The 565036-nt window shown below is 44.0% G+C and overlaps 11 protein-coding genes, 1 long non-coding RNA gene, 2 other non-coding genes and 2 pseudogenes across 59 annotated transcripts; 8 read left to right on the top strand and 8 right to left on the bottom strand.

The window, feature by feature from the left end:
• Positions 1–2815: 2815 nt before the first annotated feature.
• Gbf1 (golgi brefeldin A resistant guanine nucleotide exchange factor 1) lies at positions 2816–126633 on the bottom strand. Of its 15 annotated transcripts, none has more exons than XM_013158240.3 (41): positions 126279–126633; positions 116433–116538; positions 114324–114390; positions 35253–35384; positions 30023–30141; positions 28490–28598; positions 27931–27991; positions 26594–26648; positions 25602–25700; positions 22726–22873; positions 22226–22449; positions 21760–21928; positions 20998–21209; positions 20578–20676; positions 19538–19732; positions 19127–19316; positions 18309–18449; positions 17709–17797; positions 16413–16615; positions 15862–15985; positions 15433–15558; positions 15093–15175; positions 13998–14234; positions 13680–13773; positions 13170–13346; positions 12689–12753; positions 12481–12604; positions 12254–12325; positions 12027–12121; positions 11662–11815; positions 9776–10001; positions 9136–9296; positions 8749–8995; positions 8412–8617; positions 5603–5753; positions 5375–5505; positions 4925–5026; positions 4544–4657; positions 4246–4426; positions 3971–4099; positions 2816–3610 (listed from the first exon to the last, which is right to left on the bottom strand). In XM_013158240.3, exons 2-41 carry the CDS (start codon positions 116526–116528, stop codon positions 3345–3347), a joined length of 5673 nt encoding a protein of 1890 aa, XP_013013694.1. In that variant the 5' UTR covers positions 116529–116538; positions 126279–126633; the 3' UTR covers positions 2816–3344. The 15 variants fall into 15 exon arrangements, with proteins under 15 accessions (XP_013013694.1, XP_013013692.1, XP_013013697.1 ...); XM_013158238.3 differs by having other exon boundaries at positions 126373–126633; XM_013158243.3 differs by having other exon boundaries at positions 8424–8617; positions 126373–126633.
• A 1730-nt stretch (positions 126634–128363) lies between these two features.
• Positions 128364–128492, top strand: LOC111758435 (small nucleolar RNA SNORA11). Its single transcript, XR_002792610.1, has one exon. It is a non-coding gene; the product is annotated as a small nucleolar RNA SNORA11 (small nucleolar RNA).
• Positions 128493–130959: 2467 nt separating this feature from the next.
• On the top strand, positions 130960–142389 carry Pitx3 (paired like homeodomain 3). Of its 4 annotated transcripts, none has more exons than XM_013158136.2 (4): positions 130960–131166; positions 140488–140613; positions 140755–140957; positions 141142–142389. In XM_013158136.2, the coding sequence occupies exons 2-4, from the start codon at positions 140496–140498 to the stop codon at positions 141697–141699; spliced, it is 879 nt and encodes a 292-aa protein (XP_013013590.1). In that variant the 5' UTR covers positions 130960–131166; positions 140488–140495; the 3' UTR covers positions 141700–142389. The 4 variants fall into 4 exon arrangements, with proteins under 4 accessions (XP_013013590.1, XP_003474991.2, XP_013013587.1 ...); XM_003474943.4 differs by having other exon boundaries at positions 130960–131265; XM_013158133.2 differs by having other exon boundaries at positions 130960–131265; positions 140372–140613.
• Elovl3 (ELOVL fatty acid elongase 3) lies at positions 142358–146440 on the bottom strand. Of its 2 annotated transcripts, XM_013158207.3 has the most exons (5): positions 145914–146440; positions 145394–145503; positions 144596–144727; positions 143814–143965; positions 142358–143563 (listed from the first exon to the last, which is right to left on the bottom strand). In XM_013158207.3, the coding sequence occupies exons 2-5, from the start codon at positions 145495–145497 to the stop codon at positions 143136–143138; spliced, it is 816 nt and encodes a 271-aa protein (XP_013013661.1). In that variant the 5' UTR covers positions 145498–145503; positions 145914–146440; the 3' UTR covers positions 142358–143135. The 2 variants fall into 2 exon arrangements, with proteins under 2 accessions (XP_013013661.1, XP_003475042.1); XM_003474994.4 differs by lacking the exon at positions 145914–146440 and having other exon boundaries at positions 145394–145786.
• Positions 146441–162933: 16493 nt separating this feature from the next.
• On the bottom strand, positions 162934–163218 carry LOC111758398 (selenoprotein K-like; annotated as a pseudogene).
• A 5316-nt stretch (positions 163219–168534) lies between these two features.
• Positions 168535–178552, top strand: LOC134472985 (small ribosomal subunit protein eS17-like; annotated as a pseudogene).
• Positions 178553–190635: 12083 nt separating this feature from the next.
• Positions 190636–198769, bottom strand: Nolc1 (nucleolar and coiled-body phosphoprotein 1). Of its 2 annotated transcripts, none has more exons than XM_005005998.4 (13): positions 198560–198769; positions 195328–195383; positions 195076–195218; positions 194840–194976; positions 194243–194399; positions 193572–193687; positions 193344–193476; positions 192880–193008; positions 192574–192684; positions 191824–192477; positions 191554–191660; positions 191293–191385; positions 190636–191109 (listed from the first exon to the last, which is right to left on the bottom strand). In XM_005005998.4, the coding sequence occupies exons 1-13, from the start codon at positions 198677–198679 to the stop codon at positions 190951–190953; spliced, it is 2115 nt and encodes a 704-aa protein (XP_005006055.1). In that variant the 5' UTR covers positions 198680–198769; the 3' UTR covers positions 190636–190950. The 2 variants fall into 2 exon arrangements, with proteins under 2 accessions (XP_005006055.1, XP_005006056.1); XM_005005999.4 differs by having other exon boundaries at positions 195076–195215.
• A 2614-nt stretch (positions 198770–201383) lies between these two features.
• Positions 201384–217416, bottom strand: Pprc1 (PPARG related coactivator 1). Of its 5 annotated transcripts, none has more exons than XM_013158372.3 (14): positions 217208–217416; positions 212522–212710; positions 211374–211520; positions 211138–211239; positions 208169–211046; positions 207874–207927; positions 206603–206660; positions 205773–205918; positions 204075–204822; positions 203003–203143; positions 202835–202901; positions 202606–202727; positions 202278–202429; positions 201384–201629 (listed from the first exon to the last, which is right to left on the bottom strand). In XM_013158372.3, exons 1-14 carry the CDS (start codon positions 217358–217360, stop codon positions 201526–201528), a joined length of 5061 nt encoding a protein of 1686 aa, XP_013013826.2. In that variant the 5' UTR covers positions 217361–217416; the 3' UTR covers positions 201384–201525. The 5 variants fall into 5 exon arrangements, with proteins under 5 accessions (XP_013013826.2, XP_013013827.2, XP_005006060.2 ...); XM_013158373.3 differs by having other exon boundaries at positions 205773–205843; positions 217208–217415; XM_005006003.4 differs by having other exon boundaries at positions 205773–205840; positions 217208–217415.
• Positions 217417–228775: 11359 nt separating this feature from the next.
• Positions 228776–240574, top strand: Ldb1 (LIM domain binding 1). 8 transcript variants are annotated; one of them, XM_063244491.1, is made up of 11 exons: positions 228779–229006; positions 236596–236698; positions 236818–236862; positions 236997–237072; positions 237169–237271; positions 237416–237588; positions 238039–238161; positions 238333–238416; positions 238503–238626; positions 238794–238936; positions 239811–240574. In XM_063244491.1, exons 1-11 carry the CDS (start codon positions 228982–228984, stop codon positions 240039–240041), a joined length of 1230 nt encoding a protein of 409 aa, XP_063100561.1. In that variant the 5' UTR covers positions 228779–228981; the 3' UTR covers positions 240042–240574. The 8 variants fall into 8 exon arrangements, 7 of the variants coding, with proteins under 7 accessions (XP_063100577.1, XP_063100561.1, XP_063100551.1 ...); XM_063244481.1 differs by having other exon boundaries at positions 228781–229006; positions 238794–238942; XM_063244471.1 differs by lacking the exon at positions 228779–229006 and adding an exon at positions 233602–234266 and having other exon boundaries at positions 236801–236862; positions 238794–238942.
• A 33610-nt stretch (positions 240575–274184) lies between these two features.
• Hps6 (HPS6 biogenesis of lysosomal organelles complex 2 subunit 3) lies at positions 274185–276838 on the bottom strand. The gene has a single exon (XM_005008541.4). It carries the CDS (start codon positions 276692–276694, stop codon positions 274304–274306), a length of 2391 nt encoding a protein of 796 aa, XP_005008598.2. The 5' UTR covers positions 276695–276838; the 3' UTR covers positions 274185–274303.
• Positions 276839–286036: 9198 nt separating this feature from the next.
• Positions 286037–488708, top strand: Armh3 (armadillo like helical domain containing 3). Of its 7 annotated transcripts, none has more exons than XR_010046011.1 (26): positions 286037–286431; positions 302264–302376; positions 302977–303033; positions 303151–303297; positions 305335–305442; positions 308889–308981; positions 309798–309872; positions 310402–310488; positions 327265–327321; positions 329159–329202; positions 331233–331293; positions 333733–333779; positions 334262–334337; positions 336610–336703; positions 340495–340596; positions 348140–348198; positions 349710–349775; positions 350919–350988; positions 352253–352313; positions 361227–361315; positions 380835–380917; positions 381844–381970; positions 389188–389263; positions 454151–454229; positions 455299–455476; positions 458078–472397. XR_010046011.1 is itself a non-coding variant. In XM_063244391.1 (26 exons), exons 2-26 carry the CDS (start codon positions 302275–302277, stop codon positions 487211–487213), a joined length of 2070 nt encoding a protein of 689 aa, XP_063100461.1. In that variant the 5' UTR covers positions 286045–286431; positions 302264–302274; the 3' UTR covers positions 487214–488708. The 7 variants fall into 7 exon arrangements, 5 of the variants coding, with proteins under 5 accessions (XP_063100487.1, XP_063100481.1, XP_063100466.1 ...); XM_063244391.1 differs by lacking the exons at positions 455299–455476; positions 458078–472397 and adding exons at positions 485407–485523; positions 487121–488708 and having other exon boundaries at positions 286045–286431; XR_010046018.1 differs by lacking the exons at positions 454151–454229; positions 455299–455476; positions 458078–472397 and adding exons at positions 485407–485523; positions 487121–488708 and having other exon boundaries at positions 286038–286431.
• Positions 357300–357434, bottom strand: LOC111758428 (small nucleolar RNA SNORA2/SNORA34 family). The gene has a single exon (XR_002792603.1). It is a non-coding gene; the product is annotated as a small nucleolar RNA SNORA2/SNORA34 family (small nucleolar RNA).
• A 1680-nt stretch (positions 488709–490388) lies between the features above and the next one.
• On the top strand, positions 490389–505188 carry Kcnip2 (potassium voltage-gated channel interacting protein 2). Of its 8 annotated transcripts, none has more exons than XM_023567309.2 (10): positions 490389–490722; positions 501172–501267; positions 501727–501780; positions 502266–502390; positions 502789–502858; positions 502954–503024; positions 503144–503251; positions 503398–503502; positions 503611–503673; positions 503793–503897. In XM_023567309.2, exons 1-10 carry the CDS (start codon positions 490650–490652, stop codon positions 503796–503798), a joined length of 771 nt encoding a protein of 256 aa, XP_023423077.2. In that variant the 5' UTR covers positions 490389–490649; the 3' UTR covers positions 503799–503897. The 8 variants fall into 8 exon arrangements, with proteins under 8 accessions (XP_023423077.2, XP_003475056.3, XP_003475057.3 ...); XM_003475009.5 differs by lacking the exon at positions 503793–503897 and adding an exon at positions 503932–505188 and having other exon boundaries at positions 490401–490722; XM_063244449.1 differs by lacking the exons at positions 490389–490722; positions 503793–503897 and adding exons at positions 491006–491048; positions 503932–505188.
• On the bottom strand, positions 497917–510144 carry LOC106028790 (uncharacterized). Its single transcript, XR_001202410.3, has 2 exons — positions 509209–510144; positions 497917–498887 (listed from the first exon to the last, which is right to left on the bottom strand). It is a non-coding gene; the product is annotated as an uncharacterized LOC106028790 (long non-coding RNA).
• Positions 510145–510277: 133 nt separating this feature from the next.
• Oga (O-GlcNAcase) lies at positions 510278–546886 on the top strand. Of its 3 annotated transcripts, none has more exons than XM_063244377.1 (16): positions 510278–510811; positions 515389–515440; positions 515849–515946; positions 517726–517856; positions 520832–521003; positions 522123–522221; positions 523440–523724; positions 526197–526355; positions 527263–527876; positions 528262–528436; positions 531555–531640; positions 532601–532705; positions 533698–533783; positions 534059–534251; positions 542961–543120; positions 544807–546886. In XM_063244377.1, the coding sequence occupies exons 1-16, from the start codon at positions 510613–510615 to the stop codon at positions 544941–544943; spliced, it is 2751 nt and encodes a 916-aa protein (XP_063100447.1). In that variant the 5' UTR covers positions 510278–510612; the 3' UTR covers positions 544944–546886. The 3 variants fall into 3 exon arrangements, with proteins under 3 accessions (XP_063100447.1, XP_063100453.1, XP_063100448.1); XM_063244378.1 differs by lacking the exon at positions 510278–510811 and adding an exon at positions 511653–511678; XM_063244383.1 differs by lacking the exon at positions 523440–523724.
• Positions 546887–547875: 989 nt separating this feature from the next.
• Positions 547876–549737, top strand: Npm3 (nucleophosmin/nucleoplasmin 3). Its single transcript, XM_003475014.5, has 6 exons — positions 547876–548033; positions 548331–548416; positions 548571–548690; positions 548791–548884; positions 549221–549327; positions 549420–549737. The coding sequence occupies exons 1-5, from the start codon at positions 547922–547924 to the stop codon at positions 549316–549318; spliced, it is 510 nt and encodes a 169-aa protein (XP_003475062.1). The 5' UTR covers positions 547876–547921; the 3' UTR covers positions 549319–549327; positions 549420–549737.
• Positions 549738–565036: the final 15299 nt, after the last annotated feature.

Genomic DNA, 565036 nt, shown 5'->3' with positions numbered 1-565036 from the left:
AGGAAGGGCATCTGGTAAGTCTGGAGGAGGGGTCAAGGCTGGTACATAGAGCAGGGAAGTGGGTGTGCCGGTGGACATGGTCTGGCATTTGGGTTTTTGTCAGGAGATGTTACCCAGTGAGTGTAGAGCAATGACCTGAGAATGGAGGGACTGAGCCCAGGGTGTCCTGGGAGATGAGGGAGCCACAAAGGGTATTAAAACGGGCAGCTTGGCATGGTAGTCACACTATACCCCAGCACTCAGGAGGCTGAGGCAAAAGGACCACAGGATTGAGCCCAACCTGGACAATTTAGTGACTCAGAAAGAACATGTTTCAAAACTAAATAAAAATAAAAATAAAAAAGTCTGGAGTGTAGCTTAGTGTGAAGGTCTTGGGCTCAATCCCCAGTGCCAAAACAAAACTAGGCATGATCACCAGACGTGGTGCTGTGCACCTATGATCCCAGCACTGGAGACTGAGGCAGGAGTTTGAGGCCAGCTTGGGCTACCAAGTGAGCTCAAGGCCACCCTGGACTGCATGGAGAGACCCTGTCTCAAAAAAGAGAAAGATTTGATCTCCGGTGCCGATAAAAAGGAAAAAGAAAAAGAAAAAGAAAAAAAAAAAAAAAGAGAAAGAAAGGAAAAGGAAAAGGCACCATCAGTGAGATGGAGGAGAACCAAGAGAATACTAGCATCTCAGGAGCAGAGAGAAGGTGGGGAGGGAATCACTGGTAGGCAGTTGACTGAGCCACAGTGAAAGCCCAGCTGTGAGAACTGCATGTGCTCTTTTCTGCAGCGCTGGTGTGGGCATGAGTGCTCCCACTGCCACTTGGTCTATGATTTGCCCTGCCTAGACTCATCTGTGTGCAGTGAAGTCACCTGTCCTTGGCCTGGGGATCTCCAGGGTTCACGGGTTCCCATTAAACTCTGCTCATGGGGTGACAGCCTGTTTCTTCCACTGCTTAGCCTTACATTTCCCCTGAGAAACTAGTGAAAATCTGTTTGATTCCAGAGGGTTTCTACTGCCACAGCTATTGATCTATTTTTTGTTTTTGAGACAAGGTGTCAACATTGTAGTTCAGGCTGACCTTGAATTCACTGTGTAGTCCAGGCTGGCCTCAAACTCACAGCGATCCTCCTGCTTCAGACTCCTGAGTGTTGGGATTACAAGTGTGCACCACCATGCCCAGTGGGACTTTCTGAAATCTGCTCTCCTGGATTCTAGTGGGAATCTCATTAGGAGCAGCATTTCCCTCAAGATTTTGTCACTTCCATATCACAAGACAGTCTTCCTTGTTGGTTATAAGAAAGGCCCAAGGGGCCAGGGACAGTGCTCGATGGCGGAGTGCTTAACCTGAGTGCGCACTCAAGGCCCTGGTTTATTTTATTTTATTTTATTTTTTTTGAGACTGGATCTTGCTATGCATATCAGGCTGACTTGAACTCACTATGTAGCCCAGGCTGGCCTCGGATTGGATCGATCTTCTTGCCTCAGCCTCCTGAGTACTGGGATTACAGGTATGCACTGCTATGCCTGGCAAGGGCCTGGGTTTGACACCCTAGAACTAAAAGAAAAAAAAAAGAATATAACTGAGGCCTGAGTGCTGCTTTCCTGTCAAGGAGAGACAGTGCTGTCAGCAGCCTGGCACTGTGTGGCTGCTCTGTAATGGAACCAGCCTCCTGGTGAGCACTTGCGGCCCAGCGTGGTGTTAGCTTATTCTCTGCTTCTTTCCTAATCTGAGACAAACTGAGGGACAAGAAGTCGTCACTGTCCAGCTGTTGAACAGGGCGTCTCTGCTCGCATTCACGGAGCCCCAGCCCTCCTCCTTTCCCCAGGGCCAGATCAGGCTTCAGTTAGTTGGAAATAAGGCCTGGTCCTGGCCCAGGAGAGGAAGACGGACCTTCGCAGGTGTTGTCTGCATTCCCCACAGCGGGCAGTTCTCCTTCTGAGGTGCCCTTTCCACAGGTCAGTGAGGCAAACCCAACTCCCAGTGGGGGAAGTGTGAAGCCAAAGGACAATGAGACCAGCTGGTCACACTACAGGCCCTACTCTCCTCTTCCTGCAGAAGGGGCGGGCAGCACTATGCAGGAAGCGAAGGTCAGCTGCCTCTCTTGAGGAAGCATAATGGGCAGTGTTCTGCAGGCCAGGTATGGTGGTGCATCGCTCCTGAGGAGGCTGAGGCAGGACAAGCCTCCAGAGACCCCAGCAAGAACAAGGGCAGCCTGGGCAACTTAGTGAGATCGTGTCTCAAAATAACAAATAAAAAGGGCCTGAGATATAGCTCAGTGGTAGAGTACTTGCATAACTTGTGCGGAACCTTGAGCACATTCCCCAGTCCCAAGCAAAAACAACAAAAAAAAGCAATTTGAATCCTACTGTGGCATCTTGTCCCCAAGGGCCTGTGCTGCCTGCATTCCCACCATGCTGAGGGCAAGGTGGGGGAGAGAGGGAGCTGCCCATGCCTCTGAGGCGGTGGGTGGTGTGAGCAGGAGGCAGGTTGGCATGAGAACAGCAGCCTAAAACACAGGCTCCAGATGTGGGCAAGGGGCCCTTCCACTCCTCAGCCCCCAAGTACAGTGCTTTCAGGACTCAGAGGGAGCCTTTGTAGGTAGCTGCTCTGGCACACCTCTGCTGAGGGGCACCATCGCAGCAGTGGGAGGGCTGGTCACAGTGCTGGGGGGATCCTTATCCCAGATCTGGCCCCTTCTTGCTGGTTGGGGGCCAGGTGGACTCAGCTGCATTTTACTTGTTTAACTGTGAGCCAAGCCCCGGAGACCCCAGCAGTGTGGTGCCCTGAACTACAAGCTCTAGAAGGAAAGCAGGGAGGAAAGGGAGTGGCGTCGGTACTGAGACCTTTATTACATCGTAAAAAGTCCACCGCTGTCTTGGCTTTCCATATGTACACGCTGCTCCAGGCAGCCCCCCATCAGGCCTTTCCTGCCACCTCCATAGCGCCGATTGCCTCTCCAGACTGACCAGCTGATTGCTAAAGGAAGCTTCGGAGGAGATGGCCTGAGGCTGATAGACAGGATGGGAGCAGGAGCAAAGTGCAGAGTGGCTGGGCTGGGCACTGCACGGCTGGCACAGTGATGCTCCCAGTGCTGCCAGGCTGGACGCAGAGACCACAGGTAATACCTCGTACACACTCAGGTTGGACCCTCAGGAATGGAGCACAGAGGAGAAGGAAGTCCTGCAGTCTGACGTGGGTTCCAACAAGGGCTGTGAAAGTTGCCCTTCCTCTACTCCCAAGTGACAATGACAGCAGCTTAGGTTGGGCCTGAAGAGTCTGGGGCCCCCAGAAGGTCAAAGAGGACCAGGGACGGCCTGGTGGGAAGTACTGGTCCTGATTGTGTAGGGATCTGTCTTAGTTGACCTCAGAAGTGGGTATGGGGTCTGTAGGACGGGGTGTGGCTAAGAGGGGTACAGGAGAGGTGGCTTCGATAAGCGCAGGGTTCAGGATGATGGGCAGAGTCATGGGTGGCACGCCCACCTGCAGGGGGGAGGCCAAAGGCTGCAGGATCAGCGGGGGCTGAGGCAGTGGGGGAGGCCCATCTGAGGCTGGGCTGGAGGCCACTGGTGATCCAGGAGGGCTGCTGCAGGTGGCTCTAGAGCCCTTGGGGTTCTCCAGGTCTGTAAGAAGAGGAAAGTGGCTGCAGTCAGGCTCTCTTGTTGGCAAGGAAAACTCTTGCACCCCGAAGCTGGAGTCCTGAACTTCCCTTCTTCCCCACCCACTCCAAGGCTAAAATGATGGGAGTCTCCCCTCAAAACTCATGTCAAGGGTTCAACTGTCTTCTGTCTACTTTGTACCTCCCTCACTGTAGCCCTGTGGTCTAGTCTTTACCAGAGCCCCTCAGGGGCACTTCTTTTCCAGGGCCCTCCTCCAACTTCATTGGGCTAACCCCTGCTCTTCAGGGATTCCAAACTTGCTCTGGCCCCTTGGCTGTCCTGCTTCCTGCCCACTCCCGAGCAGGCTGGCCTGAAGGGACTTACCACAGGCCCCCAGCTCAGAGGGTATCTCTGTGGGAGGTGGGTGGCCAGGAGTCCAGGGGTCGCCAGCAGCAGGAGTCAGGTGGGCTGAGGCCAGAGGTTTTGGGGCATGCGGCTCTGTGGGCAGGGGGTCTGGGATGGGCAGAGAATCCAGAGGGTAACTCAGTGCTTTCTTTCTGGCAGAGCCCTGGCTGCCTACCAGTCTTTGTACCCACTTGGGGCATGGAGAATGAGTTCCGCTCTGGGGACCCTGTGGTAAAGCTGGACCAGCCCCCTACCTTGGATGACAGTTTGCTTGAAGAGCTCATCGCGTAGGTGTGGCAGAAAGCAGTCAATGCGCTCCCAGGTGATCTCCCAGAGAGCAGAGGGGCTACTGCCTCGTGCATCTGCACTGTGGAAAATCTCTGCTGTGTCCATCACCAGAAGCATGTTCTTCAGTGATTCAGGGATGGCCTCTGACTGCAGGAGGCCATGGGGCATGACAAGCAAAGAGTCACAGGGGGAGCAGTTGCCAAGGAGACAGCGAGTCTCCCCAGTGGGTGGCAGAGGAAGGGGGCGCTGGGTGGGCCCTCTCACCAGTAAATCACTGGAGCCTGCATGCATGTACTTGTCCATGAAGTCCAAGATGGTGAGCCAGAGGGCTGCAAAGGTGGACAGCGACAGCAGCGGAGACAGGTGCTGTAGGAAGACCTGCAGCCCACCAGCGCCTTTCAGTTAAGGGCAGCACAAGAACCCTCTGCACCCCTTTGCAGCTGTCCTAGGGCTAGAGAGCAGGCCTGCACCACCTCGTGTGGGAACTCTGGATCAGAGACTGCCCTGAGTCCTGCTGAGTCTCCATGGCAGGGTGGCCTGAGCACATACACTGCATCTTTAGATCCTACTGGAAGCCCTGGCTTCCCAACTTGGGAAAAGCCAGGTGTGGGGAAGAGTAGGTGGGGATAAGGGGGTGAGCAGTACCTTTGAGAGGAGTGTGGAGGCCCTCATCCGAGTCTCCTCCATCCCACCCACATCTGCTGGGCTGATGTTTTCTAAGAGCTTGGTCAGCAGAGGGAACAGCACCTGGTAGGTAAATACTCAACATCACTGGGTGTGGTGTACACGCCTAGAATCCCAGCCTTTTGGAGGCTGTGAGGTTGAGGCCAGTCTGGGCTACATAATGAGTTCAAGGCCAGCCTAGACTATACAGTGAGACCCTGTCTCAAAAAGCCAGCATAAAACATAACAAAAGAAAACAACCCAAGGCCACCCAAGCAGGTCAATTGGGTAGCTCTGTCCCAAGAAAGCTGGGGCTAGGTGGGGTACATACAGGACAGCAGCGAAAGTACGTAGAACACAGCTATTAGGTGCTCTTCGGGCTGTCTTTTCCCTGGATTTAAACTTTACCTTAAGACCAGGGTAAAGTTTTACCTTGTTAAAACAGGACTCCCACTCCAGGGCATCCAGCTTTTGCAGGTCATGTACCAGAAGAGCTCGCTGTAGATAGGTTAATGCCTGCATTCGGACCTGGCGCCGGGCATCGCAGCACAGGCAGGCAATGCCTGAGAGCAAGATCAGGGTCAGGCTCCCAGGGGCATTTGGCCTTGGGCTCCCCAGGCTTACCATCACCTATGCCCTCCCCTCCCAGTCTCCGTTTACCCTGTAATAAAGGACACCAGCAGTGGGCCCAGAGAGTGCGTGAATCTGCATCAATCTTCTGGCCACCTGTCTCCAGGTGGCGCTGTTCTTCTGCCCACGAGCTGTAGATAGAGGCTGCTCGTGTGTGCAAGGTGTGCATCAGGTCTAGTAACTGGGATCACAGGAGAGGGTAGGTCATGAGTGGGATGAGACCTGCTGGGCCCCTTCCCACCCTCCCCTCACTGTCTGCGACTAAGTCCTCAAGGTCTTTGGCACCAGCCACTCTGTACTCCCCCATTTTTTCCAATTAATCTTTTACTTTTTATTACACACATCAACACATTACAGAAAAGAGTAAAGAATTCCTTAATGTTAAACTGTATTGATAGTCCTTTTGTCTCAACTGGATGAGCTGGTTGCTCCAGATCAGGCTGTTTCTCAGAGTTAGGAATCAGTAGGGGAGATTGTAGATGTGTGGACCAAGATTTAATAGCACGCAATCACTATGAGAAAGGAACTTTCACTTCAATTCTCTTTCTGATGACACAGTGAGCCTCATTTTGTTAATTTCATTTAAAAACAAGCTCAGCTCAGAGATTCGCGTGCGTCGTCCAGCCAGATAAGTATTTTCAAGTTTCCACTGTTTGTCGAAAGTTGTTCTATTTAAGGCTACTGTTTCCCCATTTAGTGAAATAAATTCAGCTCAGCTGGGTGCAATGGTGCATGGCTGTATAGTAATTCCAGCTAATTGGGAGGCTGAGATATATAAGTTCAATGCCAGCCTAAGAAACTTAGACCCTGTCTTTTAAAAAAGGACGGCTGGGAGTGACCTTCATTGTGGACACTGTGCCTATAGTCACAATGCACTAGTGTAGCAGGTGTGAGGCCTGGGGCGCAATGCTCAGTATTGAAAAAAAATCACCATAAAATCAATTTTCACAAACAGGATTTTGTCACTGGTAATTTTTAAACAGACTCCTGCACTACTGATTCCCATCCCTCAGCTTCTGTCAGCTGTGCAGGGTCAGCCTCATCCCCAGCACCTCTCCCAGACTAGAAGGTTCCATGGATCTTCCTAATGCAAACGTGGGCTTCTGCAGCATTGGTACTTTCCTAACAAGGCTATCATGAAGAGGAAAACAGCCTGGCAAGGATTTCTGTGTCCTTCCCAGTGCTGTCTGCAGTCAATTGATCGACTACTCCCTTTCAGTCATTTTTCTGGACCTCTAGAGTCACAATTTCTATGCTCTTTTCCTAGATTTGGCAGACCTGTCTGCTGGTGCTAAGTGGAAGAGGTCTTCCATAGTAGGTTCTTTATATTTTTATTTTATTTCATTTTTTTCAGACAGGGTCTTGCTATATAATCCACGCTGGCCTTACATTCATTATACAACCCAGTCTGGCCTTAACTGTCAGCAGTCCTCCTGCCTCAGCCTCCCAAGTGCTAGAATTATAGTCATGCACCTCCATGCCCGGCAAGTTCTTCCACAGGTTGTAGCTGTTGTGTTTCTTAGTAAAAGCAACACAGAACAAATGAAGCACATAATAGTAATCTCAACATAAATGTCCATGGATGTCTGCCTTTTTTTTTTTTTTTTTTTTTTTTTTTTTGTCTTTTTCCTTTTTATTGGTACCAGGGATCGAACTCACGACTGCCTGCTTGCAAGGCAGGCGCTTATGCCGCTGAGCTAAATCCCCAAACCCCTGTCTGCCATTTTTTGACCATGGAACATATTTTGTCACAGGTGAGATCCATGCCATGGAAGTTAGGGCAGTTTGTGTTCTGAACATCTTCAGTAACTAAACTGAACTTTCTAGATGCAACATCATCTGAAAGGCTCAGTTCAAACATATACTCTTTGAGGCCATTAGATGCAGTTTGATTCTTTGAGTTCTGGTGATTAGTGTTTTCCCACTATTTCTCCTATTGAATACAGCTGGTGCTTTCATTATGTACTAATCTTTCTTTCTTTCTTTCTTTCTTTTTTTTTTTTTTGTGCAGGGGATCAAACTCATGACCTCGAGCTTGCCAGGCAGGCGCTTAAGCCACTGAGCTAAATCCCCAGCCCCATACCAATCTTTCTTAAAGCTGCACACTCTCTTGAGCTTTCTCTTTGAGACAGTGTCCTACTCACTATGTAGTCCAGGCTGGCCTTGAATTTGCAATCTTCCTGCCTCAGTTTCCCTAGGACTGGGATAACAGGTGTGTATCATATGCTTGGCTTTAAAAATCAGTATTATAGGGTCAGGGATTTAGTTCAGTGGCATGAGCACCTGCCTGGTAAACATGAAGCTGTGAGTTCGATCCCCAGTACCAAAAAAAAGAAAAAAAAATTCAGTATTATATGAGTTAAATAGACAGAATAAATATAGAAGAACAGACAAGAAACTCATAGTAAGGGGCTGGGGGTTTAGCTCAGCGGCATAAGTGCCTGCCTTGCAAGCGTGTGGTCGTGAGTTCGATCCCTGGTACCGACTTAAAAACAAAAACAAAAACAAAAAACTCGTGATATGTGTGCCCTCTAGTGAAAAGAAGTTAGTGGCTGGAGATTGGAATGGAAATTTACTTTTATCAATTTTCCTTTATGTACCTTTTGAACTTTGTACTATGTACACAGATAATCTACTCAAGAAATAAACTTTAACTTAAACATATATTTTACCAAGCAAAGGCTTCCAGGTGGTTGTGGATAAGGGAAATACGGGAGGAGGTGCTCGAGGCGTGGGCAGAACATGCAGGCCTCCTCTTAGCCCTGACCTTCCCTGGCTCCACCCAGGTCCCAGCCTCAGTGCAGGAAGGAAGGAAGGAAGTAAAGGCAGCCATACTTACGTCCTGACTGACCTGTAAAGACACTGTGTGGTAGCTGGCAGGCACACCTTCATCTTCATCGTCGTCACTATGCCCACTCCGAGTGGCATGCTGGCTGGAAGTACGAGGCCGCCGAAGCATGGAGCCCTCCTTGGGCTTCTTCTTAAAGCGGTTCCCTTTGTTGTCATATTTGTGACTCTTGCCACGTTTCTCCTGGGACTTGCACCCTAAGCAGAGCCGGACTAGGTCACATTTGCATAGCCAAGTGCAAGAGAAAGATGCCCTGCTTTTCTTCCTGGCCCCCTCCCTTTTGCAGGCTCACATGGCCCTCCCCGCTGCCCTCCCCACAGCAACCCACCACCATTGAGACTGGCCTCCACGAAGATGCGCAGAGTCTTGACACAGAGCTCAAAGTTGTCAGGGGTAATGTGGGCAGCATCACGTACGATGAAGGACAGGGATTCCACACACTTAAGCAGGGACTTGGTGTCATGTGGCCCTAGGTCCAGTCCCACTGTGAGGCTATACTGATTGACCAGGGGTGAAGAGCCTGGCCAGCTGGGCCCTGGCCCTGGCTTGGAGCTGTCAATGTCATCCTTCCCCACCTGTAAAGTACACAGGGAACAAGCCAGGGACTCAGGCATGACCTCTTTTCTCCTCACATGCCCTCTTGAGGACCAGGAGTCTCCCTCAGACTCATCCACCTCTAGAATAGCCAAATACCACCTCTTGTATCCTCACTCACCATTAGCCAGCCACTGCTGACAACATCAGCATCCGTGGCTGATCGGTGCATCTTGCCAGGCCTGCCATGGTCAGTGTAGACTTCCGAGTCAGAAGTGTACCCTCGGTCGAGGCTCACATCGGTCTGATGGTAGGATGGGAGCTCACTGTCTGACTGGGCCCCTAAATCAGACAGGGAGAAGGGCAGAGTCAGGGTATGGATGGGGTCCTGGGACAAAAGAATTTAGGCTCAGAAGAAAGGTGCGGAGGCCTGGCCTCCTCTCTCTGGCTGGCTTCCTTTCAGCCATATCACCAGAGGGCAGAGGCCTGGACAGCTTTTCTCTTGACTAAACAGAGTTGCAGACTAATTTGGGCTCCCAATGGCATTTAGCAGCAGCTGTCAGAGAAAGGGGTGGTGGCGAAGTCATTGTTTTTTAGAAAATGGCCCTCAGCTTCAGCTTCATAGCCTTCTGCATTGCCTACCTGCTTCATACTATTTAACTTGTACATATTGGCCAGCAGACACTAAGAACTCTGGAAGCAGCTGGCAGAAAGCGGCCATGTTTCATTCACTGAATGCCATAGGCAGATGTTGCCTGCCTGGCCCAAGCACTGGGGCCAGAGCTGTCTGTCTGTCAGTAACTCTCTGGCAAAGGGCTTACCAGCATCAGGTGCGTCAGCTGTGCCTGGTGCCTGCAGGGAGGCGGGGGGCTTTACGCCAGAGCCGATGCACTCCAGCAGGGCAAAGAGCGTGGCCCAGTCTTCGCATGAGTGGATGTTGGCTGCATTGGTCTTGAGGAGTTCATGGAGTCCGTACGCAACCTGGTGGCTAACTCTGGAGAGCACGCTGGGCTTCATCAGCAGCAAGATGCGCAAGGAGTGCAGCACCTGGGGCGGCAGGCAGCAGGCGTAGGGAAGGTGCCCTTCTGGTCTCCTCCCCCACCAACTTCTTCAGGCCAAATGTTCGGCTTGTCAAATGTTCGGCTATTCTAGAGCTGATGCCTTGCCATCTAAATTTTAGGATTTGAGCAGGGTGCAGTGGGCACATGCCTATAATTCCAAGAGTTGGTAGCCTAAAGCAGGAGGATGGCTGTGAGTTCACGCTACATGGCGCATTCAAAGCGGGCCAGCTTCAACTACACTGTGAGAACCTTCCTCAAAAAAACAAAATCAAAAATTTAGGACAAGCTTTTCTATGTCTATAAGAAACACTGGGACTTTTTTGGTCTTGTCTTTTTTTCAAGCTTTTTAATTTTTTGGTGCTGAAAACTGAACCCAGGGCCTTCCACTTGATTGACAAACATTCTTGTGAGCTAAATCCCCAGTCCCTTGTATTTTGAGACAGAGTTTTGCTCTGTAGTGCAGCCTAGCCTTGAACTCACTATATATAGTCCAGTTTTGCCTTGAATCTGTAGTGATTCTCCTGCCTCAGCTTTCTGAATTCTGAGATTAGCCACCATACCTGGCTCCTTGCTGGGATTTTACAGGAGCTGCACTAACACAGAGATTGATTTGGGAAGAACTGGCATCTTTACTATGTTGAGTCTTTTATCTACCAACATGGTATCTTTCATCACTCATTTGTTTATTTGAGACGGGGTTTTGCTATCCAGGCTAGTCTGGCTACAAACTGTGTGGCCCAGGCTGGTCTTTTCTTTTTTTTTTACCAGTACCAAAGATCGAACTTAGGACCACATGCTTGCAAGGCAGGAGCTTATACCGCTGAGCTAAATCCCCAGCCCTCAGGCTGGCCTTGAAATCATGATTTTTTTCTGCCTCAGCCTTATAGGTGCTGGGATTACAGACATGTTCTACCACATGGCCTTTTCATTTATTTAGGTCTTCTTGGATTCCTTTAATGAGCATTTTGTAATTTTCAACATATAAATCCTATACAAATCCTTGTCTTGTTAGGTGTATATCTTAACATTTCACTTTATTTGAGGCATTGTAAGTTTGGTATTCTATTTTTAATTTTAGTTTTCATGTTCATTTTTAGCATGAGAACATATGATTAATTTTTCATGTACTGATCATGTGAACTCATTTATTCTTTTTCTTCCTTTTTTTCTTTTTGAGACAGAGTCTTGCTATGTAGCCCAGACTGGCTTTGAACTCACAGAAATCCTCTTGCCTCAGCCTCCAGAGTGCTGGGATTATAGGCGTGCACCACCACACCGGCTGTGTCACTTAATAGTTCTATACTTATTGTTGTATATTGTAGTTCAGCCAAGGGATTGCAGGAGGGCCCTAGGCATATGAACTAAGAGGTACTGAGCTAAGATGAGTACAAAGGCAGACAGCAGTCATTTAACCCTATACAGCAGACTCAGAGAACTCTGCTTAGGTACAAGGCAGTAGCCTCCTGCTTGGGATAATTCCAGGTTCCTGTCTAGTGACAACTGTTAAGACTGTGCTGGTTCCATGGTTGCTGTGGGCTCACGTTAGGCATGTTAAATGTACACTCTGCCTGAGGCCATATCCATGACTGACACTGAGGCCATAGTACTTGCATACCTGCCCACTCTCCCCGATGTGCTCTGCTTACCTGGCCACTGATCTCTTCTCTCCGGAGCAGGCGAATGGCCAGGCGCAGCAACCCTACCACTGCCCGCTCCACAAGGAAGCAGAAATCTTGTGCTTGGACACAGAGGTGGTAGAGATGGTCTCGAACAGTCTGCCACACGCAGCCTACACGGTCTCTGAGAACAAGAGGGATAAAGGTTATCTCAGGTGGAGCGGCTACTGCGCAGAAGTTTCTCAGGCTTTTCATGGCTCCTGGAACCCTAAGCAGATGGTATAGTGGGCAAGCTTTCCCCTGACCACCTTATTTCATGTATTTCTTTTCCAGTTACCAACTGGCAAGATATCTTTCATCCTTTGGAGGGTCTGCCCACATCTGCCTTCTCTTACCTATTTTCCAGCACAATCCTTAGCAGCATCTCCAGACAGAAAGCAGCATCTTCCTCGTCATACATCTCTTCATCTGGTGTCACTGAGACCAGAGCCTAGGGTGGAGAAGCAGCAGGAGAGAAGGCATGAAGGAGCTGTCTGCTATCTCTGCTCCAACAGAAATTGAGGCACACACGGCCGGCTGCCACCCGTAAGACTCAGCCATTTTATCTTTCTCTGCCCTGTACCTTCATGAGCTCCTGCAGGGACTCAAGTTGGAGGAACTTGCTCTCCGTGATCATCTTTTCTGGATCACATTGCTAAAGGGGGTATAAGAGAGAAGGGCCCTGTGACAAGGGCTGTAGAGAAGAGGGGCAAGACAGAGCCATTTTGGTCACAGGCCTGCATGATTCTTTTTTTCAGGTCACATGGCAGCATCTGTCCAGCAGGGAGATGCCTAGGCTTTTGAGGTTACCTTGATACAGTCCAAGGCCGCTCTCTTGGCCTCTTGGTTCTCAGTGGATGGACCCCGCATGCTAGACTGCTCAGGGCCACTCAGGGTCAGCCAGCTCACAAAGCTCAGTACTGTTGACTCTCCTCTGTAAAAAGAGGTCCCATGTCCTGGTGAGCCACAGGTGCTGATCCTCCCTCCTCAAGGGCCTCAGCCACTTGCTGGCCCTTACCGGTTTGATGGTGTCTCTTCTCGCTGGAGAGATATCTTGCCATTGGGATCTACAAAATCTTCTACCTGGAAAAGTAGGCCAAGAAAAGTTTCTTTCCATATGTCCTCTGCCTTTTTTAATCCTCAGGTAAAGTTCTCTGGATTTTTTCCTGTGGCCTCTGTCCTAGCACTACTGCAGCCCCTCCCAGTGGTAAGTGACACAGCTTCTATCAGCCTTCCTTTACAGCTACTTCCATAATTCGTGGCATTACATTTGAGGTGTCTGGTAAGCTCTGGCAGGCCTCAGACTCAGTGTTATTTATTTATTTATTTTTTATTAGTACCGGGGATTGAACTCACGATCACCTGCTTGCAAGGCAGGTGCTTATGCCGCTGAGCTAAATCCCCAGCCCCCTCAGTGTTATTCTTAATCAGGTCTCTACACTGACAGCACACAGTGCTGCCGTTCTCACTTTCTTAAGGAGCAGTCTACCAAGAATTACCTCCACCATAGCCTTGGGCAGCAGTTGAGTTCGGAAAAGCTGCAGCATGGCCTCCATGATATTCTTCCAGCCCTCCCGCAGGATGTCACCATGACGATGGGCCAGATGAAATACTGTTTTGGCTGCAATGTGGGCCTTAGGGTTGCTTCCAAATACAGTGGGCAGGTTCTCAATAGACTGGAAAAGAGGATGAGAAGAAGCTGGGTGCCTATTACAATATGTGCAAAGAAGACCCGTAGGCCTCTGTCTCTGATTTCCTGAGGGGACATCTAGCTTTGTTTCAATCCCCTATAATACTGGTGGGAAGGGCTGACCTGGTTAGGTCTTTCTTACTATTGCATCTCCTTTTGCATTTCTTTAAATGAGGTAACACTATTCTTACTCCACAGTGTGGAAGACAAAAATGGCCTACATTGGGTATAATCAAGGAAGTGGGTGCAGACAGAGGTAAACCATGGCTATAACACAGGTCCTCCTGGAAATCCAAGTACAGTTCCTGCCCCAACTCACCTCACTGCTGAGAGCCGTGAATTTGCACAGAGAGATGATGAGATTGTCAAATACATCGCTGAGGCCATAGTGGGCAGAAATCATGGCACACTTCCTGTAATGTCACCCCCAACACAGAAACAAAGTCACTGGAAGGCTAGGCAGCCCTTCCAAATCCCTGAGGAGACTTGGATAGGTTTCTTCTCAAGCCTTAGCCTCCTCCACAAACTCAGTAGCAACCCCATTCTAAGGACAGGGCAGGAGTTAAAGAGGCATGGAGGCAAACGTGTTAGCTCAGAGAGGTAGGAGAAGGTCAAGACTAAGGCCAGAGTGGGCTACCTGAAGCCAGAGATGGCTTTCTGGATGATTGGCTCCTCAAGGCTTTTGTCAAAGACATAAGAGAGAGCAGCAATGGTGGGGCCCCAGGTCATAGTGAAGAGGTCCAGATCGTAGCTGCCAGGAGGCACTAGTAGAAATATGCCCTCAGGAGTGGCACCTCGATGAAGCAGCACATTCCAGACATAGTTTTCCCGTACCAAGCCTGTCTGCTCCTCGGGCATCACAATTTCCTCATTCCTGTCAGGGGGCAAGGGAAGGAACAGCTGTATTGCTGTGAACCTGACTGTTGCTAAACAGGCCAGGGGCTTTGCCTAGGCAAGCATCTTCCATCAATATGAGGTCACTGAAATTGCAACTCAGGGGTCTGTTCGCTACTCATGAGTAGGTTGGGAAGGAAAAGCCCCACAATATCCTGTCTTTAAGTGAGGCCTTCAGTTTTTTTGTTTGTTTTTTGTCTTTTTGAGAGGGGTCTCTCTATGCAGTTCAGGCTGGCCTTCAGCTCACTTTGTAGCCTAGGCTAGTCTTGAACTCTCAGTGATCCTCCTGCCTCAGCCTCTCGAGTGCTGGGATTACAGGTATGAGCTACCATACCTGGCTGGGGACCTCAATTCTGTCATAAAAGTTCATGTTCTTTTTGGGTATTAGGGGATTAAACAGATTCTATTCTCTATAATTTGCAGAAAAGTGCCTAATCTCTGACTCTGATCTCTAAATGAGTTAAGAGTATTCATCCCCCAGTGACCATCTTCTAGCCAGAGAATGCATCTTGTAAGCTAGATAGGAAAACCTAACTGCTTTCGGTTCAGGAAATGGGCCATGATATCCTGCTCAAAGAAGCCATTTGGGTGGAGAATGCAGCATGTAGGAGGCCCTGGGCTCTATCTTCATTGTATTTAAAAAATAAGTAAGTAAAACATAAGAAACAGTTTGTCCTTGGCCTAGAGTACTAGAGACCCATGTTGTTTGGGCCTCTCTAGGGAAGAAATGAGTGGGCAGAAAGTGGGCATCCAGCTTAACCCCAGGGCATATGAGGCACCACAGCCTGATGTGTGTCTCCTTAACAGAGACAGTATACTACCTTCCATGTATACTCACTTGATGGCATGGTACATGTCCTCGAGGATGTCTTGCTCAAAGTCTTTGCCTCCATTCACACCTTTTAGGTTTTTACGAAACTCCTAGAGACAGGTCAGTAAGTTTTTCCCTCTTGTACCAGAGCTGAAGTCCCACCTAAAGAACTCTAGGTCTGCTCTGTGGTAAATGAGACTTGGAAACTACTAGGTGATAGAATTCATTTTCCCACCCCGGTTCACCTGTATTGGCCAGCCTTCCCTGGTTCTTCTGGACAGAACCCTGTCTACCATGGCAAGTAGAAATCTTTCCAGCTCCAAAGGTGTGCTGGGTCTTCTTTACCTTGCCTGAGAGCCACGCTTACCTCCAAGGTCATGGGTGCATTCTGTTTGCGAACGTTGTGGTTGTGCTGGTCGGTGTTAAGCATGATGACAGCATAGGCCAGGGCAAAGCAGGCATCGCTATTGGCAAATGGGGAGCCATTACAATTCTGAAAAAGCAAAGACCCCACCATTGTCAATACCTTTCACTGGCCAATGAAACCCTCTCTACCAACCTACTGGTCAGTGTGGTTCACAGAGAGAGGTACCACTCAGAAAACAGCCAACCTCTTGCTAACTTCTTCACAGAAGCTGTTGTCCTTTCCACAGAAAGCTCAATGATGTTGCTCTAAGCCTTCTTAGGAGACAGCAGCTATTTTTTTTGTTTTTGTTTTTTTAAGTTGGGGGCTACAAAAAACCCTCAAACTGACCGACCTGGGATCTTGGGTCCAGCCTCTGCCATTCCCACTCACCCTCCAGTGCTCCGTGAACACCTCCAATAACCTGTGGATGACTGGTGCTTCCCCAGGCAAACGGAAGGCTTCCAGGTAGAGGCGGAGAGCTTCATCAAGCCGAAGACCCTGAAAGCTAAAGGTGCTGGACAAAAAGAGGCAGGATGAAGAGGCTGGAAGTGGAGTGAGATACGCTGGGTTCTATTAGCCACAGTCCCCTAACTTTTTCTCACCTAGAAGAGAGAAAACTAAAGGATCTGGCATAGGGGCAATATCTCCTGGCTATCCTTAATACAGTACCTAACCTTAGCACTTATCACAGGGTTCTTTCAGATCTGACAGCTAAAAAGGAAGGAAAGAAACAGAATGTGTGACCTGGTCATCATCAGGAATGGAGAGAGACCACTTTGAGGAAGGGAGGTACTGACCCCCCAGTTGACTACCATCTATATACCACATTTCTTTCTTCCTTTTGCAGAAATGGGGATCAAATCCAGGGCCTTGTGCATGCTAGGCAAGAGCTCTACCCTGAGCTACACTCTTAGCCCTCACATTTCTTGTAGTTTCCTCACCTCACAAAACTTTCCAACAGGTCAATGTTTTTGCGGTCACTCACAAACTCTCCAATCATTTTCTTATCCAGTCGAGGGTTCTCACGGAGCCACTGGGCTACCTCTGCATTGTCCATTGGGATGGTGAGGAGACCTTTTTCCTGCAGAAACTGGATCCCTTTCTTTGGTTTCTGGTTGAACTGCTCTGTGCCAGTGATTAGTAGCTGGAGGAGAAAGACCAGACCAAAACAGGCTATACTCTTCCACAGCCTACAGCTGGCCACCTAGTGGGCTCCTAAGACATGGTTTTCTTTTCGTTTTTTGAGACAAGATCTTGCTATGTAGTTCAGGGTGGCCTTGAACTCACTACATCATCTGAGGCTGAACTCGAACTCAAGGTGATCTTCTGGTTTCAGCCTCCTAAGTGCTGGGATTAACAGGCTGGGATGACTCCACAATGAAGCCTGGGTCATAGCAGCCCTATCTCTCCTTTATCTCTCTGTGTCATCAGTAGTGACTGAGGAGCTCTTTATCAGTCTTTTTCTGAGGGTACAAGATGTATAGAACAGCTCCTCCTCTCTAAATTAGGAATGAGAGAACAAATAGAAGAGACTAGAGGATTTATTTCAGTTTTATATTCATCCCTGGCATCTACTGAAAGCCAGCATCCTGTTTTTAGCTTGGCTTGGCTTTTCCTTCATTCTTTGGTTGTATAGCTCTTAAGGCCCTGGGTTTGAAGGACAAGATGAACTAACTGTGATAATCACTCTGTTCTTTGCGTGTTACGTTACACCTTTGTAATGAAGGTCACACATAAGCCAAAGTCATTTAGGCTGGCAATAAGAGGAGAAAAGGGTTAAACAGAAAGTTGTGGGGTTTTTTGGTGTGTATGTTAAGAAAACCAAAAGCACAAGCAGTATCCGAACTTTACTAAAGCACCAGAATAAATGTCAATTCCCTTTTATTGCTAATCATCACACCAGAGCTAGAGATGACCAATAACTTCGGTGACTCACATGACACAAGCTCCCAGGGCTCCTGCCACCACCACCCATAATATGGCTGTCAGCTGGAACAGCATTTGCCCAGGAGCAAATAACAGCACTGCTCACCTCCATAGCTTAGGAACAAGGGAAGCTCTTCAAAGGAACATGGAAGTTGCGGAAAGCGCAGTAAGCCCAAAGCCTAGTCTCAGAAAACTGCACACTGAACTGCTAGAATCCCCCTCATCCTCATCCTCTGGGATAGAAATCCTACAAAGCACATCCAGGCAGATGGACAGAGGCTGAACTCGGGGAAATATGTATATGTATGTACCTTTTTTTTGTTTTTAATTTCAATTAGTTCTCGTGGATCTGGCAGAAGACAGGAAAATCGAGGTGGCTTCCGGGTAAACTTTTTGTCAGCTATGAATGAGAGGAAGAGAGAGAAAATGCCATGAGACCTCTTTTGCATGTGTATGTTAAGAAATAATATCTAGAATAATATCTCTTGTTTTTTCAACAGGGTCTTGCTATATAGTTCTGGCTGGCCTTAAGCTCACTATGGATCCCAGGGTGGCTCCAAACTCATAGTAATCTTCCTGCCTCAATTTCTCAAATGTTGGGGTTACAAGTATGTGCCATGACACTTGGTCTTTTGGATAATGTCTTTTAGATGTCACTGACACACTCTCCAGTGAAAGGAGGAATGTCAGAAATTTTTTTTTCTTCACTATTCTTTCTCTCTTTTTTCTTTCTAGTCTCTTATGCCCTGTAAATCCTACCTTTTGGGACTCTAAGTGTTTTATTTCCTCTGAGTCTGATAGCATGGCAAGCTAACAAGGCTTACTTGGGTATTGCCCTAGGTTACTCTGTTCCCCTCCTCTGACCCCGCCACATCTTCCTTTGCTTAGGGTCATGTATACCTAGCACCCACCCCCAGAGTCACCAGCATCCTCCAGATCCCCGTATGCTGGCTTCCCATGTTCCGCTGGCAGTCGCCCTCCACCTGGCAGATGAAGGCCTGGGACATCTGATGCCATGCCTATGGCTTTCCCATCACTGCCTGCTCTCTCATCTGGGAAGAGAAAAAGATTTGCAAGTAGAAGCAAGCAGAGTGGCAGGACAGGTTGAGTCCCAGGCCAAGAAGAGCTATGTGTTCTCATACAGGATACCAGCTGTAAAGGACAAGTAAGTAGTCCTTAAATCAGGTGGATTCTGTCATTTAATGATGAAGTTACCCAGTCACTTTCCCAGATCTTCTGCAACTTCATTCTTAAAGGGAAGACAAAGATTAAGAGTGCCTGCATGCATTGTAGGGAGAAAACAGCACATGCTGGTGCTCTTAGGGGCAGAAGTCCTACATCCTTTCCTCTTATCTTGCCATAAAGAAATAATAATTTTATAAAAACACCAAAGTTGTGGGGAGAAGAAAGGGAACAGTTAGTGAGTCTTACTAACTTCCTTGTTTTGCCTGTGGTTCAAAGCACCAAACTCAGGAAACAGAATTGAGAGCGCCCCAGGGGAAGTGACAGGACAGGAGGAAGCACGCGGTAAACAGAGAAAGGATAAGCACGGAACTCTAGGGTCATCAAAGAAAGAAATGCAGTTTGATCTCTAACATTCTGCAATTGGGGAGGGAGAATAAAAGAGAGAGGGATGGGGGAAGGGAAAGGAAAGAGGGAGAGAAAGGTAGAGGGAGGGAGAGGAGGTGGTGGCAGTGGCAGAAGGGAAAAGAAAAGAAACACCTCTTACCATTGCTAGCTTCTCGAATGTCATCTATTGCCTCATAGCTGGGTCTGGCGGTCTCTCTCTTCTCCTGTTGGGTAAGGTTGTTGAGGACTCTGGCTTGGCAGTGGGCCTCAGTGCTGTCAATCACTGTCAATAGGGCTTCAAGAGACAGTAGGTGTGTTGTATAGAGCTGACCAGATACAGGAAAGGCATTCTAGAAAGTAAACAGAGCCATTAGACTTGAGTTAGAATACTTCATACTTTTTTCTTTCCAAAATCTCAACACCCATGACTTTCCCACTGCCTTTAGAGAATGCCTTTCTTCCGTTTCCTATCTCTGAAGTATTCTCCTCCTCGAACACAGTGTTATATCACTCCCACCAAGATTTCCTCAATGCAGCACTTTCTCTAGAGACCAGCAATAGTGCTCAGAACCTTGGACAGCAGTTTGGTGAGTTCCTCAAAGAGGTTGGAACAGTAGTAGTCACAATCATAGTTGATGTAGAGCTCAGTGACCAAGCTGGGTATGCGCCAGAGCTGTACAATGGCCTCCAGTGCCATCTCCTTCATCTCGTAAGGCATCTTGGGATTTTCCACAGTGATGATCTCCATGAGTTTTTTGATGTACATCTGGCAATAGTCCAGAGAATTCCAATGGAGCGGGAAAGGATTTAGAAAAGGAAAATTAGACAGGAAGAACATTAAACAGGAAGCAGAAGATCAGTCAGTAGTTGGTAACACACACCTAAAGGTATTTCACTCCTAAATACATCCCCTCCTTGGTTTCCATGCTGGTTGACAGGCCTGATTCTCTTCCTTATGCCTAGTTCCAAAGAAGGTGCCTACTGCCTTGTTTGTATTTTCTATGTAACCCTGACCTTATCCTATTTAGAATTCCTTTTTGCAGTGTAGTAGCAGTACTGGCTTAACTTACAAGACAGCAAGAGCTGTTCCTATTCATTGAGTTTACCTGTCAATCCTCATATCTGGTTCTTCTATTTTATAGTCTGCCAGTTTTCTCTGACTTTGAACTTTTCCATTACAAAAGCCAGTCAGTGAACCAAACTGTATAGTCTAAAGTCACCCTTATCTAGGAAGGTCCCCATCCCTGTAGCACTACAGAGCTGGTCCTACTGAAGACATCATATAACTCCTTTTTTTCTTCATCTGAGACAGGGTCTTGCTACATAGTTTAGGCTGGCCTGGAACTCACTATACAGCCCAGGCTGGTCTTGAACTTGAGATGCTCCTGCCTCAGCCTCCTGATTGCTGGGATTACAGGTATGTGCCACCATGCCTGGCTTGGTTTTTCTTTTTTTTTCCAAGGTAAAGAAACTTACCTCTGGGGCTGGGGATTTAGCTCAGCAGCATATGCGCCTGCCTTGCAAGCAGGCAGTCGTGAGTTCGATCCCTGGTACCGATAAAAAGGAAAAAGACAAAAAAAAAAAAAAAAAAAAAAAAAAAAAGAAACTTACCTCTAATTGGAATTTGAGGTGTTCCCTCATACTCTCGAATAGCAGGAAGCATACTCTCAGGGAAGCAGCATAAAGATTTAGTCGCTCTACACTGAGTAGCTGGAGATCAGAAGAAAGTAGACCGTAAGGTTCCTGAAACTGACTTTTGGCTCAAGCAACAGAGAAGCAGGAGAACAAACTGGATGGAGTTGCCACTGGGGTCCTGTGGAATTTCGTGTCTAGCCATTCCTATACTTCTCAGGACTAGCAGAATCTGTGCAGAGCTACAGGGACTCTTTTACTGTGACTGGGAAGGGCCAACAGGGAGGAAGGTACTCTCCTGGAACCTATACTCTTCGCACAACCAGCCAAACCTTGTGTTCCCCTGGCCTTTCAGAGACCCTAAAATACAGCCAAGGGTTCTGAGCAATCTGGTCTTACCTGGAGTAAATGGCGGCACATCTCATCCTTGATGAGGCCCAAGAGAGTCTGGCACTGGGCTATGGGGGCTGACTCAAGGGCCACTGTCAACAAGTGCAGTCCCATATGGATCATGACTTCTGAGTTGTGACGGTCGTGTGGATTAGTGAGAGAGATGAGAAAGCGGAAGAGCTCACGGATGCAGGGAAGACCATAGGGAACCAAAGCTGTGCCTGAGAAGGCGATGAGGACAGGGAAACTTCTGAGAAACAACCAGCCTGCAGGTTCAGCCTAGCTTGCCTTGCATGTATGCAAGACCATTTCAAGTAAGTGATTCACTTCAAGAAAAACGATTTTCCCTACCCTTAAGGTGGTGAGAGGATGAGTGTTTCTTTTCTTTCTTTCTTTTTTTTTTTTGGGTACTGGGAATCGAACTTGCAATCTCGCGCTTGCCAGGCAGGCACTTATGCCACTGAGCTAAATTTTCAGCCCCTAGATGAGCCTTTCTTATCAAGGGGATCAGAACCACATCTTGCCTATCTGTTACAAGCCCTACCCTTTCTATTCTTCTCCCTCACTTCCTACTGTCCACTAAACTCCTTCTGTATAAATTAGGGAAGAATTCCCTCTGTGCTGGATTCCATATGCTGCCTAGATAATGGCTTAGAACTAGGACTAGCAGGCTGGAGTCATTTTGGTCTAAGCCAGTCTAGGCTCAGATAGCTTAGAGGGTAGGCAGTTTAAGGGATGATGAATGGGCAGAGCCTATCAGAGGCTACTTACCTTCTTTCTGGGAAGACTGTGTAAAGCGCACACCCCGGGGATTGACATAATCCATGTCATGAACAGAGGCTGAGTCAGAGTGGTCAGCAGGGGATGTACACTCCTCTAGTACTTCAGGAATGGATTCTACTGATGCCGTTTGGGTCTTTTCTCCTGGGGCTACCTCCTGCTATGGTCAATAGCAAGAAGATATAGGAAGAAGGATGAGGTAAGAGCAATAGCACAACTATTTCAGGTAAATAGGGAAGAATTTTCTACCCATATCTTCATTTGAGCCAAGGCCTGGATACAAGATGCAAAGGATCAAGGCAGTTACCACGGTGGGAGATTAGGGAGGGGCCTTTAGAAATCAAAGCCATAGGGGCTGGGGATTTAGCTCAGCAGCATAAGTGCCTGCCTTGCAAGCACATGGTCGTGAGTTAGATTCCTGGTACTGGTAAAAAAAAAAAAAAAATCAAAGCCATACCTGGGGATCAGGCTGCTCAGGAACTCCCAGCTCACTGCTGCCAGGTTCTGCAGCTGTATGGTATGCTGGAGAGCCAGGTTGCTCCAAGTCAGTGAGGTCCTCCTTGGATGTGGTCTGGGAGGAGCATTCCAGGCCACTGTCTGTGGAGGGACTGACTACTGCTGAGGCAGTTTCTGAACTTTCAGATGAGATGAGTGTGGGTGCATCAATGAAGGGCATGCCACCTGTGACGAAAAGCAAGCAGAGCTTGAGGGAGAGACTATGGGCAAACATGCTGTCCCTGGCACCAGGGGTTTCATGCTCTTCTCTGCATATACTTTTTTAGAGTAGTCAGAGCTCCTCTGAGAGAAGGACTTGTGGGGCTGAATGGTCACAGTCTGATTTGACTGCAGTTTCCCTTTTGGCTCTAAACAAAAAGATAAAACCCCTCAGTTGATCTTCCATTTCAAAATCCCTGGGAAAGGGGCATTTCTTCAGAGAAAGCAGCCCACACCACTCACCAGGGAGGCTGGCGGATGAAGAGGTTCCATTGGAGGTGGGCAGCTCTGAAGCTGGTGTGACTCTGGTCATATGACGTGGGGGCCGGGGAGATCTCTTCTGCTTCTTCCACTTAGATGAGTCACTCATGCCTCCAGCTCTCATTTTCAGCTAGAAATATCATACCTCATTAGTGCTATTCAAACTAAGACTACATTCCTAGAAATCTCTTTCTAGTCTTTCTGGTGCCTAGGAAACTGCCTCAGACCATCAGATTACATTTCTGCTCCTCTAACCTGGCTTCCTCATTTGCCTCTTTTCAGGGTGGTTTGGAAGCCCCTGTGTGGAAGGTGACACTGTTTCTGGGATGGTCACTGATGAGAATTCTCACTCGGCTCCCTGGGTTCTGGGAGCTCCATTAAGCAGGAAGTCCTGAGTCTTGTACATGATGCATGAGCCTCTTGCAGAAAGGGTAAGATGGGGATCTTCTGCGCAAAGCCTCAGATCTACAGGCCCACTGACTCCTAGGCTTTCCCGTTCAACTGCTCTGCAGAACATCCTGCTACTTCTAGTTCTTATGCAACCCTGAGCACATACTCTAGAGATGGTGGACCTATGGCACACATGCTGCAGCAGGCTGTTTGTATCACTGAAAGCTCTAAAGGTGAAAGCTTCACCATCACTAGCTTACTGCTTCATAATACTCATAGCTTTATCACTGTTGTGTGCACTGGGTCTAGACAGTTAATACATCCCTTTCTCTTTGGAATTTCTACATTAAATTTTGAAAGACTAATTCCTCAGTGTTAAGAAAGGAGTGGCATCCCAGTTTATTTGTAGAGTTAAGAATGGAGACTCCTGTCATGGTGTTGCTCTGCTCTCTGTTGCTCCCAATTTTGGTATTCCAGTGAGACATTCTGTCATCCTCATTGTTGATCTTTCTAGATTTTTTTTTTTTTTTTTTAAAGGTAGCGTCTCACAATGTAGTCTAGGCTGACTTTGAACTCACTGTGTGACCTAGGTTGGCCTTGAAATTGTAGTAATCCTCCGGCCTCAGCCTCCCGAGTGCTAGAATTACAAGAATGCAATACTATGCCTGGTTTCGAGATGCAATTTAAAAAAAAAAAAAGTTCAATTCCTCTTAATATTTGGGGCTAGACTCCCTTCCTCAAGATCCTCCAAACTCTCAGAGCCTGGATAAACTTTAATCCTTACTTGGAAATCACATAATTCTTCCTTCCTTGCCCACAACTGATAAAAGGAGAGAGGCCCCACAGTGAAGTCTTTCCTGCAGCTCTTGATAAACACAGTGACAGCCTCATACTGGATTCACATTTCTTGGACATGTATCTCCAAAAGGCCTGTAGTCATATGCCTATGATTCTCAAGTATTCTGAGCACTGTGACTAAACAGGAATCAGAAGGATGTTCTCTCCAGGAACCACTGGAGTGCAGCTATATCAAGTCCATAGTAAAAAAAAAAAAAACATTCTGAGAGGACAGTGAGCCAAACATACAAAAGGGCAAGAAGTCTAAGATATCAGTAAAGGAGAACATGGACTTCCAATCTTTCTTGGCAATCGTCTCTGAGCTCCAAAAGATACTAAGAATTGGATCCACTTTTATGGGATAGATAGCCTTTCTCCCCAGGAGAATATCTTACTGTCCAGCCCTACTTTCACAGAGAATGACAGTCACTTACTGACATTCCTTTTTTACTAGTCTCTTCTCTATCCTCTGCAAAGCTAGCTCCAACCTGGTCATTTCAATGAATGTTCTTGCTCTTCTGGCTGGAATAGGGGCTAAGAAACTGCCAGTTCTCACAAATGTTCAGCTTTTATAAAGTGTGATATGTTCTCTGTCCTGTGTCTGAAGGTGCAGGTCCGTTGGCAGGTGTCATGGAACCCTATGCCACCTTATCTGTATGATTCTGTATTCCAAAGAAGAGCACAAGCTTTTTTACAAAAAAAGAGAGGTTCATTATCATAGCAACATGCTGCGTAGCAAGTGAGAGCTGCAACTTCAGACAATGCATTCAAAGTGGACATAAGCCTTTGGGTGTTTAGCTGGGGACACAGACATAGACACACAGAATCTTCAATGACCTCAAGATCCGTAAATCAACTCTCATCTGAACACCTTTATGATAAGACACCTAGACAGCGACTCCCATCTCTCTTCTCTCTAAGGCATGGACTTGGGGATTAGGGTCATCTTTGGCATGCACTCCTCTCCCAGTCTCCCCTATATCTGGGCTTTTAAAGAACAAAGGTATCCTTGCAAATCCTCAAGTATTTCCCGTGCTCTGGACTGTCTTGAAACCTCATTCTTTTCTATCAGTCTAGACTTCTAAGCCAGAATGATCATTCTAATGCTACCAAGAGATAAAAGGTCCCATTAGATGGATTCCCTTTTCCCTCCAAACCCAGTTCAGATACCCAGGTTGATGAGACAGGAAAGGGGTGAAAGAGGAAAAGGGTCTTTGTAGTTTCCCCAGAAATGGTAGATCTTAGGTTTCCCCACAGGACAACAGCAGGACCCAGGTTCTTACTAGGTGATACTTAGGGTTTCCTCCGGCCTCCAGACAACCAGAGGTCCCAGGAGAACCCCAACCCTGTGAAGCTATAAGCACATGCAACTTTTCCAAAGCCAAGCGGCTGTTACCAGGGAGGGGTAAGTTGTGCTGTCCATAGTGGAAATAAATGGGGTTTAGGTGTTACATATAAAAAGTTAACATTTAAAGAAACAAATAGAGGCCAGAGTTTAGCTCAGTGGTGTAAGTGCTTGCCTGGCAAGTGTGAGGTCATGAGTTCAATCCCCAGTATCCCCTCCACCCCCCTAAAAAAGACATTCAGTCAGGAAACAAAAAAGAGGAAAGGAGAGGGCAAGGGAGAGAGACCTTGAGGTTCTTAAAGAGTAGTACCCTCTCTAACTGGTTCAGGGCTTTGGTCTGTTCCTCACTACTTAGTTCCAGTTTGTTGAGGAGACATGGAGAAATCTGTGAAAGACAGGCAAATGCATGATTTAAACAGAATGAAATAAACTCAGACACACGCCAACAGGACACAGGGCAGGAATGGGGATGAGTGGCAGGGGACAGGGGAAGGCCAGGTATGTTCCCAAACAACCAAGGGTTATCTCCATGGGAAGAACCTCTCAGGAGTGCAAGCAGAATCCTCAGAAAGCCAGGATTCAGTTTAAGATAGAAGGAGGCTATGCTTCTGACCATCATTCTAGTCTTAGTAGTTTGAAAACACTTTGATTCGTAATGTAGGTTGATTTATGTCTTTTTTTGAGACAGGGTCTCACTATGCAGTTCAGGCTGGCCTTGAACTCACTAGCCTAGGTTGGCCTCGAACTCTTGGTGATCCTCCTGCCTCAGCCTTCTGGGAATTTATGTCTTTGGTAGAAACTAGAGCAAATGTGAGCTCAGTCTAATCCAGTATTAGAATAGGATTTGGGGCATAGATATCTGCTAGTAAGGCTGAGCCCTGAGGGAATGGCTAGACTTTCATCTTTATCAACAAACATTTTAAATCCAGTCTGATAGGCCTCACCTAGTTTCCATGAAGGACTGACTCACCACTTTATGTGGTAGGTTAACAAAAAAGGAGAAAAGAAAGGTTGGGGAAGGAAAAGAAGCCGGGAAAGGATAAATTTTTCTCTAGAAGAATGAGAGCTATTTCTGGATTCTGAGCAGAACTGTCGGGAGGCCAGTGGTGGCAAACCTATGGCTCCATGTGCTGCAGTGGGTTGTTTGTACCATTAAAAGCCTAAAAGATTTGCTATCACTGGTCTAAGCACATGCATGTCTTCACTAAATAAGGGAACCCCATAGTACTGCTGGGAGAGTAAAGCTTAGATAAAGGACCAGAGATCCTCAGATCCTACCTTCTTCATGCTGGTCCCCATATAATTCTTGGGTTCTTCTTTAAACTGAGGTAACCTATAAAATAGAGAATGTCATGAATTGCCATTGGGGATAATGACAATTGTCCTCCTCCATGCCAGCCACAGCCAAAGGTACTCCAGATCAGAGCATCTCTGTCTTTTAGGAAAAGCTAGTTATTGTCAAGAAGCAGATAATTTCATGTGTGTGTGTATGTGTGTGCATGCACGCACATGTGCATGGTACTTGGGACTGAACCCAGGGAGCACTGCGATACATTCTCAGTCCTTTTATTTATTTTTTTTAGTCCTTTTATTTTGAGAACACGTCTCACGAGGTTGTGGCTATCCTATCTCAGCCTCCAGTGTAGCTGGAAGGTGTGTGGCACCATGCCTGACCTAATGTCATCCTTTTCAGAACTTCAGCAAAGAGCCACAGAAATTCAGGGAAGTGTGGCATGGACCAAAAAGGCAATTGCTAAAGCAAGATTGCTAAGTTAGAGTGTGGAATGTGGAGGCTTTCATCCTTGGCTAGGACTGTTGGGGAGAGGGAAATCTATCAAAACCTCAGGAGACTGAACATAGGGCAAAAAGTAAATTTGAGTGTAAGGAGTAAAATATTCTTTACAGCAGTTTCAAGGGCCATCTAGTCTATTGATAATAAGGATTCTTATCTATACTATGAAAGCAAAAAAAAAAAAAAAAAAAAAAAAAAATCCCAGGGGAAGAGAGTGATCACATCAGTTCTTCTCTACGTGAGTTTGTTCAAAGGACATGCAGGAAATAGCAGGCAGGTCAGAAACCCTAAGCTGACAGTCTTACCTAGGGAAAGTGGCCATTTGGTTTGCAGGGGACTAAAGGGTTTGTCAGGATGCAGAACTTGAAGTGCTACAACCACGACAGCCCTGGGGAAGCCAAGCTCAGGGACAGGAGAGCAGCTCTCACAACTGTTCATAACCCTGGCACTGGCCTTCTCCCATGAAAACCAGCTGAGCTCTGGTAACTCAGCAACCTGTTTCTAGGGTCCCCTAAGTTTGACTTTCTCTCTGGGTTCTTATTCCCAGCTTCTACCTGTACATAAACAGACACAAGTTTGAGAAGCAGAATGAGATCTGTCAGCCTAGATTAAATAACCCTCCGCCTCCCCATGAGGCCAAGCCAGTGCCCTCCTCTTTCTCCTGTGTTCAGTAACCCCGAGTCCACAGAACTATCCCTATGCATAATCCCAGTGGCCTCTGATGTGGTTCTGGGGTTGGCCAGGTCCCTGAAGTGGCTATGTGGAAGCAGGCAGACTCAAGAGGCCTGGGCAGCCGGGCTGAAGCAAACAGCAGCAGGTTTACCTTGTGAAGAGCAGCTGCACCATGTCTACGAGAGTGTGCTCTGCGGATTTTCTCAATAACTCTGCACAGGCAAAAACAAATAACACAGGTGTCATTACTTGCTGTGCTATTATCAGGAGGCTTCTCAGAGCAGACTCCCCTCTGAACCTTGTTTACCAAGGATTATGCCAAACTTATTAAAACCAGCTCCAGCTTGGCCTGGCAGGTATATCTTCACTGGCCCACTAGGTGACACTACTGAGGCAGGAAAAAAAGGGTGCTATAGATTTGTGCTCTGAGGGTGCAGGCTGGTGTCAATCCCACAAACCTCAAGGGAGAGGGATTTGTGCTGGGTCTGAGGTGGTCTGGTCTCCATTCCACTCTGCCCTGGCATGATGGGTTGAGGTCTATCCCAGCAGCTCGACAGTCTAATAGAGAGTCTGCTAGATTCCAAGGCTCTGCAAGGTAGGCACTGGAGAACTTCTGAGTCTTCTCTCAGGCTCAGAGATTCAGCCTATTATCATATATACTCAAATACTGGCCCAGGGACTGGTAAAGGAGCCAGTACTCTAGCACCTACCACTTAGCCTCATTTCAAAGCAGATTCGGAAGCAAGACTGCATAATTTCACACACAGACTCATTGGTCAGGTGGGCACCCACTGGGGTTAGCAACAGCGTCCGGAGAACCTGAGCAGGAAGAAAGACAAGACACTGGGGTCAGCCAGGCAGGCGAGGGGAAGACAAGGTTACCTGTGGGGAGAGGAGCTACCTAGTGTACCTAGTGTCCCTAGGAAGTCTCCTAGGAAAGTAATCAAGATGGGGTTTTCTTTGGTGTGTGTGTGTGTGTGTGTGTGTGTGCGCACGGTTTTTTGAGACAGAGTTTCACTTCGTAGTTTAGGTTGGCCTTGCACTCAGTGTGGAGCCTAGGTAGGCTTTGAACTCACAATAATCCTCCTGTCTCTGCTTCCCAAGTGTTCAGATTACAGGTAGGTAGCACCATACCTAGTTAGGTTTCTTTGTGTTTGTTTGTTTGTTTGTTTGTGACAGGGTCATGTCATGTAATTTAGGCTGGCCTTGAACTCATTATGTAGCCCACACTGGCTCAAACACAAAGCAATCCTCCTGTCTCAGCCTTCTGAGTGCTGTGATTACAGGTAGGCAACACCATGCCCAGTAGGTTTTTGTTGTTTTTTTAAATAAAAAATATCTTTTCAGTACTGGAGATCAAATTCAGAGCCTCTTGCATGCCAGGCAGGAACTCTACCACTGAATTACATCCCCAGGCTAGAAGCAGATTTTTTTTTTGTGGTACCGGGGAACGAACTAATGACCTTGCGCTTGCCAGGCAGGCACTTATGCCACTGAGCTAAATCCCTAGCCCTTAGAAGCAGATTTTTTTTCTCTCTCTTTTTTTGTTTAAAGAGAAAGAAACAAAACAAACAAACAACAACAACAAAAAAAAAAAACAGGAAAAAAAAGGGTAGAGATAATACAGAATTACAGAAAAATAAACAGTAAGAAATCACTAGTTGGTAAGTTACATATTGTCATCTTAGAAATAGTTGTTCATGGGGCTGGGGATTTAGCTCAGCAGCATAAGCACCTGCCTTGCAAGCAGGCAGTCGTGAGTTTGATCCCTGGTACCGATAAAAATGAAAAAGACAAAAAAAAAAAAAAAGAAATAGTTGTTCAGGTAGAAGCAGATTTTTAAAAAGAAGTTAGCAAAAAAAAAAGGGGGTTAGCAAGGATGTTGACCTCACTTCCACCTGATCAGGGCTCTCTGGGAACTTGACATGGGAACTGTTTCTTCACTCTGCATGACCCTAGTGCATGAGCCCAGCGAATGACACACATAGTCAGTGAGTGATACAAATGTATTAAGGGCTTCCGGTATTTGATGTCAATTCACTTAAAGCTTTTAATTATTTTCCTTAGGAAAAGCTTTTACTCGGTGCCCGAGATGCTTGTTTGGAAACAAAGTCAGTCCCTAAGCTCCAGTGGAGGCAAAATATAGCTTTTGGCTGCCAGCAAACTTGAGTAAACAGAGGGTAACAGAGTCAGGGGCACCAGCCCTTGGCCATTAGCCTAATTGCTGTTTCCTCCTCACTTACCTGAAGGATTTTCATGAGGACAACTTCATCACTAGCAGGATCTGTGCCCACAAAACGGGCATGGGTGACAGCATCGGCCATGTTCTCCATCCCCTCTGCTGTGCCCTCATGGGAGGGATCTGCTCCAATAAAAAAAGAACAGATTAAATGATGTGGAAAAGTTAGAAAAGGAAGACAGCCTGCCTGAATTACTTTGAGAGACTTTGACTTTCTTCTAACCAATTCCATAAGTTTTGTTTGTTTGTTTTTGAAACAGTCTTGCTAATGTGTTCAGGCTGGACATGAACTCACTATATAGCTCAACTGACCTTGAACTTCAGGTGATCCTCCTGTTTCAGCCTTCTGAATGCTAGAATTAGAGGCACGTGCCACCATACCTAGCAACGCATAACCATTTTTCGAGCCAGGATCTCACTATGTAGTTTAGGTTGGCTTTGAACTCTTGACAATTCTGCTGTCTCAGCCTCCAGAATGCTGGGATTACAGGCCTATGCCACCATGCCCATGTTCTCTTTCATCATTTATTGATCAGTGGGGGCTGGGACAAGGTTTTACTATATATATATAAGGCTGGCCTTGGCCTCCTAACGATCCTCCTGCCTCAGCCTCCCAAGTGTTGTGATTACAGTTGTGCACTGCCACACATATCTTTTCATGGTTCTTTTTTTTTTTTTTTTTGGGTCTTTTTCCTTTTTATCAGTACTGGGAATCGAACTCAGGACTGCCTGCTTGCAAGGTAGGCGCTTATGCCGCTGAGCTAAATCCCCAGCCCCTTTCATGGTTCTTTTTCTGGTTACTTTTGGAGTTGTGGTTTCAGGTGCAGTTCCCATAAGGGAGGCAGACAGATGGTCACTGTCATCTGGGTGCCACATTTTGACAGATCAGATGCCCTTGATTTCATTCTTTATGACAATGAGCAGGAATCTTGTTGCCAGCTTAGTTAACAAGGTATTAGCAAAGAAGAGACAACAGAACAGGAGGTTGGTGAGTTGGGGAGAAGAAAGGGAGGATTTCACCTGTGAATAAGAGATAAGCTAGAGGTCACACAGCAAGTACAAAGCGGGAAGTGAGCACAAGTGATGCTAGGCAGGGGACTCTGCTCCCACTGGTGCATTCAACAGCCACATGGAGTAGGACTCCTCTAAGGGTTACAGGCATCTGCAGAACTGCTTGGATTGCTGGGTTCAGCCCCAGTCTACCATAATGACTATTTCACTGTTTAGTCCTGAAAGAAGTATACATAGAGGAGAAAACACATGCGAGTGAAAGGAAGTTGCTCCTGAAGGGCATTATGTAATGCAGGAGGACTTCCTAGTTTAAAGTAGTAGGAGTGAGAAGACATCTTTGCCATTTTAACCCTTTCCTGTTTCCTGGAGTTCCTGAGCCTAAAGCTCAAGGGGGTGACAGAGAAACCTGAGCATTTCTCTTGTCACAATGAGCCACAAGGCTTCCATTCATTTGTGAGTGATTTTTGTTTTTGTCTGTCTCATCTGTCTTTTTTTTAAGTCTCTGGCCCTCAATAAATACTTTTAATTTGGGTGTTATGGCTGATTTCTGTAACCCTAGCACTCTGGGAGGCTGAGGCAGGAGGGTTGCAACTTAAAGGCTAGCCAGGAAAAACCTGTCTCAAAATAAAAGAAGGGCAGGGATGTAGCTCAGAGTAAAAGGCTCTGGATATTCAATCCCCAGTGACAGACTCCTAAGGACACACAGACACACACAAAACAAAACACAAAAAACAAAAATCTTCTTTTGTCCTACTTAGAACATCCCTTTATTGAGAACCGGGAGCAGCTACGCTAGAAATCACAAGGGGAAAGCCTCTTCGTGCTATATAGTGTAATATGGCAACTCCTACTCCTGTCACTCTAACTCTGTGTGTTTGTCCCAAGCAGCACAGAAGATTCTATACTCTCAGGTTCTTGTTCAAATCTTCCCTTACACCCTGACAATCCAATATACAGGGTCCACATACAAAAACCATCTCCTTCTTAGGATTATGTGGCAAATCAGAGCTCACTGGATGGCATGCTTCCATCTCACAACACTCCCAGGGGTCCATTTCTTTCCCTCTTTCAGTAATGTCTTGTTAAGGTAGTTTAAACTCTACTGATCTCTTTATATCCTTAGTCCTTGTGCTTACAGTAGCAAAGTTCACTTTCTTTTTTTTTTGGTCTTTTTCATTTTTACTGGTACCGGGGATCAAACTCACTCACGACCGCCTGCTTGCAAGGCAGGTACTTATGCCACTGAGCTAAATCCCCAGCCCCCAAGTTCACTTTCTAAAAAAGTAGGTAACAGTAATGTCTCTGCCAATGAGCTGGGTAATCAGTGGCACAAATCCTGGTGGCAGCTGTGGGGGGCCAAACTGAAGGCCAGTCCTTGGAGTAGAACCAAGGATAATCCCAAAACCTTGGGTCAAAGGATTGAGTGGTGAGGGGCAGTTTCTTTCTAAAGGACTGTTCGATTTGCACTCACTTAGTGGATCTGTTCTTCCCAAGACCCCTTGCTCAGAATGTCCTCCCTTTCTGGCCACTCTAGAGCCAGTTCAGGGAAATTTGTCAACTTCACCTCCTTCCTGCTCCTTTTCTTTTCGTTTTTTTTTTTTTTTTTTGTCTTTTTCATTTTTATCGGTACCAGGGATCGAACTCACGACTGCCTGCTTGCAAGGCAGGCGCTTATGCCACTGAGCTAAATCCCCAGCCCCTCTGCTCCTTTTCTTATGCCTACTATGATGACTTCCTCCAGTATTCTCCTTTCCCACCACAGGAAACTTCAGTCACCAGCTGGCCTGACGTCTCCAGTGACCAGCCTGTGCCAAGGGCAACAAGGGGAGAGAATACCACTAAGAGATCAGAGAGAAAGAAAGGGAAGGGCAGCTACTGCAGGTTGTGAAGAGGCATGAACTGTAGGTGGTGCTCAGGGCAAGGCTGAAAGTGTCCAGGCCGATTTTGTTCAGGAAAATATGAAACTGGGATTGGGGTTCCTGTAGAGACTGAGACACATATTCAGAACCTGCTGGACACCCAGGAATCCTGCTCATGATTCTGAATGCTTTAGCTAAGCAAATTTAACTTTCTAGAAAAGATAAAAGGTGTTCTCATTAGGAAGTAAAAGTCACTGCTTTTCTGGCTATAGTCTAACCCTCATTTTTCTGTGTCTCCCTACTTAGAAACAAGGACAGCTGCCTGTTTTTTATGTTTCTCACCCTTGCACATGGTTTGGTAATAAAGGAAATGGAATTTAGGATTCTGAGTGACAAGACTAATTTAAAATAATAATAGTAATAATAGACATCATAAACAAATTCAGAAATCAGCTACATACTGAATGAAACAGCCTAGATTAAGAGTAAAGATTTATAATACCATGATATACAATGGGTAAATAGTCCTATTCTACAAAAAAAGGTTTTTTTTTTTTTTTTTTTTTCTCTTTTTGAGACAGGGTTTCGCTGTGCAGTTCAGGCTGACCTTGAGCTCACTTTGTAGCCTAGGCTGGTCTCAAACTCGCAATGATCCTCCTCCTCAGCTTCCCAAGTGCTGGGATTACAGGTGTGAGCCAACACACCCGGCAACAAAAAAATTTTACAAATTGATGAGAAAAACGATAGTAAAGAAAAAGGAGAGGAAATTAAAATGTTCAACCTTAAGAAAATGAAAACAACAAAATAATAGTGTTTATCCACCAAAATGGTACATGTGCACATACACATACATACCTGAATAATATTTAGTGCTAATGACAGTGCGGGGAAATGAAAATTCTCAAATATTGTTGGTGAAAGTATAAGTGATGCAATCTTTTGGGAAAGTAACCTAGTAATACCTATAAAAATGGAATATGCATATGCCCTTTTAAACAGAAATTCCAAACTCTGAAATATTTCATATGAAAATAAAAGTAGTAAATAAGGATATATAAATAAGTGTTTATTTCAATATAATTTATAATGCCTCCAAAAAGGAAGTAATGTAAACATTAGTAATAAGGTAATGATCAGACAAGTTGTGTTTTAACTATACTATGGGACTTCTACAGCTACTAATGAAAAATAATACTGGGCTCAGGGAAGAAAGAAATGGGAACTACTGCTTAATAAATATAGTTTCTCTCTGGGATGATGAAAATGGGAAGTAGATGATAGAGGTGTTTTGTTTTGTTTTGTTTTTGAGACAAGGTCTCACTGTGTAATCTAGGATGGGCCTGAACTCACTATGTAGTTCAGGTTAGCCACAAACTCAGAGCAATCTTCCTGCCTCAGTCTTCTGAGTACTGGGACTACAGGCATGCACCACTACATCCAGTGTCTTTCTTTCTTGAGATAAGGTCTTATCCTGTAATTCAAACTGGCCTTGAACTCAAGATGGTGGAGATGTTTGTATAACAGGACAACACTGGGCTGGAGATACAGCTTAGTGGCACAGCACCTGCCTGGCAAGCACAAGGCTCCAAGTTTGATTCCCAGTAACAAAACAAACAAAAACCACTACAATACTGTAATTAGTGCCACTAAATTATATAAGTAAAATTATTAAAAGTGCAAATATTAACATATTTTATAATAAAATGAATAAATCAGATGGGTAATTACATCATGTACATCTAAGTTAACACTATTAAGTGAAAAAAGAAAATACATAGTACCTAATCCTTTTTCTTTTTAAAATGGAATAATTTTTTTTTTCAGAAATTCATGTTTTCACATTCAGAAAAAGGGACGGAAAGAGTCAAACCAAGCTAGCAACATTGTTTATCTAAGAAAGGGATTGGAGCATTGAGGAAGAGAGAAAACAATTAACTTTTCTTTCAAATACATCTTTATTGTTTGTTTTCTTATAAGTGTGCATTATATTTGAAGACAATTTTTTTTTTTTTTTTTGTACCAGAGATCAAATTCACAATCTTGCACTTGCTAGGCAGGCACTTGTGCCCCTGAGCTAAACCCTTCAAAGACAAAGACAAAATTTTTTAAATTAAGCAAACCAAGTCTCCAAGGGTATCACACCCTTAACTCTCTCCAAGGCATAGTTAGAAAAACTGGGACAAATCTCTCCTCTCAGTCAGAGTGCAGGACAGGTAACCAGTAACAATCTTATTTTTCTTGTACAAGGAAAAAATCAGCTGGGCATGATCTGCCACTTTCACCAACTCACTGCTTAAGGCCAAGCAGTCCAGGAGAGGCAAGAAATGAAGGACTGCAGCCATCCTGTGAAGCCTGAGTGCTTACCTATGAGCGCGTAGGACAGGAACTTATTGACAGAGGTGAGTGCCAGTCCAGTGATAGGGCCAGTGGTATCTTCAGAGCGAATCACTTCCAGAAATGGTCTAAGGAATACATTGGGCTCTATCTCTGAGAGTTCTACAAGAGAAAACAAAAACAAAAACAAAAAACAGAAATGAAAAGATATCACCTAATAAAAAGTTAACTATGCGCTCTGTTGCTCCATCCCACAGAACTTTTTTTTTTGTACCGGGGATCGAACACATAACCTTGCGCTTGCAAGCAGGCACCTGTGCTGCTGAGCTAAATCCTCGGCTAATAAAAAGTTAAATCTTGAAAAAAGGCCTCCATTGCTGGATCAGTGTTCTACATTATTTTGAATCCCTCTGATTACTCTGAACTGAGTCCCCGGCATTGTATCATTTTATCTGTAAGATTTTCAGGAGGTAGCTGTAAAAGATTAAAACTTTTATACAAGCACAATATTTTAAAGTTAATGATAAAATTGTTAAAATATTAAATTGGGTCATGTACGTATTTTGTCACAAGCTTTAACATTGTTCTTTTGTGTCATCAAATATTGAGTTAGTTTTCCATGCTGTTTCACTGCCCTTCTGAGAGACACAGGTAAACACGTTGGGTACAGCCAACATGGCTAAGGAAACCCCAGGTTAGGCACCTGTCTTCATGTCTTTTGCTCTTATAATCAAGGTCACTTCAAGAAGAGAGAGGGTAGCACAACACAGGAGGGTGAAGAGAGCCTTCTTTATAGTCCCTTGTCAAAAACTAAGCCAAATGAACAAAAGGATGACCAGTCCCTTACTCATAGAGGCAGCCAGTAAGATTACCAGGTTTTAACCACTCTCGGCTTTCTTTTGGCCTGGAATAAGCAGACAGCTAACTGTTCCCTCTGGATTAAAAACATCAGGTTCAGGTAAGGCATACATGTGGCTTCAAATCAGACAACTGTATGGATCCAAGCCTGTGGAATGATTGCTGTACCTAGTGCCCAGCACTTAGTCCACAATTGAGATTTCAGTTCAGGCCAAGGAAACCATGCATTGGACTTGCTCCCTACCCTAGCCAGTCAACCATTTAATTTGTTTTTTCTAGATGCTGCGGTGCTTGCATCTTTCAGAGCTAGTTCCTTAAAAGGCTTTCTAATTAGGCCAGAGACATTTAGGACTGTGATTTAAGCGGCCCCATCTTCAGAGACAAAAGGAAGCTGTTTCCCAAGCACCTTCATTTTCATGCAAATATAGGAGCTTTCTACTCAATTCCTCCCAACCTCCTCTGTAGGTAAACATTCTTTGGGCCGGCTGTTCCTCAGCTTAGTGCTTTAATTAATTGGCAGATTGGGTAGCATTTCCTAAGCTTGTCTGTAACGGTATAAAACCTGCTTCTCAACCCCCCCGCCCCGTGTCCATCTAGAGATACATAATTTGTAGGGGGAAAAAAAAAGAGGAAAAATCTGTGTGTTTGTTGTTGGTGATAGTACTATTAGTGCAGGGTTGACATTAAGGAATATATTTGGGAAAAAGGAAATATATAACATGTTTTTAAAAAGCACATTAAAAAATTAACTTTGGGGCTGGGGATTTAGCTCAGCGGCATAAGCGCCTGCCTTGCAAGCAGGCAGTCGTGAGTTCAATCCCCGGTACCGATAAAAAGCAAAAAGACAAAAAAAAAAAAAAAAAAAAAAAGTACAAAAAATTAAAAGCACTTTAAAAATTTAAAATCATCTAGTCTTGCTGGTTTAGGAATATAAACCTATTATGCACAGTATGGTCTGCCATTTTAAAAATGGTCATACTGGGGCCAGAGATATACCTCAGCAGCACGTCTGCACAAAGTCCTAAGTTCAATTCTTGCTACCAAACAAAACAAAACAAAAGGTCATATTTGTGTATTTGAGATATGAAAGTCTAGATTTAAAAAAAGTCTTTTAGAGTAAGGGAAGGGCAGGCATAGATCTTCTATATTTTCCTCCAGTTACTACAACTCTACTTGGTTCTGCTCTTTTTACATGTGAAAGACTGGGGCAAATTTATAGCTGGGGTCCACACTGTCAGTCAACCACTTGTTTTTGTTGCTATTAATTTGGTAAAATTGACTGTTTTTCATGACTAAATCAAAGTTCTATGCATTTTAACACACATGTAGGTTTGTGTAACTACCACCACAGATGGGCTGTAGAACAGTTTCCCCAGCTGGACAACTCCCTCGCCCCTCTCTGTAGCCACAGCCTGCCCTGACTATTCTCTCCCAACCAGATCTACTTTCCTTCATGTGGTCATACCATGAAGCTCACGTGAAAGGGATCATTCAGTGAGTAACCTCTGGAGACTGGCTACTTTTACTCCGCCCGATGCCTCGGAGATCTTTCTGAGCACCAGGGTATGTTTATCAGTGGCCTGTTTCTTGTTATTGCTGACTAGTGTTGCACTGCACAGATGCACCACCACTTGCTCACTCACTCACTGGTTGAAGGACTCTAGGTTCTCTGGTTGGGGGCAGTTATAGTATTTTTTTTTTTTTTTTTTTGTCTTTTTCCTTTTTATTGGTACCAGGGATCGAACTCACAACTGCCTGCTTGCAAGGCAGGCACTTATGCCGCTGAGCTAAATCTCCAGCTCCCGGGGGCAGTTATAAATAGAGCTTCTGTGAACACTGGACCCAGGTTCTGCGTGCACACAAATTTTCTTTCTCTGGAGGAAGTTCTCAGGAGTGGGATTCCTGAGCCAAAGCCTGTGTGTTTTAGTTTACTGCCAGGCCATTTTTTAGAAGAGCTGCTGTACCACTGTGCATTCGCACCAGAGATGAGCATCCTAGTCTCTGCATCCTCTTCAGTCCATTGTATTTTCAGTAGTTTTAATGCAGGCCAATCAAGTAGGTGGGTAGTGGTAGCTCCTCTGATTTACATTTGCATTGCCCTAAGGGCTAATGATGTTGAACAACTTTTCATGTGCTTACCTGCAAGCCACATATTTTTCAGGCAAGTGACATGTCTGTTCGAGTCTTAATGCATTTTTAATTGAATTGTTTGTTCTTTTACTGTGAAGTTTAGAGCCTTCTCCATTATGTATTCAGATCCTTTACTGTTAAAATAGTTATTTACGGATAATTCCCCCCAGTCTGAAACTTGTGTTTTCACTTTCCTACGAGTATTTTCCATAGAACAGACATTTTTATTTTGGATGGAGTCTTAATTTATCAATATTTATTTTATGGATTATGTTTTGGTATAATGTCTGAATGTGCTCTGCCTAATCCCAGGTCACAAAGATTTTCCCCCTATATGTTCCTCTAACAGGTATAGATAATACCATGATTACTGTGTGCAAATGAACATAGGAGTATGGAAACCAAAACGTGATACCATTTACAAAAACTCCAAATGAAATAAAATGGTATCAAGTTTAGAAATAAAGTCTAGCAAAACATAGAGCATGGGGGCTGGGGATTTAGCTCAGTGGCATAAGCACCTGCCTTGCAAGCAGGCAGTCCTGAGTTCAATCCCTAGTACCGATAAAAAGGAAAAAGACAAAAAAAAAAAAACATAGAGCATGAGTTTTTATAAAGCTTAAACGTAAGACTTGTTTTTCAATCTATGATCCATTTGTTGTTGTTGTTACAACCCTGGAAATTTTACCCAGAGCCATCACATATGGAATCTTCAGTGTCATCCTTACTGTCACTGAGAAAAAGAGAGAGGGAGGGAGAGAGAGGGAAGATGTGAATCTCAGTAAAAGTGGGGGTTGGCTCTCTAGATTCAACCACTGAGTGCCAGGAGCATAGAGAAACTTGTGCAGGAGCAAGTGCTGTAGCGGCAGCTTTTGCTCCTGGCAGGGAACCAGTAAGGACAGTTTGAATTTAAGGAGTACCGTTTTGTAAAGATGTAACTGAAAAACAAACTGGGTTTTCAATTCAGGATGCTGGTGAGATGATCAGATGGACCTCTAAAACAGTGCTTCTCAAACTATCTGTGGTACAGGGCCAGATCGGGTTTTTTGTTTTCCTTTCTCTTGATACATTGTAGATCTATAGTTTTATAAACTACAATACAGTGAATTACTAGAAAAATGAAACTAGGGGCTGGGGATTTAGCTCAGCGGCATAAGCACCTGCCTTGCAAGGAGGCGGTCGTGAGTTCGATCCCCGGTACCAATAAAAATGAAAAAGACAAAAAAAAAAAAAAAAAGAAAGAAAAATGAAACTAAAGACACTGGTACAACTTATGAAATAAAACGTTCAGTAACTATAGTTAAGATATTATTATCCTAGTTCTTTTACTCAGAGTTCTTCTAGTCCAGTGTTCTTTACACTGGTAATAGTTTATTTCTTAAGTTTTAAGTCAATATTAAAAAAATTAAAGGGTAGGCCTTTTACCTTAGGCCTACAATAAGCCTAAACTGAAAAGAAATATAAGCTAAGGATAAATACCATGATAACTGGTGATTATTATTTATGGTACAATTTGCAATAGCTCTTTTAATTTTTATGTATTTCAAGGTGTACATAGTGTGAGAGAAAGGAATAGGTTTTCTTGTTTCCTGTATCAGTAATCTTGAGACTAGATAGTCCATTGGCTAAGTGATATTTTGTGAGGACCACATCCAGATATTCCAGAGAGTTCTCCAAGAGATACCTCTCCCTTCTCCCTCTTTCTTTCCCCATCTACCCCCTGAATTGCCCTGACTGGCTTTGAACTCCCAATCCTTCTGCCTCAGCTTCCACAGTGCTGGGATTAAAGGGGTATGCCTTTGACATCTCTTGACTGAAATGCCCTTCCTCCTTATAGAATAAATTAGATAAAGATAATAACAGCAGTTACCATCTACTACCTTGTGCCATGCCCCCTAATTGTCATTTTGAGGATAAAAATGATATTTAAAAAGGAAAGTAGATGTATACCTACCAATTAAGATTATAAAAATAGGGGCTGGAGGTTTAGCTCAGTGGCATAAGCGCCTGCCTTGCAAGCAGGCAGTCGTGAGTTCGATCCCCGGTACCAATAAAAAAAAGGAAAAAGACAAAAAAAAAAAATTATAAAACTAGCTATGGTAGAAACAGTTATCAAATCCAGGTTCACCAGACTCCTAAAGCTGTCCTCCTGGCCATTAACTTTACTGCTTCTTACAAGGCTAGAACAGAGAGGTTTCTGTGTTCTCGCTCCTGGTTTGGCCTCTATGGGCATTGGTCTCAATTGTCTGAATTTTGAAGAGTGAAGAGCTGCCCAGTCCTTCTGAAGACAAGTGCCATGTTGCTGCTTCTAGTAAAAAGGCTAAGCAGTTTCATACTCAAGGAGATACCTAACACCCCAGCCAAGCAGCCAAAATTCCCACCCTCAGAGGCCACCAAACTGAGGGCACAAATAGTTCAGTAAATAGAGTGCAGATGAGGTACAGAAGTGCTCTGAAGGTGACTAGTCTGCATTCTGGGATGGCAGGGTGGGGTATAAAGTATAAGGAGGGGAAAACTAACCCCACTGGAGAGACAGCCTTGGGATCCTGCTAAGATCAAACCTAGGTCCAACTTCTGTTCAGTCAGTGCCAAAATACAACAATTACAAGAATTATTAAATTATTTCTAGGAAAATTTTAGGCTCCCAAAGCAAAGTGACCTTTGGAGATTTGGCTTCGTGGTGTGTTCTACTCAAACTTTATTCAACTCTCTATACTAAGTTCCAGATCGGCCCATCTGCTGCTGTTCCCCACGTCTACCATCTTGTCAGATGACCAAAAGAGGGATGAATCCTGCACCTGAGCCTCACCTCAGAGCTACCACCCTTCCCAATACTATGTCAAAGGCCTCGACACAGCCTCAGGCACTGCCCTTGGACAAGAGAATGCTCTCCTGGCCTAGAGGCCAACAGCCTCTGCCCTCCCCAGGAGGCTGTGTGCTGTGGTCTGCAGCAGCCTTTTCTCATTTGGCTCGCATTGGGCTGGCACATTCCTGAGCCAAAGTGCACACATAAGCTGCTTTCCCTGGTAGCAGAGCTCTTTACTCCTGAGTGACTCTTATCAGGGGCAGTTGAGCATTCTCAATTGGATTACCCTGACAAGGAAAAAGGCCTGCAGTATATTATTTCAACACCATTTGGCTCCAGAAATGCCTGTCTCGACTCCTTTGCCTGAGAGTCTACTTCTCCCTTCTTGCTTTCTAGGGGTCACTGGCCTACCCTCATCCTAGCTCTTTATCTTACAAATACTCGTCCAAGTTCCTAGATATAAATGCTATCCTTCACAAGATGAATCATGTTTAATAAGCTAATGAATCAAAGAATCATAAAAACAGAAGTCTACTTAATTTTTTTAAAGGTCTGGACATGTTTGTTTCCAGGGGCAGAAGACAACATTATTTGAGCAAAGAACTATGCTGACACATCCTATTTTTAAAAAATTTTGTTTGTTTTTGTCTTTTTGAAATAGGGTCTTACTATGTAGTACAGGCTGACCTTAAACTCACTATGTAAACCAGGTTGGCCTCAAACTTGCAGAAATCCTCCTGCCTCAGCTTCCTGAGTACTAGTATTATAGGCATCTATCACTTCATTTGGTTAGAAAAGAATGTGAGGTTCACATGTTTTACTTCTGACTATCCTTTCCCCAGGAATAACTTCTTGTAAAAGTCAGGGATTGAAAACAATCCACAAAGGGAATTTCTGAGGTACACAAATTCAACAGGATGGGGGCTCTGTCCTCTTCAGTCACTAGGGAACATTGAAAGCACTGTTTCAAAGGATGACCAGAACTAAACTCTGGTGAAGACAGAATCCTGGAATATCTGTTCTATCTCTCCTATCTTTATTAGCTTCAAAGTTTTCCAGATATATAAATGCCCAGGTGGGGATTTAGGCTTTGTTTCAGAAACTGATTCCAGAGAAAAACTGCCAAAGACAACTCCTACAGAGCTATAGTGCTCAGCTGGGCTAAAGGGTCAAACCCACACAGGTCTTTGCAACCTGCCCTATACAGCAGGAGAAATGAAATAAAGAAATGCAGTCCTGGTTTGGTGACTGATCTTGGGCAAAACTTCACTCAGTAATTTCCTCATGGACTGAGATTTCCTGGGAGGGATGGGTACTAATTTAATGGATTCTTTTTTTTTTTTTTGGCACTGGGGATTAAACTCATGACCTCACACTTGCAACATAGGTGCTTATGCCACTGAGCTAAATCCCCAGCCCTTGATTCTTTAAGACCCCTTTGGAATCCTAAAACTTAGGAATCTAAGTGCAAAGTTCATGGGCAGTAAAACGTGCACAAATGCAGTCTGTAACAAAGGCAGCCGCAGGGGAAAGCTCCTAACAATATGTTCCCCTTTTTTAGCTATCACTTAAAGAGTTTCCCAGATCTATTTTCTTTCTTTTTTTTTTTTTTTAATCGGGACCAGGGATTGAACTCACGACTGCACACTTGCAAGGCAGGTGCTTATGCCACTGAGCTAAATCCCCAGCCCCTGTTTCCTTTTTTCAAATAAATGCTTAGTTTCTCAAAGTGCTTCTGGACTTGAGAAGGTGCACATGGATATTTGATACTGTGACTTTTTTTGGTAGTACTGGGGATTGAACTAGGGAGCAGTGTAACACTCCCCAACCCTTGCTCTTTATTGAGACAAGATCTTACAAAGTGGTCCGGGATGGCCTTGAACTTACAGTCCTATTGCTTCAGCCTTCTGAGCAGCTGGAATTATCTGTGTGCCACTGTACTCAGCTTGATATTATGACTCTCAGAGAAATAAAGCATGGTGAGAGCTTAATCACTGCTGCATCTGGGTACAAGGTGGGTTCATGGGCCCATGTAAGGCCAGCATTAGAGGGTAATGGTACCGAGCACTTATGTAACATTATAAGAAAGGGAAGTTGTTTCTACTCTGGATCCTTTGGAAACCCACTGGAAAGTTGTATTCACTTTTTAGACTGATCTATTCCTCAAAGACCAATCCAATCTGTTATTTATTTATTTATTTGACAGAGTCTTGCTATGTAGCACAGGCTGGCTTAGAATTTGCAAGATACCCCTGCCTCTGTCTCCTGAGTGCTGGAATTATTGGTATGAACCACCATGCCTGGCCCAACCTGTTCTTTATAAATCAGAAAACCAAACTATAACACACTCTTTGATAAAATAGGATCAGTGCTTTAACTTTCACAACTTGGAGTTACACTGAAAGCCTGAAAACCCCAGGGATCAGAAATATTTCCCCCTCAACTGTCATTAATAAATAGATTGTAGGTAATGTTTATGAGGCCCCAGCCTAAACCAGATGATACAAGAACTCATCTTTCCTTGATGTCTCGCACAAAAAGGTTCAAGGTAACTCAGAAAGAAAAGGGATTATGAATTCATATGTGCTCCCTGGCATAGACCAGGCCACTTCCTGGTCCCTGCAGAAGCTCAGCCTTTCTTTAGGGAGAAGAGAGGAGAGGAAGGTATTTCCATCCCAGGGTTGAAGTTCTTAACAGGGTTGAAGTTCCTGTAGAGGCAGGAACAGAACACTTTCAGGAACTCTCTGCTCCCCAAATCCCTGTGTTAACTGCTTCTTGTTGAGTGGGACCAGCTGTGTCTGCCTAAAGTTACACCTAACTTTCAGTTTAAAAAATAAGATGGGGGTAGCAGGAGGGGAAAACAGGAATTGAGATATTGTATACCTATCCAGTTCCTCACAGTGAGTCAATGATTATGTAGTGCAAGCATATTAATAGAACTAAAAATAAAAATGAATAAAAAGATAAGACACACATATAACACATACATTAAAGACAACAAATACATAGGAAAATAATATATTGTATGACTTTGTCCAGTGATTCATGAAGCCAGGTGTGGTGGTGCACTGCATATGGTGCCAGCACAATGGGAGGCTGAGGTAGGGAGATTGCAAGTTTGAGCCCAATCTAGGGGAAAAAAAAAAAGCTAATGATGAAGCTCAGTGTGAAGGGCCTGCATTCAATCCTTGGTACTTCAAAAACAACAAACAAAACAGCCTTCCAACTAACAGTTTAGATTGCTGCTAAGAGCCTTAAATTACCACAGACTTCAACATCTACATAAATTATCAGATATAGTTCTCTAGCCACCCATAGTGATGGGGGCTTTAATCCCAGCCACTTAGGAGGCTGAGGCAAGCCAATTTCTGGAGCGAAGGAGATCAAGGCTAGCCTAGACAACAGTAAGACCCTGTCTCAAACAAAACAAAATGTAATTATTACATATAGAATATTTTAGCCTCCTACTAACTTCAGAAATAGTTTCACTGTCTCCTTTTTTACAAATAAGAAAACCAAGACTCTAAGAGGCTAAGTGACTTACCTGAGGTCACACAATAAGTGAAGAAGTTAGAATTTGAACCCAAGTCTTCTTAACTTCAAAGCCAATCCTTTTACATACTACATTATACTCTTTAAATACTGTACCATGCTAAGATCACTAAGATGGCAAATAAAATTTTTAAACTCAATTCTCTTAGAATTGAAGTCTTTTTCCTGTTCCTTTCCTCCTGCTAACCAGTGACTAAACACTTCTAGTTATTGACAGCAGTACTGGTACACAGATTGTTAGGTTTGCCCAGGTTAACTCTAATCCAGGAAGGGAGAGCTTGGCTCCTTTAACAAGGCCAGCAGGGGGCTAAATGAGGCCCACAGGGATTGGCCTCATACACATACACAGAGGCCCAAGCAGAGACTGATCCACATCTTACCAAGAGCCCCTATTTGATGTTTGTCAGCTCTAAACAGTTCTCTTCCTTCTAGAGGAAATTGGCACCTCAGAAAGGAAAGTAATTAGGGAAAGGCACACAGGGAGCCAGAGCTGCTGTAGCCCTTCCCTGTCCTTGCTCCTTCTGCATTGCACTATACATGTTCAAGCCTAAACTTAGGCAGGCAATTTGAAAGCCCAAGAGAAATTAAAGACTTCTGTTGCTGTACTTCACAACAGAACAATTCACTTCAGCTTCATGCATCCATTATACTTGCAGCAGCCTTTTCCATTTAAATTCTTCTCATAATTTAGTGAAAATGTTTGTCAGCAGAGCAAAAAAGAAAAAAAAAAGGAGAAAAAAACTTTGTCGTTCAATGGCAGCAGAAGAGAAGATAATTTGGGGTTTATTATCAATTACCATCATGTAGGCCTTCTCTAGAGGCCATGAAGGGGAAAAAAGAAGGAAAAAGAAGACAAAAAAACCCACAAAATTCTTTTTTATTTTGGTGGTACCAGGGATCAAACTCACAACTTCATGTTTGCCAGGCAGGTGCTCTGTGCCACTGAGATATATCTTCAGCCCCCTAAAATACAAAGTTCTGAATTAACATCCATAAAATTTACAGATAAGGCCAGGGATTTAGCTCAGTGGCACAAGTGCCTGCCTGGGAAATACAAGGTCATGAGTTTGATCCCCAGTACCAAAACAAACAAACAAACAAACAAAAGTCTACAGATAATGAATAAACCTGGAAAGGTCAATAACCAAAGCTCCTGAAAAAGAGTCAAGGACCCCGGTATATCAATTAGAAGACTAAGTAACCATCCCCTATCCTTTGAGCAGCATACACAATCCTACTTACTGACAGTTTTCCACCAGCTAGAAATAGTAACTACAGCAGCAGACCATAAATCCTTAGTGACACCAAGGCTCCTTATTTCTTTCAGCTAACCTCATACTAATGGATTCAAAGGCTTTATGATAGGGATATTTCCTATTTTACTGATAAGGAAAACAAAGATATTACAAATACAACAGTGGGCATAGTGGCATACACCTATAATCCAAGCATTGGAGAGACTGAGACAGGAGATAAATAAATAAATAAATAAATAAAGCCACACTTTATTCTAAAAGGTGCTGAGAAGAACTTTCAAGAATGAATCTGGATGAATAATCTTGAAAGAGTTGCTAACTCTATAAAGCAAGAAATGACAGGTGTGGTGGTGCACACTTGTAACCCTACTATTCAGGAAACTCAGGCAGGAGGATCACCATTAGTTCAAGGGGAACCTGGGCTACATACTGGATTTAAGTCCAATCTAAATTTCAAATCAAGACTTTGTCTCAAAAAAACAAAACAAAACAACACAGAGAGAGAGAGAGAGAGAGAGAGAGAGAGAGAGAGAGAGCAGAGCTAGACCTAGCCAGCACCTGTTTTCCCAACAGTGTCTGTCTGCCTACTTGCCTGTCTCTTTATCTGAACTACACACATACTACAGAAGCTGCAATGTGCTAGTCGAGGTGCATTCCACCCAGAATTTTTTATAGCCACATTCCTCCTTGAGATAGATGGTGACTTCATAGCGAAATACTTTATGCTCAGTTAGCTTACAAATAATGGGTGTTCCATTACACCACATTTAAAATCTAATTCAGAAAGACCCACAAACAAACAAAGAGTAGAAACAACAGTGATTTCTAGAAAATGAGGAAAGCCTGCTATAACTTAAGAAACAATCTACTATAACTCTTTCACTGCTAAGAAGATAAAGCCTTACGGAGAATTTGGTATCTAAGTAAGGAATTGATTTGTCCAATAGACTGAACAAATGATATTGGGACAGCTGGGTATCCATACGCCAATAAATGAACCTCAACTTTACTCTTACACCAAAATTAATTCACAATGAATGGTAGGGTTTGAGCTTTAGTTCAGTGGTAAAATGCTTACTTAGTATGCGCAAGGCACTTGCTAAATGTCCAGTATTATAACAACAATAACAATAACCACAAAAAAGAATCATAGGTTGAAGAACATAAGTCTTACGTGTAAGCTTTGTAAAAACCTGTGCTTTATGTTTTGCTAGACTTTATTTCTAAACTTGATACCATTTTATTTCATTTGGGTCTTTGTAAATGGTATCACATTTTGGTTTCCATACTCATATGTTCATTTGCACACAGTGATCTATACCTTTTAGAGGGACATATAGGGGGAAAATCTTTGTGGCCTGGGATTAGGCAGAGCACATTCAGACATTATATCAAAACATAATCCATAAAATAAATATTAATAAATTAAGACTCCATCCAAAGTAAAAATGTCTGTTCTATGGAAAATACTCGTAAGAAAATGAAAACAAAACCTTCAGACTCGGGGGAATTATCCGTAAATAACTATTTTAACAGTAAAGGATCTGAATACATAATAGAGAAGGCTCTAAACTTCACAGTAAGAAAACAAACAATTCAATTAAAAATGCATTAAGACTCGAACAGATATGTCACTTGCCTGAAAGATATGTGGCTTGCAGGTAAGCACATGAAAAGTTGTTCAACATCATTAGCCATTAGGGCAATGCAAATGCAAATCAGAGGAGCTACCACTACCCACCTACTTGATTGGCCTGCATTAAAACTACTGAAAATGCAATGGACTAGAGAGGACGCAGAGACTAGGATGCTCATCTCTGGTGCGAATGCACAGTGGTACAGCAGCTCTTCTAAAAAATGGCCTGGCAGTAAACTAAAACACACAGGCTTTGGCTCAGGAATCCCACTCCTGAGAACTTCCTCCAGAGAAAGAAAATTTGTGTGCACGCAGAACCTGGGTCCAGTGTTCACAGAAGCTCTATTTATAACTGCCCCCGGGAGCTGGAGATTTAGCTCAGCGGCATAAGTGCCTGCCTTGCAAGCAGGCAGTTGTGAGTTCGATCCCTGGTACCAATAAAAAGGAAAAAGACAAAAAAAAAAAAAAAAAAAAATACTATAACTGCCCCCAACCAGAGAACCTAGAGTCCTTCAACCAGTGAGTGAGTGAGCAAGTGGTGGTGCATCTGTGCAGTGCAACACTAGTCAGCAATAACAAGAAACAGGCCACTGATAAACATACCCTGGTGCTCAGAAAGATCTCCGAGGCATCGGGCGGAGTAAAAGTAGCCAGTCTCCAGAGGTTACACACTGAATGATCTCTTTCACGTGAGCTTCATGGTATGACCACATGAAGGAAAGTAGATCTGGTTGGGAGAGAATAGTCAGGGCAGGCTGTGGCTACAGAGAGGGGCGAGGGAGTTGTCCAGCTGGGGAAACTGTTCTATAGCCCATCTGTGGTGGTAGTTACACAAACCTACACGTGTGTTAAAATTCTTATTCTTAGAACTATACATCCAAAAAGTCAGTCTTACTATAATTAAATTAAAAGAAAACAATAGAATGTTAGCTGAGTTCTTAGCCCTGATTCCCAGGACTTAAAGACTTCAGTCTTTAAGATACCCAGAGCAGACTTAAGGAATGGTCCTAAAGGAATGAAAATAAAATGAATTTACAATATCCTTTCCCTTTAAGGATAACCTGCCATACAACAATCCTCTTGCTTCAGCCTCCCAAATGCTGAGATTATAGGCGTGAGCCACCAAACCCGGCCTGTTTGGTTTTTTAAACAGGGTCTCACTGTATAGCCCAGGATACTATACCATGGCAAGATGAACTATTAAAAAATAAAATCAAAAGAACATTTACCAAGGATTAATTTATCTCCCACTATATTTGACACACAGGATACCAAATCCTACTTGGATAACGGCCCTCAGCAATATTAACTTTACTAAGGAAAGTGCTGACTCTACAAGCTTCAAGAAGAAGCCAGAGTTGGAAAGCAGGGTGGGTAAGGGCTTCCATCTGACACACAGTTTAACTACCCCTCACTCAACAAGCATTTGGAGCTGGGCATGGTGGCGCAAGCCTATAATTCTTGCACCGGAGAGGCTGAGGCAGAAGGATTGCCACAAATTCAAAGCCAGCTTGGACTACACAGTGAGTTCAAAGACAACTTAAACTACATAGTGAGACCCTATTTCAAAAAAAAAAAAAAGACCAGCAAAGATTTTCTTCATGAAGCTATTAATTTACCTACTTCAAATATAACAGGCCATAGTACATACTGCTGCTATTAGGTAGCTACGTCGTATCAAAGTCCCTAATCTAGCTTCTGGCTGATTAGCCCTGAATTCTGCTGGCCAGGTTTCAGCCTCTCAGCAAGCTGGCATCAAAGAGGCTGGAGTAGAGTTTCAAACACCTGTTTCAGCTCTTTAAGTGTCCTGCTCAGGTCACAGTGCTCTGGTAGCAGAGCACGGGTATTGCTTCCTCTTCCCTGCCAAATTCTGAACTTACAGACTCTTGTCCCTCAGGGAAAGAAAAGATAAAACCAGGTTGGGGTATGTAGTTACACTGAGAGTTTGTTTCTCTTTACAGTTAAACTAACATCTGCTCTATGACCAGCCAACTGTACTCTTCAGTATTTATCCAAGATACAACTAAAACAGAGGTTCACACAGAGACTTGTGTAAGAATGTTATGGCAGCAACAGCCAAAAACTGGAAACAATTCAAATGTCTTTTAATAAGAAAATGGATATTAGGGGCTGGGGATTTAGCTCAGCGGCATAAGCACCTGCCTTGCAAGCAGGCGGTCGTGAGTTCGATCCCCGGTACCAGTAAAAAGAAAAAAAGAAAGAAAAAAAAAAAACAAAAACAGAAACAAAGAAAATGTATATTACTTTCTTTTAGCACATTCACACCACTGAATGCTCCTCAGATGCATGTTGAGTATGACATGAGACAGAAATGCATCCCAAAAACATGCTTGAAAAGGCTAGATTTGAAAGAGTACATCCTGTATGATTCCACTTACATAAAGCCACCAAACAAAACTAATCTATAGACACAGAACTTAGTAACTTTTTATGTGGAGTAAGTCAAAGGGGACACGAGAGAACTTTTGGGGATGATAAAAATGTTCTGTATCTTTGTATAAAAAAGGGGGGCGGGGATTTAGCTAAGTGGCATAAATGCCTGCCTGGTCCTGAGTTCAAGCGCAAGGTCCTGAGTTCAATCCCCAGTACCAAAAAAAAAGTAGGTAATATGGTTTATACAGTTTTCAATGAAAAGAAGATTGAAGCGGATATCAGAAAATGGAGAGCTATCCTCTGCTCTTGGGAAGGAAGAACCAATACAGTAAAAATCGCCATACTTCGAAACTGTTATACAGATTTCAATGTAAGTCCAATTAAAATTCCAATAGCATAGCTCACAGAATTATAGGAAACAATTTGAAAATTCATCTGGAACCAGAAGTGACCTAGAATAGCAAAAGTAATTCTGGGCAACAAAGACAAGACAGGGGGCATCACAATAACTGATTTGAAATTATACTATATGATAGTAAAAACTGTGTGTTACTGGCAAAATAAAACAAAAAAACCCCAGACCCAAAGATGAATGGAACAGATTAGAAAATGCAGATACAACTGCAGACACACTAAGCTACCTTGCCTTTGACAAAAGTGCCAAATATCCCCCCCCCCCGCAAAAGTGCCAAATACATTCACTGGACGAAACATAGCCTTTTTAATAAATGGTGTTGAAAAAATTGGCTCTACACATGCCCAAGATTAAAACTGGATCCATATCTTTCACCACGTACTAAGCTAAAATCAGGGTGGATCAAAGAGCTTAATATTGAAACAGAAACATTAAATCTGCTGGAAGATAGAGTAGGTAAAACTCTTGAAGACAATAGTGTAGGCAAAGACTTTATGAACAAAACCCAGACTGCACAGGAGCTATCACAAAGAACAACTAGGATCTCATCCTACTGAAAAGCTTTTGCACAGCAAGAGAAACCACCAACAGAGTGAAGAGACAACCCACAACATGGGGAAAAAATGTTTGCCAGCTGTACCTCAAACAAAGGGTTACTACTCAGAACATATAAAGAACTCAAAAAAGTCAATCCTCCCAGATTTAAAGACCCAATCCAAAAACGGACATTTGAAATGAATACATACTTCTTAGATGAAGAAATACAAACAGCAAATAAATATGTGAAAAAATGTTCAACATCACTGGTCATTTGTGAGATGCAAATTAAAACAACATTGAGATTTCACCCCATCCTGGAAAGAATGGCTTGTATCAAGAAATCAACCAATAACAAATACTAAAGGGGCTGTGGGGAAAAAGGAACCCTTCTCCACTGTTGGTGGGAGTACAGACTGGTGCAACCACTATGGAAATCAGTGTGGAGACCCCTCACAAAATAGGAGTGGAAGTCCCATTCAATCCATCTATTCCCCTTCTATGTATCTTCCCAAAAGAATTTAAAACATCATATCACAGTGATATATGTGTACCCATGTTTATAGCAGCACAATTTGTAATAGCTAGATCTGGGAAACAACCTAAATGCCCACTGACTAAAGAATGGATAAAAAAGATGTGGTATTTTTATGCAATGGAGTACTACTCAGTCATAAAGAAGGATAAACTGGACACTTTTATAGGTAATTGGATGCATCTTGGGAACATACTCATTAGTGAAATAAATCAGACACACATGTAAACATTGTATTGTCTCACTACTGTTAGAAGCTGTATATGCATGTATATGCATATAAATATATGTATATAAAAAAGAAGTTAAGATGGCTATCCTGATTTCTCTGAGTCAATTGAAGAGAAAGATTTATGCTGGTATTGTTCAGACAACTGTAAGCAGATACCTTTTTTTTTTTTTTTGTGGTACCAGGGATTGAACTCATGCCCTTGTGCTTGCTAGACAGGCACGCCATAACCTGTAAGCAGATATCTTGTGTTCTGGAGGAATGATTTGGGGATGACAATGTGCAACGTATACACAATTGTTGCCTTGATTGATGTGTTTTGAAACTTTTTAAAATTCTTTTTTCTTTGAAATAAAATGAATTTGAAAAAAAAACAAACATACAGCCTCAGAGCCACAGTTTTTGTCCTGTAAAACACAATGAGTAGCTTGTGTTCCATTTCAGCTCTAACACTGCAGGTGACCTCTAGGATCAGAGGGGAAACAGTCTTCCTGCACAGCAATAGCGTTATCTGCCCTTAGCTTAATAAAGAGCTCCAAAGAGATCATCTGTACCATGTAAAAATAATCCCTCTCTCTAACATACTTAAGAGTTACACTGAGGGGACTTCCGGGACAACATGGAGGATAGATAGCAGCTGCTTCAGAGGCTCTCTGAGAAACTGCACTTAAAATCCAGGAATGGTGCCAGGCGAGAAATCCTAAGCAAGGGGAGATATACTTTGCCGACCCAGGAACGAACTAAACTAAGAGAAACCAACTGGAAACGCAATCCCGGTGATATAACAGGAACAGATAAGGTCTCAACTTAGAAGCTGGACCCCACGCCACTGGAAGCTGCAATTTGAATTTCCTGTAGCCACTGCTGCGTCCCAATCAGCGTGGCACAGAGAGAGGTGCGAAAGCTCTGAGAATGAGAAGCGGTGAATGGAGTTGAGAGTGGGACTGGCCAGGAGCCCTGCATCGACCTGCAGTGAGTGAGCGGATCGGGGACCATTCCATAGGAGGCTTCAGCAAAGGACATACTGGGACCGGGCAGACTAGCCGGAACAGGTTGTTGCAGTGACTTCAGTCACATACTCCCCTTTCAAGCGGGATTGGTGGGGAGTGCCTGGCCTGCGTGACGCCCGCTGACTAAGACCCAGTAGGCCAGCCCAAACCAGATCCCAGTGGCTGGAGGTGCACCCTAGCAGTGAAGCCTTCGGTAGGTTGACCTGGAGGGGCGGGCCCAGCATAGACTGCCCAGGTATCTGTCTCCCTAGTACACTGCAGTGGGCAGGAACACCTAGCCAGCACAATTCAAACAAACTGTAACCGACAAAGAAAGAAACTGGGCCTCCTATATCGCTTGTATAAAAGGAACAAAAAATATGGGAAGAAGGAGCAACAAGAAAGCGTCCTCAGCCCCCAATCCTGAGAAACAAGCAGTATCAGACACGGCACCAATAGACATAAAGCGCTATCTCCAGAGCCTCATAGACGAGTTCAGGAATGAAGTTATTAATGATCTGAAGCAAGATATAAGTAGAATAGTTAGAGAAATGCTAAACACCGCCCAAGAAAAAACAGATGGTGGAATGGAAGAACAGGAAAAAAGGGGAAAATTGTTTGATGGAGAAAATAGAGAAAACATAGAATACGTGAAGCAGGTTCAAAGAGATTACCAGGAAACTAAAAACTATTGAAAACTGACATAACAGCTTGAAAGAAACTAAGGATAGATTATCTGAACTGGAGGGCAAATTTGTAATTTGGAGCATGAAATGAAAAACTTCTTAAAAATAACAAAAAAACCCCCAGCAACAATACAAAGGCTAGAAGATGATAAGAGGATCTATAACTTAAGAATTAAGAACATAAAAGAAGAAGTAGGGACATAAACAAATGAACTACAAAAGCTATTCACAGAAATAATCCAAGAGAATTTCCCTAATTTAGCAAATGGTAAAGATGTATGGGGCATACAGGACCCCAGCCACTTACAACCCAAACAGAGCTACATCCAGGCATATGATAATCAAAATTCCAGAAATCCAATATAAGAACAGAGTATTAAAAGCCATCAGAGACAAGAAACAGATCACTTACAAGGGAACACCCATCAGAATTACAGCAGACTTCTCAGCACAAACCATCAAATCACGAAGAGCATGGGGGGAAATAATTCAAGCTTTGAAAGATAATAACCTCCAGCCAAGATTGATATATCCTGCACAACTGTCCCTAGAAATTGATGGAAAAACAAGGTGCTTCCAGGATAAAGAGGAACTAGGAGAATTTGCAACCACCAATTCAACTTTACAGAAAATACTGCAGGATATTCTAAAAAAGGAAAATACCAAGATTCCAGAAATAGTGATAGGGAGGCCACAATGAATGGAGCAGAAAGCGAAATGAAGAAGACAAAACAACAAACCACAGAAAAAGAGCTCAACAGAAATGAGGCAGAGATGATCGGATGGTAGGAACGCTATTTTGGAGAAAACAAGACATCATAATAGCTAGTGCTGATTTAGTATCATCTTGTTTTGAAGTCCTATCAAACTTGTATTCTTCTGTCTCCATTGGTCTTAAAAGGTTGTATCTTATTGGATTTTATTATATATGATAACATAAGTAAAAACTTTTATAGACAAGGAGATTATACAGAAACCATTGTTCATTTTCTATTAATTGGTTCTAAATATCCTGTAATATTGTCATTCTCTTGAATGGTTTTATAGTGTCTTGATATGTTTGGTGCTACAGTATACAAAGTTATACTCAAACATTTCAAGGAAAGAGACACTATGGTAACTATTTTTATGTCAGGATACCTTGTGGTGAAACACTATTTTGCTTAAATGGTTATGTTTTGACCTGCGATGTTCTGTTGTTATGCCCTCTTTTATCTCAATCCCCCCTTTTTAAAAAAAATTATTTACTTTTTTATCTTTTTAATTAAGGGAAAAATAAATAAAAAATAGCAGAATACATTATAGTAACCTACTTTGATTTTCTATTAACTTGATTTAAAATCCTGTATTGTCCTCACCATCTTGTTTTGACTGATTTTCCCCATTCTGCTTTGCTTGATAGTACCAAGTTCGAAAGTATAGGCAAAACTGTGAATACAATACGATTCATTATGATGCCCATTCTGGTTGACTATTATCTTCTTTTAAGTCCTGTAATGTCTCCAATGCTTTGGTTTTATTCTTTACTGTTTTATTTAATTTTATTATAACTGGCAATTCTTCTTAAAATAGCAAGAGGCAGTATGGTAACCATTGTTGGATCACCTTGTATTTTGTTTTTACATTGTCTGTTATGTCCATCCTTTTGATTTGACTAACTCTGTTTTGATATGTCGCATTTGGTTTTACTCTCTTTAAAAAAAGTAATAAGAACTGTGGGAGTAATAAAACCCAAAATGTGTAATTGTCATTGTACAAAAGAAAAGAAAAGAAAGTGTTCTAAAGGTTATAACTGCATATATGTTTAAGTGTATAAGATATTACTGAGTTTTTTTGGATCATTGAACAAAACTGTTTCCACTCTCACTGTTTGAAAGTTCACTTTATATGCTTCAATTTTGTAACTTGAACAACTATTTCTAAGATGAGAATATGTAATCTATTAACTAGTCATTTCTTCCTGTTTATTTTTTAAATTTTGTATTACTTGTACCTTTTCTGTTTTTTTCTTTTTCTCCTTAAATAAAAAAAAAAAAAAAAAAAGAGTTACACTGAGGGAGAAAAGCAACAAAACTAAGATGTGTAAAGCCGCTAAAATGGCAAACCCATGTAACATGGAAAGAAAATGCAGATATGCTCAAATCCAGCCAGAATAATGGAGAAAACACATAGTGTGCAAGATACACATTACATGAGGCATTTTGTACAACTCATTTCATCTAACACAAGACTTCTATAAGGCAAGTTTTCACCTATATTTTATTTATTTATTTACTTATTGTCTTTTTGAGACAGGGTCTCACTATGCAGTTCAGGCTGGCCTTGAACTCACTGTGTAACCCAGGCTGACCTCGAACTCACTGCAATCCTTCTGGCTTAGCTTCCTGAGTGCTGGGATTACAGGGGTGTGCCACCATATCTAGCCTTCACCTATATTTATAAATGAAAAAAGTGAAGGTTCAAAAAGACCAAGTGACTGCTCAAGACCACTCAATGCTAGAGACTGGATGTGAAACCAAACCTACCCAATTTCAGAGTGTACGTTCTTTTCCACTACTAGTTGGCAGGAAATCAGTTGGAGATTTTCCTTTTATCTATAATGTACTTCACGTTCTTGGGTATCCCTTGGCATTACACAGAAGAAAGGGTTAAACCTGAAGTTAGGAAGAGGAAATGCCCTGGAAAATTGAAACACATGCTGTGGCTCTGACCAGATTTCACACTCATTTGATTGAGCAACATCTACAGTGTGTGAGAAATGACTCCTTTCTCCAGCCTCCCTCCCCCTCCTTTATGCATTTTATCACCTGCTGCCTTCCTTCAGTCTAAGTGGAGAAGACTTTCATCTTTGCTTGCCGCATATTAAGGCAGGGGTTAGCAAACCCAGAGTAGGAAGAAGTATTCTGTGAAAAAAGCAAAGGAACAATGGTCTCTCACCTCTACTTGGACCAGCATAGGAAGGCAGCTCTTATGACAGCCCCTAAGGAGGGAAGGGGATGGTCTGCTGCTGGGGAGGAGAGGGGGAGGCTGTCCTTCCTGTAGAGTAGGCAGCACTTGGGATGAGGCATGTTAACACCTGTCTCCTCATCTGGTATTTCATGACACACAAACTCTGTATTTGTCCACAAGAGTTATGCCTCACCCAGGGCAGCAGATGGAAACATTAAGAAAGTGTTGGCCCTGCTCCACTCTGCTGAAAACACAGTTATTTGGTACTGGAAGCTGACTAAATAAAAGATTCTTGTAGGAACCAGGAACCTAGTCTGTATTAGAGCCTCGAGCAGTTTACCTGGAATAAAAAAATAAGGAAGGAAGGAAAGACGCAAGAACAAATTAATCAATGCCATTACAGAAGTTAGTGTCCTAAGATAATCCCACACAATGCTATACCGACTATGCTCCTCCTTGAATCAAGAAGTTTATGTTCACTCCCTCTAAATCTGTTCTGTGACTATCTTGATAGGTACAATGCAATGAAAATGATAGTTACGGACGTCTGTGCCCAGGAATCAAAAAGGCCTGGAAGCTTTTGTTCTTCCATTGTGGAGATGTGAACTGCCATGTACAAAGTCTAAACTACCCTGCAGGAGAGAACAGTCATGAGAAAGAGCCCAGACAACACAGCAAAGGAAGCCACATGCTGCCAGACATCCAAACCATTGCCACAGCTCCCTATAACCACAAGGGTCCCTCACTGAAATGATCAGAACTGCCCACTGAGTCCTAAACAGCCCATGAGATTGGGACATATAATAAAATGGCTGTTATTTTAAGTCACAGAGGTTTTTGGGTTTTTTTCTTTTTCTTTTTCTTTTTTATTGGTACCAGGGATTGAACTCATGACTGCCTGCTTGCAAGGCAGGCACTTATGCCGCTAAGCTAAATCCCCAGCCCCAAGTCATAGAGTTTTAAAGTTGTATATTAGATAGCAAGAGAGAACAGAAACAGCTGGCTCTTATTAAAAGCAAAGCTAGCATTTTCTATCCTATATATATAATAAACTATGTTGTAAGAATACAGAAAAATTTACCCAGTTTTGGTTAAGATTTAAAAAAAAAAAAATGGCTGGGTATAGTGGCACATGCCTGTAGTTTCAGCTAGTTAGGAAGCTGAAGCAGGAGGATTCCTTGAGCCTGGAATCCTCAGGCTCAGTCTGAGCAACATAGAAAAATAAAAATGGAATTTATAATGGGGGAGATTTTCATTTCCTTTAGCCATTAAACTTTTAGAAAGCAAAGAATAAACTTATTATAAATGGGAGAAATAACTTATGATCTTTATGAAGGTCATAAAACCCTTGAATAAGTGGAGAATGTCCCTGGGTAGGACAGCCAAATATATTATAAGGAATCAATTCTACCCATATGAACTTATGTTTCTGAATAAAACCCTAATGTGACTTTCAAAAAGAAATTGACTAAATGACTCTGTACATGACACAAAAGGATAACCAGGTGAAGACATAATATTCTTTAAACCAATGATAGAAGTGTCCAATTTCTAGGAAAATGGATGCATTTGGAATCCATACTCTTAAGTGAAATAAGTTGGACATATCTATGTGTAAATACTACATTGTTTCTCTAGTGTAAGAAACCAAAATGTGTTAAAGATATTGTGAAACAGGAAGAAAATGTTCAAATAGGAAGGGGAACAAGAGACAGAGAACAGGAAAAAAGAAGGAAAAGTAAAAAAAAACAACAACAAAAAAACAGAAACAGAAAAAAGAAGGAAAACATATAAACAAAGGGCGAGGAGAACAGCAGTTGAATGGAAGTAGGGAAATGAGGAAAAAAGTTATATCATGTACAGGTTCAAATTCTCAATGATGAATGTGATCATTATGTATATCTAACATACTAGAAAATTTGATTAAGAAAAAAGTATTCATTATCATTTAAGTGTCTTATAAAGCTATAACAAATTAACCACCATAATACTAGCAAGAAGATGGGTAGGATGATTTATAGTATATGATTCATGATCATCAGTATTCAACAAATGGGTTAATTTTGATGGGGAAAGGGCTAAATTCCTATTTCATTCCACTTGGCAAAATAATTTCCATTTGACTAAAAGAAGATGCTAACTAACTCACTTATATTTATGGTGAGAATTTTGTGCCAGGAGCTGGGCAAGATTACAGAAATATAGCAAGGGATGAGGTAGTAAAATACCTTCCCTGATCTCCTGTGCAGTAAGAGAAACACAAGGCAAGGGAAGACATACTTCACTAACTGCAACAGTGATGAATGTTTGAAGAAGTGCCAATGTGCCACAGTGGTTCAAGACTTAAGTACAATAATGTAAATATATAAAAAGTAGCATAATGTGATCCTGGAAACTAGGTGTAGTGGTGCATGCCTCTAGTCCCAGTGCTCAGGAGGCTGAGGTAGGAGGGCTGTGAGCTCCAGGGCAGCCTGCTCTACACAGCAAAATTGTCTCAAAAAAATTGTCACTTTGAGGTTAAGATAAAACAGTGGATGAGATTTGCCAACAGATTCTTTAGCAGAAAGGAAATATAAGCAGAGCTAAAAGGGCGGAAAAAAGCTGAAAATGTTGAATACCAAGTATTCTTAGAAGAAAATGCCAAGAAAAAATGAGCTTGAACTACTGACACCAGGAATCTGGCTAAGGTATAGAACAGAAAAATAGAGGACTCAGTTGAAAGAACAGAAAAAAGAAAAACAGTTTTTTTTTTTTTGGGGGGGGTCTTTTTTCTTTTTTTATTGGTACCGGGGATGGAACTCACGACCACCTGCTTGCAAGGTAGGCTCTTATGCCGCTGAGCTAAATCCCCAGCCCCTTTGTTTTTGTTTTTTGAGACAGTCTTGCTCTGTACCTTAGGCTGGAGTTGAACCTGAAGTGATCCTCTTACTTCTGCCTCCCAACTGTTGGGATTACAGATGTGCACTACTACACTCAGCTCAAAAGAGGGAAATTATTAAAGAACAAATATAAAGTCATCTCCCCAAATCAAATTATGATTCTTTTCTAGATTAAAATGACTCTTACTTCTAAGAATGCAGCACAATGATTAAAGAGACCCACACTAGCATTTTAGAACATTTTAGATTACAAAAACTTCAGTTCAAATGCAAATTTGAACTGGGGTTAAATTTGGCACAAACTACTCAAAATCAACACTGGAAATGAGAAGACAAAGAAGCAAAGACACTAAAATCTGAAAAAATGATTTTCAAACTAGAATTCTACATCCTTTCAAACCTTTAAATAAGTGTCAGAGGTGACTAAGGATAGCTTCTAAAATCCAGGGTCCTAAGAATGTCCATGCTGGGTGTCCTATCCTAAGAACTACTGGAGGGGGCTGGAGGTTTAGCTCAGCGGCATAAGCACCTGCCTTGCAAGCAGGCAGTCGTGAGTTCGATCCCTGGTACCGATAAAAAACTAAAAGACAAAAAAAAAAAAAAAAAAAAAAAAAAAAACTACTGGAGGATTTCTTGTTTTGTTTTGTTTTTTGAGACAGTCTTGCTATGTAATCCAGGCTAGGCCTGAAATCATCATCCCGCTTCAGCCTCTTAACTACTGGGATTATAGGAGTGAGCCACCACATCTGGACTGGAGATTTTTTTTTTTTTTTTAAAGAGAATAAAACCAAACCAAACCAAACAGAATAGTCAATCAAAACAAAACAAAGAGATACAGGACTTCAAAATAAGAAAATAGAAAATCAAGAATGGCTACCATAATATATCTTGTTATCTTCAAAATAGCTATCCATACCTTCCAACAAATAAAATCCAACAAAACAAAACAGAATAAAACCAAGCCAAACCAAACAATGAAAATGGAACAGGGCAGAAATTAACAATGGCTACCATAATGTTTCTTGTTATCTTCAAAATACCTCTCCAGATCATTAAACATAGGCATGTAAAATTCACCAAACAATACAAGAACTAAGTTGCTTCTTTACTTTAGTGGTTATCATCTCAGAAGTTTCAGGTGTATGACTTCTAATTTCTACCATGACTATGTATTCTGAACTTGTTCTGTGTGAGCTGAGCTCTGAGACTGTATTTTGCTCCTTTGTCTTGACGTTTTCCTGTGTTCCTCTGAATCAGCCCACTGCTGTGCCCCGGGTACTTCCTGCATTGACTGCCTGTCCCTCAGTGTAGTGGATAGAACTAGGCACCTGGATCCAATCTGGGATTCTTGGAGTGGTGGGAGAGGCATGGGGTGGTGGTTTACTAATGCTTCCCCTTATCCATGGATGGCAGCAGGGCCTCGGGCCATGGCTTCTTCCTATTAAGTTCATTTGTTCACAGGCTTGGTTCAGCTCTGATATTTCTTTGCTGATTTTCTGCTAATTGATCGGTCTTTCTGTAATGATGGCGTATTGAGGTCTCCTGTTACAATTACATTATTGCTCATTTGGTTTTCCATGTCTACCAATAAGTTGGTGCTCCTGTATTAGATGCATATATATCTATGATTGTTATGGTATTTGTGCTGGCTCCAGCTTTCTCATTGATCCCAATCAATCTTGTGTTATTCTTCTTCACTTCATCTTGTAGCTGTTGGATTGATTTCAAGATCTGAGATTCTATCCTTTCCTTCTTTGTTCAGTCTGGTTCATATATTTTCAATGGAGGCTTATTTATTTATTTATTTATTTAAATTGGTACTGGGGATCGAACTCATGACTGCTTGCTTGCAAGGCAGGTGCTTATGCCGCTGAGCTAAATCCCCAGCCCCCTTCAATGGAGGCTTTAATCTCCTGGATCTCTGGATATGTTTCGTGGATTCCATTTCTCTCCTATGGTGGGCAGTTTTGTTTCTTTTTCTAAGCTCATCTATTCTTTTACTTGTATCTTCTTTAATATCTTTGAGTTTAGTATTTTTTTCTTTTCTTTTCTTTTTTTTTTGGTGGGGGCGGATACCGGGATCAAACTCACAACCTTGTGCTTGCCAGGCAGGCGCTTATGCCACTGAGCTAAATCCCCACCCCTATCTTTGATTTTAAACATCATTTCTTTTTGTACCTGAGAAATAATCTTCTCTATTGCCTTTTCCACTTGTTTTTCACTTCAGTTGTTATCATTTCAGAAAGTTCCAGTGTTTAACTGCCAACTTCATTCATCTCATTGAGTTCCAGCCTTGCCCAGGGTGGGCTGAGGGTCTGAGGCTGCTCCCTGCCTCTGCATCCTGTCATTCTCCACATTCTCTATTTTCTTTTATTTTTGTCTTCTACGTTGATGCCCGCCAACCTCCCATGATATATAGCTCTACCACTAGCACTTGAGGCCTCTCTCAAGGAGGCAAGGAGATATCTGTTCCTCAGGGATATCCTGCAGATATAGTTGGTTTTTCATAGCTATCCCAAGAACCTACCTTCTTCTGGTGTTTACAGTTCTATAATAATGTCCATGTTGCATCCCAGAGATATGCTGGGTATGGAGCCAATCTTGACCTGTTGATATAGGATCTGGGGTTGGTCTTCTATTGGTGGAATTCTCGAGTCCAACTGCTGTCTCCATGCTGCTGCTTCACACTCTTCCATATTGTTGGTCTTACTGATTACTTCACCCTCTAAAGGTGTGTGTGTGTCTGTGGCTGAGGCTGTTGTCCTGGGTCTTGGGGTTCCTCTTACACTCTTCCACTGGCCTCACCATTGCAGGGGCAGGTAATAGAAGAGGTCAGGAGCACAAGCTCACTGTCGTCCAAGTGGCCTACCCTCTGGGATGCAATGTAGGAGGCACATAGACTCACTGTCATCCAGTTGTTATGCTCTCTGGGATATAATGCAAGAGGTGCAAAGCGCAAACTCACTCAAATTGAAGATTTTTAAAGAGTACAATGACAGCAGAAATCAAGAAAGAAGTGGATATGGAATCCAAGAAAAAGGAGATTCTTACAGAAATGAAGGAAGCTCTAAATGATAGTTGTGCCTGAGATCTCAACAGTAAACAACACAGAAAAAGAGGATAGACAGCTCTCTAAGAAGAAAGAGACAAAAATGAGATGTAAGAGATGCATGTTTAATCATATGGAAAAATCCTATTCAGAGAGTTAAAAAAAATATTGTAGAGTTCAAGATGAAATAGTAATGGTGCTGGGCATGGTGGCATATGCTTGTAATCCCAGCACTTGGGAGTCTGAGATAGAAGAATTGTTGTAAGTTTGAGACCAGCCTGGTATACAAAGTGCACTCAAGGCCGGCCTAAACTGAAGAGTGACACCTTGTCTCAAAAAGACCATAAATAAACAAACAAATAAATAAATAAATGCAAGAAAGAAAGAGTGATGGTAATATAGAAAGCTAAGTACATTTTTAAATGTAGGAAACATGATTTGGTATAAATAATATTTAAGATCCCATTATTTTTGTTTTCTTTTTCTTTGAGATAGGGTCTCACTGTATAGTTATACTGCAAAAGTGCTATATTAAAATTGTTAAGCAGAGCTTGATAATACTTATAAAAAGTCTCATCTTTAAAAACACAGTATAGAATCATATTGAGAGACAATGAATACTTGTGGCGGGGGGGAACAGCTAAAAATTTAAGAAGGAATACTGGGGAGGGAGCTCAGTCAGTGGTAGAATGCTTCCCTTGCAGAAACCAGACACTGTGTTCAATCCTCAGCAAGCAGGTAGTAGGGGTGGAGAGGGAGACAGAGAGAAAGAAACGAGTTCAGGGAAGAAATTTTAAAGTAGATACATGCATTGTAGCACTATTTGGCTTTTTAAAATTCTGTACATGGGCCAGGCATGGTGGCACATGCCCATAATCCCAGCACTTGGAGGCTGAGACAACATGATTGCTGTAAATTTGAGGCCAGTCTTGGGCTACCGTGTGAGTTCAAGATCATCCTGTACTACACAGCAAGACTATCTCAAAAATAAAATAATGTACATGTATTACCTAACTAGAAATAAAAGAAATCTATTTTAAGAATCATGTACAAAGATTTATATTACATTGTTGTAATACTGAAAAATTTGAAATAATACAAATACACAATGACAGACAACTTTTATTTTACTTTAATGGAGACTGAATTTCCAGGCCTTCACACTGAGCTACACCTCTAGCCTCTTAAGTTTTTAAGTTGCCCAGGCTGAATTGGAACTTGGAATCCTACCTCACCTTCCCAGAGTGTGAGGGTAATATTCCTACAATGAATAATATCATTAGTTGTTATTTTCTAAAAATATATAGTGGGAAAATGCTCATGTCAAATAAAAGAAAAATCAAAAGGGAAAAATGTATAGAAGATGGTTTCCATTTTGCTAAAGAGTACTATTGAGTGTTTGCACACATCAAAAGAGAGACTAAATATCTCAAGATAACTGGACTAAGAAGTTTTTATTCCCATCTTTTCTGTATATTGCCAAATTTTCTACACTGAGTATTATTTTATTATTGAATGCTATTTTTAATGTTTTTAAAAAGCTATTTAGAGGGCCAGGGGTTTAGCTCAGTGGTTTAAGTGCCTGCTTGGTAAGTGAGTTCGATCCCCAGTACCAAAAAAAAAAAAGTTAGTTAGAAAGAAGGAGTATTGGGCAGCCTAACTCAGAATCTGAGAGTTTATTATCATTATAATAAGTAAAACTCACTTCTCAAAAAACATTTTGTCTGGGGATTTAGCTCCGCGGCTCAAGCGCTTGACTGGTAAGTGTAAGGTCGTGAGTTTGATCCCTGGTACCAGAAAACAAAACAAAAACTTATTTTGCTGTTCATAACTAGCAAGGAATATTTTATTATCTTTTATTATTAAAAAATTTAAATAGCCATAAAAATGGTACTTGTAAGATCTTTAGCCTTTCTGAATTCAAATCTCTCATCCTTTCCTTCAACAAATATTACCCTGCACTTCCAGTGGGCTTGGTATTGGGGTAGCCATTGGAGATACAAGACAAATAAACCACAGTCCTCACTTACATACTGTGGACTATGGTAGCTTGTTTTGTTTTGTTTTTGTGGTACCAAGGACTGAACTCAGGATCCGTGCCCTGGGCTGTATCCCTCGTTTTTTTTATTTTGAGATAGAGTATGGTTAGGTCATTAAGTTGCCCAGGCAGGACTTGAATTTTTGACCCTCCTGCAGCAGCCTCTCAAAGAGTGCTGGATTCTAGGAGTATGCTACCATGCCAGATTAGACTATGTTAGTTTGTATGACCTAGACAAACTTCAAACTTTCTGTCCTGATTTACTAGTTGGTCTATCTATCTAAAGGATAAGACTGGAAATGACTCTTTAGTTCTGGGATTCACTGTCTATGATTTATGACTGTCAGAAGTGTCCCTACTTGTTAAATGGTGTGGTATTTTGTTTTGTTTTTCTTTACAATGGGGTGTATGTTGCCCAGGCAGGCCCTAGCCTCTGGTGCTAAAATAATCCTTCTATCTCAGCTGGGGATACAAGTGTATGCCTCACTATGCTTGGTTAAAATGAAGTTTTATTTGTTTTGGTGGTAGTACTAGGGATTGAACCCAAGGCCTTCACACTGAGCTACAACTCCTGCCCTTTTTTATTTAGTATTTTAAAATTTTCAGACAGGGTCTTGCCAAGTCAGTTGGGGCTCAAACTTTTGATCTTGTCTCAGCCTCTCAGAGTGCTGGGAGTTTTAATGGGTTTTTGCTTTTTGTTTTGGTGCTGGGGGTTGAAACCAGAGCTAAGCACTTGCTCAACCACTGAGCTATACCCCTAGCCCCACAGTTTTAAATCCATGGTTCACATAAGATCTAAGCAGTAGTTTTGTTCTAATGTTTGTTGATGAGTCTCTAATATTATAATGAGACAGAGTGAAAAGGGTAACAGAAAAATGACAAACGAAATTACCAAGAAATATAAACAGTCCTGTCTTTACTGTACTTGTTTTGACTGTACTCAGTCAAAAACTAAAGAGTTAAAAAACCAAAGAGAAAGAAAATAGGGGCAAATTTGAGCTTAAGAGTGTGATCTAAATACAGAAGTAACAAAAGAATAATGTCCTTGTCTTAATATGAATTGGTATGTCACTTTGAAATAAAGTTGATAAAGAAAATGACAAAAAAAATGGAGGATTGTAAGAAAATAAGATTACTAGTCCTACCTTGCAGTAAAGTATAAGATGTGCCAACAACCCTATCCCTACTTAGTTTCTTACCTACTAGTTCAGTGTACATTGTTACTGCTCTCACAGTAATAACAAAACTAACACAAGGCCTGGTCTCCTACTACTCACTCCCAATTTTAACAAAGATAACTAACCTTGATTTCTTGCTAGCTAACTTAGAACAGTGGTACCTCAGTCCACAAATGCTTTTGTTTGCGAACAATTTGGTTCACAAACAGAAGCATCTGGCAAAATTGTGTTTTTGTTTGTGCACCAGACAACAAACATAACCACAGTCAGCTTTCCTGCACAAACATGAACGTAGTCATCTTTTCCAGAATCATGGAGTAAGGTAACTTCATAACCAAGGATCCACTCTACCTTCTTTCTTGGTATTTCCATGCAGTGCCATTCCTTTAGTATAGCACAGTTTAGTATACAGTTAATTAATAGTCTGTAAGTTCACAGAAGGTAGAGAGGGACAAGTTTGCCTTGCTTTTCTCTGTTACCTACAGTGTCTAATAGAGAGCTATGAACATAGTAGTGCTCAACTGTTTTTGAATTTGTTGAAAAAAGTAGTGTGCAAATACTGCATAAATCTATATCCTGATTTTCCTGTGGAAGTTTTTTTTTGTAATTTTCAGAAGAAATTGGTAAAAAAAAATGATGTTTACAAAGAATATGTTATCACCCAAACAGAAGGCCTCCCTGCCCAGTGTGACTAGTAGCTGTTGGGCTAGGAATGAAAGTTTAGAGAAGTAACATCTCTACAAACCACCTGCCAATGGTGATGGAAAGGGGCCTAAACTCTGAAGTGATTGTATCTGGAGGGGAGGACATTCTGTGCTCTTTGGGGGAAAATGTTAATGAGAGGTTTCACAAATGTCAGACTTGCCTGATTAAACTAAGTCAGCTAGGTAGATGTTTTCCATATTAATGCCATCTCAGGGGGAAGAAAAGGAGACTTGATGAAGGAAAATGATAAACCTCAATTATTTACAAAAGAAATTATGCTCCAGCTAGCTTGGGCAAAGGTATCAGAGAACTGTTATGTAGCAAACCTAGCTGCTCTATCTTCTTGTCTCTTTCAAAAAGAAAAATTCAAGCCTGTAGTCAGAGAAGAGCTAAATTATACACCAGTGCAACCAGTGCCTGGCCTAGGAAGTCTACTGACCAAGAACTTCAAAGAAGCTAGGAAAGTTCATTTTAGCAGCTACTCTTAAAACTTAGAGAAATAAAAGAGTAAAGGAGGAAAGTCATTCAAATAATTGATAGTCTAAGTTTGCACCCATGTTTTCAAAGTATTTTTATTAGTACGTGTGATACACGGTGATCATATTCACCTTGGGGAATTGGTACATACACAAATCAGATCTTGGGGGCTGGAGATTTAGCTCAGTGGCATAAGCACCTGACTTGCTAGACCATGGTCATGAGTTCAATCCCCAGTATCGATATAAAAATAAAAAAATCTTATCTTTTGTAAATTTTACTTTCCCTGTTCCTTCTCCATACTTTCCCCTGGGCCTGTTTTTAAAATTTTGAAAAATTTTATATAGTTTTTTTGCCCTTTGACTTCACGCACAGGTTTGGATCACTTAAAATCCTGACACAAACATTGTAGTTTCTGCTGCCTAACTTAAAGGTTAGGGTTGGGAAAACACTGGTGATTAAAAGAGTGAAGCTTCTTTTTGCCCTGTTTCTCTCCAGGCAGCCTGCAGTTGCATCCCAATCGACCAGCATTAATACAGATACACAGAGGTTTTTATTTGCTGCTGATTCTGCCAAGCTGCATTCAGGCTCGATCTCTCTGTATATTTAATAAATCATACTAGTTAGGTGGATAGGATTAGGCCCAAGTCACCTAATGACTATATCATGAACTGAAGCATTAAAGGGATTAATATTTATCTGAGTCATTGCAGTTCAGTGGAAAAGGCCAGTCCATTTTCCAATAGGCGCACTGGTCGGCAAGAAATCCTCAACAAGACCAGGAAGAGTACATCTACATTCTGACTGCAAATCTTCACTTACCAGGGTATATGGTAGTGACTCCCAGGCCAGATGAGCTCATAAATAACCAGCAATATCACAAGTATTTGGGGCAGGTGGGTCTCAGCAAGAGAAGGCCAGCTAGCCTGCTCCACCTTCTCCTGTAACCTATACCACCGAGATGGCACAGGAATTTTACAGTCCCATGTAGCAGCTGGCTTTGTTTTCTTTGATTTAAGGGCCCACACCTTATAAATCACTTTCTTACTTCAGGAAGAGAAGTATATCAACTGCAGCATGGACTTGTGTGTATACTCGCCTTCCCGGAGGTTGTGGGAAATAACCTACCCTCCACAATGCACAGAAAGTGTTTGCAAGTCACGAACTCATTCTTTTGCTCACTGCATAACCGGTCTTCAGAGCACACACAGTGCTAGGTCAGCACTGTGCTGTGGTGTTCGTACTAAGAACTACTCTCTCAGCCCTGCCAAAATGAGCACACACTAGAAAGAACTCTTTCTTTTTTTCTTTGAGACAGGTTCTCATTTTATAGTTCAAGCTAGCTTTGAATTCACTGTCTAGCCCAGGCTGGCCTGGAACTTGTGGCAATCCTCCTGCTTCAGCCTCCTAAGTGCTAGGATTACACCACATATGGACTGTTTTAATTTCATCTTTCAGAGACTACCAAAATGAGGCTGCCCAGGTTCAGATCTCTGTAGGCAAACCACAGCTTGCATTTAACTGGCTCAGAAGCACAGTGTCAGCACAATAGGCAGAGAAAGGAAGCAATAGGCCACAATTAAGCTCAAGTCCATGGAGAACCTACTTGTTCCTCAGTGATTCTGCAGGCATTTGTGGACGAAACCAGGAGCAGAATTGCATGGATAGAGCTGCATCTGCTGGAGAAACTAAACTGAAACAGTTCTTTCTATGAAGTACCAGTTTCATAACTTGGGAACACCAAAACTGTAGGTTTATTCCAACTAAGATTACCCTTTAACCTGTCAGTCACCAAGATCCCCTGGTAATAGATGGGAATTTCAAAGAAGAGTTAGGCTCCTACTAATGAAGGTTCTTGAATTAAAAGGTGAAATTATCAGTAGCATCAAAACATAAATGAAGCAAGAACCTGGTGCCAAATTATGACATTTATAAATTCTTGCTAGGCATGATAGTATGTCCTATAATCTGATCATGTGGGAGGCGGAGGCAGGAGGACCACTGTGAGTTTGAATTCAGTCTGAGCTACATAGCAAGACCTTGTCTTAAAAACAAAAAACAAAATACATACATATGCTATTATGCTTACAAGAGGAATGTTTAAAAGTAGAACCCATTCAAGTTCTTCATAAAATAAAGGAGGAATTGAGGAACTGTTAAGGCTAGATCTTTGTTTTTCAGTATAAAGGAAGAAAACCTCTCCTGTTTGCTGAGGAAATGTTCTGCACAGCCAAGGAATTTGTAAACCCTTGGTTCAACTGAAGTAGTTCAGGTCTGGGGAAATCCACAGGAATGGCTGACTCTGTAGTTAAAAAAGGCAGTTCACTTCACTGGGAACAGAAGGTAAGAGGCCCTTAGTCACAACTTATATTTTCCAAACAGTCAGGCTGGTTTGCATGAAGCTCCCAAGTGACTGATGAGGTTAAGCAAAACAGGCATTCTCATCACTTTACCAAATCAAAGCCCTAGGATACCATCTGATTTCCAACACTCATTCCCTACAAGACACATACACAGAAACAAAAGCGTAAGACTACCCTGGAGAAAAAGATGGGAATGGGAATGTACAACACCTTTTCTATCTTTTCTTTTCTTTTCTTTTTTTAGATAAGGTTTCATTATGCAGCTGAACTCATTTTGTAGCCCAAGCTGCCCTTGAACTTGAAGCAATCCTGCTTCAGCCTCCTGAGTGCTGGGATTATAGGCATGCACCACCATGCCCAGCCACCATTCTCTCTTCATTTACATTTCCTATAACCTTTCTTTCACTTTCCCATCCTCTACAACTTTTCTCTTGGTTCTAAAGAAATTACCCCAAATGCAGAGCTCAGCTACTTTGTCTCTTGCCAATTATTCCTGTTCTTCTATCAAGTAAATCTTCAAATCATCAGAAACAAGGTATTCCCTGGACATGAGGAACTTGTACTACATAACTCTACAGGAAAGGAACTTCTCATGGCAAACTTTTTTCCTCAAAGCACCCTCTAATGAAGAACACTGCACCCTGCTGAGTCCCCAGGCCATCATGTGGACAGGGCCATCCAGTGGGATGCATCAGGCTCCAGGAATGCTGAAGTCCACATATCTGCCATTCAACACCAAAATGGCCTTTCAAGTTCAATCAGCTATAAATGTTGCTTTGTTTTAATTTTCCACTGAACTTCCTGGAACCTATTATCCAACTGTCAGAGATGTATATTTAGCAAGAACAACATGGCCTCTTTGTCACTGCCCCACTGCTCATGTCACCTCTAATAAATAGAAAATCAACCCCTTCCTTAACCCCTGCTGTAAATGTAGCTATGATTTGGTAAAGAACAGTCCTGGTGTACAGATCATAAACTGAACAGTCTCTCATAATTATGTGCAAATTCCAAATACCACCTTGGCTAAAGCTGCTACAAGGTTCTCTAACAGTCCCTAGAGTAACTACTAATGCTTGTCCTCTCTGGAACCCAAGTGTGTGTGCATGCCATTATTCTGGGGAATGTCAGTAGTAGAAATGCCCTAACAGAAACTGAACATATACAGATTAATAAGAATCTCAGTCAATACAGAAACAGCATATAATTTTAATAGGAAAGATTTGAAAAACCTAAATGAGGGATAGAAAGAATAAGCAGACAGATATATATATCTTCAATTTCATTTAAGGAAACTAGCTGGAAAATATAAACTTCTTTTAGTCAACAGAAAACATGAGGCACAATTTTTTTACTCCGTCAAGATTCTTTTGCCTTCTCCAGCTACTACACTTTTTGCTCTGCCATCAAATAACACAAATAGACTTAATGAGAAACACATGTATCCTACACATGTATCTTTCCAATTCCACTACCACCAACTACAAATCCAATGAAATCCCTAAATCCCATTTACCCATGTGGTCTCTAGTTCTATAATACTTATCACAATTGTTCAAGTCCAACAGAAAAGATAAGGTGCATATATGTGTAAAATATGGTTGATCATATTTTTCCTAAATTATATAAATGCCAATCAAGAACCAAAATATGAGATATTTGTATAACCTAGAAACACAGAATAAATTAAACTAGGACTAAAAGCAATTTCTAGCACTAATTTAACATTACTAAATTAGCTTTTGATTAAAATGTTATGACAACAGATCTAGAATAGGGAAAAAATTCAGGAGAACAAGAAATACAATCCCGATTTCAGTCCAAAACTAATACTGAATTAAGTTCCAGATCCATAAATGAAGGCACAGAAAAATTATAACTAGCATGACCTCCAAATCTCAAAACTACAAAACTACAAAAAATTCATGAAACTAACACTTGAATGAATATAGTACACAGAATCTATGCATAATCCACAGAAGGTGAGTAAGCAGTGGCTTATAAATGAATCAGTCTTAGCAGGTGAAGTTCTAGACGTCTTTCTTGTCTCTCCAGTGATCTTACCCTCATTTTCCCAAAGGCCATCTTGTTATTGTTGATGACACTTGCATCCTCAGATTTAACACTTACTGGTTTTTTTTTTTTTTTTGTCTTTTTCCTTTTTATCGGTACCAGGGATCGAACTCACGACTGCCTGCTTACAAGGTCTTTTTCCTTTTTATCAGTACCGGGGATTGAACTCACAACTGCCTGCTTACAAGGCAGGCGCTTATGCCGCTGAGCTAAATCCCCAGCCCCCAACACTTACTGTTTTAACTACTTAAGGTGATTCTGAGGGTCCAAAGCAAGACACATTCGACCCATCTTCTCAGACTCCAAGGCTAACTTGCAGCAAGTTCTTTAGCTGGTGAGTGAGCCTAGCTGATTGCTCAGCATCTGCAAATTTAAGTCCGCTCTCTTGTTTTGTTTTGTTTTATTTTGTTTTAAGTGTGCTCTCTTTTTTAGAGAACTTGTAAGAAGTACAAAACATCATAAGTATGCAACTCAGCTGGGCATGGTGGCACACACTTATAATCCCAATGTTCAGGAGGCTGAGGCAGGAGGATTGCCAGCCTGGGCTACAGAGTGAGTTGAAGAACAGCCTCACTACACAGTGAGACCCTATCTCAAAAAAACCTAAAAAAAAAAAATTGGACAACTCAATGGATTTTCACAAACTTAACTACTATATAATTAGCACCCAAATTAGGACAGGGAACACGTTACCAGGACTCCAAAATCCCAGTTGTGACTGCATCTAGTTCCATTATTGGGGTTTCTCATACCACTGATTTACTCTGACTAAACTTTATCACATAAACAGTATCATACATTTTAGACTTGAACCTGTTTGACTCTTTCATTCAGTTACATTAGAAAAATTCACCTGTGTTCTATATGCTGTAGTTCAGTAATTCTCACTGCTGTGAAAAGTGAGAACAAACATTTTACTTATCCATTTTATTGTGTGTGTGTGTGTGTGTGTGTGTGTGTGTGCTCACGTGCACGGGGGACTGAATCCAGGGCCTTTGTATCAAGCTATATCTCACTTTGTTTTTCTTCTAAAGGGTCTCAGTAAATTTCCTAGGTGGGGCTTGAACTTGCAATCCTCCTTCATCAGCCTTCCAGAGTGCTGGGACTATAGGCACATCCCACCATGCCTGGCTATGTTATTTCTGATGGTCATTTAAGTTATTTCTTCTTTTTTGCCTTTTGTGAACATCATTGCTCTAAATATCTCCAGACACATCTTTTGTTTTATATATATATATATATATATGAATGAATGAATTTCTTCTGGGCATATCCCTAGAAACAAAGAATTGATGGTCCACAGGGTATAGTAATATCAGCTCTAGCAGATATAGCCATTTTTCCAATTTCTAATTTCACGTTCAGGTTGTTCTACATCTTGCTCTAACTGGTCATTTCTGTCATTTTCATTTTAGCTGTTTTCCTCTATGCATAATAGTATTCTCCACTGTCATTTTTAATTTCTCTAGTGACCAGTAAAGTTGAGCACCCTTCCTTACACATACTTACTTCAGATATAGGTAAGATGTCTACTGAAGTCTTTTGCCCAGTTTTCACTTTCCTATCAGGTAATCTTTCTTATCTCTCTCCTTCCTTCCTTCCTTGCTTGCTTGCTTGCTTCCTTCCTTTTTTTGTGGTAGTAGGGATTGAACCCAGGGCCTCAGCACTTGACTTCGCTACTCCTTTCCTTTAAAAAAAAAATTTTTTTTTCGCCTAAGTTTTCTGAGATATGGTCTTGCTAGTCACTGAATTTCACACATTAGGCTCAAAATTTTGATTCTCCTCCCTCAATCTCCCAGACTGTTAGCATTATAGGTGTGACCACCACACCCTGTTACATTTTACTGATTTGTACAAATTCTTATAGGGACTATTTTTACTTGCCAATTTTGGTGATTTGTGAATATCACCAAAACTATTCCTTCTAGCCAAGCATCATGGTGCATGCCTGTAATTTCAAGCACTCAGGAGGCTGAGGCAGGAGGACTGTTGCAAGTTCGAGACCAGCCTGGGCTACAAAGTGAACTCAAGGCCAGCCTGAACTGTATAGTTAGATCTTGTCTCAAAGAAGAAAACAAAACAAAACAAAAAAACACCTATTTCTCTTGAAAATAAGAAAACTAAGGGCCGTGAATATACAGTGATAGAGCATTTGCCTAGTACTGCACAAAGCCCTGAGTTCTATCCCTAAACTGTAAATTTACCAGAGGTATTAGCATATAACTCTGATTCCAGCATTCAGGAAGACTGCTGCAAAATTGAGGCCAACCTAGGCTTCATACTGAGTTCCAAGCCAGTGTGAAATACATAGTGAGACCCTGTCTTAAAAAAACCAATTGATTGGGCCAGGGATTTAGCTCAGTGGCATAAGCATGAGCTCAATCCCTGGTACCAAAAAAAAAAGACCCAATTGATTAATTAAAATAAAAAGCTGGAAATTAAGGACACAAACCATAGTTTAGTGATAGAGGGGATTTTTTTTTTTTTTTTTTTTTTTTTTTTTTGGTACTGGGGATCAAACTCCCAACCTTGCGCTTGCCAGGCAGGCACTTATGCTACTGAGCTAAATCCCTGGCCCCTGGTAGAAGATTTTTCTACCATGCCTTAGGTTCTGAATTTTAATCTAGGAAACATACCTATATGCATAAATAAGTTTGCTGTACTTCAAACATGTCACCATCATCTTTTGGAATTTAAAAAATGCTTCAATCTAAGTTTGTATTAGGATTTACAAACAGTTTCAACTTTTGGGGGGAAAGGGGCAGTGCTAAGGATCAAACTCAGAGTGCTAGGCAAGCACCCTATTGCTGAGCTACACCTTTTGCCCTCAACTTCTGATTCTATCATTTGAGGTCCTTGGCATTTAAGACTATCAGGAAGCCCTGAAGTCCAGGTTCCAATGACAAGTGAAAATCATCTTCCCAGTGTAACAGAAACAAAATTGTGGAGAAAAAAGTAGAGCGAAGATAATACTTTTCCTGGGACCAAAGCCTCTATAGTAAATAGGCTAGATTAATAAATGGAAATTCTAAATAGACTCTGAATAGAATCTTCTGCCACCTTTTAAACAACTTATAGCTTAATACTAACTAATCTTAGTAACTTCTCTCATTTATTCAAGACAAGGAGATTTTTCGATGGCTTTCTGTGGTCAATACAGGCCTTCCCAAAGATCCCTGAAATACGATGTGGCCATAACCTGCTGCCCACACTCTAGCCACATGGTCCAGCTCTCTGGTTAGTGTCTTGTAACATGAGGAAAGAACAGTTTCAGATGTACTCAAGGACAGACACCTGGAAGTTCCTATGTTCTTGATAATTTAAGCTAATAATAATGGAGACCAACTTCTTAGTCACATCATGAACTGACTAAAGGGACGGTCCCTCGCAGATTAATTAGACAAAGATGGAAAAAAAGCATTAATAAAAGAGTGTCCAAGCAGTGGAACAGCAATAATTCTGCATATAATATCAGGGGGTTATATTAGGAAAACAGAGAAAGTGCAAATAAATAACTTAATGGTGATCTCAAACTTCTAGAAAAAGGGTTGGGGATGTGGCTCAGTGATACAGCTCTTGCCTTGTATGCACAAGACCATGGGCTCAATCCCTAGCACCACAAAAACAAACAAACAAACAAAAAAAGCAATTTCTAGAAAAAGAAGATAAGCTAAGCCAAAAGCTTGAACAAGGGAAGAAATTATAAAGACTAGAGCAGAAATTAAAGCATTGAAGACTAAAAAAAAAAAAAAAAAAAAAAAAAAAAAAATACAATGATCAATGAAGAGGTGGTTCTATGAAAAATAAATCAAATTGACAAAGCCTTACCCATTCTTATCAAAAAAGACTTAAATCCACATAATTAATACATATAAATTACCAAAGCTGAATCAAGATAAAAAATCCTAAATAAACCAATACTGATAAAAGAAATCAAAGATCATAAAAGAAATTAAAAACCTATCAATGAAGAAAAGCCCAGGCCCCGAAGGATTCACTGCTGAATTCCGTAAGAAATTTAGAGAAGACCTAGCCTAACTACATATACTATTCAAGCTCTATGCTGTAATTTTGTTTTCAAAAGGCCTGTAGGATTAAAACTATTACTGTCATCCCTTTTTAAATTCATTCTGTTTTAAATTTACAGTTTTAGAGATAGAACCCAGGCCTCTATATGTGGTAGGCAAGTGTTATCCACTGAGCTATACACATGGCCCCTAAGCTTTTTATTTTAGCTGTAAAGCAAATAAACATTCAGATTCTGTATTGTCTTTCTAGGTCAGAATGTATTTTTTTAAGTTTTAATTTATTTATATATTATTAGTTTTTTGTTTGTTTTTTTGAGACAGGGTCTTGCTTCTTAGTGGAGGCTGGCCTTGAACTCACTAAGTAGCCCAGGTTGGCTTAAACTCACAGCAATCCTTCTGATCAGCCTCCTTAGATTAGATTACAGCTGTGTGCTTAGATTACAGCTGTGTGCCACCATGCCTTCTAGGTCAAAATCCAGAGTATGAAAAAGTCAATGAACAGTTCAGACTTTCCCCTTAAGTATATATTAATTAGCTTAAACTTAAAACTCATGTACTATTTTTCTATTTGGATATATTTTGCAATTACAGTAAAAGCTTGGAGTGTTCTACAGATGAGCAAACATTTCTAATAAATTTTAACTTGATAAAGGGAGTAATGTCTTGAGGTACAAGTAGTGCATGCTGCTGTACATCACAACTGAGCTAATGCTTTTCTTCTTCCCGCATCCACCAGTCTGTGGGTGATGTGGGTTGTGCCTCAGTGTCTCCCAACAGCAGGAGGTTCAGAGGAGAGAAAGGTGGAGGAATCTCTCTCTTCAAATGAGATTAAGGACACATAAAATTTGGGAAACTGCAAAATTTTGTAGAAAAGTACTTCCTGAATAAGGTTGTAGGAGTGTCAGCAATGAACCTGTTTGATGACAATGCAATCTCACATTTTGGCTAAATCCTCAAAAGAAGGCAAAGCAAGTTTCACTGGGTAGGCTCCTCCTTCAAGCTGCATGAGAAGAAAGAGATTCCATTGGGCCAAGAGAGCAGTGATTCCATTACTGATAGTGAAAGTTGTCCTACAAAATAATCTTCCTTTCTCATCTCCCTCACAACAGTCATTGTTTTCAAAAGTGCATGTTAACTTATTTTCCTTTATATTTTGTATTTTATTATTTTGTATTATGTTATGGTATTGTAATCATTTTGTATAATTATTTTTGGGTTGTAGAACAAATTATCTGAATTTCCAATATTTCTTATGGGTAAATTTGTTTTGATATATAAATGCTTTGGATTGCATGTTTCCAAAATAAATTATGCTTGCAAACCAAGGATTTACTGTATTTTATTCCTATTAGAAGAATTTATTACATGTGAAGAGGGAGATTTCATTGTGTGCTGTCTAAATGGGGTGGCTGGGTCGGGGATTTAGCTCAGTGGTATAAATGCCAGCTTGGCAAGTGCAAGGTTGTGAGTTGAATCCCAGATATCAAAGAAAAAAAAGAGGCAGGGGTGGCTTTGGCATAAAAAGACCTTGATTCAAATTTCTGTTCTGGTGCAACCATAGCAAATAAACCCTTAAGCCTGAGTTTCTACATCTGAGAAAAGAAGGAAAAAACCCCAACCCCACCTGTTAGGTTTATTTGAGGATTCTATAATGTACATAAAGCACTCAGATAAGAGTAGCTAAACAGGGGCTGGGGGTTTAGCTCAGCAGTGTAAGTGAGTTCAATCTCTGGTACAAAAAAAAAAAAAAAATCAATGAGATAAAGATCTTTAAGGGCTGGGGGTTTAGTTCAGTGGAGTCAGGAGTTTGATTCCTGGTACCGATTAAAAAAAAAAAAAAAAAAGTAGCTAAACAAAATTTAAAAGGCTAAGTATTGAAATGGGTATTTTTTTGCATATTAAAATGTGTCATAAGCCAGGCGTGGTAGCACACATCTATCATCCCAGTGCTTGGGAGTCTGTGGCAGGAGGAGTCCCTAGAGTTCTAGGCCAGCCCGAACTACAAAGTGAGACCCTGTCTCAAGAAAAAAAAAAAAAAAGGATCATAAAATGACAATAATATTAGAGAGAATTGACAGTACAGTGGTACCTTTGTACATGAACTAATTCATTCTATGAATTCTGGTTACAACCAAAAGCCAAGCATATCAAGATACCACTGAACTCAGTAAGCTGGGAATAGTGGTTAATATGTAATCCCAGCATTCAGGAGGCTGAGGCAAGAGGATCATCATAAATTCAAGGCCAGTCTGGGCTCTACAGTTAGTTCAAGACCAGCCTTAACTACATAGCAAGACCCTGTTTCAAAGAACCAGAAAACAGTAATGACAAAAACCCAACTGAAGGGGCTGGGGATTTAGCTCAGCGGCGTAAGCGCCTGCCTTGCAAGCAGACAGTCATGAGTTCGATCCCTGGTACCGATAAAAACGAAAAAGACAAAAAAAAAACAACTGAAAAAGAGTACTTGGTACTGAGCTGGATGAAATGTCAACCAGGGTCTTTCACAATTTTAATGTCTGGGAAACCCTGATGCTGTCTGGTGTGAACTGCCTGAGTATAGGATATAAGAAGGTTTAGAAACACCCTAACCCTTAACCTATTCTCATTCAGGTATAACAACATCATACAAAAACACCCTGAGTTACTACTCCTCAGCTATAGTAGCTCAAGCTATACAGTCGTCTAGATTTTCGAAGACCTCAGGGAGGCTATGTAAGGTTTTTGTAGGAGAAATCTGTATAGATATTAAAACAATTTCCTGCTAGATCATCTAGTATCATTCAATGGGGAAAAAAGGAAGTCTTTTCATCAAAGGATACTGTGACACCACATGCAAAGAATAAACAAACGTAGATCTCCTTCCTCTCATTAAATACCAAAATTGACTCAAAATTGAAAAAAAGATTGAAATATAAAAGTTTAGGAGAAAACACTGGCATAAATTTTACGTCAGGCTCTCTCAAGCTTGGCACTGTGACAATTTGGGCCAGATTATTCTTTGTTGTAGCACTGTCCTATGTATCGTGGGATAATGATCAGTGTTCCTTCTCCCAGCCTCTCACCAGATGCCAGTAACACGTCTCTCCCTGATGGGACAATCAATATATATTGTCTCCAGATGTTACAAGATATTGGGAGGCAACATTACCCAGTTGAGACTGTTTTAGAATAACTTAATTTCATTGCTTCCAAAATTACTGTCTATATAACTCCACAAATGGTTATTTAGTAGATTAATTATAAGAACTCTTCAGAAACATCATTAAATACTTCAAAATTCATTATTTTGGGATGATCTCAGATCTTAAGTGCCACTTTCAAAAGTTCTTAGTTCAAATGCTAAAAGATGATAGATTGGCATAATTATTTTTCTTTTTGATATGGCATTTTTTTTGATTAGTAACATTATTTATTGTGATATAATTCACATACCAAATAATTCACCCTCTGGCTCTCCCTTCTCTCTCTGCTTCCTGGCCACAGGGATGCAAGTGCTTCTCTTGGCCATCCCTTCCACCATGCATTCCTACCTGAAGGCCAACCATCTATGGACTAAAATCATAAAACAAAATTACGTCCTTGGGCTAGGGATTTAGCTCAGTGGCAAAAGTGCCGGCCTGAAAAAGTCATGAGTTTGATCCTCAGTACTCTCCACACAAAAAAGTCCTTTAAGTTATGAATGTCAAGTATTGTGTACCAGAGATGAGAAAGTGACTAAAACACTAAATATGTGATCTTAGAGAAATTCTTCACCTTCTGGCACCTGTTTCCTCTTCTAGAAAAGGCAGATAATATCCTGAAATATCCTTGGAAGGATGAAATAAAATGAAATGACATGCACAAAATTCCTGATACATAATATTACCACCTATATTGAAAAGAACCAGGGGCTGGGGATTTAGCTCAGCGGCATAAGCACCTGCCTTGCAAGCAGGCAGTCGTGAGTTCGATCCCCGGTACCGATAAAAATGAAAAAGACAAAAAAAAAAAAAAAAAAAAAAGAAAAGAAAAGAACCAAGAAAGTCTTATTTAACAAAATGCCTATGAAAAACACAAGTCAGTATTTTTTTCTCAAATCCATTTTATTTCAAAGAGAAAAAAAGAAAAAACATTTCAAAACACTTCAGTCAGGGGACAACAACGGTATATATACTGCACACTACCATCTCCAAATCATGGCAGTCAATTGTCTAAACACCACCAACTCAAATCTTTCTCTTCAATTAACTCAGAGAAATCAGTAATATAACTATCTTAACTATTTTTATATACATATTTATATATATTTTTCTACCAGCTTCTCACACTAGTGAAACAATACGATGTTTACACATGTGGGTCTGCTTTATTTCATTTATGGGTCCGATCTCAAGTTGTATCCATTTACCTCTAAGCCTCCAGTTTACCTTTCTTTGTGGCTGAGTAGTATTACATAAAAACACCACCTCTTTTTTATCCATTTCTCAGTGAATGGGTCTTTAGGTTGTTTCCAAAATCTGCCTGTTAGAAACTATGCAGCTGTAAACATGGGGGCACATATATCGCAGTAATAGAATGTTTTTAATTCTTTTGGGAAGATTCCCAGAAGAGGAATAGCTAGATTGAATGCAACCTCCAATGCTAGGTTTTTTTTTTTTTTTTGTCTTTTTCATTTTTATCGGTACCAGGGATCGAACTCACGACCACCTGCTTGCAAGGCAGGTGCTTATGCTGCTGAGCTAAATCCCCAGCCCCCTCCAATGCTAGTTTTATGAGGAGTTTCCACACTGATTTCTACAGTGGTTGCACCAGTTTGCGTTTCCACCAACAGTGGAGAGGGTTTCTTTTCCCCATAGCCCCTCCAGTATTTATTACTGGTTGATTTCTTGATAGGAGCCATTCTTTCCAGGGTGAGGTGGAATGTCAGTGTTGTTTTAATTTGCATTTCTCAAATGACCTGTGATGTTGAACATTTTTTCATGTTATTTATTTGCTGTTGTATTTCTTCATCAAAGAAGTGTGTATTCATCTCAGATGTCCACTTTTGGATTGGGCCTTTAAATATGGGGAGACTAAGTTTTTTTTTTTTTTTTTGGCTTTTTCATTTTTACCGGTACCAGGGATCGAACTCACGACTGCCTGCTTTCAAGGCAGGTGCTTATGCCGCTGAGCTAAATCCCCAGCCCCGAGACTAAGTTTTTTGAGTTACAAGTCACTATTTATTAAGTAAGCCCTGAAAAATGTTAGAAGTCATAGTCCTAACCTCCAAGCAATATCTATTTTAAGTAAAAGAAAAGCTTTCCTAAACACAGAATTGATGCTATTATATAATATGATGCTAAATTATGTGACTAGATCTATGAATAAAATAGAAATAAACCTACTATTAATTTTAAATAATAGCATTAACTATTTCATTTCTTAAACACAAGACTCAAGACTCAGGTGTGGAATCTTACCTAATAATCTATCTAGAACATTCTCTTAAACATAGATAAGGGCAAGGCCTTTAGTAGTCAACATCTAGAATATATATCCATATACCTATCTGTATATATTTTGTTTGTTTGTTTATTGTTTTTAGGTACCGGGAATTGAACTCAGGACCTTGCACTTGCCAGGCAGGCACTTATACTGCTGAGCTATGTCCCCAGCTCCCAAGATTATATTTCTTAAACTACTGGTTTCAACTCACTCATTCCCAGTATCTGTATCAGTTTCAAAATACATTTGCTCTAAAAACTCTTGACATCTCTGAGGAAAAAGAGAACCATAACTTCTATGCCATTTGATGAGTAACAGGTTTTCTAAATTTGAGGATTTTTCTTAGGGAAACATTGTATGCTTTAAAAGAATTAGTAAGTAAGGACTCAAATTTGTTGGCCAGGTGTGGTGGAGCATGCCTATAATCCCAGCACTCAGCAGGCTAAAGCAGGAGGATTGCTGAAAATTCAAGACCAGTCTGGGCGACATAGTGAGTTCAAGGCCAGTTTGAACTACATAGTGAGACATGTCTCATAACACAACTCAAATTCTACTCAAAGGAATTCAGTAAGGTAGTAAGGTAATTTCTTTTCCTTCTACCTTTCACGGTCTGAAGGGGAAAACAGGAATAAATAGGAGTAGGAAGAGGAGGAAGGTTTGAAGAAGAAAAAAAAAGACAAGCTAGGGCTGGGGATTTAGCAGCTCAGTGACATAAGTACTTGCCTGGCAAGCACAAGGTTGTGAGTTTAATCCCCAGTGGGGGGGCAGGGGGGAGACAAACTATTCAAATCTATTTGCAACAATCATTCTACTTTCTTTTGGTATTTTGATTTTTTTTTTTTTTTTTTTTTTTGAGACAGGGGTTCAGACTGGGGATTGCAAGGTTGTGAGTTCAATCCCTGGTTCCACAAAAAAAAAAAAAAAAAAAAAGGAAAGAGACAGGGCTTCCCTTTGTAGCCCAGGCTAGCCTTGAACTCATGGCAATCCTCCTGCCTCCGTCTCCTGAGTGCTGGGATTACAGGTGTGTGCCACCATGTCTGGCTTCTTATGGTATTTTTTAAAAATAAATCTTCCCTCAACTAATGTTTGCTATATGAATCTTTGCTAGTACAGAAGTAGTTCTCTTAAAAAAAAAAAACCAAAAAAAAACCCCTGCCTGTGCATGGCATCCTATACCTATAATCTCAGCACTCAAGAGGCCAGCACAGGAGGAGCACTGTGAGTTTGAGGCCAGCTTGAACTACATGGTGACCAACCTAAACCACCGTAAGCGCTTGTCTCAAAAAAACAAACAAAAAACAAAGAAGAGTCAGCTCTGGTTTATTAGTATTTTAACTTAAGCATGAAAATAAAATGTGTATAAAATGAGTATGCCCAAATCTTTATTTTCCTATTTGACCTGAGAGCAACTTGTTAACAGCTACAGAACAAAAGCATCAAGGCTTCATCCCAGCTACCTAGCAACCCCAGTTGGCATACTTGTATACTCTGCTGCTCACTTAGCACTTTAGGCTTGGAGAAAAGAGTTAAATTTTAAAAATGAAAGTTAAAGTCCACACACAGAAGTAATTTTTAGTGGCAGTGAAATCTTACTTAGCAACTAACAGAGCCAACAGGCTCAATTTTCCAACCCTTTCTCAGCTTAAGTTTTATGCTTATTTCTTGCCTAAGTCCAGAAAAATATAACCATCCCTAGGCCTGGATTTCTACCAGACTTTAAAGTTGAATCTGTTATCACCTTACAGAAGAGGAGAAATCAAATCTGTAGTCAGTGTTCTAAAAACAAATAGTTAAGATTAGGAGACAGAAGGAAACCGCTAGGCAAAACACAATCACTTTTCTAACTTAAGCCAGCTGGGTAATTTTCTCATAAGAAGCCCCAGTGGATACAGACTTAAGAAAGCTAAGTTCTAGTTTTCCCTGCTAATGAGCTATGTGATTTTGTTCAAATCATGATCTCTCTGCACTTTGCTTGCTTCTTCTGTAAGAAAAACTGGCTAGAATAGACTCAGTAATCACCAACTGAAGGTCAGCCTAAAACTTAGGGTACAGGAATGTTTGTTTGGTGTATGCTATATTTTATCATTTATAGCAATAAATGAGTTCACTGTGAACAACTGAAACCATATTTTGGAACTAATGTTACCATAAGTTAAACATCTCTTTTCCAAAACACTTGGAAGTATTTGATTTTGAGGGGTTTTTGTGATATTTGCATATATGTAATAAAATACCCAGGCAGTGGGTCCCAAGTCTAAATACAAAATTCATTAGTCTCATGTATACCTTATACACATAAACTGAAGATAATTTTATACATTTTAAATGACTGCGATCTATGCCACAAAGTCAGGTATGGAATTTTCTCTTTGTGCATCATGTTCCTCAAAAAGTTCTAGATTTCAGAGTATTCCAGATTTTGTGAGTTCAAGACCAGCCTAAACTACATATTATGTGAGACCCTTTTTTTTTGGTACCGGACATTGCACTCATGACCTTGTGCTTGCTAGGCAGGCACTTATGCCGCTGAACTAAGTCCCCTGCCCCTACTTATGTATTCTTATGGGGGCAGCCCTCCAGTTTGCCACATCAATGCTATTTCCTATTCTCATCTAAATTAAGTTTCAGGCCCCTGAAATTGATTAAGTGTAGATTTCTTTAAGATCTTCAAGTGTTGAGATAATTTGATTCTTATAAATATTAACAGACAGGGCCAGGAGTTAGCTCAGTGGCACAAGTACCTGCCTGGTAAACACAAGGTCATGACTTTGATCCCCAGTTCCAAAAAAAAAAAAAAAACAACCAAACATTAACAGACAAAACAGATACTTTATAAAATACAAGCTTGTCAATGAAATACAAGGAAATTTCAAAACAATCTATCAATAAGATTGAAGCAGGTGCCATCTGGGAGCAGGATGCCAGAGCAGGTAGATACTGGAACTGCTATTTCACACCTCACCTTGCAGGACTATTGTAAAGGCTTACCTGGTACACCCATTGCCTCTTCAGCTAAACTGATACATATAAACTAAGATTGATTGACTGATTGACTTTTAACTAAGGTATTTTCTTTCTTTTTTTTTTTTTTTTTTTGTCTTTTTCCTTTTTATCGGTACCAGGGATCGAACCAACAACTCCCTGCTTGCAAGGCAGGTGCTTATGCCGCTGAGCTAAATCCCCAGCCCCTTAACTAAGGTATTTTCATGAGTACAAAAATTAAATCAAAATAGAAGTGAATCACTTGACATTTATGTAAAATTAATCAATTTTCAAGAACTATTGAAATTTTGAACAAACAAAGATCTTGGAATTATTCATTTGAAACTAAATGAACATTAGCGTTTGAAGCAGGGTTTATTAAAATTGGCTTACCTGAATAGCAGAATGACAAAGGGAAATTGAAAGTCAGACTAGCTCAAAATGCACAGAAGCAAAGACTACATATTTTCTCTTCTTCTTCTTCTTCTTCTTCTTCTTCTTCTTCTTCTTCTTCTTCTTCTTTTTGAGACAGGATCTCGCTAAGCAGTTCAGGCTGGACTTGAGCTCACTTTGTAGCCTTGGCTGCTCTTGAACTTGTAACAATCCTCCTGCCTCAGCCTCCCACGTGCTGGAATTAAAGGCATGCCTGGCTAATATTTTCTTTTCTTTAAATTTTACTCTATAATATTCCAACATCAAAATTTTCATTACAAGCAGTAAATTATAATGCCATTCATAGGGAACAGAATTCTTCTGTAAGAATTCCAAACTTGTATGAGAAGGTAACGGCTGCAAAAAACCCTAGGACTTCAGGAACTTTGAGATCATTTCACTCAATTTTCATATTATAAAGAGGAAAACAAAAGTTCAAAGAGGAGAATACTAGAAACCAGAACCTTAAAAATCATCCTAGCAACTTGGGTCTCTAACTCTCTGCAGAGAGACTGGTTATGGAAACCTGTGACAGGGGTCAAAGAGGACTTTTGTCAATGGTAAGCAACATGACAACTGCTAAGCCACTGGTTTCCCTTTCACATGATCAGTCTGTTCATGGCGTGGTACCGTACCAAAAGGATGAGCCAGGCGTGGTAGTGCACTCCTATAATCCCAGCACTCAGGAGGCTAAGGCAGGAAGATTGTTACAAGTTCAAGATCAGTCTAGGATACAAAGTGAGCTCAAGGTCAGCCTGAACTGCATAGTAAGAACTGCATAGTAAGACCCTGTCTCAAAAAGACCAAAATATTTTTAGGAGATAAATGGTAAATGGTTTGAACTAATGCAAAGGATTATCTGACTTCAACTGAAGGGTTCTCATGAGCAGATGGCTACTTTCACAAGTTTCCATGGGTCCCTCAAACAAAGAGGGAAAGGAGGAGATGGATGACTCATGCTTACTAGGGTTATTTTTTTAGAAAGGAGTTTTTTTTTTTCTGGCTGAGACAGTAAGGGAGAAAAGAGAAGAGACTGACATGTTGAAGCAGTTTTCACAAACATATTTGCTATGTACATAAACCTTGGATAATTCCAGTGACATGAAAATTGGGAAAGAAGTTGGGAGACATGGCTAAAGTAGGAGAAAGAATTTTTAGATAAGAAAAAAATCCGTATGTATATTCCAGTGAGCATTTGAAATTTCTCATTTAACTTACAAGGTCAGCCTCAAAGATGACTGCCAGTGACTTTGTATAATCCCCTCACAGATGGTATCAGGGCTGGTACAGAAGGGCAGAGGGATGGTATGTTACTTCTAAGATTCAATCAGGCAAGAAAGGGTGGCCTCTCTGCAGGGTGTGCAGTTCAGTGGCAGAACATGTGCTTAGCACGTGTAAGGCCCTAGGTTCAATTCTTAGCACTGCAAAAAACAATAATGACAAAAATAAAAATAAAACAAAGTCTGTCTTCTCTTTGCTTCTTAGGTCATTTGACTAAGGTAAAGCCAGCTTCCATGTTGTGAACAACCCTACTGAGAGGCTCTCACTGTGAGGAACTCTGGCCAGCCCACGCATATTTTCAAATGATTGCAACCCTAGTTAGTATCTTAAGAGGTTCTAAGCAATTCCTAGATTTTTGACCATCTTTAAAAAAGAAAAGCTGCCACATTTTTAGGTAATTTGTACACAACAATAGATAATATGATATCAAACTAACCAAGTTTGTTGGGGAACTGTATCAGGTGACAATATCCTGAATTCAGCTATATCTGGTAAGAAAGAATCAATTTCAAATTAAAAGTAGTCTACTTTTAATACCACTTTAATACCACTCTGCTTTAGATACCACTAAAAGTTAAATAAACCTAAAGAAGAACTTCATTGGAGGAAATGCACTGTATACCTCTTCCAGCACTTATTAAGGATTGTCATAGTCAAAAAAAGTCCCATCAGAAAAGTCAGCACAGTCCCCTCCTATTGTGTATACCTATTTTATCTACTCTGCAGCCATAGACATAGGGTTACTTACAGGTAGGTTTCATGTACAAGGAAGCCATTGTGAGGGTGTTATCCCTTATTAAAGCAGTCAAGGGTTAAAGTTGAAGCAGCAAATTTATCCCCAGAGATATATGCTAAGCACTAAGCTCAGATTCACAAAGATTCTCCCCGAGTTTTCCTTACCTCTAAGTGCTGGGATAACTGATGCTCACTGAATTCCGATATTTGTATGAATAAAAATGAAGGGATTTAGCAAATCTTGTTCCTGCACACAGTTGTCAAAAAAAATCTGACCTTTACAACAGGAAAAAGAAGGGGGATTTAAAGATTTAAAGAAGAGGCAGAGTCTGTCTGATGGATAACAAACCTTTGAAAAATTATGAAGCAGTGAAAATCCCCTACAGGTCCCAACAAAATGTGCCCAATTTGCATTCCAGCAAAGCTTTCCAACCATACCATTTGGTTCCTGTGTGTACTTCCAGGCAAATAAATCCTGAAGAATAATCCCACTGGGACCTAAGTCTGATCTCTGATATATTACTGCTACGTAGCTCTAGACCAGTCTCCACAAACTGCTTTTTTGGTTCCAAATAACTAAATCAAAGTCATCCTGATAAGCTTTGAAAACAGTGAATGTGAGGAGTGGTTTAATCAACCTATTACAGACCACAGTACATTACAGGAGGAAAAAGATAAAACAAAACAAAACCTCAAAAACTCATGCTTTTACATCCCCAATTCTCTCTGATCAAATCCAAACATACCTGTCATTCACTACACCTGACTACAAGCCTTATTCGAAGCCTGACTTTGATCAAATAGTTACCATGCATTTGCAAACCCACAAGCAATATGTATTGGTGGATGAAGGAGAATATGAACCATAATTTTGTGTTTACTTTGAAACTGGCTTTAACGTATTTTTAAAAAGAAACCAAGAGAATCAATAAATACTAAAATGTATTCTAATTTACAATCTTTTTAAGGAAAAAAAAAGCCAACATTAAGTAGCAAAAATAATTTTCAATAAGTTAGAAAAACCACCCCTCTACATATACAGGAGACAACATTCAAGGCAAGCTAGACAACTACAGGAAATTGAAAGTTAGAAGTTTCCGTGTCCTGGGTTCCTGCATCAGCTTTCTCATTTCACAAGAAAAAGATAATTTTCACAAAAGAAAAATAAATTTAGAGAAGACACACTAAAATACTGATCATAGTGACCACTATTATTTATTTTTATTAATACATGTTTGCAGTAGTAACTACTATTACAAAAATCATAAAGCACATAGATACAATAAGGTACAATTAATGGACTAAAAAAAGAATGAAGGAGCTGGAGATGTAGTTCAGTGGTAGAGTATGTCCATATGTAAGACCCTAGGTTTAATAATCCCAGCACTGTGGGTAGGGGAAGTAGTGCAGTAATGACTGAGATCAATTTATATATCTAGACACTCAACAGGAATGAGAGTTAATCTCTCATTGGTTCAGAAGGTTATTCGGCAAGCAGACAGATAAACACAATTTGTAAGCAAACTGAGTCTCCTGGAAAATCAGCAAGACCCTGTACTTTGCTTGGTCCAGAATTCCAGCAGACAAAACCAGAAATACCATCTACTCCCAAGATCCGAAATGTGACTAAAACTCTTATATTTGGCCAGTCAAATTTTAACCCTGTGTAGACATCAAGTCTAAGCCATGATCATTATGTTTGATACATGACATGATTTTGGAAGAAAGTCATTCTTTAGCACAAAAGCTAAAACCTCAATACTTTATTTAGCTTACAAGTATCATTAGGAAAACAGCATTCCAGGACAGCCATAAGAACTAGAAGGAGCTCTACTATCAAAGTTCTATACTGTTTCAAAAATTTTTGCTTTTTTGATGCAGACAGAGTCTCACTATGCAATGCATGGCAGTCTTGAACTTGCTATGTAGCCCAGGCTGGCCTTTAACTCATGATTCTCTTAGCTCAGTTTCCTGTGAACTAATGATACAAGCATATGCCATGGCGTACTACTTTGAAAATGTTTTGAAGCTATAGCCAGATAGATGGCACACAACTATAACCTCAACTACTTGGCAGGCAGGAGGATCACAAGCTCAAAGCCTGCATGATCCTGTCTCAAAATAAAAAGGCCTGAAGATGTGTGTAGTTCAGTGGTAAAGTACTAGCCTGGCTTGCACAAGGCCCTAGGTTCAACCCCAGTACTGGGGAAAAAAATTTTGCTTAAAGCTATAATAATAAATAAAAGACCAGAAAACTAGTTTTGATGAAGATGTGAAGAAATTGAAACACCTGAACATTGCTTGTGGGAATGTAAAATGGGTCAGCTCCCAAAAAGAACCATTTGGCAGTTCCTTGAAAAGTTAAACATAGAATTACCATACGACCCAGCAGTTCATTTCCAAAATAACAGAAAACAACAACTGAAACACATGGACACACACACTTCTAGCAACACTATTCACAAAAACCAATAGGGAAAACCAGTACTAATGCCCATCAGTGGATGAATGGATAAACAAATTACAATACAATCACACAAAAAGTCAGATAACATACGATTCCCTTTATGTGAAATATCCAGAACAGGTACGTCCACAAGGATAGAAATGCAGATTGGTAGTTACCAGAGAGGTTGGGAGCAGAGAAATGAAATGACTGCTTAATGAGTACGAGAATCCTTTTAAAGTAAGGAAAATGTTTGGAAATATGTGAAGAAATTGAAACACCTGTGCATTGCTGGTGGGAATGTAAAATGGGTCAGCTGCCAAAAAGAACCATTTGGTTGGCAGAGGTGGTAATAGCACAATATTGTAAATGAACTAAATGCCACTAAATTGTTCACTTTAAAATGTTTATTTTACATAAATTTCACATTTTTTTTCAAATCCATTTTATTTCAAAGAGAAAAAAAACCAAAATTTCAAAACACAATAATCAGGGGACCACAACAGTACATACATTGCACACTGCCATCCCCAAGTAAGTCACCCACTGTACAAGACATCTGCATTCAATTGTCTCAACAGTACCAGTGCAAATCTTTCTCTTCAATGAACTTCAGAAACATCAGTAGTATAACTATCTTAACTATTGTATTTTCTTTTAAAAACTTTTGAAAACTAAAGATGCTTTTATCTCTACTTTGACTTTATTTTTCTAAAGCACTTTAACAGAATTTGAGATTCCCTTTTGGGAAACCATGTCAGAGTTCTAATTAAAGCCTAATGTCTCCTCTATTTTTTGTAGCCACCTCAGTCTATGGTGCAAATGGTCGCTTTGATTCTTGCAAAAGTGTGATATACTATTACCATTCACCAAGTCAGTTGCCCTAAAGGATGCCCATTGGCTGTCTCCATCTGTACTCTCAGTGGGGGTTTACTGAACCTGAGCTTCTTCAGCATGCTATACATTCGTTGGAGCCCTTACAAAGATTTCACATTACATAAAACACAGTAAGGAACCCTGCCCCATCACATCTCAATTCAGAGTTCTCTGGAGACACAGGTACTTCACTGCCTACTATCTTGCATTCTGAACAAAAGATTCTTTCCAGGTGTTCCTCCTACCTAACAACAGCTTAAATCTCACCTAACAACAAGATCTTTCTGGTAGAAGCACTTGGAATATACATTCTTTATACTATCATTTGTCTTCGATCTTCTCCTTCAAATTCAATGGCAAAACATTTTCAGAGATTTAAATCCATTCTGTGGTGTGTAATAACTGCTGTTATTCTGTTCCCATCAGTAATTTCCTAGCAGAAAGCCATAGTCAACCATGCCCTTCCAGACTCCCCTATCATTGCTGGTTTATACTTCCTTCTTGTCCCACTCCATGATGCCATGAAGACAAACAACATATGCAAACTTCCTAAGCTCTTCCTCAACGGGTTACTAGCTGCTATTTCTACAGTTTCCTTTTGGACAAGAAAACAAGTCAGGCCTTTCTTGGCTTCAGTGTTAACCAAAGAGGGCAACAGTTACTTACCTACCAGTGAGTCCCAAACCTGCATCTATGTGCATAGTTTTATATAAGCATTAACTAAGATTTATCTATTTTCTCAATTAAAAAGCATACTCTGACAAAAAGTAGCTGTTGAGGACAATAAATTGCTTATCCTCTATCAGCTTAAATTAGAGCACTGCAAAAATTCCTTTTAAAATCCATATACAGTCTTTATGACTACTTCCCTAGATACGATGTACTACTCTCCCCATTAAAATTGACAGTTTGCACCAGAATTTCTATCACCCTGGGATGATTTTTTTTTTTTTTTGGTATTAGTGGAGACTGAACACAGAGCCTTTGCACTGAATTACATTTCCACCTCTTTTTTTATTTTACTTTTAAACTGAAAGTCTCACTAAATCAGTATATTACCTGGGCTGGGCTTGAATTTGGCAATCATCCTGACTTGGCCTCTCATAGTAGTGTGATTATAGTCACAAACTACCATGCTTGGCTCTGAAATGATCTTTTAATAGTATGTATGATTATCAGCAACATATCACTTTACCTCCTCTTCTCTCTGCTTGTCCCCCTGGATAAGGCATTCAGAGCCAATAATGCCAAGTCTTGTTGGAATTTTAACTTTTCTATTATCTCTCAGCTTTGCAGTTCTTTGAATCTCCCAATCCCAAGTCAGAAATTCAGACTGCCCAACTAGACACTGGGACTAAAAACAGCATGTGCCTTATTCCCACATGTGTGGAAGAGCCTGATTGCGTTAATGTATATGTGACATTCGCAGCGGTCTTTCCTATTGAATCCGAAGTTCAGCAGCAGGGACAGAAGGCACCCTGAAGTCTGCTACCAGACAACAAGGTCGACTGGACAACTGGCCTGGGATTCTCTGTGATCGGTTCTTTGGTTAGACACAGCAGAGGCATGAAGAAAAAGGATCTTCCCCATAGGACTGTGATTGAATAATAGTGCTAATTTATGTCCAGGAAGACAGAAGCATCCAGGAACAAGCTGCATTTACCATCTGTTTCTTCATCTGCAAATGACCCTTTCAGAGGTAGCTCCAATTCTGCCTTCATTCCCATAAAAATCAAATAAATAACTTTATCACCTTTTCTCCAAATATAACCACACTGTAATAGGAAATTTTACTGAACATATTACTCTACCTCACTGGAGCCTAAGTTTTATCTGTAACACTGGGACACTGAATAAGATACAATTCATTTTGCAGATACTGTGAAACTTAAATGAGAAAAACATAGGCAAGCACATGGGATAGCATGTCTAGCATAAGCCAGGATCCAGGTTCAATGCCTAGACATGAGAAACGAAAACCTTTAATTCTACAATTTAGCTGGGAGTGGTGGCACATGCCTACAGTCTCAGCTCCTTGGGAAACTGAAGTAAAAGAATTGCAAATCAGAAGCCAGCCCAGGGCAACATTTTTTAAATTTTATATTATTTTTAATTTTATTTTGGATACAGGGTCTCACTATGGAACTCAGGCTCGCTTTGAACTTATTAGGTAGCCCAAGCTGGCCTGAAACAGGAGGTAATCCTCTTGCCTCAGCCTCCTGAGCACTGGGATTATAGGTTTGTGCCACCATTCTCAGCTTATTCTAGGGCAATTTAGTGAGACCCTGTATCAAAATAAAAAGGTCTAAAGGTATAGTTCAGTGGTACAATGTTGGTCTAGCATATAATTCAACCCCTCATAGAATTAAAAACTAAAATAAAACACATACACACACACACTCAGTATATGCAAACATTCAGCCAAGAGGAGCCTAAGAAGACAACTAAATGTAATATGGAAATCTTGAACAGAGCAGCTGGGGATTTAGCTCAGTGGCATAAACTCCTGCCTGGCAAGTGTGAGATCATGAGTTCGATCCCTGGCAAAAAAAAAAAAAAAAGAAACAAAGAAAGAAACAGGATGCTGGAAAGATATTTGGGCTGGGGATTTAGCTCAGTGGCATAAACACCTGCCTTGCAAGTGCGCAGTCATGAGTTTGAACCCTGGTACTGATTAAAAAAAAAAAAAAAAATCTGGAACAGAAATAGCCCATTAGATTAAAATGAAAGAAATATGAATGAGGTATATAATTTAGTTAATAATGTATAAATATTGTTTAAGTGTGACAAACAGATCATATTAGTGTAAGATGCTAATAATATACGTAGAAAACTATGTGTGAGGTATATAGAAACTTCTGTACAATTTTTCTATAAACCTGAATCTATTCTAAAACAAAGGGTGGGCCGGGGGGTTTAGCTCAGCGGCTTAAGCACCTGCTTGGCAAACACAAGGTTATGAGTTCAATCCCTTGTACCAAAAATAAATAAACAAAATAAAGGGCTATTTAACATATTTTTGCCATGCGTGGTGGCCCATGACTGTAATCCCAACCAATGTGAGTTCAAGGCCAGCCTGAACTGCACAGTGAGACTCTGTCTCAAAAAAAAAGGGGATATATTATGTATAGGTACAGACAGACTCCTTATGATGAATATTATCATTATGTACATCTAAAATGTACCAATAAAATCAAAAGTTAAAAAACTAAGACTTAAATTGTCCAGGATGGACTCAAACTTGCGCTTTACCTGCCTCAGCCTCCCACTGTGCTGATTATAGTTAATCTTTATACAGAATGCTGGTAGGCAGGCAGCCATCTAAAGTAGCTCAGATAATTGAGAGTTTGAAGAGTTAACTTCTGGGATGGAAGAGTCTGGCTCCCAGAAACATCCCAGCTGTTTCCTGCCAGCTGGTGCCTCGTGTCTGAATTTCAACAGAGTTGATTCTCTTTTGCCTCTCAACCTGTCTATTTTACCAAAAGAATAGTTATGTTTTAAAATGAGGTTCTAAGTAGGTGGATGCTTTAAGAATTCAAAAAGCAAAATGTGAGGCATGGATTTGATTATTTATCAAGTCCATTTCCTAACTGGTTAAAATAGATCTAATTTCCCTTTCTAACTTAAGTATAGGACAAGAAAGCACCCAGAGATAGAATTTGGCGAGTGTACCCAACCCCTGTCAACTCCTGTTCTGCCCTGTGGGGGGCGGGGGAAAGAAAGCAAAAGCTCCAGAAGTACAGGAAATTGTTTCTCAGACGAAAGACAACACTTCCTTTCCCAGAACAATCCATCTCCCACACTGACATCCTGCTCCTGCTATATTTACTCAGTCCAAATCTGTCCATGATACACTTACAGCTGCACTCCTACCACATGGCCCTGTCACTCAGCGGGAGCATCAGAGTGAATCTGTCCAGAAGGCAGAGTCTAGAAATCACTACATACTAATCCATGCTTCCTCTACTGCTAGCCTTCGGAGTAAAGTGAGACAAAATATGAATAGTATTATTCCCTGTTTATTTTGGAAGTGACTGGGGAGACAAGAGGTACTTCATTTTAAATAGCTGCTAATTTTGACTGCTCTCATGTAGCCAGTATGGGAGCCTGAACAATGAAGAGATTAAAACAGGAGGTTAAAAATAGCTCCACTAACTTAGTAGCCTCTTCCACCCTAACCCACCAGGACTAGTCTATCAAGTCACCTTATTACAGGGTGAGCCCTTCAGTTCTGAGTAGATGAGTCCAGGAGTCTAGGACAGGACAACTTCATTCACCTTACCTTATCCTCCTCTACTCAAAAGGGGAAAGCCCAACACTGGACTGAGTAAACATGCACGTTAAAGATGACTCCCATTTTCCTATTTTACCAGCTTTGTATTCTTGGTCCTTCTGTTTCACCTCTGTCCACCCTACTCCCAGCCCAAATTCTTACTTCTGTCACTTTCTATTCATTCTCCTTTATTTTCTGCCTCTCTAGCAGTTTTGCAATTTATTCTCCTACTTATCTCTTTCTTTTTCTCTTTGTATTTTCAAATCACAGGCAAAAGTCTCTAAAGGAAACACAGCCAATAATGAGGCCTTTATTAGCAATGGTCATATTATGAACCCATTCTCCACAGCAGTAACAGCAAAGAACCTGAAACTAGAATAATACTTCTTTTTTCTCTGTCTTTCCTAAGGAGGGTCAGTCATGCATATTAATCAAATACTTCAAAGAAATGAAAGTAAAGGCAAAAGGAATAAATGTAGAGAAATAAGGAAGGGAAAAAAGGGTGATAGTAGAAGAGATTTTTCTAAATTTTGCTCTCTTAAAACTCCTGGAAAGCTGGGCATTTCCAAAAAAATCAAACTAACAAAAAATAGCCTAAGTGGAAGTTCTTAATGAGTCCAACCAAGTTTTTAAAATTATTTGAGAATAAAGTTGAAAAACCAAATCCAACTTAATAAAAGGAAGGTAAGGGCTGGGGCTGTAACTCTTGCTTAATAGGTATGAGGCCTTGGGTTAGAATTCCAGCATCACACACAACCCCTCCCCAAAAAAGAAGGAGAAATTTAAAAGCAGTGGGTAGGATCAGTTTCACATGGTTTAGAAGAGAAGTATTTATGCTCTTGGTTTAGTACAAAATAAATTCTACTGGGTCATAACACTACATTTAAAAAAATAAATAAATAAGCTCTAGAAAAACCTCACTGTGCCAAAATTTTTATAGTTTTCAAAGCTCTTTTTAGTCAATAATTTTTTTAAAAAAGCATCGAAGCCATAAAATATAGGCATTGAAGATATGTAATTGTGGTTTTTTTTTAAGAGCAGAAATATTTATTGAGAAAAGGAAAGTTTCTGTCTGAAAAAGAGACAGAAGGGATCTCGAGTGAGTTGCTATAATTGTGTTTTTTATGAGGAAAAACTAAGAAGCAAGCTAGGAAGACAGTTTGTATACACCTCTAAGAACAAGTCCTTTAAGAACCAGTATTTTTTTTTTCATTTTTTTTCAAATTCATTTTTCAAAGAGAAAAAAGAAAAAAAATAACACAAAAGGAAAACATGTCAGTCAGAGGGAGAACCAGTATTTTAAACAACCATACCAAATTCACTAACACTGTAACCTGGAATTCTTTTTTTTTTTTCAACCTGGAATTCTTTTAGACAAGTCTCATCAATGTAGGATAATCCTGTGACAGGAAGAGTTTAAGGATGAATATAGTCTGTGAGTGTTTCTCAGCAGAAAACTTATTAGTTCTAAGGGGGAAATGGTATCTGCATAGTAAATAAACACCTGACTAGGTTAGCTGTGCATGGTGGTGCACTCCTGTAATCCCAGCACTCAGGAGGCTGAGGCAGGGGGATTGTTACAAGTTCGAGACCAGTAGGCTACAAAGTGAGCCCAAGGCCAGCCTGAACTGCATAATGAGACCCTCTCAAAAAGATTTTTTAAAAAAAACCTTGACTAGATGATATATTCAGTATCATCAATGAGCAACACTTACAGATTTTATCAAGCAACACTTACAGATTTTATCCCTGGAGGTCACTACTTCAGTAGTGATATATAGATTCATGCCAGATACCTATAATTTTTGTTTTGTTTTGTTTTTGAAACAGGGTCTTGCTGTGTAGTTTAGGTTGGCCTTGAACTCATGGAGATCTTCCTGCCTCAGCTTCTCAGAGTGCTGGGATTACAGGCATGCGCCACTATACCCAGCTCCAAAACACCTATAATTTGAACTTAATCTTGAGGGAACATCATCAGACAAAACATGAGAAGGGAATAAAGAAAGAAGGAAGGCAGAGAAGGAAGGCAAGAGAGAACAGATAAACAGACGAACCTGACTAACATATAGTTATTAAAAAAAAGTGTTTCGAAGCACAGGAAAGCTGAAGAAGTACTCCAGATTAAAGGTGATTTACGAAAGATGACAAGGAAAAACAACAGCTGATCTTTGATTGAAAGAACAAAAACACAAGAAAACTATCCTTTGTTCCTTTTTTTTTTTTAGTTTTGGTTTTTTGAGATAGGGACACAAAAGGATCACAAATTGAAGTTCAGCGTGGGCAATATAGCATAGATCTTGTCTAAAAAAAAAAAAAAAAAGCAGAAAGAGAGCAGACATGCTGGCTCATGTCTCTAATCCCAGCAGTCTAGGAGGCTGAGGCAGGATAGAAGTTCATGCCCAGCTCAGGCAACTTAGCAACTTAGGAAGACCCAGTCTCAAAATAAAAAATAAACCTGACATGGTGGCACACGCCTATGATCCCAGCATTAGGGAGGGAGGTGGACTGCCATGAGCTAAAGGCCAGCCTGGGCTACATAATGACTTTGAAAATTCCCTGATCTGTATGAGACCCTGTCTCAAAAAACTAAAATAAAATAAAAATAAGGGCTGCGAATGTAGCTCAGTGTGAATTAAATACCCAGTGTCACAAAAAATTAAATTTAAATTATAAAAATCTACTATCAGCTGATCTTATTAAATGTCATGACACTAAGTAAATGGGAAACCGGGGATGGACTCACATTCTACACAGAAGTAAAACAATCTCTGGTCAGCAATTCAATCAACTTTCTCCCTCTTTTGGAGCTTAGTGGCAGATCACGACCAACATAAATAATTTATTTCCCATTCTCTATCTTCCTTTACTGCATGCACACAGCCCAGTTTTGTTGACTACTGAGCAGTCTACCCAGGATGACTCAGCACCTGGTAATAGCTCCCATTCTTTAAACATGAAATAGTCCCACCAAAGGCAGCCACTGCTTACCTGCTTCCATACAGAACCTACAGAACAGAATGAGAGACTGATTAAAATGCTAATCTAGGACCTACTTAGGGTTCTGCCAATAGAAATCTATTTCCCCTTAACTTATTTTCCCTACAGTGCTTCTGTGCAGGTGGGATGAACCAAGAACTCTTCCTGAGCCAGAGGGAACTAAGATCTTCTGCCAAATTTACCAGCTCTGGTCACAAAAAGCTTCAGTATTTAGCTACAGTAGGTATTAGCACATGGATGTGGACTCACCAGAAAAAGGAGGCAAAGAACAAACTTCACTCTAAATTCAAAACACAACCAACCATCATGCAAATCATAGGTCATAGGTCTTTTTGTAGAATTCATTCATACTCCCAGATCTACTCTATCTTTCTCTTCTAGAAAGATGTTAACCCTTGTTTAACTCCTTTACTCCCTTAGTACCTCTTTCTGTCCTTCAATTTTTTTTTTTTTTTTTTTTTGGTGTTTTTGAGACAGGGTCTCACTGTGCAGTTCAGGCTGGCCTTGAGCTCACTTTGTAGCCTAGGCTGGTCTCAAACTCCCAATGATCCTCCTGCCTCAGTCTCCCGAGTGCTGGGATTACAGGCGTGAGCCACCACGCCAGGCTGCCCTTCAAATTCTTAGGAATATTTTTCCTAAGGAAGGGAGCATACTCTGAGCTCTCACAGACTCAAAGTGATATTCCTGAGTGCTATCTCTGGGATTTAAAAGACAAATACATGATGAGGTATTCTGCTGATTATAGAACCAAATGCTGTTTCGACATCACAAGAGTGCAGGTCCTCCTGTCCTCACATGAGATCTTTGGGCTAGAGACAACAGGTTGCAATTAAAAAGCATTTGTAATTGTTTAAGTGGAACAATCAGACTCTGACCAGAGGAAAAAGTCTCTACTCATTCTTTTAACATCATAACTAAATAGCTCCTAAAAGCTATGCTTTTATCATAGCAATAAATGTAACCGGGCCAGAAGCCCAAGGTTGAGAGGTCTCAAATACAAAGCTGAATTTTATTAGAAAAAAGAATCAGCCACGGATACCTTATCCTATAGTACAAGAATAGTCAGTTCAGTTCTGAGATATAGTCTGACTAATCAAAGGCCAATATAAAAGAACTAACCTGGGGCTGGGATTAGTTCAGCAGTGTAAGCGCTTGCCTGCCAAGTGCGAGGTCGTGAGTTCGATCCCCAGTACCAAAAATAAAATAAAATAAAGTTTAAAAGAACTAACCTATTCAGGCATGGTGATATATATCTGTAGGGAATGGGGATTTAGCTTAGTGGCATAAGCGCCTGCCTAGCAAGCGCAAGGTCGTGAGTTCAATCCCTGGAACCAAAAAAAAAAAAAAAAAAAAGTTAAAAAATAAATAAATAAATAAACAGGTATATATCTGTAATCCCAGTTGGGAGGTTGAGGCATGAGGATCACAAACTCAAGGCCACCTAGGCAATTTAGTAGGGGATTATCTTTAAAAAAAAAAATCTAGGTATCCAGTTCAGGGGCAAAGGGTTTGTTTAGTGTGCATGAGACTTTGAGTTCAACACCTAGTACTGTGCCCAAAAAAAAAAAAAAAAAGATATAAACTAATCAGTCCTATGACATCCAAGACCCTAAAGCAGCTAATTAATGAAACTACCACACAAAGGGTATTTCTGTAATAATATTTCTGTGGTCACTTCTAGGCAGCCAGGGCTATGACAGAATGTAGATAACACTATTGCTATTCTTCTGACCATCCTAGAATCTCTTTCTGAAAACCAGGATATAAATAATTTTCTAAGGTCACATGTGGAAACTAGGCAGACTTCAAACCAGTGCCCAGTTGTCCACTCAAATTCCAGAGCTTCTCAAATCACCGGCCCACTAGACCATAAACTTGATGAGAACAGGAACTGTGTCAGTCCCTTTGAGGACTACATCCCTAGTACCAAGCTCAGTTTTTGGCACAGTCAGTGCTCAAGAAATATTTGTTGGGGTTGGAGGTGTGGCTCTGTAGTACGCCTCTTGCCTAGTAGGCATGAAGCTCTTGGTTTAATATCTAGCACTACAAAAATAATTTTTAAAAGAAAATTAAGTGTGTGTGTACATGCATGCGTGCACACATATGTGTGAACTTCTGCCTAAGAGAAAAGTTCCTAGAGGAGAAAATACTGTTTAGTAGTCTTCGCAATACAAATGACTCCTTCCTCTACCCACCAAAAAGACTCACAAAGATACCATGTCTCACATGACATGTCTAAACACCCAGTTTACCATCACAACGAGGAAAGAAAGAGGTACAAAGTACAAAATGACTCATCAGTCATAATAATTACATTCACAATTTTTACTGCCTCGGAGAAAAATATTTATTCTAATATTTTCCAGGATTATAATGAATCAAATGGGCTCAACTTAATCTCTGCCTAGAAAAAGCTGAGTTATCAAGAAACCATCAAAACAGAACTCTTTCACTGAACTCAAAGACGTTAAGAGATGAAATTCAGATGTAATAGCAGACTGGTTCCCAAAAGCCAAAGGAGCTGCTATGGCAGCTCACAGAGTCCTTCACAGAATCCCAAGATGAAGGTGGGAAGGGCAGCCTGACTTAACACTCTGCCACTGCAGAGACAAATTCAAACCAGTGCTGAAGCAGGAATAAATCACAAGCTTTCTCTACCAGGCTTTCACAATTTTTTTGACTATGACTCAAAAGGCAGTTAATAATGCAATCCAGAGCACATGCATGTTCTATCTGAAATGTTTCTACTCCTTTTTACTCCTTAATGTTGACTGCTTTTACCAAAAAGCAACAAAGTGCTCAAAGGGATCATAAGAAAAGAAGGGAAAAAAAAAAAAAACCAGAGGTGGTATTGCATGCCTCAGTCCCAACATTCAGGAAGCTGAGACAGGAGGATCGCCACAAATGCATAACTAGTTTGAGCTACATAGTGAGACCCTGTCTCAAAAAATAGAAAAAGTCAGGTCTGGTGCCACTTGCCTTTGTAATTTGAGAAGCTGAGGCAGGAGGATCACCTCAAGTTCAAGGCCAGTGTGAACCATATAGTAATACTCTGTCTAAAAAAATAAAAGCAAGCAAGAAAGGAAGGAAGGATAACAAAAAAAGAAAAGAGGAAGCTAGATGCAAAGATGCATGTCTCTAAGATCAAGTATTTGGGGAGATAAGGCAGGAAGGGGAAGGAGGATCTCAAATTTGAGGCCCATCTAGAGGATTTAGTTAGATCGCATCTCAAAATAAGAAATAAAAAGGAATAAGGATGTAGCTCAGTAGTAGAATGCCCCTGGGTTCTATCTCCAGTACTGCCAAAAAAACCACAAAAGCCAAAAACAATAAAAACAAAAAAGAATCAGTTTGAAGGAGCAAACAATTTAAACAACAAGAATAATAATGACTATTATTACTTGTAAGCGCTTGAATAATATTAATTATCCACACTTGTCAACATTAATACTTTTTTTGTGTGTATGTCTTTTTCCTTTTTATCGGTACCAGGGATTGAACTCACGACTGCCTGCTTGCAAGGCAGGCGCTTATGCCGCTGAGCTAAGCCCCCAACCCCCTGATACTTATTATTAATACCAACTTTCTATTCTGAAAATTCATACCTCAAAAGGAAAAAAAATAGCTGTTCACTCTGTTGTTTCAGGACAAACTATGAGGTGTTTTTGTTTTGGTCCTGGGGATCGAACTCACGACCTACATTTACCAGGCAAGCTCCTGAACCACTGAGCTAAATTCCCAGCCCAAAAAAGTATGGTTTATCCTCCAACTTAAGAGGGTAATCAGCTCCTTATAAAACTGCTAATTAGTGGGCCAAGGATGTAGCTTGGCAGCGCAGCATCTGCTGGCAAGCGTGAGGCCCTGAGTTCAACTTCTGATACTAAAAAAGAAAATAGTAAAGAAGAAACCAAAAAACAGCCCCTTTAAAATGCTACGTAGCACATGGAGAATCAATGACAGAATCAGAAAATCATTATCCTGCGACAGCCAATGAAATAAATAAGTCAGACAGATTCTTCAATGAAAGAAAAATGTATTAGAGAAAAAAGATATTCATATTACTCCTTCATGGATTATTTACTAATTACAAAGTGAAAAATTAATGTATTTGACAATAAGAAGATATAGCACTACCAGAAGCAAGTAATGAAACACCATGAACAGCAGTAACACAAGGTGCCTCTTAAACTTGCTATCTGTACAAAGAAGATAGAGACTGAACTTCCAATTAAAAAAAAAAAAACTTGTAAAATAAGGTTTTCTTATTCCACAACCTTTTGTCAAGAATTTCCCAGTTTTATGGGATGGTGATGTAGCACAATGGTAGAGTGCTTGCCAAGCATGCACAAAGCCCTGAATTCAATTCCCAGTAACCAAAAAAAAAAAAAAAAAAAAAAAAAAAAAAAAAAAAATTCCCAGTTTTATATTTTTCAGGTCAATTAATTAGTCTCTTTACTTGAAAACACAAAATAAACAGAAAAATTTCCACTAGTGCAGGATAATCTTACTTGCCTTTTAGAGGATTTTTCCCAATCAGGGCCCCTCCTAGATAACATTGAAGTCCTTTGATCCTTTTTCTCCACAATTAATGTCCCTAGCTACCCTTAGCTTCTAGTTCTCAAGTTGCTTTCCAGGACACCTGGAAGCAAGCTGCGTGGCTGACTGCAAAAAAGTTGCTCCCACACTACATCTGGCCCTGCCTTTCAATCAAATCAAGTGCCAATTTATTGCTCTCTGATGTACAGTCTATCAGGCCACTTCCTGGATGCCCCCACTTCACACTGGGTCAGAAACTCAAGGCAATAATGTGAGTTCCACAGACAGGCAAGTAATTGCTGAATAACCATGGAACAAGGAAAGGTCAGTTGAAATCTGTGCACATGTGCCAGCCCTTCATAACTTGACCTACAGTGGTAACGGAAGGCTGGTGGGTTACAGAAGAGAGGGGAGAAGCCAGCCAACAGGCAGCCAGGAGTGCTTGTCCATCTAAGTCCTACAGGCTCTACAAAAAACAAAGGAAAGGAGCTTCAAAACTGCTGGGAAGGGGCTAGGGATTTAGCTCAGGGACATAAGCCCCTACCTTCCAAGCAGGCAGTCGTGAGTTCGATCCCTGGTACCGATAAAGACAAAAAAAAAAAAAAAAAAAAAAAAAAAACTGCTGGGAAGCATTTTGTGTATGTGTATGTAGTTATTCTACAGTGCTAAGGATTGAACCCAGGGCCTCATGCATACTATGCACACATACCACTACAGGTGAGAAGTATCTTATCTCCTGACTTCCTAAAGCAAAACTGAGAAGATAAGGTGATCACTAGTACCATGTTTTCTTTCTTTTCTTTTCTTCTAGTCTTTGAGACAGTCTTGATAAATTGCCCAGGTAGGCTTCAGGCTGCGATCCTCGTGCCTCAGCCTCCTAGAGTGCTGGGATTACACAACAACACCCAGTTCTACAGTCTATCTTAATGAGGTGATCTGATTTGAAATGATCCAATTTGCATTCTGCTCTATTCCTGACTCTGTCTTCAAATGGATGCCAAGAGAGGAAGAACAAACATGCACATATCCAATATCACTTCAGAAACTGGGTAATCAATCAATCGTCTCTGAGCATAGGAAGATAGTTAGAGGAAACAAAACTGAAACACTCTGTCTTAACCAAATCTACACATTGAGTTTCTTTTTATTTTCAAATTCACTTTTTTCAAGGAGAAAAAAAAAAACTAAAACTATTTAAAACACATCAAATGGGGGGCAGACAACAATGGTACATACATTAGGCTGGGAATATAGCTCAGCAGCATACGTGCCTGCCTGACAAGGGCAAGGTCCTGAGTTCCATCCCCAATACAAAAAAAGGGGGGGTACATACATTGCACATTGTCGTGTCCAAATCATTCATCCAGAGCAAAAGACATCCGCATTCAATTGTCTGAACAATACCAAATCTTTCTCTTCAGTGAACTCAGAGAAATCAGAAGTATAACTGTCTTAGTTTTTTAATTTACATATATAAATATATACACATACACATATGTTTATGTTGCTTCATTCAGCTTCTCCCACTAGTGAGCAATGTGATGTTTACACATGTACACACTAAATTTCAAACATTTGGCTTCTCTTGAAACCCTTCTGATATCTGCTCTAAGTCTGAGTGGGCAGAACAAAATTGAAAAGGACTTTCTGCCTTCTTCTTAAAAACAAAACAGCAGCTGGCTTTCCTTCTCTTCACTCCACTAACTGCTGTCATGCCAAGTTGGGCATTCACCCAGGGAATTTCGGGCCTCAAGAGGCAGTTGTACTACAGAAGACGAAGGCAATGAGGCAGTACCAGCAACTGTGACCCACCACAGACCACACTGTTGCACTGCCCCAGCCTCTACTGGAAAGAAATACAGGTCTTTCTTTGCCTCTGTTTTGGAGAGCTGAACTATTAGGAATGCCATTTCCTCTCTTTTTGCCCCTCCCTATTGGTGTAATAGTAAATGTGCCCTCCTACCAGCCAGCCAACTAGTTCTAAAAGCAGAATGTGTCTAACTATTAGGGAAAGATGAACTAAAGAGAAGGCAGGCTAGGTAGAGATGTTTTCTTTCCAGTTTTTTTTTCTAAACCTGAGTATAAAAAAAAGGTTGGGGGGGTGGATTTTTTAGGTTTGTGTCAAATGAAGAGGGTTTAGAAATCACTTGAGGAAGGCCCAAATAAAAAGAAATAACAAAATAAAGTCATCAAAGTACAGGAAAAAAACAAAGACTTAAGGTGGTTTTATTTTCTCTAACTAGCTGACATGCCCACAAGTCTGGAGCCATTCAAGTTAGGGACATACTAAGATGCCAAAGTATGACTCAAATTCAAGCCACATTCCCATTCATTCTCATTCTCATTCTCATTCTCTCTCTGTTGCTCAGTCTGGCATCAAATTGCTAGTCTCAATAAATCTTCCTGCCTCAGCCTCCCAAATATCTAGGATTATAGATGCATGCCACTGTGCCTGGCTAACAAGTCACATTCTAAATGCTCAAGAATCTCCAAACTAGCTGGGTGTGGTGGTGCACTCCTATAATCCCAGCACTCAGTCTGAGGCAGAAAGATTGCTGCAAGTTCAAGACCAGCCTGGTCTACAAAGTGAGCCCAAGGCTAGCCTGAACAGCATAGCAAGACCCTGTCTCAAAAAAAGAAAAAAAAAAATCTCCCAACTATGGAGATTCCTCAGAAAACTAGGACTGGAGGTCCCATTTGAACCAGTTATTCCCCCTTCTGGTTATCTTCCCAAATGAATTAAAAACATCATTCCACAGCATCTATGTGCACCCATGTTTATAGCAGCACAATTTATAATAGGTTAATTTTGGAAACAATCTAAATACCCATCAACTGAGAAATGGCTCGAAAACGCGGTATTTTCATACAATGGAGTATTACTAAGCATAAAGGATACAACTGGAGACTTTTATAGGTAAACAGATGTAACTTGAGACCAGGTGAAACAACATATGTATATGTACATGTATATACATATAAATAAAAAAGATAGTTAAGATAGTTATACTACTGATTTCTCTGATTTCACTGAAGAAAAAGATTTGTGCTGGTGTTGTTCAGCCAATTGAATACAGATGTTTTATGCTCTGGGTGAATGATTTGGGAAAGACCATGCACAAAGTATGTACCATTGTTGCCCCTTGACTGACATGTTTTGAAATTTGGAGAGTTTTTTTCTCTTTGAGATAAAATGGATTTTCTTTTAATCAAATGGATTTGAAAAAAAATCTCCAGATTAATATAGACATACATTTTATTATAAACCAGGAAAAAAAAGCATAATACTTAAATAAATTTCCCCAATTTGCCTCTCTCAACATTCTACTCTTTGCATAAATTCACCAAATTTTAGCATATTTGATTGTTGGCCTTGAACAATTCACAAGTTCAATTCCAAGCAGTAGAGGCCAATGAACTCATTCAACACTGACTCATAAGGACATATTCCTCTACCACTTTCCAAGACAAACCCTTACAGAAAAAAAAGAAAGCACACACTCAATACATAACTCTAGCAAACTCATTTTTCAGATAATATACTCTTTCTCAGACTTTTTCCTGACAGTGAAAATTCTGGTTCTAAAATCTCTTTTCCCTGTATCTCTTCATTTTGAAAACAAAACAAGGCATGAGGCATTCTTGAACAGTTTCATTTCTAGCTAAATAATTCCTGGTTTTTTATTTTTCTTGGTACTCGGTATCAAATTCATGACCTTGCACTTGTCAGGCAGGTGTTTGTGCCACTGAGCTAAACTCTCAGCCCCTCTAATGGTTATTTCTAAGAGGTGTAGGCCAGACAGGTGTTAAGTCACAGTTCCTCCCAGGCTGTATCCAGACTGTTTAATTAAATGTTCTTTGCAAACCTCTGGAGGTTACATGGACTCAAACTTCCTAGCTCAGATTTTGAATTCACAAAGCTTGAGGCAGACTGTACCCTACAGGTGTGTTTGTCCAGGATAAACTATATTTAAATAAACTCCTAACACATTCACTTTCCCCTGGCACCTGCTCCTCCCTCTTAAACTCAAGCATATCATTTCTTGTTGTAACAATAAGTTCAGTAAAGAAATATAGTGGTACCTCATTTCACAAACTTAATTCTTTCCATGATTCTGGTCACAAACCAAATCAAATTTCCCCATAAGGTCAACACTGAACTTCACCACTGAATTTGATTTGGTCCACAATCAATTCAGTTTGCAACCTGAATCCTGTTAAGAATTAAGTTCGTGGTCAACTCAGTTAGGACTCCTCCTATCTCTAAGCTATTCCTATACTTCTGTGAATTTTCCTACTCTTAAAATAAGTTCATGAACTAATGCTGTATCTTATCCCTCAGAATTATTCCATGAATGACATCTTCTTGGGAATTGTTGTTTTCGTTTTGCTCGTTTTCTTGGCTTGTTCATTACACACAAAAAAAGAGTAGGAATAAGAAAAGATAGCAGCAAATTGCATTGATTCACTGTGTCATCTATTCTGTACCTGAGAGGAATGAGATGGCATTGAATATAAACCTGAAAGGTTAGCTTTCGAATGGTGAGACTGAGCCACTAGTTTTACAAAATTAGTGACCATGGGCAAGAAATTTGAGGGATTTTTAAATTGTTATTTGTTTATTTACCAATACAGACTCAGTGCCTAAGTACCTAAGGAAAATGCCTGGCACATAGCAGAAAGTCAATAAATTTTGGTTAGAAGCAAGTCAATAACCACCCAGATCAAAATGGAATCCAAATCTTACGGAATACTAGAAAGAAAACTTTCAAAAATCTAGAACACTCTCATAGTTGACATGGGTGCTTTCCTGAGCCTCAAAATTTTAGTCTTAAATGGCATGCCTCCAAACCTGCTAGTCAAAACTTTACATTAAACCCAACTAAAACTGTCCAAAGGCAAGGTCCACATTTCAACACAGACATACAGACACACACACACACCACCCCAAAATCTTGCTCAAGTCTGGCCCTGGAGACTTTAATGTCATTAAAAAGCAATTCCGTAGCCAGGTATGGTGGCGCATGCCGGTAATCCCAGTATTCCAACTGCAGGAGGATCCTTTCCAGTTCAAGACCAGGATGAGCTACAAAGTGAACTCAAGGCCAGCCTGAACTGTATAGTGAGACCCAGTCTCAAAAAGACAAGGAAAAAAAAAAAAAAGAATTACATAAGAAAAGATTTTGACTCTCATACTTTTAGATGTTTCTCTTAACTTTTTTCTTTCTCTTCCTACTGTAAGTCAAAAATTTTCTAGAAAACTTTAAAAAAATTCTAAAAATTTTCTAGAAAAACATCTTTGTAAAGATCAAAGGTTAAAGACCAAGATTAAAGGTAGCCTAAATCAGGAAGAAATGACCATAGCCAAGCACCACAAAATTGACTAAACTCATTCCATAAAGCTGTACTAAATGACAGGTACTAAAGTGTACAATGACTTACCTAGTTGAGGAACAAATTTACCAAAGACCTCAGACCATATTAGTTAGAATTCTTTTTCTGAACTGTATTATTTTCAGATCTAAAGTCAAGAGTACTATCAATATCCTGATATTGATAGGGCACTTTCCTTTCCATGCCCCTATTCCATGCCACAGATCTTATCACTGGGGCTAGCTGTGAGACAGAACATCATTTCGATATGAATGAGCCTCCATGATTGCTAGGAGGATGAAAGGAAGTATGTCTTTGGACTCTATACCCATGGCAGGGCTTGGGCAGAGCTAAGGGAGAGACAGTGACCCTTTTGCCCCTACACTGAAGCAGGACACCCCAACCTTACAGGCAGCATAGAGTTAACTAGCCACCCGCTCTGAGAAGCACAAAGGTACATCACTGCAACATGCCTAACATTTACATTGCCTCTCTCTGCTCATTAAACAGGTTTTGGTTAAATAATGAACAAACTGTATTACAGACTCCGATGAGAATTCCAAAATTATAAATCAACTGGGAAAGCCCAAAGGGGCAGACAGACAGAGAGGGGGGAGAAGGATAATATTGACTAACATAAAGGGCGCAGCTTGACAGTGGATATTCCTGCCACACCTGATCAAACACACTCCATGGGGGGAGGGGAAAGAGAGCAAGAGAGGGGAGATGGGACAAGACAGCCTGAAATTTGCATCCGGAAAAGATTAAAACTGATTCTTTGGGGATAGAAAAAATACATAATATATATTACTATAAATGCAAAACTGTACTAAAAGCTAACTCAAATGTCAAAGATTACAGCTTGAATAAATTTAAATATAAAAGCCATGTGCTTTCTTGAGTTAATGAGAGAGACATAAAAGGACAAACTGGGCCAGGAAGTTGAACAGAGCCTTAGGCTGCCTTTGCGGGGCAATGGGTCCAAAGCACTGCAGTGAGTACATTCAAAAGCTTCCATCCAGAGTTCTGAGTCCTCAGAAAGAACTGTGAATCCAGTACCTTTGCAGCTTACAGTTGTTTAAAAAAAAAAAAACAGACCTATTAAATTAGGTGTGGTGCCACATATCTAGTTTCAGCTACTTGGAAGGCAGGGACAAGAGGATCACTCGATCCCAGAAATTCAAAGCCAGACTGGGCAACATAACAAGACCATGTCTCATTACATACTGTAAAATGAACCCTTATCAACTATACAACTTAAGCCAGGAGTGGTGATGCACACCTGTAATCCCAGCACTCAAAAGGCTGAACAGGAAGACTGCTGAGTTCAAAACCAGCCTAGGGAAGCAAGAAGCTCACCTCCCTGGTAAGCAGTGGCAGTGCGGTAGACTGTGGCCCTTCCAGAGGGAGAACCACCAGTGTCTCCTGAGATCTGCGCCATGTTGGAATTTACAAAGCTAGGAAACCAAGCAACCAGCCTGCCTCCCTGCTAAGCAATAGTGAACCTACTGGTGCACGGCCTAGAGTTAAACATCCCACTTCCCCTACCTTCCTTCTCCTGTCCCCCCATTAGCAAATGGGAACAGAAATCTGAGCATCTCCTGGGAGGTTGACCATAGCAAATAAGGGGGATTTCCTTCTACCATCTCTTTGAAGGCAAATATTTTTATTACTTTTTTTGCTCTATTCTGATTAATGGTACTGCTCTATTCAATAATCTGTTTTGATAAGTTCCATAATGTTCTGTATTTCATTTTATTTTGATATATGTGATTGAAAGAACAATGATTATAAAGATAATGAAATATATTGTGATACCTATTACTGTTATCCCAGTAACCTGCTGTGAAGTTCTGTACCAATTTCACTGTACGATCTTAGTTGGCTTTATTCTGTCTTGTTCTGTTGTATTTTACTACTTTCAAAATAAAATTTAAAAAAAAAAAACAGCCTAGGTTACATAGTGAGTTCAAAGTCAGCCTGAACTACACAGTGAGACCCTGTCTCAAAAAAACAAAAAGTGTTCAGTGGTTCCTTTTATATTTACAAAGTTGTACAATCATCATCACTATCTAATTCCAGAACATTTTTATCAGCCCTAAGAGAAACTCTATACTCCTCAGAGCCCTGAAAACCATACTTCTGCCTCATTTCCTTCAAAACTACTTCCTAAAAGGTCAGCTAAGAGGATTTAGGGGTTAAACAAAGATGATGAATCAAGTGTCTCTCACTAATGATAAGTTCAGGTTTCATTCAGTGTATCAATATGCAAACTTCATCCTAGCATCTTTCTTCTTCCAAATGTAATCCTCTGTAGCATTTAGCATGACGCTAAATGCTACAGAGGGTGAAGTCACTATGCAGTTTAGCCAAATGCTGACTGCAAATGTAGCCCAAGACACACATCTATAAAAATACTGGTATGGCCTTACTGGAAACAACAGATTTATTTCGTTTACAATGATCGGAAAACATTTGTGGGGAAATAGGTAGTGCTTATGCACTTGTAATACCCTCAGGCTGCTTGTAAGAAGAAAAAATAAATTATTTTGGTATACTGACAATGTCCAGTGTTCTTACCAACCAAGCCAGCAAACAGAACTCACAAAAAAGGGACAAAACCCAAGCTAGTTTCATGAGTTAAACTGAGTAGAGGTCCTAGAATTCCTGCCATCATGCCTCCAATCTAGTGGTACATCACAATTAATCATGTAAAAGAACACAATCTCTTCAGTTTCTCTCTCCAAGTTGAAAACCCTTTCCCAGCCTCCTACCATCAACAGGCTTCCAAGAAAGCAGTCCTCCTGACACTGCCAATCAGAAAAATCTGTTTGTTTCTAAAAGAAACAAGAAATTGGTCATGGACTGCAAAGTCCAGGACCACAGGGGCAGCTGACTCATAAACCTGTTCCTGAAGCCAGCCTGGGAGGGGTGGTCAGATCAAATCTGAAAACATGAAATGTAATTTGGGTCCACTTTGGCATTTTCTCAGGTAGGTAACATATTATGCCTGAAACAAGGGGTACATCACAACTAGTCATGTAAAAAGGGCACGATCTCTTTAATTTCTCTCTCCAAGTTGAAAATCCTTTCCCAGCCTCCTACCATTAACAGGCTGCCAGGAAAGCACTCCTGCTGACACTGCTGGGGGCACACGTGGCAGCCACCATTTCAACATATGCCACAGCTTCCTCTCCCTCCAAGGGAAAACTGAGAAACTCAGTTTTGTTCCTAGAACAAACCCAGCTATGTTCCTAGAATCACTGATAAAGCTGGCTCCTTAATGAATTCTGGTTTATTAGTTCCAAGCAGCAGATAAACTGACTGGATTTGTAACCCAAGAAGATGAGAAAATCAGCCACTTGACTCAGTGTACTAGCTCTTAAATGGTCTAGAGACATCAAGACCTGGGCCACAGGCATGATCTCTTGAGCTGAAATCTGGGGCATAGCAGGCTGGAGAAATAGGCATAAATATCATCTGGACTAAGCAGCAGGGAGGAAGTGTGTCTCTGTCAGGACAGACCACCTCAGCACCTCTAAGTCTGTAAAGTCCCCAGGTCTTCAAGAGTACTCTGGAGTAATCTCAGCCATCTTGGGCGCTCCTAGCCACATATGATAGCAATCCTTCACTGTGTATAAGATATCTACCAAGTGTTTCCAATTATATTAACTTGTTTAATCCTCTTCATGTTTCTTAGAAAAACAGTATTCTGAACTTTCACCCTAAAGGAATTATAAATTCTCATTCACTGTATTTTCTTTCTAATTGGGCTATTTAAGCTTTATCTATAAAATTGTTCTAAAAATCTACAAGGGACTAGGGATTTAGCTGAGTGGCAAGGCACCTACCTGGCAAGAATAGGTCCTGAGTTTGATTCCCAATACCCCCAAAAATAAAAATAACAAAAATAAAAATCTACAGACAAATTTCTAACACAGCAAGTTATTTATAATATAGGCCATAAAATCAGAACTTGCCACCTAGTAGCAGCATCAGCCCTGCTAACAATTGCTTTCTCCATACTTAATCATTCTTAGCTAACTTTTCCAAAGGTTTTTTGATAGAGTGAAATTTGCTGCTTTACAAAAAACACAGGGAACCTTTAGATAACTTGCGCTCATGTTCAGTAAAGTAAAAAGGAACTTTTTGCCAGATCTTCTCTCATATTTCTTAGGAAAGGAAGAAATATTTTATTATTCAATTTGCAGAAGTCTCAATTCCATTCAGTTTGGTCTGACATCTGTCACTAGATAATAGCATTAAAGGGTTACACTGCAAATACTCTGTATAGTCACCAGAGGAATGCTCCGAGAGTTTCCATTTATTTATTTATTTATTATTTTTTTGAGACACGATCTTGATATGCAGTTCAGGCTGACCTCAAACTTAGAGCAATCCCTCTGCCTCAGCTTCCTGAGTACTAGAATTACAAGTATGTGCCACCACGCTTGGCTAGTTTCTATTTTTTCCCAAAATTTTTATTTGTATAATTTTGTGATACATAGTAAACACATTCATTGTGGAATTGGTGTATATACCTACTACATCTTTCTAATTCATCTGAGGGTAGGGAGTTGTTTGAGACATAATTTCATCGTGTAGTACAGATTGGCCTTGAACTTGTGGCAATCCTCCTGCCTTAGCCTGCCTAGTGTTGGGAGTACAGCAATATAGCACTACATTCAGTCACCTATTGCATCTTGATTCTTTTTTCCTTCCCTTTCCTCTCCCATCTTTCCCATCCTCAGATACCCTTCCCATCCTTTCAAAGAAACAGCTGATTCATTGATCATTTTTATTGTATTTTTGTCTTCATTTCATTAATTCTCACTGTGATCTTTATAATTTCTTTCCCCCTCTTGGTTTCAGATTTGGAATGTTCTTATCTGTCTTGAAACTGGAGGTGTAAAATTATTATTTATTTGGGATTCTGTTTGTTTTGAGACAGAGTCTTGCTATAGATTTCAGGCTGATCTTGACCTCACTATGTAGTCCAGGCTGGCCTCAATCTCAGGCAGTCAACCTACCTTAACCTAGATTATAGACAGGCCTTATAGTCTATTCTTTTTATGCATATATTTATAATCTTCTCTGTTACATCTGTTTCCATCACGTCCCATGAGTTCTAATATGTTATGCTTCCATTGTCATTGGAGTCCAGGAACTTTTTTTCCCCTTCTTTTTCTCTCTTTTTTTTTTTTGAGAAGGGGTCTCACTGTGCAGTTCAGGCTGGCCTTGAACTCACTTTGTAGCCCAGGCTGGTCTCGAACTCACAACGATCCTCCCACCTCGGCCTCCCAAGTGCTGGGATTACAACATGAGCCACCATGCCCGGCGCCCTTCTTTTTCTTTTACACCTTGAAAATTAAATGGATTTGGAAGGAAAAAAGAAGAGTCCAGGAATTGTTTTCTTCCCTGATTTCTTTGTGATCCACTGATTGATTATACAATATCTCCATGTGATTTCATAGCTTCTGTGGCACTTTTTTCACCGTTGATTTCTAGCTTCATTCCATTATAACTGATAGTATGCACAAGATTATTTCAATTCTTTTACATTCATTCAAGCATATCTTATAGCCTGAGATATTGTGTATTTTAGAAAAAGTTAGGGGCTGGGGATTTAGCCCAGCGGCATAAGCGCCTGCCTTGCAAGCAGGCAGTCGTGAGTTCGATCCCTGGTACCGATGAAAAGGAAAAAGACAAAAAAAAAAAAAAAAAAAGAAAAAAGAAAAAGTTAGGGGTTGGGGATTTAGCTCAGAGGCATAAGTACCTGCCTTGCAAGCAGGAAATTGTGAGTTCAATCCCCGGTACCAATAAAAAAAAAGAAAAAAAAATTAGAAAAAGTTCTGTGTGCTATTGACAAAATGTATACTCTGTTGTTGCTGGATAAAACTTATTCATTAAGTTCATTTGTTCAATAGTGTGGTTTAGCTGATGTTTCTTTGTTGACTTTTTGTTTGGGTGACCTAATTGTAAGAGTAGGATATTGAAATCTCCTACTATGATTGTATTGGTGTCTGCCTTTATTTTTATTTATTTTTTGAGACAAATTCTTGCCATGTAGCCCAGGCTTGCCTCAAACTCCTGGTGATCCTCCTCCCCAGTCTTCTCCTCCCTCAGACAGGGATTATAGGCATGCCCTATGATACCCAGCTCTTTTCTTTTTAAGTCCAATAGTTTTTGTTTTATGAAACTGAGTACTTGTTGCACAGATATTTACAATCATCATTTCATCCTGTGGAATTATTCCTTTCACCAGTATATACTGGCTACCTTTATTTCTTCTACTCAGTTTTGGCTTGAAGTCTGTGGTCTCTGAAAATAGGATAGCCACTCCTCCTTGTTTGGGAACTCTGGTAGAATGCAGTATGGTTATTCCATGCTTTCACCTTCAGTCTGTGTACTTCATTTTGAATGAGGTGCATCTCCTGGAGGAACAACAGGATACGGTTGCATTTTACCTTTTAATCCACTTTGTTAGTCTGCGTCTTTGGACTCGAGAATTGATATCACTGACAAACTGTTATTATAAGATGTTCATCCAATGCCACTGCATTAGTTTTCCAGTAGATTCTTTTACTTGTTTCCTTTAGTTTAACGACTCTTTCAGTTAGCGTATACTTTCCTTTGGGCTCTTTGGTGCTGGCGGCCTTCCTTTCTCTGTCCCTTAAGATTCCTTTAAGTATTTTCTGCAATACTGATTTAGTGGTCATGTATTAGCGTTGGATTCCTTTGTTGTAGAAAGTCTTCACTACTCCATCAGTTTAGAAGGCTAACTTGTAGAATATTAAAGTCTGAATTGACAATTATTTTCTTTTAGCACTTGAAAAACTTCACTGCAGTTTCTCCTAGCCTTTATGGTTTGTGCAAAGAAATCTATAGTTATTCTGATGTTTTTTTTCCCTCTCAATCTATAGGTACTCCTCTTGAAAAACATAGATATTGAGACTTTCATCCTTCATTCGTGTATACATACACACACACACACACACACACACACACACACACACACTTTTGTTCCTAAAAAAAGGAACAATACAGATCTGTATAAAAGTTCAACAAGGGTAGTAAGAACGACAGTGACCTTGAAAATGCTAAACATGTAAATACCACATGGCAAGTATATCATGGGCCAAATTAGCTTGCAGAATTTTTTAAAAACAACATACATAAACTGGGTGTGGTGACACTGAGAGGTTCAGGCAGGAGGATCTCCAGTAGTTCAAATCCAATGTGGGCTATATAGTAAGTTTAAGGCCAGCCTGAACTATATAACAAAATATCACCTCAAAAACCGAAAACACAGAAGAAAAATAAGTGAGGCATGGTGGTGCATGCCTGCAATCCCAGACCTCAGGAGGCTGAGGCAGGAGGATCACCTTGTGTTCAAGGTCAGCCTGGGCTACATAGTAAGTTCAAATCCAGTCTGAACTACACAGTGAGACACTGTCTCAAAAATAAAGAAAGATTTAAAAAATAAAACAATATATGTATCACTTATTCATTAATATATACCTCTGGTTGCTTTTGACTTATAAAGGAGAGTTGAGTAGATATGCAGTTGCATTATGACCTGCAAAATAAAATATTTACCACATGGTACTTTATAGGAAAAGTTTGTCTAAACCAAGAGTGATGAATGTATGCCCCTAATCCCTGCTACTCAGGAGGCTCAGGTAGGAGGATAACAAGTTCAAAGCCAATCTGCAATTTGGCAAAATATTATCTCAAAATAAAAAGTTAAAAAAGTCAGTGAATATAGCTCAGTGCTCCTGGGCTCAATTTCTAGCACAAAAAAGATACAAAGTGAAAGAAAGGAAGAAAGAAAAAAAGGGAAGCAGAGAGAGAAAAAAAAAAGGAAAATGAGTCTATCCCTGTACTCTATAACCAAATACATTTTGACTTGGATAAGTAACCTTACCTAGATATAAAGACTCACCTGTTATACTGTTTAAAACATCCTTTAGATGACTAAAACTATGCAGGAGAGGGTCCCGTTCTTCATCCTACAGAAAACATAGATTAAAACATATAAACATTATTGGTCCAAAAGAGGAAAAAGAAAACAAAGGGGTGGTATTTACATACAATGGAGTACTGCTCTGCCATAAGATAGACTTGAATCATTTAAAGTAAAACGAATATAGTCTGAGACCATAATGGTATGTGAAATAAATCAGACACACAAGCTCAAATATTGCATCATTTCTGTTATATGAGAACACAAAATATTAAAAGGGAGCAAGATAAAAGATAATAGGGAAATCTTTTGCAAAAGGGAAAGAGACTAAAAAATGGAAGGAGTAAAGAAGTTAAGGTGGGAAAGGAGATTTTAAAAAATTAATTACATTGGGGCTGGAGGTTTAGCTCAGCGGCGTAAGCACCTGCCTTGCAAGCAGGCAGTCGTGAGTTCAATCCCCGGTACCGATAAAAAAAAATAATAATAATAATCACATAAACCAATTCCTCTGGAGGAATAAAATCATTATGTAATGCTAGCATACTAATACAAAAAAACTAGAAAAAAATAAAGAATAGGGTTTTCTCTGGATCAAATCAAAGACTGTGTTTCTTCTGAGGCAAAGAAATTTTACTACAGTTCATACTTTCCTGTTTCTTAATCTGTCATTTCACAGAGATACTTTAGGTTTACCCAAAATAATGAATCTTAAACCGCTAATCTATATAATCACTCTAACACTTTAGTTACAACAGACTGCAGCACTTTTATGTGTATTACTTTGTCTCTTTCAGATTCATTATGTGATCACACACTCATTTCAGAGACACTCTCAGCTCCATTTTCACTTCAAAATCAGTTTGGTTTTTTTTGTTTTTTTTTTTTTTTGTAGTGCTGGGGATTGAACTTAGGGCCTTATGCAATACCAGGCAAGCACTCTGCCTCCAAGTTACATCCCCAGCTCCAAAACCAACCCATAAAAATGCATCCAAAACCAATCTATAAGTTCGATCCCTGGTACCGATAAAAAGTTAAAAGCTTTAAAAAAAAAAAAAAAAAAACAAGCAGGCAGTTGTGAGTTCAATCCCTGGTACCAGTAAAAAGAAAAAAGACCAAAAAAAAAAAAAAAAAAGCAAACAAAACCAATCTATAAATAAACACAAGAAAATGAAAAAATCCAAACACTATCACCGAGTGTGTTTATATATACTTACCAAGTTGGGAAATTTCAAACTTATTTTTATAATTGTGCCAAAAATTATTTGCTTATATAATGCTACAAAAAAAATACTTGAATATATATATGTAACAATTTTTAAAAGGCTAACTTTAAAACAGGTAAGTTTCTTACCCATTTGACTAGCAAGATATGACCTGTTCTTATATGGATATTTGCTAAAACTCTCACAACCCCCATGAGGGATGTCATCACCAAGCCATTATTGCATCAACAATTAAACTGACTTAAGTAAATCTGATAGGTAATTACAGCCATAGAAAATTAGAAGAAAAAGAATCTTTCTGATACTTTTAGGTGTTAAATTAGTCCCAAGTGTCAGTTTAAATTGTTTATAAAAACTACTAATCCAGGTATAATGATGTACACCAATAACCCCAGGTCTGGGGAAGACAGGAAAAAGAATCACGAGTTCAAAGCTAGCCCAGGTTACATAGTGAGTTCAAGTCCCACTTGTACTACACAGTGTCCTGTCTCAAAAAAACAAAAACAATAAAACAAAAAAATTTCTAGAAAAAAATTGCTAGAATGATGTCATCTTTTGGATCCCCAAAGGGGGAAGAAACTGTACATCTGATGCTAGCTTAAATAAAGTAGATGTGTTCTCGGGCTGGGGATTTAGCTCAGCGGCATAAGCACCTGCCTTGCAAGTGTGAGGTTATGAGTTCGATCCCTGGTACCGATAAAAAAGAAAAAGAAAAAAAAATAGATGTGTTCTTGATACCAAGAATGACTCTGATTTCTTATTACTCATTCTCATTATTACAGGGAATTTTACTACTGTTTTAACCAACAACCAAATTCCCTACAAAAACTCAGTGACCAGGTTTATTTGCCCATTCCCCACTTACCAATGGCGTATGGGTGCTCCATCGGGCATTTCGTTTGATAGCCCCAACCACAATGTTAATCTCCCCTTGAATGATATAAATATTCTTATCCACCATCCTGACAAACCTATCAAGACAGATAAAAGTCTGGTTAATCTTTGGTTACCCAGAGCACAACCATGCTTAAATCAGTACCTGGTAAGGCTAGAAATATGATTTAACTTTAATATCAAAATTTTTCACCTGTAATTATAAGATAGATGAATGAATTCCATCTTACTTTACTTTCTAACTAATTGGCTCTCCTAGAAGTCTCTGGAAGTTCCAAGCAGTTTAAGGTACAACACAAAAGTTATCAATCCAAACAATTTCTCAAAGCATGTCAACATTCTCTAGCAAGCATGTCAGATTTTTCAAAGTCAACTGTTCTTTTAAAAAATATGGGGGGGGGGGGCTGGGGATTTAGCTCAGCGGCATAAGCACCTGCCTTGCAAGCAGGCAGTCGTGAGTTCGATCCCTGGTACCGATAAAAAGGAAAAAGACAAAAAAAAATATGGGGCCATGGATTTAGCTCAGCGGCATAAGCATCTGCCTGGCAAGTGCAAGGTCGTGAGTTCAGTCCCCGGTACCAAAAATAAAAAATATGTAATATTTGACATACTATAAGATATAGAGTACTAATAACAGCCAATACTTAGATTAACAGTGCAAACAAAGCCTCTGTGTGTATCCTCCCTGGTCATATTCTCCTCACTTACCTACAAATCCTGCTATTGTAAATTTTATGATTATATAGCTCTCATATTGCTTTATACTTTTCCTTTATTGATACATATGATCAACACCTGTGATCTCAGCACTCAGGAGGCTGAAGAAAGAGGTTCACTGCAAGTTTAAAGCCAGCCTGGGCTACACAGTAAGTTCAAGGCCAGCCTGAACTACGTGAAACCCTGTCTCAAAAAAAGACCAAAAAAAAAAGCCAAAACAATATATAGCATTATTCTGTATGTTTTACATATAACTGATAGATTCTTCTGTAATTTGTCTTTTCCCATGAAACATGAATATGAGTCAGCCATGTTGATAAGTATAGTTAACATATTTTGTACATATCCTACCTCCAGGGAAGAAATTGGGTGATGGGGAAAGGGATGAGGAGGTTTACTTTTCTTTTCTTTATATATTCTTTTGCACCTTTTGAATTTTGTGTCATAAACATGTATTACCTATCTGTTATGGTTTATGTTTAGATGTACCCCCAAAGTCTCACGTGATCATTGGTGGAGTTTTTGGAGATGGCTGGATCTAGAGTGTATGAGATCAAGGATGTGATACTGGGATTTAAGGATGTTGAGTACTACTTGCGCAGACAGCCTGGAAACAATATGAGACAGAAAAAGGGTTGATGTGGTCATTGCTGGTTACTTGCTTGCTGTCTTCTGTCTGCCTGCTTTGCCATGAGCTGTTTCTCTTCTGTGATGCCACCCTGCTTTGAGCTAGTCAACTGTGAACTGAAACCTCTATGAACTGTGAATCAAATAAACTTTTCCTCCTTTAACTTTGAGTGTCAAGAATTTTGTCCCAGCAATTAGAAAAAGTAACTAAGACACTATCTTTATATTTTAATTAACTGAGTTTCAAAAAATGAATAATCTCTTTAAGAAAGTAGCTGTATTATTCCATGTGCCAATGATTAAAAGTAGTAATGAAAGCTCACTGACATTTATCTCACTCAGTCTGACATTACTTGACATATGTTAAGCAAAGAACTCTTCTACACAGTCACCAGATATTCCAAAAGGAATTTACAATCTACTGTATTGGGCAAATACAGACACATGCACATAAACACACATACATGTCTAATAAGAATGATCTACAGTACTATAGCAGTGAAGTAAAGAAAATCACTTCTTGAGCCACACTGTGGTTCATGCTCATGCACTCAGGCGGCTGAGGCAGGAAGATTGCCACAAGTTTAAGGTTACACTAGACTATACTGTTAAAGGAAAATTGAGTCAACAGAAACCAGAAGTTCAGGAGAAGAAAGAAAATTTTATTTAACAATGGCAGACCTTAGAGGAGTAGTCTCCAAAGTATAAGGCTCAGTATGCATGGTGGCACACTCCTATAATCTCAGTATTCAGGAAGCTGAAGCAGGAGGATAGTTGCAAGTTCAAGACCAGCCTAGACTCCAAAGTGAGCCCAAGACCAGCCTGAACTGCATAGTGAGACCCTGTCTCAAAAAAAAAAAAAAAAAAAAAATAGCCTGAACTGCATAGTGAGACCCTGGCTCAAAAAGAAAAAAAAAAAAAAAAATTGTGAATCCGATTACAGAAAGTTTTTTAATAGGGTAGCAAGCAGGAGTTGCAAAAGAACTAAGATTAACATAGGTGAAGGCAACAGTTACAGTAAGCACAGCTATGTGTAGCAAAATTGTGTTTAGTGCATTCACAGAAGTTTCAATTTGATAATAAATCATAGGATTTAGCTGACTGAGTTCAGGGGCAGAGAACACAGTGACTGCAGCTTTATTGGGCAAAATGGCTGCAGTTAGGTTAGGATTTCTGCTTTAAAATCGTAGTGAGTTTAAGGCCAACCTGAATTACAGGCCCTTTCTCAAATCAGTCAACCAACCAATCACTGCTAGTGGGGGGTAACAACTGCAAGATAGGATTCAGAGTCAAAAATACAAGGAGAGACAGGCAACAGTACAATCTTGTAGTAGGAAAATTCAATATGTAATTAGGGAATCATGCTTATTCTAGATGTAAAGAAACACTCCTAAGGGAGTAAAAGCTAGAAAAGCAGGGCTAGAAATTTACCTCAGTGACATAAGCACCTGCCTTGCAAGCACAAGGTCATGAGTTCAATCCCCTACCAAAAAAAAAAGCAAATAGAAGACACAATCAATGGAAGAGTCTTCATTATTAAAAATATTTGGGGACCTAGAAGGAGACAGTACAAAGAATATAAATGAAAATATTAAGTTTTTCTTTAAAAAAAAATCTAGGAGAGAGTTGGGCATGGTTTTATCAGAAGTAAAATGAGAAGGAACAAGCAAATACATGCCAACTAACACCTTGGGCCAGCTAAGCCCCTGGCCAAGAGAATCTGAACCAGTGTGTTCTTTGAAAGCACTGTTCATTTTAAAGCTGGGCCTGGCCAGGCATTCTCTCAGTGCTCTGTAACATTCTAGTGAGGGCATAGGGTCCAAAGAGAAGGAATTACTGTATCAGCTGGAAGCTCCCTGAAGATCTGAGAAGCAAGAGAAACAAAAACAACAAATTGGATCCTTCCTTCACGGAACACCAAAAATTATATTTCATAATAATTAGATTTAAATGTGAAAAGAAAACTGGAAAACTTTTAGAATATGAGGATATTTTGCTAAATCCAGTATAGAGGAAAAGTCTCTAAATAGAAAATAAAAATCACAACTTCAAAGAAAAAAAAATTTTTTTTGGTACCAGGGATTGAACTCACAACCCTGTACTTGCCAGGTTGGTGTTTACCCCACTAAGCTAAATCCCTTGGCCCAATAATTTTACCATTGAGACTGAAACAGGAGTATTGCAAATTCAAGGCTAGTGAGATTCTGTCCCAAAAAGGTAAAAATTCAGTCATAAACTGAGAGGAAATATTTGTAACATATAACTAATAAAGGAAAAATAACCGCACTATTATAACTATAACAACAACTATAATATAACTGCTACAAAAAACTATAAGAAATATAGAATCCATCATCAAAATTAGCAAGTGACATAAAGACAAGAATAAGCATTTCACAGAACACAAACAGCAAATAAACACATGAAAAGATCACCAGCTTCATTAATGATCAGTCAAATAACAAAGTAATGTTACAATAAGATATAGTTTATATCCCCCCTCCAAAATTTAAATGTGACAATACTAAGGCCTGGTAAAAACGCAAACCAAGTAGCTAGTATCTATATTGATACAACCAATTTAAGTTTTGGGGATTTTTGTTTTACTGTACCTTCTCTTTTAGCTATGTAGCTCAGATTCGCCTCAAACTCATGGTGATCCTCCTGCCTCAGCCTCCCAGGTGCTAGAATGACAGGTATGCACCTACATGCTCAACTAATGCAACCAAGTTGGATAAATTTGGTATATCACATTATAAAGTTTAGTCCATCTCTCAGCCGGGCGTGGTGGCTCATGCCTGTAATCCCAGCACTGGGGAGGCTAAGGCAGGAGGATCGTTGTGAGTTCGAGACCACCTTGGGCTACAAAGTGAGCTCAAGGCCAGCCTAAACTGCATAGCAAGACCCTGTCTCAAAAAGACAAAAGAAGGGGGCTGGGGATTTAGCTCAGCGGCATAAGCACCTGCCTTGCAAGCAGGCGGTCGTGAGTTCGATCCCCGGTACTGGAAAAAAGGAAAAGGAAAAAAAAAAAAAGTTTAGTCCATCTCTACTATAAATCTATGAATATTTCGGGGAAGACATTATAATTTATTCATTGTTTGATCCCTAATACCTGAGACACAGTAACAAAATGATTAATATATACTAAATGAACAGTGAATTAACTAACATCAAGACTGAGTCATCAAAACTGCAATTCACATTTCCAAGAACCACTTCTTGTGAGAACAATGACTTCATAGAAGAATGACTCTTGAACCAGCCAGGCAAATCTTGCTGTATCTCATAACTGTTTCTCTACCAGAAGTTACAAACCTTCTGTATAGGTCAGTCTACAGACAAAAAGAACCCATGCTGACCCAACCAAAGCTCCCTTTTAATTTTTACCTTTCTGACATCTCCTAAAAGATATCTGAATATTGACACTTATTCTGTGACGTATATAATTCTTTTTTTTTTTTTTTTTTTTTTTTTTAGTAAGGGGGATCGAACTCATGACCTCGCACTTGCCAGGCAGGTGCTTATGTCACTGAGCTAAATTCTCAGCTATAATTTTTATATAATTGATGATTCTTCATATATATGTATATCTTATTTTCTGCGATTATTACACTACTTTTTTCTTAATCATTTTCAAAAGTTGTCTTTATCCAATTAGCAAAAAGATTCTCCAAAGGCAAAGACTTAGATTTCAAATAAATTTTCCCAAGGCTTTTGTTTTGTGTTTGTTTGTTTTGTTTTCTAGTACAGAGCTGTGCAAAACCAAGAAAGCTTTGATGGTCTTTCTAACAGTGTAAATGATAACAAGAAGCTGAATGACCCTCCATGGGTCCTTCCAAGGTTTAAATTCACTCAATCCTTTGATAGCCTAGAGAAGCATTAACAATGCAAAGCTTATAACATTTCCAGAGCTGGCCAAAATACCACATTTTTGTGCTTTATTCAGACTGACCCAGACTTATTTAACTTGTAAACAACTTACTAATCTCAAGAAATTTACTCAAATCTGGAAATAATGTCAAACCTGGAAAAAAGCTAGTGCCCTGACAAGGTACACTGGAAAATCCTCTCAAACCTGCTAATCAGGTGACCAATGTACCTCAGCTCTGCCACGCCATCTCCTCCCTCTGTAGAGATTCTGGGACTATGTCCAGAACAATACACAAACCATTGCTATATTCCAAAGCTGCTCAAAGATCTTCCTTCTGTCCTCTTGTAGATGAAAAAATGAAACTCAATTTTCTATCACTCATCTTTTGACCACTCAGGACACCCAAACTGTAGGGGTGACAGCTGGCAAAGCAAGACAAAGGAAAAAGGCCTGTGTGATTATATGCTGAGAACTGCAGCAATTAAGGCTCACAAAGCCTGCCCATCTTCCTTACTAGGGGTCTAGATACCATGGCCATGATACAGTGATTGAGTCCAATTCACAGACATACTTAGGCTTACAAAAGGTTTTAAAAATTGCAACTAGTGGGGCTGGGGATTTAGCTCAGCAGCATAAGTGCCTGCCTTGCAAGCAGGCAGTTGCAAGTTCGATCCCTGGTACCAGTAAAAACGAAAAAGACAAAAAAAAAAAAAAAAAAAATTTGCAACTAGTTTTCAACAATTAGAAAACAAGATGATCTGGAATTCTAGCTTCCCCTGAAAAACAGCAGGACTGGTCATACTGTGATAATATTCAGAAACAGGAGCAATGTGCTCAGTAAATTGCAAGCTGCCTCTTCTAAATACCCACCTGGGTTCTCCAATAAACCAGTTTGCAATACATCCATTCTTGCCCCACTCACTCCACTCATTTACATTACTTCACAGACAGTTACCCATCTGAAACTGTAACCCGTTTGTAAAATTTGTCATATATTTCTAATACTACTGCTTCTACAATCACTTCTACTTCTAATGTAACGTATCACTACTTCTATGATCATATCCACTACTGCTGAGGCTCCAAAGCAATGTATTACTCTACTGAGTTTTCACTTAAACAACTATCGGTAAATATACTGAAATATAGAAAAAGAGGGGGCTGGGGATTTAGCTCAGCGGCATAAGCACCTGCCTTGCAAGCAGGCAGTCGTGAGTTCGATCCCTGGTACCGATAAAAATGAAAAAGACAAAAAAAAAAAAAAAAAAAAAAAAAAAAAAATATATATATATATATATATATAGAAAAAGAGAAACAATGGAAGACAAACTACAGTTTATTACGTTTATATAGTTCAGTCTGAAGTAAGTAAAATAAATCTCTTCTCTCTTCAGTTCAACCCACCATAACCCCAACAGCAGAATCATTTCAATCACACTGACTGACATCAATCAATTAGAAGAGGATACAAAGGCTAAAATGATCGTTCCAATGAGTGCTCTAAGTTAAAGTCTCTCTTCAAAAATGCAGGAGCTGGGGCTGAGGATTTAGCTCAGTGGTATAAGCACCTGCCTGGCAAGTGTAAGGTCATGAGTTCGATCCCTGATACCACAAAAAAAATAAATAAATAAAAATCACAAATAAAATAAAATAAAATAAAATCACACACACACACAAAAACAAGCAGGAGCTGCCTTCTTCCTTCCCAGATGCCACACAGTAGCCAGTCTAAGTATTCTATCGATGAAGTCATTATTTTGTGGGTTTTGTTTGTTTTTTAGACAGGGTCTCACCATGCAGTTCAGGCTGGCCTTGAGCTCACTTTTGCAGCCCAGGCTGGTCTCAAACTTGCAACAGCCTTCCTGCCTCAGCCTCCCAAGTGCTGGGATTAAAGGTGTGTGCCACTATGCCTGGCTACTGAGGCCATTATTTTAATATGGCCATCATTTTAACTTCTAGAACATAGAAAAGTGAATAACTAGTGAAACCCTGAGAACTGTGAGCTCAAACAGGGCTGTTGCCCAGTTACTGAGATACGACTACAACTTAAATTCCCACTGTACTAACAAGTATCACTGTCAAGATTCCAAGGTCTGACAAGGTACACTGAAAAATCCTCTCAAACCTGCTAATCAGGTGCTCTTACAGCCACCATAAAAAGCAGCCCAAATACAAGTGTTGAAGAAAAGACAACATTTTGAATTTATGGGCACGTGGGAATTATATCTAGAAAATGATTTTTAGGGGAGAAGGGTATGCTAGGAAAAAGAACCCAGGGCCTTGCACACGCCACACAAATACTCTACCACTGAGCTATACTCTCAACCCCAAAAATGACTTTTTAAGAAAGAGAAAATCTTTGATGCCTTTATAGTCACCCTCAGGCCCAACTGAAAAGATGCAGCATTGGTCACACTACCCACCCTGAGACCAGCTTGACTATGATGAAAAGTACAGCAACTGGACACAGCAATGGTCCAGATGAGCAAAGCAAACCCATCAAATGTAGATACTTCCTGAGCAATTTGTCATTTCATTTGCTATTCTCAGATACTTTCTAGGAAATTCTATAACTTGGACTCAGCAAGTTAAATTGCAAATAGTTTCCCGTATTTTTTTTTTGTTTTGGTTTGGTTTGGTTTGGTTTTTATGAGACACATACACATTTAACACAATTTCAGGAAGGCGAAAGGAACTAACCAGGAGAAACTGAGTTTACTCTGTCAGCCTATATAATTTTTCCTTCCAGCACCATGAGATTTTGACCCAAATGCTTCTTGGTCTTTTGGCTGAGATGAAATGGAGATCTTCATCCTCCTGGTTTCCTCACTGTGCAAATGTGCAGTATTCCAGACTTGCAGGTCCAGAACTAGGCCATTAAGTCCTGTTCACATACTAAAACTAATCCCAAGTGTAAATAACATTTATTAAATGCCCACTATCTGCTGAACGGCATTAGACTTACCCTGTTTTTAACCTTACTACATGCTTGAGCTGGGGGACTGTACCTACAGAGTTTGCAAAAAAAAAATTGTATATACACTTCAGGAAAAGAAAAACAGTATGATGTCTTTTCAACAGATAGTATTACCCTTGTATGAGAGACTGCAAAGGATGTAGTATATCACAGAAAACTCACCACACAGTGGCCCTCAGAGAAGAAATTAAAAATTCACGTGCCACAATCTCAACAACCAAGTTTATTCACGCAGTTCACCATACTAATAAACATCTAGAAGCTAATGACCACTTGAGCACCTCTTGTAAAGTGCAGGGGTCAAAGGTAACCTGTATTAATTTTATAAAGTCTCAATAAATTTACTACTAGAATATTTTACAAGTTTTTCTTTTCTTTAAGTGTGTATACATTTTTTGGCACACTCTGACATGCTACTCCTTTTAAAAAATGCATAAACTGCATGATTCCAAAGCAAATCTCTTCATATATATCCAGCCCAGGGCCTGGAGCAGTGTCTTTGTGTACCTGATATAAAGGCATACAAGTTTCTATATTGTGCATTTAAAAATACTATCCAATTCTTCCTCTCAAAAAGTACTCTTTACATTCAGTGGACTTTTATGGCTTTACAACACAGCACTTTATCAAAGGTCATCACTCTGTAAAGTGCACTCTGGGATTATGCTCCATCACTCATTCTGCCTCCCTGATCCTATCACAATTAGCCAATCATCTCTCACAACTCTTTCGACCCACTAAAAATAACTGGCCAACAGTACCAAACACTGCCAGAATTTAAATCCCTCTTTGGTCTCAGTCAAATGTGTCAGTTATTTCCTTGTGATAAAATTCAATCATAGCCAGACAGACATGGTGGCACATGCCTATAATCCCAGCACTTGGGAGGCTGAGGAGGATTGTTGCGAGTTCGAGAGGAGCTTGGGCCACAAAGCAAGCTTAAGGCCATCCTGAACTGCATAGTGAGACCCAGTCTCAAAAAGACAAAAAAAAAAAAAAAAAAAAAAAAAAGCCTCCACTCATTAGGCCAAGGCCTAGAGAAGAGCCCAGCCCAAAACACACAACAAAACATAAGACCTGTAAACAACTGCATAAAGGAATAGTCCTAAAAATAAGTCCAGTGTTTTCACACAGCCCCAAGGTTCAGGTAAGCTGCCCTGTAAGAGAAAAACCTTCTCAAGGCCCAGCTCCCCAGGCTGCTGGCCCCAGTTCCTCCAGGGCTCCTTACCGACCACCCAGGGCTAGGCTGCTCTGGCTCACCATTCGGGATGAATAACTAACTCAGCTGAACTGAGCCAGTCACAAGGGAGCTCTATAGAATCAGGAGAGACATCTCCAAGGTCTTGAACCAGCCTCAGAAGTATTATCACTTTAGCTTTGCTTTCAGCTGGCACACTGGGCTCCTCAGAATGCTGAAAACTCCGGAAAAGAGGAGCTGAATCTAACACTAGCCCTAGGGAACACGAAGAACGCTCCAAACACCGACCTGCGAAGCATTACAAACCACAGCTGGGATTTGGCCCCTCGTGCCGGGGAGCCTGACCTTTGCCCCCCGCACGCCTCCCAGGCCCCTCCCACAACAATTTTCCCTAGTCTTATTACGGCGCCCCAAGTCCAGAACCCACCCCTGCGCGTCCCCCTCGATGCTTCGTCCCAGTTCCCTGCTCTGACGTCAGGTGGCCTCCACAGCGCTACAACTCCCGGAGGGGACTGGCGAACCTGTCAGCGGATCCAAGATGGCGAGGCCTAGTCCCAGGACCTGTGGCCGCGGCTCATGTCAGCTGCGTCTCCGAGGCGGCTCCCAGCGGCTCCCCCGCCTCGGATGGCAGATAGGAGGAAGAAAGGAGCCTGCTTTCGGGAAGTGAAGGCTGAAGTCGGGGCAGACCCGCACAGCTGGCTAGAACGGGTCGGCCGGGCCGGGCGGTGGAGCCGGCTACCTTCCCTGTCAGCTCACTGACGTGGTAACTAGCCTCAGTCTAGCCCGCTGCCTGGTAACTGCGCGAGCCCTTCACCTGACAGCCAATCACAGCTTGAGCCGTGAAAAATGGCATTCCAATTACCCAATTGAAGAAATGAATTGGTCTCAGGAGGCGGGAGTGCCTGAAGAGGCTAGAATACCGGGGAAAGAAAAAAGTAGGTAGGGCACAACCAACGACTAAGAGACTTCTCTGAGTGACAGTTATAAAAACCAATAAAAATAAGAAATTTTGCTGGGCGGTTGGAGAGGTGGAGTTAGATAGAGTTTGGTTGCAGCGCGCCGTTTGGCGGTGACTGCTGGGCCTTGTGGGGAGGAAAGCAGCGATTTGCTGGCAGGGGGGCTGGGCATATTTTGAGAGTTTGAGTCGGCGCCCGTACTCCCACGGCCACACTCCACTCCTTGAGGGGTCACGCCCTTTCGAGATGGCTCTAGCACCCCTTGATCCTAAATTCAGTCTAGTGAACTATTTCACCCCCTGCTATCCCCTCCCTCTTGCCTGCCTGTTGCAGTTTGACTTCTCATAGGTCTGATTATCCCATTCCAACTGTTTCTCCAGAACAAGAGAAAATGGGAGATGGTAGAAACCTTTGATATCTATTTTAAGTCTCCTTATTTTACAGAACAGGAAACTGCGTCCCAGCTAGTAGGTAGCAAAGTAGGAGACAAACCCAGGTGTCCTCACCCCAGATTAGTTCTTTTCCACTGATTTGTGCTACCTCTTAGGCCTCTATCAGGTTATAACCCCAACACTGGCTCTCATTTCAAGGCTTGGACATGCCTTACCAACCAGGAACAAAGCTAATCACATAGATTGGTATGCATCACCGTTGACACTAAAGCTAAAAGGCTGAAGGCTACATCCCACTTTTTTTTTTTTTTTTTTTTTTGAGACAGGTATCATTATGTAATTCAGGCTGGCCTTGAACTCACATTGTAGACCAGTGACTTGCCTCAAACTCACAGCAATCCTCCTGCCTCAGCCACCCAAGACCTGGCATTACAGATGGGCACTTATGACCTGCTCACATCCATTTTCATTGTGCTGCCCCCAGCTAGCTGTCTGTCTCCTCCCCTTACAAGAGATGACAGAGGCTACTAAACCATTTTAAGTGATCTAGAAGTGACAACGCATGCGAAGATGAGAGGAGGATGGGTTTTCTACAATCATGGAATTCCCACTCCATTTGTTGAGTAGAACCCAGTTGTCTCTGAAGACACGGAAAGGCTGCTGGGAGGCAGTGAAAAATAACACCAGTTTTCACTGAGCTGATGATGCACACCAATAACCCCAACATGTGGGAGGCTTAAGCAAAAGAAAAGCTGAGACTTTGAGGCCAGTCTGGGCTACATAGTGAATTCAAGGCTAATCTGAACTACATAGAAATACCCTCTCTCAAAACAACAAAACCAAAAATAACAAAAACAGGGGCTGGGGATTTAGCTCAGCAGCATAAGCGCCTGCCTTGCAAGCAGGCAGTCCTGAGTTCGATCCTGGTACCGATAAAAAGGAAAAAGACAAAAAAAATAAATAAATAACAAAAACAAAAAAGACACCAATTCTCACCTTATTCCTCCTCCTTATGGATAATTCAAGTTTAGGGAAGCTCTATAGCTAACCCATAGGAATGTATCCCAAAACCAGGTATCCAGAATCGCTCACGTGTTAGGATCCTCTAATTTGAAGAACCATTCAGAGCTGATATCTGACCTGAAGAATCCCTCAACAACTCCCTAGGTGTGCTCAGAGCAGGGGCCCTGAAGAATGGCTCCTCTGTTTACAACACACCCAACAGGAATCCAGGATCATTGTGAAGAAGGGCACAACACTTGTGGCCTCCCTATGAGCAAATGCCCTACATGTGAAAAGAAAAAAAAAAAAGAAAAAAAAAACTCCCTGCAACTGTTCACTGGGGTCCTGAATGCAGCTAAGGATCTTGCTTCTTTTGCACAAAGGAAGTCAGGGAAAGAGGACACACCATCACACCACATCATTTCACACTCTCACTCTCGGCCATTGTCTTCATTTAAAAAGTGAGTATTGTCCTCCTGGGCCTGTCTCAGATTGAAAACTCATGGAGAGATATTGAAAAATTTTCTAGGTGTGCCAAAACTCCCTACTCCTCTATCTTTCCACATGCCTCCAGAAATTTATCATCTTAAAAGCATGTGATTGTACATTAAAGATGGACAGGAGAGAAATGACAATTCCCCAACCCCTACTATTATCATCTTACCAAGTAAAACACTTTCCTCTTAGATTTCAGTATTTTTTTAAACTATTTTATGATTGAGTATATAGGCAAATTTATAGGAGCAGGCAGAGGCTACTGATGACCCATATTTTCAATGGAGACTGGTAGGAGAGGGGACTCACTTGGTAATATACTACTGAACCAATCAGTAAAGTTGACTTCAATCAGAATTTTAAAAAACTTAGCATTCTTATCAACTCTGTTCTGCTCAGAGTGCTTTTGAAAAGTAACCACTTTCTTAAGTAAATGGTAGGGATCCTCAGGAAGATCAGGAGCAAGTCCTTTGGCGTTAAGAATTCTCAAGATTTTATTGCTTATTGCAAAACATACATCCATAACCTTATTGTAATGGAACCAGGCCTTTTCTGGCCACTTTGTAAATCTACTCCTTCACATTATCAGACATCAACTTCAGGCAAGTGGAGATGCCCAGAGCAGACTGGGACAGGTTCTCCCCCAGAGCATGCATGCTGGGGGCAATCCAGCAACAACAACAAAAAAGCCATCAACAAAGACCTGAGTATGAAATATTTATTAAGTTTCTATATTATACCTGCAAACAGAAAGATGAAGAAGACACAGTCCTTGTACTCTTAAATCTTAGTCACAAAAAAAAAAAAAAAAAAAAAAAAGAAAGAAAGAAAAGAAAAGAAAAGAATAGAAGAAAAATGTGCTGGGGATTTAGCTCAGCGGCATAAGCACCTGCCTTGCAAGCAGGCAGTCGTGAGTTCGATCTCCAGTACCAATTAAAAAAAAAAAAGAAAGAATAGAAAATCTTAGTCACATAGGGGACCACTCATAAACTGGACCCTTTAATGCAGTAAGTGAGAGAATAGAGTATGCACCGTAGAATCATGGGAACAAGAGGCAAGATTGATTACTATCAGGAGGCCAGAGGTGTGCCACTGGGAGGCTGCATGAAGACAAGGTTGGCTCCTGAAGGTTGGGTATGCCAGACTAGGGCCTTGACTTCTTATTGACGGGAATTAGAAAGCATTGTAGGGTTTGAAGCAGTGATGTGAGTGATCAAATTTGCTTTAGGAGTATATTTGGTGACCCGGCTTAGGGTTCTCAGGAGCACCGAGAAACCTAGTCCAATGCCATATATTCCTTGAGCATCTGTCCTCTTCCTTGAAAATTCCTAGTCAGCAAGCACCAAGGCCATGTTCTGCCCACAAAACTGATCTGCTACTGGCCCTCTGGAAGCTGGGAGAGCATAGCCCAGGCAAAAAGGGAACAAGAGAGAGAGGCAAAGGCCCATGCCCTTGGAAAGCACTAGCCTGGGCCCAAGGAATTCGCGTGGGCCCTATTAATCTGGGGTGACAGTGCATTAGGTAGCTGTCCAAGGTCAGCTGGCGAGGGCACAGGTAGTGGTGGGATTGGAATCCCACTGTAGTTTGTCTCATTTCAAAGCCTGCTTTTCTCACGAAGTCATCTTCCATGGGGCAGGGAATGACGGGATACTCAGCTTGAGAGGCAGGGTAAATGAGAGAAAGGGGAATTGGTCTATCAAAGTGGCAGAGGCAGGAGGAGAAATAAAAAACAACAGGAGTAAGGCGGCAGAGGAGAGGAAAGAAAGGCGAGACATGGGAAGATGGGAACGGAGACAAAAGAGAGGAGAGACGGACAGCGACAAGTGGAGAAAATCGGCGAAACTTGAGCGGCAGACAAGTCTGAGCACGGAGAGCCGGCGGCCTCGCGCGCATTCCCACCTGGCACCACGGCAGCCCTCTCCCCAGGCACCGCCGCGCTTGGCTCCGGGGAGCTGCCGGGCCCCACCACGCCACTCGCGGGTCCTCCTGCTCCGCCGGACGCGCTACTCGGCTGCTCCGGTCTGTGCAAGAGTCCCAGCTGGGGCCCGGGACCGGCCACGTGGGGAGGGGCGTAGCCCGGCTGCCAAGGCTCGCTCCCGATTGGTCGGTAGGCGGGGTTCTTGGAGGCCGGCCCCTGGGACCCCACCTCCCCAAAGGCGGGGCCTGGGTGTTCACAGCTGGAAAGGGCGGGGCCGGGTAAAGCAGCTGGAAGGGGGCGGGGCCTGAGGCGCGCGGCGCGGTGCGGCGGGCTGGGGGCACCCTGGGCTGCCATAAAGTGAATGGGCGCCGGCGGGGGGTGGCAGTCCGCGGCGAGGTTCGCGCTCTGCCCAGCGGGTCTGGGAGCGCCGGAGCGAAGCTGCCGCCCGGGAACTGGGGGACAGCCCCCACCCCGTCCGGTGCCTGGCCCCAGACCCCGCTTGCCCTCCAGGCCGTCGCCGCCTCTGCCGGGACTCCTGCCGCGTGACGCTCTGTGAGTTCTTGACCACGCCGGGGACAGGAGCGCGAGGGGCCGCGGAGCTGTAGCCGGTCCAAGGATCCCCAAAACCGAACCTGGGGCGTCTGCACTCCGGTACCTGGGGAATGGGTCGACACTGGGAGGGCGCTCTGCAAACCTAAGCCCACGATTTGGGAAAAGGGAGACTCGGGGTAAGGACCCAGGAGACCGGGAAGGGGAAGACTCACGGGATCCCGAGCGAAGCCAGAGGCGTAAGCTCCGGGAATCCGGGGCACAGGACAGACTGCCGCGGGGACAGGGGCCGCAGAGGCCCCGGCCAGCCAGGGGCTCGGCGGCGGGCATCCGAAACGAGGCCCTCGGCGGCGCCCGACACCCCCGGCCCAACCTCTGGCAGACTCAGGGGCCACCAGCGGGCGCGCACAGTTGGCGCATTTCTATCCCCAGCTGCTCTACAGTTGGAATAGGAACTGGGTAAGGAGAGCTCGGCAGCGACTAGGTCAGATGGTCGTTGTAGGAGCCTCAGAGCCAAGGCTAGAAGCCCAAAGAATCAGGCGAGGTCTGGCGGAGCTGGCTTAGGATGCCAGGCTGGGGCCACTTCGGAATCGGACGGAATGTCCGTGGCGCTGGAGCTCAAAGCAGACAGAATGCCTGGGGCGGTGAAGTGGGTCTCTCCGGAGCGGCAGATCAGTCTGGCCGCGGTGGACAGAATGTCCCGAGCTGGGGCATACCCATTTATCCCGCAGCACCCCTCCGACTGCTGGGTATGCAACGGGGTCGGCTGTGGCTGGTGTGAGTGAAAATCCCGGCTCGCTATTAGCGAAATTGTTTCTACCCCTTCTGACGGTGGACTAGGGAGCCAGAGATGAGAGTAAAGGGCGCAGCCCTGGCCAGGACAGGGTGACTAGGGGACATCCTCCCTCCATCTCAAGGTAAATCAGCGCATCACCCTAGACTTGTAGTTCCACAGCTGAGCAAGGAAAGCTAATGACAGGACTGGAGGTGAATCAAGATCGGGAAAGGAAAGGAGAGCCACAAGAGCAATAGGAATGCAGTAAGGAGCCCGGCACAAACTCCTGGCAACTCCAGCTGCCTCAGAAACTCAGAGCCAACTCTTAATTGCAGACACCCCAGGCCTTGTCCACAGGCTCCCAGTCGACGTTATGTAAGTGGGGGACCAGAAGGGACACTGAGGCTCCTGAGCAAAACAGACCCTATGTTCCTTTCTGGTTTACTTTCTCAGCCCACCAGTCTCCACATCACTCTGGTGCCTAAGAGGTGGGGAGGAGACACATGGATCCCAGGTCCTGAGGTCCAACATGGAGCCTGTCTGGTGCTACAAGTCTGATGGGGAAGACTGTCTTCCCTGCCCTCTGCTTTCCTGGCTGTGAGTGGGCTCTGACTCCTTGGGCCTATACAATAACTGCCCACCCTGACTTCAGTTCTAACCAGAGTTCGGTTAAGTTGAACAGGATAAGCTGGACATGGAAGAACACAGCTGTAAACCCAGCTACTTGGGAGACTTAGCACAACCCTTTGGCAAAATAAAATAAAAAGGGCTGGGGACTAGTTCAGTGATATCTGGGATCAGTCCCTAGTACTTAAAAAAAAAATGTTGAAGAGGAAGAGTAGAGACAACTCTCTGAGTCGATGTAAGTAAGCTAAACATCCTGGCCAGGGACTGGGCTTTCATGAGGACAAGTGCAAGGCATTGTGTTTTAGCAATGAGTAATCTAAACCACTTGGTCTCAACCTTTCCTACTCTCCACCCACAAGTGGCATACAATCCATATTCCCAGCATTCCCACCTCCACTCCTCCTATCTAAAGTTTGCTTAGACACTGGCTAGAACATTATTTCTCAACCTTTTCTTGTCCCTTGCCCTCTTTTAATAAATACAGATTCACATCCTAATTACTGCCATCATATTCTGATACATCTTTTTAGGGACATGTACCTCCATAGCCTTTGAAAAGTCACTGGAATCATGGATGAAACGAAGGACTCAGGAGTCAGGAAAGGGATAAGGAAGGTATCACAGATGTTTCCCGAAGACCTTAGCCCCTAGATTCTGCTTTTGCCAAAAAGAGATGACATCGTAGCAAAAATGATTGGAAATGAAAGACAGAATCTTCTCCTACTCTTGCATAACCATAGCTGAGTACAAACCCTGTCCCTGGCTCTGCAGGAAAATGTTACAGGCCTAGAGAAGGGACAGGGGATGGTTGGCAGGATGGGGAGCCATTGATTGCCAGACAGCAAATTTCAAAATTGCAGACCCTGGAAGGTGAGACAGGATGCAAATCTATAGCATAATGCAAGACCTAGGTAATCAGTGTTCATGGATAAAGAGGCCCCTTAGAATTAAAATAATGCAAGTTTAGGGTGAGTAGGAAAACATTCTTTGGCACACAATGGGCTGTCAACCTCTAGAGCTCATGTCCAAAGAGGTGGTAGAGGCAGGAAATAAAGCAGAATCCTTCAGGCATTAGATCACTGCATGTCAGAGTTATGCATGGCAGCAGGGTGGAGGGGCCTTAGCTGTTAAGGTATTGTGTACAGCAAAAGAGGGTTTGAATGTCTTCTTCTGTGTAACCTTGGCCCATTTCCTGCCTTCTTGAGATGAAGTGAAGAAGGGCATTTCTGCCCGTGCAGTGGCTGTGAGAGTTCAATTAAATGATGTACAGGAAAGCCCTTTGCAAATGGAGAGGCACCAAAAGGTTTGGTGCTGTCGTTCTGCCAAAAGTGCGCATCTCCTGTACCTAAAGAATCTTTGGAAGGGTGCACTCTTGGAAGGTCCTTAAAGACAGATAGGTCCCCTACCCCAGGTTTCAGATGCTAGTCATTATCCCTGCCCCATACGAAGAACCTAGGGGCTCCCTAAATGCTTGACCTCTCCATCCACCAAATATCCTGACCTCAGGACCCCTACCTGCCTCCTGCTGCATGGAGGCCCTGGAAGGAAGGTAGTAGAAAAGAGCTGAGTTATGTTGAGAGGCATGGAACCAAATGGAATCTTTCCTCCTCCATTCACTGGTCTAAATGATGCCTCTTAGAATGTGTGTGTGTGTGTGGGGGGGGAATCAGCTAAACTAAATGATAACATTAGGCCCTCCCTGATTTGGGGTGTCACGAGTGTCCATGGTCACCAACCAGGACCCATGATAAGAGTATTGGGAGTGTGGGATGTGGCAGTACATGCCTATCCTTCTCATTTGGGAGGCTGAGGCAGGATTGCTGTGAGTTTGAGGCCAGCCTGGGCTACATACTGAGTTCAAGGCCAGCCTGAATCACACAGTGAGACCCTGTCTCAAATAAAAAAAAAGTGATCGGGAGGAAAAGAAAGATAAGAGAGTAAAAGAGCTATAGAGGGGCTGGAGGTTTAGCTCAGCAGGCATAAGTGCCTACCTTGGAAGCAGGCAGTCATGAGTTCCATCCCCGGAACCGATAAAAAGGAAAGAAAAAAAAAAAAAAGCTATAGAAAAGCAAAGAAATCATTTGCAAAGCCCTCTCCACCTCTCATTTCCCATTTTCCTCCTTTGTACAACTTGGTTCATCATTTCCCCTTTCCTGCTTCTCCCTTACCCTATCCATTTTGGTCACCATTGCCAAATAAGAGTCACACCAATGCTGCTTTTTCTGTCACTCCTCTGCCTGCAAGCCTTCAATGCAGGGGTTGGCATGGAAATGAGAGGGACAGGCTAAGGAGGGCCCATCTCCTGGTATGACTAGGGGACTTAAAGACTAGAGTGTCTGTACCTTTCTTTTCTATTAAAAGAAATATGGCTAACATGGCAAATCTGCTTGAATTTAAAAATCAAATCTGAGGTAGGCACAGTGACACATGGCTATAATCCCAGTAGTTGGGAGACTAAGGCAGGAGCATCATCTGAGTTCAAGGCCAGCCCAGGCTACATAGTGAATTAAAGTCCAGCCTCAACTACATAGAGAGAACCTGTGTCCAAAAAAAAATAAAATCAATTCAGAAATCTCAAAGAAATTTCACCCAGTGGCAGCTGTTTTAGGCCATGGTTCTAATTTCTTTTATTGGTTTTAGGGACTTTTTGATGGAAAAGCTAGAAGTGCTTCAACTTAGACTGTATCGAATCTAGACCAGCACTTCTTGTGCCCTCAGAGGTCCCTAAGTCTGAGCCACTTTTTTCTACTGGTTTCCAAGGTCTACAATGAGACTAGTCAAGTGAGGTTTCCCACTGCCTTGGGAACTTATCATCTCCTTTCCAACACTGGCACCACCCGACATGGCTCCTGTCTCTCTGATCTCCCACATGCTGAGCCAGACCTGTGCCCTTCCAGTTTCCATCCTATGCGCAGCCTTTCTGGCATTTAGCAAGCTGAAGTCCATGCCTGACTATTCACAGTGCTCCTGCTCAGCACCTAATACTTGCTACAGGAAAGAAGCAGGGAGGAGCAGAGCTGTGCAAAGGACAGGTGCAGGGTCCTTTCTCTGCTCCTCCATTCGCCCCCTGACTGCTGCCCATATCCTAGTGCTCTGACTAAATGTCATTTGCTCCCATCTGTACCCTGCAGCTCTGCACCCCAGAGTAGGTGTCCAACATTCCAAAGCACTGAAGGCTGGGCCCATTGAAAGGACTCTCTCAGGCTGGGGATTTAGTTCAGCTGCATAAGTACCTGCCTTGCAAAGTGAGTTTGATCCCCGGTACCGATAAAAATGAAAAAGACAAAAAAAAAAAAAAAAAAAAAAAAGGACTCTAGTCTCATGGTTGTATGATGGTTCTATACTACATCAGGGCCTTGGTTTTTTCACTTCTGATGCTTGCTCCTTGCGAAGATGCGCCACAGCATCAGGACTTCAGCTCCTCTTCTTTCCATTCACTCCTGCAGAAAGAAAAAGGTTTTATCCCATTTAAATTCCAAGATGTACCTCTTACCTTTAGCACTGGGATTGCAAATTACCAGGGGTTCTTTCAGAATGACCTTTGTCAACATTCTAGCTTCAGGAGTGGCCATCATGACAGTTGCCTTCTTGCCTTCAAGCCATGAAGTTGCATTCATTGGAAACCGTAGCCTCCTCTCCATGGCCTTTCTGCTCTCCCTCCTAATGTATTCTAGGTTATTTTGTTCTTGCCTGTCTATAATTCCAGCCTGCGCTTCTCCCTAGGTCTGGGTTTGCCACTCTGAGCCCAGTGGAGCCCAGGGCCTTGTGTCCCCAGGAGGGTGATGCAGGCTGTACCTCCCAGAGCCAGCCAGACTCATCAACACAGTTGTCTCTTGATTTTCTCTGGCCCTGCCTGGTCCAGCACCAGCCAATCCTGCAGCTCCACTCCTACAGCTGTCCTTCCTATCCACTGAGGGAGGCAAAGTTCCTGGCCTCAGTCCCAGTAGCCCAGCTTCCTGACCTCCAGCAGTTGGGGGAAACTTAATCCTCAGCCAGCCAGTCTGCAGCTCAGACAACACTCAGGACCTGCAGCATTTGCCCTAATGGCCCACCTGGACTCAGGGCTTGGAGCCTGTGCCCCACCTTCCTGTCTGGCCGTGCCTGCCCAGCTCTGATTCTGTTTTCTGTCCCAGCAAGATTGCAGTCAGAACCCCCCTCTCCACTCTTAAGAACCCATGCAGGCATCCAAATGCTTCATTCTCTCCCTGACAGTGCCTGCTCTCCAAAGCAGCTCCTGGTGTGGGTTCCTTGTTCCCAGTGTGCCTACTGTTCAGGACAGAGCACTATATCCCTCTGTGAAACAGAGCATAGTCAGCTAGCTTTTCAAGGGAAAGCCTCCCCGTGAGGATGGCATCTGGGGAGTGAAGGGCTCCCCACTCAGGTAGTTTCATTGCTACTCATTTTATCATGCTATGTTTTATCTAAACCTTATAACAATAGTGAAGGCAGGTAGGGAAGGGATTATGGTTTTATCTTCCTTTTAGAGACGAAGAAATGTGCCAAGAAAGGTAAAGTAACTTTTCCAAGGACACATACTATTGCAGTAAGATGAGGAATGAGGGCATAAACCTAGATCTTTGATTACAAACTTCTGCCAGGCATGGTAGCACATACCTGTAACCCCAGTACTTGGGAAGCTGAGGCAGAAGGCTCACCATGAATTTGAGGCCAGCCTGGGCTACATAGTAAGACGTTGTCTCAAAAAAAAAAAAAAAAAAACTTCAAAAAACAAAAACAACCACCACAATGCAATAACTCTAATTCCTGTGACCTATATACCAGATTGCCTTTCTGAGGAGGTCAGGGCATTCTCTGCCCACCCCCCTTCCCTAGCACAGCTTTCTTCCCCAATAGGCCAAAGCAAGGTACTCTCGCCCAGCAGCCACCAATCCTAAAACAATTCCCTGCCCACCCCCCAGCCCTTAGCTCCTAGGACTGAGAATGGAGGTTCTGAGGGGCCAGAGAGGGGAGGAGGAGGGGAGCAGCTAACTTCAAAACAGCCCAGGCAGCTGTCCCTGTCACAGAGAGAAGAGACTGTATGACAGTGTGTGTCTGCCTGCCTGAGGGTGGGAGCACATGTGTGGGAGAGTGCGTGTTTGTGTGCCTCTAGCTCCAAGTGCTTATTATGTCTGAGTAGGAGCTTGCGTGTATCTGCACATGTGTCTGTCTGTCTCCGAGAACACACAGCCTGAACTCTGCTTTCTCAGCTTCGTCTTTTACTCTGGCCCTCATCCCTCCTCACTCTGTCTCCCTCCTCGGAAACAGAGGATGAAATCAAGATCTAGGTATGGAATGCCGGGGGCAGGGAAGTTTGGAAAAGCAGAAGTCTGGAGCCAAAGCCAACTGGAAGGAGGAAGGCGGGGACTTAGTTTAGCCCACAGGCAAAATCTATTGTCCCTTTTCATTCCAGCTTTAAGTGATCTCTGGAAGAGTTGGGGCAAGTTTGCTTTACAGGTCACTCTGGGAAAGAAGGGAGAGTGGACTTTGGAGTGTCTCTCTTTGCCACTCTTGGTCCCCAAGTCCTCAGCCTTCCTCCCTCATCTTCCTAGCTACTTGGGAAGAGCTGCCCATCAAGACTGCCCTCGTAAGGGGCTGGGGATTTAGCTCAGCGGCATAAGCCCCTGCCTTGCAAGCAGGCAGCTGTGGGTTCAATCCCTGGTACCAAGAAAAAGACAAAAAAAAAAAAAAAAAAACTAAAAAAAGACTGCCTTCGTGTCCGATTTTTCCAGTTCAGATCCAGAAAGGGAGGAAGGCTGAGCACACCTCTACTCCTGGCCTGACTCCTTTCCTGGGTTCCACCTAGCACTTCCCTAACTGCAGCAAAAAGTCCAAGTTCAGACACCTACTGCTGTGGAAAGGGCAGCCCTGCTTTGTCCTCTGTCCCACTCTCAACCTGGCTTGAAGGGGGCACAGCTGTGATCTGGGAGCTAGTTGAACGGGACATTACCATGTGCAAATATAGGCCACTGCCCATCTGCACCTCCTCAAGAAAGACTCCTAATAAATTCAGAGCAGTCAAGTGACATACATCTCAATCTAGGCTAATCCCCGGCATTAATGCCACCCCATGAAAAAGCCTGCAGTAAGCTCCTATTAACGGGGAGGGATGCTGGGTGCAGAGAGACCCTCCCAGCCAGCTCTCTGCCCCAACTTTATTTCACTCGTCTCCTTCTGTTCTCCCCTGACCAACAGCCTTCTCTCCCCCTCCCCATAGAGAAGTTCTGGGAACCAGCAAGAAAGGAGAACTACAGACAGCACCCAGAGAGGAACTAAGGCAGGGTCCTGGGTAGGGTTCAGCTAGATGTGGACAGGGAATAGGGATAGGAAGGGCGTCTTCTGGAGGTCACGCCCATTGCTTGGAGCAGGCTTGTAGGAAGACAATCCCGAGCTGAAGCTGTGGAGATGACTGGTTGCGGGTGAGATGTGTCTGGACAGGCGAAGGGGCAGACAGCGTGGAGCACCAGGTTGTTTTTAAACTTATTTTTGACCTTGGAACCCTTGGTTCAAATGAAGTTGCTTTAGAAATTATACACAAAGAATACAAAAGAAGAGCTGCCCTAGTTGAAATGTACCCAAGCCAAGCCAGGCTGGAGCTCCAGCTGGAGCTGAATCCCTGAGGGGGCATCTGGACAGGGTCCTGAAGACAATTTAGAAAGCGAATGAAGAAAAAATGTTATGGGGTTGGGGATTTAGCTCAGCGGCATAAGCGCCTGCCTTGGAAGCAGGCAGTCGTGAGTTCGATCCCCGGTACCGGTACCGATAAAAAGGAAAAAGACCAAAAAAAAAAAAAAAAAAAAAAAAAGAAAGAAAAACAAAAAAAAAAAAAAAAAAGGAAAAAATGTTATGAGTCCCACAGACCAGGGTTCAGATCCTAGCCACTATTTACAAGCTCTGTGACCCTAATCAAGTTACTAGCCTCGGTCTCCTCACCTGTAAAAAAAGTAATACAGGTCAGGTACCCCAGGCCGGAGTAAAGCTCAGTGGTGCAGTGTTTGCCTAGCATACAAAAGTGAGGCCTTGAGTTAGGCCTTAGTGTGATAAGAGGCAAAAATTTAAAAAGCAAAACAGCCAGGCGTGGTGGCATACTCCTGTAATTTCAGCACTTGGGATGCTGAAGCAGGGGGATCATTGCAAGTTTAAGACCAGCATAGGATAGATACAAAGTGAGTCCAAGTCCAGCCTGAACCACATAGTGAGACTCTGTCTCAAAAAGACAATAAATAAATAAAATAAAAACAGTACAGGCATCCCTAAACTGAGATGCTCTGAAATCTGGAATTTTTGTGTCAACTCTCAAATTTTGGTGCATTTCTGACATCCAGTTTGCAGGTAAGAGTACTCAGCTGGTCAATCTAAGCAAAATATGACATTTATTCCAAAATATGAAAAAACTCTTGAGTTCTGAAGCTCCTTTGGTCCCAAGCATTTCAGATAAGGGAACTTAACATGTATGAACACATTTGAATTTATTCTTGTGAGGTGAGCAATGAAGGCTCACCAGTAGGTGATTGCAGTGGTTACTCTTATGGGAGAAATATCAGACCTGATTCCAAATACCAGCTGCCCATGGAAGAGGGAAGGCAGCTCTGGCTGGCTGGATGGTGGCTGAGGGGCGAGGATGTTGAACATTCAGGCTTAGGGGATGTAGCATAGGGTATATAGTGTTCATTGATGTGCATTTTTAAAAAATTCAACAACTATCAAACACCAGCTGTGCACCACGCACAGTTCTAGCCGTTCAGCAGCTACGAAGTCTAGTGTGCCTACCTGCGCGAACCTCTTGGTGTGCACCTCTCCCCTTTCTAGTGTTCCCGATTTTATCCGTGGTACTCCACAAAGGGTGGCCTTGCATCAGTGACTGTGAAAGGGGCAGGGACTTCGTGTGCCCCATGAACCTGGTCTCGGCGTGCTCTTTCCTCCAGAGCCTTCCATGGAGTTCGGGCTACTCCCCGAAGCGGAGGCTCGCAGCCCCGCGCTGTCGCTGTCGGACGCGGGCACTCCGCACCCTCCACTCCCAGAGCACAGCTGCAAAGGTCCGGAGCACAGCGGTGAGCGCGCCCCCTCCTGGGGCCAGGGAGATGGCAGCTCTGTCCCCCAGGGGAGTGGACCCCCAGGTGGCAGCCCGGGGCGGGGTGGGGTGGGGCGGCGGGCAGTAGAGAGGTCTCTAAGCTCTCCCCTGACCCCCCCAGACTCGGAAAAGGCCTCGGCCTCGCTGCCCGGTAGCTCCCCCGAGGACGGCTCGCTGAAGAAGAAGCAGCGACGCCAGCGCACGCACTTCACCAGCCAGCAGCTGCAGGAGCTGGAAGCAACCTTCCAGAGGAACCGCTACCCCGACATGAGCACGCGCGAGGAGATCGCCGTGTGGACCAACCTCACCGAGGCTCGCGTGCGGGTACTGCGCCGGCCCCGCCCCGCCCCGGGTCTCCCTTGTCCCTTGTCTGATCCGTCCCACTGTCCAGGAGCCCCATGCTGCCTTTCCATCCGCCAGCCGGGGCTCCGCGCGTCCCTCCACCTCGCGCCCCCGCGGCCCGCGCTTGCTTTGCGCCGAGTCTGAGCGACCCTGACCTCGCCCGCAGGTGTGGTTCAAGAACCGGCGTGCCAAGTGGCGCAAGCGCGAGCGCAGCCAGCAGGCCGAGTTGTGCAAGGGCGGCTTCGCGGCGCCCCTCGGTGGGCTGGTGCCGCCCTACGAGGACATGTACCCCGGCTACGCCTACGGCAACTGGCCGCCCAAGGCGCTCGCGCCACCCCTCGCCGCCAAGACCTTCCCGTTCGCCTTCAACTCGGTCAACGTGGGGCCGCTGGCCTCGCAGCCCGTCTTCTCGCCGCCCAGCTCCATCGCCGCCTCCATGGTGCCGTCGGCCGCACCCGCGCCCGGCGCCGTCCCCGGCCCCGCAGCCTTGCAGGGGCTGAGCGGGGGTCCCCCTGGGCTGGCCCCGGCGGCCGTGTCCTCCGCGGCCGTGTCCTGCCCGTACGCTTCGGCGCCCTACGTGTACCGGGACCCGTGTAACTCGAGCCTGGCCAGCCTGCGGCTCAAAGCCAAGCAGCATGCCTCCTTCAGCTACCCCGCGGTGCCCGGGCCGCCCCCGGCCGCCAACCTCAGCCCGTGCCAGTATGCCGTGGAGCGGCCCGTGTGAGCGCGCCCTCGGGCTTCCCCGCCGAGGGGGCGATCGTCCACAGCGACCTGGGTCGTCTACACTGGCTTGCTCCCGCCGCGGGTCTGGGGTGGGGGCTCCAGGGAGGGCCTTCCTCCGGCTGGACCGCGCCCTGGGACTAAGGCCAGGAACAGGGACCGCTCCCCGGGGCCAGCTGCTCCCCTGCCTGGCCGCCTTCTCCAGACGCCCGATCCCGTTTTCAAAGGTAAATGAAATAAATGTGCGCAGACTGTGAAAGCCTGCTGACTCCGAGTTGCGGTTGACCCTCTTCCTGTCCTCCCCCACGGCCTAAAAAGAGAGATGGATGTGCTGGGACGAAACGAGCGTCCAGGCCTCAGTGCCCCCACTCCCTTCCATCGAGATGGAAAAGCCCGGGCTCCCGGAGCAAAGGGGTACAAGAGTGCCTCTAGTTTGGGGGAACCAGCGCTTGGCTGCAGTCGGCCAAAGCCCGTGCTGTGGCGCCACCTCGCGGCCTCAGGGAGCACAACTGGTAGGTCTGGTAGGTCTGGTTTCCAGCGCGTGTTTGCCGGGATCAGATTGGCAATTTAGGGAGCCTCTGACGTTAGATGAGCTACTCCGCCTTTCCGCACTTTTTTCTCACTGTTCCTATGAGGGGCACGGGCCCCTAACAGCAATAAAATTCTGGTCTGTAACAGACATTTATTAAGTGCCTACCAGGCCTAGGATTCTTATTGTCTCTGTGTGAGTGCTTCCCATCCTTCCACACAGCCTCAGGCTTCCCCCGGCTGGCCACCCACCAGCCAACTGCCCCAGAACCCCTTTTCTTACCCCAGATCCCTAAGTCCCTGCACATCTGTCAACATCATTAATTTTTGTTTTGTTCTGTTTGAGACAGGGGTTTCGCCAGTTAATTCAGGCTGGCCTTGAACTCACTATGCAGCCCAGGCCGGCCTCAGCTTCTTGAGTGTTGGAATTACAGGCCTGTGCCACTACACCTAGTTCAATGTCATTAGGGGCTGGGGATTTAGCTCAGTGGCATAAGCGCCTGCCTTGTAAGCAGGCAGTCGTGAGTTCGATCCCTGGTACCGATAAAAAGGAAAAAGACAAAAAAAAAAAAAAAAAAAAAAAAAAACACAATGTCATTAATTGAAAAAAAAAAAAAAAGAGCAAGAAGAAACAATTCTGGATAGAAGTATAAATAAATCAGCTCTTGTAACCCTCCTCAGCCCCACACCATTTCCAGGGCCTGTTTGCTTGGTTTCACATTAAAGACAGAAATACTAACCCCCCCATCCTAGGGTGATTCTTCACTGCATAACTTCTGCCTTTGTGGGGCACATGAAGCACCGGAAAGCCATGCAGGGAAGGCACCCTAGTCATTCTCCAAATGCAAGTCCAGCCCCCTAGAGTCTGAGGGAAGAGAGAGAGCCTGTGATACCATCTTTCTCTCCAAACCTTCACTGGCTCTTGGGCTTGGTTTTGACCTGGGGCTTGATGTAGGTTTTGCAGAAGAAATGGGCAAAGAGGATGAAATAGGTCGAATACAAGACAAAGGACCAGAAGAAGTGTTCCATTGTGGTGTGGCACCCTTGTTCCTGCTTCCAGATGTAAGTGAGGATGCCCACAGTGGTCCCCATGACCATCTGCAGGATTTGCAGGCTGGTGATAATCATGGGCAGCAGCCTGGGGTGCTTCACTCTGGCGGCCTTCAGGGTGTAGTAGGTGTACATGATGGCATGCACGCCGAAGTTCATGGTCATGAACCACCCGCCTGAAGGCACTTTGTTCTTGTACCCAAAGCTTGTGAATACCAGCACCGTGCTGTGATGGTACCAGTGCATAAAGATGAGTGGCCGCTTTCGCAAGATGATGAAGGCTGTATCTCCTGAGGGATGAGAGTCAGACCCCTCAGTGCCCAGGCCCCTCTCTTCACTGGGTGTAGGCACACAAGAGGGACTCTCAGGGAGGGGAGGGGAGAGTGGTCTTTGTGGCAGAGATTCTGAGTGGGGTTGGGGAAAATGCACTGTTAGGGCTTGGGTGGGGAAAGGGCTCCATGTGCTGGGGAGGGGGGCACTCTGAGGAGGGACATGGATGAAATTCACCGGGCCCCAGAGACACAAAGCCTTGCCACTCACCGAGTTCAATGACCTTGCTGAGAAGAAAGAGGCAGGACCAGAATTTGATTATGGTGTCATCGACGTACTCATTGAAGCAAACAGTGTGCTTCAGGCCCCTGCGAAGTATCAGGGTCCCCATATAGCCCCATGTTCTCACTGTCCCCAGGATACTGAAATGAGACAGAGAAAGAAACTATATAAGGTGACTACAGGCACCAGTTCACCCTGGCCTGACCAGATCACCAAGCCTTGTCGCCCTTCCAAGGGGGACATAGGTCACAGCCTCTGAGATCCTGGGTTAATCTGCTAGATCCAATGAGTATTCCCACAGGAGAGAAAAAGCTGAGAGACAACCAGTGCGTGCAGAAAGATGAGACAAAGCTGAGTTAGGCACTGGGGGTAGGTGGTAGGAGAGATCTTGTGGTGGGGTGGGATGGCAGAGGTCAAAGGATTTGGGGGAAGAAAACATATAGGAAGTTGCCAATCAGACTTGGGACAGAGAATTGAGAACTGAGAGGGATGGGGTAAGCAGAGATTGCCAGGCCAGGGTCTAGAAAGCAGGAAAACAGGGTAACATGGAAAGAGTGTAAGCTAGAAGGAATGTACCTGAGGTCTCTGGAAAGATGTAAGAAATAGAAAGGAGACCTGGGGAACTTCAAGGTCCTCTCTCAAAAATCTTTAAAAAGTGGGAAGGTGCTGAGAATGTGACTTGGTGCAGAGATCTTGGGTTCAATCCCTGCCCCCTAAAAAAAAAAAAAAAAAAAAAAAAAAAGGCAGTAGGTGAAAGAAGCGGGTCTTACCTGAAGAGTGCAAGGCAAAAGGACCAGAGGACTAGGGGCCACTGCAGGTCAAAGCCCTTCTTTGCCTTCATGTAGTTCTGCCCCACAAGTATGAGCAGCAGGTAGACCAGAGCAATAGGGAACGCAGTTGCCCTGACAGGAAAATGCAGGGGGCACAGGCTGGTGAGTGATACAGGTTAGAGGAATGCCCACTGCTCTGTCCATGTGAGTGTGTTCGCTTGCCCTTCCAGCCCTGCCACTTTCCACTTGTTTTCCTTTATAAAGGATTTTGTTTCCTTTGTAAAGCACAGATCATACCCCTCTCCCAGCAGTATTAATGTAGGCAGAGTTCAAGACTTCCATGATTACTGCTCAGAGAGAGGCTGGAGGTGGGTGACAGGTCGCTGGCCCACATCTAGAATAAACCCTGGGGCAGTGGTGCAAGGAGAATGTGGCAGCAACTGTCATCTTGGATCCTGTTACCCCACACACTCCCCTGAGCTCTGGAGCTAAGGCAGTGCCTAGGAAATGCCTAGAAGTGCTCCTGGCTTTTTGACCTCCACAGCAAGGACAATGAGGCATCTCAGGACAGGTACATCTGGGCACGAACATTGCCACAAAGGACAGGAAAGTGCTCCTTGACGTCTGTCCCCACTCCACCTTTTCCTTTCTGCACGCTTTCTTCCAGCTCAAGTCTCTTGAGCACCACACAGCCTGTACCTCGGGCCACAGCGGAGGCATACAATCCCCCCATTCCCCCCTCCAAGAGGCGGTAGGCTCTGGCCCCTGCCATGGCCCTTCCTCCTCCTCAGGTCTCACCAGTACTCCTCCAAAAAAGGCCTCAAGTCCCGGGTCGTCTCGAAATCATAGGGCTGGAACAGCAGCTGCCCCACCTCGCGCGAGACATTTATGGCTGGGACCATTGCGTTCTGCAAACGTCGGGAGTTCAGAGGGTGCTGAGCAAGTTGGGGTCGAGGTTGCAGTGATAGGGTGGGATCGGGGTGGGATAGGACGGGCCCAAGGCAGAAAGAACTCCTAGGCAAGGCAGAGGGGCCTCGGGTCCGGGAACGTGCGATGCTAGCAGCAGCCCCGCGCCGCAGCAGCCAGGCGTTTTTAAGGTGGCTTGGGCGGCCGGGCTGTGGCCAGGTCGCTGAGCTCCTGGGTTACTCTAGCGGGGTGATGACACGCCCTTGACCATACTCTTCCTTTTGATTGGCTGTCCTCGGGGCATGCTCCGCCCCAAAGCCCCAGGGGTCCTCCCAGCCCCGCCCCCGACTCCCTTAGCCAGAGCTTTAACTTCCACTAGCTGGGTTCCAGCCGCGCACTCCCAAACACCCACCGAGCCCGAGAAGTCGTGCCCGGCCTCTGTCAGCCTTGTCGCCTCGGCCTCGGCTCGCTTCTATCTTTTCTGGCTCGGCAGTGAGAAGAACAGAGTGTTCTTGGCCTCGTGCCCTCCCCGGAGAGAACGTGTGGCTCCGCCGACTCCCCGAGATGCTAGACGCTAAGCCTGCGACGGGAAGCAGCGAGCTCCCCGCAGCTCCTGCCTCCTCCGCGCTTCGGGGCTGCAGAAGGGAAAGCGTCTTCGCACGTTTTATTGCGAAGGTTGTTGATGTTGAGGGAGGCGGTTGTTGAGGCTGCTGTGGTTGATTTACAGTTTCCTGAATTCCTGAACCGCTCGGGTCGGTCTGACACTCAGTGGGGCGGAGTTGAGGTCACCATCTCCTCGAATTACTGCCTTCCGGTTTCCTGGAGGCTTACGAGAGTCTAGGGAGCCCAAGTGCCTCCCGGCGACCTGTGTTTTCTTTCCTCAGTGGGTCCTTTACCGAGTCAGTCTGCTTTGTGGGACTGTATCCAGTCCCAAAGAACAAAAAGTGGATAAAACCTTAAGACCTTGCGTGGCCATCCCTAATTTCTCTCCTAGCCTTTTCCAAGGCGAAGGAGAACTGCAAGGCAATGGAAAATTGCAGTATGTGCTCAGAGGAATAAAATACTTAAAGCTATGTGTAGAAGGGTCTGTGTGTAGACGGGTACAGATGGGAACCCTAGCTCCACTTTTTTTTTCCCCCGTTGAGATGGCTTTTAATTGCTGGGATTACAGGCATTTGCCATCACACTCACCTGGCTCCGTTTTCTGAGTCTCAGCCACTATCTATGGAAAGGATGGATGGGAAGTCTTGTCTACGCCATGTAAATGACCCCAGTGTACAAACCTTTGTCTTACCATCTTGTCACCTCTCACTTGGTTACTGCAGCCACCATTGATTGAAGTCAGACTCACCGACTGTCCCACCACTTCTGTAACATAGAGTTCTCTCTCTATTAAATTGAAACTTTAAAAAATCTCTAATCCTTTCTGATCACAAAATTTTTGAGCCCGAACTTCAGAGATCCTTCCTCGATAGGTACTCCCAGGCCATACTTTGGCAATCACCAGAACATGATTCTGTCAGGAACCTACACTGTATGTGCTTTCCTGCTTAAAACTCGGGCAGTGGCTCCTCATTGCTGTATCCATGGCCTGACACTCAAAAGGTAATCAGCATATATTTCATGTGTGAATAAACAGGTGAAAGATTGTTTTACAGCATTGTGATACCACTGTCTTAGTCAATTTTGTGTCACTAAAACAAAATACCTGAGGGTGTCTTATAAATAAAAAAGGGTTAGTGAGCTCCCAGACTTGGAAGCAAGCCTGGAGTGGAACAGTCATGTCTGACTGGCCTATGAAAGCAGCTTAGCATGGTAGTTGGCATCACATGACACCAGTCCCTCAGCAGTAATCATGTGGTAAAAGTGCAAACAAGGAAATGGGAAGGAGCAGGGTCTCTCTCCCTCTCATGTCCTCTCTCTCTCAACAGAGTCTCACTAAGAAGAGAGGCTTCTGCCACAGCCTCCCAGGTGCTGGGATTACTAGAATCACTCTTTTATAACTGTTCATCCTCATGGGAACTAACCTGGCCCCACAAGAATGACATCAGCACTTTCGGAGAGTGGTACTATTGTGCTGTCATCATCCTTTAAAGGCCTTCCTGTTACCCTGGAAACCAAGCTCTAGCACTAGCTTCTGTAGAGAGCACACCAAACCAACCGCGACAAGAGGCAACATGTCTAACTTCTCTGAGATGCACATTCTTCAGCAAATGCAAATAGTTACACTTGCTTGTCTGGGTTGGAATCAGTCAGATAATAACCACAGGATATGGTGGAGCTGACACTTGAAAACGTCAGGGTGAATATTCCTCCTTCTCCTCTTTCCCTTTCTTCTTCGTTTTGTTGTGTTTTTTTGTTTTTTCTGTAACACAGTTTTATTATGTCGAGTTCAGGCTGGCCTCAAACTCACTGATAGGCCAAGCTGGCCTCAAACTCGAAGCAATTCTCTTGCCTCAGCCTCCCAAGTGCTGGAATTACAGGGGTGCATCACCAAGTCCAGCCAGGGTGAAGCATTATAGGAGGGTTACAAATTCACACAGAGAAAGTACATTCAACCTTGGCCCTAGGGAAGACATTTTCTAACCTGTGACTTGATCTGATGCCTATTATATATAAATGCTCTTATAGCCTGGTACTTCTGTCCTTCAATGAGAGTTTATAAACAGTTGTTTTTGTGATTTGTGGAGCTCGGTAGTCCTGGGTTCCATGGAAGTAGGCATGTGTTTCTTTTGCTCAACAACATTCTCTTAGTACTTCCCAGGACACAGGGATCCCTTGGGTACTGTTTGTTGCATGAGTGAATGGATGTCACTGTTTCCCCAGGATAAATATTTCCAGCTTATCTTTGTTCTGTCACCAAGTGTTATTTCCTCCAGCACTCCTAAAATCTCTGCATAGTTGGTGGCACACACCTGTAATCCCAGCACTTAGGAGGCTGAGGCAGGAGGGTAGTTGCAAGCTCAAGATCAGCCTGGGCTTCAAAGTGAGTTCAAGGCCAGCCTGAACTACATAGCAAGACCCTGTCTCAAAAACAGGAGAAGAAAAAATCTCAGCACAGAGAAGTGATGAACATCAACAGGATGGACAGTCTGGATGTGACCTTTGAAGCTTGCACAGTAATAGTCCCTTGTATTTGTTGGTGCCAAGTAGCTCCCTATTTCCCACTACCCATTGGACCCCTCCATCAGCACATCCTTTCGTTTGTGTGTTTTGGTATTGGAACTCATGACCTTGTGTGGGTGCTTATGCTGCTTATCCCTAGTTCCATTTGGTTGATTTGGTTTTTTTGTTGTTGTTTTTTGTTTTTGGTACTGGGAATTGAACTCACAACCTCTTGCTTGCCAGGCAGGCACTTACACGTGGTTTGGTTGGTTTTTTGAGACAGAGTCTCACTATGTAGTTTAGACTAGCCTTGAATTTACTATGTAGCCTAGGCTGGCCTCAAACTTGGGCAATTCTCCTGTCTCAGCCTCCCCAGTGCTGGGTTTACAGGTGTGTGCCACCAAGCCTGGCTACAATGGCAAATTTTGTATTATGGATATTTACCCACAATTTAAAACATTTTTAAAGAGCCATTTTTAAGGAGTAGGATGGATGAAGGGTTAATGTGCACATTACATAAAAAGCTTATTTACAGTCTTATTTATGATATTTGACACAAACAATGTCTCCAAATCTACCTCACATAGGATGCCGAAAAGACCAGGCATGGTGTAATCTCAGCACTCAGGAGGCTGAGGCAGAAAGATTTCTGCAAATTTGAGGCCAGCCTGGGTTACACAGTGAGTTTACCGCCAGCCTGGGCTACATAGTGAGAGCCCATCTTAAAAACCTAAGAAACAATGACAAAAACAACTAAAAAGAAAAAAGTCTTTCTACCACACATATCAGATCATGTCATTCCCTTTAAGAACAGTGACAACAGAAAATCCTCCAGGTAAATATCTAATTTCTGAGTTTAGTTGACCCCCACTTCCAGCCAATGTCCCCAACTCTCTTCCTAAAACACCACACTTTGGCTACCAGGAGAGACTCACACATCTGGGTACCCATCGTCTGCCTCACCCATGGGGCACTTCCTCACTGTGCACACCTCACATGCCTGGCTTCCTGGGGCGCTTCTAAGCCAAGCCCCCTCTTCCATTCCAAAGACTGCCAGGGCCCCATAGTGCTGCACATGCACACACACACACACACATACACGCATGCACACACGGCAAACAGGTGTAAAGGCAGGCACCTGAGTGGCAAGACAAATAATAAACATTTGTCTTTAAGGACTCGACTTCCTTAGTAATTAAGGAAAATCAGGTTAAAGACTGTGCATAGTAAACTCCTGATGAGCAGCTATTAAACGAAACAAAAATACCTAATGCTGGTCAGCACTGGAGGAACAGGTGTACTCACGCCTGGCTACTGGCCAGGTAAACCGACACGAGCCTTCCAAAAAAAGACGTAATACTAAAAAAAAAAAAAAAAAAAGACGTAATACTTAGCAAGAGCCAACTGATCATGACCTATGGGGACCACGAATTCACAGGGGCTGATTTTGCACACTTCCCAAAGGGATGAATGGAGGCCTGGGATTACAATATCACTCTATTGAGACTTCTCATTAACTCTTGGGACTATCTATCCTCTTCCACCCGCTAAAACTACTAAAATGAAAAAGAACACTCCAAAGTAAGAACCTTTTTAGAATGAAACCATCTCCACCTCTTGAGTCACCCCAGGATTATCCACTGCCTGCAGTGTCCTGACCTCTGCACCTCCCTGCTGACCTAGAACCTTCCGCTCGCTCCTCCTGTCATTGTATTCACCCACTATATTGTACACACCCAATAAGTATGGCTGGTTTGGAGCATCTGGGTGGGTCATTGCCCATCCTCAGGCAATGATATCTCCAGTTTGAGGCTGGCCTCAAACTCAATGATCCTCCTGCCTCAGCCTCCCAAGTGCCGGGATTACAAAATTACAGGTGTGTGCTACCGCACCCAGTTTGAAAGGGGAATTTTGAGAGTTGGAAACAATCTACTAAAGTTTTCTATTTATTTAGTATCAGGAATCAAACTCATGATCTTGTGCTTGCCAAGCAGGTGCTGTGCCACTGAGCTATATTCTCAGCCCGATGACTGGCATTTACTCATTTATTTATTTTTGGGTTTTGGAGACAGGATCTTGATGCACAGTTTTTTTGGCTTTGGCTTTGACTTTTTGAGACAGAGTCTCACTATGCAGTTCAGGCTGGTCTTGAATTTATTTTGTAGCCTAGACTGGCTTCGAACTCTCAAGGATCTTCCTGGATCAGCCTCCTAAATGCTGGGATTATAAGTGTGTGCCCCAAGGACTGGCTCCCAGATCTGTTATCCATTATCTGTGTGTAGAAAGGCCTCCATTGCTGGGCGTGGTGGCTCATGCCTGTAATTCCAGCACTCAGGAGATGGGAGGATTGTTGTGAGTTCAAGACCAGCCTGGGCTACAAAGTGAGCTCAAGGCCAGCCTGAATTGCATAATGAGACCCCATCTCAAAAAAAAAAAAAAAAAGCAAAGAAAGGCCTCCATCGAACTCTGTGGGTCTGGGCAGGATGGGCTCCATTGTGGTGCCCAGTGCCAAATCAAAATGCAAGAACTCTTATTTAAGCATTATTAAGACTCCTAAAATAGCAAAGTGATGCCTCAAACTGATATCTCTTCTCAGGGCTGTAAAATAAATGAGATCACAGGGCAAATTGATTTTCTCCAAAACTGGAGAGACAGACAGGTGAACCCAGAGAACCAGGACATGTTGGGCAGAGACCTCTGTGGAGCCAGGGACAGGCCAGGGGTGCTGCCCCCAAAGCTGAGTACCGGCCAGGGAGGCTGAGCTCGGAGAGGCCTGGCCAGGAAACAGCTTGGCGGCAGCAGTGTTTGACTGGTGTGTGCAAAGCCAAAGCCACCATGTAAAATCCAGAGGCACCCTGGTGCTGTGCAGGCCCTGCCCAGCTCCTGGAGGAGGAAGGAGCAAAGAGCTTGCCACAGTTGAGCCCTTAAATGTCCTGAAAGGTCCACGTGGTGAAGGGTTAGAGCTCAGCTGGGCAATAGAGGAAGGCAGCAGAGCTTCTGAGAACCTCGGAGGAGGCTGCAGGTTCCTGGGGTTCGTCTCCGAAGGGAACTGCAGGACTTGGAACCTCCACTCTGTGTCCTGGCCCCTCGAGGTGAGCAGCTCCTGCTGCCTCTCCGCCCTACTACAGGCTGATGGCAAAACATGAGGCAAAACAAACTCCCCTTTTTTGTTTGTTTTTTTGATTCTTCAGCTAACACAGCAAAAGCAATGATTTATCCTTGGCCACTGTTGGGAATAGACGTCCAGGATGACACAGGTCCAGGGCCAAAGACCGGGACCACATTAGTCATGACCCAGGTGGATCTCTGAGGTGGTCTTGGTGATCAAACAGTGAGGGTCAAACCCACCGAGACACAGTCGGGACAGTCGAATGCAGTCTAACAACTCATACCAGTGCCCCTCAGCCTCCCACATTCCTTATTTCTGCCCCTGTAGCTTCCATAGGTATCCAAGCTATTCTACTTGAGCCTCTGCATCATCATCTTTTGTGCCTCAGTCTGAGCATGTGCTCCCTACTCCACTTGCCTCTCATGGAGCACAGGTTTCTAAGAGATAGTATTAAAGCCAAGAGAAACTTTCCATTTTTGTAAAGTTTTCTCAGGTATTTTGTTATAGTAGCTAACATAGGATCATTTTTGCAACATGATTGCTGCCAGGCATGGTGGCTCACCACATGTATAATCTCAGCACTCAGGAGACTGAGGCAGGAAGATTGCTGCAAATTCGAGGCCAGCCTGGATTACAGAGTGAGACTCTGTTTCAAAAAAGAAAAGAAGAAGAAGGAGTGGGAGGAGAGGAAGAGGAGGAGAAGTATGATCCTCAACTTAATGTTCTAATTTAAGATTTTATACTTTACAATGATTCAAGAGCAATGGACATTTAAATTGTACTTTAATTTTGGATCTTGATTTTTTTCCCTCCCAATTAGCTCTCTCAGGATGCTGGGCAGGAGCAAGAAGTGGCAGTGGTCCCTTGGTTCACCTCCTGTGTTGTAAATAAAGAGTTTCCTGTACACAGCATATGGTTAGGTCTTGGTCTTTTGTTTTTGTTTTTTCATCTTTCTTGAGGCAGGGTTATACTACATGGTTTAGACTGGCCTCAAACTCACTTTTTTCTTTTCCTTTGGTACTAGAAATCAAATTCAGGATTTTGCAGTGGCCAGGCAGGTACTTGTGCCACTGAGCTATATCCCAGCTCTTGAACTCACTTTGTAGCCCAGGCTGGCCTCGAACTTGCAGCAGTCCTCCTGCCTCAGCCTTTCAAGTGCTGGAATTACAGGCATGTGCCACCACGCCTGGCTTAGGTCATGTGTTTTGATCCACTCTGACAATCTGTCTTTTCATTGGTACATCAAGATCACCTATCAGAGTATACTGAACAGAGAAACTAGAAACTTTCTAAAATCAAAAACAAGCCAAGGATATCCCATTTCACCACTCCTTTTCAATATTCTGCTAAGAAGTTCTAGCTAATGCAGTGAATAGGAAGCAGAAATAAAACTGTCTTAGTTAGCAGTTCAGGTGATTTTTCTATGTAGAAAGCTGGACATAACAATGTAGAATTGACAAGAAAAAAACCTTTCTGGGACTAAAAGCAATTATATCAAGATTACATGATACAAGGTTAATGTATGAAAGTCACCGAATATTCCTAAATACAGCTGTCCCTGCTATCTGAGGTTTCAACTGCTTGTGGTCAACTGTGGCCTGAAAATATTAAATGGAAAATTCCAAAAATGCAGAATCATAAAGTTACAGCTGTGTACTGCGCTAAGCAGCAGAGTGAAACCCACAGCATCCTGGCTTCAGCCAGGTGCAGTGAGTCTGTGTTGTGAACGTTCCCTGCTCGTTCATCACAGTTGCATTAGAGTTATGGGATAGATTGTTGTTCTGACACAGCACCCATGTTCAGGTAACCCTTACACAATAGCTTAATGTCCTGTCAGTATCAAAGTCATGCTGTCCGCTCAGTCTCAGCATGGAAAGGTTGCATCACCCACCACCAGAAGCAGGGTGTGAGTATTTATGCTATTTTGAGAGATGTAGAGCAAGATGGAAAAAGGAAATAAAGAGTTGTGCAACTCTTATTGCAGCATATTAATAAAATTTTTCTGTTTTGTTATTAGTTAATACCATTAATCTGTTCCTGAGCCTAATTGATAAATTAAACATGATCCTAGGCATATATGTAAAGGAAAAGTGCAACATATGTAGAGTCTGGCACTGTCTGTGGTTTCAGGGATCCACTGGGATCTGGAATGGATTCCCTACACATAAGAAAAGACTATTGTACCAGCAATGAACAAGTGGGATTCAAAATTAAAAACACAGGAGCTTCCAGGAGAACATGGCAGATAGATAACAGCAGCTACCAAGACACTCTGAGATAGCCAGCTTAGATTCCAGGAATGGTGCAGTGTAGGGAGTCCTAAGCAGGGAGAGATATACCTTGCTGACCCAGGAATGAACTAAGCTGAGAGAAACTAACTGGAAATGCAATCCCAGTGCTACAACTGGAACAGCTAAAGTCTCAGTGTTAAAGCTGGAACCTGTGCCTCTGGAAATTGCGGCTTGAATTTCCTGCCACCGCTGCTGCATCTGAATTGGCACAGCAGGGATAAAGACGTGAGAGCGGAAATCAGTAAACCGAATTGAGAGCAGAGTTGGCAGGGAGCCCTGCATTGACCTGCAGTGAGTGAGAGGAATGGGGACTCTTCCATAGACTAGCAGGCTCCAAAAGAGGACATTCTGCGACCAGGCAGACTAGCCAGAACAGGATGCTGCAGTGACTTCAGTCACATATTTCCCTCTCAAGCAGGCTTGGTGGGGAGCACTTGACCTGGGTGATGACGTGGACTAAGACCCAGTAGGCTAGCCCAAACTAGGTCCCTGCACCAGGCAGTGCACCCCAACGCAGTGAAGCCTTCAGCAGGTTGACTGACCTGGAGGGGCGGGCCCAGCATAGGCTTCCCAGGTCTGTGTCTCCCTAGTACAGGGCAGTGGGCGAGAATACCTAGCTGGCGCGATTCAAACAAACTGTAACTGACAAAGAAAGAAACTGGGCCTCCTATATACGCTTGTATGGAAGGAACAAAAAGTATGGGAAGAGGGAGCAACAAGAAAGAGTCCTCAGTCCCCAATCCTGAGAACACTGATCCAGGAAAGGTAAATGCAAAGGAAAATGAGGACAGAAAACATGCAGTATCAGACACGGCACCAATAGACATAAAGTGATATCTCCGGGACCTCATAGACAAGTTCAAAAGTGAAATATTTAACCAAGTAAAGCAAGATGTAAGTAGAATAGTTAAAGAAATGTTAAGCACCTCCCAAGAAAAAAAAACAGATGGTAAAATGGAAGAACAGAAAAAAAGGGGAGAATTGTTTGATGGAGAAAATAGAGAAAACATAGAATACATGAAGCAGGCTCAAAGAGATTACCAGGAAACTAAAAACCCTATTGAAAGCTGGCATAACAGCCTGAAAGAAATTAAGGATAGATTATCTGAACTGGAGGATAGATTTGTAATGTGGGAGCATGAAAGGAAAAACTTCTTAAAAATAACAAGGAAACAAGCAGTAACAATACAAAGGCTAGAAGATGATAAAAGGATCTACAACTTAAGAATTAAGAATGTAAAGGAAGAAGCAGGGATACAAACAAATGAACTGCAAAGGCTGTTCACAGAAATAATCAAGGAGAACTTCCCTAATATGGGAAAAGGTAAAGATACTCAGATACATGAGGCATACAGGACCCCAGCCACCTACAACCCAAACAGAATTACACCCAGGCATATAATAATCAAAATTCCAGAAATCCAATATAAGAACAGAATATTAAAAGCTGTCAGAGGGCTGGGGATTTAGCTCAGCAGCAAAGCGCCTGCCTTGCAAGCAGGCAGTCGTGAGTTCGATCCCCGTACCGATAAAAATGAAAAAGAAAAAGAAAAAAAAAGCTGCCAGAGACAAGAAATTGATATCATTTTATTCCATTTGGAGTGTTTGTAAATGGTATCAGTTTTGGTTTCCATACTCATATGTTCATTTGCACACAGTAATCATGGTATTATCTATACCTTTTAGAGGGACATATAGGGGGAAAATCTTTGTGGCCTGGGATTAGGCAGAGCACATTCAGACATTATATCAAAACATAATCCATAAAATAAATATTGATAAATTAAGACTCCATCCGAAGTAAAAATGTCTGTTCTATGGAAAAAAAAAGTAAAGAATATACACACCATGCGTCAAGGAGACAGAATCAGTAAAAATTTTATATGTGAGTCGGGCATGGTGGCATGCCTGTAATCCCAGTACTTGGGAGGCCAGGCAGGAGGAGCATTGTGAGTTCGAGATCAGCCTAGGATACAAAGTGAGTTCAAGGCCAGTTTGAACTGCATACAGACCCTGTCTCAAAAAGACAATTTAAATTTAAATTCTTGGTAGAGATGACTGGTTGTTTTTCATAAATCTACTTAACCACACCTAGAACTATGCTGAACTGATTAGGGGATTTACACAGTTAACACACACCCATGATCCAGTCACTCCCCAAAGCCCCACCTGCAAAACCCACTGTTCAGTTACCACCCCCAAGCTGGTTGACTCTGTTTTAAGCCTCAGCAAAGCTGCCACCTTCTCCACGAGGCCTTACTTGGACTTGCCCTGAAAGAAAGCAATCCCACCCAGGGTGCTCCATTGCAGTCCAGATTATTTATTCCTGGTGTCACACACTACCTGGTTTATGTTCTTCCTCTTTTGTTTAATCCTAATCACATATTAACACCAATGAGATAAGGAATTTACTTGCTGCTTTTTCACACAGTGGGAGCCTTGAGACAGTAAGACGTGCGCAGAAGACAGCGCGACAGGTTTTCTGCTATCGGAACGGTTAGATGGTGTCTAGCAGAGCACTGGTTCATGTCTAGGTTCAATAAACACTGAAAATATATCAATTAGGTGTCTGGAAGGCACCTTAAAGATGGGTAGGATTTACTGAGCAAGATTACTACTTTCCTTGAACAAAAAGTATCATCTAACTTGCTAGACCCCAGTATATTACTGTTAAATGGAGATTACATACATTTGCTTTTAGAACTCAAAAACATAGCATAAGTGGAACTACTCTGTGAACTATAATCAAGACATACAAACTCTCTTAAAATTTTATTTTAGGAGGCCAGGGGTTTAGCTCAGTGGCACAGTGCCTGCCTGGCAAATATGAAGTCCCAAGTTCAATCCCAGTTACCACCACCTCCCCCAAAACCCCTTTATTTTAGGGTAAAGGGATACTTTAGTGTTAGAACACTCAGCTAGCATGCACTGAGCCCTTGGGTTTGATCACTGGCACCATTTAAAAATGATTTCCGGACCACCTGCCTATAAATTGCTTAAATCAATATAACCTATGATTAGCAATATTTGAGTCCTTACAGTCTAATGCTTTTAGCAAAAATTTCCAAATAATGATGTAACAATAATACCATACCCTGCAGTGGACTGTCTGTGTCCCACCAAGTTCACTTGTTATGATTAATCTCCATTATGGAGGTACTGGGAGGTGGGATCTTCAGGAGGTGATCAAGTCATGAGGGAGGGTCCCTCTTGAATGGGAGGTGCCCATTTGAGAGAGACCTTAGAGAAGAACTCCTTTACCCTTTCCATGTGACTCCTTCACCCAGGAGACTACAGGCCAGGAAAGAAGCCCTCACAGGCGCCCAGTCTGATGGCACCTTGATCTTGGACTCTCCAACTTCTGCGATTGTGAGGTACAAACATCTGTTGTTTAAGGGGCCCAGCCCTAGCTACAGTATCTCTGCTGGCACAGCTTGAATGGACTAAATCATGCTCACAGACAACCCAGTCTTCCATCTTCACGAATCAGCTGGTTTTTTTGTTTGTTTGTTTGTTTTTTTTTGTCTTTTTCATTTTTATCGGTACCAGGGATTGAACCCACGACTGCCTGCTTGCAAGGCAGGTGCTTATGCCGCTGAGCTAAATCCCCAGACCCGAATCAGCTGTTTCAATATGTTCTTTCTATTGCAGTGTCCACTTGCAGCTGCAATAATAAAGCTCTAGACTTAAAAAAAAAAAAAAAGGCATAAAGCTCTAGACTTAAAAAAAGCTCTAGACTTTTTTTTTTTTTTTTTAAAGCTCTAGACTTTTAAAAAAGGCAATAATAAAGCTCTAGACTTAAAAAAAAAAATGGTTCTGGACTGGTTTTACATTTTGTACCAACAGCTGTGCCTACAGAAGAGAAGCTAAACTGAACAACGATTGCAGGATTTTGTTATTCCTTGACAAATATTCCATTCATCTTTTAAAATTCTAACAAAAATAATATATATATTTTTAAAATGCTTATTCCAGGGCTGGTGATATAGCTCAGCAGCACAGTGCCTGGCTGGCAAGCACAAGGGCCTGAATTTGATTCCTGGTACCAAAAAAAAAAAAAAAAAAAAAAAAACCATTATGCCAAAAAGGGAAAATTAGCCAGGCGCGGTAGTGTACCCCTGTAATCCCAGCACTCCAGAGGCTCAGGCAGGAGATTTGTTGTGAGTCTGAGACCAGCTTAGGCTACAAAGTGAGTTCAAGGCCAGTCTGAACTGCATAGTGAGACTGTCTCAAAAAGACAAATAAGGGAATAGTAGGGGAAAAAAAGAGAAAAGAAGGAAAACATGGAAACAAAGCTTTTGTAAATGAGGAGGGGAGGAGAGATTGAAGGGAGGGAAGGGGACTGGAGGAAGGAGGGAGGGAAGTTATAGTATATACAGGTACAAATTCTCTAGAGGAATGTGATCATTATGTATATTTAAAAGGTACCAATAAAATCTGATTGAAAAAATAGAATAAAAAGAAAAACTTTATGCCATGTACTTTTCTCCAAAAAAGATTTCATTATTTCAACATGCGGCTAAGATACCCTGAGACCAATGAAGAATGAACTTTTTTTTTCTTTGTCTTTTTCCTTTTTATCGGTACCGGGGATTGAACTCACAACACGCTGCTTGGAAGTCAGGTGCTTATGCCACCAAGCTAAATCCCCAGCCCCTATGAAGAATGAATTTAAAACACCTTCTTTGCCAGTCTGATGATGCATGCCTATCATCCTAGCACTTGAGAGGCTGAGTCAAGGCGATCCCCTTGTATTTGAGTCAACTTGGGCTACATAGTAAGTTCAAGGCCAGCCTGAACTACCTTGTGAGATCCTGTCTCAAAAAACAACAAAAACACTTTCTTGAGTGACATAGTTTTAAAATCCAAAACACTTTTGATGATTGGGTGTGGTGGCCCATGTCTGTAATTCCAGCACTTGGGAGGCTGAGGCAGGAGGATCACTGCAAGTTTGAGGTCAGCTTGGGCTAAAAAGTGAGTTCAAGTCTGAACTGCACAGTGGGACCCTGTCTCCGACAGAAAAATGCACAAATAGAAAACACTTCTGCTGCCACACATTTCTGGATAAAATATATTCAAACCATAATACACAATTTATTTTTTCTCACAGTCTTTTATTGTGAAAAAGTTTAAATTTAAAGAAAATGGGAATAATAGTATAAATTTGTCAATTTTTTATCTATTCATTTTTGGAGCTGAGAGTCTTGCTATGTTGTCCAAGCTGGCCTCAAACTTCTGGGGTCAGAGGTTCCCTGTCTCAATCTTCCACTAATTTAAACTACAGGCTTACACAATCCTGCCCCACTCATGTAAATCAGAGTGAAGTTAGCTGAGCACGGTGGTGCATGCCTGTAATCCCAGCACCTCAGAGTTTGAGGCAGGAGGATCACTTGTGAGTTCAAGGCCAACCTGAAATGCAAAGGGAGGCCCTGTCTCAAACAAACAAAAAATGAGTATCTTTACTCTTCGTCTCTATTCACCAATTGTTAACATTTGCCATGCCTGATTAATTGCTCCTTTAGATCTGCAATTACACTCTAAATGTTGACAAGAAGGAAGGAAGGAGAGAGAAAGAGAGAGAGAGACGAAGCCAAACAGGAGCTCCACTATAGTATAGTTGAGATTAGTTGCAAAATAGTATGTCATTTGGGAAATAGTTTGGGGGTGTCTATAAAAAGCAAAGTTACATTTATCATATGACTCAATGATTTAACTCTTAACATATTTACACAAGAGTAATGAGAAAATTTGCCCACACAAAGACTAATCTGCCTTTTTTTTTAATATTAAAGATTGAATCCAGGGCCTTCACATTGAATTACATCCCCAGTCCTTTTTAAAAATTTTATTCTTGTTTTTATCTTATTTTTATTTATTTAATTTTTTATTTTTTGTACTGGGGATCGAACACATGACCTTGTACTTGCTGGGCAGGCACTTGTGCCATTGAGCTGTACCTCAGCCCTAAAATTTTTTTTTTTTTTTTGTCTTTTTCGTTTTTTATCGGTACCAGGGATCGAACTCACGACTGCCTGCTTGCAAGGCAGGCGCTTATGCCGCTGAGCTAAATCCCCAGCCCCTAAAATTTTTATTTTAAGACAGATTCTTGCTACATTGCCCAAGGACCAGGGATTTAGCTCAGTGGCTCAGGTACTTGCCTGGTAAGTGCAAGGTCATGAGCTCAATCCCTGGTAGTAGATTACCCAGGCTGGGCCCAAGCCTACTTGCCTTAGCCTCCTGAGTCTGGGATCACATGTGTACCACCACACCTGGCAGGGGTTTGTTTTGTTTTGTTTTGAAAGAGAATTATGCAGGTCTGTAAGAACTAACTTGAAAAGCTTGCCAAAATATGCTGCTCCCTGTCTGCAATTCCATAGACATCTGTTGGTGTCTATGGGAGGCTGTAAGAGAGCTGGGAGAAGGGGTGAACCTTTTGAATTGCTTAGAATTAGTCTGAGTGTGCGTAGTATTTTTTTTTCTTTCTCTTTTTCTTTTTTTATGTAGTATATAGTTCAGGCTAGCCTCAAACTCAAGGTGATCCTCCTACCCTCAGCCTCCCGAGTGCTAGAATTACAGGTTTGTACTGCCATGCCTGGCTGCCTATTTAAGGAATAAATAAAATAAAATAAAGCTAATATAAAATAAATCTAATTTAGACTCAGAACCTTTTTTTGTTGTTGTTGTTAGTGCTTATTACTCTGGAGACAGTCTCTCTTGGTAGTTCAGGCTAGCCTTGAACTTGGGGTGATCTTCCTACCTCAGCCCCCAGGATGCTGGAACCATGCCTGCTGGTTCAGAATCTTACAAATAGAAAAATGTAAGTGAGAGGGGAGCTTGGGGGGAGATGTGCCTGTTTCTCAGACTCTAATGAGGTGCAGGAGACCATACCAGCTACACAGATACATTGTGCTTTCTTTTTTTAATCTGGGAGTAATAGCTATGATTTATTTATGGCTGCTTTCCAGGTCTTGGCTAAGAACCACACATAAACTGAAGCTTGCAGAGGTACTATCCTCAGATCAGGCGGCTGGCTCCGGGCCTTGTGTTTCCAAAGGGCATGTGAACACAGTCTCGGACGGATGAGAGGGACCAAGCTATGTCACTGGCCAGGTCCCCCCAAGTCCTTGGCCTGAGACACTGGGCTGCAGCGACCTGCAGCCCCAGCACATGGACTAGCACAGGGACCCCTGGGTGCCAGGCACTGCTCCTTGGAGTTTTCGAGGTCTGGTCACAGGGAAGGAAGTCAGGCAGGCACTCAGGCTGTCCAGTGCTGGCCAGGCTGCGAGAGTCGGGATAGGCCGGCAGTCAGAAGGGGGAGAATATGGGAAGTTTGGAGTACACGGAGGGTGGCCATTGAGGGGGACCTCTTCCCACTCCTGCTCTGTGTGCAGCCTCCAGCAGGGAAGCAGCCCAGCAGCTACAGGTCCCCCGGGGGCTCAAGCATCAGCCCAGGCCTGTGTGCCTGCGGTGGAATGGGAGGAGAGGGGAATGCGGTGAGCCCCTGAGGCCTCTGTAGCTACATGGCCAGGGCTGGGTGGGCTATTCCCAAAGCCTCCATCTATGGGCCCAGCACAATCCCCAGAAGACAGGGTGCCCACGGTACACTGTGTGTGTGTGTGTGTGTGTGTGTGTGTGTGTGTGTGCGCCGGCATCTAGCAACCCCTGCAACTCCCTCCCGTGGAGCTGATGCAGGGGCCTCTGCCCAGCCTGAGCACGGCTCTGCCGACCCTGCTGTAGCCTGAATGGGGAGCTGTGTCTGACTCTTGTGGGTTGCTAGGCTGTGTGTCTTGGGACCCTCAGTTTAGAAGATCTTTTCTGGAACCAGGCGTGATACACATCTGTGATCCCAGCTCCCGGGAGTCTGAGGCAAGCGGATGACTTGAGTTCAGATGTTCAACCAAGAGACCCTGTCTCAAAAATATAAATAGATGGATCACTGTGAATATAAACATGGATGGAGACATACACATATATACATATATATTTTTTTCTTTTTTCTGGGAACCAGGGGCCATGTATCATCTTCATTCAATCTATCTTCAATCTAGGAAATCTCAGAACCCTACCTCAAAGCAGTTGTGGTGTCACAATGTCAGGTGCCTGCCATCCCAAAAGATCAGGATACTGACGCAAAAGGAGCACAAGGAAAAGGCTTGTACAAACTTGTCAATATATTTTTAAAAATCACTAAAGTGGGCAAACACAGGGGAAAATGGGCATTGTGGAAACAAAGCAAAACCCTCTGGTGGTTCTGTCTGCCACTGACAGTGCCTGACCCTTGCCTACCCTGGGCACCCTGTATCTTGGGGATTGTGCTTGGCTCTGAGGGCTTTTGGCCACCTTCCAGTCAGGTCATGGTCACCTCAGGCTCTTTCACACCTGCTTTCTGGCATTTTTTTTTTTCCATCTTTTTCCTTTTCATCGGTACTGGGGATTGAACTCACGACTGCCTGCTTACAAGGCAGGCGCTTACGCCGCTGAACTAAATCTCCAGCCCCCCTTTCTGGCATTTTTTACTGCTTGCTTTTTTTCATTGTTCAGATCAAATAAATCCCTTTTTCTTCTTCTTCTTTTTTTAAACTAAATAACACAGCCTTTTATTTGTTCTATTCAGGTTTAGAGTTTCTGAGTTTCTGATTTAATTATGTAAAGACAAAGGGTCAGTATGTAACCTAAAATATTTATTAAAATTATATCAATACTTTAATAAACTATACAAAAAAGACAATGAGACCAACACATGCACTTAGAGAACAGCATATCAGTTAAGCTAGATCCTGCTGAGATAATTCCTGGCATGACCCTTGTTCACCTGTGAGAACACAGAGCAGCCCTTGCTGAGACACCTCACTGCTGCCCAGCACAGCCAGATCTTTGCAGTGGGCCGGTTTCCTTCTGCCAGCAGTGTGTGCTCTCTGGCTGCTGCTTCATACAGCAGACCTTTTCCTTCCTCATCCGCCTGCCTTTGGAGGAGGACTGGGACCATGACCCATTCTTTGGAAAGGGTCTCCAGGAGGCCCTCTTCCACAGCTTTCATCAATAGATGTGTTTCTGTAGCCTCTTCTCTTTCTCACACCTTGTTGAAGCAAAGTTTTGGAAAGCAAAGCCACAATCTCGGCTCTTCCCCAGAGGAATCTGTCATTCATTGATGACAGTCTCCACAGAGACTGACTGCAATTGCCCAACACGCGTCCATTCCAGATGTAAGCCATCTTCCCACCTTCTGGCTTCAGGCTCAACTGAGTACCTTCTGACACAGAACGTTCCGTATGTCCCTGGGCCTCCTAAGCAGACTTGGATGAGATAATCATGATCCCAGCCCACTCAATGGCCTCCTCTCCCAGCTTGCTTTTTCCAGTATTAGAGGTGGAGCCCAGAGCCCTTTCCCTGAACTACAGCCCTAACCTTTTCTATTTTTGTGAAACCTGAGCTTCACTAAGTTGCCCACGCAGGATCTGAATTTGCAATCCTCCTGTCTCAGCTTCCCAAAGCGCTGGCATTAGAGGTGTGCCCTGCTACATCTGCCATGGTCCTTTCACAACTTCTGGGCTTGACCATGTGCTGTTTTCCTGTGTCTGCATCCTTGTTTTGGAGACTTTTCAGTGGGAGGTGCCCTACATACATGATGAGCACAGACGTCTTTCACTATTGCTTTTCTCATCCTTTCCTGAGCCATCCAAGATGGCTAGATTGCTATCATCTGGGGACTGCCTACACTCGTCTGTCTCTTTTCTGTGAGATGAGGGTTCTAGGGATTGATCCCAAGGCCTCATTTATGCTGTACAGGTGTTCAACTGTTGAGTGGTATTCCCAGCCCTTTTTATTTTATTCTGACATAAGGTGTCACTAATTGCCCAGGCTGCCCTCAAACTCTGATCCTCCTTCCTCAGTTTCTCAAGCAAATGGGATCATCCTATTTGTCTTTTGATTTCAGTTTTCTAGCAAAGCTATTTAAATGCTTAGGTTTTTCCTCCAGTATTAAATTATGCACACACACACACACACACACACACACACACACACACGTACTAGAACTAGACCAGATGTTAAATAAAACTAGAGCCTAAGACAAGGCCAACGCTCCGGAAAAGAGGTTTAAGAACCTCAGAGGATAGCAGGGCATGGTGGCTCACACCTGAAATCCCAGCACTGGTGAGGCTGAGGTGGGAGGATCATTTGGAGTTTGAGACCAGCCTGGGCTACAAAGTGAACTCAAGGCCAGCCTGAACTGCATAGCGAGATCCCATCTCAAAAAAGACAGCACATGTGAAGCGGAAGGAACAAGTTCTCTAGGATGGCCCAGTTTGGGATGAGAGACTAACAGCAGGCAGATGCGGGGCACAACTGTTGTCAGGTTTCTGGGTACAGTTGAGTGACAAAGACAGAGTAAGACAAGCCTTGACTGCCGGGCAGGAGGCCTGTGGGAGACTGAGAGGACCTTCAAACAGGGGAGGCCAGGGAAGGCTTTCGTGGAGTTGGGCTGGGGTAGACTGGATCGTGGAGTCAGGAGAGGACTGGAGGGTTTTTGGCACGTGCAAGAAAGAAGAGCAGAAGTTTATTTTGGGCTTAGAAGAGCAGAGAAGTTAGTGTTGGAGGGACATGCTGTCATTCTCGGGTCCAGCGCCATGTTAAGTCTGGCAGAAGCCAATGTGAGCAGAACCCATCAGCTGTGACCCCAGCCTTCTCAAAGGCTGAGGCAGGAAGATCAGAATTTTGAACTCATCCTGGTCAACTTAGTGACTTAATCTTGTCTCAAAAATAAATTTAGGTGGGGAGGATGTAGCTCAGCAGCACAATGTCTGCCCAGCAAATGTGAGGCAAGTTTGATTCCTAGTACAATTTATTTTTTTGATACCAGGGATCAAACTCATGACCTTGCACTCACCAAGCAGACACGTACACCACTGAGCTAAATTTCCAGCCCTAGCATTGTTAATTCCCTGTTATCTTGTTTTGAAGTCCTGTATCATTTCCATTGTTTCGTTGGGTTGGGTTTTATTCTGTTTTGTTTGATTTTGTTATATCTGACAGCATGGCAGCTATTTCAAAGCTAACAAGAAATATTATGGTAGCCTTTTTTTTGTCTTTTTTCGTTTTTATCGGTACCAGGGATCGAACTCACGACTGCCTGCCTGCTTGCAAGGCAGGTGCTTATGCCGCTGAGCTAAATCCCCAGCCCCCGCTTTACTGTTCAGTCTGGCCTTGGGCTCACTTTGTAGCCCAGATTGGTCTTGAACTTGCAATGATTCTCCTGCGTCAGTCTCTTGAGTGCTGGGATTACAGACATGCACTACCATGCCCAGCAATGGTAGCCATTTTGGATTAACTATTATTTTCTTTTGAAGTCCTTTATTGCATTCATTGATTTGTTTTAACTGATTCTATTCTGTTCTGTTTTGTTTGATTTTTTCCTATGTCTGAAGGTATCTGCAGCTATTCTGAAGACAACAAGAGGCATTACGGTAACCGTTGTTGATTTCCTACTGTTTTGAAGTCCTGTGTCACACTGGTTTGTTCTGCTTTATTCTGTTTTATTTTGCTTAGTTTTATTCCTTTAAAATAAAAATAAATAAATCTCTAACCCTAAATAAATAAATTTAAAGAAGGGCTGGGGATGTAAGTCAATGCAAAGTCCCTGGGTTCAATCATGATCATGAGAAGAAATGAAGGAGAAACAGAGAGAGAGAGAGAGAGAGAGAGAGAGAGAGAGAGAGAGAGAGAGAGAGAGATATGAAGGAAAGAAGGGAGAGAGAGAGAGGAAAGATAAAAGTACCTGGCACTGACTTTGGCAGCATCTCTCTGGGTGACACTCTAGATGACCGTATTTCCCCCCAAATAAGACATAACTGTAAAATGAGCCCATGTGAGACTTTTCAGGGTTCTTGGTGCTTATTAGGGTGCTTGCAATGGAAGTCCTACCCCGCAGTGAACCCCAGTGAAACTCCTCAAGCACAGGCGTGTTTACTGTGGTGCCTCGGCTGAGGGAGAAAAGCCAGTACGAAACCAGCAGGGAGATCAAAGCCAACACTAAATAAGGGAAACAAACCACATTGCCAACACCGGCCTACCACGGGAAGCCCGGCCAGGGCTGGAGGCACCACAGCTGGCACTGCATCTTTGACAGCCATGCCCAGGGATGACTAGGAGGAGCGGCAAGGCCTCCCGGTGCACAGAAAGAGCACAATAGCCATGGAACACAGGGAGGGGCCTTTGTGGACAGAGCTGGGCGTGGTGACATATTTGTAATCCCAGTGCAATGCTTGGGTGGCTGAAGCAGAAGGATCCCATGAGTTCAAGGCCATGTTAGGGATATTGCTCAGTGGCACAGCATCTGCCTGGCAAGCGCAAGGTCCTAAATCCCTGCTAAAGAAAAAATAAGGCCAGCGTGAGCTATATGCCAAGACCCTATCTCAATCAACGAAAAAAAAAGAACAATAACAAAAGGTCAATCAACAGAAAGAAACTTATAAATTTTTTTCTTTTCACTTTATTTTCCATTTTATTTACTTTTTTAAAGCATTTTTTCAAATCCACTTTATTAAAAGAAAATCCATTTTATCTCAAAGAGGAAAAAAAACCCCAAAATTTTAAAATAAGTCAATCAAGGGACAAGTACATGCATTGTGCATTGTCATCCCCAAATCATTCACCCAGAGCACAAGACATCTGCATTCAACTGTCCAAACAACACCAGCACAGATCTTCCTCTTCAGTGAACTCAGAGAAACCAGTAGTTATATAAATACACACACACATACATGTTTTTTCTTTCAACTTGTCACAGTAAAGAAACAATGTTTACACATATGTGTCTTATTTATTTCACTAATGTTCTCAAGGTGCATCCATTTACCTATAAAAGTCTCCATTTTATCCTTCTTTATGGCTGAGTAGTACCCCATTGTATAAAAATAACACATCCTGGGGTTTGGGATTTTTCTCAGTGGCATAAACACCTGCTGGTAACAGTTAGGTCATGAGTTTGATCCCAAGTACCAAAACAAAACAAAAACAAACAAAAAAACCTTTTTTATCCATTCTTCAGTTGATGGGCATTTAGGTCATTTCCAAGATCTGGCTATTATAAACTGTGCAGCTATAGACATGGGTGCACATATATCACTGTGATCTGATATTTTTAACTCTTTTGGGAAGATACCCAGAAGGGGAATAGCTGGGTCAAATAGCTGGGACCTCCAATCCTAATTTGTGAGGGATCTCCAACCACTATGGTTGAACCAGTCTACACTCCCACCAACAGTGGAGAGAGTTCCTTTTCCCCACAGCCCCTCCAGCATTTGTTATTGATTGATTTCTTGATACAAGCCATTCTTTCTGGGATGAGGTGGAATCTCAGTGTTGTTTTAATTTGTATCTCTTAAATGACCAGTGATTTTGAACATGTTTTCATGTATTTATTTACTGTTCATATTTCTTTCTTTCTTTCTTTTTTTTTTTTTGGTACTGGGGATCGAACTCATGACCTTGTGCTTGCCAGGTGAGTGCTTATGCCATTGAGCTAAATCCCTGGCCCAATGTTCATATTTCATCATCTGAGAAATGTGTATTCATCTCAGATGCCCATTTAGTATTGGGTCTTTAAATCTGCAAGGATTGATTTTTTTTTTTTTTTTTTGAGTTCTTTGTATGTTCTCAATAGTAACGCTTTGTCTGAAGAACAGCAGGCAAACATTTTCTTCCATGTTGTGGGTTGTCTCTTCACTCTGTTGGTGGTTTCTCTTGCTGTGCAAAAGCTTTTCAAGTACGGTGAGATTCCAGTTGTTGATTCTTTATGATGGTTCCTGTGCAATCTAGGTTTTGTTCCTAAAGTCTTCAAGAGTTTTGCCTACTCTATCTTCCAGCAGATTTAATGTGTCTGACTTAATATTAAGATCTTTGATCTGGGCTGGGGATTTAGCTCAGCGGCATAAGCACCTGCCTTGCAAGCAGGCGGTCATGAGTTCGATCCCTGGTACTGATAAAAAAGAAAAAAGACAAAAAAAAAAAAAAAAAAAAAAAAAAGATCTTTGATCCATTCTGTTTTTAGCTTAATACATGGTGAAAGATATGGGTCCAGTTTTAATCTTGGGCATGTGTAGAGCCAGTTTTTCCCTCACCATTTTTAAAGAGGCTATGTTTCTTCCAGTGATTATGTTTGGCACCTTTGTCAAAAATAAGGTGGCTTAGTTTGTCTACAATTGTTTCTGCATCTTCTAATCTGTTCCATCGATCTTTGGGTCTGTTTTTTTGTTGTTTTTTTTTCCCCAATACTATATTCTTTTTATTACAGTAAGAAACTTATAAATTGGGGCTGGAGGTTTAGCTCAGTGGCATAAGCACCTGCCTTGCAAGCAGGCAGTCATGAGTTCGATCCCTGATACCCACAAAAAGGAAAAAGACAAAAAAAAAAAAAAAAAAAAAGAAACTTACAAATTACAATGGTGACATTACAGCTACTAATAGAAATATGGGCTCCATATTCACAAAAACCAAGGCAAGTGTCTATGGTGACAAGACAAATGGAACACATGAATGGCCTAAGTGAGACTTTAAATATGCAAATACAGTATCTGAAAGGGAAAATACATTAAACGAGATAAAGGCAACTGCTAGTGAAAAATCAGTGAGTGTGAAGAAGTAACAACAGAAACCAACCAAAGAGAGAAAAAAAGTGAAAAAAAAATTGCACAGAGAACCATTTATGTATGGAACAATATTAAGCATATGGTGAACTCACATGTAAAATAAGATCCCAAAAAGAAAGACAGTGGCTGGGAAGAGGTGTAAAAATATTTAAATGGGCCCTGGTAAATTGTTGCATGCACTTGTGAGACTGAGGCAGGAAGATTGCAAGTCCCAGGGCAGCCTGGGTAGTTTAGTAACCTAGTGAGATCCTGTCTCAAGATTTAAAAAAAATTTTTTATAGGGTTGGGAAAGTAGTTTAGTGCAAAGATCTTGAGTCAAGTCCTGAATACCACACACACACATACACACTCACTCCAAAATGTATTCATGATAAAAACCAAGAGAAATAGTAATAGCAGGACCTCATTACAATCTTTTTTTTTTTTTTTTTTTTTTTTTTGGTCTTTTTCATTTTTATCGGTACCAGGGATTGAACTCACAGCTGCCTGCTTGCAAGGCAGGCGCTTATGCCGCTGAGCTAAATCCCCAGCCCCCCTCATCACAATCTGATGAAAGCCATTTATGACAAATCTACAAACCTATATCATATTAAATGGGGAAAACAGACAGCCTTCCCTCAAAATCAGAAACAAGGCAAGCATGCTGGCTATTACCACCCTGTTCAAATAGTCCTCAAAATTTTAGCCTGAGCAACCAGGCAAGAGAAAGAAATAAAGGTGGTATGTATAGAAAAGGACAAGTCAAAGTATCCTTATTCACAGGCAGCATAATTTTTTTCTTTTTGGTATCAGGAATTGAACTCAAGACCTCACACTTGCCAGGCAAGTGCTGTGCCGCTGAGCTGTATCCCCAGCCCCTCCTTTTTTCCATATCTATAAGATACTTTTACATGTAGAAAGAAGTTCCATTTAGCACTGTCATGTAAAGAACTGTCCTTTGACACAAAGTTTATGAACTGTCCTGCCAGAACCACATTTTACAAAAAACCAGCCTTGCGCTGGGGGTTTAGCTAAGCAGCATAAGCACCTACCTAGCAAATACAAGGTTGTGATTTTGATCCCTGGTATGAAAAAAATGCAACAAAACCACAACAACAAAAAACCCAGCCTTACCAACCCTGTCCCCTTCTCACCCTGCACCCCAACCACTTTCTACTCTTCCACCCCTCCGTTGCCATTTTTCCCTCCAGCACACCACACCCAGTCTCATTCTTCCCACCTCCTGCCGTCTTCCTACCAGCCACAATTTTCTAGTCAGCTACCTCACCCCTAACACCTCCTGCCATCTTCTCACCAGTCACTGCCATTTTCTAGCCAGTCACCATTTCCTCAACCCTAACCTCTCCTTCCTCTCTGAGATGGCTGGCCTTGACAGGTTAGTTCATGTTCATGCCCCTTTTTCCCTTTCTGGCCTATCCCAAATCTCTCATAAACTAGGCTCTTTCTCCACAGATCCTTACAATTATGTAAAAGAGCTCCAATTCATGATTAAATCCTATGACCTATATTACAAAGACTTTTGTATCATTCTCACATCCACCCTTCTCCCTCAAGAAAAAACTCAGCTGTGAGAAGTGCCCCAAGCTGAAGCTGACCAGACACCAAACTGGCCCTGAACATCCCACTGGGGCTGCTGCAGTACCAAATGCAGACCTCCCAGTAGGGCAATCAGGGAAATAATGGCTCACAATGCAAGAATATAATGCTTGGCTGTATTACTGTGGACCTAAATAAAATTTCCCATAAACAAACCAATTACCAAAACCTTCATGAACAAATTCAACATGCTGATGAAAACCCTGCTGAATATTTTCTTGTCTCACTGCTACCCTAACCAGATATACCAATGTCAGCCCCCAATCCCCTGAAGGAATAGTCCTCACCAACTCACTTTTCTTTTCTCAATCTGCCCCAACATCCACACTTAATTTAAAAGACAGATCTTGGTCCTCACATCCCACATAGACAGCACCTTAATCTGGCCTTCTGTGCCTTCAATAATAGAAGGAACAATGAAACAGGATAAACAACAACATGCCATACTTAAATGCCAACTTTTGGCTATGGCACTTGAGGTTTCTGGGACAGTTAATCCAAAACAAAACAGTGCCACCCAAGCCCCTCTCAACCATACTTTAAGTGTGGCAAAGAAAAACATTAGGCATGAGCCTGCCCCAACCCACAGCCACCTCCAGGACCTTGTCCCATCTGCAACCAAGAGCGTCACTGGAATTGCAACTGCCCTGTCCACCAGAGAACAGCTAGGTCAACAGAGGCCCTACCCTCACAGGAGATCTCATCACCACTGCCTGACTCATTACGAGCTGACCTGTTCAGTCTAACCTCTAAAAAGGAGTGATGGGGCTTGGGGCCATAGCCCCCATCAAGGTATCTTTCTGAGTCTCACTGTGGATCTCAGGAAAGACACTCTCTTTCCTTGTTGATACAGGGGCCACCTACAGTGTTCTTCCTGAGTTTTCAGGCCATTGTACCTGATCCATGGTCTGTTGTGAGAACTGAGGGCCAGTTTACACAACCCCTTCAGACCCCTCCCCTGCCTATTCCAAACTTTTTTCTTCACCCATAATTTCCTTGTTATTCCAACCTGCTCCACCCCTCTTGGCCAGGGATCTCCTCTAAAAATGCAACTTCTCTTTCACTTTCTCCCTCCCCATAACTCTCATCCTTCAAACTCAGATACTATGTGTACCAGTTCCATTCCTCTTCTCCCTCCCTCCCTTACTGATCCTATAGTCTGGGACACTTCTTATCCTACTGGTGCTACCCATGCCACCACTCCATAACAACAAAAAGGCAGGAATGATGGGTTCCACTCATGTGGACCTCTGCAGACTTAATTAACATGGTGTCTGCCCAGCCTGGTGCTGAGCCCTAGAATGATGGCTCCAACACTAACTTCCATGTTCCTCTTGCAAACCCAAAAGAAACTTCCTGCCCTTCTTTGTCGCACTCAGCAAAGATTCTCCAATCCTCTCCTAGCACCACAATCCAGTCTACCTCAGCCCAACTCCATAAAAGCCGTTCCTCCACTTCCCCGTTTGGAAGGTCCTCACAATCTCCAGCAATCCTCCCAAACCAGCAACAAAGGCTTTTTCTTATCTCTGTCTTCGTCTCTCATCCTAATAAAGAACTAACTAAAAAATTCAGTAAAGTAGTAGGATTCAGAATCAAAACACAACAGCAGGGCATGGTGGTACATGCCTTGTAAAATACAGCACTCAGGAGGCTGAGGCAGGTAAACTGCTGTGAATTTGAGGTCAATTTGGGTTGCAAAGTGAGTTCAAGGACAGCCTGAACTGCTTAGCAAAATCCTGTCTCAAAAATATACACACATATAAAAAAAGTCAACCAAACAAACAACCTCTTTCCGCAGGACCTGCCAACTTGGGCCTTGTTCACACCAAGACAGTGAAGAAGACAGCCAGGTCATCACTTAGAAGTACTACATGCCTCTGAGCAACGAGTTTGAGACCTACAGGCACGTGTGTGAGGAGACCACCACACACACCCCAGCAAGAAGCTTCGAAACAAGATAGGAGGATATGTCACACGTCTGATGAAGCAGATCCAGATGGCCCTGTACAGGAATTTCCATCAAGCTATAAGTGGAGGGAAAGAAAAGAGAGATAATTCTGTCCCTGAGTGCTCAGCCTTGGGTCAGGAAATCACTGAGGTAGACTCTGACACTAAAGAAATGCTGACACTTTTGGACTTTGGCAGCCTCTCCAACCTGCAGGTCATGCAGCCTACCATCGGGATGAATTCTTTATTTCCATTTGTTTTGTTTTTTGGTGGTACTGGGGATTGAACTCAGGGCCTTGTGCATGCCAGGCAAGCACTCTACCTCAGCCTGGGATCAATTTCAAAATGTCATGTGGAACAGTTTGAATCTTTTTGCTAGGCTGTAATGTTGTCAATAAATGTGGGATGATAGGGGTTGGGGATTTAGTTCAGCGGCGTAAGTGCCTGCCTTGCAAGTTTGTGGTCATGAGTTTGATTCCCAGTACCGATAAAAAGGACAAAAAAGTAAAAAAAAAATAAATTTGGGATGATAAAAAAAAAGAAACAAGTGAAGAAAAAACAAACAACAAATTAAAATAAACAATATTACTCTCAAAACTAGAAAAAAATCCTAAAATTTATATGGAACTGAAAGAAACATGTAAAAACTAAAGCAAATTCTGTGCTAAAAGAGCAAAGCAAGCTGAGTGTGGTGGCGTACATCTGTTATTCCCACACTCTGAAGGCTGAGGCAGGCACATCACCATGAGTTCCAAGCCAGCCTGGACTCTATAATGAGCTCAAGTCCAGCCTGAACTGCATAGTGAGACCCAGTCTCAACAAAACAAAACAGAGGATGCAAAAACAACCACAGGTACATTCATCCATCTAATCTTTGACAAAGAGAAAAATATGCCAGAGGAAAGACAGTCTCTTCAAAAGGGCTGAAAACTGGCTAGACCTATGTCTCTCACCAGGTACTATAGTAAAATAAAAATGGATCACAGTCTAAATATTAAACCATTTAAACTACTAGGAGGTACGGTAGGTAAACTCTTGCAGACACAAGCACAGGCAAGGGCTTTCTGATACCACCTCAATTGCACAAGAAACAGCAGCAAGCATCAACAAAAGGGATATCAAATTAAAAAGCTTCTGCACAGCAAAGGAAGCAGGCATCGAGTGAAACCAAATCTTCTGATAGAGGACAAGTATCTAGAATATATAAACATCAGGTCCTGGGGACAAGCACCCTGCAGGGTAGTAGCGCCCAGATTTGGAAATTCCATATCAACAAAAATTAGATATAGAGGGGCTGGGGATTCAGCTGAGCGGCATAAGCACCTGCCTTGCAAGGAGGCGGTCGTGAGTTTGATCCCCAGTACCGATAAAAAAGAAAAAGACAAAAGAAAAAAAAATAGATATAGAGTTTAAGGAAAAAAAGACATTTTTTTTGGACACCTTGTTGGAAAGGGGGAAAGGAGATGATAGCTACCTTGATGAAGAGAGGGGAATCTAAAAGGATGGAGGACCCAAGACACCTTTGTTCCAGGTCCTTTTTATTAGTGTGGCAGAAGGACAAGTTTGTTACAACCTGATTGGCTATTTCAGGTCCTAAGATTCTTTTTTTTTTTTTTTTTTGTCTTTTTGCTTTTTATTGGTATTGGGGATCGAACTCACGACTGCCTGCTTACAAGGCAGGTGTTCTCAGGAGACACTGCTAGTTCTCCCCCTGGAAGGGCTGCAGTGGGCCACACTACCACCGCTTACCAGTGGGCCACACTACCACCGCTTACATGGCGTGGATCTCAGGAGACACTGCTAGTTCTCCCCCTGGAAGGGCTGCAGTGGGCCACGCTACCACCGCTTACCAGGGAGGGGAGATGCTGACTTGGCGCCATGCTGGAGCTTAGGACTCCTGGAAGCCAAGCCAGCATCTCCCCTCCCTGTAAGCGGAGGCAGGGTGGCAGACTGCAGCCCTTCTAGGGGCAGAACTAGCAGTGTCTCCTGAGATCCACACCATGTTGGAACTTAAGACTCTGGGAAGCCAAGCCAATACCTCCGGAAAAAAAAAATCCATGTAAATTATATGTAAGTTGCAGTACACCAAAATGTAATCCACTATTCTGTGCAATTTACATAAACTTATAAAATCATTTTCAGATTCTATAAAATAAAAAAAACTAACATGATTGATAGTATCAAGTTTGGGATTATAGGCAACTACACTGAAGAAGCCAGTTTTCAGGCCTACGATATACATTCTGATTTGATAACTGCCAGTTTTTGAAGTTCTATACTATATACAAAGTTGTGTTTTTATTAATACTGTTATATACTGATATATTCAGTTATACTATGTCTGATGATATAGCCAGTTCTATTGAAGATAACAAGAGACAACACAGGAACTATGGTAGAAGTCCTTGCACAATGGTCTTATATGTCTTTTTTGTTTCATGTGTTTATAGGAATATGTTTTGTTCTGTCTTGCTTTGTTTCATTTCTACCTCTAATATAGAGAGAACAGAAATACATGTTAAGACTCATGCATGTGTAGAATCTATAAACAGTTTATGAGAGCTGATCTTATGACACATGATGAAATGAACAGATACTTTGAGGAAAAAGAGTCACTAAAGAACCCAGTGCTGATTCTTGTGTATCATAATGTGAAACCCAGCAATAGTATTATTCTCTGTTCAGAGTGATATTAGCCTGCTTGGGTTTTTTCTATCTCAACACAATTGAAGATATGGATAACTGCATGTATGTTTAAGTGTATAGGGTTGATAACCATATTTCTATGTTTTTATTGGACAGTTGAACAGAACTGTTTGCAGTCTCGCTGTTTGAATTCTCACTTTACATGTTCCATTTTTGTATTTTGAATAACTATTTGTAAAATGACAATATGTAAACATCAACCAGTGATTTCTTACTGTTTATTTTTTCTCTGAATGCATGTATTATATGCATGTATTATTTCTACCTATTTTCTGTTTTGTTTAGTCTTTCTTTAAATAAAAAAAAAAAAAAAAAAAAAAAAAAAAAAAACCAGGCAGGTGTTTATGCTGCTGAGCTAAATCCCCAGCCCCCGGTCCTAAGATTCTTAATTTGGGTATCATTCTCTCATGCAAATTCTGATGTGACATTTTTTGGCTTTTTTTCCTTTGATCTTTTTTGAAGCTAGTTCAGGCTGGCCTTGAACTCACTTTGTAGTCAAGGCTGCCTTTGAACTCATAGCAATTCTCCTGCCTCAGCCTCCTGAGTGCTAGGATGACAGGTGTGCACCAGCACGCCTGCCTGGCTTTCCTGCCAAGGTCGTCTCTCTAAAATTTATGGAGATATTACATGCAAGGCTGAGTTAGCAATTAAGAAAATAGGATGGTGCACTAGCACAGTTGCCCTAGAGTGAGAAAATAGATGATAGGTAGGTAGACAGGCGTGTATGTGTGTGTTTATACACTAAATAATAGCTCTCTTTTAAATGGCCATCTCCTGACTCCCTTGCATTTTATTGGAGGCGGATGAGGGATGGTTACCTGGTTTCCTTTGTGCCCCACCTGTGTCTCCCCTCTTGTCTGGTTAACTGCTTTCTCCAGCCAAGCTTCAACTCTTCCTAGGCAGGATGAGCTGGAAAGCCCTTTCCCTATTTATGGACTCCTTTTCCCTACATAATGAACTCAGAAAAAGGAAGTAGACCACCGCCTCCATAAAAAGACCCAGTCAAAACATAGGCCACTAAGGGGCTGGGGATTTAGCTCAACGGCGTAAGCACCTGCCTTGCAAGCAGGCGGTTGTGAGTTCGATCCCTGGTACCGATAAAAATGAAAAAGACAAAAAAAAAAAAAAAAATAGGCCACTGAAATGAATAGACACTTCTCAGAACAAGTACAAATGACTATTAAGTACAAGGGGAAAAAAAATGCTCAACATCTCTGGCCATTAGAGAAATGCAGATGAAAACAACATTGAGATTCCATTTCACCCCAGAAAGAGTGGCCAACATCGACAAATCAAATAAATTGGGGCTGGGGATTTAGCTCAGCGGCATAAGCACCTGCCTTGCAAGCAGGCAGTCATGAATTCGACCCCCGGTACCGATAAAAAGGAAAAGACAAAAAAAAAAAAAAAAAAAAAAAGAAAGAAAGAAATGCTGGCCAGACTGGGGGTTTGGAGAGACTCAGGGAACTCCTTCTACATTATTGGTGGGAATGTGAATTAGTAAAACAACTGTGGAAATCACTGTAAAGTTCCTTCAAAAACTGCTGGGCGTGGTGGTTCATGCCTGTAATCCCAGCACTCAGGAGGCTGAGGCAAGAGGATCTTAGCGAGACCAGCCTAGACTACAAAGTGAGCTCAAGGCCAGTCTGAACTGCACAGCGAGACCCTGTCTCAAAAAGACCAAAAAAAAAAAAAAAAATTCCTTCAAAAACTGAAAATAGAAATTCCACTTAACCCAGCTGTTCCCCCTCCAGCATCTTCCTGGAAGTCATAGCGCCCTGTCCCAGCGATTGTGGCGGCACAGCTCGTGGCCCGCACTTTCGATGGGTGGATGGATTAAGTGTGGTGTTCACACACAAGGCAGCACTGCTGCAGGGACAGGGCCCCAGTCTGCCATGAAGGGTAAACTTGGTAGGAAAATGGATGTATTCTGAGATCATAACGTTAAAAACAAGCTTAAATATCACTTGGTCTCTCTTACATGAGAAACCCAAAGTGTAACTAATTTAAAGAGCAAAATACCAGGTAGATCACAGGAAACAGTGGGAAGATCTAGGGATGGAGAGGGGAGAAGGGAAAGGGAAGTAAAAAGAAGGAGGACGCAACATAAGCACACTTCCCAAGTCGCCAGCACCCCACCACGATGCAATCATTGAGCTGTAAACATGGACTAATACAAAATGTTTTAAATAATATTTTTAGAAACATACAAACAAACAGAAAAAAAAGATAATCAAATACCAGTAACCATCAATAAAAGAAACCCCAGGGAAACCTAGACAAAGCCCAAGGCTCAGAGGCTTCCAGCTCCTGGGGTGGGGGTGAGGCCTCTGACATCACGTGCGAGGGGCGGAGCTTCACTGGGCCTGTGCCCTCCTCAGAGCTGGTGATAGTAAATATGGGTGACTTCAGTGACTGTTCCAGCATGTTTGTCCCTTCCCATCACTAGGGAAAGTTCCTAGCTGCATTTTGGGGGCAGGCAGGTCACCCCTCTGCCTCGTGGATCTTAATGATCTTGATTTCCTGGCTCCCTGTTACTTGACCAGTCTGAGCCGTTTAACCTCTTGACTCTATAGAGTGTTACCCTAATATTCCAGGGTAACAGGCTGCCCTCAGACTCACAACAGTCCTCCTGTCTCGGCCTCCTGAGAGCTGGAATTACAGGGATGCTTCACTATGTCCAGTTGGTCTATGTTTGTAAGTCCCAACTCTCTGATGTTTGTTATCCCCATTAAGCTATATATCAGTATTCAAATACAGACATTAAATCTGGTTAAGATTCAGTTTGTAAGAAACAAAAGTTTACTGGGCTACAGTAGTGTGCACCTGTGATCCCAGCTACCTAGGATGCAAGGCAGGTAGTGGAGCAAAATCCTGAACCCAGGCTGGGAAATTTAGTGACATCTGTTCCCCCTCCACCCTTACACCATACTACCCCACAGCTGAAAAAATTTCACTTCTAGATGATAGGTTCTGCTAGCCTGGGGCTTAGATCTGCAACATGACATCCGCCCAACTTGGTACCAGACCCGGAAAAACAACTTCTCTCTCCAAGAGTAACTTCTATATTCTCCTTATCCCAGGGATCAACCTCTGGCTAGTTTTTGGCGCATGCAACCAAGTAAACCTCTCTGTTTCTTGTTTTACACAGGCAGATGCTCTTTCAAATCAGCAGTTCATATGTCATTTTGCCCACCTCCCACACTCTTCCCCCAGCCAGAACTGATAAAGATGGCCTCACTTCTTTGTTCTTGTTGAAAGCCGCTGCACCCCTATAAAATTCTCCTGTACCTTGAGCCAGGTGTGGTGGCGCACCCCTATAATACCAGCACTTGAGAGGCTGAGGCAGGTAGGTCTTTGCAAGTTTGAGACTAGCCTGGGATACAAAGTGAGCTCAGAGCCAGCCTGAACTGCACAGTGTGAGCCTGTTCCAAAAAGAAAGAAAGGGGGAGGGGGATTTAGCTCAGCGGTGTAAGTGCCTGCTTGGCAAACCTTGTGAGGTCGTGAGTTCAATTGCCAGTACCCAAAAAAAAACCCCAAAAAACAAGTTCTTCCATGCCCTCGTAAAGACCTCTTCCTACTTTGTCTCCTTCTTATCTCTCCTGTGCCACTTCAGATTGAGTGCCGACACTGGGTGTCTGAGTATAGCTGATGGTAGAGCACTTTCTAGCAGGGCCACAGACCCATAGGATCAGCTACTTGGGAGGCTGAAGCAGAAGGATTACAAGTCTGAAGCCAGCCTGGGCAACATTACAAGATCCCATCTCCAAAAAAAAGTTTTTGTTGTTGTGTTTATTTTTTGTTTGAAGAAATTAAAAATACAAATTTTGAATTTAAACTAGTTGTGGTGGCACACACCTATAATCCCAGCACTCAGAAGGCTGAGACGCAGGAGGATCACCATGAGTTTGAGGCCAGCCTGGGTTATATTAGCCAGATTGTGTCCCCACAAAAAGGGGAAAAATTTTTTGTGGGTTTTTTTTTTTTTTGTCTTTTTCATTTTTATCGGTACCGGGGATCAAACTCATGACTGCCTGCTTGCAAGGCAGGCGCTTATGCCACTGAGCTAAATCCCCAGCCCTTGGGAAAAAATTTTTTACTGAACAATTTTTATTGTATTCACAGTGTTGTAAATTCCAAACTTCACAACTGAAACCGTCATAGGAACTGTCTGTATACATTGTGTGCCCCAAGCCACCAATTAGTTGTACATTACTACTGTACATGAAGGTGCACACCTGGACTCCCAGCACTCAGGAGGAATGCTGTGAGCTGGAGGGCAGCCTGAGCTACATATGAGTTCAAGGATAGTAAGACTGTCTCAAAAAAGAAAAAATAGGTACAGATCATTTGGGGGTCCAGGAAGAGAGAAGCCAGTCTGTTGGGTCTGGGAAGAGCACAGGAAGAAGCTAGTTTGATCTTCCTGAAAGCTGTGCAACCATAGGGGCCCAGGAAGAGAGAAGCCAGACTGCTTTTCCCCTGAGGCAACTGGCCCGCAGCCTAAGAATCAAGACATGCTCCTCTCATAAGTAACTGGCTGGTTCTGGTTTGGAGGACAGGCTGAGTTGATAGCAACCGAGTCCAAAAACAACCAAATGCTTGTATTGATTGATTGACTTTGCAGGTCTAAGGCTGGTCGTCTGAGCACCTATTAGGAGGATGATGGTATTCAACATGGCAAATATGTGGGATTTCCTTCTGGGGTTTTTGTTTTTGTTTTGTCTTTTTGAGACAGTCTCACTATGCAGTTTATTTATTTATTTATAATGGTACCAGGGATCGAACTCACCATCTTGCAGTTGCCAGGCAGGTACTTATGCCACTGAGCTAAATCCCCAGCTTCCCTATGCAGTTCAGGCTGGCCTTGAGCCCACTTTGTAGCCCAGGCTGGTCTTGAACTCACAGCGATTCTCCTTCCTCAGCCTCCTGAGTGCCGAGATTACATGTGTGCACCACCACACCCGTCCCTTCTGTCTTGTTTTTGAAATCCAGTATTTTTTTACTGTTTTGTTTTGTTCAATGCTCTGTTTTGCTTGGTTCTATTCTGTTTTGTTTTATCTGACTTTACTACGTCAGAAATGGACAACTGTTGTGAAAATAACAAAATCTATTATGGCAGCCATTGCTGACAACCTGTTATCCTATTTTGAAGTTCTGTACCATGTTCACTGCTTTGTTTTGATTGGGTTTATTCTGTTTTGTATTGTTGCGTTTTATTCTCCTTAAAACAATAATAAATAAAAAGAAATGCAGCTGAAGATTTAGCTCCGTGGCACAGTACCTACCTGGCAAGTGCAAGGTCATGAGTTCGATCCCTGGTACAAAAAAAAAAAGCACTAGTTTTCCCTTCCTTCTGTGGTTCTTTGAAAAAGTGTCTCACTATGTAGTCCAGGCCGGCCTCAAACTCTATGACCCTTCAGCTTCAGCTCCCTGAAGGCTGAGATTACAAGTTTGCGCCACCTCCCTGGTTGTCTAGTGGTTAAAAAAAAAAAAAAAATTAAAAAAAACAAAACAAAAAAAACAAGCTTGCGCCACTATAGCCAGCAGATACATTAGCCTCTTAAATCATATAGAAGACAAAAAGTAGAGTTGCAAAGTGTTAGCTTGTGTAATTACCCACCGGCTTGCTACTTCTGGTGACTTTGGGTTAATGTTCAATGCCATTTCACATTCTGCTATTTCTCTGAGAATCTCTGCTAGGCCAAGTCTAGTGGCAGTGAGCCTCCTTGGTTTTTGCTTATCTGGGAACATGTTCACTTATTGTACTTCTGGGTTTTTTCTTTTAGCAGCACCGGGGATTGAACCCAGACCTTTACATTGCGCTATATATGGCTCAACCCTTTTCCTTTTGTTTCATTTTGAGGCCAGGTCTCACTAAGCTGACAGACTGCCCAGGCTGGCCTTGAATTTTCAATCCCCCTGGGTACCTAGAATTAGAGATGTGCACCACACTTAGGTTTCACCCACATCTGGAGGACAGTTTTGTCACATATAGGATTTTTAAATTTTTTTATTATTTTAATTTAAAGAAAATAAAACCAAACAGAATAAAACCAATTAAAACAAACCAGTGTAAGGACTTCAAAACAATAGGAAATCAACAATGGTTACCATAATACCTCTTGTTGTCTTCAAAATAGCTGCAGATTGCTTCAGACATATGAAAAATCAAACAAAACAGAACAGAACCAATACAAATAAATCAATAAATGCAATAAAGAACTTCAAAACAAGAGTAAACCCAAGGGGGCTGGGGATTTAGTTCAGCGGCATAAGCGCCTGCTTGCAAGCGCACTGTGGTGAGTTTGATCCCCAGTACCAAAAAAAAAAAAAGGGTAAACCCAAAACAGCTGCCGTAATATATCTTGCCATCTTTGAAATAGCTGCCCATGGATATAATAAAATCAAATAAAATAAAACCCAACAAAACAATGAAAATGATACAGGACTTCAAAACAAGATGATAGAGAATTAACAATCACTGTCATCTTCAGGAGATCCCCTTAGATGCTGCACTGTGTACTGTTATCCTCTGAATAGATGATCAGATGACCAGCTTCAGGCCTGCAAAGTCAGTGAAACATTTACACTCTAAGCATTAAGCTGCATTTTACCTCAATAGCAGCCTGTTTCTCCAAATCAGCCAGTTGCTTAGGGTGGTGGTGGAGTTGGCTCTTCTTGTTTCCCAGCCCATGTGCTGGAAGAGGCTGGTATCTGCTCTCCCCCTGCTGGGAGCCATTGAAACTAGAAATTGACCACATGTGCAAGGGTGGAGGACCAGCCCAAGAACAAAGAGCACCAGGGGCAGCCACCTAAAGAAGCTGCTTCAGCCCAAAGAACACTCAGCCCCAAGACCATCTGAGCAGTGGGTTACTAGGACAACAGGGTGTCAGGTGACATTAAGTTGCTAAAAGGTTTTAAAAAACACCCCCTGAGGGAGGGGCAGTTCCTTTCCCCCCATCAGGAGGATAAGGACTCCACCTGACCCCAGATTTGTCTCTTTATTCTGTCAATCCTAGTGGCCCTTCACCCCAAGAACCTCAAGAACTGCATGGGTCATGGCGTCCCCGCAATGGCCTGTGCATGCTGCCAATTGGGAGGGCTTGCTTCTTGGTGACTTCACCATTCTGTAGCCCCACAGTCCACCAATGTCGCTGCTTCACGGGGGGGGGGGTACTGGGGGGGCTGGCACTCAACTCCCCTCCCCCATACAGGGTTCTTATCTGAGAGCTTTTTTCTTTTAGCATTTTGACTGTATCAGCCTTCTGTCCTCCAAAGTGTCTAATAAGAGATCTCAGAATTATACAAGGTCTCGCTATGGAACCCAGGGTGGTCTTGAACTCAAGGCTGTCTTCCTGCCTTGGCCGCCTGAGTGCTGGGATCACAGGTGTGAACCATCACACTCTACTTCTCCAAATAACCACTTTGTCCTTCTCTCTCTCTTTCAATCCTTTTTCTGTTCTTCAGACAGTAATATCCAATATGCTTTCTCCAAGTTCATTTATTCTTTTTTTTTTTTTTTCTTTTTCCTTTTTATCGGTACCAGGGATCAAACTCACCACTGCCTGCTTACAAGGCAGGTGCTTATGCCACTGAGCTAAATCCCCACCCCCCTCACTTATTCTTATGCCTCTTAATCTGCCTTTGTAACCCTCTACTGAATTTTTATTGTTATTGTTCTTTGCAGCTCCAGCATTTTTTTTTTCCCAGTACTGAGGATCAAATTCACGATCTTGCACTTACCAGGCAACCACTTGAGCCGCGGAGCTAAATCCCCAGCTTTTTTGTCATTTTTTAAAATATCATTATGGATACATCCACTTTGTTTCTTCACCTCATTCTTTAATTCTTTGAGCTTGTTTTGGAGACAAGATCTTGCTGCGCAGTTAGGCTGGCCTTGAACTCACTTTGTAGCCCAGTTTGCCCTCAGCCTTCTGAATGCTAGAATTACATGCATGTGCCACCATGCCTGAATCTGACCTGGCACTGAGGCAGGCTATTTATGTGTTTGTTTTGTGGTACTGGGGGGGTCACACGGAGGTGCTCGTGCATGCTAGGCTCCCTCCACTGAGCTACACACGTTCCCAGCCCCCTTTAAATTTACTTTCAGGACCAGGGATATAACTCAGTGGCATAGTACTTGTCTAGCAAGCGCGGTCAGGAGTTTGAGTTCCGGTACCAAAAAGAAAAAATAAATTTGAGACCTCATTAAATTTCCCATGCTGACCTTTAATTTTCAATCCTCCTGCCTCTGCTGCCCAGCCTGAGTAGCTGGGATCATAGGTGAGCCCCAGAACACCCACAAAGCAGTCAGTTTAGTCTTTAAGAGATCTGTCTTCATGTCTCTGCAGAGACCATCTGTATATATTATTTTCCTTTGAAGGTGCCTTTCTTTCCTGCTTCTTTGTATGACTTATTTTTTTATGCTATGGTTGAAAGCTGGACATTTGAAACTAGTAATGTGAGCCAGGCATGGTGATGTATGCCTTTAATTCCAGCACTTGGGAAACTGAGGCAGGAAGATCCCTGTGAATGAGACCAGCTTGGGCCACATAGTGAGTTTAAGATGAGCGTCAACTACAGAGTGCGACCCTATCTCAAAAGAGAAAAGAAAGAAAGAATGTGGAAACTGTGGGAATCATTCTCCCCTTCCCCAGAATTTTTGTGGTCCTTGTGTTTACTATTATCTTCTAATTGCTAAACCAGCTGTAGTGAGCCACACCTGTAATCGCAGCATTTGGGAGGCTGAGGCAGGAGTACTGTTGCAAACCCGAGGACACTTTGGCTATCAGTGAGTTCAAGCCAGCCTGGACAACAACGCTGGACCTGTCTGAACTCTCCCCAAATAAATAAAAATAAGAATTGTTGACAGGTATAGCTCAGTGGTAGAGAAGAAAGAAAAGAGCAAGAAAGAAAACTAGCCATGATATTGCACTTTGTAATCCTAGTAGCTGGGAGGCTAACGAATCATGAATTTCTGGCCGATATAATGAAGTACTGTAAGTGGAAAGGAGGAGAAAGCCGCACAGCTTAGCCAGGTCTGGTGGTAGCTGCTGCAGAGAAGGCAGAAACATCCCTGGAGCTTGAGAGTCTGAGAGCAATGTGGGTGGCAAGGTAAGATACCCATCTAAAAAGGAAAACTGTGGCAGGCATACCTGTGCCAAGAGTCAGCCTGAGGTCAGTTCCTGTGGTTTCATGGCTCTGGCATAGGAAGGTGCTTGAACTTGCTTATATAGCCCAGGTTGGCCACGAATTTATGGCAATCCTCTTGCCTCAGCCTTCAGGTGTGCGCCACCAGGCCCAGAACAAAACTCTTTTAACATTCTTTTATTTAGTGTTACATTTGTTTTTCAAGACAGGGTCTTGCTGTATAGTACAAGCTGTGTACTGCAAACTGAACAGCTTGTTATCCTCCTGCCTCAAACTCCCAAGTGCTGGGATTACAGGGGTGTACCACTGTGCCCAGCTCACATTTTATCTGTCTCCAAAAGGGGATAGAAAAATGAAAGGAGTGGAAAAGGTAGCAGCCTCCTAAGCGCCCTGGGAGCCCCTTCAGCTCAGTGAAAGGGTCTATAACAAAGTGAGTAGAGAGCAGCTGTGGGGGACACCTCTCTGGGTGCCCCTGTGGTCATATGCAGCAGTCAGCTGTCAGGGCCGTGATGCCCCCATATTCCCTACACCTGGGGAGCAAGGGCATCTCTTGCAGGCTGTACACAGGACAGGCATGGTGTCATGTAGACAGGGCACAAAGCTGCGCTTGAACCCAAAGCCAGGGCTGGGGTGGGGATCAGTGATAGAGCACTGTGCAGCATGTGTGAGACCCCAGGTTCCTTGCCCAAAGCAGGAGCATGCATGTACGTGTGCATATGCACACATGTACACATGCACAAGTCCATCTGATCTTCTGCACTAGATGCTGCTGTCTTCCACAGATCAGACTCAAAGGTAAAAGCAGAGAATTTCTTGACCTCCCAAGACCCTGCCTGGAGTTACCTTAGCTGGCACAGCCAGCTCACCATCGCTGCTCCCAGGCTGAGCCCAAACAGTCTTGCTCTCTGAAGACCTGGGAGCACCGTCCTGGGCTTGTACATGAAGCCTCAGCCTTACTCTGCAAACGGCCTGGCCTCAGCCCCACGGCCAGCCTCTCACCCTGTCCCCACTGCACGGCACCCCAGCTAGACCTGGCTGCATCTCCCCATCCAGAGCAGACAAGGTACTTCCCTAAGACACGGTGCCTATGCGAAACGTGAGCCTGAACATGCAGTCAAGTGAGTCAACCTGAATCACTGCTCAGTCAAGCAGTCCTAGTCACAGCTCTAGTCTCGTCTTTGTGGGCACCATTTGCTGCCCTTCTTCACGTCACTCCACAAGGATTGGTACCTGAGCCTTGACTTTTACAAGCCATGCTGCCTGCAGTGGGCTCACAGGTAACACACGCCACCCTTGTGGATAAAAAGCAGACTAAAGACCAGAAGGGCTTCTCTTCACAACTCTCCAGAACCAGGAAGCCTCAAATAAGGGCTCATGTCTTATTCATCTCTACCAAGCACACAGCAGGCTTGCATTCCTCAAAGAGCCCTGGGAATCCAGAAGTGGCCTCTGCTGGGCACTTAAGAGTCTGATGACCAAGTGCACACTGTGGACAAGATCACCCCTGGAAGAAGCCAATTCCTATAAGCAACCATCCCAGGGCCTGGGAGGCAAGAACCCCTCCACACAGCCCTCGCCCCTGTAGCACAGGAAGAGTTGATAGCAACTGAGGTACCAAAACATCTTAGTGTTTGCATTGTATGATTGACTTTGCAGGCCTAAGGCTGGTACTCTGAGCACCCAGTAAGAGGATAACACATGCAAATAGCAAACATGGAAGATTTTCTTTTTTTTTTTTGTCCTGTTTTTGAAATCCAACATTGCTCTCGTTTTGTTCCATTTTATTGGTTTTTTTTATCTTTTTTGAGACAGGGTCTCTATGTAGTTCAGGCTGGCCTTGAGCTCACTCTGTAGCCTAGGCTAGTCTCGAACTTGCAATGATCCTCCTGCCTCAGCCTCCTGAGTGCTGGGATTACAGGCGTGAGCCACCACGCCCAGCTTATTGTTTTGGTTTCTTCAATGTTCTGTTTTGATTGGTTTCATTCTGCTCTATTTTTTTTTTTTGTTTTTATTAGGTCTGATGGCACTCGCAGTAATTTTTAAGATGACAAGTGGCATTATGGTAGCCATTGTTTTTTTAAATCGGTACCGGGGATCGAATCATGATTGCCTGCTTGCAAGGTAGGTACTTATGCCGCTGAGCTAAATCCCCAGCCCCTATGGTAGCCATTGTTGATTCCTGTTTTGAAGTCCTGTATCACTTTGTTTTGTTTTGATTGGCTTTATTCTGTTTTATTTTGTTTGGTTTTATTCTCTTTAAAATTAAAAAAAAAAAAAAATCAAATGATTTTTAAAAAAAGATCCCCATCTGCTGGCTGCTCCAGGAACTGCAGACACCTAAGCAGGTGTGGATAAGTCTGGAAACAACAGTTCTATTATTCTGGCAGCCAAGAGAGCACCAAGAGTATTCACCGAATAGCAATCACCTATGTAGTAAATGAATTAAATAAAGTACTCACTTTGAACATAAAATGTCACTGCTGGGCATGGTAATGCACACCTGTAATCTCAGCACTCAGGAAGCTGAGGCAAGAGGATCACTGCAAGTTGGAGGCCTGCCTGGGTTACACAGTGAGCTTAAGATCAACCTGGACTATACACATAGTGAGACTGTTTCAAAACAATAAAATAAAAGTTTAAATCTGGCATTATCTCCCCTGTCCCCATACACACTGGCTGGATCTATTCTAAAGTTTTCTTCTCCTGTGGAAAAATATTTCCTCTACCATGCACACTGTGTGCCCTTCTCATACTTGGCAAAGTGCTACTCTTCAGGATGCTTGGCCAAGGTGGCCAAGGTGGCCCAGGTGGCCAATGTGGGCTAAGACCTCCTTGCATACCTCCCTTGGGAGCACTATGCTGGTCCTCAGGACAGAAGGCAGCATGGTGAGCAGTGTTCACTGCCTGGGTCCCTTCATTGGACCTTCAGCTCTCAAGTTCTCTTATTGGCACTCAAAGCACAGAGAGCTGGGGGCAATGGTGGTACAACCTATGATGCCAGGACTTTGGAGGCCAAGAAAGGAGAGGATTGTGAGTTCAAGACCAGCCTGAACTACACAGTGAGACTATGATCAGAAAATAAAAACAATACCGAAAGCTGTTTTCAGATATAAGTCAAGAGACCTGGATTCTCAGGGCACCCCGAAATTCTTATTTTGTCAACCTTAGGAAAAAAATCACCTGATATTCTAAGCTTTCAAAGCAGCTCTAAGGCAGGAGCTGCTCTGCATTCCAGGGGATGCTTGGCAATGTTTGCAGCTCTTGGGGCTGTCACATCAGGGAGGTGGCATTCAGTACACATCCTGCAACACAGCCGTCCTCCAATGCCGACAATGGGCAGAATGAAGTACCAACTTCTGACGCAGGGCCAGGGACTCTTAAGATCTGCAGCCTCTGGGGGTTCAGTTCCCCAGCACCACAAAAATTAAATTAAAAATTCATTTAATGGAGCAAACAACAGTGACAGAGTGCTTACAAGTGCCAGGGACTGTGCTAAGTGCTTGCCACGCACGCTCAGTCCTTGTGTCAGCTGAGGCAAGTTGTGCCCTGGCTAAGGCTGACTTCAACTCCCAGCAGTGTGTGTGCTCACATACTCGAACACAGAGAATAAGTTTAATGTTGTTTCACCAAAGTAAAACAGATCCTCCAAAGATGAGTAGTATTTTCATTTCAAATAGCAAATAAATCTGGTAAGTAGTACTGGCTAAAGGACAAGCAAAAAGGCACTTCTCCAGGGCTGCGGATTTAGCTCAGCAGCATAAGCGTCTGCCTTGCAAGCAGGCAGTCGTGAGTTTGATCCCTGGTACTGATAAAAACAAAAAAGACAAAAAAAAAAGGCACTTTTCTGAATTTGTTGCTGGAATTACAAATTACTGCAACGGTGTTGGAAGGCAACAGTGACCAAAGTGTTAACAGGACTGGAGAATCCAGCAGCAGGGACACCGTCCTAGCTCACAGGAGGCACAGCCTCTGCTTCCAATGCTTGCTTCTTCTTCGGAAGGAGCGTCTGCCAGGTGTAAGCAAAGGCGCTGTGAAGTGGAGGGAGACAGACAGGCTCCACACAAACAGAGCCACTGCTGGTGGGACCAGTACACTGCCGCTTTGGTATCTAAAGAGGGGGAGAAGCAGAGGCCCTAGAAAGCCACCTCCCAAGCACTGATGACTATACGTAGACACCCTCTGCAGGGGCAACAAGTCGGGGCTTACACTAATGCCATTAAACAGTAAAGGAAAGGTGTGGGCAGATGGGCTTTCGCTGTGCTGGGACAGTGCCCAGGGCCACACACACAAGATGCTAAGCAGGTGCTGCACAGCTGGGATGCACCACTGGTCTCTACCTCATGTCCTCTCTGGTAGAGCAACTTTTTCAACGCTCCTGACTCTTGAGACCAGAACTTCACAACGCTCAGCACTCTAGGGGTGGGCCCAGTAGCAGCACTGGGCTCCCCGGATGGTTCTAATGTTAAGACCAACGGCCAGCAAACCCTTTTTTCTTGGAACAGCGTCTTGCTCTGTAGCCTAGGCTGGCCTTGAACTCAGCAATCCTCCCTACCTTAGCCACCCAGGCACTGGGATTACAGGCATGTGCCACCACACCCACTTTTGTTTTTGGTGAGGGGTTAGCAAACCTTTTCTACAAAGAGCCACCTATTAGACATTTAGGCTTTGGAGGTCATTCACAGGATTTCTTACTTACAGAGCTCTTTTATAAATGCAAAACTGCCCATGGAGGTACACATGGGCAGCTGAGGTAGACGTCTGACAAGTTTGAACCTAGACTGGGCAAATTAAAGACAGTGTAAGAATTATTATTTTTTGTACTGGTAATTGCACTCAGGGCCTTGTATTCTCCAGGCAGGTGCTGTGCTGATGAGCTAAATCCCTATACCAGTATCAGAATTAAAACACATTTTTTCAGAAATTTTAAAAGGGGCTGAGATGCAACTCAATGCAAAGACCCGGGGGTTAGCTCCCCATTACTGCAGAAAAATAAAGGCAAAACTCATTCTTTTTTTTGTTGTTGTCTTTTTCCTTTTTATCAGTACCGGGGATCAAACTCACGACTGACTGCTTGCAAGGCAGGCGCTTATGCCGCTGAGCTAAACCTCCAGCCCCCAAGGCAAAACTCATTCTTAGTTCCTCAGTCATAAAGTGGCCGTGGGCTGGATTTGGCCAATAGGCCACCTGGCCAACCCCCAATATGAATGACTGCAATAAAGGGACGAGACGTGGTCACGGACAGCAAGCACACTATGCCTGAAGCCTCTGCACAGCCTGCCCAGGGGCACCCAGTCTGCCTGAGGAAGGGGGCGGTACACACTCACAATAGTGTTACAAACAGTCTCACAATGCCAGTTACAAACCAGCCAGTTTATTACTTTGTAGTAACACAGAACTTTTCCCATGCAGACTGAAGCACCCACAGCAACATGAATAACGGATGCTCTTCCTAGTTACACGGAAAACCAAGTTTTAACACATTGTTTTGTGTGGAATCCAAGGGGAAGCTACATGTAAGACTCCACATCACCCATGAAAGCCTGAGGCATACAGTTGTAGGACAGGGCCAGCCCACCCTCCAGAGCTGTCAATTGCCCCCAAGGCCCTCCCTGGGCAGGGCTCTGCCAGCAGTGAAGTCTGTGCCCACAGCCCCGCCTCAGCTGACCAGCCTAGGATCTTCACCTCTGCTCACTGCTGTGTGTGCAGCACCTTTTGCGTGGAGCACTTCCCACTGAGCTGCACGCCAGCCCTGTCTACAGCTTTCACTTTTAACCTCAGTGGTAAGGTTACAGAGGGGGTATGTCAATTAGTCCATGTCCCACCGGAGGCCATAGCAGGCCTGGCAGGATGCACTGTCAACCCCTCTTCCCATCTGGAATCCTCTCCAGTCCCACCTGTTAGCACAGACAGAGGCCACCTACAAATCCTGCAACCAGCCACTTCATGAGAACTGAGGTTCTTTAATCAGTTTCTTTCCTCCCACGCTTTCTGATTAAGTGATTCACAAACATGTAGGAACAGAACTAATTCTGGGTCTCCATTGTTACCAAGACAGAAATTGCCAAGGAAAAGGGCCTTCTCACATAAAATTAGTTCTATTTTGTTCTCAATCATGTAAAAACAAGGGCAAGGGAAGATGTGGTCTTCAGCTTAGTGTAAGACTGCAAGCGCCCAGTTGTCCAAAAATGTCTCTGAACAGTACAAGAGATTGCTTTTTTTTTTTTAAGAGATTGTTTTTGAATTAAAGCTAAATACATTGCAAACATATAATGACAAAATTACAAAAGACAAGTAAAACTGACCCATCCATTCATACCAGAGTTCTGTAACAAAATAGTGAATTTTATCCCAAAAAGCTGGTACCTTCGTGCTGGCTGACACTTCTGCCCCAGACAGCGGGTGACACCCAGCACACACACTCACCGCCTGCTCCTGAAGCAGCCCTATTGGGCCTCAGGAGACTCGATCATTCTCCTGGGCAGAAACGCTTGAATTATAAACACCCGTAAAGTGGTTCTTTACTGTGTCTTGAGGAATAGCAGTGATTTTATCTGTGGGAACCCATCTCTGAAAATCACAACAGAAACCAATGAGAAATCATTTAATACAAAATATATAAATTTCACAGCAGGAGGCCTTCCAAAGAACAAGGGGAACAACCAAAATGTATTTGTTTAAAAACAACACTCCTCTTACTTTGTCCCTGATATTCAAGGGGTGCAGGGAGTCAATCTGTACAAAACTAGGACACAGAAAAGGACCAGAGGAGTTACTATGCTGTAAAGGCCCAGGACCTACTCTAAACTTCTGTCCTCGCCAAGACACCCCTCTACCCCACCAGAGCAGAGGAATCCCAGTTCCACGCAAGTAGCCGTCAATCATTGCCCTTGCTCGCCCAGGTTACTCGCTGTCAAACTTGACGGAATTGACCTGCACAGAAATGGAGCCTCCTCGGTAGCTGCCTCGCTTCTTCTTGGTTTTCTCGTGCCGGAAGGACTTGCCCTTGGTGAACTTCAGAACCTGATTGGCCCGTTCCCCCCAGTCTCCAGCTGCACCTTTCTACAAATGACAGAGCAAGAGCCAGTTAACGCCTGCAAGGACAACACCAGGACCATGTCACCTTCTTGTCTTCTCCCTCTCTGCACCAGGCTACTGGACCAAGACCTTCCCGCTAACTTTAACAAGCAGCTGACACTGTTCTCCCAACACTTCCCCAACAATGGAACACGGTCTCTCCCTCACCTTGGCATCAAAGGAGTTGTCTGCCACTCGTGAATCCACCTCTATGTCCTCCTCCCTGACCCTTCGAAATGGGGAAGATGCTCTTTTCTCTCCCTGGAAAAGAACGAAGCAGTAAATTAAAGATGAAGTGCTCATCGAAACAGCTTCCCACAGTGACATGCATCCTGCACTTGGCCAGGGTAGGCCAAGCTGTGATGATGACCCAGGTTTTCTTCCTAGCTCTGAAGGTCTGGTTCCTGAGAAGAAAAGAAGACAACTTACTTTCTTCCTTTTTGGAAATGTGTTAGGAGTCTGGAGCTTAATCTTCTTGGCTTGAGGAGTCTCTGACTCCTTGACTGCCTCCTTCTGCTTCCGTTTCTTTCCTGACTCTGCAGAACAAAAGCCACACTCAGGAGCCAGGTTCCCTTTCTTCCCCTGAGCTTCCCAAAGGACCGCCAGGGGGAGCCGAACATGGGCCTCCACCCACAACCCACCCCCAAAGCACATCCTGTCCGGACTTGGGGGCAGAGCCCAGATTTTCCAGGCACAGACCTGGCTTAGCGACAGCCACTGTTGCCTTTTTCTTCTCTCCTTCCTCCTCCTCGGTAACCTCATCAGACTTCCCATTGTGGGCAGTCAGTACAGAGGTGCCGTTGGCCTCTGGAGCCTGTGGTCGTGCAGTGGGCCCCATCTTGGGTTTCTCCACCTCTTTATCTTCCTCACTGGAATCCTCGGAGGAAGAACTGCTACTGCTCTCAGCCTTGGCTTTCTTGGTAGAGACTGCCTTGGGTAGGGCTGCCACTCCTGCCACCTTCTTGGGCTGCTTTTTAGCCAGGGATTTGGTTGTCTTCTCTTCCTTCTCCTCTTCCTCCTCCTCCTCACCGCTGGAGCTATCAGAGTCAGAGCTGCTGCCCCCACCAGCCTGGGCAGCCTGTTTGGCAGGCGGAAACGGTGCTGCTTTGGCAGTCACCCTTGCCTTCGGGGTGGCCACAGTCGTCTCCTCCTCACTGGAACTGCTCTCTTCCTCACTAGAGCTGCTATCAGCCTTTCTGGTCAGAGGCTTTGGGCCGCTGCCTGCAAGCTGCTTGGGAGTGGCAGTTGCTGTCTTAGCAGCAGGTGGCTTAGCAGTGGCAGCTGGCTTACTTGAGGAATTCTTGGAGCTACTGGATGGCTTGGAAAGAGCTTCCTCCTCGGAGCTGTCAGAGTCTACACAGAAGGGCAGAATAATCAGGCTTCAGAGGAGCTCTAGAAGCAGCCCAAAGGAGAGAGCGTCATTACTACTCCAGGGGCCTTGTGCCTCACCTGAGCTGTCTGAAGAGCTCTCTTCTGCGTTCTTCGCTGGAGCTGGTTTAGTGGCTCCTTTAGAGACAACTGCTTTAGCTGGGGGTTTCTTCTCTTCCTCAGAACTTGAATCTGGGGAGAACCTGTGGCATTATGCTAGGGCCAGAGGCCCAACTCAAGCAGGAGGGGAAGAGAAGATGGCAAAGAAACCTAGCACCTTAACACAGTCCCAGTGCAGTCAAGTGCTCTAAAACAACAAAGGCCTCCAGGCCTTGTTCTCATACACACGCCTGCACCCACTTCTGGGGGAAGTTGCACCTCCCTTACCAGACTCGTCACTGCTGTCCTCACTGCTTTCCTCGGAATGCTTCTTCTCTAGAGCTTTCTTGGAAGATGGGGCTCCCAGAGGCTTCTTTGGTGGGAGAACAGAAGGTGGAGGCACAGAACTGTAGGGACCTGTTTAAAAGGTACAGTCTGGTGGCTTTAAAATATGTACACAAGTGCTAGGTATGTGGCTGAAGCACCACACTTGCCAGAACCCCAGCACTGAGAAAACTAAAGCCCACAAAAATTCTTTAATATTGCCTTTCTAAGAGATGGAGTTTAATTCTCTTTTGAGTACAGGCACTGTCACTTCTGCTGAAGTGATAGTGTGTCACTTCTGGGCTTAAGCTCCATGAAGCAGAATGGCTGCCCCTGGCTTTCCTGGGAGCACACAGCAGCCCCAAAAGAGTAAGGGTCCTGACGGCACCTGACCCAGCCAACCCTACTGCCTGTTTGTATCCAATTACCTGGTTTCTTCTTGGTGGTCTTTTTCTGTTCCTCTTCCTCCTCACTGGAGGACTCTTCACTACTAGAACTCTTCTGGGCTACAACAGGTACTTTTACAAGGGCCTTGGTTACAGCTTGCTTTTTAGGTGTAGTCTGCATCAGAGAGAATCGATTTATCAGAGAAGAACGCTGATGCAAACAACCCTGCCCCTGGGAACACCACCCCCATGTTTTCTCTGACAGGAGACCTTGAGGACAGCTGCTTCCGTCTCCTCTGAATCATCGCTGCTGCTGCTGCTGCTGCTGCTGCTGCTACTGGCGGCTTTGCCATTGGCCACCTTAGGTACTGTTTGAGCTGGTGCACCTAAGAAGAGAAAGTGAACAAAGCAAAGAATCTTAGGACAAGCAAGAGACCACGTGAGAACTGCTTTCCATTTGAGCACAAGAGTCTCCTAGGTTAACTAAAGACCAGCCATGATGGCAAAGGCCATGGTTTATTAGGAATAAAGCAAGACTCTCCTGCCCAACATCAGAGATACAACTAATTAAAAAAGGATGGCAAGGTAAAATTCACCTAAACACCTCCCCTGAAGCCTTTCGCTTCTAGCTCTACTCAGAAAAGCTTACACAAATCATAACTTACTTTACAAGGAAAAGTACTCAAACTTTCTGTAAAAAAAACCTGACACTGATCATCAATACCTCTTGTTCAGCAAACAATATAATTTTACCTTAATGCTTACTACGCAATTTTTTTTTTTTTTTTTTTTTTTGGATACCAGGGATCAAATTCATGACCTCAAACTTTCCAGGCAGGTGCTGTGTCACTGAGTTATAGCCCCAGCCCCACTGGGGGCAATTTTAACACCTGCACCTAGAGCACTCTGGTCCCAGCCCCACTCTTGGGAAACAGCAGTACCTGGTTTGGCTGGGGCTTTCACTGCCACAGGTGCTGTCTTCAGCTTCTGGTTCTTTGGTGCCTCATCCTCTGAACTGGAATCAGAATCAGAGTCAGAACTCTGGGCCTTCTTAGGAGGAGGTCTGGCTGCCTTGGCTTGAGGTTTAACTCCCTTTTGCTAAAAAAAAGTAAGACAGGAAATCAGCAAGAGCTTCTGAGTACTCAAAGGGCATCTGAGGCTTTTATTTTCTAGGGGTAAAGAAAACATGATGGGTGGGGAAAGCATATATGATTAAGGGAAAAACAAAAATTGGGCATGATAGCACTTCTGCGACCCTAACACTTGGGAGGTTGTTCTAGGCCAGCCTGGACTACAAAGCAAGATCCTGTCTCAATAAGTTAACTATTTCAAACACTGTCCTTGTCCCTGTCACATCCTAGTAACTATCCCAAACACTCGATTTCTTCAACTTTAAGATCCTCCTGCCTCAGAGAATTTGCAATAATAGGCAGACACCACCATGCAGCTACACAATCTCTGGCCAGAAGCAAAGGGCAACTTTAGCATTTTCCTTTCTAAACCCTTAACCAATCCTCTTTCTTCCCAAAGAGGCAAACCTGGACAGTGTTGACCTTTCTGTCTTCCTCCTCATCATCATCACTGGATTCCTCACTGCTGCTGCTCTCTGAAGCTTTGGCCACAGTCTTTCCAGGACGTTGAGATGGAATGGCCTTCTTGGCTGGCACAGGTACAGCTGAATAAAAAAAACAGGCCCAGAAAAAAATCAGCCCGTCATCTAGGCAGCCGGCAAATTCTCTTCCTGAAGCCACTGAGCCCAAACCACTTGCCTTACCAGATTTCTTAGCTGGAGCTACTTTAACTTCTTCCTCCTCACTGCTGTCCTCACTGCTGTCACTGGATGAACTGCTCTTCTTAGCCTTCTTAGTCACTGGTCCATTTGCCTGTAACTTCCGCTTTGGGGCTTTGGTAGACCTGCTGGAGTAGAATGTGCTAACTTCTGGGGGTTCGGGACCTTCTCAAACCAAGGAACACAGCCCAGCCCATATGGAAAGAAAACAGTGCAAGAGGAACATGGAAGGCTTACTTGAGCCAGAAGCTATAGATGTCCAGGAGGGAGGAGGCGTTGGCATCCTGCTGCGCCTACAGGAAAGAGAAATGGGTGAGGAAATGTTACCCTGATTAGTTTAGCAGAGGCCAGGTTTTGTGTTATTCTTTTATTAACTGTGATTTATTATATACTTACTAAAGTTGGAATAAATGTTATGCCCTCGTAAGACTTTTCCAACTTGAATAAAGTAGGAGAAAGTATTTTACCTATGTATCTCCAATTTTTGGTTAAAGAAAGACACACACTATCCTACAGTTTATAGCACTATATATCTCCCTTACCGCCAATCTGTAGTTATCAAAGATTTCTTAAAAGTTCACTCTTTCTACCCTAGTAATGTACTACCTAAGAATTTAATCCTAGGCACATACACTAACACAAGGTAGTGTTTGATTTAATAGGGATTATCAGACCAAATTAACAGAAGTCACCAAGTGCTGGGCATGCCACTTGGGAGGCTGAGACAAGAGGATCGCCCTGAGTTTGAATCCAGCCTGGGCTACAAAGTAAATTTAAGGCCATCCTGAACTGCATAGTGAAAATGTTTCAAAAAAACAAAACAAAACAACCACCACACACACACAAAAGGAAGCAAGCTTTCAAGTGGTAACTGGTAAATACGCTACAACAGATTTCAAAAACATCTGTGGGGACGGGGCAAATACAAAGCTTCCTCTTTTTAGCTGTTCCCTTTGCCCTTCAAACTGCAGACATATTTTTTTTTAAAGTGGAGATTTGTTCCTACTTGATTAAAGATTGAGTAGAATTCTTAAAGAAAAGAGATTTATATATACAGTTAAGAGTTTCATTCAACCAGGTGTGGTGGTACAGAACTAAAAACCTGGCACTCAGGAGGCTGAGGCAGTTGGACCACTGTAAGTCAAGACCAACCTGGACTACAGAGCATTAACTGATGTAAAAATGCCAAAACATCCCACAAGAACACAGTCTCATAGGCCAGGTAGTATGCTCCACATACATGCAAATGTGAACTCACCTTGTCAGGTATTACTTTTTTTGGGGGGGAGGGGGGCGGTGTACAGGGCATTAAACTCATGACCTCAGGCTTGCCATGCAAGCCCTTATGCCACTGAGCTAAATCCCTGGCCAGGTACTACCATTTGACCCTGGGAAAATTATTGAATCCCTTAGACTGGGTGTTTTTGTTATTTTTTGGTAGAGGGGTGGCTTTGTTTTTTTGAGACAGGGTCTTGCTTTGTACCCAAGCTGGCCCTGAACTGCTAATCTTTCTGCCTCAGTCTCCTGAAGGCTGGTGTGCACCACCAGACTGTTTTCTTCCGTATAAAATAGTAACAATTCAGCTGGGGATTTAGCTCTGGCATAAGCGCTTGCCTTGCAAGCAGGCAGTCGTGGGTTCAATCCCTGGTACCGATAAAAAAAAAAAAAAAAAAGGTAACAATCCTACAGGTCTCATTAAATTGAGAGAATAAGAGATGATGAATGCAACAGCATGCCTGTCATCCCAGCCCTCTGGAAACTGAGGCAGGAGGATCACTACAAATTCAAGACCACCTTGTATTACATATCAGATCCTACCTAAAAAAATAAAAATAAAAAAGATGTGGGAGAATGTATGAAAAAGGTGAAGAATAAGGAAACAGCATCCAGACCTAACAATCCTACAAAGATTAGTCTTTGGCACACAAAAACCAATGAATCCCGGCCAGGGATTTAGCTTAGTAGTGTAAACACCTGCCTGGCTACTGTGAGGTCACGAGTTTGATCCCCAGTACCAAAAAACAAAACAAAACAAACAACAACAATGAATCCTAATTCCAAAATGCTTAGTTTCTTGTAGTCTAACAGCAAACTAAAAACAGTTCCAAAAAATAAGCAGTTATATCAGATCATAAGGTAGACAGCCTAACCCTTCCCTAACCCTAGGAAAGTTCTTTATGAGCCTGATTTGAACTCCGTTTGCGCCCGATTCTGCTACAAAGAACAAACCTACCTACCTTTTAGCCATGCTATCATCCCTCATCACAAAGATTACCACTCTATCTTCTCTCCAGATGAGTTCCTGCACAATCACGACGGCACTTCTCGAAATCTAGATTCCCACTGGGCATAGTGGCCAGGCCTGTGATCTCAGTGCTTTGGAGGCTGAGGCAAGAGGATCCTGGCAAGTTTAAGACTGCCCTGGGCTATATAGTGATTCCAAGGCCATCTTAAATTACAAAGTGAAAACCTGTCCCAAAAACACAAGGGCTGGGGATGGGGCTGGGGATTTAGCTCAGCGGCATAAGCGCCTGCCTTGCAAGCAGCAGTCGTAAGTTCGATCCCTGGTACCGATAAAAAGGAAAAAGACAAACAAAACAAAACACAAGGGCCGAGGGACTTTGCTCAGTGGTGTAAGTTCAGCCTGGCAAGTGCATAATTTTGATCCCCGGGGTGTGTGTGTGTGGGGGGGGGGTCCTAGATTCCCTACTCTTCACATTCCTAATCATGTTGCCCTCGCCGGTGTTTGGAGGACCCTAAGCTGCTTTAGCTATAGTAAAAGCCACGACTTGTTTCACACTCCCTGTGTACCAGCACTGAAACTGTTAATATTATACTTTATCTCACAGAAACTCACTAAAATCCTATAAAGTGGATAACGACACCGCAGAAGAAAAGAGACAAAGAGCAATCTGCCAGGATCATACATCTAAAATGCGGCAGACCCTGGTCCCAAGCCTAGATAGGTTTGATTTCATTAGCCAAAGGTCTAAGTTCACTGTATGAGGCTCAAATATACTTCGGTACACCTAAAGGCAGGACGCTACCCTACTCTCATTCATTTTCTTTTGTAGTAAAAGAAATTCAGGCCTTCAATTCTAAAGTGATTTTATTCACCTTCCAATTTCAGGTCAATGCATTCGACCTCAAGGTCGAACGACGCTTTGCCTAACCCCCAAAAGGAGCCCTGTGTGGGACCCGCACCCTCTACCACGTGACCTGGGCACGCGGATCCCACGCCATCGCCGCTGCACAGCTCCCCAGGAAGAAGTTGCGTCTCCTTAGACCTCGTAGGAGACGAGGTTCCGAGGCCCCAGGCTTCCTCCAGTTACCTCGACAGTAAGCACAAAGGACTCGCAAACTCCAGACTAGTGGAACCCACAGACCTCCCCACCTGGAAACCAGGCATGTCGAGGCCAGATGCCGGAGATCATCCACCACGGCCCAGCGTACCAAACCCAGGACTCACAGCGCCTGTCGCTTTGACGAACTTATTGGCCACCTCTGAGAGTTGGTTGTCGCGCAGAAAGCCGAGCACAAGAGGGTACAGGTCGCTGGGAACCACGCGGCGAAAGCCGGCGTCCGCCATCGTCTGGCAATACGCGTCACTACCGTCACTCAGGAAGGGCGACCACAAATTCAGGCCTTCGACCGAGAGTGGGATCTAACGTCATTCCACCGCGACAGCAGGCAGCGGAAGAGGTGGGCTCTGCAGTAACCCCGCCCCCACTGCGGAGGCGGGACATGGCAAAACCAGGAAGCGCTTTCCACTCCCCGGCGCGCCATCTTGTAAGGGCGGAGCCTGCCGGTCTCCTTTGTGGAGGCGGAGCCCTGACGTCAGGGGTGACGTTCCAGGCCCTGGCGGCAAAACTCCCATTTCCCGCGTGCTGCTCTCCTGGAGGCGCGTCACTGGAGCAGTTTCCGGCGCCACAGCTACTACTCGGATTTGAGAGTAATCAATGAATGGACCAGCAGGTCATAGCCACTCTTGTTTCTTCAGATGTGGTTCCAGTGTCCCCCAGCCATGGTGGATAGGTTGATTCCCAAAATCGCCCACTTCACGCAGCTCTTCCCCCTCCTCACTTATGCAGCCTTAGTTCTTCGGCTCCATAAGGGAAGTGGGAGCAACCCAATCAGGATAAATTCTCCTCTGGTCATAACTCGCGGGTTCCAGCAGTCAGCAAGCCTTTTTAACCCTACTCCTTGACTACTTCCCGATAATGTGACTCAGGAAGGACAAGGATCCACTTTTAGACACCATTTTCCTTTGCCTTTATCAAAACAGGCACTTCCTTGTACTACAGAGAATCACATCTGCCTCTGTTCCAGGGTTCTACCTCATGCATTCATTCGAACACGAGCACCCGCTGCGTGCTCAGCATTGCGCTCAAGCTAAAATGATCTCAATGGAAATGTTAATGTGCACACAAGGCCACTTAGAAAACCTTTTTTACAAGTGTGAGTTTCCTCTAGCCCTTGCTATCAAAATCACTCCCTGGAATAGTAGCATTGCCCTGACTTTTGAAATGTTGAATCTCAGGTCCCATCCCAGAATTCAGAAATCTGCCTTCTAAAAAGGTCTCCAAATGATTCAAGTCTTTTAAGTGGGATAAGCAAAGCCTTGACTTATTCCATAGATAACATAACTGAGAAGCCAAGTTTCAAATGTTATTTCACTGGGTATGGTAGCACACGCCTGTAATGTCCACCCTGGGGAAGCTGACACAGTAAAGTGTTTCAAGTTCAAAGCCAGCCTGGGCCACAAAGTGAGCTCAAGGCGAGCCTGAACTGCATAGTGAGTCCCTGTCTCAAAAAGGCCAAAACCAAAAAAAAACTGATGGTTTCACATCCAGGACAAGGACCACTGGGGTGAGCAACTAACCAAGTTTGTAAACTCAGCACCAATAATGAATTAAGGGAACACAGTGCAAGAAACACGCTTTCGGGACATGATGATGCACACCTGTAATCCCAGCACTCAAGAGGCTGTAGCAGAATAGTTGCAAGTTTGAAACCAACCTGAGCTACAAAGTAAACTCAAGGCCAGCCTGAACTGCATAGCAAGACCCTGTCTTGAAAAAAATGCCTTGTTGTAAAGAGGACAGCTACCTCTGACAGAAGGAAGAGGCCCCAGAAAGATGAAAAACCCATGAGACTGTGTCCTCAGCTTCTTTCCCAATGTTTCTAGGGATCCTTTGTCTTTGGAATTTGTTACAATTTGATTGGCTCCCTGGGGTGTCCTAGTATTAAACCAGGCACCCTGGACATCCTTGTCCACATGTACATTTCTTTTGGTGAGCTTTGACTTTTTTCTGCCCATTTGTCCTTGTCAGGGCCTTATATCTGGGATGAGCTACTAGTTAGAAGGAACGTTCTAGCAGTCCAGCTTGTAGTTAGTAAAGAGATGTATTTGTAGTAATACAATGACTCTACTGTGGAAATACAGCGACAGATAAATAAATAAGTGCCTAAGTGTGAACAAATATTTCTAGACAGTGAATAAGAATTTTTTTAAAAGTAGGGTAGCCCCCTCCCTTTTGTGTTCCCTTTATACTGGAATGCAGGCAAGGAGGGACAGCTGTCTTGGCTCTCTGCACCTGGCTTCTCTGTGCTCTTGCTTGTTAGTTTTCCCTCTGGTCCTTTGGTTTGCGTCTTGACACCACTGTGCTACCTAATGACTTTTTGCAACTGGTTTTCCTCTCATTATCCTTGTCCTTATAACTGTTTCCCAGAGTTCCCCTACTAAAGTTTTAACTCCTCTTAGTCAAAATTAGCCAAAAACAAACAAACAAAAAACCTAATGAAGCCCCTTTTCTGTTCTTGCCTTTCCCTACAGTGGACTTTGTATTTGACCAGAGAGAGGCCTTACTTAAGAACTCAATGGAGGTAAGCACATCGCTCGCTGATTGTGTTCACAGAGGAAAACTACATTTGGAGTAGCAACAACAGAGAGAAGCACAATTGTTGTCCACGGTTGGTGGCCCCATGCCTGAAATCCCACTCCAGGAGGCTAAGCCACAAAGATCCCAAGTTCAAGACCAAGCCTGGTCAATTTAGATCTAGTTCAGTGCAAAGACCCTGGGTTCAACATAGTCCCAAATATGGGGACACACATAAACCTACCCACCTACCCACAGTGATACTTGGGAATTTTTTGTTCGTGTTTATCAGTTTGCATAGTGACTAGGGTTCCAAAACATGAATTCTTCAATCTCAACCATTTTATATAGGAACACAAGTTAACTTGTTTCAACCTGTTATAAAACACAAAAAACAACTACCCTCTTTAAAAATCTGATTTAACATTTTTATTTCGTTTTTTCCATTTCTTTATAAAAGTCATCTCACTAGCAGCTCTCTCCCCTAGAGCGGGGGAGGGGAGTGGAGGAGGCTGGACACCTCCAAAGAAAAAAAGGAAGGGGGAAGAGCCCAGGGTTACCTCCTGAGGTTCTTCTGGGCCTGTTTCAACAAGGTGTCAAAGTCAAGAGAGTCAAATTTGCTCTTTACAGGAGCAGGGTCAAAGTCTTCCCGGTTGGAGTCTACAAAGGTAAAGAGAAACAGACATCATGATTACTTTTTTTTTTTTTTTTTTTTTTAATCTTTTTCCTTTTTATCGGTACCGGGGATCGAACTCACGACTGCCTGCTTGCAAGGCAGGCGCTTATGCCGCTGAGCTAAATCCCCAGCCCTGACATCATGATTTCTGGTCACATCCTAACCATGTTCTCAAATGGCTACAGCTAAAATTGTCCTGACTTTAAGTGGACCATATGTGGGAGGGCCTCATCTCCCCTTATGTGTTAGAGATTCTTTCTGTAGGTCAGATAAGTCTGCCTAGCTCCACTCTCAAAGAATTAGGAACCTTTCCTTTTTTTTTTTTTTTTAAAACTCTCTTTCAGTTTTTTGAGATACCATCTCAACATGTAGTCCAGGCTGGCCTCAAACACACTGTGTAAGGCTGGGGATTTAACTCAGTGGCATAAGCATCTGCCTGGCAGATAAGGTTGCAAGTTCGATCCCTGGTACCAATAAATAAATAAATAAGTAAATAAATACAAACACACTATGTAGACCACGCTGACCTTGAACCCAAGGTCATCCCCCTGCCTCAGCCTCTGAGTGATAAAATTACAGGTGTGCGCCACCACACCTGGCCTAGGAAACCTTAACCCTAACCCTCTACTCACCAAGATCAGAATAGCTCCTCTTGCAGAATTGCCTGCGGCCCCCAAAGCAGAGATCAAACGGCTGCTCATCTGCCTGCCGTAGCTTGTGGCCACTCTCGATGGCCGCAAAAGCCTCCTCAGCATAGCGGTAAGTGACGAAGCCATAGTTGTCACTAGTGGGGAAGGTGAACCATTCGGGTACACACTAAGAAGACACAGTACCCCAGGGTGCAGAGGTGGCTCTTCTCGTTTCCCACACAGCCCAACATACCACAGCAAGGAGAAAAGATAAATATGAACCTAGATGAATGAGACTGAAAGGACTTCCTACTGGGGGATCCAAGCTTACCCCTGGACACGGAAATGGATGGTGCATTCCTCAATCTCTCCGAAAACAGAAAACCTCTGTTTCAACTCTGACCGAGTCATACGGCCAGGTATCTTCCCAATAAAGACTACCCTTCTCTCTTCCTGTGTTGAATATCAAGGAAAATAAGGCTATGAGCTGGAACTGGAGCTACAGCGGCCTCAATGAGCTCATGGCTCGGGGCAAGCCCCCCACGTCCCACTCCACTCACTATTGCACGTTCCTTCTGCAGCACTCTCTGCCTTTGGTAATGGTCATGTGCACGATAGGAGCCGTACCTGGCAAGAGAAAGTGTCATCAGCCTCCAGAGAGAACAATTCAAAACTCAGAACCCACAGCACCTCCACTCCAAGAGCACTGCTTCCAGAGACAGGCTCACCGCCGCCTCCTGTCACTTCTCCGGCGGGGGGACGGGGAGCGAGAACGGCTTCGTGAACTGGATGAGGATGAGGAGGATGAGGATGATGATGATGAAGAGGAAGAGCATCTTCGGGAACGCCCAGAGGAACTGCAGCTGGACCTAGAGAATTAAAGGATGAGCAGTTGAGGCCAGCAGCAGTGCAGGTACACTCCACCTCCAGCACCCAGGCCCCAGCCCTGCCTGTCAGGCAACTCAGACCCAAAGAAAACAGAGCAGAGAGGGTCTAGAAGAGCAATTTTTCCTCACAGATGGACAGACTGAAGCCCTTCATAGAATTTCAGAGAGATCTGGAATGTTCTAGTGTGGTTGGGAAGAGATTTATTTTCAATTATGCAGCTAAAAATTGAAAAACACAAATCAGAAAGAAGAAAAATAAATAGAAAGATAAAGAGCTGGACCTAGTTCTGTGTCTGTATCTGTGGTGGATGGGCCAAGCCTGGCTGTCTGCTTTACAAATGCTTCCCCACCACGTCACACAGGAATACTGCAGCCATGGCCTGAAGGAAAGAACTGTGCTAGAACTATAAAAGCAGGTATTTCTGCACACACTGCTGAACCTCAAGAATCCTTTACTGAGTAAGTGAGAAAACTTGGGTCTGTGACTGAGAAAAAGAAAAATGCTGCCAGGAAATAAATCCGAAGATACCACCTCATATGCTTTGCTCAACAGATGATTAAGCACTTTGCCTTTAGCAGTTAACCCACTGTCCCACACAGCGCCAGAAAAATACCATGAGGACAGTATCATAGGTAAAGAGTCAAATCAGCACACTCCAGATCTAACCCTACCAGCCTCAAGGCATGCCTCCAGGTAGCAGGAGACCTCAGGAATACCCCAAACTCCAGCAACAGAAGCTACATTCTCACAGCTTGCCTCCTTCACCAGTCCACAAAAGAAGAAAAGACAAAAGCCCAAAACAGAAATAGAAGCCTTAGTGGTGCCTGAAAGTGTGTAAATTTTCAGTGTAAACACAGAAGACAATGCATGAACTTCCTAACTGCAGGACCTAACAGACCTTCAAGAGCTCACCTTCGCCACCTCTTGTGTGGGGGGGAGAGGGACCGGGACCTGGACCTGGACCTGGACCTGGACCGGGACCGGGATCGGGATGAGGAAGACGACGATGAGGATGAGGAAGATGCTTCACTGGTCTGGTTGGACCCAGAGCTGACAGACCGGCTGCTGCGGCCACGACGGCCCTGCCAGCCCCTAGTGGGGCTGGCTGACCTGCAGGTTTTTCGGTAACAGCGCATGGATCGCTGCTTGGCTGAGGGTTCAGTGGGAGGCCTAGTGTTCATGTCATTCCGGCAGGGTGAGGCCTCAGGAGACAGCAAGGCAGATGAGGCAAGGCAAGGTGCTGGGGGAGGTGCCTGCTCACTGCTAGTCCTGTGATCAAGTGGCTCCTGGGAGGCAGCAGTGCATGGAAGTAGGGGGACGGCTGGGCCCAGGGACAAGACAGGTTTGATGGTGATATCCTGATGGCGTTTGATGTTCCATCGGGAGCCCACCTCTGGAATGACTAGGGCAGGCATCTTTTTGGGGGGTGTCCTGCTCCGAACACAATAGTCATGGTCCCCAGAGCCCACATGGACTGGACTAGGGCCACGGACCCCTTCTTGGAGGCAGGCTGCAGCTGGATGTTTGGCTTCTATAACTCCTTCAGGCTTCTGGGTTCCCTCCTGGGCGGTGGACTTAGGAGATCTGGCTTTGGCCAGCAGTGAAACAGCAGCCAGGGGCTTCCATAACTGGTGGGGAGGGGTGGCTGGAGGGGTGAGGCCTGTGAGGGGAGGGAGGATGGAGATAGCAGGGTGAGATCTGATTCTGTAATTCCAAACACTGTATTTAGGCTCCAGAGACCCCACTTCTCACCAAATACACCAAGTAGGCAACACCCAGCATCACCCACTGTTTCAACTGTTCTTACCCCATGTTATCTTGACCAGCTAGGAACCCAGCCAGCCAGGGCGTCCTAACCCCACCCCCATCTCCTCAATTACCAAACCCTAGCTGGTGTGCAGGTCCTACCTACCTGAGCTACCTGAGCCTGTCCTTGGCCCAGCCCTCCCCCCAGCACAGCCTGACTTCCAGCCAGATCATGCCTGTATGTATGTGAAGTCTCCCTACTTCCAGCTTCGTATCTGCCACTGTCTTCTACATTGCCCATAGATGGACCATCCAAAAACCCACCGGAGAAAGCTTTTCACTGCTTCTGCAATATTCAGGATGAAGTCCAAATAGTTTAACAAGCACAGAAAGTTTCCGTAACAGATCTGTTTACCACCCCGACTTTACGTCTTGCTTTTGTCGTGCCCACCACCCTGATCAGCCATTATGTTCCAAGAAACATGGCCACTTGCAGGTCCCCAAAACACAGGCTGGTACTGGCCCTTTGTTCACTCCACCTGCTCCATGTGATGAGGGTGCCTGTCCCCTGACTGCCATCTGAGTGCTATCAATGGTTTTTTCTCAAGCCTCGCCTTAGGGAATAACCATCTATATACCCCTTCGTTGACTGTCTCCTTTGGGTCTTAGTAAAAACCAAACTTCCTTAACACATCACTTCCAACGCTCAGCATGCTTCTGTGTACATCTGCTCCTAAACTATGGGCACCTCAAGAATGGAGACCAGACCTGTGTTGTCAATGCCTATACACACCTGATGCAGAGCAGGCACTGCACACTGCTACACAAACTAATTACAGGCAGAGTTCCCCAACCTGAACCCACCTGCCACGTTGGCCAGCTCTGGGGCTTGTAACCGGTCTAGGGGCCTCTTCTCCTGGGGAGTGTCAACGCTGCTGGCGGGGGGAAAAGGGAAAGCCTGGTTCATTGCCTCCTCAATATCACGTACGTCAGCTTTCCTCACAAAGTAACTGGAGAGGGGTGCATTCAGAGAAGAAAGGAGATGTACAAACTGTTCCCATTCTCCTCCTCCAGCACAAAAGGGCCATTAGTGACTCAACCATAGACTGCATCTCATCTCAGCTCTGCCCAATTCCAGGAGGCAGGCTGCCTATGACCCTGAGTACTCCCTAACTCCTTCAAATCAGGAGCCTTGCCTGCCACCTCAAGCCAACCTGAACCAATGCAAAAGGCTGAAAGAACAGGATGGATCATGAACATGAAGAATGAAAAAAAGTCCTCTCATTGCCGGACCACTGGGGAGCAGGAAGTCCAGGGTATCTGTGTCCTCTAAGGTCTCAGTGAAGCCCTTGCCATTAATCTCTTCCCCCACTTTGTTATCCCATCACCAGCACTGAGCAAGCTTATAATCTGTTAAATGAAGGAAAGTAGAACTTGCCACGAGATACAAAGACTCTCTGGGGATCTGGAGCCCCTGCCTACATCAACAGGACAGTTCACACCATCCCACCTCACCATCAAACTACGGCAGTGCCCAGTGGTGGCAGGCAGAGCAGGGTGCGGGGAAACAGGAAAACTCTAGAGCTGACTGACTGCACATCCCTGCCAATGCAGGCATCCCGGCAATGGTCTTGGCACACCAGCTGGCTGCTGCCAACAGCTGTAGGGTAACTCGCTCACATTTCCATACTTACCCTGAGTTTCCTACAGCCGAGCCATCAGTAGGAGCCAAGGGAAGACTTTCCTTTTTGGCTGCAAAGAAATTATACTAGTTAACAGGCCCAACCAGATGTTCCAGACTGAAGTAGCACAGAAAGGCTTAGAGATTCTAACAGGGAAAGTTTACTTTGCTTTTCCTATTCCCTGCTGGGCCACCCTGGAGAGATACAGTCTCTTTTAGTGGGTACCAGGTACCAGGGATCAAACTCACAACCGCCTGCTTGCAAGGCAGACACTTATGCCACTGAGCTAAATCCCCAGCCCCAAGCGGTACCAGGTACTATTTAATCGAGTCTCTTCTCTGCTGAGAAACACTGTGGTATGACAAGAGTTCAACTGTCGAAAGTTACTAGTATTCAGGTTTCCGCATAACCTTCTTAGCTCCCAAGCCTCACAGCCTGCTTTGGAGTGTGCGCTTACTGTGCCCAACCACAGCAGTCTGTTATTTTGTTTTGTGTCTTTTTGAGACAGGGAAGTTTTCACTATGCAATTCAGGCTAGCCTTTATGGCAGTCCCATCCCACATTTTTGTTTCAGAACTGAAGGCTAAACCCAGGATCTTGTGCATGCTAGGCAAGCACTCTATCACTGGGCTGGAATACTTTCTCGGCTTTTTTTTTTTTTTGTACCAGGGATTGAACTCACAACATTACACTTGCAAAACAGGCACGTGTGCTGCAGCTAAACCCCCAGCCCCGTTTTTTTTTTTAAGTATTGAAAAAGTCATTAAATTGACCAGGCTGGCCTCAAACTTGCCATATTCCTGCCTCGGCCCTGAGTAGCTGGGATTATAAATGTGTACCACCCTGTGCAAGCCACTTACATTTTGCTTATACTACAGACACCTGGTATCAGTACTCGTATTCATCTCCTCAGTTAGACCAAAAGCTCCTGGACAGCACCCAGATCCATGCCTTATCTTTAGAAAGTCAAGCTATTTTGATTGCCTTCCAAATACATCATATAGTCTTTCTGATACTTTCCTGTCCTCCTTTATTTACCATACATACTATCTCTAAAATCCTATCTTTTCTGATTCAGCTTGAGAGCTACTTCCTTCTAGATAAATGTCCCCAAACAATCCCAACAACCCCCCATCTATCTACTCTTGAAAATCTTGTCTGCCCACTAGAGCTGGGGAGTTCTCTAGTAGCTGACTGCCCTCCACTCTAGCGCAGCCAACTACAGGGCTGAATCTAAAGGAAATACCAACCATAAGAGTTGGAAGAAAACTCAATTTTTCTCACCTTCTGATTTCTCAAACTGCTCCAGCAGACTGGATAAGTCTGATGCCTCAATTCCTATTTAGGAATACAACAAAGGATAATACACTAGCCCCATCAACTGAGTACAGTGAGCACATCCACCTCACCCTCTACATCTCTGCCCACCACATGAAGCAAGCCAAATCAGCAGCACAAAGCAGGAAGGACCAAAACAAACCCAGTGTTGCACTTCTGAAGACCTCCCTCCAGAAATCCCACAAAGGGCCACCCCAGCTATCCCATCCTCTTCCCACAGATCTACACCGTGTACACTCACCAATCTCACTGATGAAAGCCTGCACCACATCCTCAGGACCCTGTGTGCGTGGGGTGGGCAGAAAAGACAGCTTCCTTAGCCGGGCTGGATGGACAGTAGGCAGCTTGGGGACAGTGCTCTGTCTTTGCACAGAAACAGCCCTGACAGCGGGACAGAGGGGCTTCTCCTTGGGCTTGATCTCCTGGGTCTCAGGCTTTAGCGCCTCTGATGCAGGCTCCTCCACAGACTTATCTTCAACAGATAGACTTGGCGGGGCCTTGGGCCAAGGACTTTGTGCCACAGAGGATACCTTGTGTTTCTCATGGGGAGAGACAGGCACTGACTTGACTTCGACCTTAGCAACCTCTATCTGTGGACCTCTATCTGTGGAGCTCTCAGCTGGCCCAAGATTGCAGGAAGGGGCCATAGGCACAGGAGCCATAGGTACATTTTCAGGAGAGCCAGCTAAAATGGAACTGGGCTCCACGGTGGGTGGAAGAACATCTACCCCAATAGAGACTGGAACCAAAGGAGGCGGGGGAACAGCTGGCCAGAACGGAGGGTGTTGTGGCCTACAGCCCCATCCCATGGGCCCATAGGTACAGCTGGAGCTGTAAGGTGAGACTGGGGCAGGAGGCGGAACCCAAGGCACATTACAAGTCGGGGGCACAGCATAGGTGCTAGCCGTACCAGACACTAGGGGCAATGCTGGTGGGGGAGGCAGGCAAGGGTAGCCAGAAGGGGACACAGGGGGATAACATGGCCAGGGTGGCACATAGTGAGTATAGGGATCAGCTGGTACAGGCCCCATAGACACTGGAAGACCAGGAGGGTGCAAGGGAGGTGGGGGTACACTGGGGACCCCTTGTCCACTTATAGGAAGGGGCAGCATAGGAGACATGCCCAGGCCACTTGGGGGGAATGGCAAAGGAGGGGCCATCATGGGAGAAATGGGCCCTGCCAGAGACATGGACTGCACAGTAGAAAGGGAAGATCTTGCTGGCAGTGGCGCCTCTTCAGGTGGCACTTGTTCACTGGGCACTGAATCCACAGGTCTACTTGCAGGTTCAGGACTAGGAGAAGCTGGACTGAGACCCACAGGTACAAAGCTGGCCACAGGAGCTTCAGGGCTCCTCTGCAAAGTTGTCTTCTTGGCTTGTGCTGGTGGGATGACAAGACAAGGAATGTCTGCCAGCCCGGTGGGGGTCTCTGGGAGGCTGGGCCACTTCCCAGCTGGGGCCTGGGAAGTCCTTTCTTCTGCCTCTGCCTGCCGTTGCTGCCTTCGTTGCCGGTACTCAGAAAGGCTAAGCGGCCGTGGTTTGGTTTCCTGGGTGGCAGCACTGGCACCATTTTCCACCTTCAGAGGACCTACAACCTCCTTGACTTCGGGGATGACAGCCTTCAAGGGGTCTGAAGACTCTGAGTCCAGTGGGAGCTGGGAAGCCAGAATCCCTTCGGCCGGTGACACTGCACCACGTCTAGGGTCGGATGGTCGAGACTTAACTAACACAGGGTCAGCTGGAACCACATCATTAGGAACACAGTCAACAAGCGCTGGGTCAGCTAGGACAGTATCTACTGGTGACGAGTTGTCTGAGATGGGAACAACCACTATGGGATCAACTGCTGCCGAGTCAGCAAGGACTGGGTCAGTCAGTACTGGATCGGCCGGGAGAGGGTCAGCGAGCTCTGAGCTGGCTGAAGCTGGTTCACAGGGTACAGTGTCAGTCAGAGCAGGGTCGCCAGCAGTAGCACTGGCTTTAACAGTGTCATCCAGTGTGGCGGCCAGAACAGATTGAACCAACGGGAGATGGGTCGGAACAGGGTTGGCCTGGATCGTGTCAACCAGCTTACAGTAGAGGTCTAAAGGATCTTCTTTGGCAAAACTACCTTGTCCAGCACTTCTCTCCAGGTTCCCAGAGCAAGGCTTCTCCAAGGCAGCTGCCCAAGCCCGAGCCCAAGCCCGAGGCTTCCCACTTCCCTGGGGAGGCCCCGCCACTCTCTGAACCTCTTCCTGAGGCTGCGTCTGCAGGCTGCTGGTCTGAGCAACTTCTGCAGCCACAGCAGCATGCCCACGAGAGGAAGATCTCAGCCTCCTGGCATAACCCTCTGCAGCAGCTACCATCTGCTCCTTGCTTTTCTTCTTCCTGCCTTTCCGCACTTTCTGGGAACCCAGTACTACACTGGGAGATGTGTTCTGAGGCCCACTGGTTGCCCCCGATGCTGTGGCCTCTTTGGGCTCCAAAAAGCAAGTTGAATCCCCCACCAAGTCCTCCTCCTCAGGGCAAGGAGCCACCTCAGGAACAGCAGACTCTGTCTCTGACTCCAGCGTGGGCATAAGCAACTGCAACGGGTCACCTAAGAGTACAGACTCAGGTCCAGTGGGGACCTGCCGTACCACAACTGGGATCTGCAGGCCATCAGCAGCTGTGGCTGCCTGGCCCACAATCTCTAGTACCACACAACTCTCAGGCAGTATCAACTCTTCTGGCTGTTCCTGAAGCTCATCCTCAAGTGACGCCAGGTGGGTGAGACTGGGAAGGCAGTAAGGGTGCATGGCCCGCACCAGCTCGCTCAAGGAGGAGATGCTCTCTTCACCAGCTGCTGGCATGGCTACCTCTGCTGCTGACGCCTTGTGTTCTTCCTGTGGGCAGGCCAGATGCATGGGGAAATCTGGGGTGGTACTCATGGAATTATCCAGCTCTCCAGCAAGCATCTGACCACTGAAACTAGCCACCTCTTCCTCTTCTTCACCATCACTGCGCTGCTGGGAAGGAGGGGATTGGCCCCAGCGTGGTCTTGACCTTGAGGACCTCCAGCTTGGTACCTTTGGAGAAGAGGTCTCCAGAAAGGAAGGTGGGGAGAAATCCCAAGGGGAATCTGCAAGAGCCATCTCAACCTGCAAGAAAGGAGTGCTTCAGCTAAGTACTTTCCAGACATGTCCCTGTGGGCTCCCTACCACCTGCAAGTTCCAGGCAGGCCAGGCTTACCCCACTGACTTTATTACCACCTGTGCTGGGCCCTAATGGGTCAATTGGAGTAATGAAGTCACGTTCTGGTGGTGTTCGAGAAAGAGTGAGCAGCTTGTGCAGCTAAGAGGGAAAGAAAGACCTGAGATCAGTCTGCGCTTTAAAGCTATGTGGACAGCCAGTAAATATGGGTTTAAACTTTATAGCAGGCACCACCACCCCTTACACCAGTGCCCTCTCTTTGGTCCCACACTCACAGATGAGCCCTCTCGAGGAGACACAAGTAGCTCTGAGTCAGGGATGCTGTCAAATGGAGACAGGTTCTCAGAATCTGCATTGTCCAAGATCTCCGTCAGAGCTGTGAGCAGCGATACTTCATTCTGGTCTTCTAGAGATAACCTGCTCTGCTCCAGAAAGACAATGGGAAGGTCCCACCAATATCTCTAATGAGATACTGGGCCACTGAGAAGGGCCAAAGGCCAAAGACTTAGCCTCCCACATTTAGTTTAGCTCAATTTACCAACAAGGGGGATCTAATCTAGTCTCATTTATCATCCAAAAGGGACCTGTCAGACTAGATCTAGAGTCTTGCCTTGGGCTTCATATAGTTCCCCCACCCTTCAGATAAGAGGAGGATGCTCAGCAAACAATCCTAGGCTACATCAGAATTGGCCAAAAATAGATCAGTGCCAAGTATGGTGGTGTACACTTGTAACCCCAAAACTCAGTAGGCTGAGGCAAGAGAAATGCAAGATCGAGGCCACCCTGGACTACATAGTAGGACTCTGTCTCAAAAAGAAAAGGCTGGGGATTTAGCTTAGTGGCAAAATGGCTGCACGGCAAGTGAAAAATCATGAGTTCAATCCCTGGTACCAAAACAACACAACACATTTCAAAAAGAAAAAAACACAAGCTGGGAATAGTGGCAAGTCCTGTGATCCCAGCACGCTGAGAGGCTAACCCCAAACTGGAGCCTAGCTTAGGCAACCTAGTGATTCAGCCACACCCTGTTTCAAACAACAACAACAAAATCCAGATCTTCCTGCCTCAGCCTCCCAAGTGCTGGGATTACAAGGGTGGGCTACCATGCCTTACTCCCCAAAATATGTGTTTTTAAAGAACACAAAACTCAGTGAGCCTCTAGACATTCAGGCCAAGGACCCAGATAGGGCAAAAGCCTTGGATCATGGTCCAAACTAGCAAGGCATTTTCACATAGCATAATCTGGCAGCCTGCAGCCTAACTCCCATCCTCCCCTCTAGAGATGAAAAACACACTTTAAGGACCTGGGTCAGGTACCCAGCAACCAGGATGTGGAAGAGCCAAGTCATCCTTAAACCACTCCAAGGATTTGAAGTGCAGCCTCCCATGCAAAACTCCAGCTCCAACCCTAGCTCCAGCTCACCTCTCCAAGGTTCCCAAAATCCTCGATAAGTGAGATGAGGGAGGCATCCATGTAGCTCTGCATGGTTCCCAGCAGCGCCTCATCTTGCAGTATTAGCTCCTCCATCTCTAGGTCTTTGTCTCTCACAGACGGGCCCAGCCGAGGCAGGTTGACAAAGCTAGCGTCATCCCCCTCTTCATGCAGCAGCACCTGGAGCAAAGAGGCAAGGTTGAAATGCACAGTCCCAGGGGCTGGGGTTTAGCTCAGCGGCATAAGCGCCTGCCTTGAAAGCAGGCAGTCGTGAGTTCGATCCCTGGTACCGATAAAAACGAAAAAGACAAAAAAAAAAAAAAAAAAAAAAAAAAGAAATCACAGTCCCTCTGAGGACAGATGAACCATAAACCAGGTCCCCACTCAGGTCACCAAATCTCTCAGCTAGGTGGGCAGAGAGATACCATCTGTGAACAGAAGTCCCAATCACAACATCAGTGTTCTAGGGAAAAGACAGCTGGAGTCACAGGAAATTACTAAACTGCAGAGTGAAAACATCCAAAAGACCCAGGTTGTAGCAAGGTGTGGTGGTGCACTTCTGTAGTCCCAGCCCTTGGGAGCCTGTGCCATAAGGTCTGCAAATTCAAGGCCAGCCTGGGCTACACAGTGAATTCAAGGCTAGCCTAAACTACAATAGCAAGACCCCATCTCAAAAAATAAATCCAGATTGTTCAGAGGTCATGAGTGAGCAGTGGAGAGGATGCTAGTCTAAGGGGTACACCAAAGCAAGAAGTCAGCCATAGCAAGGTGACCCACTGCAAATCCCTGAGGCCTCTGTTCCCTGCTGAGCTCAAACCCTGCAGTCTTCAAGAGACCTCAGACTTTCAGCCTTCCCAGCCTATGCTTATGTCTCTGCAGAGCAATGTATTCCCTTTCCTGACAATCACATCCTGTCTCCCCAACCCCATGACACTCCCTGCATCACTATGAAAACTGGATTGTAAGTTTATCTGGGGCAAAGAACCTTTTGTATAAGTTGATATTCTTCCTAGGGCTAGGGATTTGGCTCAGCAGCATAAGTGCGTGCCTGGCAAGACATGAGGTCCTGAGTTCCATCCCTGGTTTAAAAAAAAGAAAGGAAATAAAAGGAAACAAAGATATTCTTCCTGTCTCTCAGAAAAGTTTAAAGCCTCATATAGTTAGTACTTTCCACTCACCCATAGTGCCAGCCAATTATCAAATAATTGTTATGACTTTTGTTTTGTTTGTGCCTGTAAGAATGTGCTGTGTTCCTGCACTATACCCCTTCTGCTAACAGTACTGCCACCCAATCTCTCAGGTAGTTCCAAAGGAAAGGTATCTTCCCCACTTCTACTAGGTGACAGCCAAAGGAGAATGCTTGATTCTGTAGATGGAGGCTCTGCCTCATACTCCTCCCCCAGCTAGGCACTCTTTTTTTTTTTTTTGGTCTTTTTCCATTTTATTGGTACCGGGGGTTGAACTCCTGACTGCCGGCTTGCAAGGCAGGCGCTTATGCCACTGGAGCTTTTTCAGCCTCCTCAGAAGGTAGGGAGTGGCCCGCCCAAACCTGTCAAGAGTATCATGGGCAGGGCCAGAAGTGGCTGGCATGAGACTCAGGAGCCAGAGCAAGGCTATCTCCACTATTAGAAACACGATGCATAGGTCTAAGAACAGGACCAAACACAGAAAAGCCCCCCACTCCCCTGAAGCATAGGGAAATTCAGCCTTCACCTCCTCTAAAAGAAAAATGCAACAGGCTTGACTATACCCTTCCCACATACACTCTCCTTAAACAGCTGAGGAGCTCCAGCATCCTGAGCTTGAGGCAGGAGGATTTCAAATTCAAATTCAGTTCAGGTAGCTCAAAATATAAAAAGAGATGTAGCTTAGTGCAAAGGCCCTGCATTCAGTCCCCAGAACAGCTCCAAAAAAGGGTGCTATGATGTAGTTCAGCACCAAGACCCTAAATTGAATCCCTAGTCCTGGGTCAGGACCCAGGGAGAGGAAAGGTTGGTTAGGACACAGAAGGCCAGGCCAAGATGAAAGGCAGGTTTTAGGAACTAACCCCTCCCAGACCTTCACTATCCTGTAATTATAACCTCCAGCTGAGTATCACCTGGCTCAGCAAACAGTCCCACTGAGCAAGGAGCTGCATCTCTACTTGTCCCACCACCTTCCTACCAGAGCCCTGTCACCAGGCCAGAATCTCAAAACATGTCTCGCTCTACAAACCATCTCCACCTCCACCAGGAAGGTCCCAGAGCCACAGTCAGTCACACGTCTGCCCAACACATTCTCCAACTGCATGGTACCCAAAGGATCAACCCAAGAGCTAAAAGTGGGCCAGCCACCAGTATCTCTAACTTAGCAACCTCCCAACTGGCTTTTCCACACCAATCTTGTCCCTTCAGGTTGCAAAACTAGCCAGAAAATTTTATTTGATTATTTATTTTTGCATGCACCACCACACCCCACTTCCAGAAGGAACTTTTTAAATGCATAAATCATCACTTCCTGAGACCCTCCATAAATCTCTTTAATGCCATCTTACAGCTTTTATTAAGATTTAAACTCTTCACTATGGTTTACAGGGATCTTGGTCTTTCCCAGTACACTTCTGTTCAGTCTGTCTTCTCCTACTCCTCTGCCACACAGGCCTCAGTTCCTCCAATAAGCTGTTTTCTCTCCCCTCTCAAGGCCTTTACACAATTCACTCTGAAAGTTTTGCAAACACATAGGATCTCAGCCTTAAATATCCTTTCTCAAAGCCCACTACAATGTTAGTGGGCTGCTAAATAATCCCAAATATCCTGCACTTTCCTTTTGTCTTGTGGCACACCCTGTAATCCCAGCATGCCTCCAATCCCAGCACTCAGGAAACTGAGGCAAGAATTGCTGTGAGTTTAAGGTCAGCCTGAAGTGTGACCTTATCTCACACACACAAAAAAAGATGCTGGAGGACAGGAACGTTTGTGTGGTTTGCCATGTATGGCAATCTCAGTTCCTAGCTGTTTGACTAGCTCACACATACCTTTTTTAAGAGGCAAAAGGATCTCTTCCTGACACTTTGTCCAACCCCACATGACCACCTAATTTGTACTGCAACTAGATCCTGGATCCCTCATGCCTCTTCCCCAGAGTGTAGGCAGCACAAGCCTCAAAAGATGTAACTTCTTGGGGCTGGGGATTCAGCTCAGCGGCACAAGTGCCTGCCTTGCAAGCAGGCAGTCGTGAGTTCGATCCCTGGTACCGATAAAAACGAAAAAGACAAAAAAAAAAAAAAAAAAAATTAAAAAAAAAAAAAAAAAGATGTAACTTCTGAAAGATGGAGAAGAAAAAGTGAGTTGTTTCCAGATTCATGGCCCAGAAGTCATTCTCTCTTGGACACAGACCTAGATGGTCTGCTGGACCTGATACTACCAGGCAGCCTACAGGGGTGGGGGAATAGGACACTGTCAAGGACTCAGCTTAATTGCAAAGAGAGATAACAATTCAAACTAATTCCTGCCCACGCCCATTGCCACCCTGGGTGGGAACTCTTAAGACACCCCCCCCCCCGTTGAAAAGTGGGACTAAAACTTTTTAAGCACAGAAAAGTCCAAAGAAAAAACAAATCTCACCAAAATTCTCTGATCCAATAAAGTACTGAATGGTTCTTAAACTGCCTCCCAACTTTTTCCATCCCCAACAAAAATCCCAGAAAACCTTAAATACACACCACCCTAGTTTCTTGTGTCACTTCATTGCAGAGATGCTAGAAAAAAGAAGTTTGGGGAAAAGGTTTTCTCTTTAAACTTGTCCCAGCTATATGCTGACACTCCCTATGCCCCCTGAATCACGAATGAGGCAAGAAGACTGCAGACAATCAAAATGCCTGTACCAGTGACTCACAACCCACCCCGAGCTGATCAGACAGAAGCTGCCACAAGCTCACTCCACAGTCCTTCAGCCTCACCCCTCTGCCATCTGCAGAGACGCCCAAACATCTGGGAAGTCCACCACTCGCTATCCAAAAGCACTGAGATCCACGAAAAACGGAAAAACTTTAAGGCCCTGGGCAAAGTGGACTCTAGCAGCCCTAACCTTCTTCCGAGGTCTGGGGTTCCCAGCCCTGATCGCGGATGGCGGGATCGCTGGGACACACCCAGGTCTCGGCAGTGCGTCTCAGGGGTGGACACTTAAAAGACCGGCATCCCGGGACTGGGAGCCACGTGGACATCCCCTCCCCGCTCCCACGTGGACCCGCGGCCCTGCCCCCCCAGCTCAACCCACGTGGATGCCGGGCGCCTAGAGGGGGAGGGGAGCCAGACAAGTTCTCCCGGGAAAATCGCTCCCCCCACCCCACGTGCTCCGAAAAGAGAACTGCAGTGCCGGGCTGGTGGAGCTCTCCTAGGTATCCTTAGGAGGAGATCCCAGCCTTCGACATCTCCATCGAACCCCTGACCGCCTCCCCCAGTTGCAGGCCCTATTTCCGTGCCCAGCTCTGCCCCGCGGTGTTCCCAGAAAATCCCAGCGCGCACCCTGCCTTCGCCGCTCGACCCGAATACGCGGCTCAGGTCTGCTCCTCCAGCCCGATTCCCGCGGCCAGCCGGCACAGACTGTGGAGCGCTTCCTCCTTCTCCCGCGGCGTCCACGTGTCACCGCCCGGCGCACGCCGCTCAGCTGCCAGCCGCGGGCCGCCCGCCAGGCTCTCACCTGCTCCCCTCCGCTCATGGCGCCCACGGTTCCATAGGGCGTTTGGCTCCGACTTCCCCAGCTGCTGCCGCGAACTCCACCGCCGGGATCGGGCCCAGAGCCGCCACTCGCAGGCGGCACGACTCTGTCTCTCCGTCCCCGGCGCGCCGCCATCTTGGCCCCTGAACACCCAGGCAGCTCTGTCCGCCGGCGCTGCCTCGCCCGGCAGATTGTGGGAAAGGAACTACAACTCCCGAAGGCCACTGCGAAACTACAAATCCCAGAAGGCCCTGCGGCAAGACCCACAGCCTGCGCCGGCCCCCACCCCCCCGCAACACCAGAGTTCCCGGGAGTAGTTGTCGGTGTGTGCCCAGGCCTGGCGTCACTAGCGCTAGACATAGGGCTGTGCTTAGTGCGGTGTTATTCGAGGAGACCAAGATCGCAAGCGCGAAGTAATAAGGAGAGAGTATTTGTGTATTGTTCTTTTCGCTAATATACCCAACCTTTGGAACGCTCTTTTTATCTTACATTCTGACTGCTGTGCACTTCCTTCACCTTTATCCAAGTAGGCCTCTGTTGAAACACCATCCCCTAGTGGACACCGCACCCTGGGCGCCAAGTCCTTAGTGCGCAACCATTGAACACTGCCCCTCCACACAGAACCTAGGGAATCTAAGTCACACCCCATCCCCTTTTTTGGAGGTCTCGCTAAATTGTCCAGGCAGGACTTGAATTTGCGATCCTCCTACTTCAGTCTCTTAAAATATTTGGATTACAGGAGTAATCATGGAGTGTACCACTGCACCCAGCTTCAAATTTATTCCTAAAATACCGAATTCTCTGCTCTTACTCTGCTGTTAAAGAGAAATCTACATTGCATTACCAGATTTATTTCCTGGCCTAGAGCTTCTTACTGTCCTACAACTGTCATAAAATGGGTTTAGCAGCACTCTCAGAGACTGTGGCAGGAGGATCCAAATTGTAGCCCAACTTGGGCAATTTAGCAATACTCTATCTAAAAAATAAAAAATAGACTGAGGATGTAGCTCAATGTGAATGAAGGCCCAGGGTCCAATCTTCAATGTTGAGAGATTGAGATGTTGAGAAATTTAGTTTCTCAGATTTGGTTTTTGTTACCTTTACTGTGTTTTTATTTACCTTTTTTTTTTTTCTTCCCATGAATGCAAAATTCCTTAGGTCCAGTGGGACAATGTGACATATCCCTATAATACCAAGTATAATTACTGGGACACTTAGGCAGAAGTAGAAATCTGGGCAATTTAGTGATTTAAGGAGACCCTGTCTCAAAAATAAAAACAAACAAACAACACTGGGCACAATGGTACAGGTCCAGTACTCAAGAGGATAGCTTTGAGGTAAAGGCCCGCCTAGGCTACCGGGCCTTTTGTAGACCCTGTCTACAAAAACAAATAACAGGGGCTGGGGGTTTAGCTCACCGGCATAAGCACCTGCCTTGCAAGCAGGCGGTCGTGAGTTCGATCCCCGGTACCGATAAAAATGAAAAAGACAAAAAAAAAAAAAAAAAAAAGAAAAAAAACAAATAACAAAACAAAACAAAAATACATCTGGGGATGTAAATCAGTGATCAAGCACTTGCCTAGCATGAGTGGAACCCAGGCCAGATCCCCAGAATTGGCCATTTAGAGGGTGGGGTGCCAGTTCATTCTGCTTGTATAGTGCTACAACTTGCTTTTTCCATGTCAGTCCATTGCCTAACCAAAGATTTCCTGAGCTATTGGTGAACACAAGTTCTATTACATGAATATATTCTTATTTATATATTTAAATTGTTTCCAGTTGTTTTCTATTACATGTTAAATTATCGTAACTATCATTGCACATTTTGTGTAGATGTACAGTTGTGCATTCTTTCTATGGAATTATTTCCTTGAAATTCCATTCCTGGAACTTAGAAGATGTACACATTTGAAACCCAGTGGATAATGCCAAGTTGCTCTCTGAGAAGATGGCATCAACCTACATTCCTAAACGCTGGGTATAGTAGGAGGGTATAGTGGCACATGCCTGTAATACTAGCTATGTGGTGAGTTTAAGGCCAACCAAAACTACATAGCAAGCACTGTCTGAAAAAAAAAAAAAAAAAAAAAAAAAACATGGGCTAGGGGTAGAGCTCAGAGGCACAGCACCTGCCTGGCAAGCACAAGGTCTAGAGTTCAATTCCAGGTACCAAAACAAACAAAAAACAAAAGGTGGTGACACATGCCTATAATCCCGGCTACTCAGGAGGCTAAAATTGGAAGATCACAAATTCAAGGCCAATTTGGGCAATCTAGGGAGAATTTGTCTCAAAAAGGGCTGTCCCTGGGTGTGGTGGCACATGCCTATATTCACAGCATTTGGCAAACTAAAACAAGAGGATCATTGTGAGTTGAGGATCAGCCTACCTACACTGCATAGTGAGACCCTGCCTCAAAAAAAAAAAAAAGAAAGAAAGAAAGAAAAAAGAACAGTGTTTACATGAATGAGTGACCAAGACTGGTTTGGATCCTTGCTACAGTAAAACAAAAACAGGCTCTGTGCATGTTTGGGGGCTAATTATGACAATTAGGCTTTGGGAAGAAAATTAATGTAAGAGAAAACAGAATATATTGCTAATTTTGTTATACCCAGCATTTTTTTTTTTAAACCAGGAATCAAACTTAGGACCTTGCACTTGCCAGGCGGGCACTTGTGCCACTGAGTTATATCCACAGACTGTTTATTCCAGCATTTATTTATTTATTTATTTATTTATTTGTCTTTTTCGTTTTTATCGGTACCAGGGATCGAACTCACGACTGCCTGCTTGGAAGGAAGGCGCTTATGCCGCTGAGCTAAATCCCCAGCCCCCTATTCCAGCATTTAAAAATAACCTATTCACCCAAGTTTGATATGTACATGGAATCTACTAAAATTGTATAAGAATAGGGCTGGAGTAAATGGATGCAACTTGAGAATATAATGATAATTAAAATAAGTTAAAAACATAAAATTACCTATCACATGATTTCGTTTATATTGGAAACTCAAAAGATATATAATATATGAATATAACATATATGTACAAATAAAGTGAAAAATAGACAAATAAATAAGAAGCCCAAGTAATTTCCTAAATTACCTATTTTGATATTTCAAAAATAATATACATGCTAATTCATTTAATTTATATTATTAGTTTCTCTTAGCTCATTGAAAAGAAAGTTTTTTTTTTCATTTTTATCGGTACTGAGGATCGAACTCACAACTGCCTGTTTGCAAGGCAGACACTTATGCCACTGAGCTAAATCCCCAGCCCGTGAAAAGAAAGTTTTGTGCTATCATGTTTCTTTTTTTGTAAGAAATAATTTTTTTTTGTCTCTGAATAACTACTTTGAGGTTAATGATACACAGTGTACTTGTTATTGTTATTCTCTTATTATTTTGTTACAAATTTTTCTCATAGCTGGGGAGGCATGGTAGCACATGCTTGTAATCCCAGCACTAGGGAGGCTGAGGCAAGAGGATTGCCCCTGGGTTTGAGGTCACCCTGAGCTATAAAGTGATTTTTTTTTTTTTTGTCTTTTTTGTTTTTATCGGTACCAGGGATTGAACTCATGACTGCCTGCTTACAAGGCAGGCGCTTATGCCACTGAGCTAAATCCCCAGCCCTAGTGATTTTTTTTTCACAATGAGTTTAAAGCCAGCCTAAACTACATTGTGAGACCCTATCTCAAAAAAAAATTATAATTAAAAAATGGGAGAAAAGAGCCGGGCGTAGTGGCTCATGCCTGTAATCCCAGCACTCGAGGGAGGCTGAGGTGGAAGGATTGTTGCAAGTTCCAGACCAGCCTGGGCTACAAAGTGAGCTCAAGGCTAGCCTGAACTGCATAGCAAGACCCCATTTCAAAAGAAAAAAAAAAAAAAAAAAAGGAGGAAAATAAAGGATACAGCTGGAGGACCAAGTGAGGTAGCACACGCCTACAATCCCAATGCTAGGAAGGCTGAGGCAAGAGGATCACTATGAGTTCTAGGCCGTCCTGGGCTACACAATGAGTTCAAGACCAGCCTGAACTACACTAACAAAACCCTATTTCAGGGGTTAGGGATTTAGCTCAGCGGCATAAGCGCCTGCCTTGAAAGCAGGCAGTCGTGAGATCTATCCCTGGTACCGATAAAAACGAAAAAGACAATAATAATAATAACAATAATAATAATAATAATAATAATATCTCTGTGTCTCCAGTGCTACCTGAACAGGGGTCTGTGGCTCTAGTCATCTTTGTAGTGCATTCCTACAGACAATGAAGAAAACCCGCAGAGATAAGGTCACTAAGCTCCCTGTAAAGGTTAATACACTGTGTCAACTTGAGAAGTTTAGAAATTTAACAGAGAGACTCAGCAGGGGTCCAGGGTCTCCCCTTGTAAATATCCTGAGCCTGTGCAAGAAGGCACAGGGACCATGTGATTGCTACACTCAACCACAGGGTACAGCTGGCATACAATATAAGGCAGCAAAAGACGCTTGCTGTTTCACCCTTTTTGTTCTTGCTGCTTTTGCTGTTACCATGAACTGCTTCCCCTCTGCCATGCCACCCTGCCTTGCAGCCAGCTGACTATGGACTGAAACCTCAAACTGTGAACTAAATAAACCTTTCCATCCTTAATATTGGGTGTCATATTTTTTTTAAGCCAGTCAAATTTAGCAGTGGGGGGGTGGTATACCAACTTTAGTGACACTAATGTTAATAAGTTCTGATAACCCACTGCCATCGGACCAGCCTGGGTGTCATAGTTTTGTCATAGCAATGAGAGATTTTGACAAAATTTGGTACCAGAGAAGTGGGGTTGTTGTTGTGACTATATCTGACCCTGTAGTTCAAGAACCTTTGGGAAGGGCAGGGGATTTAGCTCAGAAGCTCAAGAGTTTTGCCTGGTAAGCATGAGGTTGTGAGTTTAATCCCTAGTACCAAAAAACAAATAAACAAAAGACCAAAAATGCACCTTTGGACATGGCTTGTGGGAAGAATTTGGAAAGGTTCAGCAATGTTGCCTGAAAGAGCAGAGCTGGAACACTTTGGGTTGTTCTATATGGAAGATTCTGGTCAGAGCTCAGAAGGCCAGGAGGCTGGTAGAAATCCTACTGGTAAAGACCAGGTTTGGGAGGTTTCCGCTAGGAAGAAGGATTGCACTGACTTCTGGACTCCAAACAATGTGTATTAAAGCTTAGCATAAAGTTGATCTGCATTTTGCTTGCAGTCCAGAGACTTTGCCTGAGACTAACATTAAGGATAGTTAACTAATTAATCTGGCAGAAGAAATTGCAAGTCAGTTGAATGTTAAGACTGTGGCATGGCTATTATTGGGGGGCTTTTGGCTTGATTTATGTTGCAACTCAAGAACAAAGAGCCCAGCAGGATGATTCAAAACACTGTGAGAAAAGAGGCTCCACTAAAGCTGTGTACCTCAAAGATAGAGTTGAGGAAATATGGACTGCCGAGAAGGAACAGGATAATAGAAAAGGTGACCTGAGGGCATCACAAAAAGTAAGAAGTATCTGCCCTTTGCAGCCTCAAAATTACAGAAGTAAAAGACTACTTTGAGGAGAAAGTCAAAGAGCACCATGTTCCAGAGAGCTGGGGATTTAGCTCAGTGGCATAAGTGCCTGGAGGGCAAGTGCAAAGTAGTGAGTGAATTTGATCCCCAGTACCAAAACAAAAAACAAAAATTTTTTTAAAAAACCACCTGAACTGCATAATGAGACCCTGTCCCCTCCCAAAACAAAACAAAACAAAACAAAACAAAAAACCCTCACCGTGTTCCATGTTCCAGAATGGCAGTGCCAACACTGTTTCTCAGAATTGGATTTAGGATGCCCAGAGATCCAGGCACTGGACTCCTACAGCCAAGGGAGAGGAAAGCCTAGTTACTGCTCCAGCTGACAGCAAACCTCAGCATCATCCACATGTGTGGTTTTAGGTGTGTGCAATGTGGGGTTAAGAAGACTTCCACCCGATTTCAGAAGACCTGGGAGGCCAGGCAGTGTGCCCCTGAGAGGGCAGTATGTGTAGCTGTGAGTGTGAAGCCAAAGATGCAGTAAAGACCCCCAAAATTTGGAGAAGCCAGGAATGTGGATTGTCTGATGAAATCTGCAAGGAGGGAGCACAGTGAGCCTATGAGAGAAGCTGTGGGAGCTGCAACCATCAGAAGTACCACAAGGGTGAAGCCACACAAGCTCCTTGGAGGTCACAATGTGCCACAGATTGCTTCAGATGCCGGTCATGGAACTACAGCACTTAATGTTTGCCTTGCTGGTTTTGGACTTGCTTTGGTCCCAATCCTTTGTATTCCTGATAGAAAATGTTTATTCTGGGGCTGGGGATTTAGCTCAGTGGCATAAGCGCCTGCCTTGCAAGCAGGCAGTCGTGAGTTCAATCCCTGGTACCCATAAAAAAAAGAAAGAAAGAAAAAAAAAATCTCTGTAAGAATTGTTAAACCTTTGTTACAATGTTCAAATCGTGAAATGATAAGAACAAGCATGTCATTGTATCTGGAGACCAGTTTAAAGAAATATGTCTTGGGGCTGGGGATTTAGCTCAGCCGCATAAGCGCCTGCCTTGCAAGCAGGCAGTCGTGAGTTCGATCCCTGGTACCGATAAAAAGGAAAAAGACAAAAAAAAAAAGACCAAATTGTGACAATGTATCAACCATTATAAGCCACCCCTTGTCACCTTGGCAACCAGACATATTTCTTTCTTTTTGGTCTTTTTCCTTTTTATCCGTACTGGGGAACTCACTACTGCCTGCTTACAAGGCAGGCGCTTATGCCGCTGAGCTAAATCCCCAGTCCCATAAGCCTATTTATTTATAACAAAGTGCCAATACTGCAATTAAACCTGAATACTGAGGTTTTCATTTAGAAAAACAACCCATACATTAATATCTTTTGTCTTAAAAAGATAAATAACAGAGCTTTCAATGATAAACAGGTTTTTTATTAAAAGATAAAAATTTGCATTTGTTGTGTTTTTGCACAGTTAAAGTATCTTTGCTGTGGTATGCATATTGATACTTTGTCAAACCTTAGTTCATACTTTGTTTAACAGCAACACATGTAGCTCTCAGGTCATCTATTAGTCTGTTTCCTGTATCAGATTTGTTATAGTTCAAAGCTGAAAACAGTTACTCACAATTATAAAATGATCCAAACAAAGTAAGAAAAGCAATCCAGGGGCTGGGGATTTAGCTCAGCAGCATAAGTGCGCATTCGTGAGTTCAATCCCCTGGTACCGAGGACAAAAAAAAGAAAGAAAGAAAAGCAATCCCAAGCACGTTAATTGTCTAAAATTATTTGGCAAAGAATTTCACACCTTAGGGATTTCACTTTCAGAACTATATACAGAGCTTTGTCATTCCTTTACAGTCTGTCTTCTTGATCCTACGTGTTGCACACAGGTCACAGAATTTATTTTTCCAGATAGTGCTTTCTTGAAATTCCAGTAGCTCCATTTCTAGATTTCTAAAATATAACCAATATAAACAAGAAAGATCAAATTCTTCAAACTTGGTTTTATCTGGAGAAGAAAACACAGGGTTGTATCTATTTTATGGAACTGTAAAAATGTTACTAAAATTCTTTGTAGCTGCTACAGTGCTAGAAAATTACTTGTATATTTCCTGACAGCTTATAGGATTGTCTGCAAATGTTGCAGAATTTCTTAATTCATTTTTTATATTTATATCTCTCTATATATAATCTACATCTAAATCTATATATTTTGGTACTGGAGATCAAACTCAACCTCGAACTTGCCAAGCAGGTGATTAAGCTACTGAGCTAAATCCCTTGCCCTTTACTTAGGTTTTATGAGACAGGGTGTTGCAGTTTAGGCTGAATTCACTGTGTAGCCCAAGCTGGCCTTGCACTCACAGCAGTCCTCTTGTCTCAGCCTCCAGTATGCTAGGATTACAGTTGTACATCATCACTCCTAGCATCTAATGTGTTTCTAGATTTGGAAAATACTTCAGTTAGCCACTTGCAAGGTCTGGGTGACTTAACTCACATGCCAACAGAGAAGTCTCTGTGTGCTGGCTACGGTATGCATGCCATAGATTCAACTGGTATTCCCTTAGAGTAAACTGGACCAGTCATGCATGGTGATGCAGGCCTGAAATCTCAGCACTCACAAAGCTGAAGCAACCTGGGCTATCTTCAAGTCCACACTGAACTGCACTGCAAGATCCTGTCTCAAAAACAATAGCTGGGGGTTTTAGCTCAGTGGCATAAGCATCTGTCTAGCAAGTTCAAGGTCATAAATTCAATCCCAGTACCAAAAAAAAAAAAAAAAAAAAAAAAAAAAAATCAAAGAGACCGAGAAAAGGGGAAAAAACTGGGCCAGTAGCACATCTAGGGTGGGAGTAAAATAGAAAGGGTAATCTGGGGGCTGGGGATTTAACTCAGCGGCATAAGCGCCTGCCTTGCAAGTGTGCAATTGTGAGTTTGATAAAAAAGAAAAAGACAAAAAAAGAAAAGAAAGGGTAATCTGCCCAGAGGTGAAATTAGACCTTGAGGTGTCAAAATCTTAACTAGTTAGTAAGCGTTTGGCAAGTGTGAGGTCCTGAGTTCCAGCCACACAAAGGGAAAGAAAAACCTTCCTTACCTAACTTTGAAGGTAAGGAAGAGAGAGAACGTTTTGTTTTTTTTGTTGTTGTTTTTTGGTACTAGGGATCGAACTCATAACCTAGCGCTTGCCAGGCAGGTCCTTAGGCCACTGAACTAAATCTCTGGCCCCTTTTTTCTTTTTTTGTACTGGGAATTGAACTCAGGACCTTGCACTTGCCAAACAGGTGCTTTGCTGCTGAGCTAAATTCACAGCCTCAGAGACAGTTTTTTTTGTTTGTCTTTTTGAGACAGTGTTTCGCTGGAAAGTTCAAATTTATTCATCTCTTGGACTGGGAGGTGTGGCTCAGGGATAGAGCACTGCCTAGCATGGGCAAGGCCCTGGGTTCTACTCCAGCACCACAGTTCCCTGATGAACTTCTCTGAAACTCAGTGGAGTCTGTTTTGTTTTGTTTTGGTACCAGGGATTGAACTCAGGATCCCATGCTCTTGCAAGGCAGGCACTTATGCCACTAAGCTAAATCCTCAACCCTAGAGTCTGGTTTGTTGACAGTGTCTCCAGGTAGCCCAGGTTGATCTTGAACCTGTTATGTAGACTACCCCAGCCTCACACTCACAATCCTCCTGTTGCAGCCTACCTAATGCAGGGATTACAGGCATTTGCCACCACACCCAGCTGGCACCTGCATTTGGTTTGTCTTTGTGGTGCTGGGGATTGAGGCCAGGGTCGCAGGCACATAACATATGTGCTCTATCCTTGAGCTACACTCTCCAGCCCTGAACCTCAGTTTTCTTGCTTTTTCAGTGGCAGTAGTAAATAACGCCTTCTTCCACAGGTCCTCAAATGAATCCACAGATGTGAAATGCCTAACAGTACCTAGCATATACTCCATGATCAAGAGGATTTTGTTTTCATCCTGTCTTCCATCTACCATGTGTAAAATCTAAAAATGTCTCAGATGTGGGGGAGCATGTAATTCTCCCAGGTCCACCCAGGTGACGGAGACCACTACAGAATCTGGCCAAGCCAGTTGTTTGGTATGAGTGGCCTTAGGGGTAAGTGATCACAGGACTGGAAGAAGGCAAACTCATGGACTATGGTGCACCCAGCTCAGCCCCACTTGACACCCGTGGAATCATACATAATCTCAAAACAAGCAGGAAAGTGCTAATCTTTATAGTACTGATTATATGTGGAGCGTCGGACTAGATGCCTGGCTATACACTGTCTGGTTCCAGGCCCATTAAGCTCAGGGTGGGGCAGCTGGTTGTTCCAGATCATTTGGGTGGTGAAGGGCAAAGCAGGGATTCAAAATCAAGTGTCCCTAACTCCAGGCCAGGGTTCTGCTGCTCTTGGTTGCCGATACTCCTAGTGCTGACCTGTGTCTTGGAGAATGTGGGGAGGAGATGGACTCAGGCAGGGGATGCTGCCAAGGAAATACTTGTGTGAGTGGGGATGGCTTCAACCATCTCCCGCTGTGCCCTCTGTGGGGGTGGGGAGGGGGAGAATGGAGGTAGGGTAATCCATGAAATCCCCCTTCCTTGGCCGGTCGTTTTTCAAATCCCCAGACATGCATCCTTCCATCATTTTGTGGTTTCTCATGGAAAATCTAGACGGAAGGGATCTCCAGCTTCTTCATCCATACCACTCCCCCACCCCTGCCAATCAAGTCAGGCTAAGAGAACCACTGAATACTCTGCTAAGTGACAAAAACGAAGACCTCCTGTTCAGTCTTGGCCAGATGCCCTAGGGAAGGGACAGTAGTCCAGGTGCCCCCCGCCCCGCGTCTACCCTTGGAGCCCACTGAGGCTTTAGAAAGCGAAGCTAGCTGCCGGGGACCCCCAGAATCTCCCGCCTCCCTGCTAATAGGTATTTCCTGTTTATAAGGCAACTAGGGCTGGGCTTTGGGAAGGGATGGAGATGGGGCCCCTCCTCTCATAGGGCTCTGCAGGGAAGTCCTTGAGGCGAGCCTGAAGGTTGGGAGGCTCCACCCTGGGGAAGAGAGTGTCTAACTTTGACTATCCGACACACCCTCCCCGCCCCGGCCGTGGCACCGGCCCCTATGGGTAGGGGGCACCGGCGGAGTCCGCTTCCTATTCTCCGGCTCTCAAGCCCCCAAAGAGAGCAGCTAAACTGGGGCGCAGGGGGCGGCGCCGGGCTGGGCGGAGAAAGGGGGAGGGCAACGCCTTGACTGGCGTCAGACCCCCAACAGGGGGACGACGGTCTGCGTACTCCCTCCCCAGTCCGACCTGGTCAACATTCCGCAGCCCCTACCGCGTCGCAAAACGCAAACCCCAGGCCCTTAGGCGGGGTGGGGCAAGTCGCGGACCCCACTTAACCCCTTTAGCTCCAGTCCTAACAGGAACTGGTTTGGCAGGCAAGGGAAGAACGGATAATTAGGAGAGCGTGCAGAGAGGTGGCCACGACAGCCAGCCTCTCTTTCCCACCCAGTCTACAGGGGCGCGCATAAGGGGGTCTCCAGGATGACGCTGGGGCTCCGCAGGCAGCACCAGCGGGCTGCAACCCCGCTCTCTCCCAGGGCGCGGCGGGTGGGAGGGAGGCGAGCTACACCCCACTGCCCAGCCCGGCTCCGCCTCCCCAGGCGCGGCTCCCGCGCCAGCTCGGCTCGCCCCCCGCCCAGCGGCACCCGGAGGACCGACGTCGCCCCCGCCGCGCCCCTCGCCCTCCCTTCGCGGGGTCCCTGCCACGGCCTCCCCTTTAAAGAGCTGCGTCACGCGCTCGCCGGCCGCCGTGCGCTCGGTCCGTGGCGCGGGCGCGTCGCCGCTCGCGGGTCACTTTGACACGGCCGCCCCCTCCCACCCGCGGATACCAGCCTATTAATCTGCTGCCCGCGCGGCAGGGGCAGGCGGCCCCGCGGGGCGAGGGAGCGGGCGCGGGCGGGGGCGGCGCGCACACGCAGGCGCGCGGACTCGCTCGGGCGCGCGCGCACGCACAGCAGCTCGCCAGCCTGCCTGGCTTCCTTCCCGTCAGCTCCGCGCCTGCCGGGCCCCGCGCCGCAGCCGGGGGCCCCCCGTACCGGGCCGAGGCCGGGCCGGGGCGGGCCGGCGGCGAGGGCAGCGGGGGCCGCGGGCGGCGGCGGCTCATGCCCGGCCTGTCCCCGCGAGGGGCGGGCTCCGTGACTCGGCTGGGCCCTCCGCGGCGGGCGATGTGAAGATGTCAGTGGGCTGTGCCTGTCCCGGTGAGTGGGGTGCGCGGCTGCGGGCCTGGCCCTCTCCGGGGACCCTGCACCCAGGATGGGGGCATCGGGGGCGTGGGAGGCCGAGGACCGCGAGCCGCGAGGGGTCAGCGGGCCCGCGATTCGGGAAGGCCTGCTCTACTGGGTAAATGCGCAGCAACCTAGAGGTGCGGGGAGGGGGCACTGGGGGTAGCTGGGGGGGGACTAATTGGAGAGGGGTGGGGGGCCGAAATTCCCAGAATTCCAAGGTGATAGCCAATCAGAAGTGACTCTGGACTTTTGACCCCCCCCTCGGGTCATCATAGAGTTGTGATTGGCTGCTTTGCGTTGCCCCCCCCCCTCCTGCTGCCTATTGCCTCTTACTTACCCTGTGACACCCCACCTCAAGCAGTTCCTGAGGACACTATTACGGGAGGGATTGATTGGGGCTCATTTTGTTCCCCCTTTTCCTGCCTGTTGGAGGGATTGATTGGGGCTCATTTTGTTCCCCATTTTCCTGCCTGTTGCCAGGGAAGGTTGGCCCTCCAGAGGGACAGGAGGCACTCCTTAGGGGTGCCCTATAATTGAGCCCATGGGTCTGGCATCTCTGCCTTGGGAAGGAGAAGGTGGCAGCCCAGGCAGGGTAGGGAAATCGGTGACTTGCACAGTTGACTTATGGGGAGCAATGCTTGACCTCTCTAAAGTACATAACAGGACCCAGGCTCAGATCACTGCCTCCCCAAAACATATGTCAGCTCTTCAGGGTCTGAGTTCTTTTTCTGGGCTTGGAGAGTAGGCTGTAGGTCAGCTGCTAAGAAGAGGGAAAAACCATGTGACTAGAGAGACAGTCTGCAGAGAGCCTCAGAATATTATCTACCCTTTCCTCAGGACGTTGGGTCCTCAAAGTGGCTCTCTTGTTCTGGGTCAGCTTTCTCCAGGAATCTATCTGGTTTGGATCCTTTGCCAACTGGACCCCCCTCAATACACACACAGTCCCCGAGGAAAGCTGCCAGGGTGGAAGCTTCCTTGAAAATCATGTGACCTCTGGCCAAGCTGGGTTGGGCTGGGCATATATTTCAAGTGCCTGCTGAGGCTGATACTGAAGGAACATAGGGACATAGGGCCCAGAGGGTGGACTGGGAAAGCTTGAGAATCCTGGAATATTTGGGTGTGGGAACCTCTGGCTCCTGCTGCAGAGGGTAAGGGAGACAGTGAGGGAGAAGCTTGCCAAACTGGAATCCTACCTGGTTCCATCATCCCTCACCTACCAGCTTGGTATGCCCTGTTCATGTATTTTCTCCTTTATAATTAGCCCATATTGGTTACCCCGGTTCAGATCCATCCATGCTCTGAGCCAACCTCAGGATCCTTACCCACCATGACTACACATGAGCAGAACAAAAACTAAACCAGAACCAGCTCTATGGCTGAGTCTAAATTTTGTTCCCCCTGGTCTTGGATATTGAACCCGGGGCCCCTTGAGTGCTAGCTACATATTCATCCCTCTTTTGAGACAGGGTCTCAGTAAATTCACAGGCTGTTCTCAGACTGTGATCCTTCTGCCTCAGCCTCCTAAGTAGCTGGGATTACAGACATGTACTACCACACTCATCCCCTAGTCTTAAATTTTGACACTCTGTTCCTACAAATGATAGAGGATGTAGATAGTGGCATTGTCAGGAAAGAGATGGATGGAAGGCTCCAAAATTGGGCAGAGTGCCTGAGTTCTGTGGGAGGAGGAAGTTTCTTCCATTCTCTCTGAGGGAGCCCGTGCCTAGGGTGTATTTGTGGAGGGGACAACGTCTATGAGTGTCCAAGGCCTGTTCCTTTTGTGTGCCTGCCAGCCTGACTGAAGGAGGAGCAAAATGATGGCTAGGAATAGGGAATCTCCTGGTTGTGAAGAAATCTTATGGCTTGATGCCACAGATGATGGATGGAGGTCACACTCCAAGGAGAACCATATGGGGAGGGCTTGCGTGACCAAGGTGGGAATGGTGGGAATTGGAGTGAGAAGGGACCAAGATTTGCATGAGTGGGTGAAAGCACACTTAGACACAAGGGCATCATGGCAGCATGTAGCACTCCAGGACCTAGCACCACCTTGAGCAGCCCTGGGGTGAGGGCCCAGGCGCCCTGGTAGGCCGCCTGCTGCCTGCCTGCCTGCCTGCCTGCCTGCCTGTCTGAGTCTCTCCTTTGTGCTCTGCTGTCTCCGGGCTCCTCCTCCTCCCCCAGCCCAGCAGAGACAGCACATGCCCCACACATGTGACTAAGGGAAGCCAGAGCACACGCAGACCCACACACCACACATGCACACACAGAAACACCATAGAATACACATGTACCCCTTCTCCAGCTCCTTTAGTGCTCCTGGGAGGGAAACAGCATCTGAGGTTGAGATGGGCAGAAGCAGGGACAAGGTCTCTGTGGGGGCACCTTCCTGGGCAGGATGCTGAGGGGGCTAGGGCCTGTTGGGGCAGCATGTGGCTCAGAAGGGTTAAGGCTGGGAGGGGGGAGGGGGGAGGCAGCAGTGGTGGCGGCTGGGAGCCAGGAGAGGAGGATGGCAGAGCGCCAGGCCAACGGGAAGCCGGGCACAGACAAAGGAAGGGGGGCAGGCACACTGAAGGCCTGGGTCAGGGGCCCGGGCAGGGGGCAGTGGTGGTACCTTGTTCTGTGTGCTGGAGCCAGCTGCTGTCCTGAGTCCCCACCTCCAGGAGGAACCCTCCTAGGCATCACCACCTTTGTCATGCTTTGTTGCCCCCCTCCCCCATTTAAGGGCCTTCTCCAATTTGTTCCTTTAGCTCTTATTCTGCCCTGAGGGGGTCAGGAGGGCAGGACTGGGAGAACAGGAGCCCTCTTGCTGGAGAAAGGGAGCTAAGAGAGCTTGCTGGAGAATGGTATGTCAAAGTCTGGATGCATTTTGCCACTTAGGTGCCCTTCCTCATGGTGAGAAAGGAATGGCTTTGTGGCTCCCATCTGTGGAGACAGACTGGGTGAGAGTTTGAGCTCTGAGCTGAGGACAGAAACCAGAGCACGTACCCCTCCAGCGTTGTGGATGGTCATCTGTGGCCTGGAGGGGGAAGGAAGCCGGAATGGTTGCAATGTCCCAGGGCTGGGTTTACCTCTAGTGGCCTCAGAAGCCCAGAGTTCCAACCTCAGGCTAGCCTGTCTCACTTTGATCTGTTCAAATAAAATATTCAAGTGGGGCTGGGCGTGTGGTGTAGGAGTGGCCACTTGACTAGCATGTGTGAGATCCTGGGTTCAAGGCCCAGAGCCCCCCCCCCCCCATACACACAGACATTTTGTGTGTTCTGGTGGGGTGGGTGGGGAGTAAACCCTGCGTGGACCACATAAGGTGCTGGCTTCTTTGGAAAGTTTAAAGGCAGGAAACAAATGACGGGGAGGTGTGTGTCTATGCTCAAGTTAGGATGTATATTAGGGAGTCAGTAGGAATGTCCTCAGTCCTCATGCTGATTTATAATTGGGGAGGCCTGGCCAAATGTCTTAGATTTAAATGATTGTGTCAGATGGTCATGGCTGTGGTAGAGGATGGTATGAGGGTCTCAGGGAGTGTGGGTTGTTGGGTAAGTCCCTATATAACACGCATGCTTTGTTCTTTCGTGCTATAACACAGTGATAGGATGCTGTGTGTCAGAAGTCACAGTGCATGTGAAAGTTGGGGTCTGACACTGTGTGTCTCCGTGCTTGCATCTGGGACTTGATGTGTTGGGAATGCATCACAGGTCAAGGTGTGCGTCAGGTACTGGTTTATGTGAAAAGGTGAGATGTCAGCTATCTGTGAAGGGTGTTATCAGAGCCAGGTGCACTCTGACTACACAGCCAGCCACTGTGGATGCCTTAACAGATGTGGACCTGGGGCTTGTGTGTGTGTTTGTGGGAAGATGGGGGAATAAAGAATATATTCAAATTGTAAAGGATGAAAGGACACCCTGTATGTGCGTGTGCATGTTTGCCTTTTCTGGTGTGATCAGGTAACAGGGTCTGCACTGATCCCCAGGTTTCAGCAGCCTCTCCTTGTTGGGCACCCTCCAGGGAGACTAGAGAACAGGCCCCGCTAAACCTCACCACCGCCTTTCCACTGCCCGCGTGGAGAGGACTCAGCGCCTGCGCCCTTGCCGGAGACCTGGGTGTGGGCAGTCGGCTCCCTGTCTCTGACGACATGCTTTCATCCACGTGGCTTCGGGGATGGCAGTGTGGATGAGGGCCTTCTGTTAGGGCAAGCTAAGCCAAGCTTGGACTTTAGCTGAGTTGGGGGCAGGGAACCCTGGAGTGTCCCCTCCCTACAAGCAGCGGTTGCAGGCTGAAGTCAGCATGTGTCTGGGTCAAAAACAATCCGCTGAGGCCTCTCCCCAGCGGCTCTGGGACTTCCCTAGGGGCGCCTGGGGTGACAGCCACCGCTAGCTTCCACCTGAGAAATCGCGGCGCACGGGAGTGATTGGGAGGAGGTGTGGCCGGCGGGTGGAAGGGACTGGGAGTCCGAGCGGAGGCCGGCACAGGCCTACCTCTCGACCTGAGCACCGCCCCGGAGCTGGGGTGCGTTCCTAGGCTGCCCCCGACCTCCTCCCCGTCCAGGTCACTCCTGGGCCGCCTAGTCGGCCCGGCCCGCCTGCGTCCCTCTTTTGTTTTTCTCGGTGGCCCTCCTCCCTGCTCCCGCCCTCCCGCCGGCTCGCGGGGCGGGGCCGGGCGGCTCCTCCCCCGCCCGCCCCGGGCCGCGGTCGCGGGCGGGCGGGGGAGGGGGAAGGGGCCGGGAGGGGGCGGGCGGGCAGGCGGGGCGGGGCGGGAGGCCGGGAGGGAGAGAAAGGGAGAAAGGAAGCGGCCGGCGGCGCCGCGCGTGTCTGCGTGTGCGAGCGCGCGTGAATGTGAGCCCGGCCCGCCCGGCCCGCGCCCGGCACAGGGGCCGGGGCCCGGGGAGCGCGGACGGCTGCGCGGCGGTGGAGCCGCGGGCGGCGGCGGGCAGAGTCGGGCGCGGCGGCGCGGAGCAGCCATTGTTGAGGGAAACCGTGCGAACAAAGAAGGCTCCGGGCGCCCCGCCGGCCCCCGCCCCCCAGCGCGGCGCCCCGGCCGCGGCGCGCGGCCCGCTGCCCGGCAACTTTCCCCCGGGGCTGCGGCCGCCGCGGGGCCGGCCGAGGCTGAGCGGCGCAGGCTTTGTGCGGGCGGCTGCCCCGCTCGGGACAGGGCCCGCCGAAGTTGGCCCGCCTCGCCTCCTGCCCCTGCCAGGGCCCCTCGGGGCGCTCTCGCGCCTCCCCCGGCTCTTCAGTTCTCCCAGGTAAGTGCGGCGTCCGGCAGGCTGGCGGGGGCGGCGGAAGGGCCTGCACGGACTGAGCCTGCGCCCCGTGGGCCGGGAGAGGTGCCCCAGCGCCCAAGGTCGGGCTGCTGGCTGCTGACCTGTGACCGGCTCCCAAGGGGATGGGCCTGGCCGGGGGGTGGTTACCATGGGGATGCCCAGCTGGAGCTGCGTCCCTCCGCCCTGCTGCCCTGCAGTACTTCGCACGCAGCTTCCGCCCTGAGAAAACTTTGCTGGCCAGGGACCCTCTGTGCAGCCACGTTCTGAGGACTTGCAGGTGGGTGGGAGACGGGTGTCCCACTCCAGGACTGATGACATGACCCTTTCACCCCCCACCCCCACCTGCCCCCTCTGTAATGCTGGGGACAGGCAGCAGCTGGGACAGATGGTCTGGGTGATGTCCCTCCCCTTTTCTTCTCACTCCTGGCCCCTTGTTCTGGGGCTACCGGGAGATGCTGTGACTCTGGGGAGAGTGCTGAATTTATTCGCGTCCATTCATTGGACGTGTAAATAGAGGACCCAGAGTGGTGGGCTTTAGGTCCTCAGACTTATCCGCCAGGCTCAAACAATGCCTCTGCTTTCCCTAGTTAGAGGAACAGATTTTGAGACTTTTTTATAGAACTGGTGAGGAACATAGGTGTCCTGTGTCCTTTGTCTTCAGGTTCTTGAGTTTCTTTTAGAGGACTCGTCACTACTATTGGTGGAAGTGACGGCCTGGGTGGGGGAGGCAGGTCAGTCCTGCGAGTCCAGACCCCCCCATCTGCTGTCCAGACCTGGCCTTTCCTGGGTAGTGTGAACTTGGCCTGGCTATATGGCCTTGGAGTCTTGGCTGGCTGGGGGCAGTCTCTGCTCTGAGACACAGGTCCAGCTCAAGCCTGGCATAGCAAGACGGCCGGTGCTATGATGCGGTGCACAGGCAGCTGCCAGCACACAGGCACCTTGGGCCTGCAGGGCTCCAGCAGTTGGCAGGCATGTTGGGGCGAGTGGAGGGTGAAGCCTGCTAGGCAGGGCAAGGTACACGCGTGTGCAGGCAGACACAAGCTTTCACTCTTGACACCTTCTGGGACTCAGAAGTCTGGGCTCCTGTGGGACCTTCTTTTGCCCACATTGTGAGAAGGGACCCTCGGGGAGAGAATTAAATGACACATGTTGGCCCAGGTCTTCCTTTGTCTTATTCCTCCTAAGAAAAAATAGAGTTTTGTTTTTTATTTATATGGAAGACACCTCAGATTTAGTCAGCACTGCTACCTTTGCAATCAAGTTTTAGAGACCTGAGAAAGGGAGTAACTGAGGCTAGAGCCTTAGGGGCTGTGCCTCAGTTCCCCTCCTTTCTAGTGGGGAGGGGAGGGTACCTAGTTCCAGTCTAGCTGTGCACTGAGCTCTGCCAGGTAACAGACAGTAAACTGGGAACTTGTGTGCACTAGAGGAGGTGGAAGAGGGGCTACTCATGCATGTGCTCACAAGTGTAGTGGACACCTCTGTATGGTCGCAGTTGTCTCTTGGGCTAAGGTCCCTGGCCTCTAGCTCCTGTCTGGCCTCCTGGGCTCCATGTGTAAGCAGAAGGATGCAGTGCAGGCTCCTCTGTCTCCTTTCTGGTTTGGAGACAATGCTGTCCCCATGATGGGTGTGGGTGTGGGGGTTGGGCTGATAAGGCAGTGGCCGTTGGTGGAGGAGGCAGAAGGTCCAAGTGGTTATCTGGTGGGCGGCACCCAACAGACACCCCCCCTCTTATCGTTCTATCCCCTGCCCTTCTTTTTTTATTTTTATTTTTATTCTTTTTTATCGGTTCCGGGGATCGAACTCACAACCGCCTGCTTGCAAGGCAGGTGCTTATGTCGCTGAGCTAAATCCCCAGCCCCTATCCCCTGCCCTTCGGAGACCCTGGAGATGGAGGAGGGGAAGAGTTCCCAAAAGGCCCCGTTTTCCTCTCCCACCCTGGTGTCTACCAGGCAGTAAAGCAGTCAGATAGAAATAGTACAGGATATGGGAGTTAGGATGTCTGCGCATATGTCCTATCTCTGCCAGTTACTGTGATCTCGGTGAGTCCCCTTTCAGCCCTGCATGACAGTGTCTGTAACATGGGAGTGTTGTCGTTTACCCTGCACCTGACAAAGTGGTTGTGATGATTGAAGAGAGCTATAGTTAAAAAGTTTATAAAAACTTCATTGTTTAGACATTTATTCTGTGATACTGCTCTTTAGATTCTTTTCTATTACTTAGGGCTCAGCACTGCTAGAAATGAGTCCCTGTCCATGTCATCCAGCAGGAGATCCTGAGAGGGGCTCAGGGGCTCTCTCTTTCTCTTTCTTAGGTTGTTCCTCAAAGTCATTCAAGCTGTACTCACCGAAGGAGCCCCCGAACGGCAACGCCTTTCCCCCATTTCATCCCGGCACCATGCTGGATCGGGATGTGGGGTGAGTCCTCACCTATTTCCTAACCCTTCAGATGGGGGCCTGCCTGGAAAGGGGAGGGAATGACCCTCTCTTAATTCCTGTCTCCTGCCCCCATTCTCATAGCCTCTTCCCTTACACAGCCCAACTCCCATGTACCCACCTACCTACCTGGAGCCTGGGATTGGGTAAGTGGAGTCCAGGTGGAAGGGAACGCTGTAGTGGAGTCCACATGGAAGGGAACGCTCTGTGTCTGTGAAAGCCGAAGGTGTGGTTGGGGTTTGGCCCCAACCCTACTGTCCATTCTGCTCCTCTTCCCCAGGAGACACACACCTTATGGCAACCAAACTGACTATCGAATATTTGAGCTGAACAAACGGCTTCAGAATTGGACAGAGGTATGGCTAAGGGAAAAGAAGCTGGGAAGGGGAGGCCCATCTGGGCAGCAAATGGGATGTCCTGGGACACATATTCACCTGTCTCTGTCTCCCTAGGAGTGTGACAATCTCTGGTGGGATGCTTTCACCACAGAGTTTTTTGAGGATGATGCCATGTTGACCATCACTTTCTGCCTGGAGGATGGACCAAAGAGATACAGTGAGTAGGGTCCTGCCTTTGGAAAGCCAGAGTATTTGCACTGGTGATGCCCTGGGGTCTGGACATGACTGGAAGTACCAACCTACCAATTCATCGGACTCTTTCTGGTTTTTTGGTCCTAAAGAGTTTATCTTGTCTTTGCAGCCATCGGCCGGACCCTGATTCCACGCTACTTCCGCAGCATTTTTGAGGGGGGTGCTACAGAGCTATATTACGTACTTAAGCACCCCAAGGAGGCATTCCACAGCAACTTTGTGTCCCTTGACTGTGACCAGGGCAGCATGGTGACCCAGCACGGAAAACCCATGTTCACCCAGGTCAGCTACCCAGCAGATGTGGAACACAGGTTACCTGGGCTTGATTTTCCTCTCCCGCTGTGTACTCGTAGCCCAACCCAGGAGCCCATAGCAGGAAATGGCAGCACTAACAAAGAAGGCAGACATGGTTCAGCATATAGTTTTCATTGTCCTAAGTTGTACAGTGAACCTGCCTCATAGAGCTCATAGCAGGTGGTATCACTGTCTCCATAGGGAAAACACACAGACCTGTAAAACTTTTTTGCACTGTGTGTCTGCATGTATATAAAGGCCGGGAATGGCAAATATGTGGGGTGGGGTGCTCCATCCATTAGATACCTGACTTTATGTGCAGGTAGCAGAAGTATATGCAGCTGGGAGGGTTGTGAGCAAACTGGAGAACTACGTAGGCAGCAGGCACACTTTTAGGTATGTGGGGAGAGGGCAGGATGGTGACAAGCCTGTCCCCAGGTGTGTGTGGAGGGCCGGTTGTACCTGGAGTTCATGTTCGACGACATGATGCGGATAAAGACGTGGCACTTCAGCATCCGACAACACCGAGAGCTCATCCCCCGGAGCATCCTCGCCATGCATGTGAGCTGTGGGCAGACTTGGGGTGTAGGGAGAGGTGGGCAAGGAGAAGGGTGTGACGGATGAAGTTGTCTTCCTGTCACCCCTCTTGCCTCAGGGGTGTCACAGTGCTCAGATGACAGGGCCACTAAGCACATGCAACCCAGGTGCCAGTGTTGTCTTCTTCCCCTGCAGGCCCAGGACCCCCAGATGTTGGATCAGCTTTCCAAAAATATCACTCGCTGTGGGCTGTCCAATTCTACTCTTAACTACCTCCGAGTGAGTCTCTGGGCCCCCATTTTGGCCCTGTCCCCTTTGGTCTTATGCTATGTCTCCGTGACAGTCACCTCCTGGTCTGCCCCCAGCTGTGTGTGATACTCGAGCCCATGCAGGAGCTCATGTCCCGCCATAAGACCTACAGCCTCAGCCCCCGTGACTGCCTCAAGACCTGTCTTTTCCAGAAGTGGCAGCGCATGGTGGCACCCCCCGGTAAGTGAGACTCCCAGGGCTGGGGCTGGGTGTCTATGAAGGTCTCTCCACTCCTTCCTGCTCCTGGGGCTGCGACAGGGCAGAGTAGGTTTGGTCCCCTGAGTGGCTAGCATGGGAAATGGGGCCCCTGGACACTCTTCCCACCTGAGTCTTCTCTGCCTGCACAGCGGAACCCACACGGCAGCAGCCCAGCAAACGGCGGAAACGGAAGATGTCAGGGGGCAGCACCATGAGCTCTGGGGGCGGAAACACCAACAACAGCAACAGCAAGAAGAAGAGCCCAGCCAGCACATTCGCCCTCTCCAGCCAGGTACCTGTAAGCATCTCGGCTTTCTTCTCTCTTCGGGGCTGCCCCACCACACATCCCTGACCCTGGTCTGGCCCTGGTCATTAGTAGGCATAGAGAGAAACAGGACAGTTTGCCCTGAGTACTCTGCATGCATGAACATTGTCTGTCAGGCTGACACGATCTCAGGCAGGCACACCGCTCGGCCGTAGGCACACACAGCATTCAAGGACAGACAGCCACCCCAACAGACGGACGTTCAGGCCTGACAGCTCAGGGTGCACTCCATCAAAGATGCATACCCTCACACTGCTAGAGGACTCGAAGACTGGTAACAGGTCCAGGCACACACATGCACACATGTTTCCCTTCCTTGTGTTTTCTTGCTGTTGTTGGGGTTTTTGGTGCTGGATATTGAACTTGTTACCTCAGCCTTGCCAGGCAGGCACTGTGCTGCTGAGCTGTGTCCCTGGCCCCCTCATGTTTTGCAACTGCTCCCTGTGTTTTGTTTTGTTTTGTTTTGTACCGGAGATCGAACTCATGACCTCGAGCTTGCTAGGCAGGCGCTTGTGCCAGTGAACTGAATCCCCAGCCCTTGCTCCCTTTTTTTTTTTACATGGACAGAAGGCTAGGAGACCCCCAAAGCTTGGGAAAGGTGGACTGGAGAGCTAGGGAAGTGGGTTGGAGTTTCTCCCCACAGTTTGGCAGTGTGGGCTGTAGGCTTCAGTGAGAAGGACTGGGGGAGCGGGTGTCGGAGTGCTGGGTCCAACATGAACAGTGAGGAGGGGTGGACAGTGTTGAGTTTCCAGGGCGGGCACAGGGGCTTTGGGATTATCTGCTGCCCTGGGCTGGGCGAGCCCCTGCCCCGATTATGTTTGGGGACCTCCACCACTCTCAGGATGTGATGGTGGTGGGGGAGCCCACCCTGATGGGCGGGGAGTTCGGGGACGAGGACGAGAGGCTCATCACCCGGCTGGAGAACACGCAGTTTGACGCAGCCAACGGCATTGACGACGAGGACAGCTTTAACAACTCCCCTGCACTGGGCGCCAACAGCCCCTGGAACAGCAAGCCCCCGTCCAGCCAAGAAAGCAAATCGGAGAACCCCACATCACAGGCCTCCCAGTAAAGGCCTGTTCCTGGCCACGTTGTGCTCTGCCTGCCTGCCCCACCCCTTACAGCCCTTGGGAGCAGAAGACAGCTGGAGAGACTGAGCATCTAAAGTGGGCAGCCTCTATCCATCCACTTCAGGGAGGAACTGGACTCGCTGGGGCAGGTGCCAAGATTTGCCCCCCAGTGGCCCCGGACTGGGCCTGGCCCCTGTGGAGCCTTTTTGTTGGGGGGAGGAGGGTGGTACTCACGCGGATGCCTGTGTGGACCCTGGACCTCTGAGATGTCCTGACCACCCCCACCCCAGGGCATTGCTTCCATCCTCCTCCCAGGTTCTGGGTCCCATCCTCTTGACTTACCCTTAGAGCCTGAGGTTGTCTGTACCCACAGCCCTTAGGGTCTTAAAGTTACGGGGCTGGATTGAATGCACCTCCTCCTGGACAGCCGGAGAGAGAGGGGCAAAGTTCTGGGCTCTTCCTCCCCTCTGCCTCTTGTCCCAGCTCCAAGTTTTTAAAAAAATAATATTATTAAAAACGTAAGTTTAAAAAAAAATCACTCATGGCTCCCCTATTGCCCCTGTGAAGTCCAGCTACCTCCCTCTTGGCAGATGGAGGACCTAGGGCCAGATGGGGGTGAGAATGAGTGGAGTGTGTGCATACTATTTTATAGTTTGAGAGTGTTAGACCAGGAGATACTTTGCCATCTCCCCTTTTCCTCTGGGATTGGGGAAGGCTTACCATGGGGTGGGTTGGGAAGGGTCTCGTGTCCTTGTGACACCCCCTGCTGTTGTCTCTGCCTCCCCTGCAGCCCCACCCTCCAGGACCCTGGCCTGCCCTCTGAGCGCTTGTGACTCCCTCTGTGTCCCCCCCCCATGGTGTGTATATTCTGAGCCCTACACTAGAGCAGCTGTCTTGGGTGGGGGGAGGGGAGGCATCTCCCTTAGGGAGCATGGAGGGAAGGGAGTGGCTTGTCCATTTCCTCTCCCCATTTGGGCAGGCAGGTGTGGAAGAAGGGCTCTTCCACTCTCTTTCACAATCCTCTGCCCTCAGCCCCTCAAACTGCAGGTGGGGCCCTAACCTCTCCTCCACAAAGGGGGAGCAGCCACTGGAGGCTCCCCAGCTCCACGCCCCCAGCTGAGGTAGAGGGGCTTCAATTCCCAATCCCCATGGCTGTGAGGCTGGGAGAAGGCAACAGGCACCTCTGCTCCACCTCAGTGGGACACCAAGGCAAGGCCTGAGGCTGGAGAGGCCAGAAGCAGTGGGGGAGCCCTGCTGCCTTTTCCTGTGGCCACTTAGGAAGTGTCAGCACGCTGCCTCTGCTCCTTCTGGGCCATGGGTCCCTGGCACCCTGCTTCACTCCCTGGCTGCTTCTCTGGGGAGGGAGCTGTCAGGAGCTGAGGGAGGGTGAGGCAGGCCAGTGTCCCACCCTGATTATAATGTTTTTTCTTTTTTTTTTCTTTTGTTCTTTTTCTTTTCTTTTCTTTTCTTTTTTTTTTTTTTTTGTTCGTTTGTTTTTGTTTTTGGCCATTCGAGTCATGTATGGTACTGAATAATAAAAAGACTTTTTGGTTTGAGAGCATCCTGGTTGGTCAATGATGCCTAGTTCAAGGCAGTCTTTTCCTACCCTGCAGTACCTGAGCAGTCACTGGGGAACTGGACTGAGTGGAATTCAGATTTCCCTCCCAGCTCACTTTGCCCCTTCTCGAAGTCATGCCAGCCCTTCACCTAGACCCCAGAGTCTGTCCCCAGATGTTCTGCCTGTCTCCCAACAATTGGCCTTCCCCACCTGTGGCCCCTTAGCTATTTACCTGCAGCTGTTAGCAGGTTGCCAGAGGGGTCCTGGGGGGGCAGTTGTGCAGCCCCTGCAGGGCCAACGGGAGGGTCTGTGTGGAGAGAGGACACACTAGTGTCTGATGACAGGACCCCTGGCCATGGACAGGAAGGGAGCAGTTGTTTGTCTTTTGCTGACTCTGGGGAGGGAGCATTGAGGGATGAGGCACCACAGCTTCCTCTAAAGATGGCAGTTAGGGCCTTTGCAGACTCCAGCTGGCGTCTCTACATCTCTCAGAAGCTCATTGTCAGGACAAGAAGAGCAGGTTGTGGGAACAGAGGGGTCTGAGCATCCAGAAGGTCTCTGACCCATTGTCCCTCATTTCATCCCAGGCAGGGGACTTGAGCCTCAGACCACTGCCTCACTGATGCCTGTGAGACCTGCACCTGCATGTGCACGTGTGTCTCACTTCCCAGCTGGTGGGAAGACCTGGAGGGCAAGGCTGCTCAGCAGTCTTGGGCCCCAAGCACTGCACTTGCATCCCATGACACTGCTTAGCAGCCCCGCCTAGAAGCCCCTTGACCTGCCAGCTGCAACCCCACCTCCCCAGAGGGCCACATCTGGCTTTTTTTGGCCAGAGTGTGTGTGCGTGTGACTGCTGAGCTGGGAAAAGGCCTCGATGTGCATGTGAGGATGTGTATAGGAGCGTACACATGGTGTGTATGAGTATAAAGGGGTGTGTACATAGCCTAAGGGGGTATATACATGTCTATGGGAGCATAAGAGTGTATATCCAGCTGTAGGAGTGTAAGTGGGTGTATACATAATTGTAGGAGTTTAAGATAGTGTATATGTGGCTGTAAGAGTGTATATCTGTAGGAGTGTGAGTGTATATGTGGCTGTAGGAATGCAAGGAATGTATACATGACTAGGAGTGTTAAGGGGATATGTATGTGGCTATACAAGTGTAAGGTACATATAGCTGTAGAAGTATTAGCAAGTATATGTGAAGCTGTAGGAGTGTAAGGCAAGCTGGGCATGGTGGTGCACTCCTGTAACCCCAGCACTCAGGCTGGCCAAGGCAGGAAAGTGTTGAAGTTCAAGACCAGCCTGGGCTACAAAGTGAGTGCAAGGCCAGCCTGAACTACATAACGAGACCTTGTCTCTATACCCGCCCCCCCCCCCAAATGGCTGAAGGAGTGTAAGGGTGTGTATGTGGCTGTTGGAGTGTGAGGGGGTGTGTGTATGTGGCTGTCAGAGTATCAAGGGGGTGTGTACATGGCTGTAGGAGTATAAGGGGGTTTGTACATATGATTTGTGCATGCATAAGGGAGCATACTGTTGGTGAACGAGTCTTCGTGTGTGTGTGTGTGTGTGTGTGTGTGTGTGTGTGTGTGTGTGTGTGAATGCAGCCAGCATTCCCAGGCCTCTAGGGCCACTGTGCTGGAGGCCGAGGTAAGGAGGTATGTGTGTGCAAGTGGGAGGGAGCAGCATGCTCTCAGATGTGAAGCGCTGGCTGCGGGGACACTTGTGTGCTGGGCTGGGTATGTCTGGGTACATCCTGTGTGTGCTGGCGCAGACCTACCCGGCTGGGCCAGAGGGCTGGGCCGGACCAGACCGACTGCATGCAGGAGGGCAGGAAGCGCAGTGGCCAGCCACTTCCTGCAGAGCCAGGGCCGGCTCCTCCCCTTTGCCCGCTGCCTGGGGCAGGCCCTCCTCCTGGTAAAGGAACTATGGGGTGCAGCATAGGACTACACAGGACAGAGAGCCTGCCTGGGCCCTCAGCCTTATGTTCTCAGATGAAGGCCTGGATCCAGCCCCAGGCCCCTGCACTCTGTGAAAAACTTACCTCTGTCTGACTCTGGACCCCAGCCAGGCCCCAAACCTGCAGGGTGTGGGCTGAGCACCCAGCTGGCACCACTGGGCCCTCCATGGCCCCAGTGCTGCCTGACCCAGTCTCCTGTTTCCTAATCCCCTGCACTAATCCAGCCCTTCTCCTCGGGCCTTTGTCTAGTACTGCTTGACCTCCAGCTCCTTTAGCCTAGCCTGACTTTCTTTTTCTTCTTCCTTCCTTCTTTCTTTTTTTATTGTTTTTTTCTTTCTTTCCTTCTTCCCTTTCTTCCTCCTTGTCTCGCTCCCTTTCTTCCTTCTTTCTTTCTTTTCAGATGGGGCTTTTATATAGTTCAGCCTGGCCTTGAACTTACTATGTAGTTTAGGCTGGCCTCAAACTCACAGTGATCCTCCTGCCTTAGCTTCCCGAGTGCTGAGACTATACGCATTCAGTTGTGTGGCCAGCTTCCAACCTCTCTTTGCCACTTCTTCAAGAAAGGGCCTTAGCCTGCCAACCTGGCCCCATGCAAACCACTGTCTCTAATAAAACACCTTAACAGCCCTCCCAAGGCCTCCCATAGCTCTCTTTCACACACTAAGGCCTGTCCGAGGGACAACAGAAGTAGACCAAAGGGGTGGGTAACAGTCCCCTGAAGGAGAGGGGAGCGTGAAGAAGGCAGGCAGAAGGGTGCTGGCAGACTGAGGGTGGTGCACGGGAAGGAAGCTGTGCAGCAAGGGGTTTCCCGTCAGCAGGCTTCAGTTCCAGACCAGTTTTTTATTTTATTTATTTATTTTTTGGTACCAGGGATCGAACTCGCAAACTTGCACTTGCCAAGCAGGCACTTATGCCGCTAAGCTAAATCCCCAGCCCCTCTAGACCAGTTTTGGAGTTTTGGGATTGTTTTACTTTGTTTTGTTTTGCTTTTTTTTTTTTTTTTTTTTTTAAGTCAGGGTCTCACTATGCAGTTCAGGCTGGCTATGGGCTCACTTTGTAGCCCAGGCTGGTCTTGAACTTGCAATGGTCCTGCTTCAGCCATCCTAGTGCTGGGATTTACAGGAGTATGACACCATGCCTGGTTGATTGCTCTTTGTTTTCTGAGACAGGATCTCTCTTTGTAGCTCAGGTTGGCCTTAAACTCATGGCAATCCTCCTGCCTCAGCCTCCCCCGTGCTAGGATTACAGGAGTGTGCACTATACCCAGCAGACCAGATTTTAAAAGATTGGCCTTTCCCCCGCTGGACCCTGAGATCCACAGTATCTCCCATTGTCTGCAACTTCCATCTCTGTGCCACATGCTCATTTTCTCAGTTTCCTTTAGGGCTGTTGTCCACCCTGCTGAAGTGGGCACAGGAAATGGGCCAGAGATTAGGCACCCTGTAGTTCTTAGTCAAGTGGGAATGGATCCTTCAGGAACCTTCGTTGGCCTCAGGTGAAACCATCTTTCCATGGACTCCAGGGCCCTTTTCCTAAGCTAGTAAACTGGGCCACTCCCCTCCCCCTTCCTGCCAGCCACTCTGTGACTAGCTCTATTGCCCTGGAGAAGCCTGTAGAGGAGTCCTGTGTGTGGGTAGGCTCAAGAGGAGGTCAGCTGTCTGTCCCTGGCGTATAAGGGAGCTCAGGTACACAGAACTAGATTAATCACAATCTTGGCTCATGAGCCCACACATCTGTGCCTTTATTTACCTGTGGCGCTGTCAGTGGGAATTGTCACCCCTTGAGAAAGTAGGACTTGGCCCCTCCAGTGGTCTTGCCACTCCAACCCTCTCCTGAGGGGTTCCGTTCTTTGCTGTTGAATGGTTCAACTCAGCATCTGTGTTCTAAACAATCATGAGAATTCTAAAGTTCTGGATGCGTCTTGTTTTGCCTTCTGACAAGGGGACGCTGCTGGTGGAGCTGGGGTGGCTGACCTGCTCACCATGTATTACGAAGACTCAGTGTTGCGTAGCACGTGTACTTCTCTCATTTTCAGGATTGTGTGCTCATTCTGTTTTGTGCAACTGCCACTGTTTGCTGCCCTCCTGCCCCTGGACCATTGTGTTTTTTCTGGATGTTGCACTAAGTACTTCCATGCACATTCGCTTCCCATCTCCTGCTGTGCACAAACAAACCTTTGCTGGACTACATATTGTTTTTTAATTTTTTTGTTTATTTTTGTACTGAGGATTGAACTCATGAGTTGGAGCTTGCCAGGCAGGCGCTTATGCTGCTGAGCTAAATCCCCGGCCCCTGGACTACATATTTAGCTGTGGTCTCTGTGAACTCATCTTCCTGCCTCCCAAGTCCAAGTCTGAGGGCTTTTACTACACCAGAATGTCTAGCAGTAACCGGAATTAAGGTACAGATATTTATGGAGCATCTGCCACATTAGCTGTATTTGGTCATTCATTCATTTAGCGAATCAGGTGCCTTTTTTTTTTTCTTTTGGTTGTTTTTGGTTTTGTTTTGTTTTGAGCCTTTTATTTTTGGCTTTTTCCTTTGTATCGGTACCGGGGATCGAACTCACGACTGCCTGCTTGCAAGGCAGGCACTTATGCCGCTGAGCTAAATCCCCAGCCCCTTGTTTTGTTTTTTGGGACAGGTTTCCTCTGTGCTGTTCCATCTGGCCTTGAACTCACATTGTAACCCAGACTGGCCTTGAATTGAGAGACTTTCCTGCCCCAGCCTCCCAAGTACTAGAATGACAGGTGTGTGCCACTGAGGTCACATTTATTGAGCATCTGCAAGATGCTCAGAGCCCAAGGCAAGACAGTGAACAAGCTATCCTGGCATATATAGTTGTGAGGGGAAGACACTAAACAAATGGTCTCACCAACACATGCGAATTACGATTGGCAGTAGAACTGAATGCGTGGGATGGGCATAGCTGGAAGACCTTATTTAAACGGCCATGTTAGGGAAGGTTGCTGAGGGAATGAAATTTCAACTGAAATCAGAAAGTGAAGAAGATGGGGCAGTGGAGAGTGCAGGAGAGAGGGTTTTGGGTACAGGAGACAGGGTATGGGCTTGCAAGCAGGAGGAGAAGCAGCAGGTTCCCAGAAGCAGCAGGTGCACAAAAGGACCCAGTGTGGCAGGAGGGATTCTGGGGCCGGCTGGCCGATGCCACGGCACTGACTATGATAATGCCAGCACTTAGCATTCTTCCTGCATCAGTCTTCTCTGTGAAAGTGGTCCTGCTTTTTCTATAATTTTCCCCTAAGTTACCTATTTTAAACTGAGTCTGGTTCACTTATAACTGTAATTTCAGCCCTTGGGAGAAGAGAGAGTTCAAGGCCAGCCTAGATGACATAGTGAGACCTTATCATTAAATAAATTCTAGCCAGGGATGGTGGCACACCACTGTAATCCCAGCACTCCAGAGACTGAGGCAGGAGGATTGCTGCCAGTTCAAGGCTAATCTGGGCTACATGGTGAGATCCTGTCTCAAAAAACAAAACACAACAAAAATTAAATTTTAAAATAATCTATTCTTTCTTTTTTTTTCCTTTTTTGAGACAGGGTCTCACTAAGTTACTAAGTTGCTCCGGTTGGGCTGGAGCTCGAGCTCCATCTGGCTTGGCATTGCAGAGGCTGGGACTGCAGGTGTGCACACCATGCCCAGCCAGTTTTCTTTAACCCTAGGATGCAGATGCTGTCATCTCTTATTTTATTTACACTAGGGGAAACTTATGCAGCTTGGGCCCCGTCACAGAGCAGTGAGAATTCTGGCTTTTACCCAAGTGTGATGGTTACTGCTGAAGCATTGAAGGCAGGCAGCTTATGATTAAGACCTGGTTCCTAACCTCCAGAAACCCCCAAAGGAGAGGATGAGACCAAGCTGCTCACAACAAAGCAAAAAGCACTCCAGCGGGGCTTGGGAACCTGCAAAACACCGGGCAAGCCAGGAGAGTGGTGGTGGTGGTGGTGGGCGGCGGCGGCTAAGAAGGGTGCTGTCAGTGAGATTGTTCCAGGTTTGTTATTTATTTAGTTTAGTTAATTTAATGTAACTTAATTTAGTCTAATTTTTGTTTTTTGAGACAGGGTCTCACTGTGGACTTCAGGCTGATTTTGAACTTACTGTATAGCCCAGGCTGACCTCAAACTCAGGATAATCTGCCTGCCTCAGTCTCCCCAGTGCTGGGGTTACAGGTGTGTACCACCACACCCAGATATTTGTAGGATTTTGTGTTGTTTGTTTGTTCGTTTGTTGAGACAGGATCTTCCTAAGGAGTTCAGGTGCCCCTTAAACTAAACTCACTGTGTAGTCCAGGATGGTCTTGGACTCCTGGTGATCTTTATGTCTCAGCCTCTCAAGTGCTAGGGTTATAGACGTGCCCCACCACAACCAGGAGTTTAATGTCATAGAGAGGGAAAAAGTCCAAAAGTTCTTCTCTGTTCAAGTTTTTAAACAGATACTTACCCTAGTTGGGTTCTGTTTTTTCTGTTTTGTTTCTGTTTTTCCTGTATTGGGGATTAAATCCAGCAGTACTCTTCCATTGAGTGATAGGCCCAACTTTTTTTTTTTTTTTTTTTTGAGACAAGGTCTCACTATTTGGTTCAGGCTGGCCTTGGGCTCACGTTGTAGCCCAGGCTGGTTTTAAACGTGCAAGGATCCTCCTGCCACAGCCTCCGAGTGCTGGGATTACAGGAGTACACCATCATGCCTGGTTTAGGCCTAACTCTTACAACATTTTATTTATTTGTTTATTGACAAAATCTTCCTTGTCCAGGCTAGCTTAAATTTGCAAGTTTTCCTGCTTCAGCCTCCAGAGGGCTGGGGTTACAGGAATGTTGTATCTTGATTGGTTCCTCCTGTATTTTAGTTTTGAAATACATGTTGGAAGTGGCCCAAATTGGCCTCAAACTCAGCCTTAAAAGTAGCTGGGTGTGCTGGGGATTTAGCTCAGTGGTGTAAGCGTTTGCCTTGCAAACTTACAGTTGTGATCCTCAGTACCAAAAACAAAACAAATAAAAAAACCCCAAAGTAGCTGGGATTAAGTGTTCACCAGCACATCTGGCATTATGTGTGTTTTTTGTTTGTTTGTTTTGTTTTTTTGAGACAGGGTCTTTCAATGTAGCTCAGGCTGGCCTTAAACTCACAGTAATTCCCCTGCCTCGCCTACTGAGTGCTAGTATTATAGGTGTGCACTACCACACCCAGCTGAACCTTGCTATGTGATCCTCGAATGGCCTCAAACTCATGGCCATCCTGTTTCAGTCTCCCAAATGCTGACATTACAGACATGCAGCACCATATCTGGTTTTTAGTAAAGTTAGTTTGCATGCCATGGAGGACTACAGAAGGGAGCCTAACCTGGGTACTCTGGTGATGTAGGGAGACCTGTCCCAAAATAAAAAATATGAAGGGGCTGAGGATACAACTGAGTGCAACATTCCTAAATTCAATCTCTTATACCACAAAAATAAAAAGAAAATTTCTAATTCTACTACATATAAATTTATGACTTTGGTATATGTGTGTATAGATGAAAACTAAACCAAATCCCAAAACAAGATTAAAAATAGATACACTTGGGGGCTGGGGGTTTAGCTCAGTAGCATAAGCACCTGCCTTGAAAGCAGGCAGTCGTGAGTTCGATCCCCGGTACCAATAAAAAGGAAAAAGACAAAAAAAAAAAAATAGATACACTTAAAAATATATTTGTACCCCGGTACTGATAAAAAGGAAAAAGACAAAAAAAAAAAAAAATATATATATATATATATATATATGTATGTATGTAGCAAATATGATAGAGTTAAGATCTTTTTTTGTATAATTGAGCAAAACAGTCTTTAAAAAACGAGTTTAGGGGCTGAGAATTTAGCTCAGCGGCATAAGCGCCTGCCTTGCAAGCAGGCAGTCGTGAGTTCGATCCCAGTACCGATAAAAAGGACAAAAAGCCAAAAGAAAAAAAAAGGAGTTTAGCTGGGCATGGTAGTGCATGCCTATAATCCCAGCACTCAGGAGGCTGAGGCAGGAGGATTGCCATGAGTTTGAGGCCAGCCTGGGCTACAAAGTAAGTTCAAGACTTATCTGAACAAAGCAAGGCCCCTGTCTTAAAGAAAAAAAATTAAAAAAAAAAAAGAAAGAAAGAAAAACAAAGATTTGACAGGATTTTTGTTGGGGAGGTATGAATCACTATGTAATGCAGGTTGAACTCAAAGTTCCATCTTCCTGCCTGAGCCTCCCAACTGCCGAGACTACAGGTGTGTGCCACCATACCTGGCCAAAACAAGTTTATTTTCACAAAGGCCACTCAATAAATCAGTAGCTTGATTTCAGAGGAGGAAGCACCATGTCAGTCAGCTTTCCAGATGGGATACATTAGCCAACTCTTGGAAAAAGAGGTTCATAATCCGCTCACAGTTTGGGGTATTTGGCACTGGTGGGCGAGGCAGGGCGGAAGGACAGAGCAGGGCCACAGTGCTAGAGAGCGACCAGGTGCAGTGCCTGGTCACAACTCCAGGACCTCCAGACATGCCCAGGAACGTGTTCACTAATCTGCTGGGCGTTTCTTAAACCAGGAGGCTGACAGATCAGGGTTCCCAGTCACAAGAGCAGAGACCTGAACTGGGGAAGCCAGGCTCTGGGTATGTGCCTCTGGTCCCACCGCTTGAGGCTGAGGCCGAGCCCAAAGGTTGAAGCTGGCCTGGGTGACACAGGAAGAGCTCACCTGCGGAGGGCAAATCGATCTGGCCTCGGGTATCCAAGACAAGGCCCTCTGCCTCTCTGGAGTCCGCAGGGCCCCGTGAACGGTGTGCACAGAGCAGGGAGCTGAGACACAGTGACTCTACCTCTGCTTGGGGGAACTGGACAGTGTCCTGTGGTCCCCAGGACACGCTGTTCTGCAGAAGTTCAGACATTCTTCCCGTCCTAGCTCCTACCCTCGCCCTCAACTCTCTTGAACATCTGCTCATTGCATGAATAAACGCCTTGCAGGTGCCAGGCAGTTCCGTCTCCCACAAGGGGACAGGGCCCCACCTGACCCCAGCCTGCTGTACCTCGATTCCTGTCCTCCTCATGACCTGCGTCCTCCCTCCAGAGTGACAAGAGCTGGGCAGGATGTGGCACTCATCTTGAAATTATACATAAAAATAAAGTTCCTGGAGAGCCAGGCATGGTGGTATAATCTCAGCACCCTGGTAGGCTAAGACAGGAGGATCGCAATTGGGTCTTTTTTTTTACTATTTTCTTTTTGGTACCAGAAATTGAACTCAGGGTCTCGCACTTGGTAGGCAGGCACTGCACCGCCGAGCTATATCCCAGGCCCAGGATCATAAGTTTGAACCCAGTTTGCCTGGCAACCTAGTGACTTAATCATATTTTGTCTCATGTCTTGTCTCAAACTTCAAAAAAAAAAAAAAAAAAAAAAATTATAAGGGCTGGTGCGATAGCTCAGTGCAAAGGCTTTAGTCTCAATCCCCAGCAGGGGGGAGAGAGAGAGAGAAAGAGAGAGAGAGAACAAGAGAGAGGACAGACTGGATCCTTCCCAGTACCACACTTTTGGCTCTTTTTCCTACTCTTCATTTTTCACAACAAATACTGGCCATTAAAGAGAAAGAGTCTTCCAGGGCAGTAGCAAACCCCAATTAGGGCACCTGCAGAAGTTGGAGGCGCAGCCACAGTGGGACAGCTCCCTGTGGGCCCCGTGGCCCTGGGGACCATGGTGAAATCACCCCATGGTGGCTCAGAGCTCAGCCTCCTGTGCCGGGCACCTCAGGTCTATCTAAACTTTTCTACAGCTCTGAGCTCCTTTCATTGTCTCTGACTGGAAGGGATAACAATAGTGCTTATCTCAGCGCTCTTGATGTGTCCTCAGGAGGGTGAATTAACATACAGAGTTGAGAAGGTGCCTGGCACTACAGGATCTTTCAGTGAGAACTGGCTATTATGAGATACCCAGCACTGAAGCTAGGACTTGCAGGGGCTGGGGATTTAGCTCAGTGGCAGGCAAGTACTGGTAAAAACGAAAAAGATAAAAAAAAAAAAAAAAAAAAAAAAAATGAAGCTAGGACTTGCCTGTCCTCAACCACCTGTCAAGCCAAAAATAATCCCTCGGGGGCTGGAGGTTTAGCTCAGCGGCATAAGCGCCTGCCTTGCAAGCAGGCAGTCATGAGTTCAATCCCCGGTACCGATAAAAAGGAAAAAGACAAAAAAAATTCCTCACCCACCCACTCTGCCCCCAGCCTGTGGAGTGCCAGGAGGTGGCCCCAGGGGTGACCTGAAGTCCATAGGAGTAGGACAGGAGGGGACCCAGGGAGGGGTTGGGTGGGAGGCTGGGGTGGGAGTGGACAGGGTTAGAAAGTAGAGTAACTTCCCAAACCTGCTTTCCAGTTGCCTCCCTCCTGCCCCATCCTTGAAAGCATTGCCTCTCAGGACAGAGGGGTCTCCATGTCCTGGGGAGTCCTTGTACTAACCTGGACCCCCACAGCTTGCTCCCCATTCCTCCCCTCAGATCTCTGGTTTTTTTCATCTTTTACCTGGAACTCTACCAACCCTGCCCATGTTCACCTCTCACCGGACCCATCTTCTATTTCCCTCTCATCCTTGAGCGCTCCTCTCCTGTCTCCCCCATTCTTCTCTCTTCTCAGGCTCTTCTCTCTTCTCTGCCCCCACCTCTCTCTTTGTCTCCCTGGGGGCTGCGACATCTGCACTTTCATAAACAGTGAGCAGCTGTGGAGGTCATCCTGTTACAGATAGAGAGAGCGCACCAGCAGGGCCGGGACCAGTCCGTGCAGAAGCTGAGAATGCCTCAGGACACGGCCGAAGGCCAGTTGAGGATTACCATCCTGATGGCTGGTTTCACACTTCCCCACGGGATGGGATGGATGGGGAGGCCAGGCCAGGGATTATTGGTATCGCCCTCTTAAGATTTCCCATTATCCCACTTGCAGCGGGGCTGTCCAGATTCTCTCACCTACTAGACTAAGACTACAGGTTATCCACCAAGCTTAGTGATGTCACCCATGTACCCTTGCTACCATTAGATCAATATTCCCTAAACCACTACCCCTGCAATCTTATGGGTTGATTGTAATTTTGACCCCCATTGTACCTGCCTCATGATTTTGCTCTAGAAAACTTCCTAGTTTGCCAACAAGTGAGCTTGTTGGCAACCCATCTGAACCCCTTGTGTCCCTCAGGAGCTGTCTGCTCCCAATTCATTTTCTCCAATAAATTTTCTTACACTTTGTTAGTTTTTTGGTGCAATAGAGAAGCGAAAAGTAAAAAAAGAAAAGAACAGATTTATTGAGGATGAGGAAAGGAGCACACAACCCATGGCCCTCAGGGGGTCCCCTTTGACCAGATATAGAGGGGTGGGGGTGTATGTGACCTTTGACCAGATATGGCACTTGGGGTAGGCATGGATGACCCGAAAGGAGCTGATTGGACTTTTCTTGAATGTGTGGGGAAAGGAAGGAGAAAGTTGTAACCAGGGAAGAAGGAGGAAGTGGCTGTCCAGCTAAGTGGTCCTGATTTGTCCTTCCACATGTTACACCACAATGTCCTATAATTTATTCCAGCACAAAACTCTCTTGCTCTTAACCTCTGTTTTTCCTTGGAACTCATTCTTTGACTTTGGGGGGTGGGAGACAGGAACTCAGTGTATTTGACACCTAGCATCTCCCCCACATCAGTTCCCTTGGCCACAGGGTCAGCCTCCCTCCTTCTTGTCTCCTCGCCTTCCTTTCTTTTTTACTCTTTCTTCTTTCTTTCTGTCACTCCCCCCACCTTCCTTCTTCTGTGAAACAGAGCTTTGCTCTGCTGCAAGCTGCTGAAATTGTCTATATAATAGCTGAGGCTGGCTTCAAACTCATGCAGATGTGCCTGACTCAGCCTCCTGAGTGCTGGGATTACAGGCTTGAACAACTTTCACTTCCCCTCTTTCTTTTCCATAGTGGCTTACGGCCTCGGGCTCCGCAAGCGCTCTACCATTGAGCTGTACCCCCAGCCCTTTTTATTTTTTTATATTTTATTCTTCTGCGCTGCGAACTGAACTCATGACCTTACATTTGCCAGGTAGGCACTGTACCGCTGAGCTATATCCCTGGTTTACTTTAATTAATCAGTTAAGTTTTAGTGTTTTGAGAAAGAGTCTTACTCTGTGATTCAGGCTGGCCTTGAATGAATTATGTAGCATAGGATGGACTGGAATTTGTGGCCATCTTCCTGCTTCAGCCTCCTAAATCCTAGGATTACAGGTGGTGCCACCGGGGGCTGGGGATTTAGCTCAGCGGCGTAAGCACCTGCCTTGCAAGCAGGTGGTCATGAGTTCGATCCCTAGTACCGATAAGAAGTTTTAAAAAAAAAAGAGCAAACAGGTGGTGCCACCATGCCCAGCTCTTTATCTTTAGTCAGGGTCTCCCTAAATTGCCCAGGGCGGCCTGGAACCTGAGGCCTTTCTGTCTCAGCCTCCTCAGATTATAGGAGTGAGCCCTTAAATCTATCCTCCAGGAAGAACAGAAATTTACCTCTCTCTCTGGCCCTGGAAATTTTCCTCAAGACACTGGAGGATCTTGGCCTCCCACCCACGGGAGTGTCAGAGTTCAGGCATCATTGCCCAGACTGGAGACCCAGCCCACCCAATCTCATTTCTGTGACCCTCATCCCTAGGGAGCTTTCCTCACACTTCTCTGGTTCCTCACAAACTAAGGATGGGAGCTCATCACAAAAATCTCACCCAACTTGCTGAATGAGGGGGGCACAGCCAGCAGTGGGGCTGGGAGCTCTGTAGCTCATTGGCATCCTGGCTCCAGACTTTGGAAGCAGCGTGAGGCTCCTGTGCCAGGATCTACCTGACCAGGTGCAGAGTCCAGAGCTGTGGACCAGCCCCGCCCCAGGGCAGGCAACCTGGGCCAATGAAAGGGTTGGGTCCCTGCAACTGAGAAAATCAGCACTCAGGATCGAGGTGCAAGACTGAGATGCCCGGTGCTTCAGCCGCAGGGAGCTGTGTTATTGGCACATTTAATTTCAGGTCAGGACAGATACAGGCACTTGGTGGAGGGCAGGGCCATGCCGAGGAGTTGGCTGGCAGCTGAGGAGGGCAGCGGGACACTGCTTCAAGTGCTGTTCACACAAAAGGAACCAAAAAGCAAGCCAACTTCCTAATTTATTTTGGGACAAGACTTCTCTAACTTGCCCAAGTTGACCTCAAACTCACAGTCCTTCCAAGTCCTTTTGTTTTGAGACAGGGTCTCTCACAATGCAGCCCAGGCTGCCCTCGGACCTCAGCAATACTCCTAGTGTAGCCTCCCAAATCCTGAGGTTACAGGCAGGTGTCAACTGTGTCTGGCCTTATTTTCCTTTTTCTTTTCTTGCTTTTTTTTCCCCCGATTTTTGAGCCAAGGTCTCACTGTGGCACGCAGGCAGACCTTGAACTTGGTCACGACACCCAGGCTGGTCTTGAACTCACAGTGATCCTCCTGCCGCCATCCGACTCTTTTTTTAATAGCTGAGGAAATTAAGACTCAGGGTAAAGAAAACACCCAAACTGGGTGTGGTGGTGAACACCATAACCTGGGTGACTGATGTAGGTTTGCAAATTCAAGCCCAGCCTGGACAACTAAGACCCTGTCTCAAATAAAAGGGGGTGCTGGATATGTAGCTCAACGCAAAGAGCCTGGGTTCGACCCCCAAGTCCCAACACTGAAAAAAAGGTAGGGGGATCCCCAAGGTTACACAGCCAAGAGACTGAAGGTGAGGCTAAGCCTGGGGGGCATGTTAGAATAAGCTGAGCACTGTGAGGCCCTGGGTTCACCCTGCAGCCACAACTCACAGAAAGGCCTACAAATCCCTCCCAGCAGCCTGCAGAGACTCCACCAACAGTTCAGATGCTCCTGAGCTCTGCCCTGGGCTCGGAAGCAGGAGCGCAGCATGGCAGGACTAGGCTCTGTTCCGGGATTGGGGTGTGAATGGACTTCCTCACAGCAGCAGGAGGTAATTACATGTTCCAGTGGTCTTGCCTAAGAGGGGGTACCTGGGGCCAGATGCGTCCTGGGGTAAAGTGATGGCCTCAAGCCTGCACACCTGTGTCTGGGCCGGTTCAACTCCCATTCACCATCCAGTGTCCGTTTGCAGATGCATGCTCTCCTCTGACACAGGTGTCACATCATGATGTCTGTCTTTCGGGGTTCCAAGGTAGGGACGTTTGGGTCACCTGTCTCACAGGAAGCACCTTGATGATGAGAAATGGTTTTTCAGACTGTGCATGTAAGAGGGAGACAGAGTCTTGCTTAGTTTCCAGGCTGGGAACTAAGCTGAGGTCCTGCTGCCTTTGCTTCCCAGAGTGGTGGGGTTATAGGAATGGGCCACTATGTCGAGCAGATTTATAGTGCTCAACTCTTTTAGCTACCACAGAACTGAGGAAGGTGTGCAGAGCACCAGGGGCCCTGTCCCTCAGCTTACTATGGAGAGGGGCCAACTGAACTACGGGTTTGAAATCCTGGGGAGCAGTGCCACCCGTCCTCCAGGGAAGCACAGGAAGGTCTGCCAGCAAGCTCAAGTTCCTGGCCTACACTGAAGTTTAACCTCAGCGCAGACTGCCGAGGGACCTGCTGAGAGCCTCAGTCATCTAGCCATCCTGGACCAGGCCCAGAAGAGACAAACTCTACCTTGGTATATCAACTGCACCCATGGGGTACCACCACGGAGGTGGTGATTTCTCACTCTTGTGTGCCTCCCAGTGTTGACACAATAAATGACAAGCTTGGTACCAATGACAATGGAACTGTATTTTCATTGTTCCAGGGACCTGAGTCCACACTTGAGGTTGTGGCTCGGAGGTCTGAGGGAGTGGCCACCTGACGTGTCCTTGCTGTTCCCCATGGTATCAGCCATCTCTGTGTTCCTGGATTGTTGGCCCCTCAGTGCCATCTCTTCCTGTGTCCCTGTGGCCTTCCTCCCATGTCTGTATTTCCTCCTTTCCTGTCATGTGAGGACACTCACTGTTGGACTTGAAGCTCACCTTCATCCAGGCTGAACTCTTCTTCAAGTCCTTAATTTAATGACAGCTGCAAGGATCCTTATTTCTGAGCTTCTGGTAAACATGTCCTTTGAAGTCGTAACACAACCTGCTTCAAGGGTTTCCAGCTTAATTCTCTCCTGCTCCCACTGTGCTGGGGATCAGATGCACAGCTTACCACATACTAAGCACACCCAGGGCCACAAAGCAGTATCCTCAACCTGGAGCTTCCAGTGTGATGGTAGCCCATTCTTGGAGAATCCCTGAGTCCTAAGGAGAAATTTATCTCTACCTTATCTCTATTTCTATCCTTGTCTCCATCCCTGTTCCTACCTCTGCCTCCAAGTCTCTCTCTCAACAGCATCTCACTCTGCTGCCCAGGCTGGTCCTCCTGCCTCAGCCTCCCCATGGCTGGACTTAATGGCACATGCCCCATTCCTGGTTTCATCCCTGCTTTAAGATGGGCCTTCAACCCGCGCTTGGTCCCTAGCACCCCTGATACAAAGAAGAAGGAGTAAGAGGAAGAAGCATCAGCAGAACCTGACTTACGATAAAGACTGAGTCCCAGCCTGGTCCTCAGGGGTCTTTGAATCGGGACAGGCTCCCAAGCTTTGGTGAGGGAACCCTCTGGCAGCAGCCAAAACTGTGTGATTCAGGCCTAGTGTCGTTTCTCCTGTTGGGGAGACTCCACCAGGGCAATTGTCCTCCCACCTCCTGGCCTGTGGTGTGGCTGTACCTTCTACTGTCTGTTCTCACCATCAACCCTGTACAAACAGCTCCCCAACAAACTACTTTTTTCCCTTTGGCTCTTATTATATACACAGTCCAGGTTGGCTTTGAACTCCCTTTGTAGCTGAGACTGGTTTTGTACTCATATTCTTCCTGCTTCAGCTTCCTGTGTTGCTGGAATTCCTGGAATGCACTCCTATAGCCAGCTGCTTGGTTTTCCTGGTGGTTTCTCAGCTGTCCCTGATACCTTGGAACTCAGCTGGGAAATCTTCCCAGGAGAAGAGATGGCTGGAGCACGTTTCTTCTGGCATCCCTTGTGGCAAGCTCAGGAGCCCTCTGTGATGTGTCTGCCTGCCAAAGATGAAGGATCAGCGCAAAGATGAGGCAGCAATGTGCGGAGGAAGATGGCAGAGTGAAAATCAGGCTGCCTCGAGACCTCTGAAAGATGATTGGTGAAGAAAAGAAGAAATAGATCTCCAGGAGTTAAGGCAGAGCCAAAAGAAAAACTAGAAGACAGCAGAGAGAGAAGAGAAACAAGCACTAACCCTGGCTGCTGAGGAGTGGAAGGGTCCACTCACACCAGGGTTACCAAGGAGCTCATTCATCTGGATACCTGATGGACTCCACACAATTACTGTTTGATTCTTTTCTATGGCTAACGGTGATACACTTGTTGCATTTAGTAGGTGTTTACTGTGCCTAGGTCAATACTCAGTTTGTCCTGTGTCTGTCCGCCGATCTATCTACCTGTCTGTCTGTCTATCTATCTACCTATCTTTTGATAATGGGGATTGAGCTCATGACCTTACACTTGCCATGCAGGTGGTTATGCCACTGAACTGAATCCTGGCCCCTGTGTCTAAACTGTAATTGCAGATCTTTTCTGTTGCTGAGTGGTATAGTGATAGCTTTTATTGGTTCTTACAGCCTGTCAATATCCAGCTTGTCTTTTTTTTTTTTTTTTTTGGTCTTTTTCCTTTTTATCGGTACCAGGGATCGAACTCACGACTGCCTGCTTGCAAGGCAGGCGCTTATGCTGCTGAGCTAAACCGCCAGCCCCTGTCTTTTTATTGTTGCTGGCTTTTTTTCTGTTTTATTGCTAGGCTGGCATAGTTGTTGCTGTTAATTGTTTTTTTTTTTTAAATTTTATTTAAGGAGAAAAAGAAAAAAAGCAGAGAAAGGGTACAAGTTATACAGATTTACAGAAAAAAATAAACAGTAGAAAATCACTAGTTACATATTGTTATCTTAGAAATAATTGTTCAAGTTACAAAATTAAAGCTTATAAAGTGGACATTCCAACAGTGAGATTGCAAACAGTTCTGTTCAATGATCCAACAAAACTCAGTAATATCATTATCTATCTTATACACTTAAATATACATGCGGTTATATCATTTAGAGCACTTTCTCTTCCTCTCTTTTGTACAATGACAATTACACATTTTGGGTTTTGTTGCTCCCACAGTTCTTATTACTTTTTTGGAAGAGAGTAGAACCAAATGTGACATAACAGAACAGAGTCAGTCAAATCAAAAGGGTGGACATAATAGATAATGTAAAAGCATAATACAAGGTGATCAACAATGGTTACCATAATGCTTCCCACTATCTCTAATAGAATTGCCTATATCATCAGTTATAATAAAATTGAACAAAACAGTAAAGAACGAAACCGGCAAAACCAAAACATTGGAGACATTATAGGTCTTCAAAAGTAGGTAATAGTCAACCAGAATGGACATCATAGTGAATCCCACTATCTTCACAGCTGTTGCCTAAACTTTCGAACCTGGTACTATCAAGCAAAACAGAATAGAGGGATATCAGTCAAAACAAGATGGTGAGAGCAATACAGGGCTTTAAATCAAGATAATGGAAAGTCAAAGTGGGTTACTATAATATATCCTGCTATTTTTTTAATTTATTTTCCCTTAATTAAAAGGATAAAAATAAAAAAGTAAATAATAAAATGGAGATTGAAATAAAAGAGGGCATAACAGCAAAACAGCGCAGATCAAAACATAACCATTTAAGCAAAATAGTGTTTCACCACAAGATAATCCCTACATAAAAGTAGTTACCATATTGTCTCTTTCCTTGAAATCTTTGAGTATAACTTCATATCCTGTAGCATCAAATATATCAAAACAATGTAAAAACCATTTAAGAGAATGACAGTATTACAGGGTATTTAGAATCAACTAACAGAAAATAAACAATGGTTTCTGTATAATCTCTTTGTTTATAAAAGTTTTTGCTTATACTATCATACATAATAAAATCCACTAAGATACAACCTGTTTAGACCAATGGAGACAGAAGAACAAAAGCTTGATGAGACTTCAAAACAAGATGATGCTAAATCAGTATTACCTATTAAGACATCATTTTCTCCAAAATAGCTGTTCCTATCGTCCAATCTTCTCTGCCTCATTTCTGTTGAGCTCTTTTTCTGTCATTAGTTGTCAGTTTGTCTTCATTTTGTTTTCTGCTCCATTCATTGTAGCCTCTCTGCCACTATTTCTGGATTCTTCGTATTTTTCTTTTTTAGAATATCCTGCAGTATTCTCTGTAGAGTTGAATTGGTGGTTGCATATTCCCCTAGTTCCTCTTTATCCTGGAACCACCTTGTTTTTCCCATCAATTTCCAGGGATAGTTGTGCAGGATATATCAATCTTGGCTGGAGATTATTATCTTTCAAAGCTTGAATTATTTCCCCCCACGCTCTTCGTGATTTGATGGTTTGTGCTGAGAAGTCTGCTGTAATTCTGATGGGTGTTCTCTTGTAAGTGATCTCTTTCTTGTCTCTGATGGCTTTTAATATTCTGTTCTTGTATTGGATTTCTGGAATTTTAATTATTATATGCCTGGGTGTTGCTGTTTGGGTTGTAGGTGGTTGGGGTCCTATATGCTTCATACAACTGAGTATCTTTACCTTTTGCTAAATTAGGGAAATTCTCCTGGATTATTTCTGTGAGTAGCTTTTGTAGTTCATTTGTTTGTGTCCCTACTTCTTCTTTTATGTTCTTAATTGTTATAGATCCTCTTATCATCTTTTAGTCTTTGTATTATTGCTGTTTGTTTCTTTGTTATTTTTAAGAAGTTTTTCATTTCATTCTCCCATGTTACAAATCTGCCCTCCAGTTCAGATAATCTGTCCTTAGTTTCTTTTAAGCTGTTATTCTGTTAATTGGTTTTGTTTTTGAGACAGGGTCTTGATATGTAGCGCAGGTCCAGCAATCCTCCTGCCTCAGTCTCCTGAGTGCTGAGATTATAGGCATGCATACCCAGCCCTGATAATTCTTTTTTTTTCTTTTGGTACCAAGGATCGAACTCACCCCGTGCTTGCAAAGCAGATGCTTACGTTGCTGAGCTAACTCCCGGCCTGACAATTGGTTTTTACTGCATGCCAGTATGTGGTTTGTCTTTGTGTCACTAACATTACTGCGCTTCATTTCTGGGTAACTGGGTGCTGATCAGTCACACTGTGTGCTCCCCCCCCCCCTCAAGTTAATGGTGGTGGTCAGATCTTGGGACATCGGGAGAGCCCTCAGGTAACCATGCCCAGACACTGAAAAAAATGGGGAAGAAGAAACATGAGCAACAAAGCAACAAAATGCCACCCCAAACTCTCAGTTTCTCCAAAGCTGATCCAGTGGAAAGAACTCAAAAAACCCAAGGCTGCGTGCATGAAGTAAAGACTGAGGAGATGGACAGCTGGGGGTGCGGTGGCTCAGAGTAATGGAGGAACACAGACATGAACAGAAAACTACCTGAACTAAACAAAATGGTACAAGAGTGACCAGTCAAAGTCTACGAGATGGTACTAAACAGAAACCCAGGAGATAAATAATTTTGCTGAAAAAAAAAAAAAAAAACTCTATGGAATCATGCAGGCAGCAGAAGTGACCAATGTGAGGACAGTGTCAAAACTACAAGACAGCAGGCAGTCGTGAGTTGGATCCCCAGTACCGATAAAAAGGAAAAAAAACCAAACAAACAAAAACAAACAAACAAAAACACTACAACTACAGGCTGGAATGTAATTCCAGCACTCAGGAAGCTGAGACAGGGAGATCAACAGTAGTTCAAAGCCAGTTTGGACTACCCAGTAAGTTCAAGGCCAGCCTGCACTGTGTAGTGAGACCCCGTCTCAACAGACAAATAAAACAAAACAAACTACAAGACAGGGTGGATGGAGAGGAACATTTACTCAGAAATACTTTTAAAATGACAGAAGGGCTAGGTGTGCACACCTCTGGTCCCAGTGCTAGGAAGGGTGAGGAAGAAGGATCACTGTGAGTTCTAGACCAGCCTAGGCTACACAGTGAGCTCAAGGCCAGCCTGAACTATATAGTGAGACCCTGTTGCAAAAAAGCTAAAACAGCAACAAGAAGAGGTTATAGAAAATATAGTCAAAAGCTAAGCATGGTTGTACATGCCTGTAATCCAGCACTTGGGAGGCTGAGGCAGGAAGATTGATGCAAATTCAAGACCAGCTTGGGCTACAAAGTGAACTCAAGGCCAGGCTGGATTGCATAACAAAATCATGTCTCAAAAAGACAAAAAAAAAAAAAGAAAAAAGAAAAAGAAATGTAGTCAACAGCAGTGGGATGATGTAAAGAAGAGCTGGGGATTTAGCTCAGCGGCATAAGCGCCTGCCTTGCAAGCAGGTAGTCATGAGTTTGATCTCTGGTACCGATAAAAATGCAAAAGACAAAAAAAAATAATAAAAAAGAAGACTAATCTAGGGTTGGGCCAAAATACTAGTCTCTTAACCATCTGTCTTTCTAAGTTTGTTATCTAAACTTCAGTTGTTGAACATAAAGAAGAAAAGATTGATAACAGTACTATATAGTAAAGACAATAAGCTTAACATCACTATCTTATCTAAATATCAAACATCTATCTAGGCATGAAGGCACATGCCTGCAATCCCAGCACTAGGGAGGCTGAGGCAAGAGGATCCTTGTGAGTTTGAGGCCAGCCTGAACTGCATAATGAGACCCTATCTCAAAAAGACCAAAAAAAAAAAAAAAAAGTTGCATATTTTACACAGAATATGAGAAATCAAACCATACCTAACATTGTAGCATGATAATTATGGTGACTTTTTGGGGGAGGGGGGTACCAGGGGTTAAACTCTTAACCTCCCACTTGCCAGGCAGGCACTTGTGCCACTGAGCTAAACCCGTGGCCCTTCAGTGACATTTTGTTACACACTTGAATTTGCATTTTTAACATAAGATACCCCTTTTTGGTCAATCCTCCCTGTCTAATATATAAAGGTTTTTTTTTTTTTTTTGTCTTTTTCCTTTTTATCGGTACCAGGGATCAAACTCACAATTGCCTGCTTACAAGGCAGGCACTTATGCCGCTGAGCTAAATCCCCAGCCCCTATAAAGTTTTTACCTAACTTGTGGGCCTTTTGTGGGATGTACGTATCATAAACATTTGTTGAAGGCAGAATTTTTTTGAGACAGGGTCTCACTATGTAGTTCAGGCTGGCCTTCAGCTTACTTTGTAGCCCAGGCTGGTCTCGAACTCGCAACGATCGTCCCACCTCAGCCTCCCAAGTGCTGGGATTACAGGCGTGTGCCACCATGCCTGGCAAAGGCAGAAGTCTGAATTGGAAACAAAATTCTGTCACCATAAATAATCCCTGTTTTACATTTTGGAAAACTCGTACATCAGGAAGCAAGAATACATGAATATACAATGAGGTTAATAATAATCTGTCACAGCCATATGAAAATGTTTGTATCAGAGCATCTTCAAGTAAAAAACCTTATTATAAGCCAGGGATTTAGCTCAGCGGCATATAAGCGCTTGCCTGGTAAGCAGGAGGTCGTAAGTTCAATTCCGGACACTGCAAAAAAAAAAAAAACATATTATTTTTTTTGATGATGATCAATATAAACATATTACAATAGTATATTTTTATAACATTAGTTGAGGTGTCTCCCATTAGGCTATGGAGATCACTGGGGCCTCCAACCAATGAACAAGTTAAAAATGTTACGGGAGTGGGGGGCTGGGGATTTAGCTCAGCAGCATAAGCACCTGCCTTGCAAGCAGGCAGTCATGAGTTCGATACCTGGTACCGATAAAAACGAGTAAGACAAACAAACAAACAAACAAACAAAAAATGTTACCAGGCAGCTGCTTTCTTATTCATCAGTTGGAGTCTTTTCCAATAATTCCAACCCAAAGAGATTTTTATTTATTTGCTTCATATAGGCAGGAGATAAAACTCAGCAGCACAGTGCCTGCCTGACAAACATGAGGTCATGAGTTCAATTCCTAGTGCCAAAAAAAAGGAAAAATTGCTTAATATAATTTTTGATGACTTAAGAAAAACCCAATCGGGGGCTGGGGATTTAGCTCAGTGGCATAAGCACCTGCCTTGCAAGAGGCGGTTGTGAGTTCAATACCGATAAAAATGAAAAAGACAAAAACAAAACAAACAAACAAACAAACAAAAAAAAAAAACAATCATAACATTCAACATTTTATGAACAATGAAAGACTCTCAAGTCCATAATAGTATACATCATATTCATATAACCAGTTTAAGTATCATTTTGATTAGCTGGCAACCCAGGTGGAAGCATGCTTCCTAAACTATAATGCAAATAACACTTGATTAGATGATCTGAAAATGCAAAAGAAAAAAGATTGTTGAGCTTATATAAAAAGAACAGCCATTCACAGAACAGACAAATGGACAGACAATATTTACAGATTGGAACCGACATAGAAACAAGAATATAGCTTGTCAGTGGCAGTGAGAATTCCCAAGTTCCAGGAAACTCCAACATGTCAATCATATCCCTTTGCTGAAGTAGCTTCTTGCACCCCATGCCCTCAGGGTGCTTCTCAGTAACTCCGTGCCACTTGGGCACACCTATAGGGCATTTGTGCTTTTGACTCTATAGGTGTGAATGATCACTAGCTCAGGGGCTCCCAACAACTGTGTAACAGACTGTACAGACAGATACATGGGCAGACTGACAAACACCTTACAAAATCAGAGTGCACTCAATATGTTTTTAGCCAAATTGAATTACAATAATATTTTACAAATTTAGAATTTATAACTATAAATTGACTAGTCAGACTTGTAGGGTCAGTTAGCAGAGCTCTCTTGTCAAAGGCATGTAGAAAGGATAAAAATCTCACCGCTAATTAACATATAATTTTGTATTGTTATCTTTTTTTTTTTTTTGTCTTTTTCCTTTTAATCAGTACCAGGGATCGAACTCACGACTGCCTGCTTGCAAGGCAGGTGTTTATGCCACTGAGCTAAATCCCCAGCCCTGAGTTACTAGTACTCTTAAGATAACAATACAGGGGCTGGGGAATTTAGCTCAGCGGCACAAGTGCAAGCAGGCGATCGTGAGTTCGATCCCTAGTACCAATAAAAATGAAAAAGACAAAAAAAAAAAAAAAAAGAGTACTAGTTACTCTTTATGTCCCCCTTATTAAGCTGTCAGTTTGGTTATTTCTATGTACACTGGTCACCTGTTTATTTTTTTGGATTTTTTTTTTTTTTTTTGTGGTCACCTGTTTAGACCTTTGGTTCTTGTTCCTCATTACCGTCTCCTGAGCATCCTGCATCAGTTCCCTCAGTTGACCCCAGGTCTGGTTTCACCCATCTTTTCCTATCGGTTGTGATGGGTCTCCGAGGCACACTGCCATAGGTCTGAGCCTCAGCTTCTTGAGAGGTGGAATCAATTCCTCTGGGTTTGGACCCATGATATAGCCGGACAGCACACACTGGTGTCTAGATCGGCCATTCAGCACGTTCTGGAAAAACACACGAAAATCTTAGGCCCCATATTAGCACAGGACTGTGTGCTTTGATTGTCCAGTACGAAGATCTTTCCAGAAGACTCTTTTTAGCCTTTATTTGATAGTATTACCTTTCTGTTACAGTGGCTTCATCTCTATTAAAAATTTTAAAATTTTTAAATAGTCTATGCTACTAAGTGAAATCTATTACAAGGTGAACTCTCTCTTTTGTTTTTCTTTCTTTTTCCCTTTTTTTTTTTTTTTTTTGGTATCAGGGATTGAACTCATGACCTCGTACTTGCCAGGCAGACACTTATGCCACTGAGCTAAATTGAAATTTAAATTGTGAGCACATGCAACCATTTTTAGACTTGAGAATTATAAGGAAATTTTATTATTTATTTACTTATTTATTTTTTGTCTTTTTAGGGTCTCTCTATGCAGTTCAGGCAGGTCTTGAACTCACTTTGTAGCCCAGGCTGGTCTTGAACTCCAAATGATCCCCCTGTCTCAGCCTCCCAAGTGCCAGGGTTACAGGCCTGAGCCACCATGCCTGGCTTAAAAGGAATTTTTGTGGTAAGGTATACAGGAAAAAAATCCTGCATTTTGTATTTAGGCACTGTGGCCTCTCCTTTGCCATTTGTGGTTTCTACCTCAGGCTGTGGCTCCTGTCTTTCTGCCTGGAGGAGGTGGGCATGGCTGGCTGTGGAGATTGCAGGCTGCCATGGGGCACACATGTGGCCACTGTTGCCGCCAGTTGACCCCAGAGGCTGGGCGCTTGTGCTCCTGCTCTGACCTAGAGGCTCAGCTGCTGTTGGGGTCTGAGTGCAGGCTGTACTGGTGCCTAGCAAAGTCCTGATGCATAAAGCTGAGGGGCAGGAAAAAGACAGAGGTAGCCTGGGTGAACCAGAGCAATGTCCCACCTCTCCAGAGCCCTGCTTGCCCTCCTGGCCTTGGACTAGTGCTGCAGTGGCATCACCGGAGGGCTGGCCATTTAAAGGCTTGTTAGGTCCCCACTGCAAGTTTGTCCCTCAGCATGTTGCCGGGAAAATTGCCAAGCCAAGCCAAACTGAGCTGAAGAGGGCTCTTGGCACCAAAGGAAGGTAGCGTTTAATTTTTACACCAGAGGACTGTTGGATCTTCATGTTAGTGTTGTTGCGGGGATCCTTCCTCAAAAGCAAAAGCACTGAATTTAGGAAAAGTTTAGTTCATATACAGTTGAGAAGTGGGAGGTACAAAGCAAGTGACAAAATGTTAATGTTACATGATTGGTCACATACATTGAGTCACACATTGACAGGCAGGCTGGTCCTGAAAGAGTAGAAACAGGTAGCACAGGTAAGGGCAGAAACATTCTGGGGAGTTCCCTTGAGCTAGCCCAGGGTGCCTTAGGGTACAGGCAATGACGACTCAGTGTTCACCAGAGGTGTGCAGCTAGGCTGCAGACACCGTCAGGGTCAGTTGAATTTCGCAGAAACAGCAGCACAGTGACCTGGTCAGAGACCTCTAATTGATCATGAAATATCTCTAAGTTTGACATCTCATAAGTGTGTTCCTACATCATAATTTGCCTCAACAAGCAAGAAGGGGGGCAGGCTGCAAACTCCAGTTCCGTGGGGCAGGTTCCACCCTCACCAGGCCAGCCAGGAAAGGCGTCTCTGTGGAAACTCTCAGGGCCGAACACCATTTATTTCCATTTTCAAAGGTAAAAACCTGAAATGGTTTTTAGACCCTGTAGGCCAGAGGTCAAATCAACGGAGGTCTTACCTGGCGAAGGAAGTTCCCTCCACTCCCTTACTAAACTGATCAAATATTTGCATATGAAAAGCTGACGGCTGGCTGCAGCAAAGGCACCCTCCCTTGACTAACAAGGCTTTTGTAATGGCTAAGTTCTGAGCAGCATTTCAAGAGGTCTGATCTGTGCACACTTCAAAAACATCTTCCCACAGCAATTAATTCCCCGGACTTAGACATGTTTTAGCCATTTCTTTTTAATTATTGGGGCCACAATCTGTCATTTTAAACGTTTTATAAAACCGTAGGCAAATGGGGCTGGGGAGAATTGAGGAAAGCACCCCTTTGTTTGGTGGGGCCAAAGCAGGCCCCGCTAGAGGTCTTTCTGGAACAGGCAGGCCTTCCACATCAGTTTTGACTGTACATGGATTGGCCCAGTGATACCGTTGTCTACACTTTGGACAGGGAGCTGAAGTTTTTGTTGAAGGGACAGTTAGTGGCTGTGTTGTCCCTACAGGTGTGGCAGCACAACTTTTGGCAAAGTGTCCCTTCCCCTTGCAATGAAAACAAGTAGCTTTGTTTTTTTCCCCTTCTGAGGCTGTGACCTGATGATACATACGAGTGATTACAATATGTCTGGACTATCAAGGATTCAGACCAATAGTAACCCAGTAGATATGCTGAAAACCCTCCAGATATTCTCCTGCCTGTTTGGCTTCTTCTAGCACCAACTGCAAGGGAGACAGAGAAAACCACTCTGCTCCCTGAGAGACAGATGCTTTAATCTGAGACACAGCAAAACTTCTCTAGGCCGAAAAGGTGGGGATAGCTATTTGTGGTTCAATTAAAAATACTACTGGGTGTTGTAAAATAGAATTTGCAGCATAGTTCTCCTCTTGTGGGGAAAAGTTATCCCCATCTCTCCTTCCCTATCTCACTGAGCAAGGTTACAAAGCTTACTAAACTTTAAACTAAACTTACTAAACTGTTACTCTCCATCTCTTCCCTGCCTGGGACTTGATTTTAAAATATTGCTCTAAGCCAGTTTCCTTGTGGGCATCCCAACAAGCCCACAATGGAGACATTTCCTAGTCACAGTCCACAAAGGAAAAGTAAATGAATGAATCAAGCATACAACAAACGTTGCCATATACCTCTGTGATTCTTTAAAAGTTGTTTGTCTCATAATTATACCATTATTTAAATCAATACATCTTTTTTTTCCCCTGAAGAAAGGCTTTTCCACAGATCCGTTTATAACTGGCCCTAGAGGATAAGGGATCGTTTGAACTCTCCCACTCATTTTTTTGGTCTTTTTGAGACAGGGTCTCAGTCTCATTATGCAGTTCAGGCTGGCCTTGGGCTCACTTTGTAGCCAAGGCTGGTCTCAAACTTGCAAATGATTCTCCTACCTCAGCCTCCCATTATAGGAGTGTGCCACCATGCCCAGCAGTGCCCAACTCTTGGTAACTTTTTTTTCTTTTGTATTTTTACCGGTACCAGGGATTAAACTCACGACCACACGCTTGCAAGGCAGGCGCTTATGCTGTTGAGCTAAATCCCCAATCCCAGTGCCCCACTCTTTACATCTGAAGAAACCAGTATCAGTACACTCCAGTGATGACTATTGACCTAATGCACTTCTCCCCCTAAGTTGCTCGCATATGAGAAGTGTCGCCCACCCTCAATCTCTTACCTGGTGTTCAGGTGACATGTACCGTGGCCTATGCAGCTCTTGAGGTTCCTTGGCTAAAGGACTGCTAGAGGATGAGGCAATGAGGAGGAAACACAGCTGGGGTCAGGTGGAGCTCTTATCCTCCAGATGGGAGGAAAGGAACTGCCCCTCCCTGCAGGGGCGTTTATTTAAACCTTTTAGCAACTTAACATCACAAGACACCCTGTTGTCCTAGCAACCCACTGTTCAGAAGGTCTTGGGGCTGGATGTTTCCTGGGCTGAAGCAGCTTCTTTATGTGGCTGCCCCTGGTGCTCTTTGTTCTTGGGATGGTCACAGCAAGAGAAATCACCAACAGTGAAGAGACAACTCACAGAGTGGGAGAAAATGTTTGCCAGCTGTTCCTCAGACAAAGGATTACTATCAAGAATATATAAAGAACTCAAAAAAGTCAATCCTCCCAGATTTAAAGACCCAATCCAAAAATGGGCATCTGAGATGAATACACAGTTCTCAGATGAAGAAATATAAACAGCAAGTAAATATGTGTAAAAATGTTCAACATCACTGGTCATTCAAGAGTTGCAAATTAAAACATTATTGAGATTTCACCTCAGCCCAGAAAGAAATGTTTTAACCTTTGTGCCCTGGGGCTCCTCTCAGATTTCTCCTCTCCCTCCGCTGCCACCCTCTCCCTTCTTTGTGGTGTCCTCAACTCCCTCCCCATCCGCATGGAAGAGGAAGAAGCAAAAAGAATGGAGATGTGTCATATACCTGTCCCTGCTCCCCACAGTGAGTAGTATCACCACTGTGTGCTGACAGAGAAGAAGGCAGTCAGTGCATGTGTGCAATTAAGTGCCTGTGGCAGCTCCAGTTAAACTTCCATTAGAAGAAATCCACCTCCTTCCAGCTTGAGGTGGAAGGATGTCCTGGGCCAGTGGGGAAGATACTGTATTCTACTAGGAGAGAGTACCTCCTAGTAGTGGTTTTTCAAAGCCAAAAGGATGTTAAAAAACCCAAAGCTGAGTGTGGTGACCTGCACCTGTAATCCCAGCAATGAGGCAGGAAGATCACCACAAGTTCCATATCAGTCTGCTTGGTCTGGAGTTCAAGACCAGTCATAGCACTGTCTCAAAAAATAAATAAATAGGGGCTGGGGATTTAGCTCAGCGGCATAAACGCCTGCCTTGCAAGCAGGCAGTCGTGAGTTCGATCCCTGGTACCGATAAAAACGAAAAAGACAAAAAAAAAAAAAAAATAAAATAAAAATAAAAATAAATAAATAAAAGACTTTAGAAAGCCTAAGCAAGATGTGTGTGGTGGCACATGGTTGTAATTCCAGCACTCAGATGGCTGAGACAGGATTGTGAGTGAGTGTGAAGCCAACCTGGACTACAGAAGGAGTTCAAGGCCAGCTTGAGCTACACAGTGAGACCTGTCGCAAATAAAAAGAAAGAAAGAAACAAAGCCCACGAAACAGTGCCTGCTGTCTTTCCGACTGGCTGGGCCTTGCCTGGCTCCTTTCTCTCCTTTAATGCCTCTCTGCCACTTCTAACCTTTGTGCCCTGGGGCTCCTCTCAGATTTTTCCTCCCCCTCTGCTGCTACCCTCTCCCTTCTTTCTGGTAATAGTGGTGAAGGAACCCAGAGCCTCTGCACTGAGCTATGTCTTGCTATGGAGTACAGGCTGGTCTTGAATTCATTATGTAGCCCCGGTTGGCACTGAACTCCTGGTTATTCTCCTGCCTCAGCCTCCAAAGTGCTGGGAATTACAGGCATGGGCCACATGCCTGACTTCTGTTTTATATTCATGGAAAATGGGACCTTGCTGTGCCTTCCCAGGATACTACTGTGTCCTCAACTCCCTTCCTATCCCAATTCTGGAGAGGAACAGTCCTGGCCCGAGATGCCCTTCTTCTGGATGGCAAGCACAAGACCCTTTCTCTCTCCATGATTTTGCGCTCTCCTCCTCCTCTCCAACCTTCGGAGAACCTTGAGTTAGAACCTCTGCGGGCTCCCTCCATCCCTGGCAAAGAAACCTGCAAAGGCGCGCTCATGGAGTTCAAGTGACGGAGCTGGCAGTGACAGGCATAACCACCAGGAGGCGCCCGCGCCTAAGAAGAGGCTGAGCACGGACCTCCGAGAGCTGCTCGGGAATTTTTCTGGCCTTCTAGGGCCGGAAGTGTGACCCTTACTCAAGCTAGGGGTGGCGATCTACGGAGGGAGGGAGCTACTTCCACCCTAGATCCTCTTCTCCTTTTCTGACCACTGTAAACCAGACTCTGATGCAGCAGCCTAACACGGAAGGCGTCCTTAGGCCAGGTTCTCAAATGGAGCCAGGCACAGCCCAGATCCTCTTTGCTAGTGCTTCTTTGACTTCAATCCATGACTCCCGCAGGCCTGGGCTCAGACCACGACGGACCCTCGCTGGCTCGGGTTTTCCTTCACTCCTCCCCTGGGCCAGGTGGGGGCTTCTTGCACTGGACCCTCCTTTTCTCCCATGACTCTTGCCGGCCCAGGGCCTTCCCAGTCCCCAGCACTGCCCAAGGCAGCCAGGCTCATCCTCCGGACCCACGCGCCTCCCTCCCATCAGCGGCAGGTCTGCATCGCTCTGTCAGTCCAGCCTCCGAAAACTGGGAGGAAAGCCCGACCACCTCTAACACAGGGCACAGCCCCTTCTTTTCAGTTGGCCACAGCGACCAGTCAGTCACACCCTGCATTTTTGCTAGAAACGGAGAGGACTGGGACTAAGGCTGGAAAGGGAGACTGGGCCCACAGCAGTCCTGGGGCTGTAATTCCAGCTCAAAATGGCACGCATCTGGATGAGACCATACTGGAGGATCACAAATTCAAACTCAGTTTTGTTTGTTTGGTTTTGGTACCGGGAATCAAACTCAGGACTGAAAGGTTTGGCCCAGACAGGACACTGTAGCCAGGAAAGCCACAACCGGAAGCAGGAAGCCCCCATCTTGCCCTGTCCCTAGGAAGTTACCTGTGACGCCATCTTCCCGCCCCTGGGAATTTACATATGGCGCCAAACCTAGGACCAATGGGCTACCTGTGTATCCCTAATGCCCGCCTTAGGTTCCACCCCAAACCGAGGCTATTTACAGGCCCCCACGCCGCGCGTGTCCGCCGGAGAGATCCCCGGACGCCAGCGGTGGGGTTGCCGGTCATCTCTCTCCATGTTCTCAGAATAAAGGCCGCTTTTTATTTTATATTTCTCATCTTTTGTTAATATTTTTCATTTTTTGGAAATAACTCTATCAAGGACCTCGCACTTGCCAGGTAGGCGCTTGTGCCACTGAGCTACAGCCCCAGGCCATCAAGCTCAGTTTGCCTACATAATGTAGGAAACCATTGAATCTAGAGATTGACCATATATGTGGGGCTAAGGCAAGTCCAGACCAAAGAAAACAGAGACCAAAACAAGCTATGTAAACAAATTGTTCTAGCACCAAGAGGGCAGGGCCCCAGGCCAGCCAGGTGAACAAGCTGCTAGGCAGAGGGGTTGGAACTAACATTCTTCCTTGGAGTGTATAAATAAAGGTGCTACACTAGCTGAGCAGTTCCTTTCTTTCCATCAGGAGGAGAAGGGTTCCACCTGACCCCAGCTTTGTTTTTTCTTTGTTTTTCTCATCCTCTCATGGTCCTTAACCCCAAGAACCTCAGGAGCCACACTGGGTCGCAGCAATGTAATTTAGCAATTGAGCAACACCATCTCAAAATAAGACAGAAAAAAGAAGCGGTTAAGGATGTCGCCAGTGCACATGCCCTTAGCTCAATTCTGAGTACCAAAATAATTTGAACACCTCTGGGAATGAAAGTTAGATTTGAGAAAATGTAAATAAAAGCCACTCTAACAGTTTCACTGTCAGGCAGCCCAGGGCCAGTCTGAAGGCCAGGTCAGGGAATGTAAGACCAAGAGTTATCCTTTGTTTCCTTTCTTGTAGGGCACATGTGGAAAGGTGGGGGTCTGACCTGTGACCCCTACAATCTGAGGTCCCCAGGGAGGTGACAGGCTGATGCTAGGCTAGAGCACAGGAGCCCTCCAAGAGGTGCGCCTGACCTCTGTAGCCTGAGGTTCACACGGAGGCTCTGTCCCCTACTGCACATGATGCCAAGGAAAATTTTGCCCCAACTTCCTTACGTCCCACAGGTGGCCCAGAGTCATTTATTCTCCAGGGAAGAGGCTGAAGCCAGGCTGAGAAAAAGCAACCACAGTAGGCTTGCTTCTTGGTTTTGGAGGGTGTGTCCTTTGCTGGATGCCTCTGGGAGGAGTAGTGGCCTGAAAGCTAGTAGCCCAAATTCAGGCAGTCTTGCTTGAGGACACTTGGATAAGACCAGGTTGTCACCCCAAGACTTCAACAAGGTGCAGGAACCATTCTAGATCTGGCTGTCCAGACCCTGGTACCTCCATGAGGTTGAGGAGCAGCTCACTTCAACCATGGGAAGGGCAGGATGAGTGGCTGCCCCCTTCACTGGCTCTAGGGCCACAGGAGTCTGAGTCCAGCCTCATGACTGAACAGAACCCAAGCTGCTGGGTCAGCTGAAGACTAAACTCAGTATCAATCTGTACCCTGGCATCAGCCTTGGACAAGAGCTAGCTAGGCCCCAGGATTGCTAGGGTTATTTCCAAAAGATGAAAAATATTAACAAAAGATGAGAAATATAAAATAAAAAGCGGCCTTTATTCTGAGAACATGGAGAGAGATGACCGGCAACCCCACCGCTGGCGTCTGGCCATCTCTCCGGCAGACACGTGTTGTGGGGGCCTGTAAATAGCCTCGGTTTGGGGTGGAACCTAAGGCGGGCATTAGGGATACACAGGTAGCCCATTGGTCCTACGTTTGGCGCCATATGTAAATTTCCAGGGGCGGGAAGATGACGTCACAGGTAACTTCCTAGGGGCAGGGGAGATGGGGCTTCCTGCTTCTGGTTGTGGCTTTCCTGGCTACAGTGTCCTATCTGGGCCAAAACCCTTTCAAGGATGATATCAAGTAGCAGCATCCAGCGACTTACCCTACACCAGAACTAGGTAAAGGTCACTTGAGAAGTAGGCCCAGGGCCAAAGCCTCTTCAGAGGTGGTCCTATTGGCTAATCTGGACAAGCAGAAATCTGTACTGCACACACTACTTATCTTGGGGAGTCAGAAGGAATGTGGGGTCCTCCAAGCTCTGTCCCTAGCAACTCTAGTTACAAAGCCAGAGGGCTCTGCAGGCAGCTCTCCTGTCTGACTCAGCTGCCTTGAGACTCGGGCTGCTCCAGGAACTGGGAGACAGGCACTAGCTCAGAGGCCATCACAATTCTTACCTGCTGGGGACAGCAAGGTGTATCCAGCCTTGAGCTGGGATGAGGAACTCACCTGAGCCCCCAGAAAACAGCAGCTGTGTGGCCATGGAGGAGGCTGTGCAAATGCTGAGCGGCTGCTTTCTAGGTAACTCACTTGGCCAGGTCCCTTTGTCTCACCCAGAAAATGATAACATTAGCACTTTTCCCATGGGGTAGGAGCATTAGATGAGGGATCTGATAAAGACCAGAGTGACTGGCATATAACAGATGCTCACAAATGTTAATTTTGTGACTGGAAGTGGCTGCTTTAACCAAAACATCCAAATTCAACCACTCCCTCTATAATTCACAACCCTCTGAGATCTTCAGCTGTTCAAAACCACAAAAATGGTAAGCACATTTGACATTTATATATATTTCAAAAATTGTTCCAGGAGAGAGAAGGGAATTGCACACACAGGTTCCACCCTTGCCCCCCTCCAACTCCTAGGCACTCCTCCCTGATCACCGTGTCCTACAAATGACTTCCTGTGTCAGTCACACAGGGGCCCTGTCCAAGTGGTGCCCAGGCCTCCAGGGCTGGCTGCTCTGCTGCCTGGAGTGTAGTCACAGGTCCCCGAGGTGGAGTAGGGGGTGGAGTGCGTAGGTCCCACAAGATGTCCTCGTACAGGCTTAGGACTGGGCCTGAGGGCCGTCCTTCAGCCGCAGTCTGCTCCAACAAGGTTCTGAGCAAGCCCAAGGTGAGAGGGGGCTCTGCCCCTGGCTCAGGGAATGGGGTGGGGGGTGCCCCCTCATCTGGGAGGTGTGCTCTCAGGAGAAGCAGGAGCTCATCTGGAGTAAGCTCTGGTGGGCATAGGCAGCAGAGAAGGGGGAGGTGAGCATCAAGCTGGCGATGCCTGGCAAACTCGGCCAGTAGCAGTTTGAAGATCTCGCTTCGAAGCAGGGGGCTGGAGGGCCCAAGGGCTAGGCCGGCCTCCAGAGCCTGCTCCCACTGCTCCTTTTGCACCAGCTGGCCCACAGCTTGCAGTACAGCCTTGGGCCGCCTGCTGCCCAAAAGCAGCTCTATCTCCAGTGCCTCAGGTCTGGTCCCCTCTTCACCTAGGACAGCCAGGGCTCTACGGTACAGGGGCAGCCCTGGGCCTCCAGCTCCCCAGCCTGGCCCACCCTGCTGCTGGGCAAGCTCCACGAAAGAGGGGAGCCACTGCGGCTCCAGTCGGTACAGGCACTGGCACAGGAGCTCAAAGGCAGGCAGTATCCCACTGGGGGCTTCCTTTATAGCTGCTGTAGCCCCTAGCACTTTTTTCCACACATCAGTGGGAGCTTGGGAGCTCAGCCTGCCATTTCCATCTGGCTGGAGCTGCAGGGCACGAAGGGTGGCACCCCAGGCTGCTGAGGGAAGGGCCTGGAAAACAGTGTTAAGCTGGGCAAGCTGCTCTCCTGTCAACTCAGTTCTCAACAGGCGTGCCACTTCCTGGTGGGCCAGCTCTGTCCAGACAGCCTCCTCCTCCTCTCCTGCCACCAACTGGGCCTTTAGCTGCTCTAGCCCCTGATAATCCCGAAGCTCAACCCTTAGGATAGTCAACAGTGCAGACGGGGACAGGTGACCCTGGAGGATCGAGGCGAGGGCTTGAGGTGCTTGGAACATGCTATTGTGCCGCAGTTCCTCGGGGGTGAGCTGGGCACCCCGCAGGCTTCGCCGCTGGTAGTACCCACAGGCCTCCTCGAATACCAGGTCGGTGGCGGAAGGCAGCTCAAAGGATTGGGGGGCTTCCCAACCCACATGAAACAGACCTAAGGCTGAAAGCAAACGAAGCCCCCTTCGGGTCTCTAGTTCCTCCCCATCCTTCATTGCAAGGGCTGGGGGCTCTAGCAAATGGACCCGGTCTGTACTGAGGACCTTCCGCTCCAACAGCCGCCCAGTGCTCATGTCCAGCAGTTCCAAGGTGGAGCCCAGCACACAGGCCAGCGTACCATTGAATGCTCCCAGAGCGGCAGTGCTCTCCAGACCTATAGAGGCCTCCTGCAGGGCGCCCACGGTTCGGGTACCACCATGGGCCTGAACTAAGATGATGGTGCCCCTCGAGTCCAGCAACAGCAGTCCCTGGGGAGTTGGGGCCCAGGTATGGACAGCCAGTGGCTCTCCAGGGTACAGCAACCCAGGAAAGCCTCGGAGCAGCGTTCGGAAGTCCCAGGTATCTCCCTGCTTGGGATTCAGGCTTTTACTGTAGGACAGGCCGAGGCGCGGGGCAGTCACCATCACCTTGCCTTTGCTCGGGTTCCAAGTGAGCAGGATGTGGGCGGCACCTGGCCAAGCGGAGGCAGTGGGGCCCAGAAAGACATCCTTGCGAGAGGCCAGCAAACGGAAAGGAGGGCAATGGTGCAGCAGGACGTGCGTCCGGCCCAAGCGGACACCAGTCTCACCGCCGGGCTCCAGCGTGCGGACGCACACGCGGTGGCCGCCGGCGCCGTCCGGGCGCTCCTCGCACCACACCAGGCGGCCCCGGGGCGCTGCCGCCGCCGCCACGCGGGCCGCGCCGTGGGGACATAGTTCGGTGGTGTGCAGCCGCCGCCAGGCGGGCCCCAGGTCAGTGCCCCACAGCTCCACCAGGCCGCTCTCCCACACCAGCGCCAGGGCGGGCCGCGCCGGCCAAGATAGGAAGATGGCGTCCAGGGGCGCAGCCCGGGCCTCTGGCCAGGCCCGCTCCAGCCCCGCGCCCGATCCGCGCGCGGCCACCAGCAGCTGTGGGGCCGGCGCTCCGGGGCCGCTAAGCAGCAGCAGGTGTCGGCCGTCGGCGCTGCACCGCAGGCGGATCGCCGCATCCCGGGCCAGCAGCTCCCGGAACTGCGCCGCGCAGCTGAAGTCGCTCAGGTCGGACAGCAGGCGCAGCGACGCCCCGCGCTTCATGGCGCCGCCCTGCTCCCGACACCGCGGGTCAGCCTTTAGGTGAGCTGAGCTCCGGGGAACCGGCCGCCCCTGAGACTTCCGCCTGGCAGGTTGGGCTGAGCTCCGCCCGGACACGCCCCTCCCCGGCCTGCCTGCCCGCGACCCGCTGGGTCCTGTCTGTCCCCGCCCCGCGCAACCCCGCCCCCGCCCCGGCAACTTGCCCGGAGCGCGGCCCGCCTGGGGCGGGGCCTCCGAGTTTAGGCCCTGGCCGGCCCTACAGAGGCGCTCCAAACGGGCTGGCACCCCAGTTCCGGTTCTGAGAAACTGCGATCGGAGTACTGAGGGTTGCAGCGGAGAACATCCCTCTCGCTAGGCTTCGTCGCTCTGGGGCCCCAGGTGACTTTTGCTCATCAGGGTGCTTTTTATGTTTTTTTTTCCTGCGGTTTTTTGTTTGTTTGGTTTTTTTTTTTTTTTTTTTTGGTACGGAGGATCGAACTCATGACCTCGTGCTTGTCAGGCAGGCACTTATGCCATTGAGCCAAATTTCCGGTCCTTTTTTAGTATTTTGAGCTAGGGTCTGGCTGTGTAGTCTAGGCTAATCTTGAACTCAATGTGTAGACCATGTTGGTCTCATACTTATGGTGGTTTTTTTGCCTCAGCCTCCCAAGTGCTCAGACTACAGGAATGTGCCACTGTGCCCAACTCATCAGTTTGGTTTTATTGAGCACCTATCTTATTCCAGGCTCTGAGTAGATGCCCCTGAATAAACTAGAAAACTTCAGCCTCATGGAGATGACAATCTCGTGGTAAATAATGCCAATAATACCTAACACCCATAGCATCCCCAAGCATCCTTGCTGCATCTGCTTTGCAGACCAGTAAAGTGAAGCACAGAGAGGCTAAGTACCCTGAGCAAGGTATAAGGTGTTAAGCGGCAGAGGTGGTTCAGTCACAGGTGATCTAGCTGCATGATCCTCACCAAGCCACGTTAATATATGCAGGATTTATGCCGTACACTACAGCAAGTTATCACCCAGGATAGCAGCTTGTTAGGAAGGAAATGAGGTCTGTTACAGGCACAGACAGAGTCTGTCATCTCCTAGCAACTCTGCAACCTATGTGTGGTTCCTTCCACCGTGCAGTGGGATCTCCTGGCCTTCTGTCCAGCCCGCCTGCTCTGGATGACGACATCCACAGCTGTAAGGTGCCCTCAGCACACATGCAACTCCAGTCTGTCCTGTCCTGGGACCCATCCTTTCAATGCCTCTCCCTGCCTCCACTCCTAATATGCCCTTTCCCTTTCCTTTCTCATTCTGCTGCTTGCTGAGATCTTTTAAGTGTTGGCCCTTTTCCTAGAGGCCCCAGTTACTTCTTGGACATGCTGCCTCCTTTCTGGTCTCTTTCATGATGTATCTTCTCTCTCTGTCTTTCTGTCTCTTTCTCTCTCTCTCTTGTTTTTTTCTTTTTTTTTTTTTTGTCTTTTTCATTTTTATCGGTACCAGGGATCGAACTCACGACTGCCTGCTTGCAAGGCAGGTGCTTATGCCGCTGAGCTAAACCCCCAGCCCCTTGTTTTTTTCTTGAAGCAGAGGGATAAGGTCTTGCTATGTACTCCAAGCTGGCCTTACTCTTGGTGATCTTCCTGCCTCAGCCTCCAAATGTTGGGATTAGAGGCTGCACTGTCACACCCAGATGTGCTGTCTTCTCTTTACTCATAGTTTGAAACTTCACTTCAAAGTCAGTGGCTCTGAAATACTTATCTAGAACCTAAATATCTCTGTTGAGTTCTAGTAAAGGGCATCCAAATCTCTACTTAATATTTCTGCCATGTTGTCTCATAGACATTTGAACCCCAACATGCCCTACATGTCCTCTTCCTGTCCCAAATTACTCCTCCAGTTCTACTTGCCATAGAACTTCTTTCACCTTTTTTTTGAAAATCCTGTTTTATTTTTTTAGAGTAGAACCAGGCACAAAGACATCAAAAAATAAGTTTGTGTGGGCACATTGTTTTTGTGATACCGCTTAGGAATCTTTTGTTAAAAGTTACAAATAAAAAAGTTACAAAAATAGATTGGGGGTTGGTGGTGCACACCTCTACTAGAAGACAGGCAGGAGGATTATGATTTTGAACTCAAAATAGATAAGATTTGCGAAACTTAAACTCTATCTCAAATTAAAAAGGGATGGGAATATAGCTCAGTGAGATGGCCTGGGTTCAATCCTAAGTAGCCTAAAAATTCAATTAAAAAGGTCTGGAAATGTAGCACAGCACTTCTTGGGGATAGTGCTCAGGAATGGGAGAACAGAAAGCACTAGGGAGCTCACAGAATTTGCAAGAGAAAGGAAGAACAGGTTTGGCTGATGACTAGGAACCAAGGTACACTGAAGACCAAGAAAGAGGGAGCTCTTCTGGTTTATACTAAGGTGTCCTCAGCCTCAAGGGTTCACAGGCAAGGTCTTTGGTAGGTGGCTGGATTATAGGGTTTATAGCTGACTTGCAGTTAGAAGCTGGAATCCAGACAGAAGGGCAGTCACTGGAGCATGACCTGGAAGGGTCACCTCCCTCCCCAGCTCTTCCTCTGCTTTCTGTCCTTCCTGTCCTCTGTTGTGTGAACCCCTCTCCTCCTCCCTACCGCTCTGCGGTGGCTTCCTGTGTTGGAACCAGCAGACTATGGACTGAAATGTGAGCCCAAGTGAACCTCTCTTCTTTTAATCAAGTATTGTGTCTCAGCAATGAGAAAAGTGACTAAGACACAAACACAGTTGTTTTTCAGCAGGACTCATCTGTCAAGGACAGTGTGGACCCTGGTGCAGTGGGACCTGATTGCTGCCCTGTTGCAGATTCTGATCTCTCCTTTTTCTGCACATTTGTTTTTGTTTTTTGGTACGGGGGATTGAACTCATGACCTTGAGTTTGCCAGGAAGGCACACCCCTGAGCTAAATCCCCAGCCCTTCTTCCCTTCTTCTCATCAACAGGAAAAGCCTTCACAGCTGCACCTAGTGGTCAGATGTTTTCACTTACCCTGTTTGCCCAGGGCATGTTTTTTCAGTTAGACACACCAGAAGGAAGAGTCCTGTTGAACAAGAAGAGTTCTATGTAGATCAACAAATCAATATGACATAGGACTGTTTTTTGGGAGGGGGACAGGGTCTTGTTATTTGGTTCAGGCTGGTCTTAAAATCAGTAGGCCGACTTTGAACTCTTGGTGATCCTCCTGCCTTAGTCTCCTGAGTTCTGGGATTACAGGCACATACCACTGACAGAATTGTGGGGCGGCAGCTGAAAAGATAGGAAATATGAAATATAAATGACCTTTATTTTAAGAATGCGGGGGGAGATCTCCGATTCCCTGGGGTGTGGCATCTCCCCGTGTTCATCAATCTCTCCATTGGACACATGGAGTGAAGGCATACATGTAGCTTAGGTTTGGGGTAGAGCCTGAGGGGGCATTAGGGATGCACGCGTAGCCCATTGGCACTTGTTTGGCGCCAGGGGCAAATTCCTAGGGGTGGGGAAGATAGGGCCACAGGTAAATACCTAGGGGTGGGGGAGATGAAGCCCCTTGGTTCTGCCCGAGGCTTTACCAGCTACAGTGTCCTGTCTGGACCAAAATCCTTCCATATCCCATCTTACGATTATTATTATGAAAAGGGCTGGATATATATATATTTTTTTACTGATTCCTGCTGGAAGGGGCACTGGACTGGGGTCTAGGGGAGTTGATGGGATGACTGTTGATGCCCATGTAGAAGAAGGTGTTTTAGCCAGGACAACTTTATCATTGGTGAATGCACGTATGTTAGACTGGAAAAACAAAGAGACAAGATGTTATGAGGCGGTATGGTATGGTCATATTTAAGGACCCAGGTGAGGTAGAAGGAAAGGTGCTTTTGATTTAGATATGTCATTTTATCAGGACCACGTTGAGGTAGAAACATTTCCACGGTAAGGCAGAACTCTGCAAAATAAATGTGGGGTTAGGAGGAGTGAAGTTATGAGAAGTGATTACTCCCCCATCTGAAAGGGTAAAAGTTAACAAGGTAAGGCTTGTCTCTGGTATGCATGATGTAGGAGTCTTTAGGAAATATTGTTGAGAGTCCTGATCTGCTTAAACTTGCTGCTGAAGACTGATGAGGCTCAGGGCCAACAACAGGCCCCCCCCCCTTTTTTTGTCTTTTTTCTTTTTTATCTGTACCGGGGATCGAACTCACGACTCCCTGCTTGCAAGGCAGGCACTTATGCCACTGAGCTAAATCCCCAGCCCCAACAATAATTTTTTTTTGTCTTTTTTGCCTTTTTCTATGGGTACCGGTAATCGAACTCACGACTCCCTGCTTGCAAGGCAGGCGCTTATGCCACTGAGCTAAATCCCCAGCCCCAACAACAGCCCCCTTTAAGGTGTCCGTCTCAGAGTCCAACTCCCACTAAAAGTCTCAGGTAAGACATTCTCTATATTTGTGGACATAAAGGCCATATATACAGAATTCTGAGTTTTCAGGCTGCTATAGTAGGTACTCAATCTCTATAAGGGGATATTCAACGTCAACCTATGCCATTTACAAACAGTGCCTATTTGGTGCTGGTTCCAGACTGCTTCCCAATCTACCCAGTGGTTTCAAATCTTCCCTCCACCACTCACTCTACAGTCCTAAATATTTTTATTTTTTTGTCATTTTTGTTTTTATCGGTACCAGGGATCAAACTCACGAGTGCCTGCTTGCAAGGCAGGCGCTTATGCCACTGAGCTAAATCCCCAGCCCCTACAGTCCTAAATCTTAAAAATGCTTTTTATTCCCTTGTGTTTATACAGGCTGACCCAGACACTGAGGCCTCAACAGCTTACACCTGTTATTGCTAGACTACCCCCCCCCTTCCTTTCTTACTCACCAATTTCTCAGACATAACCCTGGTCAAGACTGACAGATAAATTTTGTCTTCTCACTTTGTTTATACTTTTTCAGGATACATAAAAGCCTTTCACACAACCAGGGAGACTGCTGATATACTTGCTAAAGTTCTGTTATAGCAAATCATTCTAAGGACTACCACCAGGTTACAGTGACCTGATATTCTTGGCAACCTCAACAGTGATCAAAGTTACTAGACTGCCATCCTGGTTTCACATCACTCAGGCTAAGTGGTGCCCTTCTAGCCCTAGATCTAACCATCATTTTGCCTACTCATCTCCATTTCACCAAGGCCTCACAACCACAACTCTTAGGCTGTCATGTTTTGTTACCCAATTTGGTTTCTAATTTCTTATTCTTTTTTACAGCAGGACTCTCAATAGTATTTCATAAAGACTCCCACATCATGCATACCAGAGACAATCCTTAACCTCTTAACTTTTACCCTTTCAGATGGGGGAGTAATCACTTCTCATAACTTCACTCCTCCTAACCCCACATTTATTTTGCAGAGTTCTGCCTTACCGTGGAAATGTTTCTACCTCAACGTGGTCCTGATAAAATGACATATCTAAATCAAAAGCACCTTTCCTTCTACCTCACCTGGGTCCTTAAATATGACCATACCATACCGCCTCATAACATCTTGTCTCTTTGTTTTTCCAGTCTAACATACGTGCATTCACCAATGATAAAGTTGTCCTGGCTAAAACACCTGGCACCAGCTTCTACATGGGCATCAACAGTCATCCCGTCAACTCCCCTAGACCTCAGTACAGCGCCCCTTCCAGCAGGAAACAATAAAAAAACCCAAATATCCAGCCCTTTTCATAATAATAATCATAAGATGGGGTATGAAAGGATTTTGGTCCAGACAGGACACTGTAGCCAGTAAAGCCTCAGGTGAAACCAAGGAGCTCCATCTCCCCCACCCCTACGAATTTACCTGTGACCCCATCTTCCCCACCCCTAGGAATTTGTCCCTGGTGCCAAACGAGTGCCAATGAGATACCTGTGCATCCATAATGTCCCCTCAAGCTCTACCCCAAACCTAAGCTACATGTATGCCCCCACTCCATGTGTCCCATGGAGAGATTGCCGACCCCGGGGGAAGATGCTGCACCCCACGGGATTGGGGGGCCTTTCCCCGCATTCTTTTTTTTTTTTGTCTTTTTCCTTTTTATCGGTACCAGGGATTGAACTCACAACTGCCTGCTTACAAGGCAGGCGCTTACGCTGCTGAGCTAAACCTCCAGCCCCTCTCACCGCATTCTTAAAATAAAGGTCATTTATATTTCTTTTTTTTTTTTTTTTGTCTTTTTCGTTTTTATTGGTACCAGGGATCGAACTCACGACTGCCTGCTTGCAAGGCAGGCGCTTATGCTGCTGAGCTAAATCCCCAGCCCCTGATTATTTATATTTCATACTTATCTTTTTCAGCCGCCGCCCCATAATTCTAGCAACCACCATACCATGCTGACATAAGATTTCTTACCCCCATTTCCCAGATGAGCAAGTTGAAACTCCAGGAACTAAAGTAATTATCCAAAATTACATAGGTGTATAGGTAGCTGATGAGATCTAGTCACACAGTGTTACAAAAGTCGTTCTCTTAACTATCCAGCATGTGATCTTCTGAATTTGCTGTAGTCTAGATCTGTACTGAATTTACTTTCCTGGTAGGAGTAGGATATACCATGCAGCTACACTTTCATGCCCCTACCTTTTCTTTTCCTCCTCTCCTGTCCTCTTTTTTTGGGCGTGGGGCAAAGTGTTGGGACAGGGATTCATCATGTAATTTAGGATAGCCTTGGACTCACTGCGACTCAGTGGTCCTTCTGCCTCAGTGTGTGCCACCACACCTGGCCACTTGACACTTTACTCTATTTACCTTCTTTGGAGAGTGACATAGATTTTTTTCCTTCTTTGAATTGTCAGTTGTTGGCTCACTTTCGGGGGCCCACAGAAGATTTTTGCAGGTGAGGTCCTGAAGTTAAAGGACGTACCAGTGCAAGACATCAGCATGGAGCAGAGCAGAGTGCCAGAGTGAGAACTGCCTGTGTCTTCATTGTATAATTCTTACACAGGTTGCTACCTAATATTTACATTCTTTTATAATTTTTTTTTGGTCTTTTTCCTTTTTATTGGTACCGGGGATTGAACTCATGACTGTCTGCTTTCAAGGCAGGCACTTAGCCGCTGAGCTAAATCCCCAGTCCCCTAATATTTACATTCTTACACAGTGACATAATCAGCACATTTGTGTTTACCTGTACTAAGTCATGGTCATTTAACTGGATCCCACTGTGTGCCTGCGCTAGACAAGTGGGCTCACATCCATAGGTTTCTTAGACATTCCCTTGGAGTTCCGAAGCAGTCTTGAGTGGTTACCTACATCAATGCATATTTAACTCTAGCTTTTCTAAGTCTGCTACATTCTTAGCCTTGTGACAGTATCTTGATAAATTGCTTGTCTAGTCTGGGGTCATATTTGTAATCCTCCTGCCTCAGAGTGTTGGGACTGCAGAGATGTACCACCACAGAAAGCACTAAACCTGATCTTGATAACTTGGTCTGGGATTTGAAACATTGAATTGTACATATCTCTATCTATCTTTGTATGCCTTGGTTACAATACTGTCTCAGAATTGTAACTTTTTTATTTATTTATTTATTTTTGGTACCTGGGATCAAACTCACGACTGCCTGCTTGCAAGGTAGGTGCTTATGCCGCTGAGCGAAATCCCCAGCCCCAACTTTTTTCTTTTTTATGGCAGGTGTGAAACAAATCTTTGTTGAAAGGAGATCAGGTACAGAATGGGATCCTTTCAGCTGGACAAAGGGCTTCTCACTGGTATTCCAGTAATTGAGGTTTGCCTCCCTATTCTTTCCATCCACCCCTAGCAAGTAATCATGTGTTTTGTCTGTCTGTTTGAGACAGGGTCTCAATATGTAATTTGGGCTGGCATGGAATTTAGTATATAGCCCAGGCTGGCCTTGAACTCAAAGTGATCCTTCTTGCCTCAGCCTCTCAAGGGCTGGGATTATAGGCCTGCACCATGCTAGGCACAGATAACCACATCATGATGTTACTGTGTAAGGGTGGTACAGATCCTCCCAAAGGAATGCAGTGAAGGCATTCTCAGAATGAGGAAAGGTGACAGGGTGTAGGGAGCCGAGCAACAGCCCATTGCTGCCTCCCTGCCTCTCTCCCCTATTAGCACCGCGTCTGCCTACATTAACCATAATCCTCTCCTGCTTACGTCACGTACCCGGATGTGACAGTGACCCTGTTGTATTCATCCCCATAGCCTCTTCCTGTCCCACCTCCTGCCCTTGGCTTATAAAAGATGTGATCACTTCCTGAATAAACGGGGGCTTGATCGGATTATCTCGACTTATTTCTATCTCTCTTTGTCTTCCCTGTGTCTTTTATTTAATCCCTGTTCCGCCTCCAGGGATGCCCCACGGATTGATCTGCAGGCCGGATCAACAGGGCATGGTTAGTTCCTAGATATGCCTGTGTAGTTCTAGTATGGCTGTGTGACATAGACTGTACCAGAATAAAATGTAGTATGTTACTGTGTTACCATTTAAGGGAAATGAAGACAAAAAAATTGAATAAAAGGCAAAATTCTGCCATTTTGAGCTCAGCCTTTTGGCCCATGGAGCCCAGGAATGAAGTTGTTTCCTGGAAAGATAAGCCTTGGTGTATCCTTAACTCCATAAGAGAGTCCTGCTACATAAGTAGAGGAGAAAAATAAAAATCTACAGAGAACCTGAGTTTGTGTTTTTGTCTTTCCTGGTATGATGGCTAGCACTCCACACACACAGCAGCTCACATTCTTCTATAAATCCTAGAACATTAGATGAACTAATCACTCAGAATGTTTTTCTCACTGTACCTGGCCATTTCAGTCATCACAATGGAAATATACACGTGTTGTACACATGTACTAGGTGGCAGTGCTGTTTGTATGGTGCTGGGGATGAGCCCAAAGGCCTCACAAATACTAAGCAGGCACTCCACCACTGAGCTACATCCCCAATCCCTCTTTTGTGGTTCTTTGAAACAGGCTCTCATTAAATATTCCAGGCTGGGCACCAGCCGGGCCTGTGAGTGTGTGTACTGAACCCAGGGCCTTTGTCCTGAGCTACATCCCCAGTCCTTTTTTATTTTTGATAGATTCTCACCAAGTCACTAGATTGTCCAGGCTGGGCTGGAACTTGTGAACCTCTTGTCTCTTGTCTCCCACAGTGCTGGAAATACAGGTGTGGGCCACCAAACCCCCCCCCCCCACGTTTACACGGTGTTTTGCACATACCGTAACTGTTCAATGAGTTTGCTTCCAATATTTCACTGACAAATTTGCAGTAAATATTTTGGAACACAAAATTCTTACAAACTTTGCCAGTGTTTCTAGAGGCATTACTCCTGGAATGAACCGCTAAGTTAAATCTACCATTTTTTTTTTTCTTTGAGACAGGGTTGTGCTAGTGTAGTTCAGACTGGCCTCGAACTCATGATGAGCCTCTTGCCTCAGCCTCCGGAGTGCTGAGATTACATTCTGCAGGGTTGTCATGTTTCCTACAGTCCCCTTCCCATCAGTCTCTTAAAAGCCTGCGCCAAGTTCATTCTCGCGATGCCGTAGTTGTCGCGGTGCCTGCTGGGAGTCGTGGTCCGAGGCCACTGTGGGGAGCAGGCGCGGGCGAGCACCGCAGGCCGGACTTTAGGACCTGGCGAGGAGTGGCGGGCCGGGAGATCGGGCGCGCGCTCGGGAGCAAGAGCGGCTGCAGCGGCGTAGGGAGCGAGCGGCCCGGGCGGCAGAGGAGGAGTCGGGGCTCGGTAAGAGGTGCCGGCCTGCACCTGTGGAGTGCCCGCCGTGCGAGGGCACGGCCTGGAGGCGCTGAGGAGCGGGGCCTGCGCCCGCCGCGACGAGAACCTGGGACCGCGGAGACGCAGAGGAAGGCCGAGGGCCGCAGGTGGCGGCGGGGTTGGGCCGGCCGGCGCCTAAACCCGGGGAGTTGGCGCCGCTCCTCCCGCGGTCTGTCCTTCCGGCGCCCGCTCCAGCCTAGCCTCCGCCCGCCTCTCCCGGAAGCCCGGCTCTGACCTTTGACCCCTGCGCGGGGCTTGCCCCCGCCTGCTGCTTCCTCTAGGGGCCGCTTGGCCCGGGAGGGCTATGGGCGGCCAGGCCTCCGGGTTTGTGGGTGCCCTTGTTTTTCTTTTAGTAATGGGATACTGAGTTTTATTAATTTATTACTTATTAATATTTTCCTTAACTTTAAATTTTGAGACAGGGTTTGTCTAAGTCACTGAGTTACCCACTTGTTGGGCTCGAATTTGAGATCCTCCTGCCTCAGTCTCCCAGAGTGCCGGAATCCCAATCATGCACCCGCAAGCCCGGCTTGTAGGATGTCTTAAGGTGTCCTGAGCTGTCTTATCCTCCTGCCTTCAGTCTCCAGCTGATGGGCTTCACCCACCTTTTACACAGAGTCAGTGAAATATTTTCTGGGGTAGCTTGATACAAGCCCTGGGAAATAAGGAGCCCTCAAAGCTGAGGGGGTGCAGCCTCTGGAAAGCAGGGCAGCAGGAAAATTGAGCCAGGCCCCAATGAGTATGGCACCATCAGCAATTCTCATTCTCTTTCTGTCTCTCTGTCTCTTTCTCTCTTTCTCTCTCTGTCTCTCTGTCTCTCTCTCTCTCTCTCTCTCTCTCTCTCTCTCTCTCTCTTTCTCTTTGAGACAGGGTCTTGTGTAGTTCGGCGGACCTTTAATTCTTAGTAGGGATTCTCCTGCCTCAGCCTCACAAATCCTTGGATTATAGGCCATGGTGCACTGACACACAGATGGCTCTCAGATTTGAAGACTGTTTGTTAACCAAGGCAGTTAGGACAAACGTGGTTTGTGTAGCTGCTGTCAATTTAGTACAAGTCACTCGGAGTAATTTTGGGTGTGCCTTTCGTTGAATGTATGTGTATACTAATTTCTATGTGAATAAGTGCAGGATATTTCATCAGGGAAGGGTAGATTCTTCAAGTTAGGAAAGTCTTATTCTTAGGATTAAGGGAGCGTTTTAAAAATTTGTTTTGGGGCAATCCACTCAGGACCTCTTGTGTCTCTGTGACAGAAGCTTTCTTTTTCTCAAATATTCTGCTCAAAAAAAAAAACCCCAAAAAACAAAAAACCAGTTTGTTTTGGAGTCAGGCATGGTGGCACATGCCTGTAATACCAGCACTTGGAGGCTGAGGCAGGAGGATTGTTGCAAGTTTGAGACCAGCTGGAGCTATAAAATGAACTCAAGCTTGCCCTGAACTGCAAAGCCAGACCCTGTCTTAAAAAAAGGGTGGGGGGGGGGGCTGGGGATTTAGCTCAGCGGCATAAGCGCCTTCCTTGCAAGTGTGCAGTTGTGAGTTCGGTCCCTGGTACTGATAAAAACGAAAAAGACAAAACAAAAACAAAAAAACAACAAAAAAAACCCCCCAGGGATTTAGCTCAGTGGAGTCTGCTTGGCAAACTCGAAGCCTTGAGCTCAATCCCAGACACACACACAAAGACCAAAAAAAATTTGGTGGTAGAGGGTTGGGGGAGGTGGCGCACTGTATATCTTTAGGCTTCCCCTGGCTGTCCTGCACTATGTAGTGAGTTTAAGGCCATCCTGAACCTACATAGGGAGACCCTGTCTCAAAAAACCAACCAGTACCCCCTCCCAATATTTTTTCTCAGTCTTGAGGACTGAACTCAGGGTTTTCTCACTAAGTTTCACGATTTTTTTTTTCTTTTTCTTTTTGTTTTTTATCGGTACTGGATATCGAACTCACGACCACCTGCTTGCAAGGCAGGTGCTTATGCTGCTGACCTAAATCCCCAGCCCCATGATTTTTTTTTTTTTTTTTTTTTTTTTTTTTGATGTTATGACAGAGTCTTGCAAAGGCTCTGAGTTGCTTTGGCTGGACTTGAATTTTTGATCCTGGCTTTTGTTGTTTTCCTTAGATTTTTTTCAGTCATTATAGTTGACTAATTCAACGTTTTTTTTTTTTTTTTTTTTTTTTGGTGCTGGGGTTCGGACTCATGATCTTGCACTTGTCAGGCAGGTCCTTTTACCACTGAGCTAAATCCCCAGCCCCTACTTCAACATTTATACAAAACAAACATGAAAAGAAAGAAACAAACATGGGGACTCCAAAGCTGTTGTAAGGAAATTTAGAACTTCATAGACTGCAAGTTAGGAATCTATAAAGTTCAGAGGAAATGACCATGTTATAAATTGATTCAGCATCTATGAGGATGAGGTTTTGTTTTTTTTTTTTTTTTTTTTTTGTCTTTTTCATTTTTATCGGTACCAGGGATCGAACTCACGACTGCCTGCTTGCAAGGCAGGCGCTTATGCCGCTGAGCTAAACCTCCAGCCCCGAGGATGAGTTTTTAATTCAGCAAACATATATTGAATGCTTACTGTGTAACTGACACTGAGAATACAAATAGTACCCTCCTTTAAGACCATAATGATGAAGGATGTAGTTTGATGGGAAATGCTCTTGTTTTTGGTGGAGTTGAACTCAGGGCCTTGTGCTTGCTATACAAGTGCTCTAACACTGAGCTACATCCCCAACCTTGGTTTTGGTCTTTCTGTTTAGAGGCAGCAAGCATCTCAGGAAGTTACTCAGACTGGCCTCTATCCTTTTGCCTCAGCCTCGAGTAGCTGGGATCACAGGAAAGTACCACCACTGGTGGCATGACAAGATTTTGTAGTGCTGTGTGTTACATGTCCATATAAAGCCGTCTGTATGGTATGAAGAGAATCCTGCTTAGGAGAGTCAGGGAGATCTTTGTCGTGGAAATACTTGAGTTGGGTGTTTGGAAGAATAAGTAGGAGCTTGCACAAATAAGAAAGGACATTCTGGTTTGAGAGAGCAGCATTTGCAGAAGGCATAGGGCAAATGAGAGAACAAATAGCGTGTTTCTGGGCTGGGCCTGTTGCTCAGTGGGAGAATGCTTGTTAGCCAGCTCTGAACCCTGAGTTCCAGCCTCAGCATGAGACAGAATTTTTCCAAAACAGGATGTGTGGTGGGGACATTGCTTGATGATGAGACTGAAATGAAGGTGGAGAGCCATTGGAAATTTTTTTTTAGTACTGGGACTACTAAGACTGTGTGCTTGCTAGGCAGGCACCTGTGCTGCAGAGCTAAATCCTCAGCCTGCCACTAGAATTTTTAAAATCAGGAGTGGCAAGTAAAGATTAAAATTATGAAAGATGTGCCCAGGCTTGGTGGCCCACACCTGCAATCCTAGCACTTGGGGCTGAAGCACAAAGATTGTGAGTTCCAAGCCAGCATAGACTACATAGTAGGACCCTGTCTCAAGTCACAGCAGTTAAAATAAAAAAATATTAAAAAAGGAAGCAAGCCGGTCAGTGGCATTTACTTGTCTCGTTTTTTGTTTTTTTGTTTTTTTTGTCTTTTTATCGGTACCAGGGATTGAACTCACGACTGCCTGCTTGCAAGGCAGGCACTTATGCTGCTGAGCTAAATCCTCAGCCCCCACAGGCACTGTTTAGATGAGCTATATCCCCGGCAGGACAGTTTTGTCTGTTTTATATTTTTTTAGCTTTCTTTTTTTTTTATACTAGGGATCAAATTCATGACCTTGCGCTTGCCAGACAGGCACTTAAGTCACTGAGCTAAATGCCCAGACCCTTGTTTGTTCATTTGTTTTTGAGATAGGGCCTGGCTCATTTGTTTTTGAGATAGGGCCTTGAACTCACTGTGTAGCCCAGGCTGGCCTCAGACTTGTGATCCTCTTGCCTTAGCCTCCTGAGTGGTGGGATTATAGGTGTGCCACTATGCCCAGTTTGGTTCGATATTTGTTTTGGTAGTGCTGTGGATCAAACCCAAGGCTGGGCGCGTGTTAGAGAAACTTAAATCTGCAGCCCATTATAGGTTGTTAAAGGCTGGGGTGACTATAGGAAGAAGTGAGGAGAGACAGTCAGGTGTGCTGAAATCAAGCTCCTTGTAGGCGGTACAAAAGGAGACATTAGCGGGCAGTGGGAGGGAAGTCTAGTTACCTTATGGCTACAGTCTGGCTGTTTGTGAACTCAGACCCTCAGACTGCTTCAGAAAGTGGCAGAATGATGCTAAGTGTGTTTGCAGTGCTGGGAGCTATTGTAAGGGAAATTAATGGAGGCTTTTTTTTTTTTTTTTTTTTTTTATTGAGATGGGGTCTTGCCATATAGTCAAGGCTGGCTTTCAATTTTCAGTGATCCTCTGCCTCAGGCTCCCAAGTGCTGGGATTAGAGGTGTGTATCACCTTGTTCTGTTGGTGGTATATTTTCTTACTGTAAGAAATTTTTAAAAGTTTTTGATTGTACCTCAAATCTTTTTTTCCCCTCTAAGTACTGAGTATTGAACGCAAGGCCTTCCTATTGAGTTACACCATCTCTTTTGTTTTAAAATTGTATTTTATTTACTTTTTTTCGTTTTTTGAGACTGGCTCTTGCTATATTTAGTACAGGTTGGCCTTGAACTCACTATATATCCCCAAGTTGGCCTTGAACTTGCAGCAATCCTCCTGCCTCCAGCCTCTGGAGTGCTGGGATTACAGGCATGTGCCATCATGCCCAGCTCATCACTCCTTATAAATTTACTTTTTACTTTGAGACTGGATCTTGGAAATTTGATGATTTGCCCAGTTTGAGCTTGAATTTGTGATTGTCCAGCTTCAGTCTTCCAGTGAGCTGGGATTGTACATCTGTGTACCATAACTTGGCAATAGTTCTAAATAAGTGAGGGTTTATATGAAAAACAACCCTGAGGAAAAATATTTATTTTGTTTATTAACAAATATACAGATATGTGATTCTACTTAATAGTGAGCTTTTCAAGACAGAGACCTCAGTAATACTTTGGTTCTTTTCTGTCTTGTGCTATGATTGTGTTATTATTAGGTCTTGATTAGCTGTTTCTAAGCTAGCAGAAAGGGTTTGGGGATACAGTTCAGTGGGAGTTCAGTGGTTGTCATGCTTTAGCTCTAGATTTGATCCCTAGTACTACAAAAATTGAACAAAAATGGTAGACTGAAGGGGGAACATGGTGGAGATCCCTTGTAATCCCAGCACTCTGAAAGGCTACGGCTGGATGATCAAGTCCAAGTTCAGTTTGGGCAGTGTAAGGATTTAGCAAGACCCTGTTTTTAAAAAAAAAATTACAAAGGGGGCTGGGGTGTAGCCCAGTGCACAAGAAGTCTCTGGTGCTGTAAAATACAAAACTAGCAAGAAATTTATTGAGTTTGTTAGGTCGTAGTTACCATTTGGATTTCCACTAAGAAGACTATGATAGTCTGTTTTATCATCTTCATTTTCTTGCTCTTTTTTACAGATGGAGTTTGAGTCCCTGACCTTTTGCATGGTAGGCAAACACTATTATGGAGCCATACCTATCTCCAGCTCTGTGGTTTGCATTTACCTTAAGTGGTATTCATGAGACTCCTGTGGCCCAGCAGGAAGGACTTGAGAGCTGAGTGACGATTTGCTGCTGCTTGTTGCTTGAGAAGTAGCAGTGCCAGGTGCACAGGAGATGCTATTAGTTTACAGGCACTTCCTGTTCTTGGTGAGAGGATCTCACAATGAATTCTCATTGTAGATGTCAGAGAAATGTGGTTTTTAGTCAGAATTTCCTGAAATTTTCCCTCTCAGTTAGGGATTGGTTTTGTGTACAGTAATTTGAAAAGAAACGTGATGTGGTTGTGTCAGGTTGTCTGCATTATTGGTTTGCGAAACCTGGTAGCAGCAGCACCTGGCAGATGCTGATGGGACCAGGTCCTGTGGTCCTCTCTGAAGTGAGGTCACCTGCAGTAGGCACAGACTGATTGTTACTGACAGGAAAGACTGGGAAATTTCTGGTTTTGCCATTTGGGGGAGTGTCTAAGTTACTTCCACTTTCAAGGAGAGGCTCAACACCCACTCTGCTATGAGCACTGTCCAGAGCCCATGTGAGAGATGGTCCTTCCCTTCACGTGGCTCGTATGCTAGCTCAGTCAGCTGGGCTTTGTGGTGGCTGGCCTTGAACTCACTATGTAGCCCTCGCTGGTTTTGAGCTCTCAGTGATCTTCCTGCCTTGGCCTTCTGAGTGCTGGGATTCCAAGCATTACTACCACACCTGGCTGAGTTGACTTTTCTTGGATAAAGTGGGAATGTTAATATTATGGATCAGTTAGCAGTATGCGTAGAGTTTTCACTTTTAACAGGTTGTAGTTCTTAATATTTTGCCAGCTACTAACACCTGATGTTTGCACTCACAGGACATTCTGACATGAAGAAGGGCTACCAGATAGAGGATGTTCATGGCTTCACCATTTGCTGCTTATATTGGGCAAAGTAAAATTCTTATAAAATTAGGGCAGTAATACCTATTTTATCTGATTATTGTAGACATTAAATACAGAGTATTTAATACTGAGAACAGTGTCAAGTGCATAGTAAATGTTAGGGTGTTAATGTATCACTCCAAGTGGGAGGCTGTGTTCTTAAAAAAGAACGTAGACTTTTTTTTTTTTTTTTTTTGGTGTTTTTTGTTTTTATTGGTGCCAGGGATGCCGCTGAGCTAAATCCCCAGCCCCAAGAACGTAGACTTTTATCACTGCTGGGTATGGTGGCACATATCTGTAGTCCCAGCACTTGGGAGGCTGAGGACAAGTTTGAGGCCAGCCTGGTATACATAATGAACTCAAGGCCAGCCTGAGCTATCCTGCCTCAAAAAAGAAAAAATTCACTGAAGCTGCTGGCAGTGAGTGGCCCATGCCTGTAATTGGAGCACTGAAGGTGGCTGAGCTAGAAGAGCACTGTAAGTTTAAGTTCCTCTGGGCAACTTAGCAAGACTCTTTCTCAAAACAAAACACAACAGAGCAAACAAAATAAAAGAAAAAAATGGAAAGGGCTGGGACTGTAGTTCAATGTTACAGAGTCCCAGTATTGAAAAATCAATTTCATCTCCATAAATTAAAAGAATAAATTGACAGAACAAAGTGCAAAGAGAGAGCATCTGTCCTTTCCTGGTGCATCCCATGGAGGGGTTTCGGGCAGAGGGCTTAAGGATGTCACTGCTGTTTTTATGTTGGAGATGAAGGTGTCGAGGAACTCACAGGAAAGATGCAGTGAAGTGGAAAGAGCTATATGCTTTTTTCCTAGGCAGTCTGCAGGGTGGAATTGGGGGACATGTGTGCCATGCTACTGACAGAAACCGTGCCAAGGAATCCTGTCCAACAGTAGAATGTGACCACCATTCGGGGCTTTCAGAAGGGAAGAGAGTGACAGCCACATTTTCTATGAGAAAAAGATGTATTAGGGGATGAGGTGAAGGATTGGGCTTGGAGGTAGAACAGTTTACATTCTCTAAAGTGCTTATAGTGTTAATATCTAGGGCCAGAGTTGCTAGGCCTTGCAGAAGAGTGTAGGGAACACATAACTTTTTATTTTTCTGGTAATGAGGAGTGAACTCAGAATGTCATGTGTGCTGGGTGAGTAGTGTACCAGTTATTTACAGCTAGATTTTTTTTTTTTGAGGCAGGGTCTTTCTATGTAGTTCAGGTTGGACTTGAACTCACTATGTAGCCCAGGCTGACACTGATGTTATGGTGATCTTCCTGCCTCAGCATTCCAGGTGCTGGGATTACAGATATGTGCTAGGCTAGCATACTTGGCTTCTCTCTCCTCTTTTACAGTATCTTTTCTTTATTAAGTTTTTGGTTTTTTCTTTCTTTTTTTTTGAGACAGTTTCACTGTATTACTGAGTGTTGGGATTACAGTCATGTGCCATGATGCCTGGGTTATTACTAAAAGTTTTTTTTTTTTTTTTAAGCACTGGGAATCAAACTCATGACCTCACCCTTGCCAGGCAGACTCTGTGCCGTAGAGCTATTTTCCCAGCCCATTATTAAGTTTTGATAGAGGATTACTTTCTTTTTTTTTTTTTTTTTTTTTTTTGGTCTTTTTCGTTTTTATCGGTACCAGGGATCGAACTCAGGACTGCCTGCTGGCAAGGCAGGCGCTTATGCCGCTGAGCTAAATCCCCAGCCCCTAGAGGATTACTTTCAGAGGACTTCCTAGGCTCAATTAAAATAGCATCAGTTACCCAGCTGTGGTGGCGTATGTCTGTAATCCCAGCACTTGGGAGTCTGAGGCAGGAGAATTGCAGTTCAACCCCAACCTGGACAACTTAGCAAGAACCTATCTCAAAAATAAGTAAGGGTTGGGGATGTAGCTTAGTGCAGATACCCTGGGGTTAAGCCCCAATACTACACACACACAAAATTTTGTGTATTTCAGCATTTTTTAAAAAATGTGGCATATTGGATAAATAGAGCAACATGACTAAACACTTGAAAATTCATTTTCAGTTTTCCCTTCCAAGATTTCTACCATCTCATTTATGGATTGCTTTGTTTCACCTCACCATTACTTCTGTCCATGTACACGTGTGTGTGACAGTTACCTTCTAGTTTCTGCCACAGCACTTGAAACCCTCCACAGTTTGTCCATGAGGGCTGAGGAGTGTGCACTTCTCACTCATGAAGAACTGCCACCCAGCTGCCCAGAGGCCCTCAGCTTTGCATGTACACAGCCTTCTCTGCTTCTGTCTGCTTCTCTGCCTTTCAGAGACCACTTAGCACAGTAGGTAACAGTAGCAGCTCAGCTTGCTGTGGTCCAGCCTGACTCACTGCTTCACTTTCTTTATTTCCAGTGGTTCTTGGACACTAGGCATTGAGGCACACAGCTGTGAAGCCAGCCTGGGCAGCCTCAAGAGACACTGTCTCAAAATAAGAAATAAAGAGACTGGGAATGTAAATCAGTGTGGAGCCCTGGATTAAGTCCTCAGTACCCCAAAAACCAAAACCCTCAAGAGACTTAATTGACTCCTCCTAGTGCAAGGATCTGAAGTGTGTGGGTTATATATATATTGTGTGTGTATACCTATGCCTGTAATCCCAGCACTCTGGAGGTTGAGCCAGGAAGATCACAAATCCAGCCCCAGCCTGGAAATTTAGTGGTTTAGTGAGACCCAGTCTCAAAACACAAACAAAACCCACAAAAAAACACAAAAAAAGGCGTAGCTGGCTTTCCTTAACATACAGGTTTTATAGAGTTGTATGACTTGGCTTTTTAAAATTTTTTTTTTCCCTCTGCCTGGGTAGAATAGGCAAAGTTTATTGTGAAGCAGATATAGATAATTATACCTTTAATGCAGAAACAACTCCAAACACACTCAGCCACTTTATCTTTGACAAAGGAGCCAAACTATTGAAAGATAGCTTCTCCTATTGAAAGATAGCTTCTATTTTTTTTTTTTGTCTTTTTCGTTTTTATTGGTACCAGGCATCGAACTCACGACTGCCTGCTTGCAAGACAGGCCCTTATGCCGCTGAGCTAAATCCCCAGCTCCCCCTTTTTTTTTTTTTTGGTACTAGGGATTGAACTCATGACCTCATGTTTGCCAAGCAAGCACTTACGTTGCTGAGCTAAACCCCTGGCCTGAAAGATAGCTTCTGTAATAAATGGTGCTGGAAGTATTTGGCTTTTTACATGCCAAAGATTAAAGCTAGAGCAATGTCTTTCACCAAGCCCTAAAATTAAAATGGGTCAAAGATCTAAATATTAAAATAGAGGCACTCAATCTACTAGAAGAAAGAATACGTAGAACTCTTGAAAGACATTGGTATAGGCAAAGACTTTTTTTTTCAATTTTTTTTTTTTAAATCAGTACCGGGGATCGAACTCACGACCACTTGCTTGCAAGGCAGGTGCTTATGCCGCTGAGCTAAATCCCCAGCCCCAAAGACTTTATTTTTTGGACTTTTGAGACAGGGTCTTGCTATGCAGTTCAGGCTGGCCTTGAGCTCAGTTTGTAGCCCAGGCTGGTCTTGAACTTGCAGTGATCCTCCTGCCTCAGCCTCCTTAGTGTTGGGATTACAGGTGAAAGCCATCACACCCAGCGGCAAAGACTTTATGAATGAAAACCCAATCACACAGAAAATAGCACAAAGAATCAACAACCATAATCTCATTAAAAAGCTTGTTTTTTTTATGCTGGGGATTGAGTTTACAACCTTGCACTTCCAGCAGGTGCTTACACCACTGAGCTAAATCTAAAAAGCTTTTTTCTTTTTGGTACAGGGGATTGAACTCATGACCTAGCACTTGCCATTCAGGTACTTAGGCCACTGTGCTAAATCCTCAGCCCTACCTAAAAAGCTTATTTGCATAGCAAAAGAAACCACTGAGTGAAGAGACAACCTACAGTGTGGGAAACATTTTTGCCAGCTGTTCCGCAGACAAAGGACTAATATCTAAAATACATAAAGAACTCAAAAATCAAATCCCTCAAATTTAAAGACCCAAAACTGGGCATCTGAAATGAATAGACATTTCTCAGATGAAGAAGTAGAAATGAAAAAATGTTGAACATTACTGGTCATTGGAGAGATGCAAATTAACACAGTGCTGAGATCCTATCTCACTCCAGAAAGAATGACTATTATCAAGAAGTCGATAACGAATGCTGGAAGAGCTATGGGGGAAAAGACCCTTCTTCACTATTGGTGGGAAGGTAGGCTGGTGCAACCTCTGTGGAAATCAGTGTGGAGAGTCCTTAACTAGGATTGGCGGTCCCATTCAACCCAGCTATTCCCCTTCTGGGTATCTCCCAAAAGAATTAAAAGCATCATACCTCAGAGACATATGCATACCAATGTTTATAGCAGCACAGTTTGTAATAGACAAATCTTGGAAACAACCCAAATGCTCATTAACCAATGAATTGATAAAGAAGATGTGGTGTTTTTTATATAGTGGAGTACTACTATGCCATAAAGATGGATATACTTGAGACATCTATAGCTAAATAAATGTACCCTAAGACCATACTCCTAGGTGAAATAAATTGAACATACATGTTTAAATACTGCATTTTTTTCCCCCTTCGGTACCAGGGATCAAACTCACGACTGCCTGCTTGCAAGGCAGGTGCTTATGCCGCTGAGCTAAATCCCCAGCCCCTAAATACTGCATTTTTTTCCTGATGTATGAGACTGAAAGTGTAAATGATAGTTATTGGGAAAGGGGAAGAAAGTGTTCAAATAAGTGGAACAAGGGAGGGGGAAAAGAAGTAAGGGACAAGAAAAACTGGGAACGGGCTGGGGGATTTAGCTCAGCAGCAAAAGCACCTGCCTTGCAAGCAGGCGGTCATGAGTTTGATCCCCAGTACTGAAAAAATTAAAAAATTAGAAAAAAAAAATAGAAACAAAGCTTTTATAACTGAGAGGAAGAGGAAATGAAGGAAGGGGAGGGGAGTGGGAAAAAAGCAAGCTGTATCATGTACAGGCACAAATTCCCTATGATGAATGTTATGTATCTCTAAAATGTACCAATAAGAGAGAAAAGAATTATATCCTGAAGCTATTTGGCAGGCTGTAGCAGGAGGATTGCACATTCAAGGCCAGCCTGAGAAATTGAGCAATTTAGCAAGATCCTTAGAAAAGAAAAAGGGCTGGGGATGTAGAGGCCCTTAGGTTGTATGCCCCGTGGGGGTGGGGTGGGGGAGGAGCTGGGTGGATTTACCACTTGGGTGAGGGGATTTTTAAAGTTAATGTTATTGGTGTACTTTTGATATACATAGTGATCACTGTCATCATAGGAAATTTGTGCCTGATTTTTTCCCTTCTCCCAGGTGGTGGCCAAGCGCTGTCCTGCTGAGTCGTCTGTACTAAGTCTGACGTTAGGTGCAATCCTCATTGAAGAGTTTGGCTGATTTTTCTCTATGCTTTCTGTCTTACTTCTGAGCATCTGTTAGAGCCTGAGGTTAGGTTGCTGTGCATTGCTGTGCTTCTGCTGGGTTTGCTGCTTTGCAGAAAGGGTTTAAAACCCAGGAATAACAGGGATAATGACACAGCCTTGGAGTGCTTCTTACTCCCTCCTGTGGTTGCAGGTCATTTTCTTTGTGGCTCTGTGCATCCCCCCCCCCCGCCCTTTTTTTTGTCTTTTTGAGACAGGGTCTCATCATGCAGTTCAGGCTGGCTTTGAGTTCACTGTGTAGCCCAGGCTGGTCTCAAACTTGTGACAATCCTCCTGCCTTAGCCTCCTGAGTGCTTGGGATTACAAGCATGTGTCACCAACACCAGGTCCTTTTTTTTATTTTTGGGCAGGGTTTCAATATTTAGTTTAGATTTTTAGGCTTGGATTTAAAACAGTCCTCCTGCCTCAGCCTCTCAGTTACAGGCGTATGCTACCCTTTGGTGTTAATTGTTTTGAAACAGTCTTGCTATGTATGTAACCCAGGTTGGCCTTGAACTGGTGATCTTACTGCCTTGTCCGCCTGAGTGTTAGGATTATATATATGTGTAGTACTACATTTTCTTTCCTTTTTTTTTTTTTTTTTTTTTTGAGACAGGGTTTTGCTATGTAGTTCTGGCTGGCTTTAAATTTACTATATAGCCCAGGCTGGGCCTGAATTGATGATTCTCCTGCCTCAGCTTCCTGAGATTTGTACCACCACGTCCGGCTTTTTTCTTCCTTTCTTTCTTTTTTTCTCCATCCTTCATCCTCCCTCCCTCTCCCTGCTCTTGCTCTGTCTTTCCTCCACTGAGGATTGAACCCAGGGCTTTCACACTGAGCCACACACCCACCCTTTTTTAATTTTAAGATTGAGTCTTGCTAAATTGGCTGGGCTTGGATTTGTGATCTTTCTGTCTCAGCTTCCCGGAGTTGGGATATATTGTGGGCCACTAGGCAGACTCCAACCCCCTTTTATCTGTGCTGAGAATGAGGAGCACAGTGATTGTGTGCCCTGCCAGCTGGCTGAGAGGTCCTTGTTCTCGCTCTGGCTCAATTCATCCTGTACCTGCTCCTCGCAGTGCCTTCCCCAGCTACCGTGGGGAGGTAAACAGACCTGGCAGGATGGAAGCAGATCCCTCCACATTACCAGGTGCTGCAGTTTCCTGCCCTGGAGTCAGGCACTTCCGTTTCAAGTTGAGCAGCACAGGCTTAACTGCTGAGACATGGAGAGAACTGTCTGTAGGCTGCCACCTCTACAGTGTTCCCTGCGCTGCCGTGCATGGCGGCCAAGTGGCTGCTTCAGGGTGTGCAGCCAGTGGTCAGACTGTGACAGAGAGTAATGAGTTGAGGCCAGCAGCTGCATTTCCTTTGCTCCAAATGGAAGGAGAGTGATGAGAAGAATTGAATTTCTTAGGAAATTTGGTAGTTTGGATTGGAATTGTTTTTCCCTCCTCTCCTATTCCTGTTTGCTTATTAGAAAGTATTGATTCTGAAATAGAGTTTATTAGATTTGAGGTGGTCATTGATTAGCTGTAACCCAATTATAAATCCTGAGAGGAGGGTGTTTGTAAACATGTGCTTTTCCTGTTCTGGGGGTCTGGTCTTGCCACCCTGCTAATCAACTGGCTGCAGCCAGCAAGGGCAAGATCTATATCCACTAAGCTGAGAATTGCCCTGCTTTTGATTTATGTTAATAGTGTCCTTTTGGTTTCTAATTTGTTTTTCCCGGATAAGGACATCTTCCTCTTGACAGCCTGTTTTAAGGACACAGGAATGTTCTGAATGGAGACTAAGGCAGAGGCGTGATCTATATTGTATAATGTAAACTGTCTGAAAGACTTATCTTTCTGTCAGTTTTTTTCCTTTTTTTCCTACAGTTTTCTATAAGCCATAATAGAATATGAAGGGTTAGTGAAAATTCAGTAGATATAGGCCTTACTAAAATTTTAGTTTAGACATGGCCTATTATAGAACCTTACTGTGTAGCTCAGGCCGGCTTTGAATTTGTGGCAGTCTTCTTACCTTAGCCTCCTGAGGGCTGGGATTGCGATATGTGCCACTACAACTGGCTCTTTTGAGGATTTTCCCCCAGTTTATTTCAGAATTGCCCAATGAACAATTTCTGCTGAGCATTTACCATGAACCAAGTACTTATATTAGAAACAGTATGCTGGGTGTAGTGGTGCACATCTGTAACGCCAGCATTTGGGAGGCTGAGGCAGAAGGATTTCTAGAAGTTTGAGGCCAGCCTGGGCTACATAATGAGTTCAAGCCCAGTCTGAAATACATAGTGAGAACCTGTCTCAAAACCAAACCAAACCAAAACAAACAAACAAACAAACGGTGTTTAATGTCTAGTCAGGGAAAATTTTTGTGCTTTGTTGTATACTCAGAGGTAAATCTCCTTTTTTGGCTGTATGAAAGAGATGACATCTAAGATAGAAACTTCTATACTTTGGATATATCTCTTCCTTAAGCAAAAATTTGATTTTGATTTGGAAGTTAGTATTTTCAAAAGTCATGAATAAAATTAGTTTTGCTGCTTCAGATTTGTGCGGAGGTAAAATCTGGATTCTCCTTAGTTCTGTAGTTTTCACTGGATGAGCTTAGGTTTCACATTTTAGAGTTTAGGATTTAAGAAAGAAGGGGAGCTTGGTTAATAAGCAAGAGGATCTAGGAGGTGAGGGAAGATGTGAAAATCCATAGTGGAGACTGTGGGACTTCAAGATCTCATGCTGAATGGGTGGAAGGGGAGAATTCCTTGAAGCAAGATTGGAAAATGAAGCATGATTCCCAGACTTTTTATATAGAACTGAAAGATATATCAAAGCTTGATCCAAAGTAGGGTTGCAAATATATAGTATTAAACTTGAAAGTAGTATTCAGTTATTTTGAAATCAGATTTAATTTTTGGCTTATTAACTGCTGTTTTCTGCCTTGGGTCTCTTTCTAGACAAATTTTTTTTTTTTTTCCTTTATTATCGGTACCAGGGATAGAACTCACGACCGCCTGCTTGCAAGGCAGGTGCTTATGCCGCTGAGCTAAATCCCCAGCCCTCTAGACGAATTTTTAAAGACAGTCAAGTGAAGTGTGATTTATGATTCAGTGAAGGCCAAGTACTTTGCAGTGATGAGGCCTATTTACTTTGTGGAGATCGATAAGCACATCAGTCTGCAGCACACTTCCTGCCTTAATGGGCCTAAGCGCGATCAATACTTGGAATTTAATTCCACCATCAGTCTGTGGGCAGTGTGTGCTTTGCTGCCCTCCTTCTGTCAACCTCAGATATATGGCCAGCCCTGTTATAGATGGAGCTAGTTACACTTTTCTGTTTGCTTTGGATCTGCTTTAAGCCTTGTCCACTGGTACACTTAAGGGATGTAAAATGTGTTGTGCTGCAGGCCAAGGCATGATTTAAACCTTGATGTTCCTGGTCCAAGGAAGGGGTGCTGGACAGATGCACAAGATCTATTGCATGGTTGTTTATCATTTTTTCTTCCCAGTGAGAAGTATTTCGGTAAACTCTTCAGTAACCTAGAGAGAATACTGCCACTGACAGGCTTTCTTTTATTTTTAAAAAAGATTTCATATTTTTAAGAGCCGTTTTAGGTTCTCTGCAAACTTGAGAGAAAGTTGCAGTAAGATTCTGTACATTCCTTACCTCTACACACCACGGCCTCCTCCAACAAGAACATTCTCCACTCTGATAATGTGTGTTATGATCGATGCACCTGTGTTTCCTGATGTTCCTAGGTGTTGTATGTTCACAGGTTAGACAATTGGGTATGACTTATCTCCACCATATCTACAAATATGCTACAGATTCTTTTCACTGCCCTAAAATAGGACTTTTTTTCACAGATCGTCTAACCATGGCCCAGATAGAAAAACGGGGAGGTTTGCTTCGGAAATCTTCAGCCTCCAAAAAACCACTAAAGGAAAAAGTGGTGCTGATGTATGATGAGATCTTCATGGTAAGGCCTGGAACTGGGTCATACTTTATGGTTGCTTAGTCCAGAGCAGGAAAGTCTACTTGCTACCTTTGAGTTTACCTGGGGAATGGGGAGGAGAAAGAGGGCAGGAAAGGGGAAGCAAGGTCAAGGACAACAGTGAACTCTCATAATAGGGTTATGATTGTGTAATAATTCATGTAGACTGTTGGAGTTGTTCTTATAGTTGAGGTCATGAGCTGGGTGAAACAGGAGGGAGGAAGTCTGAGGAAGTTTCTTTTCTGAATATCTTTTTTTGAGACAGGGTCTTGCTGTGTAGTTCAGGCTGGCCTTGAACTCATCATGTAGCCCAGGCTGCCCTTGAGCTCCTGGTGATCCTCCTTCCTCCTCCCAAGTGCTGAGATTTCAGGTGTGTGCCACTACACCTAGCCTCACTATTTAACTTTTGATGCAGGAAATATATATTTATGTACAATGTCTTCTATTAAAGAACAACTCCTCAAATTGTTCTTTTTCCCATTGCAGTAGTTTAAGATGACCAAACACTTTCAAAGTTAATTTTGAAAGATGAAGTTGACTATATGTAGTATCTTTAGTGTTGAACATGGTTACTTTTTGATTCAGACAGAAGACCCCAGTAAGTGCAGTCCTCGGTTCTGGGAAGAGCTCTTCCTCATGAAGGTGAGACTTGGTATTACCTGTTGGGTTTCTTGGTAGCTAAGATTGCCAGCATAGCCCATTTCCAGGTGCTGTACCAAGAATGCAAATGCGCTCATGCCCTTATTGTTTTGTTGGCAGGTGAATTTAGAATACCTGGAAGGCAAGCTGGAATCTCTTGATAGTGAGGAGTTAATGAAGATCAAGGACAATGTTAATTGCTTATTTCAACACTGCATTCAGGCTCTGGGAGAGGAACATCCAATTCGAGTTGTGAATGCATTGCAGGTATAAGGCTGGGAGACCGGGAAGTCTGGTTTGGTAGGACAAAGGAATTGTAACCCACCCATTGGAATCTGAGGAACCTAGAATTCCCCTTAGGTGTGAGGTTTTCTTTTGTTTTTTCAAAATTGTGTTTTTAAAAATTTTATTTATTTATTTTTATTGTTTGGTGCTAAGGACTGAACCCAGGGCTTCCAGCTTGCTAGATAATTGTTCTACCACTGAGTTAAATCCCCAGGCCCTAAAAAATTTCTTTAATTTTTGTCACATTTGCTTAGCCATCTTCTTGTTTATACTGATGCTTATTGTGGTAATCTTGTCCATTAATATAGTTTTTTCTAGTATCATTTGTTCGGAGGATGTAGCTTAGTGGTGGAGCACTTGCCTGGTACTTGTAAGGCCCTGCTTTTGATACCTCACATTGTGTGCCACTGAGCCCTGCTCAATTTTCTCATCTCTCTCATATTTTTGTTATTACAATCAGAGTTTATTGATACATTTTATGTATATATAACGATCACATTCATCATGGAGAATTTGTACCGATACATGATGTGTCTTGTTTCTTTTTCTCTCAGTTGAACCCAGGGCCTTTTCACTAGGGTACATCTGTAGTCCTTTTTTATTTTTTACTTTGAGACAGGATCTTGCTAAGTTGCCCAGGCTAGACCTGAGATTATCCTGCCTCAGCCTACCAGAGTGCCTGGATTATATTCATCATTATTATTACCTCTTGGGTTGGTACCCAGAAAGATAGATTTTATTTGTCCTGTTGCTTTGTTAACCTTCGGCAGAGTGTGTTTTGTACTTTGAAGTGTAGAATAGGAATTCATTGAAAGTTGAATGTTAGAATTGTACTTTCATTAATTATAATGAGTCATCGAAGGGGCGTGAGTTATATACTATTTTATTTCAGTGGAAATAAGTTGATCTTATGTCACTTGATGACCTCTAAAAATATATTACATTATTATGATAGCTAATATTTATTGAGCTTTAACAAAGATCTGGGGACTGTTCTGAGTGCTTCAGGATATTTACAGTTTCACAGCATTTCCGTAAAGTGGATACTATTCTTACCCTTCCTACTTTCTAGATGGGAAAATTGGCCCACTAGAAAGTCAGTGTACAGATTCTCAAAGCTAGTAAGTGGGATATGGAATGGGAAACACTTGGTTAAAATATGAAGAAGTTGGTTATTAACACCTACGGACTTACATGTTATAATTACTAAAAAATAGTTACTAAAATATTGGACTACAACATACATGCTAAAATTAATGGTTAATATTATTTTTTTGTGTCTCTGAGGATTGAATGGCACTCAGGGCCTTGGTGCTGAGCCACATCCCCAGGCTCTCAACTAAGCTGCTTGGGTTGGGCTCCAAGAGTTCTGGGATTACAAGTGCGTACTACCATGCTGATTTTCAATACAGAAAAGTTTTACCAATTCCATCAAGAACTATTTTTTATTTGTTTATTTGGGGCTTTTTTTTTTTTTTTTTTGCTACCGGGGATTGAGCTCATGGCCATGTGCTTGCCAGACAAGTGCTTATGCTGCTGAGCTAAGTTCCTGGCCCTTATTTAAATTTTTTGATATAGGGTCTTGCTTTGTAGTTCTGGCTGGTCTGGAACTTCTTGCAGTCTTCCTACCTCAACCTCCCGAGAACAGGAATTACAGGTGTGCATGCACCACCATGACTGGTCTGCAATCTTTTATTTCAATTTTTATTTTGAGTATCACTGTTTACTCTCTGCTTGCACTATAGTTTTGAAAAAGAGGTTGGCCAAAAATCAATAACAAAAAAAGAATGGCAAAATAAAGAGTAGAATGATAGCAGTTGAAGTTGCTGTCTCTTTTTCAATTTATGGATTTGCACATGCTAAATGAGCCTCACACTGTGTTTTGAATCTCATTGTAACAGAAACTGAAGATCAGCCATATGGGGAAGGCATACGGAGATTGTGACGTGAAGCCCCAACCTAGTCTCTCCCAGTTTTCAGACTTGTCCTTAGAACGAATGCTTTCTCTGACCCCTGCAGACCCTGTGTGCACTTATTCGTGGAGTCCACCAGAAGAACAAGTCCACCTCTGGGTTTGACATAATCAACATGCTGATGGGCTTCGACAAGGCCGAGCTGTGCATGAAGGTGAGGTGGAAGTGTGAGTGGCACGGTGACTGTCCCCACAGCCGTTGCCAGGTGCCACTGGGCTTCTGATCCTGGGGGTGGGTGATCACACTTGGCCTTGAATGTGCATATTTTTATTTAACAGATTTGTTTGTCTTAAAGAAAAAATTTAAACTCAAATTTGAATTGAGGCATCTTTTTCCTATATGTTGAAGACTTAGCAGTTTATTTATAATATGATTGCATTCACGTGAATGTTTATGAAATTCAACAAACTATAACAAGTTATTATAGAGGTTACTTTAAAAAAAACTTTTTTGTGGTGCTGGAGATTGAACACAGGGATTTGCACATGTTAGGCAAGCAATCTGCCACTAAAGTACATCTGGCCAATTGTGGTGGTGCACACCTGCAATCCCAGCACTCAGGAGGCTGGGGCAGGGACACTGCTGTGAGTTTGAGGCCAGCCAAAAAAATAAAACAAAACCAAAAAACTTCCAAAACATCCCCTGCCCTATTAGAACGTTTGCAGTACTGGGCATTGAATTCAGGACCTCCCATTGAACTATGTATCTACCCTTTGGTTTTTCTTTTCTTGGTGACAGGGATTGAACATATGACCTCACGCTTGCCAGTCAGGTGTTTACACCACTGAGCTAAATCTTTTTTTTTTTGTCTTTTTCCTTTTTATCGGTCCCAGGGATTGAACTCACGACTGCCTGCTTGCAAGGCAGGCGCTTATGCCGCTAAGCTAAATCCCCAGCCCCCTGAGCTAAATCTTTACACCACTGAGCTAAATCCCCAGCCCCTCAGCCCCTCAGCCCTTTTTTTTTTTTTGATACTGGAGATCGAACTTACAACCTTGTGCTTGCCAGGCAGGCGCTTACACTCCTGAGCTAAATCCCTGACCCTTAGCCCTTTAAAAATTTATTTATTTGTCTTTTTCGTTTTTATCTGTCCTAGGGATTGAACTCACGACTGCCTGCTTGGGAAGGCAGGCGCTTATGCCGCTGAGCTAAATCCCCAGCCCCCAATTTTTTTTTTTTTAACGGTACCAGGGATCGAACTCATGATTGCGCGCCTGCAAGGCAGGTGCTTATGCCACTAAGTTAAATTCCCAGCCCCCAGGCTGACCTCTATATATGGTGATCTTCTTGCCTTAGCATCCTGAGTGCTGGAATTATGGGCATGTGCCACTGAGCCCAGCGCTTTACTTTCTCATCAGTGAGATATAGTGCCTTGGTTTATTTAGCTCACAATTTGTAAAGTTTTTAGTCCATAGTCGACTGATTCCAAGGCAGGACAGCATCGCAGAGGGGCCTGTTAGAGGAGAAACAGCTTGTAGAATAACAGCAGGAAGCAGAGAGTAAACAAGGGAGTTTTCAGGGAGAAAGACCCTCCCAGGTCATGCCCCTAGTGACCCTCCCTAAACAAATTTCCCATTCTGAATCACATTTAACTGTCAAGTCATTAGAGCACTAACCAGCTGATGAGGGTCACACTTGGCTGATCCAGTCACCTTCCCATGCCCCATCTAGGGGCACATGAGGTTTTGGTGGGGATGTCTAGATAGACACTTTAACATCTGTATTTAATGTTTTTTTTTTTTTTTTTTTGTGGCACTGGGGATTGAATGTATTTAATGTTTGAAGAGCTGCTGTACCATTTTTTGTAGTAACTACTCTATTTTGTAATTTTACCAGCAGTATATGATAGCTTCAAATTTTCTATATCACGTTAACAATTGTTTTTGTCTGTCTGTCCCATACTTTTTTTCTAAAATTTTTTTGAGAAATGTCTATTAAAATCTTTTGCCTGTTTCTAGATCGAATTGTCTTCTTATCATTGAATTGTAATAGTTCCTTACATACTCTAGATATAAGTCCCTTATCAGATACACAATTTGCAGTGTTTAATACTATCTTAAATGAGTTTTTTTGTAACAGGAACTTTGTCAAACTAGACTCCTTATCATTTGCTAAATTTATGCAAAGAAATTAGACAGATATGGTGGGGTGTACCTGTAATCCCAGTACTTAGGAGACTGAGGCATGAGTATTGCCATGAATTCGAGGCCAGCCTGGGCTACATAGTGAGACCCATCTTAGAAAAAAAACCGTTACAAAAGAAATCTGGCTGGGTGCCAGGCGTGGTGGCACATGCATGTAATCCTAGCACACAGAGGCTAAGGCAAGAAGATGGTGATTCTGGGTGATCTTACTAAGATCCTATCTCAAAATAAAAATATAAAAATTGGGCTGGGGATGGAGCTCAGTCTGAAGGCCCTAGAATCAATCCCTAACACTACAAGAAAAAAAATCTGATTGAGCATAGTTTCACAAGCCTATAATTCCAGCTGCCTGTTTACAAGCCCAGCTATTTAGGAGGCTGAGGCTGGAGGATCTCTTATTTCATGCCAGCCTGGGCTTCACAGTGATCATGCAGACCTGGTCTCAAATGATGAAAAAAAAAAGGAAAAGAAAAAAAGTGCTTGTATCAAAGTATTCTTTTTTTTTTTTTTTTTAAATCGGTACCAGGGATTGAACTCACGACTGCCTGCTTGCAAAGGAGGTGCTTATGCCACTGAGCTAAATCCCCACCCTCTCAAAGTATTCTTATAGTGCTTAGGCTACAAAAAATTATTGATGTGCAATTATGAATATACAAAGATTTAATACCTATTGTCATGTTTTAATTCTGGTTTCTTACAGTCCATATATATATCATGATGAAATCCCAGCTGGTTCCTTTATTGTCACAGTTCTAACTACTGCATATGTGTGAATGACTGTTAACTATCTTTAGCCTTGACATCTTGTTTTGAGTCTCAGAGTTGTGTATTCTGTATACATTGATGTATTTTCACTTGCACATCCCACAAGTACCTCTTGACATGTCCAAAATGGAATTCATTGCTTCTTCTGCATCTGTCTGTCCCCTTCAATTCGTTTCAGAATGGTGTACCTGTTTGGAAGTCCTCTGTGCATTGACAGTTGCTGTTTTCCTCTTGTGTGCGTGTGGGCATGTGTGTATGGTACTGGGGGTTGGACCCAGAACCTTCACACTAAACTACAGTTGATTTTTTTTTTTGTGACAGGGCCTTGGTAAGTCACTAAATGACCTACGCTAGGCTTAAAATTGTGACCTTTCTTTTTCAGCTACCTAAAGTTCTGGGATTACAGCTGTATACAACCATATCCAACTAGGTTTCCCTTTTTCAATCTATCTTATTATAATTTAAAGGTTTATATGTAGGTGGCATGCTGCAAACACTCATTAATTCTTAATTGTTCTGTATAGTTGTACCAAAGCACTTTCTCCAAAAATACCTAGTTTGAAGTTTTCCTTTTCTTTAACCTTTCAAGGCTTGGCATAGAGAGGACTGACAGTTGCTTATTTTGTATTGTTCACAAAGAAGGGGTATAGATGTTCAGTATGGTTTAATGTTGAATTATTCTCTTTCTCAGAACTTGATGGAGAGTTTGGATTCATTGCTTTGTGCAGAAGGTTCTGAAAGTCTGAAGAGTTTATGTCTGAAACTTCTTCTTTGCTTAGTGACTGTAAGTAATCCATTTCTGTTTGTCAAAAAATTAATACAAGGCCAGCATATTTGAATAATTGAGTCCAAGGTTAGAAGGGAAAAGAGAAAAAAAAAATCAGCCTCCTGCTGGGGTATTGTGTTACCCCATGTCTGCACGTTAGGAAGGCTTTGGCCTCCTGGCGTCACCTGGGAACACCTGCTGGCAGTTTCAGCCTGTGTGCTGTGGGATACTTCGCACCGTTGCATATTTGTCTTTTTTATCCAAGCTCACTTGAAATGTTTTTTTTTTTTTTTTTTTTTTTTTTTTTGTCTTTTTCATTTTTATTGGTACCGGGGATCGAACTCATGACCTCCTGCCTGCAAGGCAGGTACTTATGCCGCTGAGCTAAATCTCCAGCCCCTTGAAATGGTTCTTGTTTGTTATTCTGAATGTTATTTGCTCTGACTTTGATTTTGTGCTGGGATACAGGTCTGTACTTCCTGGTGGAAGGAAGGGGTGGGAGGCTGTTCATCTACTTTACATAGTTCCCTTTCTTTGCTGCTGCTCAAAGACTTTTGGATTCAAAAACCTTTTCCATGCAGTTGAGGAATGAAATCTGAAAAACTGAAGCCAGTGCTTGTAGGGTATGAGAATATGTTCACAGATGTAGGAAGTTTTCATCAGCTCATTTTCTGCCCTCATAGTGTCTAACTGTGGTGACTCTGGTGGCTTTGGGGTGCTTGTGAATGGTATGCTAAGTACCTAATAGACTTGTAACATTTAGATGGCAAAGTAGGATACATATCAAAGTACCTCAGTAGAGACTTTAGTAAAAAAACTTTTTATTACATTCAGGTGACAGATAATATTAGCCAGAACACTATCTTGGAGTATGTAATGATCAATAGCATATTCGAAGCAATTTTACAGGTGAGTCAATTTTCTTGTGACATCTTTGTCTTTGGAATAGACCATTTCCTCAGTTTCCCTCCCTCTCTGTCCCCTCCCTCCCTTCCTTCACTTTTTCCATTTTTTTTTTAATGTAAAAAATTTTTTTGAGACAGAGTCTCACTATGTAGTTCAGGCTAGCCTTGAACTCATGTTCCCCACATTGGCCTCAAACTCACAGCGATCCTCATGTCTCAGCTTCCTAAGTGCTGGGATTACGAGTGTGTATTACCTTGCCTGGCTCTCATTGCAGTACTGATGAATTGAACCTAGGGTTTTTACTGAGCTACATCGGGAGCTACATCCGCAGTGCTTGTACAGCATCTCCCTAAGTTGCTAAATTGCCCAATGCTGGGCTCAAACTTCTGATCTTTTTGTCTCAGCCTCTTAGAGGGCTAAGATTACAGGCATTCACTTCTATGCCTTGTGTATCTCAGATTTTCTTGGTCTGTTTCCCCAGGAACCAGGAGTTAGCCCTGTGGAGTTAACAAATTTCTGGTTCTTGTTACAGATACTCTCCCACCCTCCAAGTCGTAGGGAGCATGGATATGATGCTGTTGTCCTCTTGGCTTTGCTGGTAAACTACAGCAAATATGAGGTAAGAGGACCCCTTAAGGGACATTTGTTATGTTTGCATAATCTTCTTATACGTGGCCATTCCTGAAGGACTTTGCTTAACATAGAAGACACATTCATGGTAAATGGCTTAAAGATTAATTTTTTTTTAGATGATTTTGCTATGTAGTTCAGGCAAGCCTTGAACCTACTATGTAGCCCAACCTGGAAGTTACAGCCATCCTCTAGGCTCAGCCTACTGCATGCCTGGCCTACAGACATGCACCTGCATGGACAACATAGAGATTAATTTTGATAAACCAGTTGCTTTCTCGAGGTACTGGAGGTGAAATCCAGGGTCTCAGTGCATGCTGGGAAAGCATGCAATCACTAAGCTATACCCTATCACTTTAAAAAAATATTTTATTTTAAGATAGGGTCTCAAAGGGGCTGGGGATTTAGCTCAGCTGCATAAGCGCCTGCCGTGAAAGCAGGTAGTGGGGGGGGTGCTGGGGAGTTAGCTCAGTGGCATAAGCACCTGCCTTGCAAGCAGGCAATCGTGAGTTCTGTCCCCGGTACTGACAAAAAGCAAAAAGACAAAAATAAAAAAAAGATAGGGTCTCACAGTGTAGGGCAAGCCAGCCTTGAACTTGCTACATTTCTGAGGCCTGCCTTGAATTTGCAAGCCTGTTGCCTTAGCCTCTCTAGTAGATAAAATCACAGACACATATCTCCATTCCTATCTGATAAACAAAACTCTTAAATCCAATACATGTAGTAGAAAATATAGTTTTTAGAAGAATCCTGTAATATAATTTCTAATAAAATGAATAAATATCTCAATGTAATGTTTTTAAACCCAGCTTAGTAGAAACACCTATGAACTTTTTACAGATAAATTTGTTTTACCCTCCCTCCCTCTCCTCTACAAATAAATTTGTATATATATATATATATATATACATATATATATATGTTTTTTTTTTTTTTTTTTTTTTTTGTCTTTTTGAGACAAGGTCTCAGACTGGCCTTGAGCTCACTTTGTAGCCCAGGCTGGTCTTGAATTTGCAGTGACCTCCTGTCTTAACCTCTGGAGTGCTGGGATTACAGGTGTGTAACCACCACACCCAGGTTTTTTATTTAAAAAAATTTTTTTTTTTTTTGCTATACTGGGGATTGACCCCCAAGTGTGCTCAACCACTGAACTCCAATTCTTTTTAATTTTTATTTTGAGATAAGATCTCTTTACTGTTCCAAATTTGAAATTTTTCCCACCTTGACCTTCTTTCTAAGTAGCTGTGGTTATGTGCTACCCTCCTAGAACATAGTGATTATTTATGATTCATAGTTATAGTGTTTAACAGGTTGAAAGTGTGGCTAACACAAAATCTGGATTTTTTTTTTTTTAGGCAGGGTCTCACCATGTAGTTCAGGCTGCTTTTGAAGTTACTATGTAGCCCAGGCTGGCCTCAAACTTGGTGTGACCTTCCTGCCTCAGCTTCCTGAGTGCTGAGATTATAGGTATACACCATCATACTCAGCTGGAGCTTATGTAAGAGGAAATATGAAAGAAAGAAAAGAGAAGCTGTGAAAAAGAAAACTTAAGGATGGATTGGAATCTGAGGAGCCATGTTAAAAATCCCAGGGACTGGGACTGGGGATTTAGCTCAGCGGCATAAGCGCCTGCCTTGCAAGCAGGCAGTCGTGAGTTCGATCCCTGGTACCGATAAAAAACGAAAAAGACAAAAAAAAAAAAAAAAATCCCAGGGACTGATGATCACTTTCATTTTCTTGGGGGAACAGATGAATGGGACATAGAACTACTAGTAAATATATAATTTATCACCAGTATGTTTTAGTGGTGATCTGGAGGGGTACTCATGGTAGAATTATGATCTCTGTCATGTATCAAAAGCCTCTGGGCCTTATTCTTTTTTATTGGACTGGGGCTAGAACTCACAACCTCATGCTTTTCAGACAGGTACTTATGCCACTGAGCTAAATTCCTAGCTATGGGCCTTGTTCTAACAGTAAATAAAAAAGCTGAGGAAAAGTGCTGAGTGTAGTTAAAGGGAGCTGAATTACATGTGACTGGAATGTGCCAGCTTCAGCGATGAATGAGTATTTTCAGAGCAGTTTAATGGATGCAGACCATTCTGAGGCACTGGTTGGTGTCTCCAACTGTACTAAGTCATAGTCCAGACCAGTAGGACTCCTTAAATGTCAACCTGAAAAATTGGTCATGGCCAAGAAGCTGGAGAAAATCCTTTTGTGAGAGTGAGGTGTATATCTATGGTCTGTCAGAAGCTCCCAGAAGAATTAATGTGGTGGGTCAGCAAGAGCTAGTGGGCACAATTTATCTGGGCTTTGCAGCTTTTGATATAAGTCATTCACCAGAAGCCATTAAGAAGGTCTGGTGAGAGTGCAGCAGGAAGTCTTTTGACAGCAACATGAAGAATTCCAGATGAACAGTAAAACCAAAAGCTGGTGAACTTCTGTGTAAACTGATAGCAGAGATATGCTAGGGAACATAGCATTCTAGCTACCAGTGTCATGGTGGGTGGGTAAGCTGCAACCTTTCATGGTGTGGAGTGTCAGAGAGGCCAGGTCTCCAGCTAAGAAAGAAAGGGAAGAAGGCTAGAGGCATCAGGAACAGAAGTGATAGGAAAGATATCATGCAATACTTGTATATTTATTCCATTTGAAATACTGCATTTTGTTTTGATTATTTCATTTATAGAGATAGAAAGGGCAAAAAGAGAAAGTCTAGGGAAGAACAATAAAATGGTAAGCAGCACTTAGATTGTGTCAGGATAGGAGGATGACATCAGACACCATTGGTTGTGTTTAGTGTGGTGTGGCCAAACCCAAGGAGGGTGACATTAGAACCATTCTGTAAAGGGTGACTGAGAGTATAATTCTGTCTCTTATGTGAAAAGTAGTTTTAAAAAGTGACTGGCCTAATGAGTGTGTATGTGTGTGCAAGGATAGTCAGCATCAGAGAATAAAAATCTTTTTTTTTTGGTCTTTTCCTTTTCATTGGTACCAGGGATCGAACCCACAACTGCCTGCTTGCAAGGCAGGTGCTTATGCCGCTGAGCTAAATCCCCAGCCCCGAGAATAAAAATCTTTATAGCATTAAGATCACGGCTTTGTAGGCTTCTTGGAGGACATACAATGGAAGTGACTCAGATTCCAACTCCTGCTCTTAGAGTGATATTTCCCAGCAATTACAAATTTTAACTTTATCCCATTCACCTCCTCTCATTTCCTCTCCTGCCTTCTCCTTTTTGTTCTTTCTGTCTCTCTTTATTTGTATTGTTGTTATTATTATTATTTGTGTTTTTGGGATAGGATTTCACTATGCAGTTTAGGCTGGCCTTGAACTCACTTTGTAGTCAAGGCTGATCTTGAACTTGCAACAGTCCTCCTGCTTCGCCTCCTGAGTCCTGGGATTACAGGTGTGGGCCACCTTGCCCAGCTTCCTCTCTCTTTTTCTTCTGGGCAACTATATGAGATACTGGCTCATAAAAAAACGTATTTTGCAAGTCTTAATTAAGTTCAGTCACAACCCAGGATAAAAAATACCCCATTTTCTTTCTTGCTTTCTTTTTTTTTTTTTTTTGGTACTCGAGATTGAACTCACAGATTAGCACTTATCAAATGTGTGGTCATGAGTTTGATCACTGGTACCAAAAAAAAAAAAAAAAAAAAAAGAAAAGAAAAGATAGACAAATCACCAAAGTACCAATATGAAGTCCCAAAATAAATACCCACATAACAGACAATTGATTTCTGGCAAAGATGCAAAAGCAATTAAATGGAGAAAGGATTGTACCTTCAGTAATTATACTGAAACAACTGGATATCCACATCCAAACCTTATAGACATCAAAAATTTCTTTTTTTTTTTTTTTTTAATTTTTTTGTTTTTTTCCTTTTTATTGGTACCAGGGATCAAACTCACGACTGCCTGCTTGGAAGGCAGGTGCTTTATGCCGCTGAGCTAAATCCCCAGCACCCTACATCAAAAATATCTTAAGACATTCAAAAGTCAACTCAAAATGCCTCACGATGGGTTAGGGTGAAGGCAGGTATGGCCTGAGTCATTGCTTTGGCTGAAATCATTCTCTCTGGGACACAATACATGTTTTTTTCTTTCAGATTGTTACACTAATGAAACAATACGATGTTTATGCATGTGTGACATTTATTTCACTAATAAGTATATTCTCAAGGCACATTCATTTACCTATAAAATGTTCAATTTATCATTTTTTTTTTTTTTTTTTTTTTTTTGGTACTGGAGATTAAACTCACAACCACGTGCCTGTCTGGCAGGCACTTATGTTGCTGAGCTAAAACCCTGGCCCCAAGTTTATCATTATTTTTGGCTGAGTAGTACTCCACTGTACAGAAATACTTCCTCTTTCTTATCCATTCCTTGCTCAATGAGCATTTAGGTTGTTTCCAAAATCTGCCTGTTCAGACTTCCAGGAGAACATGGTGGACAGATAACAGCAGCTATGGGGGCTCTTTGAGATTGCCAGCTTAGAATCCAGGAATGGTGTGGCGTGAGGAGTCCTAAGCAAGGGGAAATATACCCTGCTATCCCAAGAATGAACTAAGTTGAGAGAAACCAACTGGAAATGCAATCCTGGTGCTATAACAGGAACAGATAATATCTCAGCGTGGAAGCTGGAACCGGCGCCACTGGAAGCTGTGATTTGAATTGCTACCACTGCTGCATCTGAATCAGCACAGCAGGGAGAGAGACGCACGAAAGCTCTGAGAGTGGGAATCAGCCAACTGAACAGAGTTGAGAGCGGGACTGGTGGGGAGCCCTGCATTGAGCTGCAGTGAGTGAGAGGAACAGAGACCCTTTCTTAGACTAGGAGGCTCCAACAGAGGACATTCTGGGACCGGGCAGACTAGCTGAAACAGGATGCTGCAGTGACTTTAGTCATATATTCCCCTCTCAAGTGGGATTGGTGAGGAGTGCCTGGCCTGGGTGACGCCGCAGACTAGGATGCAATAGGCTAGCCCAAACCAGGTCCCAGCGCCTGGCAGTGCACCCTAGCAGTGAAGCCATCAGTAGGTTGACCTGGAGGTGCAGGCCCAGCAGAGGCTGCCCAGGTCTGAGTCTCCGTAGTACACTACAGTGGGCTGGAACAGCTAGCTGACGGATTCAAACAAACTGTAACCGAGAAAGAAAAAAAACTGAGCCTCCTATATACGCTTGTATGGAAGAAACAAAAAGTATGGGAAGAGGGAGCAACAAGAAATGGTCCTCAGTCCCCAATCCTGAGAACACTGATCCAGAATAGATAAATGCAAAGGAGAATGAGGACAGAAAACATGCAGTATCAAGCATGGCACCAGTAGACAAAAAGTGATAGCTCCGAAGCCTCATAGATGAGTTCAAAAGTGAAGTATTTAATGAAATAAAGCAAGATATAAGTAGAATAGTTAGAGAAATGCTAAGCACCTACCAAGAAAAAACAAATGGTGGAATGGAAGAACAGAAAAAAAGTGGAGAATTGTTTCAAGGAGAAAATAGGAAAAACATAGAATACGTGATGCAGGTTCAAAGAGATTATCAGGAAACTAAAAACTCTATTGAAAGCTAGCATAACAGCTTGAAAGAAACTAAGGATAGAGGGGCTGGGGATTTAGCTCAGTGGCATAAGTGCCTCCCTTGCAAGCAGGCAGTCGTGAGTTCTATCCCCGGTACTGATAAAAAGGAAAAAGAAAAAGAAAAAAAAGCAAAAAACCAAAAAACAAAAAAAGAAACTAAGGATAGATTATCTGAACTGGAGGACAGATTTGTATGGTGAGAGCATGAGATGAAAAACTTCCTAAAAATAACAAGAAAACAAACAGCAATAATACAAAGACTAGGAGATGATCAGAGGATCTATAACTTAAGAATTAAGAACATAAAAGAAGAAGCAGGGACACAAACAAATGAACTACAAAAGCTATTCACAGAAATAATCCAGGAGAATTTCCCTAATTTAGCAAAAGGTAAAGATACTCAGATGTATGAGGCATACAGGATCCCAGCCACCTACAACCTAAACAGAGCTATACCGAGGCATATAATAATCAAAATTCCAGAAATCCAATATGAGAACAGAATATTAAAAGCCGTCAGAGACAAGAAACAGATCACTTGCAAGGGAACACCCATCAGAGTTACAGCAGACTTCTCGGCACAAACCATCAAATCACGAACAGCGTGGGGGGAAATAATTCAAGCTTTGAAAGATAACAACTCCAGCCAAGATTGATATATCCTGCACAACTGTCCCTAGAAATTGATGGAAAAACAAGGTGCTTCCAGGATAAAGAGGACCTAGGGGAATTTGCAACCACCAATTCAACTCTACAGAGTATACTGCAAGATATTCTAAAAAAGGAAAATACCAAGTCTTCAGAAACAGTGGCAGACAGGCTACAATGAATGGAGCAGAAAGCGAAATGAAGAAGACAAACTGACAACTAGTGACAGAAAAAGAGCTCAACAGAAATGGAGCAGAGAAGGTTAGATGGTAGGAACAGCTATTTTGGAGAAAACAAGACATCATAATAGCTAGTGCTGATTTAATATCATTTTGTTTTGAAGTCCCATCAAGCTTTTGTTCTTCTGTCTCCATCGGTTTTAACGTGTTGTATCTTATTGGATGTTATTATATGTGATAATATAAACAAAAACTTTTATAGACAAGGAGATTATACAGAAACCATTGTTCATTTTCTGTTAGTTGATTCTAAATACCCTGTAATACTGTCATTCTCTTGAATGGTTTTACATTGTCTTGATATGTTTGGTGCTACAGTATACGAAGTGATACTCAAAGTTTTCAAGGACAGAGACACTATGGTAACTACTTTTATGTCGGGATTATCTTGTGATAAAACATTATTTTGCTTAAATGTTTTTTTTTTTTTTTTGTCTTTTTCCTTTTTATTGGTACCAGGGATCGAACTCACGACTGCCTGCTTTCAAGGCAGGTGCTTATGCCGCTGAGCTAAATCCCCAGCCTCAAAATGGTTATGTTTTGACCTGCACTGTTTTGTTGTTATGCCATCTTTTATCTCAATCTGCTTTTTTTATTATTTACTTTTTCATTTTTATTCTTTTAATTAAGGGAAAAATAAATAAAAAACAGCAGGATATATTATAGTAACCCACATTGATTTCCTATTAACTTGATTTGAAACCCTGTATTGTTCTCACCATCTTGTTTTGACTGATTTTCCTCTATTCTTTTTTTGCTTGGTAGTGCCAAGTTTGAAAGTATAGGCAACAACTGTGAAGACAATAAGATTCATTATGATGCCCATTCTGGTTGAGTATTATCTTCTTTTGAAGACCTGTAATGTCTCCAATGTTTTGGTTTTATTGGTTTTGTCCTTTACTGTTTTGTTCAATTTTATTTTAACTGATGATGCAGGCAATTCTTTTTAAGATAGCAAGAGGCATTATGGTAACCATTGTTGATCACCTTGTATTGTTTTTACATTATATATTGTGTCCATCCTTTTGATTTGACTAACTCTGTTCTTATGTCACATTTGGTTTTACTCTCTTCAAAAAAAAAAAAAGTAATAAGGACTGTGGAAGTAATAAAATCCAAAATGTGTAATTGTCATTGTGCAAAAGAGAGGAAAAGAAAGTGCTCTAAAGGATATAACTGCATGCACTTTTAAGTGTATAAGATAGATAACCATATTACTGAATTTTGTTGGATCATAGAACAGAACTGTTTGCGATCTCACTGTTTGAATGTCCACTCTGTATGCTTTAATTTTGTAACTTGAACAACTATTTCTAAGATGACAATATGTAATCTGTTAACTAATGATTTCCTACTGTTTATTTTTTCTGAAATTCTGTATAACTTGTACCCTTTTTCTGATTTTATTTTCTTTTTGTCCTTAAAAAAAAAAAATCTGCCTGTTAGAAAATATGCAGCTATAAACATAGATGCACATATATCACTGTGGTATGATGTTTTAAATTGTTTTGGGAAGATACCCAGGAGAATAGCTGCGTCAAATGGAGCCTCCAATCCTGGTTCTTTGAGGATTCTTCACACTGATTTCCACAGTGGACGCACCAGTCTGCACTCCCACCAACAGTGGAGAGTTCCTTTTTCCTCACATCCTCTCCAGCATTTGTTTTTTTTTTTACGTTTTTTTTTTTTTGTCTTTTTCTTTTTATCGGTACCGGGGATCGAACTCATGACCTCCTGCTTGCAAGGCAGGCGCTTATGCCGCTGAGCTAAATCCCCAGCTCCTTCTCCAGCATTTGTTATTGGTTGATTTCTTAATACTAGCCATTCTTTCTGGGGTGAGGTGGAATTTCAGTGTCAAATCTTTGCTTTTATTCAAATCTTTTCTTTCTTTAAACTTTTTATATTTAAGACATTAAAATCAAATAAAACAGAATAAAGCCAATTAAAACAAAACATAAAAGCTATATAGGACTTCAAAACAAGCTAATAGGAAATTTTAAGTTCTTTTTTGTTTTTGGTACTGGGGATCGAACTCACAACCATGTGCCTACAAGGCAGGCGCTTATGCTGCTGAGCTAAATCCCCAGCCCTACATTTATTTTAACTTTTTTTAAAAAAGCTAATAAGAAATTAATAATGGTTACTATAATATATGTTGTTATTTTCAAGTAACTGCCTGTACCATCAGATATAATAAAATCAAACCAAACAAAACAATAAAATCAATCAAAACAAAATAACAGAATTAACAATGTCTACCACCTTCCCTTTTTAGACATTTCCTTCCCTTTCACTATCACAGTCTGTATTTTACCTTTTGGATCCCACTAACTCCTTCAGTTTTTATTATACTGGATAGACAACATGATATTCACCTATGTGAGTCTGAGACCTTTCACTCGAGAGCACGATCACAGGTTGCTTCCATGTACCCACAAGGGCCTTGTGATTATCCTTCTTTATAGCTGAGTAGCTTTTTATTGTATAAAAATGCCATATCTTTCTTACCCATTCTCCAGTTGATGGGCAAGCTACCCCTGCTTTTTTCTGGTTCCCTGTCACATGCATGGAGCATTGTTTTCTCTCCTTTGACTTTCTCTCTCTTTTTTTTTTTTTTTTGGTCTTTTTCGTTTTTATCAGTACCAGGGACCAAACTCACGACTGCCTGCTTGCAAGGCAGGCGCTTATGCCGCTGAGCTAAATCCCCAGCCCCGATGGATCTTGTTTTTTGATCCACTGTGCCTGTGTTTGTTTTTATTGGTGAATCAAGGCCATCTACATTAATGGTTATGGCCAACAAACTGGTTTGTCTCTGCCATGCAGTTTTCCTGCTGTTGGCTCCCTGCTATTCCCCCCCCCCCCCATTTAGTTGTCTGCCCTGGTTGGTGATCCCAGTCTCCTGCTGTTCCTGGGACCATGGTCATTTTTATGTCTTTCTAAAATATCCTTCATTACTCTGTGAAGGGTTGGGTTTTGTTTCATGAGTTCCGTCAGTTCCTTGTCATGAAAGTATTTTATTTCACTATTGTAAACCCAAATATCGAGTTCATTCATCCAAGTATTGTAATCCTCTTTCTAGTTTTCCTCACAATCCAAAAAGTTATATTTGTAATCCCATTGAGATGTTACTGGAATCCCAGCAGGTTAATTCCAATCTACCATCATCAGTGCAATCCACTGGGAGAGTAAAGACACAAAGGCATATTTAAAATTAAGGGCAGACAAGGGGTTCTAAACCCAATCTTTGTGAGGATGTGGGGACAAAGGCCTGGATCCTAGACCTCTCCCAGCATTTATTATCTTGTGAAGAAAGGGGGGTGGCCCAGGGATGAGTGATAGTGAGGATGTCAGGGATTACTGAGCAATTTGAGCTGACTGGCCAGGTAAAAGAATGGCATCTCTGTAATTTGCAGAGATAAAGATATTCAGAAGGATCAATGTACATAACCCAATTAAGATAGCAGTGGAATTTTTTTGGGGGGGCTATTGCTTAGGTTTCTGATATGCAAACTCTTGTGCCCTGGGGAGTCATAGCCTCTAATCTTGAGGCTGGTACCCAGTTGACATTCCCCAGCTATTTGCTCTAACATCTTGAGTGCTCAGTCCTGTATTGTAGAGAACACTGTGCGAGGAAACAGGACTGGCTGATGGCTATAGACTTTGCACATTAGCATCTGGGCTAGTCTTATTTGCAATGCTCAGAGCCAGTTGAAGAGAGAAGGAAATGCCCTAGCCAGCCTTTTACATATTAGTATAAGGAAATGAATCTCCAAGTAATCAAAGTCACAGCAATTGTTTTGGATTCAAAGGAAGTCACTGGAGTTGTCCCACACATTTCACCATTAATTTTTTTTTTTTTTTTTTTGTCTTTTTCCTTTTTATGGGTACCTAGGATCGAACTCACGACTGCCTGCTTGAAAGGCAGGTGCTTATGCCGCTGATTCACCATTAATTTTGAAAAATAGTTTTTCTCCCCGGTACTGGTAAAAATGAAAAAGAAAAAAAAAAAAAAAAAAAGAAAAATAGTTTTTCAGGGTACATCAATCTTGTTTGGAAGTTGTTTTCTTTTAGGATTTGAAACACTTCATTCCAAACTCTTCTTGACTTGATGGTTTTGTGTCAAGAAGTCTGTGGTGATTCTGATGGGTTTTCCTTTAGGGATGATCTTTTTATTTTCTCCAACAGCTTTTAATATTCTGTTCTTGTGCTGAATTTCTGGGATCTTGATTATTACATGTCTGAGTATAGATTTATTTATTTATTTTTAAAATTTTATTTAAGGAGAAAAAAGAAAAAAAAAAAAGGGTAGAAGTTATACAGAATTTCAGAAAAAATAAACAGTAGGAAATTACTAGTTAATTACATATTGTCATCTTAGAAATAGTTGTTAAAGTTACAAAATTAAAGCATATAGAGGGCACTTTCAAACAGTGAGACTGCGAACAGTTTTGTTCAATGATCCAACAAAACTCAGTAATACAGTTATCTATCTTATACACTTAAAATATATATGCAGTTATATCTTTTAGAGAGCTTTCTTTTCCTTTCTTTTGTACAATGACAACTACACATTTTGGGTTTTATTACTCCCACAGTTCTTACTACTTTTTTTTTTTTTTGAAGAAAGTAAAACCAAATGTGACATACCAGGACAGAGTCAGTCAAATCAAAAGGATGGACATAATGCATAGTGTAAAAACAAAATACAAGGTGATCAACAATGGTTACCATAATGCCTCTTGTTATCTTAAAAAGAATTGCCTATATCATCAGTTATAATAAAATTGAACAAAACAGTAAAGAATAAGACCAATAAAACCAAAACATTGGAGACATTAGAGGACTTCAAAAGAAGATAATAGCCAATCAGAATGGGCGTCACAATGAATCTTATTGTCTTCATAGTTGTTGCCTATACTTTCAAACTTGGTACTATCAAGCAAAACAGAATAAAATCAGTCAAAACAAGATGGTGAGAGCAATACAGAGTTTCAAATCAAGTTAATAGGAAATCAAAGTGGGTTACTATAATATATCCTGCTGTTTTTTATTTATTTTTCCCTTAATTAAAGGGATAAAAATGAAAAAATAGATAATAAAAAGGAGATTGAGATAAAAAAGGGGGCATAACAACAAAACAGCACAGGTCAAAACATAGCCATTTAAGCAAAATAGTATTTCACCACAGGATAATCTCGACATAATAGTAGTTACCATAGTGTCTCTTCCCTTAAAATCTTTGGATATAACTTCGTATACTGTAGTATCAAACATATCAAGACAATGTAAAACCATTCAAGAGAATGACAGTATTACAGGGTATTTAGTATCAACCAACAGAAAATGAACAATGGTTTCTGTATAATCTCCTTGTCTATAAAAGTTTTTGTTTGTATTATCACATATAATAACATCCAATAAGATACAACACGTTAAAACCGATGGAGACAGAAGAACAAAAGCTTGATGGGACTTCAAAACAAGAGGATATTAAATCAGCACAACCTATTATGATGTCTTGTTTTCTCCAAAATGGCTGTTCCTACCATCCAACCTTCTCTGCCTCATTTTTGTTGAGCTCATTTTCTGTCACTAGTTGTCAGTTTGTCCTCTTCATTTCGCTTTCTGCTCTATTCATTGTGGCTGCTCTGCCACTGTTTCTGGAATCTTGGTATTTTCCATTTTTAGAATATCCTGCAGTAATCTCTGTAGAGTTGAATTGGTGGTTGCAAATTCCCCTAGGTCCTCTTTATCCTGGAAGCACCTTGTTTTTCCATCAATTTCTGGGGACAGTTGTGCAGTATATATCAATCTTAGCTGGAGTTTATTATCTTTCAAAGCTTGAATTATTTCCCCCATGCTCTTCGTGATTTGATGGTTTGTGCCGAGAAGTCTGCTGTAATTCTGATGGGTGTTCCCTTGTAAGTGATCTGTTTCTTGTCTCTGACGGCTTTTAATATTCTGTTCTTATATTGGATTTCTGGAATTTTGATTATTATATGCCTGGGTGTAGCTCTGTTTGGGTTGTAGGTGACTGGGGTCCTGTATACCTCATACATCTGAGTATCTTTACCTTTTGCTAAATTAGGGAAATTCTCCTGGATTATTTCTGTGAATAGCTTTTGTAGTTCATTTGTTTGTGTCCCTGCTTCTTCTTTTATGTTCTTAATTCTTAAGTTATAGATCCTCTGATCATCTCCTAGTCTTTGTATTATTGCTATTTGTTTTCTTGTTATTTTTAAGAAGTTTTTCATCTCATGCTCCCACCATACAAATCTGTCCTCCAGTTCTGATAATCTATCCTTAGATTCTTTCAAGCTGTTATGCCAGTTTTCAATAGAGTTTTTAGTTTCCTGGTAATCTCTTTGAACCTGCTTCACATATTCTATGTTTTCTCTATTTTCTCCATCAAACAATTCTCCCCTCTTTTTCTGTTTTTCCATTCCACCATCTGTTTTTTCTTGGGCGGTGCTAAGCATTCTTTAACTATTCTACTTATTTCTTGCTTTATTTCATTAAATACTTCATTTGTGAACTCATCTATGAGGCCCCGGAGATACCGCTTTATGTCTGTAGGTGCCGTGTCGGATACTGCATGTTTTCTGTCTTCATTCTCTTTTTCATTTACCTTTCCTGGATCAGTGTTCTCAGGGTTGGGGACTGAGGACCCTTTCTTGTTACTCCCTTTTCCCATACTCTTTGTTTCTTCCATACAATCGTATGTAGGAGGCCCAGTTTTGTTTTTTTTTTTTCTCTTTGTCTGTTACAGTTTGTTTGAATCTGTGGGCTAGGTGTTCCTGCTCACTACAGTGTACTAGGGAGACACAGACCTGGGCAGCCTCTGCTGGGCCCGCCCCTCCAGGTCAACCTACTGAATAGTCACTGCTAGGGTGCACTGCCAGGCGCAGGGACCTGATTTGGACTAGCCTAGTGGATCTTAGTCTGCGGCGTCACCAGGCCAAGCTCTCCCCACCACTCCTGCTTGAGAGGGGAATATGCGACTAAAGTCACTGCAGGGCCCTGTTCCAGCTAGTCTGCTCGTTCCCAGAATGTCCTCTGTTGGAGCCTCCTAGTCCATGAAAGGCTCCCCATTTCTCTCACTCACCTCACGTCGATGCAGGGCTCCCTGCCAGTCCCGCTCTCAACGCTGTTTGGTTCGCCGATTCCAGCTCTCAGCGCTTTCGTGTGTCTCTCTCCCTGCCGTGTGGATTGGGACGCAGTAGCGGCAGCAGGAAATTCAAATCATGGCTTCCAATGGCACGGGATCCAGTTTCCGCACTGTTCTAGTTATAGCATCAGGACTGCATTTCCAGTTGGTTTCTCTCAGCTTAGTTCGTTCCTGGGTCAGCAGGGTACATCTCCCCTCGCATTGGACTTCTCACATGGCACTGCTCCTGGATCCTAAACTGGTAATCTCAGAGAGCCTCCGTGGCTGCTGTTATGTGTCTGCCATGTTCTCCCGGAAGTCAGATTTATTTTTGTTATGGATTCCTGGAGTTCTGTGTGCCTCACTTATCTATAGTGAACCTATAGTGAATCTAACGCAGGTTCCCCATGCTTGAGAAATTTTTTGCTATTACTTCTGTAAATAGTGATTTGTGTTGACTTTTGCTTTTTTTTTTGTCTTTTTGAGACAGGTTCTTGCTATGTGATTCATGCTGGCCTTGGGCTCACTTTGTAGCCCAGCCTGGTCTTGAACTTGCAACAATCTATTTGCCTCAGCCTCATGGGTGCTGGGATTGCAGGAGTGCACCACCAAGCTTAGCTCTGACTCCTGCTTTTTTGCTGACACCTATCAGTTTTAAGTTATTTTTCTTTGTATTGTTTTGCAGCTGTTGAATTGTTATTTCTTGGTTCCTTGTTATTTTTTTTCATTTGTCTTTTTCGTTTTTTATCGGTACCAGGGATCGAACTCATGACTGCCTGCTTGCAAGGCAGGTGCTTATGCCGCTGAGCTAAATCCCCAGGTTCCTTGTTATTTTTAAGAGATGTTTTCTTTTGTAATTGCTGTCTTCAAGGCCTGAAAGTCTCTAGTTTCTTTCAAGAAATTTTGCCAGCTTTCAGTAGTTTTTATTTTCCTGGGTATCTCTTTGAGTCTGTTTCATGCATTCCAATTCTTCTCTATATTGCTCATTCAAGATTTCCCTCATTCTCCTTTTTAATCTATGTTTTCTTTAGATATGCTCAGCAACTGTTTTATTATGTTTGCAATTGCTTCTTTTACCTGAGATCATATTTCTGATCTCATTTCTTTTGCAGTCTTATGAAGTAGTTTTTTTACATGGGTTGCTATCATCCAGAAATTTCAGGTGTTCGATTTCCACTTTCTTCCATGTCAAAGTCTCCGGACTTGTTCTGTTTAGGCTGGAGGCCAGAGATTGCCTTTTGCTCCTTTGGTCTTGACATTTTCCTGTGTTCCTCCAGATGAGTGGGTTGTGGGGTCCTCGATGCTTCCTATGTTGTCTACCAGTCCACAATGTAGAGGGAAGTGTCAGGCATCTGGGTTTTTCCTAACCCAGGTTCCCCAGAAGGTTGTGGTGTACGGGACAGGCTTCTCCAAGGCATGGCAGGCTGGTTCTCCTGGCCAGCGCTGGCTACCTGCAGGGGAGACCTGATGGTGCCCTGCATGTACTCGGGGGCTGGGCTGGCTGCTTCTCCCTGCCTGTGCTGGGTACCATGGGAGAGTCCCAGTGGTGGCCAGTGTGCATTCCTCAGATCTTTGCTTTCATTCCTTAACTGCTGTTAAAGCACAGGCTGGTCTTAGTAATCAGGTGATCCATATTACTACCTAACTCAGTCTAATTGTGCGAAAGTGAGTTATTAGGACTTGGAAAACTATACGAAGGAAACAGTGATCTGTTTTTCTGACATTGCTGTCATCATGGCAGCACCTGTGGGGCAGGCAGCTGATGATTTTACTTCCTAAGGATCTGCTTGCATGGGCTCTTGCATGCAGTCTGTGGCATCAGCAGGATTTGCCTGTTGGCTATCGGAGGACTTGTAAAGGGTCTTCCTGTCTTCCTTCTGTCAGTGCATTCTACATCCTTGATTTATGTTGTATAAAACTTCATATGTTGATTGTTAAAGAGAGCCAGGCTTGCCCAGGATATAGCTCAGAGGCATAAGTGCCTGCCTGCCAAGTGCAAGGTCCTGAGTTCAGTTTTTGGTACCTTAAAAAAAATAAAGCAAAGCTCTCTTTATTCCCAATTGACATGTGAAAGCACCCTCAGAAACTTATTTAAATGAGGTCTGTAGCCTTTCAGTTTTCAGGTTTCTTAGTAATGAGTTTTCTTGGCAGCTGTGAAAACTGGCAGTCTAACTATTGTTCCTTGTCTCCATTGGGTTAGAAGTGGTGCCTGATCCTTGAGGCCTGCCTCATGTACTGTGGGGTGGGTTGTTTTCAAGGTGAGCAGGTCGTTGGTTCCTGTTCCACTTGGAGGGGATGGTCCAGTTGTTTAACGAGTTTAAACATATGTCTATTTCCATATGCTGCCCAGCTGAGATTAGGTCTAGAAAATCTCAGGAAATCTTCCAGTACTGAAAGTGATGGGATAATCATTAAATCCCAGTGTCCTGACCAGATTGTTGCTTGGATACTTACATCCTTTTTTCAGTCCCCCCTGCAGTGTTATTTGGGTATCAATGGCCTCTTTGGCTGTTAAACAGCTGCCACTTCCCACCCCCAAGGTGGCTTTGTTTCACGGGTGGGTGAGCCAGGCTTTGCATATAGTTTGTGAAATGGTTAGGGAGCCTTTGTGATGAGAATGTAAGTTAGCAGCTCATAAATATGCACCTTATGGCAAAGAAGCTTTTATGTCCCCCAAAAGACAGCTATCCTTGTAGACTCAGTGAGGTAGGACAAAGTGAATTTTGTGATGTGTTCACTTACTTTTTAGAAACAAGTAAGATGGAAAGATGGGAGAAGTGGTGAAAATAAGCCTGAGCTAATTCAGCCTAAAGGAAAATGCTGGCAGAACCCAACTGGTGTGTGTGTGTGTGTATGTTTGTACATGTGCATACATGCAGATACAGTGCTAGGAATTTAGGAACATCACCATTGAAAGAAGACCTTGCACCATGAAGTGTGCTAGTACACGCCTGTAATCTCAACACTTGGGAATCTGAGTTAGAAGGATCGCCATGGTTCGAAGACAGCTTGAATTGCATAATGAGATGTCTCAAAAAACCAAAGAGAGAAAGGCCTTATAGAAGCATTTTTGTGAGCACTTTCTGAAACAGCTAACAGGCTTTCTTACAGCAGTCACACTAACTTTGACTCTTGTCTCATTTAACAGTCTGTGAACCCTTACATTGTGAAGCTGTCTATCGTGGATGATGAAGCCACTCTCAACGTGAGTATCTGGATCTTGTGTGTTATCTTGCTCTTATTTAAGGGCCATACTTTCAGGGGACATCTAGAGCAGAGACTTACTGTGCTGACTTCACCAGCCTATAAAGAGTGAATTGAGGGGCTGGGGATTTAGCTCAGCGGCATAAGCGCCTGCCTTGCAAGCAGGCAGTCATGAGTTCGATCCCTGGTACCGATAAAAAAAAAAAAAAAAGAGTGAATTGAATGGAACATCAGTGCTGTTGTCTTAGTGTCAAGGATGAAAGGTTTGAGGTGATGTTTGCTTGGTGATCACGATGCAGTGGTTGCTTATTCGTGCTGTGGTGTGCCAAGGCTGGCTGTTCTTCAGTTGGTTAAGTTATGTATCAGAGGAACAAAGCACAGGTGGCTGTATGCTGGGAGAGTCCTTCTTGTAGAACCAGCTGCATGGTACCTACAGCCTGGCTTGTTGAATCTAAAACACGAAGGATAATGTGTGTGTGTGCTACGTATAGCCTTAAAGTCCGCCGAGTAATTTGATGTTTTTCTTTTTTGGGTTTTTTGAGAGAAAGTCTCATTATGTAGTTTAGGCTGGCCTTGATTTCACAGCAATCCTGCCTCAGCCTCCCAACTGGCATGCACCACCATCCCCAGCTTTAGAGAAAGAGATCTAAGCTGAACAGATGTCTGGCTTTGTTTCTTTTCCCTTAGTAAAAACATGCACGTTTCACTTTGTAGCCTTACTTGACCTTTGTGTCACACCTGACAGGTTCTGAGGACATGTTCCTAGGTCACGTTAATATTTATTGAATGCTTCTTCTTCTTCTTTTTCTTTTCCTGCTTCTTTGTCTTCTTTTGTTTTTTTTTGGTGGTACTGGGGATCAAACTCACAACCTTGTGCTTGCCAGGCAGGCGCTTAACCATTAGGCTAAATCCCCAGCCCTCTTCTCCTGCTTCTTCTTCTTCTCTTCTCCTTTTTCTCCTTCTTCTCTTCTCCTTTTTCTCCTTCTTCTCCTCCTCTTCTCCTCTCCCTTTTCGCCTTCTTCTACTGTTTCTCAGGTTCTCCTTCTTCTTTTCCTTCTTCTTCTTCTTCTGTTTCTTTTGTTGTTCTGAGACAAGGTCTCCTTATGTAGTTCAGACCGAACTTGAATTCACTATCTAGTCCAGGCAATTCACAGCGATATGCAGTGCTCTCAGCCTCCTGAGTGCTGGGATTACAGGTGTCTGCCACCAAGCTCTGCTGCTGTTTCTCCTTTAATTCTTCTTTTCTTGTGGCCTAAAGGAGTGACTTTTCTGTGTGCATTTTATTTAACATGAGACTCATTGTCAATTTTATTGGCTGTTTCCAAGATATGTGAAGACTTGTTGCTTGAATATTCTATCTTAGTCTTTTCGTTGGAAGTGAGAACAATCCCAATCAAATTGTCAATAATCTCCAACTGGTTTTTTTTTTTTTTTCACCTTGTTACTCAATTTAAAATTCTATCTAGAGTTGGGGTGTGGTGGCGCAAGTCTGTAATCCCAACACTGGGGAGGCTGAGACAGATGGATTGCAGTTAGTTCACCAACCTGGGTTACATGAGGAGTTCAAGGCCAGTCAGTCTGCACTGCAGAATGAGACCTTTTCTCAAAAAAAAAAAAAAAAAAAAAAAGATTCTGGGCGCATTAAGATTTCCAAAGAATAAAGCAGAAAAAACTGCTTTGACAGTGCCTCTCAGAGGTTCTGTCCTCATTGGTAGCCCTCAGGCAGGATCTGGGGGCCTGGACCTCAGGGTTTAGGGTCTCCCTGACTGAATCAGAAACAGCACCAGTAGACCCCAGGGGTCAAAGGCTTATTTTAGTTTACTGTTTTTCTCTTTCAGGGAATGGGGCTTGTGATTGCTCAGGCTTTATCTGAATATAACAGGTAAATACATCTTTTCATTTGAATTGGTTCAGTCGGTAACAGACTTGTTAGTGATAGGATTATTTCCAAAAGATGAAAAATATTTCCAAAAGATGAGAAGTATAAAATAAAAAGAGCCCTTTATTCTGAGAACATGGAGAGAGATGACCGGCACCCCCCACTGCTGGCGTCTGGCAATCTCTCTGGCGGACACGTGGCGTGGGGGTATGTAAATAGCCTGGGTTTGGGGTGGAACCTAAGGCGGGCATTAGGGATGTACAGGTAGCCCATTGGTCCTAGGTTTCGCGCCATAGGTAAATTCCCAGGGGTGGGAAGATGGCGTCACAAGGTAAATTCCTAGGGGTGGGGGAGATAGGGGCTTCCTGCTTCCAGTTGAGGCTTTCCTGGCTTCAGTGTCCTATCTGGGCCAAAACCCTTTCAGTTAGCGTTCTTGGGTAGAATTCTCTGAGGTATAACAGCATGTAGGTGTATTTTGGTACCAGGGATCGAACTCACAACCACACACTTGCAAGGCAGGCGCTTTTGCCACTGAGGTAAATTTCCAGCCCCAGCAGGGTTGTTTTTAACATAGGGAAGAGTAGTCACCAGTTTAATGTGCACCTTTTGTCTAAGCAATTGGGCACATTCTTTTGTACACTTTGGTATTTTATTGCAGAACATTTTTATCCTATTTCTAGCTACAAGCAGTCTTTTTCTGTTTAGCCCAATTACATTTTCTATGTAAAAAAAAACCTCCCAGAGCACCAATTTTCTGTAGTACTTTTCTCTCTCTCTCTCTCTCCCCCTTTTCTCTCTCTCACTTTTTGAGACAGGATCTCACTCTGTAATGCACAATGGCCTTGAACTCACTATGTAGTCCAAGCTGACCTCTGTCTCTCAGCAGTTGTCCTGCCTCAGCCTCCTCAGTGCTGGGATTATAGGCATATAATGTCTGACTATTTGTACTCTTTAAGAAAATGAAAATGAGTAGCAGGTGTGTAATCTCAGCTACTTGGCTGAGGCAAGAGGATTACAAGTTTGAGGCCGCCTCTGGCAATTTAGCAAGACCTTGTCTCAAAAGTAAAATAAAAAGGACTGAGGTTCAGTGGTAGACTACTTGTCAAACAAATGCAAGGACCTAGGTTCAGTACCATATGTCACAAAGGAGAACTGGGGGATGTAGCTCAGTGGTACATTGCTTCATATGCCCAAGACCCTATGCTCGATACCCAGTAACTCAGAAATCAGTAAGGAAGTAGCCACCTATGTAAATAAGTGGAGAAGACAACATTGGATTAGGTCTAGTTTGCTTAGACGTTTCTTCCTTCTAATTTTTTTTTTTTTTTTTTTTTTGGTCCTGGGAACCCAGGACCCTGTGTGTGGTAAGCGTATGCTCTGCCACTGAGCATCAGGTCCCACCTGAGTGTTTCTTCTCTTGGTGATTAATCTCAGCTTCCCAGAGTTCCTGTTTTCTCTGTCTCCAAAGGGGCCCTTTCCTTCTGCCTTGAGCATGGAGAGGGATGTGGTATTCCTTGAACAGAAAAGGAGGTATCTTTAAATCTGGATAAGGGCCCCTTTGGAAGCTTGATTTTTTTTTTTTTCTTTTTTTTTTTTTCCTTTCTGGATTTTCCTCATACACAGTTGGGTTTTGGGACTTTAAATCTATTTCATTTCTACAAATGTTTTAGCTCTCTGATTTTTCTCCTTCTCCTTCAAAAACAAACAAGATTTTTACTGTTACAGCCTTAAAGCAATTCCACTATCACACTTTTCAAGTAAGTCTGTTTGGGAAATAAATGATTCAGCCATATGTTTCACACTTTTGCAGCTTGCTTTCTAAGTCTCTCCCCAGATTGGCCTGGCATTTTAGTGCACTGTGCCGCAAGAGCAGAGGGTGCCTGTGAATGTGCAGGGGTTTCCAGGGCTGGATGGTTATAATGCTTCAATTTCTGAGTCAAGGACTTCTCATAGTACTCCCTGACTCCCGATTACCTCGATATCAGGGACAGAGACATTGATAAATGATCCTGAATTTGGTTCTCTTTGTTCAGACAGTATAAAGACAAGGAAGAAGAGCATCAGAGTGGTTTTTTCTCTGCTTTAACAAATATGGTAAGTCCTTTGTGGTTTTTGTCCTGTTCAGAAATACAAGAGGTCTGCAGGGTCACAATTCTGGGCTGGGAGATTGAGGTATTTTGGATGGCTTGTTGGGGGAGAGAAGCTGCTCAGAGCAGTTTGTTTTTTTTTTTTGAACTGTGTCTCCTTTAGCAGATGAACTGTGTCTCAAAACCAGAGAAACTATGAGTCAATCCCAGAGAAAGCAAAGTTCTCCCTCCTTTATAAAGGGAGAACTTTGATTTCTCTGGGATTGACTCCCCCAACCCCCTATTGCTACAGAAAAGATACACAAGCCAGATTTTTGCTTTCCCTCTTTTTTTTTTTTAGATAGGGTTACTCTGCAATTCAGGTTGGCCTTGAATTCACTATATAGCCCAGGCTGACCTCAAACTCACAGTGATCCTCCTGTATCAGCCTGCTGAGCAGTGAGATTCCAGGCATGTACTACTATGCCAGGCTCAGAATTCTGCTTTCTACCTGCCTGGTAAGCACAAAGTCATGAGTTCGAACCCTGGTACAAAAAAAAAAAAAAAAGAAAAGAAAAAAAAAAGAAAAGAAAAAGAATTTTGCTTTCTAAAGGCTGACTCTTTTTGGAGACTAACCCTGTAGAACACAAAATAGGAGCATTTTGGTCTGAGTCCTGCCCTGCGTGCTCTTCTGTTGTCTACTGTGGCCATGGATACCTAGGAGCTGGCTCTGGAGTTCAGGGGTTATGCGCTGAATCTAAGCTGTTTCTTTAAAGAGGTGGGGTCTGGGGTAGAGGTCTGAGGTTACTGGTTGAGCTTGCCAGGCTCCAGAGCAAGGTTCCTCTTTGGAAGCAGTGGCATTTTGGATCAGATACTCAGGGTTTAATTCTTCAGAGATACATTTTAGCAAGTTCTAAATCTAGGCAGATTCAAATAGTCTATCTTGTTGAGCATTAGTGTCCAAGTGTTCAGATCTAGAGCAAGACAGGTTCCAAGTTTGTTGCAAGAAGCAAGTACCCTCTGTTCTCTCCCACAGAGAAACAGTTTTCCTTCAATGCTTTCCCTTTTCCCTTCTCCAAGCCTGCTCTCAGGAAAGATCCTGATAAACTTAACTGTGAGGCATAAATGAATGGCATCTTTGGCTAGACACACATGAATGCTTTCTAGATGGTAGGTCTGATACTGAGGATTGAACTCAGACTTTAGCCCTAAGCCATACCTATCCCCTTATTTTGAGACAGGCTCTCGCTAAATTGCCCATGTCAGGCTTAAACTTGGGGTTGCTCCTGCCTCAGCAGGGATGGCAGGCATGTGCCACCATTCCTGACTGACACATAGGTATTTTGTATTGATATTGATTACACAATTTAAGATGTATTGTTTCATTGTTTTAACTTTTAATAAGGTTTTGTACCAACAAATGAAGTTTCAGTTGCAGCATTTGTGTGCAAAGTAGAAAGTATTTTTCAGGGGTAGGCATCTTTCTTGGTGCTTCTGACATCATACATGTTAGAGGCAACTTATTTATTATTCCCTTCTTATTTGTCTGCCCTGACTAAGCACTGATACTAAAGGTTTTGTTATCTGAAAAATGGACAATGGGTCTGGCATAGTTCTGGTCTGAAATTCAGATATTTCCCCAAAGATAGTGTTAGTTAGATGAAGCTGGTTTGCTTTCTGTGATGGTCTTTGAGTTCATTTTGGCTGCAAATAAGCTATTTCTAAAAAGATGCAGCGACGTGGAGATACTGGTTAAGCTCCATTGGTTCCTTGTTAACTAAACAGATGCTGACTGAAAGGAGGGCTGGACAAAGGTACTGGGATTTTTTTTTGAAGATCCTCCAAAGTCATGGTGCTTCAATAATGTTTTCATAATTTTATTACTTTTTTTTTTTTTTTTTTACTTTTTTTGAGACGGGGTCTCGCTATGCAGTTCAGGCTGGTCTTGAGTTCACTTTGTAGCCCAGGCTGGCCTAGAACTCACAACGATCCTCCCATCTCAACCTCCTGAGTGCTGGGATTATAGTTGTGAGCCACCACGCCCTGCATAATTTTATTACTTATAGTCTCTTAGGATTTTCAAAGTGTGCTGACTTAGGTGTGTGTGACTGATGGTTCAGAGTTTTAAGTTCCTGCTGTTGGAAGCAGCTTGGTTTTAACTGTGATTAAAGACTTTGTCTGTATGAGGCGTGATGGTGCATACCTGTAGTCCATCACGCTGAGAGGCAGAGGTGGGAAGATAACAGGTTCAAGCACATTGTGCAAAATTTACTGAGACCTGTCTCAAAACACTGAAGAAAGGCCTGAAAAAAAAAAATTTAAAAAAAGGTCTTGGAACATAGCTCAGTCAAAGGCCCAGGATTTAATCCCCACTGCAGGGCAGGGAGGGGGTAGGGGGAGGTTTCAGAGGCATCCGGGTTCACATCTTCCTTCTTCATAAAGTCTGCAATTCTCCTTTTCTCCACAGGTGGGCAGCATGTTCATAGCAGATGCCCATGAAAAAATCTCAGTACAGTAAGTGCTTGGAATACTTTGGAGTGACTCAGACTTCAGAGTGAGCTCCCTTGAGGGATATGAAAGTGGGAAATACTTCTTCTGCATGATCTCTTACAGATTTGAGCTCATTTTGTGATATTAACAAGTATTCCTTGGGTTAGAAATCTATTTTGGTATCATGTATAGAACCCCAAGAAATTGAAAAACAGTTCCCAGCTATCTCCAGAAAGACATGGAGAGCTGAGTGTCTGAACCAGATAAAGGTTTAACTGGGATGGAATGGAAAAGCAAAAGGGAAGATAGAAAACAGAAGAGGAAAAAAGCAAGTCTGGAGGACTTCATCTCCACTGCTTTGTACTCTGGCATCGGCTACACAGCGCGTACATGAGAGCCTGGATGCTCAGGGACTGGAAGAGCTGTACGGGAAGCTCACCTTGATGGTTATGATGTTTTAATACCTTCACTCTCAGAGCTGCTTCAGTTTGTTCTTTTTTCTTTAGAACCAATGAGGCCATTCTTCTGGCACTTTATGAAGCTGTTCATTTGAATCGCAACTTCATCACAGTGTTAGCTCAGGTTGGTTGCATTAAAAACTCAGCCCATTTTCTCCCCTGAATTTCATTCAGATCCACTCCACTACAGTGCCCCTACTTTGCATTGGTGGTAACCATGCTGTCTCAACTAAGTTGACCTCAACTAAGATTCCGAAATAAGTTAGTGTAATGACATGAAAAGTTTCCTGGTTCTGCTAACCCCAAGGACTTGACAGTTACTTCATTTTGATCACTAGAAAGTCCTAGAATTCTCTTTTTTTTTTTTTGTTTGTTTTTTTGAGGCAGAGTTTCATTATGCGTGTAGGCTGGCCCCCATCTTGAATCACTCAGTGATTCTCCTGCTTCAGCTTCACAAGGGTTGGAATTATAGGCATGTACCACCATGCCTACTCTGGTGTTTATTTTTGTATATAGCTTTCTGCTTTCCAAACCCTTGTGAAATTACAGCTGATAATAAAATAGGCCATCACTTTCTTTATCATACCAATTTACAGAGAAGTAAAAAATACCCTCTCCAGGATATGGTTAGCTCTTAACAGACAGAATAGTCTATAAGCTTTGAAAGCAGGGAGACAGAATACAGAGTGTTTTATCACATGCCTCAGGGAGAGCCTTCCTAGCTGGCACAGAAGGGTGCCTAAAGTAGGTTAAGAACTCAAGTTCATAAAAGCTATCTTATTTTTGTTTAAAGCTACACTATTTAAAATATGTATATAGGTTGTTTCTTTTCAAGGAAAATGTGCTTATGCTTTTTTCCCCCGCCTTGAAGTCCAGATGGGGGTGGAAGCCATTGTTTTTTTTTTTGTACCAGAAATTGAACTCACAACCTCATGCTTGCCATGTGGGCATTGTGCTGCTGAACTACATCCCTGGCATCCACTGAGTTTTGATCAAAAAATAAGATGATATTTTTTAAAAGCAATATGCTGCTTTGGGATATACCTTGAAGAACACTTGACAGTTTTCATGATTCCTAACAAAACAGTGTTACCTACTTTTCTCTATGTCTTATCTTTTCTTCAAATTCCATATCTGATTTTATTTTTATTTTTAAAATTTAAAACTTTAATTAGTATATGTTTGCAGCACATGATCTCGTCATTCATTTGGGGAGTTGGTATATGTACATAATACATCTCAATTCTTTTCCCTTCCCCTCTGTAACTGGGGTTTAAAGAACTGGAGGTAGGGCTGGGGATTTAGCTCAGCGGCATAAGCACCTGCCTTGCAAGCAGGCAGTTGTGAATTTGATCCCTGGTACTGATAAAAACGAAAAAGACAAAAAAAAAAAAAAAAAAAAAAAACTGGAGGTGAAGGACTGGTGAAGCTGCAAACCAGGACAGATTAAACTGCTGTCCTTGCTGGTGTGGTGGCAGATGCCTGTGATCCCAGCCTTCTGAGACACTGAGACAGTAGGGTTACAGATTGGAGCCTAGCCTAGATTTAAATGCTGTTTTGAAATGAAATATAAAAAAGGAAAAAGAGAGCCGGGTGTGGTGTTGTATGCCTGTAATCCCAGCATGCAGGAGGCAGAGGTAGGATGATCACTGGGAGTTCGAGGTCAGCCAGGGCTACATAGTGAGATGCTGTCTCAAAAAACCAAAAATTATGGGCCCAGGGTTTAACTCAGCGGCATAAGCACCTGCCTGGTAAGTATAAGGTCATGAGTTCGATTCCTGGTACCCCCCCCCTCCCCTGCGCGCAAAAAAACCCCTCCCAATTAAGCAAAAACCAAAAAACTGCTCTCAGTTTACTTCTCCAGAGTTGATGTGGAGGGATAGCTGAGGAAGGTCACGTACGGAGGAGTCGTCTGTTTTGGTCCTAATGGGCATCTTTCTGTGTTTCTCTATGTCTGCACCCCGCACACTACTGTCTGTTGTACAACAGAAAGACTTTTCTTTTTGAGCTTACCTATATTTGTTAGTCAATTTTGTGGCTAGAAGAGTCTATAGATAGGTGGATCTTAGTTCTGACGGGACTGCAGATGCCCACTTTCATGTAAAATCATCTGAATAGTTTTGTTTACTCTAGTTTTTTTTTTTATTATTAGCATGGTTCTGCAGAAACTTAGATAATAGCCCAGTTACTTAAAGAAATCAAACCCACAGAGCTTCTTGGTAGAGCTTAGTGAGCAGCAGTAGTAATCAGGGCTTCTGAAACTAATACTGGAGTTGCTCCTGATGAGCCTGCAGTCCAGTTAGAAGACCAGGATACCCATGAAGACAGACAGCAGAATGTGTTCAGCCCTGAGAGCTGGATTTTCTAGGTTTTTAGCCACCCATGTCCTCTTTCAGAGTCATCCAGAAATGGGTTTGGTGACAACCCCGGTCAGCCCCTCTCCAACAACTCCAGTCACACCGCTTGGGACCACGCCACCATCCTCTGATGGTAAGCTCACACTTTTGTCTTCTTGGTTTATATCATTTTAGGACTTTAGGGTGAGCATAGCTGTATCAAACAAAGAGCACAGTTAGTGATTTTTTTCAGTTAAGAAATTTGCTTAAACTGGGTAGTGGGTACAGGGCCTGTAGTTCCACAGAGGGTGAGATGGGAAGATCATTGAGCTCAGGTGTTCAAGACCAGTTTGGCAAACACAGCAAGATGCTGTCTCAGAAATTGAAAGCAAAAGCAAAAACAAACATGAAAACAAGAAATGTGCTTGTATAGAGTACTGTCCTTCAGGATTCCTAAAGTTCCAAAGAAAATTTTGGAAAAGATAGTCAAGTGCTTTTTTAAGTGACAAGGGCTGGGTGTGATATTGTACTCTTGTCATCCCAGCACTTGGGAGGCTGGGGCTGGAGGATTTTTTTCAAGTTCAAGACCAACATAAAGAGACTCTTTTTTTTTTTTTTTTGGTAACGGGGATTGAACTCATGATGCATACTTGCTAAATCCCCAGCCCTATAAAGAAACTCTTATGTTAACAAAAGAAAACAAATAAATTCTGTTTGAGGAGAGATAAACATGTGTAACCTAATTTAAACACCATCCAATGTATACATATATCAAATATCATTTGATATCCCATTAATATAAGAAATTATGAATTTGTTCCAAAAATCTTTGTGCTACCTTATTTTTTTGTCTTTTTCATCGGTACCGGGGATCGAACTCACGACTGCCTGCTTACAAGGCAGGCGCTTATGCTGCTGAGCTAAATCCCCAGGCCCATGCTACCTTATTTGAATTTGAACTCTTGGCCGTCTTCCTGCTTCAGGCTCCTGAGTGTTGGGATTACAGGTGGTTGCCACTACCTCTGGTCTCCCTCCTGTTTGTATGTGAAATAACTTTCTTTGTTCTGTTTCTTTTCCTTAATTTTTTTGTTACTGTTTTTGTTTTTACTTTTTTTTTCTTTTTTTTGAGATAAGTTCAAACTATGCAGTCCAGGGTAGCCTTGAGTTCACTATGTAGCCCAGGCTGGTCTTGAACACACAGTAATTCCCCTGCTTCAGCCTCCCAAGTGCTAGGATTATAGGTGTGTGCTACCATGTTTGGCTTCTGTTATTGTTTATTATTATTATTATTGCTGTTAGCAGTATTGGGGATCAAACCCAGGGCATTTGCACAGAGCTATGTCCCCGTCCCATTTTTATTTTTTATTTTGAGACAGGATCTCACTGCATATCTCAGGCTGGGTTCAAACTTGCTATCCTCTTGCCTCAGCCTCCCAGAGTGCTGGGCGTATACCATGGCCAGCTGTTGTTATTTTTGTAAGTGTGTGATATTGGGAACCAAACTCAGCCTTGGGCGTGGTACATGAGCAGTCTGTCACTGAGCTACATCCTCAGTACCTACATTTTCATACAGATCTGTGACATAAGCGTTTTAAGACAGTTTAAACTGTACAAGGAAGTATGGCAAAGAAGTGCTGTAGATATGTATTCAGGTCCATGGCAGTAAATTGGATCTTCCTAGAATTGAAAGCCAAATTCCAAAATATCTTAATGAGAACGAGCTAGTAGTGAAGATTGCCTCCTTGTCTGTTTATTCAGGTCATTAGATAAGCCAATGGAAATACTGTACTTTCTCTTTAAGGATGAAACCTGCCTGGTTGCCATGGATATCAAAAGCCATATATAAATATATACCTCATTTCCATCTGATGTTGGGGTTTGGTTGCTTTGGAGAACTGCCTTTCAAACTGTTCATTGTGAACACTTCCACCCACACACACACTTGATTATGCAATGGCAGAATTTGTGCTTACTTTACCTACAACCAGTGAGCTTTTATTTTTTCTAGTGGAAAGATCAAGCCATCCCACTTTCAGAAGACTGTCTTTCTTGACAAAAGCTGCTAGGAAGAATTATGAAGGCTAAGATCAAGGAATAACACTTCCTTTGGAAGGGGATTTTAATTTGTAAAGGATTTTATTCTGTCCTATTTGTTCTTTTTCTTTTTTCATAACTCATTTCCTTTCTGTAGGGGTCCTAAGTATTATAAACTTATTTTAAATTTTTGGTTTTTAATTATAGTGCTGCTCAGTAGCCCAGTTATATTTAAAGGTATGTCACTGGAACTATTATTTTTAAAAGCCAGCAGTTTAGCTGTAACATTTGTTCTCAGCTCAGACTTGACATTTGACAACTCCGCCTTGGCATGAGAGCACTTTGGTAAACTAAAAATATATATACTTCTATATTTCTTCATATTATATAAGATGGTTTCGCAGTTATTGCTGTGTGTGAGTGGGAAAGAAGTTCCACTTACCAGTGTGGTGGTTTTTGTGCTGGGCAAAGGTATGCTTATGGGCTCTGAGCATCAAAAGAGCTGTGATTTAAAATGACCATTTCAGGCCATTAACCCGTAACATGAATTAAGCCCTTTTAGTATTTAACAAGAAAGTATATTTATCTTTTATTGGTTCTTAGGAACCAAACTGTAAGGGGACCAAGCCAAGAGAGTTGGGCTTGTTAATTTCTTTCTGTAAGACTTTTTGCAGTGCTTGCATAAAGGGGTCTATAGTATGCAAGTATTTCCCATTGTTAATGAACATTCACAGCATACATCTTAATAATTCCAGAGGGATCCATTATGGTTATGAATACATATTATGAATAATATCTCAGACTCAGCTGAGTGTTCAGCTATAGATTCTCCAGCTTGTCTGGGCTGTCATGAGGCTCTTTTTGTTTATATATTATGTCTTAGTGTAAAGGCACTTAAGATGACTAATTATAATTTAAAGTCTTAGACTCTTAGGAAGTCTACATTAAGACTATATTCTGTGTGGGTCAGTCCTGGTCTGGTCCCTCATTGTTCATGTGGAGTGTGACTCAGAGTAGGAGTTTGGAGATCTCACCTAGAAATAGCAGCTGGTTATATAAACCTTGATTCCCAGACTGTCCCCATCAATAATGTATTTCTGTTACAGTCTGATTTTGCTTTTCAGGTTCCAATTCATGGGTTAAAGGATTAAGGGATAGAATTTCAGTGTAGTTCTACCTGAACGTTTACTACATTCACCTGGGGTACTTCTAGCGGAGGAATGTAGCTCAGTGATAAAGCCCTTCCTTTGTATCCCTAAGGCCCTGGGTTCAAGACCCAGCATTGTGGGTGGGTGGGGGAATATCTATCTATCTATCTAGGGTATTTCTAAGGCTTGTTCTCAAATTCGAGGAAGAATTTGCCTTATTAGGAAGGAATCTTGATGTATTTTAAGCAAGAGACTCGTCAAAGCAAACTTCACTTAATTCATTAAAATCCTTTTTTTTTTTTTTTTTTTTTTGTCTTTTTCATTTTTATCGGTACCAGGGATCAAACTCACGACTGCCTGCTTGCAAGGCAGGTGCTTATGCCACTGAGCTAAATCCCCAGCCCTTTTTTTTCTTTTAAGTAGAAACCACAGTGCCTTTAAGAAGAGCCCTGAGCCCTTTTGGGGTTACTGAGGGTTGGAAGTTGCATCAGCATACCTTCCTAGGGTGTTGGGAGATAAGTGCTGTTCCTAGAGACTGACCCTAGATGGAAGAGAAAGTGTTGGGGTCAGTCTGGGAAGTAGGAGGGGCTCTAGATGCTTACAAAGAGCAGACAGAAGTTTTATGGTAAGTGCCTGTCCTTCCCTCTGTTGTGGGAAAGCTTATTTAGTCATTTTCTGGCCTGCTGGCAATTTGGCTATGTGGGTAGGCGTGTTAGATGGAAATATGTTATGGGCTAAGCACATTTCATCTTTTCTATTCCAGTTATAAGTTCTGTAGAACTCCCACTGGATGCAGATGTACAGACCAGTAATCTGCTGATAACTTTCTTAAAGTATAGTTCGATTGTGATGCAAGATACCAAAGGTAAGGCATGTTATTTTGGGGGCACAGGCACTAGGAGGGATGGCAGGCAGCTAGAATTAAAGAGCAGTGCTGACATTTGAGGCTTTTAGGAGCTCGACTGTTAGGGCCTCCTAAGCAAGGTCATGGTCCTAACTATGAACAACAGTGATTTCTCCTTGCTAGATGGTGATTAAGTGGTACTAGGAAAACCTGAAGCTGGAGGGAGTGTTCAGAAATAGAATAGGAAAAAACATTGATCTCTGCAAGAGCCAGCAAGTCTTTTTAGCAAACCCTGGTAAGTGGATGCGGACTCTTCTGTGTGGGAAGTTGGGATTAACACACTTCAGGGAATTCCCTTTTGAGGACAAGAACTGAGGCATCAGCTTGTGGTGAGAAGTAGAAGGGTGCTATGCGGGTGCAGCACGAAGAGGTGTGAGATTCGCAGGGACTGTGTTCCTTAGAGCTTGAGATAGAGCTCCTCCTAGAAATGTGGTGTGGAGGGCAAGAGGGTTGGGTATAGGGAAAACTGCATTTATTTATTTTTTTCATGTCAGTAGGAATTGAACTGAGAGCCTTCACTCTGAGTTATATCCCCAGCCATTTTTTAATTTTGAATTTTTGGGGTTTTTTTGAGACAGTATCCTACTATGCAGTTTCGACTGGCCTGTGATTATGTAGCCGAGGCTGGCCTCAAACTCACAGAGATCCTCCTGACTCAATCTCTCAATGCTGGGGTTATAGGTGGACACTGCCATGCTTGGTTGAAATTTGGTCTTGCTGTGTCACTAAGTTGCCCAGACTAGGCTCAAATTTACGATTCTCACCACTGAACTACTTCTGTAGCCTTGATCTAGTATTTTCCTTCAGTGGTTTTTGTTTACTTTATTGAGATAAGGTCTTGCTGTGTAGTCCAGTCTGGCCTAGAACTCACTATGTAGCCCAGATTGTCTGTCTGTCCTTTTCTTTTCTTTCTTAGAACTCACTATGTAGCCCAGATTGTCTGTCTGTCTGTCCTTTTCTTTTCTTTTCTTTCTTAGAACTCACTATGTAGCCCAGATTGTCTGTCTGTCCTTTCCTTTCCTTTCCTTTCCTTTCCTTTCCTTTCCTTTCCTTTCCTTTCCTTTCTTTTCCTTTCCTTTCCTTTCCTTTTTTCTTTCTTTCTTTCTTTCTTTCTTTCTTTCTTTCTTTCTTTCTTTCTTTCTTTCTTTCTTTCTTTCTTTCTGAGACAAGGTCTCACTATGCAATTCGAGCTGGCCTTGAGCTCACTTTGTAGCCTCCTTAGCCTGGTCTTGAACTTGCAGTGATACTCCTGTCTCAGCCTCCTGAGGGTTGAAGACTATCCTTGAACCTGCAGCTATCCTCCTAGCTCAGTTTCCCAAGTTCTGGGATTACAGGCATGTGCAACTATACCTGGCTTCCTCCAACTGTTTTTTTTTTTTTTTTTAATGCTGCTGAACTAAATCCCCAGCCCCTTCCTCCAACTGTTTTAAATGAAAAAAATTCTAATACACAAGATGTGATCAAAATATACAGTGAATATTTAAATAAAAATTTTTTATTACAATAAAAGACACATTGCCCTTAATCTCCCTTGAAATAGTCTCTCTCAGGGGCTGGGGGTTTAGCTCAGCAACATAAGCACCTGCCTTACAAGCAGGCGGTCGTGAGTTCGATCCCCAGTACCAATAAAAATGAAAAAGACAAAAAAAAAAGAAAAAGAAAAAAAAATAGTCTCTCTTCCTTCCAGTGTACTTACTTGTCTGCCTTGCTACTTTCTTTTTCTTTTTAATTTTTTTCTTTTAAACTTTTTAAACTACACAGCGTCTCGCTGTGTAGTTTAGGCTAGTCTGAAATTCACTATGTAGCACTGGCTGGCCTCAGACTCCAGACAACCTTCCTAATTGCTGGGATTACAAGCATGAGCCACCACAGCTGGCTTCTTGCCGCTCTCTCATGTAGTTCTTGGAAGTCTTGTTTTGTTTTGTTTTGAGACAGAGTCTTGCTATGTAGCCCAGGCTGCCCTTGAACTTATGGCGATCCTCCTGCCTCAGCCTCTCAAGTGCTGGAAGTACAGATACATGTACCACCCCTGGCTGGAAGTACTGTTTTGCCTTTATGAAGTATGATAAAAAATTGATGAATGCTACTGCTGAGCGCCAGTCAAGGGAAAAGCAGCCTTGTATAAACATCATGGTACCCTGGCACCCTGCGACTTCTGTCTGAATCTTCCCTAAAGTCAAAATGGTCATGAAAGGAATCCTGGTCACTTTTTTGTTACTGAGACACAGTACCTGATGCCTGCAGGTTAAAAAAAGAAGCTTATTTTGGCTCATGTTTTAGTCAGCTGGCCCCAGGGAAGGAGAGCATGGCATAGGGCCATGCAGAAGAGAGCAGCTCACAGTGTGGTAGGAGGGAGTAGAGACCAAAGGGAGGATCTGAGGAGCGAGGTGCACCCTCCCAGCTCTCAGTCCGGGTGACCTCTTCTGACCAGGCCCTGCTTCTCAGCAAGCCTGCCCTAAGCCCACCTATGCCTGCATGGAGCTCTTGGGGGACATCTAGATACAAACTAACAAAAGGTAAACACTTTGAATCAATTTAGACAGCCATGACAGCAAAACTAAAGACACTCAGGTAAAAGAACTTCCATAGCTTCTTCATACAGGGACAAGGATGGTGGGTTGTGTGCTCAAAGCTGGAGCCAGCATCTTGTGGAGATAATGTCGGTGTATCTTTTACTACAATAAATTAAGAAGATGTAAACATCCATAGTATTTTTTGATCATACTTCATGTATGAGTTGAAAGAACCATGCAGTGACCACTTCCTCTTCCTCTTTCTCCTCCTCTTGTTCCTCCCCGCTTCTTTCTCCTCCTTTTCTGGGGCTTGGGATCAACACACCTAGCATTTTTTTTTTTTTTTCTTTTCCTTTTTTTCCGGTACCAGGGATTGAACTCACAACCACCTGCTTGCAAGGCAGGTGCTTATGCCGCTGAGCTAAATCCTCAGCCCCTACACACCTAGCTTTTTAGTAAACTTTTTTGTTTTTAAACATATTGGAAATTGAAACTAGGGCCTTCTGCATGGTAGGCAAGCACTGTACCACTAAGCACATCCTTAGCCCTTTTTTTAAAAAATTATTTTGAGATCAGGTTTCACTAAATTACTTAGGTTGGCCTCAGATTACACTCCTCCTTCATCATCGTCCTGAGCAGCTGGGGTTACAGATATGTGCCACTCACTCAGACTTTAATGCACATTTTCATTACATTCTGCTTGGTACCTAAAGGTTGATCCAGTGGACATCTCCTGTTTAGGAGGGTTTTTTTTCCTAATTACAAAAGTAATTGAAATATTACTTGTTAAACATTAAAACATTGTAGTGATGCTTAACTTAAAAGTAGAAGTCCTTTCTACTAAATTCTTCAAAGTTAGTTACTTTTAGTGACTTGGCATATATTCAGTATTCTTTCCATAAGGCTTTTTTGGCCTGGTGTAGTAGTACACACCTATAATCCTAGCAGTGTACAAGGCTAAGGCAGAAGGATTGAAAATTTGAGGCTATATAGGGAACATTAGTGACTTAGCAAGAGCCTGTCCCACCTTCCCCAAACTAACCCACAAAAAAAGTGCTGAGGGTGTGGTTCAGGACCAAGACTGTGGATTCATGCCGCAGTATGTGGAAGAAAACAAAAAAGACTTCTTTATAGGAATCTTTTTAGTTTTTTGAGACAGAATTTTGTTTTATAGTCCAGGCTGCGTCAAACTTACCATCATTCTGCCTCAGCTTCCTACATGCTGGAATTATAGGCATGCACCACCATGTCCTATGTCTTATAAGAATCTTTAAATCTTATTTTAGGAGCTAACTCTTTAGTAGATGAATTGTGAGAAAAAAAAATTTTTTTGTGGGTACCAGGTATTGAATTCAGGACCTTGCGCTTGCCAGGCAGGCATTGTGCCACTGAGCTATCTATATCCCTGGCCCTGAATTTTGAGTTATTAGATTATAGTCTGGGATCCAACATCAGGTTTTTAGATATCAAAGAACCAATTCCACTGTAGAAGCAAAATTGTTAAAATACAATTGTCTTTGCCACTTTGCTTTCTGTGAGGAGAGATGATACCTTGTGAAGTGGTTCACATTTCCTGTAGACGTTTAAAATGCATTAGCAGACTTTTATTTACTTGGTGAGGGGTTAGCTTTCTGGTTTGAGGGAGATGAGGATCTTGTTTGAAGCTGAAAGACATGATCTGTGTTGGAGGGGAAGGCCAGGTTCGGGGCCTTACATTGGTAGACAGATGTAGAAGAGCTAAAAAACAGATATGGGAATGAAAAGTTGCCAGGACCTAGAGATGCCTGGTGAGCAAATATAAGTCTTGTAGTACTCAAAACACTGCCTTTGCTGTTGGAGAGCTCAGCCTTCCATACTGAGACACCTTTTGCCTCTTCTGTCATGTGAGCATACTCTTTCAAGGGTGAGGGTTTCCCACAGGGATGAGATGGATACAGATGGTCCCAGCACAGGCTCTCAACATACAGCAGTCCACTGGGAACTGTGACTGCGAAACTCTGAGACTTGGCCCTTGAGATCCAGCAGGGCAGTGGTAACAAGGTTCTTGTGCGTCAGTTTCCTGAGGCTATTGCTTCTTGCAGCAAGCACTAAAGAGAGAAATTTTATAGACATGACCCATAAAATGAACTTTTAGCTTTACTTGATATAACCCAGTGAATTGAGGCTCTTGGAAATCATTTTTAGCTTTCATGATTATATAAGCCTCTTTGTTGTAGTTACTTTACAGTCTGTGGAATAGAAGCTGAAATTATGGGCGAATTAAATTTCAGTATGGGGGCCTGGGGATATAGTTCAGCAGTAGAGCACTGGCCTACCATGTATAAGGCCTTGGGTTCAATTCTCAACACCATTAGAAAACAAAAAATAATTCCATATGGATGGTCTCAGTGTCTCTAAAGTCAGGCTTAGTTAGGTATTTCTCCCCAGGTAGCCTAAATTTGGCAAAGGGCAAGGTTATGTATGATGAAGAATTAACTTTAAAAATGGAAAAAGTGGCCGTTGAGTGACTTCACTGTCCCTGCTGTCTTCTTGTCTTGGCCCCTGGCCCACTGCATCATGTCCTGGTGTAACTTTTCTCATTGCTGAGACAAAATACTCAACACTTGAAGTTAAAGGAGGAAAGGTTCATTTTGGCTCATGGTTTGTAGAGGTTTCATTCCATAATTGGCTGGCTTCAAAGGCAGGGTAGCTTGGGACATTGAAAAGCAGGCAGGAAGTGGCAGAAGATAATCAGCAGCAATAGAAGCAGCAACAGCAAGCATTAGCTGCAGACCTCTTTCTACCTTTATTTGCCATCCAAGTTACCTGCCAGATTGGAGGTACCCTTAACCCCAGCATCACAGGGATTAAGATCCTGCCACCTCTGAAAAACCTTACTTATGCCCACGTGAGGCTTTGGATGGACATCAAGATACAAGCCATATTGTCTGGCTGCCAGAATCACGTGTTTTTATGAGCGATGGAGCAATATTTCTTGGTTGTGTCCCTTTTTGTATGGCCTGTTTCGAGGAGAGATGAATATATTTGTGGAACCCATCTCTTATGCCATGTCATTGTCAGGTTTTAATTAATAAAGAGTTTTAATTGATAGGAAGCAGTAGGTAATGTCAGGATGAGTAAGTAGTATTAGCTAACTTAGGTAGCATTGCAATCTGTGAAGAGGTCATTTCTCTAGAATGGACCTCAATCTGGGTACTGCTAATCTGAAAATCATGAGCCCTTTGTTTTGGATATGAGGCATGACCCTGCTTTTCTTACTTTCATTTCACTCCCTTACTCACAATTTCTAGCAAGTAAATAAGTTTGGCTGACCCTGGTAATTAATGAGCAGTGATAGAGTGGCTTTTTCTTGATGTGTATGCGTGGGTTCAGAACTCTGCTACAGAGGTTACTGCCTTCTTACTTGTTTGCGGAACAGACTTTGCGTCCTTGTGCATGCTAGGCAAGTGCTGTACCCCTGAGTCACAAACCAGCCCTCTGCCTTTTTAAGTAACCTGAATCTGAGTTCTAGGAGACCAGGGAACTTCGTTGTTGAGGTCAGTGCTGTGTCTAGTGCCTCGCACAGTGCCTTCCAAGTAGTAGGTACATAGTAGGTAAATGTTTTGTTCTTTTTAATTTTAAAGAGAATAAAACCTAATAAAAGAAAACAATAAAAGCAGATCACAACAAAACAGTGAAAGTGGTACAGAACTTCAAAATAGGATAATAGGAAATCAACAATGGCTACCATAATGTATCTTATCTTCAAAATAGTTGTCCATATCAGACATAGTAAAATCAAATAAAACAAAGCAGTAAAACCAATCAAAACAGCATTGAACAAAACAAAACAATAAATCAGATCAAAACAGAACAGTGAGAACAATACTGGATTTCAAAAACAATACAGAAGAAAACCCCCCATATTTGCCATATTTGCATACTGTCATCCTTCTAATAGATGCTCAGACTACTGGCCTTAGGTCTGCAAAGTCAATCAGACAGTACAAACATTTAGCTGTTTTTGTATCTCAGTTGCTATGGACTCAGCCTGTCCTCGGGATCAGCCAGTTCCTTACCCGGGAGGGATTTGTGTGGAGGGGTTCTTGCCCAGCCATGTGCTGATTGGCTCATGGGAAGGGCGAACTGGCTTCTCTCTTCCTGGGTCCTGCATGGTTTGTGCCAGTAAATGTTTGTTAGATGGATAACTTCATTAGGAAGCAAAATGATCAAGAGTTCATATCTTGGGCCAGAGATATGGCTCAGTGGCACAGTACCTGACTGCCAAGTACAAGGTCTTGAGTTCAATTTCTGGTACAAAAAAAAATTCACATCTTTCTAGGTCATAGCACAATGCAAGAAGCAGCTTGGTCTGGACTCTTGTATCTAGTTAAAATTTTTTTTCTGATTTTATTGCCATTTTGCTGTGAACAGTTAGTATCTTTTCTAGATTTTATGCTAGATGGGCACTGATGATGGTGCTTATAGTTGGTGGATGGGAGGGTGCAAAAAGGAATGGATCTGACTATTCAGAATTAAAAGACTAGGATTAAGAATGTAGCTCAGGGGTAGAGTGCATGCCTAGTGTGTGCAAGGCCTTTGGTTCAATCCTCAGTACTGGGGGAAAAAAGGTACTGATCTAGAGGCTCATTACAAGGGTTAGGTGGCTCTCAAGAAGGTGTTTAACAGACTGCCAGGATATTTAAGGAAAAAAATCATCTGAGGGGATTCTTTTTTTTTTTTTTTTTTTTTTGTCTTTTTCGTTTTTATCGGTACCAGGGATCAAACTCACGACTGCCTGCTTGCAAGGCAGGTGCTTATGCCGCTGAGCTAAATCCCCAGCCCCTATCTGAGGGAATTCTTTTAGCCAGGAGGGAAGGAAGGATTACTCTTTCAGTACTCTGATTTTCCCTTGGGAATGCTGGGGCTGGGGAGAAAGTGATGTGCATATTTATCCTCTGTTGAAATGTGGCTGGGATGGGGTACAGAAAAGGTTTCTTTTTTCTTTCCAGATGAGCACAGGCTGCACAGTGGCAAGCTCTGCCTGATCATCCTTACATGTATCGCAGAGGTGAGTCTCAGCTGCCTTCTGGTGTGAACCCTGCGCTCTCATTCCCTGCCCGCAGCCCTCCTGTTGCCTGTGTAGAGCCCTTAAGCTGGAGAGCACAGTTTGTCTGCCTCCTCCCACTAGGATGGGCACTCTGAGGGCAGGCGTGCATCTTCTTCACCACTGAGGCTCAGTCAGCCTTAATGGGCATGTTGACACGGTAGCAGTCACAGTTGAGACCTGAGGGTTCTGGCTCTTCAGAGTTCTAACAAGAGATTTGAACTCTTAAAAATAATAACCTTGCCCATTTGAAGCCGCTCATGTTGGGGTTTTCTCATTTAGCGAAGTGGACAAGGGGCTCAGGTGTCCTCGGGTAAAGTGTGGGTGTGTGGGAGCATTCAGAGAGTACAGTGACTGTAGTTTGGTGGAGAACAAGAGCCAAGGGGGAAAAAGTGCCTCAGTTTTCTGAGAAGCACTCTGGGCTGGATCATGTGGGCTGACCTGCCCACAGATCGTGGTGGCACAGGAGACTGAGAGAAGCTGAGGCACTTCAGAGCTAAGTCACACTCTAACTCCCCTTTCAGTATTTCTTACTCGGCTCTTTCTTCTTTTAAGAGAAATAGTCAAGGTGGTCTGCATGAAGAGACTTTGCTTTTGTGTGTTCTCTGTGGGAGGATGACCTCCTTTTCTCCAAGCTAGGAGCTGGTGGTTAGAGAAGAGCTGCTTATTAGTGGAGCTGGTGTACTTGCTTTTAAAAAAACCTTCCTAGTGAAATAAATCTTTGAAGAAGTCGTTTTTTACAAATCCTAACAAGTCCTAGTCCTTGGAGTCTTGGGCACGTCACAGCTTCAGGACAGATGTTGGGAAAGGGCCTGGATGCTTATTGCCAGTCCTGTGTGGGAAATGTTTGATTTTCCTTCAGTCTTCAGGAAAGCCAGGGCTGGCAGGTCTGGCTGCTTCCAAGCTGCCTGTGTGGCTGTTCTCCTACTGCACTGAGCTCATCCCTCGCAGAGCACAGACCTTTTTTCTTCTAACAGGAGACTCACATGGCGCCTGCACAGGCATCCTACACCGCCACAAAGACCTTCAAGCTGTCACAAACAGAGCTGACTCTTTGGGCAGATGGGAAGGAAGAAGGAATCAGAAAACAGATTCCTTTCAACATTTGTCTCAGATTTCTGGGTCTGACTTTTTATTATTTTTTAATTTTCTTAGAGATTGTTGAGGAGGGATAGAAGGGGAAATTATCCCTAAGTAAAAAAAATTTATGGCTCAGTAGGGTTTGACATAGAGGCTGAGGCTTATCCTAGTTTTCTAACTGGTTCTTGAAAGTGGTTCTTTTTTTTTTTTTTTTTTTTGGTACCAGGAATTGACTCAGGATCTCACGCTTGCCAGGCAAGTGCTGAGCCATCAAGCTATATGCCTGGCTTGAAAGCAGTTCTTAAAGTCCAAGGATTTGTAGAAAGTGTGTTGGATTACAAACTGAGTTTCGTAAGTGTAGATCTCACCTTTCTTTTTCTCTAAATTTTTATTAGGATCAATATGCCAATGCATTTTTGCATGATGACAACATGAATTTTCGAGTAAACTTACATAGAATGGTAGGTGTGACTTCCGCTTCTTTTTTTTTCTTAGTGGGAGATGTTTTTTTGTTGACAGTGTTGGGATGAATTTGGTCCTGCTAGAAAAAATGTGGATAGAAAATTCTGCCAAAGAGTTCTTGCATAACCCTTACCAAATTTTGAAAAAATATTGAACGCTAACCCTAACCCCAAAGATCTACAGCCATTGCAATAATGGAATATATCAGAAACATAGATTTCAACAAGGAGATGGTCTAAGACTTGTATTTTTAAAGTGGAGCATGGTTTTAACTTGGAAAAGACTTAAGTAGTGCTTTGATTTATTCATCTGAAAGGTGGGGAAATCAGGGAATAACTTAAAGCTTGAAGATATGGAAAAATACCACTTTGAGGTTTAGGGTTGAAACTTACTCTTTGGTTTTGCAATGTCTACTATTGTTACCTCTATAGTTGCCCACCATTAACCTTCTCTTTCTTCCTCTTCCTCCTCCTTTTTCTTCCTTCTCTCCTCCTTTCTCTTCCTTTTTTTTTTTTTTGGAGGCATTGAGGGTTGAATCTGACGCACTTTCCCACTGAGCTACATGTTCAACCCTTTTTTATTTATTTATTTTGATCATTCTGTTGCCTGGCTGAGTATGAGCTTGCCATCTAGAGTGCTGGGATTACAATGTGTGCTACTAGTCCCTGCTTTCTCTTCTTTTCCTTAACTTTATTATTTAAAATAAAAGTGATGGCCGTGGTGGCACATGCCTGTAATCCTAGCACTTGGAAAGCTGAGGCAGAAGGATCACTGCGAGTTTGAAGCCAGCCTGGGATATATAGTGAGAACCTGTATCACCTCCCCCAAATCAGTGAACTTGTTTTTGTTAATAATGCCTCTTGCGTAGTGTAGATAACAGAGCAGACAACAGCTTTCCTGTTGTCCTGTGCTCTGGAGCTCTGTGGGCAGTTGCCTGGCTATGAGCTCTGTTTTTCTCACAGGCCTACACTGATTGATAACTAGGAACCTTTATAAGTCTTCCTTGTCCCACCCTACCTCAGCCACTAGAAAGAGGAAGAAATTTGTAGCAATGGCTTTATTTGCATGAGGAATGTGATGATGAGCCCGTTGTCCTCAATTCATGTATTTGCTAATTTCTTTCTACCTTTTTTGTGGTGAAGCCTATGAGACACAGGAAGAAGGCAGCAGACAAGAACCTCCCCTGCCGTCCTTTAGTGTGTGCAGTGTTGGGTGAGTTAATAGCATAAAAATCAACATTTTTCCAAGACAGTGATTGGTTCTCATGATTAAGATTCTTAGAGAAGTTACGTTTCTTTGCTGGCCTGAGAAGACGTGTTTATTATTGTTTAGTAAAGTAACCCTATTGAATAAAGTGTCCAGTAAAGGGTATTGTCATTTAGAGGAAAGATAACTTTCCAAGGAGACAAATCATTATATCTAAACTTGATACATAATGTAAATTTAGACATATTTTACTCCTGATCAAAATTTCAATCTAACTTCCTTTCTTTTTTTTTTTTTTTTGTCTTTCTGGGACAGGGTCTTGCTAGGTAGTTCAGGTCGTCATTGGGCTCACTTTGTAACCTAGGCTGGTCCTGAACATGAAATGATTCTGTTGCCTCAGCCTCCTGAGTGCTGGGATTGCAGGTGTCCACCACCACGCCCGGCCTAACTTCCTTTCTTGTTCCCTGTTAACTTGAGGAGTCAAGTGATCAGGAGATTTGAAGTTCAGTGTGCAGACCCAGAACTTCTTGACTACACTAAGTGGAGAGGGGCTGACAGAGTTGATAGGGAGGGGTTGTATCTTGGGTAATTTTGTCTTTCCATCATTGTACATTTTCTCCAGGGGAACTGGCAAAACTCTTAATCCCATTTCCACCTGGATGCTCATCCCCAGTTCCTAAATCTGCTTGATTTTATGGTAGTGGGAATCCAATCCAGGACCTAGTGCTTCTAGGCTGGTGCTGTGCCACTGAGCTATATTCCCTGCCCATTTGCTTGATTTTAAAGGCAGTAATTAAGACTACATAATTTGTTCCACAGACCTTTTAGTCAGTATCTATCAGGCATTTTGATAGTGAGATGAGATAGCCTGATAGAGCTTTAAAGCTAAGTCTCCAGTTACAAGAACGTGATCAATAATTTCTTCTCTTGTTCTCTCATTGCTCTGGTCTTGGAATAAGATTTTGTTCTAGCAAATATGAGCGATGGGTGCCATGTATGAAGTATCTGTACATATATCCCTGAATTGGAATTTATTGACAGTTCTGGGTATCGTGAAGGAATAGGAGACTCAACTGATTTCCTTGCTAATTTGCAAGTGGCAGGGAATGCAGAGTGTTGCAGAAAGCATCTTATGCAAAATAAGTTGGGGTGCATGTGGGTACTGACATTTAGTATGAATGCAAGGGCACAGCATTCCGGAGGGGCCCCCAACTCAAAGGCAAAATACAGATTTCATTCTAATTGATAGTTTTTCTCTTTTCTCTCTTAGACCTGATGGTAGAGTTTATTGTAACACATATGATGAAGGAGTTTCCTATGGATCTCTACATGTAAGTGCCATGGTTCATTTCATATGCAAATGCATTTTATAGAATCAAATGATAGCTGTGTGTGTGATAGCTGTGTGGCGCACGCCTGTTATCCTGGCACTTGGGAGGCTGAGGCAATAGGATCAACAAGTTTGAGCCTCTTGAGGCCAATTCAGACTGTATAGGTAGACCCTGTTTCAAAAAAAAATCAAGTAATTGAAAAAGTTATCCTCTGTGTATACATTAGTTGAAGAAAAACTCATTTGTGTGTGAAATGTTCATGAAATATTTTGTGAATCTTTTCAGAGGAGGGAAAAGTACAAAGTATGGTTTGGATTCTTGTATATATCAGATAAACTGTGTGAAGAGCTAGGCTGATGCCTTGAAACTGGGACCACAGGGGTCTAGGAATCCAAAGATACACAGTACCAGTGTTGTTGTTGCTGTGCTTTTGTGTCACAGTAGTTGGTAGCAGTTAGAAGGTAGGAAGAAGCCAAACATGGTGGCACACATCTATAATCCCTTTATTCTGGGAGGCTGAGGCAGGAGAACTGTAAGTTAAGCCCAGTCTGGGCAGTTGAGCAAGACTCTTTCTCAAAAAAGAAAAAAGAGGGCCAGGGATTTAGCTCAGGGACATAAGTGCCTGCCTGGCAAGCATGAGGTCATGAGTTCAATCTCCAGTACCAAAAAAAGAAAGAAAGAAAAAAGACTGGGGATATCACTCAGTGTCGAGGCCCGGAGTTCAATCTGCAGGGCTTCCCTGTACCCCCAGAAAAGGTATGCAGAGGTCAAGAGAGAACTTCTGGTCCAAACTTAGCAACACTGTCATGGCAGCCTGGCAGAGCCCTGTGAGATGTCACCAGAGGCCTTGCTGGGAGATCCCTGTCTCCAGTGGGGACTTTGATGTCCATCACCAGTCTTGGTGATGACAGTGCTCAGAGGCAACTGCAACTCATCATTTTTCTTTTCTTTTCTTTTTTTTTTTTTTTTTAATAAAATTTAAGTCTTTAGGTGTTCTCAGGATTTCCTTTGTTACTTCTGCATTCCTCTCTTTATTAACCCAGATTCATCATGCTGTATTAGTGTGATTATATATACGCCACCAAAAGAATGTGTCTACACTTCAGCAGTTTGCTGTACTAGTAAGTGTCAGGAAGAAAATGGCCACCACTTTGAGCACCTTTTGTAATTGTACAGCCAAAGGTAACTTGTGTTACTCCCATGATGTCTCAGTACGTCTAGTATTAAAATAGTTATACAAGTTTCCTTTTTCTGATGTTTACATTGTTTTGGTGGAGTCTATAATTTTCTTTCTGCAAAAGCATCTCAGTTGGGTCTGAGTACAGAAGTGTCACCACTATTATTTTAGTCAAGTGACATCTTGATGTGCAGTAAGCTTGGTGTATCTTATTCCAGTGCCATTCCTGAAATCTAGAGAGGGATAAGGGATTTCACTCTATGTAGTGTAGACCTCCAGCTTTTTAGATTGCTCATAGACTAGATAGTCTTGGTTTTATAAGTCTGTAGTAAATTTTACTTTCATTTAAGTAGGTTACAGTTTACATTTTTGTCTTTTGAGTGTTTAAGAGTCTGAGCTTTAATTCAATTCAGAGACCAATGGTGCTGCTTTTTATTTTTATAACACTTAGCAGATGCAGATGAGTTTTCTGCTTATTTTAGATGGAGTCTCTGAACCTCAGTATCTTAGGCAGCAGATTTGTTTGTGCTGTATACTTCTAGCTTGATAATTTTATGTTCCATTTTTGGAAAATGCTGTTTACTTTGTAGTATTGACCATGCTAGTTCCAGTTTTCTCATTTTATAAGGAGAGAAACTGAGGCTCAGGGGATTATGTCTTTTGTCCACAGTTTTGTTATTTAGTATCATTGCCTGGATTTGAACCCAGATTTTCTTACTGTGAGTCCTGGGTTGTTATCATTCCTGTCTAAGTGTTGCTGTGCAAGAAACCTTAAACCTAGTGGTTTAAAGCAAGTGCTCACCATCTCATAGTGGCTGTGGCTTGGGAACTCAGGAGCAGCTCGAGGTGAGTGGTTTTGCCTTCCAGTCTCTGGCAGAACCACAGTCAGAGTGTTAATCGAGGCTGCAGACTTCTAGTAGGTCTCTAGGGCAGGAGAGCTGCTCTCAGGGTCACTTCATGGTAATTGGCAGGCCTTCATTCTTGGCTAGCTGAATCTCTCCTTGGAGATGCTTCAGATGGCAGCTAGTTTCCTCCACAACAAGAAATCGGAGCGAGACAGAAGAGGAGAGTATGAGCCCAAGACAGAAGCCGTAGTCTCTTTTATCACCTAGTCCCAAGTGACACACTGCATCTTGTGGTCGCATAACCACTCTGATAAACAGTGCAGGGAGCCGGGCCCTCATGGACGGTGCTCAGGTAATGAAGGTGTCGCCCTCAGAAGTGGATTAAGCTGATTATAAAAGGACTCAAGGCTGTAAGTCCAATTACTTGTGCCCTTTCTCCCTTTCTTCTCTCTCCCTGCCTCTCCTCCTCCAGTGTGCATCTGTGTGTGCTCACACCCTTGCCTTCCACCTCCTTGGGTGATGCATAGAAGGACCTCACTGGTTGCTTCCACATTGATGTCAGACCTCATGGTCCCCAGAAGTATGGGAAACACATTTCTTTGTAAGCTGCTGGTCTAGGCTGCTCTGGATAGTGATACAAAACAGATTGAGTGAAGGATTCAAGTACCAGCAGCAAGATTGTTGGGGACCATCTCACAGGCTGGTGTCACAGCTGCACATCTAAGATTCACACTAATTTCTCTCTGGCCTCAGAGTGATTATGCTGACGGCACAGCAGAGACTTTGCATTTGACCTGAGTCCTGAAGAGCACTGAGTTTTTTAGGTGGAAGAGCGAGGAGTAGGGGCCCAGCATGAGTGTGTTTTGGGTTAGAAGCGAGGAACTCACTAGAAATAATGTTGGATGGTTAGAGTTGAAGGCACATGGAAAAAGAGTAAGAATAGAAGAAAAAGCTGCCTGAGACTAAGTAGACAGTGGGGAACAGTCAAAGCTGGGAATGATGGAATTGGATTGTGTGTCCTGTACTTAGTGTAGAGTCACAGATATGTGTCAATCTCTGCTTTTACCCTCGGCAGAGCTTTGGTCTTGCCCTCTTCTCTTCTGGGCTCCTGCCACCTACTCTTAGTGGAATGCCTTCAATGGTGAGATGAAGTTAATGAGGTATCAGATTGACAGAGGCTGGGCAAAAGATTTCATGCTCTGGCTGAGTTCACTTGCTTCATTACTACCCATGGGGATGTTTCCAGATATGTCCTAGGTCCCCTTCCAGCTTTTGGTATCTGAAGCAACCAGTCCTTTGTGGGTGAATGTTTCTGCCCCAGCCGGGTATCAGGCTAGGGCCCTGCTCTTCCTTCTCATTGTGTACAGTTTCTCAGTAGCACCTAGCAGAATGAGAAACTGAAAGCAGAATGAGTTTCTCCACTTCAGACATTTATGATCCACCTGGTTAAGCATGAATACATATGGAAAGACTTTGTGCTCAGAGCCAGAATCTAGGTCAGAAGGGAAACAGTTTCCTATCTGTATGAATACTGTCGGGAAAGTCATGAGGAAGGGAGGTGTTTATGGGAAACAAAAAAGCCTGGCTGGGAAAAGGTAGGAAAACTCACCCAGGTCTACTCTGGCTGCACACCTTTGTTCTTGCTGCCATTTCCACTGCTGGCACAGAATTTGGAAGTGAGAATCGAGCTCCTGGGGGGAATGAACTCTTCTTACGTTACTCTCACATGGGAAACCCAGGCTCTTCCTAAGTCAGATATTCCTAAACTTGTGGGCTGTTACCAGAAGAGAGGTGCAGATTTTGGTGGGTCCTACAGAATGATTTCAGGCAAAAGCGGAACCATTTTGAGACAAAACCATTATATGCATGTAAGAACTTCCTGCCTCCCCAAGAAGTAGTATGTTTGACATCATTGCAGCAGTGAGTTTTTTTGTTTTGTCTTTTGGGAATTGAACCCAGGACCTCATGTGCACTAGGCATATTTACCACTGGGCTATGTCTCAAGCCCTTTTTTTTTTCTGTACTGGGGATTGAACTCATGACCTTGTGCTTGCTAGGCACATAAGCTGTGCAAGCTTATGGCACTAAGCTAATCTCCTGGCCCTCTCTATCCTTTTTTTTTTTTTAAATTTTAAAGGGAGTAAAATTAAACACAACAAAACAGAACAAAATAGGGCATAAGAAACAATGTAAGAGATATAAATTTCAAAGCTAGGTGACCTGAGATCTTCACTGCTTTTCATATTGCCTCTTGTTTTCTTCCAAATAGTTGTCCATATCTTCACACACAGAGAATGCATACAAAACAACATAGTATAAAACTGATCTGAACAGAATGAGGAAGGCGCTTTAGGTCTTCAAAACCAGACAATAGGGAAGTCACTAATGACTGTCTTAGAATCTCTCGTTTTCTTCAAAATAGCTGTCCATACTTTCATGTATATTGAAGTTCAACAAAACAAAACAGGCTAAAATAATACCATTAATTAGAACAAAGCAAAACAGGGATAAAGTATTTGCCTTTAAAGAGATGGTAGAAGGAAGTCCCCTTTATTTGCTACATTGCCTATGGTCAACCTCTCAAGGATGTCTAGATCCCTGGCTCCCATTTGCTAAAGGGGATGGTAATCTGGGGAGAAGATGTAATGTGTGATTTTCAGCCTGTGTGCTGGCAGGCTCACAACCGTTCACCAGGGTGGGAGGGGTTGCTTGGTTTCCCAGTGCTCTAGGTTCCCACATGGCGCAGGTCCCAGTAAATGCCATTAGCTCCTGTCCTGGGCCGCGGTAGCCTGCCACACTCACAGCCGCTCACAGGGGTGGGGTGAGGGGTGAGTTTGCTTGGTTTCCTGGTGCGCCAGGTTCCAGCATGGCTTGGGTCCCAGTAAACACTGGTGGTTCCCGTCCTGGGTGGCTACAGACTGCCACACTCACAGCTGCTCATGGGGTCGGGGTAGGGTTGTTTCAAGCTATTTCTTTCTAATGAATTGACGGTTTCACTGCCCAAGTTCTGAAATGGCCAACAGACCATAGAAAGATATCTCTTTAGGCTCCTGCTTGAAACCAACAGTGTCAAGAAGCTGCTAGCCTTAATTCAGGCAGTTTTTTTTTAAAAAAATTATTTTGAGATAGGTTGTTTGCTAAGTTGCCCAGGTTGGCCTTAAACTTAAAACCCTACTGTCTTAGCCTCCTGAGTGGCTGGGATTACAGGCATGGGCTACCACATCTAGCTCTCATACATATTTTTAGGAACATAATGATCATTAAATTTTTCATTCTGCTTGGTGATTTATGTTAGTTGTTGAGACTGCATGGCTAATGATGATACCTGTTGGGTGAGTGGAGCCAGAAACAGAGCCTAGGGGCAGTGGGTATAGGCAGCTTTGGGGGAGGCAAAGAGGGGGGCAGAGAGGCAGGACTGGGGATGGGGATGTTGCAGCTCTAGTGCTAGGGGAGGAGGTTGGTAGGAGGCAACAGTCTCCAGTTCGTCCAGACCCAGGTCCTATGTAAGTGGGCAGCTGTGTAGTGGCAGTTGCTAGCACCAGGAACAACTGACTGTCAGCTCCTGTTGACAGAAACAGGAGCGTCTCTTAGCTAGTGACAGCTACATCAAACATGTGATACCACAGTTTCTAAAAACAAGTAATTTACTTGGGAACTGTTTGATTTATTGGAATTTATACCACTTGGTAAGCACGTTTGGTGATGCACATCAGTTGAGAGAGGAAAAGAATTATTTAAAAATTTTTGATGTGTATATTAATTATGTGTTGCTTTATATTTCTGTGTGGTTGTAAGCTATTTTAATATCACTGTAGAACATGCTGAAGTTTCTTAAGAGACCTGTTATCTAGTCATCTCATTAAATCTGAAGTGCTCCTGCAAAACCTCTCAGAACTCTAGGGCTGTGTTTTCCAAACCTGTGGCACGCATGCCACAGCAGGCTGTTAGCACTGAAAGCTGTAAGTGGTTTGCCATCAATGCTGTAGGAGTGAGAAGCACACAGAGACGTGGATAACGGGACAAGCAGAAGACATAGAGATGGCCGATACGGGCCTCTTAATTAGGAATATTCTGAAACGGTCAGAGAAGAGTGACTTGAGGACTCTTGAGCTTTCAGGTTTGGTTCATTTGTGTGTTTGGTATGTCGTTAGGCACTGTACTGCCTCTGGCTGGTGTCTCCGACCCTGACCTCTCAGAGCAGATTAGTAATGTTTTTTCTGTTTTCTTTTTCTCCTTCCTAAGAGGTACAAGAAAATAGCTTTCCCTACTGTAGCTTGGTTTATGAACTGTTAGATTGACAGCCACAGGTGAACATGGTCTCTGCTGAACTAAGTGGGGCACCAGGATGCCTTTGTCTCGGTCTAAACCAGAGCTTGAGACTTCCAACCCTGCCTCAGGAAGCGTCTTGTGTTTGGAGTGGACTTGCACTTGGGTGTATCAGAAAGTTACATACCTCAAACAAGGTGGAGAAGAGCACTTTTCTATTTTTGCCTTCTCTGCCTTTTTTTCATGTCAGAAAAGCTTCAAAAGAAAGAATCTTTTTTTCATTTGTCCGAAACTGCAGGCTGCCTGGGTTTGGTTTTTTAGGCATTCTATAACTCAGTTGTGTTAGGATTCAAGTGCTAGCTCAGCTGGGGTTAGATGAGTGGGTCAGGAAGATAGCTGTAGCCACGTGTGGCCGTCTGGGATGCTTCGGCAGAGGGTTAGAGATCTAAACCCAGCCTGGATAATGTAGCAAGACCCTGTTTCAGAATAAAAATAAATAGGCTGGGATGTAGCCTAATATGAAGACCCTAGGTTCAATCTCCAGTATTGAAAAAAAAAATTGAAGAATAAATTTTTTGCCCCAGGCTGGGCATTAGTGACTCACCGAGACTCTGTCTCAAAATTTAAGGAAAAATTTAAAGGAGGAGAGTTGAGTACAGTGAGGAGGTCCCGGATTCAACCCTGAACTTCTCTTTGGTTTTGTTTTGTGGTACTAGGGATTAAGCCTAAGGCCTAGTTCATGCTAGGCAAGTACTTTTAACACTAAACTACATCCCAGTCCTTTATTCATTTCAAGACAGGGTCTTACCAGGTTGCCCAGGCTGGGAATCCTTGTGCCAGCTTTTCTAGCATCACAAAGAGTTCTATTAGATAGTGCTGCTATGGATCACTGCAATACTGAATTATTCACCCCCAGTGACATGCATTTTGTTTTCCTTTGTGTTGTTTGTGGTATGAAGGACTGAACACACGACCTCACACATTAGGTAAGCACTTTACCACAGAGCCACATCCCCAGGCTTGCAATACATTAGAATATTTCCAAATTATTGGTTAGTAAGTTGAGGTTAAGACAAATGAAATTTTTAAAAATTATAAAACTAGCAAAAAATATATTTTTCAACTCTGAGAATTTTGAAAGCTTAACATCATAGTCAAAGTTTATAACATGACTTTGTACCCCATTGCTATATATATTTATAATATATCACGATACAATAAAAATTTAAATAAAAAATTTTTTTAAAAGAATGCTTAAGTAACCACAGATGAAATTATAAAGGAGAAGACTAATAAAATTTACTTCCAAAAAATAAAAATCTTTTTTGTGTGTGATATGTAGCCTAGGCTGGCCTTGAACTCTTGGGGATCTTTCTGCCTCAGCCTCCTGAGAGCTGGGGTTACAGGTGTGCATGACCAAAAAAAAAAAAAAAAAATTAACTACATTTAATTAAATGTAGACCTTTGAGACCAAAAGTCTTTAATGGTTTTCCATGCTATGCCTTTTTTTTTTTTTTTTTGGTTTTTTTGAGACAGGGTCTCACTGTGCAGTTCAGGTTGGCCTTGAGCTCACTTTGTAGCTTAGGTTGGTTTTGAACTCAAAAGGATCCTCCTGCCTCAGCCTCCCAAGTGCTGGGATTACAGGCATGTGCTACCATACTTGGCTGTGCCTATCACTTTCACTGGCACAACTAGGGTACATTTTTCCTTCTAGGAATGATCCTTAAAGGAAGGGTATTAGGGGTGCTTAACTGAATATGGGCTTCTAAGTGGTTGTAGCCCCCTTTTCCCATTGACAAATGGAGTATGTGTGTGTATATGTGTCTCTCCCTCTCTCTCCCTCTTTTATCCCTCTCTCTCTGTTTCTCTCTCTCTCTCACACACACACACACATATACACACACACACAGATTTACTCATGAGAAGAGCTGAGGATGTTCTTTTCTTTTACATGCTTGGTTGTTTGTTTATTAGGTTTTTGAAACAAGGTCTTGCTATGTATTCTATGCTGACCTCAAGCTCGTGGTGATTCTCTTGCCTGAGGCTCCTCAGTGCTGAGGTTATAGGGTTGCACCATCCTACCCAGCTTTGCTTGTGTACGTATTTATTTATTGGTACCAGAGATCAAACTTACAACCTCATTCTTGCCAGGCAGGTGCTTATGCCATTGAGTTAACTCCCTATATCTAGTGTCTTTAGTCTCCTTAGCAAACAGACCTGCCTCACTAAAGAAAAAGGGTATCTGAGCTGGGTATGGTTACAGATACTTGTATTGGATTCTTTTTTTTTTTTTTTTTCTTTTTATCGGTACCAGGGATTGAACTTAGGACCACCTACTTTCAAGGCAGGTGCTTAAGCTGCTGAGCTAAATCCCCAGCCCCCAGGCAGATACTTGTAATGCCAGCATTCTGGGAAGCTGGGGCAGGAGATTTGCAAGTTGAGCAACTTAATGAGACCCTCACTCTCAAAGTAAGAAATAAAAAAGGACTGGGAAGATAGGTCAGAGTGAAAGTCCTAAAATTAGTCCCAGTGCTGCTAGTGAATGAAAGAAGGAATGAATGAATGATAGCTGTGGTGAGCTCACTGTATTTTTTGACTTATCCCATGTTTCTTTCTTTGTAACAGACGCTGCATTCAGGTGGTACATAAACTGCTTTGCTACCAGAAGAAGTGTCGAGTTCGGCTCCATTACACCTGGCGGGAACTCTGGTCAGGTAACTTTCATCATCTTCTCATGCTTTTCTTATGTGCACTAAGGTTTGGACTCAGGGCAGATCCCCACCCCAAACTGTGGTGTTTGTTTAGGATGCATCTCTTCTTTTCTTTTTTCCCCTCCCCATCCCCCCTCCTCTCCTTTTCTCTTTGTCTCTCTGTCTCTGTCTTTCTCTCTTGCAGTTTAGCTTTTTTTTGGGTCAGACTTAGAGTTGTTCACACCCATGCATACTGATTCATTTGCACTATCAGGGGTTGATTTTAGGACTGTCATCTGTCACATGTCCATTTCACACTTTCTCTCTTGTTCCTTCTTTCCTGTGTTTCTTTTCTTTGTGTGTGTATACGTGTATGTGTACGTGTGTGTGTGTTGGTAGAAACAACTGAATGTTTCTTGAGTTTCAGTGATTCTTCCTTTGTGTAAGACAGAGCTAGGCATTAGTGCAAACTTGGACTCTTCCTTTGCTGCATTTGGTAGCAGCTAGGGACTGCAGGGAAGCTTGTGTTTCCTCAGGATGGGTGGCTTGGGAGGGGTGTCATAGGTTGAGGGGTGGGCTGGGGTACAAAGATGAGGGTACTGTTCTTTGTGTCTAATCTGGCATTGTTATTGTTTACAGACAGTGCTGATTGCTCTACTCCCCTTGCATACAGGAGACAAAACAGCAAGTGACAGTGTGTACTTTTGCCTTTGTACCCACTGTGTAGCCCAGTGAGTCACTGCAACCTCTGCAGGCAGGAAGTGGGGCTTCTGTAAGATACAGTTAGCGCTGGCTTTCGCCCCTTTCTTATCTCCAGCTAAGTGAGCATTTTGGAAAGCAGAGGAGACAGGTCCTCTGAGGCAGTCACTTGCTGAGGGGTGCTGTGGCTTTGGGACCTGATAGTACAGTAGACTCCTGATGGTGGCAGGAAAGAGTGGTTGCTGTGTTAGTGTCAGAGCTTTATAAGAAACAGACCAGTAACCCAGCCCTTCCGTGGAATTCTTCTAGCTTGTTGTGACACATGGTTTCCTCCCAACCCAGTTTAGCTTTCTAAATTTAGTGTTCCATAATGGGAAGTAGCAATCTTTAATTAATGGACTAGAAAGGTTTTTTTGCAGTTACTGCCTATGGTGGTGAAGGGGGAGTAAGAGAATCACGCTAATTGGCAATAGAAGCATTTGGTATTTTAGGAGAGAAGAGTATGGTTATGTGAGGGAATGAATGTCAGATGAACTGAAGAGAGATTACAAGAAATCAAAAACGACTAAAGTTAGAATTTCTTAGGCAGTACCAGTTGTTTTTTTTCTCATTTTTTGTTACCAGGGATCGAACTCTCAGCCTCGTACTTGCCAGGCAAGCACTTGCACTGCTGAGCTAAATCCCTGGCCCAACAATTGCTTTTGATATAAAGGGCTTGTGTTGTTGCCTATGGATGGCAGTGTGACTGCTGGGCTCTAAGTCTAGGATTAAATGAAGACACAGGATGCTGCCAATCCATGTGTTTGGTGCAGCTGTAGACTTAGAGCAGATGCAGGGGTCTGTGTCTGTGACAGTGGGGTTACATGCTGTAGTGTTTAGCAGTTGGTAGCAGTTGCTTTTCCTGTCCCTTTGGTTCCCTTCCAGCTGTATTTTCCCTTTCGTTCTGTGTTCTTTCTTTGTCCTCACTATCCTAGCTCTGGCCTTGCGATGTCTTGGGCTTTTCTGCCATCCTCTTTGTCTGTTATATTCTTCCTCAGTGTCCTGCTCCATCAATCCTTTCACAGTGCCCCTCTGGTGCCCTGTTCTGTCTCCCTGGTACTTTTCATTGTCCTCCTGCGTCATCTTGCGGTCTCTGTCCTTTGCACAAATTGGCCCTGTTATCGTTGTGAACTATCTCTACCGTGCTTTGTACTGTTGTGGTCATAAAACATTTGATTTTCACATGCCATAAATCCCAGAATGAATTGCTGTCCTTGTCTTCTTCCTCTTCCTCCTTTTCTTCCTTCTTTTTTTTTTGGTGTTGCTTGGAATCAAACCCAGGGTCTTGCACATAATAGGCAAGTGCTCTGCCATGAACTACATCCTTAGCCCCGCTGTTATCATTTTTGCTAAAATAAGTTATTATACTTTAGATTCAATTTTCGTGTGCTTGTGTGCTCACACTTGCGTGTGGTACTAGGTGTTGATCCAAAGGTCTTCATGCTGAACTATTTTCCCGGCCTTTAAAACTTTAATTTTTAATTTTTACTTTATAGATAGGATCTTGCTAAATCACCAACTTCCCCAGATTGGGTTTCAACTTAAGATCTGACTGTCTCAGCTTCCCAGAGTGCTAGAATTATGGGCATATACCACTTGCCGGGCTCAAAGTGACTTTTTCCCCTGACTCTTCATTTTTGCCATTCCAGCTAGTGGCTTGTGGAGAAGAGCGTTCTTCATTCCATGTCAGCTGGTTGATTGTCTTGAGAACTTGGTCTTGTTTGGCTCTGTAATTGTGCGTTGCTCCAGATTGACTGGATTGCATTCCAAGGCCCGGGACAGGTTAGGGGCAGGGATATAGGAATGTCAGGGCCAGGGCCTGGGCAACTGCTTGTTTCTTAGGTGTAGACACTCACAGGAGAGTTCTCTGCCAGGCGAGGTTTGCCTCTTTTCCCGTATGATGTGAGCCCTCCTGCAGCCCAACGCCATGTGTTTGCACACGGAGTGTACAGTGAGATGAAGAGCAGTAGGTGTTAAGGAAACTGCAAAACACAGCATTGCAACCAGGAGTCAGGCCCATGAGAAAGTGTACCCTGCATTCAGTGAGCACCAGTGTGGCTGTAGTGATCCTCCTACTCCTTGGCTGCTGCTCCTCTCACACGTTGGAGCACCCATGTTTCTAGTCTTTCTTTCCTTAGAGAGTTAACAGATGTGAGGGAGGCATGTGAAACTCATCATGGCAAGAATACTTGAGTACACACTGGCCCGTTTATGTGCCGCTGTCCTAATTGACGTTTATTTATAAGTTGGATGTGTGGGGTTGGACTGGACACCTGGAAGGCTTGGGAATGCGAATGCAGAAGCCAGGATCTGGACACCTTTTGTCACTAGACACAAGGGTGTTTGGTGGCCTCGCTCTGTGAGGGCTGTGCTGTGTGACTGCAGTTGCTGTTTGTCACTGGGCTGTGGCCAAGCAGTTCTGCCAGTGGTGCATCCCTAGGAGCATCCTGTGTAGGAGGAGGAGGCAATGGCCCCAGTTGGGGTTCAATCCACCCTCAGCTGCTTTTCCTGCTGTGGCCCTAACCCACTCATTGTTGCTACCTGTCTTTGGGAGGCCTGTCAGCCTGGTGTCTGAGTAAGAACAGAACTATATTTAGCTAATTTCAACTAGAGTGTGGAAAGGAAGAGGTCCACTTGTCTGTATTACCCTTTTTTCTAGTTGTTTTTGTTTTTGAGGTAGAGTCTCGCTATGTACTTCATGTTGGCCCTGAACTCACTATGTAGCCAAGACTGGCCCTGAACTTGCAGTGATTTCTCCTGCTTGAACCTCCCAAGTGCTGGGATTACAGGCATATGCTACCCACACCTACTGTATTATTTTTCTCTTGGCATTTTTTTTTTTTTTTGGTAGTACTAGCTATTGAACCCAGGCCTTGAAAGAGCTAGGCAAATACTCTACCACTGAGCTTCTCTGCCGCTTTCTCTTGGTGTTTTGTTTTGTTTTTAGAACATATTTATTGAGAGAAAGAAAGCTTCTGTTTGAGAGAAACAGAAGGAGTCCCGAACGGGTTGCCACAGACGTCTTTTCTAGGGACTTTTATATAGTAAAGTCATGGGGTGATAGGGGTTCAAGGTGGGAACTCACAAGGCCGATGGGCATAAGGTGGGACAGAACTATATTTAACAAAACTATATGAAACAAAGCAATTATAAACAATGGGGAAATACAAAACACAATTTAAAGCATAAAAATTTGTTATGAGTCCCAGTCCAGAGTCTATGAAAAAAAAAAGCAAACTCTTATCTCTATCCAGTGATCTTGGTGGAACAGTTCCAATGATACAGGGGAATGAAACTCCTTACCTACTATATGTTCAGTATGAGTTTGCATTCTCTAAAATTGAAGAACGAATTTTAGGAACAATAGAGATTAAGAACAGAATATATTTATTGAGAGAAAGAAAGCTTCTGTCTTCGAGAGACAGAAGGGGTCCTGAATGGGCTGTCTTCTCTTGGTTTTTTGAGACACAGTCTCACTATATAGTGTAGTTTAGCCTGGTTCAGCATTGAACTTACTATGTAGCCCAGTCTGGCCTCAAATTTGCAGAGATTCTGCTGTCTGAGCCTCTCAAGTGTTGGGATTACAAGTATATGTCACTATGTTTGGCCTCAGCCCTTTCAAAATTTTTTTTATTTTGAAATAGGGTCACTGTGGTGCCCAGGCCAGCCTTGAGCTTGTGATCCTGCTGCTTCAGCCTCCCAAGTAGGCAGGATTACAGACATGTGCCAGCATAGCTGGCAGAGTACATGACTTTCAATAGGGATTCATAAACTATATCAATGAATAAATAAATGGATGAATGGGTTTGTAGACTTTCCATTAGTAATGAATTAGCATTCACCTAAAGAACTATAATGTTGCTTTTGGGGCTCAAAATAATAATATTAATAATAGTAGTAGTAGTAATATACCTGATAAGATGATTGTTACATTTCTGATGAGCTGACTTCCCTTTGATAGGCCCAACCATTCAAATCAGTTTTATTTAAATTGTTGATGTGAGTGGAAGTCAAACGTCATTTTCCCTATTTCTTTCTTCCTTCCCATGGATGCATGGATTGCTTTTGGCCAAGTAAAAATGGAAACTTTGTTGGTTTCTAAGGTATTAACCAAAGACTGAGCAGAATATGTAGAAGCAGCAGTTGTTGGAATGGGAACTGTTTGTAATAAAGCCTCACAGAATCAGCTTATTTTACTTCTGTAAGAGAAGGCAGGGAGTCATTGGAGAGCCAGCTGCATTTAAATAATGGCTTTCTACAGTCTGAGAACATGCATTGATTTAAAGGTAGATTTATTCTGGCATTTTTACTTGTTGTTCATCTACAGATCACGAGGCCATTTACCTTGTACTCTGATGCATCCCTGGGTGACAAGTTGTGATCTTATGTGTGTATGTCGGGAGGAGGGGAGTAGAGACTTTGAAGGATGAAGTGACTTGGTAAGGTTCATGGAGCCAGATAAGCAGTCCCAATTAAGAGTTTCATTCCTGTGCTCAGATGCCCACAGGAAGCATGGCCCCAAAAGCCCCCAAAACAATCTGCCCAGCATCACAGTGCTAGGGAGCCTCCAGAGCGTTCCCAGCTTTGTGAGAATGACAGAAATTGTACACAACCTGACCTTTAGAGACTTACAGGGAAAAGTGGAAAATTCAGAGAGGATACGCAGCTTTGCTAGCCCAGCTGCCTTCCCTGTCATTGGCAGAAGCCTGTTCCTTCATGGGGAGTGCACTTTGGGGCTAGGAATGGAAACTTGTTTTGTTCCGGGCTTGTTATATGGTAGGTGTCCTGTAGGACTGGAAATTTCTAGAGACTGACTGACTTGAGCCATAGATTTATCTGACAGTTCTTGTAGTTTAGACAGGCCTTTCTGATTTTGAGAGACTATCCTTTGAACTTTTTGTTGTCTGCTTCTTTTAGTTTAGTGACTTTTGTAAACTTTTAATTTAGATATGATTATAGACTTACACATGTACCCTTCACCCAGCGTCATTGAAGGTAACTTCTTACATAACTACAGTATTGCTTCTTTTTCTGTTAAAGAGAGTATCCAGGTGGGAAAGAACATAGCAGTAAAATGCTAGGGTAGGTGGGAAAAGGAGTTTTGGCAACAGGGTGTCACTAGCTTGTTTTTATTACTATTGCTTTTAAACTTGTTCTCCCTTATTGCCTAAACTTTCTCTGATTTAGGGGAGTATGTCATCAGATACGTTCTGGGCTTGCTGTACCTGATTAAGAAAGACTGCATTGGGGGCAGGGACTGTAGTGCAGGGGCAGAGCACTTGCATAGTGTGAGTGATGTCCTGGGTTCAGTTCACGACATTGCAAAATGAAACAGAAAACAAAACACCTGCTTTACCCTCTGTGTGCAGAAAGAGCCCTCTTTCCTCTGGGGAGAATGTCTCTCCATACTAGACTATTCTCTTGTGGGGCATTAGATGGTATTTCTTTTGTTCTGTAAATTTAATTTTGCAAACTTCCATATAGCAGTATAGAAAACCCAAGGACTGAAATGAGTGCCAGGAAGATTGTTTTCCCTTCAGATTTCTATATTTGGCTAAACCCAAAATTTATGCTATTTTGAATCTTTCATTCCTTCAGAAACTTGGCAGAAGCAAAAGATAATCTCTTAACAGGTTTAGCCTGTTACCAGGAGAAAAAGATTCCCACATAAAAGTCCCTTAAAGAGTGAGAAATCATTCTTTGTTCTTTTCTCTGCACGTGGAGTCACTTCCTATCCAGAGAAATGTCAACCTCAAGGTCCAGCAAAAGGGAGGAGGAGAGAGTAGCCATTCTTTGGTTGCTCTGCCTGCTCTCCGGGCCCGGAGTTGTACAGTTTGGTTTGATACAGAATCCTTCTGCGGATCTGGAGTGAACAGGACTGATGTACTGACTTCCCTCAGCTTGGCAGGATTGGTTGTACATCAGATGGCTGATTTATACGTGGTCTTATTCACTACTAGATTGCTTGTTCCTTCCTTTTTTCCCGTCCTTCCCTTCCCCTTCCCCCTTCCCCTTCCCCCTTTCCCTTCCCTTCCCTTCCCTTCCCTTCCCTTCCCTTCCATTCCCTTTCATTCCCTTTCATTCCCTTTCCCTCTGCCTGCCTGTCTCTCTCTCTCTCTCTCTTTCTTTCTTTCTCTCTTTCTTTCTCTCTCTCTCTCTCTTCCTTCCTTCCTTCCTTTCTTCCTTTCTTTCTTTCTTTCTTTTCTTTCTTTGTACTAGGGATTGAATTCAAGACCCCATGCATGCTAGGCAAGGACCATACCATTAGTTACATCCCCACCCTGTGCTAGACTTCTCAAAGGCTGATTTTGGCTATCACCCAGTTGTACAAGCTTGAAAAGAATATGTAGGTGTAGAGGCCAAAGTGTGTAAAAGCTCTTCTTCACGAAAAAGAAGAGGGAAAGTGCTAGCTGGGGGATTGCTTTGTCCCCAAGCAGATAACCATCAATAGCAAGGAAAATGGAGAGGACCGAGCCTGACTTCCATTAGAGAAAGGTTTTGTTTGTTTTCTGTCTTGTTCACAGGGGCATGGAACCTTTAGGCTGTGCAGGCCGTTGACATACCAGCCTGTGTATGCTCATCTGGGGAGGCTCAGAGCACACAGCCAAAGCTGTTTCACTTTGTCATTTGACTCATTGGCCTCAGTGTCAGTGAAATACTTACGTTTAAAGCCAGACAGGTATTCATGTTTTCTGAAAAGCCACCTACTGCATTTTAAAGTTCTACTGACGCTTGTTGGCTTCTGAGTCCTTCCTGTGCCGCTCTGCTGATTGACAGTGAGCCTGCTGATTGCTGCCAGTGTGCCTGGCTAATTGGTGATTTTGTCCAGAGATGTAGGACTTGGCTAGAGTTTTCAGTGCCACTGGGGTTTTGGTGTCATTAGCTTGTTAGGCTGGTGCTATTTCCAACTTGTCTTTTGAGTTCCTTGACTTCTCTCCTAAGCGAGTGAAATGCTCAGACTTCTTCTCTTCTGTCAGTCACTGCAAAACTGTCTATTTTCCCTAATGAGCAGATTTTGATGTGGTTCTGTGGCACCCTTTCTTAGCTCCATGCCAGGCCACAGGATAGAGTCTGGCTGTCTTGTCTTTGCTGTCTCTTTCCCTACATAGATGTAAAAGCTGCTCAGTTCACTTTGACCTGATTCTTCAGAAACAATTTATTTGTTTTCTACTAGAGTCTTTCTGCCTTCTTTCTGTTTTTAATTTTATTTAAATGTCATTCACTTGGTTTTGTAATTAAGCCTCTCTTGCAGGTGCCTGAGCTATCACTTAATTGTGTCTTCCATGCTTGACTTGTTCCTTTCTGGACCTGGTTACCTTGATGTTGAGGACAGGCTTTGGTTTGGGATGGGTCCCTGTAGCCATTGTTTATTCTGCTTCTGCATAGCAACACAGTTTGCTGCTGTCTTCTTCTCTTTCTGGGGAATCTTCGTTGTGTAGGGTACATTAATGTAAGGCTCTTTGTAGGAGTATGATAGTACCCTGAGGACCCTGTGTTTAAAGTGTCAAGATTTTCAGGTGATTGGCATTGAATGCTTTTGACTTGAAATGAGGTTGACTGCTTCTGCCCCTGGAATCCACTTGGGATTTACAGAGCCATCAAGTTACAGTCCTGGCTTCCTGGAATCTGGACACTATACTCCATCCTGTGTTCCAGCTGTGTTAGTATGCAGCAAATTCCACATCTTTACACCTCTTAACCATGCTGATAATTATGATGCACGTGACTGTCCTTGGAAGGCACCTGGGCTGGAGCTCAGTGTAAAACGGGGAAGCTACTTCTTGTGCAGAGTCAGCCGGCTTTGTAGCCGGTTTCTGGTGCCAGAGAAAAGGGTGAGAAACTGAAAATTCAGAGTTTCTAGTAGGAAAGAGTTTCCAATAAAGAAATGACTGTGTGTGGACTTCTACTTACATACAGCTGGAACATATTTGTAGTACAATACCTCAGATATTTAGCTCACTGCAAAAACTTCTGTATTTTTCATTTAGTGCTGGGCGAAAGTATTTCCGTTGGTAAATACTGGTTATCTGGAGCCTCATGTGTTAGACAAGACAGCAAATATTAGGAGTCAGAAACCATTAGGATTCCCAAGGATTTCTAGGGTAGTGGGTTTTTTTTTTTCTTTTTTCTTTTTGAGACAGTGTTTCATTATACAATTCAAACTGGCCTTGAGCTCATTTTGTAGTCCAGGCTGGTCTCAAACTTGAGACGATCCTCCTGCCTCAGCTTCCCGAGTGCTGGGATTACAGGCATGCACCACCACTCCCTGCTCTAGGGTACTGTTGTATTTAAAATACTTTTAGTAGGGGCTAGGGATTTAGCTCAGCGGCATAAGCGCCTGCCTTGCAAGCAGGTAGTCGTGAGTTCGATCCCTGGTACCAATAATAAAAAAAAAAAAATAAATGAATAAAATAAAATAATTTTAGTTTTGGGTTCCAGTGTGAACTATTCTAAAGACTGCCACAGTGTTCCCTGGAAGACTTTTCAGGATTCATTTTGAGCTTGTGCCTTGATCAGGAGCTCTTGGGCTTTCTGTGGATGGAGTGTGATTGGATCCTGCCATTTTTTCTGTAATGAGGAAATGCCTTGGATGTTTAGGCTGGTGCACAGGATGGTACACCGAGATGTGGGGGTCAGCAGTTGGCATGCTGAGGTTAAGAAAGGCTGGGATGGAATTTTTCTAGGGCGTATGGAAGGAAAAATGTAGATCTCTTATTTTTAAAAAATTAAAGTAAAATATACACAGCATAAAATTTTCCAAGCTAAAACTGGTGGCATGCACTTGCAATCCTAGTGCTCTAGGAGGTTGTGAGTTTGAGCTCAGCCTAGACAACTCAGAGACATAGCGAGACCCTATATCAAAGTAAAATATAAAAGGACCTGGGACTGTGGTTCAGTGTGAAAGTCCTGGATTCAATCTCTATTACTACACAAACACCCTACCACCACCGTCACAAATCAATCATAACTTTTTTTTTGTTTTTTGAGAGAAGCTCTTGGTATATAGTTGGCTGATTTTGAATGCTTGATGATCCTCCTGGCTCAGCCTCCCAAGTGTTGGAATTATGGGTGTGAGCCACTACGCCTGGCTCACTGCAACTATTTTTAAGTATATAGTTCAGTAGCTTTGACTACTTTCACATTGTTATGCAGCTGTCACCACCTTCTATTTCCAGGATTCTTTTCATCTTCTTAGATGAACTTCTACCCATTAAGCATTAATTTTTCCATTGTCTCCTTTTCCTAGCCCATGACAATCATTATTCTACTTTCTATCTCTATGAATTTAACTTCTGCAAGTATTTCTTGTTTTTTCCAGGGTTGGCAGTTGAACCCAGGGTTTTTACATGACCTACATCCCCAGCCCTTTTTTATTTTGAAATAAGGTCTTGCTAAATTGCTCAGGCTGGGGTCTTCTTGCATCAGCCTCCCAGAGAACTAGAATCACAGGTGTTGATCATTACGCCTGGCTTCCAAAAACTGTTAATGAATGGAATCATATCTGTTCTTTGATTTACTTCACTTAGCATAATGTCTTCAAGTTTCATGTGTTAGAATTTTCTTCCTGGGGCCAGGGGTTTAGCTCAGCGGTGCAAGTACCTACTTGGCAAACGTGAGGTCATGAGTTCAATCCCATTACCAAAAAAAAAAAAAGAATTTTCTTCCTATTGCCAGGCATGGTGATGTCCACCTGTAATCCTGTTACTTGGAAGCTGAGGCAGGAGGATTGTTGCAAGGTTGAGACCAGCTGAAGCAGGAGGATCACCACAAGTTTGAGACCAACCTGGGCTACAAAGTGAGCTCAAGGCCAGCCTGAACTGCATAATGAGACTCTGTCTCAAAAAGATAAAAACAAAAACCAAACAAAAATAGATAATTTTCTTCCTTTGAAGTCTAATAATAGTACATTGTATGTAAATATCCATTTTATTTAACCACTTGTCTATTGATGGACACTTTAGCTTTCTTTTTTTGAAGCAGGGTCTTGCTGTGTGGCTCTGACTGGCCTACTGCTGCAGCTTCCCAAGTGCTGGACTCCAGGAGTGAGCTGCCGCCATAGCTGGCTAGTCTCTTCTGGGTTGACTGTGGTAACTAGTGCTGCTGTACACAAGAGTGCACCGAAATGCTCATTTGAAGCGTTGGGCAGCTTTGGCTCTAGGTTGTTAGTTCTTCCACCCCAGCAGATGTTTTTTCTGTTGGATTTAGACAGAACCAATACGATTTTGCAGATCTCAGTAGGAGGAGCTCATCATGGTCCTTCTTAGTATGTTGCTTTTAATGCTCTTTAGCTCCAACCTGCAATTTATTTAACCTTTCTGAATTTCAATTTCCTCATGTGTAAAATGGGAACAATAATACTTGCTTCATCAGATGACCAAGAAGATCCAATGAGGAGTGTACTTCGTTTGCTTTACATAATGTCTAACACCCAGCAGGTGCCTAATAAATGGTACCTTCCCTGACATTTATGACCATGATCTTTTTTCAGTTTGAAGTGATGAGTGCGTTTCAGGGTGAGTGACTTCTGTAGTTAAGTGTCTCCTTTTAAGGTACCAAGCAAAGGGCAGTAGAGAGGAGGAAGGTTGGAAATGCTCTCTGTGAGTCGTTGGCACAGTTTTTAACCCCAGTTGTGTCACTTTTTAGGAGGAAATAATTCCATCATCAGTGATACGTCTCTTTGGTACTAGTGTTTTGGACAGTCCACTCTTGGGGCCTGGAGCCTTTGGGGCCCCTGGGCATTATCTTTTAAGACTCAGAAGGTCTTTTCCACTAACTATACCCTTGTCCAAAAGGTTATTATTATTGTTTATTATTATTATTTTGTACTAGGGATTGAACTCACGACCTCATACTTTTTTTTTTTCTTTTTCTTTTTTCTGGTACCAGGGATCGAACTCACGACCGCCTGCTTGCAAGGCAGGTACTTATGCTGCTGAGCTAAATCCCCAGCCCCACGACCTCATACTTGCCAAGCAGGCACTTGTGCTGCTGAGCTAAACTTTGGCCCCAAAGGGTTATTCTTTACAAAAACCTATGTGCCATTTATGTCCCACCCCCCACTTTGTCTCTATCTCCCTATGTCTCTTTGTCCCCTCCCTTCCCTCTCCCTCTTTTTCTGTGATGTCCTTTGCACTGAGCTATATCCTTAGTTCTTTTTTTTCAATTTCTTATTTTGAGATAGGATTTTACTAAGTCACAGGCTGGCCTTGAACTTCTGATCTTCCTGCCTCAGCCTCCTAGAGTTATGGTATCACCTTGCCCACTGTGCCATTCTCTTTTTTTTTTTTGTCTTTTTCCTTTTTATCGGTACCAGGGATCGAACTCATGACTGCCTGCTTGCAAGGCAGGCGCTTATGCCGCTGAACTAAATCTCCAGCCCCGTCATTCTCTTTCAGTGAATGAACAGCCCTTTATCTCGTTGTTATGGCTTATGTCTGGATGACCTCCCAAAGCCTCCTGTGGTCACAGGTGGGGCTTTTCATAGGTGACTGGATCTAGGGTGTGTGGTGCTGGTTCTCTAAATTAGTTCACTGATTGGTTTAACATAGTTGAGGGTGTGTATAATGGTGAGTGGTACTACCCAAAAGTCAAGTAGGCTGGAAGGAATAAAAAGGAGAGGCTGCTGCCACTGGGTGTCTTCTGCCTGCCATGAACTGTTCTCCTCTGCCATGCAACCTGCCTTGGAGCTAGCCGACTGTGGATGGATTGAAATCTCCATACATTCTGAGCTGACATAAACCTTCCCCCTTTAATTCTGGTGTTGGGTATTTTGTCTTGGCAGTGAGAAAAGTTACTAAGGCTGGCCTTGGGCCCCTGTACCGAAAGATCCTTCTGTGAGAACCTCTCAGACCAGGAGTCAGGACTTTGTGAGGAAAAGGCTTGTGTTGGTCCCTTATTCCTGACTTCCTTTTTAAAACTATTATTTAACAGTGACAAGCATGATGTCCTTGGAATAGTGTGGCTGGTCCAGTGCTCATATGTCAGCAAAAGCAGAGGCTATCAAGGACAGTTTTCTTTTTTCTTTTTTTTGTCTTTTTCATTTTTATTGGTACCGGGGATCGAACTCACAACCGCCTGCTTGCAAGACAGGCTTACGCCACTGAGCTAAATCCCCAGTCCCAAGAACAGTTTTCTAAGAGCAAGAAACAGAGAGACAGATGCAGAGAGACAGCTGTATGTGCTCTGTGTGTGTGTGTGTGTGTGTGTGTGTGTGTGTGTGTGTGTGATATGGGGTGAGCCAGGGCTTGAGTACCAGTTTCTCTGGCATTCATGGAACTGTCTCTGAGGTGAAGGTGTTCTCTTGTTTGGCTGTCATATGAGCTTGGGGCATGCCTGTAATCCCAGCACTTGGAAGGCAGAGGAAGGAGAATTGCTATGAGTTTGAGGCCAGCTTGAGCTACAGAGTGAGTTCAAAGCCAGCTTGAATTACAAAGAGAGACCCTGCCTGAAAAAAAATTAAAACAAAAATCTCCATACCACAATAGCTTATGAATGACCCTGTTAATAGTTGTTCATACTGATTGTTTGATTTTGGTTTTAATTGTACATAAGAAAAGGGGATTTTGGCTCCATGTGAAGTCCATATCCAGTTGCATTCCATGTGCAGTCCATTCATTTTGAAAGAGGTAACCCTGAGTGAGCAAATCAGTTACATTCTTAGTTGACAGTCATGTGTGTAAAAAAAATTCTGGACAGGATGCAGAGAGAAGGAAAGTAGGGAAAAGAAGCACTGAGAGGGGAGAGGTAGTGAAGAAGGCTAGGCTGACAGGAAGGTACGAGCTGGAGAAGAGGGCCCATGAAGATGGCGCTGCTGAGGCAAACCCCTGAGTCTCCCAGTGTGGAGAGCAGTGAGAAAGGGTATTAGACACTTGCACTCTAATGAACCGATGAAGACCAGTAGAAAAGGAGGACCCAAAACAACCCGGAGCAGCCGGAGGTGGCAGTTATAAACCCAAGCCTGGCGGAGAGGTGCACATCTAAGCACTGCATTTCCAGTAAGCTGGTTTCTCCCTTCGACAGTCGGCCTGACCTTGCACCTCTGTTTGTTTCATCTTACCTTAATAGGTGGAGACCAGATTGTTGTCTCAGCTTAGTCACTAGCTAGTTTGGGGTAGGAGTCTGGTTGGTATGGTGTTTTTCTAACAAAAATGAGGAAATTGGTTTGAATAACCTGAGAGGTTCTTTTTAGCTCTAAAAGGCCATCCTTAGCCATGCCACAGCCTCACAGACCTCAGACCATCCTGCGGGGATGGGGGAAGGGAGAGTGTGGTGGGGTGTAGGCCGACACACAGCTGATATAGTGCGCACAGGGCCAGGGAGATGATGGAGAAGGACAGCTACTCCACTGCCTATCTGTGCATTCTTTCCTGAAGAGAAATACTGATCTTTGATGTTGTCTTGGCTGCCTGTTAAAAATTCCTCTAGAAAACCCTGCTCTAATTGGCCTTTTGTGGATGGAGGAGTGGAGTCAGCTTGAATTTTCAGGAGCAGAACGTAGGTCCCGTAGCACTGTCTCTCAGTGTGCCACAGTGCCAGATTCCTCTTCTGAATGCTGTTTGGCCTCATCTTGTGCCAGTGTTGCTGTCTTCCTCCCCTCAGATTTATCACTTTGTCCTTCCTGACTGTGAGTCCCAGAGACCAAGACTAGCCGTAGTCCTGCAGAGGAACCATGAATCATTACTTGCACTTCCTCTCCAGGGTTGCTGCCCCTTAGTTACCACATGGCCACTGTTAAGGCTGCATTCTTGTGCCATGTGTGCTGGAGACAAAATTCTTAGTTGACTGAATGTGTGCAAAAGCTACTTGGGCTGGGTGTGGTGATGCACGCTTGTAATTCCAGTAGTGGATTGCTGTGCGCTGAGGCCAGCCTGGGCTATGTAGTGTGAGTTCAAGGCCACTGTTGAACTAAAAAAAAAAAAAAGCTGCTTGGTCTCTCTTTCCCCATTACATGTTCTGCAGAGTGCTGTGTGTGCTACCCAGCCCTTTCTTTTGTCTCTGTGAGTTTATAGAGTCTAATTGCTAGGCGTTTATCCATTCTCAGAGTTTATTGAAACACTTGAGATAGTTCAGAAAGCTACACTTAATTTTAAAGGAGGACGTTTGGGCTGGGGTTATCCGATCTGTGTGGATTCTTAGCTGACCCTCTTCAGTCCCTGAGTCTGTAGCAGGAGTGAGACCAAGTGTGATCCAGAATGGGTTCTTGTGGGGCTTCCCCTCACCCCTAATCCAGTCTAGCAGCTTACCTGTTAACAGACTATCCAAAGGGTCAGCAGCCTGCCATTTATCTTCCATCAGGAAACCCTAGATGACAATTTGGTGCAAGGGTAAGGAGTTCGAAAGTGAGGATGTTTGTCTTTCTCAGCCCTTGTAAGGCCTTTTGCTGTTGGAGGTGAGGACTCAGGCCTTAGTGCAGCCAGACTCTATGCTTACTCCCCCTGCAGACTTGTCGTTGGACTGTGCTGTTAGAGTGGGAATGAGGGGGTTGTGTGTCAGGCCCATGTCTCATTCCTACTTCCCTTCCCTGCTGTACAGTTCTTCTCTAAGAATAACAGGGTTCCCACAAAGCTCGGGCAGTGTGGGAGAATAGGCTTCTGTGCTGTGTGTTAACTACTTCCCCATTAGAAGGACACAATACTTGACACCTATAACATACTGGAGGAGAGGTTTGTTTCAGCGCATGTTTCAGAAGTGACAGTTCTTGCATGGTCAGTGGCATGGCAGAAGGACCTGGGCAGGGGAGAGCTGCTCATGTCATGGTGGACAGGAAGCAGAGTGAGGGGAAGAGCCAGGAAGGAGATGCACTGTGGTAGGCCTCTTCCAAGTGTGCCCCACCTCCCAATTTCATACCTAGCTATTGCACTACATAATCCTATCACCTTTCAAAAGCTCTCTCTTTGAATGCATGAGGCTTGGGGGAATCCAGGTGTGAACTGTAACAGCTGGTGAGGCAGCTTATATGGTCTTAGAGAAGGAGAGGTTAGCGGTTTTTTGTTGTGGTTTTTGTTTTGTCTGGGACGTTATGGAAGGAGGCAGGTTTCTGGCACAGATTTGCTTGCAGCTGCCGATACCCTTCTGTATAGTTTTCTTGTCAAGGACAGTAGGCACAGGGACACTTGCAAAGATACGTACAGCAGCGGCACTTGTGCATGGACAGATATCTTATGTGTGAGTATGAGACAATTGAAAAGTTCTATTATGGCTTAATGTTTGTTTGCAAAAATCTCTTTGAAGCTGTACTGTTAACTTAGGAACCTGACAGTCACTCTCTATATTGAGTTTATTTGGGTTTTAGCGTTCCCCTCACTAAGGATTGCCAGGCAGAGAGAACAGTTCAGTAAATGTCACTGTTAGGAGGGAACACAATAAGCTGCACTTTCTACTAAATAGCTAGAATAAGAAAGGACTTGTCTTTCTCTTTCTGCAGCCTCCTCCCCCATGGGGGGGGTGGGAGGTAGGAGTCTGGTGGGTTCTACAGCGTGGATGCCACATCCAGTGAACAACCAGAATGGTCAGTGGCCCTCTAGGCTGTGATGTTTTACCCAGGTCCATGGCTCAAACAGGTTGACAATAGATGCTGGCAGTCAGAGCAGGATGGTAACTCTTACCCTTTCCTGTCAATTTGAGCGATGAGATAGGGAAATCACCAAGTGGGAGCAAATGTGGAAACCTTAAGATGCCAGTTTTAGTCACATTGCTCAGTTTAATTGCTGTTTAAGTAGGAGCAAAAAGAAGTAGATTTTTAAAACTTTACACAAGCAGATAAATAGACATGTTGCAGGGAAAGCACTTTCTTTAAGTGCACTACCCTTATCTGTTCTTGGGGAGTACTGGAAATTGAACCCCTGACCAGTATGAGATGAGAGCTACACCCCTTAACTACATCCTTGATCCTTAATTTCCCTTTCAAAAGGCTTTAGATAAAAGATCCCAAAAGCAAAAAGAGAGATGGTCAAATGTCAGACTATGTAGCTTCTATATAGCAAAGGAAACAGAGTGTGAGCCAGCCTACAAAATTGGAAAAAACATTCCCAAAATTTGACAGGATTGGTTTTACGATATATAAAGAAATCAAAATGCTGAATAATGAAATTATCCAATTAAAAATGGGCAGGGCTGGGCATGTGTTCAGTGATAGAGGGTGTGCTTAATATGTGTGGAACCATGGGCTCTGCCCCAGCAGCAAAATACAAACAAAAACCCTGGGCACATGATATGAGTAGACATTTCTCAAAAGAGGAAATACAAATGGCCCACAAATATATGAAAAATGCTCAATATCATTAGCTATCAAGAAGAAAAAGCACCGGATGTGGTGGTGCATGCCTGTAATCCCAGCACTCCCGAGGCTAAAGCAAGAGGATTGCTGCAAATTTGAGGCCAGCCTGGGCTACATAGTGAGTTCAAGACCAGCCTGCATTACACAGCAGACCCCGTCTCAAAAAACCAAACCAAATCACACCAAACCAATCAAAGGCTCAATGAGATCCTGTCTCATCCTAGTTAGAACAGCTGTTACCAAAAGACAAAAAGTCTTAACAGGAAAAAGAGAGAGAGAGAGGAAGGAAAATGTTATTATAACCCAGCATAGTCATTGTATCTAAAACTTTAACTTGTTTTAGTATAATTGTTTTATGTGTTTTGTATATTTTTTGGCTTGTTTGTCTGGCTGTTAATTTGTGTTTATGATAGTTAACTTGATACATACTTGTAAAATAAATATGATGCTGGCAAAAAAAAAAAAAAAAAGGAAAAAGATTTTAAAAACTGGAGGGGAAAAGCTGGGAGTGGTGGAGTGTGCTTGTAATCTTAGTACTCAGAAGGCTGAGGCAGGAGGATTGCTGTGAGTTCAAGGACAGCCTGGACTACAAAGTGAGGTTAAGGCCAGCCTGAACTGCATAGTGAGACCTTTTCTCAAACAAACAAAAACAAAAAAAGAAAGGGAAAAAAAGAATTGAGATATGTTATGTACATATCACAGTATCAATTCCCCACAATAATGTGGTCATTATATTCTGTAAATGTGCTAATAAAGATTTTTAAAAAGGGGCTGGGGATTTAGCTCAGCGGCATACGCGCCTGCCTTGCAAGCAGGCAGTCATGAGTTCAATCCCCGGTACCGATAAAAAGGAAAAAAAAAGAAAAAAAGATTTTTAAAAAGACAAGTCTGCCAGGCTTATGCCTCTAGTTACAGCTACTTGGGGTTGGAAAGCTGAGGCAGGAGAATCTCAAGTCCAAAGAGACTGCTTCAAACTGAAACTAAAAGGGATTTAGTATGTAGTTCAACGGGAAAGCACTCTTGGGTTCAGTTTTCAGCATTACAAAAAGAAAAACAGAAGTAGGGCAGAGGTGACCACAGACCCTGAAAAGGAGAGAGGAAAAAGAGAACTCTTCTAGGTGCTGGGGATAGAATCACGGGATTCACTCCTGCTGGCCAGGAGCTTTACCACTGAACCATATCCATACCCCTGAAAGCAGAGCTCCATGGTTTTTTTGTGCTGTGGTGCTTGCTTTGTGTTGCTCCAGCTAGTAATGGGGAACTTTCAGTGATACCATGGCTCTCTGAGGCACAAGTGCCATAGGTGTAGGTTCACTGCCACTGACCTGGAGCCTTCACATGCAAGATATACCTGTGGCCTTTTCTTTTAGAAATGAAAAAAAAAAATTTTTTTTTTTTTTTGTTTTTTATAAATTTTGAGGCAAGGTCTGGCAAAGTTGAAAAGTTGCCCAAGCTTGTGATCTTTCCACCTCAGCATCCTAAAGTGCTGGAATTCTAGGCATATTCTACTATATGCAGCTTAAAATACTTAAAGCACTGTTGCAGAGGTTATAAATTAGTGCAGCCACTATGGAGATTAGTATGAAGGTTCATCAGAAAAACTAAAACCTACCATGTCATCTAGCTATCCTACTTGTAGATGTATGACCAAAGGAAATGATATCAGCGTATCAAAGACATACTGTAGTCCCATGTTTATTCCAGCCTACACATGGTAGCTGAGGTGTGGAGTCAGCCTAGGTGCTCATCAGTGGATGATTGGGTTTTAAAAGTGCAGTATGTGTGCATACAGTAGAATATCCTTTAGCCATATGAAGGGAAGCCTTGACATTTTCTGTAAAGTAGGTGGAACTAAAAGACTATGTTGAGTGAAATAAACAAGACAGTACGTATTTTCTCTTGGATTTGGAAGCAAAAAAAATCTATCTGAATGTAGAATAGTGATTACTAGAAGCTGGGGTAGGGAGAGGGATGGAGGGAAGTTGGATAATGGATACCAAAAGATGAATAGAAGCAATGATAGCTAGTGTTCCACAGCGTGGTGCGAGGACTGCAGTTTACAGAAGCCCATTATGCATTTATGAAGAACTAGGAGTGAAGAGCTCAACACCTCCAAATATAGAGAGCTGAGGAGGAGCCTGGCTGATGACACATGTCCATAACCCTGGCACTTGGGAGAATGAGCACAAAAGATCAAGAGTTAGAGGCCAGCCTGAGTTACACAGCAAGTTCACCAAGTGACTCCTGTCTCAAATGCCAACCCCTTCCCCAAAACATATGATTAGGAGGCAAAAATGCTAGTGACCCTGATTTGATTAATATACACTGTCTGCATGTGTTGAAATAGCACAGTGTATCCCATAAATAAATGTATAGTTATGTTTTAATAAAAATGAATGTGTGTAAGAAAATGGTAGCTGAGGCTTACTTATTCTAGCCTTAGAGATTTCTGTAGAACTATTCTGCTTCCTGTAACTTAATTACATTTTGAATAGTTTGTTGATGTCTTTTTTTTCTCTTCTTTTAAAGCCCTGATAAATTTGCTGAAGTTCCTTATGTCAAATGAAACTATTCTTTTGGCCAAACACAACATTTTTACATTAACCCTTATGGTGAGTAACAAAACAAACATTTCTTTTTCTGAAGCCATGGGCTAAGGCAGAAATCCACTGGTTTAAAAGAGAGAAACTAAATATAAATATATATATATACATACATATATATATATATACATATATATAAATTATAAATATATTTAAATATAAAGGGAACAAGTCTGTTTTCCTCTGGGGTCAGAATGTCACTCTCATCTGCGTGGTAACCTGGGATTCTTTTTCTTCCTGAGAGGTGACCTGGCCCAGTGGGTGTAGGCAGATCTCTGGTGTGGACAGTGGCCTTGGTCCTAGCTGCGGCCTCACGCTATCACAGTCCCTGTAGCAAAGCCTCTCGAGGCGTCCCACCGGGGGAGTGGTCCCATCATGCTGCTTTTAGTTTCTGAGTGACACTGCAATGCCAGTTTATCTGACTGGTTCTTGTGGGTAGAAGGAAGCCATTTTGTCTTTTTACTATCTTAGGATTACCCCATTCAGAAATGCTCAGCACTTGGTGGGGAAGATCCTGGTTGTAGCACTGACTGATCTCTGTTATAGAGCTTTGCCCAACAGCCAGTTGTGAGCTGTCAGTATGACGTCAGAGCCACACCAAATGGGGAGAGGTAGCACATTGTCCTTTGGTGTTCTCACTGCCAGGGGCAAGAGCTGCAGAATAGTTTCAGGTGCATATCGCATTCAAAGATGGAAAATGCTGGCAAGTGATATATTTTGAATATTTATTACCTTCATTTTAATATAATTTAGTTAGTAGTTTATATGAGTGGGTTTTAAAAAGGGCTCTGTTTTGTAACTGTTTTATGAAATCCTTGAAATTTTCACAACCAATTCTTGTAAGCCAGCCGGAGGTGACTTTGGCATATCACTGATAATACTTGTTTGGTCTTCATAGCCTGACGTCTATTTATGAACTATTGCTTCTTTTTTAGATTGTGAACCTGTTTAACATGTTTATCACATATGGTGACACATTCCTGCCGACCCCCAGCAGCTATGATGAACTTTACTATGAGATTATTCGCATGCACCAGAGCTTTGACAACCTCTACTCTATGGGTAAGCTCTTTTCTTTTCACTTTTCCTTCTCTATCCCCTGTTTGTTTTTTGTAAGAGATAAATGCTACAAAAGTTTTCCTCTAGTTGGTTGGTGCTATTACTAGGCACAGAAATATAGTACTCTCTTCTCAGGCAATAAGAAAGCATATGCAGTCCTTTTGTATGGGGGAGCTTAGATTTCATCTCAGTGGAAAGCTGGTTAGCAACCTTCATTGATGTGTGTGAAAAGACAGAATGGAGAAGCCTGTGGATTCAGTGAGTGTCAATGAGAAGGGATTAAAAGAGTGGGTGGGAATTGATGGTGACAAATAGAGCTTTGCTCCCAAAGAGGCATTATGTAATTTGAGAAAGCACAGAATTTTTAAGAGTCTTAGTGTACCTGGGTATTTTTAGCATAATTTCCAAGAAGTAATGGGCATTAGCTGGGCATGGCAGTGCACACCTACAATCCCAACATTCAGGAAACAGAGGCAGGAGGATCATCATGAGTTCAGGATCAGCCTGGGCTGCATAATGAACTCAAGGCCATCCCAAATTACACAGTGAGATCCTGCTCAAAACAAACCAAAAAAGCATTTAAAAAAAAAAAAAAAAAAAAAAAAAAAAAGAAAAGGAAAGAGGCCCTAGGTGTGTAGTTCAGAGGCTGTCTTAGTTACTTTTTACTTGTCGCTGAGACAAAATACCTGATGCCCAAGTTGGGAAAGGAAAGGTTTATTTCTTACAGTTTTTGGAGGTTTCAGTCCACACTCAGTTGGCTCCCAGGCAGGTGGGCATGGCTGGGCCGCCTTTCATGGCTGCTGCAAACAGCAAACAGGAACAAGGAAAGAGCAAGACACACCTTCTTCCTGCCATTACAGGTGAATTGTGGCTCCACCCCTTTGTGGGTGGAGCACTGACACCATCAATCCAAGCACTAGACAATGAACCAATCACAAATACCCAATGCAAACTCATGAGGCCTGGGGGACACAGACTTAAACCATGACAGAGGCTCAGCGCGCACCTGGCAAACAAGCAAGGTCCTGAGTTCTGTTCCCTGTACAAAACAAAACAAAACAAAAACAGGAGATTATATCAAAATTTTTTAGTTATTAGCTCACTGAAAATTTTACTCTGCAACCATAGTGAGTATAAATTACTTTTTGAAGACTTCCCTGGAAGTCCAAGAAAAGAGTCTTGAGAATCCTATCTAGAGCTTGAAAGGTAAAGAAGAAAACTTTTAAGAAGCCCATTTATATAAGTTTGCTATGATGTTTTAGACCATGAGAACAGGGCCTTGTATTAGTAAGATTTTTCAACTCAAGTATCTGAAAACTGATTTAAACTTGGGGTGCTTTTTTTGTTTTGACAGGGTCTTGCTCCGTGGTTCAGGCTGGTTTTGAACTCATTAGATAGCTAGATAGCTGAGGCTGGCTTTGAATTCACAGTGATCCTCCTTCCTCTGCCTCCCAAGTGCTAGGATTACAGGCATATGCCACCATACTCAGCCTTTATTTAAACTATTTTAATCAATAGGAAAATTAGTACACTTTTCCTATTTCTTCACTTTCTCATTCAGAATAACAACTTTAGTATCAGATCAGTTCCCCTCATAACAAATTCCAGTTGTCACATCAGTCCCACCCCAGTCTCCCTGCTTTTTTTCTCATTTTGTTTGTTTTTGAGTCAGGGTCTCACTGTGTAGCTGAAGATGGCTAGGAACTCACTATGAAGCCCAAGCTGGCCTTAACCTCACAGTGATCTTCTTGCCTCGGCCTCCTGAGTGCTGGGGTTATAGGTGTGTGCTACCATACCCTGCTGTCTCTCTATTTTTGTGGTGTTGAGGATTGAGCCCAACATCTCGGCAAATTAGCTGTATCCTTATACATCCCTTTTTATTTGGAGACAGGGCCTCAGGTTGTTGGGTTAGTTGGTTTTTTGCTGCACTGAAAAACCCAGGATCTTTGCCCTGAGCTGTATGCACTGCCCTTTTTGTTCTGAGACAGGGCCTTACTAAGTCATTAACTGCCAGGATGGGGCTTTGTCAGCTTCCTGTCTCAGCTGCCTGCTCAGTGTGCTGGAATCATGTGCATGAACCACCATGGCTGAGTAAAACACATTTTCTAGTTGTTTTTGTTTTTGTTTTTGAAATAGGGTTTCTTTCTTTCTTTCTTTCTTTCTTTCTTTCTTTCTTTCTTTTTTGTGGTACCAGGGATTGAATTCACGACCTCATGGTTGCCAGGCTGGTGTTTTTGCCGCTGAGCTAAATCCTCAGCCCAAAATAGGGTTTCATTATATAGTTTAGGATGGCCTTGAACTCACTGTGTAGCCCAGGCTGGCCTGGAACTTTCAGCTATCATCCTGCCTGAGCCTCCAGCATGGTGGGATTACAGGAGTGTGCCACACGCCTGGCCTAAATTTTTGAGGCATAATTTATATATGCAATAAAGTTCATCCTTTTGAATGTAAAATTCTGAGTTTTGACAAGTGTGTATAATAGCATAGTTATCATAAAAATGAAGATCAGAGTTTTATCATCCCCAAAATTCTTTCCTTGCTCTTGTGAAGTCACCTCCTTTGCCCACTCCCAATTCTTAGCAACCGCAATCCATTTCTATTGCTCAATTTTTCTTCTGCTTGAGGATGAAAGATACTGTGATTTTTTCGGTATGAATGCTGGGTTTTTTTGATGTTCCTTTATATAAGCTTGGGCATTGTTCTGCCATGTGTTTATGTTATGTGGAATCAGGTTGATACTTTCAAGGTTCGCTTTTAAGGGTTGAGGACAGGTCAAAAGCAACTTTTACTGTAGGCTACGTTGGCCTAATTATAGTGTAGTACCCATCTGTAGAGTCTACCTGATACCCCAGGTCTTTCGGCTGTCTGGTGGAAGCATGAACTGTTTTCTTCCTCCTTCCCGGTAGTTCTTTGCTCCTCACTCTTGGCTAGTTGCCTTTTCCATTGCATAGGTCAGTGTTCAGTAAGAGTAATAAGGGGACCCCTCTGTAGATCCCTGGAGCTCTCAGAATCTTTCCCTGCCAGCTCCCTGCCCTGTTCCTTCCAGATGCCTGGACCTCCACAAACCTGATCTCTGTGTCTTCAACTTGGCAAGATTTTTTTGTTCGGATTCTTTCTCCCTGCCCTGTAGCCTGGAAACTCCTTCACTCCATAAGCTGGGGTAGCCATAGGTGTATCTTGGATGTTCTCCCCTCTTGGGGATTACAGCTCCAAACTGCTTGTTGTCCAGTGTCTGGTAACCGTTGTTTTATATTGTTTAAGGAGGCGGGCATACTATGATGCTAACCCATCATGGATAGAACAGGAAGTTTCTTTTCTATACTTTTCTTTCTTTCTTTTTTTTTTTTTTTTTAGTACCAAGGATCAAACTTATGACCTTGTGCTTGCCACCACTGAGCTATATCCCCAGCCAACAGGAAGATTCTTGTCATAGGTGAGGCACACTGATGATGTTCCTGTGGCATTTTACTGTAGTGAAGTCCACAAATAAGAGGATCCTTAACAGAAGCTACTCTGAACAATATATAACATGCTTCGAGCTGTTTTTCATTTAAATAACAATTACTGAGACTAAGGGAAAAGCTTGGTAAACATTTTATGCCTTATTAGGCTTTAATTTCAGTGCTACAACTCTTTTCATTGTTGTACATTGGCCCACAGGCATGCATAGTTCATATAATCATAGTATTTTTCTAGTTTGTCTTTTTTTTTTTTTTTTTTGGGTACTATGGATCGAACTTACAACCTCATGCTTACCAGGCAAGTGCTTCAGCTACTGAGCTAAATCCCCGGCTCTAGTTCATCTTTTGTAATTTTTGTGTTCTACATTTTTGTAGTTAAGTCTCTTTTAACAACTGCATAATGTTATTTTATGTACCATATTTTTATACATAAATGATTGCTTTAGTTTAAGGCAAATAGGGCATTTTGAAAAATTATGTATTTTAATTTGGTAGCTTAGAAAAGAATCTAAAAAAAAATTTTCCAAAGGAAATGCATTGATGAGGTTGTCTGGGTTACTGTTACTAAGACACAGAACTGGCACGGTGTTTTGGAGAAATGATCCGCAAACCCAGTACAAGACCTCTCTGAAAATGTGAGGAGGTGAGATTTGGAACAATTCCATAAATATTTAGGTCCCTGTCTGTTGTAGTCAGGGGTTGTGAAGAGAACAATTAAAATCAGGACATGAAATTTATAACATTATTTTATGATGGTCACCCAGAGTTAACACAAGAAAATGCAGGAAATCTATCCACAATACTAAAGACACAGATTATTTATCCAAGGGTCTGAATCCCACAGCAATGTCCCTCAAATCCAGGTGAAGACCCAGAGCTCATGACAGTGCCTCTCACAAGTCCAATTGAAGGTCCAGAGCCCACAGGAAGGACTCAAGCCAGTCTCTTTTACGGATCTGTGCTGGGAAGGCAAAGGTCAGTGGTGGAAGCTAGAAAGTCCATGCCAGCAGGGTGAAGGAGCTGTGCTGGTGGGTTGAGGGTTTTACGCTGGAGCCGAGAAGTGACACTCACAACAAAGACCAGGGCTGTCCTGAAAAGCACTACAGCCATCCTCAGCGACACAGAGGGCCTCAGCTCCTCTGATGACAAGTACAGTTGGGTACGTGCTAGGAAGCCAGCGTGATGAGTTCATCCTGGAGACCAAGCGGCACACGTCTTCCCCTCCAAAGGCAGGAAGCAATGCTTGATGTGAGGACCAGAGCTTCTCCAGGAGAACCAATGGCTCAGACAGCAACACATAGGAGAACCCGCAATGCCTCAAAACCTCAATGCCTCCCTTCTCCTTCTTCAAGTTTCTATCTATGCTGGCAGCTTTCCTTATGGTGATTTAATTCCACTGGCGTTAAGTTGACCACCAGTTTTTAATCTATAACACTGTCATTAAAGAGCTTGTGGTCTACTAGGAAATCTAGTAGGAAATGAAAACATTGAAATAATGGAGTTGAAAAAGACACATCTGACCTGCCAAAATAATTTTCTTTCTTACAGGGAAAAATTTGCACATACACTGAGTAGAGCCTGACTGCACCTTGTAGAGCTCTAATTCAAAACTATCCCAAGTGCCTCTGCAATAAGTTTTATAAATTAGAAAAGCAGCATTCTAATTTCCATTCTGTCTTCTGTGCCATAAATTGCATGTGTTTATAAAACTGAGGCATTGCTGGAACAAACACAGACCTGCCAAATGAGTCTGTTTCCCATCACAGCCATGGCTATCTCTGGTATAGAAATGCTGCTGCTGCTGTGCTTCTTGGGAATTGTGGGTCAGGAGGAGAAGATGATGGTGTGCAGAGGTGAAGCTCCTACGCAGATGGGCACTTGTTTCTTAATGATAGGCCCTTTTGCTTTCCTTTGGGAATGTCTTGTCTATGTCGTTTATTCATTTATTTGGAAGGTACTCTATTAAAATAAATTAGCTTTTGTGAGGGATACTAATCATAAAAGTATAATGTGCACTAACTCATTTAGTTCTCAAATGACCATGTCCTATAGGTATTACTATCATTCTCTAGTAAATGGCAGGGGCTACACCTGACCCCGACACCTGGCTTCAGAGACCATGCTCTTCACTCACTTCTCTGCATGTGCACAGGCTCTTGGGGTCCTTCCCTTCAGGTTCGAATTGCTGTTCTGTCACTTAGAACTTGAGCAACTGACTTTAACCAACTACTTGTGTCCTCTGAGTCTTGAGCTTTTTCATCTGTATGTTATATTCTGTATAACCTGTGTCTAATGCACCTGGCATATAGATAGTAAATTCTACCTCTTATTAACTTGTCACTCATTAAAATTTACACTTGAAGTGACCAGCAGGTGCTTGTTGTTTTAAGGAGCACTTGTGTTTTTTTGATCTCTTGTCTAAATAGTACAGGGTTTTGTTTTTGTTTTTGTTTTTTCCTACTACTGTGGACTAAATCCAGGGCCTTTATATTGAGCTACATCCCAGCCCTTTTTGAGACAGTCTTGCTAAGTCACTAGTTGTCCTGCTGGGCTTGAATACTGTGATCCTCCTGCCTCAGTCTCCCAGAGTGGTAGGACTGTGGGCACTGCCAGGACCAGCTGCATAGTTACTTTAATACATGGCCCTGGAGATCATAGTTCATGGAGGATGTGTCCATTTTTTGTATTTTCGTCATCTTTCCTCCTGTGAGTAAGTTTGGAAAAGAGAATTTGGTCAGACAGAGAAGAGTCTTCCTGTTGATTCAATTAAGTCAGCAGCATAATAAAAGATTACTTCTTTTTTTAATTTTAAAAGATTACTTCTTAATTCAAACATGATTATACCTAACCAGAAAGGTTGTGTCCTAGTTTCTTTTCTCTCATTGCCGAGACAAAATACCTGATGCCCAAAGTTAAGGGAAGAAAGGTTTATTTACCTCATAGTTTGTAGAGGTTTTGGTCCATAGTTTGCTGGCTCTAAGGCAGAGTGATGCATGGCAGAGGGCAACAGTTCATGGCGGTGGAAGGCAGCAAAAGCAGTAAGTCAGGAAGACAAGACTTTCTGTTTCTTATACTGTATGTAGGGTGCCCATTGTAGGGCTGTGTAGTTCTCACACCCTTAAGTCCTAGCCAGAACTGTGCCAAGTCAGTCAGTGGATTAATTCACTAATCACACACCCTTATGCTCAGTACCACATACTCTAGAATCAGTTACTTCTGAAAAAGCCTTATGACCACTTGAGGCTTTGGGGGGACGTCTAGACATAAGCCATAACAGGTTATTTGTCTTGTTTGTATTTACCCCTTTCATTATAGAAAGCAAGAGAGGACACTAACTTCCACTAATTTAGCCCTGACCAAGGGAAATGGCAAGTATGATACCCAAATTTCCCGTACATTCCTACCCTATTCTAACTTTTAAATGAATGTTAAAAAGTAAGTGTTGGGAAGAAAACCAAACTAGGTGTTGGAACCTTGTTAGCATCGTGTCAGGTAGGAGTGGCGGAAGGACCCCAAGGCAAAGAAGTGGAGTATTTTGATAGAAAATAAGAGATTAGAGAAAAAAATTCCCAGAGAAAATTGTTGAATGAGTTCTATAAGCCCTTATATTTCTCCCTAAAGCAACAATGTTTTTAACCAAAGATTGGCATAGCTGCTGTTTGGTTATTCTAATAGTACTATTCTGAGGTATGTATTTATTCTTCATATTTGTGTTTTTATGAAGAGTTTGACAGATCTGTGTTCTTTGCTTCTTTACAGTCCTGAGGCTGTCTACCAATGCAGGCCAGTGGAAGGAAGCAGCTAGCAAAGTGACCCATGCATTGGTTAATATCAGGTAAGGATTGAAAATTTCTCTTTCAGAGACCCATGGGTCATCCTTAGTTGTACTATATCTTTCTAAGTAGAATGCACTGAAAAGCACTATTATTTTAAGCCTTGATATCTGTAGGAGTGGAAAAAATGTTATACTGAATCAAGAAAAGCAGAAATATACAGGGTTTTCACTTTGCTGTATTAAAATAGCTCAAAGTGCTGGCGGTTCTGTGAATCTTCTACTGAGAGTTGGTTGTAAGCCCTTTTCAGGCATATTAGCTGCCAGCATATAGGATCTTGTGCATAAGCTATGGGAAGGCTTTTCTCTGAAAATTTCTGCTGTTCTTTGCAATTTTAGTGCATGGTTCACAGGAATCTAGAACTTTGATGTTTTTATTCATGGCCTTTTCTATTTGTAGTAAACAGAATCAGGTACAGTCTATGGAGCTAAGTCATCATGGGTTACTTAGGACAGAGCGAAGCAGTTAACAGAGTACCACATTGATAGAGTTGGTCCCTCTTGAGGAAGCACTGCTAAGATACAGCAGTGAGCTGTCGGGGAATTAAGAGGAGATTTTAGAATTGTGAAACCTAAATGTGACTTTTCTTTCATTCTTTGCTCCCTTTGTGCCTATAATTTTCCATTTTCATAACAGTTATTAAATTGGTTTTGCAAACAATTGAAAAAATTAACATTGAGTAAAAGAGGCAAATCCAACAGATGGAGAGCTTGGTTTAGCTCCAGATGTAAGCCTTGCCAGACATTCTCGAAACAGTAATGCACACTTACAACTTGGTATAGATTCTAATGTGCAGCAGAGTTGGGATGCAGTGTTTGCTTCCATATCTTTTTTTTTTTTTCCTCTTTCTTTCTTTTTTAAAGGCAAAATGCCCTGTCCCCAAAGTGATTTACTATAGTGTTTGGCACATGTGGGGACCAAGAGGCCGAGTGTGAAATGTGTGTGTTAGGCGGCTGGGATGAGGGAGCATGAGGTGTGATGTGCTAACAAGATTATAGCTTGGGTTGGATTGCCTTACCTGTCCCTAGAGACATTTTGGTGCAGAACACAATTTTATAAATCTCACAAATAAATGCATAACTGCATAGCAAATAATCCAGACATTGTGACATTTTATGATAAATGAATTTCTGTAAGAGTCAGGACTTACAGACTGTCTTCTCCAAAATACCCCTTTGTGACCCAAGGGCAAGTATGACAAATGTGAGTGTTTGAATGACGCACAGGTTTTGCCTAATTTTTTTTTTTTTTGTGCCAGAAAGTGAACTTCTGACTTAGTACTTGCTAAGCAAATGCTTGTGCCATATGGGTATACTTTCTGTCATGTGTATTTATTCATGTGTTTATGTAGACACTGCTCCGTCTGGGCCCTGCTTCCTTGACCACAATTTTCTTTGCTTGTTTTGTCTCCTACTTTGCTGCTTTTCAGTTCAGTAGTTTCTGGCTTGGCTGCTGTGCTTATTTTTCCCAAGGGCCATAAAGCAGCTGATTTAAATTTTCAGGCTCTTTTTTTCTGGGTAGCCAAGAAAAAACTGGGCTGAGCCTTAGGAAGATACTTATAATCTGACCCTTTCCTTCTCCTTGTGTAACTTCTGTCAGGCTTTTACTTTTATTTTCATTTCTCAAACATCTGATGAGCTTCCTGTAGAGAGTAATCCATGGTTTTCATTGTTGTTAATTATAGTAAATGCCGGAAGTCGAAGAGGCCAATTCCATTTTCTCAATTACTGGAAAAATGTTTTTATATCTTCTCACACTAAATGTAGATCAGGGAAGAATGCTGGTGATACTAAGCATAGAAGTTTACCTTTTTTCTTTCAGACATTTCTTTTTACTCAGTGTTAGGCCTGGTGCTCTTCTTTCGTATACTACTTTAATTTTCAAACTTTGTAGAATGTATTATACTTCTTAAAATATGCTTTTTACCCAAAAGAAAACTGAATCATAAAGATTCTGTGAATGGTGGCAGGCCCCACAATAGTTGTGTGGCAAAGCCCAGCTTTCTCCATACCTTGATTCCTTCTTTCAGGAGAGTTGTAGCAACGCTACCATGGAGGTTCGCGGAGGCTTAGCATGATCTATTGAGAGAAGCACGAAAACTTGAGTTCAGCAGAGTTTTTATCATGAATAGGTACTGGACTTTGTCAAAATCTTTTTCTGTATCTATTGAGATGATCATGATTTTTGTCCTTGGCTTGGTGAATATGGTGTATCACATTTATGGATTTATGTATGTTGAACCATCCCTGCATGCCTGGGGTGAATTCCAGTTGATCATGGTGTATAACCTTTTTGACTATTTGCCGTAGTCTGTTTGCCAGTATCTTATTGAGAATTTTTACATCTGTATTCATTAGGGAGATTGGTCTATAATTCTCTTTCTTAGTTGGGTCCTTCTCTGGCTTTCAAATCAGAGTAATGCTTCTAGGAATGAATTTGAGAGTACTGCTTCCTTTTCAATTTCAATAAAGAGTTTGAGAAGTCGTGGCGTTATCTTTTCACTAAATTTCTTGAAAAATTCAGCAGTGAATCTGTCACGGCCTGGACTTTTCTTTGTTGATAGGTTTTTAATTGCATCTTCAATTTCATTGATTGATACTGGGTTATTTAAGATTTTAATATCTTTTTTTTTTAATTTTTTTTTCTTTTTCTCTTTTTATCAGTACCGGGGATCCAACTCAGGACTGCCTGCTTGCAAGGCAGGTGTTTATGCCACTGAGCTAAATCCCCAGCCCCCAAGATTTTAATATCTTTTTGATTCAGTTTTGGTAATTCATTTGTATTTAGGAATCTGTCCATTTCTTCTGTATTTTCCATCTTGTTAGCATACAAGTTTTGATGATTTTCTGGATTTCTACAGAGTCTGTGGTAATTTTGCCCTTTTCATTCCCAATTGCATGGTTTTTAGTCTTTTCCTTTTTTTTTTTTTTTTTTTTTTTGATAAGCTTGGCTAAGGGTTTGTCAATTTTATTTAATCTGTCAAAGAACTTACTCTTTGATTCTTTATATTGTTTTTTCAATTTCCAGTTAATTTATGCTCTGATCTTTTCCTCCCTTTGTGAGCTTTTGGTTTAGCCTGCTTTTCTTTTTTAGAAATTTGAGGCTCAAATTGTTCATAAGCACTTGCTCATTTTTCCTGATAATGGGTATTTACTGCTATAAATTTCCCTCTTAAGACTGCTTTCATTGTGTCCCAAAGTTCTAGTATGTTGTATTGTTATCATTCAACTGTAAAACCTGTCTAGTTACTTCTTTAATTTTATCTGTGACCCATTGGTTGTTCAGTAGGGTGCTATTTAATTTCCATGTGTTTCTGAAGTTCTTGTGGTTTCCTTTGGCGTGGATTTCCAATTTCATTGCATTGAGGTTTGATAGTGTGCATGGGTTAATTTCAGTTCCTTTGCATTTACTTAAGCATGTTCTGTGAGCTCTAGTATATGGTCTGCTTTGGAGAATGTCCCATGTGTAGTTGAGGAGAATGTGTATTCTGATGTTGTAGAGTGGAACACTATAGACGTCCTCTAAGTCCAAAGTTTGATTTAGTTCTAATATATCATCATTGATTTCTTTGTCTAGTTGATAAGTCTTTTTGTGACTGTGGGATATTGAGGTCTTCCAATACAGTTGTGTTAGGGCTCATTTGATTTTTCATGTCCATTATTGTTTTATATCGTTGGGTATACTGGTATTTGTTGCTTTTTTCTATTCCTGTTGCATAGAGTATTGTTTTCCATCCTTTGACTCTCAGTCTATGAATTTCTTTTTGAATTAAATGTGTTTCTTGTATGCAGCATATTTGTTGGATCTTGCTTCATGATCCATTCTGCCAGTCTGTGTCTTTTGACTGGTGAATTGAGACCATTGACATTGATGATTATAACTGAAATGTATTGACTTATCGTTGTCCTTTATTTTCCTATTGTCCCCCCCCCCCAATTGTTTGCCTTTCCTGGTGGATTCCTTCTGTTGGGGTTCATGGGGCTGTAGTCTTTATTCTCTTTCTATAATGTGCTTCAGAACATTTTGGAGTGCTGATTTGGTGTTTGTAAATTTCCTCAATGTCCTTTGTCATGGAAGTATCTTATTTCTCCATCAGTTTTGAAAGTAGTTTTCAGGGTACGTCAATCTGGGTTAAAAGTTGTTTTCCTTTAGAAGTTGTGTACTTTACTCCAAGCTCTCCTTGACTTGAGAGTTTGTGCTGAGAAGTCAGCTGTGATTCTGATGGGCTTTCCTTTATAGGTGTTTTGTTTCTTTTTCCTAACAGCTTTTAATGTTGTATTCTTTCTTTTTTTTTTTGAGTTCAGGCTGGCCTTGAGCTCACTTTGTAACCTAGTCTGGTCTTGAACTTGCAACTATCCTCCTGCCACAGCCTCCTGAGTGCTGGGATTAAGATTCTATTCTCATGTTAAATTTCTGGAATCTTGATTATTATATACCTGGCTATAGATTTTTTTTGATCATCGTTAATTGGAATCCTATATACTTCACTCATTTGTATGTCAAATTCTTTTTCTCTATGAGGAGAGTTTTCTGTCACAGTGCCTTGAACATTTTTTAAATGTTATTTGTGATATCTCCTGCTTGTTCACTGACTACAGTTAATCTTAAATTATTCTTTGTCTTACCTAGCAGCTGCTGGGTTGATTTCTCATGGTCCCTTGCTAGTTTTGAGAAATCTTTCCTTTCCTGGCCACTAACTGCAAGCCCATCTTCAATATCTGTGATCTCGACCTCACATTGGGTTAATCTGCTTTGAATATTTCCAGTGGAGTTTTCATTGTCCTGGATATCTGCTTGAATCTGCTTTATGGATTCCTTTTGTATCCTATGCTGTGCTTCTGTAATTTGCTTAAGCTCATCTATTTTTTTTTTGGTCTGTGTCTGGTCTAACATCACTAAGCATGGTTTGTAATTTGGTAATCTCGGTAGTTGTCTTGGAGATTATTTCTGATTTTATTTTTTCCAGAGCCTCATTCAATTGCTTTGTGGTTAGCACTTTGGAGAGACCTGGTGGGGGCGCTTTCAGACTGTCTCACCTCATTGCCCCCGGCTTTGCCTTTGGACATCTGGTTGTCTGGAGTTGCATCTTGTTTAAATGTCTTTTCTTTTTTTAAGTCCAGGGTGATGCTTGTAATTTTCCTATGGTGGGTTGCTTTATTGGTAATATTTAGTACCGAAATTAAAAGTATTCACTTGTGCTAGAGGCTTAAATTGTTCAAGTGTCAGTCATTTCATTTTGTCTTTTCATTTGTTTTTTACAGCCTACTCACGCTAGTTCTTTAATTGTGAAAGTTATTTGTGTTTAAACAATTTTTCTAGGAGCAGCTATATTGAAGGAAACAAGACATTATGGTAGCCATTGCTGATTTCCTATCATCTTGTTTTGAAGTCCTATGATGCTTTTATTCTTCATTTTGATTGGTTTTAGTCTTGATGCAACATGTGTGAAGGTATGGACAGTTATCCCGTAGAAAATAAGAGACATTACGGTAGGCACTGTTGATGTCCTGTTGTCTTATTTTGAAGTCCTATGTTGTTTGCATTGTTCTGTTCTGATCTGCTTTGTTCTATTTTTGTTTTATTCTTTTCAAAATAAAATAAAACCAATTTTTCTCTCTGCTTATTCTCTTTCTCTTCCTGTTTCATCCTTTTGTGAGATTTTAAAATGCAGCTGCTTAGAAAGTGCTATTTTTTTGGAACACTTGATACTGTCAACAAGGAACATGTGGTTTTTTCCTTAGCGTAGGAGAGTTGTTTCATTACTTTGCCATAAAAAAATAAGATATTGCTTTACCTTTAAGGTTCCTTTCTTTGTTATAACTGTCGGTTCAGCTCTGTTTACATATTTAATCCACAAAGGAAGACTACTTTGAGGGTTCATTGCAGGGCTGGAAGGGAAATGTGAGAAGTTTTGATAGATGACTTCCTTGGTAAATATTTCCTGCTACCAGTTAGCAGCCTCGCCTTATGAGGTCTTGTGGTTTAGGAAAATATCTGATTACTAAACTAATTAGTCAAAAATAATGTTAGACTAAAATCTGACCTTCATCTAACCAAACAACTTTTAAGTAAGTAATTTGAGGTCCTTAATGAAGCTTTCCAGGGTAGCATCTTAATGCTTTTCACTTAGTCAGCATTTTATTAGCACCAATTTCAAAGTCTTATTCTGTAATTGTTTATGGAAAGAAATGGCAGGTCACTATAAGTAGGTTTTTCTCCTGATCTGTAATTTTCTTAAAGTGGATATAGTTTTAACTCTGATAATTTATTTTTCCTTATGTAGAATTTATTTAGGTGAAGTTTAGTTTTTCATTAAAAATGACATTTTTGGAGGGGAGGGTCTTTTTTTTTTTTTTTTTTTTTTTTTTTATAAAATAGCTCATGAAAAGAGGGTCTTTTTTTGAAGCAGTGTTTCACTATATACTTCAGACTGGCTTTGAGCTCATTTTGTGGCCCAGGCTTGCCTCAAACTGGCCGCAGTCCTCCTGCCTCAGCCTTCCAAGAGCTGGGATTACAGGCACATGCCACCATACCTGGCTAAGAATGACTTTTTAGATATTGCTATGGCTGGTTATAAGCTTGGGGTTGGCAATGCTAATTTAGTGTGTTTCTTTTTAAGTATCCTAATAAGTCATGTAATAAGTTTGCCTCCAGTCTCTGTTTGCTCTGTGGTCTTTCTGTTCAGTGCTGAGGTGATCCTGGTGCTCTTTCTGCCACTTACATTATTTCTCTTCACCCACTGCACAAAAAAGGAAAGCTTTAAGTTTACTGGGGAGGCAAAAGAACAAGAATAGCTTTCAGTGTAATTTTAGCTTTCTAGATAAGAGAGTTTATTGTGCATAACACCCTTTGGAACAGGCATATTTAGGACTTTGAATGTCATAGAAAAGAAGCCTTCAGATAGTAATCACTGTTGATGACAGCAGAATTAGAGTTGAGAAGGGAATGTGAAGTCTCAGCATCCTGAATCTTGCCAGCTTTACTTGCCTGTGCACCTGCTTGGCCTATATTTGCCTCATACCACTGTTAACCTTATCAAAATGAGAATACAAGATTTAGCTCAGTGATGCAGCACCTGCCTGGCAAGCACGAGGTCCTGAGTTGGATTCCGTTTTTTTTTTTTTTTTTTTTTTTTTTTAAGGAGAAAAGAAAAAAAAACAGTGAAGGGGTACAGGTTATACAGATTTACAGAAGAAAAAAATGCGCAGTAGGAAATCACTAGTTAATGGATTACATATTGCCATCTTAGAAATAATTGTTCAAGTCACAAAATTAAAGCTTGTAGAGTGGACATTCCAACAATGATACTGCAAACAGTTCTGTTCAATGATCCAATAAAACTCTGTGATATCATTTTCTATCTTATACACTTAAAAATACATGCAGTTATATAGTTTAGAGCACTTTCTTTTCCTCTCTTTTCTAATGAGTTGGATTCCTTGTACGCCTCATTAGAATGGATGAGTTGGGGGGATACTTTGATGACCAAGCACTTCAGTCCAAGGATGTAACTTAGTCTAGAAAGATATAAATATGACCTATTGTAATTTTCCCCCTGGTACTGGTGGTTGAACAACCTACTGCCTTAGCATTGGTCTATATCTGCAACTCTGTTCGTGGCTGTGCCAGGGATGAAATCCAGGACCTTGAACATGCTAGCCAAGTGCTCTGCCACGGAGACACATCTCCAGCCTTATTTATTTATTTATTTATTTTTGAGACAGCATCTTGTTACTTGAGTATAGGGTCATTTGAGTTGTCTGCACTGGGATTTGAACTTGCAGTTCTTTTTTTTGTTGTTGTTTTGTTTTTTTTTTTTGTCTTTTTCGTTTTTATCGGTACCAGGGATCGAACTCACGACTACCTGCTTGCAAGACAGGCGCTTATGCCGCTGAGCTAAATCCCCAGCCCGAACTTGCAGTTCTTATGCCTCAGCCTCCCAGAGTACTTGCATTACAGCCTATGGTAAACGGAAGTGATTAAGGACAAGAGCAGAGGCGTTAAGCTGACTGCCTTGAATATCACAGCCATCTGTGTTGTCAAGGTAGATGTTAGGTCCAGATTATTGCTGTGTTAGAGTTTATCTGTAATGACTCTTCTTTCATCAGACCCTGTTGATCCACTATTAGAGAGAATAATGGGCCACAGATATAACTCATTGGCACAAGTTCCTGCCTAGCAACTCCAAAGTCCTGAGTTTGATTCCTGATACCAGAAAGAAAAAAAAATGAAAAACATTGCTCAGGTTACAGTGAAGCACCAGAATGAAGCTGCTCTCCTGCTGCTTGTTCAGTGACTGGCAGCGTTACTTATTACCTAAAAGTCAGGTCCCCTCATGTCTTAACACTACAGCTAGGGACAAAACCCCAAATGGATAACCTCCTGTTTTGCCCTAGCTTGGTTTATGCTGCAGAGGCAAGTTTTGCATTATGTCATAGCTAGGCTTGGTGAACTACAGGGCAGTGAAGAAGTCTTGGTTTAGGAGAGCCAAATATTTGTAAGGAAATAATAACATTTTTATTTGAGGATGCTATGATTTTAAGTGAAAGTGACTATAGTCTCAAACCAGGCATTGTCTGTAATCCCAACACTTGGATACTGAGACAGAAGGATCACTGGATATTTGGGGCCAACTTGGACTAGAAGACCAGCCTGAACGACACATCAAGTCCCTGTCTCAACAAACAAACAAACAAAACAGGTTCTAGACTCAAATTGTTGAATTTGAATCTCATTTTGCCCACTGACTTCGAACAGGTTATTAAAATCACCCTTTGCTTGCATTTCTTAGCTATAGAGTGAGAATGATAGTGGATTTAGGTCATTATTAAGTAACACAAACTTGCTGTGTTGGCTGTGCAAGTTTGGGAGTATTACTGGCCTCACTTCTTGTGGTCTACCTGGGACTTACTCTAGACAACAAGCCCTTTTTATATCTGATTTTGCTCAGTCCTTTGTGTAAGGATCTGATAGGGTTCAGAGAAGCAAAATTGTATTATTTACAAACTGATGTCAGAAACAATATGAGAACTTAGGCTGTCAGCCTATGCCTTGTTGTCATTAATAGAATAGTTTGGGTAGGCAGAGTTTGTGTTCCTTAAAGCACTTTCAGACCTCAGGAGATGCTTGACCATGCAACCTTGGCTTTATTGTTTTCAACTAAGAAGTCTACTTCTTGCTGTCACTGTTTAAAAGAATGTACCCCAAATGAATATGCCTGAAGCTGAGGGGATGGTCATCCTTCTGCCCTGTGTAGAGGGATGATAGGTGATTCTAAGGTTTTCACTTCTATTTTAATTTATTTAAAACATTTAGCTGTGGATGTTTTGTAGAGCTCTCTGTCACACTGAGGTTCCCTTCCATTCCATTATGTAAAGTTATTGAATTTTGTTGCATGCCTGTTTGTTTGTGTTAGCTTTGTAGAACTGGGGTTGAACCTAGGCATTTGCTGTGAGCTCCATTCCACCTTGTTAATTTTTTGAAAAATTATTTTGAGACATGTTCTTGTTATGTTGCTAAACTGCCCAGGCTAGCCTAAAACTTGAGATCCTCCTGCTTAATTTCCCAGAATGCTGGGATTTCAGGCATTTACCTCTACACCTGGCTATCACAGGCTTTTTCAAATTTGTTGAGCTGAGCATGTGGTTGTTTGTGCTGAAGCATTCTGCCATGGAGCCACATCACCAGCCCATTTATGTGGGCTTTTTCATACTCTGTGGATATAATGCACTGTGGTACATTTATTGATTTTTCTTTTTAATCAGTACCAGGGATTGAACTCTCGACCGCATGCTTGCAAGGCAGGCGCTTATGCTGCTGAGCTAAATCCCAGGCCCCATTGATTGATTTTTCAGATGCCAAATGAACCTTGTATTCCTGGGATAATTTTTTTAAAATTTTATTTTAGAGAGGATAAAACTGGGCTGGGGATTATTCCTGGGATAATTTTTTTAAAATTTTATTTTAGAGAGGATAAAACTGGGCCGGGGATTTAGCTCAGTGGCCCAAGCGCTTACCTGGTAAGCACAAGGTCATGAGTTCAATCTCTGGTACCAAAAAAAGAAAAAAAAAAAAAAAACAAAAAAAAACCAAAGGATAAAACCAATGAAAATAGAACAGAATAAAACCAATCAAAACAAACCAGTGTAAGTGATACAGGACTTCAAAACAATACAAAATCAACAATAATTACCATAATACCTCTTGTTGTCTTCAAAATAGCTGTAGACACCTTCAAGCATAGTAAAAATCTAACAGAACAAAACAGAATAGAACCAATAAAAACAAAACAATGAATGCAGTAAAGGACTCCAAAACAAGCCAATAGTAAATCCAAAATGGCTACCATAATATATCATGCTGTCTTTGAAATAGCTGCTCCTGCATCAGATGTAACAAAATCAAACAAAACAGAACAAAACCCAACCCAACAAAACAATGAAACAATGCAGGACCTCATAACAAGACGGAGGGAATAAACAATGGCTACAGCCCTCAGGAGGGGATCCCTCGACAGGCCTACGGTTCGCCTCTGAATAGATGAGCCGACCCCTGGCAGTGCACCTGCAAAGTCACTGTAACACTAGGACACTGCAGGCACCGGATTGCGTTTCACCTTCATAGCTATCTTTGCAGTCTGTGTTTCCACGAGAGGCGCGGGTTGCGGTTGGCTCTTGTTTGCCAGCTTGCGCAGCAGAAAGGGCTGGGGGTCTGGCTGTGCCCCTGCTGGCCGCGGGCGCGCATGGCGCTGATTCGCAGGGAGAGCTTGCTCCTTGGTGAATCCTGTGAATGGCGCAGCGAATGGGCAGCTCCGAGATTTTTGTCACCAAAGAACAAAAGCGTCTGAGGGAAAAGTTAAGTGTCAGAATGGGGGCAAAGCTCTGAGGAAGGCGGGGTTGGTGGACGGTTGTGCAATAGGATTAATTCTTAGGTTGCTATGATATATATATATATATATATATATATATATATATATATATTTTTTTTTTTTTTTTTTTTTTTTTTTTTTTTTTTTTTTTTTTGTTCCGAGGATGAAACTCACAACTGCGTGCTTGCAAGGCAGGCACTTACGCTGCTGAGCCAAATCCCCAGCCCTGATATAATTATTTTTGTGTGTGTCTGGATTCAGTTTGCTAATATTTTCTAAGAATATCTGTATCCATATTTAATATCTATAAACCACAGAAATATCAGTCTAGTTTTCTTGTCCTGTGGTATCTTTGATTTGGTATCAGGGTAATACTTGGTGTGATAGAATGAGTTGGGATGACTTTTCTCTTTTTGGAAGAGTTTGTGACGTACTCGGGTATTCATTTTTCAGTGTTCGATAGAAATTATTAGAGCAAGGGTCTATATTCACAGGTAGTAATTTTTTTCAGTAGTAGTCCTCCTACCTCTTATTATGTACCTATTTAGATGTTTCTTCAGTCAGTTTTGATATTTGTGTCTTTCTAGGAATATTTCATTTAAATTACCCAAATTTATTGGTATACAGCTGTTCATAGTGTTACTTTGTAATTTATTTACATAAATCACTAGTAATATTTCCTTCTTGATTTCTGATTCTAACAATTTGCGTTTCTTTTTTTCTTTGTCTGTATTGCCTAAGATTTGTCAGTCATTTTAAGAAATACTCTGGTTTTATTGATGTTTCTCTATTTTTCTATTTTGTTCCTTAATTTCTACTATACTTTATTATTTTCTTCTAACTGCTTGCTTTAGGCTTAATTTGGTTTTCCATAAAACAAACCTAAATAAGTTTAAAGAATTTCTACTGCATTGAAATGAAATTAGAAATCAACAGAAAGAAATTTAATCAGAAAACATTACATTTATAGAGCTTTATTTTATGATTTCACATATCTATACAGGAAGATATTCATATATAATCTCAGCCTTTTGATTGAATTACTTGTTTTATTCACATTTATTGTTTTTATTGGTATAGTTGGACGTACATCTGCCTCTATACTTTTTGTTTTGTGTATGTCTCATGTTTTTTAAAAAATTTCTTTGTTCCTCTTTCTTCTTTCTCTTTCTCTCTTTCATTTTCTCTTTCTAAATTGTGAGACGGGTTCTTGCCATATAGTTAAGGCTGGCCTTGAACTCCCTATGTAGCCTAGGCTGGCCTCAGATTTATGATGCTCCTTCTGCTTAGATTCCCAGGTGCTGGGATTATGGGTGTGTGCCACCATGGCTGGTTCTCTTCTCTTCTCTTCTCTTCTCTTCTCTTCTCTTCTCTTCTCTTCTCTTCTCTTCTCTTCTCCTCTCCTCTCCTCTCCTCTCCTCTCCTCTCCTCTCCTCTCCCCTCCCCTCCCCTCCCCTCCCCTCTCCTCCTCTCCTCTCTTCTCTCCTCTGCTCTCCTCTCCCCCCCCTCTCCCCTCCCTTCCCCTCCCCTCTCCTCTCCTCTCCTCTTCCTTCTTTCTTTTTATTTACTTGTTTTTTTGACTTTTTGAGATAGGGTCTTGCAGGCTGGCTGTGAACTCACTTTGTATCTCAGGCTGATCTTGAACTTGCAGTGATCCTCCTGCCTCATCCTCTCAAGTGCTGGGATTATAAGGCATGTTCCACATGCCTGGCTTCTTATTTCTTTAATAGTCTTTGTTCAGTTATTCATTTATTTTTAGTTTTAATTTTTTTAGTTATTTTTTGTCTGGGAGGACTGGGTGCTGCAGACAAAACCAGAGCCTTTGCACTGAGCTGCAATCCCAGCCTTTTTTTTTTTTTAAACTTGTGACCTTCCTGCCTCAGTTTCCGAGAGCCCTGGTTTATAGGTCCATGTTGAGAATGTCCCTTGAAGTCTTCTTAGGTGCATGGCCTCAGCCTTTGTAAAGTTCAGGGATCATAAGAATGTTAACAGCTAACTGAAAGAATCTTGCAAGATGGGGCTGGATGTTTAGCTCAGTGGCATAAGTGCCTGCCTTGCAAGCAGGCAGTCATGAGTTCAATCCCTGGTACCGATAAAAAGGAAAAAGACAAAAAAAAAAAAAAAAAAAAAAAGAATCTTGCAAGAACATTTTAGTGTATTTTCAGGTATTTGAGAGAGAGCTTCTGGTGACCTTACTTTAGATATTGCTTTGGAAAGCCTTTTTTGTTTTGTTGTTGTTAATTACACTGACATTTGTCTTTTTGAATGAATTATACCAAATATTTACTTGAGCCTTTTGGTGGTAGTTGGTGGGACTGCCTTTGGGACTGAGGTGGTGAAAATAGAGTAGCTGCTTCTGAATGACTAGAGGTAACTAAGCATCTGACTCTTAAGGTAAGTTGAAAGGGCATGTTCTAGTTGGGAGTGATGACTCCCTCTTGGGAGGCTGAGGCAGAAGGATTGAAAGTTCAAGGCCAGCCTGGGCAATTTAGTGAGATTCTTGTCTCCAAATAAAAATATGTAGAAAGAGGCTGGGGGCTGGACGTAGTGGCACATGCCTTATAATCCCAGCACTTGAGAGGCTGAGGCAGGAGGGGTGCCTTGGGTTTGAGGCCAGCCTGGGCTACATAGTGAGTTCAAGGCCAGCCTGAATTACAGAATGAGACCCTGTCTCAAAGAACCTAAGCAAAGCAGAGCAAAGAAAAACAAAATAAAACAAAGCAGGGGGCTGGGGGACTTGGTGATGTAGTAGTGGTGGGGCTTCCTTGGGTTTGATCCCCAGTACTGCCAGGAATGAAGGAGAGAGGGAGGAAAGGAAGGAGAAAAGGAAGGATGGAAAAAAGAAAAGATATGTTGGAGCTACCATTGGTTTGACCCCTAGTAAGAAAGAAAGAGAGAAGAGAATGAGGAGGAGAAAAGAAATAAGAAAAGAATGGTCTGAGCAAGCAGTTATAGATGAGATTGCTGAGAGCACCAAAGGAGAAATGGGTGACTTGTAGTTTGCTCCAGAATTGCGAAGCCGTTGGTCGCAGGTGTGACAGTAAATGATTGTGACATGTCAAAAAAGCAGTTTTAGTTCTCTCTTCTGCCCTGTGAGGGATCCTGAGAGTTGAATCCAGGGCCTCTTCTATGCCAAGCACAAACTCTGCCACCCTTTCCTGTTTCTTTAGGTGTATAGTCTCACATTGGTCTTTATTTCTGCTTTGTTCTTCTCCTCTTAGTAATTGATAGGACTCCCACCCGTAACTTGATGATGTGATAGATTGACTTTAGTTTTTAAACTTGGCTTTCACTTTTTATGGAGATCTGACACAAGCTATCTGATGTGCCCTTTACACTGTTCCTCATTTAATCATCAGGACCTCTACTATCTGCTGTTTCTAATATCTTTAGGTAATTTTCAAAATTCTGGGGCAGAAAAAAGGGGATATAAATAAGACTGTGATTTGCTTGATCAAGATAGAGTTGGGAGGGCTGGGGATATAGCTCAGCAGCACAGCACTCTGGCACGTGCAGGTGTTGAGTTCGATTCCTGGTACCAAAAAAAAAAAAAAATAGATAACAGTTGGGATCCTTTCTTTAGAAGCCTGTGATTTGAGGAGCGTATTTTTATTCTTCTGTTTCTGGCACTGTTCCCTTACCTTGGCAACCTACCCAAAAGGCTAGAAATTGAGAACCAGAGGGAACAGTTAGGGGGACTTAGAACTGCTATTTTGTAATAGTAGGTCTTAGTATAATAGGGCTCTAGGGGTAGATAGAGGCTAACCCTGTCATTTCTGAACTTTTGATCTTTCCCAAAACAGCTCTTCAAGCCTTTGGCTTTCTAGAGATGGGCTGCTTGATCAGCACAAAGGTCCCTGCTCCTTTTGGGATGTGCTGCTCCCTAGTTATTATTGACCACAAAATAGGAAAGTAATTTTGTTTTTACCCGAGAAAAAATTGTTGTTTTTCCTAAGAGGAGCTCTTGCTAAGAAATGTAGACATTTAATAATGGATTAGTTAATAAAATGCTGATTTTTAATTATAACTTATAAAAAGTCTAGTCATGGGCTAGGAGTATAGCTCAGTGTAGGATACTTGCCCGGCCATAATTTAGGTCCTAATTTCTTTCCCTTTTCCATCCTGACTGGGCCCTAAACAGCTAGTAGTGAGTCCCACAAAATTACACTTTTAACAATATTATGTTAGTGATTGTTTTCATGGTTTGATTGGTTGGTGCTCAAGTGTAGACTTTTCTGCCAACAGCAGATTACAGTGTGGGCAGGGTGCGGTGCAGGGCAGGCTTTGCTTCCTGGCGGTCACACGAGGTCAGGAGAGCGGATACCTGCATGTATCTCACATCACAAGCTGTGCGTGCAACTTGGCAAGTAAAGTGAGGCGACTCCTATCAGTGGCATTTCAGCCTACCTATGCATGCGAGTGAAGACAGGTGTTTATAGTTATTAAGCAGGTGTGTAGTTTTGCTTGTTTAATTATTAAACTTGAGACTTGTGTTATTTTATAAAACAAGTTAAAATATAGGAAGGTAAAGAGGGTTTTGTTACTTAAATACATTATCTTATATATTTCATATGCAGCCAAGATAATTTCTCTTCACTCAGTGTGAAGCCAAAAGGTTGGACACCCATTTTAAAAAGAAGCCCTTTTAAAAACTGTTTATTTGTTCATTTTATTTCTATTTTCCCTACCATTCACTTTCTCTAGAAGTCAGGCTGGACCACTGGTCATTCCAGCTGTGTGGAACAGTGGATGGTTGGTCTGTTAATGAGAGAAAGAGTCCATTACTGCTGGATAGCACTGTCCATCCTGGAAAACTCTAGCATACATGTCTTCAGCAGATGCAGCTCTAAGAACTCTTCTTAGGATTTAATCACCCAATTCTCAGGTTTGTTCCAGGATGGTTTCAGAATCAGTGCTCTCTTCCACTGGACTTTGATGGGAATTTCTTCCTCGTGTTGGAACCTCACTCCTTGTAACATGAACCTGTGGATTATGTTTCTACCCCCAGATGCAACACCAAAGAAATTATTTTCATCTAAATGTTAGCTTTTGCAGAGGGCTAACATACATAGCATTGCCTGTTTTGTTCTGTGGAACTGAGAGCCGTCACAATGAGCTATATCGCCAGCCTTGTTTATTTCCTATTTTGAGACAAAGTCTTGCTAAGTTGCCCAGGCTGGACTGAAATTATGATCCTTCCGCCTCAGACTCCCTGGCTAGTATTGCCTTTTTATAGGTTAAAAAACCTTTCTTCAGTTATTCCTGTATGACATGGTTTCAGGACCTCTGATATGCTATGATTGCCCTGTGGATTTGTCTCTTTGTCTCTTTTCTTCTTTCTTGGTGGTAGGGTTGACCCTAGGCCTCATGAGAGCTGGGCAGGTGCTCTACCACTGAACTACCCAGTTCTTAGGATACATTTTAACTTCTTACTTTACCTCTAAAATATGGTTGGTAGGGTATACCAAATATGTATTCAGTTAAATGTTTCCTGGAGTGAGTGACACCTAGAGCTACATCCAGATGTGTGGCTGAGATCATCAGACTGTTGTTAGTCCTGTAAACTTCTATTTGCCATTTTTAACTGCATTAGATTATATGGCAGCTAACTTACATTGTTTGTTCATAGCAAATTTAGGGCTCATTAAAACTTCAGATCTGCTTAAAGTGACCTATTCTCATCCTCTACTTTGTTGGCAGTAATATTTTGCTTTGTTTTGATTTTTATTTCATCTTAACACCTATTGCTTATAATTAAAAAATTAATGCAGAAAAATACAAAGAACAAACTAATGTAAAATCATCTAAAATATTACCCCCTTTGAGAGCTGGATATGGTGGCACACACCTTTAATCTCAGCACTTGGGAGGCTGAGGCAGGAGGACTGCTGTGTGTTTGAGATCACATAGTGAGTTCAAAGCTACATAGTGAGTTCAAAGCTAGTCTGAACTCCATAGCGAGACCCTGTCTCAAAAAAAAAAAAAAAAAAAAAAAAGACCTTTTGAGATAGTTACTGTTTTGGTAAATCTCTGAACATCTGCAGTGGAATTTTTTTCTTTTATAACTACCCTATATTCTTCCTTTACCTTATTAGGTATATTTGGTTGGTTTCAGTGCATCATTTTAGCTTATCAGAGTGGTTTTTCAGTCCTGATAGTGTCATTCTGTTTATCAGTTATCTTCTGTAGCTTTGTATCATCAGCACATTTGGTGAATATGCCTTCTAACTCTTTGTCCAGATGCTTTAATCTATTCTTGTCTGCCACTGATTTGGTGGATGATTTGGGACTAATCTTTCCCCTTCCTGGGTTTTGGCTTGCGGCTGTTATTATAGCCTTGAAGACTGAAAAAGTTCCTTAAGAATGGTTTGTATTTATATGTCCCCCTAAAGTCTCATGCAATCACAGGTGGGGCTTTTTGGCTAGATCTAGAGTGTACAATGTGATTGATTTGGCATAGTTCTGGGTAGGATCAACGGTGCCCCACCCAGGGTGTGCTTGCTACCTGCCCTAAACCTGGATAAAAATGCAAGGAATAGAAAGAGGGCTGTGCTTGTCTCTTGTTTTCTGCTTTCTGCCTGCCCTGCTTTGCCAAGAGTGTTTCTCCTCTGTAATATCTATCTGTCATTACCTCCTGGCAGAAACCTGTACAAACTGTGAGCCAAATAAACCTTTTCTACTTTAACTTGTGGGTATCAGGTATCATTTTGTACCAGCAACAAGAAAGGTAATTAAGACAAGAATCAACTGCAGAGCTCTCTGTTAAGAATGCATTTGTGAAACAAACAACGAATTAATTTGTGAAGAAAAAATTGTGGGTGTGGAATCATTAGCCAGGGCCGAACTTGAAAAATAAGATCCTTTTATAGAAAAATCAGGGATAACAACCTTCAAAGAATGGTTCATATTTTCCTTCAGCCTCCTACTCTCCCAAAACCCCAGCAGAGAAATTTACCAGTTGAAGAATTTAAAGAAAAAAAAGTCAGAACTAGCATTAGTTCTTATACTGAGAGATGAGAGAGCACATGTAGATGAAGGGCTCTGAAAAGCTGTGGAGTGAGGTGGGTAGGAAAGCTTACCTAAGAAGGGAGATGTTTTCCCTCTTTTCTATACTGTTTTCTCTTTTAATTAGTAGTAAACGTAGTGTTCACTGTGAAGCTCTTCTGAGTGGAGTCCTTAGGGATGTTGAAGTGTGAAACCCTGCAGCCTGCTGGTTTTCCCTTAAGCAAGTCCTGCTCTGTGTGCTGCGTTTCCCTTGGGCTTTTAACACAGGTATGTGATCATCTGAGACTGGGTTTTAAGCAGGCAGTTCATGACATGGTAAAAGTGTTTAGCTCTGGTAGATTGTTTTGTTTTGTTTTTTTTTTTGTCTTTTTCCTTTTTATCAGTACCGGGGATTGAACTTACGACTGCCTGCTTGCAAGGCAGGCGCTTATGCCGCTGAGCTAAATCCCCAGCCCCTTCTGGTAGATTGTTAAATAAGTTGTGTCCATACTTTACTGTGATATCAGTTTCATTATAAATACAGTGTTATACTGTAAGATATAATAAACAGAATTATGTATTCAGTGATCATACTTTAGGAATTTCCAACTCTGAGGAAAGATTTTTCTTCTTAAACTATCTCTTGCTGTTCTTTTTATGTAGGTTTTGATTAATTTTACCTTGATAATAGCATTTCTCTCAGGACCTTAGATATTGTGCATGCTCTAACAAAGTGGGCGCTTACTGTAAGGGGTTTAATGAGTTTTTTTGGTTCTAGTTGGTTTCTATGTAACTCTTTTAAAACCAATAACATGTGAGTGGGATGTCAAATACAAGATATGGTAGTGCATTTTCACTGTTGATGCACCAAAGTACATTCATTTCTCGTCATTTGATGCCATTTTCATATGAAGAGCAACCTGTTTCCAGAAAGCTCCTCCAGAGACTTGGTCTCTACTGATGTCTCTTCATTGTCACCCAAGCAGGAGCAGCCTCTGGGGTCTGAGTCACTCCAGATAGCGGAGGGCCCAAGATTTCTAGCCAGTTGGTCTATATGTCATCTCTGTTGTGGGTTAACTAGGTGGAATTCAGAGAGGGGTGGATTAAAATTTCTTCTTTTTGACTACTTAGTCTGAACTAATTTTTTAAATAAAAAAATGAACTTTTGATTATATTCTAGAGTATTAGTAAACATTCATAGTAAAGCTTGTTCATAAAATAAAACATATGAACTATTTACCTTAAGAAATACTGTAGAGGGCTGGGGGTTTAGCTCAGCGGCATAAGCGCCTGCCTTGCAAGCAGGCAGTCGCGAGTTCGATCCCCGGTACCGATAAAAAAAAGAAAAAGACAAAAAAAAAAAAAAAAAAAAAGAAATACTGTAGAATGTTACCAATTCATTGAAAACCAATCTTTGTTTTTTTTTTTTTTTTTTCCCTAAAATTGAGGTATATGGGCCAGGGATTTAGCTCAGTGGCCTAAGTGCCTGCCTGGCAAATGCAAGGTCGTGAGTTCAGTCCCTGGTACCAATAAATAAATAGATAGATAGATAGATAGATAGATAGATAGATAAATGTATATTTATATATGGTAAAGTATGCAGCATCATAGGTGCATAACTGGACAGCTTTTTACATATCATACCAACAAGTAAATCACCAGTCAAATCAAGATAGAGTGTTGCTGTCATCCTAGGAGATTCCCTCATTTCTCTTCTTTTCTTGTCAGTTGCTCCTTTCCTAGAACTATACTTTTTTCGGATTTCTTTCACCGTTAGTTGTACCTGCTTTTCCGTCTGTTTTTGTGGTGCTGAGAACCAAACTCTAAACAAATGCTCCTCCAATCCAGTCATTTGACTGTTTTACAACCAATCATATGGCATGTGCTCTTTTGTAGCTTGCTACTTTTACTCAGTACAAAGGTTTTGAAATTTCACTACATCTGCAGTTTATTCCTTTAAGAAGAAGTTTTAGGGCTTTTAGTTGTGGAAAAAAACACATAACAAAATATTGGCAGTACTGCAGGTTGAACACAAGGCCTAATGCATGTGAAGCAAACACTCTACCACTGAGTTTTGTTTCTGTCCTTTTTATTTTTTATCTTGAGATAGACACTAAGGTGTCCAGGCTAGGCTCAAAGTTGTGATCATCTTGCCTCAGCCTCCTGAGTAGATGGGATTACAAGTGTGTGCTGCTGTTCCTGGTTCATCTTAAACATTTTTAAGTGTACAGTAATGTTCAGTGTATTCACATTGTTGTGCAGCATCTCTCTAGAACTTTTATTTTTTATCTTGCAAAACTGAAATTTTTACTAATTAATTGCTATTTTCCCTCTTCCTGGCTTATGCCAGCCACCATTCATTCTACCTTGTGTATATATGATGTGACTATTTTAGGTGCCTTCTATATGTGAAAACATACAACATCTTTATGTTTATTACACATAACATGATGTCCTCCCGGAGTGTCCATGTGTCAGAATGTCCTTCCTTTTTAAGTCTGAATAATGTTTCATTTTATGGTTATTTGTTGATGGACACCTGGATTGCTTCTATCTTTGTCTCTTGTGATTGGTGTTCTTAACGTGGATATATGAATAGTACTTAATTCTTTTTTATTACTAAGCATTGTTTTATTATTGCATAGAAAGCATATGCTACTATTTATTCTCCCTATTTTTTTAGTTCAATTCTCTAAGCTTTTAGTTTCACTTTCTCCCTCACTCTTGCAAGCAATTGTGTCCTTCACTTGTCTCCTCATTGCCTGAAGAATGAAATTTAAGCTCTGTAGTGTGACATACTTTTGCATTCTTAGTAATCTAGAAAAATAGAAAAGGATACAGCACCTCACTTCACCTGTGTCAGACCTCCTAGAGTTGTTTGGACCAACCAGGCATCTGTAATTCTCTAGATGGACTGTGTGCCTTTGGCTCTTTGCATATATCTCCTGCCTGCCTCATATAGGCTTCCCCAGCTGGTTACCTTGCCTCTTGAAAGAGTACATCTTGGTTATCCTTCATCTTTGAGCCAGATCTGGACTGCAGTAGAGACTGTCTGCTTATCTGTTATCTTCTTTAATGGTGTTTGACCTCTTTGAAGGAGGTAGCGTCCATGTCTTACTCATTTTTACTAAGATAGTCCCTGCATTTAGTGATTATTGTTGAACATAGACCAACAAAATTCCTTTGTCTTAGACAAGTGGGAAGGATGCTGATTGGGCCTAGGCAAGGAATAATTGTACTTAGGTTGTTGGGCAGGTAAAGGGAGGCAGTAAGGGCAATTTAGAGGTAATAGCTCAGAGAAAATCTGAAGAAAAACATGAGGCAGATTTTCCAAAAGAGAAATGGACTTTAGGGCCAGGCAGATTGGAAGAATTTAAGTCAAGCCAATGGAAAAAGCCAGGGATTCTAGTACAAAAACATTTGAAGAAAAAAGTAAGGATTAAAATCTAGGGGATACTGGGCATGATGGTGCTATAATACCAATTCTTGGGAAGCTGAGGCAGGAGAATCACCATGAATTCAAGGCCAGTCTGAACTACATAGTAATACCCTGTCTTTCGTTTGTTTGTTTCTTGAGACAGAGTCTTGCTGTGTAGTTCAGACTTGCTTTAAACTTGCAGTTTAAAGGCTAAGCACTAAGATTGTAGGCATGCGCCACCATGCCTGCTATGAGATTTGGTTTTCAGAAATATCCACAGGAAAATGCCTGGCATTAATAGAATATCTGCAGTAGCTTTTCTCAAATTGTGGAAGTGCAAAAAACACAACCTTCCCGGTATGGTTTAATAATTACTGAATGTGAAGATGGTGGAATGGTGAACAGTGAAATAGCTTCTCTGAGATTTGGTGTCCATATAATGGAACATAATAATACAAGGAAGAGAAGGAGGGAAGTGGGTCCCTAGTACCCTGCAAGGATCTGAAGTAAGAGTTTAAACCCATGGGGAGAGTGAAGAGAGAAACCTCAACACAGAAGGAGGTGGCAAGCGACATTTTCTTCCTGATCCCTGATTCACTGCAAGTATCAGAGGCCTCTTTGGAGAAACACACCAGTGGAACAGAGCAGTGGATGCAATGGACTGCAATGGCTGGTAAGTCATTCAGGTTCAGATGCCCCCTCGAGAGGGCAGTTGGCTGGTAGCCACCTTGGAAAAGACCACCTGAGCTCAGAACTCAGAGCAGCTTTGGGCTGTCTCTATCTAGTGGCTCCCAGAGTCGGGGTGAGACAGAACCATTTCAAGTATATAGGAGGTCAAGGAGTCAGGTTCAAGCTGGCAGGAAGACTCGAAGTAATGCAGGTTAAACAGATCAGATTCTAGCCTCATAGTCAGAAATCAGCCTGAATGTCAGTAGAATTAAAGGTGCAGGTTTTCTAGGATTATCCACTGCCATGCCATAAATTTACAGCTGGTTGGGGTTAATCACTCAGATCTGGTGTCTGTCTTCCAGAGACAGCAGAGACACACCCTGAAGTGACAATTTTTTCTTTGTTTTTTTTTTTTCCTGGTTCTTGTTTTCATGAGTATTATTATTATTTTTTTTAATTTAAGGAGAAAAAAGAAAAAAAAAACAGAAAAAAGGTATAAGTTATACAGAATTTCAGAAAAAATAAACAGTAGGAAATCACTAGTTACATATTGTCATCTTAGAAATAGTTGTTCAAGTACAAAACTAAAGCATATAGAGTGGACATTCAAACAGTGAGACTGCAAACAGTTCTGTTCAATGATCCAGTAAAACTCAGTAATATGGTTACCTATTACACACTTAAATATACATGCAGTTATGTCCTTTAGAGCACTTTCTTTTCCTCTCTTTTGTACAATGACAATTACACATTTTGGGTTTTATTATTCCCACTGTTCTTAGTACTTTTTTTTGAAGAGAGTAAAACCAAATGTGACATAACAGGACAGAGTCAGTCAAATCAAAAGGATGGACATAATACATAATGTAAAAGCAAAATACAAGGTGATCAACAATGGTTACCATAATGTCTCTTGCTATCTTAAAAAGAATTGCCTATATCATCAGTTATAATAAAATTGAACAAAACAGTAAAGAACAAAACCAATAAAACCAAAACATTGGAGACATTAGAGGACTTCAAAAGAAGATAATAGCCAATCAGAATGGGCGTCACAATGAATCTTATTGTCTTAAGTTGTTGCCTATACTTTCGAACTTGGTACTATCAAGCAAAACAGAATAGAGGAAAATAAGTCAAAACAAGATGGTGAGAGCAATACAGGGTTTCAAATCAAGTTAGTAGGAAATCAAAGTGGGTAACTATATATATCCTGCTATTTTTTATTATTTTTCCCTTAATTAAAAGGATAAAAATGAAAAAGTAAATGATAAAAAAGCAGATTGGGGTAAAAGAGGGCATAACAACAAAACAGCACAGGTCAAAACATAACCATATTAAAACTGAACCAAACTTTTGAACAATTAGGCTTACTGGTGTCTACAGAGTGTTTCACCTCATGAAATTAGAATACACATTCTTCTCAGCTTCACATAGGACATTCTTAAAAATAGACCACATTAGGTCTTAGGACATGCTTAAGTAAATTCAAAGGAATTGCATTGTTTTATACATATTATCAGACCATAGTGCAATGCAATTGGAAATTAATGACAAAAGAAACTCCAAGAACTTTGTAAACACCTGAAAATTTATAGCATCCGCTGGAACAGCCAATGGGTCACAAATGAAATTAAAGAAGAAATTATAGAGTTTCTACAATTAAATGATAATACCAGTACAACATACCAGAACTTACGAGACTTAATGAAAGAGGCTTACAAGGGAAATTTATGCTAATAAATTCCTCTATCTGAAAAACAGCAAGCTCAAATAAATAACTTAATGTTAAACCTACAGCTTCTAGAAAAAGAAGATCAAGTAAAGCTGAAAGTTCACATGAGGGAGGAAATTATAAAGATCAGTGCAGAAATTAATGCAGTGGAGACTAAGAAAACAATACAAATAATGAATCAAAAAGTAGGTTCTTTGAAAGATTAAGTAAAATTGACAAACTCTTAACCAACCTTTATGAAAAAAGGAAAGACTCAAATCTGTGCAATTAGAAATTACAAAGGTGAAATTATAACAGATCCTGCAGAAATCTAGAAAATCTATACCTACTTTGAGAACCTGTATTCTAGTAAGATAGAAAACAAAAAATGAACAGATTCCTAGATACATATGAATTACCAAAGCTGAATCAAGAGAGATAAAAATTCTAAGTTAAAAAAATTCTAAATAAATCAATATCAGTCATGAAATTGAAGATGTAGTTAAAAATCTACCAAAATTAAAAAAAAAAGAATCTAGTTATATTATGTGCAGGTACAAATTCTCTGTGATGAGTGTGATCATTTTGTATATCTAAAATGTATCAATGAAATCTAATTGAAAAACAAAACCTACAAAAAAAAAAAAGCCCAGGTCCTAATGGGTTCACTGCTGAGTTCTATACAAAATATAGCTTATCCTTCTTTATAGCTGAGCAGTACTCCATTGTATAGAAATACCACATCATTTTTATCCATCCTGCAGTTGATGACTATTTGGGTTGTTTCCAAGATTTAACTATTACAAATTGTGCTGTTATTTTACTCAGAGTAGAATGTACAGGCATGAAATATTGTCCAAGCAACATTAGCACAAACCTTTCTTTTCAATGAACTGTATTACTATCTTCATTATTTGTGTGTGTTATATATCCTTTTGTCTTTCTTCTTTTCCCTTTTCCCCATCATAATTTCTGTTTTCTTTGAACAGTTTCTTCCCAATTCACAATATCTATTTATGTTTTAGATCTTACTTACTCGTTCAGTTTCTCGTACTACTAAGACAATACAACTATTACACATGTGTGTCTGATTTATTTTACTTATGAGTACAACCTCCCATTGCATCTATTTAGCACTGAAGTCTCAATTTTACCTTCCTTTATCAGTGAATAGTACTCCATTATATGAAAAAAACACACATCTTTTTTATCCATTGCTTGGTTGATGGGCATTTGAATTGTTTCCAAGATTTTTCTGTTACTTGCTAATTGTACTTCTACGAACATGGGTACACATATATTGCTGTGGTATGATGTTTCCGATTCTTCTGGAAAAATACCCAGAACAGGAATAGCTGGATTGAATGAGACTTCTAATCCTAGTTTTTTGAAGAATCACCACACTGATTTCCACAGTGGTTTTACTAGTCTTCTCTCCAACAGTGGAGAAACATTCCTTTTCCCCCACAGCCTCACTAGCATTTGTTATTGGTTGATTTTTTTTTTTTTTTCCAGTACCAGGGATTGAACTCATGACCTCGCACTTGCCAGGTAGGCACTTATGCCGCTGAGCTAAATCCCTGGCCCTATTGGTTGATTTTTTTTAAAAATTCATTTTACTAAGGAAAAAGAAAAACTAAAACAAAATTTCAAAACATGTCATTAGTTGATTTCTTGATGATAGTCATTCCATTTTGGGGTGAGGTAGAATCTCAATGTTGTTTTAATTTGCATTTCTCAAATGACCAATGATGTTGAACATTTTTTCATATATTTACTTGCTATTTGTATTTCTTCATCTGAGAATTATGTATTCATCTCAGATACCCATTTTTGGATTGAGTCTTTGAATTTGGGGAACTTGATTTTTTAAAATTGTATGTACAATTCACTAGAGTTATTTTTGAGGGGTACCTGGAATCAAGCTCAGGACTTTGCTTACCAGGTAGGTGCTTATGCCATTGAGCTATATCCCTGGCTTCAATTTTTGATATGCTGTAGATAGAAGTCCTTTGTCTGAGGGACAGCTGAAAATTTTTTCCAATCTATGGGTTTCTTTTCACTCTATTGGTTTCTTTTGATGTGCAAAAACTTTTTATTTTTATTTTATTTATTTATTTATTTATTTTTGTCTTTTTTGTTTTTATCGGTACCAGGGATCAAACTCACGACTGCCTGCTTGCAAGGCAGGCGCTTTTGCCGCTGAGCTAAATCCCCAGCCCGTAAAAACTTTTTAATAAGTTGAGATCCCAGTGGTTGGTTCTTGAAGTTCCCATGCCGTTTGGTTTTTGCTCATGAACTCTCAGCCTACCCCTATGTTTTCAAGATTTTTTCTTACATTCTCTTCCAATAGATTTAGTGTTTCTGTTTTAATATATAGATCTTCGATCCATTTTGATTTTATTTTAGTGCATGGTGATAGACTTGGTTCTAGTTTTAGTCTTTGGCATGTGGAAAGCCACTTTTTCCACCATCATTTATTTATTAAAGAGACTCTCTTTTCCATTTAACATGTTTGGCTCCTTTGTTAAAAAGATAAATTGCCCAAGTATTTTTGTAGTTGTGTCTGTATCTTTTTTTTTTTTTTTTTGGTACTGGAGATCAAACTCAAGATCTCTCACTTGCCAGAGAGGCACTTATGCTGCTGAACTAAATCTCTGACCCCTGAATCTTTTAACATATTCCACTGATCCTCAGGTCTGGTTTGGTTTTTTTTTTTTTTTTAACCATTACCATGCTGATTTTGTCACAGTAGCTTTGTAGTATAATTTCTTTTAAAATATTTTTTAGTTTTTATTTTATTTATTTTTTATTTTAAAGAGAATAAAACAATAAAACCATCAAAACAAATCAGTATAAAAGATACAGGACTTGAAAACATTATGAAATCAACAATAGTTACCATAATGCTTTTAGACGTCTTCAAAATAACTGCAGATTGGGGGCTGGGAATTTAGCTCAGTGGCATAAGGGCCTGCCTTGCAAGCCTGTGGTCGTGAGTTTGATCCCTGGTACTGGTAAAAATACAAAATAAATAAATAAATAAATAAGTAACTGCAGATAACTTTTAACATAGTAAAAATCAGAACAGAATGGAATAGGAACAATAAAAACAAAACAATGTATGCAACAAAGGACTTCAAAACAAGACAACAGTAAATCCAAAATTGCTACCATAATATATCTTGCTATCTTTGAAATAGCTGTTCCTGCAGTCAGATTTGATACAGATAACAAAACAAAAGATGATAAAATACAACCCAACAAAACAATGGAAATGATACAGAACTTCCAAAACAAGACCATAGGGAATCAACAGTGGCTGCAGCCCTCAGAAGGAGATCCCCCCTAGATGCCACAATGCCTACCACTATCCTCTGAACCCATGGTCAGATTGCTGGCCCTAGACCTGCAGTGTTAGTGAAACACCAGAGCATCACAGGCATCCAATTACATTTCACTCCCATAATTATCATCAGAGCCTGTGTTTCTCTGGATAAGCTGGTCGCTTACAGCCGGGGGCAGGGTGTTGATACTTGTTTGCTAGCCTGTGCACCAGAAGGGGCTGAGGTCCGTCTGTTCCAGTCTGGTGGTGGCCCATGCATGGTGCTGGTTCCCAGCCTGGGCCTACTTGCTGGTGTGGCTTTGTTCTCTCTACCTCTGGTCCGTGAATGGTACTGACTCACAGGGAGAGGCTTGGGGTCTGTCGGTTCAGGCCAGCGGTGGCCTGCTTATGACACTGGTTCCAAGACTGGCCTTGTTTGCTCTTACTTTTTATTTTAAAGAGAATAAAACCAAACAAAATTAAATAGAATAAAGCCAATCAAAACAAAACAGTGAAAGTGATATAGGACGTCAAAACAAGGTTATAGGAAATCAACAATGGCTACCTTAAATGTGTCTTGTTAACCTTCAAAATAGCTGCCCATGCCATCAGATATAAAATCAAACAAAGCAAAACAATAAAACCAAACCAAACAAAACAGTGAAAGTGATACAGGTCTTTAAAACAAGATAATAGGGAAATAGTAATGGTTACCATCTTCAGAAGAAGGAGATCACCCATAGTTGTTACCTTCTAAGTAGATGTTCAGACTACCAGCTTTAAGCCTGCAGAGTTAATCAGACAATTACAGGCATTAAGTTTTGGGGGGGGGGTGTATGTGTGTGTTTGTTTTTTTTACTTCAGTGGCTATCATTTATCCTTTGTTTCTCTAGATCAGCCAGTTGCTTACGGGGGTGTGGAGGGACACGTACTGTCTCCCAGTGTGCATACTGGCTGGCTCAGAAAAAGTCCCGGCCTGTAATATAATTTCAAGTCAGGGATTGTGATGTCTCCTACTTTGTCTTCGTTGCCCAGATGCCTTTGCTCCATACTGGAGTAGTTTTTATGCTTGTTGTCTTAATTACTTTTTACTTGTCGCTGACACAAAATACCTGATGCCCAAGTTGGGAAAGGAAAGGTTTATTTCTTATAGTTTTTGGAGGTTTCAGTCCACACTCAGTTGGCTTCAAGACAGGCGGGCATGGCTGGGCCGCTGTTCATGGTGGCTGCAAACAGCAAGCTTTGAACCAGCGAAGAGCAAGACACACCTTCTTCCTGCCCTTACATCACATCCTGGCTCCACCCCTTTGTGGGTGGAGCACTGACACCATCAATCCAAGCACTAGACAATGAATGAATAACAAATGCACAATTCAAACTCATGAGGCCTGGGGGACACAGCCATAAACCATGACACTTGTCTAGTAAACTTTTATTGCAAAACAGTGCTGCACCTGCTTAAAATGATTATATTAAAATAAAATATCCATAAAATCACCTGCAAATAACAACAGTATAGAATCTGATAATTTTATATATGCAATTCCAATAAAGCCATGAACACAATGAAGAAAATGAATGTTATCTTTCACTCACATGTTTCTTCGTGTCACTTCATTTGTCCTTCCTTCCAAGTTTTCCTATCCTGTTCCACCACATTTCTTCTGTTGCATAGATATATTGTTATTTTCTAGAAATGCCTGTAACTGAGTGGATGTAATGTGACCTGCCTGTCTGCTTTATTTAACTAAGCATAATTATTTTGAGATCAATCCATAGTATATTCCTAGGTTTTGCTGAGTACAAATCCATTGCATGGGTTTACTGTTTGTTCACTCATTCAGCTGCTAGTTGATGTTTACATTGTAGTTCTCAGTTATGGGAAACAGAGCTAGTGTGAATGTTCTTATCATAATCTCCATGTACATACACATAGCATTAAAAGGGCTGGGTCACCTAGTAGGTGTGTGTGCAACTTTTGAATAAACAACCAAACTGCAGTAATTGCAGTTTTCTGCAGTGATTACACCACTAGCAGGGCAAGAGAGTTCTGGTTTCTTTTCTTTCTTACCAGCGTTTTGTGTGGTCAGACTGTAATTTTAGCTGTTCCATAGGAACGGAGTGGTATTCCGTTGTGATTTAAATTTTCACTTAGCTCATGTCTGTTTATGATAATTTTTCACGTACTTTCTTGATACCTAGATGTCTTCCTTGATGAAATTCTTTTCAAATCATTTTGCCTGTATTTTCAATTTTTAAAATTTTTCTAATCATTGGAATTTAAAGTTCTTTATGTGATAGTAGAGAAGAGAAAATTTTCTTATACGGATGACCTGCAAATGTTTTATACCAAACTCATGACCACATGCTTGCCAGACAGGCACTGTGCTGCTGGGCTAAATCCCCAGCCCTGGTTCCTTATTTTTATGAAACATAATTTTTCCTTTTTTGTTCCTTCCTGAATTTTGTTAATGATGTTGTCTGTAAGAAATCTCTGATCCACGAGCACAAAGGTTTTGTCTCATGAAGTTCATCAATTTATGTTTTACATTTTGGCCATTCACCTATTTTGAGTTAACCCTTAGATGGCATGGTGGCGCGCGCCTGTAGTCCCAGCTACTCAAGAGGCTGAGGTGGGAGGATCACTTGAGTCCTGGAGTTCTGGGCTGCAGTGCGCTATGCTGATTGGGTGTCCACACTAAGTTCGGTATCAATATGGTGACCTCCGGGGAGCGGGGGACCACCAGGTTGCCTAAGGAGGGGTGAACCCGCCCAGGTTGGAAACAGAGAAGGTCAAAACTCCGTAGGGGGATCACGCCTGTGAATAGCCACTGCACTCCAGCCTGGGCAATATAGTGAGACCCTGTCTCTTAAAAAAAGGTAGAGTCCTAAGCCCATGTTTTTTATGACTCTCTAGCTACCTGGTGCTACATGTATCCAAATCTGTTTGTCAGAAAAACTGTCTTTCACTGAGTTGCCTTTGTCCCTGGCTCCAGGTCAGCTGTCCTGTGTGTGGCTCTGCAGGGTCTCTGCTCTGCTCCACTGATCTGTCATATCCAACTCTTGATTATGATGAAGTCCATCGCTGATGACTTTGCCTGTGCTCGTGTAAAGTAGCTCCAGTACTGTGACCTCACATGGCCAGATATATTTGAAACACTTTTTGTAATGCAGTGGGCATCTAACTGGGATCAATTCTCTTTTTTAAAAAGTCTGATAGAAATGTATAGAAGCAGTGAAGTTAAAATGAACACTTTTCTTTTTTTTTTTTTTGCAGTCCTAGGGATCAAACTCATGACCTCATGCTTGCCAGGCAGGCGCTAAATCCCCAGCCCCAAAATGAACACTTTCTAGATCAAAGAAGAAATTATTTTTTGACTTGTCACTGTGCTAATTTACAAAATTTTCCACACAGATTTTAAAAATTATTTACTTATTTTTTAATTTTTCAATTCTTTTTTTTTTTTAATTTTTTTAAGGCAGGGTTTCACTATATAGCTGAGGTGGGCCTCAAACTTGCAGCAGTCCTGCTTTCCTGCCTTTTGAGTGCTGGGATTATAGGCATGTGCCACCAATTTTTTTTTTTTTTAAAGTACAGTAATTTCTGCCATTACAGATTTAGAACTTTGGACAAGAATATATATTTTTTTATAAAAGTTCTAACAAAAAAATATATTTTTTCCTTATAAATACGGCTTTAGGAAGTAAAATTGAGGTTGTTATAATCCATTACACATTTTACAAACAGCAGTGAAAGTAAAAGCACAACAGATTTAACATCTAGATGTTGAAGTAATCATTTCAGAAGCTTGCCTTTGTCCTTTAAGAACCCGAAGCTGGGGTTCTTGCTGATTTCTGTGTTGAAGATGACCTGGAGAGCCTCTTCTGACCTGTGGCAGTCACTCTTCACCATACAATCCTGAGCTAAGACCTTTTTTCTCTGCTATTTTGAACTACCTCAGTGGCTCCCTTCCAGGTTAATTTATCTTTTGCAGGAGCCTCCTGGTCTCATTGTTCTCTGTCAGTGTCCTGGGAATGTCGCCTTTCTCTTAGAATCTGCTTCAACTTCTGAATCTTCCACTTTCTCTTTCCGGAGGTTTACTTGGTCTCCTCGCCATTGGCATCCCCCTGGGGCTCCCTGTCTCTGTCCTCACCCTCTTCTGGCACCCACTTGCCCGGGGCCCTGCTGCTTCTTGCCTTCCTTCCCTACCAAGTTGTTGGTCTGCAGGGCCTCTCCCCATCAACCCCTAGTTCATTCTCCTGCCCTCTTTGTACTGTTTAGGCCTCTGATTCTGAATCTTCTTGTGGATTTTCTAATTTAAGTTCTTTTTTCCTCTTCTTTTGTGGTTCTTTCTTTCTCTTTTATTCTTCTTCAGCTGCACCTATTCTTCTGTGGTGCCATTGTGTCAGAGCAGGGATGCTTGGTGATCATTTCCACAGTGGTTTGGCTCCTTTTCTTAGGGGGCTGCCTAGGGCAAGGGGAATGGGGAAAAAGAAGCAAGATATATCATATCCAGGTGCAAGTTCCCTATGATGAATGTTGTTATATAGCCATAAAAGTTTAAAAAATTTTTTAAATAAAGGACTGGGAATTAGCCCTGTATTACAGCACCCCTAGCTTCAATCCCCAGCACTGAAAAAAAAAAAAAAAGTTTATAAATTTTGTTGAAATTATATATACTTCACTAGCAGTGAAGATAGCATCCTCTAGTTATTGATTCTTTATAAAGGAAAGAGAAAGGGTGAACACTTAAAGAAATTATTGAATGTTTCATAGGTTCCAGCAGGTTGAGCAGGTCAGTAAAGAAAAAACTGCCAGAGCCAGGGTTCTGCCAAAAATACAAGAAAGCCCTGTAAAATCAGTCTGGGGAATATTAAAGGGAAGGCTTGTAAGTGTCATGAGATTCTTTTGGCAAAGAAAAGCAGACCATATACTCTCTTATGTAGCCATGCAGAGAGGAAGCTGGAAAGGAGAAGGTACAAACATAGCTTGTTGAACCAAAAGCTAATGCAAGGCACTGTTCTTTAAACATTGAGACGATTCAGAAAAAGTAACCTGGCCAAGCCTAGCGACACACACCTGTAATCTCAGCTACCCAGAAGGCAAGAGGATGATAAGTTTGAGGCTGGTGTGGCCCATTTAGAGAGTCTTTCATCTCAAAATACAATACAATAAAATAAAGGGGATGTTGCTCAGTGGTGGAGTACTTATATGCAAAGGCCTGCGTTCAAACCCCAGTATTGGGAGGACAATCAGCCTTTTGGTGTTCTCTAACCAGTTAGGCTGTCAGGCTGGGGGAAATGGGTCTTTGTTTAAAATTCAAGGGAAGCAGGGAGGAAGGAGGAATTTCTTTGAGTTTAATGCCACAGCATTCATCTGTCTCTTTCCCCTTTTTGGTTTGTTCCAAAGATCAAAGCTCTATTTTCCTCTGCTGAGGGGTCTCCCTTGGATTTTGGTAATGTCTATGACCTACAATTATCACTGTTAATACTGATAGAATTTTGGCACGGCTGAAAAGAAAAGAAGTATGAAATATAAATGACCTTTATTTTAAGAATGTGGGGAGAGACACCCCCCCACCCGACCCTCGGGGTCTGGCATTGTCCCCTAGGTCTGGCATTCTCTCCGCCAGACAAGTGGTATGTGGGCATACATGTAGCTTAGGTTTGGAGTAGTGCCTAAGGGGCATTAATGATGCACAGTTAGCCCATTGGTATTCATTTCGGACCACAGGCGAATTCCTAGGGGTGGGGAAGATAGAGCCCCTTTGTTCCGCCTCCAAGGCTTTACTGGCTACTGTGTTTGGGGTAAAAACCTTTCAAATACAAAGTGTTTTTACTTCATGAATCATTTAGCAATTATTTATGGATTTCACTGAACTGACCTAGATTTAGAACTCCGAGGTTAAGACCTCTGTGCCTATTGCCGCAGACCTCAGCCCCTCACACCTTACTTAGCTCTTTGGGTGTTCTGAGCCTATAACCTAATTTCAAAAGCTCAGCGTTCTTTTTCATCAGAAATCAGTGCTCTACTATGGCTGACAATTCATTGTCTCCTGGACAACTTTGAGTTCAGATAACAAATTAGACTGTGGGACACATTATAGATGATAAATGTGACTTCCTTAAAGGGAAATTCATTTGTTTTAGTTAGTGTTTGTGTGATTAATTACTTGCCAGATTAAATTGCTCTATAAAAATGCATACTATTTTATTTAATTGCTCTTCATGGTGATTAATTAGGCCACACTGTTGCTTTGTATGTTAATTATACTTTTTTTCCTTTTCTGTAGTTTAATTAATACAACCTTTTTTTGAAAGACCTGGGCAGGATACAACCTATTTTAGGTGTATGAAAGCCCAGTAATGCTTTTAAGGTGATGTTAGGGAGTAACACTTCAAATTTTCTGAGTATACTCTCTGTTGGTGTTTGGTTATATCCATGCTTTCCAAAAAGTATATTATTTGCTAGTGAGTTGGGAAAAGTTCTGATTGGTTTTCCTGTAGGTATTAGATGGTAAACTGAAGATTACTGACTCAATTGAAAATTGATTAATTAGAATATAGGGAAAACTTATTGATGCAAAATGAGTTGTAAGGTGTATGTAAGCTTAAATGGCAGAGTATACAAGGGTTGGGAAAGAGTATTGTTTCTTGGAATACTGAATTAGGTATATTTAGCATTTTTATTAATGATCTAGGTCTAAAATCAAACAAAGTATGTTAATGAAGTTTGTAAGCACTAGATCTGGAGGTGTTTCCTACCTCTGGAGATAGGAATATGATATGATACAAATGGACAAGGAAGAGAAGCATCCTAGAAAACAATGCTGCTATTTTCTTGGGAAAATATACTTTTGCTATATAGAAATAGCGTGAGTAGACTCAGGCTCTTGTTTTCCAGAGTAGATCTTCCAGTGCTGTGCTCTGAAGTACTTACCCAAGTGAAAAGAAAACTTAAGTGTTTATAGCGGCTTTATTGCATGCACTGTTAAAACTGGAGAAAGCCTAGGTGTCTCCATTTAAGGAATGGGTAAAGTGTGACATATCTATAATATTGAAATACTACTCAGCAGCGAAAAGGAACAAACAACTGATAAATGCAACAGCATGGGTACATTCCGTTGCATTACCCATAATGAAGTTCAGAGCCCAGGTGCCAGTGAACCACAAGCTATTACAGACAGCCACTGTGCCTCTTGCTTCTCTTTACATGTTTACAGTGATCTGATCTATGTTTGTATAGTACTTGTTTGCACGTTCAGCTTGAAACCCCTCCCCGAATGCCAAACTGCCTCTGCTTGATCCCTAAAAATAGCCTGGGGTAGGGGGGGTAACATAATAGTAGTATTATTGCATTTGTTCATAGCAGGAATATTGAATATGACTCAGTGGCAGCAAGTTAGTGCACTAACTACTGACTGGCCTGAGTAGATGTGTGGCCGTTGTCTGCCTACACTGGTGGATTACATTTAGCAGGATGCTGAGTCCATGAGTGGGGTGTCAGACAAATATCTCTGGGTCTTTCAGTGCTTTCCCTGGAACAACTTTTAGCACTTGAGGTGCTATTGACCCCCCCCCCCAACCAACACCCCATCTGTAAAAACCATGTGTCGACTCGTATCTTCACTTATAAAAATCTGTCCCTTTTCCTCCTTTAGGATGATAAATAATGCAGATACACTAGGTGAGTGCTGTTGGAGCAGGGTTCCAATCATTTTGCTCAGTTGAACTAAACAGATTTAATCAGAAATAGAACTTTCTCCAATAGTCATATACATCAAGTGGTATATTATTGTCCCATCCTGAGTTAGCATGTTCACTAGTGCTTACAGGGTCTCACGAGTAGTAATTAAAAAGCTGTAATAAACCATGTAAAAATGATAAATTTTAGTGGGGAAAAAAATTATGACATTTAAATTTTTTGACTCAGTAAAATAGGTAATAATAAAACACTATGAGACAAAAGCTTATGTTGGTATTGTATCATATTTTAATCTCCTGCCTTCGTCTCTAAGCCCAAAAGGGATTAAGAGTGAAATTTATTGACTGTTCATAGGAGATAGAACAGCACCCCATCTAGCTGGGAAATAATTAAGTCTTAATTACCTATTACTTAGCTATCGTGCATTTCCTGTATACCTAGCCCTATGTCCTTAGCATCTGATCTCCATTGCTAATACTGCAAGTGGCAAGATTTCATACAGTCAAATGGTCTTGCAGTTAAGACTGATGGAACAGGTGAAGGCTAGGGTGTAATCCTGTTGTACCCAAGACAGAATGTGACTGGGACAGCTGTCTTCCCACTAAAGGTTGAGCTCCAAGAGATAACAAACTAATCCTTACCATCCATCACTCATGCTTCTGAGGAGTTTGTAAGTTTTCCCTCCCTTTTAGTCATGACAGATCCAGGAAGGCAGAGGCCACTGTAACCACTAAACCAAACAGATCTGCTGAGGACTTCACCACTAGAGGCTGGTGGGTGTGGCTTCTGCTAACTTTCCAAGAGCTCACTCCCAGCACAAGCATTTCCTTTTGTTTTTAACCCCCTCTGTCTGAAATATCCTTCCCAAGGTCAAGTGTACATATGGAAGTGTGTTTTATTTATATTTATAGTCATCTGGGAAATGAAAAATCCAACATCTATTCCTGATGTTTTAAAAAATTCAGGATGCTAGGAAGAGAGCTTCTTCACTCTGATAAAGAGCATGGGTGAAAAGTACAAGAAATGATACTTATGGCAGAGATGTGATGTTTTCTCCAAGGTCAGGGAAAAGATGAGTGTTCACCCTCGCTACCTCTATTTAACATAAGGTGTGTCAGGCAAAAAAAAAGAAGTGAAAAATTTGTAGGCTAGAAGGAGACGTAAACTGTTTACTTTTAGACAACATGGTTACATGGAAAACCTGATCAACTTTATATAAAAAAAGCTATGTTTGGGAAGGTTGTGGGTTACACATTTGGAACACAGAAATTAATTTTTTAAATTTTATTATACAGAGGGTAAAATTAAACACAACAAAACAGCATAAGAAAACAAAGTAAGAGACACAAATTTTAAAGTAAGACAACCTGAGATCTTCATTATTTATCATATTGTCTCTTGTTTTCTTCCAAATAGTTGTCCATATCTTCATATACAGTGAATTCATACAAAGCAGCATAGTGTAAAACTGATCCAAACAGGATGATGAAGACACTTTAGGTCTTCAAAACCAGACAATAAGGAAGTGAACAATGGCTGTCATAGTGTCTCTCATTCTCTTCAAAATAGCTGTCCATACTTTCACATATGTTGAAATTAAACAAAACAGACTAAAATCACTCTGAACAAAGAGTAATAGTATTGCTGGATTTCATATCATGACGCTACAGAATCAGCACTGGGTACTGTAGTGTCTCTTTTTCCTCAGAGTAGTTAATTTCATCATGCATTATATAATCAGTTCTCATAAACTGTTTAGAAATTCTGTGCATGCATGAGTCCTCTACATGTATATCTATCCTTTCAGTGTTAGAGGGAAAAACAAAACAAAGCAAGACAAGACAAAACAAATTCCTAGAAAAACATGAGATGAAAAAGTCATATAAAACCACAATACAAGGTGATCTACAATGAATACTATGATGTTTCTTGTTATCTTCAATAGAATTGTCTATATCATCAGGCATAGTATAATTGAACATTGCAGTACATAACAGTATTAATAAAAACAAAACATTGGAGACATTATAAGACTTCAAAAGCAGGTAATAGTCAAACCAGAGTGGGTGTCCTAGTGAATCTTACCATCTTCAAAGTAGTTGCCTATACTCTCAGACTTGATACTATCATAACAGATTCAAATAAAATTAGTCAGTACAAAACAGCGATCTAACAAATCAGATTCAAATAAGATCAGCCATAATAAGACAGTGTAAGTTATACAGGGCTTCAGATTAAGTTAATAGGAAATTAAAGATGGTTACCATAATATATCCTGTTATTTTGGGGATAGCTGTCTGTGCCCTCAAATCTAGTATAAGTAGACAAACTGGAACAAAATATAATCAAACTAGACAGAGCAGTGAAAATAATGTGGACTTTTAAATCCTGATAAACTATTAGCAATATCCTCTGCCTTCCTTTTTTTTTTTTTTTTTTGTCTTTTTTGTTTTTTTATTGGTACCACAGATCAAACTCTCAACTGCCTGCTTGCAAGGCAGGCACTTTTGCTGCTGAGTTAAATCCTCAGCCCCTCTGCCTTCCTTTTTTAGACAGTTCCTCTCCTTTCACTTTCACAGGGTGCATTGTACATTTTGGGTCCCACTAACTCCTTTAGTTTTTAGATTGGGGGGGAAACCTGCTATTTACCTAAGTGGTTCTGAACCTTTTTAATCCTGGACTTAATCTTAAGTTGTATTCCTTTACCTACAAAAGCCTCAAGGTTTTTCTTCATTATAGCTGAGTAGTTTTCTACTGCACAAAAGTATCATGTCTTTCCAATCTATCTGCAGGTGCTGGGTGAGCTGCCCCTATATCTCTCTGGTTCCCTGTCACATAGAGCATTGTTTTCTCATATTTGACTTTTGATCCATAAACCTTCTTTCAGGTTAATTATATTTCCTATACAGAGCATCTCGATGGACCCTATCTCCTGATGTACTCTGCCTGTGTTTCTTTTTGTTAGTGTATCAAGGTTATGTTAGAGATTATAGCCAACCTTCTCTGCCTCATTTCTGCTATGCTATTTTTCTGCCATTGGTTGTCTACTTTTCTCCTTCATTCCACTGTGTGCCCTGTTCATGAGGCCTCTCTGCCACTTGCCACTGTTCCTGAAATCCTGGTGTTTTTTTCTCTCTCTCTAGAATGTCCTTCAGTATATTTTTTAGGGTTGGATTGGTAGTCACGAACTCCCCCAGTTCCTCTCTGTCATGGAAGCATCTTGTTTCTCCATTAATTTTGAGAGACAGAGTACATCAATCTGGGTTGGAGGTTATTTTCTTTCAGGGCTTTGAATACTTTGCTCCAAACTCTCCTTGATTTGATGGTTTGTGTCGAGAAGTCTGTTATCATTTTGATGGGTTATCCTTTATAGATGATCTGTTTTTTTTCTCTGAAGGCTTTTAATATTCTGTTCTTGTGATCAATTTTGGGATTTTGATTATTGTATGTCTGGGTATAGCTCTGTTTTGGTTGTAGGTGGCTGGAGTTCTGTATGCCTTCTATGTCTGAATATCATTTTCTTTTCCTATGCCTGGGAAGTTTTCCTTAATTATTTCTGTGAATAGCCTTTGTATTTCCTTTATGTTTACCCCTGCTTTGTCACTCACATTTTTTATTCTTTTTCATTTTTCGTTTTTATCGGTACCAGGGATCGAACTCATGACTGCCTGCGTGCAAGGCAGGCGCTTATGCCGCTGAGCTAAATCCCCAGCCCCACATTTTTTATTCTTAAGATATAGATCCTCTTGTCATTTTGTAGCCTTTATATTGTTACTGTCTGTTTCCTTGTTATTTTTAAGAGATCTTTCCTTTTGCAATCACATATTGCAAACCTATCTTCAAGTTTTGTTAATCTATCTCTATTTTTTTTTTTTCTCTTTTTGCTTTTTATCGGTACTGGGGTCGAACTCACGACTGCCTGCTCGCAAGGCAGGCACTTATGCCGCTGAGCTAAATCCCCAGCCCCTATCTCTAGTTTCTTTCAGGCAATTTTGCTAGCTTTCGATGGAGTTTTTAATTTCCTGGTAATCTCTTTGAGTCTGTTTCATGTATTCTAGGTTTGTTTTATATTCTTCATCGACTGTTTTTCTCCTTTTTTGTGTCCTCTATTCTTCCTTCTGTGTCTTCTTGAGAGGTGCTTAGCATTTCTTTTATTAATCTTATATATTTACTTGTGTTAGAATTTCAGTTTTGAGTTCGTCTATAATGTCACGAAGATATTTCTTTATGTCAACTGATGCTGTGTCTGATATTGCATGTTTGCTGCCCTCAATCTCAGTATAAATAACTGACCAGCAAGGTTATTCTCTACTTTGTTAAACTAGAAATAAAATTTAATTATAATTAAAACAATAATAAGTGTTTAGCTTAGTTACCAATTTTGAAATCTGTAAGCATCATTTGTAGCTCAGTGGTTATTGACTGGTCCATTGGTGAACACTGCACGTGTTGAGTGCCATAGCCTGGGGTGGAAGATATCCACTGAGTAGGTAGGGCCAGCAATGCTGCTAACTATTCTACTGTGTTCAGAGAAGTTCCAGCAAATTACCTAGCCAAATGTCAGTAGTGCTGGGGTTGAAAAACCCTACTGTAATGTATGCTGCTGTATGACATAGCACAAGTGTGGCCTTGTTAAATACACATGTAGAAAGTCATTGGAACTGAATCAATCCATTAATTTTAACTGAAGTGGTGGTGAGCTTATGTGGAGTATTGGAAACACAGTAGTACACCATGTACTGCCACACAGCAATAATATGTCATGAATTGCAGTGAATAAAGTTTAGTCCTACTAAACAATAAAGTTGTATTTAATGAAACAGTGTACTGCCTCAGTGTTTGGAAATTTAAATTAATTGGGGCCGCGGATATAGCTTAGTAGTATAGTGCTTGCCTCACATGTACAAGGCCTTAGGTTCAATTCCCAGCTCAGTAGCTCCATGTAGCTGGCTAATGGCTACTGAAGCCTGGAATACTGGAGATATGGGCTAGCTAAACAGATCATTACTCCATTGGGCAGGGTAGGGGATATTTAACTCCTCAATCATTTTATTTAAAGTGTAGTGTATGAGACGGGTTTTGCCTTATTTCTTCAGCCATTATTATTTTTCTCTTTCTAAAAAGAGGAAACCAACACATTTTATTTTATTTTTTACTTACTTTTGTGGGTGGTGCTAGAAATTGAACCCAGGGCTTTCATACTGACCCACATCCCTAGAACCTTTAATATTTTATTTTGAGACAAGGTCTTGCTAAATTATCCTGGCTGAGCTCAAATTTGCAATCCTCCTCCATCAGCCTTTTAGAGTGCTGGTATTATAGTTGTGCACCAACATGCCTGGTTGGACACATTGTTTTATCAGAATAAAATTCTATGAAGTTTTTGTTTGTGGTATTGGGATTGAACTCGGGACGTTGCTAGTGAGTTATAACCCCAGGTCCCCACTGTTTTTTGTGAGAGTCTTGCTAAATTGCCCAGGCTGGCTTGAACTTGTGATCCTTCTGCCTCAGTGACCCAAAGTGCTAGAATTACAGATATATGTCACTATGCCTGGCTTAGCTTTGAGTTTTTATCCTTGTACTTTTCAAGGTCAATTTCTGTTGGAAAACAGGCCTAACACTAAACATACTAATTCCCCAGTTATTTTTGTATACCATTAAGATGAAATGGCAAGATCAAAAATGTTGCTTCAGTTTCTAGGCTTCCTTTTCTTCGTTAAATCAGGAAGAAAATGGAGAAGTATTTACCATAGCTGGGCGTGGTGTTGCAACTATAGGAGTTTGAGGCCAGCCTGGACAACATAGCAAGCATCATTGCAAAACAAAACAAAACAAACAAATATTTCACATAACTTTTCAGGAAGTACTTCCTTTTTGCTGAAAAGGCACCTATCCATAAATCTAGAAGAGCGAGAAGTTTAAAATACAGCATATTACAGAAATATTTGAGTGTATTAAGTAGAGGAACCAAGTCTTATTTCCTTTGTCAAATTGGATGTCAGATCTTCTGTTTGGAAGATATTTAAAACACAGCTTGGTAGCTCTCTGAGATCTAGTGTTATTAAACTGTCTTCTTTCATCTTAAGCTGGAGGTGTTAATCTAGACAGGTGGAAAACCAGATACAGAATTAGTTGGGGGGAGGGTGGTGGTGTCTGTGTCATGTGGCATGTAAGTATTTTTTTCCTGACAAAAAATAGAGAAACTAGTGTTAACTGGTAGAATATACTGTTCTTGTTTTATTTTGCCCGTAATTACTTTGAGTCTATTTGTCTGATTGTTTGTAACTCCCTGGGTAAACATGCCACTTTTATTATCAGCATGATTTACCTCTTGAACTTTATATACTACCTAAAATTCCACAATATCCCAGCGTTGTCATTTTGAATAAAAGAGATTATTGCCCTTTCCCCTTCCCTCACTATTTAAGAAAGTTTTCTGGTGGCTGGGGATTTAGCTCAGCGGCATAAGCGCCTGCCTTGAAAGCAGGCAGTCGTGAGTTCGATCCCTGGTACCGGTAAAAATGAAAAAGCAAAAAAAAGAAAGTTTTCTGCATTCCCCATGGTGGCCAGCGCTTGTGGGGCTGAAGCAAGCAGATTGCCAGCCTCGGCTGCATAGCAGGACCAAGGCCAACCCTGTCTCAAGGACAGAAAAGTGGTTTTTCTGCAGAATTCACTATGTCGGTTAGTGGTGTTCTTACCTGTTCAATTGCCAATCCAGTGTTTCTTTGGGTTCTTCTTTCTTCATCATCTATACCATGTAGGTTTTTTTAGGTCTACTTTGGAAATATTCCCCCAAGTAAAATTTTCTATTTCTGCAGCCATTATTTTAGCTCAAGGCCTCATAATCATACATATTATGTGGTCTTTTGTCATTCTTCTTTTCTTTCCCCCTTCCTTTCCCTTTTTTCTCTGCTGCTGTGCTCAAGACTGAATCCAGCACCTCTACATTGAGCTACATACCCAGGCCTTTCTAAATTTTTAAAAACAGGATCTCATAAATTGTCCAGGTTGGGCTGAAACTTGGATCATCCTGCCTTAGCCTTCCAGAGTATTAGGCTATAGGTGTGCACTATGACATCCAACTTCCTGATTGTTCTTTCTGCCTTCATACTTTTCCCCCCTTACAGCAGCCATTCAACAGTTTAATCAGCAACTATTTTGGGGTTTCAGAAATGCAAGTTTTTACACAGTTAGTGGGAATATAAATTGGTAGCCTCATTTTAAGAGCAATTGGGCAGTATTTAGTATATTTAAAGTTGCCCAAGCCTTATGACCTAGTAATTTCATTTCTAGGTATATTTCCTTAGGAAACTTTCCAAAACAAGGATGTATAAATAAGAACATTTATTGCATTATTGTTTACATTTCTGTCAATAGAATGAGTTATATATTTACACAATGGAGTATTTATTATATTATGCTAATAAATGAACTAGAGCTATATGAATCTCAAATCGCAATATGAATAAAATTGCAAAAAAAATGCAGGATGTAAGATAATCTGTACGTAAAGTCTAAAAACTCAAACATTGATGTATATCTTATTTAGAGACACATTTATATTTAATAAAAATAAAGCTGTGTAAACACCAAATTTAGTAGAGTGCTTTATCTCTAGTGAATGAGGACAACTGTGAAATCAAAAAGGGGTACATGAGCCGGGCATAGTGGTACAGACCTATAGTCCTGGCACCCTGGGAGGCTGAGGCAGGAGGATCACCAGTAGCCTAGCTACTAAGGAGTAGACCCTACCTCAAAACAAAACAAAAAAAAAATAAAAAGTAGAAAAGGGCTGGGGATGTGTTTTAGTGTGAAAGCTTTGGGTACAGTCCCCAGTACAGAAAAGTATGGGGAAGTACATACAGGCATGGTTTGAAAGATGGTTGTAATGATTTCTTCAGCTGGGTACGAGGTACCAGCATTTTGGGGTTCATTTTGTTGTTGTTGTTGTTGTTGTCATTGCTGCTGCTGTTTTTTGGTGCCTTGAATTCACTAGTAACCCAGGCTGGCCTTGAACTCATGACTATATTCCTGCCTCAGCCTCCTGTGTGCTGGGATTATAGATGTGTACCACCACACCTGGCTCAATATACTCTTTTTGTATTATTTTTTTTCTGGGACGAAATCTTGCTCTGTAATGCAGGCTGGCCTCAAACTCATGTTGATCCCCTGCTTCAGCCTCCCGAGTGTTGGAATTATAGGCGTGTACCACCATTATATTCTTTGCTGTATGACTTTGTACATCTGAAATAGTCTATTAGGAAAACCACAGATTTTAAATCTTACACCATTTCTTGTCACTGTTAGCTACAAGATAATGTCCAAACTTTTTCACGTGACAGCTTGGTCCTAACCTACCTTTTTAACCTTGCTTACTGTCTGTCTTAGTTATTTTTCTCATTGCTGGGACATAGTACTCAACACCCAAAAATTAAAGGAGAAATTTATTTCAGCTCTCAGTTTGTAGGGGTTTCAGATCATAATCTGGCTCTAAGGCAGAGAGGCATGGCAGATGAGGAGTCATTGCATGGTAACAGGAAGCAGAGAGGGATCAAAGGAAGAGGAGGGATATTTATACCCCACAGGCCACACTACCCGTGACCCACCTCCTCCCACCAGGCTTTACTTCACAGCATCAGTTCATCAGTGGACTAACCCACTGATGAGTGATCCAAACACCTCCTCAGAGCCCTACCTATGGCCCTACCTATGGAGCACATGTGGCTTTGGGGCAACAGCTAAATATAAATTAGAGTTGGCCAGAGTTTCAATTTCATACTTCTGGGTGGGTGCTTTTTTCTAGAATGCCTTCTCATTCTAGAATTTTGCTATGTATGTTTGAAAGTTTAGCTCAGAGGTAACCTTCCTTGAAAACCTCTGGATTCTTTGAGGCAAAATGATTGACACCTGCATTGCCACAAGACTTTGCATGTTTCCCTGTTACAGCATTTATCACATTGTGGGACCTTTGTTTACATGTTTATCACAAATGGTAACCTAAAGACAGGGGCTGTGTTTGTTCTGTTGTTACATTTTACTTCTGTCATCTCTGCCCTAGGCATAGTGCAGGTTAGTACCATAAATGTTCAGTGTGAATGGATAGCTAGAATGAATTGCTTCATCTTCTAAGACCTTTTATGTTACCATCATTGTCTTCCAGAGCCATTGCCTCACTTGATACTCTAAGCTAGAAATGTGGTCCTTGAGAGGTATAAGAAGTGCTTGTATGCCTACCCCTCATTTCTGCTACTCAAATGTGTCTGCCAAGTCACATCATAAATCTGCTCCTCAGATGTCAGAAAGACAATAGAAAGCACAGTCTTTATGACTCCTAAATTAACCCAGTATAATCAGGAAGTATGCTTTGGAATCGTTATTCTTTCTCCCCTTTCTCCATGAGAAATTGAATTGTTTATCCCAACACAATTGCTGGTTTACTGATTTCCATGTTCCAGTATAACAACAGGGTAGCCGGAAAGGTTTTAATTATCCAAATTGGGGCTCCAAGACAACTAAAGGCACTTTGAAGTGAATCACTGATAGCATTATGCATTTTCTTTATTTTTTCCAAATAAACGAGTCAAGGGAATTAGTGCTATTTTTATCTTTGTAGATTTACAGAATTGTAAGTGATTTTAGTCACTAGTTGGCTGAATGTTGGGTTGCTGTTGTTTGTGTAAGCTTGGGACTGTGCTGAAGGACCTACATGTGTTGCTGGTGTTTCATGTGCCACTGATGGAGGTGTCTAGGCTGTCTTTGGGGTCAAAGGTTTTGTTTGGTGTTTCTCACTGAGAACCTTTCTGATTATATATCATTATCATACAAGTCAGAAGAAACCACAGAAACTTACAGCCAGCAAACAGCTGCAAAGCAGAGCCATTTGGTCTCTGCAGTGTGGTTTGTTGGTGATCAGAGACGTGAGCTGTTTGTCATCGAAGCAGCTGCATGGCCACCTGGAAACAGACACTGCAGAGTGTGGCCCAGCACAGCTGAGGCCCCTCCCTCCCTCGGAGGTAGAAAGCCTTCCGCTGAGACGGCTGCTTCAGGTGTACCTTGAATCTAGCAGAGAAGCTGCAGAGCCTGCCCTGGGCTATCTCCAGCTGTGCACTGAGCAAACAGAAACCAACGGCCATGTCTTGTGGCATTCATGAAAGTGTCCTGCATCATTTAGCCAGAAAAGATTTAAAATAAGGCTAGGAAAAAGGTATAAATTCACTGGAAAAATGTGGCTGTTTATTGACTTCATAGACTAAATTGACTAGTAAACCTTCTTTTGTATAATTGTAAAAGGTGGCTATTAGTCTTTGCCCCTGTAAGAAAATATGCTGTATAGTTACAGTACGTAGTTAGAGTAACTTGTATTTCAGGCTCCTCAAGCACCATATTCCTCAGAGTGGCTTCCCTAAGTCCCCAGGCTGGGCTAGGTACCTCCTAGCTGTGTCTCCTTGGTGGCCTTGTTTACTCTTTGTCTTTGTCCTTACCACACCATGATGCAGCTAGGTCTGTGGTATCTCTTCCACTACTCTGTATACTCTTTGCTATCTGGGGTCATATTTTATCATGTCCCCCATTGCCAATCATAGCACCTGCCCATGACAGGAATTTAAATGTTTCTCAAATAAGCTGAATTATCAGGAGTCAGGTGGTGCTGACAAACCCTTCACCGCAGATGTCGTACAACACTGACTATGTTAGAAGGAAGTCAGTGCATAATTAGGGAAGAGAAGAAAATATAAAAGTCTCTCTTTCTAAAATGGTTTTTAAACTGAACATGGCGGTACAATCTTTAATCCTAGCTCTCTGGTAGGCTGAGACAAGAGGATCACAAATTCAAGCCCACTCTTGGCAGCTCAGCAATTTAGCAAATCCTCTCTCAAAAAATAAAATAAAATAAAATAAAATAAAAAAGGGCAGAGAATGTAGCTCAGTGTGAAGGCCCTGGTTGTAATCCTCAGTGCTATAAAAATAAATAAATAGACAGGCCTTTATAGGATAAACAGTGTTATATAATCGCTTTAAATTTTTTCTTTTGTAGCATCCTTTTTTCAGGTGAGAGAAAAGCTTAACAATTCTTTCTGGTATGTTGGAGAGGATGCAGCTAATAACCTCTCGGTGAACATAAAACAGCAACAGCCTCCCCGTACAGTCCACCAGCACCTCCCCCAGCCCTCCTCGCAGGGTTCATTTTGGTAGGCTGGCATTTGAGATTCTCCCCTAAAGGCCTTCGTGTCATTGCCCTGTTATGATGAACATTTGGAGCTGGTGCTTGCCCCTGCTTTGCTAACCACTATTGGAGGTACTTTTCAAAGAATCCCCAAATATACCCTACCATACAGTCCTCTCCTGGCGCAGCACTGCTGGTTCCGAGTATCCTCTGGTTTCCCTCCTTCCCCTTCCATTGCTCTTGAGTGGAAGAAACTAATTGCAGGCCCTGCAAGCAAACAAGGAGATGTGGGAGCAGCACTACTGCCAGTCATGTTCCACCCCAGCCTTTGGTTGCTCCTGTTTCAGACCTGGAGAGCAGTGCCCATGCAGATAGCATCAGTTTCCATCTGAATCCCAGTCTGTGGCATTTCTTCATTTGACTGCTGTCTCCCGGTGGGCCCCCACCCACACCCCTCACTGAGGGTTGAACCCAGGGCCCTCACACCGAGCTCATCACCAGCCCCCCCTTTTAAAATTTTATGTATGTATATATTTTGGTAGAAGAATTGAACTCATGACCATGCACTTGGCAGGCAGGCGCTGTGCCACTGAGCTGTATCCCCAGTTCCCTTTTTTATTTTTAAACAAGATCTTGATAAATTTCCCAGGCTAAACTCGAGCTTATGATCCTCCTGCCTCAACCTTCCAAAGTGATGGGATTACAGCCATGCACCACCATGCCTGACCTGAGCAGTATCTTTAGGGTCTTCTTTTTATAATTTCTATAATCAGTTAGAGATTGATCAGTTTCTACTCAGGGGCTTCTGTTTACTCTTACCTCCTCCTTAGAATAATAGATGTATGGTTTTAGATAAAGTTTAAAAAATTTGACATGGTAGTACACATCTAAAATCCCAACAGTCTGGGAAGCTGAGGCAAAAGAACTGCAAGTTCAAGTTCCACCTGGGTAATTAAGTGACTTAGCAAAACTGTCTCAAAATAAAAACTAAAAAGAGGGGCTGGGGATTTAGCTCAGCGGCACAAGCACCTGCCTTGCAAGCAGGCAGTCTGAGTTCGATCCCTGATACCAATAAAAAGAGAAAAAAAAAAAAAAAACAAAACCTAAAAAGAGCTGGAGGTATATAGCTCAGTGCAAAAGCCCTGTGGTTAATTCTCAGTACTTAAAAAAAAAGTTTTGAATTTGTCTCCGTAGCCTCTCTTACAGTCTTCCCTTTTGAAGGTTTCTGCTGAATAAAAGCTTTCTGACTTAGTGGTTGGTATTTAGTCATTTGGGGCTTTCATTTTTGTCTCAGAATTATCACTGAATTATTTGCAGAAATAGAGTACTCACGTACCATTTGTAAGTCTGATGATAAACATCTGTCTTCTCTAGTGAACATTGGGTTTTGTTAAATAATAGATACTGATAAGGTTGTTGAGAAAAATGTGTCTCCTTATCGTTGGCAGTAACTCATTAATAAAGCTTATACTGAGGTTGCCTTTAATATTGGAAAACCACAACTCCTCAGTATTTCTTTTCCTGGGGAGAAAATATGTTGTAGTGAAATTTTAATTTTTCCCCTTTTGAGAGAGACAGGCTATCAACTATACTTGGCTGGCAGAGTGTTTGCTTATGCTTCATTTAACTCTCAGTTTCCTAAACTATCCCATTTATTGTACCTTCCTAACAGACACAGCTATTATCTAGCCCTAGTTCCCACACTCATAGTACTTTGGGCCCTTCTCAGTCCAGCCCTACTCCTGCCCCATAGCTATGTCCAGGCTTCCTGTTGGAAACCACTGTCTTGGGTCTCTGAAGCAATGTTAAATCCCCACAAGAGCAGGTGGACGCAGGTTGCCTCTTCAAAGCTGACAGGAAGGGCAGAGCTCTCAGTCACTGTGTGCAGATGAGCAGCGAGGCTGAGCCATGCCACAGCTTGGCGCTTAGCACCTACAGGCTCAGAGCTCACAGAAATGAGATTCATCTCCATTCACTTAACTGTCAGGGGCTTTAGGGTAAATGTTCACTTGCCTAATTCTTTTGGCCGTCTTGCTGATTGCCTTTCCTGAGGAGTTCTCAAGGTCCCCTGGACTGGAGGATAAACCTCTTTCTGTGTCTTTTAACTCCATTCCTGTTTTGGAGTACTTCAGAACCAGTGGGTGATCCATGTGGCCACTATCCCATCTCTCCTGGGATGAACATCAGACTACGCCTGTCTAGGATGAGATCCAGCTGGGTATGATGGTACACACCTGTAATCCAAGTACTAGGGAGGGTGAGGCTGGAGGATTGCTTTGAGTTTGAGGCCAGCCTGTACTACAAAATGATACCCTGACTCAAAAACAAAACAAACTGCAGAAAAGGAGCAGGATGGGATTGGAATCCATATGAGCCACCCTAAGCCACTCTTGACAACCTTCTTCCTCTGTGCACATGAGGTAAATGTACGGCTCTTCGTCTTTAGTGTCGAATTCATATGACTCCTTTTCTCTTAACTAGTGTGGGATTCCCGGAACATTTCTTTCCCTCCTCAAACTAGCATGTGATCCACTATTGCCTCTATATTTTTATTTGTGGTTTTTTTTTTTTTTTTTTTTGCTTGTTTTTTAAGTGATAGGAAAAAAACTTAAACATCTTTCTGTTCTCTCCATGCTTGAAAATTAAACGGTTAGGCATAGTGGTGCACACCTGTAATTCTAGAAATTGGGAGACTGAGACAGGAGGATTGCTATGGTTTAGAGGCCAGCTTAGGCTATATAGTGAGTGAGTTCGAGGCCAGCCTAAAACTACACAGTGAGACCCGGCCTCAAAAACAACAAAAAGTATAATGAATTAAGTGGGCTAATGAGAATCAGGTATAATTAAAATATTTTGAGTTTTTTTTTTTCTCATGCCAGTTTTTAAGAAAGTTTTCAAGTCAGTCAAGAAATCAGAATATTGGCCATTAATTAAAATTAGGTCACTTCTTGGGATTTTAAAGTGATCTCCACTGCCTTAGAGTTCCTCCCAAGTGCTGGGAATGATGGCACATTCCTGTAATCCCAGTACTCAGTAGGTTGAGAGGCAGGAGGATTGCTAAGAGTTCAGGGCCAGCCTCGGCTACAAAATGAATTCAAGGCCAGCCTGAACTACGTGGTGAAAAAAGACCATAAACAAACATACAAACGACAAAATCCTCCCAAATATGTTAGCATTTTCTTTTGTTATAAGATCAGAGAAATTTAATATAAATTTTTATGTGATCTTTTTTGTCCCTTTATATCCACTAAATGTTTTTGAGAATGTAAAAGGGCCCTACTGTGGAGACAGGAAATCTAGGACCAAACCAGCCCCAGAGATTTTCATTCTGTCAACACACATATGGGGAATGCATCAAGTGATGCTTGTAATGGACATGTAGATGGTCCCTTTGGAGGTTCTTTCAACTTGATGCTTCATTCTCCCTTTACATTGTGATTTTAGAAACTGAAAAAAGTCAGCCTAGTGTCTAAAGCAGGAAAAAGTTCTATTTGCTCTTAATAGCAGTGCAAGAAGAGAAATTTAGCCCAATATAAAGCCCATAGCCTCTTATTTACATTGCTGAAATCTGTGGGATAGGACCACAATAACTAGAAATTAGCTCACTTTATGCTGGGTGTGGTGGCATGAGCCTGTAGCCCTAGCCAATTGGGAGGCTGAAGCAGGAAAAAAATCACTTAAGAATAAGAAGGGGGGAAAAAAAAAGAAGAGGAAAAAGGGAGAAAATAAAGGTAAGTAGCTATAACCAGTTACTTAAGTCTATACTGATAAAGTCTTACATCAGAATAGACAGTCCAGACTGCTAAAAAGCAGTCATACACAAAGTTTGAAGAAAAGAAGGCAGCTACCCTTCATGCCATGTGCCTATATATCACTTTGTTTTGTTTTGCTTTTGAGATAAGGTCTCACTATGTAGTTCAAATGGCTTTCCTTTGTCTTAGTTACTTTTCCTTGTCTTGTTGCTGAGACATACCCAAACTTAAAGCAGGAAAGGTTTATTTTAACTTACAGTTTGTAGAGGTTTCAGTTCATAGTTGGCTGGCTCCCAAGCAAGGTGGCATGACAGAGGAGAAACAGTTTTTAAGACAGAAGGCAGCAAAGCAGCAAAACAACAGCAAAAGCAGTTCAGTCTGCTTTGTGTTTCATCCAGGCTACCTGCCTTGTACACAGTGCCACACATTTAATCTCAGCCTCACACACTTAATATGCGACTAATTGGGGCATCACACATTTAATCTCAGCATCACACACTCTAGATTCAGTCACTTCTGAAAAATCCCACCTATGACCACACTGAGGCTTTGGAAGGTCATCTATTTTTTTTTAACTTTTTAATTAAAAAATTTTTTTATTATTTTTATGTGTCTTCCCCCCAAAAAACCATTTTATTTCAAGGAGAAAAAAAGAAGAAGAAAAAAAAATTTTCAGCAGTGTAAACGCCTGCCTGGCAAGTGTGAGGTTGTGAGATCAATACCCAGTACCAAAAAAAAAAAAGCGCACCAATAATCGGGACAGCAATGGTATATCCATTGCACATTGTCATCCCCATATCAGTCATACAGAGCAGAAGACATCTGCAGTCATTTGTCTGACTAATATCAGCACAAATCGTTCTCTTCAGTGAACTTAGAGAAATCAGTAATATAACTCTTTTTTTTTAACATGTGTGTCTTATTTATTTCGCTAATGAATATGTTCTCAAGTTGCATCCATTTACATATAAAAGTGGCCAGTTTATCCTTTTTGGCTGAGTAGCATTCCATTATATAAAAATACCACATCTTTTTTATCCATTCCCAAACTGTGGGCATTAAGGTTGTTTCCAAGATCTAGCTATTACAGATTGTACTGCTATGAACATGGGTGCACATACATTGCTCTGGAATGATGATTTAATTCTTTTGGGAAGATACCCAGAAGAGAGATAGCTGGGCCGAATGGGACCTTCAGTCCTAGTTTTTTGAGGACTCTCCACAGTGATTTCCACAGTTGTTGCACTAGTCTACACTCCCACCAACAGTGGATAAAGGGTTCCTTGTCCCCCACAGTACCTCCAGCATTTGTTATTGGTTGATTTCTTGATACTAGCCACTGTCAGTGTTGTTTGTATCTTGGTGTTGTTTCAATTTGCATCTCTCGAATGACCAGTGATGTTGAACATTTTTTCACATATTTATTTGGTATTCATAAGTTGATCTTTTTGTGACAGTGGTATATTGGAGTGAAGTACTTCAACTCCTACAGGTCTCCCTCAATTACAATTGTATAGGGGCTTATTTGATTTTTCATGTGTTGTTTTATATTGCTAGGTGCACTGGAATTTGTTGCATATATATTTATGATTGTTATCTTTTCCTCTTGGACTGGTTCCCTTTGTAAGGATGTAGTGATCATCTTTATTTCTCTTAAAGTCTTGGCTTGAAATTCACTGTCTGCAAATAGAATAGCCACCCCTGCGTTATTCTGGATTCCTGTCGCATGGAGTATTGTTTTCCATTCTTTAACTGAGTCTGTGAATTCTTTTTTAATTAAATGTGTTTCTTGTATGCAGCATATTTGTTGGATCTTGCTTCGTGATCCATTCTCCCAGTCTGTGTCTTTTGACTGGTGAATTAAGACCATTGACATTGATGGTTATAACTGAAATGTATTGACTTATCCTTGTCCTGTTATTGTCCTGTTGTTGATAACCCCCTCCCCATGCCCCAATTGCTTTGCCTTCCAGATTCCTTCTGTTGGGATTCATGGAGCTGTAGTCTTTATTATCTCTCTCTAGAATGTCCTTCAGAACATTTTGGAGTACTGGTTTGGTGCTTACAAATTTCCTCAGATATTCTTTGTCATCAATTTTGAAAGATAGTTTTGTAGGGCACATCAATCTGGGTTGAAAGTTGTTTTCCTTTAGGAGTTGGAGTACTTCACTCCAAGCTCTCATTGACTTGAGAGTTCATGCTGAGAAGTCAGCTGTAATTCTGATGGGCTTTTCTTTATAGGTGACTTGTTTCTTTTCTGTAAGAGATTTTTGGATTCTGCCCTGTGTTGAATTTCTGGAATCTTGACTAAGATATGCCTGGCTGTAAATTTTTTTTTTTTTTTGATCATTGCTAATTGGAGTTCTATATGTCTCAAATTCTTTTTCTCTGCGAGGAAAGTTTTCTGTCGCAGTGTCTGTGAACAGGTTTTAATGTCATTTGTGTATCTCCTGCTTGTTCATTGATTCCAATTAATCTTAAGTTATTCTTCTTTGTCTCTTCTAGATGCTGCTGGGTTGATTTCTCATGGTCCCTTGCTATTTTTGAGAAATCTTTCTTTTCCTGGCCACTAACTGCAAGCCCATCTTCAATATCTGAGATCCTGCCCTCACATTAACCTAATCTACTCTGAATACTTTAAGTGGAGTTTTTATTCTCCTGACTATCTCATTGAATCAGCTTATAGATTCCATTTCTTTCCTATGCTGAGCTTCCATAATTTCCTTAAGTGCATCTATTTTTTTGTCTGTGTCTGCTCTAACATTTTTACACATGGTTTGAATTTTGGTAATCTCTTTAGTTGTCTCAGAGATTATTTCTGATTTCATTTTTTCCAGAGCCTCATTCAGTTGCTTTATTGTTATCACTTTGGAGAGACCTGGTGGAGGGCTTTTAGATTGTCCCACCTCATTGCTCCCTGAATTTGCCTTTGGTGAACTGGATGTCTGGGATTGCTTTTTTGCTTAAATGTTTTCTCATTTTATTTTCTCTCTTTTTAAATTTAATTCACTGAATGATGCTTATAGGTTGCCTATGATGGATTGCTTTATTGGTAGTATGTATGCATGTGTTTATTTATTTATTTATTTATTTTTGTACTGAGGATCAAACTCATGACCTTGTGCTTGCCAGGCAGGCACTTATGCCGCTGAGCTAAATCCCCAGCCCCCATTGGTAGTATTTAGGACCCTTAAGTGATGATTACTTCTCTGAGGTAGGTGTAACTAATTTTTGAGTTTTAAGCATGTTGGAAGATCTTACCTCTTCAGTTTACTGGAGATGAAAAATTGTTGCTTATTTGGCCTGGTCCCTGGTTCTTTGGCACTGTGCCACTGTATTTCTGTGACCCTTCGTTAATCTCTGGATTGGAACACGAGGACCAGCCAATGTAGTTCTTCATATCCGCTGCTCCCTCCAGTACTGTGTCTCTGCAGAGGCTTCTAGGGTTGCCAGCTGTCACCATCACTATGATTGTACATCTCCAGGTTGAACAGTTCCTCCCATGCAGTGAGTCACATCTCAGGGCAAAGGGCACCACTAGCTACTATCTTCTTCTTCCTTCTATTTTTATTTTATTTTATTTTTTCTTGGAACTGGGGATCAAATTCATGACCTCACACTTGACAGGCAGGCACTTACACCACTGAGCTAAATCCCTGGTCCTTATATTCTTATTTTAAAGAGTATAAAACCAAACAAAATAAAACAAAAAATAAAGCCATTCAGAACAAAACAGTGAAAGTGATACAGGATTTCAAAACAAGGTAATAGGAAATCAACAATGGCTACCATAAATGCCTCTTGTTAACTTCAAAATAGCTACCCATGCCATCAGATATAATATCAAACCAAACAAAACAATGAAAATGATACAAAACTTTAAAACAAGATAATAGGGAAATAGCAATGGCTACCTCCTTCAGAAAGCGATCTCCACAGTTTCTATATTGCTTATTGTTATCCTCTAAATAGATGCTCAGACTACCGGCTTTAAGCTGTACTGTCAATCAAACAGTACAGATATTAAGTTGTTTTTTTCTGTGGTGGCTGTCATCTCAGGCTGTGTTTCTCTGAATCAGCCAGTTGCTGGGAGTAGGGCTCAACACTTCTTGTGTCCCAGCCCTTGCAATGGAAGCAGTTGGTTTCTTCTTGATTCTCTTTCTGAGAGGCATGGCCGCCACTAGCACACAGGAGGAGTTTGGCTTCTTTTTGGCCCTCTTCCCAGAAGGCATGGCTGCCACTGGCTCACAGGAAGGAGTTGGCCCAGCCCTTAACTGCTGCTGGCTCACAAGAGGGGATTAAATCCTTCTTGATTCTCTTTCTGGGAGAACATCTAGATATAACCATAATATTCCATACCCCTCACCATGAGACTCATGCATATCCCTTTATGGAAAAGGCATTTAGTCCATTTGTTAGTTACTTTTCTCTTGTTGCTCAGAGAAAATACATACCTGATACCCAAAATTAAGGAAGGAAAAGTTTGTTTGTTTGTTTGTTTTTTGTCTTTTTCATTTTTATCAGTACCGGGGATCGAACTCACTACCGGCTGCTTGCAAGGCAGGTGCTTATGACGCTGAGCTACATCCCCAGCCCCAGGAAGGAAAAGTTTATTTAATAGCTCACAGTTTTTGGAGGTTTAGTCCATAATCAGCTGGCTCCAAAGCAGGATGGCATGGTAGAAGGGTATCTGTTTAAGGCAGCAGAAGACAGCAGAAACCAGAAGAGCCAAAGGAAGAAGAGCAAGCATTTTTTCTTCCTTTATATTGTGTGCAGGCTACCTGCCCTTGAGTAGGTGTAGCACTCATCATCCCTGTACCCTCCTCTTACACAGGCTGAAGGTGTTTTCAAAGTGAGGACCCTGACTCCCTGCTAAGCCACTTAGTTACACTTTTAAACTTCTCAAGTTGACACAGAGAACAACATCCTAGAGTGCACATCTTCTACAGACTAAATTGTAGAACTGCTGAGTTACTTAGCTAAGCTTCTAGACTTCTCAAGTTGTGTCAACATAGCACTGCATCTCTAAGAATTGCCAAGCTTCTAACAGTTTAAGCATTGCTGAAAAGTTCAAGTCTAAAGTTTCTTCTAAGATTTAAGGCAAACTTTTAACTGTGAGCCCCTGTACAAATGAAAAAGTTAAATATTTCCAATATATAATGGCATAAGACAGGCATTTCCATTTCAAAAGGTACAAAGAGAAAGAGAGAAAGAAATTGGAACAAAGCAAAACCAACATCCAGCAGGGCAAACATTAAATCCCTTACTTCTATGTCCAGCAACCCCAGCAGTCTATGGTAAGATATGAATGCCAGAGGGCTTGTATGGCTCTGCGTCTGTGGCACTTCTGACACTTATAGCTCCCATGGCTTCTCTCTTTGGCTAACTTTGTTCCTTCCTTGGAGTTTTCTTCATACCATTCATCTTCCTGGCTTCTCCAGCTTTCTGGGGTCTCCTCTGCACTTTTGGCTTCACACAGCTTCATATGCTGCCCTCTGAGGGGCATACTGCCTAGCCTCCAAGAACTTCTGAAATCTGAGAGGAAGCTTTTCTGATCCCATAACTCTTACATTCTTTATGCACCTAACAGCAGCACCATATGGTTGACACCGAAGTCTGCTGGCCGCTAGGACAGTATCCAGGCTTTCTTCTCTCTTGACTATAGGGGTCAAATGTCTGGATTGCTGAGTACCAGGAACCAAGTCCTAGGGGAAAAACTTCCCTAGGCTGCCACCATTCTGGGACATGGTTCTCCAGGACTTTCTTCTCAAAGCAAAGTCTTTCACCTTTGCAATTTTTAGGCTGCAAAGTGTAGAGTCCTGCTGGTTCTTGTGATGTCCTCAGGCAATACTTTCTGTTGTTTTCTTCTTTCTCAGCAACTAGATTCTCCTCTGCTCCATCTTTGCAGTCCACAGCTTAACCAGAGCTTCCTTTCTGGCTAATCTCAAAACAATTTAAATCGTTCTTCTGGGTTCTTTTCTCTTCATTCTCAAATGGATCTGGCTAGAGGCCTCCAACAATAGCCATGCTATTGCCTCAACATTAGACTGTCTTGAAATTTTTTCTGCAAGAGTAATTAGTCCTCTGCATTTAATCTCACTCTCAGGGAAAATCTCTGGACAGATGCAAAATGCAGCCAAACTTTCTGCCAAAGTATAACACATGGTCTGGAGTCCAACAGCCAATGCAGTCTTTCCTAGCAAAATCCTCCTGAGCCTGGTCTTTATTGGCAGCATGTCTGTCAGCTTTCAAGTCTTCCAAACTCTGACCAGAATCTCCATCAAGTACAACTTAAAGTATTCCAGGCCCCCTTCTTCAGCCAGGATCTCCATACCTTTTCTAAACTCCTCCCATAAACCAATTCCAAAGTCTCCTAAACCATGTGATCTGGAATAGTCATAGCAGTGACTCGACTCCTGGTACCAAAATCTGTCTTAGTTACCTTTTCTCATTGCTGAGACCAAATACACTAGATTCTGAAGTCACCTCTAGGAAATCCCACCTATGATCACATGAGGCTTTGAGGGAACATCTAGATACAAACCATAACAGTCTCAAACTTGCAATCCTCATGTCTCAGCCTCTGGAAAGCCAGAATTATGGTTTGTACCATGACCCCAGCTCTTACTTCATATGTGTTAACCCTTTCCTATTTCTTTCAGTTTAATGAATTGTGACTATCATCTGTTTAATGCCCGGATGAAAATGTAGTCAGTACGTGAATAATTTTCCTGTTTTAGCATATGTATTTCTTAGCTATAAATCAAAAGGAATACTGACCAAAATCATTCCCCAGATTAAAATATGAGAGTTATCAAGGTATAGTCAGTTGCTGCACATTCTCTGCCCCATTCCTTTCAAACAATAAATTTCTCGGCACAAATGAATCAAATTCTCTTAAACTTCTTAGCCAGTTTACAAAATTGGATCATTGGGTTAAAGCAAGCAAACAGATGAGTTAACCCCTGGTTTATCCTTCCTGTTGGCTATGACGATACCTTTTATGCCAAATTTCAGTTTCTATATATTTGGTCCCTGAAAGAACAGCCACAGAACAGTAATATAAAGAGGTGAGTAATCAGCTTGAAAAGTTTAAGAGCTAAGGCTTGTAAATTAGAAGGATACTCCAACTGGTCAGTTGCTAAAGTTTGGATTAGTTTCAGTGTGAAAAGGTTAGAAGACATTCTTGAAGTTTTATTTTGTTAACTGTTAATCAGCAGAATCTCTGAGGCTTGCAATGCACTCCTGTTAACAGGCATCAAGGGAAATTGCTTTTTTGGTTGTTGTTGAATTAGATGAGCTGAAGATTCATTGGTTCCATGAGGAAGGAAGCCTATTACTGCCTGAAATGGGAGTGAGACACTTTTGTAGGTGAAAAAAAAAATATTTTAACCACTACCACATAACACTCGGGCATGCTTTTCCGCCTTCTTAGAAGCTACTGTGTTTGAATGTTTCCCAAGTAAAAGTCATTATGATTATGATGGCTTTAATCCTCAGATTGTTATCTGAGAAAATATTCTGTAGTGTATGGCTGAACTGGTCTAAGGAAGGAGAAACTTTTTTTGGAGACAAGGTCTCAGTATGTAGCTCAGTCTGGCCTTGAACTCAAAGCAGTCCTCCTGTCACAACCTCTACCTGAGTACTGAGATTACAGGTATGTGCAACCATTCCCGTCAAAAGGAGAACTTTAAAAAAATTTTCTTTTCATTTGGGAATGTTATATGGTATACAGGAAAACACAGAGGAACATTTTAGAGAAGATACTCAACCAGACGAAGAAACTGGTACTCAGTAGCCAGATACAATGGCTGTCATCTCAGCTAGAAGACTGAGAGTTCAAGGCCAGCTTGGGTAACTTAACAAGATACTGTCTCAAAATAAGAAGAACCAGGGAATACAGTTCAGGTAGAGCCCTTCCCTAGCTTGTGAGAAGCTCTAGTTGCAGTTCTCAGTGCTGCAAAAAGAAAGAAGAAAGAGGTGGGGGAGACTCAGATAGTTGATCACTTGTCCAAAGTCATGTGGCTAATGTGCAGAGGAATCAGAATTTTAACTTGTGGCAAATTCCTCTAAAGCCTCCCCTTTCTACTGTACTGCAGCATGTTGTCGAGGGGAGCAGTGGTGTTTTAACTGGCCCCTTAAGGGAACAGAAGAGCCAGACTTTATATGGAAATGACATTCCATAAGAGGAAAACTCAGAAAGTAACACCAAGAAATCCAACTGAATGCGTTAATAGCATGCATTTGAAAATAAAGGACTATAGCTTTCATGAAATTTAAGCTTCAGACCCAAACTTTTTCTCAAGCCTAATCAAATTTTTTAATGTAAGTTTAGTAGCCTGATACAAATAATTGTGGGGTGAAATGCTTGTCAGTATATACTGTGTTGAATGTACTTTGTCCTCCTTCCCTGAAATAAGAGGCTTTCTCTTAAACAACCTTTGCCTTTTTCCTTTGCTGCCTGAAGGATTTACATAGCAGCTTTTAGAGACAGCCTACTTCTTCCACATACCTCAGCAATGAAATATTAACCATGTTTTGGGCTTCTGCATGAGACTATTTTGCATTTATTGTTTCACAAAAGACCTTTAGATGCTCTGTCAATGAGCTGAAGATTGTGGGAAATTTCATCTTGAAAGATTTGCTTTCGACTCATTTTGGATTTGAGGAAGAACCTCATTTTCTGTTGAGCTATATTGCCTCCATTTTAAAGGTTACATTCTTGTGAGTACCTTGGTGAAGCCGGGCATTAACTGTGTGTCTCAGCTATCTACTACCCAGCCCTTGGGAAAAGACAGCAGCTGCCTGACAGACTCATGAGTCAGAGAGAGTGAGCTAAAAGCCAGCTAAGTTCCTGTAATGAATGTGATCACTATGTACACCTAAAATGTACCAATAAATTTAATTAATAAAAATGTCTTCAAGGGGCTGGGGATTTAGCTCAGTGGCATAAGCGCCTGCCTTGCAAGCAGACAGTTGTGAGTTTGATCCCTGGTACCGATAAAAACGAAAAAGACCAAAAAAAAAAAAAAATGTCTTCAAGCGAACACAAATGAATCAAGAAGTCCTCAGCCATACTGCTGCTCAGCCCTGCTGTCCCATCGCCCAGTTTGCTTGGCTTCAGTCTGCAGCAGTGACCTCTGTCTTCAGCAGACAGAAGTCCAAAGCAGCATTGGCGGGCAGCCCAGATTCTTGCCCTTCCAGGGGCCTGGGGCTCGTGCCTCACTCTCACTCTGGTAGATCTTAGCATTTTCCCTTCACTCTGTCATTGTCTGTTCTTTTTTTCTCTTTCTCTTTGGGATTTTGTAAATCAGTAGCATTCAGAGGCCCAGTCCCAGAAAATCACACACTCCCCTATTCCTCACTTCCTCCTTCCTACCCTCAAACACAAAACAAACAAAAACTCAGACTTGCTATTAGAGGACATTAGGTTGCCTAAGTAAGAAATACCAGAAAGCTTTCCTTGGCCTCTTGGTAAAGAAGTAAAGGAACAGAAAGCTTTGCTGTTCTCAGTGATCACATTTTCCTTCTTCAAGGGATACCTGTTCATGTTTGCACCATTTTATCTCTTGGGATGAGCATAAAATGGGTTTTAAAAAATTTTTTTATTTCTTTACATCCTGTAGGAGAATAACTGATGATCATAGGTCTCCTGATGCCAAAACTCACTTGTGAGACTAGATAGAAACCTTCGTAGACTTTATAATTTAACTTTAAAAACTGAATCTCAGTGTGCCTAGAATTTTCTAAAGGACCAGGAATATAGCAGGTGAGCAAAATAAATTTGGTTCTTGTCTCATGAAACTTTTAGTCACAATTTCAGGAAAACTGGGAATTTGTTTAGAAATTGTGTCCCTTTCTCCTGCTAAAGTCTACTTTCCATGTCTTTTTCTTTCTTTTAGTACTGGTGATCAAACTCTCAACTTCATGTTATTAGGCAAGCACTTAATATGATGAGCTAAATCCCCAGCCCTACTTTCAATGTCTTTTCCCATTTCTCAAGCCTTACAACTGAAAGGTTTTTAAAAATTTTCTTTGACTCATAATTCTGGGGGGTCAGCTTTCTGAATGGTATGGGTAGTTCCAACCTCTGTTTTTTAGTGTAATCACAAAGTGGTACAATCTCTGACATATCTAATTTTAGATTATTTTATCCCCTGAAAGGAAGCCTATACCTTCTTAGACCTTCCTCTTATTCCTAAGGAACCTCTAATCTACTTTCTTCTCTAAAATTTTGGTTACTGCAGATCATTCCTACAAATGGAATCATGTTTGTATCTGACTTGTTTCACAGAACAGTTTCAGAGTTTATCCATATGAACATGTTACAGAGTTTCATTCTTTGTTAAGGCTAATATATCTTTACAGCTGCACCATATTTCATTGATCCCTTCTTCAGTTAATGAACATTTGGGTTATTATTTTTACATTTTGGACTCTTTTCTCTGAGCATTTGTATTCAAGTTTTTGTGTGGACATTTATTACTAGGAGTATTACTAGGAGTAGACTTTCTAGGTCAGATGATAACTTAAGCAACATTTGTGGAACTGCCAAGCCACTTTCCAAAGAAGCTATACTACTTGTAATCCAGCCAGCAGTGTGTAAGCGTATTCTAGTTTCTCTGCATTTTTGCCGACACAGCCAGTATCTTTTTGATTATTTTTGTCCTAGTGGGTATGAAATTGTCATCTCATGGTTTTGATTTGCGTTTCTCTGATAGCTAATGATGTCAAGGATCTTTTTTGTTTGTTTTGGTGTTTTGAGACAGAGTCTTGCTTTGTAGTTCAGGATTGCCTTGAACTCCCTATGTAGTCCAGACTGGCCTCAAAGTCATGGCAATCCTCCTACCTTATCCTCTCAAATGCTGGTATACAGGCATGTGCTTCCACACCCAGCTAAGCATCTTTTCAGAGCTATTAAAATATTTTGCTCTTTTAGAAATTGATTTGCCTTTTTATTGTTGAATTTTATGAGGTCTTTTTTTTTTTAACATATTCTAGATATAAGTTCCTTATTGGTAGGTGATTTGCAAATACTTTTCTCCCATTCTGTGGATTATTTTATCACTTTGTTTTGTTTATATTTGTGGTACTAGGGATTAAACCCAGGGCCTCTTACACATGGTAAGCAAGTACTCTATCACTGAGGTACATCCTTACCCCTATCCTTTTTTCCCTTCAGTGTTGAGATTGAACTGAGGGCCTTGTGCATGCAAGGCAATTGCTTTACCAATGAATTACATCCCATCCTTTTTTTATTTTTCATTTTGAGACACTACCATCTCCTTAAATTTCCTTAGCTGGCCTCAAGGTTTTGATCCTCCTGCCTAAGTTTCCCCAGTAGCTGAGATTACAGGTTTGTGCCACTGTGCAGCTCATGTTCATGTTTCTTGATAGTGTTGTTTGCAACACAAAGGCTTTTAAACTTGAAAAGGTCCAACTTAGTCTACTCCCCCCCCCCCAAGCATCAGGCTCATTTGCTTCTGGACTGTGGTTATCCCTGTTAATAATATACCTGAACCACAACTCCAGACTCTGAGAATCTTCATGCAAAGCTCTCTGAAAAAGGGACTGTCCCATTGCTAAAGAATCCCTAACTGTTTTGAGAGCTATGTGTTAAGTGTCTCTCTGTGTGTATATGTGTGTATGCATGTGTATACACTCACTCATGTATGAGAGTGTTGGTAATTTCCCTCTTGAACTAAATAACATGGGATTCAAAAGAAATGTTGGGCAAGCTGTCTCCATGGAACAAGTCCTTGGCATTGGGCAGGACCTAAGAGGCTTGTAGCTCCTGGCAGCAAGTGTATGTGCCTGTGTCATCCATACACACAATTCTGGCTGGGGAGTGCAATGTGTCTTATTATTATTATTTTATTATTTAGTCAGAAACTTCACACTGGCATTAACAGATCTAGCAGAAGCAGCCTAAGCTGTTGTCCTGGGCTCCAAATAAAGATACAGATGAGAGATTGCTACTCTACATGGAAATGCTGAGTTGGTTATTAGGTCACCCACCTGCAGGTTCCTCGCCGTGCAGGCAGACTCCCACTCCTCATCCTGATGTCATCAGTAGAGAGGCCCCGTAAGATATAAGAGCAGCTGGCCTGGGTTCCTGTTTCTGAGAACCAGCCTGTGGGATGCTCAGCAAGACCTTCAGTGCACACAGCAGCGGCTCCAGGGCCTGCCTGGACACTTCATGAAGCAGCGTAGAGGGGCTCCCCTGGGTCTTACTGAGGCTTTCTCACCCCTATCAGGGGCAGCCTCATGTGTGGTTCCAAGCTCTTCCATCAGAGGCAGGATCAGTGACCCAACAGCCATTGGCCACGGCGATTTTAATTTTCCTCCTGCTCTGTCCTCACCTATAGATGCCTAGACCTTGATCCCAAGCCACCTGTAAGGCTGGATCCCTTGTGCTCCCTCTTCTCTGTGCTGTCTTTCTCAATCTTCTGTTTGCACTTGACCTTGACAGTGAGCATCCTCAGTCATTCTAGTCCTAGAACCTAGTGGCCTTACACAGTGGGATCCCAGTGCTGAAGGTCCCTGCCTTGCTCCCAGTTCTATCCTGGCCAGTGGCCTGGACCTTAGGACCTGCACTGTTTTAGAGCAAAAGGCTTGGCTGAGCACATTGGAGACAAGGGAGAGGTACATTGGCAAGCCTGAGTGTGTGCATGTCTGGGGCAGCCAGGGGCTTATGTCCCTTCAGTGGGAAGGAAGCTTCCAGAAGAGGTGTCTCCTAGACAGAAAAGGTGTGGGAAGATAGAAAGAGTTTGGGGGTTTGTTTTGTCTTTATTGATTAGAAGGAAGAAGTTGATGCTGAGTGTTTCAGAAAGAAGAGAGCAGGTAGGCAGGAGATTTCATGATTTGACATCCACAGATCCCTCCAGAGCGGAAATTTGGAAAATCCTCCAAATTTGGCCTCTGAAAGAAGCGATCCAGACAAGATTGCTGCTCTTTGACTACAAGCTGATCTTTGCAAACGGACATTGATTTACTTAGTGGAGAAAGGGTCTTGTAAGCAACAAATAAGTCTTTGGGTTTAGAGGCCCTTTTTCCAGCAGACTCACTTCCATCTTCCAGGTTCCCGCTGACTTTGCCCACTGCCTTTGTCTCATCCATAGCTGGCCTCTCAGGCTGTGTGAATCAGGCATGATTGATTGTGATGGGCCTCACAGTAGGCACCCACTGTCCCAAAACTGAAGTGCAAGGTCTGGTAGGTCGGTCTGGGAGGAACACAACCTCGCTCACCTTCTACTGCTGGCCTGAGGCTCTTTTGTACCTGCAGCGGTTCCGTCTGCCTGGCACATTACAAATCAGAAAGCTGAAGGGAATGCCCATCAAGTTGCTCTTCTATTGTTTTAGTGGCTTCTAATCAAAGCACACTGCTCTTAAGAAGTTAAAGCAGGGTACCTGGCCACCACTGTTGGATTTTCACCTTGTTCTCTGCAGCCAGCTTCCTTTAAACCCAGGATACAGCATGGGCAGTGGGTGACCCTTCTGGTCCCTGAGAAGTCTGCAGAAAGTGACTTGTGAGCAGGACAGGTGTGAGTGCCCATCACTGTGGGCTGCAGTTCTATCCTGGCCAGCGGAGATGGTTGCAGGTGCACTGGTGGATGTCGCCAGGACCCCAGAATTGCAAGAGATCCCTCGTGGCCTCCACACAGCCCTGCCCCCGCTCCTGATGGGCTCCATGGATCCAGGTTTTTTCCTTTCCCTCAGCAGAGAAACTGGACAGATGCAGTCATTGTGAGTACTAAGATATTCCCAGGTTCAGTGGTGATGCTAAATTATCTCCATGTTTCTATATTTTTAATGGTGGCTGTTTCAATCACCACAAACATGCAGTGCCGTGGGGAAGAGACCCCACTTGGCCTGCCACTTTCCAGAGCACTTCGTGCAAAATGCTCTGTCTTGGCATGTTTCTGGACTGTAAGACTTGGGTTGTTTTGTTTTGTATTTGGCTTAGGTTTACATGCATCTTGTATTACCCTGAAAACTAAATAAAGTTTTTGCCCTTTTAAACTGAAAACAAAAACAAAAACATATCACTGGTGATGTTAACCTTTATCACTGAGTCAAGGATTTAAATACTAATTTTTCAGATTTCTTTAGTGTAAAATTACTGTTTTTCTCTTTTGCTAGTCTAAGTCACTAAAGATAGTCCATTCTTTGTGAGGGTGGGAATTAAACTCCACCTCATCTGGGAGGGAATGTCTATACATATTACTTGAAATTGATCTATAGGAAATTTTAGTCTCGGGGCTGGGGATTTAGCTCAGTGGCATAAGTGCCTGCCTTACAAGCACGCAATTATGAGTTTGATCCCTGGTACCAAAAAAAAAAAAAAAAAAGGATTAGTCTCTTTTCCTCATTTATTTAATTATTCATTTATGTCAGTATGGACTTAATGTCAAATCTTGATCTAAAACCTGTGTTTCTTTCTGCTACATCAGCGAAAAAATGACAAGAATATATATATCAAGACAGTGGTTTCATAGAAGCTTATTAAGTTCAGACATTTTGGGAGGTAGATTTGATAAAATTCGGTGATTTTGCATGTGAGTGGGTGGTGGAGAGGCAATATTTGAAAATAACAGTCATGGGGCTGGGGATTTAGCTCAGCGGCATAAGTGCCTGCCTTGCAAGCAGGCAGTCGTGAGTTCGATCCCTGGTACCGATAAAAATGAAAAAGACAAAAAAAATATATATATAACACTCATTGATTTGAAAGATTGGAGTTACAATTTTGGTTTGAAACTTTGTACTAACAAATCTGAAGACTGGTCCTGGGCTTTAATGACCTCAGCTTCTTTAGAGACTGTCTAGTCTGTATGTGATCCAGCTCTGTGCAGCAGCCTTTTCTTTTGCCAGAGCAGACTGTTTCTCTTTCTGATTGAAACACTGGGGCCCCCTGGTGGACAGCACCCTGGGTCTGTTGTGAGTGGCATAGATGGTTTTGGGTTTTTCTGCTTAGTTCATTTGTACAGCAGAGGTACTTAACACTCCCCACCCCCTCATGCTGCTGGGATTGAATTCAGAGTCTTGCACATGTGAGGCAAGTGCTCTGCTGCACCTCCAGCCCTTGGTTCTGTTTTCTGTCTAAAAAATTATGAACCCTTTCCCATTTCAGAGTTATTAGTTTGTCCCATTTGTAACCTTCACACATTCAGTAAGAGGACAGTAACCCTCCATCACTCCCATTACCTAGTACTCCAAACCTGAGTGTACTCAGTACATAGTTTTAGCCCCCTCTTCCATCTGGTACAATATTAATGTTAATTCTTGTTTCAGAGCCATCATCAACCACTTTAATCCCAAAATTGAATCCTACGCTGCTGTGAATCATATATCCCAACTGTCAGAGGAGCAGGTAAGCTACTACCCTCCCCAGAGTGACCTAGTTGGTGGCTAGGACCAAGCAGTCACCTTCTCTCTAGTGGCAGGAGAGTCTATTACTGAGCTTTTGGCGGGGGTGGCAGGTGTCAGGCTGCTGAGAGGCCTTGGTACACAACTGCTTGATAGGGCTTTAAATGGAGTTGCCCCTTTTCATTTGTGCCCTGCTACAGGCATGTTTAGTTTATACAGAAGACCTGTGGGTGACACGGTTCTGCAGTGGGTAATAAGGCATTGCTCTTTAAAACTTTAGTCAGAGAGTGATTTCAGTATTTGAAAGTAAGAAATGAGAATTTAGAAATAGAAGAAAATGCCAATTTAAACACTTGAGTTAAGCTTAATTTGAAACTATTTGGCTCATTAAAACGTGAGCCCTCACTGACTGGGACAGAGTGTTGTTAGTAATCGAGTTCCCTTTGCCTTGAGCAGTTGCTGCTGTGGAGGTCTTGCTCGCGTATGGTCTAACTTGGATGCAGCTAGGCTTGCGTGTTGTTTTTCTTGGGTCTGGCCTGATTTCTCTTTTCCCAAAGCACCTGCACTTAGCACTGCGTTATATAAAGTACAGATGGGGCTTTAGCATGGCATAGGGTTGAATGTAATGTTTCATTCTGAGACACTTGAGTCCTGGTCTAAAAAGCACAAAACAAAACATCTTTTTCATGTGATTGCCTTCCTTCCCATCCCAGTTGGAGGGGTCAAGTACAATTCCTAGCCAATAAGAGAACCACATATGCTCATCCTCCCCCACCCCATGCCTCAGCCCGTCATTGTAACCCTTTTCTAAGCCTTCTGTTGGCAGGACAGCCAGCAGCTCTGGTGTAACCATGTGTTCTAGCATTGTGAAAAGCTACTCTGTTCACCCAGGCTTCTCAGTGTCCCCCCCAGCGGCTCTTTCCTCTGCCAGATGGATAGAACTCTATTAGTCTGTCAGTTGTTCCCTTTGACATATTTGTTCTCTTTTGTGAGGCCAGCTGTGTGAATCCATCTTCACAGTTAAAACTGCTTTTGTAAATGGCTTTCATTTTCTTCTTCCTCTCTTCCTACAGTGCAGTCCGGAATCTTGTTCTTTGATGCTGGTCCTCTCTGCAAGATGATTCTTGGTGTTACTACCTCTTTCAGTTGGACCAGTTCATGTCATTTACTCGGTCATTTTTCTGCAGAATAATTCAATAACTTGAATTCTGTACAGTGAGAGAAGTGACTTTCTACCTACAGTGAGAGCTGGTTAGTCTAATTTTTTTCTTTTTTTTTTTTTAGGAGCAGCTTCAGGCAGGTTAGGTTGCTTTCTCCAGCAGTAGCAGCCACAGAGCAACAATAAAAACCCATTGTGCTGCAAGAGGCAATCTGGAAAAGGAGATGAGCGAATGTGTGTTCCCCTTCCCTCCAGTTTCTTTTCACGTTAAATGAAGTGGGCTATACAATGGAATATTACTCAGAAGAAAAAAATAAATGAAGTGGGCTGGTGGGTCCTCTTGCAGTGGCCCATCCTCATCCTGCAGAGTGTACTTGTTTTCCTGATTTTACTGGCTCAAACTTCTCTGCAGAGCCAGGGTTTTTTTCCTACCTTTAAAAAATGCTATTGTTAAAAAAAGTTAAACAAAGTGATATACTTCTGGAAAAAGAGTCCACAAACCAGGAGTGAGGCGATTCCTGTGGAGAGGGAGAGTACTACTCTCTAAGATTTACTTACATAGGCAGTAAATAATCAAATGCATGCTGCATTGCAGGGCATAGTGCTGGGTAGTGGGGATCAGTGGTGAATAACCCGAAATAAGCCTATACTGTCATGGAGGTCCTGCTTCACTTTAGCGGTAGGGTCAAACCTAGGAGCTCTACATGCGAGGCAGACGCCGCCACTGAGCCAGTCTCCTACCTAGCTGAGAGTTTTTGTGTACTCATTAGCTCTCTTTTTAAAATTTATTCTTATAAACTATTTATTGAGTAGTTGTTCCTGTCTATGTGTGATCTTATTAGCACATGTGTGTGGTACATAACGTTTACATTCTTTGTGTAGAATGGGCCCAGGTACACAGTACATGTTCATTCTTTATCATCTTGTTTACCTCCCCTCAATCCCTTCCCTCCATCCATTTGAGGAACTGCTTCCCATTTTCTATCTTTTATTTTGCTCTTTATTTATAATTTGGGTTTCTCATATCATAGAAGCCATGCAGTACATTTAAGCTTGTGTATCTGATTTATTGCATTTAACATTATGATCTCTGCCGGGCCTGGTGGCTCACGCCTGTAATCCCAGCATCCGGGAGGCTGAGGCAGGAGGATGTTTCGAGTTCGATACCAGCCTAGGCTACAAAGTGAGCTCAAGGCCAGCCTGAACTACACAGCAAGACCCTGTCTCAAAAAAACAAAACAAAAAACATTATGATCTCCAGGTGCCTCCTTTTTCCTACACATGACTCAACTATATCCTTTATGGCAGAGTACCCATCCATTAATGGACATATAGACTGCTTCCAAGATTTAGCCATTATGAATTGTTGTGCTATAAATATGGGTATGCATTTGTCACTGTAATATGGTGTTTTTAATATTTTTTTTTAATTTTTTGTTTTAGTTTTGAAATCTCCATATTGATTTCCATAGTGGTTATAGTATTTTACATTCCCAGTAACAATGAAGAAGGTTTATTTTTCTCCCCATGGCCTCGCCACCATTTGTTATTATTTGATTTCTTGATGATAGCCATTCTTTCAAGAGTAAACTAGAATATTAGTGTTGTTTTAATTTGCATTTCTTTAATGATCAGCGATGTTGAGCATGTTGTTATATATTTATTGGCTATTTGAACTTTTAGGAAATAACTTATTTCATTTGCTCACTTTCTGATTAGATCTCATAGGTGGGGGGTCTAATGTTTTTGAGTTCTTTATATATTCTAGATATTAACCCTTTATTTGAAGAATCACTGGCAGAATTTTTTCTTACTGTATAGATTTTTTTTTCATTCTGTTGGTGGTTTCTTTTGATGTACAGAGGATTTTTTATTTGGTATGATCCTTTTTGTTGATTCTTGGTACTATTTCCTATGCAGCTAGGGTTTTAAAGTTCAGAAAGTTCCTGCCTATGCTTATGACTTCAGGAGTTTTATCTATTTTGTTATGAATTAGCATGTAGTTCTTTGATCCATATTGATTTGAGTTTAGTACCTGGTAAGAAGTAGGGATCTAGATGTTGGCTGTAGGTTTGTCAGAAATGGCTTTTATCGGATTGAGATCAGATCCAGCTATACCTGCTTACTTCATTGTTTTTATCATGAAAGGATGTGAGATTTTATCATGGCTTTTCCTTTGTGTATTGAGATGATCAGGTGATTTTTGTCCTTGCTTTTTTTTTTTTTAATACAGTTTTTTTGTTTTTTGTTTTTGTTTTTTTTATGCCAGGGATTGAACTCATGACCTCACGCTTGCCAGGCAGGCACTTATGCCACTGAGCTAAATCCCCAGCCTGTTTTTGTTTTTTGAGCCAGGGTCTTGCTGTATATCTTAATTTGGCCTTGAACTCACTATGTAGCCTAGGCTGGCCTCAAACCTGTGACAGTATTCCTGCCTCAGCCTCCAGAGTGCTAGGATTACAGGCATGCACCACTTCACCTGACCTGGCTTCTGTTTTAGGTATTTCAGGGTAATGCATTATTGTTGATTAAACAAAGCCCAGTCTCTCACAGTGAGGCTTCTTTATAAACATCCGAAAACAAGTAAATTTTCTGTTAGTTTTCATTGGCTTCATGGAGGGCAAAACTTTTTAATGAGTTAATTCCCTCAGCATAACTGAACTTACTGGAATCATATCCTTTTTATTTTTCAGTATACTTGGAATTGAACCCTGTGCCTCATACATGATAGCAGTTCTGTACCCACTGAGCTGCATTCTAAGACTTAAAAAAAAAAGTGTTTGAGACACGAAGTTGCCCAGACTGACTTCAAATTTACAGTCGTCCTGCCTCAGCCTCCTGAGTGGCTGGGATTATAAGCATGCACTTGTATGCCTGAGCCTGTGTCATATACTTTTGTGACTGCTTATTTCTCTTAAAATAGTATATTCAAAGTTCATCCATGTTGTGGCATAGATTAGAATTTCATTCCTGTTTAAATCTGTACATATGTGTGTGTGTATTATAAGCTACATTTTCATTATCTATTGATGGACATTTAGATTGTTTCCACTCTTTAGCTGTTATTGGTAATACACATGTAAATATTTTTGTACCAATGTGTGTTTAAGTCTCTGCTTCCAATTCTTTTGTGTATGTAATTACAAATTGAATTGCTGGATCATATGATAATTCTATAGTTAACATTCTGAGCAGTCACTAGACTTCCTCAAAAATGACTGCACTATTTTATATGGTATCCCAATTTGCGTGGTATCTCAATCTCCAGTTTCTTGCCAACACTTTTCTTTTTTTTTTTTCTTTTCTGTTTGTTTGTTTGTTTGTTACAATACTCATTCTAATAGGTGTCAACTATTGTCTCATTGTGGTTTTGACTTGTATTACCTGAATGATACGTTGAGCATAGTTTTATGTGCTCATTAGCTATTCCTATATCACCTTTGAAATAATCTGTACTGAAGTCCTTTGCCTTTTTTTTTTTTTAAATCTGGGTCTCTTTATGCAGTTCAGACTAGGCTTGAACACATTGTGTAGCCTAGGCTGGTCTCAAACAGCAGTCCTTCTGCTTCAGCCTCCCAAGTGCTGTGATCACAGGATCCACCACCAGATTGCTTTTGTGGTTGTTGAGTTTTAGACATTTAACATATATTCTGAATATTAATTCCTCATTAGATATGTGATGTAAACATTTTTTCATATCTATAGGTAGACTTTTTATAGTGTTTTGGGGTTTTTTGAGTAGGAAAATGTATTGGAGATAAGCAGTGGGAAATAGAATGGCTCCTGAGAGACAGGAGGGGTCCCTAGTTGGTGGCCATTTTTTTTTGTACCAAGGCTCAAACTCATGACCTTGGGCATGCCATGCAATTGCTTGTGCTGCTGAGCTAAATCCCTGGCCTGGTTGCCAAAAATTTTGATACCACTTTTTTGAGGGGAGGGGCAGTTGAGACAGCGTCTTGCAATGCAGTTCAGGCTGGCCTTGAATTCACTGTGTCACCCATACTGGCCTTGAATTTGCAGTGATCTTGCCTCAGCCTCCTGAGATTACACACATAAGCCCCTGCACCATACACTGTTTTTTATGTACAAATACAGTTTATCTCCTTGTTTCATTACTTGTGTTTCTGGTGTCATGTCCAAGAAGTTAGTGCCAAAACCAGTGTCCTTTTACATTTAGGTCTTTAATTCCTGTTGAGATTTTGTTGTTGTTGTTGTTGTCATTGTTGTTACTTGCTCGTTTGTTTTGGAATGCTAGAGGATGAACCCAGGGCTTCATGCATGCTGGGCAAGCTCTGACCCACTGAGCTGTGTTCCTAGCCCAATTTTGAGTGAACTTTTTAATATGACACCAGGTAAACATAAGTTGTTCTCTTTGTATTTGACATATCTTTATCAATAAAGATTAGGGAGAAGATACAACTTGTTCTTCCAACAGCTGTGAAACTGCTTGTGGCTTATTCCCTGCTCGACTTGGCTTGTTTCTAGAATATCTATAAAAATGACCCTTCGCCTGGGGGTTTAGCTCAGTGGCGTAAGTGCATGCTTGGCAAGTGTAAGGTGGTGAGTTCGATCCCCGGTACCAAAAAAAAAAAAAAAAAGACTCTTCAGGATATAGGGATATAGTTCAGGGCCCTTACCTAGCACACATGAAGGACTTGGTTCAGTCCCTAGCTGTGAAATCTCACGTTCACTGCCAGCTTGCATAACTCAAGGACATCCCATCTCAGAACAAGAAATGAAAGGGGCTGGAGATGTAGCTCAGACCCCAGGACTGGGGATGAGGGGGCCCAGGTGAAATCTAGCTTTATTTCTCAGAGAGGAGTGCGATATGGGTGAAAGGAGAGTCCCAGTTCATGAGGCACTGCACTGTTGGGAAGCTTGGGTCTCATCCAGGGGTTAAGAGAGAATGCTCCGAGAAAGGCTTGAGGAATGCTTGCCTGAAGCTTTAGTTTTGGGGGTGCTAGTCACTGTTTAATAACCACTGGATGGGGGCTGGGGATTTATTTCAGTGGCATAAGCGCCTGCCTTGCAAGCAGGCTGTCGTGAGTTTGATCCCTGGTACCAATAAAAACGAAAAAGACCAAAAAAAAAACCAAACAAACAAAAAAAAAAACAATAACCACTGGGTGGTAGTGGTGGCATGGAGTGAGTGGGTGGTATTAATGCTCCTACCATGGCTAAGGGGAAGCTAGCTTTCACAGTTCTCACAGGCCAAACCTGAGTACACCAGGGTTAGCACATGAAAGAGGACTGAGAGAAGGGCTGTAATGCTGAGTAGCAGTGTTGTTTTGTTTTTGGTAGCAGGGTTTTTTGACCAGAAAATAAATGTGTTCCCTTTCCCCATAGGAACCACTTCAATAAACATCCTCACCACGGCAGCATTGGATCCCGAAAGGCCAATCGAGGCCTCCAAGTCATTTGCTCTAAGTGCCCCTGCGACGTTTTTCTCATTTTAAATCAGATACTTAACATTGTACAAGGCAGGCGTGGCAGAGACTTGTGCTGGAGAGTCCAGATTTAAGAGTCCCGCGATAGCTGTCGCTCAGTTTCCTGTGTATGGCAGTGTGTTTGTCTATAGCATCCTCCCGTAGCCAGAAGTGATGGTTGCTGTGGGAACTGAGTGATGTGAGCATGAGACACAAGTGCTGGCCGTCTAACCCTGCCTTCCTTGTTGTCTTTGTTTAGATTCTGTCTTTGTTGATTTCAGTTAACCTGTTTGGCAGAAAAAAAAAATTGATTAAATTGATTTTTACTGGATTCACTAAAGCAGAAAACAGAGAAGAAGGTTTTTCCTATAAGCAACTTATCCTCAGTAATAACTTCAGGTTATGCAATGTCTCACAAGGGTCTCACCAGGGTAAGAGTGTCATCTTGATTATGTGCTGCTAGGATGACCACTTTCACTTGGACCCGGAGGCAGCTTTACTACCAGATGCCCTCAGTAAGGGAAAGGGTATCTTGGATTTAAAACAGATATAAATAGATACAAGGAAAGGAATAACTTGTAATTATTAAACTGGTCACTTTATAAGGGTGTTTTACTTAATTCTTTTTTTTTTTTTTTTTTTTTTTGTCTTTTTTTCATTTTTATCGGTACCAGGGATCGAACTCACGACTGCCTGCTTGCAAGGCAGGTGCTCATGCCACTGAGCTAAATCCCCAGCCCCTTTACTTAATTCTTATATCAACTAGTTGCGGTAGGTATAACCATCGTTTTATAGGTGAGGACACTGAAGAGACCATTTTATCCAGGGTAATACAGCTGTTGGTGGCAAAGTCATAGCATCAACCTAGGCCTAGCTAACTCCAGAGTTTGGCCTTTTCCATTTTAAGAGACTGAGGCCTGTATGTAGTCTGTGTTTGTCAGCTGTCCTGAAGGAAGAGGTGAGAGGGAGGGGGAAGCAGAAAGAGAATGACTGTATGTAACACAGCTTATTCCTGGGGGACAGGAAGAGGTCCTGACTGGGAAGGGTCCATTCGCTAAGGACAGAGGGTACCGAATATGGGGCTAGAGACTTCACCTGCTGGCTGAGGAAAAACACATGCATGGAGGACCCTGGTGCAGTGTGGCACGTTTACTGTAAGAGAAAAGTCTGCTCCAGCCAAGTGTCCCAGGAGCGTTCACTAAGAGAAGTGAAGATTTTTCTACACACCAAAGGGAGACAGTAATTTTTTTTTCTTTTTCTTCTTCTTTTTTTTTTTTTTTTCTTTTGAAGGTAGTAAAATACAACAGAACAAGACAGAATAAAGCCAACTGGGACAGTGTAGAAATTGGTGCAGAACTTCACAGCAGGTTACCGGGATAACACTAATAGGTATCACAGTATATCTCATTATTTTTACAATAGTTGTACTTTCAATCATGTATATCAAAATAAAATGAAATACAGAGCATTATAAAACTTATCAAAACAAAATATTGACTAGAGCAGTACCATTAATCAGAATAAAGCAAAACAGTAATAAAAATATTTGCCTTCAAAGAGATGGTAGAAGAAAATCCCCACTATGGTCAACCTCCCAAGAGATGCTCAGATCTCTGGTTCCCATTTGCTAACGGGGAGAGGGGAAGTGAGATGATTGACTCTCAGCCCATGTACCAGTAGGCTCACTATTGCTGAGCAGGGAGGCAGGCTGGTTGCTTGGTTTCCCAGCACACTAAGTTCCAACATAGTGCAGATCTCAGGAGACTCTGGTGGTTCTCCCCCTGGAGGGGCTGCAGCCTGCTACACCACAGCCACTTACCAGGGAGCGGAGCTGCTTGCTTGGTTTCCCAGGGTCCTAAGTTCCAACATGGTGCGGATCTCAGGAGACACTGGTGGTTCTTCCCCAGGGGCGGCCGCAGCTGACACAGTAATTTTTTTAAAAAAGTTTCAAAAAGTTTTACTTAATAGGTAATATATGGTTCAAAATCTAAAAGGCAGCACACCACATTTTAATTGTCTTTAAAATAGTAGGTCATGAAATTTTTCTTTGTCTTCACAGTATCAGGGATTAAACTCACAACCGCACACTTGCAAGGCAGGCGCTTAGGCCGCTGAGCTAACAGCTCCAGGTCATGAAATTTTGACGTGTTTTGAAACTTTATTTCCCTTTCTCTCCTCTCTATCCTTGAATAAAGTGGATTTGAAAAAATAAAATAGTAGGTCAGTTTTGTTCAAAAAGAAAAACATTTCAAAATTAACGTCCCACAGCCAGGTGGAATGAATGCACAGGTGACTAGTGGGGAAGAGTTCAGGTCATTATACATCTCTCTACTCTGAGCATTTTTCCAGTTAGGTGTGAGTGTTGCCGTGACTTCTAGTCTTCCTCAGCCAGGCAACTGTGAATCTTCACGGGCGGTTGAAGGAGACGAGGAACAGAATTAAGGCTAGTTGGAGCCCTAGTGAGCAGTCATCAGCTTTTAAAGAGATCACAAGAGATAGCAGTCCTTGCTTTCTTGGTTTGATTTAAGAAAGAACTTGCAGGGGCTGGGGATTTAGCTCAGCGGCATAAGTGCCTGCCTTGCAAGCGCGCAGTCGTGAGTTTGATCCCTGGTACCAGTAAAAAAAAAAGAAAGAGCTTGCAGTCCAGTTATTAGATAGATAATTGTCTTTTCTCTTGAGCTTGTTTTTTAGCCTTCCTTCCTTTCAGAAGATCTTTGGGAAATTTATTTCCACTATAGTCACTTTCCTAAGTAGTGGCTCAAACTGAGTATGTTGGCCCAACCTGTAATCCCAGTACTAGGAGGCTAAGGCAGGACTACTTCATGTTTGAGGCCAGTGTAGGCTACAAAGTGAGTTTAAGGCCATCCTGAATCCCACAGTGTCAAAAAGACAAAAAGAGGAGGAGAAGGCAGAGATAGGATTCCAAGTTTAAGACCATCCTGAAATGGGCATCTGAGATAAATACACACTTCTCAGATGAAGAAATATATATAAAGAGCAAATGCCTGAAAAAATGTTCAGCATCACAGGTCATTCAAGAGATTCAAATTAAAACAGCACTAAGATTCCACTTCACCCTGTAAAGAATGGCTCTTATCAAGAAATCAACCAATATGGGGCTGGGGATTTAGCTCAGTAGCATAAGCGCCTGCCTTACAAGTGCGTGGTCGTGAGTTCTATCCCCAGTACCGATTAAAAAAAAAACCAGTAACAAATGCTGGAGGGGCCATGAGGTAAAGGAACTCTCTCCACTGTTGGTGGGAGTGTAGACTGGTGCAACCACTATGGAAATCACTGTGAAGGTTCCTCAAAAAGCTAGGATTGGAGGTCCCATTTGACCCAGCTATTCCCGTTCTGGGTATATTCCCAAAAGAATTAAAAACATCATACCACAGTGATATATGTGCACCTATGTTTATAGAAATACAGTTTATAATAGCCAGATCTTGGAAACAACCTACGTGCTCATCAACTGAGGAATGGATAAAAAGATGTGATTTTTTTTTATATAATAGAATACTACTCAGCCACAAAGAAGGATAAACTGGAGCCTTTCATAGGTAAATGGATGCAACTTGAGAACATTAGTGAAATAAGAACATTAGTAAATAAGTAAATTAGTAAATAAGCCACACATGTGTAAACATTATTTCATTAGTGTAACAAGCTGAATGAAAAAAATGTATGTGTGTGTATATAAAGAAATATGATAGTTATACTACTGATTCCTCTGAGTTGGTTGAAGAGAAAGATTTGTGCTGGTGTTGTTCAGACAACTGAATGCAGATGTCTTGTGCTCTGGTGAATGATTTGGGGATGACAGTGTGCACTGTATGTACCATCATTGCCCCGATTGATGTGTTTTGAAATTTTGTTGTAGTTCTTTTCTTCATTTTCTTTCTTTATTTTCATCCTTGAATAAAATGGATTTGAGGGGGGGAAAAGTTGTGTTTCTAAGAGCATGGTTTGCCAACTGTGGTAATACCACAGAGGCTGGAAGTGTTGTGGTACCAACTTTTATCTCTGTTGTAAGCTGTGTTGATTACAAATACTTTTGCTAAGTAGCATAATAGCATTGTGGCTTTTCATCCTGTTTAAAGGATGTTGTAATCTTAAAATGGAAATGAAACTGTGGCTCACAAGTGAGATTTTTGTTGGTTTGTTTTTGTTGGTCACTGTGTAGCCCAGGCTGCTTCGGAATTTTGGTGATCCACAACAACTGGCACAAGCAGGATTTCTGTGAAGGCTTCTTTGTGTTAAGAAAGGATGGGTAGGGGGCTGGAGGTTTAACTCAGCGGCATAAGTGCCTGCCTTGCAAGCAGGCAGTCGTGAATTCGATCCCCAGTACCGATAAAAAGACGTAAAAAAAAAAAAAAGAAAGGATGGGTAGATGGGTATGGTGATGCACACCTGTAATCCCAACACTTGGGAGGCTGAGGCAGGAGGATCATTGTGAGTTTAAGACCAACCTGGGCTATAAAGTGAGCTCAAGGCCAGCTTGAACTGCATAAAGAACGCTATTCAAAAAGACTCTCTCACACGCTCGCTCACACACACACACACACACACAGACACACACACAAAGAAGGATAGGTTAAACAAGGTCTGGCAAGGAGGCAGAGACCTCATATTGAGTTGCCAGTAAGATCAGAAAAGGGTGTTTCCTTTCTCCTCTGAGATATGATATGTTTTCAAGGAAAGGAACCCCAAGTAGGGAGTGCAGAGACATCTGGCTTTAGACTGGAACTGGGCAAGGCCCGCCTACAACAAGGAGACATCTTGATAGAGTATGTGTAGGTATTGTGGTGTTTTCACCAGCTCGATTGCCTTGGCTGCCTTTAGTGTGATTGGATGCCTTTCTTGTGCACAGTAAAGCCCTAGGTATCTTGGGTCTGCAATTAGTGCAAAAAAAGCTTCACAAGGGGTGTCTAGGACTTCAGCCAAATGAAGTCAGGGAGGTAGGGGTGACTAGCTGGGGAAATTAAAGAAAGTTGCTGTCACTATTGCTTTGCCCAGATGATGGCCTCTCACTAATCACCCACTGTGAGGTTCATTATCTGGCCCACCTTGCTGAAGGGCAAAGTCAGCCTGTCAGATGAATATATCTCAGGGCGATGGAGAGCCCTTTGGTAGCAGGCTTGGAAGACATAGCTGGACTGAGAGAACTGGCCAGTTTATATACATTCTGAAATCGAATTTAGTCCTGAAGTGTAGAAGTTATGGAAAAAATAGAGAAGGGCTGGGGATTTAGCTCAGCAGTGTAAGCACCTACCTGGCAAGTGTGAGGTTGTGGGTTTGGTCCCTAGTACCAAGAAAGAGAGACAAGAGGGGAAAAAAAACTCACAAATTTCTGCATATTGAATGCAGGGTAGCTTTGTAGAAGAAATATCTGTTAGGCGAGTGTACCCTGGAGAGTGACTTAGCTTACCTTGGATAGAAAGTCACTGTAAGCATTGCGCGAGCAAGAGGTGCTCAGTCAGTGGAGGTCTGTGTTTTTGTTAAGGTTGCTATTCTAGTTTCTATGCTTAGGCTGTTTTTTTGTTGATTTTTATCCTTTCCCAGCCACATGAAGCTATCTGCAAAGGAAGCTCTCTAGACCTACTTTGGTCTAAGAATTCTCTGCTTCTGAGTGTTGTAGTGCTGTAAGACAGGCAGTGGGGTTGCCTGGGCTTTAAATGCCCCAGATTTTTTCTCTACACAGAAATACAGAAGTACTTTCTGTGCCAAGCTAAGACCTATAAAAACACAAAGCCCATACCTGCCCTCAAAAGTTTCACAGTGTGCATATGAAGATTGTTACTTTCTCGTTAGACCTCTGCTTATGTGTCATCCTTGGCCTCTCTCAAGTTGATGTGTTTGGAATGATTACATCAGCCCCTCTGGGCCCTTTATAAGTCTAGGACGAAGCCTCCTTTTCTCCTGGAGTCCCCAGTGAGATACTGTTGCACTGTAAATCCATAAATGGTTGCCTGATGACCTTTACTTCAAAAGTTTCCTCTAGCTGTGACTATCTAATACCTTGCATAGTTGCTTTAGTTTCATGAAAAGATGAAAGCAGAAGCATCATTAGGTGTCCTTAGTAAAGATAGGAAACTGTAAGTTCCAGAGCTTGGCAAGTGATTTGAGTTTGCCAGACTTCTAAGTTGTAAATTCACTCAAAACTCTCATATGGCTGGGTACTGTTGGTTGCTACTTAGGGTCTATTTAATTTATCAGGGAGAAATATGGAGTTCCAGATGGAAGGTGGGAGTGCAGTGAGAAGAATCCTTGGCATTCAATCCAAGGCTTCATGCATGCAAAATACACATTTTACTACCAAGATAAACCCCCTACCTCGGTCATTTTCATGAAAATCAACTTGAATATAATTAGGTATTCATGGAAATCAGTTTAATACTGTCTTTTTCTTTTTTTTCCAGTATTAGTAGGGATTACACCTAGGGCCTTGCTAGTGACATGCACTGAGCTATGTCACAGTCCTTTCTAAATATTTTAAATTTTGTGACATGATCTTTCTAAATCGTTAAATTGAGCCAGGTATGGTGACACACACCTGTAATCTCAGCGCTCAGGAGGCTGATGGAGGAGAATTGCTGTGAGTGCAAGGCCAGCCTGGGATACATAGTGGGTTAAACTTCAGCCTGAGCTACATAGGGAGCCCTTGTCTCCAAAAACAAACAAATCACTAAGATTCCAGGCCTTCAGCCCCCTAGAGTGCTGTGGTTACAGGCATGTACCACCTCACTTGGCTCAATTGAGTCCTTTTTAAAAATTTATTTATTTTTGGTACCGGGAATTGAACTCACAACCTCATGCTTTCATGCTTGCCAGGCAGGCACTTATGCCACTGAGCTAAATCCCCAGTTAATTCATTCCTTTTTAAAGGAGTTAAACCTTAGTGTTTTATTTAGTAAATCTTTACCTATTCCTGGTTGCAATTATTTGGCGGGTGGGGTGATACTAGGCGTTAAATGCATGCTAGGCAAGTGCTAAAGCACTCAGCCTTACCCACAGCCTAACTGTGAGTTTTCACAGATTGGCTTTATTAGATTGTGGAAATTTCCTTCTCTTATAAATCTGCTGAGGTTTTGAGTGGGTGTTGCCTTTTGCCAATGCCTTTTCTGCATCTACTGAAATGATCAGGTAGATCTTTTACTTCAGTCTGTTACTGTAGTAACTGCTTTTTGAATAAATATTAAACCAATCTTAATATTCCTGGGATAAATTCCTCAGGGTCATGCCACAGTATTCTTCCCTGTTTTTAAAAGTTTGTGTAAGATTATAATGAGCTGCTTTGTTTGTTTTTTGGTACCAGGGATTGAACTCATGGCCTTGCACTTGCCAGGCAGGCTCTTAGGCCACTGAGCTAAATCCCCAGCCCCCCTATGTAAGATTAATATTATTTCTCACTTAATGTTTTTTTGTTGTTCAGTTTTGCTTTTGTTGTTTTGTTTTTGTAGTATTAAGGATTGAATATAGGGCCTCATACATGCTAGACAAGCACCTTACCATTGAGCTGCATCCCCAGCCCTTAAAATTATTTTTAAATATGAGATGGTGGTCTCAATTGCCTAGGCTGGCTATAAAAAGTGTTTTGTTTTGTTTTGTTTTTTTCTGAGACAGGGTTCAGTATGTATTTTGATAGAACTGTAAAAGGGAAGGAGGAGGACCAGCGCATGGCTGAAAAGATAAGAAGTATAAAATATAAATAACCTTTATTTTGGGAATGCGGGGAGAGACACCCCCAACCCCCTGGGGCATGGCATCTCCACCCCAGAGCCGTGGGAGTGAGGCACATAAGTAGCCTCAGCTTGGGGTGGAACCTAAGGGGGCATTAGGGATGCACAGGTAGCCCATTGGTCTTAGTTTGGCGCCAGAGGCAATTCCTAAGGGTGGGGGAGATAGGAGCTCCTTGGCTTTACCGGCTACAGTATCCTGCCGGGGCCAAAACCCTTTCATATCCCATCTCATGATTATTATGAAAAGGGGCGAAGATTTGTCTCTTTAACTACTTCCTGCTGGCTGAGGACGCTGTACTGGGGTCTAGGGGAGTCAACGGGATGACAATTGATGTCTAGGTAGAAGCTGGTGTCAGGTGTTTTAGCCAGGACAACTTTACTGGTAAATGCACGTATGTTAGACTGAAAGAAACAAAGAGACAAGATGTTATGAGGAGACATGGCACTGTCATATTTAAGGACCCAAGTGAGGTAGAGGGAAAGGTGTCTTTGATTTAGACATGTCATTCTATCAGGATGACATTGAGATAGGATTATTTTCACGGTAAGGCAGAATTCTGAAAATTAAATGTAGGATTAGGAGGAGTGAAGTTATGAGAGGTGCTTACTCCCCCATCTGAAAGCATAAAAGTTAAAAGGTAGGTTGGTAAGGCTTGTCTCTGGTATGTATGATGTTGGAGTCTGTAGGCAATACTGTTAAAAGAGTCCTGCTGTAAAATTGATCATTAATAGAATGTAGGAAATCAGGAACCAAAGTGGATAACAAAACATGACAACCTTTAAGTTGTGGCCGTGAGGCCTTGGTAAGGCAGAGATGAGTACGAAAAGGATGGTCAGATTTAGGGCCTGAGTGATGTGAAATCAGGATGGCAGTCTAGCAACTTTGATTGCTGTTAAGGTTACCAAAAATATCAGGTATGGGTCGCTATGACTTGGTTGTAGTCCTTGGAATGCTTTGCTGCAACAGAACTTTACCAAGTATATCAGTAGTTTCCCTGGTTGTGAGAAAGGCTTTTATGTATCCTGAAAAAGTATAAACAAAGTGAGAAGACAAAATGTATCTGTCAGCCTGTATAAAAGGGAATAAAAGCATTTTAAGATTTAGGACTGGGACCTGCACAAAAATAGGCCCTGTTTGTAACTGGCATAGGTTGACCTTTAATACTCCGTCAGACATTGAGGATTTATTATAGTACTCTGAAAACTCAGTAAGAACTCTGTATATATGGCCTCTATGTCCACAAATATAGAGAATGTCTTACCTTGAGAGTTTTAATGTGACTTGGACTCTGAGACAGACACTCACAAAGGCGGTTGTTGTTGGCCCTTAGCCCCTCTCAGTCTTCGGCAGCAGTTTTTGTCAGTGACGAATCTGGCTGTGTCCTGTGAGGGCTAGAAGTTAGGATGGCCCACCTACTCTCTGGTGGCCAGGACAGCCCAGCAGCCCTGGAGTAAAGTCTCAGAACGCCAGGATGGGGCATTTTCTTGTCCAATGTCTTCTGCTGCATTTGAGCGTCGTCCATGGGGGGGGGGGGGCAGGTAGCTCTACCTTGTGTAGATTTGTCTGTCTCAGAACTGCAAGTGTTATTTAAAATATGAAAAACCATATCAAGTTCTCTGTGGAGCTTGAAGGTCAAGTTTTGCCTTGTTGTTTGAGATCTGGACTACAGTAAAAGGTATCTGTAGAATTAAGTAAGTATGTAGGAGCTTAATATTGGCATTTCAGATTAGAAAGCAGGCTTTATATGGATGTTATACCACTTTTTATAGGGTGCCACATGGAATTAACAAAAAAGGCTTAATGGAAACATTTTGCAGTAAAGGTTTATCAATCTTATGAATAAATTTATTAACAGTATATACTCTCAAGTTATAACTTAGTTGTTAAACAGGAGATTGGCGACAACACAGTACAGTAGAAGCAATAAATTTAGAACAGAGAACATTACTGGTGGTGGACAACATTAGAATATTTAACAAAACCCTTGTCTTGGAACAGAGCTAGTGGTTTACAGCAAAAAGGAATTGATAAATATCTCTTAATTTTAGTGGTTAAAACAGGAGATTAGTGTAGGCTTTAATTGATAAACAAGGCTGGTAAAATTACCAGGTGGCCACTAACCTTGAATAAATGGTAGAAAATTGTAAGAAAAATAGCCTCTTTTGAGTGGAACTGAATTGTAAAAAAAATATTTTTGAGCGGAGCTGTGAGATGTTATAAAGGCCCAGTGTCTAAGGCAGTTTGGAACTCTGAGGCAGACAGAGCTCGCCTGTAGAGAGAGCATAGTCATGCTTGGGGTGGGGCCGAGATTATATGGCATGTAGTGCATAGATGGAACATGAAGAGTGGGCGGGGTGAGTGTGGAGACACAGCGCGCAGGGGCGGGCTGAGATGGAACCTGCAGAGTGGGCGGGGTGAGTGCTGGGACACAGCGCACAGGGGTGGGCTCAGATCGCACCCGGAAACAGTGATGATGGCGCTGGGATGGCGCAGGGAAATACACAATTCAGCTGCGACGGCAGGGGGAGGGGGGTCCTCACGGTGGCCGCCGCCGCAGGACTGCGGCACAGGGGCCGGCCCGCTGCCAGTGATGGAGCTGGCAGTGTGTGGCGCAAATGGCAGCAGCGGCGGGGCGGGGCTGCGGCAGCAGTGGCGGTGGAGGCGGGGTGGGCGATAGTGGCCATGGCAGTGGCTGGCCATGGCAGCGGCGGCAGCAGTGGGGCTGGGAGATGCACCACAGCTTTTAGTCAAGTGTGGCTCTGCTCTCAGAGGCGCGCGGCCAGCAGCCAGGGAACAGTAACCCGCAGGAGCCGCGCTCGCAGGACGCAGTGCCAAAAGCTAAACCCATGGTGCAGACAGTCCCCCGTGTATCTCTCAACGGCTGAATGGGCCAGCACCGGCATGAATGGGCCGGTGCTGCGGGGAACAGGTTGGATGTGGAGCTGAGTGACACGTGGAGCTGAAACTGTTTGTGGGGCGCACAGAAACGTCAACCCTGTGTGGACCTGAAGCGCTGCATGGAAGTGGAGATACTGCACAGAATTGGAGCGCGATGTGAGAGTCAAAAGCTGTTTAAAATCTAAAGCAGTTTTATGTGAATCTCTTAACATTGTCTGGTCTCATTTTTTTTTTAATCTTGGTGGCAGGGGATGGATTGGGGCACATGGGAAACAAAGCAACGCTGGCAGCGTGGTTGCGGGGAGGGTTAACCGGGAGGAAAGGAGGCACTGAGAAAACTCTGAAAGGCTGCAAGGGAAGATGCTGTTATCTCTTTAAGTGCGGGGAGGGGGAGGGATCCTGGAGGAGACAAAGGGACAGGGACGCTGGTGGGAATGGAAAGGGCACATTCCCAAAACAAAGATAGAGAGTTTTGTAAGCTTGTCCGCAGTGTGATGAGCCATAAATAGGTATGGTTTCGGGGGGGGGGGGGCGGGAAGTGGTCCCCCAGATAAAATCTGGTGTGGTGTCTAGCACATGGGGCTACAATCAGATGAGGCCAAGGACCGTGGTCTGTCAGGATTAGAGTCGTCACAATGCACCCCAGACCAACGGGTTGGCTATATGGCTTCAAACTCTTTAATAATTGGCTGTCACCAATATTAAGAGTGGACTTTTAGGCATTAGGGTAACCATTGTTGATCACCTTGTATTATGTTTTTATATTATCTATTATATCCACCCTTTTGACTTGACCGATTCTGTTCTGTTATGTCACATTTGGTTTTACTCTCTTCCAAAAAAGCAATAAGAACAGTGGGAGCAATGAAACCCAAAATGTGTAATAGTCACTGTACAAAAGAGAGGAAAAGAAAATGCTCTAAACTATATAACTGCATGTATATTTAAATGTATAAGACAGAAAATGATATCACAGAGTTCTAATGGATCATTGAACAGAACTGTTTGCAGTATCATTGCTGGAATGTCCACTCTACAAACTTTAATTCTGTGACTTGAACAATTATTTCTAAGATGGCAATATGTAATCTATTAACTAGTGATTTCCTACTGCGCATTTTTTTCTTCTGTAAATCTGTATAACTTGTACCCTTCACTGTTTTTTTTTTCTTTTCTTTTCTCCTTAAATAAAAATTAAAAAAAAAAAAAAAAAAAAAAGAGTGGACTTTGCGTGGGCTGAGTAACCACTCTGCCGTGAGAACTTAAAAAGCTCTAAAGTGAGGGTCTCTCAGTGTGGGCAGTCCAGGAATGGACACAGGCTTGCCCAGAAAGCCCCAAAAGCTCTGGAAAAACGTGAGGACCTCTCAGTGTGGGCTGTCCAGAGTGGACATCAGTTTGCCCAGAAAGGCCTTGGTTTGGGCTGTCTAAAAGATGTGAAAGGGTCACGAACCCACGCAAAGTGGGGAGAAAATCCACCTGAGCATGGCCCAGTGTCTGTCTCCGTGGAGTTGCTCACCTGTGGTAAATTGGTGGGTATTGTTTGCAAACCAGCAGCCAAGCTTACAGTTCCTGAGTTTAGAAGTGAGGAATTAATGTAGGATGAAGTCCAGTTGGTCCTGAACAGCAGGGGACTCTAAACTGGTAACCAGCCCCAGGAGTCTCTCGCCTGCTGTTCCCAGTCAGGAAACCATCTGATAGAACTGTAAAAGGGAAGGAGGAGGACCGGAGGTGGCTGAAAAGATAAGAAGTATAAAATATAAATAACCTTTATTTTGGGAATGTGGGGAGAGACACCCCCGACCCCCTGGGGCGTGGCATCTCCACCCCGGGCCCACAATCTCTCTGTGGAACACGTGGAGTGAGGCACATGAGTAGCCTCGGCTTGGGGTGGAACCTAAGGGGGCATTAGGGATGCACAGGTAGCCCATTGGTCTTAGTTTGGCACCAGAGGCAATTCCTAAGGGTGGGGGAGATAGGAGCTCCTTGGCTTTACCAGCTACAGTATCCTGCCGGGGCCAAAACCCTTTCATAGTTTAGGCTGACCTTGAACTCACTGTGTAGCCCAGGTTGGCCTTGAACTTGCAGAGATCTTCCTGCCTTGGGCTCCCAAGTATTGGGATTATAGGCCACATGCCTGACTGGCCTCAAATTTGCAACCCTCTTGCCTCAGTCTCCCAAGTTTCAGGGGTTGTAGTTATTTGCCATCATGCTATTTTTCTTATTTCTGGGTATATTTCTAACAAGTTTGTTTGTTTGTTGGTGTACTGGGAGTCGAACTCAGGACCTTGTACTTGGCAGGCAGGTACTTATGCTGCTGAGCTATATCCCCGCCTCCAAGTTTATTTTAATAAGTCACATTTTTCTGCTTTTTGGTATATATCTGGTAATTTTTTTTTATTAACTACTAGAGTTTTGGAGCAAAGTGCCTTACCTTGTAGAAGATGGGAAGGAGGGAGGGAAAGAAAGACGGGCTGGGGACAAGATAAACCCTTCCAGGATGAGTCCCCGGGGACCTACTTTTTCCAGCTTCCTAACTCTAACCCTACCTCAGTTTCCACACCCCCCAATAGTCCATTCCGGGTGAATCCTTGAATGGATTAAGCCACTGCGAACAGGGCCCTCATGACGAGGCACTTACCATTCCTTAAAGATTGTACTGGGCACCAGGCTGTCAACATATAAATCTTCAGGGTGAAAGGTTTTTGTCCTGGTATGAATTACTATAGGGTTATGGCGGTGGTCTAACGTGGCAGAAGGCCAAAGCGGGACCACCCTGCACTGCCTGCTTCTTCCTCAGCCTTAACTGCAGCTCCCCTTCCTGTTTGTGCATGAAGAAGACTCCAATCAGCTCCTCGCGCCTCATCAGTGCCCGCCCTAAGCACCACCCCTGGTCAGCGGGTATAATAGATCTCATACCCCACTTCCCAGCGGAAAAAGCCAGGCTGCCAGCGGTCTGGGGTTCTGGGCAGGTCCTTGGAGTAAAGGCTATTTTTACTTTATAGTCTCTCTTTTATGGTGCTGGAAACTCTTTCACAGGGAACATTCCAAATCGAAATTATAACATTCTAGTTGGTCAGAATTTAAATACCTCCAAGTCCTGTGTAAGCTCTGAGAATTACTCAACAGATCCTCGTCTGTTCATTCATTTGTTCAGTTTTTTATTTTTGGGGGGTTTTTTGTTTTGTTTTGTTTTGTTTCATTTTGTTTTTGCAGACAGGGTCTCACTATACAGTTCATGCTGGCCTTGAGCTCACTTTGTAGCCCAGGCTGGTCTCAAACTTGCAACTTCTGCCTCAACCTCCCAAGTGCTGGGATTACAGGTGTAAACCACCATGCCTGGCTCCTTTGTTCATTTTTGGAGATAGGGTCTTCCTGTTTTCCAAACTGGCCTTGGACTTGCTATGGAGTCCAGGGTAGGCTCAAATGTACAATCCCCTATTTAGCCTCCCAAATGCGACCACACCCGCTTTTTCTCCCTCCTCCCTCCCTTCTACCTGTTCCCTTTCTTTCCCTCCTTTCACCTTTCCTGTCCTTTCTTCCTTCCCTGGATGAGTTGGGCTCTATACATGCAGTCATGTTGAGCAACAGATTCAGTGCAAACACATGCACATTCTGAAGGTCTTTCTCTGCCTATCTCCCTCCTTCCTCAGCCTCTTCAGACTCAGAGTTACCTCTTTAGCATTGCGACCTTCATACTCACCTTGTTCGTTTTCCTTTCCTTAGGTTTCCTGGCCTGCACTAACTACTCTCTGTTGTTTGAAAAGATTTTGTTCCCAGTTCTCAGTCTGTCATGACTGCATGTAGAGTTCCTGACCTGCTTTAGAGTACCTCATGCACCCTGAATTACCCAGCTTCTTTTTTTAACTTCATGTGCTTTTTAGTGAGCCTCTCTTTGCATTAACTATTGGTTTATATTGGCTCTTTGTACTTCAATATTTCTTCCTTCCTCTGTTTTTAGTTTCTATTGGGGAAAAGTCTTGAGTGGATATTAAAAACAGTTTTTATACAGTAGTGAACATTTTTATCTTTTTAAAGATAACTCAGTAATAAGTAAGAACTTGTAAACATTGTGGTGTTTCATTAGTGTGACAAGCTGAAAGAAAAAACATGTACATGTATTTAAAAAATAGTTAAGATAGCTATACTACTGATTTCTCTGAGTTCACTGAAAGGGAAGGAAGGTTTGTGCCAGTATCATTCGGACAGTTGACTGCAGATGACTTGTGCTCTGGGTGACTGATTCAGGATGGCAGTGTGCAATGTGTGTGCCACTTTTGCTCCCTGGTTGACATGTTTTACGCAGCTTGCTCTTTCCCCCATTTCCCCTTCTACTCTCGGGTCTTACATTAATCATGTGCAAAGGCTTGGCCTTCTGGTCTCTCAAAACAGTAAGGAGGGTGGAAGCACAAAGCTCTTGGGTCTTTGCTGTTTGATTTTAACTGTCAGCTTGGTCAGTATGCATCTTCTAGACATGCCCATGAGGACACAGACCACACTGTGTCCTGTAAAAGGGAAGGGTAAGCAGACAGCATTTGAGGAAGTTAGTGCTCTCCTCTGGATACTAGTTAAGAGATAGAGCTCACATACCTAATCGTCTTTTCTCCTTGCCTTCTGAGATATGAATCTTTTGGTTGCTGTATGTAAGCAAATGCTACAAAGAACGCAGCAAGAGTTTTTACCTGGCTGTTAAAAAATCACCATGTGTGTTTGCTTAGATTGTCTTGGACAGTTATTTAATGAGTACATGGAACAGCTGAGCTAAATCTATGCAGGTGAAATTTTTTATATTAAGTGAGTAAAGTAACATTTTTTTTTCCTCCCTACTAAGGATTGAATTTAGGAAATGCTGAGGTTTCCAGGCCTTTTTATTTGAAGATAGGGTCTAAGAGCTGGGCATGGTGGTACGTGCCTGTAATTCCAGCACTCAGGAGGCTGAGGCAGGAGATCATTGCAAGTTTGAGACCAGCCTTGGCTATGAAGTGAGCTCAAGGCCAGTCTGAACTGAATAGTGAGACTATGTCTCAAAAAGACAAAAAAGAAAAAAAAGTGGGGGTCGTGGCACAGTCTAAAGGTCCTGTGTTCAATTCTCAGTACCACCCTTACATAAGAGGTGGTAGGCAAACAGAGGCAACGCTGACCTCCTTAATTTTCCCTGCCATACAATGGATGGCTGCCAGTGGCAGCACACATTTGTAATCCTAGCATTCAGAGATTTGCCAGCTCAGAGCCAGTGTGGGTCACAAAGTGAGTTTAAGGTCAGCCTGAACTACAAAATGAGAGCCATCATAAAAGAAAATATGGTATACACAGGTGCACTGTGGAATGTTATTGTATCATAATGTCATAAGGAAGAAGAATTGTTCATTGGCAGAGAGATGCATGGAATTACATAAGCCCATCTCAGAAAAATTAAATACCATGTTTTCTCTTATACCAGTAAGCACTCGGTCAGTCAGTGAGAAGTGACAGGAAATTGGAAGGTGGATTTTCAGAGATCTGAAAGGGAACAGAGGAGGCAAAAGGAAAGGGAAAGGCAGGACTGGGATGAAAATAATCAGAATATGTTATGCGCATGTACCAGTCCATAAATTTCCATTGTTCTGTACGACTCATAGGAACTAATAGACACCAAAACAAGAAACAGAACAGGAGCCAGGCGTGGTGGCATACCCCTGAACCATAGCACTTGGGAGGCAGAGGCAGGAGACTTGCTACAAGTTTGAGACCAGCCTGGGCTACATAGTGAGAGTTCAAGTGTGGTTCTGCCTGAACTACATGGTGAGACTCTGTCACAAAGAAAGAAAAGAAAGAAAACACATAGCACAATTTCATGAACTCCCCATTCACTAGTCAGTTATGCAGCTGACTCCAAACCAAGGTGCTGGCTTCCTTGTCTGTGGGACACCTGTCTTGCTCCCCCAATTTGTTTGTTAGCTTTATAAAGGCAGGACATAGCTCTGAGAGTTTGGCTGAGAGCAGTGCTGTGTGTTAGACCACCAGGGCCTAATTCCAGGCTCACCATATGATATGTTAGTAAAATACCCTCTACGCATGTTGATATTCACTGTTCCTAGGACTCTGTCAGGCATTGTGGAAAGTCCATAATGTGCTGGTGTCTTCCTTCGGGTGCAGCTGTGACCTATTTCAGTGAGGAAATAGTGGTGCTCTCAGGCTTGCTTTGCAGCAGAGGGCCTGCCACTCTGCCAGCCTCCAGCTGTAATGCCAAGACCTGAGGCCAGTCTCTGCTGCACATGGGTAGCCTGTAATGGACTTTGCTTGTTTATAGCAGGAGTTGAAAGGGAAACTATGGGAACAGGTTAGTTTTCCTGATTTCAGGCCCTAAAAATGTCATAGGGTCAAATCAAAGTAAAAAAAAAAAAAAAAAAAAAGGTAGTCACAGCCACAATTCGTTCATTCATTCATCCATCTTTTTTCCTTTCTTTTTCTTATTTTTTAAGATAAGGGTTTTGCCAAGTAGACTAGGCTGGCCCAGCTAGAACTGGCTATATTGTCTAGTTTGGTCTCAAGCTCATTACACAACTTCAGCTTCCCAGGTGCTAACAGCCACGCTCCTTAAACTTTGTGTGTGTCAAACACAGTGCTTGCCATGTTGTATATCTTCCCGTATGTAGTCTTTTACTCCTTGACTTCCACTTAATTGTTAGTTCCACACCTCAAGCTGGTGAAATTTCAAGGTTAGGTGCAAACCTTCATTCTTCTGGAAGAAAAGGATGCCTTCCTCAGATAGCCAGTTCTGAGGAGCTTCAGCTTTTAGAAAAGTAGAGGAAGAGAGGGAGGCTATGTTAATTGTCTTAAGGAAAATGAAAGGTCAGACCTTTGTCTCTTTTCATTCTCATCAAAAGTTTATGGAGCATTTCAGCCCTGTACCTATACCACATCTGGAGAGGGAGGAAGGCCGTGCCGGAGCAGGTCATTTGTACTTTCGTGGGAAACAACGCTTTGAGTTTGAGAACCTTACTGGATTTTAGATGAAAAATGACTTCAGCCTTCCATGGTGAGAAATGGTGTGTTTGACTTGTTCCTCCATGGAGGAAGAGAAGATCAAAGTACACGTTTACAGTAGGAACTGCCTGCAGCTGTGTGGACTTTCATCCTAGCAGATGCTAGGATGCTGCTGACCATTAGTGAGGAGCTACTGTGCTGAGCACTGTTTCTTTTTCTTTTTTTTTTGTCTTTTTCGTTTTTATCGGTACCAGGGATCGAACTCACGACTGCCTGCTTGCAAGGCAGGCGCTTATGCTGCTGAACTAAATCCCCAGCCCTGAGCACTGTTTCTTTCAGTGACAGAACACTGTACTAAGACCAGGACGGCAGAGCCAGAGCAATACAGGGGAAAATGTGCAGCTTCCAACCTGCAGGATGTCAAAGGCAGCAAGTTTGCGTTGCCTGAAGCAAGAATGAGTTCTAAGGAAAGCAGAGCTTAGGCATAGGAAATAAGAATAGCTCTTGACAGTCAGAGAGATCCTGAACACGTTACCAGTGAGTCCACTTCTCTAAGAAAGTTTTATAGAGCAAAATCACGAGGCAGGTACAACGTGGGTCAAAACTGAAATCAACCAATGAGATTACAAATATAAGTCAGGTGTGCTAGTGCATGCCTGTAACCCCAGCACTCAGGAGACTGAGGCAGGAGGATCGATGTGAGTTCGAGACCAGCCTGGGCCACAAGGTGAGCTCAAGGACAGCCTGAACTGTAATAGAGAGACCCTGTCTCAAAAAGATTACAAATATAACCACTAATAGCAAGAGTGTATTGATGGCCTCATTAACCTTGGTCCATAATCTTAGGCTTACCTTTAGTCTTGTTTTAGTAATATTAGTCTTGGTCTTAGTGGGTTGGAAAGGATGGCCAACCCCTAATGGCAGTGATTTCTGGGGAATCTCAAAAAAGCTGGAGCCATTTATCCCAGACTTCATTTATCCCCTGGGGAAGTGGGGAAATCTGACCACTGTGATTTTAATCTTCAGATTCACCTCCAGTTGCAGTTGTGACTTGTGACATGTTCTTGTCTTCAGCACTGACTGAGGGCCTGTCCCTGACTGACAGACTAGATTGTTTCTACCTAACTGAGCTTTTATGCAAGCTGTGAACAGTTTTGATGGGTGTTTTAGGGAAGAAACCTGCATATGGGCACCAGGAGAGGCTTGTCCCAAATCTTCAATCATTGTGAATGGTGAATGCTTCCCAACTTGCCTGGGGCCAAATGCTTGGATTGTGTCTCCTCCACCAGATAGAGAAGATAGAGCACTGCTTTGCACCTGACTCCTGGGGAGAAAAGCAAGGTTGCCTGGCACAGACTCAGCTGTGACCTCCTGTTTGAGTTTTGGGACTTGATCCCTCCCTGCTTTGTGGGCGAAAGGAGGCCCCAAAGCCATATTCTTTAACCACTTGAGTAAATATCCGAAATTAAAACAAATGGTTCAGATCTGGAGCATCAAGGTAAAACAAAACAAAAAAATGGTCCCAGTGCAGTGGAAAAGACATCTGAGATTATCATGAAATTCTCTAAAAAGCCTCTTTATCTTTCTCTCCTCCTAATTCCTTTTTAACTCCTCTGTTTTAAACTATCTAGAGATTAATTTTTCTATGATTAAGAGTTTGATGGTGTTAAATCAAAACTGCAAGCCAGGCATGATGGCACATGCCTGTAATCCCAGCACTTGGGAGGCTGAGGTAGGAGGATCTCTACAAGTTTGAGGCCAGCCTGTGCTACATAGTGAGTTCAAAACTAGCCTGGACTATGTACAGTGATGCCTTCCCTCAACACAAAAACAAAAAAATCCAGAAAGCAGAAGCTTATGGAAAAGGAATAGAATGATTACAGCCTTTTTGGGAGAGTGGAAGATTGGTTTTGAGAGCATTCACTGTGGGAGGAATTTATTAACAGCCTTTAATAACCACCCCAATCTTGGAAACCAAAGATGGCTGAGGCCTAAAACATCAAAGGAAAACTGACCACCTTTGACTTTCAAGCTTCTAAGTGAGCACTGAGTGGTCACATTAGCAATCCAGATCAGCACTGCTGATCAGTTTTGTCGGGGTTTACACCATCTGGGAAGAGAGTGGGGGTGACGTGAGGCTCTGAGGCTCTGTGGAGCGTGGAGCTGTGAGAGCTCAGATACTGAGCCACAGCTTCTCTGGCTGCCTCTCCACACTCTACAGACCATTCTTCCTCTTCCCAGCGGGGTGGTTAGTTTGTGAAGACTAGATTCAGCCTGTGGGCCTGACTGTCCGGCAGATGGGACTAGCCTGCCAGTGCAGAATGAGTGCTTGCCTCAGCCCTATCCCAGGGTGACTCTGGGCAGGTCTCTTCATCTTGAAGTAAAGGCCATGGCCTGAGTAGGTAGTGTCAGAGGCTACTCTGAAGCTGTTGTTCCTAGTGTGGCTGCCTTCCCTGCCACTGTCCTTCTGGCTGCCACTGAGCCAGCTTATTTGAATACATTGAATACTTCCTATTTCCACATTCCTTTGGAACTTCTATTTGATAGACCCTGTCCTTTATGTTTTATATTCATTTTATATATATAATACTTGTTATAAGAAAATATGACTTTCATAGCTAAGGGGATTAAGAGTCACACAGGTCAGGGTCACATAACTAGTAAATGATGGTGTCCAGATTTGAACCTAGATGTCTGATCTCTTTCCGTTACTTCCTGCTGCCATCTGGATGGATTTTATGGCTGTTTCTCCTTCTGCTGGAAGACTCAGTAAGCATCTCTTACTACTGTTTTGTGGTCTCATCCTTATTTGGCAGCCTAGCCTCCAGGGCAGACCGTCAGGTTGCCTGGGCTGGAAATGGGCTGGTGCCTTATGTGCTTTCCCTAGATGGGTCCTACTGAGAAGAAAGTGATGAACACAAGTTTTCTGACAGAACACATCCCATTATTTAGTTGTCCTTTTTTGCTCGGAATTCAGGCCAACATATTTGAGACAGCAGTCCTTCAGGCCCAGCACTCAGACTTTTGGCATCAAAATTAGATATCCATCACCAGGAGTTTTTCCAACGTGGTGATTCTCATTTGCCACTCTCTTCAGGCTGGAAGTTATTTCCTGTTTCAAAAGCTTTGGTTACTTTTTAAAAAATGGATAGGACTACTGAGTAGATTGTGAGGAGTGCATATTGTGAGTGCATAGATTGTGAGGAGTGTATGTGCCGGGGGAAAGGGGTGGTGTGTGTGAAATCTTACCAGCAGTTTTCAACTAACCTTGCACACTGGGATGTCACCTACCACCCATCTGTCTACCACCCAGCTGTAACCAGCGGCTTCACAATCTCTAGTGTGCAGAGCCAGGCCTCTGCTGCAGGAAATTGAATCCAGGGCCTTCGCACTGGGCTCCATTCCTTAGCAGTCCCTCTACCCCCGTCTTTCAATTGTGTATATTGGGATGGAGTCTCACTAAGTTGCACAGGCTGGGCTTGAACTTTTGTGATTCACCTGTTTCAACCTGCCTGAGTGCTGGGCTTACAGGTGCACACTGCACCTGGCAACCCATACTCTCTTGTACTCCTGAAGTTGAGGTTGGCAGTGAGCAGTAGACTGTCTCTAACTTCTGGCTGCAGCACTGCCAGTTATGTTCAGGACCACGTGGACTTTATGGGAGCTGCTTTCACATTCAATAGGGAAATGTGGTTTTGTTGTCTCCAAAAATCTGTGTTACCTAAATGAAGATGTATGAGGCCCTAGCTCCTAGCTTATAGTTACAACTATCTGGGGACAGCCAGAACTTCCAAATTTTCGTTGTCAACAAAAAGAAGCTTTCATTATAAAATTAGTAAGTGTTGTTAGTAATAGTTATTAGTAAGTGTAGTTAGTAAGTGTTTATTGCTTATTGGTTATATGCCAGGTTTTGGACAATCATCTCATCTCTTCTTTACATTAGTTTCACAAGGTAATGTCATCCACATTTTACAGATATGAAAACTGGACTCAAAAAAATTAAGAAACATGCTGGGCATGGTGTTATGTACCTGTAATCCCAGCCCTCTGCAAAGCTGAGGCAGGTTGAAGCCCAGCCTGATAACTTAGTAATACCCTGTCTCAAAATAAAAAATTAAAAGGGCTGGGAAGAGAAGAGAAGAGAAAGGGAGGGAGAGAAAAAAAATACTGAGTTGATTCTTGGCACACACACACACACACACACACACACACACACAGCCCCGAGCTGGCAGCTCCACTCTTGCTACAGGATTTAGACAGGCTCCTCTCTCTGCAAGGTAGCCTTTCCCTTATGAAATGATGAACTTACATTCTGTAAATTCAGGTTTTGAATTCCTAAACATAACTTACAATTAACAGAAACACCATGATCCCAAGGGCTATATTATACCTGCTGGGACTCAAAACTCATTACCTTCACTGCCCACGAAGTACCTATTTCAAATTGACCCCAAGGTCCCATGGGCATGTTCCGGGAGTAAAGGAGAACAGTGGCAAGATGAACTGGAAGCAGTGTCCCTAGGTGAGAGCTACAGAAGGAAGGAAACCCACAGGGAAGGGCCAGGGTCAGAGGAGGTGGCAAGAAGCAATGTCCGACAAGAGGCAAGCATAGTGGCACACACCGGTTCCAGCATTTGGAAAGGCTGAGGCAGGAGAGTCATAAATCCCATCCTAGGCTGGGCAATTTAGTGACTAAGTGAGATCCTGTTTTAAAAAGTAGGAAAGCTGGCTGGGCGTGGTGGCTCATGCCTGGGGCTGAGGCAGGAGGATCTTTAGGAGTTCAAGACCAGCCTGGGCTGCAAAGTAGCTGAAGGCCAGTCTGAACTGCATAGCGAGACACTGTCTCAAAGACCAAAAAAAAAAAAAAGCAGGAAAGCTGGGATACAACTCTCGGTGCAGAGCTCTGGACGCACTTCCTAATATCTCTTAACAATAATCATGAAGATGATGATGATGAGAAGTGGGATCATACACTAAGTACAGGATGCAGCCCCACTGCTCATTCCTGTCCAAGGAGCAACCCATACTCTCAGTGGCTCAGGAGCGCTCCCTGCTTTCACTGTCCTACAACAGGCTGATGAGGCTGTACTGGCAAAAGCCAGCTTGACTGGGAAAGAGGACACATAGCTGCTCCTCAGCAAGACCTTAGACCTCCTATCCTGCCCTGGCCAGAGGAGAATACTCAGGAGAGTAAGGAACCCAAGCAAATGGTGGAGGCTGCAGTACGTGGACTGGAGAGACTGTTCTACCATCCCAACTCTCCTCAGGGAAGGCTCCACACTGCAACTGGGGCCTGGGCATTGCCACGGCTGCCTGGATTTCAGGGCTTAGGAAAGCATGTGTTATGTTATTTTGCCTGGACCTGGGAGGCTTGTTCCATCGTAGAGGAATTACATCTTTTTCTGGCCTTGAGTCATTCACTTCTGAGCAAAGACCTTGGCTGTAGCTATTCCAGCCACAAGTGTAGCCCACATACACAAGAGCACTGAGTTGCTTTGTTGCTGGGTACTGGTCCTCCTGCCTGCAGAGTTAACATACAGAAATAGAGACAGGAACCAGCCTGTACTGAAGTCTGTGGGCCCGCAGCAAGCAGCATGATCTCGAGAAGGAGGAGGAAAGTTGGGCAGACCCTTGTGCTTCCTTCTTGTCTCTTCCCTCCAGACCCACGAGACGTAAGCCTTTCCTGTGCTCTCCAGCCCTTCAGTCTCTTCAGGAATTCCTGGCAGGCAGAAACATTTGCCACCGAGGCAAGTCTGGCCCGGTGCGCATTTGGACTGGTGAGAGGGAGCAGCCCAGGGTGTCTTCGTGTTCCTCAGGAGCCTGTCCTCCCACTCTGGCTTATTCCCTCCACTCCTTGCTTTCTGTAAAAGCTAAGTGACCTCATCGCTCACCACACCACTTCCTGCCAAACTTCCTGTGGAGCAGAGAGCTTGCCCTAAGTCACAGGTCCTTCTGCAAGTCAGGTACCTTTACTCAGATTACCAAAGTGCACAGCTACTCCCTCTCCTGCTGTGACTCTCTGCCCAGCTTGTCTCTGCTTACCTGATCGAGCACTTCCCCTTGCCTTTGGTTCATGGTCTTATGAGCTGAAGTCACATCAAGAACTGGCAGTGATAGTCCCTTCCTCCTTCTTCTTCCTTTTCCACCCCTCCTTCTTTCTTTTGGTGGGGGATATTGTGTGGATTGAATCCAGGACCTTCATGCTGAGCTATATCTACAAGTCTTTTTAAATTTTTTGTTTTGTTAAATTAATGTTTTGTTTTTTGGAACTAAGTTGTCCAGCCTGGGCTGAAGCTTACGATCCTTCTGCCTCAACTTTTACAGAATGCTGGGATTGCAGGGATGTATTACTGCATCCAGCTAATTCCTGCCTTCTTAATCACAAATAGAGTTCCCAGACTCAGTGGAAGTTTGAATCATTCATCAGACCAAGCCAGACAGGCATTGTTGAGGAGAGGCCTCTCATCAGACCAGAAGCTCCAATGTAGTCTTAAAAAGTGTCTCCTGTACCCCAAATGTTAGAAGCCCAGAAGCTTGATCCAGACAATGGATCGGGAAGGCTGAGTTGGCATTGAGAGAAACAAGCAGATGGTACTAAGGAACAGCCCAGGCCTGAAAACCCAGTTCCCAGGAAGGGAGAAGCAAGAGAACGTTGGCAAAGTCTTATTCAGCAACTATGCCAAACTGGCCAAGAAAGCTTTGGGACAGGGTTGAGAGCACATTTATGGTATTATAAATATGAGTGACTTCAGACACCTGCTGTTCCCTTACCTGTCATGCTCTGAGTAAGCAACCTTGGTGGCCAAGCTGGGCTGGGAAGGAAAAGCAGGGAGTGAAGGAGATTAGAAAGTATTCCAGAAACCTGAGGAAATGCTCCCTGTTGCATTACTTTTTTCTGGGTGATAAGGAGTGAGCCCCAGTAAGGCAGCATCATGGAGCTAAGTGACCCATGGTTTGCAAGGCCTCAACCCCGCCTGGCCTTTGACCTCCCTCAGGTGCTGGAGGTGGTACGAGCCAACTATGACACACTCACGCTGAAGCTGCAGGATGGCCTGGACCAGTATGAGCGCTACTCAGAGCAGCACAAAGAAGCTGCCTTCTTCAAGGAGCTGGTGAGTACCCATGTCCACTGAGTCTCTGGGTTTTACCATACAGGTAGGCATCTAGAGAACAACCACAGCTGCCACAGGCTGGTGGAAAAGCCTAGAAGACGCCTGGAATTGAGCGCGCAGCTTCCCTCCTAGCAGTTTGGGACAACCAACGCAGGGAGGAAAGAGAGTATTCCCAAAGCGGCATTGCTTGCCTTGCCTGCAGGGATGGAGACAGCCTTTGCACAGCTCCAGCTAGGCCTGGGCCAATCATGTGTTCCCAGAGGAGCTGTAGCTCATGGTTCCTTATTCTGTCTTCAACCTTCAAGAGTAGTTGCTGCTTTTTGTGTAGTCACTTCCTGATTTCTAACTGGCTCCTGGTCTGAGTGTCCTCCTAACGTAGTTATCCAGTTTTTAACTCCATGCCCATTCCTACTTTCCAGTTACTCAGCTTCCAACAGCTTCCACCTTAAACCCCAGGAGCCAGCAAGCATTTGCTCTGCCTCCCACTCCACCTCCTTGTCAGCATCTCTGGCTAACTTCTCCTACCAGCTTTCCCTTTATTGCCCTCTGCCCAGAGCTGTTCCAATGAAAAGCTCTGCTTTCCTGTAGTTCCACTGCCCACCTGCTTGGTGTACCCAGGCCTGGAAACTGGAGACTGACTGAAGGTGCACTGAGCTCTACCCACTTGCCATGTTTTCAGCCTCTCTGCTGAGGTATTATTTCCATCAACCAAACTGCAACTTTTCCATGCCAGCTCTGTAGTAACAGTGCTGAATTTTAGGTCATCTGTCTTGTGGTAAACCAGCCCCAGCTTCGACCCTCACCTGTCATTTCCTCAGGAATTCTCTGGAGTGAGTTAGGAACAGAGTATCTATCTTAGTTACTCTTCTCATTGCTGAGACAAAATTCCTCACACCCAAAGTTAATGGGGAAAGAGTTTATTTAGCTCACAGTTTGTAGAAGTTTCATTCCATAATCAATGGGGCTCCAAGGCAGGGTGGTATGGCAGAGGGACATCACAGTGGAGAAATAGCTCATTCCATAATCAACGGGGCTCCAAGGCAGGGTGGTATGGCAGAGGGGCATCACAGTGGAGAAATAGCTCAGAAGGTAGCAAAGCAAGCAAGGGATGTCCACAGCCCTTATCCAGGCTACTTACAGCCTTGATCCTAGCACTGCACCATGAGCCAATACCAACATCATATACTTTAGATCCATCCACCTCTATGAAGAAGCCACACCTAGGACTGCATGAGGGGACATCTAGACACAAGCCATAATGGTAACCATTAGTATAAGACAGAGTAAATGGAGTACTTTTATGGAGTGGTTGGTGAGCCTTTATGTTGGTGGAAGGGAGTTATTGGAAGCCAGCAATAAGCAAAGAGAATTAGTTATTGGGAAGCGAAGAGGATTATGAAAGAGAATTATAAGGTCTGGGTCATGAGGTTCTTTGGCATTGGCCTCCATCGTAGTCTGTTCTCCAATCTGCATGCTGGCACAGGAGAACAGAGCAGATCCAGTCCAGGGGAGCTGCTGAGCTTACATTCCTGTCATCTGACACACTGCCCTTTCCTTGGTTTCCTGCCTGACCACTTAATTTTTCCACCTTCCCCAGGTTCGATCCATTAGCACCAACGTCCGGAGGAACCTGGCCTTCCACACACTTAGCCAGGAGGTCCTGCTGAAGGAGTTCTCCACTATCTCCTGAGTCCACGCCCTCCTGACAGCTACTGACTGCCCTTATTCATGAGGCTTCTGGGCTAGAGAGGGAGAAGGGCTTGCCTCTGAGGTCAGAGGGAAACACAGACACCGAGGTCTCTTGATGAAGGCTATACTTCAGTGGAGTTTGGACAGCAACAGCAAGCCAGGGGATCTTATTTGGGGAGGATTGGGTGGGCAAAGGGAGACACATATAAGAATGTGGGAGCTTCCAGGACACCCTCTCACAGTTCCAGTTGAGATTGCAAGTTGTAGCTTCTGACTTACTGTCGGAAATTGGTGGGGTAAGCTCTAGATGATCCCAACACCCTGAAGTCTGATGGCTTTCTGAGGGTCCTGAAAACAAATCAGCTTTCAGGATTTTGGACCAACCTGGAACTCCCTCCTGCTTGGTTTGGGCCTGGAATGAGCTGGGCTTGAAATATATGTCCCCCACCCCTGTTGGCAATCTATCATAGGACCCTTAGGTTAGGGTCAGGGTAGGTACTGTTTTCTAAATTCAGCGTTGACTTCTCTGGAAATCTGGAGGTTGCAGTCTCCCCAGAGCACTGTCCAACCACCACTTTGCAGACTTCAGTTTTGGCATCAGGAGTACCTGTAGCTCTCTCCTGCCTTCCAAACCATTCACTCATCAGCACAGTAGGCTCACAACCTTAATGTCTTATTTTTAGTCTGGTTTAAACTGTCTGTGGATGTGTGAAATAAACACTTGACAGGTTTTCTGGACTGCCCCTCCCCAAGGTGCTTACTTTGTTAGTTCCCTTCCCAGCAGTTCTCCTAGCCCTAGCCCCCACTCCGCAGAGAGCCTCTCCTGCCTCTGCTGAGCTCCCCTCCAAGTGTTCCACCCCCTCACCTGCTGCTGTTTACTTCCAACCTGCCTGAGAATTTCCTCTGGGGGGACTCTGTTTCTGCTATGGTCACCCCTAGGGGCAGGGTGCCCTCCATCTGAAAGAGGCTAGGCCAGCATTGATCACCCAGACTCTAGGTGGGCCACAGGCAGATGTCCTGACCTTTAGAAAGTTGACCTGTGGCTCTTCCTTTGGGTAGTTCCACAGCTGCCTCCAAAATAGCTGCTGATCTAAGATCATCCCTTTCTAAAGTACTTTACAGCCTTTAGCCTTCGGGATGATAGGAAGGAAGCAGCAAAGGAAGAATCAGAGTGTGCAGGAATCCAGTTGTGAAGACAGGCGTGATGCCTTCCCAACGCCATCCACGTAGCGTTGCATTGCTTTGGAGCACTTGCCCTCCCTGAGAACCAGCTTCAGCGTTGAACAGATCCTACTAGGTCCAGAGTATCTACCGGCAGACTGCCACACAGACACAGAGGGGCCAAGAGGTCATGGGCTACGTTACCTCTGATCAATGGTCATTAGATGGGTGGCTGAGCCTGGAGCATGCAGGGTCTTCCTGGTGACAAAACTCCACAGCAGCTGGGTCTGGGACTGCGGACAGGCTGAAGTTATTAAAAGTTCACTTGTGCAGGATCATCTTTTTAGTATCTTTTCCCCACTTAATCTCTGTTGCTCAGATTCATTTCTCAAAGGCAGAATTAAGAGTGTCTCCTGGGTGCGGGTTCCTGGCTAGGGAACACCTGCCTTTCTTTACAGACGCCTCCCCTGAGCACAGGCCCTCATACAGGCTTGTTGGGTTCAGAGTTTTTGGCACCAGGGGCTGGTCTTATGGAAGACTTTGTCCACAGATCTGCAGCTGCAGAAAGGTGAGGGGAGCACATGCCGGTGAGCCTCCATGCAGCCCACAGTGAGGTTTTGCTCCTGTGACAATACTGGGCTGCCCATCTGATCCGAGGATGCGTGAACAATGGGGAGCAGCTGTGAATACAGATTAAGCTTTCTGATCTGTGGCCCAGGGTTGGGGACCCCTGCCCTAAGCAGAAGAAAATTCCTGCCTCCAAGTAGCAATGTCGAGGTCAGCAGTAGTCCCTTGGGCTCCTTTACAGTTTCTGCCAGCCTTCCCTAAAAAATAAATGAGGGCGCCTTGGACAGGGACATTTAACAGAAAACTTCTCACCTTCCACCAGAAAGGCTCATCTCTAGCCCAGCCTTGAGCTGAGAGTGCAGGGAATCCCGTCCCAGCCTGAGTATTGAGACTGCAGGCGTAAGCCATTGTGCCCAGCCTGCCAACCTGTTTCTTCACATTCATCTATTCCAAGAGCAGGACCCCTACTCTCCCAGCAGTGAACTTCAGAAGAAGCTGCCCATGCCTTGTCCATGTTCAGCCTTGGTGTGAGGTCTGTGGAGGTTACTGCACAGGAAGGAAATGTGCCCAAAGCCTCTCCTGCTGGAGGCCTCTTCCATTCCCGTGGGGCTGATTCAGGCAGGTGGGTGGCATGAAATCCAGCTGAGGAGGTCAGCTGTGCTGGGCTCCCTTCCGCCCAAGCTTTTGGTCTCAGTGGGCCATTCCTACAGACCCACTAAAAGTATCTGCTCATCCTGCTGATAAATGTGATGTGTCCTGCCCTAGAAGGTGGCTGCATTACAGGGGTGTTCATTTCTCATGCGTTATCACCTGGACCCCCAAATGCTCCAGCGAACCCCCAGGCATGCTGGAAAACAGGGCATCTGGGACCAGGCAGGTAACAGAGAAGGGTAGAAAAATTGAAATAAAGAATAAAGGGAGAGGACGAAAGAGCAAGGAGGTCTTGAGAAGTTGAGCTGCTTCACTGTGTCCTTATCTTTGTGTTGACCAGTAGGGTCACCAGATCCGGGAAGAAGGTACCCTAAGAGTGAAGGAGGCCTCTTGAGAGGGCCATGGCGAGTAGAGAGTTGGGGACATGCTAGAAAGTGAGAGAAGGAAAACTCCCCTGCTTGGATTGGAGGCTGGGCTTGACTTTGCCAGGTCCCCGTCTGGTCTGGAGCGCAGCGAGGCTAGGTGAGGAGTGGGAACTAGCTGGAACCCTGGCTCCACTCAGCCCGCAGATGGCACTGACTGTGGGGGAAGGGGTGACCCAGAGTTGGGCGGGGCTTCCTCCCCGAGGTCCCTTCTGTCTCCATGCTTTCCCCGCCTGGACCTGGGGCTTCGGGCTCCGAGCAGTGCCGCTCGGGAGCCTGTCGCCCTCCTGCGCTCTCCACTCACCCCATCGCCACGTGCCTCCCCCCAGCGGCCGAGGGTGGCAGGCGGGGGTAGGGGAGCCAATCCGGGCAGCGCCGAAGGGGGAGGTGGCGGTGACAGCCGCGGGGAGGGGGCGGGAGGAGAGAGGCTCCCGGCTCCGGCTCTGCTCCACGCTGCCTCGGCTCACGCTCCCTCGCTACCCAAAAGCGCACTTCCTGCCCCACGACCCCTCGGCTCTTCAGCCCCCGACCCACCCGCGCAGTGGCCGCCAGGGGGCGCCGTTTGAGCAAGCGCCTTGTCCTGGCCACCCGGCGCCCCCTCCCACCCGCCTAGGCGGGAGGGGGTTGCCGGGGGCCATGCGGGGCCAGGGCCGTAAGGAGAGTTTGTCCGACTCTCGAGATCTCGACGGCTCCTACGACCAGCTCACTGGTGAGTCGGTGGCACGGGGGTCGTGGGCGGGAGGGCAGATTCTTTCCCCCAGACCCTTCAACCCCTGACTCGGCTCCACCTGTGTTCACTCCCTCCCTGGGGTCGGTGGACCCGATCAAAGCCTTGGAGCCTGCAGGGCTAGGGGCTAGGGGGCAGGTACGCAGAGGCAGCAGATGTGGGCGCGTGTGACACAGGACTGCAAGTGTGCCTGGAGTGGGCAGTGTTATGTGAGTGAGCACCTGTCACTCTTGTTTGTGGCCGTGTATGTATGTGTGTGTGTCTCCTACAGCTACTTGCCATGTGTCCTGGACTTGGCCATAGCCAGGGTGAGTGTGATTGCATGTGGCAATGCAGTTGTATAAACGAGTGAGATGTTTGAGTGTAATTGTGTAAAACCTTGGGTGTTCTAGTGTGTGGACTGCCTGTCTCTGTTATGTGTGCAACCGTGTGCTTTAAGCATGTGGCTCTGTGCTAAGTGGTGTGTGGTGCCAGCGTGTGTTGGGCTTCCTTGTGCTGCCCTGTGTCTCTGTGAGACTTTGTGACTGTGAAGCTTAGGACTGCGCTTGCTGGAGTGTGGGATGCAGTGTTCTGTGACGGAGAGCCTGGGCCAGTGGTGATGGCATTTGCTCTGCTCCTGTGTCTTAAATGCCATGCATGCTGGGGTGCTCTGTGAGTGTCCGGGATGCTTTGTGTCCTTGCTGGCTCCTTGGTTTTCTAGTGCAGGTGGGGTCTTTAGCGTACCCTATTGCTTCCCTAAGTTTTCTGCAAATAGCCCAGGTGGACCCAAGAAAGGACTCTGGCGCTAGGCTCCCCAGACTAGCTCCCAGGAGCACCCTGTGGTTCCAGCACCTGGATTCAATGAGGAGGTCCTGAAAGTTATATGCATGGCCATGGCCAAAGCTCCTTCATCCTTGGTAGCCCTTTAGAACTTCACCCACACCCCAGAGAACAGAGGCCACATTCTCCTGCCTTCCTCCAGAGCTGGAGATAGAAGCTTGAGGCCTGGGATTGCTACGTGGTGGGCCTCATGTACTCCAAACCACTTTGCTGCTGGGACTCTCTCTCTCTCTCTCTCTCTCTCTCTCTCTCTCTCTCTCTCTCTCTCTGGGGAATGTGTGAGATCCATACACTCTGCATTCATCTGTCTCTGGGCTTGGGTTACCTCATGTATGTTCCTATGTCCCATGACTTCCTCAATGGAGTCAGGTGAAGGCCCAGAAATGGGAGAGGGACTAGGGTGAGAATGAGTGACTGCGCCATTCACTGACCAAGGAGATCTTAGATGCAAGCCTCGCAGAAGGGGGACCTTCATGCAGGCTGGACATGCATCTGATCTGGAGGGGCGCCAGGGATCCAGTTACCTATCACCGTGAAAGCGGTCCCCATTACCACTCTGGGTCCTCTAGAGGAATAAGGGCACGGGCCTTACCAACATCACAGTGGTCAGTGTTCACCACTTGCCTTAACTGCTCTCCCCTGTAATGAAATCATCCTCTCCTGACTAGGCTGTTGGGTCAGAGAGTGGGTGGCAGGGGAAGCACTTGTCTTTGAAGGTTACTGTGTCAGGTCAGTCAGGAAAGAAGGGTACCAACATCGTAGTTTTTGCTCTCTTGGCCTTGCTTTTCTCATCTGTGAAATGGTGATACTACTTTTCTATCTGCCAGCCTGTCAAGGGAAATAAAAAGGTCAAATGTTGACAAGTATTCAGAATTGGGGCCCTGTCATCAGCATCCTGTGTATAGACAGCCCACACATGATTTAAAAAGTAGAAATAGGAGTTAGGCTTCATGGCACAGGCCCATAATTCCAGGATTTAGGAGGCTAAAGTAGGAGGATCTCGAGTTCTAGGCCAGCCTGAGATATATACAACGAGACCCTGTCTTTAAAAACAAACACAGAACTAGTGCCAGTATCTGTCCACTAAGCAGGGCTTACAATGGGAGTCAAACCGCTTTGGGACACCAGTGTTAGTAAAGCCTGGCTCAGGAAGTCCCCTGAAGAGGTCGTTATCCTTGGTGCTGAAGCGCGAAAAGCCTCCCCTGCTCTTCCCTGAGCTAAGCAGGATTCCTAGGGTCACACAAGGGGCAGTCGCACAAGAGGCAGTGTCCAGCGTTTAGCACCCCGCCAATCGGGGTGCAGAAGGGGTCTTGAAGTTACTCGTCAGGGAATCTTGGGTTCCTCCAACTTCCATCATTCTCAACTTCCGCCCCAAGCTCAAAACTGCTAGGAGAATCTTTTCAGGGTGACAAAATCCGAGTCCTACACCATTGCCTCACCTAACCCTACGGGTTGCCTGGCGGCGCGGCACAGTAGACAAAAACTGATCAGCAGCGGACCTGTCGGAGCAAAGCAAAGGAAGAGCAGGAGTGAGCAGGGGACTGGACCAGCTCGCCCGAGCTTGGCGGGAGGCTGTGCTCTCCGGAGGCGGAGTCTGGCCGGGGGCGCTGTTCCTGGTGGCTGGGCGCCGCCGTGTGGCGGAGAGGAGTCCCGAGCGCGCAGTCACCGGTGCGAGGACTGTAGCTTTCAGTCAGGGGCAGTTTGGAGGTGACTGTGTTTTATTTTGTCTTGTCTTGTTTCTGTGTAGTCCGGGCTGGCCCTGAGCACCCTGTGTGGCCGGCCGGCCCGGAACCCCTGCGACCCTCCGGATGGTAAGGCGTGAGCCACGCTGGGCAACTGTTCTCTTCCAGCCCCAGAGGGAGTTTTGGTCGGAGTCGGAGAAGCGGCCCAAGCCCTTCTGCGGGCTTTCCCGGACCGCGGAGGGCTGTGGGCGGATCGGCTGAGACCCGGAAAGGGTCGGCGGAGGCTGGGGGTGGGGCGTCCCCTGCTTGCCGCCGCCCCGCGGGCGCGCCAGCTTCTTTCTCCTTCTGCTTCCTTCCTCCCTTGGCCCGGGAAGCTTGGAAGTGCGGGGGAGTTGCCATGACAACTGTGTCCTCGATCCCCTCGGTACCCCTGTGCCAGCATGGGTGGGGGCTGGCGGAGCAGGTGCTGCAGAAGGCAGTGCTGGAAGATGGGATTACTTTCCCCGCGGGAGACCTAGGAAGGGCTCTGAGAGGGCGGGGCGCCGACGCCACACCCGGAAACTTCCAGGAGGCGGTACTGCGTACCACACAGAGAGGCCAGGGTGGGGCCTGGGGCGCGTGAGGGACGCGGCGGGAGTGCAGCGATGGCTCTCTGGAGCATGGACCGCTGCGCCCGCCGGTGCCGGAGCCCGCTGGGGCAGGCAGCACGGTCCATCTACCAGCTGGTGGCTGGGTCGCTGTCGCCAGGTAGGCGGTAAGGAGAGGCGGGGCAGGCCTCTCCTGTGAGCAGAGTGGGCCGGGACCCTCCAGGTGGGAAGGCAGGGCCCGTCCAGAGAAGGACACAGGTGGTGGGAACAGGGTCCCCAAAAGGGGTCAAAGGGTGATCCCCATGGAAGTGCAGAGAAGAAAGAGAGCCCTTTGGAGCCTGCGAGTACAAGGCAGACCTGCTAACGGAGGGTGGGGGTCAGTAAAGGGGCAGGGCCCAGGGGTGGAGAAGCTTGGGGTGAGAAGGAGGTGCGGCCCTTGATGGCTTTGCTGGCAGTTGAAGGAGCCTTAAGGTGATGGTACAGTGTCCAGCAGGGAAGCCACGTCCATGAGCCGGCATCTCCTGCATAATAGGAGGGACAGGTTTGCTAGCCAGCGACTTCATGTCACCACCTTGCCTCTGGACTGTTCATCGTGGGAGCGGTGCAGCCCAGGGCTACATACTCCTCCGTCACCTGGCATTCTGCAGATTTGCTTTGGGCTGAGGCTTCCCGGGGACTAAGTCACTTGTGTGTCTGCCTTGTTGCAGGACTTGTGTGCGGACTGTGGCTCTCGGTACCACTACTGAGATCCATGGGCATCTCCGTTTGGGTTTCTTAGCGCTGCCTGGGCCAGGCTCACAGAGGCCAGGGTCCCCTCTCCACCTGGCCTCCAGGAGACCCAGACATGCGTCCCTGGATGTGTTGAGGTCTGTGGGTCCCTGGCTGCCCCATGTGTACCCAATTTGAGCCCTGGAGGATACACAGGGCCTATGGCCCTGTGTTCCTTGCTTCGTAGCCCCAGACAGAGAGAACTGGGACTGAGCCAGAGCCCTGTCAGAAGCCCCTTGGGGAGCTTGAGTCCCTGAACCCCTGCTTGGGCTTGTCTCCAGTGACAGATGGCTGGAGCCAGTCAGGGCCAGTTCTCAATCATGGCAGGCATAACTTCCAGGACCCAAAATAGCCCCAGTGTCAAGAGAGGTCATTAATCACCTGGCTCAGCTGGGGACCGAGTGAGAGAAGGGCTGTGGGGTCCTCACTGGCTGGGTAACAACCGGCAGCAAGCGGTTACAGGGTGGGTTCTGCCAAACGGCAACAGGGGTCCAGACTTGGACCATGGGAGGTCAGTGGCACCACGATGGCAGGTACCCCTGGTGCCTGCAGGATCCAGGAGAAGCCAGCCTGGTGCCCACAACATGTCTGCATTTCTCCCTCAACCTGAACTGCTTGCTTCTGAGTGTTCAAGCACTCTGGCCAGTGGTAAAACTGCAGCACCCTCAGAGGGTACTAAGCCCAAAGCTCTGCAAAACAGCCGTTCTGCTCCCGAGAGACCTTCCCATCATCTGGGCTGACCGAGGACCTGCAGGGATCAAGGTCTCTGAGAGACAGAGGCGGGGTTGGGGTGGGGGGAGCAGGGCCCCTGGCCTACAGTTTGTAACTCTTTCCACCTATGAACAGTAGCCAGAGCGGAGAATGCTGCTATGGTGCAACCCACAGTCTGGCTTGGCATTCAAGGCTTTATGGAATCTGACCCTTTTGGGGCTTGTTACCCATAGTTCCCCCAACATAAAACTGGGCTCTGGTCACCCAGGATTTCTTGACACCTCACATGCACTGGACACTCAGTCTGAGAGAACTGACAGATCATTCTTTCTCATCATATCAGCCATTATCTTGGGAAAATCACTCTATGAACCTCAATTTCTTAAACTACTATTTTATTAGAGTGGACTTGATGTTTGAGCCTTTTTTTTTTGTCTTTTTGATACAGCATCTCACTATGCAGTTCAGGCTGGCCTTGAGCTCACTTTGTAGCCCAGGCTGGTCTCGAACTCACAGTGATCCTCCTGCCTCAGCCTCCCGAGTGCTGGGATTACAGGCGTGAGCCACCATGCCCCGCTGTTTGAGCCATCTTTAAGAATCAGCAGCCATGTGTGTTGGTACATACCTGTAATCCCCAGCACTCTGGGAGGCTGTGGCAAGAGGATCACAAGTTCAAGCCCAGCTTGGGAAACCTAGCAAGACCTTGTCTCAAAAAATGGGCTGGGGATATAATTCAATATACTGAAAATGCCCTGAGTTCAATCCTTGGTATCAAAAAATTCAGCTCAAAATTGTCCTCTCAGGTGGGCATGGTGACACATACTTATAATCCTAACACTCAGGAGGCTGAGGCAGGGGGATTATAGTGAGTTCCAGGGCAGCCAGAACTACATAGTGAGACCTTTTTTTAAAACAACAACAACAAAAAAAAACTAGCCATATCAGCCAGGCATGGTGGTGCATACCTGTAATCCCTGCATACTGGGAGGCTGAGGGAGGAGGATTAAAACTTTGAGAAGTATATTCGTTTTTGCTTTTGTTCCAATCTGGGCAATTTAGTGATTTAGCAAGATAGTATCTCAAAATAAAAACTGGAAAAGGAGCTAGGAATGTACTGGAAATGGGGGAAGGACAAAAGGTGAACACTCAGGAGGGATGCAGGCTCCAGAGGAGTGAGACTCTCCAGGGTTATGGCCTGGGCTATAGAAACACAGGGGAAGCGTGATGGTGAAGTTACTCAGCACTTGCTCTGTCAGACGTTATTTCAACAGCTCCCTGGGTATGATTCTCCCCAGCACCATACGAGGACGGAAACTCGAGGCACAAGCAGGTTAAGAACTCAGCACCAAGCCAGGCATGGTGGTGCACTCCTGTAATTCTACCATTCAGGAGGCTGAGGCAAGAGGATTGTTGCAAGTTCAAGACCAGCCTAGGCTACAAAGTGAGCCCAAGGCCAGCCTGAACTGCATAAGTTCTGGCTGCCCTGGAACTCACAACCCTGTTTCAAAAAGACAAAAAACAACAACAACAAAAAACCTGAGCCCCTAGTTAATTGCAAGTTGCAAAACTTACTTTTTTTTTTTTTTTTTTTTTTTTTTTTTACTATTATTACAGTGGACATTTTTTTTTTTTTAAAGTAATACATCTGGGCTGGGGATTTAGCTCAGTGGCATAAGCACCTGCATTGAAAGCAGGCAGTCGTGAGTTCGACCCCTGATGCTGATAAAAACAAAAAAGACAAAAAAAAAAAAAAAAAGTAATACATCTGCAGATTAAGTAATTCTTTTTTTGAGACAAGGTCTCTGTGTAGTCCAGGCTGCTCTAGAACTCCCTATGTAGCCCAAGATGGCCTCAAACTCATGGCAGTCCTCCTGCCTCAGCGTCCCAAGTGCTGGGATTACCATGCCCAGCACTAAATAATTTTTAAAGAATATGTTTGTCTTAACAAAGTTAATAAAAGCATTTCAAGGGTAGTTGCATTCACAAACTTCAGCTACATGATTACTCCTTTGCTCATTGTTCTTTCTTTCTTTCCTGAATAGCCTTTGAGATAGGGTTCAGTGGAACTTAGCCTCCTGCGTCTTCCACTACTCTTTAGGCAAGATCCAATGCCCCATGCTGGGCCCAGTGCTCTTACTGCAAGCCCTCCCATCCTCAATGAAGCTTCTCAGGAAGCCTTGGTATCACATTGCCTCAGCCATGGAGACATGTGGTATCACATCGCCCCAGCCATGGAGACATGTGCATGCAGTGCCATTTCTGAGTTTCTTCCAGCTCCTGAATGTGAGCCCAGGGAGCCTGGCACTTTGGCCCTTACTACTAGCTCTCATGCTACACTGCTTGTTTGCTGTTCCCGCTGCTGGCCTGGGGTTGGGTGCTGGATTTCCAAGGCTCAGCACAGAATTCCATAGGAACTCAGGTAACTGGCAGACAGTGAGGGCTGGAGGGAAGGGAAGGGAATCTAAGTTGCTTCTAAATGTAAAGAAAGAAGTGTAGAATAGAGGGAGACCAGAAGGCCAGGCATCCCAGGCAGAGTGTCGCAAGTGCAAAGGCACTGAGACAGGACTGAGTTCGATGTGGCTGAGGAACAGTGACGCAGACAAACTGACTGAAGCAAAGGGGTCTTTAATGAGAAAAGGCTACTGGATGCCCAGGGATGGAATTTGAACAGGCAGGAGATATTTGCAGATTTCACCTGTCAGTTGGTAACCTCTAAGGTATGAGAAACCAGAGCAAACCCTGAATTAACTCCTCTCCCTTGGGGGTGGGAACAAGCCCAAGTGGCCTTTCTCCTCTCACCTCCAGGACCTCCACCTCCACCCTCCCCCTACCCTGGCCTCTGGGCCAGTGGGAAGACAGGAGGAGTGGCATGGATGCCTGACCCCCAGTGGTGGCTGTGCAAAACTGCAGACAGGACTTAGCCACAGCCGTACGACCTGGGCACCGGCTCCACAGCTGCAGTGCTCAGCATCCCTAAACTGGGTCTCCTGTGGCAAGCTTTCTACAGGAGTGGTGTGTGGGACATGGAGTGTTTAGAGTGTAGTACAGGAAGACTGGGTCTCATTACGTCACCTAGGCTGGCCTTGAACTCAGGTGCTCCCTCAGCCTTCTGTGTGCTAGGATTACAGGTATGTGCCCCCATGCCCAGCAAGACTGGGTTTAACAGAGGCTCCAGCCTTAGAGATTTGCCTACCCCGTCGTTGACAGCTTTGATGCCTGTCATGATGGGGTAATAACAGTTCTGCCAGCAGAGGCTGGAGAAAGGGTGCAGCTGAGCCTTTTTAGGTCTGGTCCAGCACATGGCTGTTCCATAGTTTCCTGAGGAGACACCAGCTCTGTGTCCAGGACTGGGAGTGAGTGGGTTTTGGAGGGAAGGGTGAGTACACAGTGAATAGGACATTTACAGCTTAGCTCCCTGGCCAGGGAGTGAGGAGTAGATTGGATTGGGGCCTTTGCTTCTCAAGCCGCTTTGTCACTCCAAGCTCCTCTCAGGATCCAAGGCAGAATGATCTCCAGGGCTTCATCCTTGGAATGGGAAGTTAATTCTCCATGCAAGCCCAAAGTCGATCGAGGAGTAGTGCTGGAGATAGAGGGGACAATTGTTTCCACTACCCATCCACCCATCCAGAGCTTTGGATTCCCCTCCTCTTCACAAGAGCTATTGGGCTCCATGGAACCCAGCTACACTGGGGTGGGTGGGCAAGGTAGGCGAGAGCGGTGGGGGTCTGGGGAGACTGTGGGATGGACATCTGAAGAACTGGGAGGATGTGAGGGGAGCCGGGGCAAGAGGAAGAAGACCCATAGAGTAAGAGCATCCTCTGTCCTCTGCTGGTGTGGTGTCCGGGAGTCAGACCCTTGGGAGCTGGGGCAGCGGGGCTGAGCTCAGTCTTACCGCCCTGGGAAAGGGTTAGCCAGGTGACTCTTAACTTGCCCCTCCTCAGATGGCTTGGTAGGAAGAAGGCCCATCTGGGAAACCCTGTGTCTGAAGGTGGCCCCTTTCTGTGCCCACCCTCTTAGGATCTAGAAAAGACCAACATTGGGGCCAGTCAGGTGACTCCACCATCAGATGCCCCAGACATAATCCAGCATTGGGGAGACCAGAGTCACCACTAATGGAGCCCAGGGCTGGGGGCCAGACCACCATCCATCTGTTGCCTGGCCCACCAACTCCCTCCCAACTCTCCATAGCTTAAGGAGGCAGTCACCTTAGGCAGTCACCTGGTTCTAGGGGTGGAGGGCTTGTTCCTGGCTTGGGAGAGCAGGGCGGGTTGGGGGCTGGAAAGGAGGTAACTTGTAACTAAGGAAGTTGGGCCCCTCTGGGAATGGGCTGAGGTCAGCTTTACCCAGTTATCTCATAGCAGGTTCCATCTGGCCCAGGAGTCTGGAGGTGCATGCAGCTGGGAGATACAGACACATAGACATACACACAGAGACACATACACCTATGCAGAGAGTCCCCAGGGTATAATTAGAGCTACAGGTCCTGAGTACAGAAACAAGGAAGAGGAGGGGAAAGAGCCATGATTAATGGACCTTGTACAGCCCCACACCACACCAGAATATCCAGCACTGGTTTGTGATTACCTCAGTGCCCACTATCAATTTGCCTTCAAAGAGCAAGCCACACTGGGAAGGATTCAGAAGAGGCCACAGTGCAGTGTAGATCAGTTAGCTGACTGGGGCCTGCGCCTCACGAAGAAGATTCTGGGTGCCTTGGGGTGAGGGCTCACAGGAAAGAGGAGTGTGCCTGGGATGAATGAAGCCTGACTGGGTGAAGATAAGCTCAGGTCTGGATGCCTTGGGTGCTATCCACAGCATGAAATGGGCTGTGCTGTGGTAACCTTGATATGTATTGTGCTGGGCGTTTTTGTTTTGTTTTTTGTGGTACTGGGGGTAAAACTCAGGACCTTGTGCTTGACAGGCAGGCACTTATGCCACTGATATCCCTAGCCCCTGTTGTGTTTTTTGGTTTGGTTTGGTTTTTGTAAAGGGGCTTTTTTTTTTTTTTTTACTATTTTCTTTTTGGTACTGGGAACCAAACTCAGTCCCTCACACCTGCCAGGCAGGCGCTGCATCTGCATCGCTGAGCTACATCCCTGGCCCCCCATTGTGTTTTTTGAGACAGGGTCTTGCTATGTAGTTCAGGTTGTCCTTGAACTCAGTATGTAGTCCAGGCTGGCCTCAAACTTTTGGTGACCCTCCTGCCTCAGTCTCCTGAATCTGGGATTGCAGGTGTGTGCCACCAGGCTCCACTGTCATGGTGCTCTTGGCACAATAGGACGGTGCCCCAGAGCCACTGTGAGCTCGTGTGTGGTTTTATAATGCTGTGAATGGTACAGCCTGTTACATGGGTCTCTACGTGTGTATCATGGTCTATTTAGGTCACATGCATACCTTTGTGTTAAGGAGTACTAGGGAAAAGTGTGTGTGTGTATGTGTGTGTGTGCATTTGCATGTGCTGGAGTGCATCAGGCCTTCAGATGTGAGCTGCAGGATATCATGCTGTCCCTGGCGCCTATTTGTGGTTTATCAGTTTATGTGTCACTATATGTCACATGCACGTGTGTGTGTGTGTGTGTGTGTGTGTGTGTGTGTGTGTGTGTTCATTCTGTGTGTGAGAAGTATTTCTGCCCGGGCAGGCCTGAGGCTGCTAGGACCTCTCCCTTGGCGCCCTGGCATTCAGAGCCCTGCCTCTGGCCTTCCAGTCCTTAAGTCCAGCAGGCCCCCTGCCTACCCCAGCCCACCTCCCTTCCTCTCCTGGCCCTGCCTCAGCTGGGTGGTTCTGCAGTGGTGGGAGGGTCTGGGAGGGAGGGATGAGGTTCAGGAAAGTTAATGTGCCCTCCTGGGGTCTTCTCTCTTCCCAGGCCACCCTCCAGGGCCCACTAAAAAAGCGCTGAAGCAGCGCTTCCTCAAGCTGCTCCCGTGCTGTGGGCCCCAGGCGCTGCCTGCAGTCAGTGAAAGCAAGTGCCTCCTCCGCGTGCTTGGCGGGCAGGCGGGTGGGCGGCGGTTGTGCGTGTGAGGGGCGCAGCTGCCCTGCTCGGATGCGAGTGTGCCCAAACGCCCGTGGGCTTCTTGAGTCTGCGAAACCCAAAAGGGCTCGGTGGGTCGGGCCTGGCCAGGGTAATCTGTGGGCGCCCCCCATACCGGACCACTAGAGTTTCCTACCCGGCCTGGCCCCAGCCGTGTGGCCTCGCGTTAGTGACAGTACTCTGTCCCTCCTTGCCCACCCCATGGGGCTGTAGTGAGGCCTGTCCCGTAGCTAGCGATTTGAGCACACTGAGTGTAAACCGGCTGGGCCCCATGCGGAGGCAAACTTGGAAGAGGCAGCGTGGGTGTGTGCCTGTGCGTGGGTGTGTGGGGCTCTGTGCCTGCGGGGCGCGCGGCGGCCTGCGCTCTCCGTGACGGTTCGCTTCCTGCAGCCTTAGCGGCCCCAGCTTCCCTCCGCCCCCACCGGCCCCGCCCGCTGGACCCAGGTGACTGTCGCTCTGGTGGGGCGGGCGTTCTGCGGGGCGCTGCCTGGGACTGGCCTGGGGCACGGGGTGTGGTGCAGCCATGGTTGGGGGCACGGCAGGGGCGTGGTAACGGTGCTGGTGGGTGATGCTTAGCTGGGGAGAGGGAGGAGGGGGAGGAAGGGGCGGGATGGGCGGGCCGGCGTGGGCTTCCACAGACTCGAGCTGCAGCTCCCGAACCCCTTGTCCCACTTCTCCCTTTTGGGACGATGGTGCTGCAGGGGTGTCCCTCTCCGAGCAGGCCTGGAGGCCCTGGGGTGAGAGCTGAGGCGGACACCTTTCTGGGGCGTGGCCTGGCCGGCCCTAGACTTGGAAGCTGACAGCGTCTTCTCTCCCTGCCTGGATGTCCTCCGAGCTGGGACAGGGAGGAGGGTGAAAGGGCTGGTGATTGTGAAGAGTGGTCCCAGGGGCCCGGCCTGAGGCGAGGCTGTCCCCACCGCTCCCTGCAGACAGCGTGGAGGACGAGTTTGAACTGTGCACTGTATGTCACCGGCCCGAGGGCCTGGAGCAGTTGCAAGAGCAAACCAAGTTTACGCGCAAAGAGCTGCAGGTCCTGTACCGGGGCTTCAAGAACGTGAGTGGATGCGGCTGCCAAACGGGATAAGGGCTGGCACGGGGAGGCCAGGTGGGCCTCGCCTTCCCCTGCTCTTGGAGGAGTGAGGCTGGAGGGAGGAGCGGAAGAGGCCCTCTAGCTGGAGGCTGAGGCCCACTGGTGAGTCCCAGGTTCCTTTTTTTTTTTTTTTTTTTTTTTTGGTCATTTTTTGAGATGGGGTCTCGCTATGCAGTTCAGGCTGACCTTGAGCTCACTTTGTAGCCCAGGCTGGTCTCGAACTCCCAAGGATCCTCCCACCTCAGCCTCCCTGAGTGGGAGCCACCATGTCTGGCCCAGGTTCCCTTTCTCTCAGAGGAGAAGGCTTTGGAGGGTGGGGAAGGGCAGCTTTGTCTTGGCCCTCAGTGTGGTCCTGCCCGCAGGAGTGTCCCAGTGGCATGGTAAACGAGGAGAATTTCAAGCAGATTTACTCCCAGTTCTTTCCTCAAGGAGGTGAGCAGCTGACCCTCTTTAGAGGGCTGGGAGGTGGGGGATGAGTGGCCCTGTCCTTGTCTGGAAATCAGTCTTTCTCCCGTGTTCTCCTGCAGACTCTAGCACCTATGCCACCTTTCTTTTCAATGCCTTTGACACGAACCACGATGGCTGTGTCAGTTTTGAGGTGAGCTGAGGGAGGTGGGCTGGGTAACTCTGTTTCCTGGTGCTCCATGTCACATCCAAAGAAAAGGTTGGGGTGATGGGTGCATGAAGACACACAGTTCCCTGCTATTTCCTTCCCAGGACTTTGTGGCTGGTTTGTCAGTGATTCTTCGGGGAACAATAGATGACAGGCTGAATTGGGCCTTCAACCTGTATGACCTCAACAAGGATGGCTGTATCACCAAGGAGGTGCAGGGCAGCTGGAGAGGGGAGGAGCAAGGGGGTGGGGGAGATATAGAGGGCCGGCTGACAACCACAGGGGGTGGGGTCTGCCCTGGGCCCTCTGGTTTGGAAACTAGAGCTCTGAGGAAGGATCTTTTCTCTTGGCCTAACAGGAAATGCTTGACATCATGAAGTCCATCTATGACATGATGGGTAAATACACGTACCCTGCACTCCGGGAGGAGGCCCCACGAGAGCATGTGGAGAGCTTCTTCCAGGTGCCTGATGTGGGCAGGCTGGAAGGCACTAGAGTAAAGGGAGGGAGGCCAGAGTCAGCAGAGAATTTACCAGAGTTATGCCTGCCTCTCTCCTGCTGACCCTTGCAGAAGATGGACAGAAACAAGGATGGCGTGGTGACCATTGAGGAGTTCATTGAGTCTTGTCAAAAGGTACAGGCCTTGCCCTCTGCATTTCCTTGGTCTGGAACCCGGGCCTGAATAAGTGATGCTAGAACAGCCTCCTTTGGACAGAGTTCCTCTTCCCTACCTCACCCAAGCCTCTCTATCAGGACTAGGGGAGCATGGACTCTCTGGGTGTCTCCTTCCTGCCCCTGAATTCCAGATGTCTGATTCAGCGTCCTCCCTGCCTCTGAAAAGCTCTTTTTCCCCCTTGCTCTCCAATTTGCCTTCCTTAAATGATGGCCACAGGACGAGAACATCATGCGATCCATGCAGCTCTTTGACAACGTCATCTAGCCCACCTGAAAAGGAGTCTGTGCTCCATATCCAACCCCGGCAGACCACACCCTTCTCTTCCCAGGTCTGTCCTCATCCTAGCCCTACTGTAGGGATCCAAGATCCCTGGAGCTGCAGGGGCCAGCGAGTGGGCAAAGTGTATCTGGTGGGTGTGCCTAACTCCTAGTAGCCCTCTCTCCTTGCTGCCTGACACCCAGTGTGCAGGGGGTCCCTGCTGTGGGAACTGAGTGGTTGCCTACCTTCCACCCCCACTTTGGAAACCACAACACCAGACCGAATGTCTCCTGCTATGGTGCTTCCCCCATCCCTGGTCTCAGACTTACTTCTCAGAGAGTGATCGTCCATCCTTAGCACTAGCTAACCTTTCACCCAGCCTATGGAATGGAGACAAGACTGCATTTTTTGAGATGGGGTCTGCAGAGCGCAAAATCTTGGGCCTGAGCCAGTGGTTATGTCCTGCAGGTTGGCTGGGGTCAGGAACACAAGACATGGGCAGAAGGTGAAAGCTCAGGCAGGCTGGGCTGGAGCTCCCAAATTCCACAATATACTACCCCATGCCATTAGACTGTTTCTAAATATTTCAGAAGGAGGCCTCATCCCCTTAAAAATGTCCTAGAAATTTTCTATACCCTAGGACAGCCTGGGACCCAGCTATCTGGCTCACCCCTGAAATTTCTCCCCCTCCCTCCTTTGTATGGAGGTGACTGTGGCAGGGGAGTGTGGGTGGGAGGAGTGTTGGCTGCTCATCCCATTTTGATAGCAATGACTTGCCATCACCGTTTCACTGGAGGTTTAGAGTGAGTCAGGGATGTTCCTGAACTTGAGTCCTGTCCACCTTCCCAGTGGATGCCTTAGGAGAGGGAAGAGGGGGGCAGGCATAACGTCATTGCGGGGGGATCTTTGGTCAACCAAGGGTACCCACACCTGGTGCACAGCCTCCTTGGTTCCCTAGGGTCTGTTCTTCCTCTAGTCTATCCAGAGACATCACTAGGCATGCCAAGAGGGCAGGGACAGTAACACCCAGTTCCCATCAACACCGCCTTGCTGTTCTCCCTTAATATACCTGCTTGTCATTCAGCCAGAAGGAGGGAAGGGTTCCAAGGAGCCCCGTTGAGTAAGACACTCTTGACTGCTTAGCATTTTTGGCTCCTCTATATATTTTGTAAAATAAGAAATTTACCAGATCCAATAAAACACCAAGGCTATGCACTGGCTGCTGTCTCTGCTTTTTTGTTCTTTCACCCCATAAATACTGCACAGCCCCTAACTCGCGCCTGCAGCCTTTTAGATCCTTAAGAAATTGCCTGGCATTTTGAATCTGACCCTGTCTTAGCAGGAGAACAAGTGTCAGGTTCTATACTGGTTCACCTAGCCACAGGCCCCCACAAAAATCTTTCTCCTAGAACCTGAGAGAAGACAAGGAAGGACAGGGTATTGATGATAGCCAAGCTGTTGCTTGGCACTCTTACAAACTAATCAAGAATTTCTGATTTACTGCTGAGTACAATTATGCTCATCTGTAATCTCTGCTAATCCAGGAGGCTGAGGCAGGAGGATCACAAATTTGAGGCCAGCCTGAGCAATTTAGCAAATAAAACTAAAAAAGAGATGTAGCTTAGTGCAAAGGCCCTGGGTTCATTCCCCAGTACAACAAAAAAATTTTTTTTAATCAGTACTAGGGATTGAACTCATGACCGCCTGTTTGCAAGGCAGGTGCTTATGCCGCTGAACTAAATCCCCAGCCCCACAAAACAAAATGTATACCCTTTCATTTCATAAGTTTCTAAAGTCTAAATTTTTTTTTTTTGTCTTTTTCCTTTTTATCAGTACCAGGGATCGAACTCACAACTGCCTGCTGGCAAGGCAGGTGCTTATGCCACTGAGCTAAATCCCCAGCCCCCAAGTCTAAATTATTTATGATTCTTTTCTATTAGCTTCAAGTATTTAATTGTTTTAAATTTAAACAAGTATTGTAAACTGTAGAGATTAAATATGTGTTTTCATAGACTTATATTGTGAACTAAACTAAGACTACTTTTTTGTGACCTCGTTGTGATCTTTTGGTGACGAATATATATAATAAGTGTTGAAAAGACCAAAACCACCATTACCCAGTCTTTCCCTCAGCCTTCCCTTTTACAGAGGTATCTTAGTCACTTTTTTATCTCTGGGACAAAATATCCAAGATGACCACAACTGAAAGGAAGAGAGGTTTATTTTGGCTTACATTTTAGTCCATGGCCAGCAGCTTGGAGGCAGAAAGGGCATGGTAGGAGGGGCTGAGGGTGGTGACTGGAAGCCCAGAGAGGAAGGAGAATAATACCCCCAGGGGTACAGTGCTGCTCGCAGGCCCCACCTCCCGACAGCAAGTGAGCAGGAACCCACAGAGGTCAACCCAGAGCCCAGGGCATGGTGCCCCAATTACCAGTCATCTTCCAAACACAAGAGTCTGGAGAGGGTGATACTACTTTTATTTTGGTAATTCTTTTTTTTTTTTTTTTTTTTTTTTGGTCTTTTCCTTTTTTTGCTAAACCTCCAGCCCCTGGTAATTCTTTTTGAGACAAGGTCTCACTATGTGTAGCTCCAACTGGCCTTAAACTCATTATGTAGCCCAAGCTGGCCTTGATATGGACAGCCTGTCTCAGTCTCTTGAGTGCTGGGGTTATAGGCATGCGCCACCACACCAGGTTTGGGGATATTTTAAATGCAATCCGCAACAAGAGGAAACAACCTCAGAGGAGCCAAAGAATTTGCTCGGGTTCCCAGGTGAGTCTTTGCAGGAGCAAGCCCAGACACGTTCCCCAAGTCGCCAACTGGGCTCTAGGGCACTGTGAAAAGGCATATGAAGGACAGACCCTGTGTGTGCCGCGCATTGTCTAAAGAAGGGACACTGGCAGGTTCTAGGTGCTCCAGTTTATAACCAGGCATTTACCAGAGTGACTACTTCTCTTTGATACATGGTGACTTCCTTAGGGCTCCTTGGGTACCCGGGCTAGGTTTCCCCCTTGGAGCCTGGCATGTAACAGGCATTCTACAAATGACTGTCTGGCTGGGTGGATAAGCACAATGAGGAAGTAAATATCACTGGCTCAGACTGGAAGACACCTCACATTTTAGTGTAGACCCAAATACAGGGAAAGTTAACCTTAGGCTGAGGATCACCAGTGAGCTAGAAGTAACCTGAGAGAGGATTCACAGAGGCGTCCAGGCAGGCCAGCAGACTGGAATCCAAATCATTTTGTTAGGGCCACTGGTCTGATGCTGACCATGTCAGCTGTTGTCATCTCCAAACTCTCTCCTTCCTTGCCTTGCAGTATTTCCTACTGACTTTTTTAGGTGCTCCCCAGGGCCTCCTTGTAGATTCCATATTAACCTGAATTCTAAATCTTCGGCACCAAAGTTCATACCAGAGCCTCTTCAAATCATCTCAAGGGAGAGGGATATAGAATCCAGGGCCTTTGCACTGTATCCCCAGGGAGGGGCAGGAGACAGGACTCTACTAAATCTCCACATTGCCCAGGCTGGGCTCAGACTTGAGATCCTCCTGCCTCAGCCTTTTGAGTGCAGGATTACAGTCATGTGCCACCAAGCCTGGCCATCCCATGGCTTTATGTACCATCTAAGGCTCCTAAGTATATCTTCAAAATGCTGCTCTGATTGCCAACACCTACATAAACAATTGATTATCTGACACCTCATGTCAATGTATAATGGCCCATTGTAGTATCTTTGGAATGTTTAGAAAGGTCCATGCCTTTCCTGTCTCCTCCATTCTCAGTATGTAACACCAACATCTACCTTCTTTTGGTTTGTTTCTTTTTTGGAGACAGGGTCATGCTCTGTAGTCTAGACAGGCCTTGAACTGCTCTATCCCTAACTATTATCCTCAACTCTTCAAAATTTAATAGTCTTTACTTCTCTTTCCCTTGCTCTCTCCACCTGTTTGGCAAACAGTTCCACACCAGAGCTTTTACTTAGTCCAAGCCACTGTTACTACTCACCTAGATTTCTACCCTTCGATCATATGAAGTGCTCTTGTTGTCCTTATGAGTCATCACATTACTAGCTTTCCCCTTTCCAGTACTTAAGATACTGAATTTCTGTGTATATATTGAACTTGTTATTGTCTTATTTCTCCAATGCAACTGTAAAGTGTGACTGTTTATCCCGGGCCTACCCAGCAGTGGTCCCTGTTGCAGGTAGGCTGGGGAGGTGGGGGAAGTAGGGCTGTGCCATGGAAAGAAAATGCTAGCAAAAACCAACTCTTCACATTTGCTGTGTGAAGACACTGAAGCTCCCTAGGCTACAGACCTGAGCCTGGGCAGTGGAGAGCAGATAAAACTGAGGCAGCCTAGGCCTTGTTAGCAGTTCCCACGGTGTGAGGAATGAAGCAGAGACAAGATCAGAACCAGCACCACCCAGAATGCCCCTGTGCCTGCAATTTCCATCTGAAGGGGTTACAGCCCTCCACTGGCATCATAGCAGGTCCTACAATGAAAGGGTTCTGCAGCACACACACAAAGCTGAAGGCACACAGAGACGGTTAGCATAACCCTGTGCTCCAATGATGAGCAAATTTATGAAATGTTCCATACTGAAAAGAAAGAACCACCCGGGCTGGGGATTTAGCTCAGCGGCATAAGCGCCTGCCTTGCAAGCAGGCAGCCCTGAGTTTGATCCCTGGTACCGATAAAAACGAAAAAGACAAAAAAAAAAAAAAAAAAAAAAAAAAGAACCACCTAGAGAAAAGAAATTCTTGCTCCTAATCCCCATCACCACAATCCAGGACTAGAAAGAGCTGTAAATCCCTCGAGTTACAAATTGGGCTACGCTAGTTAAACAGCACATCGAAATAAAAAAGTGAGATGTTTGTGCCTCACAAGTTGAGACGGATCTCTCCAGCACCATCAAAGTCAAGCGCATTATGACGGCACCAGGAAGCTTGGGGGAACGGAAGTACAGCGGCAGCTGGGGTGGGTATGAGTGAGGCTGAGGGGGCAGCACGGGGCGGGGCAGAGCACCTCTTCTAGGACTCAAGAATGCTAAAGGAAACGACGCCACTGAGGCTCTAGGGATCTCATGCCATCTTACACAGTGAACACACCCCACCCCAAACAAGCTGTACCTTTCACCCCTCCCTATTTACTCCTCCCTTCTTTCGGCAGCTGTTGTTCCACTAATCTGGATTGTCCTGCTCAATCTGGTTAATTTCACATTTTTATGACCCACCTTAAAAGTGAAGCAATGACCGGGAGTTATTTATTTCCTCTTAGTTCCCGAGACTCTTGAGTACACCATGCAAGAATTCTGCGTGTAGACAGGTGTGGTTAAGGCACATTCTGGGTGTACTCTGGGAGGCCGGCCGAGACAGGAGGATCGCAAATTTGGGACCAGCCTGGTCAACTGACCAACCCCATTTTAAATTAAAAAAATATAAAAGGGTTAGGGACGTAGCTCAGTGGACATTCTTGCTGTAGTGCGGCTTATCACATCTGCCTAGGGCCGCAATGAAACATGCTTCTAATTTGCTGTGCCTGCGTTTTTTTTTTTTTTTTTTTTGTCTTTTTGAGACAGGATCTCGCTGTGCAGTTCAGGCTGGCCTTGAGCTCACTTTGTAGCCTAGGCTGGTCTCGAACTCGCAACGATCCTCCTGCCTCAGCCTCCCGAGTGCTGGGATTACAGGCGTGAGCCACCACGCTCGGCTTCAGTGCCTGCGTATTTCTGCCGACCGTGCAGTGAGCGCATAAGGGCGCCCGGGTCCCCGATGAGGCAAGGTCAAGAAGGGTCGGCTGAACGAAAAAATGCGTCTTAAAATCTGATTAACGGGGCGTGGGGCGGATGGCAAAATGATTCAAGGAGTAGAGGTAGCTGAGCTCGGTGGAACTGCGTTCCTGTAGAACTCAGCCTAGGTTCGGCAGAGGTGAGGAGCCAAACGACAGCATGAACCACCAGCGAAGTAGGTCAGCGCCTGCCTGCCTCTTTAAGAACGCGGGGCCCTGTTTCTGCGCCTGCGCCAAAGCAGAGTAAACACCTCTCCTCCCCGCCCTCCGCCTCTCCCCGGGGCCCCCCCGCAGGCTGCAGCCTCCTCCGATACCACCCTCCGGGAGGGGGTAGTGGTCCGTCCCAGGACGTCGGGCTCCCCTGGGAGGGGGGGGTGAATCTAAGTGGTACCTTCCACTGCTCTCATTCCGCGCGCGTCTTGCCTCCGCTGGGTTCCATTTACCCCCTCCCGGGCCCGCATACTAGACCTGCCCGAGGAGGAGGGGCGCGGGCCGAGGGACCGGTCTGATCCGGTCTGCGGCGCAGGCGCAGTGCGGATAAACAGGAAGCGGGTGGTGGAGGCGGCGGTAAGGGTATCCGCGGCTTCGGGGTGTTGGGCGAGCGGACTCCACTTGCTGGCGGACAGTAGGCTCTGGGCGCGAGATAAGGGTCTTTGACGTCGGCTCCCAGGAACAAGAGGCCAGGCTCCGCTTTCCTCTCGGGCTCCCGACGCCCGAGCCAAGGCCGCGACTGACAAAGACTCGCCGCCGCCCTTCGCATCCGGGCACTCGCGCCCGCGGGGGGAGGGGCGCAGGCCGAGGTCCTCTCCCCGAGACGCAGGCAGAGGTGGCGGCGGCGGCGGGCAACAGGAGGATGGTCCAGAAGGAAGGCAAAGCGGCGCTAGAAGAGCGCGATGCAGATCTCAATTCTAGCCCCGTCGCTTCTGCAGGAGCGGCGCTGGAGCCGCAGGCGGCGTCTGGCCCGGGCGACGACCATCCTGCCGGGGCCGCGGCCGCCGCGGGGGCCGGGGCTGTTGGAGGAGCCCGGAGATTCCTGTGCGGCGTGGTGGAAGGTGAGCGAGCCCCGTCCGCCCGCTCTGTGTCTCGGCGGACGGTGTTTACCGGAGGGTTAGCTCGTGGGCACTGCTCGCTCCAGGGGGAGGTCAGGGTGTGCTCTGTTCCCTCCTCACGTTCGTACACAGCGTCTAGTTCTCTCTGGCTGCTAACGAGTCTTCTGATCGCTCCTGGTTTGGGTTTGGAGCTAGGCCGACTTTGAGGGAAGTCGTTGTAAGCAGCTTGCTATTTGTTAGGTTCTGAGTTATGCTGCTTTGTATTTTGGGGTTCCGTTTAGGTTTTCCTGCTGCCTGGAGAAGAAATGTGCTCGGCGTGGCGATGATGCAAACCTGTAATCCCAGCACTCCGGGAGGCTGAGGGAGGGTCACAAGTTCCAGTCCGTTCTGGCCAATTTAGCAAAACCCTGTGTCAGGGCCGAGGATATAGGTCGGTGTAAAGCCCGTGGGTTCTGTTCCCAGTAGCCAGGAAAAAAAAAAAAATGCATGCGTCAGTGTAGTGCTCCTGTTCCCACCCTTTGAGGAAAATAAAAACCGTGACAGGTATGCTCCTACTCCTGGAAAAGAGCAGTTGGCCTATGGCATTCCAAATTCCTCTCTGCCTAGAAATTTTTTACTGGCCAGTAAATTTCTCTGCTCTTTTAAAGAATTATTTTCAACCTAGAATACTGTGATCTTTCCCATCTACTTAATCAGTGTTGTTTTTTGGAGAGGAGGGTGTAGTTTTGATATTCTCAAAAGCATCAGGATTTGGGGTTGGAAGTTGGTGACTATAGGCTTAAAAGTATTCTCCTTCCTCCTTTTTTGCAGTTAAAAGTAAGCTGAACATTTTGTGGTGAAGGAAAATTACCAGGTGATCACAGTTTCTGGGTGAGAATGGACAGTTCTGCCCTGCATTCCCCCCCCCCCCCCCCCCCCCCCCCCGCTTTGTATCGTTACCGGGGATGGAACTCACGACTGCCTGCTTGCAAGGCCACTTATGCCGCTGAGCTAAATCCCCAGCCCTCCCGCCCCTTTTTGGTCTTTTTTTTTGCCCTGCATTCTTTAGAAGCACCAATTAGTAGTGTTTTTTCCTTGAGTGTAGGATTTATTTGAATTTCCTGAAGTACAGTATTTTGGCTCATCAGGGGTTTTCCAGTTGTCTAATAGTTTTCTATTATGGATAAGGATATAAAAGTTACTGGTTGTACAAAAGTAAAATAAAGCCTGAAAGGAGGAAAAAGTTGCTCTTGGTTGACAACGTGTGTTGTCTTTTCCAGGTTGTCTCCATAGAAATAGATTATATTGAAAGATCAGCGATTATGGTTTTTAAGATAAAGTGTAATTTAGGGGAGAATTGATTTCAACAAACTTAATTTTGCAGGATGTGGGGGAACTGTTTTGGAATATAAAAAGATTGCTTTGTGAGACGACATGTTTATGGAGCTTGTTAACAGTGAAGGAGGATTTTAGAAAAAATGCATTTTGTTATTTGAAATGAGAGGGATGAGAGTGAGAAAGAAATGCTGAATATAGAAACGTCAAAGATGGGGCCTGGGGATTTAGCTCAGCGGCTTAAGCGCCTGCCTTGCAAGCAGGCAGTTGTGAGTTCGATCCCTGGTACGATAAAAAGGAAAAAGACCAAAAAAAATAGAAATTTCAAAGCTAGACTGGAGTGAGTTTAAGGAAACTTGCCAGAGCATTATACCATCAGAAATTAAAAGATAAGGTTGTGATTTAAACTGGTTTGTTTGCAATAACATTAAAAGGTATGTTAATTATGTTCAGGAGTGGTCCTCTGTTGGCTTTCTCCTTCCTTTGTAACTGTTTCTTTGGTAACTGAACACCTGATCCAAGGCAGATTTCCTGTGGTAGTGCTTCTTGGTTGGCATCATTCCTAAAATAGAGGGTCAGAAATGCTGTCATTAACTGCTTGGATTTTGTTTGTTGCTCTCACAAATCTTTGTTGGTTTAAGTCTTGCGTTAACCTTCCGGCTTCCTCTTTGTGATGCAAATTAGCCAAATTTTAAACATGACTATTAAAGGGCAAACTCAGTTTCTGAAGGTTAGACACTTGAAAGCTATGTTAGAGTACTTCTAAATGGATGTTTGGTACCCACTCTTTTCACAGAAAAAACAATGTAAGTTTTATTAAGAATACTTTGGGGGGGGGAAGAATACTTTAAGCCTAGCCTGGTGATTCTTATTTATAATCAGCACTAAGGGAGCCTAAGGCAGGAGGATCCCAAATTCAGGTTTTGCCTGTGCAGAATGGCAAGACAGTCTCAATAGCTAGGGATGTAGCTCTGGTCGACCATTCCCATACAGTACAACTCAGTGTCACCTGTAAATAAATAGTAATGAATTTTCAATATTGAAAACACTACAGTTTGATATGTTAGTATGTAATGAGTTTTTCTTGGGTCCCTGTCATTCTTTCTGTGGTACAGAGTAATCATTTGACCTAGGGATTGGGGCTGGAGGAGGGAAGTAATTTCATGTGTTATTGGCAGCATTCATGGTACTCCTGAGAAATTGCTCTTAACAGTTGGTGTGGTGTTGATTATTAGATTGAGACAGAAAAGTGAAAGATGAGCGAGCTGTAAGGGATAGTTGATAAGTTACTAATTAACACACAGGGAGCTTCAGATCCCATTTGGTGTCTATATAACAACTTAGATCATCAGTCTACTAAAAAAAAGTCTTTTTTTTTTTTTGTCTTTTTCTTTTTTTATCGGTACCAGGGATCGAACTCGCGACTGCCTGCTTGCAAGGCAGGTGCTTATGCTGCTGAGCTAAATCCCCAGCCCCCTAAAAAAAGTCTTCTAAAAAAAGTTTTTTTTTTTTTTTGTCTTTTGGGGATTGAACTCACGACCGCCTGCTTGCAAGGCAGGTGCTTATGCCACTGAGCCAAATTCCCAGCCCCAGTTTACAAGATTCTGACAATCTGGGGCATGTCGTCATTGTCTGAAATTTGCAATTTGGTTCCTTGCTCTGAAATTCAGACGGATTAAGTTTGCTGTTTAGACCACTTTCACTGTTGAATCTGTCATGAATCTGTCACAAAGGTGGTTGTAGGCTTCTTTTTTAGAACTTTATTTCTTCATTTTGGTCTTAGGCTTTTTTTTTTTTAGAATAAAACCAAGCAAAATAAAACAGAATAAAGCCAGTCAAAACAAGACAGTGTGACACAGGATTTCAAAACAAGATAATAGGAAATCAACAATGGTTAGCATAATGACTCTTGCCTTCAAATAGTTGTTCATACCTTCAGACATAGTAAAATCAAATAAAACAGAAACAGCATGTAACCAATGAAAACAAAACAATGCAGTAAAGGACTTCAAAACAGGGTAATTGTAAATCTAAAATGGCTGCCATAGCATATCTTGTTACAGGAACTTTTATTTTTGAGACAAGTCTTACATGTAGTTCAGGCTGGCCCAGAACTGACTTTCATAACCAGGCTGGCCTCAAACTCACACTCCTTAGTGCTGAGATTATAGGCATAGGACACCATGCCTAGGTATTAGGTATGACAACTTGTTTTTTGGTCTTGTTTTCCTTTTTATCGGTACTGGGGATCGAACTCAACAACCGCCTCCTCGAAAGGCAGGCACTTATGCCGCTGAGCTAAATCCCCAGCCCCAACAACTTTTTTACAAAGGTGGATATTGCTGGATATGGTGGCATGTGACCAATTCCAGCTACTCAGGATGCTGAGGTGAAAGGACAGAAAGTTGGAGAGCAGCCTCAAAAATTTTTTGAAAAGGGGCTAGGGATTTAGCTCAGCGGCTTCTTAAGTGCCTGCCTTGCAAGTAGGCAGTTGTGAGTTTGATCCCCTGTATCAGGAAAAAGACAAAAAAAAAAAATTTTTTTTTTTTTTTGAAAAGATGAGGATGCAGCTAAGTGGTAGTACTTTTACCTAGCATTTGTTAGGTCCCACAATCCTCAGTACTGCAAAGATCATGAATTAATCTTCCTTTTCTAATCCTGTCCCTGATTTTACTACTTTATCTCACTCATCACTCTAGAAGCAATTATTATGTAGCAGTTATTACTAGCTTTCTTTCATTTTTTAAGATTGAGATCCTCTTTGCCGAGAGTGGTAGAGCACTTTCTACATACTGGGAGCCTTGAGTTTATTCCTAGAATTGGGGAGGAAAAAAGGTTTACCTAACTGTATTTCACATAAAGGAGTAGGTTTACCTGTGGTTTTTTGTTGCTTTGTTTTGTTGTTGTTTTGTCTTTTTGAGACAGTGTCTCACTGTGCAGTTCAAGCTGGCTGTGGCCTCACTTTAAGGCCCAGGCTGGTCTCAAACTTGCAAATGATTCTCTTGCCTTAGTCTCCCAAGTGCTGGGATTTCAGGAGTGCGCCATCATGCCCGGCTATTTTACCTGTTTTTAAATAGCTTTCACTTAAGTAGTAAATGTCATGGTAGAAAAATAAAATTTACCTGAGGAAAAAGGAAATCAAAGTTGTCTTGGTGTGTTGTACACATTTTTAAAAATAAGATTGTATTTTATATTTAGTAATGTTTCTCAATAAAGCTTACCACATTTTGAAATTTAAATTAATTTCATTCTTACTTGAAATCTAGGATTTTATGGAAGACCCTGGGTTATGGAACAGAGAAAAGAACTTTTTAGAAGGTAAATTTTTATTATATGATGCATGCTAAAAGTTGTGACATTTCCTTTTGGAAAAATACATTATATCCCTGTACAAATTGATGATTTTTCAACTACAGAACTTACTTTACTTTGGCCCCTATCTGGGCTTTACGTAAGCCAGTGGTGTTCAGATTTTTCCTGGGGAAGCTTGAACAGGTTTTGGGTTTTGGCTGTCACACCTAGAGTTGTGTTTTATTCAATACCGGTATGTTGAAGTAGTGATACTTAATTTTTTTCCATTGATTGCTAGTTCAGAAGAAGCTACTGTTCTAGAATGTTGTTAGTTTTATATGAAAATGGAGATGCTCCAAAAAGAGGAAGAATATGAGATGTATAACTTAACTGATACTGCTTGTTTATATATATGTAATTTTCTTTTCCCTTTAGGCTCCAAAAATGGGAATTAAATACATACTTGTACGCACCAAAAGATGACTACAAACATAGGATGTTTTGGCGGGAGATGTATTCTGTGGAGGAAGCTGGTAATCTTTTTCTTTTTAATCCATAAACTCAGTGTGTGAAGAAAAAGCTGTATTAAGAGTAGTTATTTTATTTCATTTTCACTTTATAATTTCTGGTTTTCTGGGAACTCCTAAGTCTGTGTGAGCTACTATAGACTAAAAGACTAGCACAAAGGAAGTCGTGGCTGTAATTGTGAATCATGGATATGCCAATCTGACTTCCTCTGTTCTGTGGTCATAAATGATACTCTTTGATTTCTGCCAGCAGTCTGCACAATGGCCACTTGAAAGGTGTCACTACAGCCAAGGATAGATATATAGGGCAAAACACCTGAAGCACGTAGTGTGAGTATAACTGTTAAGGTACTACAAATAAGAATAATCAAAATAAATAAATAATCATAGGGTGCACACACCTGTAATCTTACCCCTGTGGGAGGCTGAGGCAGGAGCATTGCAAGTCTGAGTGCTACCTGGGCAGTTTATGAAGTAATTGAGATTTACTCTTTTTTTTTTCGTCTTTTTCTTTTTCATCGGTACCGGGGATCGAACTCGCGACTGTCTGCTTGCAAGGCAGACACTTACACCGCTGAGTTAAATCCCCAGCCCCGAGATTTACTCTTACCTAATGTTCTTTACTACTCTATGTAATTTAAGTGTGCTTCTAACTTCCCGATGGGGCTGGTAATGAAATTTAATATGATTACTTGATACCACTGCATGTTGTTCAAAGAGAATATATAATCGTGCTTCAGTTTATTTTTAAAATGTTTTTGTTTTTTGAGACAGGGTCTTACTGTGTAGTCTAGGCTGGCCTTAAACTCACTATGTAGTCCAGCCTGGTCTCAAACTTGGGTAATCCTCCTGTCTCAGCCTCCCAAGTGCTTGGATTGTGGGTGACCACTTGACAATTTTTAAATTTTTATTAATACATGTTTAGTGTTGCAGTTTATTTAGAAAAATAGTCTATATGTTGTCTAAAGGCTTACTGGGGATAGTGCACATGTGTGTAATCTCAGCACCCTGTAGGTTGAGGTGGGATTATTGCCGTGAGTTCGAGGTCAGCCTGGGCTACAAAGTGAGTTTTAAAGCCAGTCTGAACTACATAGTAAGACCCTATTCCCCACCCCACCCCCCAAAAAAACTTAAAGTCTAAATGGAATATTTTTCCTGTAGATACAAGGGATGCATAGTTAGGATTGTTAAAGCCATCACTGAATCCTAGTTGTTAGAAAACATTTTCTGTTGTTAGGGAGTTTTAGTTGTTGGGATAGCCAAAAAAAATAGCATTTATGTGTTTTAAACACTAATATAGAAGTGGTTCAGTAAAGAATTGATGACCCCAAACTTTAGGGTGGTCTTTAGGTACAGGGTCTTGCTATGTAATTCGTGCTGCCTCAAACTCTTGGCAGTTCTCTTGCCTTAGCCTCCAGAGAGCTGGCGCTGAGATGTTTGCCACTACGCCCAGCCCCAGTACTTTTGGAGAAAGGCAGTGAAAACACTTCATTCTTGCCCGTTTCCTGAAAAAGGCTCAGAAACTATTTGGAATTGAAAAAGAAGGGGCTGTTGGTTCAAATAAAAAACGTGAAACCTATTCTTTTTGTCTTAGTATGAGTTTAAATCACTTCAGACTTGTGTCACTTTGTATGGCCTATTGTCTTACTGGGCATGATAATCTTGTAAAATTTAAGGAACTTTTCCTTTCTTACAAAGTTGGAAGAAATGATCTCTTCTGTTGGAAAGTGAAGGTTCTTTCAATTTTCTGTCCTATTTTCTAAAAACACGGACTCTGTTCTTTAGAGCAACTTATGACTCTCATCTCTGCTGCACGAGAATATGAGATAGAGTTCATCTATGCTATCTCCCCTGGATTGGATATCACCTTTTCCAACCCCAAGGAAGTCTCTACGTTGAAACGTAAACTGGACCAGGTAACTCATTATTTTTAAACTATTTTTCCCCACTTAGTACTTAAAACTTTTATGATAAGGGAAAATTCCTACATTTTTCTGTGGAAATTATTTTCTATTTGTGAGTAGAGGAGTATTTCTCAAAGTACAGTGGAGCCTTGGTACTTGTTAATTGCTGCCATGAGACTCAGTGAATATCAGAAATAATGCGAACTAAAACAGTTCTTTTGGCTAAAGCTGACAAATCAGGATGGAGTCAACACTGCACCAAGACAAAATTTTCACATCAAAATGAATTAAATTTTGTAGCCAGATGTAGTGGTGCACACCTGTAATCTCAGCACTTCAGAGGCTCAGGCAGGAGGACTGCTGTAAGTTTGAGGGCAGCTTGGAAGATAGTAAGACCTTGACCCAAAACAAACATCTGTTGAGTACCAAATTTGTTACGTTTTGGAGCAGTAAAGTATCAGTATATGATTAACTCAAAAGAGATACCATCGCTTCTCAATTTAAGAGTTGCCTTAAACCCAGTATGACTTATACCTGTAATCAGCACTCTTAAGAGGCTGAGGCAGGAAGATTGCAAGTTCAGTTCCAGCCTTGGCAACATAGTGAGTTCCTTTCTCAAAAGGGCTGAGGTTGTATCTCAGTGCAAAGGCCCCAGATTCAATCCCCAGTACCATTTTTTAAAAAAATCCTTAAAAGAATGTTGGAAGTGTGGCTTAGGGATAGAGTATTAGCCTAACATGCACATGGCCCTGGCTCCTAGGTTTGGGCAGTGTGATACATGCCTACAAGGGATGTTTAAAAGCCTGCTGAGTACTGCCAGGCCCAGCACCCTGTCTTGTCATCTCAGCAGTCTGGAAAGTGTAAGGCAGAAGGATTGTAAATCCAAGCTTAGCCTGGGCAATTTAGGGACTAATTAGAGCCCTGTCTCAAAATTTTAAAAAGGGATCTGGCGGTATATAGGTCAGTGTGAGGGCCCTGACTTGGTTCAGTCCCCCTAGCACTGCAGAAAAAAGTACTGAAGGCCAGCATAGGTAATATAGTAAGACAAGACTGTGTCTCAAAGTAAAACTGTCTATAGGGTCCATCCCCAGAATTGAAAAACAAAAAACAATTTGATTACTAGGCTCCCTTCTTCTGAGATTTTTTTAAGACAGTATCTCACTGTGTAGTTCAGGCTGGCTTTGAATTCACTGTGCAGTGTAGACTGGCTTCAAATTCAAAGAGATCCTTAGCCTCCTCAGTGCTGCAATTATAGGTATATGCTGTCTTTCCTGATCTTAAAGATCCCTACACTGATGGGGTAAGGACCAGGAATTCAGGTTGTTCTGAGATGGGTAGTCCAATACCACATTTTAGGAAGTGTATCACGGGGTACATGTCTGAACTTGTGACTGGACTGAGAGAAACTACCTCTTACCTGTTAAAGATCATTTTCAAATTATATGAACAGTAGTAGTTGTAATTAAGTCTGGAATTGGCTGTGTTCCCAAGAAATAACTAACATGTAACTGTTAATGTATTGATAACACCTGATTTTTAGATCTAAATTCTTTTTTTTTTTTTTTTTTTGTCTTTTTGAGACAGGGTCTCTATGCAGTTCAGGCTGGCCTTGAACTCACTTTGTAGCCCAGGCTAGTCTCCAACTCGCAATGATCTTCCTGCTTCAGCCTCCTGAGTGCTGGGATTACAGGTGTGAGCCACCACGCCCGGCTTAGATCTAAATTCTTAACATCTAAGCTGCACATCTTTTTCTGGTACCAGGAATCAAACTTGGGGCCTTGTGCTTGTCAGGCAGGCACTTCATTGCTGAGCAATACTAGCCCACATGTTTTGATAAAAGTGTAGGCCTCCTATTTTCTTTCCTTTTAGTTTTTTGGTACTGGGGATCAAACTCAACGACCTCACACTTGCCAGACAGGCACTTACAGTATTGTGCTAAAGCCCTGGCCTCATTTACGGATTTTTTGTTTTGTTTTGTTTTGTTTTGTTGTAGTTTTGAGACAGGATCTTTCTGTTATGGCCCAAGATGGCCTTAAACTCATGGTCCTCCTGCCTTAGTCTTCAAAATGCTGGGGTTACAGGTGTGTACCACTGCACCTAGCTACGTTAGCTAGTTTTTTTTAATATGTATATGTTTAGCCAGATAGTAGAATGGCTAGTTAAAAAACGTTGAGGTCTAGGGCTTGGAGTGTGTAGCTCAGTGGTATGGTGTATGCAAAGTGCTCTGGATTTAATCATCAATGAACTTTTTTTTTGTTTTGGTACCAGGGATCAAACTCTCAACCTTGTGCTTTCCAGGCAGGTACTTGTGCCACTGAGCTAAACGATGATGAGCTTTTAAGAAGTTATTTTCCTGTATGATCCAATTTTATTCTTTTTGGGTGGGGAGGGCAGCACTAGCGGTTGAACCCAGGGCTTTTTCTCTGAGCTGTATCCTCCACACATTTAAAACATTTTGTCTTTTGCTCATAGTATTGTTAAGTCACTGAGGCTGGGCTTGAACTTGCAGTGCTGATGTGTCAACTTCCCGGAGTGCCGAGATGATGGGCATGTACTACCACACCCATTTTACTGTGTCTAGAAATGTCAAGACATTTCTAATTTATGTCCTGTCAGATTTTTCTGCAGAGGTTATTAATTAGGATCATTGTGCCTTTGGGGACCTGAAAGTGGGGGCTCTTATATCTTTTTACTTATTCATGTTTCTGTAGTTTTCTTCTTCTGTTGGGTTTTCTGTAATCAGTAATCGAGGTAGTAGCCTAGGCAGAAGTTTCGTTGGACTGCTTTATTTTATTTTAATACTGGGAATCAAACTCAGAACTTCACATTTGCCAGGCAGACACTGTACCACTGAGCTCTATCCCTGGCCCTTGCTGGAGTATTTTAATAGTATGTCGAATCCTAATGGAAAATGGTACTGAACTTTGTCATTTAATTTAGGATATTTTCCACTGGAAATACAAAAACAAATACTTTCTTTTTTCTAGGTTTCTCAGTTTGGGTGCAGGTCATTTGCCTTGCTGTTTGATGATATTGACCATAATATGTGTGCAGCAGACAAAGAAGTGTTCAGTTCTTTCGCTCATGCACAGGTCTCCATCACAAATGAAATTTATCAGTACCTAGGAGAGCCGGAAACGTTCCTCTTCTGCCCTACAGGTATTGTGTAACTGTCCTCATTGATGTGTGTAAGTTCAAGAAGGCCCTGTGTATGGGCCCTCGTTAACACACACACACACACACAGAGTGTATTAAAATAGGAATCCTTTTCCTGGAAAATACTTCTCAAGGTCTTACATTGGAGAACTTGTAAATAATAACAGACTTGGCAAAAGATTCTTTTGGTTTTTAGTACTGAAAGTATATAAATTACATTGTCAGGATACTAAGGGATGCTGTTAGTGCAATGAAAACTGAAAAAAATTTATATTGCTCTTTGTCACTTCTCATTTCCTCTTCCTCCTCATTCCCTTTTTTCTGCTCATGTATATCTATTCCCTTTTTTCACTCCCACTTCCATCTGGGCTCTTATCCCAATAATCAGTATGGAAAGCTTAAATAATTTTCCAACTTGACTTTTTGATTTTTTTTTTTTCCCCATCAAAAATGTTTATCTTTTTCACTTGGTCTCAGAATTCAACCTATAGTTTTTCCCAGACTTTTTTAAAGGAATAGATAAGTTCTGTGAATCTGTAGATTGAATTATTTAACTCTACCTATGTATGTCTTAGAATTGTGAGCCATAAACCTTATTTTAGTAACACTGCATGAATACTCAAATATTGCTTAATGAACGGGCCAGGGATTTAGCTCAGTGGCATAAGCACTTGTCTGGCAAGTGCAAAATATATATATTTCTGAATGAGATACTAGGAATTCATTTCAAGTCATAATGTAAGTTGTAGTTGAGTACTAATAGCTGTTTTCATGATCTTGTATTTGTTCTATGATCAATTCATTCTGTTTGGCCTCTGATTTGAAATGAGAAATATGATTCAGAATTATATACAAAATGCTAATTGTTACTTTGTGAACTTGTATTTCTAGTGACTAGCATTGTAAGGATTGATCTGTATTACTGTTGGAGGAACAATATCAGATTTTTTTATAAATTGATTCTTAAATTAACTGTGATAAGTTTATTCTCTTTTAGGTACGTTATGGAGGCCCTTTATTGTTTTGATGAAAAAATTTTAGAATTATTGGACTTTTTTCCCCTCCCAAAGCCCATGACCATTTCACTCCTGACTGTTTTACTTTTTTTCTCCCTACATTCAGAATATTGTGGCACTTTCTGTTACCCAAATGTGTCTCAGTCTCCTTATTTAAGGACTGTGGGTGAAAAGCTTTTACCTGGAATTGAGGTGCTTTGGACAGGTAAGTCTTTTAAGATTTATGCAGTAAAACTAATGGGGCCCTAGAAAAATTGTTTGGATTGTGTTTTTGTTTTTTTGAGACTGAGTCCTGCTGTGTATTCCATGCTGACCTGGAACTTTTGATATTGCTGCCGCAGCTTCCTTATGCAAGGATTTTGTATGTATGCTACCACTAATCTGGCTGCTTGTTTCTTTTTATCTCATTTTTTTGCTATGTATTTCTGGATGGCCTTGAACTCACTGTGTAGCCCTACATGACCTCATGGTGATCCTCCTTCCTTAGCCTCCTAAGTTACGTGGATTACAGGCGTGGGCCACCAAATGTGATTGTTACTATTAATTGAACATTTTTTAAAAAATAAACTTTAGGAATGTTATTATTTTATGAGGCATACTAAAAAATTTTTGCCAGTTGCAGTGATGCGTGCCTATACTCCCAGCATTCTTAAGATGTTGAGGCAGAAGGATTGCAAATCAGAGCTCAACCTGTGCAATTTATTGATTGAATGAGAACCTGTCTCTATTTAAAAATAACAAAAAAGATATAAGGTCATGCTTAGTGTGAAAGCCCTGAGTTCAGTTCCCAGTACAAGTGAGTTGGGGAAGACGCTTGCCCCTGGGTGGTCTTGAACTCATGGATTTAGATGATCCTTCTGCCTCAGTCTCCCAAGTAGTCAGGATGATAGACATACAGAAAACATTTTGAGTTGGGCATGGTGGTGCACATGTGTATTCTTGATACTTAGGAGTTAGCAGGAAAATTATCGTGAATCCCCACTTCAAAAGAAATTTCGGAGGAGCTGGGCCTGGTGGTAAAACCCTGTAATTGCAGCACTGAGGAGGCTAAGACCAGAATCTCTGTGGGTTTGAGGCCATCTTGGGCTACATAGTGAATTTAAGGGCAGCCTTAGTTATATAATGAGTTGCAGTACAACCAAGTCTTAAAGGATTTTGCGGTTATTCTTATGATGTTACTTAATTTTGATCTATGTGGAACTTCTGTCTTACAGAATGAAAGGGAGAAAAATGTTGTATTTAATATAGTTGGGTCTGGTGGTGTGCTCTTAGTGGTAGAGTGCTTGCTTATTGTGTGAGGCCTTGGAAAAAAAACAAATAGAAAAAGTATAATGTAAGGGAGACACAATAAAACTGTATGCACAGTACATTTTAAAGAACCATGTAGGAGATTGTTTAAACATGTGGTGGTCATTATTTTTAGGTCCCAAAGTTGTTTCTAAAGAAATTCCAGTAGAGTCGATTGAAGAGGTTTCTAAGATAATAAAGAGAGCTCCAGTAATCTGGGATAATATTCATGCTAATGATTATGATCAGAAGAGACTGTTTCTGGGCCCATACAAAGGAAGATCCACAGAACTCATCCCCCGGTTAAAAGGAGTGCTGACAAATCCAAACTGTGAATTTGAAGCCAACTATGTCGCTATCCACACTCTTGCCACTTGGTACAAGTCAAACATGAACGGAGTGAGGAAAGATGTGGTGATGAGTGAGTAGCCTGTACTTGATCCTTAGCTGGGGGAAGGGAGGGTTAGCTATACCCACTGGCAAAGTGTATTTCTTGTTCAGGAGATTTTTTTGTGTGGTACTGAGGATCAAACTCACAACCTCCCGCTTGCCGCGCAGGTGCTTGTGCCATTGAGCTAAATCCCCAGCGCAGGAGATTTTATTGTGTTGTTCATTTCTAGTAATGACTTAGTGTACAATAAAAGAGTGGCCTTGAACAGGTCATTTAGCTTCTTGGCCTTTTTTATTTTAATTCTTATTAGTATAAGTTTGTCATACATGATTACATTGATGGTAGGAAGTTGGTATGTGGAAATTCCTTGCTTTTAAAATGTGACTTAATCTTTGAAGTCAGACAATAGATGTAATCTATGTTTCTGTTAAGCCTTAAAAGTGTTTCCTTCTGTTTACAGATGATTTTATTAAATGTTATATTTTAGGTGATTAAATACTCTTTTCTGATTTACTTAATGTATCATTTAGGTCCACCTTACTTTTACTTTAGACATTGGCTTACCAGTTTTCCATTTATAATAGTTTTAAGTAAGACACTGCTGGGTGTTTATTCATTTGTTTAAATGACTTATTCAATAGTCAGTTGTATTTTCCAGGACATGAAGATTTGCAAAGAAAAAAGTCCCTAATTTTGAAAAATACTGAATAAGATATGTTTTAAGTATTATAGTAGTTACCTACAAATTAATGTGGGAGGAATACAGAGGGTGTGACTTCCTCTGCTAACTGTAGCAGTAAGAAGTAATTTCATAGATATTTAACCTGAGTCTGAGTGTGAGGAGTTTGCTGGCATTCAAGGTTCATGGGCTGGAATTGAAAACACTGAACATTGATTTTTTTTTTTTTTTTGTCTTTTTCGTTTTTATCGGTACCAGGGATCGAACTCATGACTGCCTGCTTGCAAGGCAGGCGCTTATGCCGCTGAGCTAAATCACCAGCCCTTGATTTTTTTTTTCCCCCCTTTTTCTTTTCTTTTTTTTCTTTTTGTCCCGAGATTGAACTCATGACCTTGTGTTTGCCAGGCAGGTGCTTATGCTGCGGAGCTAAATCCCCAGCCCCTTGTTTTTGTTTCTGAGATAAGAGTTTCACTATGTAGTCTAAGCTGTACTTGAACTCACTATGAAGCCCAGGCTGGCCTTCAACTCACAATGATCCTGCCTCAGCCTCCCAAGTGCTGGGATTATCAGGTACCACCACGCCCTCCTGATTATTGAAATTTTGAAGTTAACTGAATTTTGGCCTACTAGGGATACTGAAATATCACCATGACACGTAGTGATATGTCATTGAAGTCAGTTCTGTAGCCATGCTTTCATTTGTTCCATTTATGGCCCATTGTAGTTCCAGTCACAAAAAAAATAAAATAAAATTAGTAATCTCAATACCTTTTGTACATATGATAATCTTGGAGGTGGGATTTGAACCTGGAGAGTACATAGTAACATCCTCAGCCCTTTTATTTTTTGAATAGGGTCTCATTAAATTACTCTGATTGAAAACTTCTACCTCATCTTTCTGAGTATCTGGGGTTCCTCAGTGTGTGTCATTGCACTTGACCAGCTTTGGTATCTTCTAACATGTTCCCACTGCTTGAACTGTCTCATCAGATAGCTTTTTATTAGTCAAAAGACCAATAAAGGTGATTAGATCTGTTTGTACCACCAGTGACTGGTATAGCTTCCCAGTGGGACAGTTATGCCTGTACCACTAGTGGTTCAAGCTGCCCACCAGCAGGACTCATGAATTAAGGCCCCATTGTGAACGTGTTAAATGTGAAGTACACTGAGGAGTAGCAGATACTAGCCAAACGGGGCTGTGTGGGGGAAAGGAGGAGGAAATCTAAGACTACAGGATTTTTGAAAATCAAATCAAGGGGCTGGGGGTTTAGCTCAGCGGCATAAGCGCCTGCCTTGCAAGCAGACAGTCGTGGGTTCGATCCCTGGTACCGATAAAAAGGAAAAAGACAAAAAAAAAAAAGAAAATCAAATCAAAAAGTTCAGACTTAATTTTCTCTTCCTGGTTCTCTCTGTTAGTGCAGAGCATCAATGGTTTATCTGTGCTCATATTAAGGCTCCTTTCATTTTGCTTTTCTTCAGTGTTTTACTATAAGGTTATCAGCTCCCTAAGACTTAGGAATATTGTATTTATGAAAAGCATGCTGCCTTTAACCTACAATTCCAGTCGTTGGTGCTCAGTAGATATTCATGATCAACTTTTCCAGTGTTTTTAGAGTTAGTGTTCATTTCAGTTGAGATTTTACATTTAGCAGTGTGTTTAGGTAAGTAATCTAGATGAAATGGGCAGTGAAGGGTCTTACTTGTTTTTGTATTTCTATATTTAAGATTTTTGCTCTAGTTCTTTATTCTTGTGTTGGCATGCAATAACTAATTTTATCTGTCGCTTGTCAGAAGGCTCTTGCAATCTAAACTTTTTTTTCCAGCTGACAGTGAAGACAGTACTGTATCAATCCAAATAAAGTTAGAAAATGAAGGCAGTGATGAAGATATTGAAACCGATGTACTCTATAGTCCACAGATGGCTCTAAAGCTAGCTTTAACAGAATGGTTGCAGGAATTTGGTGTACCTCATCAATACAGCAGTAAGTTCGCCCATTTTCTTAAGGGGATTAATGGGATCACATGGTTGAGTCACAAAACAACATTGCCATTTCTCTTACCTGGGGCCCGCTAAGCAAAGTGAAGTTAAATGAAATTTAGAAGTCTCCAGACTTAAAGTTTTTTTTTTTTTTTAAATTTTTTTCTTTTTTTTGTTTCAGACTAAGGCTTAAAAAATCTTTTTTTTTTTGGTACTGCCAGGGTTAGGCCGAGAGAAGGCTGAGCTATGTTCCTCAGCCTTTTAAAAAATTTTGAGATCAGATCTGATTTACCTATGGTCTTAAATTTGTGATCCTGCAGTTATAGTCTCTGAGTAACTGGAATTCTGATGTATACCTTCAAACTTGGTGACACTTTTTTTTTTTGTCTTTTTCGTTTTTATCGGTACCAGGGATCGAACTCACGACTGCCTGCTTGCAAGGCAGGCGCTTATGCCGCTGAACTAAATCCCCAGCCCCTCTTGGTGACACTTTTAATCTTTTTAAAATAGCTTTTGTCTGATAAAATGCTAATTTGAAATATTTGTTTTAAAATACATATCTTGCTGAATGTGATTAATCCCAGTACTCAGGAGACAAAGACCGAGGCAGGAAGATCCCTGTGAGTTTGAGGCCAGCCTGAACTACAGATCGAGACTCTGGCTAAAAAATAAATAAATGTTCAAAGGGAAGATAACATATGTCAGCATATTCGAGGATGTTTATAACCTGTTCTCCAGACCCCCCTTTTTATCTATGCCTCCATGGTGGTTCAAAGAAATTTCCATTGTCTTATGGCTAAGGGAAGCTCAAATTGAGGTTCTTGTTCCAGATATCATGATAAGAAGAGAGCATTTTTCTAAATTTTAATTTGTTCTAATTCTGCTGTTTCTTGACTTTCTGGTTTTTGTAGGTAGGCAAGTTGCACATAGTGGAGCTAAAGCAAGTGTAGTTGATGGGGCTCCCTTGGTTGCAGCGCCCTCTTTAAATTCCACAACTGTAGTCACAACGGTTTACCAGGAGCCCATTATGAGCCAGGGAGCAGCTTTGAGTGGTGAACCTACAGCTCTGACCAAGGAGGAAGAAAAGAAGCAGTCTGATGAGGAACCAATGGACATGGTAGTAGAAAAACAAGAAGAAACAGACCACAAGAATGACAATCAAATACTAACTGAAATTGTTGAAGCTAAAATGGCAGAGGAGTTGAAACCAATGGACACTGATAAAGAAAGCATAGCTGAATCAAAATCTCCAGAGATGTCTATGCAAGAAGATTGCATTAGTGATATTGCACCTATGCAGACAGATGAACAAACAAACAAGGAGCAGTTTGTGCCAGGTCCAAATGAAAAACCTTTGTATACTGCAGAACCAGTGACTCTAGAGGATTTGCAGTTACTTGCAGATCTTTTTTATCTTCCTTATGAGCATGGACCCAAAGGAGCACAGATGTTACGGGAATTCCAGTGGCTTCGAGCTAATAGCAGTGTTGTTAGTGTCAATTGCAAAGGAAAAGACTCTGAAAAAGTGAGTATGCTTAATTTACCTGCTTTATCGTCCTGCATGGTTGTCCATCCTGGTAAGTTTCACATATTAGGCAAGCATTCACCACTGAGTTACATTCCTAGCTGTGGTGGAGGTTCTTAAATGAGTACAGTGAGAACTGGCAGAAAGTTGACCACATTATGAAAATGTTCATAAAGTGGGTGTGGACTCTGCAGAATGAAGGCGAGTGTTGGGTATTTAGGCATTGTCAGTTTAGAGAGACAGACTAATTGCTTGTCTAGAATTGAAGCCAGTGATTAATGTTTTGGGTGAACAGCAGGTAAATGATTACAGACATCTTAGATTATAACCGTTTCACATTATATTGTTAAACTTGAAGTATTTTGGGTCTTTTGATCCTCAATAGATTGAAGAATGGCGGTCACGAGCAGCCAAATTTGAAGAGATGTGTGGACTGGTGATGGGAATGTTTACTCGGCTCTCCAACTGTGCCAACAGGACAATCCTTTATGACATGTACTCCTATGTGTGGGACATCAAGAGTATAATGTCTATGGTGAAGTCTTTTGTACAGTGGTTAGGTATGTGCACCAAGAATAACCTATTCTCAGATACATTGTAACTTGAAAAAAAATTACCCCATAGGGAGAAAAACTTTGAGGGAATTGGCAAATTTCTAAATGTGTTTTTAGTTCTTCACCTAGAACCACTCTTTGCAAAAGTGGGCATTGTTGAAGACTTGAGATTGCGAGTCTTGGTAATTATATTGAACACATTAATTTTTCTCCCTTGGGCTAATTCAGCATAAATATCTTGAAAATATGTTAGCAAGTACTGACTTTAACTTGCTCTGACTGAATGCTTCCTGGATGGAACACTGTGTTACTTTTGTCTGATTTGGAGATGAGACACTATGAAATGTGATTCTAGGCTTTCTGCTGCTTGCTGTGTCTTCATAACATTAATGCTGTGTTTAATGGAACAATTGCTGTAACAACCCAAGGGGCCTGGCAAGAGGAACTCATCCTCCCAGCCCTGTGCGCATGCGAGTTTTAGTGGAAGGCTATTCTGGTGCTACTCGGTATTATTTCACATGGCTTTTTCTTTATCCCCCTACCACCTAATTGGTTTTAGCAAAGGGTGGACATTTTAGTCCCATAAAAGTGCTGCTTTGGTCATGGACTTCTCTGTCTACTTTGAAAACAACTTTTTTCTTTCTGGTAATTTTCAAACTTGGTAAAGAGCACCAGCATGGCCAAGTTTCTCCAGGGATCTTATTTCATTTTCAGGTTTTCAGTCCAGCTATAAGGAATATGTAATGAACTTACATACAGCACACAGCAGGCAGCAAAGCCAATAGACACGTCATAGTTTTCATAGTAGTCACAAATACTGTGATGGGTTTTCATCATCTTGGTTGTGAAACAGATGGTCTGAAACACTGTGAGCTTAGATTAAGGCATAGTGGTAATGAAATTACTCATTTTCTGCCCACTGTCCATTTGGGGCGCTTAGATACTAAAAAAGTGACAGCTTTTCTGAGATACATCTACTTAGTGGCTAAAATAAGTCTCCCTGTCAATTTGAAAATATAAAACTTCTTTGGGCTACCACATATATTAGTACAACAGGTAAAAGAACATTTTAATTGTTAAGAGACTGTAGAATACTCATTGTGGGTGGAAGACATCTGGCTCTTAGGCTCAGAAAAAAACCTCTGTATTGGTTGTTGGATAACACCATTTGCCTTCCAGGCTTCTAGCCAAGGAATTTTGATTAATCCCTACAGGGATTTAAATCTTAAATTTCCAAGGCATCTTGGAATTTTAAACCCGAAATCTAAGAGTATTGAGCTTGAGAACATATCTCTTAAAGTATTGGTTGGTTGTTCAGTTTTTAATTCAAGTATTAAAAATTTTATTCTTGGGTACATACATTACTGTTTCTCTTAGGATTATACAATTATAGGGGTAATACTCACAGTTCATATAGATGTAGTTTCCAGGTCAGACCATCATAGATGTTATGTATAAATAATTGTCTTGGCCTTCACATAACTCTACAAAGGCTTAGAGCAGGCAGCGCATCTTTACTACTGTATAGTGATTTCAGGGGGTTAATGATTAGAATCCTTTGTTTTTCTCTTCTCTCCAGTCCAGCTGGCATTCAGTCCTATAAAGAATGTGGCTATGCAGTACTTTTGATTACTAATGACTTCTATTATCTTCTTCCCCATTGTGTACAGATGGGAGAACCCTCAGCACAAGTGTCTACTACTATTGGATGGACAGCGGCAGATGTTCACAGCGCGTCATGATTAATTAGTTTAAATTGAAAGGTTCTGTGAGGTAGCTCAGGTAGATTGAAGGGCAGTAGGCATGAACTGAAGTCACGTTTGCGCAGCGACTGAGGCATTAACCATGTTTTCATTTACACAGCTCTTCGTATATGCAGCTTTTTTATTGTAATAGCTTGGAAGTGCTAGTTATGTTGTAGTCTCAAAGTGGGGGGTAGAGGAAATTGGCTGATTTTTAAAGTTTAAGGTACAGTTTTTCCTGCGGTGTAAATCACACTGAGTTATGGAATGGGGCATAGTTAAATTTTGACCCTATTTCATACTTATTTTACAAATACTGTATTTTGTGTGTTTTTTAAAAACCCTACCCCTAAAATATGGCAAACCCAAATATCTCTTAATGGGCCTGAATTGTCAACAAAAACCTTGGTTTGCTTTGGGACTGTCTGACTAGCACATTATTATCTTGTACTGATGAGACCGTTAACTTGAACAGGAGGTAGAATGCTGTCTTCCAATGGAAAAGAACTATATTGCGCTGCTTCATCTTGTCAGAAGACTAGGCAGATGGTTTTCTTGTGACCTCCAAGTATTTGCTTTAGTTATTTCTTAATTGTTAGCTTGATTGCCTTTGAGCTTGATTAAGAGGTGACCAGAAATGCTGACTTCTGGACCTTAAAGCTTGCCATTCCATGTATGTGTTCAGTGCATCATAAAGATTTTAATGGCTGATCAGAATAACCAGATACTGGCACACTTTAAGGAAAGTATGTTTTGGTTCTGGTCAAATCAGGAGCATTAATTGCTTCCTTAGTTTCCAGAACCTGTCAGACCAGTAATTATAATTAGCCAATCTGAATGGTTCTTGCCTAAAAACATAATGTTCTCATTGTGTTTTATTCCATCAAGTTTCTTTTATTAATTCTGGTGACATTAGTTTTCTGACAAGATTACCCTCCCCCCTTTTCCCTTTCCTATACCCTTCCTGAAAATGTAAAATGTGACTTCAGACAGGTTTAATTCCTTCATGGGCTGTGATAATAAAATGTCTCATTTCTATCATTCATTTCAGCTTATTATTATAATTTCACGATAGAGCAAGAAACTAGCTTGGTACAGCTGTCTAGGAAATAACATAAATTTAACCTGGACTTATAACTATTTCCTTCTGATAATTAAAGAGTACAACTGGTAATCGTTTTCATTAGTTAGAGAAAGATACATCAGTATTGAAATGCCATTATGAATTTATAAAAATAATTATTATCACAGCCTTGCCCTGAAACCCTGGGTTAGTACTGTTAGAGAGCTATTTCCACAGTGTTTGTTAGTGTGTTGGACATTTGAGACCCCAGGAAATCCCCTTTCTCGTAACGTTCTCCGCTTGGATCTGATCTCAACAGGGTGTCGTAGTCATTCTTCAGCACAGTTCTTAATTGGAGACCAAGAACCCTGGGCCTTTAGAGGTGGTCTAGCAGGAGAGTTCCAGGTATCAATATGAATTCACAACTGAATTGACATTTTCTTTGTTTTATGAGAAACCTTGTGTTGCGCATCAGATGGCTGGAAGGATTGGTCTGCCGAAGGCTCTCTAGTCCCAAATTCAATTTAGTTACATAGCAGAATTTTAAATCAAATTTTCCTCCTCTTTCACAGTAATTTCTGAAGGAGATGCTGCCAATCCCCCCGCGCCTGCGAAGCGCAGCGGCTCTAGGTATACACTTCACATTGTTTCTTTGCAGGTCGCACAGCATTTTAATCTGCGCCCGCAATGCACAATGCGCGCATGCTTGTCTGCCAGTGGAAACTCCATGAGCAAAACGGGATGACTAATTATGCAAGGGGTTAGTGAAAAGGCTTTGGGTGTTTGTAAATCTGATGTGCCTGAAAGAATAGTTTGTTGGTGAAAATTTGAACACAAAGCAAAGTTTTTTGCTGTTGCAATTTGTTCATGGACTTTTCAGGTGCTCTACTTTTCTCCCCCCAACAGGTGCTCTGCTGCGCACAGCAAACTGAAGCGCATTGCTTTGGGGATAGAGCGTCTCCTGGACAGATAACCCTCTTCAGACCAAACCTCTCCTCCTGACATTCTGTTCTGCCATCTTTAGTAGAAAGATGGTCTAGTTAAGATTGGTTTTTAAAAAACATTGTCATCACTGGAATAGTTTGTTGTTGTTTTTGTTTTTGTTTTTGTTTTTATAAATTTTGAATTCCCATTAATATACCTCTAAAGCTGTGTAACTCAGTTTGGGTAATTTCTATTCAGAAGCACTCCCCTCCCCCAGCAAAGAGGTGTTTATATTAGTATAGTAAAGCATAGTGTGCCCCTCTTCTTTAGGTCTGCCTGCAGTAGCCAGTTAATGTTAAGTTGGTAATCTGCAGTGCACACTCATTTAAAGAAACAGATACCTTCCTGCTACTAATTCATCTCCTTTTTTTCCCCTCACAGCGTTTGCTGCCAATTGATGGAGCAAATGATCTCTTTTTTCAACCACCCCCACTGACTCCTACCTCCAAAGTTTATACTATCAGACCGTATTTTCCTAAAGATGAGGTAATTATCAGTTTGGTGAGTGGTAATGTGTGTACTTAGAACTTTGCTTTGAACTCAGTGGTTAAAAGAATTCCTTTAGTGTCTTTAAATATCTTAACTTTTATGGATTTTATTTTATACTGCTGGTGATAAAACTCTGAGCCTTCCTTACTGTAACCAAGCACTTTACAACTGAGCTATCCTTACTTACAATATAAATTTAAAGCCTAGGGTGATGGCATATGCATGTAATCCCAGCACTCTGGAAGGTTGACGCAGGGGGATTTAATTTGAGTCTGGCCAGTGCAGCTTAGTGAAATAGCAAGACTTTGTCTCTAAATAAAAAAATAAAAGGCTGGGAAATGTATAGGTCAGTTTTTAAAAGGTCCAAGGTTCAGTCCCCAGTACTGAAAATGAAACATCAAAAATATTCAAACTTCTGTTGGAGAAATATGCCAAATACATTTAACCCAGGAGGAGGAAATAAGCACAAAGAACTCAGAGAAAGAATGTGAGTTTAGCTGGGTGTGGTGGCACTTATAATTCCAGCACATTTAAGAGACTGGGCAGGATGATCACCTGCAAGATTGAGGCTAGCCTAAACTATACAAACAAGACTTTGGAAAAAACAAATGAAAACTCCCCCAAAACTAAAAAATTTGCTGGCTTTTTAATCCTTAGTTTATTACCAGAAACTGCCTTGCAATAAGTATTGACCAGAATCTTGCTGTTTTACACTGGTTCTACAGATCTAACCCAATGAATAGATATTTATTTAGCAAAGTAAATTGTGCGTGTCTGACAGACCTTTTTGTTATTCTTTACTCAGATTCACTTTGATACTACTAATATTGTTACTCTTTTTTTCCTTCTAGTACTGGGAATTGAACTCAGGACCACACTTATATTGATGGCCTGATACTGTTGATATTTTGTTGCCATGTTTTGACGTGTTGCTAAACTCTAGTTGGATAAAATACAAAATAATACATAAAAATTTGTTACATTTTCAGGCTTCTGTGTACAAGATTTGCAGAGAGATGTATGATGATGGAGTGGGTTTACCTTTTCAGAGTCAGCCTGACCTTATTGGAGACAAGTATGTGATCACTGTTTGGATTTGGGAGCAGATACTTTTCATAGCCAGGCTTTATCAGGTTAAGGGGAGATGGTGACTGGAAAGAAATGTATTTTTTAAATTCCATTTTAGTTTTAGTAAAATCTGAAAATTGGTATGTGTGCATTTCTAATTGGTTTTGCACCAACTGTTATTTCCATTGTTATTCAAGTACATTGGACCTTGCATCACTGAACCCTGAATTCATGTTGGTAAGCTCACCTTTTTTTGGTTTTGGTTTTTGTTTTTCTGAGCAGATTGGTAGGAGGGCTCCTTTCCCTCAGCCTGGATTACTGTTTTGTCCTTGAAGATGAAGATGGCATATGTGGCTATGCCTTGGGCACTGTGGATGTGACCCCCTTCATTAAAAAGTGCAAAATATCTTGGATCCCTTTCATGCAGGAAAAATACACAAAGCCAAATGGTGACAAAGAACTCTCAGAGGCTGAGGTATGGTTTTTCTACAAAGTGCTTGTTGAGGCTGGGGATTTAGCTCAGCAGAATAAGCACCTGCCTTGCAAGCAGGTGGTTGTGAGTTCAATCCCTGGTACCGATTAAAAACAAAACAAAACAAAAAAAAGTGTGAAAAGTGCTTGTTAAAATATAAAAGTAAACATCATAAAATTTTAGAAGTTTCTATGTTAATTTCTGACAAAAGAATTCTTAGAGCCTTTTTGTTGTTTCTTCATTTTAAAAATTTCTGCTAGTGTATGTTTACAATCCGTGATTACAGTCATTGTTTGAGGCTGGTACGTATATACAACACACCTTAATTACTTTATTCTCCCTTTCCCTCCCCCTCTAGATTGTCTTCACATGTGCGAAAAGTTCTGTTTCCTATTATCTTTGTTTTCTTTTTGAGGCAGTGTCTCCCTGTATAGTTCAGACTGGCCTTGAATTCACTCTGTGGCCTAAACTGGCCTTGCTTGAACTTAAAGCAGTCCTCCTGCCTCAGCCTCCCAAGTGGTAGAATTACAGGCCCTATTGTTTTTTATTTTGTTTTTTAACTTACACGTGTTTTGGGTTTCTCATATAGGAGAGATCATGTGATATTTGAGCTTGCATGTCTTACTTAACATTTGTCTCAAGGTACATCCATTTTTTCTACAGATGACTCATTTACCCTTCATGGCCGAGTAGTATTCTCCTTTATATATAAACACATTTTTTAAATCAAGATTTAGCTATTACTTTGTGCTTCTATGAACATATGTGAGTATGTGTGTGTCACCTTTTCATTGTAAACAAGTTTATTTAACAGGATGCTTGTCTTGGAAAGCTATGTAGGATTCGATTCAATTCTCCCTTTTTTTTTTTTTTGGTAATTTTTCCCTAACTATCTTACATGTAGCAACTATGTGTACAAATTAGGTATAAAATATAAGCTTGTTTGTTTATTTTGACCTTGGTTTTAAAATGGTAGGGGAATTTGAATAAGGTTTGTAGCTGACCACAGAAAGTACAAGGCTATAATACCAGCTACTCAGGAGGAAGGAGGGTAATTGGCTTGAGACTATCCTTAGATAGTGAGAGCCTGTCTCCAAGAGCCATTGGGTTCCTAGGAATTCAGTGTGGTGTAAAGCAAGCATAAAGGCCCTGGGTTCAATCTCCACTACCCACCCCTGCAAAAACAAGTATGCAAGAATTTTTGTTACAACAGCAGAATAAAAAGCTGAATGAGCATGCTAGTGATGGTAAAAGAGTTTATTTAAAGCCAGTGTTCCCTCATCTCTACTTGATACGTTAAAAAACAGGTAGTACAGTGGTGCACACCTGTAGTTTCAGCTTGTATTCATGCACAGGAGGCTAGACTCTGAGCCCATCCATGGCAACTTAGTGGGACCCTGTCTTACAGAGATTAAAAAAGACAGGTGTTTTTGTGGTATTGATTTAGTAGTACTACAAAACAAATCACTGGAAATTTAATTTAAAAAACAAAACTGCCTACTTAGTGTAGTTGTACCAATTACTTTATGTATAATTAAGAAACGGGAAAGCTGGGGGAATAGCTCACATTGTGCAGAGCCCCTGGATTTAATCCCCAGCCCACAAAGTAAAACGAAAGTGAAAGAATACATTATAGTAGTCAGAATGTAGACTGCAATTTATAGTTTCCTGCGAATGTAACACATCTCCTGGAACATAAAAGTTTTTAAATTGTGACTTTAGCCTCCATTTCCAGCTGTGTTCTGTATTATCTGTTTCGTTGGTTGACTGTTAAATCAGAAACTGATATGCCTTAACAAACCGTGGCATTCACTAATTTTGCTAAGTGGTATATGCCTGTTTGATTTCTTTTTCCCCGAGTGCTGAGGTGGAACCCAGGGCCTTAAACATTCTAGTCCAGTGTTCTACCACTGAGCTACACACTCTGCCAGCTCATAGGGCTTATTTTCAGTATGACGTTTTCCACTGTTCTCTGTTAGCTAAGGTTTTGATTTGAGAGTACTATTGTAATACAGATCGTTCCACTTAAATTTTACTTTGCAGTTGCAGTTCTTCATCTTCACAAAGCAAAACAATATATATTCAATAGAAACCATACTTCCAGTTTTGAACTTGGAGTGGGTTTTTTTTGGTTTTTTTGTTTTTTCTTGGCTAGCAGTGTGCAGTACAAACTCTCATGGCGGCAAAGAGTCATTGCTTACCACCTGAACAGGAAGAGTAAAGGTGGTAACGCAGTCTACAGCAGCTGGCCACCCATCAATACCTGTAGTTTCAGGGCTGCCCCAGTCCCTGGAGAAACCAAAATTTGAGGATCGTCAGGTCTCTTACATGGAATGGTATGCTGTACACGTGTGGCCTTGTACATATCTTATCACTCCTGTGATAAACTTCTGTATCACCTCTAGATGACTAAAAACTCCTAATGCAGTATAGTGTAAATGGCACATTGTCAGGCTGTTACGTTTAGGGAGTAATCAGAAGGGGAAAATTACTTGTTATGGACAGATGCAGCCCCTCTTTTTTGAGGGGCTAGTGGGGAGGGAAGTGTGTCAGAAATCAAACTTAGGACTTCACACTTGCCAGGCAGGTGCTGTGCCACTAGGCTAAATCCCTGGCTTGTCCCCTCAACTTTTTCTCAGCACTCAAGATTGAATCCAGGACCTTCACACTGAGCCATCCCCCCAGTCCTTTTTTATTTTGAGACAGGGTCTCAGTAGCCCAGGCTGAGCCTGAACTTGATCCTTCTGCTTCAGCTTCCCAGAGTGCTAGAATTACATCACCATGCCTGGCCCCAAGTGTTTCTGATCCTTATAAATTTGTGGATGTGAAAGTCACTGATGCAAAGGGTGACTGCTGTATTGCTAAATTATGATGTATGATGTTTAGTGGGAAAGGTGTATTAAATGCAGTTTTTAAAAATAAGCTATATTCAGATTCATTTTAAGCTTTTTGAAAAAAACATGGTGAAACTTTCCCCACGTTATGAGTGCATATTGGTTATATAGGTTAGTGGGTTTTATTTTGGCAGGTGCATATAGCACTATAGTCATCCCTCCTGTCCCATCTTGTGTCTCCCCTGCCTGCTTTCGTTTCACATTTGGGGAGATTTCAATGTGTATAGTATAGTTTTAGATTCCACATGCTTGGGGCTTATTTCATTCAACATGCAATCTCCAGATCCATCCATTTTTCTACAAATTACAAAATTTTGTTCTTCTTTATGAACAGTACTCTGTTGGGTATGTATGCATGTTCTTTATCTGTTTATCTGTTGATAGGCATCTTAGCTGGTTCCCTATCTTAGATATCGCATATTCTGTTATACATTGTGCCATAATAAAATGGGCATTTAGGTATCCCTCTGTGTGCTGACTGTCATTCCTTGTGGTATATGCAAGGAGAAACACAACTGGATCAGATGGTTTTTTGAGGCGCCTTCATATCCCAGTTCAGTTTGCCTGTCCCTAGTAACTAAACTTCCTGAACATATCTTTATATACTTACCACTTGTACTACTTTTGAAAAATGCCCATTTCTTTTGTGCCTTTATTGATTGGGCTATTTGAATTTTTGGCATTATGTTCTAGATACTAGCCTGTCAGAAGAGTGCCTGGTAGAGATTGTCTGCCATTCTGTGGGCTGTCCAGGAGTCTTCATGGTGTGGGGAGCAGGTCCTGACAGCAGAAAAGAGGCCCTTACTTGCCAGTGATGAGTGGTTCTGCAGCACCACAGTGACCGAGTCCTTGTGCATGAAAGTCATGGAGACATCGAGGTCCTTGTTGACTGGCTTGGACTCCTTACCCTTGCCACTCTTGGGGACCTTGGTCCACATCTCCTTCATGTTCTCCAGCACTATGGTGCAGGGCCTGTCACAGACTTTTCCCCCGGCTGAGGAGTTTTTTGTTGTTGCGGCAGTTGATGAGCACCTCATGAGCAACTGGGCTGGCACAGAGAGCAGACCTGTGTTAAATTCCTCCTCCTCTTAAGATAGATGACCATATTACTAAGTTATTGCTTTTTTTTTTTTTTTTTTTGCCTTTTTCGTTTTTATCAGTACCAGGGATCGAACTCACGACTGCCTGCTTACAAGGCAGGCGCTTATGCCGCTGAGCTAAATCCCCAGCCCATTACTAAGTTTTTGTTGGATCATTTGAACACAACTGTTTGTAGTCTCACTGTTTGAATGTCCACCTTGTATGCTTTAATCCTGTAACTTGAACAACTGTTTCGAAGATGACAATATGTAATCTATTAACTAGTGATTTCTTACCATTGTTTTTTTTTGAAATTCTGTATTACTTGTACCCTTATACTGCTTTGGTGTTTTTTCTCCTTTAAAAAAATTTCCGGGCTGGGGATTTAGCTCAGCAGCATAAGCGCCTGCCTTGCAAGCAGGCAGTCGTCAGTTCGATCCCTGGTACCGATAAAAACAAAAAAGACAAAAAAAAAAAAAAAAAAAAAAATTTTTCCTCCTCCTCCCGATTTGCAGCTCCTCTGCGATCATCTCACTTATTGGGCTTGCTGTGGAGGCTCAAGGTGTCAACTGCGACCTCCAGTTACTCTTGCCCCTTTGTGTTGCATGGGTCTCAGGGAAGAAGAGGGGCCAGGCTTTGGTTGTTTTTCTTGCTGTGCAGAAACTTTGTAATTTGATGTAATCTCATTTGTTGATTCTTGCTGTTACTTCCTGTACTATGTGAATCCTGGTCAGGAAGTGTTTGCCAGTGCATGTGCCTTTTGTTTCTTTTAGCACTTTCAGAGTTTCAGGTCTTTGCCTGGATCTTTGATCCATTTTTTTTCTTTGATCTATTTTGAATTGATTTTCTTATACAGTGTGAGAGACAGTTTTAGTCTTCTCCAAGTGAATATCTAGTTTACTGAACATCATTTAATGGAGGCTTTTTTGTGGCCCTTTTGTCCAGAAACAGATGATAATAGTTATATGGATTTTTTTGTTCTTTATTTCATTGGTCTGTGTGTCTATTTTTATGTAGGTAACATGCTGGTTTTTTTGTTTTGGTTGTTTTTGGTGCTCTCTACCCTCCCATAGGGTCTTGCTATGTAGCCCAGGCTGGCCACAAACACATGACAATCCTTTTGCTTCAGCCTCCCAAATACTGGGATTAGTTGAGCACCACCACGAGTGGCATCATTCTGTTTGTTCGTTTTTAGTTTTTTGGGGTACCAGGAATCGAACTCATGACCTCACGTTTGCCAGGCAGGTGCTTACACCACTCAGCTAAATCCCCAGCCCCACCATACTGTTTAATGCTGTGGCTTTATAGTATAATTTTATATTGAGTATTGTGATGCTTCCATCCTTGCTCTTTGTTGTAATAGGGTTGCTCTGCTATTCTGGGTCTTTTGTGTTTCTATATGACTTTAGAATTAGGTTTTTCTAGTTCTGTGAAAAATGTCATTGGTATTTTGGTGGAGATTGCATTGAATCTGTGGATTGCTTTTGGTAGTGTGGCCCTTTTAACAATATAAATTCTGACAATCCATGAACATGGAAGTTGTAGAGTTTTTTAACCTCTTTGGTTAGATCCCCAGCTATTCTATTCTGTTTTGTTTTTGAAGCAGTTGTGACTAGACTAAATGCAGTTTTGACTATAGTATTTTCAGCGTAAACCCCATTAAAATCCCATCATCTTTCTTCAGGTGGAAACACAAATACAACTAAAGAAACTTTTTTCGGGGCTGGGGATTTAGCTCAGTGGCAGAAGTGCCTGCCTTGCAAGTGCAGTCTTGGGTTCGATCCCTGGACCGGTTTAAAAAAAAAAAAAAAAAAAAAGCTTTTTTTCCTCCTGTTTCTTTTGTTTGTTTGAGACTAGGCTAGCCTAAGACTTTGCTAGCATGTAGGCTGATCTCAGATTCATTCGTCTGATCAGGAGTGTTAATGGATGCCTGTAATCACAGCACTTAGGAGGCAGGCTACATACGGAGTGTAAGGTCAGCCTGCCCTAGAGCTGAGACCCTGTCAGAAAAACAGAAACCAGCCTCCCAAATGCTGGGATTATAGGCAAGTTGTACCACGTCCCACCTCGTTCTGTGTTTTAAAGTACTAGACAACTGTGTGGTGGTACAAGCCTGTATTCCCAGCACTTCAGAGGCTGAGGCAGAAGGATCACATTTTCAGGTGTATATTCGGGTTGTCTTTTTGGGGGCAGGGAAGAGGGGGGTGGGTGGTCTGGGAATAGAACTGAGGACCTTGTGCTTGGCAGACAGGCACCATGTCACTGAGCTGTAAACTGACCCGGGCTGTCTTTTATGACATTGTATTTCTTTCTTTCTCTGTCTGTTCTCTGTCTCTCTCTTTGATACCGAGAATCGAACTCATAACCTTGGGCCTGCCAGTCAGGCGCTGCTATACTGCTGAGCTAAATCCGCGGCACTGTATTTTTCTTTCTCATATTACTTTTTCTCTCTTCTAAGATTTTGTACCTGTCTTCCCTCTGAAGCATTCATATTTGCTTTATTTTTATTTTTTGTCTTTTTGAGACAGGCTATGAGCTCATTTTGTAGCACAGGCTGGTCTCAGATTTGCAGTGATCCTCCAGCGTGTCAGCTGGGATTACAGGCATGCACCACCATTCCTGGCCACATTCTCTTTACAGTTTTTAAGTATTACTTTTTGCCTTCTGCCATTAGCTGTGTAATAGAAAGCTGGCTTGGAGTGGCCTTGCTTACATGGAGTTACACAGACACTGTAGCTTGCCGGTCAGTTAGCAACACAGCTGTGTTGCTGTGTTCCACATCTGACAGATTTTATTATGTGAATGTATAAAAGTGGACCATTGTCTTTATTACCAATGTTTTTCTCCTTACTGTACTGGGGATTGAAATCAGGAACTAGGGGTGCCCTATACTGAACTACATTTCTTTTTTTTTTTTTTTTTTTTTTTGAGGCAGGGTCTTGATAAATTACCTAGGTTGGCCCCAAACTTGTGTTCTTCCTGCCTCGGTCTGCCAAGTAGCTGAGATTACTGTACTCTGCATACACGCTTTTAAAAAATGGTGTTGGAGACTGAACCTCAGGGCTTTATACATGCTAATGCCAGTCAAATTTCTTTTTGCTTGTTCACTTAGCCTTCCTTTATTTATTTACTTGAGGCAGGATCTGTATACCCCAGGCTGGCCTCAAATTTGTGCATCCTCCTGCCTCAGCTTCCTGAGTGTTGGGATTATAGGCTCCAGACTATATTTACATTAAAATATAATTGTTTTGTCTGTCTATCATAGTACTCAGGCTCTTTTTACTGAGCTGTGTCCCAGCCCTTGTTTTACATATATTGAGACTAAGTCTCACTGAGTTGTTCACATTAGGTTTAAACTTGTGATCTTCTGGCTTCAGCTTCCTGGGGTGCTAGAATTAACACTTGGTTAATGTCTGATTAACCTTAACCATTTTGTGTATATGTTAGTGTTATATGCACTGATAGTTCAAGTAAGTGGTACGGGGCTGGGGATTTAGCTCAGCGGCATAAGCGCCTGCCTTGTAAGCAGGCAGTCATGAGTTCGATCCCTGGTACTGATAAAAAGGAAAAAGACAAAAAAAAAAAAAAAAAAAAAAAAAATCAAGTAAGTGGTACGTTTTTTAGAATTATTTCGTTTTTTTTTTTTTTTTTTTTTGAGACAGGGTCTCATTGTGTAGTTAGGCTGGCCTTGAACTTGTGATCCTCCTGCCTCAACCTCCCTGGTGTGGCATTGTGGGCTTTTTTTTTTTTTTTTTTTTTTTCCTCTCTCTCTTTTTTTTTTTTTATTTAAGAGGAAAAAGAGAAAAACACAAAACAAACCAAAGCGGTGTAAGGGTACACGTAATACAGAACTACAAAACAAAACAAAAAAAACAAAACAAACAAACAAAAAAAACATAACAGTAAGAAATCACCTGTTAGTATATTACATATTATCATCTTGAAAATAGTTCCTCAAATCACAGTATCAAAAAATACAAGGTGGACATTCAAACAGGTAGACTGCAAACAGCTGTGTTCAATGATCCACAAACATTGATACAGTCAGCTATTTAACACCCCTAAACACACTTGCTGTTATATCCGTTAGAGCTCTTTTTCTTTTTTTTTTTTTTTTCCCCTCTCTTTTTTACAACAAAATTCACACACTTTAGATTTCATTACTCCTTAGTGCTTATTACTTTTTGGGGGGGGGGCATTGTGGGCTTATACCACCATCACCACCACACTTGGCTCCAAAGTTTTAAAATTTTTTATAATCTTAGACTTACAGAAAACTAGCAGAATTAATACAGAGTTCCTGAGTTACACCCCTTAATCTGTTTTCCACATTTGTCAAGTCTGAGAAATTATCATTGGTTCATTAATATTAACAAATTCCAAAATTTAGTATTTCTACCACTGGTGTCCTTTGTTCTGAGATCCAGTCTAGTTTACTACATTATATGCATGCTTTTTTATATTGCTGCTGCTGTTGTATTCGTTAGAGGTTGAACCTAGGGCCTGATACATACTAGCTGAGTGCTGTAACCACTGAGTATATGTTTACCTGGAGGTAAACTTAACTAAAAATGAAAACACTTAGGCTAGAATCACATACTACTAAATTCTTTGTTAATTAATGACTGGAAGAGTTGTTAAATATTGCTTCCCCTTTTACTGAGTTACTGAATGTATATATGTACTATACTCTGATACTGGATAACTGCCAAAATTCAAAAGATTAATTTTTTTGCAGAAAATAATGTTGAGTTTCCATGAAGAACAAGAAGTATTGCCAGAAACTTTCCTTGCCAATTTCCCTTCTCTGATAAAGATGGATATTCACAAAAAAGTAACTGATCCAAGTGTGGCTAAAAGTATGATGGCTTGCCTCCTGTCTTCATTGAAGGCTAATGGTGAGTATCTATGGAGTTGGCATTGTTTGAGCAAGGACTGTGTTTGGCTCAAAAAGCAAAGAAGCAAATTGTGATTTAAACTTCCTATGTGTATTAGAGTGTGTTAGGAAGAATCTGTGAGGCTGGCCTCAACCTTTTGAGTGGTCTCAGCCTCTCAGCTATAACTTAAGCTACATGTCATGCCACTGTGTCCAGCTTTTCTCATATTTTCTGAATTGTTAGCAGTGTAATAATCGCAGTTGTAGGGGCCTGAGGATTTAGCTCAGCAGCATAAGTGCCATGCCTGTCTGGCAAACGTGAGGTTGTAAGTTCCATCCCCAATACCAAAACAAAACAAACAAACAAAAAAAATCGCATTTGCATTAACATTGAAAAAAACGCTCTGGCTAGGTGTGGTGGTGCATACCTGTAACCCCAGCTTGTTGGAAGACTGAGGGAAGAAAATTGCAATTTAATTTATAAGAGGGAATAGGAAGTAGTTTTTAGTGCTTCCTGGGTTCAGTCACTGATACTTCAAAAATAGAAAAAAGGAAAAATGCTGCTCAGGAAGAAACTTCTTTCAGGAATGTAATGTGTACAAGTTTGTTATTTAAACTTGGTCTTTGGGCTGGAGGTGGGAGAGCATTTGCTTAATATGCACGGGGCCCAGAGCTCAATCTCCAGTACTACACACGCACGCACGCACGCACGCACACATGCACGCACACATGCACGCACGCACGCACGCGCTAAACTTCAGAAATTCTTCTCAACATTATTATGAGAAATTCTTCTCTAAAGGGTCAGAGAGTAAATACTTTATTCTTTAAGGTCTCCATTACATATTCTCTTTTAAAACACTTGAAAATTGCAAAAAATTTTTTCACCTTACACAACTAATTATTTGCCAGCCTTAGAGTTGTTGATCCATGAAAATGCCCCTCATATATTTTTGATGGAATAATTTAATTAACTTCTAAGATAATTTTTGGGGGAAATGGGTGAGACAGTACCTCTTTGTGTTATCCAGGCTGGCCTTAAACTTGCTGCATCCCTCTGCCTCAGCTTCTTTCCTGAGTGTTGGGATGACAGTGTATGCCGCCACACCTGGTAAGAAAAGATAATCCTTAATGGTGTACAACACTCGGAACTGAATTACAACAAATAAGTGAGATTCATCTTTGAATATATAGCATTCTGATTGTATGACTTGTGACAGGCTGTGCCCTGTAGGTCCCTAAAAGGTTCTTTGTATATGTTGAACAGATACATGCTTTACTTTGAGTTTTCTTTTTTTGAGACAGATTCTATGTAGTTCAGTCTGGCCTTGAACTCCATTGTGTAGCCGAGGCTTGCCTCAAACTCTCAGCAGTCCTCCTGCATCAGCAGCCAGAATGCTAGAGTTCTTCTTCTTCTTGTTCTTTTTTGTTTGGTACTGGGGATTGAATTCAAAGCCTTGCATTTGCCAAGCAGGCACTTAAACCACTAAGCTAAACCCTGGTCCTTACCTTGAGTTCTTGTACATCTTACTTACCAAAAGATTTTCTTTTGGGGGAAGAATTTCAGTTGTTGAATATTAGTAAGAATTTTTAAATTGTGGCATAAATTTTAAAGACAAGGTCCTATTATGTATATTGTTATACTTTATATTAATTTTATTTATTTAATTGTAATGGACATTGATGTTTTGAACATTGGTATTTCTAGGCTCCCGCGGGGCTTTCTGTGAAGTGAGACCAGATGATAAAAGAATTCTGGAGTTTTACAGCAAGTTAGGCTGTTTTGAAATTGCAAAAATGGAAGGATTTCCAAAGGATGTGGTTATACTTGGTCGGAGCCTGTGACCTTCGTTGGCTCTGTGAACTGTCAGTCTTAACGCCGTGTGGTTGGTATTGGGGTCTTCAGACTGTTCAGCGTCTGGAGCGGCAACAGATCAACAATTGAATTGGAAACACCACCCTGAAGTTTACCCATCGCACACTGAGACCACTCTGGATGGAGGAAGATAGTGTTGTTGCAAGTCCTGTATAAAACAGATTTGGGCTTCTCTTTCGGGTTTTACATCTCATCTTGGGTGCCAAGACCTCTTATGTGGGCTTTTGTAGGGAGAAGGGTCTTGAATAAATGTAGTCAGCACTATTTTCTGCATCCAGTGTGGTTGGATTTCTCACCTAAGAGAATCAGAATTACTTCTGTCATCCTCCTTGGTTATTAAATGTCTCATTCTTTGGAGACAGAACAGAGATGAAAGAAGACTTAGTGGGTTCCAGAGACTTCAGGTTGGATGTTCAAAGTGAAATGGTTGTGGCATTAGTTTAAGCTGAATAAACAATTGTCAATCTGGGGCAATATTTCTGCTTTTCGTAAAGCCATGGCTGGTAATCTCCTGTGACCATTGGCTTGGGCATGTTGTGCTTCATAGGGCCAGTGCAGTTTTTGGCAAAAGCCTAAAATTGATAATTTGTAAAATTCTTTGTATATAAACTAGCTGTAACCTGATTATCTTTTGTTGACCATTTTTGTAATTTTTTTCTTTTAAAATGGAAAGGTGTTGGTTTAGGATGGCACTTTGAATACTGTAAATTAGTGGAAGGTGGATTTTTTCCCCATTGTATTGAGCAGCTTTATTTTTTAATGTGTTGCACACTAGGGATAGGCTATGACCATTTTGGGTACGAGAGCCTAACTTCGTAAGACTCAATCTGTTGCAACATGAAGTTGCTTCTGAAAATTAACCTCATTTGAAGATCAGTGTGTTAAATGTTAGTTTGGACATCTGTCAAGTAGGATAAGGGAACTGACTGGTCTTAACTGCTCTTGGATCAGGTGTTTTTTAATCTCTACACCTATTACTACTGGTTTAACTAAATCTGTCTTTAATTCTTGCATGTTTTATCTAATTTTTAAAGAATGAACACTTTATGGTTACAACCATTTCTTTTTCTTTAATCACAGATTCTGAAAGCTTCATGTATTTTAGCGTTGGTGTTTGCAAGGGTTTTAAGCATGAGACTGGAAGGTAGTCTCTTCGGGATTCAGTTTTTTCATCATGCCTGGCTGATTTCTCCCTAGATTTATATCACTGTTTTGTTACCTTGCTTACCTACAGCTTTGCATCATCTGTTTAACTTTGAGCTGTGTGAAGGAAAACTGAACTATTTTCCTTTGTGTAGAGCTCCACTAGTGTGGACTTGGATATCTAGTCTTACAGCACTGTACCTAGTGACTTCTACCCAAGGCATAGGAGTGTTGAATGGGTAAGGAGAAAGATGTTACTTTTCGTAGGGTACAAATCTTTGAACAGGATGTGGTGTGTTGTAAAGCTGAGACCAAGTTCACAGTTTTGAGGGCTGAGGTGAAGAGAAGATCCCTACTAAATAATGTTTAAAGACAATTGAATGTTACTCAGTTTTCTTTTTTAATATATCTCAAGCACTAGTAGACTACGTATTGCAACATTATTTTATCTGGAGGTTTTCGGGGTCAATTTCATACGGAATCAGGATTTTTAAACAAGTTCCTTTTGGTTTTAATCTTGGCTTTTAATTACTTTGACTGGTCTTCTGATCACATGTATTAAAATGTGAAGCAGATATCCAGGTCTATACTTATACCTTCATCACTCTAGGATTGTAAAGTGCTATGCCGTGTTCTTCCATGGTTATGAGTATTTATTAAGGTTGGAATGACATTTCATTGTTTAGATCACAGCTCAGTTCCTGTAGAATACGAACTGTAAAACTATCTGAAGACCATGTAAGAGGCAAAATAAAACTTGAAGTGATTATGTGTTGTGTTGTACTTCGTGCACCTACTTCCCTGTCTACCCCCTGCCTTTGCTCTGTAATCCCTCACCTGTGAGCGAGTTAGATTGGATCTTGAAGGCAAGGCAAAAGCTAAGAAAAGCAGACTTATGTTTTTAGCCAAACCTCCCTTTTCAAGATACAACATGAGTGTAAAATAGGGTAGCCGCTCAGAAAATTTCTGTCATCTAACAGGATAAGAGAATAGTTTGCCCAATTGTGTAGTCAGAAGGGGACAGATTGGGTAAAAGTACTAGATGGTGTGAAATAGAAAAGAATTTAAAACACAAGGATGTTCTTGGGCTGATCTGGAATTAGAAACTTAAAGTGGATCTGCCTGGAGTAGCAGTCCCAGTCCCCCATCGGAGCTGACCAGCAAGCATCAGCATCCTGCCACTCTGAAGGCCGGTGGAGAATGGTGGAAGCACCTCAGGAACCGGTGCCACAAGGTCATGGCAGGAAGGGTGTGGGCTTGAACTTAAAGAGGCCAGAGTATTCCTGCAAACTACACAATGGCAAAGCTTAGCACTTTCTTTTCTTCGGTAAATGGCCCGTGCTACGACTCCAGATTTGGGAGGTTGAAGCAAAAGCATCACAAATAGTACCATCTGAGCAGTTTAGGGAGACCGGCGCAAACATAAGGGGTGGGGAGGACAATGGAGTCCGTAAGTGTAGTTCAGTATGAGGGCTCTGGGTTCAGTCCCCAATATGGAGAAACACAGAACCCCATGTTGGTGAAAGACTGGAAAAGGAAGTACAGTACAGTTGTGGTTACACCTCTTAAGGAAAGCTTGCTCTGGGTGACACGCTAGAGGAGGTTGCGGTGAGCTGCAGAAAAGAGGCGCCTACTTGGTCTTGGGAATGAATGTGACACTGAATCCTCAGCTACCCTGTTAAACTTCCTCCACGGATTTGTACAGCACACTCGCTAGTCTCTGCGTTGGCCCCTTTAAGGGGCGTGACCGGAAGCCGCTTGGTCCCGCACGCGTCGGGGTGGGGCTTAAGGACGGCTTCGCAGCATGGCCGCCGCTGCCGCCGCCGCGTTCCTGAGCCCAGAGAGCCGGGTCCGAGCCGGCGGTGTCAGCGGCCTGCGGGTCCCGGCCCCGGTCACTATGGACAGCTTCTTTTTCGGTACGAGAGGGCTGTGGAAGTAGGGAGGGCAGCGGAGCTGAAGTGCGCAGGACTGCACGCCGCGGGCGTGGGTGCAGGGTCCTGAAAGTCCGCGCCAAGGGCCTTCGCCCGCGGTCGCCGGAGTCGGAGCGTGAGTCTTGCTTGGGGCATGCGAGCCACCCCAGGCGAGCCACGGGCATCGTGGGCGTGTTCGGGGCCTGCCTGTGCGGGTCCGGCCTGTGACGCGCGGACAGACCCCCGCCGCCCCCCTCTTACGCCAGCTACACACGCGGCGGGTGCCTCTGTCTCTTCTCGCAGGCTGCGAACTCTCCAGCCATACCCGATCCTTCACTTTCAAAGTCGAGGAGGAGGACGACGCAGAGCACGTGCTGGCGCTGACCATGGTGAGGAGGAGCCCGGCTGCTGCCCGCACACTTGGCGGGAAGCGCCTCCCCTAGACCCTGGACTTGTGCGGCTGGGCCGAGTTTAGGGGGTTCCGTCGAGGGGGTGCGCAGCCTGCGTGAGCAAACGCTGAGGCCGCGCGTGTGCCTTCCCCAGCTGTGCCTCACCGAGGGAGCGAAGGACGAGTGTAATGTGGTGGAAGTGGTGGCCCGGAACCATGACCACCAGGAGATCGCAGTCCCCGTGGCCAACCTCAAGCTGTCTTGCCAACCCATGGTGAGCCGCGTCGGGGCCGTGTGGGCGTCGAGAGATTTGGTACTCAGCGCCAGATGGGTTGGGCAGGAGCGGGCAGGCCTCATCGTTGTCTTCCTCCCAGCTCAGTTTGGATGACTTCCAGCTCCAGCCTCCTGTAACCTTCCGCCTGAAATCGGGCTCCGGCCCGGTGCGGGTCACCGGGCGGCACCAGATTGGTGAGAAGAGAGGAGGCTTGCTGCTCTGTCTGTTATTCTCCACCCAGCCTTTCCCTCCCTCCTCCTTTTTGCCCTGTCCCAGCCTTTAGTCCCAGGGTATCCCCATCCAGACCTGCTTGCCCTCCTTAGCGTGCTCTCTGTGCGGTCCCACCCAAGCCTGTGAACTCCTTTGGCCCTGTCTTAACTAGTTCAGTAGTTGAGCTTCTTCCCAGCTAGACTGTGATCTCTAGGAAGGCGGAGTCCCCACCAGCCTAGCACTCTGGGTATAAATAAGTGACATGCAGTGTTAAAGAATGCCTGCCTTTAACAACTCTCCTGCACATGCATGTCCTCCAGTTACTATAAGCAATGATGTTTCGGAGGAAGAGGAGGATGAGGAGGAAGCAGAGCTGCGCCCCATCCTTCCTGCTAAAAAGCAGGGGACCAGGCCCTAGTCCTCTTTGGTGAGTGGAAAGGAGGGGTGCCCAGCTTTTCTGGGAGGGGACAGGAGGGGCAGGTGAGAGCCTAGACACTGATCCCTTACTTGCTTTTTCAGGTCCAGGAGCTGCCTGCTACCTGTACCATGCCCAGAGTTCCTGGACAGGTTTCAAGAATCAGAAATGTTTCTTCTGCCTTGAGGAGAAGGAGGAGGAGAGTTCTGGATGAGAGATCCGGAGGGAGGGAATTGGGTTGGCCTCCACCAACCCCCAGGCTCCCTTTTTCTACAGGGTAGGAGGGACTCTGAACTTCTATCCTGACCCTTCCTCCTCACCTGCCTTTGAATCGCAAGTTTATGAAGCTCAGAATTACATTTTTAACAGTTTTTACAGTTTTAGATAAAGTTTGAAATAAAGTGATATGGCTTTTTTTGCAACTCATTTGTGTGCCTTCTTCTGTGCTCAGGTGATGTTTCCCTAGGGACCACCAGGTGGCACTATGGCAACGTAAAGGATGGCCTTGGTCTGGGGACTGGTAAAGGAATGGGGATCCCACCAACCCCAGGCCCCAGCTGCCTTGCTGGAGGGAGTCCTCCCTTTGCACTGTTCATTCCCAGGGCCTGCGGGTGGGGGAGGCCATCGCAGGAGGTTATCTGGGTCCAAACAAGGAGTCTGGGCCTCTGTCAGCACTCAGGCTGATGGGCAGGGGACAGATAAGTGGGCTTAAGCAGCCTGAGGAATGTGTATCCCTAGCTCTGAGGGGCTCGGGCCCAGAAAGGGCCTGTGAGAGGTGGGCAGGAAGCAGTGTGCTCCTCCTTCAGTCTTTCAGACTGGCCCTTAGAAACCTGACTCCCAGGGCCAGATGGAGGGGACTGGTCAGATTGGGTGACAAGGAAACCAGAATCCTGGTGGCCTGGCATATGGGGGCAGAAGGGAGCCCCTGGGAATCAGCCTCCTGGGCTACCATCCCTACCCCCAGCCCACCACCCGGTGTGGGGGTCTCAGGTGCCTGGAGTCGGGTTCTGAGGTGTGGCTTCTGCACCGTGGTGTACGTGTAAGAGCAAGAGCGAGTGTGACCAGCTTTGGGGTCAGTAGTTCAGCAGTTGTGTTGATAGGAGGTGTCAGTGGCCCACAAACAAACAAACAAACAATAGTACCTCCCCAGACAGCCTGGGGCCAGACAGGCTGTGGATGGACAGAGGATGGGGGTGGGGGTGAGGCGGGTTCCACACCAGATGCTGGGCAAGTGAGTGGGCACGAAGGAGGGGCCCAGATAAGGCTGTTTGTGTGGCTTTGAAGAGAGGGACCCTCCATACGGAAAAGCAGTCTCCCCACGCCTGTGGTGCGGAGCTGTGGGCTCCCATTTTTCCTCAAGTTGAGGACAGAGAGAGATGCGCCCTCTCTGCGTGGCAGTGGTCAGAGTCGCGGTCGCCTTTTCACCCAAGCGTCGGGCAGAGGGCCGGGAAAGCCTGGGAGCAGGGAGGGGAGGACTGGCGCCCTCTAGTGGCCGCGTTTGGAACATCTGGGCCGCGCGGTGCATCTGGGAGCGCAGACTAAACCAGCGCAACGGCGAAGGGACCTGCGAACCCGACAGGGACCCAGCGACTATGCTTAAGCGGAGGCGAGGGAGTAAGTCCTTTACCCTTGCACACATACGTGTGCTCAGAGAGATGCTCACAAAGGAAGGACCTGGGCGGTGCTGTTCTTCCTTTCTCGGGGCAGCCTCAAAGTCTGGCACGTGCTTGGCTCGGGGAGCGGGAAACCAGCCGGGTGCACTCGCGTCACGTCCTAGCAGCCTCCCACCGCCCACCCGCCCGTGAGCACGGCTCCGCCCCAGGGTCTCCCCGCGCTGTCCGGATCGCCCTTTGTATTGCTCACTAGGACCCCCGGGGAGCGGGAAGCGCGCTTCTGCCCTTGGCGAGGGCCCAATCCACATCAGCCTCCCGGCTCCTGAGTCTCCGGCCGGCCGCGAGCCCGCTGGGTGTTACCTGCGCTGCCCCCACAGGTTTCTGCACTCCGCGCTCAGCAGGGGGCACCTTGGACTTCGAGCGCCAGTTGTAGGGGCGGAGGAGGGACCCGGACCCCGCGCGACGCGGGACGCAGCCTCCGCAGCCCCTTTGGATGGACGGCGGGGCGAGCGGCGCATTCAGCCCCGGCCAGAATGAGTTTGAGGAGCGCGTGTTCCTGTCAGCTAGGGAAGGAGGGAGCGCGTGTGCGAGTGTGCGCGTGTGTGTGCGTGCGTGTGTGGTGTGGGGCGGCTGGGAAAGGTGGCCAGACTGTCCCTCAGCGATCAGGTTGACAGGCGCTCCCTCCTCTGGGCCCGGGAGCTCTGATTGCAGATTCGAGGAAACAAAATAGCAATTGTAATTACGGGGCTTTGATAAGATAAAGGAAGGAGGGAGCCGGCGGGAGGCGCGCGCTAGGGAGGAGCAAGGGGCGGCCCGCGAGCGGCGGGACGTCTGCGTTTGTCAGTCACCAGCGCGCCGGGCCGAACCGGTGCCTGCTGCTGGGGCGACCCATCTGCCCGGGGTCCCTGGAGACACAGACTTCTGGGGCAACGGGAAGAATCTCCATGGAGGATAGGGTCAGGCTCCTGGGAGCTTTTCTCGTGTGAAGGAATTTAGTCCTGGGGGAGCCCTGGCAGAGGTGGGAGTAGGACCAAAATGCTGACCTCTGACCCTTAGGCCCCAGGAGCCCCTCTCCTCTGGGGAGGGAGAAGGCGGGCAAAGATCACTGAGCTTCAGCCCGCGTCCTCAGGACCTGCGCGGGGGGGGGGGGGGGAATAACACTAGGGTGGAACACTGGTCTGAACCAGGTTCTCTGCCCCTCACTCCCATTCCAGGAGGGTCAGGTACCCAGCATGCTGTGTCTGTGACTACAGGACCGGGTCACACTACACTGCCTGGTGGGTTGGCAGACTTGTCTTCCAAGGGCTGTGTCCATGGTGGGGAGCAGTGCCTGCTTCCCTCTCCCTGGGCCCCTCCATTCTTCCATTCATTCATTCGTTCTTTCATACACCTTTCCAGGGCCTACTATGTCCAGGAATTAAGTTAGTTGTGAGCAAAGAGGCATCACCCTTGCTTGCTTGGAGCAATGCAGAGTCAGAAGCAAATAACAAAGAGTTGCAGCAGCTTTAGCAGAGCAGAGTGAAGGTGACCCACTGGCCTGGGCCATGGGCAGTGACGCCTACCTGCCCTGTCTTCCCCACGGGCTCACTTCCCAACAGAGTGGAGAGCAGATCCGACTCAGCTTTAACTGAAGTGCTCAGTAAATGGTGGTGTTTATTAAGATTATTATCTGTTGGGTAGGGAACCCCCCTCCCTCCTGCGAAGTTGTCCATGAGCTGAAGTTTCAATTTTGACCAAGCGCCCCATTTCTCCCTCATCCATCCATCCATTCATTCATGCCAGGAACTCTAAGTGCAGAAGGGCTCTGTTCAGCTGTGCCAGGAGCTGCAGTTTCTTTGCTAGTAAAGCATGGTGCTTGCCACCAGGCTCTGAGGGCAAGAGCAGAGGGAACAGCCTCTGGAGGGGCGCTCACTCTGTTTCTCTGAGAAGAGATGAGGTATTGAGACCAACCCTCTCTGGCTATGGCTAGTGCGCGCATGTGTGGCCAGGAGTGGGGAAGAGCGGTACACAGAAAAGGGCAGGGGTGGGCCAAACCTCGCTGCTGTGCCTCTGGCCTAAACAGGTTCTCAGACTATCCTGGCCCCTCCAGCCCCATCTGCAGTGGTGCGGGGTTGTGGATGCAGGAGGAGCTGGAAGGGCATCTGGGGCCCCAACTGCTCCCAGGAAACACTGGTCCCAGGGCACCTCTGGTTCACCCGCCCAGGCTGCTCCTAGGAAAGCACAATGGTGCTCAGGGTGTCCACGCATAGGAAAGAGAAGCAGTGAGGCAAAGGGCTGGGAGAGTTTTAAACAAGTCTCTGTCTTCTCCCCTCCCAGCCACACAAGGTTCTGAGCCCTTGCCTAGTACACGAATATAAACACCTGTTTAACTAAAAAGCCACGGGACTTGGAGAGGGAAGGGCGGGTGTCTGAGCTCTAGATCCCCTCCTCTAGGACGAGCTGCAGAGAGAGCTACTTTTGCCCCTGAGGCTGCTGGATTTTAGGTGGGGGGCAGCTAATTGGGTCCCGCAGGGACCTCAGAGCTCCTCGTTTCACAAAGGTAGCTCATGACCCCTCGGAGCTTCGGACTGAAAGGGGCAGAAGGATGTGGTAATGGGGTCTACCGCCCAGGGCCTCCTTAGAGACACCGCAAGTTGGAAGGGCTGAGCACGCAGCAAGCCAGGTCCCCGGCCACACGGGCCTTGCGCTCCGCGGCCAGTCTGTCGGAAACTCCGGGGGACCGGCCGTCGGGACAGGGGCACCGCAGAGCCAGCCCCACGCGGAGAGCGGCGCGGCAGGGTTCAGGCGCCCCGGGGAGCCCCAGCCCAGGCCTCGGGACGCCACTAAGTTCCCGCGCGACCAGGGTCCAGACGCGCGCGAGGGGACGGACTGGGGACCGCGAAGGGCTCCACTCCAGCCGCCCCCGCCCCTCTCCGGGTCCCCAGACCCCTCCCCTAGCCTAGACCCCCAATCCCAGACCCGTCGGCCGTCCCGCCCCGCCCCGCCCCCGCCGGGGCTGCGACCCGACCCCAGCTCCCAGCCCGGGGCTGCGGGCTTCGGCCTCGCGCTCCACGCCCCACGCACCACCCCCGCGCCCGGTGCGGCGCCCCCCGCCCCCCCGCCCCGCCCCTCTCTGGCTCCCCACGACCCACCCACCCCGCGGCCCGTTACCCCTCCGTGCGCCCCGCTCCGAGAGCGGTGCACAGGATCCAGCGCGGCGTGGCCAGCACGACGTTCCGGGACCCGCGCCCCGCGCCCGCGCCCTCGCCTCTGCGCCCCGCGCCCTCGGCCGGCCATGGGCAGCCCCCGCCGCGCGCTGCGCTGCCTGTGAGTACCGCCGCCCCCGCCCCGCCTCGCGCCCCGGCCCCGCTCACGCTCTCCCGCTTTTGTCTCCCCAGGCTGCTGCACTTGCTGGTCCTCTGCCTCCGAGCCCAGGTGAGGCACGGGCCGGGCCGGGGCGGGCCGGGCCGGTGACCGACCTGGGGCCGGCGCGGCGGGCACGGAGCCCGGCCACGCAGCCCCGCGCCGCCCGAGGGGCGGGAGGTGGAGAGGCAGCGCCCGCCCGAGGCTGCTGGGCTGCGGGACTGGGCCGGGCTCCGGGAGCCGCACCTGGGCCGCGGTGGCCGCGGCGAAGGCCTCGGGCGGGCCGGGCCGGGCCGGGCTATCGGCGCGCGCTCGCCGTCCCTTCGCGACGTCCGGGCGGCAGCGCTGCTCCCCCCACTTAAAAGCGCCCTGCTCCTCCAGGAAGGCCCGGGCGCGGGGCCCGCGCTGGGCAGGGAGCCCGCTTCCCGGCTCCGAGCCGGCCGGGAGCCTCGGGCCGCTCCCCAGCAGGTGGGTCCGCACCTCCGCGTCCCGGGCGCCTGCACCTGGGCTGGGTCCGAGCGACGTCCCGGGCGGGGGTGGCCGGGGTGGGGGGTGAGCGGGCCGCTGGGTCCCCGGGCGGAGTAGGGTTATAATGCCGTGCTGTGTATTTTTCAATTTCCCAAAGGTAACTGTTCAGTCCTCACCTAATTTTACACAGCATGTGAGGGAGCAGAGCCTGGTGACGGATCAGCTCAGCCGCCGCCTCGTCCGGACCTACCAGCTCTACAGCCGCACCAGCGGGAAGCACGTGCAGGTCCTGGCCAACAAGCGCATCAACGCCATGGCGGAGGACGGGGACCCCTTCGGTAAGGGGCGAGGACGCAGTCCCCAGGGAGGAAGGCGTTAAAGCAGCAAGGTGTACCGAGTTCAGCGGGACAGGTTGGGGACCGGGACGCAGCCGCAGGTGCTTCTTCCCTACCCAGCCTGAGACAGCTCTAGGAATCCCACTGATACCCCCGCCCCTGCAGCAGGTGGAGGAGGGGGCCCAGGTTTCAGGGAAGCTCTAGAAAGCAAATATGTCACCAGGGCCCAGGAAAGGAGAGTGGGAAGGGGCAGGGAGAGATCGCCCGCTGTGGCAGAGGGGGATGCTGTGAACCCCCAACTGCTCTGATGGGAAGGGTTAGTTACACCTGGGGGCTAGGGCGGGAGGGGCCCCATGCACCGTGAGCGGGACCAGGCCCGGGGGCTCCCTGTGGGATGGTGAGGCAGGGAGCTACTTCCCGGGCAGAGAGGCTGAGGACTGATTGATTTCTAAAACATTCAATATTTCTACCTTGAAACGGGGCCAATTTCCAGAGTCCTAGATGTACCAGGAGGGAAGCAAGCCCTTTTGGCGGCTGGTGTTGTTTTTAGAGAGCGGTTATTGTGAGTTTAAAAATCTTTAAATAATGACCAAGTTAAACAAGCATGAAAGGGGAGAGGAAGACTCTATTAAAATGTAATAAAAAGGTGAGGCGTTTTAAGAGCTAAGAAGAAAAATGAAGAATGATATAAAACAGAAAAAGAGCCAGTCTTTTTCAGATGTGGAGTTTGAAAGGAGTTGTGAGTCTGTAAATGTTAAAAACGAGGTTGAGGATTGTTCTCTGTGAATCTCTAGAGAGACCCCCGCGTCTGGCAGAGCGATTAAAACTCTTCTTACTTTCACCTTTTTTAACATTTCCTGAATACTTTCTCCTCTTCTCAAGCCAGTTTGGGGGATCGAGTATGTCTCGCTGCATTTTTTCTGCATTGACGTAGCTGACTTCCTTCAAAGTTGGAGGAGGAGACATAATTTTCCTGGGATAAATCTGTCACTGGGGTGGAAGAATAGGTTTGAAAATGTTAAGCTTTGCAGAAGCCTGGTTGGGAAAGTCGCTGTAAACTTCAGCCCCAGGTTCCCATCCATGGGGAAGGAGAGAAGGGGCTCTCTGGGTGGGGGTGGGGGCTGCCGGCCTGGTGGTCAAGCCCCCCCACTGGGCTGGCAGAGCAGGGCCTGTGGTCCCTTTGTCCCTCCAAAGTGGCTGCTTGCTCCTTTCTCAGCTTCCAAAGCAGGGAATGAAGTCCTGGCTCCTCCAGGGTTTACCTGATTGGAGCAAATGGCCCAGAATTCTTGGATTTGGGGAAGCAGGAAGAAGCCAAGCTGGCAGCAGGCAGCTTGGGCTTCAGACATCAGAGAAGGTCCAGGGAGAATGAATCTGCTCAGATCCAGGGTGGGCTTCCCAGGTGCCCTGGGCCCAGCCTGCAAGGCAGGGGTAAGGGCTAGAGACAGGCGCTGTGGGGCAGGACCAGAGCAGTCTGGGGAGAACAGTGAAGTGGTCCGGATTGCCTCCTGAGGGGCTCAGGAAGCAACCTAAGGGCCCACTTTATTCCTGTCTGCCCTATGTGGCCGGAACCTTCAGGGTGGGTGCCTCTGCCCCTTCTCAGCTGCTTGGGGAGACAGAGAGGGAGGAGCAGACAGGAGGCTTCCAGGAGGAAACTGGGCTGGGCAGGGGCCTTTGGCCCCTATGTTCCAGCTCTGGCCCCCTCCTGTGTGAAGAGGGCAGATAGGCAGTGGAGGCTGCTGTGCTGGCCTCAGGGTTTCCCGTCCCTGGGATTGGTTTTGGGGACAGAAAAGTCACAAAGGTGTCAGCACAGAGTGCATCCCAGAGCTGCTTTCTTAGGGAGGAAAAAGCTGGGGCTCTGCTGTTTGGCATTTGGAGAGCTGGGGTGCAGGAGGAACTCAGCCTGTCCGTCCCCCAGCCAGGCCAGGCCTGGCCCTCTCACATGGGACAGAGTCCCGTCCCTGCCTCTGGTCCTCGAGTTTCTGTGCTCCTCACCACAGAAAGTGCTTGGCTGTGGTGGTGGTGGCATTGGTGAGGGTGCTTGAGCAGTCCGGCTCTGCCTGAGATTGAGTGAGGAGATAGCTGGGCTGTGGGCTGTGGACACTGTGGCTGAGGCCTGTACCCGGGAAGTCAGGGAAAGAGGCAGGATCCTCCTAGCTGGCATCTGAGGTCCCCAAAGTAGTGCCCAGCTATGTGTAGGGAGAGCCATCCCCGTCTCTGTCACCTCCGAGTGCAGCAGGGGTGGCCAGGGCTGTGAGCTGGGTCAGGGGACTCAAAGCTGTCCCTTTGGGTCAGGACTGAAGGCTGCACCTGCACTCTGAGGATAGTGACACACAAGTTACCGTTGTCGGATATGAAAGAAGGGCAGAAAGAATGCAGACTCAGCGCTTTCAGTATGACGGCCTCGGTCCCCTCCTGTGGGCCCCATCTTGTAAATTGTGCTCCTGTCCAAGCCCCACTGTGAACCCAAGGTGGGATCTGCACCCAGAAAAGTAGCTAGACCCCATCAGGGCTTTGTAGTGCAGCTTGTCAAGGCTTGGCACTATGTGGAGGCCCAGCCCTTGGAGCGGCAGCTGCTGCTGCTGCGGGGGTAGGGCCACTCCCAGGGCATGGGCTGGGGACCAGCGGAATCAGGCTCCTCCCAGTGACGATCCTGCACCTTTCCCCGACAGCAAAGCTCATCGTGGAGACAGATACCTTTGGGAGCCGGGTTCGGGTCCGTGGAGCTGAGACTGGTCTCTACATTTGCATGAACAAGAAGGGGAAGCTCATCGCCAAGGTAAGGCTGGGAAGGGTGTGGGGAGGGCTGCCGCCGGACAGCCTGGCTGATGCCCTCCCCTGCCTCCGAGGCCTAGGCTCTGTCTGTGTCAGGGCCACCTGACAGCTGGGTGAGGGTGGAACTGGGAGAAGCAAACCACTGGAGAGTCGGAAAGCTGTGGAAGGAGGACAAAAAAGGAGGGCTTGGACAGGGGTGGGGGGTGGTGGTAAATTCCATATATCTTTTTAACAAATCGCCAAATTGCTTTGCTATTATGTCCAATTACATGGTACCAGTATTTGGAATGTTCAGTAAGCCGCAGGCCCAGCCCCTCAGCCGCACTCGGGAATGGGCCTATTAGTCACGGCTCTGCTCTGGCCTGGAGCTCCCGGCTTCCTGGGCTTCCTGGGCTCAAGGGATTCGGATTCCGGACTCAGTCTCTTCCTGGGCCTCCCCTCCCCCACAAAGTGGCCACCATGGGTGGGGAGCGGAGTCCTAGGGACTGGGGGAGCAGGCGGAGCAGTGGGCCTGGCCAGGCTGGTGGGCAGCAGGCCAGACAGGCCAGCTCCGGGCCCCTCGCTCTGCGCCCCTGCCTGGGCCCGGCCATGTGTCACTGCTGCCCAGGAGGACAGGAAGTGGCCGGGTGGGCCGCAGGCTGCAAGGGATTAGAGCGGGTGCCCGGGCAGGGGGTGTGGCGGGGTCCTGCGCCTTCACCATCTGCTGGGGGAGCACCTGCTGTCGGGCACTGGCTGCTTCCTCCCGTGGGGGGCTGCTTACCCGGTCTGCCCCCTGACCTGCAGAGCAACGGCAAGGGCAAGGACTGTGTGTTCACGGAGATCGTGCTGGAGAACAACTACACAGCCCTGCAGAACGCCAAGTATGAGGCCTGGTACATGGCCTTCACCCGCAAGGGCCGGCCCCGCAAGGGCTCCAGGACGCGGCAGCACCAGCGGGAGGTGCACTTCATGAAGCGGCTGCCACGGGGCCACCACACTACCGAGCAGAGCCTGCGTTTCGAGTTTCTCAACTACCCACCCTTCACGCGCAGCCTACGTGGCAGCCAGAGGACTTGGGCGCCTGAGCCCCGGTAGACGCCCTGCCCTGTCCCTGGGCAGCACAGGGACCCCGTGAGGGAAGGTGGGGGAGTGGGGTTCACGTTCTAGTTGTTGATATCATTTGCTGTTGGGTTTTATTGCTGTTTTTTTTTTTTAAACAAAAGAGAGGATCTATTTTTGTATTCCACTGGCTGTGGTGTCTGTATTCTTAGCTCTTAGGAAGGGCGTCAGGAGCCTGAGCTCCCAGGGTTGGGGTCGAGCTGCGGGGTGACTAAGGTGTCCCAGGCCCCACAGCAGCTGTAGAGGACTGGCCAGGCAGCACAGGTGGCAGTCTTGGGCAGCTCTCGGGGCCAGGGCTCCTGGGGGTAGTTGTTACTCCTTGCTACTGGAGGGCCAAAATACTTAGCTCATTTAAGTTGGAAATGTCTGTGGGAGGGCAAGTCGTACCAGGTGCAGTCACACACACACATGTGCTTGCTCACCCCGCTGCCCTGGTGGCTGGCAGCAGGAGACTGTGACATCATCCAGCTTGACCAGGGCTCCTGCCTTCAGTCGCCCCTGTCACTGTCACTATCACTGGAGCACTTTCTGGGGAGGACAGAGCAGGAAAGGGGCCAGTCCTGGACACTGTCAGCTGGCCCCTGACAGAAGTCACTGCGGAGGCTTTCCCTGGTCACAGCCACCTCAGCCAGACACAAGAGCCAGGCCCAGGATGGGGTGGGTTCCAGTCTTTAAGCAAGTACCCCTCTCAGTGCCTGGCGTACGTGAGGGATGCTGGACCGTTCCTTCTGAGAATCAGGCTCCAGAAAGCACCAGCAGCTGCCAGGGACCAGGGTGTGCAATATTGGCAGGTATCACCCAGGCCGGGTGGACGCTGGCAACAGGGAAGGGGTGCTAGCGTGAGGAGGGCCCAGTGCACAGGTCCCGGCAGGAGCTCCACCTGAGAGTGGAGCCTGATGCTAGGCAAGTCCCCAGGGCAGAGCCCAGCCCAGGCAGGGCCAGGGGCAGAGGCAGTGGCCATGTCCAGAGGTTAAGCTGCCAGGAAGCATAGCTCTGCAGGAGGACAGCACTGGTGTGGGGAAGGTGGTGAGGCTGGTGTCACACCACCAGTCTGCACACCTGTGCCTCCCGTCTGGCCACCCCTAGACTGCACCATGGCCCAGTGAGTAGGAGCTGCCCACTCCTATCCTACAGGAGGTCTTTGGATTCTCCCTTGGCACTCATGCCGCCCAGGTCCCAGGCTCAGCCATTGGGTGCAGCAGGAAGTCCAGGTGCGGTGGAAAGACTTGAGTGGACAGGTCAGGGTGCCACCCCTTCTTGTGGCCTACAGGAATGGTGAGGGGCTCTGAAGGGAAGGGGCCTGGAGGGGCTCTAGACATCTCTCTTCCAGCGCTTGGTGCCTTCTTGCTCCCCTCCCCCTTTAATTAATTCTGAGTGAGCAGCCTGGCTTTATTGTGCAAGGAGCTAGGTCTCACTGTGGGAAAAGTCACACCTCCTGAGCAGCTTCTGATGCCATGCAAATGAAGAGACTGTCCAGGAAACGCTTTCATCTGCATGGTCGCCTGTCCAGCCCCTTGCCCCGTAATTACCCACATTTCATTTGTTTGAGAGCAGTTCCTGGGGGAAGCTCCAGGGGAGGAGGGAGTCTGGGGTGGGCTGGAATGTCAGGCTCTCTGCCTGTGATACTGGCCACAGAGTGGAGCAGGACTGGACTGAGGCTGGCCATTGGCTAGGCCAAAGCTAAACCTCCAACCTGGGCTGGGGATGCTGGAGCTCTTCGGTGCAGGGTTGGAATCTTGCCCCCATCTTGGTACCTAGGGAGATGAGGAGAACTGTGTAGAGCTCCAGAGCTGTGTCCAGAGAGGCCAGTGATGCCCTGGAGGGTGGGGAACAGGGGGACACAAGGCTGGCATTTGGGTCTGTGAGTCCATTTGAGGCTTGGGGAAGGACCACCTCCAGCTGACTTCCAGGACAAGGCCCATGGGAGCTGAGCCCAGGCCAGGGGACAGGCTGAGCCCGAGCACCCAGCACCTTGTTTACCTTCGAGTTGCTGCCTCCAGAGCCCTCGCCAACGGGGTTTTACAGCCCACTCAAGCTGCAACTGGCCAAGAATCAATCATTACCGGCACTTAGTGGTTTGATAGTTAACAGCCTGAACTGAAGCCAAACTGGTTGTTAACCGTGATAACAACTGATTTCAAGGGGTTATTACTGGCCCAATATGCTCAACCCATTTATTCTGAGGAAAACAAGCAAGGTGCTATAGCAAGGCCTAGAAAGGGAAGCAGGACTGTGCTATCTGTCCTCAGCCAAAAGGATGGCCACTCTGCCCCAGAGTTTGAGTGGCCTCAAAGGGCCTGGGGGCTACTAAGGTGTGTGTGGAAACTGACACTAGACCCTGAGGGCCATGGGCCAGCTGGCTGTCCACGAAGAGAGCACAGGCCACCTTCCTGGTCGTCCTGTCTCAGAGTCCTCCTGGCCGCTCCTCTTCTATCGGCTGCACTCCTCGTAATGCTTCTGGTAACAGAGGTGACCCAGGCAGCAGCACCAGGCCGGGGGCCAGCCCTCTGCTCATCCTCACCCAACAGATGGGGCTCCTCAAGCCCAACCAAGTCCAAACCAGAACCATCGTGATTTCAGAGCTGGGAAGAGCAGTCCTGGCCTCAGCTGGAGGAGCAGAACCCCTCCTCCGGCGCACCGGCTCCTGCTGCCTGTGCTGCAGGGACAGGGGTGAGGCTGCACAGGGGCCGTTCTTTGCCTCTGAGCGACATTGCCTCCCGCTGGGCATTGTTCTAACTTAGTGTTTTATTTTATTTTATATATGTTTTTTGAGACAGGCTGTCACTATGTAATCCAAGCTGGGCTTAAATTCGCTATGTAGTCCAAGCTGTCCTTGAACTCATGTTGAACGATCTGCCTCAGCTTCCCAAGGGCTGGGACTACAGATGTACGCCACACCTAGCCCAGGTCTCATTGTAGAACCTGCAGAAAGAATCAGGGTCTTGCTTTCCCCGGGGGCCAGGAACCACTGGATGGATGGACAGAGTCAAAGCTGACGTTAGGAGTCTGTCTCTGTCCTGAGACCTCAGCTACCTCCAAAGGACTGAAGGCTTCACACGAATTCCATTATTCATTCAGAAATCCTTCACTGAGTGCCCGTGAGGTGTCAAGCCACGTTCTGGGCACAAATAAGGAAAGAAGGGGCTGGAGATTTAGCTCAGCGGCATAAGCACCTGCCTTGAAAGCAGGTGGTCGTGAGTTCGATCCCCGGTACCAATAAAAATGAAAACGACAAAAAAAAAAAAAAAAAAAAAAAAAAAACCAGAAATAAGGAAACAAAACCAACACCATCTTGAAGGAGCTCATTTTCCCCCAAGGACAAGGCCCAGAGTCCGAAGGTCCCAGGGCCAATCATCACAGTCGAGAGATGGGTGTCAATGGGGAGGGCAGGGCGCCAGAGCAGAGCTGGCCATGGGCAGACACAGGTGGGATCTGGGGGGCGGACGGGAGGAGGACAGCAGGTGAAGTAGGTCGTCGATGTGGGACGTGAAAGATTCCAGCTTTGCTCTCAGTGAGATGGTGGCCACTGAGGGTCAGGTCAGATTGATGTTTGCTTTTCTTCAGATTTTACTGATGCATTTAGATATGTATAATGATCACATTTGTCATGGAGATGCTGGACCCCTACAAGATGTGACTGGTTTTTCCTTTCCCTCTCCTCCCCTCCTGTCAACCCCTCTTGCCCTCCCCGATTACAAAAACTTTGTTTCCATTTATTGTTTCTTTTCTAATTTTTTTTTTTTACTTTTCCCTTCCTTTCCCCCTTCTCTGCTTTTAATTCAGAGCTTTTTTTTTTTTTTTTTTTTTGTACTGGGAATCGAACTCACAACCGTGCTCTTGCAAGGCAGGTGTTTATGCCGCTGAGCTAAATCCCTGGCCCCTAAGGGAACCTTTTTTTTGAAGGAAAACTTAGTGTAACTGACAAAGTGGACGAGGGAGCTGGGTTAGGAAGTTGCTGCAGTAATCTAGATGAGAGCCAAGAGTGGATTGGGGGCCCAGCATTGTGTATCTGTAGTCTCAGCACTTGGGAGGCTGAGGCAGGAGGGTTACTGCAAATTTAAGGCCAGCCTGGGCTACATGGTGAACCTGAACTACATAATAAGACCCTAGCCCAAAAACAAAGCAAAGAAAAGGAGCAGATGGAGAGCAGGTAAAAGAGACTGGAACTAGGGATGTTTTGGCGAGCAGGGAGGACAGGGTTTGCTGATGGGTGTGGGTGTGGTTTGTGTGAGATGAAAGGAGCCCAGGAATCCTGCCCCGAGCAAGTGGAAGATGGAGGTGCCAGTTGCTGGGGAGAGTCCAGGAGGGCAGCACCGGGAGTTTGGTTTGGATACATGAAGCTGGGCTGACTGAATACCCAAGAGGAGGCAAGGCGGGGCACTGTGGGCAAGGGCCCTGAGAAGGTAGAAAGCACTGGCCACGGCACCATTGCTTTCCCTGAGGAGCCCTGGAGGCAGAGGGAGCTTCAAGCCTGAGCCTTGGTCTGCTCCAGAGGAAGGGTAGAGTACAGAGGCAGCACTGGCAGAGAAGACAGAGACAGCAGCTGGGTGCCTGCCTGTAACCCAGCACTCGGGAAGGCTGAGGCAGGAGGATCACAAGTTCCAGCCTAGCCTGGGCAATTTAGAGACTTTAACAAACCCCATCTCAAAACAAATTGTTGAAGAGTTGGGGATGCAGCTCAGTGGCAAGGCCCTGGGCTCAATCTCCAGTACAAAAAGTAAATTAAAAGTGGCGGCAGAGCTGTGGTCCAGCGGGGAGGAAAGTGGGAGAGTCTGTGCACTGATCATGGAGGAGGGCCCACCCCACACCACCCCTGAGCCTGCAGCTGTAGGGGAGAAAGGTCATTGTCATCCTCACCACCCTCCCTCATCACCACCCCCCAGCCCAAAGAGGGAGCAGCCAAACACAGAGCTGCTTTGACACCGGTGGTGGGAGCCTTCGAGGTTCCTGTCGGAGGCCCTGGCCTCCCCCAGCCCTCTGCCCCACCCTCTGCCTCCGGCCACTGCTGGCTTGTGCCATTGGCTTTGCAGCTAGAGCATGGCCATCTCTTCTCTCCCACCCTGCGGTCCGCTCTGCACTCAGGAGCCAGAAGTTTCATGGGGCATCGGATCATGGTTCTCCCACTGCGCCTAGACTAAGCTTGGGCTCCTGTGGCCCTGGTGGGCTCATGTCATGCTCTGGCTACTCATGCCCAGCCCCTAGAAGCTTCCTGCAAAGCGAGGCCCTCTGCTGTCACTCTGGTCTGCTTTTCTGTTCTGTTTGACCACTGTCTGACACTTTCTGTTTTCATCTATTTCCTGCTTCTGGTCTGCCTCCTAAGAGGGCAGGGACCTTGCAGGTGTCACTCACTGAGGGACAGTCCATGCCTAGGACAGAGCTTGACACTTTGTGGGCATCCAGTGAATGTCCACCACACAGTCCAGGGGCAGGAGAGGGGCTCCATACCCAGGGCAATGGGCACGGGGGATATGACCTCTCAGCGCCATCCCTCAGGGAAGGAGGCCTGAGGTCTGCTTCCTCAAGCCACAGCAGTGTCCCCATGCCTGCGCAGGCAGACGCCAAGCAGAGCCTGTTGCACATCCCAGAACCTCCCCAAATTCTGCTTCCTTTGCCACCACCAGGTTTCCATAGCAACCAGGGGGACTTCAAAGGAGGGAATGGAGAAGAATTAAGAGCTGGGGCCAGCAGAGCAGAGAGAAGGAGTTGGTGGGAGCTGGGCAGAGGGAGTGGTGGGAGCTCCAGGGGGATCCCCGTGTCCTATTTCCTTTGGAGGGAAGTGCCAGAAGCAGCCCTGTGGTTATTCCTTCTCTGTCTGGAACTCTTGTGGACCCCCGGGAAGTGACTGTTGGCCTGGGCAGGCCCATCCAAGGCTCAGAGCTGTGGGGCAGCCAGGCTTCCTTCCCCAGCCTTTCTCTCGGCAAGGGTTAGGGAAGCGGAGCCCCTGGTCAGTTTGGGGGGATTCGCTTTCCTGTCCTGCCTCGGTGATGCAGAGGAGGAGCAGCAGCATGGGGTAGAGTGGGGTTACCCAGGCCAAGCAGGTTTCCGTATCTGTGTTTGGGGGCTGTGGGGGACCCCAGTCACGGGACCAGAGGT

The sequence above is a fragment of the Cavia porcellus genome, unplaced genomic scaffold, assembly GCF_034190915.1.
Source record: "Cavia porcellus strain 051 isolate PalLab524CR breed Dunkin Hartley unplaced genomic scaffold, mCavPor4.1 scaffold_2, whole genome shotgun sequence".
In the NCBI taxonomy this organism is placed as follows: domain Eukaryota; kingdom Metazoa; phylum Chordata; class Mammalia; order Rodentia; family Caviidae; genus Cavia; species Cavia porcellus.
Note: the sequence above shows the minus strand (reverse complement) of the source record. Positions and strands in the feature narration are given on the sequence as shown.

Excerpts from the sequence above, each read along its gene's own strand:
- Elovl3 (XM_013158207.3), bottom strand. The coding sequence starts at position 145,497 with ATGGTCCCAGCCATAAATGTCTCGCGCGAGGTGGGGCAGCTGCTGTTC. Across the intron at positions 144,728-145,393 it reads CCTTTTTTGGAGGAGTACTG|GGCAACTGCGTTCCCTATTG; the intron begins GTGAGACCTGAG and ends TTTTCCTGTCAG. Across the intron at positions 143,966-144,595 it reads TTTTGCCTTGCACTCTTCAG|TATCCTGGGGACAGTGAGAA; the intron begins GTAAGACCCGCT and ends GTCTCATTTCAG.
- Pprc1 (XM_013158372.3), bottom strand. The coding sequence starts at position 217,360 with ATGGCGGCGCGCCGGGGACGGAGAGACAGAGTCGTGCCGCCTGCGAGT. Across the intron at positions 211,521-212,521 it reads ATTTTGGGAACCTTGGAGAG|AGCAGGTTATCTCTAGAAGA; the intron begins GTGAGCTGGAGC and ends TTTCTGGAGCAG. Across the intron at positions 202,728-202,834 it reads TGCAGAAGGAACGTGCAATA|GAAGAGAGAAGGGTAGTCTT; the intron begins GTGAGTGGAGTG and ends TATTCAACACAG.
- Nolc1 (XM_005005998.4), bottom strand. The coding sequence starts at position 198,679 with ATGGCGGACGCCGGCTTTCGCCGCGTGGTTCCCAGCGACCTGTACCCT. Across the intron at positions 192,685-192,879 it reads GGACAGCAGTGACGAGTCTG|ATTCAAGTTCTGAGGAAGAG; the intron begins GTAAGGGAGGTG and ends GGTTCTCCCCAG. Across the intron at positions 191,386-191,553 it reads CATTTCCAAAAAGGAAGAAA|GGAGAGAAAAGAGCATCTTC; the intron begins GTAAGTTGTCTT and ends GTTCTTTTCCAG.
- Armh3 (XM_063244391.1), top strand. The coding sequence starts at position 302,275 with ATGGCCCAGATAGAAAAACGGGGAGGTTTGCTTCGGAAATCTTCAGCC. Across the intron at positions 309,873-310,401 it reads TATTCGAAGCAATTTTACAG|ATACTCTCCCACCCTCCAAG; the intron begins GTGAGTCAATTT and ends TTCTTGTTACAG. Across the intron at positions 361,316-380,834 it reads CTGGCGGGAACTCTGGTCAG|CCCTGATAAATTTGCTGAAG; the intron begins GTAACTTTCATC and ends CTTCTTTTAAAG.
- Oga (XM_063244377.1), top strand. The coding sequence starts at position 510,613 with ATGGTCCAGAAGGAAGGCAAAGCGGCGCTAGAAGAGCGCGATGCAGAT. Across the intron at positions 510,812-515,388 it reads CCTGTGCGGCGTGGTGGAAG|GATTTTATGGAAGACCCTGG; the intron begins GTGAGCGAGCCC and ends CTTGAAATCTAG. Across the intron at positions 528,437-531,554 it reads GTCTTTTGTACAGTGGTTAG|GGTGTCGTAGTCATTCTTCA; the intron begins GTATGTGCACCA and ends TGATCTCAACAG.
- Npm3 (XM_003475014.5), top strand. The coding sequence starts at position 547,922 with ATGGCCGCCGCTGCCGCCGCCGCGTTCCTGAGCCCAGAGAGCCGGGTC. Across the intron at positions 548,417-548,570 it reads ACGTGCTGGCGCTGACCATG|CTGTGCCTCACCGAGGGAGC; the intron begins GTGAGGAGGAGC and ends TGCCTTCCCCAG. Across the intron at positions 548,885-549,220 it reads CACCGGGCGGCACCAGATTG|TTACTATAAGCAATGATGTT; the intron begins GTGAGAAGAGAG and ends CATGTCCTCCAG.
- Hps6 (XM_005008541.4), bottom strand. The coding sequence starts at position 276,694 with ATGAAGCGCGGGGCGTCGCTGCGCCTGCTGTCCGACCTGAGCGACTTC.
- Pitx3 (XM_013158136.2), top strand. The coding sequence starts at position 140,496 with ATGGAGTTCGGGCTACTCCCCGAAGCGGAGGCTCGCAGCCCCGCGCTG. Across the intron at positions 140,614-140,754 it reads CAAAGGTCCGGAGCACAGCG|ACTCGGAAAAGGCCTCGGCC; the intron begins GTGAGCGCGCCC and ends TGACCCCCCCAG. Across the intron at positions 140,958-141,141 it reads TCACCGAGGCTCGCGTGCGG|GTGTGGTTCAAGAACCGGCG; the intron begins GTACTGCGCCGG and ends CCTCGCCCGCAG.
- Ldb1 (XM_063244460.1), top strand. The coding sequence starts at position 234,407 with ATGGGCCTGGCCGGGGGGTGGTTACCATGGGGATGCCCAGCTGGAGCT. Across the intron at positions 236,863-236,996 it reads TACCTGGAGCCTGGGATTGG|GAGACACACACCTTATGGCA; the intron begins GTAAGTGGAGTC and ends CCTCTTCCCCAG. Across the intron at positions 238,162-238,332 it reads GGAGCATCCTCGCCATGCAT|GCCCAGGACCCCCAGATGTT; the intron begins GTGAGCTGTGGG and ends CTTCCCCTGCAG.
- Gbf1 (XM_013158240.3), bottom strand. The coding sequence starts at position 116,528 with ATGGTGGATAAGAATATTTATATCATTCAAGGGGAGATTAACATTGTG. Across the intron at positions 20,677-20,997 it reads TGTGCCGCCATTTACTCCAG|CTACTCAGTGTAGAGCGACT; the intron begins GTAAGACCAGAT and ends TCTGATCTCCAG. Across the intron at positions 12,605-12,688 it reads GAAGAGACACCATCAAACCG|AGGAGAGTCAACAGTACTGA; the intron begins GTAAGGGCCAGC and ends CTCTTTTTACAG.
- Kcnip2 (XM_013158205.3), top strand. The coding sequence starts at position 493,886 with ATGGCTCTCTGGAGCATGGACCGCTGCGCCCGCCGGTGCCGGAGCCCG. Across the intron at positions 501,781-502,265 it reads GCCCCGCCCGCTGGACCCAG|ACAGCGTGGAGGACGAGTTT; the intron begins GTGACTGTCGCT and ends CGCTCCCTGCAG. Across the intron at positions 503,025-503,143 it reads ATGGCTGTGTCAGTTTTGAG|GACTTTGTGGCTGGTTTGTC; the intron begins GTGAGCTGAGGG and ends TTTCCTTCCCAG.